General features: G+C 45.1%; 3 protein-coding genes across 6 annotated transcripts; all 3 read right to left on the bottom strand.

Moving 5' to 3' along the window:
• Positions 1 to 17,318: 17,318 nt before the first annotated feature.
• Positions 17,319 to 276,215, bottom strand: Rapgef4 (Rap guanine nucleotide exchange factor 4). 2 transcript variants are annotated; one of them, XM_041631492.1, is made up of 31 exons: positions 276,031 to 276,215; positions 239,853 to 239,995; positions 237,639 to 237,727; positions 223,711 to 223,857; positions 131,515 to 131,587; positions 128,359 to 128,378; positions 94,158 to 94,211; positions 93,741 to 93,847; positions 90,756 to 90,877; positions 88,960 to 89,143; positions 76,009 to 76,093; positions 75,449 to 75,509; positions 73,447 to 73,523; positions 72,961 to 73,107; positions 71,027 to 71,142; positions 65,546 to 65,634; positions 62,872 to 62,950; positions 50,904 to 51,054; positions 48,774 to 48,862; positions 48,124 to 48,154; positions 47,830 to 47,908; positions 47,183 to 47,329; positions 45,305 to 45,402; positions 39,999 to 40,124; positions 39,412 to 39,590; positions 36,523 to 36,613; positions 32,466 to 32,516; positions 31,618 to 31,705; positions 31,144 to 31,208; positions 21,561 to 21,615; positions 17,319 to 18,545 (listed from the first exon to the last, which is right to left on the bottom strand). In XM_041631492.1, the coding sequence occupies exons 1-31, from the start codon at positions 276,093 to 276,095 to the stop codon at positions 18,418 to 18,420; spliced, it is 3,036 nt and encodes a 1,011-aa protein (XP_041487426.1). In that variant the 5' UTR covers positions 276,096 to 276,215; the 3' UTR covers positions 17,319 to 18,417. The 2 variants fall into 2 exon arrangements, with proteins under 2 accessions (XP_041487426.1, XP_041487427.1); XM_041631493.1 differs by lacking the exon at positions 94,158 to 94,211 and having other exon boundaries at positions 276,031 to 276,214.
• Positions 276,216 to 331,797: 55,582 nt separating this feature from the next.
• Pdk1 (pyruvate dehydrogenase kinase 1) lies at positions 331,798 to 357,084 on the bottom strand. 2 transcript variants are annotated; one of them, XM_041631538.1, is made up of 11 exons: positions 356,792 to 357,084; positions 355,066 to 355,207; positions 351,191 to 351,262; positions 348,328 to 348,512; positions 348,009 to 348,098; positions 346,185 to 346,262; positions 344,884 to 344,960; positions 343,315 to 343,413; positions 340,148 to 340,258; positions 338,100 to 338,213; positions 331,798 to 335,530 (listed from the first exon to the last, which is right to left on the bottom strand). In XM_041631538.1, the coding sequence occupies exons 1-11, from the start codon at positions 356,979 to 356,981 to the stop codon at positions 335,390 to 335,392; spliced, it is 1,299 nt and encodes a 432-aa protein (XP_041487472.1). In that variant the 5' UTR covers positions 356,982 to 357,084; the 3' UTR covers positions 331,798 to 335,389. The 2 variants fall into 2 exon arrangements, with proteins under 2 accessions (XP_041487472.1, XP_041487473.1); XM_041631539.1 differs by lacking the exon at positions 346,185 to 346,262.
• Positions 357,085 to 366,909: 9,825 nt separating this feature from the next.
• Itga6 (integrin subunit alpha 6) lies at positions 366,910 to 434,205 on the bottom strand. Of its 2 annotated transcripts, XM_041631590.1 has the most exons (26): positions 433,834 to 434,205; positions 403,846 to 403,970; positions 402,142 to 402,221; positions 400,758 to 401,013; positions 398,481 to 398,612; positions 395,425 to 395,635; positions 394,583 to 394,776; positions 394,346 to 394,434; positions 393,090 to 393,208; positions 389,092 to 389,190; positions 388,807 to 388,868; positions 384,553 to 384,713; positions 384,244 to 384,387; positions 383,090 to 383,205; positions 382,799 to 382,988; positions 382,623 to 382,706; positions 382,443 to 382,522; positions 382,211 to 382,288; positions 382,020 to 382,122; positions 380,599 to 380,772; positions 378,765 to 378,863; positions 378,559 to 378,669; positions 378,381 to 378,479; positions 374,637 to 374,762; positions 371,686 to 371,815; positions 369,346 to 369,479 (listed from the first exon to the last, which is right to left on the bottom strand). In XM_041631590.1, the coding sequence occupies exons 1-25, from the start codon at positions 434,013 to 434,015 to the stop codon at positions 371,708 to 371,710; spliced, it is 3,222 nt and encodes a 1,073-aa protein (XP_041487524.1). In that variant the 5' UTR covers positions 434,016 to 434,205; the 3' UTR covers positions 369,346 to 369,479; positions 371,686 to 371,707. The 2 variants fall into 2 exon arrangements, with proteins under 2 accessions (XP_041487523.1, XP_041487524.1); XM_041631589.1 differs by lacking the exon at positions 371,686 to 371,815 and having other exon boundaries at positions 366,910 to 369,479.
• Positions 434,206 to 484,786: the final 50,581 nt, after the last annotated feature.

Genomic DNA, 484,786 nt, shown 5'->3' with positions numbered 1-484,786 from the left:
CCACAGCGTCACATCTCAGAGTTACCCACCTTGTCTCCAAAGGCCAGTGCTTCAGCTGCGGGACAGCTGTGAGCGCCTAGGAAATTAAGGCATGCAACCAAGCATCCTAGGCCGTGAGTATAGTCGTTGCCTTAAAGTCAGAAATGACGCCTGCATCACTGTCTGCAGAGGAAGGCTCACTGGAGATGCTTCTTCCCTCCCACTACGGTTCAGTAATGAACACCTTGATGTGCTGCTATCTTTCGGCCCCTATATAACAGACTTTAAGGAAGAGCCGCCAGGTGTGGGGTTCACAACAGTAACCCCAGCATCTGGACGGCTAAGGCAAGGTGACAGTTGTGACGTTCAGCCAGCCTAGGCTACGGAGAGAGACCTTGTCTCAAAAACCAAAACAAAATGAAAAGTAACCATTGGTAAGGCTTCTCTCTCTCTCTCTCTCTCTCTCTCTCTCTCCCCCCCCCTTTCCGTTTCAGAAAATCTCCTTATTTCCTAGCTTAAGTAGAAGACATGGGTTCTCACTCTGCTTCTTCATTTAAGGTATTACACCACACACATGTGCCCTCTGGAGAACTCTACACTCGTGGAACTACACAGTAAACTAGTCTTAGCCAAGCCCCTGAAAGGGTTGTGGTTGCTACTACAGAGTCTAAGGATGCCCCATAAGCCGGGGGGTGGGGGGGAGTTAATTGCTCGTATGCTGTCTCGGGACAATGTCTTAGCTGCCTAAAATGGGGGAAGAAAGTGCTTTGCTAGACATCAGAACTTGTGCAATGCAGTGCCACCCTTATGAAGCTCTCCAGCATCAAGTCTGGCCATCTTCAGATCCCCCCTCTGCCTTTCTTGACCATGAGAAACCGAGAGTCTCCTAAAAGCTGTGTCTTTTTAGTAATAATCCCCTTCCCTGTGGGTTCTCATAATATTTTACACTAGGATTTTACTCCACAATATAACCATTTAATAATTTACATGCCCGTCATTTCCTGCTCTTCCTGAACCTTAAAAGCAAGATCCATGGGTATCATTATTGTGTCTGGGTCCTATGCGTACCCGAACTGACACAAGGCAGTATTTAAAAGCACTCAAATATTTAATGAGGAAAAGAAAAATGAATTACACTTGGGTTTATGATTCAATTAGTTCCATCTTTAGCTATTAGAGACTAGAGATGGATGGAAATGAACAATGTGTGATCATTAATTCTGTTAGGCAAATTACTAGGAGCATTGCAAATACATGGATTGTTAAATGTATTTAATCCATAAAGGAGGAGCTGAAGGCTCATATGATGCTGCTCAGTTGGCTCAGTATCACATAGCTCCTGAGTCAAGCCGAGATTCGAGTAAACCGCAGTTGGCCGGATCTCGCCTCTCCTTTCTATTTCTACTCCTTTCGTTTCCTTTCTATTGCACTGTGCATTAGAGGAAATGTACTTTTAGAAATGGCTGATAATGTGTGGCTTTTCAAGTAGTGGTTCTCAACCTGTGGGCTGTGGCTCCTTTGGGACTCGAACGACCCCTTCACAGAGGTCACCTAAGACCAGCAGAAGACACGGCTATTTTCATTGCAATTCATAACAGTAGCAAAATTACAGTTATGAAGTAGCAATGAACATAATTTTATGGTTGGGGGTCACCACCGTGTGAGGAACTGTATTAAAGGATCACAGCATTAGGATGGTGGAGAACCACTGGCTCAGCAGTATCTGCCGTTTCCATGACTCTTTCCCAAAGGGTGCAGCCGTCGTGAAAGATAAGGTAGTTTGCTGTGCCCATACCTGAAGGCTTTTATGTATAATCAGGAGGAAAAATACATATATTCCCAGCCTTCATTTTTTTCCTGAAAGACTTTAAGCTTCTTTGGTGATATTTAGTAAAATTAAGTTTCTCAACTAAATAGCAAAACTGCAAAGGTACTGGGTATCCCTTCAGGTAGGATGCTTCACAGGGTGAATACACAGTTTCTCATTATAATGGTTCAGGAACAGACTCCCAGACCTCTGTCGAGACTCTCTTACAGCTCGGTGGTGGTGGTGAACATCTTTAATCCCAGCACTTGGGAAGCAGAGGCGGGGGATCTCTGTAAATTCGAGGCCAGACTGGTCTGCAGAGTGAGTTCAGGACAGCCAGGGCGACACAGTAAAACCCTGCCTCGAAACAAAACAAAACAAGAATATCTTCCTATATATGAACCTGCCATACTAATGAAGTATTCAAGAAAGTGAAACACTCTACACACCTCGGAGGGTGGGGGCATGTCTCCTCAGGACCTACTCAAGTCTACTCACTACCTTCGATTCCTCTACCACTGTCTCCCTCCCAGCATCTTTACCTTCTTGACGTCTTTCCGTATCAATTCTTACCCTTGGCATTGCACCTGGCAACCGAACATGCTCTGCCTCCATCACAGGTGTGATGGTAGAAAACTGTTTACAAAGAATGCTACTGAACTCTGAAGGCTAACATGTAGAATAAAATTACCTACACCCAAAGTGTAGGGACGATAGTCAAGTTTCTGCAGTTGAGGCTTCTGTGCCAACAGATGCAATAGAGGTGGAGAGGTGAGGCTCCATCCCCAGATGCTGCATCTGAGACTCGGATGAGCTGCTAAGACACTGTGTTTTAGTTGTAGGCAAGCTGGTAAGACCCACTATTATTTTTACACCCTTGTATCTTCCAGGAAAGAACCCTTGTCATCTTGGATAAAACAGATTCTCAGATTCAAACTTCTAGGTATTTTAAGAAGTCAATGGATAAAATCTCATATGACATTAAGTTTTATTACCAGTTTCTTGAATTTGGAGCCACTTTTTCCATTGCGAAACATCTGTTGTTATTTGAAAAATCAGCAATTCTATTCTATAAGGAAATAGCTAATTCCATTTAGTAATTATGCATGAATCAAGTGATGTAAATAACCTTATATTAAAATTTTAGGTATCTATACATTGTTTGTGCATGCCTTTCTTTTTGAAAAAGAATCTTGCTCTGTAAGTCAAGTTGGCCTGGAACTCACTATGTAGCCCAGGCTGACCTGACCACCCTACTGCTTTTGCATCAGACTCTCAGGTGCTGGGCTCACAGATGGGAGCCAACCACGCCCAAGCTTACAGCCTTTTTTCAGTATATATATAATTAAAAGATACTGTTAATCCCAAAGATGCGAGGAGAAAGACCACTGACCCAAAATCACCAGGGCAAAATTGATTAAATTAAGCAATTAATTAAAGCAAGCTTTTTTTTATCCTTGTACACGGGCTGCCTTCCCCTAAGGCAGGGTTCAAGATGTCAGCATTGGATGTGAGGAAGACAAGATTTTTATAGTTCAAGGATAGGAAGTTTTCAAATGAGAGGTTTGGCGGGCAAAATAGGTGGGTTATAGGAGCAGAATATAAGCATAGCAACTTACAAAAACTTGATTGCAAGGTGGTCATAACAACCTTTTGAAACAAAGGTAGGTTTGCCAGATGGTTATAATATTTTTATTTTGAAACAAAGACATGATTGCAATTTTCTGAATGACCAGTACAGAATCATTTGTAGTTAGGGTTGCTGGGAGGCACAGCCCAATCCTTAAGAAGCAGAGGTTTTCATAAGCAGAAATGAACTTAGTTTATCTTTACTAGAAATGACTTTTAAGCCTAAAATGGAAGCATACTGGTTCATCATTACCTATCGCCAACAATAATTCCTTTCTCTCTCATCTTCATTTATCTTTTACTGTTAAGCCTGATTCTGTTTTTTTTTTTCATTTCACTTGCGCCTCCCCCCCAAAGTACACAAGTAAGCAACCTAGGTCCGCTGCTCTGCTCACACGCAGGACCTAAGGATCGATTGCTCCTCACAACCCGGGCCAGATCCTGCCCACGTAGACCTACCACACCAGCTTTCAAGATCGAAACGTCTGGCCAACTATTGCATTCATTTGCTCTATACTTCTTATGTATTATTCTTCCTCACGTTGAAATTTACCCAACTAATATTTTTGTTAAGTTCCAATTGCCCTTTTCTTTGGCCATCACCGGCTCTTCTCTTACTTTCTAAGGTCCATTTGTATTAAGGCTCTGTCCACACTGTTGTTCGTAACACCTTCTAATTTAGCAGCATCTGCAAATTTCATTAACATGCTATTTACTCCCTCTTCCAGATCATTAAAAAAAATGCAATTTCTTATGTATTAAATTTTGCGGTCGAATAGATTTAATTTGCTATTGTAATTTCAATGCGTGTTTTCTAAAGACACAATGCCTTTAAGAATGGCCTTAACATAGGCTTAAATCCATACCCAGTTTATAGTTATTTCACTATTATGCAACCCATTTGTGTTCCTTAATCAGCACTGTTGTGAGCTCCATTGAAGTTATAATCTATTGATTTTCTCGTCCCTATTTTTCAATACAGTCATCATCGTGGCTTTAAATGCACAGCAATAGCACAGTTAGCCATTGTTGTGCTCAAATCCACAGCTATTTATAAAAGGAAATTAAGTCTTTTTTTTCCCCCGTGGATGTTCTTCCACTGATGTAAGAAATGTTCTACATTCAAAACTCTAATTCATAGTCATAATATTTGTTTTTTCTGTGCACAGTATTGATGAAGTAGATCTACAATCTCCTTCATGTTTGTAAGCAAGGAAATAATGCATTAGGTATAAATGCATTATGAATTTTATAAAATCCATTCACTATTCTGTATATTTATATATTTATATAAAGATGGTTATGCTATGTATTTATGTATTATTTAACTATGTCCGCTGGCCCCTAGGGATCTGAGGTGACTTTGTTTTTTGACAACCGACTCCAGCAAACCGCCGTCAAATCAGGGTGTGAGATTTATTAGGCCTTCGCTTCCCTTTTTGTCACACATCGCCCTCTTTATTAGCGTTCTCCGGTACTAGTTTGCATTTTCAGTAAGACGAGTGTCTCCGCCTGCCACTTCTGGACATATGTGGCAGTTTTAAGTCATTAGACAGCCAATTAGTCTTGGTGTCCTCATCTTTGTTTTCTCTCTGTCTCTTTATTTCTTTCCTCCCTCCCGCCCCCTGCATCCTTACAATATGATCCCATAGTGACTTTCTATTTTATACCATGGAAGGTTTTTTGTTTGCTTGCTTTTGTTTTTACTTCTAAAGTGCAGTTTCCCCATGTGAGCTGCTCTCCTAATAGCTGTGTGAGCCATCTCAGGGTACAGTCATAAAGTTTACCCGTAACTTTAAGACTTATTTCTAATTATGTATATCTGTGGGTGTCTGCACCTGAATGCAGGTGCCTGTGAAGGCCCAAAGAGCGGGCTGGGTGCCCTGGAGCTGGATAACAGGCAATGTGAGCCCCCCAGTGCTGGTGCTCGAAACTGAACTAGGGTCCTCTACAAGAGAGGCGTGTCCTCTTAACTGCTGGCTGCGCCATCTCTCAGGAAAAGGGGATTATACGTTTTATAAAAGCAAATAAAATAATATAGTAAAGACAAATTCGTGTTTTTACAGAGAGTTTAAAGGCTGCCTTCCTGATAAGTTTTGTTTGAGAGCATTTTCAGAGCCAATGCTGATTTTTCTCAGTAAATGTCAAAATTATCTTATAGCTGGTTTTGGATACAGTCAAACATTGAAACCACAATTTTGAGAGAAATTTTTCAGTATTTAGAATTTCCCTCTTTTAACATAATTTTATTCCTCAGATTTAAAAATAACTCCACAGTAGACATAGAGAGTAAAGAGATAAAAGACAATAAACTAGTTAAAAGCCCGGTGTGATGGCTTAGTCCTTTAATCCCAGCACTTGGAAGGCAGAAGAAGGAGGATCAGAGGTACACAGTAAGACTGTCAAAGAAAAAAAAAGTGAAATTTGTTTCCCTGTGGAAACCCATTTCTTTTCTTTCTCCTTCAGGTCTTCCTCTTTTTCTTTTCTTTTTTCTTTTTCTTTTGGTTTTTCAAGACAGAGTTTCTCTGTAGCTTTGGGGCCTGTCCTGGAACTCCCTCTGTAGACCAGGCTGTCATCGAATTCACAGAGATCCACGTGCCTCTGACTCCTGAGCGCTGTGATTAAAGGCACCATACACACAGGCTTTTCCTATTGTTGTTAACTTTTTTAAAGGTTTCAATTTTTTTTTTGAAGACACTAATTGGGCCACTTACTAACTTCATTTCTGTTTAGAACAATGTGTCTTATAATAGTAGTTGTGTGTCTGTTTGTAACAGAGTTTCACCCACAGCTTTGACCTCCCTGTGTAGCCTAGGTTAGCCTGGAATCTGTGATCCTCTGCCTCAGCCTCCTGAAAGCTGGAATTAAAAGAATGGGCTGCCACCTAAGCTGAGAGTTGATTCCTGAGGACACTTGACTCACCTCCTGCTCATAGCATCCACCTTCCGGACATGCTCCCATTCATTTCCTGTCCTATTTTATGATAATTCTTCATATAGTTATCTTCATTTTCAGCCTTTTCTTTGAAATTGTCTGAGGTAGTCAGAAAGTTGCCGTTTCCTGGCAGAGGAAGAAACATCAAACACACAGGTTACATGCTAGTAAGTAACAAGTGGGCAGGGCACATTTTTGTTCCTGGAGCCTGGACTGATACAAAGGGCTTCATTGGAGGGAGTGAAGTGGAGAGCGCAGCTAACTAGCCTCGTGTTTCAGGCGTAGACACTTCTTTCCCAACATACTTGAGTATGCAAATACATTTTCCCCTCCGTTTCTTAAACATTTCACTCAAGATTCTCTTGTGGCCCGATGTCAAGAGAAATGTGAACGAGTAGAAGTAGCTGGATAATTGTGTTAGTTTTTCGCAGCATTAATGTAGAGGGAGTCTTATTAAATCTTTGTGGCAGATATTTCAAAGTGATTGTAAGTCATATTTGTCAAATTCCACTGAATTATTTCAGTTGAGTAATCACACTTCTGCCTCACTTAGCCGGTCTGCCGATGTCTCGACAACCAGTTGGTCTAGGTCATTTTGCCATGAAATATTAGTTACACAAACCTTCCCCCAAGTTTCAGTGTGTTAGATTACATGTTGGACAACATAGCCAACATTTCCATGTCTGAAGGAAGTTGCCTTTAGACGTATCTCTTGACGGTAGAGATTATTCCCGACGGATCTCGATCTGGTCCATTTTAGAGTCAACATACTGTTGCAGAACAAAATTCCTAGAATCTTCACTTCCTGGACCTGATTTCAGCCCCATAATACAATTGCTCTAAACAGACATATAGAGCGAACCAAGTTCTAACTCTCACTCTTTTGCAGCTTGGGTAAGTCAGGACGAACCCTGGGTGATCTTATTACAAGAGAACTTGAGACTGGTGGGTCCTAAGAATAAATGTGGACACAGAAATGCCCTGAATTCAATAAGAATCTGGGGGCTGAGGAGAGGGCTCAATTGGTAAAGTCCTGGCTGAGCAAGCATGAAGACTTGAGTTTTATCTCCAGACCCCATATGGAAAAGCCAAGCATGGACGGAGACACATTAATTCATGGGGCTTGGGGCCTAGCCAAATCATCAAGCTCCAGACCACTGAAAGACAAAACCAGATGGATAGGACAGGACCGGAGGATTAGCACAGCATCTGACATCGACCTTTGGCCTTCATACACACACATACACACACACACACACACACACACACACACACACCACGTACACAAACACACAGTGCGTATACACATATACACATAGCAAAGATTAAGGCATCATGGAATAGGGACTTTCAAAAGGAACTCTGGCGCTAGATAACCCTGCAATAAGAACTGGACCATCTTCTTTTGTGCTCCAGCACTTTGAATATTTTACTTAGCCTCTCTGGGGCTCATTTCTTCATCTACAATTTGAGGGTAATAATTAGGTTTTGTTTTGATTAATATATATATATACTATATATATATATATATATATATATATATATATATAGAGAGAGAGAGAGAGAGAGAGAGAGAGAGAGAGAACACTAAAGACAAGACCTGGCCCAGAGCCCATGATCAGTAAAGTTAGTTATTGTTATGATTATTTGTAGCTCACATGTTAAACATTTACTATTATTGCTGTTTTTCAATTCCCTGAGTTCCTTGCTTTCCCTAGAGTCGAGTTTTCTTTTTCTTTAGGTTTTACACTACTATGTTCTCAAGTATCTCTAATACTACTGGTTATTCCTTATATATATATAAAAGGGAATTACTATTCTGGCGATTTGGGAGAGCTGGCATGGATTTTCTTCTGCTGTTAAGACTAGATTTCCCCTCTAGGCATGTCTCTGAAAATATCTAGCATGTGGTAGGATAGGCTGGTTGACTGGCTTACTTTAGGAAAATTGCTATAGCTTGGTCCTGAAGTTCCCAACAGCCCAATAATGAAGCCTTGAGATTGGAACTCAGCGAAGGGGTTTCTAGTTTAGTAATTAGGTTTATCTCCTCAAAGAAACCAATGGGACCACATCTTTTTCTTTCTCTCACTTTCCTATCCTGGCCATCAGGTGAGGAATTTTGCTCTGTCGTGGGTTTCTGCTACAGTATGCTGCCACACCACAGGCCCAAAGCAATGGTCCAACTGACCATGAACTGACATCTTCAAAACCGAGCTGAGCCAGGTGGGTAGCGCCCCCTACAATCTCACACCCCCGGAAGCTTGTGGTCAAGGTCAGAGCTATAGGAAGGAAAAGAAAGGAACAACAACAAAGACTTTGTGCTAGGTTTTTTTTTAATTTATATGCATGTGTGCATGCCTGTGCATGTGTGTGTGTGTGTGTGTGTGTGTGTGTGTGTGTGTGTATGTGTGTTTATATGTGGAAGTCAGAGAGGTAGAGAGGTGTCAGATTCCCTGGAGCTGGAGTTACAGGCAATTGTGAGCTGCCCGATGTGAGTGCTGGAACCCAACTTAGGTTCTCTGCAGGAACAATATGTGCTCTTAACCACATCTCTCCAGCCTCCAAATGACTATTAAGGAGGTAAAGATCAGGGGAGGTTAGGAGGTGGCACAAATATTTTGACCTGATGAAGGGCACAAAAACATCTCTCTTGCCTCTGAGCAGCTACCAAAAATAGCAAGGGCTGGGGGACAACCTACCCCTTAATGAGTTCATTATGACTTGGTGGCTTTAATGAGAAACACAGAGTGACATCAGTGTGTATTCTGGGAGTTTGTCTCCAAGTGGAGTGAGCGGCAGTGACTTGGTAAGGCTCCTATTTCTGTGAGCATGTCCCATGCTGAGAAACACTTGGGTACAGCCTGGCTCAGGGAGGTTTGGACACTTCACTTCCCCCGCCCCCTCCCCCAATCTCTGAGTGCAACTAAACAGGAAAGAGATTTGCTGCTCCTGATAGGAATGTCACACACACACACACACACACACACACACACACACACACACACACAGAAGGGAGGAAGAGCTGGGGACAGTGGGTTTTAAGCAAGTGTGTTTTCTCGATTTTGTATGAGACCAGAACTGCTTCAATTGTTCTGAGTTAGGGGGTTGTTACCCAGGCTGATCTCCAGGTATTGCTCTGTTGTTTTGTTTTGTTCCTCCTTGCTTTTCTGTAACTGTACCTTGCTGTACATACAGCCTTGGCTGTCCTGGAACTCACTATGTAGACCATCCTGGCCTCGAACTCATAACAATCCTCCAGTCTCTGCTTTCTGTCTCCTAAGTATCCTGGTCACAGGTGTGCGGCACTGTCCCTGATCATAGGTGTGCGGCACTGTCCCTGGTCACAGGTGTGCAGCACTGTCCCTGGTCACAGGTGTGCGGCACGGTCCCTGGTCACAGGTGTGCGGTAAGGTCCCTGGTCACAGGTGTGCGGTAAGGTCCCTGGTCACAGGTGTGCGGCACTGTCCCTGGTCACAGGTGTACGGCACTGTCCCTGGTCACAGGTGTGCAGCACTGTCCCTGATCATAGGTGTGCAGCACTGTCCCTGGTCACAGGTGTGCAGCACTGTCCCTGGTCACAGGTGTGCGGCACGGTCCCTGATCACAGGTGTGTGGCACGGTCCCTGGTCATAGGTGTGCGGCACGGTCCCTGGCCACAGGTGTGAGGCACGGTCCCTGGCCACAGGTGTGCGGCGCGGTCCCTGGTCACAGGTGTGCGGCGCGGTCCCTGGTCACAGGTGTGCGGCGCGGTCCCTGGTCACAGGTGTGCGGCAAGGTCCCTGGTCACAGGTGTGCGGCACTGTCCCTGGTCACAGGTGTGCGGCACTGTCCCTGGTCACAGGTGTGCGGCATTGTCCCTGGCCACAGGTGTGTACCACTGTCCCTTGATCACTATGACCAGTCTCATTCCAGCTTATTTATTTATTGATATGGTCATGGGTAGCACCTATCTCTAGCAAATGGAGCCTCATACCGGAGGCTCTCCTCTGTTCTGCAGCACGGACAACAGTCTTTAGCAAGGTAGAAAATCTCGAGTTAACATGACTCAAGGACCCCAACAATGACCTGCCAGCCTCTAAGGTGGGGTGGAGAGAACAGGAGGAGATAGAAGAAACCAGGTGACTGGCAGCCACGATTGCCAAATAGGATTGTGCCCAATGAGGAAGTTTTAGCATCAAACACTCTGGGAGGCTGTGATAAAACGCCCTTCTCCATATTTTCCACAAAAATCAGTGGTGTATGTGTATGTGTGTGTGTGTGTACAGTTCAGTTATGTGTTGACTTCTGTGGAGTCAATTTTAATAAATAAAGCACAGGGAAGAGCAGGAAACCCCAGGGGACTGATCACACTGCCTTAGAGGAAGTCCTACAGCTTTCCTTAAAGGGGCCTTTTCTTCATGGGCAAAGCCTTTCTGTAGCTGACTTACGACACATGGAGGATCTATGGAAATTTTATATAAGGGCTGTCCACACATACATGCACACACACACACACACACACACACACACACACACACACCTCTGTATTAAAAACTCCAGGGAGGGAAATACTCATAGGTTGTTAGACTAAAACCTCACTGACCATTTTGCAATGGATAACCAATTTGTACTCTTCCCAACTGGTCAGCCCTGAAAACACATACAGACTGAGCAGGCTGTATTTAGGAATATATATATGTCTATATACGTAACAACAATTAATTTTAAAAAAGGCCCCAAATTCAAAAGAGAGCAAGGAGAGGTATATGGGAGGTTTTGGAGGGAGGAAAGAAAAGGGGAAAATGATGTAATTATAATCTCAAAATAAGAAAAGTAATAAAAAAGAAAAAATCGTTCAGCTAGAAGATAAATTACCTCTTAAAGTACTGAAGTTAATTTTTTCAGACAAATAAACAAACCAAAAGAAAACCACAAAATACCTCCCTGAGCTATTTTTCAGGTGGTCTCAGCTACTCAGGAAGGTGAGCCAGTAAGTACATCACTGGAGCTGCACAAGCTGAGGCCAGACTGGGCAGCATAGCCAGACCCCAGCTGGAATAAGTAGATGCATATATACATGTATACACACACACACACACACACACACACACACACACACACACAGTCTCAACTGCGATGTTTTGCAAAACTAAATCTCATTCCTGAGCTTCCAAATATATTCCACTGATTTTACTCTGTGGCATCAAAAGTATACAGTATCAATCCTCTGGGGGCAAAAAGATGGGCACCCAGAGCAATCTCAGCATGAATGAGGACACCAGAATTCGGTTGATTGACTAGCGACCCCAGCTTTGGTTAGACTCTGAGCATGCAAACTTGGCTAACAAATTTATTTCTGTGTGATTCCTCAGCCTTATTCATCTTCTGGACATTTAGAATAAAATGCCAGGCATATGTACCGGGCACAGAGTGGGTGTTGAATACACGGCAGAACTGATGGGCACAAAGCATTGGTAACTGAACCAGCATAGCCAAGGCCATTCCCTTCCAAAGTCAACATTTAGAAAACCTCACTTTTAAAGCTCTGAATTCCTTAGCGACCTTTCTTGTCCTCCGACTAGGGAATAAAATAAGAATTTCCTTCTTCTCCCTATGGCAGGCATGTCTTGGCATGCCAAAGAGCTTCAAATCCGTGTTCCAGACTTTCCAGTTGTTCTAAAGACGCACCGTGAAAGGCTTATGTGACATCTGTACAGTAAACCCATAGTACAGCCTCGTATCTTAGTCATCCTCACCCCACCCCCACTCACAACTGTTTCCCTGTTGACTTAACGTTATTCATTTGCTTGTATTGCTATTGAGAAGGAATTCTTAATTAAAATGGCCTGGCATCACCCAGGTCATGTGGAGTGTCACAAGCGACAATCCCTAATTTATTGCAAACTTGGCTTCATGCTTACAATTTAATTTCTGAAGCCAGAAATATGAATGGATTTTAGAATGACGTTTGTGCATGAGAGGAGAGGGGACAGGATTGTTGACGAAGAGCTGGTTTGTTAGGTGAAGTCTCAGAACCATGCAGAATTGTTTCTAGATTGTGTGGGCTGAACTTCTCAATGAACACCCAGGCCACATTGAAAACTGAATTTCTAGTATGATTTATGCGGGTAGGAGCTGTGTTTTTAATTTAACATTTTGTATTTGGTTCTCTTTCCTTTTTTATCACTTGATCTGTAGGTAGGAAGTATGAATTTGGGGGTGGAAAGATGGCTCAGAGGATAAGCGCACTTACTGATCTTGCAGAGGACCAGGACGCAGTTCCCAGCACCTATATCAGGAGGCTCACAGCCGCCTGTAACTCCAGCTCCAGGGCTCCAACAACGCCTTCTGGCATCTTTAGGCATCTACACACACATGGATGGTGCATACAATCCCATGCAGGCACACACATATACACAGAATTCTTTAAAATCATGTTTAATAAAGAAGCCCAAGTCTTTTATCCTATTTCTCCTTCTCTTCCTCTTCATTCAGCAAATTTTAAAGTGCTAGCTGATTGCTGCAAAGAATTTTTAAGCCATCACTGCACATGGATATCCATAGGTCCAGAGGAATCCTGGTTTAGCACATCTGTCTAACCGTAGTAACGCAGGTTCGGGGAATGAAGGGCAAGTGCTTGCCATGATTCCCAAACTGTCCCTCTTCGCCAAGTCCTTTTCAATGACTCAGAGCTCTTGTGGAGGTTTCTCTCTGTTTCCATCTTTTTGGAATATATGAGCCCAAGTTCACAGCCCAGGTCTGTCCACCACAGCCTATGATAGGGATGGTGTCATCCACAGGGAAGTCCAGTTGATGGCCACTCCAGCAAGGTGGCAATAACTAGAAAGAAGCCCCTCTCCCCGACCCGTGCATAGGAAGTATTGATGTTGGGGTGAGGGGCAGCAGGAGGGGAGTCCCAGGTCAAACCCAGACCTAGCAACGCTCAAGCTTGATTTCTTTCTCTTGTCCTGTGTTGCTGCCCCTGGACTGCTAAAGTCACCAAGACAAACACTTGAAACAGGTATCAGCACCAGGTCTGAGTAAACCCCAACAAACAAGGGTGGCAGATTCTCCCGCGTTCCCACCATATGCTGCGGTCACTCTAGCAGATGATTTGCAAGACGGTAATGACATCCCATTCCCTGCTTCTACCGTTTGGGCAGGGCGACCCTGAAGCTCTGCCCTGGTGAGGTGGCGAGACAGAGCAAAGTGTTCAGTCTAGGTGCGGAAAGGGTGTCGGATAAAGTGTGGTGACCTCTGTCTGACAACACCCACAGATTTGAACAAGAATTACCTGGCTTCAGTGTGTGAGCATCAGCTCTGGGCTGCTACGGAATGGAAGAAAAAAGGAAGAAAGATCTAGAGTTACACAGTATGCAATTGGGAAGATTTATTGAGAAGACCCTGGTCTGAGGCCGTAGCAAGGAGGTACGGAGCCCTGTAGCTTGGGCCAGAGGAAGACTATGTCCATTGATCAGGTTGAAAATGACGTGGCCCTCGCTGGAACATATAATCCCTGGTTTAGCTTAAGCTCGTATCAGAGTCAAGCATATTCCCGGCTCCAAGGTCCAGTTGTAGAGTCCCACATGCTACTGACTGTTTTGGCTTCTTATGGTCTGCCGGGAAACCAAGCAGAAAACTGACAAGTGTCACTCTGGGACGGCCCCGGCAGCTGCAACTCAAGATGGCTAGAGTCTGGTCAGGATGGAGCCGTCCAACACAGCGCCATTGGGCTGCCCACTCGCTAAAGAGTTTTAAATGGGAAGTTTCGGTTTCTTGGGTATTATCACAGTAAGTTGACACATGTCCTACAGAAGACTGAGGTGGGCACGTGACTGTAGGAATCTTGATCCACCTCTGGCTTGTCACATCTGAAGGTTTTTGTAGCCGTCTCTGCCCTTCCTTTTAAAAACTGCATAATGAAGTAACTAAGGTGTTCTCCATAGGTCAAGGCACTGAGAGATCGGGTCCAGGGTCCAGGAAGTTTCCACAGCACTTGGTCTCCACTCTCCCCCTAAAAGTCCACCTACCGGTTGTCCCTCCCTGTACTGTCTTCCTTTGTCCCTCCCTCCCCCACCTGATCCCCGTTTCCATCCCCACCCACTCCCACTGCTCCCATAGAAAGGGATAATCACACTACAACCCACAAACCCAGAGAGGCTAAGGAACAAGTTCTCCCTGGGAAGGGGAAATGGAAACATTTCTCTCTTAGAACACATTCTCTTCCTCTCTCCTTCAGAGCTCAGCCCAACTGCCAATTCCACTGGCCACACTTCCTCACCTCAAGTTAAATCCTCATTTTACATGCTAACCCCATAACCTCCCTTGAGGGGGCTTTTATAGTTGGCGGTCTGGTTATGCAAGTGGTTTCTCCTCTTTCCCACACTGGGTGAGAAGCTCTGCGAGAAGCGGAACTCTCTGCGGTTTGTTGCAGCATCGAATCCTCGGTCCGCAGAGGCCTCCTAAAATGCTTAAGATCTGAGGAAGAAAACTATATTTTGGTTCATGGTCAGAAGTTCCAATCCATCATTCCTTTGGCCACATTGCCTTATGGTCTGTTGTAGCCCATCGTAGAGGAAACTGCTGGCATCAAGATGGCCCAGTAACAAAGAGAGAAAAATAAGAGAGCTGGAATCCCAACAACACTTGCTCCCAGTGACCTCACTTCTTTCCATAGGCTCTGCCCCATAAAGGTTCCACTATCTTCCAATGTCACCATGAGCTGGGGACAAGCCTTCAACATATAGGTACTTTATAGTCACTCAAGATCCAAACTATAACACATCCTAACTATCATCTGCTAACGAATCAATGAACCAATGAGCAAATGGAAAAAGTGACCAGCGAAAGGTTTCCCCCAATTTATAAATAAGTAAAGGCTGCTGGGGCCTGCTCGTACCATCCTCCACTCTGCTATGTAGGACAGATTCAAATCACTTGGAAGCAAGACGTGTAATGCATTTGAGATCGACAAGCAAAGGAAAGCTATTCAAGGCAGGGGCTTTTTTACCACACTGCTCCCTCTCTGCTGAATTTTTATTATCATCAGGAGCACAATTTGAAGCCGAGTGACACTTCTTTTAATTTCCCCACACTGGTAGTCATTGATCAGCATGCATAGCTGGAGAGGCGATGCCATTAAATTCAGGAGGGGAGAATATTGAACCTGCATGGCATTCCAGCGCTGCTGTGAGAGCTTAGGTACCGGACACTACGTTGGTGACCTTGCTGAGCAGTTATGTTAAACACTTAAATCTATAATTTTCTACTGGAGCTTTAGAAAAGAAAAGAAATATTCTTTTTCTCCCCCCCCCACCCCACATCTTTCAACAAACCTCATTATCCTTCTTATGACCCCGTAAGCATCTCATTTTCTTTTGGCCTGTTTGCAAGTTTTGCAGGATTTACCACATTCTCCCCATTCAGGAAGGGTCGCCTGGCTCTATCCTTTTCAGAGTATCAAGCTTTTGACCTCATCATTTCTACCTTGAATAAAGGAATTTAATGTATTTATATTAAAGCCAGTCATAATTAAAACCTCTCTTATTTTATAGTAATTGTTCTTCTCATTTGGGAGACCAAGGGTAATACACATGGGAGACGATGTATTCATTTTTAATAACGTTGGAAGCAAATTAAAATGAGGTTATAATGTGTCAGTCACCATGGAATTGGGAAATGGAGCTGGTGAGCTCAGGATACCAGCGTCCAGGGAATGTAGGAAGGAAGAGGGTAAAATCAAAGCAAGGAAGAGTGCACAGTCAGCCTTATTAAAGATCTTTATAAATTATCCAGAAATCCATACCGGTGAAAACTTTGCAGCTGGTTGATGCCTTATGATATAGTGCAATATTGAATAGTCATGACTATAAGAAAATTTACTCTGTGGCTTTAAAAATATTATTACCGTGTAGTAAATCCAAGGCATTGTATGTGTGTACTTCTGGGCAGAAATCAATACCGCACAAAATAACACCTCTATTCTTTAGGGCAGTAAAAAAATAAATAAACACAGAAATCCGTTTACTTGTTTTAGTATTTGGCAAGGTGGGTTTTAATTGTGAGATGTTACACACATTTTAAAAGGACCTCTTAGCACCCTTAATATGTTAATGAGAACCAGGGCTTATTTGTAAGAACTGGATATACTATGTAGTGGCCTTCAAACTTATTTGAAGATTGTCTTCATATTTTCTTGTCTTCATGGTTGTATTTCGGTCTATGGAGAAATAATGTGAGTTTGTGAGACTAGTGCAGCCTAAAATACAATATGGACAAAAATAGACTTCCTTAAGAAATGAGCAGGTCCATAACAGGAAGAATTTGGGTATCTCCTTCTTCAGTATTTATTAACAGCTTCACACTGAGAGATAAGAAGATACCCCACACATGCAGGGCCACCACCCAGAGCCTCTTCCCGCCAGCAGCATCTCTGAAGGCCAAAGGGTGATGAAAGGGTGAACAAAATGAGGCTGACCCATACAACACGTATTGACCAGCCGCGGAAAGGAACGCACGACTGACCCAAGCTGTAATGTGAAACAATCACAAAGGCATTATGTTAAATGAAAGGAGCCAGACACCAAAGGCTTGTATCGCGTGATTCCAATTAGCGGAGGTTCAGAGCGAGCTCTTATCGACGGAAGGTAGATTAGGGTTGCCTGGGGTTGGGAGGAGAAATGAGAAAAGAATGCTAACGACTGTCCCTTCTGCAAGGTGACAGTATGATGTCAGACAGTGATACTGGTTTTTACAACATCATGAGCATACTCACTGGAAGGATTATTGTATGATTTTGTTTCAAGTAAACAACAGCAACAAAAACCAAGTTCAGGCTGAGTGTGAACTTAGCATGTACAAGGCCCTGAGTTCTGTCCTCAGTACATGCACAAAAATAAATAAATAAATGGTAAAAAAAAAAAAATCCAGCACCCACCATACTTGAAAGTGAGACTTCCTGTATCCAAGAAAATGACAACACAGCTATGTCTTGTCAAGGGTATTTAATGAAGATACTGGCTGTTATTTACAGAAGAGATATGTACAGACAATGCCTACACATTAAATGTAGTCTAATTGTGAAAACAGGAAAAAATGTATTCCAAAATTTCATACTAAATAAAATAAATAAAAAGGAATCATTTGGCACAATGTCTATCATGTAGCGAATAAATAACTCTATACCATTGATTGCACGACCTATTTACAATCTATCTGAAAGTGCAAAACAATTGCTGAAAATTAAGATTTTTTGTAGTAACATTTAAGTCCAGAAAATACGGTTTTTTTCATCAGTAACAATAAATTTGTAGAGGAAAGGTTTTTAATGCCCAGGAAAATATCTCAATTTTGAAAAACGTTTTGTGAATATTGTGCTCTTCTGGATGCTGTTCTCCCTCTTAATGCCGACGATATTAAGAGCCTCAGTGTTTCTTAGCAGTTATTACATACGCGATCCTGATTTGTAAATTTGTAAGAGTTACAATTTACAATGTAAACATATTTTCTATAGTATCATTCGGAAATTACAGACCAAATAGCCATGATGCTTCATTGTATTGTGGTGTGGGTTCTAGTCCTTCAGAGGTAAGATTATGAAGATGGAGGAATACGACCTATAATTTGGACTTTTATGGTTCCTCCACACCCTCCCCAGACCCCATGCCTCAAATCAAGGTGCTAAGTGGAAAAAAAAAAACATTCAATTATATCATCATCAATGTATCTAAGTCAAACCCACCAGGCACAGTCTCCTACCGCAGCCTGGAAGGGGATGTCAGGGGCTTGGCATTCCTCAGCAATCGCGTTTCTTCGTGTGAGCCTGATGATGGCATGGCTGGAAATGAAGAAGGGTGACTATAACGGATGACCCCTAAGCTACGGCAGGTCAGCGTCACACAGGTCCAATCTCTTCCTCTCGTGTGGGATGCTCGGAAAGCTGGGTGTGGCCCTGAGGGGGTCTCGGGATGTGTCCCTGCTCATTCTGGAGAATTCTCTAGTGACAACACAGTCAGTAGTGGCACGCACACAGGGCGTTTTGGAGAGATTGTGGACCGGAGACAGAACACCGCTCAGAGCCCTTCGCGTGCCTATGGCCTGCGAGGCTCTAATCTGTGTGACATCTGTGATAAAGTTCTCTGGTTGTCAATCACGTTTAATTGCCGTACATAACTCCGGACATCCTGATGGTTTTTATTAGCTTGAGCGGCGTCGGGATCTGTTAAAAGAAGAGCAGGCAGAGTTGGCGTTGCCTACTATCTGCATGTGAGATGCTGGCTGACCACATTCATCACAGATTCCCTGGGTTCCGCCAAGACCTGGCCACGCACCACATCCACAGAACTGCTTCGACTTGGTTGGTCCCTCTGCTCCCTCCTACCCTCCAGTTTTCCTTTCTTCCCTGGAACCATCTCTTTTGATCATTTTCTTTTGCATTGCACACCGGGAAAAAAAAATTAAAAAGGGTACCAAATAAAAAGGGAAGCATCTGTCTGATGGCCCTGGTGGCAGATGAGAATTGTTTTCCCTTCCTAGCTCACCTCTGTGTCTCACACCCTGTCTCCACCTCCTTTGATCCGGATGAGGACCAATGTCAAAGATACAGTTTCATTAGTAACTCCCAAGAATACTTAACACCTGGACCGCATTGAAGCGAGCCCGTGGGCATCAGGCCTCGTGGGCCCCCTGAGCTTGCACGCACACACAGCAGCACTTCACTGTATGCCCCTGGGCACGGTCCAGACTTGGGACAGGCCACCTTCTGGCTAATTGATGACTTCTAGTACAGCTTTCTTCTCTGATGTGACTTGCTCTGATCTATTTTGATCTATCCATGTGAGCACCTGGGCTATCAAAAAGGTAAATGGATTTTATTCAAACCAGGACTCCAAGGAAATCTAACACCCATAGTTCCTACACACATTATTTATTAGAATGAAGAAGGCCAGATTCAAAAGCAGAGTGGAAAACTGGAAACACAGAACCTTGGGAAGCGGCTACCTGGTGGCTCCTGAATGCAGCCACCACATAGGAATGTGTCCAGACCAGCCGGGTCTTCCCTGTGTTTCTCTGTTTCTTCTTTTTATCCCTCCTTTCCTTTTCCTTTCATTCTTTTTGAAACAAGGAGTCTGAATTTTTCCCCTGTAAAGTTCCCCAAATTGAAATGGAGCCCCTATAGGCTGTTTATACACAGCCCAACCCTCTGCTGCAGTCCATGGGTCAGGGACTGATCCGGGGAACTATTCCTTTCTCTAGCAGTCAGCAGGAGTGGCCAAGTTGGAAACTGGACTCTGGACTGAGTTCTCTCCTCCCACCCCAATGCTGCTTTCTGAAGTCCAGTTGCTCCTGCTAGATCCACCCACAACTCCACAAGACAATCAGAACGCCATCTGCTTAAGGAGTTGGAGGGGTGAAGCAGGTCTGAGCACAGACGCAGAGACAAGCTACAAAGGCCCCTGCTTGCTGTAAGAACAAACTCATCAGTATAATTATCACATATAAATAATACCACAGCGACCCACAGAACACATTGTGCTTAATTTCCTCCGCTTCCCACTGGCAGTAGACTCTGCATGTACAATGTACTGTAATTACATTGTATATATCCCCACAATGTTTATGAATCTATTCCTATAGCTTTATCTATAGATTGTTGACTTCAGCGACGAGCAGCTGCTGTTTACCCGCAGTTCCTGATAAGTTCAACAAATGCACTGGAAATTTATAACAAAAACATGAAAAATCCCTCACTTTTCTCAAAGATATGGAAGAAGGTAGAATTTACTGCCCAAGAGACTGATGAAGCAAGGCTGAGTCTTCTGTGGCTCCTGTTTGGTTCTAGAACCTCCCCGAGAATCCTTCCCAAAGGCTCTGAGCCCTCTCCAGCACACAGGACTTTGAATGTGATTTTGAGAATGTTTTGGAATCTTCTGAAGGGACGTGGATTCTGGCTAGTAAAGCCTGTTTGTTGTAACTGGTACTGCTTCTCCCCACTCTCAGCCGATGTATGGTCCCACCTCTCACCCACAGAGTAAATCACTATAGGGAAGGATGTGAGGTGCTTGACCGTTGGCAGGATCCAGGCCGAGGGGTTGGTAACATGCAAGACCGTTCTCATTTTCAGGAACGAGAGGGCACGGTTGTATGAATTAAGCTTTTTTAAAGCCCTTCTCACTTCCTAAGCCAAGATTACTTTCTCTAATTGTCTGTCTTTCTTTCTTTCTTTCTTTCTTTCTTTCTTTCTTTCTTTCTCCTGAACGTTTAAAAAAAAATGAAGTGTGAGGCTCTGGCATTCTATGTTAGCAAGCTCTGGCTTTGGGCCAGAGCCACACTACAAAGAGCATACCACTGTGATTTTTAAAACAAGAACCTGTCAGTCTCTTAGGACAGGATCTGCTGGAGAGGATGGTGAGGTAGGCTGCTGTCTTATCTGTGCCATTGGCTCATGTTGAGCTAAAATGCCAGCCTCTCAGATGACTCACACAGTGGCATTAGCACCGAACTTCAAAGGGTTCACCTGCTCTCTCCCAAACCAGACCGAGGGAGGAAAGCTCTAGACCTTATCCCGGGTCCTAGGCCAGCAAAGACAGCAGCACCAACCTAGTGTGGCCAGTTGGCACGATGAGGAAACTGAAGTCCCAACAGTTTAAAACAGTCATCTGCTAAGAGTAATATTTTATACCTACAAAAGCATAGCACTGGTACTTATGACATATGGCCAACATTTAAAAGAATACCTGGGAACACTACAAACGTTATATAAAATTCTGCCATGGGACTTTTTGTCAATGTGTTATAAACATTAATGCATTTTCGAGAGACAATAAATTATCTTCAGTTTATAAACAATGGTGCTGATTTTCCAAGGGTTGCTAAGTTCCTTGGCACTGAGCAGTGCGTCACATCAAGAGCGGCACGGGGAGGCAGGCTTTCACGGGCCTTTGCAACCTGTTCTAGCTACATCGGCATGAGCAAAGGAAGCTCCTTCAAACCCACTCACTGAAAGAGCATTCTGACCCATATTTTCTTGTGTTACAGCAACGTGACTATATCTTCTTAATCTTATAACAGCCAAACAAAGTTCTTAGACCCAAGGCACATGTGTGCTTCATGGTCCAAATTCCATTTGACACAGTCAAATGCTATCCAGACTCCTAGGGTGTCTTGAAAGTCTCATTAGAAAGGACTTAATCGCAACCACATGCACGGCAGCATGCCGTAACTCAGAACTTACTGAAGGGCTGGCTTCTGTAGTACCGTACGGTTCTGGCAGTATTGGCGATCATGCGCTGTGAGGAAGAAGAGAAGGGAAATGGCAGTCAGTTTAGTGTGTGATCTGCCAAGGGGGAAAACATTAGCTATTCCAACAACACTTGGTATCACCGGAGACAGCAGCATGCCCTGGCATGTTGATCCTCGGAAGGCACCTGGTTGATATGTAACTTGCAGAGTGACGTTAATGAGGCATCCTAGTACAAAGCGCTTGCAGGTAACGAATATTCATGGCTTCATGACACAGCTCTTTGTCTTGCCCTGGGCCTGCGCCTCATGTTGTAAAAGTGCACCTGACACTCTACTTTGATGCTGAGAAACTGCTTCCCCCGTCCTTTGAAACTATCTAGGATCTGAAGGAGGTTAGCTTTCAAGTTTCTCCCAGTTAGCAGGCAGTGAGGTGGTAGATTACACGGAACAGGAAGTCCGAATATTCTGCTTGGGATTATTGCTGCTCACTATGCCTTCCTGACCCTTGTCAGTGCCAGAAAAAGTTTCTGTTTCAATCTGAACTCTGTTTCCCTTCCTTCTTTGTTTTTACCTCCTTATATTTATAACACTGCCATATAAACATTGTAGGAAACCAAAATGGTAAGAATAAGTAAAACCATGTAGGTTATAAACTCAAGGGGCAAACACATTTTTATTCTGGTGCATTTCCTTCTGATTTTATAAATATATATATGTATTTGTATATATGCTTGTATCAGGCATATATCTGAAAACAATAAAAAATAATAAAAATGGTTTTGGTTTCTTGAGAAAGGGTTTCTCTGTGTAGCCCTGGCTGTCCTGGAACTCCCTCTGTAGACCAGGCTGGCCTCAAACTCAGAGATCCACTTCCCTCTACTTCCACCGAGTCCTGGGATTAAAGGTGTGCGCCACCACTGTCTGGCTAGCCTTCTAATAGTTTAGAAATGAACACGCAAATTCATTAAAAAAGTTAAGTCATACTCTGCATGTATATTTGATTTTGGTTTTCACTTCTACATTGCACTGACTTATTCCCCACGCCATTTGCATCTTAAACATTCTCTAAGCAGGACCAAAACTCAGTTGGCCTTTGTTAATTTTGTCAGTCAGAGATCTTAATTTCTTTAAGGCTTTGGTTGCAATAAAAATTTAAAAGAGCATTTTGTGTGTGTGTTGCATACAGGCACAAAGGAAGCAGAAGGGCTGGGGGATGGGGCCTAGTGGGAAAGTGCTTGCTGAGCAGACGAGAGACCCCAGACTTGGTGGGCAAGTGGAAGAAAAGGATAGACACCTCTACCATGAAGGCTAGGAACCGAGACCTCAGACTCCCACAGAAAAACCCTGGTGAGGCCTAAGCACCATTCTTCAGCCAGATGTCAGGGTTTGTTTAAGCTACTTGAGCAGCAGCTTGGCTTGGAAGTCCCTGCTACTGGACTTGGATTCTCAGATTCTGAAGGGAACTCTGCAGAGCGGTGGATGAATAGCTCTCTCAGCAGACAACTGGAAAGGTTCCATCTGGGTAAAGCAACCCCCTATTTCCAAGGAGCTATGTAAACCAGTCCCCACTTTTCGCTCTCACAGGCCTTGGTTTTGCTAATGTGCAAGAAGATGCCTTTGAGGCGATGACGGAAGAGCCAAGGCCCACAGATGTGTATACAAGAGCATCACAATGTGCCCTTGCCGTTCCCTTCCATTGCAGGGCTCTGGCAAGCGGAGGCAGCACGTGTTTGTGCGGGATGCTTTCTCCCACACAGAGAGGCCATCGGAAAAGTTGCTCAAACTTTACTGTCATAAAGGATGCTAAAGACCAGCAAGACTGTTGATGGGCATGAGAAACAAACGACCAGAACCTCCAAGGAAACGTAGCATACAATGTATAATTAGCCCCTGGTATACGGAGCCCCAGAATAAACAGTAACTATGATAATTTCCCTGCTAATTTACTTTAAGCTGTTTCTTCACTCCTCTGAAGGCTCTGCATCGGAAGGGCACAAGTATATTCCATGTAGAATTATTGTAATTCTTCAGATATTGAATGGAGTGTAATTACCGAAAACTCCATGAAATGCTGCCAGTATGCCCCTCTGAAGAATAATAAAACAATTAGCAGAGGTCAGAAACCTCTTCCTATACCATTTTGTAGGGAGTAATTGTTCTGCTTTTTAGTTTTGAAAGATAAAACACCTCATTCTGACTTTAGTTTTAGTCTACTCTTTATAGCTATCCTCTGAGGCTTCATAATTTTTTAGCTCATTATGTAGTTTAAAATGTGAGAACAATTGTTCAAATCTGTAATTTCTAGCCCCGAAGTTCATTTTACCCTTCCAAATCTTTGATTAATTTTCACAATGGTTTTAATTTTGACGTATCCTTTTAATTGTATTGCCAAGATAACTTCAGCTTAACTTCAAAATCCAAATTGGGCTTTATAAGGAGGTCCATTCTTTCTCCACGTGAGGTCCACACAATAATGTTTAATGGTGTGAACTCCGTGATGTTAAGTGAGGCCACCAGCATTGCTGGCCAATCCGTGCTTATAGAATTTTCCAGGGGGCTGAAAAGGGGGGGGGGTTAACATATTTTAGCTCCAACCTCTTTTGCTTTGCACCCATTGATACGTGCAATATTTAATATGCTACTGAGACTCCAGGAATCACCCCCCCCCCCAGCATTCCAGGTGCATAACGCCTTCTATAGTCTGCTTATACGCCATGGCTTCCGGGTGTTCAAGTACACCCAGCAGTGCGAACGCACCACCTCCAAAGTCAACCTTCTCATCTATAACCATTTCTGAACTAGAAGTTCATTGCTGGTTGGAGTCAAAAGTATTTCTCCTTCTTCTTTCCAGTCAATGAGCTCTGGAACCTTAGCAGAAAGGTTAGTTCCTCAAACACATAGAATCCTTTCCTTGGTCTCCCTTATTCAACCTAAACACCCTGATTTTCCAGAGTTTTTTATTCAGCAGTTTTATTCATTTTGTGTGTGTGTGTGTGTGTGTGTGTGTAAGCGGGGGGAGGTTTGCTTGTTTTTTTCTGAGACAGGGTGTTTCTCTGTGTAACAAACCTGGTTATTCTGGAACTCACTCTGCAGACAAGCTTTCCTCCTTTTCTTGAGCTGGCTCAGTTATACATCTAAGTCACAATTTGGATAAAATTACGTAGCTGACATCTGTTGGATGTTGGAGAACTAAACCTCACCGCCTGGTTCACTGGGCTGCTGCCCGGGTTCAGCTCTCTGCTCTGGCCATGTGCAGCCGATTTTGAGGACCAAGAGGGTGGATTTTACACTCATCTCCACTAAAACTTATCTAGTTAGTCTTTCTGTCTTTTGTGTCTCAAAGGACCTCGCTCCATGTGTCATCTTTGGTGGCAGACAAGATTATCCATGGTTGCGCTCAACTGAGGCTGGCTGAAACTGAAGTTCAAGAGACCTGGGTTTCGTTATCCAATTCCCATCACAGGCAGAAAGCAAAAAAATTACACCCTAGATTTGGAGGTTTTTGCCAGAGCAGGTTGGCCAGGCTGGAGCCGGCCAGGCAACTCTCCACAAGGCCAGGCCTAGGGTGGGGTGGGGGTAGTACAGGGAGGGGAGATGTGGGGGGCAAGGGGGGGGATGCTTGATTACTCCAGAGCAGAACATCAAACCTTTCTCCATCCCAACAAAGCTGAGGATTACGACTCCTATTAACAATTGCCTCATCACCAAAATGATTTGTAATTTGGGGTGGTTGTGAGAACACCTCCATTGGAAGATGTTCCACGTTGGTGGGGTGGACAGGCTGGAAGCCCTCATCAGAACCCCTGAAATAACTCTCTGGTTCCAAGTGCAGGCCTTTGGGGCTTGTTTACACCATGCAGGGCTGAGAGATGGACCCAGTTGAGGCTGAGGAATTGTCCCCAGGATGAGCATGTGCTGAGAGCTCTCAAAGGCAAACGGTGGTGCTGTGTGAAAGACTGTAGCCGCGTCCAGGTATTTATTTCTCTTTACAGCTGAAGACAGATGCAGAAACAGATGTGCTGCCCGGGGCCTAAGAGAGCAATATGGAGACGAGCGGTGCCTGTGCTTCACATCTGGGGTGATAAGCCAGACACGAATGTCCCTCAAGCTCTGAGGTAGATATTTATCCTCGGATCCAGTGGGGTGGGAGGTGTCTTGCTCAAGGCCTCCGTCTCACCCATTTACTGACCTGTCAGCTAGCCTTTCAGGAGAAGAGTCGCCCAACCAGGTCTTATCACTCATCTCTCCATACCCGTGTGGACCTGGGCTTATCTGCCAGGCCTCTATGCTTCCCAGTCTTTCCAGCTTCTTCCTGCTGACCCTTGGCTCTGCCCGAGCTAGCTCACCACTCCCGGTGTTGCTGAGAAGGTTTAGGCTTAGGTGTCCAGTGTTCAAGCTCAGACTTGCAGGCCTCCTGGCAAGACCACCTGCTACAGGCTCAGACACCACCGCTACAGCCTCCCTGGCCTTAGGCCATTGGCTTCTCAGCTAGGAGCATCCTGAGAGTGCCCCTTCTAGCAAGTGTCTGTGGGAGCAGTTTTTGCCTCTCCTTCTGTTGACAGTTAAGATATCAATACTTCTTATTCTCTTTATTTTGATTTTCAAAGAAGATCTTGCTCTAGTCCAGGCCGGCCTTGAACTCATGACCCTCCAATGCCGGCACCACTGCTCTCCTTGCTTGCCTGGCTCTCTTTTTTCCTCTGACATTTCTGTCCAGCCTGCTTTGAATCTCTCCGTCTCTGTGCTTATCCAGGATAGGCTGCCTACAGCTCTTCCATGCTTAGCATATATAACTAATAAAATTTATACACAATAGACTGCTCCGTATTCAGGACACAATTTTCCCCAATAAGAAGGTACAGAAATATATAGTCGCTCTTCTACAAAGATTATGCCAATAGTAGCAACAACTGGTTATGCACACAGTAAGGCCCAACTTCCCAGAACTCAACCAGCCTTTGCTGTATACATTCCTGAAGAAGCCTAAACTTTGTCCCCAGGGGTGGATCTTTGTGACAGACACACACATCTGTCATATATAATATCCACAGTCTGTTGTACATAGGAAGGCCATGGGACATCACAGCTCAGGCATATGTGGAGTGTTGTGTGCATCTCTGCACACACTGAAGGAGATCGGAAAGATCCTGAAGGACAAAGTGCCATGGGGTGGGGGAGGGGAAGAATAATGTCCATTCTGGAACAGATAGCTAAGGGAAAGAGAAAGACATCCTGAGTCAACTCTCAGGTTCGTGAAATGCAAAACATGACACCCTTGCTAACTCAGTTTCTAACAAACAGAAAATGCTTTTGGTTATCATTTTTTTTGTCATAGAATCCTTTCCAAATGTCCTTCTTTATCATTCTTCTATTTAATGATTATTTCTTGCCTACTTAGAATACACTAGACACATTTATGGAGGCTCATGAAACAGCAGAGGACAAAACAGACAAGATCCCTGGTCCACAGCCCTCACCTTCTAGTGGGGCGGACAGATGAAGAAGAGCAAGCATGACCATCTCAGACGGTAAGAACTACTCTCAAGGCTGAGCAATCACTCAGAGCGCTTGATGCGAGAGAGCAAAGGCAGATGGGGAGTCAAGGGCGCCCACTCAGAGAAGAGGCATGGGTTCAAGCCTGAACCATGGAAAGGAGCCCAATACCTGAAAGCTGGGGAGAGAAACCTCTCAGGCAAAGACGGCAGTTAGAACAAAGGACTCGAGGCTGGAAGAGAAAGAAAGAAGGACAGCTTTGCCAATGTGGGCTCTGTTCAGAGTTGAAGTCTGAGAGGATGCCTGATGGGTACTTAGCATGGCTGGATCTTCTTATGTGACTGTATGCAATGCGGTTTTCTCTGCTGCTGACATGGCTGCAGGAACTTCTCAACCCAGCTGCTTCTTTAGTGCATGTCCTTCACTACTACCATGACCCCTGCTTTAATAACTTGTTAATTTTTAGTATTCCATGTGTTTTTATCTTATCTTTACAACAGCATATATTCTAAAGGACAAGGACTACTCTGTAAGGTTTTCCCCACCTAGTGAAATCCTTTCCCTGGGCACTCTCATCTGCTCTGTTGCTTTGAAGCATTCTCTTTGGAAAATCTGCATTTGTCTTAGTCTGTGAAGTCTATATAAAGTGTGTTAGTCCCCAAAGTATTCCTATAGATTTCCTTTGAATTGAGAAGGTCTTGGGCACCAGGCAAATTTGAACGCTTAGATTTTTACCTAAGGACTCTTTTCCATTGCTGCAGGTAACAAAGCCAGCATTCCACAACTGCTGCTGGAAGTCACACTGTTGCTAATTATATAATGGAATGCCTAGAAATGCCCAGCTGAAAGGATTCAAAACATCTCTCTTCCTTAATAAGCTTCTGTTCATGTTTCCAGAAGTCTAGAAGTTTCCTCTAGGCTTCTCATTCCAGAAAAAAAAATGACTACTTCCAAATCTTATTCTTAAATAAATATACCTAAATATGGCTATGTCTGAAATAGAACCAGCCTTCCAGTATTGCAGCAACTGTACCTATCTGTGTGCTTTCTGTAGCCAGGGAGAGTGGCAGCAGGCCAGCGCTTATCCTCCAATCCACAGCCAGTCTACCTTCCGAGCCTTATAAATATTCATACAGGCCATAGAAAGCTATGAGGGGCTTTATTCAAACATACTCCTTTATGTTTCCCCCCAAAGAAAGAATGCCTGAGAATTTTTCTTTTTTTGCACTAGGACCAGAGTGTGAATTCTCTTTTGTTCATACCCACAGATCCTGAAAAGCAGTATGCAACAAATTCTCTAATCCTCATTCATACCTCAAGGGGGAAGACACTCAAAACAAACAAACAAACAAACAAACAAACCAAAAATTTAGCATTGGCATGCTGGCTTGCTGTCCCCTTGTGAGGGCAGCTCTACCGAAAGGCATTGGTGTCCCTGGCTACCCTGGTGTCTTCTGCCCCTGTCAGGGGTTCCCACTGAGGACAGAGCCCAACAGGTGCACAGACTGCCAACCCTGCTTGCACCTGGGCCTTGCTGATGGATGATTGACAAGAATCGAGAAAAGACGATGCAACCTTCTCCAAGATACTTAAGAGGAACCATTTATAATAGTGATGGATGGGGTGGTGCCTGGAGGGAGGGTGGGCTGCCTGAGGGGAGGATAGAGTGGGAAGTGGACCAACACTGATTGGTCAGTGTTGATGGACAAATACCACATTGATCAGTCAATTTTGAAGTTCATTTTCTGGTAACATCTAACTCACAGAAGGGCATTTCCAAAATCGAACTATCTGGTAACACAGTTTATCAAGTCAAATCAAATCAAATCAAACTTAGAAAATTGCCGGTATAGAGGACTAAAGGCACTTGGCCAAACCTCTCCCTCCCTCTCTTTCACAGCAACAGCCTCTTTAATTTCTAATGAGGCACACACAGAAACCCCAAATAAGAGCTATGTTTTCTAGCCTTCCTTTCAAGTGACGACATTTCTAGCCACAAGGTGATGAAAGTGACCAGTACAGCTTCTTCCCCCGCTTTAATGGGAACAAGCGTGCCCTGCCCCAGCCCTGTCCCCTTCTTCACGACTGGAATGTGGGCGTGATGGCGTCCCATCATGGACCACGTGAAATGAAAAGAGGGTTGAAGCCAGGAGCATCAACTGCTCCTCTGAGCAAAGCTGCTATGCTCACTGAAGACTTTGACATGCAAAGAAACAAACTTAGCTGTGCTTCTAAATTATAATAATGACATCCAACCCGTCATTAATCTAGGCTTGGGCATTGTAGCTGTGATGCCAGCTTAACTAATCAGTGGCTGTTGAACAAACATGGCCACCCAGAGAGCAGAACAGTTAGGGCCTCTTTGCTTACTGCCTAGCAGGGAGGAGTTCATGGCTGTGGATCTGAGGTACAGGACATGAGGAGCCCTACTCGTGGGTCATCTTGACTTTCCTTCTGCAGGCTATGGAGAGGACACAGCTCTGGGAACTCAGAGACAACTCTCGGCCTCCCTGGGAGACGGCTGGCTCAGCTTGTGCTGCCAACCTTGCTTGCTCTGGCCCGTCTTGTTCATGTTAGCAGTCCTAAAGTCAGTCGATTCTCCAGGGAATGCTGGGCTTCACATCTCTGCTTGTATTTTATAACCCAGTGGTTGGCTTAGCTTTTCCTTGATCTAAGAATGTTCTGTATAAGTGACTCAGGAGGCATTTTCCTACTTGCTAAACTGTCCACTTTGGAAAAACAAGCATTTGTCTTTCTCAGAAAGGCTGGGGAATGTTTAGCTCTCTATGCTAACAAGTGAGCAAGGAATCACTATTTGCCCATGCTGCAGTGTCTTTGAGGAGGGTGTGCTTATAGTCTGCTTCCTCAAAAGTCTAAGGCAGTGGACTTGAGTTGTGCTTCCTAATCACAAGCTTATATGAGCAGGGCTGAGCCTTAGCCCGCATACAGTGGGGTGTTTCAAATTCTTCCACAGACATACACGCTAGCTTGACTTCAAGAGACAATTGGAATTACAGGTTTCTGCTAAGCCCTCTCCAGCACTTTCTGACATACAGGAAGGCTCATGCACCACTGTCATCTACCGTCTATCAGCCTAGAGGTGGCTAAAGCAGGCACAAGCCCCATTTTTTTGTTGGGGAAACAGACTCACACAAATCATGAGGGATGCAAGGATGGAACTGAGTACTGACCCCCATATGTCTCCCAAGTTCCAAATCCCAGGCCGTGTTCACAGTGCAAAACAACCTTGGGCAAATGCTTACCCCTTGGGGAAATGAAGCTCTACCACTCTGTCCCTCCGGGCGACACGCAGCCCAGGGATTCGGAGACAGTGTGGCGTTCCATTGACACGGACTGTGCGGCTAAAGAAAGGCTCTGGCAAGGGCCGGCCTTATTGCTTCACGGAGGGTAAGGACACAAACTGCAGGGCACCTTCGCCAGACTCCCTCTTCTCTGCGTGGGGGTGGGGCGGAGGAGAAGGGGCTGGGAAATACGGACTAGGCAAGGGCCAGTTTCCCATTTGTTACTGACATTTCATTGTTGTTGTTGTTGCCGTTGCCGTCGTTATGGAGATCTCGGAGCCTCCAAGTCCCCTCACTGAACTTGAGTGAACTTTATGAGACTAAGCAATCCACACTTAGATTAATACTCTGCAATAAAGACCCGCTCAGCTGCGGGCGCTGCCTTTCCCCTACAGGCACTCCCGTCAGCCTTGGCAGAGAAACATTTCAAAGGCGTCCTGGGGCGGTCTAGCTGCACAGACCTCACCAAACAACCAGAAACCCAGAAGTCACTCTTGAACATGCGTGCATTTTAACAACAGGCATCGGAGGGACGGAAACACGCGGGCATAAAAAGCCGGCTGCCGCTGAGAGCCAAGGCACAAATACCATTCAGCTCCACAAAAGCGTACTGACAGCAGAAGGGGGAGCCAATCGGAACCAAATGTTTCAAAACTCCTTTCTGTATAACTACCTTTGTAACATGGCAGCGCACACAGACGTTATTTGCCTGATTAGTACAAATGCAAATTTTATTTTAAAAAAAAAACATTGTGGTTAAGGTTATAATATGGCACCTACCATTTTTTCAAAGTTTACTAGATTGTCAATGAAAGTCTTGTTCCCCTCATGAGTAAATGTCATATCTGTAAAGAAATAAAAGCCACATTCCAGTCACTAACCGAAATATGTCACACTAAGAAAGCACAATAGCACCATTAGCATATGCGGGCGGATTTGCATAACACTGCTGTTGAAAAAGCTGATAATAGTTTCTTTTATGTTAGGTGTTTAACTTTCCAAATCACTTTTGCCTGAGGTTAGTAAAATCTCTAACATAAACCGTTTTTTTTCACTCACAAGGCTTCAGAAATCACAGGCGTTTCCTACCACCGCCTTCCCACCTCCCAACCCTTTCAGGACGCTTAGACCCAGGAATGGGAATCAAGGCAGGCAGTGTCTTTCTGCCAGACAACCCTCCCAGAGGGTGTCTGTCCTTCATCCTCACCCCTCCAGTGCTCCCTCCAGCCTGGCCTGGGTGTGTCTTGAGATTACCTTTAATGAGCAAGGGCATGAAAGGGATGATGGGAGGATCCAGTTTCGCTGCTGTCAACCTGTAGGCCCTGTGGTTTCTGGAAGGATCCTTGGGAGAAACAAAGTGTGGCTGGTCAGTGGTGAATGACAGAAACCACACCCCCCTTTCTAACCTCCTAGGACACAGCCTCAGCATCCCACAAGCGGGGTATTTGGGATGAGATGTAACTATGGAAGAAAGGCAGATTTAAACAGGTTTGATTGGGTTTTAAAACAACTTCACGGATGGATGAGACAGTATTGCATGTTTGTTCTCACTAAGGAGCCTACAGGAGCCAAGGAGAGGCATCCTTTTGAATGTAAAATGAACCCGTAGGACAAACTTCCACAGATTCCCCACTCCCTGAAGCCCCACCTCCTCCCTGAAGGTTGGCTCCCCACCCCATCCCCTACCTTGCAAAGCCAGTTCTAACTCGCCCTCTGAACCACCCCCTGCCTCCCAGCAAGACCCATTCGTCCCGTTCCTGTCTGGTTACACCTCCCAGACAACGGGGAGACATAATTTTGGCAAGCCAAGAGATGTAGCTTCCAACCCCTGGGCAACCTGAGCTGTGTTAGGTAGGAACCCTATTACACTGCTTTTCTAAGTTACGCAAATTGACCTTATGTGGGACATAAGTCCTCTTTAAGTTAGTTCCTGAGGGGGCCGTTCATTAGTCAGGCATGCTTGTTTTAGCAGCACTAAAAGGGATCATAAACTTCTTAAAGTCATACAAGGACAGATAAAATTTCTGCCACGAGAACTCGAGCTAATGGGAAATTGGATTAACGCGGACGGCGGAGGGAATGGGAAAGCTACTGTCACTTACCATTAAACTCTCGAACTCCGCGTAGAACTTCTTAAACTTGCTTGGCAGTTTCTGTTCATCAAATGAAAATGACACACACATCTGTCAGAGACTAGATCTAGATATGGATTGTGTGCGCTACCGTTTCTAAGGGAGATGCATTTCTTCTGGCCCTCAGTCAACCGCCTCTGAGCCGGGATGAACTATCGTGCGCCCCGTCGCCTGGGAATCATCTCTGGCATATACGGAACTTGCCTTTGAAAGGTCTTACTGTTGTTGAACTCCACGAAGCTATGAATGCATTGGCCTTACTGCTTTTATAATATATTCTTGACTGGACGGTTCATAATCAGGATTGCCTGCATTCCTGAGACTATAAGTGGCCTGGACCCTCCAAAGTCTTGTTTCTGTTAAGTCTTTGATTTCCCCAATTAGACATTTAGCCTGGAGAATGTTAGGATTCAGAGCCTTAGGAAAGATGCAGCCCTTCTCCTTCGTTATGAAGACACGAAAAAAGGGCCTTCTTATGGTGTTTCTTTTTGTTTTTATAAACTGGTTTCTCCTTGGTTCCTAACAGTGCTGAGGTACAGAGACGCTCAGTTTCCTTCGAAAAGTTGAAGCCTGTGTGTTACCTACGGAAGAAGTTAGTCTTATAGCCTGCCTATCCCTAAGCCACGGCTGGCCGTCCCTGGTTCCTCCGGTTCATAGTCCCTGCTTGCTTTTAGATCACTTCCCTTCTGTGCTCCGAGCTGCCCTTCCAACCAAGCCCTCTGGCATAGTTTCTCTGCCTGGCTCTATTGGAAAAGGCGAGAGGCTACCAGGATGCTGGCTTCTCCCGTCTACACATTGGTGCTTGGCAGCACCACTCAGAGCACCTGTCAAGAGAGGCCAGGAGATCAGGACTGGATCCCTTTTCAATCCACTGCTTCCCATTTTGCTCCGAGTTGCTTTGGTAAAGCTGAACTTTCTACCGAAAAACCCAGATGAAGCAGAGCAATGTGTTTCTGCAGCGCACAACGCCTGTCTGTGCTCTATGCGCTACTATACAGTTTGCAAGCTTTGGGCAAGGGGCTGGAGGTTGAAACATACAAAGACTCACACAGACAGAAAGACAGAGACACAGACCTCTAGTCACTGGTAAGAAGCCCTCTATTCAATAGCACCAAGGAGGCTTATATACCCAACAGTCAGGTGGGCCAACAGGTGAAAACCTTATCCTCTGATCCCCAAGGCCAAGGCAACCCGTGCTCGTGAAGCAGAGCTGGTAAACAACTTTGACACAGCTTTTAGCAACTCAAATCAGAAGGAAAGTGAAGTTCTCTAGCAGGGAAGAGCAGCTGGAGGCCAGGACTCCAAACGGTCCCAAAATGTGTCCCCAGCGTGAGAGTGGGTGGGTGGGACCTGGAGACTCCCAGAAGCCCTGCTCTGCTCCCTGTGGTCCCCCTTCTTCAGCTGTTCCACCCACTAGCCTCTGCAGTCCTCAGAGAACTCTTCCCTGGGGGTGTGGCTCAGGCTGTCAGATTCCCATCTAATCACCCATAGACCTTCTGTTCTGTTTCTGGAAGCCAGTGCCTTGCGCATCCTCCACATCCTCTAGAACCCATTTTCAAGGATGGGAGGAACCTTGTATTATCTCGCAGAAGATGAACGCCAGGCTGAAAGCTGTGACGGGCATTAGGGGTCTGAGGATGTCACGTGGAGCATCACCACGCTGGATAGTAAATATGGTCCATTTTAAAATCTAAACCTTCCTTGAGCTGGCCATGGCAACACACACCTTTAACCCAAGCACTCTGGGAGCAGAATCAAGGGGATCCCTGCGCATTCCAGGCCAGCCTGGTCTCTATCGTGTGTTCAAGGCCAACTAGGGCTACATACCCAGGACTACACATTGAACAGACTTGTGTGTGCTAGAACTATTTTTTTTAATCAACGTTCATGGAAACAGTCTGCTTTGGATCACACCTCTGTCATTTAGCCCTCTTAACTCAGCCAGATTCTCAGACAAAGGCAATACCCAACATAGTAATAAACCGTTTGGGGGCTCTTAAGATTGTTCTCTAGCCACACAGTTTCCAAAGATGTGCCTCATTGGGGCCATTAGCCAATCCAGGGATGGCTAGGAAAGTCAGCAGGCATTTCTGCTGTCATGACTGCGAGGTGGGGGTGCTACTGAAGTAGAATGGGTGTGGTCAGAGAAGGAAGCTCAGTACCCTACAACATAGGGAGCCCTCCACTACAGGGTGCCAATGTCTCACTAGGCCAAGGCCCGCACTCTCGGTGGCTTCCCCTCAGATATAGGTTGCTCTCCCGCTTTGAGCCCTTCTTACCACAAGCGTTTTCACTTGCTCCTTTGCACCCTAACTGTTCTACAGTCCCCTGAGATCGTGCACCACCGTTCCTTACACTGCCTGTGACATCACTCTGGGGCTCACGGGAGCTGTGTGAGAAGCCCTTGCGAGGTTTTCATCAAACACAGAGAAATAATCCAAATCAAGATGCTCACGAGCGGAAGTTCTCCTTACAAAATCACATAATCACACTTCAACTCAAAAAACAAATGAAGGTTTATCAATCAGGAAAAGGCTGACTTTTTCTGTCCGAGACAGGCAACGACCGAAATAGAAGTTCATACCCGTGGCACTCTTATACTCGGGAAAGTAAAGGACTGGCCAATCAGCTGGCTGGATCCTCTCTAAGGGCTTCCGAGGCAGCCGGAAGGGTCCAGATTGTGCTGTCTCGCTATCTGGTTGCTGTTACGTGGAACCTACAGCTGGCCTCCATGGGCCCTCCTCGAAAACCTCTAGAACTTTCCTTTCTTCTGACCCACCCTTTTGGACTCTGTGCGTGGGATCAGAAGCCAGAGACCTACTGCGGAGGGCCGACTCTCTGAAGGGAACCCTGGGTTTCTTGAGATCCCAGGAAGCATGGGCAGCAAGACAGGCGCTGCACAACGGTTTCCCTGCTCGATTATTGGCACGCCCACGCTGCTCTTCGGCTTACTGGAAGCCGATATGGCCTCGCATGGCTCGCAGGCCTCACCAATGCCCTCATGCCTATATTCAGGGGATGAACCGCTGCAAGCTGCATGCTGCCTGGAATTTGAAGGGAAACTCAAGACAGAAGGACGTGTGAGGACTTGCCATAGAAAACAATGGAAATATTTAGGGAAGCGGGGGGGGGGGGGGGAAGAAAAGAGCTTCAAGGGGGAAATGGGTGGGAAAAGAACGCCAAGGGGAACGGGGACGCAAGCGGTGGCTATTAAACACCGTGGCAGAGAGGGTCTCTCAGACACTCTTTGCCCTCTTCCGCTGCGGTCCCTCCCTCTTACACATGCCTGTGTATGTTTATCAGGACTCTATTTTCGTGAGTATGTTCTTAGAGTTTAGTGATTCTTCAACTATGTCACAGGGAGGGGGATAAGCACTTCCCGAGTGCTGAGCTAATGACAGCTGAGCGTGTTTTTGAGCGAGTCAATGAATCACTCGCCCTGTTTGCTGCAGAAGTTTGCAACACACCTGTATAACTTTAGCTCCAAAGACAGTCCGTGCCAACTGTTGCTCCTCTCTGGAGGGAGGAGTCGCCAGGTGGTTATGAGATACTGGGTCCTTTGCTGTTCCCAACAGCTGACATTTTTTTTTTTTCGGAAGCAAAATGACTACTTGGATAAAAATGGATCTTCTGCCCCCTTTCAATCATAGGGAAGGCCCCGTGCAAAAGCAATAAGCAGACAGTTTGGAGACAATTGAACCTGTGTGCAAAGCGACTTTTGCCGCCATCAGATCTAAGCTGCTCCTTCGTGTTATGCCTAAGACCTGCATTTACGACTATTTACAGTGTAGAGCCGGAACCGCTAAGGTTTCCCGCCCCTCCCCTTCCTGCCCCCACCTGGCCAGTATCTTTTTAAACTCTCACGCTGCGGTAAGTAGAAAGAGAGGACTGGTCATCTCCCTCCGAGGGTCCCGCCTTTTCCATTGTTCCACCAGCGTGAAAGCTATTTCTATAGAAGAGCTCACCGGAGAGCCTCTGTTTTTATGCCTGTGGCAAAAGTCACAGCTGGATCCCAGCAGCGGCTTACCTCCCACGTTAGTGCCAAGCGGCTCACGGCGACGTTGCTGAGTCCCATGACGATGGCAAAAAAGGAATTTAGGTTTTTGTACTCCTTGCAGCTGGAACACAAAGAGGTGCATGTTTAAGTAGAATGCCACTTTTGAGTGAGTTTTTTTTTTTAAAAAGTTAGAGTTATATTTTCTGATAGTCATTAATATTCATCAGGACTCGTTTATATAACAGGCAATGAGAGACTCAGAACCCTGTAGGAGTTCTGCTTGGGTAGCTAGGCTCTGCTGTTTGACACCCCCCTATAGCTTTAGAAAGTGTATGGTTTGGGCCATTGAGGTTTGAGTCTTGAATATTTAAATTTACATCCCCAGAAGGTTGTTATTATAATCCGAAATCTGCTGAAAGCCGTAGTGAATCTGGGAGTGGAGAGGGGAGAGACATCCCATGGGATTGGGAAAGGGAAGGCAAATGTTGGAGAATTTGAGACCTGGAGGTGGGAGCTCGGACCTGGCAGGTAGAAAGAAGTGAAGGATGTCACAAGGCTGCGGTCACCCTGCCTCCTGCACGCTACGTTAATGACACTAAATTGTTGAAAAGTATCAGCTTCCAAGGCATGGTCCCGGTGGCTTGGGCACTAGTTCTCCAGGAATTTGAAGTTGGGAGATAATTTATAGCATCAATAACAAAAATAACCTTACTTTCTATTTAGCTGACGTTAGGGAGGCTGATAATTTTGAGTCTATGCTTATGCCATTATGAGAATTTATTTATATTTTGGAATGAAGCACATGGACCAAGCCTTGAAATTAACTTCTTATTAAATTACAAATTTAATAATAAGTATATTATAGAAATTTAATTCTTATTAAAATGGTGATATTATCCCAGGTACTTGCTCTACCTGGTGGCAAACAACAATAACCACACCCTAAGTTCTTCATATCAGGCCCCTAAAAAGGGAACACATTCATTTCATAATAAACACAAATCAATATGGCTATCTAAGTTGAACAGCATCATAAATAAATGTTTGAATAAACATTTTTGTAGAAGGCTCACTAAATGGTTGCTTTGGCTGCTCATATTCAACTCAAAAACCAGCAATGAGCCCTTCTCTGCGTCTGTGGAGATGAGAAAATGCTCGCCAGAGGAGCTGTGGTGGTCAGATGGCACATGAGAAACAAGCTAAGGCATGCCAGTGCTGGGATAGCAGCTCCCAGGCGAAGGGCTAATGCTATTCCGTGGATGATTTGTCTAAGTGGCTGTGGGAGAATGACCCAGAGCCCAGACCTGCTCTGTTACCTATTTTGCTTACCGTTCAAGGCAGGTCAGGAGAGGACTGTGTGTCTCATTTCTTCTCATGTGAGGCAAGGATAAAAAACATTTACCCCAGGCCTGTGCCTCATCTTTCCTAAGCTCCTAACAGGGCTGAGAGCTTAAAGAAAATGCTGTAGCTCTCTACAGACAGCAGGCCAAAGAGACCCTATTGCCTTTCTGTTTCCTTCTTGTAGACTCTGGGTTCCGAAAGCCTGCAATCTTTAACAGCCAGGCTGAGTAAATGGGTTCACTAAGGGACAGTCGCCTTAGAACGAGGCTGAAATGATGCTTAAATAACCGGTTGACGTACAGGGAAGGCCAAGTCCATCTAAATAATTAACAGGAGTCAGAAGGATAAATTACAAAGGCAGAAACATGAAAAAAAAACATATATATTCCTGAGTATTTTGAAAGGTTCATCTGTGTGGCCTCCATAAAAACAACAGGCAGGCCTCCTCTTCCCTCGGCGGGGCACTTGGCACCAGCAGGCTAAGGTGAAGAGAGAACACGCTCTCAGGGATGGGAAAGCACCACCCAGTCATAGTTTCCATAATCCACTCATTCCAAACACATGAAGGCATTCGCCCACTGCACAGAGGCCGTTCACGCTGCTCGGCAAAGTGGCCACACTCGGCTAACCCTTTCCTCAGACAGCCAGCTTTTCCAGAGAAAGAGCAAGCAGCGTGTGCATTCAGAGGACCTGGTATTCTATTGTGCCCTCAACATTTTTGGCAAAACAACTCCAGGCATTTGGCAAGCCGGCACCTATAAAGCACCAAGTAGCTTCTCCTTCTTTGTTTAGCTCTGGAAATCAGCCGCCCTGTGGGATAGGAACTGTTTGGCTCAAGCAAATTGCCTGGCTGGGGCCACTTGTTCTCCCAACCTTCCCGAGCTCGCGCTCTGCGTCTAGAAGGGGAAGAAGTCTCACAGCCACAGGCCACATTTAGCTTTTTTATTTTTAGTACTGTGGTGATACCAAAAACATGGAAGTAAACAGGAGGTCGTCAGGCGTATCTAAATAGCCAGAGAAGATTAAATTCATGTCAGGGAGAAACCTAGCTGGCCCCCGCAGTAAATAAACGGTTTCCCAAGAAGGGCATTAAAAGAGAATATTTATAAGATGTTTGCTTTCTCTGATGTGTATGGAGATGATGGCCTAGTACCAGGTTAGCTGGCCTTTATGCATTTTACTGATTTTTATTCTGGCCGAGTTGGATAAACTGTTGTTCCAGTGTGTTCTACTGCCCTCTACTGGTGAGAACGTGTTATGTGGGACAGGGCTTCAAGAGCCTTGCAACAGAAATTCCTGCAGAGGAACATTTGTTTACTTAGAGCCCTCTTCAAACACAAGGAGGTTTAAAAATCTGAGGTGCTCAGAGCAAAACTGAGCCCCCCTTTGACTCCAGCACCCGTATTACAAGATGTGAATTTACGTATTGACGCTAACCTTTAGAAAGCCAGAAGACGGTCTTCTCTCACAAGAATCAGCTGCCTTCAGCTCCTCCACCCTGCTCTTCATTTTAAGCTGTATTCCGTGAGAGCACAGCTCAAAGACTATTATTTTCCCTCCAAAGTTAAGGCTACTTACTGAGCTGCTATCTTGATAAACTTCTTCAAAAGCTGAACACGCTTGCTGAGCTGGGAACAAAGGCAGATCTCAGTGACAACCCAAAACTGAATTTCATTAAATCTCCTCAGGAACAAATCCAAGTTTGCTGTGGTCTTTTTAAAATTATGCCTTCCAAATGTGTGGTAGATTAGCTCCAGCTAGAACAGAAAGGAAAACAATTTCACTTATTTGTTGGCTTTTAAATCAAAACGCCAGCCTGGCTCCTCTATTTGTCAAGAAAGCGTTCTATGGAGCAGCAGATGTGAATTCAATCACTAACCCGGATGTGACTTGTCATATAGATTTGAAGGGCCTTCATGAGGCTCGTGGAATATATAAATATAAACTAGGTGTTATCGGCTTAATATACTCTGGAAGACATAGCATACCATCACAGAGATTTTTTTCTTTAATATTTGAGGATTTTTATAAGCTCGGCATTCACAAAAGCCCTCATGTGGCTTCCAGATGGCAGAGCCCAGAAATGCAAGTTGAGTGGAGCAAGCAGACCCCATCTAGAGTCTCCCGGAACCCGGAACCCCTGGATGCTCCCGGCATGACCTCACCTCGTGCACGCAGTTGAAGAGTTCCCAATCATATGTGGTCATCTGGTACGCCAAATCCTTCGAGCTCATCAGCTCAAAAGTTCCCACTGTCCCAGTGGTGGGGCCTTCTTGTTCTGGCAAGGGAGTCTGGGAATAATTGTGGGAAACTGGATCAGAATCACAAAAGGGTTAAGTGCCGAGTGTCAAACACCTTCAGGAGCTTTTGAGGGGAAAGGATTTGGGGAACACAGTCAGGCATATTTTGAAATGTTGGTTTTGAGGTTAAAAAATGCCTTTGCCGTTTGCTGTGCTTGCTTCAAGGCCATCTTTGTCATCACCACCACCATTATCATCAACTGCAAACCATGGCAAATGAGATTTGGCAAAGGATGACCCAGGAAGGTTCTCTGTTGTAGGATGTTTAGATTGCAGTCTGACAAAGTTTGTTTTGAGTCAGAGTGGAGCTAGCTATGAGCTGACCAATAACCATAGAGGTTTTGGAGGACTGCGGGCAGATAAAGAGACAGGAAGTAGTAGGGTGGGTCTTAGAGAGGGTTTCAACCTTTTGGATGGAGGAACGAAAGGGATGAGAGGTCACTGGTTAGCCGGGCTATGGTAGCGCACGCCTTTAGTCCCAGCACTCGGGAGGCAGAGGCAGACAGATGTCTATGAGTTTGAGGCCAGCTTGGTCTACAAGAGCTAGTTTCCAGGATAGGCTTCAAAGCTACAGAAAAACCCTGTCTCGACGACTCCCCCCCGCCCCCCCAAATAGAGGTCACTGGTCACTTTCAGGTTCTTACCCTGGTATCTGACTCCTGAGTTTTTGTTGCTAACGAATAACTAGATAAACACTTCAGGTCTCCTTTGCCTGGGGCTTGGAGGTTCCTGGAAACTTCCTTTTCTGTGGTAAAGATGGAAGATGATCTTGGAGACCTTCCGCTTATGTTCTCATGGAAACTATTATAAAGCCAAGTACTAGCATGGGAGCTTGAATGTCTACCTGCAGTACCACTTAACTGCTGGTGGTGATGGCAGTCAAGTTGCCACAGCCATGTCTGCGCACACCACCTGGAAAGGTGAAGTGGTGGCAAGTGTGTGAACTGAGACTATGCAGGATTTCCAGTTCCCTGAGCTGAGAGTGTCTGAACATTAGTCACGTGTTTGGGCCAAGCCCAAACTCTGTGGCTTTGGCCAAGACTCTTGGTCAGAAGTTCTCATTTGGTCCACTTATCTCCCTCTGTATTTGGAGAAATGTACTATAAAGTGTCTTTACCTTGTAAAATGTGTGACTGGAGCTTATAAAACCTTAATGCTTATCTGTAAGTCAGAGAGCATATAGTGATGAAAAGAATGTCTGCCAATATGATGCTAACTGTATTTGGATATTAAATATTCACGTCCCGGTGCTAGGGATACAACTCTGGCTGTGTACTTTCTTTGCATGTTCAAGGCTGTGTGCTCCAGCCCCAGGAAAGGGGCTCATGTTAGAAGCACTAATATTATACAGGTTTCATCCGCATCTCCGTTACCACTGTGCTCTACAAATGCCCCTGCTTTCTAGACACCACAGAAATGACATGGTCAAGGTGTAGGTGATACCTGCATTGCAAAGTTCAGTCTATGTGATGAGCAGTCAAGCTTACTATATAGTAGTCACCCTCCACCAATGGGTGTAATGCTACTTGTGGATACAGTCACTTGCTGGACTGCTGTTGCACATCTGGAGACAGAGTGTCGACATACTAGACTACTAGGTACCCAGACAGGCAGGCGGAGGCACCTGAATGGAAAGATGCTGCATACCTGGGGTCACTGTGTGATGGAGGATTACAAGAGCCAGGGGGCAGGTGAATGAGAGAAGCCTTGCTCAGGACGGTCCATATTAGGCTGATAGCAAGGGCGGCTTGGAAGTGGGGAAGCTGCCAGGAGACCTGATTTGCAGGAACAGATTGCACAGAGGGACCAAATAACAGCTTTTAAAGAGCCTCTGAGTAGCAGCTTAGGAGACGGGGTTTTGTCACAGGCAAGATAATAGACCATGTTAGCGCCGGCCTCGGCAAACAGCAGACTGAGCACAAACCGCACGATAGCAACACATGCTTGAAATCGTCCCCTAATCTTTTGACTGTCTCCAGCTCCAGGAAATCAGGGTTATACTACCTAAGTTGGCAACTTAGGGTATTAATACCAAGGTTTGTTAAGAGGATTAAATGAGAGCGATTTAAGTGCAGCATGTAAGCCCAGTCCTTGGCACAGGGAGGGCCCCTCTCTCAAATTAGGTCTCCTTTCCAGAGCGGCTCCAGGGCTACACACGCACAAGAAAGAAAGTGTGGTTAGTGCACCATTCAGGCTAAGAGCTGGGCATGGAGTCACTCTGCAGAGTGTGGAGGACAAGGCAGAAAGCAATGATTCCAAATAGACCTGACGCCGATAGGCAAGTAGCTTATGGGACCAGGTGGGAATGGTTTCAGCCAGGGCAGGAATTTAGTAGAAGGTCTTAGGACCATGACTTAGGTTGGACTGGTTCTCTGTGATCTCCCTTGCCCTCCTATAGCGGCTGCTGTGAGCACAACCCTTCTGCTCCACCCCTCAACGCCCTCCCCCCACTCTATTCACCGACTCTGTCTCGAGGCTCGGTGACTCTATCTACCCACTAGCAGTTTCCTGGAGATTTTATGGTATCTGATAAACAGGACTAATTTACCAGACAACTCCTGTGGAGATTTCAATACTAAGAAAGACGGGGAACTCTTTTGGTCATGGGTGCTGGGCTGGTGTCTGGACATCACTCCAGGGTGTAAAAGAAAGCCCTGTAGACTCTCCATCTTCCTGTGGTGGAATCTGTCATAGTGGGCTCTCTCTGATGGCACACCGGTCATCACAAGCTCCGTGAGGAACATGGACTATGAAAGGTTTGTCTTTCCCACAGCCAGGAACGTCCACAGAACACGGAACAATGTGGCAGATACTAAATAAAAGTCTAAGGAACTCAGTGAGTGGATACAAGGCGAGCCAAATTACAGTACACTGAAGCTCTGTTGTAATTGGTTTTGTACTAACATTTATACTCAAATAAAACTTCAAGAGAGTAAATCTCCTGAATCCAAGCCCTGCTCTAGTCGGATCAACGCTGGCACTCTACTGGGTGTAGACAACACAGTTTAACACCAAAATTCATTTTCTCCCGGACTGTTTGGGTTACTCGCATCCTGATTTGACTGTCATTGTCGTAAGGACAATGCTCCGGGGCACTTGTCCTGTTGGCCACAGAAGCAGGCACAGCACTGAGTGCTTAGCAGACACTAAAGTGTGTGCTGATAGATCTGAGGGTTCTGTCGACATGCAGCCCTGCAGTCGCCCTCTGGACGACTCTTTCTAGAAGGGCGATCCTCACAGGAATGCTTCAGCAAGTCTGAGAGGGAGGGCTTCAGGTAAGGTCCAACCTCTGTGAGCACAGAGACATGGCACCCCCCCAGCTGAGAGAGCTTCCTGTCCAGGGTCCTAGTTGCCAAGCAAATTCCTTCCAACCAGTCAGGCCTTAAAATGGAAGATAAGCAAGAGACCAGAACTTGGAAGGCCGAAGGACTGTGTTCAATAAACAGAAGCTTAAAACGTTAGTGTCTGCCCCCAGGGAGCTGGAGACATTCCACATGCCTATCTATCTACCCCCCTGGCTCAACACAGCGGCCAAGAACCAGCTGGCAAGAGAGGCCCCAGCACACTGTGTGGCAAACACATCACCCAGCACCCTCGACGGAACATCAGCAACACTGGCTGTTCGAGACGTGAGTCTCCAGGGGAGGGTAGCAATTTTTAAAAATTATATGTCTATGCATGATATGTGCGGGGAGAGGAAGGATAAATGGTTCATGGCCATGACCAGTGGAACACTTTGTGGGAACACTTTTCCCCTTCTGTCTTGATGTGGTTTCCTGGGTTATTCATTTCATTTCTTAATTGCTCCCTGTTGAGAGATGTTTATTCAGAGAGGAATGAAGACAGGTGACCGAGGAGCTCAGGGATACACAGACAGGAGTGTGACTCCATGCTGAGATTCCTGGGCTGGTAGCTAGGGTTAGGGCTTGGTTAGGGAATCAAAAGCACCATGTCACATTTGTTCTTCCCTAAGTGAAAGCAAGATGGTCAAAGGAGCTGTCCCACTGGGTCTGGCTGCACACACCCATAATCCCACAACACGGGAGACTAAGGAATGAGGATTAAAACCTAGCAGAGGTGTCTCCTTTTAATCCCGGCACTCGGGAGGCAGAGGCAGGTGGATCTCTAAGTTCGAGGCCAGCCTGGTCTACAGATCGAGTTCTAGGATAGCTAGAGCTGTACAGAAAAAACCCTGTCTTGAAAAACAAGCAAGCAACACCCCCTCCAAAAAATAAAAAAAAAACATAAAACAAAAAGCAAAACAAAACAAAAACAAAAACCCCAGGGTTCAGCATGGGCTACATGGCAAGCCCACATCTAGAAAAATGAGTGAGCAAAGACCTGTGGCCTTCCCTGAAGCAGAAACCAGTCTCCCGAGCAGGAAAAACAAGCTCCATGGGGCCTCAAAGGCCACCAAGGACTCTGAGTCCACCCTCCAGCCCGACTCCCTCCTGAAGTTCCAGCAAGATCTACTTGCTAAGGAAATGGAATGTTCTTCAAATTTTCATGTGGTTCACCTCTCACTTACTTACATACTGATATATATATATCAAGGGAAGCTCATGGGTCCAGACACAGGAAACTCACTTTGTGAAGCTAAAACTGGTCCTGCGGCTTCTAATATCCTTTAATAGCTGGTCAATTCCACACTTAATTTCTATAGGATAAGCAGAAATGAATGTGTCCTTTCTTCACAGAAGTTCTGGGTGGCTGGGGACAAGTGCTCTGACCTCTAGTATCCCTACGAAGGTTCTGAGAGTGTGCTGAGGGAGAAGCCCTTCTAGACCTGCTGCTGGCCCCGCCACCCGTCCTCTTTCAGAAGTCTCCGAAGACTGGTACTTCCCTTATAAGCAATCACTGCCCTCCTGATCTGAGCATCCCGATTTCAAACGCTAATACTGAATTTAAAGACGTTTCAATGAAATGAATCACCCCCAAGGTTCCGAATACTAAACTGTCTCCGTGGTGGTGCGGCTTGGCTAATTCCCACAGATCATCTGCAGCTGGGAGCATCTCTAGAGAGCACCTGAGGCTTTCCCGGCAGACCACAGTGTAGAACAAGCCACACCGCAGTCGCGATTTTTCAGCCTCAGTGTGGCTGTGAGATTAAGCTGCAGACAAGGTTTTCTGATTGCACACACCGCTCCAAGGCGGAGGCCATTCACACCTACCAGTGAGTCGAATTGCTCTCGCGGGCAGGCAAACAGGCGTCCATTAATGGTGAGCGTCGTAAATACTGAAACATCATTAGGTTTGAGCACCACCTTTTCTGTGAACATAAAAAGCATGAGATTGCCTATTAAATCCATCTGAGATTCGCTGCACTGCCCTAATCACACCAACAAATTGCCAGCTCGGTGAATTACCGGAACACGCAACGCGCCTGCATAAAACGCAGGGGTGAGGGGATCCACTGAATAAAAAAAAAAAAAAAAGACAGTGCTTCGGATAGACGCATGGTGTTCGGGATGCCGTCAGAAATGACCACACAACAGGAGTGCGGACACCCAAGGATCCATTTGCCCTGATCTACTCTGCAGCCATTATTATTTATAACACCTGCACAGTCGTTTAGATAGCAAGTTAGGTTTCTTGAGGGTAACAATGCCTGGCCTTTTGGAGAGAGAAAGAGCATTGCTAAAAACCTTGGTGGATGTTTCAGAGATCTCACATGGTTTTAGTTGCAAAAATATATGTTTTTTTTATTTGTTTCCAATTTGGAAGGGAACAGCATTAGCTACATTCAGCCCTTTTCTGTATTTTACAAATTAGTTTATTGAATATATACTTAGTACTTACTATGTACCAGACACTGGGGACACACAAAGAAATGATGGGAGGATAAACTATAAATGATAGAGAGATATAAAGCATAAATTAAAAATTCCAGTCAACACAGAGGGTTAACGAATGTGTGTGTGTGTGTGTGTGTGTGTGTGTGTGTGTGTGTGTTAGTGAGATGGGATAAGGGCCACAGAGAACAGCAGGGAAGGGGGTTAGACAGTATGTGGCAGGGGAGCAGTTAAGATTTTAGATGGGACATCAAGGAACAGGTGTCAACAGCAACAATATCATTTAGGCGAATACCCAGTTTACCAGGACACCTATGGGAAGAGTGTTTGGTCATCCTGGGCCTGGACCAACTGGGACAAAAACAGAATGCAGGGTATTGAGAATCCATCATCCACTTTAAACCCTGAATCATTGGAATCATCTACCTTCATATGAGGCAGAAATGCTCCGCTCCACTCCTAAAGGGCCCCTCAAATGGCTGTGAGGCCTCCCCTGGGGAATTCATACCCTGGCTCCTTCCCGCACTCTCTCAATGCATTGTGGGTGACCACTGTCCAACCCTGCTGGCATGGGGTGCAGGTGCTCATTTACTTCCTAACCCCTCCCGGCCTGGAAGTGACTCACGCACACAGAGTGTGTCTAATTCACCCTTTTCTGTCATTGCTACGTGCAGCTTCCCAGGGCATTCAGGATGACACAAAATGACATTTCAGGTATGATATAAGCAGGGACAAGGGAAGGTATTTTAGTCCCAGGTTGGGGAATGATGTACTCCTCATGCTATGAGGGCAGCTGGGCTGGCTGGCTCTAACAGATAAAGAAGAAATTGTAGTCGCTTGAAAAGAGTGAGCCCTCAACTGACCCAAGCTTCAGGTTTGCAGACACCAGAGCCTTAGCTGGTCAAGCTCCATGCACCTTTCTCAAGGATCTTAGGCCCAGAGAGTTCTTTTATGGTTTCCAAGGAAGGAGCCCCAGGCTGTCACATACGCCAGAGGTTACAGACACAGCTGCCTCCCCAAAATCCCTTCTCTTCTTCCTCTTTTCTGTGCGAAGCTCTGAGGCAGGGAATGTCAGACATCTGATCAGTTCACCTCTTCCTACAATGTTTCTGTCATTCTAGGAAGCTCACAATGTCTCTGCCATCCTCCCGGGTCAGCCACGAACGGCCTTGCTAACTTATGGTTAGCTAACAATGGTTCTTATTGGACAGGATGGTTTCTTTCACAAAAGCCCAAGATGCTAATCCAGGCTGTTACCTCCTCCCGAGTTCATCTTGACTATGATCAGCCCTTCCCCAGAGCCGAGTTTGTCAGCCACCGCACTGATGACTTCCTTCACCGAGGCAGCTACGGGCACCCGGATGGTGGTATAGGTATGGTCCACGCAGTACACCTTAAACAAGACTTCAGAGATGGATGACAATGTGAGAAAGTGGTCAAAGGCATTTAGAGAAAAGCATAAGCAATGCAATAGTTAGATGTCTGTGGTCAGGGCCTGAGCCCTGCTCTTACTAATGACCGGTGTGTGTGTGTGTGTGTGTGTGTGTGTGTGTGTGTTACACCTTGCTCTGGGAATCTATAAGGTTCCCACAGCCTTCCCACCAGTTCTTCAAAGAAGTGATGATCTTGACAACCACGCCCTGAGAGAACCCACATTCTTTTAAGAGATGGTGACAACTGTGGAGAGGCAGTGCCAGTCAGGTGTGGGCAAGCATTTCAGTTCTGTCTGGGTACCAGACTCCAAGAACATAATTTATCAGGAGACCGAGGGGCACATCCAAGAGCCAAGAGCTGGGCTTTTTTTTTTTTTTTTTTTTTTTTTGTGGTAGTGGTGATTTCAAGGTGATGATATCCAGGGACAGATGTTAGCCTGATTATAAAATTCCACACAAGAGATTGCTCACCCTCATCAGAGCCACGAATCGGCTGACGTTTCTGGGCCCTCTCGTCACCTGTGTTGAACTGCTGCAAAAGGACCTTGTGCTGCAAAAATAATAACCGCAAGTGACGTAAGGCAGAGCGAGTGACTAACATTCCCTAACAACTCCGAGAAGATGCGCCTGAGGAGCAATTAGGGCCACGGAATGAAGCAAGTAGATTTGTGTGTACAGAGGAGACATCACTCCAATATACTGTAATCCGGGGCTTCTGGGTGATCATAATGCTACAGATAGAGCCGGGCTCTGGAGACCCCTTACCTTCTTCTGTGGCGCTTTCACATCTTCTGAGCTACAAGAAGCAGAGAAAACACACTGTTGAGTACCATTGCTGCTGTTCTTTTAGCTTCATTTGTACATCACTTTCATCTTGTGATTAGCAATGAAGTCACACAATCCCTCTGGGCAGCAATGGGAGACATCCCATTCTCACAGGAAGAGGCCAAAAATGCATGGAGGTGGCAAAACCATTAGCTCTCGTCACAGGCAGATTCTGAGCAGACCCGAGGTTAAATGCTCTGGCTCCTGGCTTTCAAAGTCAAACTCCTAACTCACTCTCTTAATCTAACAGTTCACTGACAGCAAATATTTTCAATCAACAGCTTTAGCAGCAGAGAGTGAATTTCCCATCTAGGTAAATGTCTTCAAATACCCAAATGCCCATGGACTATTTTATTGCTAGGTGGGCTAAGGGGCCCATAGCCTGCTCGCACAGAAGGCATCCAGCCCTCTGCTCATCCAGCCTCACTACCACCTGTGCCTGGGGCCCGTGACACAAATCAGAACACTGTGGCTAATGATAGACCAGCCTCAGCCACTTTTGCAGGCGAAGACTTTTTTGGAAGATGTTCTAATCACGAGGCTGGCACTCACTTGGGGAAAGCGCACCCCAGAGCAAAGCCCCTCCTTACATTTGTTTGACGATCTTCTCCAGCTCCGGCAGCTGCTCCTTGAAGGCAGCCATCATCCGGGCGTCATCTGAGACAGACACATAGAACTCCTGTAATCGGCAAAGGCACAGGATCTTAGTGAGAACGGAACGGAGCACGGCTCTCTAGAGAGCCTGGGCCGTGAATGTGGCTAGCACCCCCAGCTTCATGGCCAGGAGAGGTTAGAAGGGGGAGGAGGACGGGAGAGAAGAAGGAGGAAGTCAATATTTACATTGGAAATTTTTAATGAGAAAAGGTCCTGGAAATAGATAATGGTGATGAAATGACTATCAATGAATTATATATTTTAAATTGGTCAAAATAATAAATTCTATGCTATTTACATTTTACCATCACAAAAATTAAAACAATAAACAGCAAGTGAACTTATGTGTCACCATGTGAAAGAGGGTGAACGGCGGTGTTTTGGAATAGACCACTTTACAATCTATACTTTAAAAGCTTTTTTCTTTTTTGTTCTTTTATCTCCAGGGAATTTTAATATTTATTCTTTTTCTTTTTTCAACACATGGTTTCTCTGTGTAGCTCTGGCTGTCCTGGAACTCACTCTGTAGACCAGGCTGGTCTCGAACTCACTGAGATCTGCCTGCCTCTGCCTCCCTGAGAACTGGGATTAAAAGCGTATGCCAACTCTGTCCAACTTAATATTTATTTTTGATATTACTGTAGTATTTTCTGTTTATCTAATATACCACGGGTGTGGTTGTTAATGGTACAAATGCAGACATGGTCCTCACACTGTGGGCTTGTGCCGCCATCCCAGCTGACTCCTCAGAGCTGTGCCGACCACCTAGTAGCAACAGCAGCACCCATTCCCTGTGTCTCTCAGGAGCAGCGGTCTCCATGGCCAGCCACCACAACCATGGTAGTTACAGAGAGGGGCCCCAAGTCAGCATATTTCTTATTTTCAAAATCCTAACCCCTTGAACAACGCCCCCTCAGAGTCCACTTTCCCTGATGCTGCATCAAAGACAGCACGAGTCAAAAGGAGGCACAGTTCCTTTGGGAAATTAATTTTAGAGTAAACCGACTGGAAATTTTGAAACAGAACCGCACTGTCTTCTCCCTGTACCGGAGTATTCCTGGAGAGTTGTGCGGGGGGAGCATGAGTACAAGTGTCCCCCTTCTCTTGGAGAGTCACGTCCCACTGTGTCAGTTACCTGTCACCAACTGCAGTCTGGGAATACTACATGGAGAATCCCAGAAATACATAATTTATCAAATTTAAATACTTTGATTACAATATAGGTAGTATTTTCCTACTGGTTACTGTCGTTTACCTCCTAGTGTGCTGAGTTAAGAAACTTTATCCTGGGTAGATATGTGTAGAAAAAAAACCCAGTAATATTCAAAACTTTGTTCTATTAGCAGCACAGGTCTCTGCCAGTGGACACTGGGGCACTACTTACGCTAGGGTTAAAACCCAAAGCCCATGCTGCAGTGAACCACAGGAAAGAAAGTCAGCTGAGCAAGAAGAAGCATTGACCAAGGAAGCAATGCCCATTCAGAACTGCCCCCTGGCTGCCCTGAGAGTTCCTCCTGAAATCAGCCTGCTTCTTAGCAGCCAGACTCACCTGCCGTTTGTCTGAGCCATCTTACTCCTAAGAAGGAAAGGAACATGACAAATCTACATGCACAAAATATTTGTATTCCAGGGAGGAGAAAATGGAACAATACGGCACAGATAAATACATTTGTGGGTAGTTTACTGGCTGGTCATCAGAACTTTCTATTACAAAGACCATACTGACATGGAAAAATCTTTACAGAGCTAAGTAGGAAAGTCAGCCTGCAAAATGCTGGACACTAATGTGTTTATATGCCTTTCAAACATACAAAGAGAACGAGAGCAGACGATAACACGTTGCAATGCCACTGCTCGCTGAAATAGAATAGCCATATAGTAGATGATGGTTGTTTTGTTTTCTGTTTGTTTGTTTTTTTTTTTTTTATCAAAGTACCTCTCTGGCAGCGAACATGCTAATAAAGCCGGGAGCTGGCAATCCCAGCATCTCTATAGAGTTTGCTGTATAACCCTGTATTATGAGACGGGAGAATATTCTTGGAATGAATGACCCCCCCCCCACATACCTCCAGGAAAGCCATGGCCACATCATCTTCTTGGAGCAGGTCCCCGTACATGGCAGCCCACTGCAGAACCAATCGGATGACCCGCCTCTTGTTGTTGAGAGCATAGTCCATTCTCTCCTGTTCTGTGCCTTGAGAAGGCTGTGCGTGGTAAGTGCCAAGGAGTCAAGGAAACCACAGACAGAGCTACTGCCCACCCAGTTCCGTGTGCTACTGGCAATGCAGAGAGTGAGAAACCCCAGCTGTAGACGGCTGCGATCTCCTATGTTGGTCCTCAAGGAGGCTTCCCATCATAGGGTCTGAAGCACACACATACACACTCTTGGGAACTCCGGCACACTTTCCCCCTGATAGCTGACGGAGGAGTTAGACTATAGACTACATAGACTAATGTGTTGACAAAGATTCCTGTCGGCTCTACTTTCAGCTCCATTCCCCCTGCCTGCCCTCTACCCCGCCCTTCACCTCTCAGGATAGTAATGGGATTTCCCATAGCTTATTTCTGGCTACTTTGCTTTATCCCGTTGGGTCTCATAATCGTACCTACATCTTTAGGATACCCTTCTTTACATGAATTTCAATTTCACTTTGCTGGGTGGATGCCCTGTCCTGCCAGGACCATGTTCATATGAGCAAGCAAGGTGGGGGTAGAACAACTCACTTGGTATCAGGGAGAGAACACCTTTATATAATCAGCCCCTGATGAGGGCGCCAGACCCTCCTGTACCACACCTTCTTCTCTCACCTAGAGCCACATCCTACATCATTGTCAGCTTGGACACAAATGGCCAGCCCTCCGGTGCAAGCCCTGTGAGGCTTGGGCTGATGCTGTTTGCCCTATGCTCTATACCAGGCCCAGTGCCATGACCTTCATCTCAAAGTTTGACTTATTCACCAATAGGACTCAACACTTTGTTGAGTGCCCACCACATGTAAAGGGCCACGATGTCATTGACTCTCGTGTGAGGATGATACAAGTATTTTAGACAGACTTTTCCTTTTTGAGTGATTTATAGTAGCACATATCGTCATCACCTAGTTCCTAAAACAACTAGAATTTATAGTTTATGCCATAAACTACACCGGAAGGACCCTGGCGGAGCTCTCTTTCCCACCTGTGTAGGAACCGTTGTTTCCTTTCTGAGAGTGAGCAGAGCAACACGAAAGGGCTATGATGACCTAGCGACAGGGCACCGCTGGTTTCGAGTCCAAGACTCCCAACTCCAGATACTGTTGTTCCCATCGAAGCACATTCCTCAGCCTCGTCGCAAGCCACGAGACCGCCCCCATCCTAGCTGATGGCCAAGGCTTAAAAGGCAGCTTAGAAAACTGCCTTGTGGCAGGACTGCGGCCCGGAGCTGAACCAGAAAGGGCCTTTCGGAGAGAACCATAAATAATCATGATCAAGGGGAATGACAGGACCTTAAAGCAAAGGTTTACTGCATGTAAATGGGTTGCAAAATGGCTTTCATAAATTGAGCACGAGATTCATAAAAAAGAAAATTGCTCAAGCTGTATTGCTACAATTCTCTCTGAGCTTACAATAAAAAGAGGGAAGACAGATCACTTTATGTGAAAATTATTTCTTTTCTGATTAACCCTTTGGTCTCTTGAATATATGTATACACACACATATACATAAAAATGCATAACTTGGATTTTCTTTCTTAAGAATTACAGCGCTGGTTATAAAGTCGTGTGGCCATCGTATACAGCAGGCGTCAGCACTGTTGGGAGTGACTGACGAAACTCAGATACTGGTTGGCTCAGCAGAGGCTGAGAATCTGGACTTGTGCCCTTCTGTTCCCACTGTCAATTGCTTTGATTTGGAGTGAGTCACTGGGAACTAGACTTCCGTTTGTTCACCTGCGGGACGAGGTGAGATGAGACAACTTCCAGCTTCTCTTCAGATATATTTAATGACACCTGCGTGAGGCTGATCCAAAGAGAATGAGAGACCACAAACCAATAAAGCATAACACGGTCTCTTTTGCTTAATTTTAATAGTAACCCGTGTGTCGTGTGGTGCTAGTTTTGATATGGTATGCTCCCACTAAGATTCAAGTCTAGGTTTCAATTCTCTAACGCAACAACACCACAAGGTGATGTCTTTTAGGGACGTTAATGTCTTTGTGGAAAGACTGTATGACTTCTCAGGAATGGATTGGTTCTTTCTAGAGTGAACCATTGTGAGGCATGTGAACTCCTTTCTTGGCTCCCTCTTTACAATTCTGCCATTTGCCCTTCTGCTTAGAGCGGGATGATGCCTTTGGCAGACACTGAGCAGATGTGGCCCCCTGGAACTTCCAGCCTCCAGAACTGGGAGCTAATACAGCTCTTTTCCTTGTAGCTGCCCCAGTGTCTCGTGTTCTAGGGCAACAGCAAAATGAATCTCAACTCAGGAGGTAGGAAAAAACTCGGCTTAGGCCAGGCTTTGCAGAGTTCCATTTTAAAATTTCATCTTTGGAGTCAGTAAGATAAAGTAAGAATGGCTAAGTGTGGGGTCTGGTAAGTATGAGGTAGTAAACTTATGAAATCCAATAGAGTGTGTTTTAAAGCCCCTGCTATGCTGGGCTTACTCCGAGCTCTCTCTACGCCAGCTATCGTGACTTCAGGCTGTTCCCACTTCACTCTTCCCCTCAACCCAGGCCTCTCTCTCTCCACTTCGCTAGGACTAAGTGATATCGCCTATGGAAAACATCTTTCTTAAAGCCCTACACTGTTGAAGTGTGCATATATTCTTGAACGCGTCGTTTCAACTTTAAGAGAATGTCACACTATGTCCTGTCTGATCAGACTCTTTAAAAAGATTTCATTATACATGCGGTATGATTTTGAACCACTTGAAGACGGTGACCCCATACAAAGGAAAATGGAAGCGACTACGGAGCTGCTGTACGGGATGGGAGAGCTGCCTATCTCCTACCCTATCGCTATTGCTAGGTTACAAGTCACACCTGGCTTTACATGGGTTCTGGGGACCTGAACTCCATCCTCCTGTGTTCACAGTAGTCATTTTGGTAATTGAGCCATCTCCCCAGGGCCTGGAATCTGTTCCCTAAGGGACACAGAGAAGACTTCATAGGTAATAAGCTAGTGGTTTCTGTTCATTCCCACAACAATCTACCCCAAATTTGAGAAGGGATGATGGTCTGGAAGAAAATATATTGTTTAAATGGCCAAACTTGTCACTTATACGCAGCTGGCTTCAGATGGGGCAGGTATTATAGTGTCCATAGCCTTTTGATAGCAATTCCCTCAACTGTCAAGAGACAGAGCAAGATTAAGTGATTTCCCAGATTTTAACAATGAAACTCTTAGGACTGGGGCTCAAATTATCACATCCCTCCAATAGTCTTCCCCCATGTAATATTTCATGTGATACTCACTTCCTTAGCAAACATGTCCTATGTAGTAGATTTAAGGCTGTTGGGAATCAGGAAAATTCACTGGAGATGGAGAGAAATGTACCCGAATTCTCAAAGCATGCCCAGACCATACAAAAAATAAAAGTACAAGTGCTGCTGCTTGCTTGGGTAAACTGAGTCAGGGAGGCAGGAGCTGCTAATGTCTGAACTAACATCTGCACTGTGTTCATTGCTGTCAGCGTCGCCATGACTAAGCCAACCCTGTCACATCTACCAGCTATTCCAGTTCCGGCCCCAGCCTTCTCTCTAAAGGGGAGTGTGCTGCAGGCAGGAGCACCGAGTCGGAACCCTTAAGAGCCAGGTCCAGGTTTTAAAGTCACAGTGGATCTCCACATTTACTATTTGGGGACTAGGCCCAAAAGAGACTCAAAATGCTGGTTGGGTAACTATCTTAAGTCAATAAACCATTTGGAAATACCAACACAGAATGTACTTTCCCCCAAAAAATTACTTCAAAAATATCACAGCTTCTCCAGACTTTTATCCAAATGACCTGAAATCTTTCTCCGCAAAGATGTCAAACACAGCTCACAGAGCTGTTTCTAAATCAGTTCCCAGTGATTTCAATGCTACCAGGTACAGGAAGTCCACGCAGATGTCAAAACATCTGGCCCATCTCTTAAACGGGAACTTTCAGTATCAGTTGCCGAATCTACAAGATGACAAGTAAGCCCTCAGGCTGTCTCCATGGGAGAGGACCAGCTGGTTTGGCACAGGGTCCTAGGGCTGCAGAAAGACCGGGTGTGTGCTCAGGGTTGAGAACGGAAGAGGTGCAGGCCGGAAGGCAGGCCGCACTCTTTTTACTCTTCCCGACAGCAGGCTTGATGTTCCATTGAGTCATTTTCCTCACGCCGGCTCTGCCGTTCAAACACTGTAATTATTTCATATATTTTTACCTAGTTATTATCTTACTCACCACAGGCACCTGTAATTTTTCTGTATTTTTTTTAACTGCTCATTTACTTATTCTTAATTCAGCTAATAATGGTGCCATGTATTAAAATTATCACAGGGAAAGTAAGTGAAAACCTCCTAGGATGTGGAGACAGCAGATTCATTACAGCCTACAACGGGGAATAAAATATTATGTATACTTTTTGCAGTAAGTACATGCTAATTATGCAGCTATTTATAAAACACTTATCAACATTCAGACTGATACTCCTCAATGTTGTTGTTTTCGAAAACCCTGCTTTGCATACAAGATCTCTGCTTGCAACCTGAAAACAAACTTTGGGGGTCACCTGCCCCCCGAGGAGGCAAAGCTTTAGCCGGCCTTGCCCGGTGCCAAACTCCTCTCACGATGGCACGCTCGTCATGGCGGTATTTAATGGGATGCCAAGGTTTATAATGTGCGTTCACACACAGAGCCCCATTTGATCTTCATGGCACGCCGGAGAGTGGGGAGGGCAGGGATAATTCCTCCTATTATACCGAGGGTCACCTCGGGGTTACACATAATTGCCCATGTGGTTGGGAAGCTGCGGACCTTCCACATGACCTTCTGGCTTCAGAACACTTGCTCTTCCCTCTCTGACCTGGGGCCTCTTTGCTGCCTGTATGCCCTGGGGAGCAGTTCAACACTCTGGCCACTGTCCTTTTCTCAGATGGATGCTCAGGCTCTAGAATGGGATGGCCAGGTTCACACGTGAGCTGTCTGCACAGATGCTCTTCGGTTAGCTTCAAAGCCAAGGGTGGAATGGGCTAACGTAAGACGTCAGGCCTACTTCTGCAGCAGATGGAGTGTTTAGCAGACCTTAGCCATGGTACTTCTCGCTGCCCTACCTTTGGACCGACTCTAATCAGTGACCCTGTTCAGACCAACACACATTGCTCCTGTGTTTATGTGCAACTGCTAACTCCAGGCTTCCAGAAGCATCTACGGTGCTGTCACTATCTTTACACATCTCTCATTTTCTTGCTTAGACTGGTTCTCCTTCGTTGATTTTCAGAATTTCTGCCTTTAGAAGCCCCTGCCTCTTAGGATTCGCCTTTCAAGTTTCAAAGGCAGGGTCTGCACTGACTAGGGTTCACACTTTCTGTTAACACTGGGTGAAATTGGGAGCACCTTTGTATACTGCCTAATCTCAGCTCTCCTACCGGAAGAAGCAGGTTGAAGAGGCCACACCCCACAATGCTGATATGAGCTGAGAAAATGTCTTTGAGGAACTTTGCTGCTTATCTTCCAAGACGGTTGTTTCCTTCAAATCAAGGCATCACGTTCATAGCAGCAAATCAACATTTCCTTTCCAGGAAGAAATCCTCAAGCTGCATGACTGCCAAGGGGAAGTGTTCTGAGGGTGATAGACAGACAGACTTTCCCAGAATTAAATAGGGGTTATAATGTATTCAGCTTCCAGGAAATTGAAGTTGGCAATTTTTCCTTTTAGAAATCTAAAGAGGGTCTGGGGAGAGGGCTGAGAACTTAAGAACACATCTGCTGTTCCAGAGAACTCAAGTTCAGTTCCCAGCACCCACACTGGGCAGTTCACAACAGCCTGGAACCCCAGCTCCAGGGGTATCCAATGCCTTTGACCTCCATGGGTACCCACACTCGCTTGCACATACCCATATGCAGACATACAAATGCACATAATTAAAAATAATAAGTCTTAAAAATAAATCTAAAGAATGTCCCCGAAAGCTCACTTCATCTAAAGACTATGAACTTAACTGCTTTATTAATCTTCTGTCTGCGACAGAAACAAGCTTTGATACGCAGTCCCGTTGAGAGGCCCAGCCAATTCATAAAGACAACATTTCCTGATCAGGTACACAGAGCCATGACTGATGGGGACACTGTCTTCTCAGAACGAGACCCTGTTATGTTTGTTTCTATATAGGAACAAGATACATAAAAAGACAGTTTTAGCTAGAACTTAGTAGCACATCTATATTCCATTTTGCCTTTTTAATTCGGGAAACTAAATAAATTACTTTCATATCAAAAGCATAAAATTTGTCCTGATACTCAGCCAAAGAAAATTAGTATGCTAATAGAAAATATTGAACTAAAATTACTGCTGTATTTAAAATTCTATACATTTAAATATAGCCCATTTATCACTTAGGATCCTTTTAGCTTCAGTCAGAATTCATTCTAAATAACAAAGACTGGTATTCACTGACATAAAAAAAAAAACAAAAACTATTGGCAGGGTAAGTTCCAGACTGGTCCAAATGCCGACGATGCCATCACAGCCCCCACCTTTGTGACTGCAGACTCTTCTCAGGTTTATCCTTGAGTTCTTCACTTTCCTTACCATCCCCAGATGGTTAGTCCTAGAAACTGGGCTTAGAGGCTTCCTGTTCTGTCTTACATATTTCCATTGTTTTTGGCCAGAAACCCAAGAAGCCTTTCTCTGAATGTTCACTGGCCCAGTCTACATGGGGGCCTCGAGATTGTCTGCAAGGGCAGCTAACACTAAGCCTGCCAGCCTGGTCTCCAGTGGTGGCTTACGTACAGGTGAGTCAACCAGAACACTGACTGCCAACAGCTACGTCCCTGTGACATGCCCTTCCTGGCAGTCGTGTTTTCCTTGGTCCTCCCGGCCTCAATCACTCTTCTGTGTCAAAGGAGATAAGTAATACATCCTTTCTTTTGGCCTCGTGTTTGAGAAATGGATATTAGAAAAGCAAACAATATGAGAACACTCAATATCGGGCGGTAGTCATCAAATTTCAAATAGAGTTAACTCCTAGCGGTCATCCACTGGGCTGAGGGCTATGGTAGAGTTTAATCTCAAAATCTCAAAGCAGAAAATGAAGACACCAGGAGAGCAAATTGGTTAAAAAAAAAAAAAGAACCCCCAAACACTGTAAACAAAACATTCCATCTCTCCCCTTTCCTTCCCCCATTTTCCCCAAATCTTGGCATGTTTTTTTCATAAAACTCTTAACAGTAGAAAGATGTCAGGTGGAGTTTTCTCTTGCTCTTTCCATGGCAACCGGAAAGCTTCGTGGGAACAGTGTTGTGAAAATGGCAACAACCGTTTATTACCAGAAAGATATTCCATGGCCTGGAAAGATATTCATAAAACCTTGTAGTGAAAAAGTATATGAAATGATAACACGGTCCCATTCTTGTATTTACAACTATATATCAGGCTGGGGAGATGGTCAAGCTGACGAAAGCCTTGTTGTATAAGCGTGAGGATGTCAAGTTGACACCTAGCACCTGCCTAAAGAAGCCAAGTATAGTGATGTGTACTTGTAAGCTCAGAGCTGGAAGGTATGGGCAGGTGGATCCCTAGGGCTCACGGACCAGCCTAGCCTAATGACCTAGCCCGGTGCCCTAGTGAGAGACCCTGACTCAAAAACCAGCATGGATGGGTCCTGAGGAACAGCACCCAAGGCTAACTTCTGGCCTTCACATACATACATGTACATGTATGCCCTTGTATGCGTGAACACACACGCACACACACACACACACACACACAGGAGTGGGAGACAGAATGAGAATTTCCTTAAAAGTATTTATCTACATGTATTAAAAGGATGACTAGAATACACACCAAAATGTTAGTCATAGTTCCATCTGGGAAATGATAAGGTTTTATATACGGGCAGCTTTAATTTTCTTTTTAAACTAAAGGAAAATGGAATTGAATTTTAAATGCAGATTTTTCAAAAGATTTTAAAAGCTGGCGATGAAAAGTATAGAAGTGAACAAATATGATTTTAAGACTCATTATAAAGCACTTGTATTCATCAGGTCAAATCATGTCCAAAGTGTATCTAATGAATAGAGTCTCTCTCATTAGCACATAAAAGGGCTCATATATTAATGTTAAGCTGAGTTCTACCACCTTTTTTTCCATGTTAAAAGCAAAGCTGGAAGAGACACACAATGTGGATTAAGGACAGAAATACGTGTCAGTGGCTCGGGCTTGAATCTTTTCTGTGCTGGTAATTACCTTTCTCAGAGCAAATCATAATTTTTCATTATCCTCGTTTATTGATTTGGAAAAAGAACAGGGAAAAAATACTGAGTACTTCTTTGCAGAGCTGCTGTGAAAAGTCAGGGATGTCAAGCGCTCTGAAAACACTCTGTACTTTACCAAACCCACCAAGTTACAAAATGTGCTTAAGTAATTTCCCATCTCTGTGCCTGTGCTAGGAACGAGGGAGTCAACTGACTTACCTGAGTGCCTATTCAACATCCCTGCTGCTGCTGGGGTGCAGCAAGCATGCACACACACCACATACATACATAATGCATACATGCATATACACATACGTGTTGCTGTTGCTTTGCCTGATCATCAGCCATTTCTCCATTCATTCTCTCTTGTCAGGCTTCCTCTATAAGCCTATACAGAAAGTCTTTCACCTCCCCTTGCCCAGATGCCTACGGATCGCAATGCCAAGTAGATCCTCATTCCCAAGGATGTGGGAAAGAGGCAAAGGCACAGAAGGTTTGGTGTGGATCTGTCCCACCAGTAAGGCCTTATGTTCCTGCTTGCTCAAGTCCCTTCCTAAGGATCATTGGAATATCTCTGTTGCCAAGTTACCCCATTACCTTCGGATGGGTTCCTTTCTTCCTTAAGTTGGTCACAGTTGGTTTGTGTTGCTTGTAACCAGAAAAGTAGCTCACCTACGGGCCCTGTCCACGTCATCTCCTTGAGAGGAAAGGAGGACTGAAAACTGTAATATACATACCCTTAATCATATATGCCCTGGAGAACAGAGCCCCTCCCCTTTTCTTATTCATGCCTTCCTGGGACATCATCTCCAGCCATCACAGAACAGTCCTCATTAGAATCTCCTGCCCTCAAACGTAAGGCCGAAGCTTTTGCAGCCTAATGTGGTAGCCACTAACCTCATGCCGCAATGTAAACTTAAGACAAGGACAGTTAATCAAATCAAATTCAGTTTCGCAATCCCAGTTTAACTTAGTAGCCACTGAACTAACATTAGATTGAACCATGGTGACTAGACTATATCATGGCCCAGAGCCTCACTTTCAATCCTCTCCACTTGCAAGGAAAACTCTTTATTAGTTTGTTGGAATATCCCTGGGTTCTCTAGGGAAATATCCAAATGGGATCCCTTAATGGTCTTCACATTCTAGAAACTATTAGAACCAAAAAGGCCTCTTCTTCCTCTTCCTCGCCCTTTTAAAGAAGAATCTTTTAAAGAACCCCAAGAATGTTTAATACAGGTAGAAGTTCTATAAGACATTTTCTTTGATTTAAACAAGGCCCTTTTGTTTTACCCAGCTGAAGCAAAGATAAACCTGTATAAAATGCAATGTATAGTCAAGAAATGTCCTTTTTTTTTTTGAGACAGGGTTTGTGTAACAGCTCTAGTTACTAGCTATCCTGGAACTCACTCTGTAGACCAAATTGTCCTTGAACTCACAGAGACCCACCTGCCTCTGCCTGCCGAGTGCTGGAATTAAAGGCGTGCATCATCACTCTCTGGCAAGAAATGTTCTTAAACTGCAATTAAAGGTTATAGAATCACTAAAAATTTAAGTAAGCTTTTAAAGAAATCAATTATAAAGAAACCAAATGATAAATTCCAGAGGAGAGTTGGGGATACTACTCCATGTTTTGAGGGGGGCTCTAAGGTCCACATTTGCAAAGGAATGTAAAGGCTAACTCAACAGAATCTTGTACAGATAAGGTGATGGTATATAGTCCAAAGCTCTTAGAAGAGTGTCTGAAACTCGGAGCTGATCCAAACTAGAATGGTGAAGAGAATTTAAGTCTTCATAGAGCCCGGTGGGAAGGAGGAAGTCAGGAGGTGCCAGGTAGTGTTAGTTACAGCCCTTTCCATAGCCTAACTTTCCCTAGTCTGCTGAGAAAGGTCCCCTATGACTGTGTTGTTTACTTTCTTTCTTCTTCTCCTTGCCAGCACCATCACCCCCACCCCTCTCTGCCTGGGCATGGCATGAGCCTTCCCTCTGGAACTGCTCTTTTCAAAACAAGCCTGCATCATGAACGCTCTGAGTCCCTCTTAAAGGGAGAAGCTAAGAAATGAAGAGACAGGCACAAGCTTCGTGTGGAAGCTTTAAGTTAGAAAGCCAGGGCTTGGCCCACCTGAACTCTCACATTCTTTTGGTTTCTCTTGCTTTAGGCTTACTGGCATGCTAACCACTGAGAAAAAAATAAGGCGTGCTCAGTAGCGGTTTTTATTTTCCTTCCAGCAAATCTCAAAGGTCTCATAATGATCATCACGTATAGAGAGGAGAGAGCATGAAGAGACCCTGAATATGTTAATTTTACTTTACAAAACTGAAGATGAGCCCGAAAGAATACATAATATAGGTAAGACTCATTAAGCTGTCATTACTTGGAAATATAGTTTCCAGGCAAATAAACACCCAAATCTCACTCTCGCAGCTCCCTCCGAGTAATGCATTCAACTCAAATCTCCCATCCCCACATTCTGTTGACTTCAGAGAATTACGGGTGAGCAAGGAAATGAGAATGAGGTAGGACAATTAGAATTCTGAGAAAGGAAAACATGGCATCATTGATTGGCTTGCTCAAAAAAGAAATAAAGTGACAATCTCTTTGAGTATATTTAATTGCTCAAGAAGGGCAAAGTGTTTGGGGGTCAAAGCTTTTTTGTGACTTTAGAAATAACGCAGAATTGGAAAATAAACTTTCACGTCTCTTCCAAAATAGAGGGAAACTCCACCCACAAAATTCACTTCTTTTCTTCGGTTTAGCGTTTTGGATGCCTACGATGCCAAGCTCACCAACTGGTTGGCTCACACCATTTTTGAAAAGTTGCCATAAGCTAAATGGAGTCTTTGATCTATCTAGCGGATTGCCCTTAGTCCTATGTCTTTGTTTTAAGACAATGTTATGTAATGGGGGTGGGGAATCAATCTCAGAAGAAATGTCAGCCTTGCCTTCCTGAGTGCACGGTTTATGTTGGGTTCATCTTTTCTGACATCCGGTTGAAGACTGAATGACATTTAAGGTTTTAAGCAGTAGTGAGATCTTTAAGGGACAATTAGTCATGGAGGTGCTGTCCTCTGGATGGATTAATGTCTCTCTCTGAGGGCAGGGCTAACACCTCAGGGAGCGGAGTGATGTCTCACTCTCTGGGACTGAGGAGTCACTGAGAGGACTAGCTGTTCTGAGTGAGGAAGCCACACTTTGTGTTTTGTCTCTCTTGCACATGCCTGCCCACAATTCTGCTTTTGTCATTTAATGCCACAGGGCAAAGTCTTGACAGATGCAGCTCTCTGGTCCCCACAACTTCCATCTTCCAGAACTGTGAGCTATACCAACTTTGTTCTTTATAAACAGCCCGGTGTTGGGAATTTTGTTAGTGCAATGGAGAAGCGGATCGAGACACTGAGGTAAACTGGCTGGTACTTCATACACCTAGTAAAACCATAGACAACAACAGGCAGATGCCCTTCTAACCCGGGAAAATGCTGGCATCTTAGAGTCTAATATGAGTAAAAAGTAGAGCACCACCTAAGCCACGACTTACCTTCGGCAGATGGAACGAGGCAACGGCTGGGTACGTGTGGGGGTTTCTGAGAGTAGACACTCACCACAGCAAAAGGATATTGGGCCACCAGGGCAGGGCAAAGCTGGGTATTTGGCATAAAAACACAGTGCATCATAACAAAGTCGTTTAAAACCGAGTCTGGAAAGGTGAAAAGAGAGGAGATTACGTTCTTGTGGTCATCTCTAGGCAGCAAGGGGATACACCTGTTCTTAAGGGTTACTCAGGTATGCGTGTCTGTGTGGGAATGCCTTATTCTGAAATTAATGATACAAACAAAGCTTGAGATCAAAATTCAATTTCTTAGGACAGCGAAAAAATATCTACAAAAAAAGTTAGCCTTGTGTGAGCAGCTTTAGTCGCTTTAGCCACAATTAATTTTTTTTTTTTCTGTGCTGGGACCTTACAAACACTAAGCAACTCTACCATGAGCTATCACACCAATCTACATGCCTAAATATCTATATCTATATATGTTATTTGCATGTTGAACATATTTGTATGTTATTATACTGGACAGGAGCTAGAGACTGCATTAACAAACAGCCATTTGTCTATTTTATACCCACTTTGTTGCAATATCTCTCTTCTTTTATCTTTGTTTTTACTTCCCTCCAGAAGGAGCAGGACAGGTGAGAGGAGGCTAGAACCTTGGGGAAATGGAGAGAGTAAAAGCACAGAACTGGGGGGCCAAGGGGCTCAGCCAAAACAGACATGATAAGGCCTGTGAGCTGTGCCAGAAATGGCAAAAGCCAGCCCATGGATGAGAGCAGCGGACTGCTCTGTGCCGGGTAAGAAGGGACTGAGTTCTATTTACCGCAGAGCCGGCACGCGTGGTGCTTCTTTAGTGCAAGGATGACATTTTGCAGGCATTCTCGAAGGGAACGAGTGTTGCAGACAAACCTAAAAGCCCCGGAAGGAACTTTACCGAAACTCAGAACCCAAGGTGCTTTTTTTAATTAAAAGGAAAAAAAAAGGAAATGGAATGGGTGGGGGCGGTGGACTTTACCCATCAAGACTTGTGGAACTTTCTGAGTAGGAAATGGGGGAAATGTGAAATTTTAAGTTAGATTTCCAATCCAATGTCTTTAGCGATAGTATACCGCAGAGCCCGAATCTATGGCTAAGATTTAATCACTGTATGCGTAATCAGTGTAGTATGTTGTAAAGTCAAGCTGCCATTCCCTGGTGTCACTGAGCATTCTACGCTGGCTCCTTACGCTCAGCCTGCGAGGGGGCCTGAGAGAAGCTGTCTTGACCTTAGTTACAGAAGGACACTTCTGCTCTGGCTTTGGGGAATGCTTGCCTTTCGTGACACCCAGAAGGTCTGTGCTCCACAGTCGTTTAAATTCTCTTTATTTGCTTATTTGTTCTTGTGGTGCCCGGGATCAAACCCACACCCCTGAACACACTTGGCAAAGGCTCTAGCAATGAGCTATATTCCCAGCCCTGCAGGACTTTCTGATTCGCCAAGGCAGAGATTGGCCACTGGTTCCTGAAGGCTGAGGAGCTGGTCACATCATGACCAATCTCCCAGCACTCCCCTTCTCCCCCTCACTTTATTTTGTTTGTGATAGGGTCTCTCTACATAGCCCAGGTTGTCCTGGAACTCACTAGGGAGAATCAGGCTGGCTTAGAACTCACAGAGACCTACCTGCCTCTGCCCCACAAGTGCTGGAATTAAAGGCATACGCCACCACAGCCGGTCTCACGTTTCAATGTGGTCTTTCTCTCTATTCATGGACAACAACTCTTGAAAATTTATTTCAAATAGCCATACCCTAGAAAAGACTGTCCCAGTGATTTGCTGACTGATGCTGGTCACAGAAGTCAAAGGCTCGGACGCTCACAGATCTTAAGTAGGAAGGCACACTGACGGTCTGGTACCTCAGGAGGATGTACTGCCACAGCCAGCCGTGTTCATGTCCTTAGTGCATCCAGGCTCCATGTACTCCCTACACTGTGGATCCACAAGTTCCTTCCCACTCTATCCACAATTCATGGACCTGACCTGGAATTATTTTTCGTGTCTGCAGCAGTAATGGGGATTACTTATAAAAAACATCAGGGAAACTGCAGTGAATGAAGTATTATATTAAACGGGACACTGGCCATGGAGACAGATACGCACAGAGGAAGACCATGTGAGGACTCACTGGCCAGTGTGACACTGGGGTGGTACATCCACATGTAGAGAAATACCAAAGATTGCCAAGGGACACCAAAAGCTACTGAGAGGCATGGAACAGACTCATCAGAGCCCTCCAAGCCCCCATAACGAAATCAGCCTACTACCACCGCCATCTTGAATCCAGAACTGCAGGGCAATCGGAGGCCATTTTCCCGAGCATTAGAGCAACCAGCAGTAAACCAACACAGCTGGCACTTAGTTACACTCTGGAATAAGACCACCACAGAGAGAACGGGTTATCCTTGGGGTGGGCAGCTTCAAATGTTCTATGACAAACTAACGGACACTTTCAGGGTGTGGGTGGAACTGAATGGCATTTTAACAGATGTCTACAAAAGTCTACGCCTAATGAGCTTGAACAAAACCGCATCACAGCTAGGGATAGGTGAGCTCGGCACCACCCAGGGATGCTCTTAGAGAAGGAATGCACCTGACACCCCTCTAAGAGTGCCTCGGCAGCACACACTGACAGAGAATTGGGGTTTTCTTCCTCACAATTCCACACGTGGACTTACTGGACATACAAAACTCTCGTGGGCGCGTACCTGTTGCTTCATTCAAAGACGGCTCGAGGCGTATTGTTTCTAAAAAATGCTCTAAAATTTTTTCAGGCGTTCCTGACATCACAGTGTACCTGGACAAGAAATCAAAGGGCATTAATTTTACACCAGTGAGCATTCACGGCGAGAAACAAATTACTGACGTATAGTTTTGAAAACTGAGATACCATATGACTACTCATGACTAATATGTTCTCCGTGGTGAGGGAGATCGTGTGCACTGCCCAAGAACACAAGAAGGCAGGGGAAAGACAGTCAACAGAAGCGATTACACAAAATGTTCTTTCTCCCCCCACATGGAACTAGAGGACCATCTCAGAGAGCAGCCCCCACAGCTGGAGCTGAGGAACGCCAGCCTTATTCCAAGGGAGAATGAAAAGTAGTCTATAACCCCTGGAGCAGGACAGGGCTGGGCAGGGAGGGGAGCTGCTGGGGAAAAATGATGGTGGACTGGGTTATCCAGACATGGGTCACTCCTAGAAGATGTCAGTGTCACACTGGATTTCCTTATCGGTTTCTAGAATGTTCCGTCTTTACCAGCTGCACGCTGCTGTGTGCCTTGGAACTCAGCTAATAGTAAACAAAGCAAAACAAAGTCCCCAAGTGCCAGTGAGCAAACAAACCCAGAGAGCGTCAGGCATGGGAAATGAATCAGAAATAGGAAACTACATGTAACTTATTCAATGTCAAATTTGAATTACTTTAGGGGGCTGCATTAGTCATTACTTCAGGGGATCTATTTGGGGCACTCTCCAATCAATGAGAGAAGGTTTACTTTGAAAATTGGATGGGGGTTAAAGTCAGAGTGGAGACAGGGGCGACCAGCAAGTGATAGCTGTAGGGGGGCAGAGGACATGAAGATGATGCAGGTGTCAGTCAGAACTCAGACCTGGCCATCCTGCTTGGCTCAGTGACAGAAAAGGAATATCACAATGCAAAGAACATTCTCTTGTGTTTGGAAAGCAGAGACAGAATGGAGCTCAGGGGAACCCTGCTTCCTTTGCTTCTTTACCAATACGCTTTTCCTGCCCATTTGAGACTGGGGAGAAGGTGTGGGGAGAAGACAAGAGCATCTGCAACATCACTAGGGTCTTACCTCCTGCCCAAGGGATGGAAGAGACACGAGAGAATGTGACCCTGTGCATACGAAACAGAGCGAGTAAAACAGCCCCGGAAACAGAACTCAGGGCCTCGTGTGTACCAGGCAAGCGCTCTGCTACTGAGCCACATCTCAGACATATGAATATGATTCACAGACGAGCTGCCAGGGGAGGACGACATGACCATGTTAGCCAGGAAATGGAGGGGCAGTGGCAGTGGACAGGGCAGCTACACCTGCCTGGTGTTTACTATGCCCCGACAACTAGGTGGGGTCTGGAATAGGTACCCCTGTTTATTCACGCTAGTTAATACTACCTCTGCTCTGCCGGTGGGGAAACTGGCAAGCCTTAGAGAATGTGATTGTGTGTGACTGTTTGCTCGTTTCTATCCAGCAAGACGCTCTGGTGGAGAGAGGCCTGGCCACCAGGAGCTCACTCCAAGCAGGAAATTCCCCACATCACAAAGAGTCTTGCTCTTTGATGGGACTTCCCTGTTCTGTTTGGAAAGCAATTTGTATTTAAAGAAGAGGTCAACACATTCTTTAACTGAACACCGAGTGGGTCCAGTCACGTCACTTGTTGTTTGGGGAGCCAGATCCACTGGTAATGCGTCCTTTGTCAGAACTTTAATTCTGAAGCAGTTTGTGTTTACATAACGGTTCTCCTTGTTTGGACTTCCCTTAGGCAGCGTGCTCTGCCTGCTCACACAGACTAAAGACCCGCTGGCAAACCACACAGGCTGTCACCTCAATAGAGAACAAGTGTCTTCTTTAGGCTCTGCCTGCCTGGCCAGTCACACCCCACTGGATCTTTCTTTGGTAACTGACTCCCTCTAGTGGTACAGCTCTGTGGTTTCTTTACCTAGCCTCTAGCTCCACAGAACTCAGGAGTTTGGACGGGGACTGAAGAGAAAAAGAAGGCGTGGAACTTCTAGATGGCCCCAGTTTGACCTAAAACACCAGATTCTGGCTTTACGTCCCACCACAAAGAGGCAGGTGCCCGCTGCTCAAGTCCTTGTTATGTGGGGTCGTTAGTGCTTGAGACCATAGAATGCAGCTCTTGTCAGGTTCTGGTAAGGAAAGCTGCCTCCTTTCAGTCAAAAGCACACCCCAGTCGGCTACCTTAGATCAGCCAGCATGGTGTCCTAAACTTGTGAGAGGAAAATCTTTTCCTGATCCCAAGTCTGCATTTAGAACAAACAAAGCAAGGTGCTGGGGGAGGAGGAACAAGAAAGTGGATCTTCCTGTGACCAAGCTGAGAGCATCGCAAGGGAAACCAGTCTAAAGAAAAAGGCAAGTCCCGGAAAAGGACAGTCATCTCAAGGGCTTGTCTTACTACAGTCTCACAACCCAGCACCCAAGCCATGCCACCAAAGGGCATGTCACAGTGAATCTGTCATCACTGCCACTAACTTGATATCCACATTGATGCCACTCTCAATATCTAGTGGTTTGGGCGGAGTCAGGCAGTTTTGGAAGCTTAACGGGTAGACATCAGCTAAGCTGTATTTCTCAGGGGGAAGAAGGTAAATCAGAAAAATAACATCATTGCTACCAAGAAGGCGATGTTCTCCGAGTTCAAAACTGTATGTCTCTGCAGACATGGTTGTTGGCATGTTATCGAAGTCATAAATTTTACTTACAGGGACTGTCCTTTTAGCTCTGGTCGGTCTTGGAACGTGACCCCTTGAGAGACTAGCTTTCCATTCTTTGGGGAGCTGACTGTGTGGTGTATTGTTTGGTACTCAGTGAGTGACGTTTCATAAATGGCTTGCTACAAAAATGCAGGGTGCATTATTTTTGAATTATATAAGAAATTTGGGGGCTGGAGAGATGGCTCAGAGGTTAAGAGCATTGCCTGCTCTTCCAACGGTCCTGAGTTCAATTCCCAGCAACCACATGGTGGCTCACAACCATCTGTAATGAGGTCTGGTGCCCTCTTCTGGCCTGCAGGCAACACACAGACAGAACATCGTATACATAATAAATAAATATTTAAAATAAATAAATAAATATTTAAAAAAAAAAAAAAAAAGAAATTTGGACTGGATGACAGGACGCAAATGAAAAATTGATATGATACTAAAATAAATGTAAGACACATGGTGTCTTCTTTGATATAACCTTTAGTTCAGCTTTTCATTCCACTGAAATTATAAATTGGAAGGCCCCCTCAATAGAAGACTTATAATAAACACAGGCTTTTGATTCCTCCTTTGTATAGGCAAGAGGTAAACAGAGGCCTCAAGGGCACTTTTTGATCAAATGTTTGAAAGTTAAAGAGAATTTTCCAGATAGCACAATTTCCCTGAGACATGAAACAGTATTAAAGAAGTAGGCATCTGCAAATCATCTAGCTGTAAATAAAAATCTTGGAAGTAGCATAAACCCTCACACACACACACAGAAATTGTTGTTGTCATCTTCCTCAGTAGGCTACAAAGATAACTATCAAAAGTGGATAATAACAGAGATAAAAGAGCTGGGACCATAGCACAGTGGGAGAGTTCTTATCTAGCACTTATGAGACCCTGGTTCTACACCGGCACAAAAAGAACAGATAGAAGCAAAGATAATTAATAAGCAATAGAGAAATCTGGAAGGGATGTTTAGAGATTGGTAAGCGAGAGAACAGATTCTGACGCAGTTCTTTCTAAGGGCACCCCCTTTAAATTTGCAGCATTTACCACAGAGTGCTGAAGATTCACCATTTACCTAGTTACCACTCTCTCTGTTGCACTTGGTACTGCATGCACACTGATATCAAAACATGCAGCTGTCCCGGTCCCTCGTACGGAAGAGCATGCATGCACCTTCCCACTTACTTTGATTTGCTCTAGGTTGCTGATAGCACCATATATTCACTGAAGAGATAATGTGATATAAAGAGCTGCCATTCTGGATTGTTTCTAAAGAACAACTGTAGGGGGAAACACGCGGGCATGTTCAGATGACTCTCTGAGTATTTGGGGACCAGTGGAGCCAAGGACCCTACCACTCTGTTTTGCTACTGTAAGCTAGAAAGTGAGAGGAGCAGAAAGCTGGTCAGGCTGCACTTCCCTTTAAGGCAGAGTTCTTGGCCTCCTGTGGGTCCCTTTGGGGTCGAACGACCATTTTACAGTGGTCACATATCAGACGCCCTACAGCTCAGATACTTACATCTTGATTCATAAAAGTAACAAAATCACAGTTACAAAATAGCAGTGAAGACAGCTTTATGGCTGGGGGGGGGGGGGGCGGGTCGCCGCGACATGAGGGCCTGTATTCAAGGGTCGCAGCGTTAGGAAGGCCGAGGACCACTGCTATAAGGAGTCATATGCGTTCTGAGTCCTCGAGCAAACCACTTGCCAACGAGAGCTGAAATGCCTCCGTCCCTTTCAAAGGGGGTTGTTGTGAGGATTCGACAAAATTTGCAAAACATATTGTGCTTATTTAATAATACGTTTCTTCCCGCCTTCTCAAGTGTGTTGACTTATCCAGATGAAAACATCTGAGTCATAGGCTTTTAGTCGAAACAATAGAAACTCATCAGTTTTGGTGAGCGCTCTGATAAAGGGAGCCCCACTTTCCTTGGCAACAAAGGAAAACGCTCTTTCAACATATTATTTGGTGATGTTTCTTGAGCAAATAAACATTCATTTGCTTTTCTTACATACAGATTGAAAATTAATCCCCACTTAAAAACCCAGAAGCCCTGATTTCCTACAGGCGCATTTCTAAGTCTCCTGTCTCGGCGCTCCATTGTGGGTACATTTCATGACACAGTCTGAGGTAGGGAGCTACAGCAAGAGCTGACGCTGAATCCAGCTGGTCTGGGAATGACTCGCGCTAAACAAGAAGCCCAAGAAATTGCGAAGTGAAATTCCTACTTGGTGCTGGCGAGAACGAGGACCCGGGAAGCCCGTGAGATAGCACATGGTTTCTATTCAGCCTCAGAGCTTCATCCGTGATACTTAGTCGCTCTGATAACCAGGTGAAAGTGCTTTCTGAGAAACCTCCCTCGGATATTCAGATAGCACAGATTCTCATCCCTGGGTGGGGCCTGCGCCCTGAGCTGCCTGGCAATGCCTCCTTGCATTGTTCTCGTAGGGTCTTCTTTCTGAAGCTATTATGGCTGAACAGTGTGGAGGGAGAGGCTTCGGGGAAGGACAATATTCTCTCTGGCATTGCTCTACACAGCACCAAGCTCAATGCAGTGCCAGAAATGGATACATTATATGCCACAAGATGTGTGATTAGTCAATAGAGAGAAAAAAAAGCCATACACTGCCATCTTCCACAAAAAGGGAGAGCACGCTATTGTAGACATGATACCATGTGAAAGGTTAATCATAGTCTGGCAATTACAGTGTTGGATGCAAACATACTTTTGCTGAGGCTGTGAGTTTCCTTGATTAGAAGCTCTGCTCCCCGCTGGGACCTTCTCCAGCACCAAGACATCTTGGTCATGTTCTTTAAGTCTGACTGTATTCGCCTCAACGTCCTGCAAACACAAATTATACCACATACAGATGCTGCCGTTCATTCAGACAATGACAGAAATTTCCAAAGCTTCAGAAACTCATTTGGCGCTTGTGATGTTAATTGTCGCGTCTACAAATTAAGCCATTTTCAAAGTCAAGGGCTGGAATGGTCAGAGGGAGGACCAGATGAGGTTTGAAGCATATGGTCTGAAAAACTGCTTTTTTACCCTAGTCTCAGAGGAGGGGCCTGGTGTGGTGGTGGGAAATCTCTGGGGAGGGCACGGAGCAGGCTAACTGAGAACCAGAGGCATTTGTTCTTCCTAGAAATATGTGGCAAACAGCACCGAGCTTCAGCAAAGTCCTTTCCTGTGATCCTTAGGAGTGGCTCGTCTATCTACATAAGCAACTGCTTTGTTTTGATTTTGACACATGTGGGATGTGTGTGCATCCATGTTCCTTTGTGTGCACTCCACCTGTGCAGTTGTACACGCAGAAACCAGAGGTCTACACCTCAGCCGCTCTCCACCTATTCTTTGAGACAGAGTTGCTCACCGAACCTGGAACTCTCTGACTCAACTAGACTGGCTGGCCAGCGAGCCCCAGGGGTCCGCCTGTCTATTTCCCAGCTCCAGGGCTACAGATGCACGCTACTGTGGTTGGCTCTCTAGGTGAGTTCTGGGGATCTGAACTCAAGGCCTCTGGCTTGTGCAGCAAGCCCTTTACAGACTGAGCCATCTTCTGAAGCTCAAGCAACAGTTCTTTCAAAATCAAACTGAAATGCGATCCAAGCCCTTCTCAGTTGTTTTGCACGGCTTTATAAATGATGTCAGGGATAAAAACGCTCCAAATATGACTCTCTCAAATAATTTTTTTGGCAGAGTGTAACCTCATGTGTATAAACGCCAGAGTTAGTCAAGTTCACCTAAACATTAATATACTTTAAAATAGTCACTCTGAAAATTTTACTAGTTTTTCTTAATATTTATTTATTAAACTCACAGCCTCATGGAAGAGATTTTGAGGCTAGCCTGTCAATAATAATATTTTGCCTCCATTTTAAATGACACTAGATAAGGACCAGATTCCTATGATTCCCTATATTATCCAAAGGTATAAATTTTATTATTATTAGTTCATTATTCATTATCATCATCATTATTATCGTTTGTTGTTTTGTTTGTTTTGGTTTTCAAGACAGGGTTTCTCTGTGTCGCACTGACTGTCCTGGAACTTGTTTTGTAGACCAGGCTGACCTCAAACTCACAGAGAGCTGTCTACCTCTACCACCTGAGGGCTGGTAAGATTAAAGGTGTGCGCCACCACCACTGCGCAGATGAATATACTTCATTGGATCACTAGACTAGGCATTAATTTCCATTGACAAGCACTCAGTAAATCGAGATATGAGATAGATATGAGAATGGCTCAGAATTGGGAAGAGTTAGGACATGGACCATAAGAAGACATGGGGCCAAGGGAAGCCGCCACTCTGCTGGACAGTAGGGTAGAAAAGGGCATAAAAAAGGATGAAATCAAGACCAGTGAGAAGCTTCTTATTAGACTTTATATTTTGCTAAGGCAACTGCTATTATTGTCCATTCATATGGATCAGTATAGGCAAATGTAGAAGTATTTGATACAGAAAAATATTAGGCGTCTGCTGCTGGTCTCCAGACTGTACACCAGCACACGGAGCAGGCCCGTGTCACAGCTAAGGCCCTTGGTTCAAGCATCCCTTTGCCGCAGTCCTGTGGGGTGAACAAGCCACTCAAACCCTTTCTTCTTCAAGAAGGGGGAAAACAGGAGATCCTTCTGCCAAGGGTGGGCTCTCAACTCACCCTCAAAATCCGGTTGAAATCTTCCTTGTCGACTCTTAGGAAGTGACAGTTATCTTCTCGGAGAACAATGGAGGCCGCTCGTGGGGCATCGTTCACAAGAGCTAACTTGCCAAAGTCATCTCCCTCATGCAGGGTGCAGACCACACCCTGGGGAGAGCAGGACATTCAGATAAAACGGGTCAGACACCCTCCTTCCTCACCCCCAATCCCCCCAAACACCGTGTATATAAATGGGCTGCATCTAGTATTATATAATTCAATTAAAATGGCTCAATTTTTCTTTCACGGAGTAAATACAGTCAATGAATGGCTGAGTGCAATAATTGAGAAAATTTATGATCAAAGATGAAATTATGTCTTTTCTACAGGTAGTAACAATACCATGGTAAGTTCGATTGCAGCAACGTTTGTTACTACTTAGAGACACACTGGCAAATGGAACACAATTAAGTTTCAAAAAGGAAGACGATATATATAGATATATACCTTGCCATAAATGACTACATTCACCGATCCTTTTAGAATAATGTACCAGGAGGTACCTTCTTCCCCCTGGTTAAACACTAGACACAAAAAGATAAAGAGACTTATGACAAGAATAGAAGCACATCAATATAAATTACAGCTTATCAAATCATCACTTTTAAGTCCCCAGAATTACGCATACATAAAATACAAAAAAAAAATTTACTGGCAAATCCTAACTAATTCAGGTGGAATATCATTGTCTTTCTGTGGAACATGAAAGGACAAGAGACGGTACGATTTGCTCTGCCCTGAAAGGCAGGTGTTTACTGGGTATCAATTTACCAACCAGCCATTTCTTAATGGAATGCATGTTTCCCCCACAACTCATAAAGCATTGTGCCGTAGAAAATAGGTTTTAAAAGTGACCTGACCAGTAATGCAAAGTTTGAAAACATGCAAATCGGTGCTGTCGCATGTTGATAAATATATACCTCCACATATGCTTTCAATTGGTTAGATGATAACTAAGATATTCAAAGTAGGAACCCCCGGGGGGAGGAGAGAAGGGCAGACTGAAGGAAGGGGCATGTATACTTCTGTAGAGATGGAGTGTTTGATAAAAAAGGAAATATTTCAATAGTCTGTGTTTTCATCCAAAACATAAATATTTTATAATACAGTGGAAACAATGCGTGGATCTGAACGAAAGAATTAAAAGACAAGCAAAAATTGAATTAGATGAAAAAGAATTAAGAGACAAAAATTAAAAAAAAAATGGGAACGTGATTCTGGAAAGGCAGAGAAATCAGTCTCTTGCTGACGGAGGCGACAGAGTTGGAAACAAGACTCCTAATGACCAAAATAACATATTTTAAGATACGATTTTTCAAAACGCATTTTGCGTCCATAATTCACATTTCCTATTTAATTTTAGCGATTGTGATGTAGCTACCAAAGAGCAACACTTTCCTGGAAGTTTGTCTCATTGATGTCGACTAGCAAAGTGTTCTGTGTCACCGGGTTTAGGAAGTGTCCGTTTATACCTAACTGTCATTTTCTCTTTGGCACAGAACCCCGGAGAACCTTCGCCTGCTGATTCACCTCCTGATTCTGCCACCGATTAGACAAGGGGGCATTTCCTGGCCTTAACCCCAGCTGTGGGAGGATTTTGTAGGACTAGCCGAAAGACCAGCTTCGGGAACACCGCTTGTCTCTATTGGTACCAGAGTTTCTTGCCTCCAGGAATGAGCACAGGGCTGGATGACAGCTTAGATCTTAGAGAGATGCCCCACGTGATTGACACGCTGGAAGTATCTGAGGCCAAGAAATTCTCCTGGGCTTGGAGCCCATGGTGCAAAGTGAAGAAGCCCATGAAACACAAGACTTTAACTGTAACAGGAAATTTCATAAGCCAAGCTAGTTCTTTAAAAAGTTAATTTAAACTCTTTGTGACTGGCTTTTATGTAGCCCAGGCTGGTTTCAAACTTGCTATATAGCCAGGGATAACTGTGAACTTCAAACTCTCCTACTTCCATCTTCCAAGTGCTGGGATTATAGGCATGAGCCACCCTTCCAATTCCATCCCCTGATCCCCTGGGGTTTATGCAGGGCTGGGGATAGGGACCAAGGGACTGTTTCACATGTGCTAGGTTCTGCTAACTGAATGATCCCCCAGTCCCAAATTAGTTCTTCCAAATCCACAGCTTGAAATGAAGTCACCAAGGAAGCTACCACCCACAGCCCTGTGAGGAGAGCAGAGACTTCATCCCACCCATTTTGGACACTGTTGAACCAGTGGGTAGACAGCCAGGAGGACCAGACAGGCAAGTGGTACACAGATGGTGCTGGGAAACCACCAAACTTCAGATTAATGGATGCAGCTGGAATAGCCACAGGTCCAGAGAAGGGCGAGTGCCCCGTGCCATCCTTCCAGGATGGGACCAACAGGGAGAGTACCGCATTGACCTGGAATAGCACACGGCGTGGCCAGGCACAGCGCTTCATTAGGGCTCACACTTACGCACAGTTCCTCCTTTGGCGTGAGACTCGAAGATGAGAACCCCTGCTAACTCCCGCTTCACCTAGAAGGGAAAGAAGGGCTGTGGGACGGGGAGGTAAAGGAGAGGGCTCTTGTGTTTTGTGTGGGTGCCCGTCAGCTGTTGTCCCCAGCCAGGCTCACCTCAAGCTGTCTCTCTCACCTTGATTATACAAACTCCTGTCATCCAGAACTACTTTCACTAGACTGGGATCTTTGCTGCTGGGATCTCAAGGTCTGTACTAAAACAATAGAAACTCTTATAACAAATTCCCCTGGGTGGCATTTATTGATCTCGTGGGGTGCCAGCAGGCCACAGTGAACATGCGTGAGAGTTTGCTCTCTCCTTCCACCGTGAGGATTACTGGAATGGAGTTCGAACCTTAGGTCTGTACCTACACCCATGCTGGGTCATTTCTTAGGCTCAGATACTGTGTTTTGTTGTTGGTCTGTGATTTTTTAAATTTATTTATTTATTTATGTTTGTGTGTGTACAGTGTTTGAATGTATGCCCATGTGTCACAGCTTGACTAAGAGAGACTTACTGTGGTAGAAAGATGGGATAAGGCTTTGATATGAAGGAGCTCATCATAGATAATCTCTAGGTCATCCACAGTCCTCTGGCCAGGTCTACAAAGAAAGACAATGACAAAACATGCTGTTATACAAGATTCAAATAAGGAAACGGATCCCGTGGTCAGTAACATGTCCAGGGGTTTGTTCTACATGGGAAGATGCTGACTGAGGGAGACATTGTGCCATAACAACCCCCAAGGTACCAGAAGTGAATGTACTCACCAGTGGGAAGGATATGGGAGGAGCTCTGTGTACCCAGGCTCCTCTCCCTTCCAATCTCAGGGGGACAATCACCCTACATGGTCATTGGTTAACTTGCCTGACACTTCATACATAATTATAAAACTTTGCTTCTTATTACATCCTTCATCAACAATGATAAAACTTGCCTCTAACAAGGGGACACTTGGTTGATGAACTTGACAATAGATTGACATTCCCTGAACTCTGGTGTAGGATCTTAGCCTAACGAAACGGTAACGTTGCTGCTCTTATTGTTCCAGGTTACGCTCAATATTCCTCCCAGAGGACTCCAATACGGAATGATTTCTTACCCAACCCTAAGGAGCCATGTGCATCCGGGGAGAACAAGGCAAATCACAGCGCCTGGGATTTCAAAGAGAGGGAAAGGGAAGTACGCCCATATATCTGAAACTCTGTTCTATGGACTACCATGGCCCACAAAGGGTTAATGATTTGTGTTACTGATTTTTTTTTTAATGCCAAAACTTAGTACTATATAAAGTTAGAAATATACTTCTGATGTGTGGAGTAAGGGGTTATTTTTAGCATAAGAAGTTTGAATAAATTCCTAACCACTCTTTGTGTCTAAAATTATTTTGGAGCCACTAAGGGCATTTGATAATATTAATGATAAGAGATAAGATTAGTCAGTAATTTTTTTTTATGTTCCTTGCAATATAAGGAAGTCTGACTAACATGTTCTTGAAAGTTGTAGCTAGGTTATTAATCCTGAGAAGGCTGGGAAGTTAGAGAAAAGGCTTGTGTAGTGACACTCATCATCTGTGGGGCTGAATGAGGGTAGCCCCACAGGCTCCTGTATTTGAACTCCTGGTCTCCAGTGGGTAGAACAAGAAGTGTGACTTTGTTGAAAGAGGTGTGTCACTGGGGGTGGGGTTGAGGTTTTAAAAGTCCATGCCATTCCCAGTTAGCTTTCTCTGTCTTGTGGATTTGTTTCAACATGGGAGCTCTCAGCGACTGCTCCACTGCCTGCCTGCCTGCCGCCATGCTCCCCACCATGATGGTCCCGGACTCTAACCCTCTGCAACTGTGAGCTCCAACAGACCTTTTCTTTTATTAATTGTGTTGGTATGGTGTTTTATTGCAGCAATAGAAAAGTAACTGCGACACCATCCCTTTAACCTTCCATGGGAAAACCAGAGAAGGTTCCTTCTTGAGAGAGATGTGAGATTTACGCAGAGCCGTGAGTGTTAACGAACCTCCATAGTTATTCGTGTACGTGGAAAACAAAACCCAGCAACATGCTACCCAAACCTCAAACCAAAGTGAAACAAACTTCAGGGAGAGTATGGCTTTAGTCCGGTGATTTAGATCGGGGACTTAAGTCAACTGTGGAGTGTTCCGAACTGCGCTGTAAATACGCTGGAATGGGTAGCTGGATTAAATAAATTTGCAAACACATAATCGCACAAGGTAAGTGTCAGGCCTACTTGGAGACAGCTGGGGAAGAAAACATTAGGACTCACACATGACCTTCATAAGGGCAGCTTTGTCATGAACAAAAGAATTCTACGTCCTTGTTACCCAGACTCAAAGGAAGATGACCTGTTTATTAATCCTAACTGCACAAACACGAAATCCAGGACTTGGGAGATGCCGACCACATTCATTTCCTGCCAAGGATCATCGCTGAAAAACACAATGGCACGCTGGTCTAGCGCTTAGCTGTGTCACCTGGGAAGTGCAGACCCTCAAAAGACACCGAGGAGAAGCTGGGGCCCCAGGGGTGCCAAAGAGCCAAGCCCTCTTAGCAAGTGCCCAATCTAGCACTTGACTTACTCATGGGGATTTTGTAAGGAGTACCCTTGGGGATTTAAAAGTCAATTAAGTCAGCCCCATGCATCTGCGGCCATAGAGGCAGCCATGGGGGAAAGCACAGGTAGGTATAATAGGATTACAGCTCTTCAGCCGGAGGAGCAGCGGAGAGGTCCCACTGTTTGGGCTTCTTGACTTCAGCTGCGACAGCACAGTTGTTCCTAGATGTTTGTCTAAAACAGAGGGAAAGACTGGACAGCCTCAGGCTGGAGAAATACTCTTTATCTTAGCAATAAATGGAAAGTAGAGGCATGACCTCTTTGACCCCACACAGCTCTCGTGAAGCAGAGCCTGCTGGGAAGAAACCTAGTAGAGAGGTCCACCTTACTGCTTTCAGGAAAGGCTCTCGTGGGGTACCACTAGAATACAGACACCCGAGTGGTAGCCTGCCCCAGCCCTGGCCATCTATCTTCAGTAACCAACCCATGGGAATAATACCTTCTACAGGGACTGACCAAGTGCTGTGGTGAAATACGTGGGGGGCCCTTTGAAACCAAATTAAACAATGTCTAAACACGGGCTAGCTTTCAAATGAATGGAAAAAGAAAAGGAAAACATTGCAGCAACAACAACAACCAAACATTTCCGTGGTCTGAAGTGTTCAATGAGAAGACCAGGCTGACTGCTGCCATTTGGCAAAAGACGGAGGTTGCCAGGAGTTCTTTGGTCCTGTTTACAGCAAGTGCTGTAATGAGGTAAGAGAAGTCAGGGTTGCAAGACAGGAAGAGACTTACTTCTTAAAAACGAGTCTATTCACAATTCACAAGTGATTTAAAAAAAAAAAAACATTCATAAGAGATTTGCCCAGAGCCAGGACCCTGTCCCTCTGGGGCCTCAACATGTCATTAGGATTGACAGTTGAGGTTAATGCTAGGGAGAAAGCCAGACGGAGCTAAAATCAGTCTAGTCAACCTGCACCCACCTAAGCAAATCAAAATGTGAATCCCTCTCCTAGCCTGAGTGAATCTCAATGTCGGCCAGCCATAGGAGTAGCCACAACGCATCTGGCTGCTCCCAAGGGCACCAGCTCAAGGCTGCTGTGCCATCTAGTGTCTTTGGGAAGGTTCGTCTCCCCTCTCTTGCTCTCAGATGGAGGTACTCCCATTGATCTGCCCCAAGCCCTCAAAGAGCACCTGAGAACATCTAACACTGAACCTTCCCCACCACAACCTCTGAACAAAGTCATAGTTTTAAAAGCTGGTCTCTCATAGCGAATAGTGGCATTAGGCACCTTTCGTGCTTTGGTCTTTATGGGGGTGACAGGAGGAAATGGAGAAGCGATCCTACAAATTAGTCCCCAGCCTGTTCAAACGGCCATGAAAGGGTCCCAAGGGCTGAAGGCAATTTGGCTTTTAAGAGGAAAAGGAAACGGGATGTGCCGGGGGGGGGGGGGGGCGCGGATAACTCCCATGGACCTTCAGAAGGGGTACCTACAAGGCCAGGGAAGTGAATTGACTCTCTGGATATTCTGAGTGGCAGCTGGTGAATGTCCCTGGTCTTTACTTGTCCTTCTCTGGATGTCACAGGGAGAGATGTCAGGCATTCCTGCTTCTTTACAAACCTGCGTGGTGCCAGACTGATGTGGATTTGCTGCATCCCGCTGGGGAAAGGCCTAGTTTCTGCAAGGGCTGCATTCTGGCAGTGATGTCTAGTTACAGACAAGATAATAAACAGGGATGGAGGGAGAAGCAGTTTATACATTAAAGGATGGGCGGGCTCAGGTGATATTGGACGCTGCTGGTAAATACCGCTTTATCAAGGAATTTATCAAGGTCAGAGGCAGTTCCTCATCTGTCGGGATGTGGGTAAAATGAGGGATTCACCCATTTACCCAGAAGCATATAGGCATGGCTGGGGGTTGGGGGAACAGGACAATATGCAGCTGAGAAAGCAAATAAACTGGTTCCAGTAGACCTGCTATCTGGTAGACCCAGTTTGGTGTGGACAGCACTCAAGAAAGTCAACAATAGAAATACAAGTACAAGTCATGTTTAAGCTTCTAGTTTCCAACAAGTGCTTTGTTTACCTCTGGAGGGACGTTTGTTTCTGATGGAGGATTTTACCACCATCCACTTGACACTCTACTTGTATACGTCATGTTTTAGCCTCCCATTACTTTCAGGTGCTCTTGAGACTGTGTATAAATCTTACTTCTTCCAAGTGTGGTAGGGGTCTGTGCTCTTGTCTAGAGAAACAGGTTGCTGTTGTTGTTTGTTTGCTTGCTTGCTTTTTCCACCTCCCAATATCCTTCTTCATGCATGTCAGGGGCATTACCTGTGACTAACAGGGAAGTGCCCTGCCCAGCTGCCACCCTCTCAAATTAACCACCAAGAAGTTTGCTAGATGCAAGTAGCTATTTTTCGTTCTAACTGGCAAGCCTATGTAGTCGGGCTTTACATGTCTCTATGAGATTAGAAACCTATATAAACTCTCAGCAAACAGCAAAAACTTTCTGCTTGTAAGAAAGAGTGCCATCCCATAAGACATGGGGTCCTAGTTCCATAGGTCAGAGACTCTACACCCTAAATGCTTTTAGGACAAGGTGTTTGGTTGAGCTCAGGAATAGAATATGCCTAATAGTCTTCCAGAAAATGTCTTACAAGAACACTCTACTATTTAAAAAACGAAAGAATTGTTTGTTTTTATCTTCTATGTACGGGTGAATTCTTACATGTGTGTATGAGCACCATGTTCCTACCTAGTACCCAGAGCCCAAGAAACCCAGAAGAGGTTGTCAGAACCTCTGGAACTGGGATTACAGGCAGTTGTGAGTCACCATGAAGGAATAAGAACTAAACTACAGTCCTCTATAAGAGCACTTAAGTTCCCGTAGCCACTGAGTCATCTCTACAGCTCCTAACATTAAACTTTGTAATAAGTACAACTACTGGTATTTTCCTTTGAAATACCCAAGTATTAAGTGAAGGAGGACACACCAAAATTAGGAAGGATTCAGATGGAAGGCTCACACTTTGCCTTTGGGTACAATAGAAAATGTAAACTTTCAGAGGTGCTACAAGGACATATTGTTAGCTTTACTTTTTTTCCTCAGTAAACTGTCAGTTCTTATCTGGGATAGTTGAATTATCCCATTTTCCCCTTATCCTCATCCTCTCCTTCCTTCCTTCCTTCCTTCCTTCCTTCCTTCCTTTTTTCCTTTCTTCCTTTTCCTCCTCCTTCTTCTGTAATTCTATCCTAATTTATTAACTCTACTAGAAAGGAGAAACCCAAAGCAACATTGTAGGAAGGAAAGAATCAAACAAGAGAAGCCCTTGACATCCATTAAGCACAACTTCTTCTGAACACAGAAAGTTATAATTAGCCATGTAGAGTTTGTAGAATTATTTAATGCTTCAAAGGGATGAAGGATGTGAGGTCACCATGTAAAATACCCAGTGTTATTCAAATGTAAGTCACTACATCTTGTGTGTGGTGCTGAGGGAGTAAAGTGGCTCCTTTCAGTTGTGGTTTGTCTTCTTACTTAAGTTTTCCAGTACCTCTCCTAGACATCTGTAAAGACAAGCCTATTAATAATTCCAAGTCAGGGACCAGTTTTAGCAATATGCATGAGAGCCAGGCATGGTTGTGGACCCTGTTAGTCCCAGCACTCCAGAGACAGAGGCCAGCAGGCATCTGTAAGTTTGAAGCCATCCTGCTTTACAAAGTGAAACTCTGACTCAAAAAATAAATGATGAAGCATATATAATTTTAAGAAAGCATTGTTTATCTGAAATCTAAATTTAGTTGGGCATCCTATATTTAATCTGGAAATATGAATCATAAGTCCCTTCATTTCTGTGGCATCAAGTTTTGACAATGTCACAACTACACAACCATGTGGACTCTGCTACTGACAACACAGAGCAGAACTCAGTGCACCAGATACACATAAGAGGCTCCTGAAGCCTATGAGGAAAGAATAATATCCATTATTATAATAACCCTTTATGGACAGAAGAATCATCAGGACCTCTCTCAAAGCAGAACACTCTCTCTACAGCAGACGGTACACTTACATTCTATTCTACAGGGTAATAATTTATCGAATGCGTTATGCTCGTATTTCAGATTTATAGAGGAATGATTTAATGAGATGAGGTAATCTTGTAATAACTACTTTAAAATCCAATTTCCATGATGTTGTTCTTCACCAATGCCCAAGACATAACCTACAAAGCCATTCTGAGACCCTTTAGGACCATGGCAGCACCAGAGTTAGACATCTGGATCAAATTCGTAGTCTACCATGGTCTGGATAACCACAGGCAACAGCGTTTGCCTAAGCTTCTGGCTCCTAATCTATAAGGTGGGAAGTACGTGCATTAACTACCCCTCTGTTGGTTGAGAGAACGGAATTAAAGAAGTATTTAGCCCAGTGCCTAGCACACAGGCTCTTAATACGTGCTGCCTATCACTAAGTGTAATTGCATTTGTATTTCCATTTACAAGCCCTTGGAAAGGAGGGAGAGGCTTAGCAGGCATTATTAAATCTTTGAGATTTGCACCCAAGAGATGTTGGATGCGTGGTGGCAGATTTGTGAGAATAGAATCCTGGCTCTCATGCTCCATATTACTGACAAGTTATTTAGCAGGCTCTTGGATTGCATGCATGTATTTCAAATGGTATCATTAAGTTCTCCAAAAACCATTAATTTTAATCTCATACAAACATCTAGCTGCTCTCAGTCTTGGCCTGTCTAGTCTATTCTCTACAGTTACTATAGTTGTCAACTTCAGAGAAGTCAATACAGTGCATAGCTGACCATTCACACTGTCCGTTTATGCTCTTCCATGGTTCTCTAAAAGGACTGCAAATTCCTTCTAATGTCCAATGATGGCATAACTGGCCTTCCTTCATCTGACTACCTTAACTCTGCACCTGGTCCGGGAACTCCTTAAACATCCAGCAGCTCTTTATTTTCCGAGCAGGTTTCTGGCCCACCCCTATGCTTGTGCCCCTACCTGGCTGGAAGCTCCTTCTCTGTTCTGAGAGGAAGAGCACCAAGGCAATAATAGCCTTTACTGCTCCTAAGAAGCAGAGAATCAACCCACACAGGTACCCACCACAAAATGAATGCACGTGGGGACATTCAGAGGTCAGATAGTACATTTCATACCATAAAACCCCAGTCCTAAAGACCCTCATATCATTAATTGTAGAAGAAGAAAGAGGAGGAGGAAGAGAAGGAGGACAAGGAGGAGGAGGAGGAGGGCAAAAGGAAGAAGAAGGAGGAGGAGGAGAAGAAGAAAGCTTGAAAATCACCAGATAGCTAGCTCCCAAAATACTAATCACAATTTTATATCTGGGAGGTTCTATGGATTCTTTTGAAACTCCTGGTAGTTTCCAGATTTTCTACAACGAAGAGATCAGCTTGAACAATAGGAAGTGATTAAAAACTTGAGCTAATCTTACCAGGAACCCAAATATATAAGTGTTTAGCTATAGTACTGCTGCCCTAGACCAGTTCCAGTTCAGTTTCCAGTACCACATCAGGCAACCCACAGAGAATCCAATATCTTCTCTGGCCTCTGCAGGTACCTGAACACACACACACACACATACACACACACACACACACACACACACACACACTTCAGTGTACTTTCTTGGGTATGCAGGCATGAACAGAACATAGCACACTGCTATTCTGCAGAGATGTAATTCTAAACTCCAGAAATGACCCATTTAGTGGAATCACTTACACAGGTCCACTCTCTAAGCTTTCAATAAGGTCACAGCGACCTTTGCAATGAGAAAAGAGGCTGTACGCTGAGCACCGAAGGGTTCAATGTGGGAAGGGCCCACAGTACATCCTGTTTCACAGCTTCGGCTCCTGGGCTCAGGCTTCCTCTCTCCTCTGAGCACCATGTGGAGATGAATGGCCCGATGGTGAACATTCTCCCGGAGAGTACATCCTCCCCAGAAGTGAAAACCACCAATGACTTTTAGCTGGAGAATCTGAGATCTAAAATATCCTCATATCCTCAGAAACAGTCTGGACAAAGAAAGATCCAGTTAAGACAAGTGGGGATAGAGAGATGGCTCGGTGGTTAAGAGGGCTTCCTACTGTTCAAGAAGACCTCAGTTCGGTTCCCAGTGCTCACAACAGGCAACCCACAGGGAATCCAATACCCTCTTCTGGCCTTTGTAGACACCTGACACACACACACACACACACACACCACCACCACCACCACCAGCACACAGCCCCCCGATGTCCCCCTAACAACTGTATAGAGCATCCCGTCGGCAGGGCTGTTGGCATTAGAGCCACCAATTGGCACGGGTGGACAGCCTTTGCCTCTTCCCAGTGCTCATTTGCTTTCCAGACTCAGATGCCTAAAACCTTTCACTGATCACATAAAATAAGCGAATTGCAGTTTATGAGTTTCAGGCCCATTTGGAAGACAGCAGAAGATGCTAACAACTTTCGATATGGCAATCTACCATACCTCCCTACCCCCGCTCTTTCCAGGCTCAGTGGATTTCTTTTTTAGGAAGTTTCAGGAGGGCATAACTCGAATGAGATTTGAGAAATACAATCTTCATTTCTCTCCCATGGCAGGCCTCCGTGAGACCCCTGTAAAGAGTGGGACACAGTGTCTCTCTCTTCATGGAGGGAGCAGGAAGGCTTGACGGCAGGAGAATCCTGCATCCGTGAAGCCTTTGTTTCCAGGTGGCTCCACCTTTTACAGTATGGTATCCACCTGGCCATCTCTGTATCTTTTGGCCCATGGCTTCCTATCCAAAGTGCCTGCTTCAATTGTACCCAAATGCCCACATCCGCGAGGAAGCACTCTGCTGTATCTGTGTGCGCAGAGTAACCTCCTGCATTCAGGCTTATAAACAAAGCGAAGTCAAAACAATAAGCTCTGAGAGTTCGTTTGTGTTTGATGGCCCTGTCTCAACGCTACAACAGCACTGTCAGCTTGTCACCGTTCTGCAACATTTGCCCCCAAATGCCACGCGGGTCCACACCTGCGCAACCACGATGGGCATTGTGAGCCACTCTGTCTGCCACCACATAAAAAGCTAATTTCACATTCAGAATGTATGTTTTTTTTTTTCCTTTCAATACCAATAGCAACAAGAGTGTGCCAAAAAAAAAAAAATTCTCCCTGAAGCTCTATTCTGTTTTTTAAACTGCGGAACATTCTTTCATAGTTTGACAGTTGAAATGCTGCAGTTAATGTAATAAACAGAGAATTTTTCTAAGTAGCCTGTCAAAACAAGTGACACTTTTTTTTAAAGCTAGCGAGTCTCAGCCTCAGAACAATGGGAAGTACCTTTCAAAGCAACATCTTCATTATACAATCAAATTCTCAAAGTAATCTTCTCATCAAAGAATATTGTGTTATTTCTTCCCCAGTAATTATCAGAGTTCTGCAACCTCTCTGGCAGTGGCGACTATCACAAGTGCAGCTGTGCTGAGTTCAAAAACTGGGGGTCTTGGCCCCGCTGACATACAGCCAACACATGCCGTGGCTCCGCGGTTCTCAGTTACTTGGCGGTGTGCACCATAAGGAGCCAACTGCCCCAGGACCCACAGAGGTGGCCTCAGTCTCCAAGAGCAAAGTGCTTCGTCGGTCCCTTCAAGAACAGACTGGGTGTGGGTGATTTTTGATCAAACTGGCTTCTTTTCTTTCCTCTTAAATAGAATCAAGTGAGATTACCAATGATTACTAGAAAATTGAAAAATAACTAACCAACAAACAGAGGGGGGAGTGTGTGTATGTGTGTGGTTAGAACTTGAGTGTCTATCTCTCTCAGAATTAGATTCCTTATTTGTCACTTTCCCATCCTTAAGAGCTGTCATTCAAATAGGAAGAAAGTACATACGCCTAAAGAAGCATCGCCGGTCCAATCCCAATGATTGTCAAATTAAGAAAAAAAAAATGCTGGGAAGATGCGAAGAAAATCCCAAGTCATACGTCTTGGACTATCAGTGATTGCTTTTTTTTTTTTTTTTTTGAGACAGAATCCCCGTATGTAATCCAAACTGGTCTGAAATTTGCTACATTGCCCAAGATAGCCTCCAGCTCCAAATCTTCCTACCTAAGCCTCTCGAGTGCTCAGACCCAAGGCCTGTGCCACAACATCAAGTGCAAACAGTTCAATAGCCAGAGTTTGGGGAATCAATGTTTCTTGAAGACTTGAGTATCTGGGGTTCATGCAATTCACTGGATTGTGGATGAAAATGGGAACAGCACCATCTCTCCTTGGGGGCGCTGGGAAGTGAACTCATAGCTTCACTTACACGTGCTAGACCGGTGGACCCTATTTCTAGGGATGACTCATGAAACCTAGGCCAGAAGTCTCGAGCATACAGCACATACTCAATAAATGTCTGTCCCATTTGACTTTGACTTGGGACTGCTTCTCTTATTGGCTTACAGACTCCTCAAAGGAGCAGTTACTCTTTCTACATTTTAATCCACTTGGTAAGCGCTTGAAGTCTTAGTGAATTCAACGGCAAGAAAAAGCTGAGAGGGAGGCTTGGCAGGGGCTCTGAACTCACTCAGTCATTCAAAAATGTTTATTGATGGCTTCCTTGTTGGGGACTGTGGTGGTTTGAAAGAAAATGGCCCTGACAGGGAGTGGCACCATTAGGAGGTGTGGCTTTGTTGGAGTCAGCATGGCCTTGTTAGAGGGAGTGTCTAATTGTGGGGGCAGGCTTTGAGGTCTCCTATGTTCAAGCTACACCCGGTGACACCATTCGTTTCCTGCTGCCTGTGGATCAAGATGTAGAAGGATCTCAGTTCCCTCTCCAGAACCATATCTACCTGTATGCTGCCACATCCCACCATGATGATAATGGACTAAACCTCTGAACTATAAGACACCCCAATTAAATGTTTTCCTTTATAAGAGTTGTTGTGATCATTGTATCTCTTCACAGCAATAGAAACCTCATCTAAGACAGGTACATAGCCTGACTATTTCACACTAGGGAAACCCTCCCCCACAGTATAGAATGCTAACACACACTCCCTTGTCCATTATAGGATGTCGTACAGCCCTGATTGCATCCCTGCTCATGGGTCTCGAGCTATCTTCTGCTCACACAGAGCTCCAGAAAGAAGGCACACCCTCATGTTCCTGCTTAACTCAACTCCAGAGCATTCAGAACAAGTTAGGTGGTCAAGAAGTGCTGGCGAACAAGGGGTTAATGAAGAAAACTGGCACTGTGTGATTGCCTTTCACAGACTCCCAGGTCGGCGAGAAAGCAAATGTGCAGGGCAAACGCGGCAGGGATCCTTGACATTGGATGCCTTTAGTATCCCCTAGAGTCTTCACCGCTGTCCAACGGATGCCCACAGCCTGTGTGTCCACTCGTGTTCTGACAACCCAAACATCCCCACGCATTTAGGGGATGCCTCAGAATGATGGCGGCTTGAATGAACGTGACAGCAAGGAAAACAGAAAAAAAAGAGAGAGATGAAGCCAGGAGAGATGAAGAAGGACAGATGGTGAGTGAACTGGTCAGGAGGAAGGGAAACAGTTTGCCTGGAAAGAAAATGTGGTTTCTGAGGCCATTATTTATTTGATTTCCACAGCCCCGGGGAATTCTTGTGCCCTCAGCCATCCTCCCCATGATCCTGCAGGGCAGACAGAGCACAAATTGGCTGGGCAGCTTCCTTGGACCCCACTCCTGCTTAGGTCGGTGCAGCTTTGGCTTTTCTATTTGATATTTTGGATCCTTCTATTCAATTTCTGTTTGAAAGAAGGGGATTGAGGCTGAAAGAGCTGAAAACCATGGTTCTAGAGTTAAGGATGACAGTACCAGCTGGGATGAGGGGAAAGGCCTTTGAAATGCTCTGTGTAGAAGATTTGGACAAAGGGGACACGGTGTGACAAAAATGACATGTGTTGAAAAGTCCATGCGGCCTGGAGTATGGGCCAGCGAAAGCGAAAGTGTCCTAGGGAAAGGAGATAAAGCTGCCCTCAGAGGCCACTGTGAACTGGTCCAAGGGGCAGTTGCTGGGGAAGTCCGTCTGAGGGGCAGCTCTCACTTGGAAAGTGCCCAGTGGACATAGCAGATGAAAAATCGAATGTTCTTGCAGAGACCCGAGCATAAAGGAAGGTCGGCAGAGCTAGTGGCTCAGGGTTGGCAACCATAACCGCCTGGCACTGGCTGTACGGTGGAGGGGGCTTCGTTTCCAGCATGAAGCAGCAGCCTGTGTGTGGGGTTTCCCAATCTAGTGCCAAGCCACCTTGACTGCAAAGGTTTCCCTGAGAAAGACTGGGAGCGGCCATGTGCTTTGCAGGCCATGGAGCAATAACAGAATGCCTGGGGTCGAACAGGAGCTTCACACTTTTCTTCTTTGACCTAATTAAATACCTCAAGGTTGTCAGCTTGTGGCCAGCTGTGGCCAGCTGTGGCAGACAAGGGGGCTTCCAGCTGCCTCACTGACTGAATGGCGGCCATGAAGGAGTTTTACCAAAAGAAGAAATGAATGATTTAATGAATGAAAGAACGTAACACGGGCTTGGGAGCCGTGCTTCTGGGGTACTTGCCCTCTAGAACTATGAAGAATGGGGCTGCCTCAGTCTGGCATAGAAGCAGAACAGTTTCTGCTTGCCATTGGCAAAGGCCATTAGTATGGGCGCTCTGGTTTGACATCCTGAGTCACCTGCTAAACTCACATGAGTGGACAGTGGAGTTTGGGGAGGGGATTGAAGTTTAATAAAACAATGACAAATGCCACTGTGGTATCACCCCCTTAGTCATCCCTCCTCTGACGTGAGGGATGGCCAGGACTTCTGCCACCAGCCTGCACCCCTCCCTGGATGTGCGTGCGGCAGCCTGGGACCACCAGGCGAGCCGCGAGCTCCCACTTACGGTTTGCGCAGGATCATCCTCATGTGGGCATCGGGGCCCATCTGAGACAGCAGCAGCATGGTGTCCTGGAGCTCCTCATCACACTCCTTCTTCTCCTCTTCAGTAGGCAAAGGGGCATCCTCGTGCTCGTCATCCAGAAATCGATAAAATAAATATTTGTCTTGGAAATGGCGCTCCTGGTCCACTGTGGGAAGCATAGAGGCCAGGGTCAGCTGAGGCTTGAAGCTATGACCCACGGCTCGCTGGCAGGAGTACAGGGCTGGAGTCCTGCAGGACAGCCATGCAGCGGCTCAGTTGGGAGCCTGAGTCCTTCGAACTCCACCTCACTCAGGCAGGGCAGCTAGAAGACCAGACGTCCGTCTACAGTCATCTGAGCCACAGCCTCCTGGACCCGCCCGATTCTGCCTCTCTGAGCCTCCAGTGGGCACCCACCAGCTTTTTTAGAATGAGCGAGCAATGCCTTGGTGGCATTTTCTACAGTGTGGGGCGTATGTCCCAAACTGGTAAGCTCACTGTCAGAGCTTGCTTGTGGACTGACTTTGGGAGTGCGGTCTTACAAGAGGCATTCCTTTGGGAGGTCAGAACTTAGGCTTTTATTGCTCAATGTACCCGTTAAGACACAGTTTTCTTCCCACTAGGAGGGGGAAAAAAAGGTTTACAAGAACACAAAGATCTGAACAAAGCCGAGCAGACCAAGCTTCCAGGCCATAGATTCCTCGAAGGAATTGGTGGTCATTTTTCTCTAGTTTCGGTTTCCAGAAAGCCATTCCCTCACTTTCTTTTGGCAAAGCTGGGGAACTCAGATCCAGGAACTCACACATCCTAACTAAGTGATCAATAAGATTTAGGTCTTTGTTAGAAAAGAAGGTGGGCTGGGCTAGAACCCCTCATCTAAATGTCTAGAAATCACTTAGTCCGTCTATAGCACGGACCGTCAAGACAAAAGACAAAGAACAGTGGTAGACCCTGGCGGATCCCTGAAATAGGGATGGCAGCAACACATGGGCATTATTGCAGCACAAGGTGCTTAGAACCCATCCCAGACCTGCAAAGTTGGAATCTGCTTTGAGCGAGAGCCCCAGGTGATTGGTACGCACATGCGCAATGGACGTCTGAGGAAACTCGAACAAAATTCTTTCTCCCACATTCCCAGATGCTGGCGGATGAAACGGCTGATTTGAATATTTTCATGTTTAGAAAAGTGGGCTTAAGCAAGTGGTGTGAGCAGTTCAGTGGCGGTCACACCCCGGCCCTGAAGAGCTCTTCTGTTCAGCGAGAGCTGCGGCAGTTACTAGAGACCGCAATTGCAGCGCACAGCTCTGATTTTAAACATGGCCATCCGGCGGGGATACAAATCGGCTCTCCCAAAGAACGGCGCAGTGAAAAGGCAGCTTCTGAATTCATTAATGACTCTTGTGTCATCAGCCCGGCCACACATTCCACTGCTCTTTCATCCTGCGCCTGCCTCGGGACCGCGGTGCAATGCTTGGAGTCTAATCACACCATCAATGAACCATGAATGCAAACTAATAAACATAATTGGAGCTGATGCACTCTGGTTGCAATTTCATTTTCCTTTCCTTCGGTCTCGGAAGTTAGGAAGGTACAGTGGTGGAACGTGGCAATCAATAGCATCCGCTCGCCGCATTTGTATCGCTAAATGAAGATGCTAGCGTGGTGGTTCCTTAAGGAGATCATCATTCTCTCTTGCCCCTCTGAGAATGCAGCAGTAGCTTACCCAGGGCAATACACTTCGCATGACTTGAGAGTTTTGCAGAGCCTGGGGCCCATCTTACCGTGGTTGAGGACGCCGTCTTCCAGCAAGACCTGCCACATGCCAACAGCTTGAGTCCGGGAGTGAACACAGGACGTTTGCTGTACCATCCAGTCTACCAGTTCAGTCCCGACACAGCATTGTCTAAAGGGGATGGATGAGACAGAGGATGGAAAAGTCACACCCCTTTGCGGAGAGAGTGGGAGATAGCCTTCAAGAGGAGAACCTTCCGAAAACTGTGGTACCATAAGCGGTATCAAGGAAAAGAAAGTGTTGGTTTTTTTTTTTTTTTTTGTTTGTTTTAGGGATATAGCCTTAGGCTCTTGCACCAGCCAACTAAGCAGGGTCGTGTAAATAAAAGAACACTAGAAGACAGAGCACCAAGCTACTCAAAGGGCTGCTAGAGGGAAAATATTACCCTCCCTTCTAAGTCTAACACTGTGAGCTGGCCCTGGGACAGCTCAGGGTGAGGGCTGCTGGGAGAAAGAAGCAATTAGCAATGCAAATCTTTCCGAAAAGGTTCTGTGTCATGAGCATTACCGTGGCCACAGAATCTGCCACCTAACAACACCAGATGCTCCCTGTACAGCCATGTGTTAGTCCCAAAGCTGTCCCCTGGTGTGGGCAGACAGGCTATGTGTGTTAGTTAGGAGATACATAGTTAGACACTTATGTATTAGGAAACTCTGAGGGAGGTGAAAACAGGGCAGGTGTTACTCATGTGTACAGGAGGAAAGTGCAGTGCTGAAATCCCAGGGACAGATCTCAAGGGACAGTGGAATAGGGCAGGGAGGCCCAGAGCAGATGGCGGCCTGCAGCTGGGCCTGACTCATTGGTGGCCTCGCTTGGCAGGCCAAGAATGGGACCGCCTCTGGGGATGAGCAGAGACAGGGCCAAACCTGAAGAACTCTAGCATAAACTGAAGCAGATTCCTTGTCCCAGGCCACTGGGAAAAATCTTGAAGTGGTGGAGTTATCGAGTTTTCTACTCATTAACTATGTGACTTTGGCCATCTCTCTGGTTCTGTTTCCTTCTCTGTACGGTAAGGGAAGAACAAGTGATGGCCTTGCAGGCCTTCTCCAGTTCCAATATTCTAGAATCTCAGAAATCTATCAGTTCTTGGGATGCAGTGACCCTGACCCAGGGAGGACGGTTGGGAAGGCCAGCTCTACTCATCCGTCACAACTTCAAAGGGTGAAGAAACACCTACATCTTCACTCTGAAGTAACCAAATACTTCTGAGCTAAACATACAAAACAAACATTTCTCTTATAATTTGGTAGATTATTAGTGGAAAAGTTCTTATAAAAGTATAGAAATAAATTTTATTTGGCTTTTAATTCAATGATTGCTCTTTTAAAAAAAAAGCGACAAAGCTGATTCAGAGCATTGAATTTCTAGGAGAGGCACAGGGACTTTGGAGCCAGAATGCACAACAGGGGCACATGGCAGAGTCCCTGGGTATCATTTCCGCTAAAGGACACCTAATCAGAACTGACTGTCATCCACTCTAGCATCGTGGTCATTGGGACGACACTGGATCTGGCAGGGCCTCAACTCTCTGATAAGGAAGCAGACACACAATGAGATAAAGAGCGGGAGGGAGGAGACGGAGCTTGCCAGCACGGATCTGGGGCAAGAACTCAGACCGCTGCTGCAGAAGAAACCATGCCCAGGGCTTCGGTGGGGCCCACTGGTCATCACCAACGATCATCAACTTATGACATAGGGTGTGGAGCAGACATAACACCTCCGTGTCAGGGACTTAAGTCTCCGCAGGATGGCATCAGGAAGAGATCAGCTTCTGACTTCCCGTTTCCAGGATGGGTCACCAAACATGACATTATTTAATGGAATTTCCCCAACACGAGTCAATAGTTGGGCGAGCATACTCACATTTTAATGGGAAAGAAAAATAACTAAAACATTCAACGAAAAAGATCTTTTCAGTCATGTGAGCTTTTAAGGTCCATGTAAAGCAAAAGAGCCAAAGGGCTAACGGGGTTGAACTCTGGGGACATGTAGCACACGTGTTTTAGTTTTGTTTGGCTTTGTTTTAAATCTTGACTTTCCTTAGAACTATACTGCATGAGCCACAGAGTCCAGGCAGATTAGCTCTGAGGGCTGCAGAACAAGACTGAGCCTCTGGAAGAGACGGAGAAAATGTGGCTCTGGGGAGCTGGCTCGGTGGGCATCTGCCCCACAAGCGTGAGGACCTGAGTTTGAATTGCCAGTGTAAAAAGCACATGCCTGTCACTCCGGTGCTGTGACAGGAAGAGACAGGGAATCTTGGGGGCTTTCTGGTTACCAGCCCAGCTCCAGGTCTAGTGAGAGACCCTGCCTCGAAGGAATAAGATGGACAGAGACTGAGCAGGTCACTCAGTGTCCTCCCACAGCTTCAGCAAGTGCACACCCGCCCCCTGCCAGGTTAAGTAGCTTACTAAAATAAAACTTCACTAGAAAACAAACTCCATAAATGATTATATATATTTTGTTCACTTCCGTATACTTAGAGCTTGTAACACTATGACTTAAAAATTAAATTAAAAAAATTTTTTAAAAAAATCACTGAATTTAGAGATCAACCACACTTGGTGTAAAACTTGCTTGTGTGCTCTCTGGACACAGGACTTAGTGAAGGGATACTATTTGCTCTCTTTGCCCGGGGTCAGTTTTGTCATCTGGGAAATGAACACATACCCAGATACGCCTTTCTGAAAGGGATGTGGTGGAGAAAAACTTCATGATCCCATGTGGGAAGTGGCATGGTGCCACCCTTGGTGTGTAAGAACTGTGTGAGTGCTAGCTGAACTTAGTAGGGCCACCAAAAGATGCTAGCAAAAAACACAGGGGCTCCTCCTCTTTGTTCATGCCTGCACACATCAGCTTGCAGTGTTGGGGCTAAAATACGTGCAGGCTGGAACCCCGGGGTTTATAACAGGCTATTTGTCCCACTTTTATAAAACATGAATTGGAGGGGCCAAGCCGTGAGGATGAACAAACATACCTGTACGTCTTTAGGTGGTATTTTCTGTCTCTTATCATGTGGGGTGCTCGAGAGAGAATGGCAATTCGTAAGATTTTCCCAGCTCGGAGGATCTTCTCTGAAGGGACCTGGGTTTTAATCAGATGGGAGGAGAAGAGGGGAAAGGAGAGTTTACGGAAGGGAGTAGACCCGGTGAATTCTTAAACTGCTTTCTAATCAGAGTCCGGATAGAAAAACACAACTCACTCATACATATTTACATTGCTCACTCATGAGACATGTCACTGTTATGTTGAGAACTGAGACACGCTGCATATTTATTGGCTCTGGGAAGTGGCTCTGAGGGGCCTTGACTTGACGCTCTGACACAGGAACCACCTCCAGTGGTACTTAAGAAGCGAGCTTGGATGGCTTATCAACCCACCTACGTCCCATTACCTTGGTAATGGTGTTAGCAGGACGGAGAGGAACGTGAGGTTCAATGAGAGGTGTCTGAAAAATAAAATGTTAAGGCAAAAGAAAATTAAACAAAAAATTCAGTAAAGAAAATTATGGGTTGGGGATAATAAGAAACACCAATTTTTATGAAACTCAAAATAGAATTGAGAGAGAGAGAGAGAGAGAGAGAGAGGCATCCTAAAGAACTTGAATGCACAGGCATTCAAAGGGCAAAATTGGACCATTCAGTTTGCCAACATTTAAATATAAATTGTTTATAAAAAATGAAAAAAAAAAGAACCAAACAGGAATGATTTAATGTTCATAGGCTCAATGAGAAGGGAAAAGGCAGCTGGTTGAAGCATAACAAACACCACAGCAGGGAGAAAGCAAACAAGGTAAACAGTCAGAGGTTACAGTGACCTGCCCTGGGCTGTGGATAAAGTATTGATTTGGGGTGGGAATGCTCCGTTTCCTGTTCTCTTGTGCAGTTAAGACTCTTTCTCGGCAGTGGTTTTTTTGTTTGTTTGTTCATTGTTATTTTCACATGTAGCTTCCTGCACTCAAGCTCCCAGAACCCAAGAGAGGGAGGCAGCTGCTGTGCATCTCTTTCCTGAGAAAACTGCAGCCTTCAAGAGTCTATGCCAGTCAGATTAGCTCCAGGACCTAGCTGGCACTCTTCAGACGGAACACATTCTGTGGATGGATGTGTTGCATCTGAAACAATGGAGAAGTCCAGTTTCTATAAAATGGTAGCCCCCAGCCTTCATTATCTCACATGTCTAACAATGACCTTTCCAAAAGTGTCAGGTCAAAGGTGGAAGAGTCATGGATACAATGTTAAAAGTGGTGGAAGAGTCATGGATACAATGTTAAAAGTGGTGGAAGAGTCATGGATACAATGTTAAAAGTGGTGGAAGAATCATGGATACAATGTTAAAAGTGGTGGAAGAGTCATGGATACAATGTTAAAAGTGGTGGAAGAGTCATGGATACAATGTTAAAAGTGGTGGAAGAGTCATGGATACAATGTTAAAAGTGGTGGAAGAGTCATGGATACAATGTTGTTTGTGACACTTTTGAATAGCATGATTTGATTTGATCTGATGATTCCTTTGGCACATTAGTAGTCTGGGGTTCCTTACCTACAACCCCCAAAGATGCACACATCTTTATGCTCAGAACCTTCGCGTATGGGGTTACATGGCAAAAGGATGCTGTAGGCATGGTGATCACAATGTGGAGACCAGCCTGGTGTTTCTGAGGGTTGTGTTATCAGATGCAAAAAGGAAAGGCAGAGTCAGCACCCAACAGCGGAAAGAGGAGGAGTTGGCAACTCAGGGGCCTTGAAGCTGGAAAAGTCCAGGATCCAAAAGCACAGAAGTCTCCCCAGGGGAACAGACAAAAGGAAAAAAAGAGCCCCCTTGAGTCTCTGAAAGCAGCATGATCTTGTTGAGCCTCCATTTTAACCCAGAGGCTCACACTAGAGGTCTGGATCACAGCAGGGAGGGCTCATTGATTTGATTATCTCAGTGAGTGACAGTTTGTTATGACGGCCCCCAAGCACTGACATAAAGATTAACACACTGTATAGCAACACCTTCCTGCCTTTTCCGAATAGGAGTTAATTACAGCGAAAATACATTGGTGAGTTCATTTCTACTTCTCATTTAAAACACTTAACCACTGAGAGAGATGAAGGTCACTCATAGTTTTTTTTTTTTTTTTTTTTTTTTTGGTTTTTCGAGACAGGGTTTCTCTGTGGCTTTGGAGCCTGTCCTGGAACTAGCTCTGTAGACCAGGCTGGTCTCAAACTCACAGAGATCCGCCTGCCTCTGCCTCCCGAGTGCTGGGATTAAAGGCGTGCGCCACCATCGCCCGGCTGGTCACTCATAGTTTTAAGAAACGTTTTAAACCTCAATGCGAATATACACACATGAACATTATATTTGCCTTTTATCAATGGCAAATTTTGGACGGGCTGGTGCTTTTAGCATTATAAAAGAGTTAAAGGGGTAAATGAACACTGAACTTCAAAAACCAGCAGAGATGAGCCATAGATTTGCTTCTAAGACTGTCTCCTTGAACTCACCCATTTCAACATTTTCTTCCTGTGACTGGCATCCATCCGGCAGACCCCACCCACTGAAACGCACGGTGTGTCTGCAGCACGCCACTTAGAACAAGCATAGACCAAAAGATATCAATGTGGTGTAATTCAAAATGGCGAACCCTGCCAGCTCCCGTGTTCTTTACAGTAGACCTGCTGATGGGTGAGAGGCTGAGACCAGGCAACTCTCATTCTCAACACAGAACATTGGCCAGCCAGAGAAACAGGGCTATCGTCCATCAGGTCCCTGGAAACACACAGCTGAAGCTGGCTGTGAACTTCCCAGTTATGAACTTCAGCTCCAGTGATGATCCAGTGATCCTGTCCCTGCCATACACCGGTGGCTTCATACACCTGTGAGGCTTCCTGGCTACAGATCTAACTGTAAAAGCTTCTGGTTGTTCCAGAAAAAGATGCTAGGAACCCGTCCCTTCTTCCTGTTCTAGAAGAAGTCTAGAGCAGAGGGAGGCGGGGTTGTTTTCCGGACCCCGCCCCATGAAAAGCTGACATTTATCAGTTTGTCTCTGAGAAGCTGGCCAAGCTGGAGGTCAAGAGGAGGCCCAAACTGAGGACGACTGATAAATGTTTTTTCTTTTTGTTCCTGGTGAGCTGAATGAAACTATTCAAAGATTAGAGATATTTTTAGTTGCTTCTTACTATAACAAAAAACTAACAAGTGGTACCTAGTTTAGTTTACTTCAATGTGATGGAGGAAGGTCATTGGCTAATAAAGGAACTGCCTTGGCCCATTTTATTGGTTAGAGGATAGGTGGGAGGAGTAAACAGAACAGAACGCTGGGAGGAAGAGGAAGTGAGCTCAGTCTCGACAGCTCTCCTCTCGGGAGCAGACGCCTGAGGAAGAGGAAGTGAGCTCAGTCTCGACAGTTCTCCTCTCGGGAGCAGATGCCTGAGAGAGACGCCATGCCCCGCTCCTGGGATGAGGCTCCGACCCAGGATGGACATAGGCTAGAATCTTCCTGGTAAGCGCACCTTGGGGTGCCATACACAGATGATTAGAAATGGGCTAAATTAATATGTGAGAATTAGCCTAGAAGAGAATGGGCCAAGCAGTGTTTAAATGAATACAGTTTGTGTGTTGTTATTTCAGGCATAAGCTAGCCGTGCGGGCGGCTGGGGTGCTGGGGACGCAGCCCCACCGCCTCTTATTACTACATATGGCGCCCACGTGGACAACTGAATCCACAGAAAGCCTGAAAAAGCTTGGGAAAGAGTAAAGCATGTTTTCTTGATAGTGACAATTCCTCGGGTCTGCTCTGCTTGTTAGAGGCAAGCATGCGCTTTCTTCTAAGAGAAGCTTCCTGACTCAGCTTTAGCTGCAAAGCCTGCAGCTCATTAAGAGGTCCTGCCACGAAACACTTAAACGGTGTTGACGAAAAGCTGAACGCATGCTTTTCGGTTTTCAGCCATAGCAGGAAAAAAGCTGCGCCGTTTAAAAATGCCGGCTTTCTGGGCCATCCTGCCAGGGCAAACTCTGACTGTTTGAGGCAGGAGGGCCAGCTACTGAGAGAGGACTTGAGTGTTGTCTGTTGTAGCTCACTTGCTGGCAGGGACCTTGAAATGCCATACAGTTGTTGCAGTAAACATGGCTACAGCCTGTATATCCGCCATGAGGCTGGAAAGCTAAGGAATGGACTGAATCTAGCTGGCAAAGCCACGCCTTTAGTCCTACTGAGATTGCTTGGTAAATTAAAGATTCATGTGGTCAGAAAAAGAGAGATATACAGTAAAGAGAGATTCAAAGACAGAGAAAATTTCTGAATGGTTTAAAGTGTGTTAAAAATATATGCAGAGGGCTGGAGAGATGGCTCAGTGGTTGGGAGCATTGCCTGCCCTTCCAGAGGTCCTGAGTTCAGTTCCCAGCAACCACATGGTGGCTCACAGCCATCTGTAGTGAGGTCTGGCGCCCTCTTCTGGCCTGTAGGCATACAGACAGAGCATTGTATACTAAATAAATAAATATTTAAAAAAAAATATGCAGACTAAAAGTTGAAGTTCTTAAAGTAAAAAACAAAAAAAGGAAGAGAGTTGTTGTGTATGGTAGCACATGCCTTTAATCCCAGTGCCTAGAAGGCAGAGGCAAACACTTTTACTATCTGAAATCATATCCATTGACAGTATGCAGCATGCTTAGTCAGAATTAACTTTTTTAAAAGCAACTTTATAAGAATAAAACATTTACACCGAGGAATTGATCTCTAGGGGATAAGATAAATGTGTCAGAGAAAGGATGTCACAGAAGTCCACCCAGGAGAACAAAAAGACACTCAGAGATCTGATCAGGGACAGACCTCTCTGCTGGGGAAGAGTTCTACAGGCAGAGGGAGATGGGGAAGCCAGCCAGATCCACTCAGCCAAGCCCCAGGTTGGCAGAAGAAAGCCTTTGGAAAGAGTGCAGAGGAGGAAGGAAAAAGCCACCAGGCCTTGATCTAGGTACCAGAACTTGGAGGGCATCAAGGAGCCCTTGAGGCATAGCAATGGTCAGTGATGCCACCAGTCTACCCACTGTTAAGAGGAAGGCAGGATTCTCCATGCCCATTCTCCCTCTGGACAGAAACTAGAGCTATGAGGAAATCATTTCATTATATCAATTATTTCATTATATAGACTAGATTAAACAGAAGAGAGAGAAACAGCAACATAGCAATATTAGCGAGAACCAAAGGAAGAAAACCAGCCTGAAGGTCGGGGAGCCAGGAAACATGCCTCCCGCAGCTTTTAAGAGCACTGGAAGGACAAAGAGGTGCCCCGAGGGGCCAGCCCTACAAGGCGGTCACAGCAGCCACAGACTTGGGCAGAGCCTCACCGTGCAGTACCCCAGCCCTCTTGTTGGCCTATATCCTCCAGGCACATTTTCTGTGCCGAAGAGGAAGGCAGATGGGAAGCCAGTATGGCACAGGGACTTCATTAATGATGCCTTAGTTTGTGTCCAAGAGCTGGCCTCTGCTTTGACCTGTAGCTAGAATGCACACAGCACAGGGAACTGGCTGGGCAAGGAATGGGCCTTCTCTGATTAAACTGCGTACATTTCAACACATTCTCGAGTTGATAGAAATTCCTGTGGGCACGAAGGAGTCCAAACCAGGCTGCGAACATGTGACCCTCAAAGGCAGGCAGGAAGGACAGATAAGGGCAGAAGCCTCCAGCATTTTCTTGGCTGTCTCCCCTGAAGGCTTCCCTCAGGATTAACCATAATTGGTTTTTGTTTGTCTCAGGAAAGGGGTTTCTCTTTCAGCAGCTTTTTATTATGTTTCTATTACCAGTGAAAGGGGAAAATAGTGAGAGAGAAAAAATATTCCTTTTGGCATCCGAGCCAATTCAGAAATACTAATCAGGTGATGAAAAATATGAATTTAGCTTCCATTACAAGGTGCACAATAACCCCCACGTGGATATAATGAGGTAGACGAGGCCTTGTAATAGGCCTCACGGAAAAGCATATTCAGGCCCCTTTGAAAACAGGGTGATTCTTTTTAGTCAAGTGTTTGCTCACAGACGCCTTTGCAAGACACAACATCTTAAGCCAAGAGGAGACAAGAATAACAAGCCAGAATGGGGCCACGGAGCTCAGAGCAGACGCTGGCAATCCGGGGCAATGAAAAGTCATGGCAGTCGCATCCAACCAGATCTGGAGATTTAATGAAGGCCTACGGTGTGGGAAGCAACAGGAAAGGCTAAACTAGGGATGAGGACGGAGAGCGTGCCCGATTTAAATGAGCTCTTGAACTTTCTCTGGGTTCGCCAGTCTGCAAGTCTAGCTGAGGCCATAAATAAATGCTACAGCACCGTGGCTTTCAAATCCCATCAGTTTTCTTAATGCTGATGAACAAAAGAAAAGAACATTGAATTTCTTAGTGAAAATGACACACTTCTCGGAGTTAATGTCCCTTGTTTTGATATTTTGAAATAATACAACCAAGCCTTTGAAATGTTTGCTTTGTTCTTACCATGCCCACCACGCCACCACCCTGGTCCTGAAGAGATGAAATACAACTCAGGACTAAGACACATAGGCAGATTCCACGACTCAGAAATAACCAAACTTTTCCACTCCTGAAACCATGGGAACAGCATCTCTAGACTCCTCTGGCCTCTGTCTGCGAGGCTTTTCTTCCTCTGAGACTTTCCTGGTTCAAAACTGGTCTACAGAGAAACGCTTCAATGCAAGAAGTTTGGAAGGCTGAGCAAAATGAAAATCACTTCTCCTGGGCACAGAGAGCTGAGGCTGCAGTCTACACAGACCATCAGGGAGCTGCAGATATAGACAGGCACTCCCACCCGAGCCGAGGTCAGCTGACCTATGGCAGAAGCAGCACAGGGGCAGGAGTCCTCGAACTTGGGTCCTGCTGAACTGCTGGAGGCCAAATGTGGACCAGTTTTCATGGGAACCCTTGGTAGTGGGCAGCAGTCTCTGGTGGGCCCCGTAGTTTTGTGTTTATTTCACCCCTAGTAGGCTCTCATGGTTGTGGCTCAGGAAAGAAGGGGCTGAGTGTATTGTGAACTACACTGAGGGCATTCTCCAAAGCAAAGGCCCACTCTCCAGGAAGAGATTCCTTGGAGTCTGAGCCCACCTGGAGGAGGGGATTTAGCATCCACCATCCTGCATTACCTGAGAGGGAGAACAGAAGCTAAGAGACAGTCGTGGGAACTCACGGAGTCTCACTACTAGCTGAGAAGCCCTGTGCAAACTGACTGGAGTGAGGGCAAGTTGTCTCCTAGAACAAAGCTCCAGAGAGACTGCTCATGCTCTCCAGTCGATAGTCCTACCCCTGACATCCTGATGGGACTAAATTGACTCAGTCCGGAGAGAAACAAGGAGGGGAGAGGGATGGAGGAGGAGTTGGGGGTGAGTAAGAGTGGATTTGATCAAAATGGTATGTGTGCATAAATCTGCAATAAAAATAATTTTAAAAAGTAAGGTTCCAGACTCAGAATCTGGAAGTTTAAGAAAAGCTTATGAAATGAAAACAAACAAACAAACAAACAAGCAAACAAACACATAACCAGTTGTAAAAGTCACAGACTGGAAGTTCATGCTATCGAGGCTGTGGAGTAAGGGGAATACTCATCCATTGCTGGTAGGACTGCAAATTTATATAGTTATTATGGAAAACAATATGATTGTTCCTCAGGAAGATAGAAATCAATCTTCATCAAGGTCCAGTTATACCATACTTTAGGCATATACCTAAAGTAAGTTTTATCCTACTACAGAGATACTTGTTCAACCATGTTCATTGCTGGTCTATGCATAATAGCCAGCAACTGGAAACAACCTAAATGTTTCTCAACAGATGAATGAATAAAGAAAATGTAGTACACTTACATGATGTATGTGTAACCATCAGAAAACTATGTAGCCATTAGAAAAAAAATGAAATCATGAAATTCACCAGTAAATTAATGGAACTAGAAAAATTCATCCTGGGTGAGGTAATCCAGATCCAGAAAGACAAAGAGGGTGTGCATTCACTTATATCTGGATATTAGCTGTTAAGCCAATGAGAGCCAATCTACAATACATGGAACCACAAAGCTTAGATATGGAGTAAGGGGCTGGAGAACAAGGAGAGAACAGATAGATATCCCTAGGAGAGAGAAATAGAATGAATGATTATGTATGGATAGGGGTACTGAAATGTGAGAATCAGGGGATAGGATAAAGGGAGGGATTGGGGGGTGGAATGTAGGGAGAGACAGCTAAAATTGAGGGTCATTTGAGGGGTGGTATGGAAATTTAATACAGTAGACACTTCCTAAAATATATGCATATACGGAGGTGACCTAAATGAAATTGTTGATTAATGGGGAGATGTTCCAACTGGCCATCTCTTGTCATCAAGTGAAGCATTCAGTCCTGAGACTGGGTTATATCTAACTGAGTTGTTGGCCAAAGAGGTCCCATGGAAATCCCAAACAACCCAGGTCAGGCTGTCGCCGTGACTACAGGTTGTTCTACACAAACTGACAGCAAGGGCTCATTGTTGAAGACAACATCTACACAATTCGTTGAACGCGGAGAGGTTGAGGTGGTGCCTACCCAGAACCTTCACCCACTATGTGCTATTCTCTTGGGTACAGGAAGGTATTCTGCGCGCTACCAAAAGAGAAATGTACACACCAACCGAGCTACAGACCCTTTGTCTACAACGGTGTCCTTCCTGCAGGATATACTAGCGCAATGGTGGCACAACGTTTGTGGGAGTCACCAGCCCCTCTTTTATTTGACTTAAGGCCCACACTCCACAAGATAAAACCCACACCTGACACGCCTTGGATGACCAATAACCTGAGACTCGATGTCCCAGGGGCCTAAGGTAAACCAAATACTATTGTTTTTTTAAAAAAAATGTAACAATAAAATGACTCCTAGTGGCAAAAAAAGGAAGTCATAGATGGGGACACAGGCCACCTACTAACAGGACTCTTACCAGCCCTCTCACACCTCCCTAGCACCAGCATAAAGACACTGCAGTCTAGTGGAAGGAGTTGCAAGACTCGAACTCTTTCTTTCATTTATTTATTTACTTTCTTATGTGTATAAATGTTCACCTGGACATACATTTATGTATCACTTGTTGCCTGGTGCCCCCAGAAGCCAGAAGAGGGCATTAGATTCCCCTAGAACTGGAGTTACAGAGGGTGGTGAGCTGCCATGTTTTTGTTTTGGGAACCAAACCTGGATCCTCTAAAAGAGGAGCTAGTCCTCTTAACTCTGTGATATCTCTCCAGCCCCTGATTCTAACTCTTTTTAAGGAGATTTTTGACTTCTCATAATATAGCAAACATTAAATACCACCCATTTCCTGGACAGATTAGCAGAAAACTTTAGGCTAAAGGAATGAGAAAGCCCCCCATAGGCTCACATGTTTAAATGCTTGGTCCCCATTTAGTGGAACTGTTTGGCAAGGATGAGTAGGCTTAGTTAGGGTTTCTATTGCTGCAATGAAGCACCATGACCAAAAAGCTGGAAAGGAAAGGGTCTATTTAGCTTACACCTTCCACATTCTACGTCGCTGTTTATCACCAAAGAAAATCAGGACATAATCTCAATTTCTCTCTCTCTCTCTCTCCCTCTCTCTCTCTCTGCCTGCTTCCTATGAATCAGGATGTAAAGCTTTCAGCAACTACTCCAGTACATGCCTGTCTGCTTTCCACAGTGATGATAATGAACTAACCCTCTGAAACTGTAAGCAAGCCCTCAATTAAATGCTTTCTTTTATAAAAGTTGTTTGGTCGTGGTGTCTCTTCACAGCAATAGAACAGTAACTAAGACAACAGTCTATTTACCTCCATTCTTATTACAGATTCCACCATGTCTGGCTTTCAATAATAAAAGCCACAAGGCAAGATAAACAAGAGAAATTTCAGTTTGAAGCACAAACCAAGCACTGGAATAAAATGTAGCTGTAGCACCAATTTTTGAATGGTCAAACAGGACATTTAAATTAGTAATGTAAGTTAACGATGGAATATTAGTCTATTGATAGCACTAATTAAATTATATGCAAAATGCAAAAAATTGGGTAACATAAACCAGAGAGATAAAAATATTAAGAAAAAATCCAACAAAACTCTGCACATCAAAGCCTTATAAAAGGAAGAACGACGTTGACATTCTTAGTAGTAGAATGTACACGGCCACTAGGGAAAGAGTCAGTGATCCTGAACATGGGTCAGCAGAATCTTTCCAACTGAAATGCAAAGAGGAAAAGATACCGTCCCTGTGTCCACACCCAGAATATCTAAGAATACGGAAACAATTTCAAAGGCAAAATACACATGTGATGAGAAACACACATGTACATGTGATGAGAAACACGTGTATATGTGATGAGAAACACGTGAACATGTGATGAGAAACACATGTGCATGTGATGAGAAACACATGTACATGTGATGAGAAACACACATGTACTGTACATGTGATGGAAACACACGTGTACTTACAATACTACAATGGAAAAAGTAAAGAGAATAAATACTTTAATGGCTCAGAGTCTCTCAAAAATTAAAGGCGGACGCCAAGTTACAGATCCAGGAAGCTCACACAGAACACTAAGCAGAATAAATAAAATAAAACAAGAGCAGCAACAACACAAAAATCCTGCACAGAGGCACATCAGATGCACACTGCAGAACATCTAACACAGAGTAGGCGAGATAGCCCTGCAGGTAAAGTATTTGCTGAGCAAATCTATGGCGTGGGTTTGACCCTCAGTACTCACGTAAAGGGGAAGAGGCGAGAACAGAGTCCCCCAAGTTGCCTTCTGACCTCCATATACAGACCATGACAACACGCATTCACCTCTAAGCACCCGTCTCTCTCTCTCTCTCTCTCTCTCTCTCTCTCTCTCTCTCTCTCTCTCTCACACACACACACACACACACAACATACAAGGAAAGAAAACATCAGCTTTCTGAGACAAACAATCCCCAAGCCCCAAGGGGAGATGAGATGTGTGTCAATCAACCACAACATTCCACAAATACCACCGCCTTCTCGACCCTCACAACTGTAATTTTGATGGAAATCTAAGTTCTGTGAAAGATTACTAAACCCTCTTCCCTCCCATCTTACAGATTTAAGCCTTGACCTCCATCACCCTGACTTCCATTCTGAGAAATCCTAGCACCAAAGTTCAAATCTGGGAATAGTGTGTTCTGTAATCTCGGGAAACAGAGACCATGATTGAGAGTCACATCAATATTCAGCATGCCCATGGATGGAGACTTATTAGTGGTAAGTCTAGGGCCACTATTTGCACCATAAAAGTATCTAACCTAAATCTGGGTGTGGTAAAATACTGAAAGTTTTAGCACTTACTTAACACTTAAAAATATGCTGGGCATGTAAAGTGGATATGAAAAGACATGATAGAAGCTCCACCCACTCGGAACCCAGGCTCCAGCTCCTGCTTAGCATGCTTCCAAGGCTGCAAATAACTTGCATAGCACGTTTTAGAAAATCTAATTGTGCCGAAATGCTAATTACTATACACAAACTAACATGGAAATATATATGATCTCCTCTACTCTCCTACACAAATGATATAAACATTGGCCTCATTCTTGTGTTTATCACCTTAAAAGGGTCCTCAAAAATTTTCATATCAGAACATAAAGAGTTTCCTCATGTGGTTTTGCACTTCCATGCATTGTTTTTGAAGCTGTTTGGTGATCACAGCATGGGCACGGCATGACTTGTTGAACGATCATCTACTGAGAGACACTGAGCACTGTTAACCTGAGTTTGGGGCCCATCAAACAAAAGATAAAACCAATGAAAAGTTATGGGATGTTCTGTTATCTCTGTGCTCCTGAAAACCCAGGATTCCACGGTGGGGAGAAGTATAGTTTTAAACAATGACACAGCAATAACCACAAGTGTACGACATGACTTCCTGAGGGGCAAGTGATGCAGCTGCAGCAAGCAGACTTGCAGCAAATCCTTCAGACGCTTTGTACAGAGCTTGTTAGAGCAATTTTCCAAAATTCTACTTCACTGCACACTTGGCATGCAAAGAAAAGCCGGACACTAAGACGAGACATTGGAAATGACAGTGTGTGTTATTTTTCTGGTATTTTAGTGGGTTTTTTTCCCCCCACAGCCCATGGAACATCTGCTCAAACACAGTGGATGGCCTGCGTGACTGAAATGTTCTCAGAATACCAACTGTAGTGCCAGTCATGTAGAAGACACTGGAAAAGGCCAGAATAATTTTGGCCCCAAATATAAGTGTTTTAGGATTGATTGGGAAACAGTCTTTTTAATTCATGAATTATTACTAAGTACTACCTGTCAGTAGCCCATGACTCCACAAGCCAGGAATCAAAACCATGGTGATATTATCTATGAAGTCAAGAATTACACAGTTCAATATATTAGCCACTGGCCTTATATAGGCATTTACATTTATAGTAATTAAAATGTTAAAATTCAGCCCCTAAGCTGAAGTTCATGAACCACATGCCAAGAGCTAGTATCAGGATGTGTTTTGTCCCAGCCAAAGACTTCTCTTGCCTAGAAACTGTGATGGTGGCGTTAGAAGTTTGCATGTCTCCATCTTTCTATATTCCCCATCATTCTCAAGTCCATAGCTAGCACATCTTACAACAAACACAGATCAGAAGATGTTGCTCTGCAAAAATCCAACGCTCCGACCTCTTCTTCCTACTCATAATGCAAACTGAACTCTACAGCCTGAGCCGTTTAGCTCCTGGCCGCTCTCTGATCTCCTCTGTTCTCTGGTCCCTCCTTCCCTGTCACTTCCCACTCTTCCTTCTACCTAGACACAGTTCCAAGATGGCCACTGGCTCACACCCCTTCCAAGTCTCTGTTCAAACACCCCTTACCAGAGAGGATACTCTGCCCATCCTGGAGGATGCTCTGCCCATCCTAGAGGATGCTCTGCCTGTTCCTGCTGGATGGAAATCAGTATTCTGCTCCTCTTGCTACACACACAGCCCCTTAAACCTTTGACACAAAGGTTATCATTTCTTGTCTGTCCTCTCCACCAAAACACTGGCTTTGTGAACTTCTCCATGCTCACTCTTTTGTCCCCCGGCTCTTGCCATACAGAACTACTTGAGAAGCCATTACTGATGAATGGATGGTTTTCTTCATTAATGAATTAAAGTCTCTTAGCAGACTTCATTTATCTGTGACCAAAAATGCAATCTGTGTGTTTGAGTATGTGAAGGAATGTTGGGAGGAAACCGGGGCTGTTTCCACTGAGCTGTGATTGGTCAGAATCTCACTGGTGGGGTGGGGTGGGGAGGCAGGGGAGACAGAGGAGACTTAAGTCAATGTTTTGCATATCACACAGGGATCTCATTACAGTGCAGATTTGGGCTCTGCTGATCTGGGATTCTCTACTGACTAAAAGGTATTGATCCTGCTGGTATGTGGGTGTCAATTTGAGCACTGGAGAATTCAGGGTGTGCTAGTGCAGTCTGCACATCTGTAACACAATTCTTCACTAAGATGATGTTTCCTGAAGATTGGGCCAAGGTAACATAGTCAAGAGGTTATCACACTAGCAATATTCACCTACATAAACTGAGATGACTCCTTCAAAGGAATCATTTCCCAACCAGGTTTTGGTTATTTGTTTGGTTATTTGTTTTATATAAAAATATTTTATATGAAAAGCCAAATACTAGTAATTTAGTAAAGAAAATATAAGCCTATTTGAGTAATGTACTTAATATTCACGAGTAAAGGGCTTTATAATTTCTAAATTACAAATAACTAGTTTCAATCCAAATTATTGCACAAACATAAGGATTTCAAGAATAGTTAAAATACAACAATCTATGTTGGCTATTTTTATGCCAACTTGACACAAGCTGTAGTCATCTGAGGGAAGAAACTTCATCTGGAAAACTGCTTCTCTAAGGCTGAGCTGTAGGCAAGCCTGCAGACCGTTTTCTTAATTAGCGATTGATGGGAGAAGGGCCAGATCCTTGTGAGTGGTATCACCCCGGGCAGGTGGTCCTGAGTTCTGTAGGAACCCAGTAAACAGCACTCCTCCATGGCCTCTGCATCAGCTCTGGCTGTAAGGTTCCAATGTAGTTTGAGTTCCAGATAAACCCTTTCCATTCCAAGCACACTTGTTCATGGTGTCCCTTTACAGTAATAGTAACCCTAACTACAACAACATCCTAAAGGAAGACAGAAAAAGATTCCACATTTATAAAACTAGTACTTGAAAACGGAGGGAAATGTTTACAAAGTGAACCTAAATTTCTACAATCTATTGTACTCTCAAATTGGGGGCAGACATAATAGGTTATATTCTTGGTCTGGCTAGTTAGGGTAGAACGGAAATGTATTCATGGATAATAAAAATACCAGAATCTCTAAAAGAGCCACAGAGAGCCACACTGAGGGTCGATAGACTCAAATTCACCCCTTGACTGCAACTTCCCCAGAACAGACAGTGGACTGTGAAAACCTGCTCCACCCCTGATAAAGAAAACGGATTCTGTTAAGGACGGCAAGAGTTTAGGCCACATACCGGGGGCTGAACTGTTTTCAGGGAAACCGAATTCTCAAGTGTGGCGACACCTGGATTCAAGTTAGCATCCGTCCCTGAGCAAGGCAGGAGGAATGACTACCAGGTGTAGTTCAAAATCTCAGTACAGAGAACAGTTACAGATCCCACAAGCATTGACATGTGTGCAATTTGTAACCAAGATTGCAGAAATCTTAGATACCCTCAAACACGGTTAAAGTTTCACGTCTTATAAAATTGTAGAAATACTTTCATAACCCCCCCCCCCCCCCGGGCATAGGCTATTCCTTAAAGTCATGCAACATAATGACACACAGTAACACCCTATCTGTAACAACATGGGATGACGTCATTGTCTGTCATTTTAATTTGACTCCAAATGTGCAAATGTCAACCTCATGCATATTTTAGAACATCAGCAGAGCAGCACTAAACTTAACCCAGAAGAATTCAAAGACGACTATTCTGGTAAATGATGCCAAGCTTGGGTTATAGTCCCAGGTTTGGGTGACAAAATCCTTAAAAATAAAATCGGTCTGATTGGGACACACAACGGAATGACCTGAGAAGCTCTAGAAACTCGCTACAGGGGACTTTTCTCATCCGTGGAAGTTTTATAATCAGGGAACTTGGTGAGACAAAGAAGAGAAGCAACCTCTGGAGAAAAGGGCATGCACTCCTGTTCTTTTGCTTCTCTGTTTGTTTTGTGGGATCTCTGTTTCCTCCCCCTACCAGCTAGATCTGCCCTGGGGACCCCTCTGTGTTTCCCCAAGCTCTGCTCCTGCACATGCTTCACGGCTTGTACCACAGTTATTTTGTGTGTTTATTTTGCTAGATACTATATGAATTCCTTAAAATCAAAACCCAGGTCTTTGTTATCTTGGAGTCCCCATGGTGCTGTATGTAGATTATTCATTAACTATTTACTGGAATAGCATAGAGACATCTCTGAGGCTGGAAAAATGAAAAAGCAAGGGAAGAATTTTCCTCTTTTCGCGTCTGACATTCCGGTTCCACTTTCCAGAGTTGGGTAAGGAGATCCTAAGTCTACCGGATGATGGCAACTGACCTGTGACGTTGTTCCTACTGCCTTCCTAGACAAATTTCTCTCCAATCAAATCTACAACAAGGTGTTGTGCACTGGGAAATAAGAAACATGGATTTCAAGGTAAAACCTTTGTATTCCCTTCAGATTGAGGAAAGTTCTAGAAAGTAGATCATCCTCAAGACTGGAAGCTACTGTTTTTCACCATCTTTTGCTTATGTTTTCCCTTGATAAAAACAAGATCAGTTTGAGAGTTTTCACTGTTCGGCTAATGTTTTTTGAGGGGACAGTTTTGAGACCATCATAAAAGTGATACTTTAAGACACAACGTCCAAGATGCTGCTTGTAATTTCATGGATTAACAGACTTCTGGAAGTCCCTACACAGACCCTAAACCTGAACAAGCATACTTTCAACTCTCCAGACAGCAATGGTTAAATAAAAACCCAGCAGAAATGTACAGATATATTCACTAAAAGCCATAAACCAAGATGACCAGGCTGCTGATCACAGCAGCCCCCTGCCAGCAGGAGATGTGATATGTTCCCACACTGGAATGCTGAAACAGTTTACGGCTGCACAGCCATGCAGCCTAAATCCCCCACACAATGCTCAGTAGAAGAGCGGCCATGGAAGGCAAGCGACAGATGGTTTTCATTGACACAAATCACTGGTCCCTTAGAAGACAGGATAGCAGGGAGAGGTTGGGAGGAAACGGGGTGGGCGGGGCCTCAGTTACAGCTCTGCTCTGCTTCCTGTACCGGACGGCTTTTTGAAATAGTATTGACATAATGGAGGTGTGTGCTCTCTAGGAATATATTATGTTTCAATAACGAGTTAAAAGAGAAAAGTTTGCGCTACAACAAGAAATCAACTTCATCTCCTCATAAAACAAGTTAGGAAAGTATGTACTTAGCACCCTCATACAGGTGAGGCCCACTCTGAAGGAGGCATTAGGGTTTTGGATTTCATCTTGAGCAGTCCCTGTGACCCTGAGGGAGGGCAACAGTTCTTCTACAGAATGGCCAGCCTTAGTTGGAGACTTAACGTTCCTTTGAAGTGTGGCCTGAAGGGGAAGGGAATGCATATACACTTCCATCCATGCAAGCATCTTTCTCTATGATTGCACCAGCAAGCTCCATGGGCGGCGGTACAGGACAGCAGCCTGGAGACTGAGCCTAGCTGACCACACGGCATTTTTAGAAATATTTATTCTTTTGGTGCTTCTGGAGGCATTTAAAAGTACTCATTGCAAATTTCAAGTACCTCTTGTTTAAGACACAAATACTACTCTCAAGGACACGCAAACACACACAAAATGAAACAAAGAGGTGCAAAAGTCAGCACATAATTGAACATTGTACAGCTCTATGGCTTCACTGGAGATCTCTGGCCAGGCACATACTTTCCAGCAGACCAGAGTGTTGTTTTATTCCTTCGTATGTTTCTCTGCAAATATGATCTGATGCCTTCTTCTCAGATTCAACGTCTAAGAAAGCCGGGGATCTGACTCCACAGAGAGACACAAGCTTTTGTCTACAGGGTTCTGAAGACAAAGGTAGTGGTGTAGGAGGTCCTTCTGTCTATGTGTTGCTTTCATTGGTTAATAAAGGAACTGCTTTGTGCCTATAGCAGAGCTGTGGGGGAACAGAGCTAGTTTTCATATAATCTACTAAATTTGAAATGAACGGGTCACATTTAACGTCACGTGCTGTGGGAGTCTGCAGTGTGTTCTTTAGCCGGTGAGGAGCAGCGTGAAAACACTCAAGTTAGAGATGACAGGTGACCATTCTCCACCTGCCACCAGTCAGGGGCACTGATGAATACATGTCGGAGCTTCCCAGGGTCAGAGGGTTGTGCAAAATATGATTATTTTTTTAGGATACGGATAGAGATCCTCTCAATGAGGCACGGGATTTGCTCTGTTTTCAAGCAAGGTGTAATTATACTGTATATTAAAATACATAACTTCTTGCTTACATAATACTAAATCATAAGCAATATCCTATAGTACCGTAGATTCTTTTAAGGGAGAAATTTCTTTAATTGCATATTGATAATTTAATAGTTCTCTTGCCATTATACTCTAAACGCGGATCTAACTCTATTTTATACACACAGGTCTCTTAAAGAGACAGGCTTGTGCTGGGGAAGTGGAAAGAGAGGACGACAACCAGCCTGGTGGCTAAGGGAGCCTTCCTAGGTGGGTGGCTCTCCAGCTGCCTTTAGTGTGAGCGGGATTTGATGGACACAAAGGAAGCAGAATAGAGCTGCAGACTGAAACCAAAGTCACATGGGTGGGAGCTGAAGACATCAGGAGTTCCTGAGTCTGCAGGTGTGCAGCTGGGGGTGGGACGGAGCGAGAGAAAGCCTTCGAGGACAGGATGCAGAAAGATACTGCGGGAAACACTTAGGATGCATTAGTGCTCGTGGCAGACACTAGAAAGCTGGGTTGTGAATTGCAGCAGAAGCTTATGTTTAATATTTGGATTTTAGCCGTTTTCTATTATAAAATGATGCATGCTCATCAGAAAGTGTAAAAATCTTAATCATTCAAAGCAAAATATGACTATTTCTTTAGGATCTGAATATTAATCCTTCTAGATATGGGGTTTGCTCTATTCTTAAATAAGGCATAACCACTCTAAATAAAATTTTATATTTCCTCATTCTTAGCTAGCAATAAGTCATAAAAATTTTACCTATTTCTCTTTTGAATGAGAAATTTTATTAAATATATGGCATAATTTAATGGTTTTCTTGTCATTTTACGTTCAAATTGGTTTTTTTTTAAACAATTTTATACTAAAAATATGCTACACGCTTAGGCCAAAAGTTCCCATCACCCACTCGCTGAAGTCTACCTCACGGAGTCGGTTTTTAGAAGGTAGAACATGAACACCAGGGTTACGGTTTTGAGACTCTGGCATATTGGGATGCTTTCACCGAAGGCAACTTCAGATGGGCTGTTTCCTGTGTGTGGACTCTTAGGAAAGTGGTCTATCTTCGGCTTCCTAAATAGACTCATTCTGTATTAAGATTCATAAATATTAATAGGAACAAATTAGTCAATTAAAAAAAATTCCAACAGGAAAACACAAATACATTTTCCTAACATGTCAAAGCATCCTATCTAAAATGCCGGCAGCTATTATTTTAATAGCTTTATAGCTCCCAATTGGGAAAGGCAAAACAATTACTAAAAAGAAAATGGGATTCTTTGTCTTTACTTTGAGTCGAAAACAATGCACTCAATTGACTTTTGTACAGTCCTCCCTCTACACGGCATGGATTTATCTGTATTGATTATAAATTCTAAAAGAGTACAGTAAACACAACCTGGGGACAAATACGAGAACACACAAACAAACGACTCTGATAACCTTTAAGAGTCTGAGAACCCGAGAGTGGAGCGCATTTGATCCACGCTATACAAAATTCCTGGAATAGTAAAGGCCTATTAATGTTTTCAAGAAAGCTTTTAAACCTTTACAAAGCTCATCAAAACAAAAATGATCAAAGCCCTAAAAGCATACCATATAAAATATGAAAGCAGGCTGGCCTAGCAGCACACTGCGTAAAACACCAACTCCATTTCCGAGCTGGCTCATAAACCAGGTGGGTTCCCTAAACGCGGTCCTGTCGGCGTTTCCCTTCAGCCATCGGTCTGGGCTGGTGCAGACAATGGCTTCTATTGCGCGTACGAGATCTGAGTGCTTCCAAGGCCAAAGAAATGAGTGGCCAGATATACTGGACATCTAAAACCGCTATCACGCATATGTTTTTCTTCCTTCCTTCTTCCATAATTTTCTAAGTGCTTGTAGTGTGCATAAAAAGACCAAAACGTCTCCAAAATTTAAAGCCTCCTTCTTACTGGGGAAACAATAAGCGTAGGGAGGCATAAACGTACTTCTACTTCAGTGGTGCAGTTTGTTCCTTTAATCCAAAGTCATTGGAAAGATTTTAGAAATACTTGAAACATTTGCAAGTACGATGAGAAAGAATCAAAGGTTTTCATGCTCCTTTATTGACTAGAAACGTAAACTCTGTGGACAGGATCGTCACGGGTTTTCAGTGTCTTGGGTGTGATGTGCTAATTGCCACTGCCCCTTGATTAAAGCCGTCGAGCAGACTGTGGTTAAACACTGTGGGAGTTGATGAGTAACAGGCTCCTTTTTTTTTTTTTTAACCAGAAAGTACCAAAAACTGTATTCTCTCCCTTAGCCAAAGTTCCAGATGCTGTACTGAGTTTTATAGCCATGAAATCAGCAGGAAGGGGAGTCACAATTTGCTGAGTGAGATAGACCTCTTCCGGCACTTGTCCCAGAGCTGTAGGACTTGTCTTGTCTCCCACTCTCTCTAACTTGGGGAACACTACACATCTCTGTTTTGTGCAGCTTAAAATTCTTTTAAAATGGTAGGCATCATTTTAAAGCAAATCTCTGCCAAATAAAGACACAACTATTAATACACCATTGTCTTACCACTTAAACCTAAAAAGGATCGCCAAGAACTGATTGTGTTCTTTTCCCACAGTGTGGCTCCCTCCAGAAGGCGAAGAGGCCGCTGGCCTTGCCAGCACAGGAAGGAAGGGGAGGACAGCTGGCTCTGATGGTCACACATTTCCTCTAGGAGGGAGGGAACCCCTGTCTGGGTGATTTAATCTCTTATTAAATGTTCTTACTTCAAAACTTCGCAAGCCAAGCGCCTCGAGTGATTGACAATGCCGGAAAACACTACGAATTCCTGTTTTCGTTTTCCCTTAATAATCTAGCAATATCACTTCTGTTTTTACTCAAGTAGCCATTTCGAGAGGCATTCTCTTTGGTTACCATTGGGAGTTTAAGCCTGTGGATCCTCCCACATTGCTGAAGGAGTGTGTGGGCATCTTTCTGAGGGTACCCGGCAGAGGACCGTACAGTTTCCAGAAGAACTGTTTCCCGGCATAGACCGGAGTGTGGGTTCTTTTCCCCACTGCACACACAACTGTACTCTGGTTACCAAAGCAGACGCGTGCACAGACTAAAACTGAGGTGAAACGCAAGCTCTTAAGTTTTCTTATCTGATGCAGGGTGGTGGGGGAGGGGAAGCCATTCCATTCTTCATAGCTCACCCTAAAGAACCTTTACAGCAAAGCACACTGTTGGAAGTAAGTGATGGAGAAGGAGAGGGCACAGAGTCTGGATTTATCCAGAAGCTGCTACACAGGACCCAGGAGAGGGCAAGAACAATTATTTATTAATTTCGACATGTCGGTGCTTCAACTCAATGCTGAAGACTAACAGCAACACTTTGGTGAAGGGACTCTCATTAGTCCCATTTCACAGATGAAGAAATCAAGGCAAAGCAAGGTCAAGTCCCTTTGATCACCCTTCTGGAATCTTGGTTACTTATGCAGCCTTCCTAAAGCAGACTAGAGTTCCCAATAGCAACAAGACATCTAGGACCCAGACACTGGTTTCTAGTACATCGTTGAATAAAAGAGAAAATGAATTATTTGGCAAAATGATTAATTATAATTGTGGGTAAGGGAATGTATTAGAAGCATTTAGTTATAGCAGAAGACAGTGCTCAAAAAAATAAAGAAAACACCAAGAAACAGTCATGGAAGAGAGGAGCTAAAATTAGAACAATGTAAGGAACAAATTCAATTAAGTAGTGCTACTTAGTGCCTAAAGTATAAAACAGATATCCAAGACTCCATAATGGTGCACAAAGAGAATGAATTAATAAGTAATCATTGAGAAGAGACTAACTTCCCATGAGAAGGAATTCGAACACTTCTGTTGCTGTTGTACCACCAAGGACTTGGGACACAGCTCCCTGATCCTCTAAAAGCTCACCATAGGTTGTGCACGGAGATACCCTTCCACGGTTGTATGCAAAGCGGGGGCAGGTAGGGACAGTGACCTCATGGAGGAGAAACTTGGCAGTTACGCCTTAACCAGGTGAGGAGCAAGGTCAGCAGCAGCGGCTGGTCACACTGACAGGGCATATCTGATAGGACTGGACAAAAACGGTCCACCTCTGTGTTTTCTTCCTGGAGCCTAGAATGTGAACCTAATTTGAGAAAAAGACCGGATAAATCCCAACTGAGGGAACATGCTACAAAACACCTTACAATGCCCTGCAAAACAGTCCAAATTCATCCAAACAAAGTCTAAGGGACAGGAAAATGTTGCCCAAAGAGGCGAGAACTAAATGCACCACAGTGTCTTAGATGGACCCCTGGGAAAGGAGACGGATGCTGAGCAAAAGTGAAGGAAAGCTGGGTAGACCCCGGGCTTGAGGACCATGGTACACATTAGCATATTCACACCATCTCAGGAAACCATCCTTAGGGATGAAGAGGAAGTAAAGGCATTGTCAGTGAAGGAGGACGTGGGAGGACCTGTAGTCAGCCGCCTGCCCTTCCAGAAATTCTGACAGAAGTGATACCAGAAACTAAAAATATTAGGAACAAAGGAAGAACTGTAGTAAAGGAACCAAAAATAACTCTGAAAATGGGAGGGGAATAATGTGAAAACTTCGACAAGATACATAGATAAAATGTAAAAGTGTAAAAAAAATGTAAAATATAAGAGGGAGTTCCTGCTTCCTGCTGTATGGCTCAGTCAATAAAAACTCTACTTTCAAAGTCTTTCTAAAAACTTAATTGAAAAAGACAGGTAAAGAACTATACATAGTGTAAAATATCTATACACACATATACATACACACATAAATATACATGTGTATGCAGGGGTGTGCGGCATATGTGTAGATGTGGTACGTGTGCAAGTGTGAGAGAGTATGGTGGCCAGAGCAGCTGGTGTTCTGCTCCATCTCCTACGCTCCTAGACTCAGATCTCTCACTTAACCTAAGGCTAGGCTGGCAGCCGAGAAGTTTCAACCATCCTCCAGATTACAGGTAATGTAACCGCTACAGCGCTGAGATTACACGTACATATGGTCACCCTCAGCTTCTCATGTGAGAACTGGAGATTTGAACTCAAGTCCTCATGCTTGTGTACGAAGTGCTCTGATCTGTTGAGTCATCTCCGCAGCTGTGTGTGCACATGCATGTGCGTGCATGTTTGTGTGCATGCGTGTGCATGCGTGCATTGCATGTGTGTGCACATGCATGTGCGTGCATGTGTGTTTGTGTGTGTGTGCATGCATGTGCATGCGTGCATGGGCGTGTGTGCAGATGCATGTGCATGCATGTTTGTATGTGTGCGTGCATGTGCGTGTGTGTATGTGCTCATGAGTGTGCGTGTGTGTACTAGGTGGTAACATTCATAGGAGTTGTAAAAATAATTTGATGCTTCCCAATAGCTAACATAAACTGTCATATTTATGGTCAGGAAAACACATTGCAAAATCCACTGTCTTGCTACACTTCACTTTAGGCTCTTGGCAGAAACATTTCCTTTAGGCACAGACTCCAGACTCCAGTGGCTTCTCTCTGAATGTAAATTTGGCTCCCAGACTTCAATGACTTAAAATCGAATAGATAAAAAAAAAAAAGAATTCCTTGAATATTCTAGAAAAAGCGGGACAGCTTAGGCCACACGCCGCTTCAGCACTGACACCCAACTTGCTCAAAAGCCTTAACAAGATCAGCCTTCTTAAGCCCCGTACCACACGTGTTCAGAAGACAGCGGGAGAGACACGGTGATTCTGATTGTGTGGAACACACGGGATTTCTAAGCACAAAGCTTCCTGCAATCAAGGCTATTGCAAAATGTCATGTCAACATTATTCTCCCTAGTGCTTCTGCCCCATTCCTCCATAAGCAAAGAATGAAGACTCCCCGCAAATGAGATATTGATTGCATTATGATGTTCTGAGTACCTCAGACCGAGAGGACCGGAATTTTAGCTGTCAGCTGCATGCCCGCTGTCGGGAATGAGAGAGACAGGCAGTGGTTATTTCTCTGGTTTCCCCTTTCCTATCTGCAGAGCGGAAACCACAGTAGAACTGTATTCACATTCGATGGCTCAGAGTCTTGGTGGAGGGGTCACATGACCCACCCTAGCTTCAACAGGGTGTTTGCACAAGATTTCCTCACGGTAGATACTGGGGAATAACCAAGAACTAATGGAGACCATACTTCCAAGGCTTCCAAAACAGCAGGAAGCAGAGCCCTGAGTTCCTGTTAGTCGAAGGCCAGCTGTCATGCTCTCATCCGCAGACCCAGGCAGCCAGCTCCAGCTTCTCCTCTTGACTGCAGAAGGTGGCTGCATGTGGGTTTCTCTCTCCTGTCCCTGCACAGTCTGGAGCTACAGAGTAGAGAAGTTTCGTAGCTGCAGTCTGGTGTGGAGGCGGTGCACCGGGAGGCGACTAACCAAACATCCTTTCTCCAGAGAGCCTTAGTGTGTGGGGAGGAGGATGGTGTGGTATTTGCTGCTTGTTTCCTCCCATACCTGGATATAATTGTGCACCACCCATCTCTCTTTCCTGCTCTATAAAATCGGGAATTTATTTCACTGCGCATTGAAGCCCCAGACCAAAGTATAGAGCTAGGATAGTGCACAGTAGGTGCTTACTCAATACTAGCTGATTTCAAAAACAAACCACGCTCATTTTTCTTATGATTCCAACATTACCTCACTCCTAGAAACTTTATTAATTGGAAATTTGTAAGCAGGCTAGAAAATTAATTTATTCAAGAAAAAAGTGGTTATTAACTCATGTAGTAGTGTAAGAGACTGTAAAGAGAATGATTAAACTAATTAAGAAAATAAATTGTTTCAAGCAGGCCATAACCATTTAGTATCACCAATTCGTATAGAAATAATTTGTGGGCTCACTTTCAAATAATAGTTCTCTACCTATTCATTAAGTAAGGTCCCCGAGGATGTTTATTAAGTAACACTTTGTTAGGCTGGTTCATTTATTCTTTGCACTTGAAATATTCCAGAAGTCAGCCCCTTATTAATGGGAAAGGTGACACCTGCCGTTATACACGGTTTACCCACCAACATAAATTCTCTTAAAATCTACAAAAACCTAATAAACTTCTAGCTGATTCGTGCCTTATTCATTAACTAATTTCTTTAAGATATATTACCTTCCATCCATTTGCTGGGCAGACGCTTTTAGGTACAAGCCCCGAGCGTCTATCTTCCCGTTCTTTTCTGATCAGACATTTCCCGTCATTAACTATTGATTGGGTGCAGGTAGAACACTAGAGTCTAAATCACCCCGCATTCCTGGATATTGCCTTGAACACTGACCTTGAACCTAGGTCCTGAAATCTTTCTCGTCGATGACAACTGCATCTTTCCACCCGCTCAAGCCAAAAGCCTGGGAGTTATTGTTACAGTTCCTCCTACCTCACTCACCAAATAATCCTACAGAATCCATCTCTAAATCCATTCTGGATGCGGTGCTGTGCCGGCCGCCTCTGCCGCAACTGCGCCCTCCTCTGGCTCTCTCTAAGTACCACACTAATTTCCTAGGAGTCAGAGAACTTAGCCACGCTGTTTCAATTCTTCCCGTCCCCTCCTGCTTATTGCTGTGACTGTTTCCCCAGTTCTTACCAGGGCAAAAACCAAGAAGAGCCAAATTACAAACCAACAACAACACTGAAAACAAAAACTGATACCAAGCCTCATTTCATACAGACAGCTTAACTCTCTCATTTTGAGACAGTGCCTCGACGGCCGAGGGTGGCCTTGAACTTGGTGTTTATCCCAGGGTGACATTGAACTCCTGATCTTCCTGTCTCCACCTCTTCAGTGCTAGGATTACACTGGACCACCACACTTGACTCCTAAATCATTTAATAAGTAGCTCCAAGTCACTCAGGAATGAATTTCCAATAACAATGAACCTTAATGTTTTATAATAATAATGTATAAAATACTCCTTTGTTTCTCTAGTTGTGCACAGCTACTGATGACCATTACTCAGTCAAGAAGAAAAATTGCAATAAAAATATTTGGCCATCAGAACTTTGAACACACCCAGGCTTCGGTTTCCACGCCTGCTTGAAGACGCTGTGTAGAAGAGAGTGGCCCATGAGAGACTTTCAACTACAGCACGCATCGCAGCCTGGAGCTCCGAGGTTTTACCCTGGACAAGTAACACCTGCACCATGGAGAGGCCTGAAAAATAAGCTGCTATTTTACAGATGACGCTGTCATCAGAGTGTTCAAGCTCTGGGCCTACAAGGATACAGTCATCCAGCCTAGGATCAAACCACAGTTGAGTAAGATCACATTCTTGGAATGTGACGGAAGGAGAAAAAGAAACTAAAGGATGCTTGTAGTATTTTTCAAATAGCAACCTATCGCTTCTTGCAATGCTTAGCTCTGGAACAACAAAGTTAAGAAAGTACTCTAAAATGAGCCGCTGATCAACAGATTTAATTCTTGGGAGAGTGTTTGTCTAAGGGATTGGAAGCTCCAAGTCTTTCTGTGGACTCGCAGGCTAGACTGCATTCAGGAAAGCCGAAGATCACCAGCGTGACACACTAGAACTATACGTTCACCTCTGGACAGACGGGTGGCTAGATGGATGTCACTCTGGATTAGTTTGAATGTTCCCAAGTCCTTGGAATCCTAGAAAATCACGTTTATTATCCACATTTTCACTAACCATCTTGCTCTGTGTAACTCAAACTTCAAGGTTAGGTGTGCTGGAAACACTGGGATGGCCACCAGAGGGAGCCCGTGTGTTTTTCTGAGTCTACAAAACACTAAAAGGAAAAAAAAAAGCTTAGAAAACATAAAGCTGGACAGGAGAGGGGAGAGGGGCTGCAATCATTTCAAAGACTGTCTTATGGATGCCAGGTGCATCTCCCACTTACGCTACAAATCCCCTCACTCGGCAGCGGCAGCGGTCTCTCGCAATGCTTTGATGCAAAAAAAGCTGATTAGCCAATCATAATAGTTTTAAAAGTTCACCTACCCTAAGACTCGAAGGTCCAGGGGGAAGTGCTGTGATAGCAGCCATAGCTCTCTGCCGTGCCCCAGGCAAGGCTTCTGCAGCTGTCCTCACCATCCCTGCTTTCTTTCTCTATTCCGGTTCATCTTTGTGCTCAACTTTGGGATAAGGTTTGGGTGTGGCTTCCTCACTTTGTTTGGGATCGGGCTATCAAATTACAGCACTTGGTGTGACTTAGGATTTTTTTTCCCTTCTCCTATCTGAGCCAACTGATGAGGGCATGAAAAAGAATGACTTTTTCACTTGTCATCTTGATGACTCCCTGGAATGGAAAACTGGACCAAGTTCTAAACAGGATAAGAGAGGGCCTCCACCAGGAAGTCTAGAACTGAGCTCATGTGACCCATGGGCCCAGCTCAGCCTTCTGCAAGCTAGAGAAATGTCCTAGATCTTTCTAACATCCCAACCCCTGCCATTTGACAGCATTATCAAACTGTGTAATTAATGTCCTGTTAATTTTTAGGGGGGGCCGTTATACTGAGAGCCATACATTCGTCCGCCAGGAAAGTCAAAAACTCACACAGTTTCAAGTTCATTTTTGATAGCAATTAAGTGACAAGGGCACAAACTTCGAGGAAGATTCATTTCTGGAGCCATGAATCCTAACGCGTGCATATCAAAGTCATACATATTCATATCCTCCGAGAGGATTTTTCTGTCTTCCTTTCCCTCCAGTTACAATTGAAAGTGTGTCAGGAGTGAATTGAATGACTTAGCCTTGTTTTCCAAGTTTCTTTTTCATGTCTAGATAGGGTAATTTTATAATGTATGCAAATAAATTAGCGCAAACAAATTGAATGCTACAGGGTTAGGTCCTCGGCTGGATGCTGGTGGGCTTAACGTGCTTATTAATGCTTCAGATACGGACTCAGAGACATTATTATCAAATTTAGCAATGACGCCCAATTGGGTGGGATGGCTGACAGTTAGGAAAACTGGATTGAAATTTAAAATGACCTTGATGAACAGAAAAGGGAAAAGGGGGTGAAATTTAATAGAAATCTTTGCAAAATAATTCACTCTAACGATGTGAGGCAGCAAAGAAGAGAGAAGTGAGCAAGCGCTGACTGCACAATTACGGCAGGAAAGGAGCTGGAGGTCAGAGTGAACAGTAGGCTTCAGAGACATCAGCAACCTGGTTCTGTCGCTTTAAGAAAAAGAAAGCAGGATTTCAGGAACAACAAAGGGGGAAATTATTACCCTAATTCCTCTCCTAGATACAAATTAGATCAACCTGGGAGAAAAGGTGTTGCTTGGACCCCAGCACCTACCTATACCTTGGGAGGTAAGTTTGGAAGGCAAAGTTTTTAAGTTTATGATTGCTGACATTAACCCCATTAGACAAAGTTCTCAAGCTCAGTTCCTTTGCTCACGGAACGCTCACAGTCTAGAATTTCCTTTCTCCTTCTACTTCTCCGTGCGGATGTTCTGAGTCCCTCCCCTTCCAGTGTGTCCAGCCACATGGTGTGTGCTTCCACAAATCAGATGGCAACCAGCACTGGGTGACAGTGCTCCCCACCCCCCAACCTCAAGGAGGATGAGGAACTCTCTGCAGTGCTGTGCTCAGCAGCTGTCAGGGCTGGGACTTTCACTAAAGGCTGAAGAGCTCTTAAGGCCACACTCCGCTGCCCCATGGGCATCCGCAGCATCTTAATGTACTTATTAGCTTGGTGTCTGCCTCTCTCTGGGGCTGCTGTATCTGACAAGCAGCACCAAGTTTTATTTATTTTTCATGGGCCCATTCAGACCCTGAGATTGATTAACAATGTGTGTTAAATTCAAAGTTTTCGACTAAACAGGTAATATATTCTGTGGGTATTTCTGAGTTATTCTTTGACTGAAAGAAAATAGAAAATAAATTACAGGGTAGTGAAAAGAATTTAAATAGTTCTGAAAACTGGTACAAACCTGACCCAAAAATACTGATAGTGATTGGACAGCTTTATAAAATGCAAAAGAATGGAAATAGTTATATATCTTTGTACACACATAAATTCTTATGTATGTATCTACATACAGTATGTATACATCTATAAACATTTATCAAGTTATCATCTATTGTGAATATGATTTTCCCTAAAGGCAAAGAGAATGATTTAAAAAAATTCTATTATCTGTGCACTCAGCAAAGCTGTCTTGACATGGAATTCAAATTCTAAATGACAGGGGTAGGAGAGATGGCTCTGCGGTGAAGAGCACTGGCCTGCTCTTCCAGAGGACCTGAGTTTGAGTCCCAGCACCCACATGGCAGCTCACAACCGTCTGCAACCCTAGTCCTAGGGAATCTAATGCTCTCTTCTGGCCTCTGCAGGCACCAAGCACGCACATGGCATACAGACATACATGCAGGCAAAACACCTATACACATATAAATAAATAAATAATTTATGAAATAAATGAAAAAAATTTTTTTTGTAGATTATAAATGACAGTCAATCCTAGATTGGATCATCTCATCTGAGAAAACTGTTTCCTGTCCTTACCATGAGACATAGCTGCAATTTGGTCACAAAACAGAAATGATAAAAACTCAACTACATCAAACCTAAAAGATGCCAGCTCCGAATTAGTTGAGATAACTCTAGCCACCCACAGTGATGAAGAAGATAACCAACCACAGCACAGGATAAAATGTTTCCAAAGACAGCCAGGCACTGTCCTCAGCTGCAGAGCCAGCGTGGCTGTGCTTTACAGAGATGTGACGTGATGCTCTACTCCCTTGCCAGCGCTGGAGCTGCTTTCCTGCAGCAGAGACCACCGAGCAGCCTCATCTCATGACAGGCCACCTATCAGAGAGAAAGCCGGAGGAGGCTGAGTACGGCGGAGACCTCAGGCCTTTGTCATGAACATCATCATCTTGTACATCCAACTCTACATTGCCTCCCTCCTTCCTCTGTGATCTTCCCCACACACCAAACTCTACCCACTGACAACACGGTGAGAACGTTCTCACCGTGACAGAAGCTCCATAAGCCATCTGCAGTGGATAAGCTCTAGGTCAAGATATTTTAAAGACTGCGAAGAAGCACAAAAAACAACCATCAGATAGACCCATAACATCATAAAAACAATTCTAAAATACACAGTGAGGCACCACCCAGGATACCCAAAGCATCCCCCTCACTAGGCAAACTCACATTCAGCAGGTACCAGGCTCCAAGTGGGAAAACAATCAGATGCCACCAACCCCCTGACCTAATGAACGACGCATCCAAGTTTAGGGCGCTACCTACATCGGCTGCTTCCTAGCTAGACAAACAGCAACTACAAACCATCTTAAAACTTCAGCCACTGTGTCACGGCAGAAGCTAGAGAGACATGGGACGGTCCACTTTGATTGCAGCCGATGAAGGGAGAGAAGAAAAGGCAGAGGGAAACCCTCCAAGGACATTCCTCCCATAAAACGCATAACTCACAAATACAAAAACAAACATCTCTTCAGACGCCAGAGAGCTGAGGTTGTCCTTGGCACCTTGGCCATGAAGTCACTGGTGATTTCTGGGAGGTGGAGCAGAGTACAGTCTTGGCTGGCTGGCTGCTCCACCCTTCCTAACAGGCCAGCCTTTTTTTTTAAATAAAAAAATAAATCAGTATTTACACACCACACAAGTTGCCGGACCCAGGAACAGCTTGGCTAAATCTAATCTCTACCCTGGCGATAAGCAATTTGCCCTTCAAATTCCAAAAAGGCAGGCTTGGGATTTTCTGAGGCCCTAGAATTGTGTTGTTCTGTTCTGTGGAAGCTCTCTCTGGGCCCCGTGTCGGTCACACGTGCATTCAGATCTGCATCGGTGCTAAGGTCCTGGCTAAACCACAAGGACCCAAGGCAGAGGGAAACAGCTCCTAAAGAGCCTTGAACCCAAGGCAGGATGTCTTCACAGGCTCACGACTTGATGCAGGCCTTTTACAAGCAGCTGTTGTAAAGTGGGCTCCACAGAAAAGTATGCGAACCCAGCATCTGTGCTAAGGCTGGCATTGAAAGGGTTCACCCAGTTTTAACGGATATCTGAGATTTTTACAACCTAAGTTTTTATGAGGACACACACTTTGCTTTCTCTGCACCAGGCCCAGAATCTCACGAGAGCAGTGAAATAATAGCTGGAACACATTTGATCTGCTTTTTCTAACCTTGACAAGTGGTAGCAGCAATGAGAAAGAAGTCACTAAACGCTGTTAAGGTCCCTAACATCCTGACTGATAGCTGCCTGCCCTAGACTGTGGTCCTTTCCTTTATGAGGTGGTTTAAGAACTGGTCACAGTTTGCCCTTACCAAGAGATGAGGTAAAGCCTTAAATCTACCAAGTGACTTCCCTGAATGGTTCTTCGTCTACACAACTAATGGTTTTTCAATGTTTGAAAAACTCTCGCCAAAACTAATGTTACACGAGGTCCTCCCTGTCTGTTGTATGAAAAGGAGCCATGCTAGCTCACTTGCTCATACCTAGGTGTGTCCAGACCTGCTCGGAATCATCACCTTGAGATCCGTGGGGATCCTGCTGTCTATGGGCCGGGCCCTATCTGCTCATCACACCATCGATTCAGTAGCTGCCTAGGGATGAACACTTCAAGGGAAACAAGATGTTGGTAATTCAGGAAATTGAATTTATTTTCAGCAGCCCCCTGATCACAGAGTCTATTTTCCTGCTTTTTCCACACAGAAAGGATAGAACTTTCCAGAATAACAAAACTTCTTGGCAATTGGCTCTCTAAAGACTCAACACAACAAACAACAAAATCTCCCCGGGGGCACAAATCTCAGAGAAAGGCTCCTTCCCTTAAAGGCCAGCTGTCACGTATGCGTTAGCTGGAGAGCTGGGACCTGGGGTTTTAACTTCAGTGTTAAACATGATCAGCCAGGTATGGCATGGAAAGAAGAAAAATAAAACTCCTGCTCAAACAGATCAAAGAGAGGGATTTCTTTAGAAAACCAACAGCCTCGAGCAATCACAGCTGTGTGAATACAGCCCACTTGCATTCTTGGCTCCAAACTCATTTTTCTAATGTATCTCTGCATCACTGCATAGGTTCCAGGATCCTGGGTCCACCTGACACTGATGGCCCCAGCCCTCAGAGTGGGTAGCAGACAAAATAATCCAGCAAGTGGCAATGGGGAACTAATGAAAAAAAGAAAGTTCTTCTTAGGCACAGTAAGACCTGGTCTGGAAATAAAACAGAGCTGGCAAGGTAGTTCAAAATCTACATATCGATGTCCTCATGTTTGATTAAAAGTCAAACACGGTGATTAAGGAAACCGTGCGTGGAAGCCAGGGAGGAGAATAGATTCCTTCTACAAAGACTTGGTTCAGGCACCGGAGCAATCACCCAAGCTCTTTCATTCCATCCCACGGGCGTATTATCGTTATTTAGGGAATACAGCGTCTCTCAGCGTGTACTTAAAGAAGAGAAAGGATAAAAGAAAACATCATATCCCAACTCGTTCCTTTAAAGGGAAAAATTTCAATTAGCCCCACTTTAGGGCTCTTAGGCCTCTTTTTATCTCTCTGGACTCCAGCTCTACTCAGGGAGGTCTTTCATCTCCTCTGCCTTATTTGACTATGCATGGAGATCCTCCCAAATTGCATATGGCATCATTACATCTGTTCTGTTTGCTAATACGGAGTCCATGTGCTTGATGGTTTGCCGGAGACCGATCAAGAATAACCCAAGTAAGTATCTGCTCGTACTAAGACCTGGGTGCCAGCTTGCCCAGTCCCCCAAATCTTTCAGGGTAATATGTTGCCCACACTCCACTGAGGTTCTGCAAAATTCAGATTCCTATGAGATGAGTACATAACAGCTGGTAGGGCCAATGCTTACGGTCCTCCATCTGCAGGTCCCTCGGCAGGGGATGCCCAACCTAAAGGTCACCCAGAGACTAAAAGTGATGAACTTTCCTTTTGAAGCCTAGAACATGCTACCCCCGCCCCCTTCCAAGGCTTGGGCATCTGTATGATTCTCTAGATCACCAGCTGTCCTGGATGAGGAAATCTGAGGTGATCTGGCCATCTTGATTGGCCTCACGATCTGCAGTCTAGCGGTTACATAGATGCATTGGGGCTCCTGCATACAGGGCAGGATCCGCTTGTAACTACTTCCTGGAAAGTCTGTTGCTGGTGGATCTTGTGAGACCAATTCTCTAGCTTCTTTTAGACACATACAGACTTGGGGTTTTTGTTGTTGGCATCGTTGCTGGTTTGCTGTTTCTTATTTTTGTTGCAACAGCAGAAGATAGGCAGCAAGGGTCACTGAAGAAAAGCCTTTTAAGGAGGGCCACAAAAGGCCCCAGGACAGTTCCTTTAGAAGGGGTGAGGCCACGTCTCGGAGATGAACAGATAGCTGGAAAATGATACAGTGCTTAAGAAAATACTAATTACAGTGATAGTCCTAACATTTCTCCGCTCTATTGTTCTCACTCTGCACGCTCCATAAATGATCTCATTCAATATTCATAATAGAATTTTGAGGTAGTCATGACTAACAGCCGCATTTTAAAAAGCGAGACAAGGCTGTTTAGGCAAACAAAGCAGCTTATACATGGCCCATTGCTGCCTTCTGAACTGTTTTCCTGAACTAAAGAAAGTCAAACTTGGGCGTGACTTTGGAAGTGGCGTTGCCTAGGCTGGGACTCCTGCCTGACGTGGTGGAGCAGTAGGCTAGGGCCAGCCGGCTCTTCAGACACCAGCACTGTGAAAAGCGGATGGCTTACAGAGTCAGCGCTCTGGAAAGGAAAGCAGAGATAACTGGAGTTTAAACACGACTGTATCCTGCCCACAGTGGCAGGCCCGAGAGCAGAGAAAGGGAAGCGTGACAATTCAGTAACATCGTCACTTAGGTCCAGCAATCGAGAAGAGGCTTGCAAGGTGGTACGTGTGCGTTCCAGCCAAATATCATGACGGTCATCCCAAGGCATGTTCACCAAGAGGCCGTCCACACTGCACCGTAAGCATTTATTAAGTGCACTTAATAGATTTAACACCGTCGTTACCCGCATGAGCAGTATGCTGCTGAGATACTACTATCCTGGGTACATACCCTGGACACGGTTGGTGGAAACTGTACCTTTTTTTTTTCGTTGGTTTGTTCTTTTGAGACAGGGTCTCACTGTGTAGCCCTAGCTGTCTTGGAACTCTCTCTGTAGACCAGGCTGGCCTCAAACTCAGAGATCCACCTGCCTCTGCCCCGTGTGCTGAGATTAAAGGAGTCAAACACCACACCCGCCCCTGGAAGCTGCGTCTTAAATGGCCTCTCTCACCTGTTTTCAGAAACCAATTACAGCAATTAGCCATCCTCAGTTTCCAAAGAGAAATGCTGATCTCAGTGTTAGGAATTTTTTTTCTAACGCAAACTCTCTACCAACGCAAATTCCCAATCAAGCCAAATCAAAACAAGCCAAATTAAGAAATATCCAGGTTTAGTGGGAGTACTGCGCTCTCGGGTGGCCCCGAAAGCGAACACCAGGAGGAAGGAAGAGAGATCACGTGATCCTCTTTTGGGCGTTCACTTAAATACTCTGTGGGAGTAGTCCTGACCCCCCCCCCCACACACACACACAAGGGAGGGGACAGGACCTGGCATGCTGGGATTTGGAGTCCAGACCAATAAAACTCTCAAGCCTGGGAGCTAGGATAGATGCGAGGGGCTGGGGTCTAGCTCCCAACTTAATATTGAGTGCACTGGGATATAATTAGGCAAACTCATCAGCAGACCCTGGTTTTCGTCATTTACATTCCCAGTAAGGAAAAATAACCGGTTTTCCTCACAGAATTACAATGATTTGTTTTATTGACGTATCTGCAGCATGGGAAAAAAGAACCCTCAGCCCTTGCAAGCTGTTCCCTTATCATAACCTTCCTTCGGACTAAATACCAGAAACATGTGACAATCATGTCAGAGCAGTCGCCCTGCTCTCCTGGGTATTTTAAATGACTCACCCAAGATGGCACAACAAGATTAGGAGACTATTTATTGCTCTGTTGACTGCGCATGGAGAGCTCCCTTTGCTTGGAAGGTCACTCTGGTTGTGTTTTACCTTATGACAGTTACAGAAGTTAGGCAGAGAGAGTGGCTACTCACATTCTCCTTGTCGGGAATCCCTAGAAGGAGGAAAGAGAGACAAGAGAGGCCATGAATTGTGTGATCAACCTCTGCAACGGAACCAAAATCCTTTGCCAATAACACTTCTATGTTTTCCGTTTACGCACCCATGAAAACTCACATAGAGAGACCATGGCACCCATACATAGCTCTGAATCAATGCATCAGGAACGGAGCTATGTGTCCAGGAGCAAAAGCGGGATTATTTTGTGTCCACCAGATGCTTTACCCTCCCAGTGGTAAAAATCTCTCTGTGGCTCGTTGACACCACGCAAGCAGCTAACCCACTGTCTGGATGCCAGCACGCTCAGAACTGTGGACAGATAAATCTATTCTCTAGCTGCGTGCACACATCTCTACGCTACAAACCATCTCCTTCTGCTCCAGCAATCTGAACTCTGGTGCAAACAGCATAGGAAACCCACCAGAACACAAGTTCTGCAAATGAGTTCCTTCCTGTTGTGCTCAGGCCAGGCCTGAGCATGGCAGCGGCTGTTTCAAGACGAGGGTTATCTCAGCTACCTTAGCTCAGAAAATGCACCAATATTCCGTGTGTTCATCTGTTCACCCATTTACAAACATTACGGGAGCATCCACGAGAGGCAGCTCCTGGTCTTTTTCTCTTGGTGGACCTTGGGCTGCCTCTGGGAAGCTACTATTGAAGGTGATTTTTCAGCCCTGGATGTCTTGACAGTTGGGATAAGGCGTGAAGATCCTTGGGCTGCCACCTTCTATGGGAGGCAAAGGCCACCATTAAAGAACTTTGCACAACAGGAGGATAAGAACAGCTGAAAGAAGGGAAAGGAGCAGTTCAAAATTAAACGATAATCTATTGGGATTACATACTTGTAATCTTAGTGTGTGGGAGACTGAGCCAGGACAATTATGAGTTTGAGGCTAGCCTGAGGTACCTTAGTAAGACTCTATCTCAATAAAACAGGGGTGGCGAGAAGGCTCAGCAGTTAAAAGTGCTGCTGCAAGCTTGACCTAAGTCCAATCCCCTGGACCCACATGATGGGAGGAGAGAGCCGACTCCTGTAAATTATCAACTGATTTTCATGCATGTGGTATGGCACATACTTGCACAAACATTCACAGAATAACAAACAAATAAATGTGATCATTGTTATTTTTAAAAAGACACCAAGATCAGATACAGTGGCTGCCACTTGACAGGGTCCAGTTCGGCAGTTGTGATAAAGATATTATATTTGGGAAATCTGAATATTGACTTGATAATGGCTGTTTTTACCGGAAAGCATGGCAGCTCTTCCATGTGGTTGAAGTGCTGAACACACAAGGAAAAGCCTTTCTTTTCAAAAAGCCAGGGGCAGGGCTGTACCTGCAATCTTTGATACTAAGGAGGCTGGGGCAGGAAGATGGCAAGTTAGGCTAGTCTCGGGTCTGTAGTGAGACACAGTCTGGCCAGAGAGAGAGACCCGCGGAGAGAGAACCAAGTTCAGACTCCTAAGCTTTCAGGAGAAAGTAGAAGGACCGTGGAAGTGTTGAGAGTAAAGCGGGAACACCAGGATCATGCAGCAGAGCCCTTTGGCCCAAAGGAGAACAGGGCTGGAAAGTTGTTAAATTAATAAGAACAGTGGGAGCCACTGAGGCTATGGTGACGGCCAACTGTGGAGTACTTCATTTAAAAGTATGGGGCAGAAGCCAGGCTTGTGGGGCTAGTGAGTGGCTAGGGGTGAGGATGTGATGCATAATTATCATGTGCTCATCAGACTTTTGACACATGGCATGCGTGGATTCTTTTAATACTCACAACAACCCTAGGGGGAAATTGAGGCACAGTGCATCTGAGTGTCTTGCCTGAGGTCACATAGCAAGAAGACAACACAGTTGATTTTTTTCGGCTTGGACATTCCTAAAGAACCCGTTATTTCTAGTTCAGCCGAGGGGGAGGACAAAAAAAAAAAAAAGAGAGAAGGAGAGAAAGAAAGAAAGGGAGAGAAAGAGGGGGGGGGGGGAGGAAGGGCCGATGTTCCTTTTTCCTGCTTCCTTTTCAAGGAGGCAGATGTGGGGAGAGGGCAGATGTGGGGAGAGGCTCTAGAGACAGAAAGTGACAGCAACACTTGGGACAGAAGATAAGGAACCCTGAAGATTCTAGCCAAGCAAGAAGGTGGCCCCTGCAGAAACTAACAAATTGGAGAATGACAGTGACCTTAAAGGAGCAAGGAACAGGGTGGAAATGCTGTTGGCCACGTCCATATCTGGCCATCAAAGTGCCATAACTTCAAATACTCCAAGCTCGGTACTTTGTTACACACACACACACACACACACACACACACACACACACCCCTGCAACAGGGATAGGAAATAGAGAGTTGGCTCAGCAGTTAAGATCACGTACTACTCTCCCAGAAGACTGAAGCAGTTCCTAGCTCTCACATCAGATAGCTCGCAACTGCTTCCGGGAATCTGATGCCCTCTTCTGGCCTCTAAAGGCACCTGCACTCTTGTGCACACGTACATACATAAAAAATAAGACAGATCTTTAAAAAAGCACCAGACAGCTCACCCCTCCCCTAGCTTTAGACCTCAGCCATGGGTGGATCTCTTAAAGGAGTCTGATTTTGTTTTGCTGGTGTACATTGAGCGTGCATACCATGCCACTTGACTGCACACACGTGTGTGAACTAAATACCAGAGTTAAGCTATCTATGACCTTCCTGTGTGGGAGAGCACGCAGCACCTAGCACCTACCAAAAGCCTGGGATTGGAAGGGCCGTTTAAAAAGAACTGGTGGGTTCTGCTTCTCCCTTTGGTAGATAGAGCTAAAGTGAACAGATATGGGGTTCCTGGGGACCCCATGTGGCTGAGACAAGCACAGCTTGGGAATCCCCTTCTGAAAAGGGCACAGAATGTTCCAAGCATGCGGATGTCCAGTATGGAGGTCCCAGCCTGCACCAGAGCCGGCCACTCTCTGCTATGAAGACCCTACAGGACAGCGCACAGACCACAGGTGCAGGCTCTGCAGTGTGAGCTGCCAGTCTGGGACACACAGCAGAGTCAGGGTGCCTCCTCTGTCGTGCTGGTATACAACACACACCTTTTTTTGCCACATAAAAACACATACCACAAAACAAATTCTCAGATGCAAAATGCTCACACTTCACTTACTGTCATTGTTGGAGCCCGTTTCCATAACACCATAGGGAGGAGCCAGAAGGCCGGCCATATACTGTCGGTATTTCTGAAAGACAAGATTGTAAAGTCAGCACGCAGGTATTTGCCTGCTTGAGGCGTTCATTTATTTACATGTTAAAGAGCAGAAACCCTGAGTATCAGGAAACCTGAGTCTCTTATTTTTAGAGCCAAGAAGTGTGTTCTCTGGGGCTCTGGGTTTAAACTAAAGATGTAGGGTTCAGCCTGAGGCTTCCTGGGTTGAGACTGGATGTGTCCCCTGCCCCAGGCAGGGCCCCACCCAGCCACTTCATTTGTGTGTTACGCATTTGTTGGGAAGGAATGGCGGGGTTCTTACCTCTCCCCACCCTGTAAACACAGGCACCTGACAACCAGTGTGAGTTGACAGGCTCAGACACAGGCACTGTGCCGCCTGCCTCCGAGGTGAATGCCTCTGAATCAAGCTCTTTCAAAGCCAAAAGAAACGCAGCAGCTCTTGGAACAGGTCTCTTTGAAAAGAAGCTGACTCGCTCCCATTTACCTCCCTCCTTTTACGCTGTACACCTGTCTGCTACGTGACCTCCAAAGCACTTTTGTTACATCGTCAAATAACATCATTTGGCTTAATTTAGATGCTCCCGAATTGTCTGCCCCTGGCTTTTGGTCCAGACATGCTCGGAAACTTGGGGCTCCACAATATATGTGATTAGCCTCAGGAGTCTGTGCTGCGTGGGAGGCATAAAGGTTGGTGAGCATTGGGCTAGAAAGGAGGGGCAGTTACAAAGAGCGGAAGGTGAATGCTCTCAGGCAGTAAATGTGGCTTCCTCCCAGGCAGAATGAAAGCTGGGCAATTTCACTGATCGTGTGCTATCACGTATACTTATGGTTTATAATTACCGTGGCACACATCAATGTTCAACGGCATCAAAAGAACCAGCACCCCATAATATGTGCCATACAAACGCCAGCAGAAAGACTTTCATCTGTAGCAATGGGCTTCTGGCGACATGTGGTACCCCAGCCAACCATCTGGCCCATTTGGAAGGTTTGAACAGTGTTGGCATGGTACTTTCTCTAAAGAGCTTTCTAGTCAAGATGTGACTAGCTCCTCCCACCCTACTTTTTCCTTCCAAATAGGAAGCAACTATACCAGCTTGTATGTGTGTGCCAACGTTAAGACGGTGGTTTTTCCCCATCTCTGAGCTGATCACTCGAACATACCTATAAGACTAACATGTCACCCAGTATCGCTGTCTACCCCTTGACAACCTCCCAATTCTGACTCTCTTCTTTCTTACACTGCCATTTATCCTTCTCTTTCATGGGTTAGCACTCTGGGCAGTTAGCTAACTTGTGTTCTACATGGAACAGTTTCAGAGAAGGCATAAGAGATCTGTCTCACCCCAAGAAGCTTTGTGACCCTCCTTCAACCTTTGGAGTTCTTCCTCTTGTTCTTTGCAGTTCTCTTATGAGCTTCTAAAAGAAATCATTCCTGCTCAGTTTAAGGGGCCAGTTTGTTTTGCCTAGAAGTGTTCTCTTGGGGCTGATGGTGCTATTTTCCTCTGCATGTCAATGCCAATTCCCATGGACTCAGGAAGCACCACTGACCTTCCTCCAAGCCCAGAGCACCTGGTCTGTGGCTCGGCTCCCCCAGTGCAAATCCCTGGGGCTGCTGTTTTGAGGACAGAAACCAGGGCAGCCTCTAGGGAAGACCATACGGGCTAAATTTAGAGATGCGTCTTTGGAGTTTTCACCATGGGAGTGTGGTGTCCCAGGCACTGGGCACACCGAGAGAATTGGAGACAAGGATCCCTGTTCTTGTGATGCATCAAATTACCGAAACACGGGGCACAAGGACTTGTGCTTACTGTATTAACTCCCCATTGTCCATGGAGTTCCCATCCCAAGGCCAACAATGGACACCTTCAATCACGGACTGCACTAACCTTTATCTATACTGTTTTTACCTATTCGCACATATATACAGGGAAGTTTAATTTAAAAATTGGACACAGTAAGAGATTTATGGCAACTGATAATACAAGAGAATGATTCTACCAACTCACTGCAATAAATGTCAGATGAATATGGTCTCTTCTCATTCGTTCCCTCAAAATATGCCTTTGTACCCAAGTGGGACTATAAAGGATAGGAGGTAAGTAAAACCATGGGATGTAACATCACAGGCAACTACCATACATACTTAACACTTGGTTGTTGATTTCAAGCACACATCTAAACAGACAAAACACCGTGTATTCACATACACGCAATCACCAACTGGTGGCTGCCGTTATCTCTCTATGCATATAACTGCTTATCCTTTAGAATTCTTTTGGGCTAAATTTTAAATATCACACAAATTAATCAGTAAGTATTTCAGTAGGAGTTTATGAAGGATAAACGCTCTTCTTAAACAAAATCACAGCATCGTCCAATCTTCTTAGAAGTCCATAATACCCAGTTGATGTAAGAATTCTCGTTTCTTTGTAAACGTCATCAGTGAATTGAATTTTAAAAGTAGTTTATTTAATAAGACAAGAACTATTTAATACTACAACAGCTTTTGGTCTTAAGTGAAGACTATAAAGACAGGCTTAACATATCTGTAAGTAGAGTAAATGCTTTAAAAGGAGGAGGGGAGGGAGTGGGAACTGGGATTAGTATGTAAAATGAGAAAAGATTAGTTTGAGGGCAGGCTCCACCGCTACAGAGAAACTCTGTCTCGGAAAAAAAAAAGCATTTGAAGTGTGTGGTGTGTGTGTGTGTGTGTGTGTGTGTGTGTGTATGTGTGTGTATAGAATAGGAAGAGATCCTGACATTATCCCCAACCTCCACTTGTGCCTGCATGGGTAGGCATGTTTGCATGTACATATGCACACAGGCATACACTACACAGACAAACACGGGCAGTCTAGAGCAGGGGTTCTTTACCTCCCTAATGCTGTGACCCTTTCATACAGTTCCTCATGCTGTCCTGACCCCCCAACCATAAAATTATTTTGTTGCTATTTCATAACTATAATTTTGCTACTGTGATGAATTGTAATATAAATATCTGATATGCAGGATGTCTGCTCTGTGGCCCATCCTTGGCATCACTTCCAGGGCAGGAGTGAAGAATCTTCCAGATCAACTGCCCATAGACAGATAAATCATCTCTAGCAATTCAGGTCATGTTGGCTGCTAAGTATCCTCAAGTTCAGATGTCGTGGAGAGAGACAAGTTGTTCCCACTGTTTCCTGATCCAATTCCTGCCCCTGCCCCACTGAATCTGTGACCATGAGAAAACAACTTTTGGTAGATGCCACTACATTTGGTGCAGATTAGGATACAGCAAGAGAAACCAAACTGGGAACTTGGTGTCTGATGGTGACGTTGTATTGTAACAGAGCATAAAACGTGTGACTTTGATCTGAGGATTGAAAAGCAGGAGGAAGCATAGTGGGACTTAGAGGGCTGTGGATGGGGGCTTAAAGAGGAGGACGGTGGGGAAGGAGGAAAATCACCTTTCGTGATTCTCCGTAGCCAACAGAACGTAGCTGAGGTGATGCTGTGTGATTTACCTGGTTAGACCACAAGCACATGGTCTCTAGGGACCTGCATGCTCCAAATGCTACCTCTTAGAAGCCACTGACCATGCTCTAAAAACACCCACATTAAGGTGAGAGGCCACCTGGTAGTGGACAGTTCAACTGAGCTCAGTCTCTGTGGCATCCAAACTATTCCAGCTACCCTGACCTTCCAAGCTGATATCGAGACAGGGTGTAGCAGACAAGTAACCCTCCTGGGCCTTGTAGAACACCTGACTCAGAGAATCCACATGCAATAAAATGATAATTGTTTTATGCCAAGTAGGCTTGGTGGTGGCAACAACCCAAATACCAATCACACACACACACACACACACACACACACACACACACACGCACACACTGCATCCTATGAGAAAGCAAATGCTTGCAGTTTTCAGTTCTGGCTTCCACAGCGGGGTAGGCAGGGCTGGGGGGACCTGCTGACCCACTCTTCATGAGGTCTCTGTAGTTAGTGACCCTCCAAACAGTGTACAAATGTTACCAGTGTCTGTAAAGCCTGCCGTTATCACCTGGATTGGAGGGGGGCATGAGTTGGCTATTCTAGGCTTGCACAGGGACCAATAATAAACAAACAAGCAAGTTCTCTTTCTGTGCATCTAGGAATACATGAGAACCAAGAGATCTGTGCAGACTCAAGAATGGAGCATCTCTAGCTGTGAAAACCCAGGCTATCCCTCTGCTAGTGGGATCCGCTCCCGGGAGCATTCAGCCTCAGAGTGCATGTGGCCCAGGGAGAAAGCAATAATGCCTCAGTGGGATGACAGGGTGAAGCATGGAGGAGGGAGTAGTCCCCTCAACTCCGACGTCCTCTAGAGGCTGCAAGAATTGACAGACTGGATACTGGGATACCTTCCAATAGTGTTGTATGTGCCACAGAGATCAGCTGGGAAAGTAAGAGCAAGGTGATTGTGTTGATAAACCTACACTGTACAGCAGTTTATATATTTATATTTTGGTTGTGAGCCTAGCCTTTAATGGCTGAGCCGTCTCTCCAGCCCAACAGCTCATCTTTTTATATATTTAAAAACAACTGCTATTTTCTGAAAAATAAAACAAACCAAAGGTGGTGTAAAGGCCACACTTAATGAAGTTCACACGTCTACGTCAGTACTGGTCAGCACAAACCCATGGTCTTCAGAGGTGACCCAGGAGGCCTTTATGGCTGTCATGGCCCCCTCAAACACACACACACACACACACACACACACACACACACACACACACACCAGCTCTTTGTCCCCATCTCCTTTGGAATCCTGGTTGACATTTCCCCCACAAACCCTTTCTCTGGACCCCAATGCCCTAGGCCTTACTCAGGCGCTTTCTACAGGGCCCCAGGTGCTTAGACAGGAACTATGCCACTAACCCAAGTCCTGAAAGGACAAGTGTCAGTAGAGGTGAAGCAGCAGTGAGCTGAGGGAAGATGAGAGTCAGCTCTACGGTGGAGAAGACAGTGCCGAGCTCTGGTGTTACCCCAAACTCCTGCACGGTGGCCCTCAGAACATGGCCTTACGTATGACATGTAACAGCCCAGGCTTTCTCCCATTCACAGCATCCTCCAGAAGGTCCTGCCTGGGCTGGAGGTAGGAGCACAGAGAATCAACACAGGCTCAGTAGGCTATCTGGAGACCCAGGGTGTCACTGTGTCTTTTCCCAAGAGGCACTGAGGGATGTCCCTCCCAGTCTCTCAGAGAAGTTACAAAAGCAGCTCTTCAGATGAGAGTCAAGCCAGAAGAGCCACCAAAGTTTCTAGGAGAACCTGGCAGGTCTAGGTCTTTGATGCTCTCTGAGAGCAGACACCGGAAGAGTAGCTCATCAGCGGGGCCCCTGCAGACATGTTCCCCCCCTCATCAGTAAGATGCATGCTGAGTCGGATCTGGGGTGTTTCAGCTTTGTTCCACACAGTTGGGGGTGTCGACAGAACCCTGAAGAGAGACGTGTCGTGCAAACACAACTTTCAAGGCCTGTGGGAAGGCGAGCATCTTTACTCTCACTGATTTCATAAATTACAGCTTTAAGTGCAATTTCATTTTTAAAAATGCCGTTGGTTCCTAAAAAAAAAGAACTGAAGGTTTCCAAACCATGACTAAAGAATCTCTAGACTTCTCAGTAGATCACTGTCACTCAAGCGCCTCCACAAGGCATCAACAAAGCCTGGTTTAAGATTGACTAGGCAATATTCGCGGTGGTTCTGCTCTCCCTAATAAAGACTTCCGCAGCCATGGATGGGTGGTGTGTTCTGTCACCGAGAAGCTTTTCCAACAACAAAAAGGCACTTATAGGGGCTGAGATAGGAGGATCATGAAACAGAAGCCAGTCTGGGTGACATAGTGAGTTCCAGGTTCAATCAAACAAGGGGCCGGGGTAGAGAGCAGAGGTGGAGCCCTTGGCTAGCCTGCCTGAGGCCCTGGAGCTGATTCCTAACTCTGCAGGGGGTGGAAGCAACCCACACAGCAATATTGACCTTCTCCAGCTCAGGAGTGAAGCTCCCCAGAGTGGCACCCAGCAAGGCAGGAGGGAGTAGAGAAGGACAAACAGCGGCTCCTCCTGGAGTTTCAATTTTATTCCATGTCAAGCAGTTGAAAGGATTACTTTTCTACTTTTATATTATAGAGTAGAAAGATAAATTTGCATAAATTTTAAAGATTAAAGCAGGCGACTTCAAAGACATTCTGAACTGGCTGCTGGCTACTTCTAGCTACAAAGGGTCTAGACCCCAGGCACTGTGTATTGATTTCCACTGCATTCAGGAACTTCAGTGGAAAAGACCGAGGACCTCTGATGTTGGGGAATGCAGGCAGACTTTGGCATCACGTAAGCCTGCAGCCTTAATTCTGACTCTGCCAAAAGCTACCTGTGTGGGCTTGAAGACACTCAACCCAATCTCCCAAATAAGGAACTTGGGCAGTTACACCCAACTTTCAGACCCTTGTGAGAGAAAGAAATAAAATCTATAAAAGTGCCCAGTGTAGTTAATGGATACTGAAAATAAAAAATAATACTGAAAGTAACAATAAAGCAAGGCTGAGTCAAGATAACTGTAGTATATTTGAATTCTGTCATCAAATCATCAAAGCTTTGGGAAAGGTCACTTTCTACATCACATTACTGAGGCTGTGACAGACACATTGTATAAAGACTCTAGTAAACCTGTGATTCTGTGTGCTAAACAGGGCTATGGAAACATTAAGAACCTAAATCATAGGCTTAAAAAAAATCAGAGAAATATAATCTAAAATATTGCTGATTTGCAATTGTCTTAAGCACATAACTCATAGAGCTTTAAAAATAATTCTACAATGTAATGGTACACATCTGTACTGCCAGCATTTGGAAAATAGAGGCAGAAGGATCATGAGTTCAAAGCCAGCCTTTACTACATAACAAGTTCAAGACCTGTCTGGGCTAAGTGAGGTCTTACCTCAAAAGAAAACACCAAAAACAATTCAAAATCTACTACCTACTTTGTATCCACATAACAAACTGGTTTTGGGAAGAGACAGCAGGCTTCATGGTGATGGGAAAAGGAGGAACACAGAAATACAAGCGCCAGTACAACTGCCTCACGATGGCCCTGACGGAAGAAGGCCTCCAAGCTGGGTCTCTTAAAGAAGCCAAAAGCTACAAATGAGGTCACTGTTAAACCAACCCACTCGAAATACCAACGATCCCCAAGATGCTGGCCAGTATGGGTGGGTTCCCTAAGTGCTAGCAACCGAAAGCAGAATGGCCACTTCTAAGCACTCACTGACTAAGTCTCAGTTCCCAGAACATGGTCACTTTAACACGGAAGGCAGAGATAGTAAGTACGCTTTCCTTCCCACAGTGCTCGCTGACTGATGCCTGCTCCACCAAGACTAGGAAAGCCCAGCGGAGTCTGTGAAGAACTGTGAAGTCTCACACAGGATCCCACCAACAGGGACAGCCATACTAGAAAGTCCCAGAGAAGGCTGCAGCCATGGCTGGGAAGCCATGGGAAGGGGTGTGACAGTTTATATTTAGACATCAGGAAAACGACAGTGAATCAGGGATGAGGGTCAACGAGCAGGAAGAGGCGGGTCGAGAATGAACCGAGGCCAGCAGGGTAGAGGGCAAGGATACAGAGATGGGGAAGAGGCTTCAGCATGCAGGGTCTCACAGGTCATGGTTAGGATGTGGGCCACTGCCACAGTGTAAGGGGAAGCATTCGGATGGAGAAGTGGGAAGAGCGTGTGCGTGTTCTCAGAGCATCCTGACAGCTGTGAGGATGGTTTTGATAAGAACATAGGAAGGCCCTGTGTATCCGAGAGCTGGCCTGGATATGGCGCAACCAAGGAGCCACGGGAGCTGTCCGGAATGAGGGAAGAGGGAGGGGTGCGGATGGAGATGAGGACGTGTGTCCCTAAAAGCAGGGGTGAGGCCACCTCACCTGCTTTCTGTGGACAATTTGTGGTTGGAATGCAGCAACCCTGTGTCTTTAAGCTAGCTGGAAGGTCGGGGGGCACTTCAGAGGGCTCCCTGGGACAAGTAATTGAAGTCAGTGCTCAGGGTCCTCTAGCCATTAATCACCTGAAGTCTCTGTTTCCAGAACTCAAGCCGGGAGCACGGCGCACGCAGTAGGTCAATGCTACTGTGTTGAAAGTCACCTAACAGTTTGTTCTGGCATGGTGACTGCATGGCAAACTCTATGGTCACAGTAGGGCTGAATCCAACGTGGCCCAGCCAACACCCAAGTACAGCTGTGAATGAGGACGCAATTAGCAATTGCCTCCTTGGTTGTGGGAGACAGCTGACATTTTATTTAACCATGTAAACCCTCAAAAGGTGGTGGATCTCACACAGGGTTCTTCCAAATGAAAACGAATGTATAAAACCCCATTTCTATACTAAAACAATGTGTGTTTATTTTTATTTTATGTGTATAAATGTTTTGGCTGCGTGTGTATAAGTGCACGGACGGTATGGGAGGCCAGAAGGGGGTGTCGGATCCCCTGGAACTGGAGTCACAGAAGGTCGTGAGATGCCATGGCAAAAGCAGTCAGTGCTCTTAACCTCTGAGCCATCTCTCCAGCCCCTTATCAAATTAACAATAAGATCAGCAATACAAACCATGAACATGGAAATTCCAGAATAAATGTGCTTCAGTATTGGTAATACAGACTCTGGAGGACCCTGCAGAGGAAACTACCCATGGTGGGTTTCTTGCTGTACAACTGCACAGAGGGCGGACAGCGGGAAGAGAGCTCAGCAGAGGAGAGTAGGTCCAGGGTCAAGAAGACCTCACTGGCTCAGAGACACATGAACTCCATCTAGCTCAAAAGCCTCTTACCACTGGGGGACAGGCACTGCCCTGGGCTTGGTTTGCTTTCTCCAGAAACATTCATCTTCATCCCACCCTTCCTTCCTCCTTAACTCTCAGCCTGCCTCGTGAGTCCCAGTGGGCACGTGACATCCGCCCAGAACGACCGGTCACATATTCATACACAGTCCACACTAAACGAGGACACTGAGGATGGTTTGTCCCCTCAGCCACCCAGAGCGTATAATGCAGCCCATAATTCTTCTCTTTTCAAGCATTTCCACTCCGAGGCATCTCAGCCTGCCCAGCCTCCCCCCCCCCTCACCCCCTGCTGTTGGTTAGGCTGACTTTATTCATGCGCCTACACTGGTTCTATTTATTTTTATTTTATGTGTATGTTACAAGCTCCAGTGAGCAAACCTGAGAGAGCTTTGTCAAGATTAGCAACATATATTTATTGTACATGTCTATGCAGCCAGGGCTTGAGAGGCCCAGGCACTGTGGAGTATGGAAATGCTCGAATTCTTTATGCAGATCTTGGGTCCTGTCATCTCTCTACTCCGGGTCATCTGCACCGCCCTCTCGGCACGGGGTTCTTATTGGATGCACCCAGTCTGGACTGTCTGATATCCCTCTAAGTCTCAGTGGCAGATTAGGTCCCACTTCACCCGGCGTGACCACTAAGAGGACCAATAACGAAAGTGACGCTTTAGCCCGCTGGAAACAGTATGGAAGAGAAGTGTGTGAAGAGGTGCCGTGTGACAGTGGGCAAGGCTGAGCAAGTTGTGAGGACATGGCTTTAAGATTCAGGTGACTGCAAGATCCAGTTCCAGCTACGTACATCTCTGTTGGTGCTGACAAGACTTGGGAACCTGCCCTCTGTCCTACCTGCCTGTCCCTCCCCTCATAGCTCCTCAGCCTTCTCCCGGCCACTCCTTTCCAAGCACATTGGCTTCATTAGAACTCGATCCACGGGGCTTCCTGTAGGAATGTACTCTCCCACACTCTGCCTTGCTAGTATGTCATCTGAGCTTGCTTCTTGGAGTGCCGGTCCCTGGTCCCCTAGTCTACATGAGACTCTATTGTCTTAGCGTCATGCCTCCAACGCTAATGTGACCATCATTTACTGTATCCAAACATGTGCTGCTCCATTACAAGCTAACAGAGGGCAGAGACCATGCTAGATCCACCTTCGCTATGTGCCTAGAGTCCAGGAGATGCTATTACTGTGGTACCCTCACTAGGATGGAGGGACTGAGGGAGGTCACTGAGGGTCCTCATGGCTCTGGCACACAATAAACATTAATTCCTACTTCCTCTGCATCATTTTTTTTTTCCGAACCAGTTCTGTCAAAGGCCTCGTTTTCATTTCAAACAACTATTGCTTGAGATAAAAAGCAGCCCAAATGCATGAAGATCCATTGTGGAATAATCTTCTGGGGCACTGTGAAGACATGTCTCTCTGATTGGTTTAATAAAAAGCTAAACGGCCAATAGCTAGGCAGGATTTTTGAGGCACAGAGGATATAAAAAGAGCAGAGACGCCAAGAGAGGGGGAACAAGCAAGACAAGCAGAAGGAAAGGTAACAGCCACGGGTCATGAGGCAGCACATGGGTTAATAGAACTGTGTTAATTTAAGTTATTAGACCTAGTTAGAAAAGCCTAAGCTACCAGTTGAGCTTTCATAACTAATATGTCTCCATGTCATAATTTTGGAGCTGGCTTGTGAAATGGAGAAAGACCTGCAACCAAAGGCTAGTGATCTGGGTTTGAGATCACATGATGGTGTGCCTGAGTATCTTTGTGGTGTTTGTTCTTTATGAATGAGCTTCCTGCTTTCAGGCAGGAACAGAGGAAGCAAGGCGATTGGTTGATGCTGATAAAAACAAAGCCTGATGTGGGATTTCCCTCTGTATGCTATGAATATCATTGGTTAATAAAGGAACTGCTTTTGGTCTATAGCAGAGCTATAGGGAAACAGAGCTAGGTAGGGAAAACTAAACTGAATGCTGAGAGAAAGGAGGTGGAATCAGAGCGAAGCCATGAAGCCCTGTCAGAGACAGATGCCGGAACCTTGCTGGTAGGCCACAAGCCTCATGATAAAATATAAAATAATGGAGATGTGTTAATGCTATATGGAAGAACTAGCTAGCAATACACTTAAGTAATTGGCCAGTTTCTGTGTGATTATTTCGGGACTAAGTGGCTGGGAACGAATAAGCAGCCTCTCTCCCTCCAACAAAAACCTAAGCTTAATTTACCCCAAATCTGCGAATGTTGTCAGGTGTGATGGCTCAGCAGCAAGGGTGCTTGTCAGGCAAGAGAGAGACATAGAAGCAGTGTAAAGACTGTGGGTGAGAAGTGACTTCCAGAAGTTGTCCTCTGACCTCTACACAAGTGCTGTGCCACACACACCCCAACAATATTTACAAAAGTTTGGTACTTATTTATGAATACTTATTTGTAACTTAAAAGGAAGTCCAGAGGGCGAGAGAGAGAGAGCAGAGCCAAAATATATTCATGGAATTTTAGAGAACCCACGTATAATTTTCATTTTAGTCTCAAAAGCAAGATAGCGGGGTACAATTTTATACAAACTGATAAACACACACATCACCTCCTAACTTTACCCGACAACCCCATCTCCTTCCCGGCAGTGGGCTGTCTCTACGCAGACTAGCAGCACAGTTCTTATAAATTCGGTAAAAAGGCCTTCATATAACAGATGTAAAGAACAAAGTGACTGTCAGAGGCGAAATGAACTTTATTCAAATTTGGTTTAAATGAAAACTCCAATCTCTGGCAGTTTGAAAACGATAAGACAAATTACAGAACATGACGGGGGATGGTCGGTGACTTGTGTTTCACGGAACCCAATTTGTTGAAACTGGCTAGGAGCTCGTTGGTGCTTATGTAATTTCACCGAACCAACTTGTGGCTTTCTTTCCCTGGCCATTTTTAACATTTCATTTTGTTCTGGATGAGCTGCCCATGCTCATCTTGAACTTACATTATTGCCCAAGATAGACTTAATTAGCCATCCCCTTGCCTCAGCCTCCCAAGTGATTTTTGGTCTTCTCCTTAACCCATGTCTTCCAGTCTCCCTGAGCACTCCAGGGTCACCCTTGGCCATCTGTCCTCTAGATAAACCTCGTTTGGCACTGTCATTTTGATCACTGACCACTGCCCTTAGGGGTCAGTCTTACCTCTCTAACTCAGTTCTCTGGGAAACACTTTTTAGATTCCTTGTATTCTTCATACTGGGCTATATTAAGGTCCAAGGGTCCCATTTATCCAATGTCCTGTATGCCAAGAGCCAAAGATTCTATTTTGTGCAGATAATCAGATTGCTGATGCAGTTCAGAAACTTAACTTCAAATGTTAATGCTCCAGTCAGAAAACAGACACTGGGCCTCCCTGTACATTAATTCCATAGCACCAGAAGGAGAGATGTGAGCTTTCCACCAGCCAACACAAACGAGGCAGTGTGATCCGGGGATACCATGCTGATGCGTGTTGCTCAACACTGGCAACCATGGGTATTCTTGACTTTATAGCAACTTAAATAAAAGTCCTACTAATTTAAAAAAAATATTAAAATTTACCCAAATTAATAGGCATAAAGTGATATCTAAATCTTTCAGGAAAGCTGTGGAACAATCTGAAGAGGACAAAACTTTAGGCAGTAGAGAATGACCTTACTAAAATTTTCTTAGAGCCGGACAGTTGTGACACATACATTTAATCCCAGCACTCAGGAGACAGAGGCAGGCAGGTCTCTACGAGTTCGAGGCCAGCCTGATCCACAGAGCAAGTTGCAGGACAGCCAGGGCAACACAGAGAAAAACCAAGAATTTTTTTCCCTAGAAAGTTTGCCCATCTCCTTCCCACCCACATACACAGCACACAGCTGACCTGGACAAAAAGGCTACTCTCTAATCAGTGAATATGGCAGGAGCTGACAGTCCCCATGTGGTGACAGCCCATGAGGTGGGAGCCTGGAGAAGGAGCCTGATCCTAGACTCCAGGGCCTTGGAGAATCTAGCTGGGCTTTCTCTGCTCACCCACGGTCCCATAAATGATGGCATTCTAGCGTGTCCTCTCTGCTAATCAAAGCCAGCTGGTCTAGTCTGCCCGCACCCAAGGAACAGGGACGGCTGCCCAAAGGCCTTCCCACTTCAGCTCGGAGTGAGTGTGAGGCACTGGCCAGAGGCAGGAGTTTAGAGATGAGGAAGAAAGCTGAGCAGTATTTAGCCTATGGCCTGCAGGGTGAGGAGAGAGGTGGGCCCAAAGCAAGCTAAGGTAGCTAGAGCAGTGACGGGGTGGAGTATTCCTGAGTGTGAGCTGCCGGCTATAGAAGTGGACGAGATCCCTTCCTAGGGTGCAGGGTTCAGTGGCACGCCAAATTCCTCCTGGTTCTCCTGCCCTGCTCTGGCTTTGCCTGCCTCGGGTCTGGCTTCACTCCCCACCCTCCCACCCCCCCAGATATTTGCCAGGCTCTCCTTCCTTTCAGACTTCGGCTCCTACTTTGAGAATCCTGATATCCAGAGCCTCCGATCTACCTAGTACCTACATCTGTCTTCTTAGCTCATCCCACTTCCAGCTGTTGGGTCTCCCGTTGTCCCTAAGACAGGCAAGAGTTCACTCAGCTATATGCAGGTAGAGCGGTAAAAAGAAGGTCATGGTGCCAAACACCACTGGCTCTGTTCCCCTAGGCAGTCACATGGGAATCTCTAGCCCTAAACCTGGTTATGTTGGGGCCCAGGTTTCCCATCTTGGAGCCCGTGAGAGAGTCCTTGGCAAGCTATAAAATATTGCACATGAGTGGAATTGCTGTCCTAAGACGCTAAGGCGTAGGCTGAGTGGCAGTTCCAAAGACCAGAACTCACACTTGGAGGCATCCTGATAAACAGTCCCTTTATTTCACTGACGGAATTACCCAAATCTAAATTCCTGGAGAAGACTAGCTCAGGTTCGAGGTGTCATTCTGTGATCAACTTGTGGTGGTTGACAGTTGTACATCACACTACGATTTAGAAACCATCGAACTGTGAACTGTAAGTAGGTAGACTGTGTGATGTATGAACCGTGCCTCAGTCAAAAGCAGAGAAGACGCAACACGGACCTTAGGACATGAACCAGAGTAGCCTCATTTCTGTCCAAGGGAGGGACAGAAGAAGATGGGGACACCTTGTCCTGGGAATTCTGAGTGGGCTCTGAATTTACCTGTGTGGGGCCAGCCCTGAGCTGCCTGTGGGGGGGTGTCGTGTGGCATGGGAACTTACGTGTGTATGTTCCCCTGTGCCTGAATCATACAGAGCCGTGCAGGCTATTTTCAGCTTTTGATTTTTCCAAACAAAAGGAGAAAACAAGCACATAAAGCCCAACAGTGAACTGACAAGCAACTTTGCATATATATAGAATTTCCAGGCAATAAAGCATGTGCTCCAACAAGTGTGCCTTTGTTTAGGGGGAAATTGTGCTTTGCGTTCCCACAATGCCCTCGTCCAAACCCAGTGTGCCCTCCTAATTTAAATTAGTCTTTCAACTGTAGGAACATTCCAAAAGAAACTGAATTTCCACAGCATCCATTCATGGAACTTAACTAAAACTTGAGGTTTTTCTTATTTTTTTTTTTAAACAGGGGGTGGGCGGTGCAAACCCACAATCCAGTAAGTTTTTCTGCTTTGCACAATCCTAAGAAAAATCATTTCCTGGATATCTATAAATATTATTTTGATGTGTAAATGGCTTTAAATAGCTGTTTATGGAAAACCAACAATACTGTAAGACTGCAAAGAAGCCCGCCCAATATAAAATGAGAGTGATAGAATTAAACACAAATTGCACAATTATATTTTAATTTCTAGATTATAATTCAGTGTGTCATAATGATGTATCCCGAAAATTATGCTATCAAAAAAAAAAGATTTTTAAAAAGAACCGATTAAGATAACTCTTTTTGTGAATCTTAAAGTGGTTCCTTCATCGGCTGGGGTAAGTTCATTCTGCTGTCAGAATAAGGACAATTCAAAGGAAAGACCTCAAGGGAAGGCTGACAGCCTCCAGCTCCAGTAGGTTTTGCCTTCCTGTAAGTGAGATTCCCCACCTGTGTGGACAGTAGTCATCTAGCAGAAAAGTAAGTTGTTTTTACCCTTAAGACTTGAGTTTGGGGCCTGGGGTCTGGCTGGTGCTTGAGAGCACTGCTTGCTCCTCCAGAGGACAAATATCATCTCCTCTCTGTCATGTCTCCTGGGGATTCCAGCTCCAAGGAATCTTCTGCCCCCCTCCCCCCCGGGGCGCCCGCTTCCACATGGCACACACTCACTCAGACCCACGTGCACATATTTGTGAATAAAAATAAAAGTTTTGATTCTAAGATCTCCATCACTGGCAGGGCGATGGCGGTGCACACCTTTAATCCTAGACCTCAGGAGGCAGAGGCAGGCGGATCTCTGTGAGTTCGAGGCCAGCCTGGTCTACAGAGCAAGTTCCAGGACAGTCAGGGCTACATAGAGAAACTGTATCTCGGGAAAAAAAGAAGGAAAGGAAAAAGATCTCCGTCACTGATGTATGATCCCACTGCGGTGCAATCCCAGATAAGCCTTCATTTTCACTATGCTCTTCTGACCTGAAGCTGTGGTGTGACGATGGCAAGACAATGAGGGTGTAGAAGCAAACATGTAAGACTGTGCTGATAGAGCTCTTGCTGGAAAGGGGAACATTTGGAAATGGCTCTGGAGAAAACTCTAGCAACAGGTATTGTTTGATACTTGCTTTTAACCCTTCTTTCCTCCAGATTCCTTCCTTCTCAAATACCAAACTTAGATATGCATTTCTGAGAACCCATAAATTGATTGGGTGTGTCCTTAAAAATCCTATGCAGGAAACGCCTTCCCCAGGTCATCCAGGTGGAGGATCAAGACGACAGAGGCCACGCAGGAGTAAATTCAGGTCACTGTGGCCAGAATGGGCTTGTTCTGAAGGCAAGCTGTGCCCTCTTACTCTGCCTCGCCCATGTGAGATATCACACCACATCACTAGATAAAGCCACTCCACCTTGGATCCCTCAGCCTCCCGAGCTGTGAGCCAAGTTCATTTCTAGTCCTTACAAATTACCCCATCGGTAATATTCCAATACAGTAGTACCGCAGTGACTAAGAGAATGCGCTCGGTGATTGGAACATTATTTGTAGATAAAGCACAAAACTCCACATTTGACCATCTCAGAAAACCAAATCAGAAATAGAACAGCTTAGATAGATAGATGATAGATAGATAGATAGATAGATAGATAGATAGATAGATAGACAGACAAAACTCCAATAGGCACCTGAGAACAATAGCCACAAAATGTGCCCTGTGGCATGTTTGTTTGGCATATTCATCTTATTTCAAAGTCCTCAATCCTCAGATAAGGGAACTGAATGGGTAGAGAAAGAATCCTGGCTCCCAGGAAATGTGTGCTGGCACTACTTTCGAGCAATAGTTACCAATGGTAAGTTCCACAGAGTCAATGTTTTAGCTAATCACTACAGTTCAGATTCTTAAGAAAAAAAAAAAAACCACCCACAAGAATGGCTCACAACAGGAGAGGAATTAAGAGTCCCGAAAGCAGAATCCAGCTGCTGTCCAAGGAGGACTGAAAACAAAGAAGAGAAAACATAAAGAGGAGCAGTACAGGATGCTTCCCAGGGAGCATCAAAACAGGCGGAAAGTCACAAGAGCCTCCACTGCCCGCCCTCATCCCTGGCATCCCAGAAGCCCTAAAGAGCTCTCCAAAGAAAACCCAACACAGGTCTTCTGTTTGGGGCTCTTTGAAGAGGCTCAATAGACAAAGCGCTAAGTGGCCAGCGAGCATGAAGAGCTCAAAACAGCTCAAACCCGGCGTTGAGACAGTATTCCATGATGTGCATGGCCACCTTCAAGGCCAAAAAACAGTGAGTGCAGGCGCTGGTGGTCGTGTGACTATTTCACAGGGTTGGTGTGATCTGGAACGGGGAACAGACGGCAAGGCAGAGAGACCCTCACGATGAGCTCGGCACACCCCAGGAGCAAAGGCACATCTTGACACACTCCTCGCAGTCACGGATCGGCTTTCTCTTCTCATTACCTCCTCGCTCTATGGTCTCCACTCCTATTCACAGTGCATGCATGGGACCTTCTCTCCCACTCCGGTGGAGTTGCTTCCACTTACTTCCAAAATGCTCGCTCATTTAAAAAAAAGAAAAGAAAAGAAAGCTCTGCTACTCTCTCCCACCAAATCCTTTCCCCTAGAGTGAAAAGAGAAGGAAAGAAAGAGAAGACCTAGAATTACAACTTTGAGAAAGATCACCTCTGGCTTTCCGTTCTACACCTTGCAATAAATGAGAATTTAGATTTTCAAAGTTCTCACAGGAAACCAGTATCGCTTTAGTGCCAAGAGCCCAGAATCTTGGGCCAGTGAAGGACTATCATGGGTGACTTTTCTAACAAGCAAGCACCCATAACGAAGCTAAAGTGGCATTGGGAAACACTATGGACAGCAGAGATGTCCACAAGGATCACTGACCTTAAATACTCTCTGGGGACCAGGCTACACCAACCAGGGGCTGAGCAGGGAAGAAGGGAAATATGAGTGGTCTCGGGCAACGGATCTTCCTAAAACCGTAGAACCAACAATACTGCACATTGTCCTCCTGTTACTGCCCAGCCCCCAACTCCATGCAGTTTGCTCAACTATTCTAAAAGTAAACCCTGATGACTGCCGGTTCTTTCCCACGATGCACACACTGCACACACAGAGTGGGCTGCCCGGACTTTGTATGTCTGTCAACCAATGAAGAGGAGGTCTTAACGGAGCGTGGGTCTTCATGGAGAGTGGTGGATTTTAAAAAGATTTTCCTAGCAGCATCTTTCCAAAGGGCTTGGGAAGAATCGTGTACTGGTCTGCACCCAAAGGCTCTCACTGTGACAATGTCAACCCCAATATGCCATTGAGTGGGGCCAATTTTAGGATGGGTTCACTTCTGTTTACAGCACAGGGCCTTGGACATGCTAGACAAAGACTCTACCATCAGGTTGTCCTCACCTCAGCCTTTGGAGGTGAATTTGAAAGTGAGAGTTAGCTGCCCATAGATGCCTAGATCAGGACAGGAGGTGCTCCAGTACCAACTAAACAGTTTTCCATAAGGAGCTAAATACTGACATTATGTCAGGACTTTTGGGCAACCCTGGATCCCTAACTTCTAAAAAAGACAAAGTTCATACTTAATAAATTCATTGTCAGTATGACCATGGCTAATATTCTATGGCTCTAAGGCCCTGGCTAAATCAAAAGACTAATTTTTTAAAATATGAGATTAAAAATGTAATCTTATGAAGAAGAACAGGGTCAAGAATCCCGAGTCTCCAGCCTTGAGCTCAGCACCTGTAGCTGAGAACAGCGGCCTTCGGATGGGCAGAGGTTAGCAGTTACTGGGCCCATGACTTTTCTATGCTCCGTCTCTCTTCACCATCTGCCACAAAGGACGTCCATGTGTGGTCTCATCTCAGGATTCACCAGTGTCTTCAAACTCTGTTCCATTGCCTGCAGCTCCCCCCAAGGACTGAGTCACGTCACCCCTCCTGTCTTTGCTCAGTTTTCTGCTTCCAGGTGATGTCCTTCGCCCTGCTGACCATAGATGGCCATTTACACTGCGTCCTCACCGAACTCGGGCCAGAGCGCCGGCATCGCCTCTCTCTAGTACACAGCACACTTTTAGACGTGAACCGCTCCTTGTTTCTCTTTCTCAGACTCGCCTGTATCATGGCGCCTGAGAAAAGGGGGCAACTTTCACAAACATTTGCTGCATAAATCAATAGGAGATGAGAGGTCATAAATATTTGTGAAAGTTTTCAACAGGACAAACATTCCTGAATTTCCGGTTTCCTCTTCTCTGAGATCGGTCTGCAAGCAAGCCTGTAGAGCATTTCTTAATTAGTGATTGATTGGTGAAGGCCCGGGCCATTGTGGGTAGTGCCACCCCTCGGCTGAGAAGAGTGGGGAGCAAGCCAGTAAGCAGCTCCCCTCCGTGGCCTCTACATCAGTTCCTGCCTCTGGGTCCTACCCTATTTGCTGTCCTGCCCTGACTTCCTTCTGTGATGGACTATATGACAGGGATGTTTGTGTCAAATAAATCCTTTCCTCCTCAGCTTGCTTTTGGTCATGGTGTTCATCACAGAAGCAGTGACCCTAATTAAGACAGAAACTGATATCAGGATTGTGGGGGATTGCTGTAACAGACTTGACCGTGTGTTTTGGGGAGGATTTTTAGAAGGAATTTGAACTCTGGGCTAGAAAAGCCATTGATTCTTTGAAGCCTGGTGAGCTCTCTGTGGGAGCCTGGAAGAAAGCACTGAGAGCAAATGATGGGGGCCTGGCTTGGGGAAGTTCAGAGGGAAGTTTGAAAACTCCAGCAGGGGCGTTTGCCATTTTGAATTAAGAATCCATGGTTCTGAGAGTGAAGAATCGGCTATTATTAACCAGGCACCAGCACCGCTGAAATGAACGGAGCCCTTGATTTCCTGGGACAATTGATGACGGCCTGTTGGAACTGAGAAATTACCTCGGATTAAGAAGAGATCAGCATCATCAACATGAAATCTTCTAGGAAGCATTCCCTCAGAGTTCAGCACACACAAGCTGTGTTCCAGAGGTGTGCCAAGTGTGGACATCATGCTGCCAGCCGAACTCAGTACTATGAGAGTCACCCAGGTGGTATGGATTTTGAAGGCATGAAGGTCATGGAGAGCAGCTGAGGCTTGGCACTGTGTGGCAGGTCTGGAATCCCTGAAGAGAGCCCAGGAGACGCTATCGGGGAAAGCGCAGGACAGTTGCTGCAAGAGACCCCAGCATTTTGGAGATTGCCAATACCTTGGCATGAATGACCACCAAGAACAACACCGGAATTTGGTTTGGCTTTGGTTTGTTTATGACTATACCCTGGTTCTTGCTTCTTGAAAGATGAAAGTCTTTAGCTAACTTTTATTTTACAGGAGCCCACAGTTGAGAGACTTCAGATTTTCAAAAAGACTTAAAGTGTTTGGTTTTGTAAGGTTTGAGGGACTTTTTTGAGTGTGAAAATGTTCTGTACTGTGATGTCAACATTCATGTGTGATCCTAGGGATGAATAAGAAAGGAAAGGTTGTGGCTTAATCATGACATGTTGGTATGTCAAGTTGACAAGGGATCGATTGGGCTGGGTATTTTTCTGACAACTTGTCACAAGCTATTGTCATCTGAAAACAGGGAACCTCAACAGAGAAAAAGCCTCAAGAAGATAGGGATGTGGGCAAGCCTGTAGGGCATTTTCTTAATTAGTGATTGATGGGGGAGGGCCCAGCCCACTGTGGGAGGGGCCACTCCTGGGCTGGTGGTCCTGGGTTGTATAAGAAAACAAGCTGAGTACGCCATGAAGAGTAAGCCCTCCATGGCCCCTGCATCAGCTCCTGCCTCTGAGATCCTGCCTGGTTTGAATTCCTGTCCTGACTTCCTTCAGCGTTGAAGGAAGTATAAGGAAATAAACACTTATGTCCTGAACTTGCTTGGGTCGTGGCTTCTTATCCCAGCAATGGGAACCCTGACGAAGACCAGAGGCGTCTCCTGCCACTGACAGTAAACTCGCTGTAACTCAGCCCTCTCGAAATCAGCTTAGTAAAGCTCCCGGTGTTCACAGTTACTGGCAAGCTCTATGCCAATTGGCGAAAGGATGGACTACCTCTCTTCCTGATGTTTTCCTAGCTGAACTTACGTCATCACCGCTCACTTGGTAAGAAAGCCAGATGCCCACTCGTTTCTCCTTGCCACACACGCCCCCTCCGTCCATGCTCTCCGCTGCCTCTAATCCCACCTCGCAGAACAAACGACCATGAGTCTGGCTCTCCGTGTTTTGTAATTAGACTTACTTGTCCCATCAAGCATCTTAGTACTTAGTACTGGCCCAGAATTCTGAGAGAAACAGATGTCATGGCAGTGAGGTGAGAAAAGGGGCCATAACAGCAGAAATTCGTCAGGAAAAAATGTCTTTTAAAAAAGGAGTGCCAAGGAGACAGCTCCGTGGGGAAAGTGCCTGCTGCCCACGCACAAAGTTCGGGTATCTGGAACCTTCAGAAAAAGCTGGGCGTAGCTCAGCACTGGTAGGTGGAGCCAGGCAGAGCCTGGGAGTTCCCTGACAAGCCAGTCTAGACAACCGGGGAACTCCAGGATGAGTGAGACACCCAGTATCAAGGAAATAAAGCAGAAGAGGTCAGGGAGGACGCCTGGCCTTGGTCTCTGGTCTCCACGTGCACACACCCAGGTGAGCACAGAGAAAACACATGTGACATGTGAGTAGACCACATACTTACAAAAACATGTGTGCACATGTGAGTAGACCACATACTTACAAAAACATGTGTGCACATGTGAGTAGACCACATACTTACAAAAACATGTGTGCACACGTGAGTAGACCACATACTTACAAAAAGAAAAAGAAAGGTGGAAGACAAGAGATAAAAGGAAGCAAACTACATATTTAGGGCTTGGGAGAAGCCAGAAGACACTGAGAGACCCCCCAAGCTAGCATCTGACAGAAGTTGCAGCCACGCATGTAAAGAATAGGCCGGCACCAGTCTCGGGACTCATAAGGAAGAAACATTCAATCAGACCCAGCTTCTGGGGTGTGGGACCTGCAACTTGTGCAGTAGCCATCGGAGGGCGCTGCTCCTGGCTGACTGCCGTGTTGCTGCTGTCCTGGGTTCGTAATAATTTCTCAACAAAGAGTCCCATGTTTTCATTTCCACTGCTGATTCTCAAAGGATAGAAATCGTGGGATAAGACATTTCCTGTGGCGTTTGGTGTCTCGGCGTGGAGGGAGTGACTTGAAGGGGTTTTCTTCACACGCCCCCTCCCTGTTTCTCACGGGGGTTTTTGCCAGCTGCCTCTCTTGATTTAAAGATGCTAGAGAGACTTGCTGGGTGGAGGAAGGAATCAGTAACCTGATGTTGAGTGCGGAGAGCAGGAAGCAGCGCTCAACAAAGTTCTAAGTGGAAGAGATTCTAAACTCCTTCTGCCGGCTTCCTCTTCCTCGTTTGCAGAGGTAGGAAATGACATTTCAAAAGACAACCAAGGAAAGCTCTTCAGAATAAGGCTCCCTTAGATAAAGCCTGACTTCCTTGCAAAGAAATTCTTCGAGTCCCCTTAGAAGGGGAGGGAGGCAGGAGAGGGCACCAAGGGTCACCCTAGAGTCCTCAGGGACAATTGTGGAAATGGCTGTCGCCAGTCCTTCAAGTTCTGACTGAGCTTTGGCTCTTATCAGTCATCTAACCTTCCCAAACTTCCTGTCCTTAAATAGAGCCACTACAAATGTCACCAGAAACTTTCCTTAGCAAAAGCCGAGTTCTGGCGTCAGGGCTTCAGCTGCCCAAACTGAAAGCCCTCTCTGTGGTTCTCGGTTCACAGCCAAGGTCCCGGTTACATGCTTTCCGGCTACATGTTCTCCCTTCACGGTCCAGCAGTTGAGTGTCTGTTCGAGTTTTGCTTTCCAGTCCCGGGACTGCTATAAGTGGCATGCAAACTCGGCAGTGCCGACAAAGCAAGCTACGCAGCCTCCTTCCTTCTGTAGCTGCACCTACGTGTCTCATGCACCATCATACAGTCCCGGAGTCTGAGAGACGGAGCCTTTAAACACCTGCATGGGAGAGTGCCTTTTTCCTTTGCAAAAGGTTTAATTACTGATATTGACCTGGATCTTGCAAAATTCCTATCCATATTTAAAATTCTTGCCTTGCTGGTTGGTCTTAGGAAGTAATGAAGCAAGCACAATCGGACATGTGCACATGGTCTGGATATATGTATACAAATATATTTGATTATAGCTCATCCGTGTGTCTAGGCTGGTCCTCTGGTAAGACCTTTTCCTGTCAGGGGGAACTGCAGGCTGTAACGGCCTCCATGGGAGAAGAAGCATTTGTTATTGTTACTTGGACACCATCCTAATTGCAAAGTCACTCAGTGAACAGAGACTAACTGTGGCCGGTGTTTCTAGTAACAGGACATAATCCAGTCTCTAAACCACTGAATTCTATTTGTAAGCAATCAAGACCTCTTTACTGACGTTATTATAATGCTTAAGTGACTGCCAAAGCTTGAAACATGAGAAGCCAGCAGAAAAAAAAAATGGATTTCTTTATTAAACATGCCCCAAAGATGTCAAAAGCCCATTAATTTAAAAGGATTCGGGGCCATGTGATCGCTCTCTCAGCTCTTCAGCAAGGAAAAGAAATGAGTGTCTCGACGCTTGGAGTGTAACTTCGTTAAGTATTAACGGAGAAGGTCCAGCTTGAAGCTCTCATTCAGATCTGTTCTCCGAGATGATGAATATGGCTTTCCTGGTATTTAAAATGAGATCCAAACCACCTATCAATCTCAGGAATTGTTCGTCAGCACTCACGCACTCCTTTCCCTGTCTGCAGGCTCTCCCCCAGTGGAGAGGTGTCTAGGAAGTCGATTAAAGTGCACGCTCATAACCCCGTAAGTGGTTGTCAGCCCTGGGAAGATGGACAAGTGGGCTCTTCGCCAGATCAAATGCTTCCCATTAGGCAGTCAGAAAATGTGAAGCTCCCAGCAGCTCGCTTGTTCTAGCAACATGAAATCACCGCCACTCAGATAAATAGGAGAAACGGTTGAAAACCATTGCTTTCTGTTTTCCAGTTCCATCTTCCATGAAAAGGGAGAATATTAAGTTGCTTGTCACATCCAGGTCACCAAGCTGCGGCTACCAAGATCATCATGGATTCAAAGCAACTTTAAAGGTGTTTAGGTTTAACTGACGAGGCAACGACAGTACCAGGGATGGTGAAATATTCTTAAGTTCCAAAAGAAAAACTAAAGTGGACGAAGATGTCCGAACGCCTTCAAATGAAGCATGGAGGTTAAACTCTCACTATCCTTCGTTTCCTGCTATCGGAGGTTGGACTACCAATAAACACCCAGCTTCCTCCGGAGGGAATAAAGAATTAACAATTCTCCCACCACCTCTGCAGCCAACACACTGTGTCTAGTCACATTCAGACCCTACCCCACGACACTGCACAGCTGAGAGAGTCAGAAGAGCCAAGGGCTCGTCTACTAGGAATCCTGACCAAATCCCCTCTTCAATTGCACCTCTTGTTTTCCATCTGCAAGATGGTTGGAAATGGGGAAAGTAGGAAACAGGCGACCCAAGTCCTTTACGGTCAAGAGTCTCCTCCTGTGGCGTGTTTTCTGTTGCCTCTATGCAATCCTGTATGCTGCTACAAAACATCCAATGGGGACAGTAAGATAGCTCAGTGGGTAAAGGATCTTGCCATACAAGCCTATTGACCTTAACTGGATCCCCAGAACCCATGTCAAAGTGGACAGATTGACCCATCTCCGCAAACTTGCCCTCTCATCTCCATATGTAGCACACATGTGCTGTGGCATGCACATGTGTATTCAGGTCATACTCAGATAATAATAGATAAAACATTTAAAAAAGATTCTTCAATGCTCCAACTTGAATGTGTCATTGTATCATCTACCTGGATGCAGGACCTTGATTGCGCAAGGAGAAAAACACGAATCCAGGCACACTGAGGCCTACAGCAGTAAGTCATTTTAATGCCTACCTAAGTGTCTGGGAATACAGAAGGGGAAAAAAATACATCTGTGGAAATTCAGAAGTTTTGCAAGGAAGATGAAAGCTAAGCAGAGATGCTAGCTTGTACGCTGTGTTTTCTAAACAGGAAAGGACAGGGTGGCTTTGTAGCCAGAGGCAGTGTCACATAAAGAGCTCAGACACATGCAGCGCTCTAGCAAGAAAGGCAAATGAAGAAAAACGACGGGTTCGGTTAATTACAAAGAGCTAAGTCTTATTCAATTTTGAGTTCCCATGCCAATTTACCTAACCCCACCACACACAACAAAAAGAGTTTTATTTGGATCATGATTCAGGAGACTAGAGGGTCCATATAGCACAGATCAGCATCCTGGAAAGGACCCATCAGAATATCACATGACTGTGAGGCAGAAAGGGGACCAACCTTGTGTGCAGGAAGGCATATATGTGAGTGAGGAATAGAGGGGGAGCAGACACAGTCTGCTTTAGCAACCATCAGTCCTGTCCTACTGCACAAAGGGAAAATGAATATTCATGGAGGTGGAGCCATAGGACCTACCTTCAGCTAGGCCCGGCCTCTTGAAGTTTCCATCACACCCCTACTCCAGGGACCATGTGTTCCGCACACGGACCTTTGAGCCACAGACCATATCCAGACAATCACTGGCTTCCTAGAGCAGATCAGTACACGCACTCTGCAAAGGCTGGACACCTCAGGTCATCCACAGGGAAAAGTGGGCACAGACAACGCATAACTAGGTGAGCGTGGCTATGTTCCAAAAAATTATATTTACAAAACCAGTGGCAGTCTGGCTGTACACAAAGCTGTAGCTTCACAGGTGGAGATGCTCAGACCGACAGTGGCGAGAAGCATGGGAGATGTTAGTATTTTTTAAGTAAAAGAGAAACAATGCAAATCTGTATGCTAAAAGAAATAACAGCCGCATCCGGGATGGACATTTTCATACTTCGTATGGTCAGGATAAAAGCGATATCCTCTCTGTTCTTTACTATGCTCTGATTTCCTCAAGTTGAACCCAGCATGGTCACGTTTCCCCACGTAAACATAAAAGCAGGGAGACGTCCTTTTTGATCTGGAAAGCGGCACAGCGCAGCACGTCCCGCCTGCCCTGAAATACCTGAGCGAAAGTTCAAGATTAAAAAAGGAAGTCTCTCTCTAGTCCAAAGGCCACCCGTGGGGCCAGGGAACAGTCCCACGGTGCCACAGAGGCAAATCCCACGTTGTCCGACAAGGTCCCTAGGGAGGCCAGGCTGTCTGCAGAGGGCCTCTTGTTGTTGGTAGTTCTGCCACAGCGACACCCACAATCCACAGGACAGGGACCAACAACAGCAAGGAGGAAAGAGGGGCAATATTCCTAGAGCTGCTTTCAATTCAGACAGTAAAATAATATTTATATTTTGTGTACTCTGGAGCACTGATAGTGCCCTATGCTAGGCCACAATGGTGAGCAAGGCACCTGGCTCCCAAAGAGCTCCCGATCTGGGGAAAGGGTCTCTGAACTTTTTTTTTTTTTTTTTTTTTTTTTGGTCTACGTTTTTAAAGGAAACCTTTTTCTGCGCAGGTGACCCTGCAGCTGCATAAGAAGAGAACAGGTAACGTGGAGACCAGTGGATGCAGGGGTATTCTAGTAAAACTGTGTTTTGTTCAGAGTCTGAGTTACAAACAGCTGACAATAAGTCGGGGGTGCACACATGAAAAGCGTTAAGGCACAAGGCTCCATGCAAACTTGAGTTTGAGGTGCTGGACCAAGTCTGAGAGGTCCAGGAAACAGCTGAAAAGTAAGATAGTGGGAACAAACGCCCCAGAAGAGGAAAGGGGGTACAGAGAGACTCAGGCTAGTGGGCTGAGGCACACGGAGAGCCCTGGACACGGCCAGAGGGTCTCAGGCACTGAAGGACAGGAACAGCCAGGTCCCTTTAGGCCAAGAGGATGCATTAGGGATCTTGGCTTCTATTCTACAGTAAGAGAAAAGCATTGAAGGGCTCTAGGAATTGATTGGTCTGCTGTAAGAGATTTGGAAGTGGCAAAAGGCCAGGTAAAATAGGCCATAGGAACCTAGGTAGAAACTTAGAAAACAATTCTGTCTTGGTTTTGGCTCCACTCACAGTCCGGCAGAGTTCAGGTCTTGGTTTGCACGGATTTTTGTATTTGGAATCTCAGAAAGCATATGGAAGGGGAAAGTGGGGTGGAGGGGAGAGAAAAGCCAATGCTGCTCTGGACACTGGAAATCAATTATTCTGGGGACCCGCTAAGGAGGTATGGGGTATGCACTTACACACCCATCCATATGGGGATAAAGAGCATACAATCCTCATTGCTTGAATGAACAGGGGAAACCTGTGCTGTGCTCGGCCTGCAAAGGCCCCTTGATTTCTGTTGTTTTAATAAGGAACCCTAATAAAAAACAACACAGGGGAGGAAAGAGTTCATCTGGCTTACAACTCCAGGTTATAGCGCATCACCTCAGGAGAGTCAAGGCTGCTGGTCATATCACGCCTATGTTTGCCTCCTAGTACTCAACAATCTTCCACTACGCACTTACACAGTCCAAGGCTCAGCCCATAAAACAGTACCGGCCACCTTCAGGGTAGAGCTTCCCGCCTCAAGTAACAATCAAGACAACCCCCCACAGACATGTCCACAGGCCAACTTGGTCTAGGTCAGTGCTTCTCAACCTGTGGGTCGAATGACTCTTTCACAGGGGTCACCTAAGACCATTGGAAAACACAGATGTTTGCATTACAGTTCATTAACAGCAGCAAAATTGCAGTGACGAAGTAGCCATACAATAATTTTCTGCTTGGGGGTCATCACCACATGAGGAACTATATTAAAGCATTAGGGAGGTTGAGAACCACTGCTCTAGAGAGTTACTCATGAGACGCTCTTCCCAGTGATTCTAGGTTGCGTCAAGCTAACAGTTAACCTAACCAGCACACCTTGCTAGTGAAGAAAGCCATCAGACAGAAAGAGGGGGGACACTGACGGTTGAAGTAGGACACAGAGGACCAGTCCACTGAGCTGCTAGGCAGCTGAGGCACGGTACTGTATAGACGGCACACCAATAGCATTTATACAAAGTAAACTTTCTGTTTCGTCTGAGTAAAACAAGAACACTAAAAGCTATTTTCAAATGCCATCAAATATTTCTAAATAATTGATTTTTCTGGCCAATGTCAAAAAAAAAAGAAAAAGAAAATGTCTACAGATATGAGGTATGTTTAAACCATTGAACAACTGAAGCATCACAGACAAAGATAATTCAAAATTGACTCCAACGCTGTCAGGGTGTGGTGTGGCACGCTTTTACTCCCAGCACTCGGAGGCAGAAGTGGACGGATCAGTATGAGGTAAGCCAACCTGGTTTTTATAGAGAGTTCTAGGCCAGTTGGGGGTCACTGAGACTCTTTGTCCTACAAGAAAAACAAACAAAAACTCTTGAGGATGAACTGGACGCATAGCAGCCCAGTGCAGCAAGGACTGAACAAACTCAGAGGAATTCCCACAGCAGCAGGAATGTTCTGGACCTCAGCTAGAGAAAGTGTACTAGAAAGTGCAACCTGACTCACGCTGTGAGAAAGACAGAAAAATCCCACATGAGTTTCTTCAAGTCATATCTTTGGCCTTCTGCACCTACATCTGGCATCTATAGATTTGACCCATGATTGAAAATATTTTTAAAGCTGTTATTTGCACTAAAAATGTGCTCATTTTTCTCTTTGTTGCTCCCTAAGGATGACAGAATAGCAATATTTACACTGTCAGGTATTATAAGTAAGCTAGAGACCAATAGAGAACATGGGGGGAGGACGACACAGGGCTCCTACAGACAGTACTCCACTTTATATAAGGGACTTGCATGTCAGAACCTCTGAACAATGGGGAGTCAAGACTCTGCAAACACACTCATCTGAGATGGGTTTGCAGGAACCAACCCATGAGCGCTACTGACTGCAAACACCTGCTTTCTAACCAATCTACCTCCCTGCTGTAAAATGGGGCCTAAAAGTGCTGGTTACCCAAATTACAGTCCAAGGTCACCATGGTATTAAGGTTTTTGTATCTGAAGGTAAAGAATTTCAAACCGCTTTCATGGTTTCACACTCGGAGTTACTGAGGTAGGAACGACCTCCCAGCGAGGCGCGGCTTCATGCATTTTAACGGCTCACTGTTGGTGCCCTGGTCCTGGGTGGAGGTGCAGGGCTCTAGTGGAATTTAAACACTGTGATCACAGGTCACCATCGCAGCAAAATTGCTGTGGTGGCAGTTTAGTGACTAGAAGACGCCTAATCGATGAGGACAGAAATTGGTCTGATTCCATGACTGCTGTCCCAACTCCATGAGGCCAATTATATCGCTGACCACATACATCATCTCTCTCCTTCCTCACTCAAAAATAACTCCGACACAGAGTCTGTTGTTTTCACTCACCTAAATACCGGGTAAAGGAAGACTCGGCGCTCTCGCCTCCTTCCAAACCACACTTTGCATCTCATTCCTATACTGCTTGATGTTTGTGCGAGGACGGCTCAGGTTCATTCCGTAACTAAAGTCCACTCAGACACCGCTGGGCTTGAACGAGCTTCCCACACAGCCCACCTATTGGGAATCGTCTTAAAGGACAGCAAAATGTGGGTAAAACTCCACCAGGAGGTTAGCCAAGCAAACTGTTCTTAATGTTGGTCGGGCTCCCTGAACTTCCTCTTGTGTTTCTTCAATGAACTTTTCTCTTTAAAGAGTCTATCCATCTTCAGCAGGTTCTCTCCAAGGCTGCTGAACTAATATATTCTCTCTCTCTCTCTCTCTCTCTCTCTCTCTCTCTCTCTCTGTGTGTGTGTGTGTGTGTGTGTGTGTGTGTGTGTGTGTGTGTTTATACATACGAAACACTTTGTTTTAAAGCTACCTTATTTCTGTCTCCTGACCACATCCCTGACCATCTGATCCCATACTGATCCCCTCGCCTTGGCTTCATTCTCTGAAATCCGTGGATGGCAGGCCATTGATAAAATTAAAATTGAAAGCTAAAACATGGGTTAGAGCAGTGATTGAACTTGAAGCGTGCAAGAGCAAGGAAACAGCCCGATGCTGTAAACAGCCAGAACCTCAGAGTTGGCGGGTCCAACACTCATCATCCTAACAATGCCTATGGCATAGCAATGACGGTGGCTATTGACTTCTCACAGGATGGAAGACAAGGCAACTCTGGCTCCGAGGGCAAAGGTGCTTGTCCCACGAGCCTGCCTGATGGCCTGGGTTCCACTCGAAGAACTCACGCGAAGGTAGAAAGACAGGCCTTCGCACACATGCATGCACACACTCATGCACGCAGACCAAACACAATAACACATATTTAAAAATTGAAAGGTCAGGATATAAACGTAGGTCTTGAGATCAGGAATTCCGCCTGCTCCCTTCACAACCTGCTTTCAGCTCCTCCCTCCTCTCCACAGCAGCTCATGCTCCTGTCTCAGCCTTGTCCCTCACAAGCATGTCCGACTGAAATATCTAAAGTTCCGGGATTCCATCAAACTGGACAGCTAACCTGGCCGAGTGTCCATCAACTATATAATGAAGGCACAGCAAGACCTAGCCTCCAGGCCTCCAGGGTCAGGCAGCCCCGGAGGACCCATAGCCACAATGAGGAAATTCAAACTGGATCCCCAAAGAGGTCCAAAGAAAGCAGAAAGAGTAGATGGGGGAGGGGCACATGGCAGTCATCTGCCAGAGCAAATTTCAAGTTGATAAAAGAACATTATTGAATCGTCACAAGTCATCTCATACTGTGTGCTCCAAGACAAATGGCTCCTGCAGAAATATGTCATTTAATCGGAGAAATTTAGTATACCTTTAAAAGACAAATACCGGATCAACTTAATTATCAACAGATTCTCTATTCAAGCCCATTAACATACCATGTATTATTTTCATCTTTTCCCATCTGTAGATCTAAATGAACTTTTGGGTAAAATCTAGTAGAAACGGGAGCTGTCCCCCATCTCAGTTCAGTACATCCCTCACGGTGGTACTTTCTATTACTTCACCCCCTGCAACCTTCCTTCGTCTCCCAGACAGCAGCTTCACAATGGTTTTATGGGTTCCATCACCACCCCCTTCCAAGAACAGGGGTTCACAGAAAGGCTGCTGAGAAATTTCTTCGATAAAAACACAGAACTCTGTCTCAAGCCAGATTCTCAGAAGAACTCTAAAAGCAGAGGTGCGGCCGTGTGCTGGAGTGTCACGATGCTAATACAACGTTTGGCACTTTAGAATTAACCCGTGGCTTTCATGAACATCGGCAAAACCAGTCTGAGCCCTGGTGGGAGGAGACAAACTGAACTCACATAAGTAGCAGGTTCAGAGTTAGAGTCCAGCGTCTCTCCCAGCAGCTCACAGTGCTTCTCCCTGAGTACAGGACATGATGAGAAGTCTAGACTGGTCCACAGCATTGTGCTGAACTCAAATTAAAACTGGAGAAGAGTAAACAGAGAGTCAGAGCTGGTGCCACACGCCTCTAATCCCAGCCTGGACTAGAAGGGAGCGACTGTGAGTGAGCGCAAGGATGGAGGGAAGGGGGAATTTGTGCATGGTAAGGCTTTGTCTGTCTTAACTATATGGACTAGTGATGTCAAAGAGGAAGAAAAGACTCAACCTCCGCTAGAGTTGCAAAGCTTGCTCACCTGATTCATCAGAGAGCTCCTAAGGACCCTCATCAGGTCACTGTTATTTATGCACAACTATAGCCTCCTTGGCTACCCGATTCCTCGGAGGACAGCCTATTAAAAGGGGAAATTATAATGATGAAGGAACGTGCTACCCACAGGCCACTGAGAGTAATAAGAATTGACAGCTGGCCATTAAGGGAGCTAAGACAAACGAGCTGGAAAACCAGGGTAGCCGTAGAACATGGCAGTGGTCCACACCTCTGTGGGCTCAAGCAGTATTTCTGGGCCTTCCACAGGACAGTAATTGCTGCTTATGATAATGTTCCTGAACCAAAAGGTGTGCTGCTTGTTAGAGTGTTTCAGGAAATGACTCCATTTCTAGAAGATGGATCTCCAAAGTTAGTTAAATAATAATCACTGGGTATTTAAAGGGGAGTGGAGAAAACCTCATGTCACATACGTTCTGGAAAACAGCCAGCAGGAACAACAATGAGTGTCCCCATCCACGCGCTGTGGCCACTGGGAAACCTCTTCATCCTTATTTCACTGAGCCCCAGAAAGCATCCGGGGAGGCACATGAGCAGTGGTGTGCCCCGTCTACAGAGGAAGAGGTAAGACATGGGAGGTTGATTTGCAAAGTCAAAAGTCACTGCCTGTCGACTCCGAAGTGTGAACACCAAGCCAATCTGGCCACGGCTTTAACTGGACCAGCTTTTAGTTACTATGCTTTTTTTTTTTTTTTTGCCTTTTCTCTCATATCCAACCACAGCAAACTCCAGTTTCATTTATTTGAGAGTGAGACATAGGCTACATGGATGACTCAATGGGTAAACCGCTTGTCTTGCAAGCAGAAGAACCTGAGTTTGATTCTCCAAACCCTCAGAAGCCCAATGCTGGGGAGATAGAGGTAAGATTTCTGGAGTGCACTGGTCGGCTAGTCTAGCCTAAATGGTGAGCTCCAAGCTATTGAGGGATCTTGTCTCAAAGGACACACAAACACACACCCCACCTATATACCCTGTACCTACATACACATTGTGGGGCTGGAGAGATGGCTCAGCAGTTAAGAGCACTGGATGCTCTTCTAGAGGATCCAGGTTTAATTCCCAACGCTCACATGGTGGCTACTAACTATTTGGAACTCCAGTGCCAGGGGATCTGGTACCCTCATCTGGCTTCTGTAGGCACCAGACAGACATGTGATACAGAAATACAAGCAAAGTACCTATACACACAAAACAATACATTTTTTAAAAGTTGCTTGAAAATCAGACGTATCGTTCATCTAACAGTCATTTGTTGAGCATCTTGTGGGGCTTGGGCACTGGCCTGGGGCCTGTGGATACAAAGATGAACAAAACACAACTCTTGCTCAGAGGCAGGAAGCAGAGCAGCGTGGGAGACTGGCCCACCAGCCACCGATTACTCTGCAGTGTGCACGTAAAAACAGAACTGCTGTCCAGGGATGGCCATGCCCGGCCTGACCATCAGTGACCCAGAGAAGGGCATTTCAAAAGACTGTACTCCCCTGAAGCTCATCAGAGCCTGGATGTTGCCTTCACTGTCTGAGCATTGGGCTCTGACCCCGGGAAGGAGCGCACACATTGGCGACCAGAATAGCGTCTTATTATAACCGTCTCTAATGATGACCACGCTAGTCCAGTCAGCATACGAGAACAATATTCCCCACGCATGCACTCCAACCTGCAGGTAAGTGGTGGGCTCAGTCAGCTTCGCAGGTCCGCCTTGTCTGCAGGCAGCACAGGTATGTTTTCTGGAAAGTCTACGGGGGGGGAGGGGGACCTCTCTCATACCTAATTATATAAACAGACCAACCACTACCAAAATAAAAAGAAAAAACTTCCATTACACCCACCTGTGGTTTCCTGCATGTTGGCTTTGGGAAGCAATTCTGAGTGCCTTTCCCAGAAAACTAAACTTCAAGCCTCCTATTTTTATATAAAGTTTAATGAATTCCATAAACAATCCAAGAATTCATTCTTGTTATGAAAAAGTCACAGGTCAGAGTTTGCAGAATAAAATCATGTAAGGTTCTACTTCACTCCCCACTCCCTTCCCTCCCATCCCAGGCAAATAGCTTAATTTACAATATTTCATAACTCCAGGTGTTCACCTACACCTCTGCCTACACTCACACAGATCTACGGCTTTGGGCCCATTTTACCGAAAATGGAATCATGCCCATAGGCCCTGCCTTATAATTTCCTGGTTGTGAATGAACAATATGTCTTGAAGATCTGCTCAGATTTATATATGTGTTTCTCAGGGAGTTAAATAGCTTTGTAGTCTTTTAGTTGGGGCATGAATTATGATTTAGACAAGTATCTTGGTGGATAGTTATGATTGTTCTGGTTGTTTGCTATTATAAATAATAATGCAAAGAATATTCTCTTTTAGTCGGGTGGTGATGGCACACACACTTCCTGTCTCAGCACTTGGGAGTCAGAGGCTGTCAGATCTCTCAGTTCAAGGCCAGCCTGGTCTACGAAGTGAGTTCCAGTACAGCCAAGGCTACACAGAGAAACCCTGTCTGAAAAACCAACCAACCAACCAAACAAACAAAGAATATTCTCTTTTATTTTATGTGTGTGGGTGTTTCGCCTACATGAATGTCTATGCACCATGTGCATGCAGTGCCCATGGAGGCCAGAAGAGGGCGTTGGATCCTCTGGAGCTGGAGTTAGAGAGATGGTTGTGAGTGGCTATGTGGGTGCTGGGGATTGAATCCAGCTCCTTTGGTAGAGCAGTCAGTACTCTTAACCTCCTAAGCACAACACAATCTCTCCAGCCCTGCAAAGACGATTCTATATACACGTCTTTGTGACGATGTGCCAGAGGGAGAAATGTCTGTGCAAATGGTACGTGCAAACAAGCTGTGAAGTACGATTGGCATCAGCACCCACCCCAGCAAACTCCGGGAATGCCTACTTCCCCGCTGATATTTGTCAACGACTTTCCCTGCCATCGGCTGTCTTTATTTGACTTTGTGATGACCAGGAAGTGGGCATTTACTGGTCATTTCTACTCCTTTTTGGATTGCCACATATATTGTTTGCCCATATTTCTTGCTAGTGGCCTTTCCTTTTCAGTGGATGAAATCTGGGGGACATCCTTAAGATTTCTCATCCAGACAACGTTTCTAAATCAGTCTAGCCACCTGGATGGATCTGATTTTGTTCCCGAGCAGGCAAATATGCCAAGAATATTCTGATGGCCTTGATGAAGCTCTTCCCTGAATCTTCTACCCACAACTGCTAACCACCCAGATGTCAGTCACAGGAATAAACCCCCTGCCGTCTGGAAGGGTGCCAATAAGCTCAGTGGCAAGTTTTGTTTTTTTTGTTTTTTTGTTTTCTAGAAACAAGCAGGCTGGACATAGATCTCTTGTGACAAAGCACACTGCCCCCTCTGGAAACCTGGAGTGGATACTGGAGTGTCTTGAGCTAAGGTAGGAGATGCAAACAAGAACGGGATGCCGCCATGTGAGGAGCAGGTGGGGGATGCAGGAAAAAACATCTGGCAGAAGAAACAGTTTTGATAGAAAAGGAGGTGTAAAGAGCTAAGCAAACACGATATAGACTTAACCACAGCGTCCCTCCTCCCGTCTCTAGTCGTGCCTGACCAGCTCCAACCTTGAGCTTCATTTTCTGCACCAGGTAGGTACAGTTAACTCCCGCGAAGTGCTGATTCTGAAGCAGAGAGCGCTAACCAGTAATTTGTTCCAACAAGTTGAAGGCTGACTCCCACAGCAAATTAGCGATGCTGGCTGAGTCATGAAAGGGTCACAGACAAGTTTCATTAGCAACTATTTGCCTCTATTCTTAGCAATCCTCTCGGAGCGAGAGAATAACAAAGATTTGGGATCTATTCACACAGCAGACTGTTCGTATGTTCAGAATTACACAGCGCCATCATTCTCATCGTGAGGGTGGCTGTGCCCTGCCCCCCTCCACCGTGGAGAAGACGGAAGGTCTCTCATGCTTAATGCTTTCAGGGGCTTCAGAGCAGCAATGGAGGGAGGGCTTCAGGTCTGCACATGACTGTATGTTTTACAGTCGCAGGCAGCCAGGGAGAATGGAGAAGTCTTGGACCTCAGAGGCTGAGAATGAGGCACTCCGGTTCCAGCAGGTGCCACCATTTAGTGAAGGGAGGAGAACGAGGCCTGGATCTGGCATGCATGTGTCTGCTAAGCACCAAGCTCTGGGACCAAGCTCCAAACTTGTTCCTTGAACCACAGTTACAAGGAAATCTGGATCTGAACCATCAAATTTGCACACCATCAGAATTCTCTGAATGACTGTGTATCATTGTGAACCAGGGAAAGGGGGCAGCTAAAGGGCCAAAGGAAGCGACTTGGTGCCGCTCTTCTAGTGTCTATAAAATGCAGAGTCTCAGGAACGTACCAAGGCTATGCCAGTGGATGGGGCATGACATGTTCTGGATCTAAAAAGGAATCAGCTCACATTTTCACTGTGGTCTCAGAAGCACAGGTGTGTATACACACAGTAGCCATAAATCCCGTACTGAAGTTCTGATTGGAAACATGGCAACATTTCCAGATAAGTTGAAAACAGGATGGTGGCTCGGATAAAAATATTCTTGCTGCTACAATTGTTCCAAGGACTATCAATCAGTAGTTTGAGATTTTGAAAACTCATCCCAGAGGGTTTTTTTTTTTGGGGGGGGGGTGGAGTTTTTGTTTTTGTTTGGTCATGATTGTTGTTCGTTTAGTGCTAGGGTAAAACCAGGGCTTCACTCCTAATAAGCGCTGGTAATACCACCAGCTCCTTCCTTTGCTTCAATATGCACTTGCCTTTGTTGGTCCTTTGCTTTTTGAGCAATGCTGTCATCTCAGAATATTGCTGCAAGTCCCGCTTTGAGCTGCCTGTGGTGCAAAACAAATCAGCCTTTTTCTTTTGTCAAAATGTAGAGATGCCTTTGACAAGGTCTAGAGAATGAAGGTTTTAACAAATCTCTGCTAGGACCGCAGTGGCTTGGGGAAGGGGGTAAAATGGGTCAGAGGTCAGGATGAGTAGCCAAGACTTTGTGCCTTGCCACTCACTACTCTCTTCCCAACCCTGGACTCGGTGAGGCTACTCTCAGAGTTCTCAAAATAAAATTCTCTGTGATTGCCACCTCTCACTTCAGTCAGTGCCCTCACTGGCAGACAGCTCACCACCATGCCAAGAGACCACTGCACCCCAGAAATCAGCACAAGTGTAAGTCAAACCATTTGACCAGTTCTTTGAACAGCACTGAGTCCTTTCTGATTCGTCTGAATAAATAAAGCTTCCTGCCTCTAATTCCTGCCAGCTTCCAGATGGGGCTGGCAACCCTGAGAAGGACAGATCCCCAGGGGAAGAAGAAATGTCTCCCCTTCCCCCTAGGAAATATCTCTGAATTTGAAGCAGTGGACACTAGAAACGCCACATGAAGCTAGGTTATCTGAGTAACCTATGGGGTCCACTCTTTTCTCAGTTCTAGAAGAAATAGAGACACTTTACGCCAAGTTGTGGGACTGAGTTAAAGGTGCAGAACTCTTTTAAACGCATTTCAAAAGTTTTGCTCAAAGCCACAGTTCCCCAGGGTGTTCATTCCACAAAGCAACACCTCGCAGTCTGCCATCAGCTGCTGGCTCTGCAGAGGGTTTCTTCTGAACTTAAATCTCAAGCCCTAGACAGGAAAGGTTGTCAAAAGCTGTTGTAGGGATAGGAAACAGGCATGGAACTAAGTAACCTCGCCAGTCATATCCGTTCAACAGAGCATAATCTACCGCAGCTTAAAGAAGCCATGACCACCAATAATTATTTAGGAGGACACCAGAGCGTTGTGACCCAAGCCACAGCCCTGGGGCTCATCTGCGAGGCTGTGGCTTCTTCACACCAGGCTGAGGGGAAAAAAATCCTGTTTTAAACCAATGAAGGCTGCAGTTGCTTAAGAGGGAAACAGAAGCTTAAAGATTGAGTCAGGATTTTTTTCCCCCTTTCAGGGAGCATAAAAATCCCTACAAAACAGGGTCCTCATTCCCCTCTCTCCCTCTCTCTCTCTCTCTCCCTCTCTCTCTCTCTCTCTCTCACACACACACACACAGGGGTGCTTGACCGTGTACCACCACACGTATGTGGAGGTCAGAGGACAACCGTAGAAGTTGGTCCCCTTCTTTCACCATGCAGGTCCCCAATCAAACTCAGCCTGCCAGACTTGCAGCAGGTGCCTTTTTTCTTCTCTGAGCCATTTATCCAGCCCCGCATGTGTTTCTCATGCTTCAAAATGGGCAAAATTAAGTGATAAAATCAAAAGCCTTAGTTACAAGTCATGACCTGTGGTTGTTAGGGTTAGCGGATAACACCTTAGGTTTAACCAGCCCTTGCACGGTCTCTCACTTGGATGGGTTTACCACCGTAGGGAGGAGGCCATCTACCATCCCAAACTTCAGAAATTTTTATGGAGGATCAAACCAAATTTGAAAGGTGACAGCGGCAGTTTGCGGCCCTCCGGAAGAGCACCTGCCCCCACTTAGAAAGTGCTGAGTACCGCACGACTCATTTTGCGGTTCTGCTCAATTTTCTGCAGGCAACAGTAAGTGGTGGCGACAAGGTGTCTCTCTCTATAGCTCAGTCTGTCAGTCCAATGCAGGATGGGCTGAGCTGCTGATGGATTGGCCTTGGCACAGGTGATTCAGGAGGATGATAGCAGCAGATCCGCCCTTTCCTATAAGAAACTGTATAGGAACTTAGACCCGTCCTACCACTTGAAAGTAGACCGGAACTTTTTTGTTTTGTTTTGTTTTGTTTTTCGAGACAGGGTTTCTCTGTGGTTTTGGAGCCTGTCCTGGAACTAGCTCTTGTAGACCAGGCTGGTCTCGAACTCACAGAGATCCGCTTGCCTCTGCCTCCCAAGTGCTGGGATTAAAGGCGTGCGCCACCACCGCCCAGCTAGACTGAAACTTTTAAGAGTTCCCTGCATTAATGTCAGTTAATAAGGGTGAAGACGGAACCACAATTCTGCCCTCTGAACTGACAGGTAGCAGTAGGCTCACACAAACTGTCTGTCTCCACTCTGGGTATCTGTGAGGGACACACCTCACAAGAGGCACAGACATAGTTAACAAGAGAATACACATGGCTTTCCAACACCCTCCGCCCCAGGAGTCCTTCCCCCTTTGCCTCCTCCCCAGCATTCTAAGCTCTCATTAGAGCTTAGAATGGTGCCAGGTGGGAAGTCCTTCACTGACTGAGTGCATCTACAGTATGGGTTTAATCCCTAGTGCCCCTCTGTCCAGAAAAAAAGAAAGGAAGAAAATAGAATGAAAAACCAGAGACGATCTGAGCATGTTATTTTGCCGACAGCTATAATTCCATAAAATGAAATACAGGACTCATACATTCCAGAAGCACTGGGGTGTCAACCAAGTTTAGAGTTCTCTGTGGATCACAAACGAACCTTGAAGCCAAGGTCTCTCTTTTGGTTGAGGAGTATCATTAAGAAGGGGCTGGAGAGATGGCTCAGAGGTTAAGAGCATTGCCCGCTCTTCCAAAGGTCCTGAGTTCAATTCCCAGCAACCACATGGTGGCTCACAACCATCTGTAATGGGGTCTGGTGCCCTCTTCTGGCCATCAGGCATACACACAGACAGAATATTGTATACATAATAAATAAATAAATAAATATTTAAAAAAAAAGAATCTGAGCTGTGTGAATAATATTGATTAGAACCCATTTAGTTCATGTTCTGATTATTGCAGAGATTGATTGCCGGGATCTGGGTTAGGTGTTCCAGTGCTCCTTCTATTGTAACCCGCGCGAATGCCATTGCCTGCCTGGGCAGAGAAAGCCTAGCAACCAAAGCATATGGCACTTGCTTTAGCTTATCTGCCGTCGCCTAACAGCTAAAATCTGGATTAATTTAGGTAAAACATGATTTGCATCTATGAAGCGTTCCATTTCAACTCTTGAAAGTTCAAGTATTTTCTACGTTCATCAACAAAAGTGGTCTTAAAGAACCTAAATAAGCTACACTTAACTTTCCTTGTCTGACGTGGTAATTCTACTTCCTCCACATCGTATGAAATCTGCATGAACAGTTAGCCAGGGTCAAAGGTTCAAACCAGTTGGTCTGTCTCCCTCCCTCCCAACCCTATCTAGGCAGGTTAGTCTGCACCTATTTGATCAGGTTCAAACTGGTTAAAGCTTGGCTCTCTTTCCCCACAACTTACTATAAAGACTCAACAAAAAGACAGACTCTCAGTTATCAACCCAGTTACTCATGAGATGCTGAACAATTAGAGTCTTCCAGTTCATTATTTCCAGTTTCAAAGTGACTGCTGCCAGCAAGCTTGGATGCTAAGTGTTCCAGCGGGATAAGTGAAGGGTGTCTCCTCGGCCTTCAAGTTCAGGGTCAAGAGTTTCTTCCTGTGGACGAGTTTTCTGACCACAAGCAAAACCATCTCTTTTCCCCTTTCCTTGCTAGTATAGTTTAAAGAGTTCAAAGTTTGCATCTCACTGCTTCCATGGGATCACTCAAATTACCTCAAGACACTCAAAGACCTGAAGCAACCAAAGCTGTTTTTTCAGGTAGTCTAACAGACTCTTAAAAAAAAAATGTAAAGCACAGAAAGTCAAATCATCTTTTTATTTTTAAGGCAGAAAAGACTTTAGTGTATTAAAACTTTTGATGGGACAAATGCCCTGATAAATATTATTAGAAAAGGAGCGAGCAAGAATGAAGCTCACTTCTTGATCTCACTCTGCAGGTTTGGAGGGGATCTCCTAGAACAGAAGATCCAGACTTCTCATCCCTAAGTCAGGCCAGGGTCACCCAGCGTGGCAATCAGCAGCACATGATCACCAGCAGAAAAGCACACCTATGGATGGGGTCCCTGCCCACCCCTACCAGCATTGGAAAAGAGTGGTGCCCCAAAATAGCCAAGCTTTTTGTTTGTTTCTTTTGTTTTCTAGAGACAAGGTTTCTCTGTGTAGCCCTGGCTGCCCTGGAACTAGCTCCATAGACCAGGCTGGCCCCAAACTCACAGAGATCTGCCTGTGCGTCCTGAGTGCTAGGATTAAAGGCATGTGCCACCACCACCCAATCTCATCCATGTTATTTTTTATTATTACTTTTTGTTTATTTATTTATTTATTTATGTTTTGTGTGTGTATGTGGGGGTGTGCATATGCATGTGTGTGTTTGTGGTGTATATGGATGTGTTTGGGAGAGGGATCCATTCACCTGTACCACTGTGGATGCCGGAGGAGAGTGTCAGGCTTCCTCCTCTATCACTCTCTATCTTATTCTTTTGAGGCAGGATCTCTCCCTGCATCTGGAACTTTCTTTTTTGCCAAGTTAGGCTGGAAGTCAGTCATGTCTCTGGTCTCCACACCATTCAGTCCTGGGGTTACAGATCACGTGCACGGTTTGTTAAGTGGGTGTTGAAATCCAAGCTCAGCCCTCACGCTTACATAGCAAGTACTTTTAATTGAGAAGCCATCTGTCTACCTCTTTATCCATGTTTTAACAGCATATAAAGAAAGGCAAGAAGAACACGAGAAAGCTACAAAAAAAAAAAAGCGCATTTTAAGAAATGGCCTACAATGTCTGATGCTGAAGAAAGATTAAGAATTAATCTTAATTCTTAATTCAGAAGAATTGAGATAATCGTCTACATTCGGGACAAGAAGGCAACAGATGGTTTCAGCTAGTGGGGTGTCTATAAAGCGTCTGGGGTACAAGTTAAACGATGGTGGGCTGAAGTGTATCTGGGAAGAGGCAGAAAGGATACAATAAATACTGTCAATTCCTTTATCAATTTTGACTGTAACAAGAAGGCAGGGTCAAAACCCACAAAGGGGTACACTGGGAAGATGAAGGTTTTGTTTGGTTTTATTTTTGAAGATTAGAGTGGCTGCCCATCCGTCCCCCACGTACACTAAAGATGAAAAGGAAAAGTTGTGGGAAATGGAAGAAATTGATCGGAAAGCAAGAACTATATAAAAAAAAAAAAGATGAAGGTTTACAAGGCCCAGAACACAAGCACAATAGTCTGAATGAAAAAAAAGAAAGAAAAGAAAGGGAGGGGGAATAAAGATTTTCTTTTTTTATTTTTATGGAGATAAAAGTGAGAAAGCAGGCAAAGGGAAGAGTCCAGGCTGAGCATTATTGGCAGACTAAACCTGACCAGGAGAGGAGAGAAGGGGAGGGAACAGCCCTCAGACCAAGAGAAGTGGCCAGGGTCTAGAGGCCAAGAGACCAAGAGGCCAAAATGGCTGAGTTATTAAAATCAGGCTGGGGAAGGAAAGTGGAAGCCCAGACCCTGGGAGGGTTTAGGGTAGGGAAAAACAGGGTGAGCAGTGATGGGAGGAGCCACAGGTACTGAGGGATGCTGGGAGAGCTAGCGAGTGTCTGCTTTGATATGTAATCAGCACCTCAGTCAGCCATTTGTCCTGGACTTTTGAGACTTAACAGAGTCTAAGGTGAAAACAAAGCTTTTAACCTGAGTAAAGAAGGATGGAGGAACACAAGTGGACAATTAATGTGCATATATATGTATATTTGTTGATATTTGTAAGTCCTTCATCCCCCCCCACCCAGAAGGAAAATCTGCTGAGTCACTCTAGCCCTGTACTGGTGGAGGGCAAGGAGAAGGAAAATGGCGGGCAGCAGCAGGCCTGCTTGCTCTATCCAGAAGGCAACATAGTAAGACAATGAACTGAATTAGCTTGGCAGCAAGGGAGGACCTCAGCAGAGAAGGGACTGATGGTTGTGGAAAGAGCTAGAATATACGGGGAGGAACATGCATAAAAAGTGGTTTTCAGAGATCTTGGTCTTGGTTGACTTATGTAGAAACTCCCAGTAATGATTCCCCTTGCTTTCCAAGGATGTCAGATGTCACTTCCCTGGGATTAACTCTCCTCAAAGCAGCCGGTTTTATTCTGTTTACATAGGTCATAGACTTGGTACAGGAAGGAAACCTCGCAGGGTAAAAGCTGAGGCTATCTGCAGACCAAGAGGGGAGGTGTGGTTTATCCAGGATTTGAGGCCTCGTACGAAGATCTGCCACACAGGTGTTGAGAACCATGAGAGGGGCTTGTAGGGTAAATTCCTGGCTCAAAAACCCACCAAACCCCACCAGTCTCTGAGCTTGAAATCCCACCAATCCCTGGGCTTGCCCCGGGCTCCGGGAGACGCTCTGGGAGGAGCCACAGGTGCTACCATCTTTCCCAATAAATCTCTTGAGTGAGGTTTGTTGTGTGGTGTGGCTTTGTGGCATTCCCTGACTCCCAAATACCAGGACACCTTTCCCCACCGGGAGCTGCAACACAGCTCTTACTAAATTCACAGTGATGGCTGAGTTATGTCAAGGGGTCCCCTGAGGCTGACAGTCACAGTTTGCAATAGCATCCGTCTGAATAGCAGTGGGTTTTCCCCAGAAGTGGCCTGGTTGAAGGAAATAGAAAACACACAGCTGGATCTCTTCTGGGTTTGTATTGCCCCAAACAGGACAACTTCACATCCAACATATCCAACACGTAGGAACCACTCAATAAATCTTTACGAATGAATGAACGAACAAACGAACAAGACAGTTGCTAATCTGACTAAAGAGTGGTTGAGATGATAAGCCATCTTATCATCTAGTATCCAAACTGAACAGGGAAGGAAGTGAAGACAAGGGGACCTGAAAGAGGGACCAACACAAAGGGTCCTATTTCCTCAGCATCCTTAGCCCCTGAGCAACTTCACACCCGAGACAATTTTGAGTTGTCTTTGAGTCTTAGGCACCCCCTGGTGGTTGGTCTGGGAGCTGGTAAGTCCAATCCTCTTTCTACACATACACCCCAAGTGTTCCCCCCTTTCACCCTCCAGCACTCCCTAATTTCTCCTTGGACCCTCTCCTTCTCATGCAGTCTTTTAACTTGATGTTTCTCTTCTCTCTTTTTATTGCCCAGTTACCCTAGGTATCTCTCTTTCTTTTGGCTTCATCTGGTTTCCCTTTTTAGCTTATGAAAACAATCCCATCATGGTAATTATGGATAATCATAGAACACACAGTACATGGGAAAGAAGGGCGAGGAAACCTTTACATTGCAAAGTTCAAGAAACCAAAGCTTCTCAGAGTTACAGGAAAGAGACACAAATTTCAAATGTTACAAACTACATCATCTTGTATCTAATTACCCTGTCCTCACCTGAGCCCCAGCACTCAGAACATCTTCTATTGTGACATTTCTCACTAGTTTTTAAAATTATTAACATTAGAAGTGTGTTGCTGTTATTTTTTTTAATTGCAATGTATATGATTTCTGCTGCCACATAGGTTGGGTAGCTGTTTGGAAAGCAAAGACGTTTATGCTGTTGTCCAAGTAGACTTTTGGACCACAACCTATTCGCCTGATTCTTTGTTTAGATTTCCTGACGTTCACAATAAGCTACTGAGTAATAACTCTTGATAAGGTTTATTATAAATCAGAATGAGTGGTGACTGTCTGAAAGGGTCAACCAGCCACCTTTTGGCTCCCACTTCCTCTTGTATACCAGGCTATTTTAAGATTGTTTCCATTCCCTGCGCTCTTCTTCCCAACCCTGACACTATTTGTATCTCTTTGGTGGCGTTTTTGTAACGCAAGAAAACTTAAATAAGTTCCAAGACTGCCGAACACCCTTATTGCGAATCTCGTCTGGGAAAAATTCCAAACACACATTTGCCATTTTAAGCCAGTCCTTTGAATCCCCACTATTGTCAGCAACAGCCCCATATTATTGGCTTCTTATTGATTTTCCCCTTTTTCCTTTCCAGAAGTTAGCTAGAACATTCTAATTTCCTCTTCTCTCATTATGTTTTCTTCTGTCCCCCAGTTGCTGAAACACAAGCGTTGCTTTAGCTTTTTGACTTCCAGAGAAAACACTTCTCACCATAAGTCACACTGTGCCGTTCTGAAACCCATCATCCTCTTGTTACTCCACGCTGTGTCTCTTCAGTCTCCCTTCTTCACCTTTCTCTAAGTCACCCCACGTTCACACCTCATCTCCACTCACTCCCACCTGCTTTATCATTTCCCCTGCCCATGTTCTGTCCCAAGGTCCTGCTCCAGCTCCAGACAGCTTCCCTACCACATTTATGCATTCTCTTGCCAACCAAGCTCCAGAGTCCACTCCCTCTGTGGTGAATCCTGTGCTCTTGCTTTGAGAGGCCAGGCCACACCTCCCAGATATGATGGTACCCAGGAACTGCTTCCTTAACTCTCCCAACACGGAAGGAGGAGCCTTGATTTCTTCGTTTCACAAATGAAAAAAACTGGATTTCCTAAAATCCAGGGAAAGAAAATGATCTTCGCTGTAATGGGTCAACGAAGCGCTCAAACGATAAAGACCCCATGTTCAGTCTGTTTAGCATCAAGGAGAAACCTCAAGCCCAATGGTTTTTAAGAGACGGGATTGGTAAGAAAGAAGCGTGACTTCAAGCTTCGTCCTTCAAAGAGTTCTTAATCTAGCTACAGTAGTGTAGGGAACATGGTAGAGACACAGCGAATGCTAAATTAATCCTTGGTGTATCTGAGACCAGGGACAGGAAAGCAAGCCTCGCTGCTCTCTCAGTTTGACTAATTTGAGATTGCGTTGCTTGGTCCTAGGATGCTTCTTAATATAAAACATCCTCTCGCCTGACACTTCCTTCTGGCCCAACCCCCTGACCCCCAAATCAGAACAAGGCACAGTTAGGGGAAAAGGCGTTGCAATTCCTGGGCTCCTTTCCAGCGCAACAGCACTATTGACTGTTCCTAACGACAGGATAATTATTGCTGGCTATTACTCTGGGATTTTTCCATATGTCCTTTAATTTGGAGTTGCGATAACCCAACACTGCCTTTTAACGCTTTCTGACCCCTGCCCATCTACAACTTTGCCTTTGGTTTCTACTTTTATGATGACCCAAACTTCATTTGCCTAATCAGTGCCTCGTGCGGTCCCTGCTGCTGGTGCGTCTTCACTTTGCCAAAGCCTCCTTGGAAGAGGGCCTTTGTACTTGCAGCCGCGCCTCGTTTAAAGCAAGTTCTTGCTACGTTCATCACTTTGGCAAACAAGGACAAGTTCAAGGAAATGAGAGGCCAAACTTGACAGAGCCCTGGGTGCAGCTGCCGGCCCAGCTGTGCGGCGATTCTCGGCGGGTCCATTACCTCACGAACACAACGACTCAGCACGGCTTCCCAAGTCCAGCACTCCTGTCGGCCCAATATATTTGGTAACAGCCATTATTTCAGAAATGAATGCCTGTGTGTATTTATAGCAGATCACATGCCGGCTCTATCAACAATTAAAGAGATTAGGATTCAGCAGCCATATTTCTCTAATTAGGACAAGATGGAAGGCATCGTCCATAGAATGATGCAGTTGGGACAAGGTTTCTTCTTTCCTAGCAAGACTGCCACGCTGCATGTCAACGGTCGGACATCTGACCTCCCTAGAGCCACCTCCCCCGTGAATGATACTCACTTCTCTGTCTGTCCCATGGAATTTTCAGGCAGGGGATTCCGTTTCCAATTGGCCCTTCAATTTTCCCCTTCTTTCTTCCAGGCAGCCACACGATGGGCTCAGTGGGCTGTTTTAAGGCTTGTTTTGAAATAACATGTGGACAGCATTATGGGGCCATTAATGTCATTTAGCGACATTCGTTCCCTGGAGCCTGGGTGTACGCTACATCCTCACACTTGAAAGGCCTCCCCTCTGAACAAAAGCCTGATCTCAGGGTCTGGGCCATAAATTCCATCTTGCCTCTCTCCTGCTCCTACATTATTTACGTAATCTTCTCAGGGAGCTGGCTTGAGACTTTCCCTCATAACAACAATCCGCAGGCACTGGAAGCTCTGCTGTAACGGGAACACGGGCTCCGGGAGAGAGTTCCACCCATTCACAGTCTCGATAATAAAATATGATAATCTAATTTGGTAAAAATAAACTGTGAAATCAGAGATTTGAGGCAAAAAACTTCAAAGACGCAATTCAGACGAGCAATCAGTGTTCATTCAGCCCTGTACCGTCTCGGCTTTCTCCCTGCACAGACGCTTAAGCGATGCTAAATTAAATAATTGACAAATTTTTAAAACTGCTGGGAATTACCATCTGTACTTAATTTTGGAATATAAAAAGGTCCACAGAAAACACCCTTTATGATTATTTTGTCTAATAACAGATATGAAACAATACAAACATCCTAGTCATAAAATATAATGTGTTTCAAGCACTCTGGTTTACAAATTCAAACACAGTTTTCCAAACAAAAGCCCACAGGAGATGTAAAATACTGAGTTATAAATACATTTCTTTCAAGAAAAAATGTCTAGCAAAATAATCAAGTTATTAATTTAAGATGTACCTCCCTCTCACCTCCCATTTCCCTGCAAAATTTTTTTTAAAAAAATTAAAATAATAAACAAAGTTAATCTCACCCCAGGCTTCCTATAGACAGTAACCATGAGCATTGCTTCCTCAGATTCGTCTCCTGGATACACACTGAGCTAAACGGTCCTCTCCCCAGAACTTTATTAGGTGGTGATTGCATTTCTGCAGAATTAAGTCTACTACTGCAAACACACACGCTGGAGCTTCCAGGAAAACACAGAGAAGAGAAACAAGCTCCCTAGACAGGAACGTACTAGCAGATACGAGAAAAACAAGCTGACACTTACACCGGACAGTTCTCCCAGGTCCTGCACAGCGGCAGCCCTGACAGTGCATCCTAGTCTTTTCTAATCCATGTTCTGCTCTTCTCGCTGATGGGACCACTCAGGCACATGGTCAAGTTGCAATCAGCTTCCCCCTCAGTGATGTACGAGAGCTGGACCGATTTATCTTGTCTTTCCACAGCACATTAGCACTAATGTCTGCCTATGCATCCTACCTTTCTTTAGCCGTTGCCCCGGCTTTATCATTGGTAATCTAAATTAAAGAGCCAGTGAGCAGAGCAGGGTTGCTGTCCCACCCCTCCCTGTGTTCCATGAAACAATTGCCAGGCAGTCACTCCCAGACAAGGATCCCACTGTTTATTCTCTCGAGCCTCTCCTTCTGTACCCCATTGAGACTGGAAGTCTGAGTGGCAAGGGACAACAGGCCAGCGAGGCTGTGGTGGCTCAGAGGTAAATTTACAATTTATGTTCTATCACAGCAGATGGCCCCAGGAAATCCTAGAGAGAGAGCTGTCATCTACGAGTGTTTCAGCTCGGAATTAAAAACCAACGCTTTTCACTAAAATAGCAACCTGATACCCCTCCGAGTGCCCTGGCTGCAGGTCTAGCTTCATGTTTTTCTCAGAGACTTTCTCAGAAATGTCATCCTTCTTCCACAGGTACCTGGCTCACATGTGCATACCCCGGTGTCTGTTTTGATAAGAAATTTGAATGCAAGTTACATACAAGAGGCTGAATAACCTATTTAAAAAATTAGGGAAATTTATCAAACAAATGGCTAACCTTCTGGTCACCTGCTATCGAAAAACAGCTGATGAGGGGAGCCAAAGACAGCGCTTAAATCTTAAGATGTCCAGTCCTCCCTTTGAGACACGCATAATACTTCCCTGGTCTCCAGAAAGGTCTGGGACGCAGAAACATATCGGAGTACATTTTTCAGATGAAAGTTTTGGGTCTCTTTAAAATGTTGCTGTGTTAGCCTTTAAAACTAGATTTACAGTAAGCATCGGACGAGCGGTAGGTTCGTAGTCTTCTTTTAGGCACTATAGCTAAAGAACAGCTGTGAGGAGCAGAACTTAGTGGGTACCACAGACGCTCCATCTCTGTTTTGGAGAAAACATGATTGTTTTCATCGCTTTAAGCATGTTTTTGCCTTCTTAATTTTGAGTTTTAAAATTAAGAAATTATGGGACTGGAGAGATGGCTCAGCAGTTAAGATCACTGGCTGCTCTTCCAGAGAGCCCAGGTTCAATTCCAGCACCTACATGGCAGCTCACAACCATTTATAGCTCCAGTTCCAGAGGGTCCCAGACCCTCCTCTGGTCTCTGTGGGCACTAGGCACTCATGTGGTACAGAGACATGCATTCAGGCAAAATATACACACATATAAAACAAAAGACAATTTTTTTAAATTAACAAATTGTAACATACCTGTTTATCTGAAAGTGTAAAATATAGGTTTGCCATTTCTTTTAAGATTATTTTATTTTTAATTATGCAGGGGGAGGGGTATATAGGTACTTGCATGTGAGTATATGTGCTGGTGGTGGCCACAGCCATCAGATTCCTTAGAACTGGACTTCCAGGTAGTTGGGTGTTGGGTGATGGGAACCTGACGCACGTGCTGGGAACTGAACCTGGGTCCTCTAGAAGAGCAGAGTATGACCTTAACCAATGAGCTATCTCACTAGCCCCCAAACTTGTCTTGTTTAATAGCTTTACATATTCTTCAGCTCTCTCACCCTTGGTGTTCACACTGCCTCTTTTGAGGGGGACAGTAGCAGAAACTGAACCCAGAGCCAAGTGTATGTTACAATTTTTATTATAAAAATGTCTTTATTCATATCTCAACAGTGTAAAAGGAGATGTTTGTTTCACATACAAATAAATACCACTTAAAAAAAATAAAGCTCAAACTTTCTGTTTCTCAACTTTCTTTGCAAATTCCAGTTAGTTGAAATAAGACTTGGAGGGTTCCTTAAAGACTCCCCGGGCCTGCATTAAATTTTGAAAGTGTGTATTAACTTCTGCACTCAAAAACCTAGTTACCCTGCATCGAGCCACAACCAACCAGAGAAATTATATTCAAAATTTCCATCCAGGCTTGTTACTCAGCAGCTTGGACCTGCGTAGTATCCCATTGCTCTTAGGAAGGAAGCCAAAATCATAACCCCAAGTACTCAGTCCTATTTCACTGGGAAGAAAAGCTCACCTTCCCAGAACTGCCCCGTTGGGACTTGGAGGCGTCCGTCAATCCAATCCCGAGTTCCTGCTCTTTACTGGCCAGTCCTGTGTGCAGAGTAACGGAGCAATAGCCCAGAAGGCCATTTCCACTCCCCAAATCAGCTAAGGCAAAACCTGAGGAGTAATTCCAACTCAGGAAAGGTAAAGATGAAGAATGGGGAGCAGTTCTAGGAGGAAATTGATCCTTTGATGAGCCTTGGGCAGAGGAGAAAAGGAGACCCACCAGCAGGATCAGAGACAAGTATTGCCCGAGTTGTTCTTAAGACTGCTTTCAAGATCTGCGCCTTATGCCAGCCAACAAGTATTTACCCCATGGCCACTGTTTGGTGCTTTGTAATAACTCAACCATACCCATGATATTCCCATCAAAATTTCTTTCTTCCAAAAGCTATCTTTATTTAAACTACAGCAAACTTTGCCGGTTTCTAAGAGGCTCCCAACCCCCTCCCCCATCACAAGACCATGAAACTGAATTCCACAAAACTAAAGACCTCCTTTGTAAGGAGTGCACAGTGTTTAACTATAGATAACCTCAATATAAAATAGTACAAACACCTGAAAACATCTGGGGTACCTACTAAGTGAGGAGACCTTGGCATGAACTCAGTGCACAAGGAACTGTCCCTGGAAGGTCCCGCATGGCCCAGGATATCTCCTGTACCTCTTGCCCTTGTCCTGAAGAGTTACACCATGAGATCCTCAGAAGAAGTTCTAAGACGCGGCACCAGAGACCTACGCATATGTGCGTATGTGTGCATACGTAAGTGCGGACATGTTTTAAGTTTGCTATAAGGTGTGATGATAGAGTTAGTCTGGTCTTGAAAGTAACTCTATCAGACCAGACATCCTGCGGGAGCTAGGGGTAAACTCTAGGTAAAATAGTTGAACGACAGCAACAAAAACGGCTGAAAGACACGGGACAGCAACTGGAGGCAGAGGGAGAAACTACATGATGCTGACACTTAGATGAATGGGGAGCTGACCCAGTCAGCAGCTTGGTGGCCATCTCAGAGAGAAACCTGTGGGCTTACCATGGAGCAATCAAGAAGATGGACCAGAAACATAACAAAAGCTAGACAATGAGGGAGGAAACCCCAGAGAGAAGACAGACGCACAGGGAAAGTTCCAAAGATCTGAACAACCTTCTGCCTGATCCCGGTACCAGGCACGTGTGGAGGCTGCCTGATCCCGGTGCCAGGCACGTGCAAACTAGAGTCCAAGCTACTTAGCTAAGTTAAAAAGAAATTTTCCTGTGACTCTGTAACCAGAAAAGAAAAAAAAAATAGAATATTGGTAGTCATTTAAAGCTTGTGAAAATTCCAAATCTCCATGATGCATCATTTACAATATTCAAGCTACATTTCAAAATAATTAGAGAAAGAAACATAAAATATAAGCAGCCTCAAACAAAACAGGTGGCCCCTGGACAGCAGCCCTGAGATAATGCAGGTATTCACCTGGGCAATTGTAGAACAGGAGAGATGGCTCAGAGGTTAAGGGCAATGACTGCTCTTCCAGAGGCCCTGAATTTGGTGTTCAGCATCCCACAGTGGCTCACAATCATCTGTAACTCCAGTTCTGGGGAATCTGATGCCCTCTGCTGGCCTCCCCAGGTACCAGGTGCATAAGAGGTATTTATTCAGACACACATGCAGGCCAAACAACCATATGCATAATATAAATTTTAAAATATTAAAGTGGAATTTGCAGTGGTTTCTGGGGCTCTCTTCTCATCTATAAGACAGCTGCCAGTCAGCTGTAAGAAACACAGCTAACACCTCCAGCTGCGTTGCCTTGGACGGAAGTTTTGTTTTTCAAAGCTGGTCCGAGGCCGAGCTGACAGGAACAGACTAGCTTGCTCAGCAGCCATCTCTATCCCAGCATCCTCCACCAGGTAGCAAAGGTGCTCTCGGCCCAGCCGTGCTGTCTGGTGCTCCCTTCTACCCCCATTTTTCTACTTTCTGCCCTTCTTTCACCATGACAGATGTCTTTCTGCTCTATCTCCTCTTCTCCTTCTGTGGTAGCAAATGAATCTCTCAGACACACACCTCCATCTGCTTCCTGGGGAGCCTAACAAATGTAGAATTCTAAAAAACATCAATTAGTGTAAAACAAGGCATGAACAAATGAATGAAATGAATAAAACAAATGAAAAGCACATGGGACAAAGCGGGGACCTTTATTAGGGGGACCTAAGTGGTAGTTCCCCCCACCCCATCAAGGCTCAGAGATCTCTACGGGAGAGAGGAAGGAAATTTCTAAGAGTCAGAGGAGGTGGATGAATTCAAGGAAACGGCGTGGAGCTGCACATACAAACTCAGAGATCGCAACAGTATGCACCAGACCTGACCAGGCTCAAGCCAGATAAAACCCCAGCGCGGAACAGGGGAAAAAGGGAATGAAGTCCCATTCCTAACCAAGGAGCTGTTGGAACTTGATTGCCACGGGTGAGGGAAAGTCAGTTTTCTGCAGAGGAGCACCACTTGGTATATTCCATTCTCTAGAGCAAGTCCCACACCCGAGAGCCGTGGGCAAACACAAACTGAACTCCAGGGGTTTGATTTGTTTTGTGGGGGAGGAAGGGAGGATGTCTATGACATCGGATAGGTAGGGAGGCGGAGGAGGACCTAGGAGGAGATTGTGGAACAGAATGAAGGTGATTAAAATATATTTCATAAAATTCTCAAAGGATAAATAAGACCATTTTAAAATGGGGTGTGATGCTTATAATTCCAGTGCTGGGAGGCAAACTCAAAAGAGGTGAGAGAAATTATAAAAACCAGGTGGGAGGCTCCTCATGTATATTAAGCACCTGAACAGACTCTTACTGCCGCCCCACCAAACAAATCATAAAAACCGTAAGTTTTCAAAATGGGAGGGGCCCCATTCTATGATCTCCATGCCTGTTTAATTAATAAAAGCTTGAAAACTACAAACCATAAGAGAGAAATCACAAGAAAGTGGCTGTGGGGCTGGCAAGATGGCCCAGTGGATAAAGGACTCATCATATGACCGTGAGGACCTGAGATCGAATCCCCAGAACCCACATAAAAGCCAGACACATGGAACAAGGATTTGCAACCCTGGTGCTCCTACAAAATGGTGGGAGATGAAGAAAGGAAACCCCCTAGAAGCTGGCAAGCCATCTAGCCTTCCATATACATTGGAGAGACAACACCAAGCCCCTCTCTCAGACAAAATGGGAGCTGTCCCCTGACCTCCATATGTGTGTTGTAGCACAAGCACACCTGCATTTGCACACGAATATGCACAGACGCACGTGTGTGTACACGCACACTTATCGCCACAAGAAAGTAGCTGTGGCTATACTACATCATATGAATGGCATTTCAAAGGAGAGCGTGAGCACCATAAAGAGGGTATTCGATCGTAACAAAAGAAGCAGTTCATCCATGAGCACTAAAAATAAAATCCATATTGTCTAAAATAGAATGCTACAAAGCAAGCTGCAACAGAATTTATTATTAAATGGCCAAATTCACAACATTAGTTGGAGATTTTTAATACTCTTTTCTCAGTAGCTGACAGAACTCGGCAGAAAACACCCGTGGGCCTTATGCTAAGGGTCTCACCCAGAACCACAAGAGAAGAAAAAAAACCAGCGGAGACACAAAAGATCTGACCACCACCAACCACACCGCGCTGACGTCCTCAGAGCGCTGCACCCGATACCTCCGGGGCTTGTGTGCATGGTGCAATGACCAGTACAGAAGCAGGATGTGTTACAAACAAATCTCGATAAATACTAAAGGATAGAAATACTACAAAGTGTGTTTTTGGTAATAATTTAGCCAAATCAATAGCCATAGCGATAAGATACTTAGAAAACTCAAAGTATTTGGAAATAACACGTTTCTAAAGAACTCAAGGAAAAGAAGAACTCATAACCAAAGAAAGGACTCACAGAGGAAACAGAGGCGGCTCTGAGTGGCAATGAGAATGGGCCACTGTGCACTCTGGGGACACCGCTAAAGCCGGCTCAGGGAAGCCTGCAGCTTGAGGTGCTCCCAGTAGAAAAGAAGAAAGAAGAAAGGTCTGGAGGCCAGGAGGGAAATCTTTACAAATGAAAACAGAGAAATTGTTTATGAATCCAGCACTAATAGAAGGAATGAATTTTTTCATAAGAGCAGAAATCAATGGAATAGAAAATTTGAAGAAAAATTAATGAAACCAAGCATTGGTTCTTTGAAAGAGAGCAATAAATGTCTAACTACACCCATCAAGAAAAATCTAAAAAGAGGGGAACATAAATTCCCAGAATAAAGGGTTCTCTTTAGAAATGCAGAGACCTAATAACTAAACAAATAGTTTTATGCCAATAAAGTCTAAAGCTTACGATAAAATAGGCAAATTACTTGAAAAATAAAATAAAAGGCACAAAGGCAGAGAAAGAAAGAAATGAGAGTCCCATTACATACAGATGATATGACTGTTTGTACGGAAAAGTCATATGTTATCTCATGGGATTATATTTACTTCCTGTATGTCTGCTGGCTCATAGAGCTGAGCACTCAGGAGGTAAAGGCTGCACTCTCAAGAAGACTGTCTGGCTAGCCAGAACCTACGCCTTCTGATTGCATCTGACTCCAGTGACCAGTCTTCCTAACCCTATGAACATGCAGACTACAGGCCGTCGAGTTCACTGTGCATCCAGACCACAAAGCTGTAGTTAGAATGCCCTTCACTACATGAACTCCATCTGCCGACAGCTTCTCAGGCAAACAAATCGCAATTCAGAGAAGCCAAGCGACTTGCCCACAATATCATGTTTGTGATCAAATAAGGTCTTCTGAAACTTGGGACACATTTTCCACTGGGATTGAGAAGGGACTGAAGGACATGCCCTACCGATGGTACCTAACCAAGGACAGTGCCTTTATGGACACAAGCTACATCCGGTAACAGCCTCAATAAGGGCTGAGGGGAGCAGTTCCCTGCCATTAGCTTAGATCCTGGCGTTGTCGTCAAAAAGCAACCGCCATTCTTTCACCTCATTACTGTGGTCCCTAAGATGCATGCACCCTTTCCCTACGAATGGTCCCTTAGACTAAATGACAGAGGCCCCTGTGAGAGATCCACCTCTCTGCCACACCACTCAGAGACGATTTGGGGTGTAATACAAATGCGGGGTTCTTGGAGTGTCTTCCCCAGATTCACTGCAGGCAGTGGGAATGCTGGAGATATCTAACCTCGTGTGATGTTTTATCATCACCACCACCACCACCATCATCATCATCATCATCACCACCACCACCATCATCATCATCATCATCACCACCACCACCATCATCATCATCATCATCATCATCATCACCACCACCATCATCAACATCAACATCAGTCGTAGTAGTAGTTAGAAGCTATGAACCAGCTCCTAATGTCTAAGGGGAAATCAGTGACAAGCCTCTGGAATTACTTAAAAATCAATAAATCAGAGACTATGTCAGGCTAGGTGGCAAACTTGTCTAGAACACGAGTAAACCTCGTTCTCCTCTCTTTTAAGGAAAGGAGCCTGAAGAACACTCAAACTAAGCATCCCTGAGGGCATGAGCTAGAATTCATTCACAAAACCTAAACTAACAGACATGGAATATGGCATCAGCCTTATCTTCTTCTCCGTAAAAGCCCCTGAAGCCTACTGTTATTTGTTAGGACTGGCTAATAGCTGCCCTACACTCAGAAAAATAAAATGGTTACGGTCCATCAATATCACACTGTTTTTCGCTAATACAGACACGCTCTCCGACTATTCTTAAGCTCCCCTAACGTGTTAGACAGGATTTAAATTCACATACCCTCCAGTTCGCAGGCTGCCATCTAGAGCATTGAGGAGCCCATACAACTCTAAGGAGCTACAGGGTTCCTGGAGATCAGTCCTGGCTGGACTCAAATGCTGCTCACAGGGACTCCACGGCCACCTTTTCTCCAGATATGTTACCACTAAGGATTTTCCAACACAGAAGCTTTTAAAGACTTTGATCTTCTGCAAAAACTCAGTAAGCAGAATGGTAATCTTCCAGCTGAACAAACAGACCAGGGTGGACCCCTTAGCGTCTGGTCCAGCTCCACCCCAGTGTTTCATTAAAGTAGTATCATTCAGAATATGCAAATGACACAGTAACCCTTTAACAAACAAATGAATTATGTGCGCTTCCATGGGCAATTTACCCGAAGTAATTAAGAATGCTAAATCAAACAAATTATCATTTTAAATGGCAAGTAAGTTTTAATTAAACATGATTTCTACACTAAAAATGAAACTACCAACTCAACAAAGGAACCTTGTGTGGATAGAAGGTGACAGACATATTCTAGGGGGAGAGTATCATGACTTTTCATCCACAAGAGTAGGGCTGGGTCTCACAATTTCCACAATGGCACCAGCTCAGAGAGCAGTTTCATGCTTCAAGTCAGTTGACTGTATCTGAGCTGCCTCAAGTGTGGATCATTTGAAAAGGCAAAGAGAATCTTCAATCATAGAATCAACCCAAATGCAGGACAATTTCATTCCAATGAACAGCTCAGTCTTTGTCTACCAGTGAGAAAGGAATCTCGGCCTGGTCTACTTAATTAGTTCCAGGACACTCAGAGCTACATGGTGAGGCCTGTCTTGAAACAAAAAAAAAGAAAAGAAAAGAAAAGAAAAAAGAAGGCAGAAGGAAGAGAGGGAGGGAGGGAGGGAGGGAGGGAGGGAAAGGAAGGAAGGAAGGAAGGAAGGAGGAAGGAAGGAAGGGAAGGAGAGAGGGAAGAAGGAAGGAAGGAAGGAAGGAAGGAAGGAAGGAAAAAGGAAAGAAAAGGATCTTAAAGGTCAGAGCCCACCAGCAATGCAGAGTCCTTTGTAAGGGGCAGGGGCCTTGAACCCATACTGAAACCACCAGAGTAGTATGATAGCTGTCAGCCACACAATAAATGAGTTTGATGGATCCATCCAGTCAATAGTCATGAAAATAAACATATGATGAATCTCTCCAGTCATCCAACATGTACAAAATTCACACATAATCTACTAAAGATTACACATACGTATTTTTTATAGAGAATAATTCAACCTTAAGCATAGTGATAGTTTACATTAAAGCTTCAGATAATCTCTAGACCAGATGTGTTCACATCTGCGCCCTGGTTAGGACTTTGCTCCAGTGATGCAACAAGATTCTCACCTGACCCCATCCAGCAGCCAAACAACCAAGAAAGCCCCCAAGAGCCACCTGCTTTCTTCTCCACATGAAGCACCTCCTCTGGTTCGGCCTCCTGGGTCTTCCTAGTCCACCTTCAGCCCAGGACGCACAGATGTGTGCTGTCCCCTCCACACTCGGCTTTCTGGTCAGGCCAGATGACCCAGGGCAGGAGTCTCAGAGGAGTTGACAGCATGAAGCAGGGTGGTGGCAAGGCTGAACAGGGAGGGGCCTGAACCCCGGCTGGGGAAGCCATTCTGTCACCACTCCTGGCATCTGGGCCTAGTCACCTACCCACGCGAGATCATTTTCAAGCTGTTTCCCTAAATAGTCTGGCCTCAGAGTAACCCTGCGAACACAATTAGGATGCTGATGACAGCGGTTAGGAGTTGTGTGGAGGTTGTACACAGAGTGGAGCTGAAGCCACTGGCTGTCCTGTTGTCCCGTCTCACTCTGGAGAAGCCACACAGTGTGAACTCTGAGTGAAGGCAAGAGCAAGTCATTTGGGAGACTCGAGAGACAGGGAGGGCACGGTGCGTTTCCACTGCCCTGTGCCCTTTGCTCCTGGTTGTTCCCAGAATGAGATGTAGCCAGGCATTCTCTCATCAAGCCGCCACTGACATTTTATACTGCATGCCAGGCACAACAGAAAGACCCCCTTCTGCTACAGCATCTCCGCCTTCTGTTGCTTATATTCCTGGGAGTGGAACTAAGCAAAACAAACAAGCAATTCCTAAATGATGTGCTGTGGTAGAATGGGAGCACCTAGGAGGAGCACAGAGCCTGCCTGGAGTGGCATGGTTAAGGGAGGGGGCACAGCAAGCTGCTTGTGGTCTGTGACCCCTGTGTCTGCTCCTTTGACCCAGCAAAAGAATTATCCATTTGCAGAAGGGAATTTTTGTCACAGGTTAGAGTAGACGTTCCAAGAGTGTAGGCCATCTGCCCCCAGCTCTGCCCTGAGCTGTGCAGGATCAGCAACTATTTACCAAATACGAACTTGGATTTTTTTCTTGGAACTTATTTTAAGCAGGTTCTTAGAAGGCAAGGAATATAAAGATCCTCCAATAATCCATCCCTCTAGAGTTCACAGACAAGAATGTTCTTTAAAGATACTTATAAGCACATGGAGAGATACGGTGGAGTATAGCCAGTCAGTCGGTGGAATAGTGCTCAGTTACACACACACACACACGGGGGGGGGGGGGGGGGGAAGCGGGGCAGGCCATGCTATTGTAGAAGAGGCATCAGCACAGTTGCTGCAAAGAAGACTACAGATTTGCAAGAACTCCCACCTGCTGATTTTGGATTCCATGTCTTCTCCATCTCTCCCTCCAAGTTCCCTGCCATCCTAAGAGCAGTTATTAAGGACTGTAGGAGGGACGCCATGGGACTAGAACTTAAGGGGTCTGCGATGTCCCCAGGGGTGGGTGATGAAAAGCTATAGAGTCCAGCATTGGTCGAGTGGGAACAAGGCTATGCGTGGAGTCAGTGCCGCAGAGCTATATATATTTATGAAAGCTCCCATAAATACCTTGCCCATTTTCGATTTACTTGGGAGTAGACAAAGTTTCAGAAACATTTCATATTCCCTCCCTGTCTGCCAAATTCATCCCATTGCCACCGAGGAGCCAGCTGCTGTCCCAGCGATGTCATGTCAGGGTGTCTTAGTCCAAACAGCTCTAATCTGCATGCCACATTCTATCGCCGTCCTGCTGGGTGGTAAACACCACGCATTAATTATAAAGAGAACTAACCTGGGCTTGGTTTGCATTTTAACCCTGCCCACTTCAAAATGACTGACAGTATTCAAAACAGCTCACACAGGGCCATTCCCTAAGCTATCAGCCATCTTATTAAGTGTCCCAACCACAGTTCTTTCCAAGTGTAAGAGAGGGTGACTGCCCTGTCATGTGTTTACCTGCGGATTATTGCAAAATCCTCGCTGCTCAACTAGAATCCTATAGATCCAAAAGGCTGTCAACCGTCCTACTGGCGTATAACTCAAAACAGCTCCAACCTGGCCGGGATTCACCACAGGGTCCCTACTGCACACGTCATTTAACACAGTCTTCAGGGATAATTCCCACAATGCTTTGTGACAAAATCATTGGGATTTGTATTTCCTTTAGACAATTTGTAAGCTTGTCACAATTTTCTTTCCTTCCTCCTAGGAAGAAGACAAGTTTAAGACTGAGTATGTGGCTCATCTGGTAGAGTCCTCGCCTGGCACACTGAAGCCCTGGGTTCAACCCTCAGCACTGTGTACACCACTGTCACGGTGCATGCCTGCAATCTCAGCACTGCATACACCCGCTGTCACAGTACATGCCTACAATCTCATCCCTGCATATACCCGCTGTCACAGTGCATGCCTGCCTGCAATCTCAACACTGCATACAGCCACTGTCACAGTACATGCATGCAATCTTAGCACTGCAAACACCTGCCGTCATGGTGCATGCCTGCAATCACAGCACTGCATACACCCGCTGTTTGGTGCATGCCTACAATCTCAGCAATTTGGAGAGACCATGAGACAGAAAGATAAGAAGATCAAAGGTTTCCCTTGGCTACACAGCATAACAAAGATGCATAAGACTATATCTAAAATGAATATATAAATATATTAGTGAATAAATAAGCAAATAAAAGTAATGTTTTTCAAACAGCAATAAGGTAGGAAAGGAAGGCAGAAGAAGGGGAGGAGGGAAGAGGGAAGAGAGAGCAGGAAGAAAAGCTGTATTAACACTTAGTAAATTCTCAGAGATGCCAATTTATTAAAAGCTAGCACCAGGATCTGAACTTGTTTCGCCTGGATGTTTGCTTGGTCTTGCACACCGAAAGCAAAGCTTATTAGAAACCAAATATTTTCTACCTCAAAGATTATATTAAATGTATACTTTCATCTTTGGATGGCTTAAAATATGCATGCTATTGGAAGGAACTAAAATATACATGTAAAAACACCAAAGCCCTCGGGTCTCCATCTATGAAATAAAATGTAGGAAGCAAGCATTGCACGTCAAATATCTGAAAGAGTCCTCTGAGGGAAGGCTCTCCTGCCAGCCACACGTCACTGGGACACATTGTGGCCGAGCTTTCTAATTGTGGTTTTTGGGTTTTTTTTTGTCCGACTGGATTTTGGTTTGGGGGACTTATATTGTTTTCTACAGTTAGCCAGCTTCCCGCTGCATAACTTTCTGATCGCTAGAGATCATCAAAGGCAACCTTGGTGATAAAGGTCGTTGGCTCTCACGCTCGAGAGCACACAGCTGACTCCCTGTGGGATGAGAAACAAAGAAGATGAAGGAGCCAAGGTGGGGAACATCACCACAAACAGCCAAGGTTGTCTTTCCAGAAGAGGCCCAAGATGTAGCCTGTGCGTATGTGTTCACCGAGAGCTTCATGCCCAGGCCCAGCCCTGCAATGGGTATCTGGAGGTCATCTGAGATCTCAGAGATTAACCCTGGGCCGGCTCCAAGGTCTCAGGGGTTCAGTTTAGGACACTGAGAGGAAACTCGCAGGTCGGGGCCATTCTGTCCCTGGGGGATGGTACTTCTCCCAGCCTCACTGGGGTGGTGCTGACAGGGCACAGAGACTTGCCTGGTATTGTCTTCTTAGCCAGCCTGCTGCATTTGGCCTACACTGGAGTGTGCATCCATCAAATGTATTTGACCACAAAGATTAAGTATACATAAAGCAAAACACAAATACTATATTGATACTGTTTCGAAAAACCTTACAATTTAATGCCCATGACAACAGCAGTAGTCAGAGATGAAGCTAGCCCATCCTGTGGGCTAGGGGATAGCTCAGTTGAGAGAAGTACTTGACTTGTAAGCACAGCTTACTGCGTCCCAGCCTCTTCAATGCTCAGTGTGAACATTACTCCTTCATGAGCTGAGCCTGCCTGGAAGGGATTTCTCTCCCACTGCTTGAAGCTTGAATGGCGCCCAATACGAACCCACCAATCACTGCATGTTAGTATGATCGCATCGCTTTATAATGTTTTACACATATCTGCTAGATAACATATTCTAGCCTCCAGAGGAAAATGTAGCAGTGCCTATAAATGAAAACATGATCTCTGTGGGTTCGAGGCCAGCCTGATCTACCTACAAAGTGAGCTCAAAGACAGCCGAGGCTGTTACACAGATACACCCTGTCTCAAAAAATCAAAAACAAACAAACAGAAAGAAAAAGAACAAAGAAAAGAAAGTATGACCGAAAAAAATCAGGGACAATAAAAATAAAGTGTAAGTGGAGAATCATGTAGTTGCAGGAAACTACAACTTTTCAAGTCACTAAATTACCTTCACACTATACAAAGTGTACATTCAGGCATGAGCATGTCTGTGTGTATGTGTGTGTGCACGCGCACGTGTGTGTGTGTGCATCCAGCCAACATGTGGACTGGATGTTTGCTGTGAGACCTGTGTCTGTGTGTGTGTGTGTGTGTGTGTGTGTGTGTATTCAGCCACATGTGGACTGGATGTTTGCTGTGAGACCTGTGTGTGTGTGTGTGTGTGTGTGTGTGTGTGTGTGTGTGTATTCAGCCACATGTGGACTGGATGTCTGCTGTGAGAACTCTGTGTGTGTGTGTGTGTGTGTGTGTGTGTGTGTGTATTCAGCCACATGTGGACTGGATGTCTGCTGTGAGAACTCTGTGTGTGTGTGTGTGTGTGTGTGTGTGTGTGCATCCAGCCAACATGTGGACTGGATGTTTGCTGTGAGACCTGTGTGCGTGTGTGTGTGTGTGTGTGTGTGTGTGTGTATTCAGCCACATGTGGACTGGATGTTTGCTGTGAGACGTGTGTGTGTGTGTGTGTGTGTGTGTGTGTATTCAGCCACATGTGGACTGGATGTCTGCTGTGAGAACTCTGTGTGTGTGTGTGTGTGTGTGTGTGTGTGCATCCAGCCAACATGTGGACTGGATGTTTGCTGTGAGACCTGTGTGCGTGTGTGTGTGTGTGTGTGTGTGTATTCAGCCACATGTGGACTGGATGTTTGCTGTGAGACGTGTGTGTGTGTGTGTGTGTGTGTGTGTGTGTGTGTGTGTATTCAGCCACATGTGGACTGGATGTCTGCTGTGAGAACTCTGTGTGTGTGTGTGTGTGTGTGTGTGTGTGTGTGTGTGTGTGTGCATTCAGCCAACATGTGGACTGGATGTCTGCTGTGAGACGTGTGTGTGTGTGTGTGTGTGTGTGTGTGTGTGTATTCAGCCACATGTGGACTGGATGTCTGCTGTGAGAATTGCTTCCTCATTAATAATGGAACTCTAAGTGGCATTTAGGAGATGGCAATAACCGTTCCACAATCATGCAATCACTCAGGAGTAATCAGAACATGGCAGGATCCAGCAGTAAACAGGGCCGATTCTTGTCAAATGCCATCTATATCAGGACTTCTTCAAAATGGAGATCATGAGGCTAAATCGTGGTCATTAGTTTTTTGGGATCAATGGCTGTCACCAGCTCAGGCCTGGAGTTACATTCTCACTTTTACATACATGCAAATTTTTCTGAGGAAGGGTCGACTTCTTTATCAGAATCCCAGGGAAGCCACTTAAAGCTTTATCTTATCACATCTCCCCAAACCCTCCTCCAGAATTCTGTCAGGGTCCAACTTGGAACTACTGATAGAGAAACCATGGCTGGTCATCCTGGGATCTGTGAATCTGGGCTGCCACCAAAGGTACCATGCAGATCTGAGCAGCCTGCTCTGCCATCCATGGCCACGGTGATGTCCAGGCCCAAGCTGCTGCTGAGGGCCATGTCTGGGTCCATGCCCTACTGAAGATGGGGTCTGTGTTGATGTCCATGGCTCCTGTTACCACCAAAAGTCATGCAGATGCCTGGAGTCTGGGTGGACACCTGAGGCCATGTTGGCATCTGAGGGTCATACTGCCACTGGGGTCACACAGATCTGAGGTGTCTGTGCTGCCACCTGGGGCCATGGTGACATCCAGGCCTGAGCTGCAACTGAGGGCCATGTCTGGGTCTGTGGCCCTGCCACAGCCAGGGTCTGTGTTGATGTCCATGACCCTGACACAGGAGAGCTGGTCTTGCCCCTCATTAGGAAAGTTGAGCCCCACACTTGGGAAAGCTGGCCCCACTGCTCACTATAGGCATGGAAGAGCTGGCTCTGCCCATCGCCTGAGGGCGTGGCCCCAGTGGCCCAAACTGACTGCATCAGCTACCACCCAAACACGCATCTTTGAGTTGGCCCACCCCAACATTTGCTCCATTTCTGACCTGCTGTGGTCCCACAGAACCTTATCTGTAGGATCTCCATGGCTCAGGGGAAAAGCAAGATATTCTAGATGAGTTTCAGTGAGGGTTCAGTATTGATGCTGTACCAGAAGTCAGAGGCTTTAAACCTGACCAACAATCCATTACACAATAAGCATTTGCAAGTAAAGCTGTTTGGACGGGGTGGGGGTGGGGGGGTCTACTGCATGACACACAGCAGCTCCCAGTGCCACCAAGACCAAGGAAGAGGTGATGGAAACATGGGAAAGACGGAGGAGCAAAGTGGTTTTTGTTAAGGGGGGTGTGTTGTTTGTTTTTGTGTTGCTTTTTGCTGTTTGTTTTATTTTGTGAGGGTTTTGGGGGGTGTTTATTTTAATATTTTTGGAGAGGGATGCTATAAGGATGGAGGGTGGACATGGAGGGACTGGGAAATGAGTGGGAGTGGGGGCATGATGGGAAATTCCCCAAGAGTCAATAAAATAATATGTTAAAAAAAGAACTTCTAGACACTCATTTGTAAAGGGGATTTTCTGAATGATCCCTAAGATAAAATAAGCCTAAGACTTCTCCAGGCAGTTTCTGTAAGAAATATAAAGAACAAGAAGAAGAGGACATGGGGGGGGGGGGGAGAAGGAGAAGAGAAGGAGGGGGAAGAGAGAGGGAGAGGAGAGGGAAGCTACTACCTCATTTGCGCTTTTCCGGTAGTTTTATTTATTTTTTCTTATAAAAGAATGGTACTATTCATCTTGGTTAAAATTGATATCAAAGGATTCATAATAACTTACTTCATAAATATTAACTGTGCTTTGCCATGTGATAGTCACTAGACATGGCCTTTTCCCTCAGTCTTGGTTCTAAGAGTCAGTCTTTTCTCTGATTGGTTCAATCCAATGCTGAAGATAGTTCTAGAAGGGAGATGGTCAAAGTGCCCAAAACTGAGAGAAAGACACGGGGAACCAAAGAACAAACGGTTCGTCACTGGGAGTGCGGGAGAGGGATCACGAGGCTGCTGGTAACCAGGTGGGCTTAGCTGGCCTGCCCTGTGAAGTGGGCATCCCCTCGTTCCTCTGCCTTTTAGATCTACGTGATCAGTTAGGAGAACAGCTTTCTCCTATATAAGGTAGTTAAGTACTGCGAGACAGCTGAGAACCCCAGAGCCAGCTCTCGCAGGAGCAGATCCACCTACAAACCCAAGGAGGGGAGACACAGATGCTTAATGACCAACTTAGACCCAAGGTTCTCCCTCCTCACGCTCAAAGTTTCAGAGGAGGAAGGAAGGCTTTATAAAGGTCTGAGTTAGAGATGGACCACAAGGCAGAGTATCAGAGAAAACAGGCTTCTGGCATGTGAGGGGATGGGAAATGAGCCGCTGAACATTTCATCGTTTCTTGATCCACTAATTGTCCCCTTAATGGTATATTCATTATTTCATATGTATGTGACTTAATGATATATTCAGTATTTAATATGTATATGACTTAGCATATAAGTTAGACAGTCACTTGGACCCTTTGCCCATATTATATTTTATCTCATTTGTACAATGGTATACACTAACTAAATAGTCAATAAATAGTCTATGAATTAATAAATGAGGTTTTCTCCCTGGAGCTTGGGATGATGATAAAGCAGTACCTCGCAAACAAAGCATGTTCTTCTAATTCACCATAGGCAGTATCTGTTGTGTACTCTTTAATTAGAAAGCAAAAATGTAAATGAGCGCCTCGGTGCATCACCGACCATGCAGGAGGCATGGGGGTCTTAGCAGAAGGAGCCACTTTCTGATTGGTGCATGGAGACCTTGGGGAGGGTGGAAGACAATCTTATTTTACTTCTATGTCTGAAAAACGAATCTGTATGTCTTACAAGAAAGAGAGAGAGAAGATACACATGAATGGATCTTGATTTGCTTTGATATATCATTCATGCAATCTCTCCTCCTCCTCTCCCACCGCTAGGTTTGGCATACGGTGCATATACAGCCATTCTTTAGATAAGTTTACACATTTGTGAACTAAATGCCTAGGGAAGAGAAGGTATCCGTGGAAGACAGTACCTTCCAATTATAATTTAAAGACATAGAAAATCTTCTGAAATAACTTCCAGATCAACAGATACTATGATAATACATATAAAACATATACATAAAATATGGTAGAAAGTTAAACATTGGCCTCATCATCACCAACATATTTAGACAGGTTTTTTTTTTTTTTAAAAAAATCAATGTGTTTATTTTCTTATTTACTGGTTTTGATTTAACAGGAATTGAACTCGGGGCTCACATCCACTAGAACCCTACCCCTGAGCTACCCCAGCTCAGATACCATTCAGTTTATTTAAGACATCATCTTTATAGCAACATGAAGTCCTCTAGACTCTCCTTTCCCTTTGGCCATAACCCGAATAGCTAAGAGAGGGCTCATATTGTATTTACCTTGCTTCGTTTGCTTTAAGTCACTCACTTCAGGGTAAAAGCTTGCAGATAAACAAGAGAAATACTGAGGCACAGTTCACTGCACTTCCTAGTACGTCTTAGCGGACGCCATCATTTCGATGACCTTGGTCTTGGAAAGTGATCAAAGGCCGGAAAAGGGAGGACAGCTTTTGCTTTGTTTCGGTGAGACCCAATAATCTTGCTTAAAACAGGTTAGCCTTGAACTTGCTGGAGAGCCCTTGCTCTCCAGCCTCCTGCCTCAGCCTCCTAAATGCCTGAATTAGAGATACGCACCATAACGTTCAGTTTAGGAAGAAACTATTTGGGCATGCTGGGCACTGAACCCAGGGGCTTGTGCATGCTAGGCAAGATTTCTACCATGGCACCAACTCCTGACCCTCCTTTTACCTTTTATTTTCAGACAGCATCTCACCAAGTTCAGGTAGGCCTTGAACTTGTGATCCTCCTGTCTCAGCCCCCCAGGCCTGTGGCTCAGGTCTAGCTGTGAAACACTTTGAAGAAGATGTTGTTCCTCATCATGACGAGACAGGAACAAAGTGGCTTTATCTCACAGCAAACCAGAGTGAAGACCTTCAGAAGGACACTTCTCCTTCTTTCTTTACTGAGACATAGTCTCACTATGCAGCCTTGGCTGGCCTGGAGCTCACTTTGTACACTAGGCTGGCCTTGAACTCATAAAGATCCACCTGCCTCTGACTCAGGAGTGACCAGCCTTAAAGAACATTTCTTGTATGAACTGATTGATAGGTTGTGGGAAAGAACTATTTTTTTTTAAAAAAAAAAAAGCAGCTTTTTGGGGTAAATAGATATTCTTTTCTTAAATATCTTGACTTCTCACCCCAGGATCACGTGGGAATATGATCAGCCTAGGGGGTCACTGAATGTCTGTTAATTTAACTCAATGCTGAAACTCCCATCTTGGGCTGGCAAAATAGATCAAGTATTTGCCTTGTAAGTGTGAGGGCCTTAGTTTGAGCACCAGAATCTGTGTCAAAACTGGCATTGTGATACACACTTGTGATCCAAGAGTTGGAGAGGGAGAGATGGGCAGGTCCCTGGGGCTCACTGATCTGCCTGCTCAGCCTCCTTAGCAAGTTCCCGGCTCTGTCTCACTGCGCAGGATTTAATCTCATTGTTCACTCTTAACTTTTGTATGCTCTTAAAATCATTCAAATTGTAAGCCAATGTGTCTACATCAAAAGGCTAGAAATGGCAGAGGGGGCAATTTTTGTAAATCAAATAAAAGGGGGAGGGCGGAGGAGGTAGACCTGGAAAGGGAACTGAGCCTGGATCCTCTCAGCTACTAAGCCATCTTTCCAGTCCCATGTCTTTATTTTCTTATAAAATAGGATTATAAGTTGAACTGTCAGGAGCATCAGATGAGACAGTGGGTACAAGATGTCTATTTAGCAGAATGCAAGCCCTTAGCGAGCATTATATATATTCCTATTTTTTTATTACTTCACAAGGCCGTCTTAAGGAATCAACAAAACTGTGTGCACATACACACACACACCCCAAACTGCACTTGGCACATATACATGCTAATGCTGGTGTTCTATAAGGACATGACTTAATACTCAATGTGAGCCATCTTCCTTACACACCCCAGGCAATTTTCTGGAATGACTGTCCTGTTGGCCACACACTTTGATGTGCCATTACATCATACATACATACCTAAGTGTCTCTCGGCATACACAAGATGCTCATCAATCTCTCATCAGAATAAACTCTGAAAGGGCCTCCCAGTTGCCAAAGCTCACAAGGAGCAGAAATCAGCATCGGATACTCAGCTCTGCAGTAAGAGTCCTGTGTACGTGACTATACTGAGGTGTTTGTCTGAGCTGTGAAAAGCAGGAAAGGGTCAGGGTACGAGACACCAGCCACGGGCTGTTTCTAGTCCTGCTTGCATATTCTAGCTTTACCTGCATGGGCAGTGTGCCGAAAGCAAATTTATCGCCAATGCCATCCAAATAATTACAGGCTGACTGGTCCTGGCCCCCGTGTCCCAGCCTCGAGTCTTTCATGTGACTCATCGGTTCAGCCGGAAAGCAGGAAGTGCTCCATTTGAAGGAGGAAGTCACAAGGATGCCACGCCCCGGGACAATACTCTTCTTACCTAAGTGGTGTTATTATTATTCCCGTCTGTCAGGGAACACCCAAGCAGAACACATTTAGTCACGTCATGAGAAAGGAAGGTGTCTTGTGGGACAGCCAAGAAGCTTGCACTGGCCCACCCGCTGACCCCTGGTGGTCTCAAGGCGCAACCGCTAACCCGACAGCACCCGGTCAGCTTATCTAGGCGGCCCTTTATTTCCTTAGATGAGTGTAGGCAGTGTGGGTGTGTCTTGTATGTATTGATGCAGACATGCAAGCCCATACACGAGAAGATTTTTGGCACTCAGAAGGAAGTGACTGTGAAGATCTTCATTGCCAGGGCTGCCATTTTTTAATAAACCAGCATTCTCAAATAAAAGCCTGAATCTATATCAAGATATGACATCTTTTATGGAATAAAAATACATTTGCAATTCAAATGGTGAGGCGTTACCTCATCTACACTTTCCGGATCTAGAAGGTTGTCCAGATGTGGGTGGGATGGGGTGGGGTTTGGAAAGCCACGTTCAAGCTCACCTATGAAGCCTTAGATCCACAGCCCAGCTGGGACCCTTGGAGAAATGAAATACTACCTAACCTTTGCTCTCTCACCCTCTCTCCAGCACTGCCACTGGAAATCTGACTTCCGACCTGGACGTACAAATGATTAAGAGGTTTTTTACTTTATTTGAAAACTGTGTGTTTGGCAGTTAATAATTATATTTTTTGTATATCACTGAGATATGAGGTTTTCTTGTCACAAATATCGGGCATGAATTCTCATGATTTATATTTAGAAAACACTCAAATTCATACCAGTTGATGGCCAAGCATAGTGGCAGAAATCTGTAATCTCGGCACTTGGGAAGCAGGAGGCAACAAGATCACAAGTTCAAGACCAGCTTCACTAGGTAACAAGTTCAAGGCAAGCAAAGCAGTGGGAAACCCTGTCTCCAAGATAATAACACTATCAACTTCTGTATATATAAAATTCTTATAATTTACAGAATCCTTTCACTTTACTGAAGATCCATGTGCTAGAGACTCAGACACGCTTGAAGAAACACAGCAGCATACTTCAGACCATCACAGAGGCAGGAAGCAGTAGGGTCCTATGGTGGTCCATGCCCATCTATCAGCTAGGCCATCTGGCAGCTTTTTCCTAGAAACTGATCTCTCTATTCGTGAAAGACCTCACATATTACAGGACGCATGCGCAGGGCAGTGGACATTTAGAAATAGTGCCTCCTGAAGATATACATCACTTCACCCAGACACCACTTACCCAGCAATCACTTTACACACATCTACTTGACACAAACATAAGTAAGATCCGCAAAGAAGTCTTCGAGACACCAAGACAAGGGTGGCATTTGCCTTGCATGTTCCAGCTAGGAGACGCCACTGCTATGACCAGACAGAACTCCTTAGTGTTTATTTATTTTGTTCGAACAACATGTTAGAAAGCTGAGCCATGGTATTCAGCCTTTACCTGAGAAACACTAGGGGAGGGACCAAAGGGCAGAGAGAGAGAGAGAGAGAGAGACGATGCCCAAGAGAAAAAGGAAAACTAGAGAAGTCTGTTCCAGCTGGTGCCATTTCCCAGAGGGTAAAATTTAAAGTAATTTCTAAATAAGTCTTCTCCTGTATAATGATAATGACCAATTTTTTGAAGCTGGAGAGACAGATCAGCAGTTGAGAGCTCTTGCAGCTCTTGCAGAAGATTTGGGTTTGATTCCCAGCACCCATGTCATGGCTCACAACCACCAGAACTCAAGGTCCAAGAGATCTGACACCACATTCCGATCCCTGATGACACCAGGCACACATGTGATGCACATACATCATAGACAGGTGTAGACAAAACATTTATATGCACAAAATAAAAACAATATTTTAAAAATAGCAATAATAATGTGTTATAGAGTCCCCAGAGGGTTTTAAAGTTGTGTGGGACTGAGTCTCTCTCTCTCTCTCTCTCTCTCTCTCTCTCTCTCTCTCTCCCCCCCTCTCCCCCCCACTTCTATTCCTTCCCTCTTCTTTCATCTCAACAATAAGCATACTTACCTACTAGAGCATGATTTTGTGTTGCAAGGCTTCCAGAACTTTCCTAGCAGAGTTCCTCAGCTCTTTTCTGTTGTTCACCAGAACTGTGCTCCACCACAGTTACAAAGAGACTCCAAACCAAGTTCTTAACTAAGAGGGGTGTTCCTCCTTCATCTTCCTATTTGACAGCCTTTCTTAGCTCCTCTTCAAGCTGTACCTTCTCGTAGGGTTTTCTAACATTCTACACATGACTATATCCTAACTTTCTAGATAGTACACGGAGCACCCAGCAATGCGGAGATGAACATGTCAGGTCTCAGTGCCTGGAGCTCTTTAGTTTCAACCCTCTCAGATGGTTCCCAAGATCCTTCCCGATCAGCAGAGAATGAGAGTCCATGTCCTGTGCGGGCAAACCATTGATCTAGCCAAGAAAAACAGCACACGGCATAATTCTAGAATGGTTTTATTTTTCCCTTTGGCTTCTCCCAAATAGATAAGGCTGAATTACTGCTGGGAACTGCATTTTGCAGCCAACAAATTGGGATCCAGCAACCAACTAATTTGGGACCAGCTTCCAGAAGTAGCAACTCCTCAATAGCAAACGGATAAAAATAACATTAAATGGATAAGTTAATTTCCAGGGCGAGTGTTAGACAACAAAATGACTTTTCAAAAGCTTGGCAGTACGTCCTTTGGGAGGCCTAACCGGAACACAGGTCACTAGACAGAGATTAGCAGAAGTGAGTGAAGGAAGGGAGTTAGAGGACTCCACGAAACAAGCCAGGTCCTGTCGTGGAGCTGGGTCCATTCAGCAGTGACTTGGTGGGTTCTCACTTCAAGTTCCTCCAGCCGGTCACACAAAATATCATTAGTGAAGACTTAGGTGTGCAGCAAAAGGGGTCTGTTTCTCAAATTTCAAAGGGTTCCCATGAATTTGTGAACTGTGGCTGCCATCCATAAGACTACCTAACAAAGGGGGTAAGTCTGCCATTCACAGATGGAAACGAAATAGCAACCACTGAAGAAATGGTGTTTTGTAAATGTTCAACTTCTTAAGCTAATTAAAAGTTAAATTTTATTAAAGACTTAGCTAAGATTAGAGTCTCGGGGAAACACAAAGCAATATAGCAACACAAACCTTTTCTCCTCAAAAGTTTTTTTCGGAGTTTTTTTCGTTGTTAACATTTTTCAGAGTTTTAAATTACCTATGTTGAAGAACTGACAAACAAGTTAACTCACAAATTGTTGGAAAGAGTGTAAATTGATGGAGGCTTGGTAGAAAATAATAATAATAATAACTTATTATTATTTTTATAAAATACATACCAAATTCTAAATTTTACATAATGGATCCCACAAGCATGAACTTACTCAACAAACGAGGTCCACTGAGAGACATGTTGGAAAATGTCCTTTGGAGCAGCGGTTATAAGAGCAAAGGTCGATTCAACTATCAACAGGGCAGTGGTTCTCAATCTTCCTAATGCTGCAACCCTTTCATATAATTTCTCATGTTGTGCTGACCACCAACCATAAAATTATTTTGTTGTTACTTTGTAAGTGTAAATTTGCTACTGTTATGAATCATCATGTATATATCTGATATGCAACCCCAAGGGGGGTCACCATCTATAGGTTGAGAGCCACTGTGATAGAATAGGTTGAATAAATTATAGTAGTCTACTCAATAGAAATGGAGCTCTATGTGTTCCTATCTCTAGCTCCCAAGCATCCGAAGTGTGTATGTGAAGGTTATTCCAATACTTTCCTCTGGAGAAAGGAATCGGGAGCATGAATAAGGAAGGAAAGGCAGAAACCTACTTTCATCTCAAGCATTTCTGAACCCAGGGCTGACTGAGCATATAAAACCCCAGGCACACGGGCTGCTCTTCCGATGCCAGCATCTTGAAATCTTTCCGAATTCTCATTTGAACATCTACAAATAAGTGGAACTCAGTGATGCTGTGGATAAGTGGACAAAGAAATCCACACAAATGTGGCCCATGCTTTGCTGCCGTCATTCCTTCCACGCAGAGACCTCACAGCGTCCCACGAGACCAGAATTCTGGTGAACTCACGAAGCACGGTTTGGAGCAAGGACAAGGTAAGCGTATGATCACTTTGATGAGCAAACCTGGATGTGCCAGATCCCCAGAGGCTCCATTTTCTACTCTAACCTGGACCGGCTTTGAACTCAGGCGGACGACAACAATGTTGGCGAAGGAACTCTATGGCATTCTGCCTTATACTGCTTCCAGCCACTAGCAACCATTTACACTTAAGATAACGGCATAAAGATAAGGGGAAGATGAGCAATAGGAGAGAATTCTTCTCCTTCCAATCCTTCCTCACTCATCAGTAAATTGAATAAAGTGTTAGCGGAATACACAAGCCTTGAGATATGAAATAGAAACAGCTTGGCTCCGTCTGATGTACGGTTCCCTCTGTCCTGATAAGAACAAAATGCATATGCATTCACAGCTAAGAAACATAAATGGTAATTTCAGGGGTTCTGCTTACAAGTTCTTCCATCTGCATTTTAAACTGGCTTTGCATCACAGAACGAGAGATGGTAAATTTATGCTAATAATTTCATTTCTTTACTTTTCTTCACTTAGAATAATATGAAATAGCAGATAAGAACAAAATGAGGGGTTGAGGTATAGAACACAGAGTAAAGGAAGCAGCTTATTTTACTCCCATTAATGGCATTTTAGTCACTCTGGGGAGAACAAAGGACCCTCACGCATTTATTTTGCGCTACGGGCAATATATTACGCAACTGGCCTTGTCTGTAGGATTTGAATTTTGTGTGTATGCATCCTACTATTGTGTGTTTAAAAAAAAAAGCAGGATTCTTTTAACACGTACTGTCTTACTCCTTTTCCTAATAAGCTCTATGTTATCCCTTCATCCAAATCTGTTTTAGATCCGTTTCTTCAAAATAAGAACATAGCAGTTATAACAGCAAGATCTAGGGAACTGTAGCATTAAAAGAAGGCGCCCGATGAAGAATGATTCAATAAACAAAGGCTGTCCGTCATGCTATTATCCCTGTTCCCTTTTCCTTCTGTGGGCACCTATTCTCCCTGATTTACAGCGCGGGAACCATAGTGAGCGCAATGAAATTAAGCAAGAAGAGTATGCCAGAGTCGAAAACCCTGATTCAATTTTATGAACTCAACTAACGACAGCTCCGTCGCCACCATAAATATTTATTCTCCAAAGGGCCATGGCTACAAGGTCATCTACAACATAAGGGCCGCCTGCCTCTGACGGGGCCATATACATCAACCCTGGAAATACAGACAGTCTGGACGAGTTGTTTACAGGCCTAATATCACAGAAAATTAATGCAAAAAGGATTTCTCATGGCACATTACTAACATGATGTCACACCTCCAATGGCCAATTCCGTGAAGACCAAAAGAAGGTTTTATATTTACTTCTTTTAATATTACTGAACACCAATTCTTGAAAGCCACGAGTTAAAATTAATTATTTACAATGACTCTGTGCCTGTTTGATTCAAATTTTCTGTTTGTAATGTAGTCACAGTTTGCAATAACGTTCTCAGATTTGGTGTTGATAGGATATGTAGGTTTTCGTGAAAGGGTTTAGTAAAAACAGTTCAACCAAACAGAGTGAATAAATTACAACCTTGAAAATATGTTAGGGTCAATTTATATCAAAATTATGGTCTTAAAATGTCCCTAAGTTTTATTTTTTCAAGTTAGGTTGTTTTCTTTCCAATATTCTGAGAATATTCATGCACATTGTAATTCTACCCAGTGGTCAGTTAAAGACAATTCAGCAGAAGCCGGGCACAGGGCTGCTCTGGGGAGGGCATGCTGTGGTGGAGTCATGGAGGGCACTGGTTTTCTTGCATGACTTGTTATACATTTAAATATTTTTTATCAGAGGCCCACCCTGATTGATCTCAACAAGTTTTTGATACAACCACAAGAACTCTTGGTCTGGGAAGAAGACTCAGTGGTCTTTGCTGCATGAATGTGAAGAGCTGAGCTCAGGTCCCAGCACTTATGTAAAAAGTCAGTGCCGCAGTGGGCACTGTGGACTCAGTAGGGACGGTCTCTGGACTGGCAGGCCAGCCAGTGAGCCAAATCTACAAGCCCCAGGTTCAGTGAGAGACCTGTCTCACAAATTACGATGGAGAACAATTGAAGAGATACCAACATAGAACTCTGGCCTATAAATGTGCATGTACACCTGAGCACACAGGTACACACACAAATATTGCATGCACACACACAAATAAGTAGAGAAAGGATAGACAGACAGACAATAAAAACAAAAGTTCTTGCTTTGAATGATGTGTGGGTTGTGACTAATTTCCTTTTTTTTTCCTTCTTTTCCGTTTTTTGTGCACGTGTCTGTGTGTGTGTTTGTGCTGTATGTGAGCATATGCATGTAGGTACATGTACCTATACGTACACGTGCAAAGGTCAGTGTTACATGTCTTCCATAATCACCCTCCACCTTAGTTTTTGAGATGGGGTATCTTCCTGAACCTGGAGCTCAACTGGGAGACAAAAGGACCAGGAAACCATCATGTCTACGGTGCTGTGGCTGTAGGTGCACTTGTAGCCACAACCACTCTTACTGGATGCTCTCTGTCTCCCACGGTGCCACGGTTATAAACACACTTGCAGCCTGGCTATAGGTGCACTTGCAGCCACACCCACCCTTACTTGGTTGCTAGGGATTCAGGCCTGTGCGGCAAGTGCTCTGTCCCACTGCACATCCTCCTGTCACCGAGGCTGGCTTCTTCAAGCGTCATTGTCTCAAGTTGCCTAGTCAGCCCGATTGGCATCATTGACTGGAAAGCTTGGTGGGAGGTGTATATGTGGGGGATACAAAACCTCATGTCCTGAAAACATCTTTTCGGGCATCCTTCTGGAACTGGGTGGAATATGCTCCTGGAACCTCATCCATCCACGGGGATACTTGATCCCTACATTAGAAAAAAACTTCAAATTTCTTCTAATATGGACATTAATAGGCCACCTTGAAGCTTCCAAGGATCTGTACTTGTCTCTGGAAGTTGGTTTTTATATTTTCTGATAATTTTCTTCCCACTCCAAAAGTCCCTTGGAGTGGTCAGCATGAAGGTAGACATCTGTAATCCAGCCCTTTAAAGACTGGTGCAGGAAGGACTGTATAAAGTGCACACGCTGCGCTGTGTAAAGTGGTCCTGTCTTTTAAAAAAGGAAATGTTTGGCAGAACAAATGGTAAACTGTGTGACTCACTGGGCCCCACCACAGCTTCCATGACAAGATCCTTCTTTTTTGTTTGTTTGCTTGATTATTTTTGTTTTTGCTCTTTGGATTTTGTTTTTCTTTTAAATTTGGTTTTGTTTTGGGGGGGTGAGTCGCAAGGGCTGAGGGCAGATGCAGGGAAATGGGAAGATAAGTGGTATCTGAACACATGATGTGAAATTTAAAAAGAATCAATAAAAGTAAAAAAAAATGTTTTGCTTTGTTATTTTTTTCCTTTTAAGTTGTGAGATAAGCATGCTGAAGCTTTAAAGCCTGACGACAATTATTTCTCCATTTCCACTCCTCTAATCACAAATTCCATACGAATATGCTAAACTTCTTCTGATTTCCAGCTTCTTCCAGGCTCTCTAACCCACTCTATATCCTTTTGATTCTGCAGAAAACAGTCTCTGATCTTACGAAGGTGGCAACAGATGCCTGTAAGGTTAGAATAAAGGCTACAGGACATTACGGAGGAATGTGTACACATAGAGCAATGTCAAAGGTCAAACATCTGGGCCCTGAACCCACGCCCACCCCTCTAGACCACACATCCCACAATTAAAAGTGCCTGTTGCAACCTGTCTGTCAAGGGATGAAATGAGGTTTTCTTGCAGTTCCTGAAGGCTGAAAGTGAACATTTGGATCTAATCTTGAGTGTTTCCTAAACCAGCTGAAAGATTTTTCATTCCAGATGTTTCTATATCTGAAACCTTCAATCCTATTCTTGAGACTAAGTTGATAATAACTTACTACCACAGAGCTGATACATCTAAGTAGTAATTAAGAATGCTTCCAGTCGTCAGTTGGTGGGAGGTCAGACCCATCTGTTATGGTTCATTCTGTGTTACTCACAGAGACCCACCCTGGAAATGCAAGATCCTAAATGACTACAGTATTCTTGGATCACATCTGGCCTGAGGCCAAGCATCCCTCAGCGGGATCCTCTCTGCACCTCATCTTCCTTCTGCATCAACCCAGGAGGCATCTCCATGTCCTGGGAGAACATGGGGTGGAAAGTGAAGTGGAGAGTATGGACCTTCTGCGACCTCCAACCCGGAGCTGACAGCTAGCTCCATGCCAGCCAGTATCGGCAGAACCACACAGCAAGCAGAAGGCACCTATTGGTAAACATCTGCCACGATCATTCTTGTCATCCCAGCTGCTCAGGAGATAGGAGCAGGGGGTTCACAAGTTCAAGGCCTGCTTGGGCTACAGAGTGAGTTCAAGGCCACCATAGGCAACTTAAGAAAGATTACGTCTCAGAGTTTTAAAAGTTAAAACACAAATTATGACTCAGCAGGAGAGGGCCCGTGTAACATGGGCAAGCCGCATACCTGGGAGAACATGGGGTGGAATGACAGCTGTGTGCCCAGGTGACATGTCCAAAGACAGGTGGGCTCCAGAGTGTCTTAGACAAGGCTTAAGTGCCCTCTGAGTCGGTTTTGTAGCCACATTTGACCCCTGGCTCCAGGCCTTCTAGACTCAGGACCCTTTATTCTACTTCTTGTTGGTTCTAAGGAAACCTTCATTTGTTTCTAATTTGAGCAATGGCAGGATTGGCCTTCCTGATACCCATCACCTGAGCATACCTTGGCTTCCATAGTAACCTGTCTTATTAAGGAATCTTTTCGATCGCATAGCTTAAGTCTCCATTCCCATCTTGTATCTCATTTTAAAATTAAACCTCCAAGAGGCATGTAAGGTGTAAGGTACCCTGATTCCTCTCTAAGTTGTCAGTGTTGCCCACTGGCCCTGAGGAGAGTGTAAGAGATGATGGTGTTGGGACGGCTCCTTGGAATGGAAGAAAACAAGGGTGTTGAAGAGAAGCAACAGGAGCAGGGGCGGCCTCCGGGATCTGACCTACAGTACTCCCGGGTCACACTGGGAGAACCAGCGGACACATGACTGCGGAATGGATCGCTGGGGAAGGGAGGTTTTCAAACCCCGCCCTTTTGGGGCAGGAGAGATGGCTCAGTGGTTAAGAGCACTTGTTGCTCCTGCAGAGGATCCAGGGTCAGTTCCCAGCACCCACAGAGTGGCTCACAACTCCGGCTCCAGAGCATCTGACACCCTCTTTTTTCCTCTTTTTACACAGGCACACATGTGGCGCACATACATAGAGGTAAAAATACACACAAAAAGTAATTTTTTAAACTTTGTATCGATTCTTTGTGGATTCACATCATGCCCACCAACCCATTCTTCTCCCTGCCCCTTTGTATCCACATCTGCCCTTCAAACTCCTCCCCAAAATAAATTAAAATAACATTTAAAAGTTTTAAAACATTTCATCATGGAAGCTATAGTGTGTCATAGAGAGTCACACAGCACTGCCTGGCTAGTTCACCCAATGCTGTGGGCAGTGAAGGGGGCGGGGGGGTGGGGTGGGGCTCAGCTCTTCTGTTCTCATGTCCTCAGGGCTGGCTCACCTGCAGAAGCGCACGCGCGCGCACTACCAGGGTGATATTCTGCTCTACTGTGCTGCCCAGGCAAGGTGCAGGACCCAACCTCCTGCGTGCTGCAGTTGGTGAGAAGCAGGACCAGTTCTTCTACTCTTATGCCCTCAGGGCCAGCTCTCTCACCTGCCACAGGTAGTGAGGGGTGAGGGTGAGCAGTTCTTCCTCTTTAATACCTTCAAGGGCTGGCTCACCCAGAACCCGGCCAACAGGGTCAACTCTAGAGCACTGCTCAAGTGAGGTGCAGGGCCTGTTCTCCCAAGCGTGGGGCAGGACCAACTCTTTCTAGTCCTGCAGCCAGTGGGGAGAGGGGGGAGACTAGCTCTGTGCAGTCCTTGGATATCAACAATGTCCCAGGAGGCAGTCCAGACAAGGGACATCCACATGGCCTTTGATGCAGCATGGGCCATGGTCATGGACACAGATTCCTGCTGCTGCATGGTCACAGACCCAAACATGGCCCTCAGTGACAGCACAGGCTGGACCTTCACCATGGTCTCAAGTGGCTTCTTGGGCTACACATATCAGGCTGTTCCTCTCTACCTTGTCTTCAGATCTGCCTCTCTTCACAGTACTCAAGCTCTTCGGCTTCTCTTCCTCTCCCCTCTCTCCATCCCATGTGGCTTGTGCTGCTAGGGCCACACCCTGGGCAGGGTCTCTGGATGTCTTCTTCCTACCCACTCTGCATGGCTGCAGGCAGGGCCTAAGGGTGCCTTCAAGTGTTTGTCCAAGCCAAATCTTCCAAAGGAAATAAACCTCTAAAGTAGGAGAGTAAAACTGTACTTCAACATAGAGCCATCAGGTCTCCTGGTTGAACCATCACCACAACTAGAGAGATTAGCAGTTAGGCCATTACTGAAGTAGGAATGTCCAGTCAGTTGTGGGTCCCCATTCTGTAGACACTGCTCTTCTTCCTGGTCTCAGCTGTGGCTCTGGAAGTCACAGTGACTCATACAGTGGTCAACTTTCTCAAAGAAAGAAGGCATAAGCCCACTAGAACTTGCGTTTGTTATGTAGCTCTTGATGGGCAGTGTAAGTCACCTTTTCCCAAGGAGCAAGAACAGCAACTGCCTTTGCATCTCCAGTTCCGCCTCCCTTCTTAGCACACAAACAGCTCATCTTCCACCTCCCATTTGCTCGATTCTGTCTCTCCCATCCCTCTGCCACCTACACGCTCACTTCCCACAGTGCCCAGCCTGGTGCGGGGGCAGGTGTGGTATTTGAGCTTCCCAGCGTGGCTGCCTAACCAAGCAGGCGGGCAGCATAATTAATCTAAAGAAGATTAATTAATTTAAAAAGAAAAACTTTTGAAATTGCCAAGTGTGGTGGCACATACAGTTAATCTCAACACAGAGACAAGTGGATCTCTGTGAGTTTGAGGCCAGCCTGGTCTACAGAGTGAGTTCAGGACAGCCAGAGCTACACAGAGAATCCCTGTCTCAAAGACACAAAACAAATGAGCAAAAATTAATGAAAACAACAGAAAAATATTCCAACCATCATAACAGGCTGTCTCTGAGGTAACTCTCTCCAGGAAGAGATTGGAAAGAACGGCAGCTTGCCCTGGTAGTCCATGGCATGGTCGCTCAGCCTCTCAGCAGCAGGAAGATGTGTTCCTAGGACTACTCTGTCCACCGCCAGGGCACAGCAGCCGCAATCTGCCAGTCAGATCTGCAGTGGCCATGCCCACTGCTGACTCCCCCAGAGGATGGTCTTTCTTCCCCCTCCCTCCAGCCTACTTGTACCTTTCCTGTAGCCACCATCTATCTATTATATCTGAATACTTCTGTCCATAAAGATTCTTTATTAGACAGTTAGTACCTTAAGCCCCCCGGCCCCACTTACTGCATCCTAGTACCCCGCTCAGCTCCTGGCCTTCAGCTCAGGCTCAGATAACGTTTGCTGATAGGAATTAGATTGATAAAATCCACACATCAGCCAACAGAGGTGAGACAGTTAGAAAGGAATGTAGGGCAAACTTTAGGACTTTGCAGCCTCAGGGTCAGTAGTATCAACATTGCCTCCCAGCAGCAGTGAGGTAAACTGAGCATCTGAATAGGCCCCTTGGGTTTCAGAAACTCTGCCATCTGTGTGTCCATCCCCACCACACCAGGGCTGGCTGCTTCTTCTGGGCTAAGAGGTTGATTACACTAGGCACTTTCTTCCTCCTATAACCCAACTTGTTATGCCTGTGCTTTTAAATGGGTTTAAAGGAAGATACTCATGGACCTGAGACCGCAGTATCTGAGATGCAAGGTCAGGAATGTCACCAGGATCGGACGGATCCCAGTCCCTGGTCTTTGCTGCCTCCTTGGCACTGGCACTTGAGGAGGGGGAAGGGAGGTGTCAGGGGGTGGTGGGATGGATCACAAAGGGCGTGGTAAATGCACAAGCCAGCAACCAATTCCAAAGGGGCTAGTTAGGATGGGGCTAAGCGGGAGAGTGTGTGTGTGGGGGGGGGGGGGGTGGAAGACTGTCGCAAGTCTGCTGCAAGCTTTCGAGCTGCCAGCATTCCAGCCACCCTTGCTCTTTGCGAAGGGTAAGACCCCTCTCCAAGATTAACACTCCCAGAAGCTCAAGTTTCTCCCCAGATAAAATGGAGTATTTGCGAAACCCTATGCACAGCCTCCCAAATACTTGTATTTTGCTTTCATTTCTTTAGATTGTCTAGGCCAAGCTAACTTTAACCTCAGAATTACCAAATTACAAAATTCACCTCCAAATTCTTGGATTACAGGCCTGATCCCCCATGCCAATCAACTCTACATTACTTGTGATAACTAACACAATGTAAGTTATTCCTAACTAGTTATTACACTGTGCTGTTTGCAAAATAATGACAGCAAAGTCTGTATATGTTCAGGCATATTTTATTTAACTATTTCAACCTACTATTTCAGCCTAGGAGTTAGGCGGACTCCCTGGTAGGCAGACAAATAGGGAGAGGGACCATGAGTAGATAATAAGGTGGCCAACTTCTTTTTAACCTTCTGACTTGAGACAAAGGCCTGATAGCTTCCTCCTCCCACCAGCAAGGCCCCTGCTTTTGGGACTGGCTCAGCAAGTTCAAGGCCAGATGAAGACTGTCACACTGACCAATCAACCATCCTAGCTGCCTTCAAACTGACCAATCCTCAGAAGTTTTCACACACATAACCCACCCCTGCCGCCGCTGCCCTCAAGAGGAGCTGGATACTTGGTGTCCTAGGTCCCCTTCCCTTCCTACTTTAGCATCTTTTTCTCTGTGCCATCTGCCGTGTGCATGTTTTCTTCACCCCCAATGACCGCCTTCCTTCAACTGCTGATCCTGTCTGCGGTGCCTGAGGTTTCTCTGCTGCTACCTACTTCAGAGTTTTCCTGCTTTTTAATTCATTAACTGGCAGAGAAAATGAACTCGATCCGGATCCCTAGACTGCATCATTTCAGGACCCCTAGACTGTATTATTATGATTGGTTAAATCCACAGATGCAGGACCAGAACTGATCTCACTCCTTCCTTTTTCCTTCTTTCTTCCTTCTTTCCTTCCTCCTTTCTCTTTTCCTTCCTCCTTCCTTCCTTTCTTTTTTTCTGAACATTTGAATAAAAAGTTGAAGGGGTGAAGATAAGTCTGGTATCTCAGAAAATGTCTGAACAAGGAACATAGATGAAGGAGAAGAAAGTCTAAAGCAACAAACAAATGAGAATTTAAAAGGAGCAAGTCCCAGCTATGCCAAAATTTTCTTGTCGAATGTATTATTAGCAGAGGAAGGCATCAGCTACTGAGACCACTGTGCACTGCTTGGCAGCTATTATCATCAGGCCTTTGCCAAGGATTTTAATTTATTACTTATCATTTACTAATCACCATCTTGTTAAGTGCGTTATCCATTATGTATGTGGAATGTTTCACTGGTCAAATGTTTGGGAAGGAAAGTCTAACGTGAGGACAAGTCAGAACCTAAACCTCCAGCCTTCCACTGTCGATCGTTGACATCATACAGAAACCCAAGCACCAGAGCAAGGATGATCAGAGGCTAGCACACACAAGTCCAGAAAAGAGAGCGCAAGAAAATGTTAGTGTTCATCCTAAAAGAGAGTCTAGCCAGAGGCTATAAGAAACACCTGGGGGCCGGGCGGTGGTGGCGCACGCCTTTAATCCCAGCACTCGGGAGGCAGAGGCAGGCGGATCTCAGTGAGTTCGAGACCAGCCTGGTCTAGAAGAGCTAGTTCCAGGACAGGCTCCAAAGCCACAGAGAAACCCTGTCTCAAAAAAAAAAAAAAAAAAAGAAAGAAACACCTGGGGGATTGAGAGTGGGGCCTGCTGGACAGCACATGCCTGGCATGCCAGAAGTCCTGGTATATCCAAAAGAAGTGGGGGAGACGGGGGTGGGGGAGCAGGAGCGGCAAGGAGGGGGAAAGATAATTTTCTTCTTCTTTCTTGTGAAGAGAGTATACAAATTAAATATTTTTGAAAAATTAAATTTAAAACACAGAGATGCACTTGGGTGGGTGGCAGGTGTGTGTGTGTGTGTGTGTGTGTGTTGGGGGTATGCCACTAGATCTCTCTGTCTCTCTTCCAAGTGTGGCCACGATGACCAATCTCCTTTTTCTCCTTTTCACTATTACCTTGGCTCTCTTGATTGGCTTGTTAAGGCACAGGTTTGACCCCTAAATCCAGCAATGACATGGCGATCACAGAAGGATGAAAAGAGACATTTGGAGGTGTCTTGTGCCCGTGGTAGTTGACCACAGATAAAGAGGCAATACGGAAGTTCCCAGAAGCCTCTGGAGTTATTTGACTCCTGCAGTATTACACTCTCCATGTGAGACCAGCTGCTTTTTACCTCTCCTCAGCAATGCAGGAAACATTGGATTTTGTTTTGGATTCTTGAGAAAGTCAGATCCTTGGAGTACCCCATTGTGGAGACCACACCATGGGTGTGACTGAAACTTTGAGGCCCCTGGAAAACTGGAATAATGGGATCACTCCCATTCCCACCCTGCCCCATGCCTTCATCCTGTGACCCTATTAACTCTGAGACACGGAGCTCTGATGGAACGTCACTCCCTGGAATTCTGCCTAAAGGAATTCTGCCATCTTTAAAATACTTTCTAAAACTCAGGGGAGAAAAAAATTAGTAACTATTTGAGAACTTGTCGCAATGGAAGGTTTTTAAACTTTCTTCCATCACCACATGGACATCACATGACTTTCCAAACCGTCTCTGAGCAGAAGGAAGATGGTACGTTTCAAAACAAAATTTTAAAAACCACAGAAAAGCTAGGTTTATAGTGAATTTAATGGATTTTCAATGAATTTCCATAAACTATTATGAAGAGTGAAGGTCAAATATATTGCAAATAAAAAGTGTATTAGTTATTAACAAGTGTAAACGTCTCAATCAAGTAAAGCATCTATATGAATTGTATATAATTACTGTCTGTATGAAAGACATGAGAAAAAAGAGACGAAATAGCCAGTGAGGAGAAAAATAAGAAAGCTTGGCCTTCTGAGGGCCAAAGAAAGATCTTTTTCAATAATAATCCACATACTCACTCACACATGCACACACACGCACACACACACACTCACATACACATACACACATTTGAATATGTATTATAGCCATGCTGGCTGAGGTAAATGTAACAGCTATGCTAAAACGTTTTTGGTAACACAATGAAAGTCATTAAAAATAAAGGCAATTAGACCAAACTACAGCTCAAAGAATGCATAACAAAGGAAAGAAACATATTTACCAAGAATTAAAAGTGTTCACACTTTTCAAATTAGTATTGTTTTTCCAGAAATGCTTTCTAAAGAAGTAATTCTCAGCCTGTCAGTGGTGGCACACGCCTTTAATCCCAGCACTCAGGAAGCAGAGGCAGGTGGATCTCTGTGAGTTCGAGGCCAGCCTAGTCTACAAGAGCTAGTTCCAGGACAGGCTCCAAAAGCTACAGAGAAACCCTGTCTCACAAAACCAATAAATAAATAAATAGAAGTAACTCTCAAACTATAGTCCAGGGACAGCCAAAGGCTCCTGACATTCTCAGAAGACACAAAATCCCAAACTCCACAATAACCCAGACATGGCTTGCCTCCCTTCCTTTCTTCCCTTGCAGGGTACCATGGAGTTCCCCAGGGGCTCTGATGTGAACCAACACAGGCACAGTTGTGCTGACAGCCACAAGACTGTGAGCTCCTAGGATGCGGTAAACTCTGGGTGATTTTGCACCTTATGTCCACATGTCCAACAGCTATACACACAGGCACGTGTATTTCATGAAGAGCCCCCCATTCTCACTCAAGCCCTGACTGTCACTACCGCTTAAGTGTGACTTAAGCCTAGTTTGAGAGCAGACTGTGTGGAAGGAGGAAAAGACATAGGAAACCTAACATAGAGTAACAGAGGACATTGGCAGAGCCTGAGCCCTGGGCAAAGACGCCAGCCGGGAGCACTCCAAGATGAGCAGGGAGCATCATGGACTGGCAAATCCCTCGGTGCAAAGGCAAGGTTGCTTGGAGAGCCACAGCGGGCTCTTCCCACCTTCTCTAGAGTTTCAGATGTCTATAGCTTAGGGCAGGCACAGGCATGGGACTTTTTTCTTTTTAAGCTTCCCTGGTGATTTGAATGTGGAACTAGAAAGATACCAAGAATTCCTCCCTTCCACGAAATATATTTTGATAGACTACACACCGTTAGCTCTTATTTTATCCTCTCCATCCATATGATTTTGTTTGCAAGCCAAAGAGGAGGAAACACGAAAGCTCTGAACAGGTAACACACATAAGTAATAGACTAGCATCAGTCTTGACCGCCACAGTCAGTGCTCCAGGATGGAAGAGGAGAGAGAGGTTTCTCTTTCACAGTGAGGACCCAGAAGGCTGAAGAGCTCTGCAGAAACTCGCCCAGCAATGCTGGGTTAAGTCAAGATGAGCCAGACCACCAGATCCCATGAGCAACTTTAGAAAGTCAAGCTTACATTTACTGGTCTGGGCTAGGCTGCTCTAAACACTGAGGTCAGGGAGGTGAGGCTGGAGCAAGACCTTCCTGAACTCAGAGGCCAGCACTGTGAACCCACTTCCTGCAGAGTCCTACAGGATGCCAGATGCTCTCTGCCCAGGTACCCCAAGCCTGCTGTGGAATCGGGACCCGGCAGAGCAAGGTCACCACAGGATCAAGGGTTCTCTAAACATAACGAGCTTAACACACCCTCTAGTCCCACCACAAGCTAATTCTGGAAGACTCAAGTTCTTCACATTTTCTCACTAGAACTGCTTTTGCCTGAGGGACCATTAAACCTCAGAGCAGAGTGATCCAGATGAATTCAAACAGAAAACAAAAGCCAGTGTTTGGAAACACAGCACATGACCCCTCCATGAGGTCCCTGAGAGGCCCAGTGGCCTCGCAGAGAAGGAGAACCCAAAGCTCTGAGCGACAACCTCAGAGAAAGGAGCCTGCCCTCTCCCTGGGGACAAGACAGTCTCCCACACTGTCATTTGGTTAACTGGTCCCAGCGCTCGAAAGAGGCTGAGTAACTGCCTACTTAGCCACACAAGAATTCACAAGCAAAGCCTTCTCAGTACAGAATGAGACCCTGGGCAGAAATCACTCTCGCCGCGCTCCTCTGTGGCCTTCTGCACACTTTCTTAGAGTACTTTCTGGGTTGCCTCCCTCAGTTCATCTTGCGTTGATGTCTGTCCTTGTCTGTCTTTACAACACTATAACCCACAGGAAGACAGTCAGAGTGGATTCTGCAACTCCACGTGGTGGGAACCAAGCACATCTGTTTGAATGTCACAGTCTCTTCTCTGAAGGGAGTTGAGTGGTTATTTAGAAGGGCAGGCTGTCCAGGGGTTTAGCTAAGTGAGCGTGGAGGGCCCCTGCAATGTCTTCTCTCAGGAGACAGGCTAGGAGGGGTATCAACAACATGGAGACAGACCACAGTTGTAGACCATTTCAGACTGGTCAGCATAACCCTAAAAGACCCCATCAGAGCTGCGCACTGTCGAGATGAACATCTGCATGAGCCTAGGCCAGGCGGGGTGACTGCCGGTTGGTAACGGCACCCTACCAACTGGCCTACAGAGCAGCATCTGGGTATGCCTGGCACCTGCCAGCCAAGCCTTGATACGCTCAGGTCCCCTGAGAAACTTCTGAGAAACAGTGGGGTTACAACATGGGGAGCTGGTTAGGCTTCCTGTCATCAATAATGGAACAGGATTCCCATAAACAATAAGGATTTCAAATATCTGAGAGCTACCGGCAGAATACCTACTGGGCATTCAGAGAACAAAATACCGCCAGCCTCAATCTGTTTCCCTACCCAGGTTTGTTTTTAATGTATGCCATTCAAATACCTCATGGGATAAACATATATAAATAAATTATATATAATATATATAAACACATGTATCAATATTAAATATAAATAAAATATATATTTAATATTGATATGTGCAATGTAATCCTGTCTACTTATGAACTGTAGCCTCAAGAAATGTATTAAAAATCATATGACTATCAGAAAAAGGATGAATCACCACTTACCCCACCCCCTAACAGACAGCCACAAACAAAGATGAAAGAAAACTATGGCCGTGCCTTGGGACACGTCTAGGTAGAACATAATCAGAAAAACCAGACGCATTCTGGAGCAATTCCTCCAGTCAAACAAGAGCTGTGACATATACTATTCCCCCAGCCTCCCACCGTCTCTAAAGAATCAAAGACCCTCTGACCTTGTACAGCATGCAGCCGTTGCTGGAGGTCTCAGACATTCAGTGAGTGGCCGGCCTTGATCTGAACAGCACAGGGGACCGTCATCACCAGCAGGTCCCTATTCAAATCCTCGGCCAGTCTCTGCAGCCACAGGGAGGGAGCGGCGCTGAAGGGTCTGCAGGAAAACTTGGCCACTCACAGGTAGCAAAAGACTAACTTTTTTTTCTTTTTTAAGTTTAGTTCACGCCTAAGAACTTCACTCCTTTCTTCTCTGGATTTGAATCACCTCTGCCACTCCGTGGAGACACTTGAGGACTGAGGCGTGAGACCTTTGTGCTGGCATCAGGTCCGAGTCATCGGCGCGGGCTTCCGCTCGGTTTGAAAGAGTCAGAGCTGTGAGGAGAGAGACCAGGGGACCAGCCAACAGGATGTGTGTGGCTGGAGTTCCTGGCATGAAGTCTTGGCTTTCATGTTTATTTTTGGATGTATTTTTCTTGGGCCTTTGATGCAAATTTCTGGCCTGGGAAGTAACCCTACAGCAGAAAATCCAAAGTTGCTAAAAAGTCAGCACGGGCCTCTGCCGCAGGAGAAGCAGGGTCCTCTGCTCCCAGGCTCCGGTGCTACCTAGGATGAAGGTGTGGATCTGGGGACAGACTCTTTCCCTTGACAACCATCTGAAATGCTGGTCCACTCACATGAGAGTAAAACAACCTGATGCAAACGTGTGAATGGAACCACAAAACCTACCCGGCTGACTCCTGACATCTGTGTTCCCAGCGACTGTGTTTTTGGTATCTGGCTTTCATTTTCGTGACAGTTTCAGACAGCTAGGGGCATCGAGCTGACTCGGGCAGGAGCGGATGACTCCTGAAGGTATTGTTACAGTATGGCTTTTTCACACATGTCAGCCAAAGACCACTCTGCTGTCATGTCAACAGTTTCCATCTCACGGTGGCTCCGGAAATTATTAATGGAAAAACGCTTTGTTCCCTCTGAATGTAAAGGAGGCAGTGAAGGAAGATAGCTAAAAAGCTCTTCATAATTACCAATACTTCTGGTAGAATCTTCTGGACAAAATTACCACTCTGGAAATTGGAATAGAGAGGCACAAATACCTTTCTCCAATCGCATTCGTGGCTCTGAGAAATAGCCCTGTGACAGATTGGTTTCCTAAGACAGAAACACGTTCTTCTATTTATTTATTTTTATTTATTTAACTTTTTTTTCCCCAAGACAGGGTTTCTCTGGGTAGCCCTGGCAATCCTGGAACTCACTTTGTAGACCAGGCTGGCCTCAACTCAGAGATCCACCTGCATCTGCCTCCTGAGCACTGGGATTAGGGGTGTGTGCCGACACACCTGGATCTACTTATTATTCTTATCATTTAAAATGTATATCTCCTAAGACATGAAACAGCATTTTGGCTTTTCCTGAAGCCACAGGCATAGTTGGGGGATAAACCCTGCCAGACACCACATCTCAGATATGCCCCTCTGGCTGAAATCAAATCATGGTAGTATACCATCAACTGCGTGGTTAACAGCTACAGCTACATAGCCGCTTTCATCGAGAAGGCCCAATCTATAAGTTTAAAATACTGCCTTTATGTTTAAATGCTATGATCTCATTGCCATCTTTAAATTTTCAAAGTTGTATTCATAAATATATATTACTTGAAAATGCTCAGATATGACTCACGGTAGAAGGAACAATTCCAGAGTGATGTTTCTGCTCCTGAAAGGTTAGTAAGAGTGATAGACTGCCGGATCTAGGGTGTCCGCTGACATCTTTCCCAAATCCAATCAAGATGGCCTCTCTCGCCTACTTCTCCAAACACATACACCTCACTCATGGCTTTGGAGAGATCTCAAAACAGACCCCAAAGCATTCTCATGGAAATATAATATTAAATACAAAGAGGAAAATGAAATAACAGCCTACCACCATTGTTCTTCGAAACCAGCGGCTCTCAACCTGCGGGTTGTGACCCTTTGGGATTCAAAGAACCTTCTCACAGGGTTACCTAAAACACCCAAAAACATAGATGTTTATATTATAATTTATAACAATAGGAAAATTACAGCTACAGAGTAGCAATGAAGTAATTTTATGGTTGGGGTCACCACAGCATGAGGAACTGTGTTAAAGGATTGCAGCATTGGGAAGGTTGAGAACAGTGTTCTCATCAGAAACTGAGCACTAAGAGATTCATAGAACTGGATAATAAATCAGTTTTATATTTATTCCAAGAGCCACCATCCATCATAAATACCTATAATCTTGGATCAACTATTAATAATGGGTTTAAACTCCCAAACCTCCACTTAACTGCTTTGCCATTTAGCTTCCTTACAGAGCCTAAAATGCCACCGGTGTAAAGGAGTTTAAGTTATAAATTATAGTTGTCTCAAGTACTAAAAGTGGCTGCCCAAGACTTCCAAATTAATTTTCTCCTGAATGGAATTCAGACATCTCACTGTCTTCTGTCACTCCAATCCTGTATCCCTCTTTGCCTAGCTTTCCCTTTGAGATATGACTGGAGACTCGGACGTTTTAGACCTTGGCTAAGGTGTCAAAGAAGCATGAGAAGAGGGCGCATTATTGACCCACTTGAAGTAAATTTCCCACAATTCCCTTCAGCTAAGAAAGCAAGAATGACTTTCCAATGGACCAACCCAGCATCCTCAAATCAAACCATAAACTGGAAGCTAAAACATCGGAAGAAAGGAGAATTACTTTTCCTTAGGAAGACCTAAGACGGAATACTATGAAGCTTCCGAGCTGTTGCCTTGGTTAGATGTTGCAAAACATTTCTGGTCACAGCATGGCAATTTTAAAATATCCCAGAGCTGCCTATATGATTTAGAACATAAGAGACCACACAAAGCCAGGCGCCCTCACAGGGGAATTGAGCAGGATCCCAAAACCTCCCAGGATCCTTGAGTGAGTGTCTGCAGGAGCCTGGGGGACCCACCTTCCACCTGGGAAGGGTGGGGACTTCCTACCTCGGCTCAAATCCCAGGATGCAGCTGCTTGCACTGCTTCTCAGGCTGTGCCGGCTGCTGATGACTGAGAATCACAGTTTCAGTTCCTACAGCCCCTCTGAGCGGAGTTAACAGATAATCTAAGGACCACAAGCTACATATAAGGCTTCTCACCATAAAACAGACCACCCGTGTGGCATCTCCCCTCCTCCCAGTGACCAGATGAGAGGGACGAACATGCATATATGGAGCCAGACTGAGGTTCTCTCATTTTTAAGACCTGGAACGTCTGACCTCACCTCAGCTCTGTGCTCTGGACCTGGTGATACCTTCTCGGAGACTCGCAGGTCAGCGACACCCCCCACTTGCATCCTGGACTCCTTCCTCAAGTGTTTTCTAACAGATCCAACTTGGGGTTCAGTATGATGCTGGATAACAGAGCCACTTACAAGGGGTGACTGGATGACTAAATTATAAACTGAATGGTTTGACATAATCAAGAAGAAAACTATTTGGTTATCAAATGTTTCACTCGCAGAGAGTGCTGTATTTGCCACTGGTATATCCCGATATTCAGGGAATAGAAGCAAAGCGTATCGAAAACGATGCGCCCTATTCTGAAATGGCACAGTTGATGGATTTGCCGTCTCCTCCAAATGGCGAAGTGGCAGCCCCTGCTCTGAGAACAGAATCCTGCCAGTCTTGTTCACTGATGCCTGACACAGGGGAACTGCTTAGCATTTATTTGTTGAATAAATAAGCCTTAAGGTGAGCATGGTTTAAGCTTTCCTGAGAAGCTACTTTAGACTTGTACGATTTCCCGGGATTATAGGCAGTGTGTCTGCACATGGATACCCTTTAATAAAACCTTGGTTAACAGACGAGAGGCTTATTGAATTTCACTTCAGGTGGTTTAAGCACTGACTGAACACCTCGCTCGCACCCTGAGTGTAGCTACATGAGCAGGAAGCGGCTGACTGTGTCCTCTGGGTACAAGTTTCTGGTCTCCCACCTGTAAAAGAAGTCGGGATTAAAAACATCCCCTCGCCGGGCGGTGGTGGCGCACACCTTTAATCCCAGCACTCGGGAGGCAGAGGCAGGCGGATCTCTGTGAGTTGGAGGCCAGCCTGGTCTACAAGAGCTAGTTCCAGAACAGGAACCAAAAAGCTACGGAGAAACCCTGTCTCGAAAAATCAAAAAAATAAATAAATAAATAATAAAAACATCCCCTCCTTTCAACTCGGAAAGTCTTTCTGGATCTTGTCCCCATCCCGGGGGACTAGAGCGATCAGAAGACAGAAGACGGGCTCTCAAGCTACCAATGAGGGGTGACCCACAGAACTGGAAGACACAAGCAAAGCTTTGGCACAGCCATGACAGCCCTCGGGGTTAGTGCTCCCATTTAACAATTCCTCCCTGAGAGGCGTACCAACAGGAAGCAGCCTGAGGTATGTAGATGGAAGCTACCCAAGCGACAGACACATGGCCAACAGGAGATAGCCGTGACCAGCCTCCTTACCGCATCCATCAGCAACCCCAGCACATTTTCTGGGAAACAAAATATTTGACTTGACTGGGTTAACTTTTAGCCCGAGCATCTCTTTACCAAAATCCTGGGCAGAGCATCAACGAAGATAACATGAGAATGGTCAGACAAATTTGGGGTGAGAGGAAATTGACCAGGCCTTTTAAAGAAGTCAGTGACAAGAGGAGGTGGGAAAGAAAGGAGGGGAGACGAGACAGAGAGAGACACAGAGAAAGTTTTAATATCACAGTCAAATATAACACGCTTTGTTTTGATTTTCACCTGGACCTGGTCTGAAAAAAAATACACATCTACAAAACATATTTTTGGAACAACTGGGGAAACATGAAGTCTACACCAGTTATCAGATGATTTCGGGATACTAGGTGTTCACTCTGTAAGTACATAACACATAATGGCACTATGGGTTGTGGCAAGATGCTAATTTCCTTGAGATACACATTCAGTACTCGGGATAAAATGTCATAAATAACATTAAAGAGGCCCAGAAGAAAAGCAAGATGAAGCAAATTCAGCTTTGGGTTAACTGCTGGGCTACATGTCCAGCAGCGAATACTCCTTGTATTATTATTTTATCTGAAGAACAGTCCTACAGATTGTTTTAACGTTCTTAGGCAGCGACTTCTCAAGAACTTCCCTCGCAACCCTGTAGGCCCCTGACTTAAACAGGTATTCTGTATTTCTCCAAAGCTCCCCTCCCAGACTGGCCACAAACAGAACGGCTACCGTGGTACATGGTACCTTTAGCCACGGCTTCCTTTCTTAAGTCAGTTCCCAAATCCCCATCACAAAAACAATCCGCTCATTTGCCTGGAACCTGGTTCCTTCCGATTGACAGAGCGCCTTTGCCCACATACCCCGCATAAACTGACTTTTCACTTTTCCTTCCTAAAATACCCAAGCTTTGTCTCTGAACTTTACAGAGCCGTTGGAGCTCTTTAATATTTTCTAAAAGAAACATTTCAAACAAGCAACCCCACAATTTATTCACGGCCGCCGAGAATAAAGGTAACAGGCTCCCCCAGCAAGACCTTCCAAAGCTTCTGCCTGACTTTTAAGGTTGAGCGTCGTGGCTCGCTCACCTGCAGGCTGGGCCCCGCAAGGAGCCAGTCATTTGTTTGTCTCGGGAGGAAGCTATTTGATTACACAAAATTCCTTTTCGGATCAAGTTCGGAATCTCAGCCACACTGGGACAAGTGGCAAAGCCTGCCAGCTTGACGGGTGGACTTCCGGACATACTGAGCCAGGGACAAAGACAAGGAGCCACCACAGGTTAAAATCCAAAGCTAAAGGAGCTGAAAAGGAACGAGAGCATAAAAAGATGCGAGGCTCGGCCAGGCCTTTATCAATGCTCTACCTGCCATGACTGCATATAAGATGATGTATTCCTCGCACTTCCTGTAAATGAGCACTGTGCCCTAAGGGACGCTGGGGAGCGTCGGCAAATGCACACGCCAACAGGCCCAGCGGCATTCATCCGCTGCTGTGCCACCTATGCATTCTGAAGCTGGCAAGGAACCAGACATCTTTACGGCCCCCCATTTTCCTTACCTTATTACAGAGCGCATCATTTTTAAAAGCATTTAAATGAACCAGATGTTAACCCCATTCATTCCACTTTCTCCGGGAATGTGTCAATAATGATTTTTAAAATGCAAAAGAAAATGTCAAAGTATTTTGTTCCCTGGCTAAGAATACATCCGTGGAATAGGAAAGAGAAAATTCATAAAACACTCTATGGTCATTCAAGAAATAATTATAAGGTATGTCAAACCACAGAAAATCGAGCAAGCACTAAATTAGCAACCAAAAAAAAAAAAAAAGGATGTCTCGTGTCAAAATGGCTTTTTCACTCACTCATTTGAAAAACAAGTTTTGAAAATTAAGTTCCATCCACCGGCTCAGAACAGCACACATTAAGGCTTGACTGTTTGGCCATTATCCACGCGGCAGTGCTCTCTCCCTCCCTCCCTCCCTCTCTTTCTCACTCCCTCAAATGCTTTAATTGACAGGAAGCCTTGGGGCTCACCTCCCATAGAGTCTTGAAGTCGTCCTGCTCAATGCGGAGGAGTTCACTGCTCTCTCTGGTAACGATGGTCGCATGGCGGGGCGTGTTGTCCAGTATGGACTCTCCAAAGGCTGTCCCGATCCCCAGGGTGCAGATGGTAACAGCATCCTGAGAAGCATCCCCCCCAAAAAAAGGTCATTAGAAAATTAAAGATGCAATGGATGAGAGACTAATTTTTCTTCAAATTAAAGTATAATTTGTAAAAAAATAAGTACCCAATTCTTATTGTGTGGTTCAACTTATTTCAGTAAATGTATACACTGATATAAATGATATGCCATCAAGACTTATGACCCTTCTTTTACTCCTAAAGGTTCTCTGTATCCCTGATCCAGGCAAGACCCCTCCCCATCAGAGGAAATCACAGCCCTGATGATTTCCATCCTCAGAAGGAAGTTTTGCCTGCTGGGGAACTTTACAGAGAAAGAGACAGTAGGCTCTGATCTGTAGCTGGCTTCTTTTGCTCAACGTAACATCTCTGAGTTACCCCCGTTCTCACACAGGTCAGTAGATGTGTATCCTCGTGTAGGTGAGTAGGCTTTGCACCCCACTGCGTGGCCACGCTACCGTCTGCGCATCCACTCTCGTCCTGAGACCGCTAGGATGTGTCTAGTTTGTGAATACTGTGAACACTGCTGATGGCAATAATCTGATCTTTTTAGAAAATGCTGGTTGCTTTAAGAAATGAAGAACCGTTTACTGAAAGCGGACTGGGTCCTCTTGGCGGGCAGGAATGATCACAATGTTCAGGAAATTGGAGCAGGACTAATACTGTCCCTGGGGACCTGAAGGTCTGAGGAGTGAGCTCCCAGAGGCCCCTCAGGTCAGGCAGCAAAGAAACCACAGAATGAGATCTAAGTCCTTCCAATTGGAGATGCCAAGCTGGAGATGCCAAGCTCTTTGTATCACGCTGCCTCCTGCAGCCGGAACAGAGGAAGAGCAGCACCAGAGAAAGCACGGGTAGCTGTTTATAAAACATCCTGAGTCCGTGCTCAAGAACGTGCTGAGAAAATTGTAAAAACGGATTCCTCTCCAGATGCAACATTGGCAAGAACATTTATATTTGGTCCTAACTCCTTTCAAACAATGCAAAGAGCCGCTCGGAACCATCCGGAGATGGATTCTGCAGGCGTTGGAAGCTAAGGAGACACACAAGGGTTACCCTCCAGGTTAGAAGATGCCCTTTTCCTTACATGCATCTAGCACAGAGTCGTAGGCAAATATTATTCAGATCCAGCCAGTGGCTCTGCAGTCACATCTCTGAGATAAATGCACACTAGAATCCAGGCCCTTGGACCATGGTAGATTGCTTCTGCAAAAATATTACCCTCTGAAACTATGTTCAGGAAAATAAAAGTCAATAATATTTCAGAAAAAGAAAAGAAAAAGATGTGGGGCAAATTTAAGAGGAGCCGTTGATAGACTCTCCAGAAGGGCGCCTGCAAACAAAGCCATTCAAAGCGTACCCAGGACTGAAATATCAGTGGTCGGGAAGTTAGTGACTAACTTTCACATTCTAGTAGAAGCAGGAGATGTGTTGAGACAAACCACAGGCTCCCATACATTCCCTAAAACGAGGGATCCCTGGAGGCTCCCACTAGACCGCTGTATTCTTCTATCAATTCAGATTCCGGACCAGTTTTTTGCTTAATACATACTTTCCAGTGTCGAGACTTGTTTATTTGTTTATTTCATTGTTGTGTTTTTCGAGACAGGGTTTCTCTGTGTAGCCCTGGTCCTGTCTGTCCTAGAATTCTCTCTGTAGTCCAGGCTGGCCTCAGATTCAGGAGTCCCCCCCCCCCCCCGCCTTCTGAGTGCTGGGGTTAAAGGTGGGTGCCACCACATCGTGGCTAGTGTTAAGACCTTTTAAGACTTGAGAGAGACCCATCATGAGGACCACAGCAAGAGTGTCGCGAAGACGTCAGTCACACAGGAACTAACTGGTGCTTACAGATTAACTGGACATCGTTCTCACCTCCTCTCCTGATACAGGCAGTTTGTCACCAAAGCACACACAAATATGGACTGTGAAACTCAACATGACCTGTCTTCTTGGGCGAGAACGGCTCTTGTAATAAAGACACAAGATGGACTGCTTGCTTTCCCTTGGAGCTTTCAATTTACCCAGGCCTAGTCATATTCCAAAACACAGTTGTGGTGGTATTGCTACCCACACTGCTTGGAATATTCCACTGAACAATAATGTCCACTGTAACAGGTGCCCAACCACTGCCAGAGTCCAAGGATCTGCAGTCACCAGAAGTGACTGTGTGGCCAACCCTTCCTAAACCCCCTCCTTTGTGCTTGATCCAGTTAAATCTAAAGACAGGGAGTCACAAATGACAAGTGGTATAGCACTTGTCTAGGGTGCAAGAGGACTGAGGATTTGATCCAGCACATTAGTCAAACTCCATACACGTTCTCATCTTGAAATTCAGGCTAGGAAATCTCTCCACATTGTTTGCAGCTCCAGACTTCAGTTTCATCCGGTTCAAAACAATTTTTAGGTCAAACTTACTTAGAAATTGGAACGGATGTGGGAGGTATTGGCTAGGCACTGAGATAGTTGAGGCCAGGGAAACTGAAAGGCTCAGAAACCATTCGGACTTTCTAAAGGCTAACCGATGTGTTTGCGGTCCACGGCTGCCTCTCCTTGACATGGGAGTCTGGGCTCCTTACAGGCTCAGGAGGAAACTGTCAAATGAAATCACATCCAAACGTTCTCCCAAGCTTTGGGGTTAATAGGCTGTTGTGAACACGGGTTAGAAGACAAGATAAGTGTGGGTGATTGTAGAAGATCCTGTGCCCACACTCCGATCTCACTATACCCCACAGGTCAGCATTCAAAGCCTGGACCCCTGTAGATGCCTCTGCCTGTTGCCACGCATGTCTGTTTCTACATGCAACATGAGATTTCTTTAAAGCCAGCATGGAAGCTGCAGGTCTACTCCCATCGCCACGCTTATCCCTCAGGTACCGTTCAGGAGAGCATTCATGACATCTGCTTGTCTACGGATTGCTTACTGAGGTCACCTGAGAAGAAATGGTTTCGGTACCATAGAAAATGAAGCAAGCAGTCAGCACTGGTCAGAGAGCAGGGAAACACTGGATAATGCCCTGTTCCACATTAGCTTTGAGGACCTTTCGAATGAGAAGTAAAGATTCAAGAATATAAAAGACTTCATGAGATGAAGGAGGGCTTAGCCAAGGCTGCTGGAGCCCTACCAGGTTACCGCTGCATGTTCCTAGTGAGTGAAGGCTTAGGATCAGATTTCCCATTTGTTTAAAGGCTTTGAAATACTTGCATTACATATATGCACATATTCATACACACATATGTGTGTATATATGTATATATATATGGGAGGAGACCTCAGTCTAAACACAAAACCCTTCTGTGTCATATTTCCTCACGCACAGTCTGAAAACAACTCCATACAATGTCCCTGACGAGTCGGTACACACACTGAGCTGTTCTGTGTAGACATGTGTGCGCACATGTGCAAGGGGCTGTAGAGGAGCACCCGGGGGAGTCCCAGGCGGGGTCTTTTGAGAGATCATTTCTCACTGAGCTCAACACTCATCAATTGACTGGGCCGGCTGGCTAGCGAGCTCCAGGGATCCGCCTGTCTGCACCTCTCCCAGCCCCTGTCACGGCAGGGTTACAGAGGCCTGTGACCAAGTCAGCTTTGTCACGTGGGTACTGGAGACCTGAATGTGAGTCCTGGTGCCTCTGGAGTTCAGGGAATGGAGATTCCCTGAACTGTGTTTGAACTGCCTGCCATACGGGATCAGATACAGAAGCTTCCATTCCTAGCACCCCAAAGTTTCAGAACTTGAACCGTTTAGGATTTTGAGGTTAGGAGTGCTATCATCCTGCACTAGCATCCCCGTTATCACTGTTTCATAAGCTAGACAAACCCAGACTCAAAGATGTTCAACATCCTGCCCAAATCAGGCCAGTTATAGAAAGAACCGAGACCAGAAACTAGCTGATCTCTTTGCCAAGATACACACGGCCTATTCCTTCTGATCCTTGTAAAAACATACTGATATGTCATTTGACAACACAGGCAGTCTGTAGCCCACAGCCTGCCTGGTAGTCACTCTGTGGGGAGCATTCTGAGTCAGGCGTATGCGGAAGTCCAGCTCCCCACTGGGTCTGCTTCCTGTCTAGTTAGGGTTATTGATGCTGTGATGGCACACTATAACCAGAAGCCACTAGGGCAGGGTTTGTGTCACTCACAGTCCCATATAACAGGGTGGTACCTGGAGGCAGGAACTGATGCAGAGGCCACAGAGGGATGCTGCTTACTGCCTTGCTCCCTCTGGCTTGTTCAGCCTGCTTTCTTATATAACCCAGGACTATCAGCCCAGGGGTTTCCCACCATAGTGGGCTGGACCCTCCCCCATCTATGATTAATTAATAAAAAACCTTACAGGCTTGCCTACAGTCCAATCTTACAGAGGTTTTATTTTTATTTTTTTTCAATTTGGGTTCTTCCTCTCAGGTGAGTATAGCCTGTATCAAGTCAACATAAAATTGTTCACATGAACCTCAATCTGAGGGTACCAGTAACTAAATCTGCCCGGGCCTTTGCTGTACAAATCCGCAGCTGTCTCAGATGCTGGTATAAAAATCAAAAGATGTTAGCAAGCCTCTGGTGACAGGCACCAACCGCCAGGCAAAGGAAGGCCACACGGAGTCATACAAAGGTGAATCAGAAGAGGCCTGAGTCTTGGTAGGCCTAGATTACACATCCTCCTCCACAGCTTTGGACAATATGTTCCCAGAATCCTTAGTGAAATAGCCACACTCGCCTTTAATAAGATTAATAGCAGAGTACATTTTTAAACATTTATTTGGGGGGGGGACAACCGCCATGACACACAGGTGGGGGTCAGTGTGTCTACTTGGGGGAGTTGGTTCTCTCTTTCTACCACGTGGGCTTCAGGACTCGAACTCAAGTAGTCAGGCTTGGCAGCAATCCCCTTTGCCAGCTGAGCCATCTTGCCAGAATTAAATAGGAATAAACAATATAAAGGAAACTGTAATTCCTCACTCCGTCACATTGCCACACATGTATAGGTTTTCTCCACTCCTAAAAAGCAAATTATATTTTTGCTATTATTTAAACAACAGCGAATCTCTATAGTCATGTTGTATTAAGCTTCATCTAATGACAGCTTTCAACACTTAAATTCCAAGTTTCTCTGTACCCCCCCCAGTCTGGATGTCAAGTGGTTTGAATGATCCGCAAAACACTTGAGCTCTCTGGGGGAGCACGTATTCAAAGGAACCCTTCTGGCAATCCTGCCATAAATCAAAGAATCCTTTTGTACTGCATCTAATCACCCCTAATTTATCTGCTTTGTGTGTCTGCATTATGGAAAACTCACATCTTAAAGGGGCGTTCTCACTAAAGCCATTTCAAGTTTGTTTCCTGCCTGCAGTACGAAAATAGGGGTGGGGCGAGGAAAGCCAGGGTTACAGGGTCGCAAGCGGTTAAGATCGCTGTCCGAGCTAGGAAACACGGGCCTGGCAGATGTTCTGGGGGTCTCAGAGTAACTTAATCGATACATAGATCTGGGCATTGTCGGCGTGAACACATGGGGGCTTCCTTTTCTTTTTCTTTTAATTATTCTGTAATGTTGAAGAGTTATCAGGTATTAGGCCGGGTGTGGTGGCTCATGCTTCTCAACTACGCACTTGAGAGGCAGAGGCAGGTAGATCTCTGAGAGTCTGAGACCAGTCTGGTCTACTGTATAGTAGGGCCCAGACTAGCCAGGGCTATATAGTAAGACCTGGATGAGAAAACAAAAACCAAACCAAACAAACAAAGTACAACCAACATTCCCCCCCCCAAAAAAAAAGAGTTATGGGGTCTTTTAGTTATTCAGACTTTACTCATTTCCATATTACTAAGTCAAGAATTAATAATCTCATGTGTTGGGTTATCTTTAAGTGTGTAGATAGACTCAGAAGCATAGATTCTTACAAAGCAAATGTTTTTTACAGTGTTCACTTTCAACCTATAAGAGACACTTTGCCATTAAGTTCCAGAATGCTTGCATTTAGCTTGTGAGCTTGAATCAGCTCCTGGAACTTACTGAGTCCTCTAAGCACACTTTTAAGAAATAAAGTTGAATGGAACCCAGTTTCAAGTCAGTCAAGGTATCCAACTGTACATTTGTCAAAAGGATTTACTGCCAAGCAGGAAGGCAAATACTTCAAGTCCAGTGTGTTCTCTGGCAAACAGCAACAGCGAGGCAGGTTCCTTTCAGAGCATGTCCCTGGCGTTGGCTTCTCAGCCAGCTGAGGGACATCAGATGAGCAGGCTGGGGACAGCTTGCAGAGGATAAACAGGAGTGGGCATTTCTAACCAATCAGGAGGCCACACACACCGAGCGGAAAGCCGGTCTCACTAGTACTGTGCCACCCAGACAAAGGATACAGAGCAACCAAGCTATGTCAGGTGAGTTGCTAAGTCGATTAAAAAGCTCTCTTCCTAAAAAACATCTCAGCCACAGCCAGAGCACAGGCAGGAGTCGGCATGACAACCGGTCACTGACAGCTTGGCACCATTCACATCTTCTAGGTGGGCCCCCTAAAGCCTCTTCAGAAATGTGCCTGACAAATGTCTCCCCGAAATGGTGATGTCACCGAAAACAAAAACAAGGTGGAAGAACTGAGTGGATGAACCGGGGGAGGGGAGGAGAGATTGATTTGTGCGTCAAATTTGATAAACGAAAATGCCATCCACAAAGGCATCTTTGTTGTAAAGGCAAAGGCAGGGACGACTAAAGGTTCGCTATTTGACCTTAGCGAGAAGAACAATAAGAGTGCTTTTTTCTAAAACCAGAGTAAAATTTGCCAGATAATGGCGCAATGACAGATGAGGGGGTGGGGTGAAGAAAAGACCAAGGCCAAGTGCAGCCCTGATTCTCTGTTCCCAGTGAAATGGCTAAAAATTAAACTCCTGCCTTTTCAAATACGGAGCTGTTTTTCCTGCTTTTCGTGTTCTAACACTGCCCTCTTGTGACCAATATCAGCATTGCAGGCATGGCAGCCCGCAGCTCTCCATTCTAGTCACCAGAAAGCACAGGGACCCTGCTCTCTCCAAAGTTTTGTATTAAGTGCTTTATATACATCGACTCATTAAAGCAGAAACTATTGGCCTCCGTTAACAGGTTTCTAATTGCACATACTCATACCCAACCAAGTTCCACGAGGAGACCTCAGGGACCTCGGGACTTAGCTGCTGGGTGTGCTCAAATAAAGGCAATAGTGAGGTAAGTGCCACAAAGAAGCACATGCTTTCACGACCACTATTCTCTGTGTTTGAAACATGAAATTCTGTCAACAGTCTTTAGGAATTGGTATGGTTAAACATTTGTTACAGTTTGGATGCTTCTAAATTAGTTTAAAAAATAATACATGTTCTTAGGATTTAGATATACCATAGTCTCCCCATCTACAAATCTGCAGGGAAAAACAAGACCTTACACACACACACACACACACACACACCACACACACACACACACACACACACACACACACATTATGCACGCACAAGTTGGGTGCTGTTGTCTGATGTAGTGACTTTTATAAGCCTTCTTAAGGTTTATCATGATTTCTTGTTTTTTAATTGTTTTTATTAGTCTATATTTTTTCTCAGCTTCCCTCCCCACTCCCCTTCTACCCTCTCCTATGATCCCCACACTCCCAATTTACTCAGGAGATCTTGCCTTTTTCTACTTCCCATGGGGATTAGATCCATGTATGTCTTTCTTAGAATCCTCTTTGCTGTCTAGGTTCTCTGGGACTGTGAATTGTAGCCTGGTTTTCCTTTGCTTTATGCCTAAAAGCCACTTATGAGTGAGTACATATGATACTTGTCTTTCTGGGTCTAGGTGACCTCACTCAATATGTTTTCTAGATACATCCATTTGCCCACAAATTTCAAGATGCCATTATTTTTTACTGTGCAGTACTCCATTGTGTAAATGTACCATGGCTTCTTCATTCTTTCTTTGGTCGAGAGGCATTAGGATTGTTTCTGGCTATGACAAATAATGCTGCTATGAACATAATTGAGCACATGTCCTTGTGGTACAATTGAACATCCTTTGGGTATATACCCAAAAGTGGTATTGCTGGGTCTTGAGGTAGGTTGTTTCCTAATTTTCTGAGACATAGCCATACTGATTTCCAAAATAGCTGTACCAGTTTTCACTCCTACAAGCAATGGAGTAGTGTTCCCTTTATCCCACATCCTCTCCAGCATAAGCTGTCATCGGTGCTTTTGATCTTGGCCATTCTTACAGGTGTAAGATGAAATCTCAGAGTTGTTTTGATTTGCACCTCTACCTAAACCGAGAACTCTCGACAGATTTTTTTTTGTTTATAACACATTATACTGTTCGCTTCTAGCCCTGATCCATTAACATATTAATGAAAAACGCATTCCTATAGTTCACCCGAGTGGGACTTCCCAGCCCAAGTAAGCAGACCTGAAAGTACCTGAGGTTCTGGGGCTTGATTTTGGTGATTGGCTCTGATGTCCCTGGAGGGAACACAGGTATCCCTGAGGAACTGGAAAGGCTAGTCCTCAACAAGATCCCCATGGCCAAGTAGAACTCTTCATGAATATGTGAGCCATGTTGGGACTCCATTGGCCAAGGATGCTGCCTGTAGAAATGCCCCCTTGTTTGCTGGTCATAGTTTTTTTGTTGTTGTTGTTGTTGTTTTGTTTTGTTTTGTTTTTTTTTTCGAGACAGGGTTTCTCTGTGGTTTTGGAGCCTGTCCTGGAACTAGCTCTTGTAGACCAGGCTGGTCTCGAACTCACAGAGATCCGCCTGCCTCTGCCTCCCGAGTGCTGGGATTAAAGGTGTGCGCCACCACCGCCCGGCCTGGTCATAGTTTTATAAGACAGAGTAATGGCCAAAGTCGAAAGGCTGCCTGAGAAGCTAGGGGACACGCCTTTAACACTATGCATTTCAGTGGGCCTGGGTTTTGTTTGAAGGCGAGAGGGTTAAACATGGTGTATGCAAAGATAGAAGTGAGGGTTTGCAGGTCTCTGGAAGTTCCTCAGCACAGGAAGAACAGAAGCCACTCTGCATTTCCCAGAATTCGTAAGGCAAACATGGTTTCAAGGTAGCCATGCAGAAATAAGAGCAAGAGCTTCAGCTCCTCGGGGAAGGTCTCTGCATGGCGGATCATGTCCCTTTTATCCCATCCAGGGGCTTTCTCCCTCCATCCAGGCTGCTCTGGAAGCCTTGATCTGGTGGAACTCCGCTGCCCAGAAAGCAAGGCTGAAGAAGGAGGGTGTGTCTCTGGGGTCCAGCAGGGAAAGGAAGAATGTAATCGATTGAGAAGTGAGCTGTGCGGCTCGCAACAGGATTTGGGGTCCTTCAGAGACAGAGTGAGGTTGTGGGCAGCAGTTCCAACCTTTCCCTCCCTACCTGCACCCCCCACCCTCATCCAGGTGGCTGTTGAGCTGATCAGTGGGACCGAGCCTGTGCTGGGAGGTAAGCCATCCCGTGGCCTGAAGCCCAGTGGCCTGTCTTCATCCTCCCCACGAGCAAAGGGCCTGGAGCTCATAGACCCACCCATCCCCTGAATAATTTTCAGTTTTCTACAATGTGGGATCAGTGGGTTTCTTACGGTGATCTCAGGTATCTGCGATTCACTGAGCAACCATGTACGCACACTGCCCCTAGATCTCCTGGAGACTGCTGAGGAACTTTTGGACACCTCGAAAGGCCGTGCATGGTGACTAACGTTGACAATGGCAAAGAAAGGACACGGGGATTACAGGAATCCTGGTGGCCTCTGGCTCTTCAGCTTCCCACTCTGTCATCCTAAGGAGACCATGCTTTCTCTACGGACAGGCGTGGCACAGCACACAGGGGACAGGCCCTGTGAACACTGAGGGTTCCCACCACTTGTGTGGGGGACGACGCCAATGAAAAGCGAGTACAACCTATACCCTAGGGCCCAAGAGCTCAGTACAATCCATCTACACCATACGGTGACGAAGACGCTGCTGGTTCTTAAGTTAATGAGCACAGCTGGGGGCGATGCAAAGGAGAAATAGGATGCTCAGGAAGGTGAGAGGAGCTTATGAGGCAAATAGAATATTTATATATGCATCCTTTAACTCCCCCATCACTACATAAAATAGGGTAACTTTCATTTTAAAAAGGTATCAAATCAATAATACCCAATACATGTATAGCATAAGTAATACTTTGTCAGAACTTGGGCCCATCCCTTCGGGACATCACCGCCCACTTCTTCACCCAAGTCAAGGTCCTTCCTTTCCCCAGCTGCCCATCAACATCCTTTCTAGTGATTTCGCCTCTGTCCTATAGCCTGCTGTCTGTCCCTCAGTTTTCTCCCCTTGTCTACCTCACTCCAACCTGGGTGTCCTGTGGAACGCTGGGCCACGCTGGTTTAACTGCACGTTACTAGATCTACGAGGTGTTCAAGGAAGAGAAGGTGGGTGTGGAGGTGAGGGACCAGGGCTCTGAGATGGCATCACATGCAATGGAGTGGCTGGAGGAGCCAAGGGGAAGCTGCCGCTTCCAACAACGGTGATCTTCCCTCTTCCCATCCTTTGAACATTCCTTATGTGATGTGGGATTGCCCTCTGTCTGCTGTGAGTATGTTTTATTGCCATTGGTTAATAAAGAAGCTGCTTTTGGCCAATGGCTTAACAGAGTAAAGGCAGTAGAAAATCTGAACAGAGATGGAGAGAGAGAGTAGGCAGAGTCAAGGAGGTGCCATGTAGGGGCCGAAGGAAACAGACAGACCCTGGAAATTTACCTGGTAAGCTACAGCCTTGTGGTGATACACAGATTAGTCGAAATGGGTTGATTTAAGATGTAAGAATTAGTTAATAAAAAGCCTAAGCTAATAGCCAAGCAGTGTTGCAATTAATATAGTTTATATGTGATTATTTTGGGTCTGGGTAGCCGGGAAAGGAACAAGCGGCCTCCAACTACAATTATGATACAGGACTATAAGTCCCAGCATCACAGGGAACTGACTGCCACACCTAATGGACATCAGCTCATCAGTGGGATCAAATGAATCCCACCAGAACTCTCAAGAAAACAAGAGGTGTGTGCAGGGAGTGGCCCTTGAGATGGGCAGAGGATGCTCAGGGCACAGCTGCCTGTAGGTGGCGCTCCTGAACCAGAAGTCAGTCTTGCTCTTTGCTTACCATTCTGGTCCAGAAAGCGGCTAATGCACCCACACACAGGGGCTGGAACTCGGGGTGCATTGGGGAACTTGTCTTTGTGACCTTTCTGACTTAGTGAAAAGACAGACAAACAGCAGAGAGAGGGTCTTAGAGAAAGAAAATGGAGACGCAGGCTTGCAGAGAAAGGCTGCCCTCCGCTCTCGCGTAACTTGAGCCTGAACAGAGTTCTGCTCCATCCTCTCTTGTTTTCCTTCAGTCCCTGTAACCGGTTCTCCTTCTCTTTCACCACGTCGCACCCCTCACCCTCCACCTACTGTGTGGGCAGCGGGAAGAATAGAAACTTTGGACGACGTCAGACCTGAATCCAAAGTTGATCCGCAGCTCTGCGGCCCCAGGAGAGTTGGAACCACTGTCACGGACCCCTGTGACCAAGTCTATGGTACACCAGCATCTAAATGCTGAAGATGAGGCCGGTCATGTACACAGGTGTAAGGGATAGAGTGCTATAATAGATTTTCTAGGCAAACCTAGTGGTAATTTCCTCGGGTAAGCACTAGATGCTGTGAAGTCTTTTTGGATGTGATTAATATTACTGTAAGTAATATTTAAATTTATTCCTTTTTATGTGTTAGTTGAGGGGGACACAGCATACCACAGGACACATGGGGAGGTCAGAGGACCGCTCTGTGGAATTCAATCCTTCCTTCCCCCTTTTGCAGAGGTCCCAGAGAACACACTGGGTACTCCAGGCTTGTACAATGAGCATTTTTACCAGCTTAGTCAACTTCCTACCCATAAATAAACTTCAGAGAAAGTAAATTACCTTCCTCAACGTAGGTGGGCCTTACCCCAACCAGCTGACAATCTTTAGAACAAATCTGTTCCACTTGGGGTTCCCCATAGAAGAAAGAAGGGTCCAGCCTCCATGCTGAAGAAGGCAGCCCCAGCTCTTATCTCTGCCCCTCTACCTTCATGCCCCCCACCTTCCCCACCCCTAGCAGCTGCCCTAGGCATTGGGGTTCGCCAAGCCCCACGATCCTGGGAGCCAACTCGTTAAAATCAATCCCTCTCTCTGCCTCGCTGTCTCTGTCCTCCCTCTTTCTGACTCTCGCTCTGACTATTGCCTACCAGGGGTGACGATGCAAACAATTCAGCTGTTTCCAGATCCAATGGGAAACTGAGGCAGCTGATAAAAGTCAAAGCCCTCTCTGAAATCCAAGGAATCCCTGTCCTGAGAGAGAATAGGAGACAAGCCAACACAGCTGGGGGCTGGGGGCTGCAGGCCGCGTCTGGTGGATTCTCTGCACTGCCACACTGGGGAAATGCCTGTGGGGCAAGGGTGACGTGGGCACCAGAGGGAGAGAAACCATGCACTGCAGTGGGCCTGGCACAGGAAACCAACTGGGTTCCAGCCCCATGCCACCATCAGATGGATGCCTCTGCAGATCTGAGAGGGTGACTGTGGGCTGGAGAGATGGCTCTGTGGTTAAGAGCACTTGTTGCTCTTTCAGAGGACCTGGGTTCATTTCCCAGCACCCACACGGTGGCTCACAACCCTGGATAACTCTAGTTCCAGGGGATCTGATGCCCTCTTTTGACTTCTTCCAGTATCAGGCATGCATGGGGTACACAGGCTTACATGCAGACAACACACACACAATAAATAAATAAATAAATAAATAAATAAATAAATAAATAAATCTTATTTAAGGAAAAAAGAGAGAATGATTGCCCACAAGTCCCTACAAAATGTAAATCTCAAATTTAGAATAACAAAGATTTTCCCATTTGAAGTGTGCTGCCAAAAAGGGCTCAGAAACTGTCTTAACTTATACATTTAGTGTGTGTGTGTCTGTGTGTGTATGTGTGTGTGTAGGTCAGAGGTTTCAGTGTTGGGTGTCTTACTCCATTGGACTCCACCTTATTCATCTAACCAGGGTCTCTCATTGAATCTGGAACCCATCAAGTCACTGACCAATATGCTCTAGTGATTGGCTTGTCTCTGCCTCCCTCTGGGAATTATAGATATATATGGCTGTACCAGGCTTTAAAGTGGATGCTGGGCCTCCAAACCGGGTCCTTGTGTCTATAGAGCAGACATTTTCCTGACGAGCCATCACCCTAACCTAGCTGAGAGAGGTCGTGAAGGGCGTCTGCGTCAGCCACTCTCCCCTGCATCTCGAGCTCCTAGGAGGCCCATGAGGGTCAGTGATACACAGAAAAAGTCACAGCACAAGGGAGGCAGGGAACACTCTTCCTTCTGGTGCTCACCTCACCTTCTACAGCAAGGATGCACCTGTCTATCCCCCTGCAGTAGAACTGTCTGCACTTCTCAGGAGACAGCCAGCCGGTGCACTGAATGTTCCAGCTCCCGACACCAAGCTCACATCACACAAGCCTTTCAATGTCTGTGACATGGCTAAAGAACGGAATTCAACAAGGACTTAACGTGGAGAAGTAGATTTGAAAAGGTGTCTGAGAAAATAGCATGGTAGATGAGGTCATGAACTTGAGAAGGAGTGGGGGAGGGACACAAGGAGCTGGAATGGGAAGGGGGACAGGAAATGGTGTAAATACAGCACTCACGTATGAAATTCTCAAAAAATAAACATCAAGAAAACTGAAAACAACATAATAAAGCATCTATCAGTTTTTCTTAATGACAGGGGAGATTACCTGGTGGCTGCTAGTCTCAGAAACTTTAACATCCAAAGACCCGGCTAGGACAGCGTACCAGTTGGTTCCAATATCACCTTGGCGAAATACTGGAAAAGAAACAATGATGTAAACATACCGTGTACAGATTTGCTTGTTTGTTTGTTTAACCAGATAAATCTTCACTGGGTATTACAAGCATGGCTTATTCTCAACCTTCCCTCTCTGCTCCCACAAGGACACAACACGGCTTTCCTCCATGTCACCCATCCACAAAGCTCATCCTATAGATCCAACATCCTCGGAAGCAGATGCCCTATCTACAGAACACTCCCACACGGGGAGCTGCAATAACTAACTGATCATCCTGACTGCAGGAAGATCCATTGGCCCCACATAGTGACGCAAGCCTTTAACCCCGGCACTTGGGAGCAGAGGTAGGTGGATCTCTGTGAGTTGGAGGCCAGCCAGGTCTACCGAGTGAGTTCCAGGACCAGGGCTACGCAAAGCATTGACTGTAAAGATTCACTAACATTCTGTGAGACTTACTTTAAATACACTTCACGGCAGTGTGACGCTTGGAAGCTGTGAGTCTAAATGGGGACGAGGCTATTTGACTCGCCACACTAAGCCATTCAACTTCACGGCTCTGTATTAAAGGCAAAAGCACTATGACGGCACACCCACAGTCCCAGCACTCAGGAGGCTGAGACAAAAGAGGACCATGGGTTTGTGGTCTGCCCAAGGGATATCACAAGACCCTGCCAGTAAGTAAACAAGTTAATAAATAAATGAATGCATGTAATGTGTTTTGTAGACTAATGGGCTTCCTTTTAAACTGACCAATGGACAGCTGACTTTATTTATAACACTGTAAGGACAGGGTCGTTGCTTTTCTGTTTATTTTCTGACTTCACTGCATTTAGGCATTTGACTATGATCCTCACCCTGAAGTTTCTGAACCTGAACTGTCTCTGAGTTTGCAGTCTTAGAGAAAGACCTTTTAGATATTAGCTCACATAACCTTGAAAATCATTGGAAGGGCTGGAAAGATGGCTCAGCAGCTAAGAGCACTTACTGTTCTTCCAGAGAGTTCAGTTCTGAGCACCCTTGTCAGACAACCACATGAAACTCCAGTTCCAGGGGAGGCAACATCTTCCCCTGACCTCAGAAGGCTCTGGCACACATGTAGCACACACACACACACACACACACACACACACACACACACACACACACACAGGGTCTTCTTCAGCCAAGCCAGATTCTATGCAAGTTCACACCCTCATCTACAGGAGGCCTGGTCCAAGAGCTCCTGCCCTCGTCCCACTGGCATGGTGAAGATTGTTCTGGTCAATCCTGGACATCTCATCAGCTTTGCCAGGGATTGGTCTGGACTTTAGCCACGCGGTACAACTCTGGCCAGTGACACCGCACAGGAAGTCTGCTGGGGGACTCGGGAGACACAGTCCTTCAGCGAGGATTTGGGCTGTGGACCCAGAAGACCTCCTCTTGCTGCAGCTGCCTGAGGCACATGCCAACAACCCGTGAGGTAAAGGGGGAGACTCGGGGGGACCAGAAGCCCTTCTCTACCAGCTACGAATCATCTCACCTCAGGGCGTTCATAGATGAGAAACATTTTTTTTTCTTCTGGAATGAGTCATTGGTTACTCAACGCAGTTGGATGGAAGTGTTCTGTTAGTGAAGCATAAAACACACCTAGAAATGGGGAGATGCTGCTTTCTCAACGCAAAGAAAAACACCCTAAAAAAGTACTGTTCACCCTGTGGTTTCATCCTCTCTGCCCCTGATTCACACAGGATGGATAACATTTATTACTGAGGTCTGTTCAAAACATAGCTAACAGCATTAGATAAGAAAGCTTTGTCTGCAGCCCAGCCACATCCTTCCTGGATTAAAGAAGACCGGTATTTGAATCTCTAAGGACACAGTTCAATGAATGTGTCTGTCTATCTTTCCTAAGGACACAGTTAATGAATGTGTCTGTCTGTCCTCCCATCTGGAGAGTGAGCTGCTGCCCCAGGGGTAGGGATAACAATGCCCCCCACTGTGAACATAAAAGCGAGAAGCAGAGTAAACACAGAGGAGAGATGTCAGCTCACTTGGAAGCTCGGACATCTGTCAGAGGACTCTGTGGGTGCTGTCTGTCCCCACGCGGCAGACACGAATGAGCACAGCCACACAAGCACATGCCATAGGAGTTCCGGGGCTTACGTGTTATTCCTTTCTCCAGGTTCTCATAATAACCGCATAAACAAATCTGATGGAGAAGGTTTGGGTGGAATTTCTCAAAAGCTTTAACTTCTTTCAGGCGCGTGAAAATTATGTCCACATCTTCACTGGATCGCTCCAACGGCCTGCAGGGTAGGGGGAGGAGAGACAGAACCTGTTAGGTCTTAGTGAGAAGTAGGCCACAAGGTGTAACTCTAATTACAATTGCTTGTTTATCCATGATGAGACAGGGTCTCTAGTAGCCTGATCTGCTGTAGAAGCTAACTCGATTCATGAAATAACCAGGCTAGCTTAAAGGATAAACAATTATATTTTTATTTATCATAAGGGGAAACTCACACCACAGGAACGGAAAGTCCAGGCTCTGCTCGGTTGCAGTGGAACCCCACAGAGAGAGGGCAGCTGGTCCATGAACACATTTTTTTCTCTGGGTCCCAGAAGCCACCTCTCATCCTTGGATCCACCTCTTAAAGATAATTGGCTAACAAGATTTCCCATCAGTCTGCCTGAACTTAGAATGTAGGCAAGGATGACTTTGAACTGCTTATCTCCTCCCTCTACCTCCCAAGTGCTGGGTTACAGCCCTGTGCCATGAAGTTAGGCAGCTATCCCAAGTGTTCGCTCCAAATATTTAGTCCCCTATTCTCACCATAGGCATTTCTCTCTCTGTCCATCTTAAGCCCTTTCTGTTGCAAACAGCTAGGGCTGGTCCGCTCAGGGTCAAGAAAACCAGACTGAAAGAAAACATGCGCAGTCCTGGCTAGCCCAGCTGATTCCCACAGAGAAGGAATGGACGAGACTTCCTGTGGGAAAATGGAGACCTGGGATGTACAGTGCCCAGAGGCTCAGACAACCACGTACTGGAAGAGTCGGGGATCCACAGACATCACTAGTACTGCAAAACTTCAAGGTGACCCTGCTTTAAGAGGCCATAAGGTTTGTGCCCTCATGAAAGGATCATGCTGCTGCCATGGGAACGAGTTCCTAGTAAAACGATGATTGTGGTACTTTTGCCTCTTCTCCAGTCCTTTTCTCTTTGACTTCTGCATAGCTGATGCTGTTCGCCTTCTTTCTGCCCACCATGGGTGTATGCAGCAAGAAGGTCCAGCAAGTACGATTTCCTCCCATCTTCTAATGGATCACCCAGAGTGCAGAACTGTGACAGATACTTTTTTCTCCATAAATTACTTAGTCTGTGGTATTCTGTTATAGCAGAGAGCATCTCAGGGTCCCTTTCCATCTACCACCCATGGAGGACTTCCAGACTCCCTGTTAGAAACAAAACCCTCGAGGCTCAGGACTTTGAAATGAGCTAGAACTATGTGAGTGAACACAATGCTGCCCAGAGAGAGTGTGTGAGCTGGAGGGAAGCATTTTACTGCTGCACGCCTGACAGCAGGGCATCCCCAGAGGGCATCGAGTGCGGTGGGTACATGTCACACCGTTGGCACCCGCAGGAAGTCAGGCCACTGCCACAGGAGGCCTGGGATGGGCCCAAAGCAAGGCCAAAATGGAAAACGACCCCTAGAGGAATCACAAGGCAGGAGAGTTGGAAACCACACCCATGTGCTGGATTCTGTCTTCATGGGAAAAACAAGAAGAGGTGAGGGTCCCTCTGCTCTCACCAAGGAGAGAAGACACCCGTGTTTATTCCCCCTGAACACGGCTTTTATTAGGAAAGCAGGCCAGAGCAGCAGAAGGTCGCTGGCCAAATGCTCCAAAGGAGAGACTGAACACTCAAGGGCAGCCGGAGAAAAACATACTTCCCTGACGTTCAGAGTGAGCCAAAAGATCGACAAGGTTCAAATCCAGACTCTAAGTCACAAAAGACATCAGTGGCTTTGTGATGTCGCCCATTGCTAAACATTTAAGTTCCCCAAACAGTGAAAAATGACGATTTTTTAGTTAAAATATTTAGAAAGTACATTTCTTTATTTTGCATCCACGTCTGTGCCGCCTGTGTATTTGTGTGTGCATATGTTTATGCAATGCTGGAGCCTGGGCCCAGAGCCTCCTGCATGCTAGTCACTCTGCCAAGTATGCTAGCCCATTGTTGTCATCTGCAAATATCTCCTGACAATTAGTGTATATATTTCAGAACATTAGACAGAAGGTCAGCTAAATACACTCGAATTAAAATGACTTTGTGGCTCAGTTTGACTTTTCATTTCAACAGGAAGTGAATATTAAAAAAAAGATATTTCTCTCCTTTAATGAGCAAAGCTAAACTAACTCATGTGATCACTCCATAGATCACACAAGGCTACAGAAGCTATTACTACTACTACCAGTACCAATGTCAACATGGCCATTAGTCACTAAGACCTTTAAAAGGAGCATCTAATGACGGGCTGAGGAAATGATCTGTGGATGAGGTGAGATCCAGACCCAGTGAGAGACCCTGCCTCAAAAATCAGGGTGGAGAATTATAGAGGAAGATAGTAGATGTTGACTTCCAGCCCCCATATAGTCACGCATGCATGCGCGTGCGCACACACACACACACACAGAGAGAGAGAGAGAGAGAGAGAGAGAGAGAGAGTATTTAATGAAAGCAATGAATACAGAGCTTGAGATATTTTTTTAGACATGTGTGTATTCTTTTCTTTTATAACCATAAGATCTTAAACAATACGTACTTAGCAGTCTCAGTCTTTCTAACACTTAGCTTTTCAAAGGGTTTTGACACCTATAAAAATTTTTGATCCTTGTGGCCAATTAGATAAAGCTCATAAAATGAATTCCATTTTTCTCTCAAAAACATTTAGACATGTAAGTCAGGCAACTCCAAGGATGCTGAAATCGTGTGTATTTATAGTGCCAGGGATGACGTAGAGGTGTCAAAGGTCTTTGAAACTCAAGCTGTTTGCCACTTATTAGGTTATCATCTTAATTATCCAATTATTAACCACTCACAACACTGTTTACTTCTTCCTAATTGCAAGTTTTTCCAACAATGTCAGTGAAATTCAGAAAGAAGGAGCTGATGATGGTTCATTCAATCTGCATATATTTACGAAGGAAGTAGTAAAGCCATCTGATAACATAGATTATGTCTGTGTGCCCAGTGTGGGGGGGGGGGCATCTGTGCACAAACATCAATTCCTAATACAAGGACAAGAAAGAAATTCAGAAAAGAGATGTCACTGTGGGTAGAATTCTACCAAGACCTCATGAGTACATTGTTGTGAAAAGCCCTAAAATCGCCCCCTTCTCATTTCTCCTTTTGTAACTACAGCATCACCGGCTAGCAACTGAGTCGGTAAGTTTGTGGATATCACTTCACATTTTCCCAAGAGAGCCCTGCTCTCCTGGCTCCTCCCCTGTTCCTTTCTTATTTATTCACTACACGTGTGCTTGCATGCATACCTATGTATGTACACGTACACAAGTTGACACACAGATACAGAGATGGAGACACGGACACACACCTGTCAAATGAACACACATCAACTCAGTTGTCACAATTTTCCTTTGTCTGTGAGCCTTGATTCAGCTACTGAATTTGCAGCTACCCTTAACTAAGGCATGAAGGGTTTCTCAGTCTTTTCAAGAGCTGTCCACCTGCCTCCGGGAAGCAGAGCCCAGAGAGTGGGCAGAGTCCCACTTGGTAGCCAGACCACTTGCGTTTTACATCACTATAAACAAAGAGAAAAGAGCCCTTCTAGATCCAAATTTAAGAAACATTAGTTATTAATCCTTCCTGTCAACCGTTGTAACGCCTCTGTTTACAATTAGAATTCACATCTCACTATCTCTCCTACTTTGTAAGACTTTAGGCGAATCTTTTCCTCTCACCCACCTTGCAAAACCTACATGCAAATATTTTAACACTCTCCCTCCCTACAGTACACCCCTGGTAAAACCTTCTTCTACACAAAGGCCCTGCTGCATACTTGGATCTTAAATGACTCAGGAAGCCCACTCCTTCGCACGTTCCTTCATTTCTTCTGTGCCAATTCTTTTCTAACTAGCCAATCGTGAAAGACTGTGAAGTCGATCCCAGCCACAGTCACCGCTTACATTAGACTTAAAAGCCCAGCTGACTTCCTGTCCCTGCACGCTTGCTCCCCTGCTTTGGTGAGTAGCTGATTAGAAGGGAAGTTCTTCCTTGTTGAACCGCTTTCATTGGAGTGGTGGTCTCTCCATGACCCTGTGCTTATTTCTAACAAAATGAGAACAGAGGTTGTGATAGGAGCTCATGAAGACCACCACTTTGGCCTTGAACGAAGGTAAGGATGCCCACATACCTTTGCCTCCCACTTGACACACCTGTTACGTCACAGGTCCCACGGGGGACAGAAAGCCACTTCTCTGTGTCCCTTGAAAAATCTCACTGTTACCTGGAGGCCAGGACCAGCCCTGGTCAGGCTTAAATGATACTGAGTTGGGGACGCGTGAGCAAGTGGAGAGGAAGAAGGCCTTTTTGACCATATTCTGTCCTGTCTTTTATTTCTTGACATTTAAACCACAATGCAAAATCAAAGTACAGCCTCATTTTGGGGGCTGGAGATGTAGCTCAGTTTGCCTGGCATGGACAGGTTTGATGCCCAGTACAGAACAGGCCGCATCGACGTTGGACACCCAATCCCAGACATCTTCTCTGACTGTGCCCTAGTATCTGAGGTCAGTATTGTACCATCAGGCTAGGCACACACCCCAGACACAGGTTCTGCAGACGCCAGCTGAACTAGACCCCCAGTGCACAGAATAGAACTGTGAAATCCATGTGCCCTGCTAGCATTCGGGGAAAACTTAGTTTCTTTCAGTTCCTGACACTCTGGAGGAGCATCCAGGATGAGTCAGGTACCAGATGCTTTCTAAATGTTTCAGGCTAAATCAGAACGAGTGACTTTTCTTCCACGTGAGTCACAGAAGACTCAGCAAGAGATTGTCATGAGGCTGGCGCACTCGGGGCCTTGGGCTGTGAGAATCGGATGTTCCTGACAATCTTTACTCTTGTTTACTTGCTTCTCTTTTGTCTGTCTGTCTTTCTGTCTGTCTGTTTTGGAGTCAAGGTCTCATAGGGCAGGCTCACGTGGAATTTCCTAAGTAGCTTAAGTTGGCTTTGAACTCATGATCTTCCCTCCCCAGTGTTGAGTTACACCTGTCTACTAATTATACCATTCTTGAACAAAGATAAGGGAAGCCATGCATTTCATTCTATAGAATTCCATGTATTCTATATTGAAGCCAATGGTGCAGGGCAGCACAATCCTGAGTCAATCAACCTTGTCTATGCCAAGGCAACAAAGCTGACTTTAGTTAGCTTGAGCCAATGATTTTCAAGTTTGTATCATCTGGACCTGTGTGAAGCATGGGACACACAGCCAGCAGCAGCAGCAGAGAGAAACAGTGATGTAGGACGTCCTTCTGTATATGTGTTGCTTTATTGGTTGATGACTAAAGCTGTTTTGGCCAATGGCTTAGCAGAGCAAGGCAGGCGGGAAATCCAAACAGAATATAGAGTGAGAGAAGGCAGAATTAGAGAGATGCCATATAGCTTCCAAAGGAGAAGGACACACAGACTCGTGGTGATACACAGATTAATAGAAATGGATTAATTTAAGATATAAGAACTAGCTAGAAATTTGCATGAACCATTGGCCAAACAGTGTTGTAATTAATATAGTTTCTGTGTGATTATTCGGGTCTGGGCAGCCAGGAAACGAATGAGCAGTCTCCGTCTACAAAACAGAGTTTGGCACAGAAGTTTGAAAAAGACTCTTTAACTGAACCAGCTTTTGGGAATTTTGAGTTCGCTCTGTAGCCCTTGGAGCTTTTTAACCGTTTGTTTGAGTCCCTGCTCTTCATGGCACACTTCTGGCTTAATGCTGCCTTCCCATTAGCACCAAGTATCCCACAGCACCTGCTACTGGTGCCCCTGTTCTTGACAGCCTGAAGAACACAAAGGAAGGGTGAGCAAAGATGCTAAGCTGGGGCTCATTTCATCAGATCATGAATCTCTTACTGAGTCATTAGCCAATAGCCGAGTGCAGTCCTGTAATTGTGGCTGGCTGTGATACTTAGAATGAGGGTAGCTCCCATAAGCTTATATATTGAAATACTTGGTCCCTAGTCGGTGGAATTGTTTGGGAAGGATTAGTAGGTGTGGCCTTGCTGGAGGAGGTATAGCATTAGGTGCAGACTTTGATATTTCAAAAAGTCCAATACCCTTTCAACACTCTCTCTCTCTCTCTCTCTCTCTCTCTCTCTATATATATATATATATATATATATATATATATATATATATGCTTCCTTCTTATAGATCAGAAGTAAGCTCACTGCTACTGCTTCAGCATCATATTGGCCTACCTTCTGCCCAGCTCTCTGCCATGATGGTCACAAACTTACACTCTGAAACTGGAAGCCCCAATACATTCCATAAGTTGCCCTGGTTATGGTGTCTCTTCACAGCAACAGAAAAGCAGCTAGAGTATTGGCTAGCTAATGCTCATATTTAATAATTAAGACTGGTCATTTAAGCAACACAGAGAATGACAATTTGTTTTTTTCTAATAAAAGGAAGTTTTTATTTATTAAAAATTCCAGCAGAGCATTGTGCTATACACCTTTAATTCCAGCACTCAGGAGAAAGAGGCAGGGGGCTATCTGTGAGTTTGAAGCCATCCTGGTCTACATATCAAGTTCTAGGCCAGCCAAGGCTAATGAGACCCTGTCTCAAAAAAGAAAATAAAAATCCATGGCATAATTTGAGGAGATGTTATCACACATGGGGTCCTGAATTTAATCCCTCCCCCCAAACACACACATCTCTTGTATCACTATTAAAGAAAGAGAAACCTCCACTTCATGCTGTGATGGACTACTAATTAGTACAGCACTAATTCTTCCAGAGTAAACAGACATTGAGCAAACTACATGAAGCTTTCAGACGTTAGACATAAGACAGCACAGGTCTGCGGTCCAAGCAAGGAGGAATCCGCATAACATCCTCATTGTTTTGCTGATACACCTCTGTGAGACACAAAGAAGGAGCATGGCAGACTCACCGTGCTGATGGGGACAATATGCAGGGACATGAGTCACAGGACAGGACAGGGAAGGACTGAACTGAGGGGCCTCGTTGAGTCGTGATCTATACATGCACAGGCTGGCTCCTACACAGGTCTGGCAGAACCCAGCTCTGGAAAAGAGCTGTTCGGGATTCTGCAGGTCAGCCATTCTCACAGATGCAGGAGCTCTGAGCAGACAAAGAAAACAGAGCTCTCTCCAACCCCTCTGGACATTCATCTTACACTCCCTAAACAGTACTCCAGCCCACGTCACAGACTTCCGCAACAAGGCTTACAGATAAGCCTGGTAGGATCAAGCTGATTGATAGGTGAGTTAGCTTCCTATCAGAGTATAAGCTGGTCTTCTTTATAAAAAAGAAAGAAAATCTAAGCTCTCAATATCACAGCATCCAAAATGTCTAACATTACACCATAAAATACTATAAATTTAGTGGGAAAATGGAAACAGAAGTAGAGATGACGGAGATGTGGAAAATACCAAGAAATACAATGGTCATGATAAAAAGTGTTTAAGAATTTAAAGGTGGTGCTGTGCCCCTTTAAACCCAGCACCAGAAGGTAGAGATAGGAGGATCTCTGAGTTGGTGGCCAGTCTGGTTTACAGAACGGCAAAGGCTAGCCAAGGCTACAGAGAAACCCTGTCTTGAAAAGCCAAAAAACAAACAAACAAACAAAAACACTTAAAGGGAAAGATTGGCAGAATGAAGAAACAGCAGCAGTGGAAATATTAACAAATTTGTAAGCAAATGGGAATTCTAAGGCTGAAAAAAAATACAAAATGGAAAGAAAAACAATCCCCCACCATATGTAATTAAGAGAGGATTGAGTACAGCAGAGAGAAGATCAGCAAACAGTGAGGGGCAAGGAAAGTTAGCTGGGGAAAAGCACAGAGCGAGCAAAGACTGACTGAGACCAATGAGCAGAGACTCTGTGACCTGAGAGACAAAACCGGGAGGATTTTACATACTTGTGACAAAAGCTACAGATGGAGTGAAAGGGAGAAAAAAGGGAAAAAAAATTTTGAGAAATAGTGGCTGACTTTTTCCTAATTAAAAAAAAAAATGCAGTAAATAGTAGAAAAGCCTAAAACATCAGAGAGTGACATTTTTGCTTTATGAAAGACAAGAATTAAAGATGACCAGAAATGTTTTGCCACCTCCATCAAGAAGTAGAATTTGGGGGTGGTTAAGAATCCTGGCTGTTGGGGGCTGGAGAGATGGCTCAGCAGTTAAGAGCACTGACTGCTCTTCCGGAGGTTCTGAGTTCAATTCCCAGCAACCACCTATAATGAGATCTGGTGCCCTCTTCTGGCCTACAGGCAGGATACTGTATAAATAAATAAATAAATAAATAAATAAATAAATAAATAAATCTTAAAGAAAAAAAAAAGAATCCTGGCTGTTCTTCCAGAGGAATCCAGGTTCAATTCCCAGCACCTCCTAGGGCACCAGACATACACAGACATATGTGCAAAAAAGACACATCTCTACACATAAAATAAAAATGAATGTTAAACAAAGGTATTTTGGTTTTTGTTTTGTTTGTTTGTTTCTATATTTGAACAAGCAGACTCCTTTTCCCTCTTTGTGAATATGTGTTGGCCTGTGGCCAACTGAAGGAGACAAGCATTCAGCCCCGATTCTGACAAGCTCTGATGCCTCCAGCAAGTACTTGGTTACCTGGTTCGTGACTTCAGTGGGGGGTGACATTGGGGCTAAACTTGGTCTAGGATCTTAAGCAGTTTTGGAAAAGTCTACGTTTAGAAGTAGTTACATATTGGGCCTATAAATAAATGCAGTCAGAAGGATATGTCAATCATCCTGCCATTATCTGGAGCTTCAGAATCAAAATGTCTTTAGCCATTTTAACCAAAACATCCCTGTACCTTCCACATGTGGTGCTGATTCAAAATGCACATAAAAATTAGATCTTTAAAAGTTGTCTTGTTTTTCATGCTACAGCTGGCTTTGGTCTATAAATCAAAGAATATTTAATATAGCGATCTACCAGTGAAAAGATGTTCATGACCTAAAAAGTCCACAAAGCTCAGTAAGATAACATACAATGATGCTTTCTTCCATGGCGCTGAGATCATAACAGTGGACAGGCTGTTAAATAACTCTGAAGTGGAGAGAAGACAAAACATTTCTTAAATTTTAAAGAAGATTCAATACTTTTAAAAACAAACATTGATAAAAGCAAATTCTTTCAGTAATACACATTATTTCCACAATTTCCACGTCACAAATGCAAAGGGAGCTGGTGCCCTGAATTTCCCTCTGTTGGGAAGGAGCTTCCGGTCCCCCCTGCCTGTGTGAAATGACAAGGGCAGTTCTCGATGGTGACACACACTTCCAGCATGCCTCCCTGCACAAAATAAAAGCTGCAGGAGCCAGGGCGTGTGCCAAGGACATATGGCAGGGTGATGATCCATGATGAATGAGGACTCTGCCCCGAGGTATTTGATTTCACTGTTAGTCATTACCGGCTTCAGAGAGATCAGGATCAATAGTCGGGAGCAGGTAAGGTAGCATGCAGAAAGTTGGTTTAATAAAAAATAATAATAATAAGAGAGACACCAGCCTTAAGCCTAGCATTTTATTTCAGACAAAGTTCAAATTCTTACATTCGAAAGATTAACAGCCAGGTTGGAGAAATGTCTCAGGGATTAAGAGAACTTGTTACTCCTCCAGAGGTCCTAAGTCTGGTACTCAGCAACCATGTCAGAGGGCTCACAACCATTGTAACTCCAACCTCAGGGGATCCAATGCCTCTGGCCTCTGTGGGCACCTGCATATACCCACAAAAGCGTGCATGTGAGCACAAACACACAATAATTAAAAATAATAAAAATGAAACTTTTTTAGAAAAAAAATGCTAACCACCAGCAATTATGACTACCAAAGCAAGAGATGTCCTGAGGGGTCAATGTCCAGGCAAAGCAAGGGGCTTTACATACAGTCAAGTATGGTCAATCAAGCAAGAAAGCATTGTGACTAAGTAGCATGCCCAACAGAGCTCTGGTTTGAGGGACACCAACAGACTTTGTAATTCTACCCCTGAGGGCCAGCAAGACAGTTCCCAGACTCCAGACCCCAGGCAAACAAAGCTGGGAGAGCGTTTGTTCCACACTTTGCTTCACAAAAGCAGAGATAAATGACATCAGAACTTTGAACCTCTATCTCTAGCCCCTCATTCAACAAGACTGTCCTCTCAAAGCAGAGGGCAAATAAGCAAATTCTTTGAGTCTTTGAGCCTCACATGGCACAAGACCAGGTCTGTCCTCTGCTGATTTCTGCTCCGTTGGGGAACTCAGTGCGTCTCAGTTCTACAAGGCAAAAAACAGCCATGTCTCCACGGAAAGACACAAAGAAAGAGGTCTGTATGGACTTCTGGGGACTCAAAGGGAGGACTTCACAGGGAGCCCTTTTTCTTCTAATTCCCACCTCTCTCAGCGCTAATGTTGGTATTTTAACTCATTGGGGGAGAGTGGGTAGAAATTGTGTAAGTACCAAGACGGGAGAAAGGTTTCTGGCTAGCCAGACAGTGAAGTGTGAGGAGAGACTGGGATGAAAAGTTAAAGACTGGATGATGGCCAGTGGCCAAACGGTTGGAAATGCTACAGGCACCTCAAAGAACCCGACTAAGAAACAAAAGTGGATCTGATTGGTCAGGACCCCAATGCCAGTCAACCGGGTGCAGACCTTAGTTTACTAGCTCCTGGCGAAAAGCAGAGATTTGTTTGTTTTGTTGTTGTTGTTATTGTTGGGTTTGATTTTGTTTTTTTAATCAGAGCCATCATTTTAGAAAACCCATCCCCCTGAAGGAAGTGGACTGGAAGGGGAGGGAGTAAAGGTATGCCGAGTAGTTGGAAATGGGCTTTTAGGGCTCTGTGTGGCATCGTTTTCCCTACCACCAGCCCTCGTGCCTGCACACTTACAGAGTACCACAAGTTCTTTTGGGTGTCATAACACACAAATGCCTTCCCTTTCTTTCCAATGCACACTTAGCGGTACTGTAACAGGAAGTCTGATCTAGAGACAGTCATGGCATAGACTTTTAGTCCCTGTGAAATTATTAATAGTGCCCTCGTTCACTCTCAAAAGTGTCCTGGTTTAGACAATAAATTATGCATGCACCTTACTTGGAAATAACCCTGCTCCTGCCCCCTCAGGGTGCCTCTAGCACCAAGGACTGCTACCTACAATGACAGCTTCTTCCTTCACCGTGATGGTCCCTCAGTTTCCCAGCTCACCCCAGCTCCAGGTGATCCACATTGTTCTAACTTTGCAGCTCCCATTGCCTCTCCCCCAAGCTCCAGGTCACTGAGACAGAGCGGGATTCAGATCCTAGCTTCTGGGACCTAGGGATATGCCGAGGTCCAGAGAAGACTCTCAAGACTCTCAAGTAAGGGAGATGGAGGACAAAGGCTCTCCAGGTGCTGATGAATACACTCTCAGGCCTCACTCTTTCTCATCTACAACCATCAGGAGGGTGTGGGCTGATGAAAGGGTATGTGGGTTTGGGGAAACAAAAACAGTAGCCTTGACTACATGAAAGTAATACTAATTACAGTCTTTGATTGAACATCATATGAATCATTTGTTTCTAATTACAGTGCTGCCCAGGAATACTCATGTAAATCGCACAAGGTGCCGAAGTGTTCTTAGTGTACTGTTATTTAATTACAATTATAAACACGCTATGCATTCATAATTATGGCTTGTTATGCCTGATCGTTTGAATCCAACGCTAACACCGATTCCTTCCATTACTAACAAATCATCTTATCCACTCAGAGATCAAGATCTTTCAGGCACTGATGAACTTCTATGAGAAAGAAAATGCCAAACAACAGAAATGATCTCTACCATTATAAGAGTGAAAAAACAAAAAACAAAAACAAAAACCCACGTAGCATTACATTCCTGGGTGGGTCCAAGTTCGCTAATGAAAAGGAGAGCCATGCAGCAGCTCATGCGAGAAGAACCTAATGCATTTTTAATCACAAAAAGATCTGAGAATAATCTCCAACGCTTTCAGGAAGACCCAAGCACTGAACAGACACAGGAATCGCTGGCTTGCAGTGCACCACTAGCCACAAGGGCAAGTACAGCTAGTGCAGGTAAAGAAAGAGCTCAAAGGGCTGGCTGCGAGTGTGATTGTTTGGGTTTTATTTTGTTTAGTTTTGTAATGCTTGGGACTGGACCCAGGGCCTCACAACTGCTAGGACGAACACTCAACCCCTGAGCTATCCCCTCAGCATCCCAAATGTTCATTAGCTCCATCTGAAAGTGGCAAGCCAGGTCCAGCACCAGGCACCTCCCGCTGCTGGATTGTCACACACTAGTTCACTGACCATACTGAGGTCTTGTTAATCATGAGATTTTTTTTTATTTTAAAATAAACTTCTGCTGTCTTAAATATTTATCTTTATTCTGAGTTGGGTTTTTCCTTTTATGAGTATTCAGGATTCCGCGGGTATTAATTTCTACTGGGTATCTTTTCATTTTTCCTTATGAAGTTGGCATTTTAGTTTGGGTTTTATATACCAGCTTTATCTAGTTCATCAGTGTTTAGAGTTTACTTACATCTAGGAGCCCATAAATTAACTTTTTTTTTCAGTACTGGCATATCTGCTAGGCAAGCACTCTGCCACTGAGCTACAGCCCAAGCCCTAACATTAAACAGGTAAAACAGAGCTGGAGAGATGGCTCAGTGGGTAAAAGCCTTGCTGTGCAGGCCTGACCACCTGAGTTGGAGGCCCAGGTTCTCAACAAAGCCAGATACTGTAGGTCAAGTATCTGCGGTGCCAGCACCATCTGTCTACTGGAGAGAGGAGGCTGAGACAAGAAAAATCAACCCAAGGCTCGTTCCTGCCTGGCTGACACAGGACAGAAGAGGTGGAAAGGCAAGAACTGACACCTGCAGGCTGTCCTCTGACAGACACATGTGTGCTGTGGCACACACACCTACACATAAGAACAGGTACATACAAGTGTATCACACACACACACACACACACACAGAGAGAGAGAGAGAGAGAGAGAGAGAGAGAGAGAGAGAGAATGAGAGAGAGGGGGGGGCGCTATTATCTAAATGTTGGTATTACCCCAAAGTCACAAATTGAAATCCTAACCTAAGGTGATAATAATCAGTCAGAGGCTTCAGAGATGGGGCCTTGGGGTAGCGACCAAGTCGCAAAGGCTCTGCCATCATGCATCAAGATGTGTCCTTATTAAAGAGAGCTAGAAGAGTTTGTCTGCCCTTTACAGCCTGACTGGACATATCAAGAAAGCACCATCCAGGAAACAAAAAACAATCCCTCAGCAGACAGTAAATGCACTGGCATTTTGTCTTGGATATCTCAACCTTCAGAACAGTGGGTAGTAAATTTCTATTGAGTATAAGTCACTCCAGCGTGTCTCAACTTTTCTTAAGTCAGGACTGTCTAATAGAAAATTACATTTGCATGTTACAATGGAGTAAACTGATGTGTAGATGGAAGTTTCTGTCCTCCAGCCGTGCAGTCCCAAAGAAATGCACAGAGGCTTGTATTAATTATAAACTGTTTGGCCTATTAGCTCAGGCTTATTATCAACTAGCTCTTACAACTTAAATTAACCCATAATTCTTACCTATATTTAGCCATGTGGCTTGGTACCTTTTCTCCATAAGGCATTCTCATCTTGCATCTTCTGCATCTGGCTGGTGACTGCATCTCTGCCTTTCCTCTTCCCAGAATTCTCCTATTCTGGTTGCCCAGCCTATACTTCCTGCCTAGCTACTGACCAATCAGCGTTTTATTAAACCAATGCAAGTGACAAATCTTTACAGTGTACAATGGCATCCCACAGCACTGATGCATACCCTGCTGAACTCAGGTAACCCCACAGGCTCCAGAAATTAGACCCTTGAGTGTAACAAAAATGACTGGGAAGTTCTGGCCTAGAGAACCCATTCTGTAAGTGTGTCTACTCAAAAATCAATGGGGGAAATTTATTCTTAAGATGTCAACATTCATTCAGTTCAACAGCTGAATCAATGGCATTGTTAACCATCTGATCCTCACAATAGCCCTGTAAGGCAGGAATTATCCTCCTTCAGACAGTGAAACTGATCTGCAATGTTGAAGAATTTCCTGCAAACACCACAGGCATTGGAAACAGCCAGGATTGGAGCCCCATCCACTTGAAGCCTCTCTCTACCATAATTCTTCTATTCAGAGTCACTCAGAGGTGTGTGACTGTCCCCAGGCAGATGAAAGAGTGGGGTCTGCTTCAAACATTGTCTTATCATTGGTTCCATATTTATCTAAGCTGGGCAGAAGAAGGATACCAGCCATGACAGTCCTCAGGTACTGCTGTGTCCTCAGACAGTTCAGCGGTGGCCACTTTGCCTCCCTCGAGCAGCAAACAAACACAAGAAGTACAGACACCAGCATTTTAACCCCGTTATTCATTAGTCCCAACTTCATAGAAGGAAGCTAGATTACTATAGTTAACCATTATCACCTTATCCCACAACCAAACAGGAAGATGGAGGCCAATGAGATGGTTTAGTGAGTAAAGGCATCAACGCTGACAACTGGGTTCAATCCCTGGGACCCAGCCAGTAGAAGGAAAGAACTAATCCTGCAAATTGTCTCCCGACCTCCACACATGCACTGTGCTGAATGAATGTGTACACACACACACACACACACACACACACACACACACATTACTGACTCCATTTGGCCTTGTTTGCCGTTCTTGCAGAGGACCCTAGTTTGGCTTTGCAAGATACTCACACCAGATAGCTCACACTGCTTGTAACTCCAGTTCCAAGACCCAAAAAGCCCTCTTCTGATCTCCAAGAGCCCATACACATGGCTTGGTGCCAAGACATACACATAAAAAAATAAATATCTTTAATTTTGAGAATTTCAAACATGAATGCTATATTTACATTTTTACTGCCACTCCTCCTGTCTCCAACGTCTGCCATATCCCCAACTGCTACTCAAAGTCATGGCCTCTGTGCTATTTTAGCACACACACACTACTGAGTCCATTTACCGTTGTTTGCATGAACATGTGTTTAGGGCTGGCCACTTGGGATTAGAAAAACCTAAAGTAAATATTCCTAAATCCTTTTTTAAGAAAACAGACTCTCTAGGGACTGCGTGATGGGATACTCTACAGGTAAAGGCGCTTGCCACACAAGCCTCATGGCCTGAGTTCAATCCCCAGAGCCCACGTAAAAATCAGAAAGAAAGAACCAACTCCACAAAGTCGACCTCTGACCTCCACACACATGTCATGACATGTGTTCCCCCACACTCATCATGCACACTCACAATGATAAAAAAAAAATTAAAATTTCCAAAAAGAACCCTCCATTCCAAAGCAACATTCTTTATATGGAGAGTTTGGTTTTTTGTTTTGTTTTGTTTTTATTTTTAAATTAAAATTCACCAAGTCTTGCAAATACAAATACAGCAATCCTCCCAAACTTGGCTTTCAGGTAAATAATAATTTCAATCTAAGTATATCCTTTCAATAAAAGGGGTGCATTTATACCTTTTTAAATTTCTCACTGATGTGAAATTCAAACGAATCAGTTGTCTTGCATTTTATTCGGAGCTCTGGGCAAACCCATTTTCTCCATTCTCCTTCTGTTGCCAACAGTGATGACCCCAGGCAACTGCTTCAAAGCCTCAGGGGCGAACCTAGCTTTTCTCCCACCTCTCTGTGGTATGATCCGCCCGCTGTGTGCACAGAGGAGTGACCCAAGGCTCTGGTCAGTATTGTCACTTTAGTGCCTCTCAACAACACTGGGAACCTGTCGGACCAGCCCGACTCCATCTTAAGACTGAAAGCCATCTTGTTACATGGTCACAAGAAGCTCATCCCTGTTTTCTGTAAAACTTGGGTTTGACCTTGTATTGACCCATTTTCTGGCATGATACTCCAACTGTTTTACAGCTACCTGTTAGCTGCTTTGTCTACAATGTGGGTTTCAATACAGGTTACGAGCAATGGTAACACTGAACTATCTAAAACGTTTATCTTTCTGTAAACTTAAAGATTCAAACACGCGTCAGGGAATCGGAACTTGAATCCACCTGTCACGTCCATCAACAGCCTGAGCTTCCCTACCTATAGCCTACTCCCGAGGGGGAAGTTCTGAAACAAGACTTTTCTTTAAGCTCCTTACCTTTGACTTCTGTCCCTATTCTATTTTCTGTCTCTGAAGATTCCTACTCAGCTGGTAGACAACACCCAGAAATTAGCTGCGGACTACAAACTGCTCCAAAAGGGACCTACACCATGCCAGCCCCAAGGAGTCCTACAAAGCCACAGCCCAGACTTGCTGAGAGCTGGTGTGACCCAGTTCAGCGGGCATAATTGCTCCTTGTCTCTTCAGCTGGGCCAATGAGCCAGACGCTTCTGATGACTGCCCCATCGCCTGAATCCCCTCCCAGCCTTTGAGTAGCATTCCAGCCTTTCTGGGCCCTGACAATAATGTTCTAACTAGTCACAGAATAGAATGTATCACCCCTTATCCTCAACGAAGACTGGAATGTTAAACCCAGAGGAAACTGCATGACAAAGGAACAAAGTGACTATATAGAATGCTTATTGGCGTACCAGGTTCCCTCACTGTCATCAAGACACCTGTTAAAGCCAAAGAGAGCAAGATTTATCAACAGGTAGATTCTTTAGCTAAAATAGGTCTACTTTATGATAGGGCACCCAGAAGGGATGGTTTTAAGAAAAAAAGTAGTCTTTCTGTGCTAACCAATCAGATGCAATGAGAAAGACCCTAGCCATGATACAACTAGAAAATGTTAATATGCCCGCTGTCTGCTGACATTATCTGCCCACACAACAGATAGAAATGACTGCTACCTATCAAATAGTTGAAAGGGACACATGAGACGAGGGGGAGAATGACGGACCAGCCTGACTCCATCTTAAGATTAAAACCCATCTTGTTACAAGGTCAGAATAAACACATTCCTATTTTCTGTAGAACTTTGGTTTGACCAGGTCTTGTCCCATTTTCTAGAATTCCATCCCCATACCCTAACCTCTACCCTGATAAGATGTTCCACCAAACAATTTTGAAATGTTCTGCCGAGTTTCTATGTAACAAACAAACAAACACGCAAACCAAGAAAAAAAAAACACCACCTTGAAAACCCCCTAGCCTTGTAGTTTGGGGGTTAATATAAACCCCACCTTCTCCTATGAATGATGCTGTTTCCTCAAGCCCCAACTTAGGGAGATAGCCCTGTCTGACAAAAAAAATAAATAAATAAACCTAGCTTATGACTAAAAGAATGTGGGTAATGGGCTTTATTTTCATTTGGTGGGATTAACAAACGAATTAGGTCTTTTTCAGGGTGAAAATTCAAGGAGTACTTAAGAGCTGAGCGATGCAAAGAGCCACTGCTCTGAGCATCAATTTTACTAAAAGATTTGGCAAGAAAAGTTTGTGTGTTTAGAATTTTTACAAGAACCTGTCATGTGAATAGCAGGCTGCTTGTTTTCATCTTGGACAATGTACAACTTCTTCCTTTCTTTCTTTTTCACGAAAACCACGTGGCCATAATATGCTTATGCGCAGTGAGAGACTGCACCCCGTGGTACTCCGAAGGGAGCAAGATTACCAGAATCAGCACTGCAGGCAGAAACAGCCAGTCATGCCTCGGTGAGACTGGGGTACTGACGTCACTAAGCGCAGCTGGCTCTCTTCTGCCCAAGCATCCCTGCCAGGAAGTGCTATTTCTTGATGAATCCACAAAAGCTTTGCTTTTTATTTTTTTTCTCCCCACTTTTGGCTGCAAAAAAATCTACTGGCTCCCACGACAGCTAGTGCAACTTCCAACTGAAATTGCATTAAAATGTGATAAATCAAATATTTCATTTACAAAAACAAGATTATAAATAGCTCCATGTTCTGTTCAGAAGAATATCTGTAGCACATAAAGCCAGCCAAAACAAAAATTTTAAATAATATGTATATTCTCCCTCTTTGCATTTCAAATTGGCAATACACCTAAACAAAACAATATGAACATCTGTCTGTTGTTGCATACATACTTTCAATGACCTTGATTCCCAAGATTTCACTTGGCAGAGAGCTGGGTTGTCTGTGTACAAACAATATATATTTTTTTGTCTCAATCAATGAAAACCTCACACATCCCAACAATGTAACTCACTAAAGACTATGGCACATAATGTCCCCATCTTAGTTAGAGTTTCTCTTGCAGTGATGAAACACCTGACCAAAAAGCCAGTTGTGGAGGAATGGGTTTATTTTGCTTATACATCCATACTGTAGTCCACCATTGAAGGAAAACCAGGACAGGAACTCAAACAGAGCAGGATCTTAGAGGCTGGAGCTGATGCACAGGCCATGGGGGGGTATTTCTTTCTGGCTTGCTCCCCCTGGCTTGCTCAGCCTGCTTTCTTATAGAACCCAGAACCACCAGCCCAGGGACAGCTCCACCCACAATGGGCTGGTGCCTTTCCCACCAATTACTAATGAAGAAAATGCCCTGCAGCTGATCTTATGGAAGCATTTTTCCCAATTGAGGTTCCATCTTTTCAGATGACTCAAGTTTGTATCAAGGTGACATAAAACTAGTCAGGACAAGTCCCCTTTTGATGTGTTGCATCTTCAGGAATAGAGTCCTACTGTCTAGATTTGGTACACACATGAGGAATGGCAAAAGCTTTTATTGTTTTGGGGACTCCAGGGCCCCCATCCAACAACTCATTAGGAGGTAGCTAATCCTGGCACCGGGGGTTTTGTTTAATACCCCATGGCTTCTGGGTAAGGATTTTTCTAACCTTGCAGGTATTCCCCTCCAAACATTTAAAAAATATTTTTATTTCATTACAAAACAGTAGGTTTCCATATGGCTTTTGTTCTCTCTTCATTTTGGTAGAAGAAACAAAGCAGAGGGGAGCAGGAACTCATCACCTAACACCATCCTAGCACTCCAAGGAAAGAGCATTGTTGGGGAGCTTCTAAATGGATGGAGTGGTTTCAGAACACTGGAGAAAGGCAGACACTTCCTGGTCCCCACCCAGCTCATGCATCATCTCTCGTGTGTGTGGTGTGCAGCTGTTTTGAGTCTCCATTCTCTTGTCCCCTATAGTTTCCCTTCTTCCATTATATTTTCTTCTTTCCTGATACTCAGAGATTCCTCCTTTCTTATTTCCATTTTGTCTCAGGCACTTCCTTCAGTCATTCCTTTTGGGTCAGGCGGCCAGTGACAAATCTGAGTGTCCCCGACTAAAAGCACCTTGAGTCCCCCTCATACAGAATGGTTGCAAGGAACAAAGGACTGTGTATTGATGATTCTTTGTTTATCTTTTTGTCCAGACCATTATCCATAACATCTTGTAACCAACACTCAGAGGTTTCTGTCCTGACTGGTCACACAGCTGGTCAGTCCCAAAGAAACACACAGAGGTCTACATTAATCATAAACTGGTTGGCCTATTAGCTCAGGCTTCTTATTAACTAATTATTAACATCTTAAATTGGCCCATTATTCTTGTCTATGTCAGCCATGTGGCTTGGTACCTTTTATCAGTGAGGCATTCTCATCTTGCTTCCTCTGTATCTGGTGATGACTGCAGACCGACTCTTTCCTCTTCCCAGAATTTTCCTGTTCTTGTCACCCCCACCTAAACTTCCTGCCTGGCTACTGACCAATCAGTGTTTTATTAAAATAATACAATATAAGTGACAGGGCACAAGACCATTGTTCCACAGCAGTAAGCCCTCAGTTTGTGTAGAGTTTGACTAAAAGAGAGCCATTGTTGTCTAGACGTTTGTGCTCCATCAGGGCTGTCCCTTTTCTTGGTCCTATGATCACAGATAAATAGGCTTTCCTTAGGATACGTTTTATAAGGGTTTTTTTGTTTTGTTTTTAATATTTCTGGGTCAATGTATATTCCAACACCCATCGTGGGATATATATGTGACAAAAACAAAAAAGACAAAAACAAAAACTCAGAGGACTCCCTGTGTGTCATCCTCCAGCAAGAGAGGCCCCAAACCCACCCACTGTTTCCTCTCTACCTCTCGGAATCGCTTTTCTGTTTGTTTCATATACAATGTCAGAGCTCCCGAGTGAACCTCAGGGAAGGAACGTGGAGAATTGCAACCACTCCGTCTTATTCACAATCAGAATTCCATGTTTGTTCTATGGCAGCAATTTTTCTCAGGTAAACTGGGTAGACACAATTTCACACCCTCTAGATGCACCAAAAGCAGGCATTCGGGAGCTAGAAACTATACAAAGGTCATACCTTCTCCCAAGCAGATATGTTTCCAGGGACATGGCAACCAAAGGGCCATATGCTATCTGTTCATGGCATGCCAACTCTGGCTGTCCTGATAATGTCACTTCTACATTTCCTAGCAGCCTGCGTGCCTCGGCTGCGGTGGCTTGCTTTCTTGGTGCTCAGGACTTGTCTTGGGGATGTTGAGTCCCTATTCTCTTCCCATCTGCTACATAGAAATAACACTCTAAGATCTCATAACTGCAGCCATGGTATCCTCACTCTCATTCTCTGCACCTCCCTCTCTCAATTTTTCAGCTCCCTGATTTGGACTGCGCCTTTACTGTGTTGTAACTGGGCACAGATTACATCGGGAGGTGCAGTATATCAATGGGTGCAACTTAGAAGAGCCACAGGCTCCCCGTGTCTCCCCTTGGCCTTCTTTGAGTTAAGGGTTCTACTTCTGCAGGAATTCCTTATAAGAAATACAAGTATTTCTGACAGAGAAGGCACACTGAACACCTTAACGCATTGGCCCAGGGTTAGGACATTAGCACAGTGAGACTTGGAAACTAAGAGCTGCAAGCTAGGCTGGCCCTGCCATCTTCAGTCCTTTTCCAGGGATGGGGCCTGAGGAGGCGGCCTTACTCCCTTTAGTAGAAAGGTTGGTCAACAAGAGAGGTAGAAAACAGAAGGAACTGTCAACCCAGGCATCTAAAGAATCAGCTAGGCACATCTGGGTACACCCAATGTTTTGAAGCGGCTCCTGGAATTCACCCACAGCAGAAAGATTACTGAGAAGGCTAAGAATTGGAATAGGCTGCCCTTTTGCCAACCACAGTATTTGTGGTGCCCCAAGAGAGTGCAAAAACGATTTTTTTAAAAACGCTTAATTCAAATGAGCCATATGATTTCAGCCACTAAAAAGTATATTTATAAAAATCGAGCTGGGTGTGGTGAAACACGCCTTTAATCCTGGCACTTAGAGGGCAGAGGCAGGCAAATATTTGAGTTCAAGGCCAGCCTGGTCTACAGAGTGAGTTCCAGGACAGCCAGGACAGCTTCACAAAGAAACCCTGTCTCTGAATGGGGGGGGGGGGACTTATACAAACTTATGTTTATAAAAAAATAGCAACCTAGGAAATGATCATCCTGTAAGTATTCTATAATGTTCATTTCAAAAGTCACAAAGGCATTGAGTCTGGGCTAAAACATGCTAAGAAATACTCATACCGAAAATGCTGCAGGGAGTAAGTACAGTAAAATCTATGACCAACTGTCCTGGGTTGAACAGGTTTTGACAATTCTTTTATTTGACTCCGAATAAAAGATAGTTTTGCCAGGCAGTGGTGATGTATGCCTTTAATCCCAGCACTCAGGCAAGAGAGGCAGGTGGATCTCTGTGATTTCAAGGGCAGCTTCATCTACAGAGTGAGTTCCAGGACAGCCAAAGCAGCACAGAGAAACCCTGTCTCAAAAAAACTAAAAAAAAAGTTCCAGTTACAGCCTGTGTTGTTTTCCTTTCCGTCTGGGAAGGAGAAAGATGTTATTCCATGCTACTTAGTAATAATCTCAGAAAGGAGGAAAGCAGAGAGGGGCACTGTGCACTCCAGAACCCCCCAGCCCAAGGGAGGAAGAGGTGACGGTAGCTGGGTCACAAGTGAGCGCTTCCGTGGTGCCAAACGTCTTACATCTAAAATCAGGGACTCTAAATGTTCTCTTCTGTAACTCCCTTTCCACTCATTTTAAAGGACTTTGAGATCTTTTCAGCTGCTTCAGGGCTATCGCCTTGAGATAGCCTCACACGGGCGCAATCTCCCCTATGTAATGAGACAAACAAGCAGAAGGCAGCACACGAGATCAGCCGTGCACGCTGCTCATCCTGACAGAAAGGAAGAGATTTAAACTATTTTCCCTAGTCCACTCACAGGGGCAATCTCCTGCGGTAGAGCTTGACTGCGGCAGATGAAAAACCAACAGTGGGTGAACAAATAGCATAACATGAGGTTCAACTATAATGAAAAAAATAAAGAAAACCTTACTTTTAGGTAACTGCTCCATAGTCTAAAAGTAATTTCTTTTATTTTTTTCCTATCATTCCTCACTCTCTTCTCAATGATACCTATATGCATTCCCTCGGAATGATGATTAATATAGTCATATATTTAACTTATTTTGATTTCATTATCTTTCAGGTAACCAAAAACAACACTAGCATTAACTAGCCCTCCTGCCTTCTGCACACTCCCCTGAGGCACAGTTTTCTCGCCCATTTCTCCTGACGCTAGAACTTCTGATAAGAGAGACAAACTATATATTAATTCTCTAAAGCCGCAGGGGTTTTAAAAATTAAATTTACTTTGACATCCAGAACCTGTTGAATGCTGAATTCTAAAATGAGCCTCCGACATTAAGATAAATATCCAGCCGTGCGCTGAAAAGGTAGGAAGCACAGTGGTAGAGATAGGATCAAATTCAATTGAGGGGAAGATAAGGTGTTTTCACAAGCTTATAATAATATACTGCTACAGCGGCAGGAGGTGAGCGCGGACAGGACACATGCCCTGCTCACACTGAGCCAGTGGGGTTCCCAGCCTGGCTGTGCCGAGATCTGCTTTAGGCGTAAGCTGCCTTCTACAGCGGCGCCCTGCTGTAGCAGAGAGGACTCCCTTATCTGTGCCTTAGCAATCTGGATAATTACACAGGATTCCTGATGTAAGTTTCCAAAGTATTTTAGGCAAATAAAATAGAAAGTCTAGCCAGAAGCCAGATAATTCCAACTCCACAATTTAGGTCTGCAAATACCATCAGGGAAGTCTGAGTGAGGTAGGCTAACACCATAGCAGACTCGCTATTCTCAAGTGGGATTCAATTTCTGACATAAGAAAAGAAAGCTTACTGCTACTGCTAAATTGTGTTCAGGAAACCATGATATGGACACAATACACACACACAAACACACATACACACGCACGCGCGTGCACACACACAATGTTCAAACTAGCAAACATATCTTTCAAACAGGAAACTGGCAGGATTTCCAGGCCATTTCCTTCTAGGACTTCAGCCTTAGAAGCCTAAGGGGCCCCAGACTGGCACTAAATTCTCTCCCAGCAAAACTAAGCCAGGTGGATACAAAAATCCCAAGTTCATCCTTAGAGTAGGGATGACGACAGCAACACTCACAACCTTGCCGCTTCTGAGCCGAATGACACTCGGCTGTTTCCCAAAGGCAGTTTTGCTTTTTCCTGAAAAAACAATTATTGTATTGGAAAACTAAGGTGGGTGGGAGGGGACATTCCTATAATCCGAGAGTTCCAGAAGTTGGGATAGAGGTGAAAGTGAGGGCAGAGATGCACTCCTATAATCCCAGAATTTGGGAGGCTGAAATGGAGAGTGTGAACTCAAATCCAGGTCGACTACACTACAGATGATGTTGAGAGCCATAAAGAGGAGAAGAGGAAGAGGAAGAGGAAGAGAGGCAAAGAGGGAGGCTAGGAAGGGTGAAAACTAAAATGAATTACATTTTCATTGTACCTTTAAAAAATGGAAGGTGTTTATTTTATTTTACGTGTTAGTGTTTTGTAAGTAGGTATGTATACCATGTGCATACTTGGTGCATAGGAGGTCAAAAGAGCACCAGATTCTTCTGATATTGGAGCTATACGTGCTTCTGAGCCACAATGTAGATGCTGGGAACCAAACCCAGCTCCTCTGTCTTAGTTACTGTTCTACACCACGACCAAGGCAACTTTTATATATGAAAGCATTTATGAGGTTTGCTCATAGTTTTAGAGGGGCTCGTCCAAATCATCATGACAGGTGGGAAGCAAACAGGCATGGTGCTGGAGCAGTAGCAGCTGAGGGCTTTACATCATAATCTGCAGAGAGAGAGAGACTGAGCCTAGCAAGGGCTTTTGAAACCTCAAGGCTCACGCCCAGTAATACATCTCCTTCAACAAGGTCATACTCTGAATCCTTCTCCAAGAGTTCCGCTAACTGGAAACCAAGCATTCAAACCCACGAGTGTACGGAGGCCTTTCTCACTCGACCCACCACATCCTCTGCAAGATCAACAAGTACTCTTGACAGCTGAACTTCAATTTCTTCAATTTCTTCAATTTCTCCCTCCTGGTTTTTCGAGACAGGGTTTTTCTGTGTAACAGCTCTGACTGTCCTGGAACTCACTTTGTGGACCAGGCTGGCCTTGAACTCACAGGTATCTGCATGCCTCTGCCTCCTGAATGCTGGGACTAAAGGCTTATGTCACCATTGCCCAGCTCCAATCCCATTTTTAAATATAGCTCTAAATAATAGTATTTAAAAATAGCCCAGGGCTGGCTAAATGGCTCAGTAGGCAAAGGCGCTTGCCACCAAGCCTGATGACCTGAGTTTGACCCCCAGTGCCCACAAGGCAAGAGAGAACAGATTCCCACAAGTTGTTCTCTGATCTACACACATGTATCATGGCACACATGTGCCCCCCACAAACATACGTACATACTTACCCAATAAATAAGCAAGTGTGTAATTTTTAATAGATAACCAAGAATTCCAAAAGCCTTCACTTATCCATTTCATGAAATTACCTTCATCTATTACAGCAACAAAAGTAGTTAACAAAACACGGGTACTTTTTCAAAGTCGGATCTTGTCACAAAACAAAAGGATGCACCATACTTATTCAGCCTGTGTCCTCACCATGGGCGCCCATCCAACTCCGCTCTCTAAAATGTCTCATCCACCCATTCGGGATAGCCTGGATTTAAATTAGATTCAAGTAACTCGAGGCTCTGAATGAAGCGTTACTTCAGTAGAAAGACCTCTCTGGCCATCCTCTTTCAAATAACAGTGCCTCTAGGTCTCTTCTCCCGGCCTCTGCTTTAGTCTCCAACACTGCTCTTGTCACCGCTGAACGTGGCTGCAGAGATGCTTGCACGGCATTGCCTACTTCTGCGTCCCTGTCCCTGTATACACCTGCCTTTAGCTCCAAGGCCCTGCTCACTGCTGTAGTCTGTGCCAGCTGGAAGAGGGCCTAGCACACAACCAGTTACTCAGTCATGTCCTGAGGACTGATGGAAGGAGTATCTTCTTTCCCTTGAGTATTTCAGTTTGCAAGGTCAAGGGCTTTGTCGGTTTTCTCACTAACGGGCAATCAGCAAGAGTGCCTGGCATGTAGAAAGCAAGGTCAGGCCCAAGTGAATAAATGAACACACGACAGTAGGAAAAAGGTGACTAAATCTGATCAAATCAGATGTGCCACATCTGGTTAGGGGAAGGCGGAAAAGAGCGCGAGGCAGGGAGAAGGAGGCGAGCAGGAAAGTGAGGAAGGCCTGGCATGGGACATTGAAAGCAGAGCTTTCTTACGCCACACATTTGTTTAAAGAGCTGATGAAGACAACATGCAAGACTTAAGCAGCCAACCCTCCTGTGGCATACTCAATAAAGAACCTTGTAACAGCAGGAGAACTAGTCCTCCCCAGGAAACAGCACACTGACTAGTTACCCAGTACCAAACGGTCAGCTCTGAAGGCACACATACATACAAGTAACGGTATAAAGACATAGATGCGTGTGTGTGTCCATAGATGCTTGTAACAATAGTTAGCAAAAAAAAGAGGCTGTGAATTTGAAAGCAGGTCAGGAGAGGTGTGTGGGAGGATTTGGAGGGAGGAAAGGATAGGGGGAAATTTAGCAATTATATAATAATCTCACAAAAAAAATCAAAGGAATGATTTTTTTAAAAGACTTCAAAATAAATAAATAATGAAACCAATAAATAAATAACCAGGGACTTTCCTAACCAAGAAGCCATCCGAAGAGTAAAAAGGCCGCCCATAAAATAGAAAATATTTTCAAACTGTGTATCTGGTAAGAACTTAATATCCAAAAGATAGAGGAAATCATACAACTCAATGGCAAAAAAAAAAAAAAACCAAAATGGACTGAAAAATGGGCAAAGGACCATTTTCCCAACGATGACACACCTCTGGCTATGCTTGTGAGAGCGTTTCCATGGAGAATTAACTGAGCAGTGAAGACCCTGAACGTGGATGCTATCACCTCATGATGGTGAGAGACCAAATAGAAAGGGTAAAAGGAGATTCACTTCATGACTGGGGCTACACTGTCCCCAGCTACCTCGCACCCCAGCCCCCAACCATTCCCTGCCTCTTAACTGTGAGTTAAAATAACTCCTCTCCCATAAGTCGCTTCCCCTCAGGTGTTTGGTCACAGAGATGGCAGAGGGTAACTCAGAAGTACTATGTATGATAATATACATGGATGAAAGGCATGAACTCCTAAAGGAACTGATCAAAAACATGACCAGAAGCAACAGAAATCTTTTAGCTATGAAAAAGTTTGAAGCCGGGCGGTGGTGGCGCACACCTTTAATCCCAGCACTCGGGAGGCAGAGGCAGGCGGATCTCTGTGAGTTCGAGACCAGCCTGGTCTACAAGAGCTAGTTCCAGGAGAGGCTCCAAAACCACAGAGAAACCCTGTCTCGAAAAACCAAAAAAAAAAAAAAAAGTTTGAATCAGTCATAAAAAAAAATCTTTCTACAAATTAAAAACCTAAAACAATAAACACGTTTTCAAAAAACAGTATCAATCTTTGACAATTTCTTTTAAAATTAGAGGGGAATAAAATAGAGGAAACACTAAGAAGCCCAAAGAATCATGATACTAAAACCTGAAAGAAATATTATTACAAAGGCACCAGCTTCCATCCCTCATCGATAGATGTGAAGACAGCACTGATAAAATATTAAACAGCTAGACAGAGCGAGCTATCAAGATGTAATATAACATGACAAAGCTGTATTTCAAATCGGAATCAATCGGTGGATTTATCATTCAAAACTCGGGCAGCTGTGGTGGCTCAGTATGTGATCCCAGTTCTCAGGAGGCTGAGGCAGGAGAATGACTGTGACCTAGGAGCAGCCTGCAGTTCCGAGACAGTAGAGGTGACAGAGCAGGATTGTGTTTAAACAAGAATGGGGTGGGGGGAGGGAATCAATCAAGGATTTTATGTTTCTAGGAGAAACAAAAGAATCCAAAAGAGAATCAAAAAATTCACAGGATCATCTTATTTTAAGAAGATGAAACTCGCTTTAAAATAAAAGAAAGTATAAGAAAGGGGGGTCTCAGATGGGGGGTAGGGGGTCATCAGACCTAAAGTTCCACGGTGAAACAAAAAGCCTTCCTGTAAGGTAAGAACTCAAAGGTGCTCTCCATCTTGGCCTTTTTTCTTCAACCATGTCCCAGAATTCATAGCTAGTGTAGGTAGGCAAGAAAAATTAGAAAAAGCAAAATTAATCAAAACGAATAAGAGAAACTACCACTATTTACAGACACTGCGTAAAACAGTTATACAATAACTCATTTGCTTGGCGAAAAATTTATTACTGATCAAATCAAGCCAAATATCTGAACCTACGGTGATCCCCAAACTCATGCCACCTCCGCTACTCAGACTCAGACAAAACCACTCAGTTGTCCTTGAATTGGCCGCAACCCCAGCACGGTCATCACTGCAGCTTTCTCTGAAGATGAAAGATTCAAGAATAGAAGTTCAGAAAACAGAACAGCTTGGTCCACACGGCTGGTGAGTGGCAACGGTGGAATTTGAATCCAGATCGAGCTACCTAAAAGGAAGCTGACCTGGCTGTGAACTGATGAGGAACACCCAGGATAAGGCCCTGGAAGCGAACAGAACACAATGGTAAAGGGGAGGAAGGATCGGTGACTCTGAATGTCCAAAAGGACACAGGTAGACTCAAAAGTCTGAAAATACAGAAATGTGATATCGTCGATAAATCAAAAGAAGGAAAAACTAATGGGGATGAGGGGCAAAGGGAGGTAAGAACTTTAGACACATGCCAGCTTGTTAGATTGCAGGTGGTTTCAACAGCAAAGGGGGGAAAAGCACAACAAAGAGTAGCTTCTAGGCACACAGGATTGTTTTCCTCACGAGACAGAAAAATCTTAAGATACACAACAGCTGAGCAAGGTCAGCACCGGGCCTCGGTCTTGGTCCCTCCTTTGGGGTTACAAGACAGCTGTCACAGGCCCAGGCCTTCTGGACAGCAAGGGTATCAACATCTCCATCTTCCAGGAAACCAAGGGCCGTCCTACAGTCATTCGGTAGTCTTCTACTACATCACTGTGTGACGTGGACACCTGGACTGGAGCAAGAGACCGGAAGAACATCGGCTTTTTTCCCTTTCTCTCCAGCTTCTGTGGCAGTGGAGGGTGAAGGCAGTGCACCCCCAAAATGTCACTGCCCTGTGCAGAGACGAGTGTACCTGGTCTGTAAGGGCCTTGGGCTCAAAGTTTGGGTAATCTTCACAGTTGGGGGGGGGGGAGACATGGAAGAAAGAGCATGTATGGAGAAGAAAGAGAGAGGTCACATGTTTCGCTTTTCCACAGGAGATCCTCGTGCTTCACAGAGGCAGCTGAGTCAACACGGCCAGCTGGAGACGGCTGCTGCCACCCAGGCTGGTCTGCTGTTTTCCTTCGGAGGTACAGCTGCTTCCCTACCTACCATCCACCCAGCTATTTCCATCTCCTTCCTCTCAATACTCCTTAGGCCAGAGCCTCCTGCGCCTTCGCTCTCGGGGAGAAAGAAAAGCAGAGGATGGTCACTCTCTTCCAGGCCTCTCTTGAGGACGTAGCTATAAATCTGCCAGAAGCAAAATCAGCCTGTGGCTTGGGGGAATAGTCTGGGAGATTAACCTGGCCCTAAGGAAGGGTGGTGAAAGCTTAGAAATCCAGGAGAATTCTTACAAAGGGCAATGTTAGTCTCACTATCACTGGAGAAGAGGGAGGCTGCCCTGGCTCTGCTGGACATCACTCTCCTATGGACAACTCAGTCTCCCAGACTCGGCAAGGGACAGGTGGCAGGACCAAGGGTGTACTGGGCCAGCTGCCCCTCTCACAGGCTCACTGGTCCTCGTGCCCATGTCTCGTCTTGAGGGCATCAGATCTGGCCATGCTTCCCTTTCCAAATGCCCTTCTGCAAATAAAACCAGAGCCAGAGCACTAACCCCCATTAGACACCGGGCTGTGCAGTGTGCCCTCTTACTGCTCCGCATATACACAGCATGTGTTCCCATGGTCTCGAGGCCACAGTGAGCTGTCCCCTAAGAAGCTGCAAATGCAGAAATATCAGGCATGAAACTTGAAAATAATATATTGCTAACATCACAGAAAGAGATCGATGGACACCATGGGCCTTTTGATGGAATGCCATAATTCCACTGAAGTTCTCACCAAAACGTAAATCAGAATTTGAGCAAGATAACCCGAATGCCAATTTCAGAAAATACAGATGCAAAGGAAATAAAAAAAGTTTTGAGATAAACAAGGAACTTTGAATATTTGAATATGTTAGGGAACTAGTGTCAAAATTTGCAATGTATAGTAATGGCAATTTATTATTATTATTATTATTATTATTATTATTATTATTATTATTATTTTGAGTGATAGGCTTTTCCTGTGTAGCCCTGGCTGTCCTAGAACTCACTATGTAGACCAGGCTGGCCTCAAAGTGAGAGATCCATCTGCCTCTGCCTCCCAAGTTCTGGGATTAAAGGTGTGCACCACCACCACCAGGCACTATTTTCTTTATAAAGAACCCTTACCTTTTTGAGCTATGTACTGAAATAGCTGCAGACTAGAGACTGCATGTGGGGACTACTTCAAAATAACCCAGGGGTAGGAGGCTGGGGAGAAGCTCGGTGGGTAAACACTGCGCACATGCCTGACAACCTGTGTCCAGAACCCACATACCAAAGCAGGACTAGGTAGCATGGATCTGTAATTCTAGCACCCCTAACAGCAAGGTGGGGGGCAGCAACCGAAGAACGGCCCAGAAGATCTGGGGCCAGTTAGCACATAGCACACTGTGAGGGAGGAAGGGGTGACCTGCTCAAACAAGATGGAAAGTAAGAAGGGACTCCTCCTGAATGCTCCTGAACTCAGCACCCACACACTGCAGCGTATGCACACATGTGCGGCACACACCGTACACAACTAACTAACTAACTAGCTAACTAATTAACTAACTACCTAACCAATCCTGGGGACAGAGGAGAATGAATGGGCATAAAAATAAAGCAGGGTTAGCAGTGAGGTCATGATTTTTGGGGGTGGGAAGAGATGGAATAGAGACTCTTACTAGTCTATGCATTCTGAGATCTTCCACGATAAAAATAGATTGAATTTTTGAAACAGCTGGCTAAAATAGTTATGATGCATCTCCCTACCCCCACCCCAAAGCCAGGATTCGCATCACCCAGGAACCAGGAGAAGCAGAGGCCCATGAAGACAACGCTAATCCACCACCTACGCCCTCCATCTTGCCATAGAGCTGCAGAGGCCACCTGGGCACAGAGGAGATGATGTATGTGATCACCTCCCCCTGGCCCTGTGAGCACCTTCCACACTGAGGGCAGCAGTCAGGTGCTGGAGATAAAGGGATGAATTAGATACAGCCACCAATGTGGAAGGATGTAGACCGAGAAACAAGCAGGCAGCTACCACGGAGTCTGACTTGTCTTATTACAGCGGACAAAGTGCACCCTGGGAGCTCTTTCCAGTGGTCATCTAACTAGAAAATGGGACAGCAAAGCTGTCCTCAAGTGTCCCCAGAATTACCTTGCGATTAGAATTCAATTCCCACCTCTGTGGCACTGGGAAAAGAACACACTCTGTAGACTGGAGAAGCAAGTGAGCATTCTGACCTCCCGGCAGCCTAGCTTCCCTTTGGAAATTCCAGAGATGTGCTTCTGCTAATGACTGGCTTCCCTCCTCAGCCGGCCTCTGGTACAACTGCAGTAGCCAAAAGATGAGCTTGTCCACTAGTCGGCTGATACAAATTTCCACCAAGTTAAGGACTGGTCTCCAAGGTCTCAGGAGTCTGATGCCTGTGTAACCACCCCTGAAACATGCATGCGTTCTCAGTATGCTGACAAATCAGGAACCCTGGAGTGTGAGCAAGGCCAGCCCTGAGTCCTAGAGAAAGTACCAGAGGAATACCATCCCTAGGGTCCTGCCTAGTTGACACCAGCCTCCGCAGAGCCACAGTTCTGCTCTGTGTGCGTCTTTGATCCTCTCCATCCCTCTAGAGACCATATCTGACGTTTCTTTGATTTCTGAGCCATCTTCTCGCACCGTGTGTCCTGCAAAGTATTTTGGTTTTAGCGAACGTGCTCCTTGATTTCTTTCAATCTCATTCCTACCACATCAAAATACTAACATACCATCTATATGGGAGCAAGTCACGTGCAAAGGAAGCATCAACATAAGTGTGTATGTGTTTAAAGGAAACATAAATACAAAAATTTAAAAAAAGAAAAAGATATAGTTGCCTTTAAAAGATGACAGCCTGAATGGATGGATCTAGAAAACATCAGATTGAGTGAAGTAACTCGGACCCAGAAAGACAAATATATGTACTCACTCATAAGTGGCTTTTAGAATAAAGGGGGAAAAAACAGTCTACAATTCACAATCCCAGAGAACCTAGACAACAAAGAGGACCCTAAGGGAGACAAATATAAATCTAATCTACATGGGAAGTAGAAAAAGACAAGATCTCCTGAGTAAATTGGGGATATTTTGGGAGAGGATTGAAAGGGGGGCAGAGAAAAATATATAGCTCAACAAAAACAATTAAAAATAATAAAAATTCAAATTCCCAGTAAAATAAATAAGTAAAAGATGACAGCCTGTCTGACATGCTCCACCATCCTTGACTACATCTTCTGCTTCGGCCTGTGGGACAGGAATCTTCAGGTAGAATAAACAACCACACCTCCCCTCCCAAAACTGTTACAGAACCTCAGGCAAAAGGAATGGCAAACTCTTTCCAGAGAGAAGATGCTCCTGCTACCTCTAGTAGCTCACCATCCTTCCCTTGGGTGAGCGGCTCGTCTCGAGCGAAGGACAGCCATGTGTTCTGGGGAGGTTCGTTCACACAGTAAACATTTAAGCTCTGTGGACCACAAGCCTCCTTGCCACTACCCCACTCTGCCGCCGCAGCGACAGCAGCCACAGACAATATGGAGCCAAGTAAGTGTGGCTGTCTTCCAATAAAACTGTTGATGCACACTGAAATTTAAATTCATATAAATTTTATGGATCGTGAACTATTACTCTTTTTATTTATTTTCCAACCAATCAGGACCTTTAGAGCCATTCTTGGGGGATTCACGGGCCATGGTCTGCTGAACAGGCGATCCCCCAACCATGTGACTTGGTGATGCCCTTACAAGTCATTACCTAGAAACAATTCTTAAAGACACAGGAAGCCAACTCAAAACCTTTCATTAAAATTAAATAAAGGTCATCACATTTTTTTAAAGTACCGTTTGACTATTTTAAATCCCACATAGTAGGAATGAATTATACAATTTCATTTCTAGTGAACCGTCTCAGCCCCAGGAGAAATCTATGTAAGATCCGTAAGCAATCAGTAAACTTGCTTCGCATCCACGAGCGTTATCAAAACTTTCCAGTGTTGGTTTATACATCCTAATGTCTGACATCACTCGAGGTTTTAGGCATTTATAGACACCTCAGAACGACCACATCCATGACTGGAAGCAGCTGACACTAAAACACTCGGCATTTTCTTTCTTTAGCCTAATCGGCACATCTACGTGGTTTGGGGCTCCCTCTTCACATGTGAATTTAGAGAATGTTGTCCCAACCAGGACTGCTTTGTAGGCGTGCCAAGTGCACACTTCTCTGCTTTGTTTTCCATGGTGGTATGTTTCACTTCAATTTTCCTTATGTATGCCTTCTCTCAAGTAGACTTTTCTATTTCTTCTTTCTTTTCTTTTTGTGTGTGTGTGTGTGCGTGTGTGTGTGTGTGTGTGCGTGTGTGTGCGTGTGTGTGCGTGTGTGTGTGTACCTGGGCATACATGTGCATGTATGCATATGTGTGTGTTATGCGTGTATGTGTTATATGTGTGGATGTACATGCATGCAGAAGTCAGAAGGCAAAGCTGGATGTCTTCCTTGACTGTCACTCTCGACCTTACTTTGTAAGGCAGGGTATCCTGTTGAATGTGGAGCTCATGAATTTGGCTCGACTGGCTGGCCAATAAGCTTCTGTCTATGCTCCCCCATTGCTGTACCTGAAGACATTTGCTGCAATGCCAGCAATGTTGTTAACACAGGTGTTCGGAATCCAAATTCAGGTGTCTGTACAGCAGATGTGTTACTGACCAAGCCACCTCCATCAACAACACCCTCCCCTCTATTCTCTTCTGTCCCAATCTCAGGGCTCCTCTTTTTCCCAGAGAGTCACGCTGCTGGTCACTCGGCTCCTGCATGCATTTGAACTACATTTCTGAGCTGAACTCCCTCTGTTGCCAGCAGCAGAGTCCTGGTTCCCTCTTCACTGCATCATTCCTGCTTTTCTTATGCACACTTGGAAATGGCCATGAAAAAAGATTTAGAAAACAGAGTGTATTTTCCTGTAGTCTAGATTTGGTCACAAGAGGAATTTGAGGTGGAGAGGAAAGCAGAGTCCCTTGCCACATCGGTGTGCCTTTGCCCAAGTTGCTCATCCGTCCGTCCTGACCTCCTCCCTCTTCTCTGCCTTTGGTAGAATTGCCCTCAGCCCATTACATCCAGGCCTGACTGCACTTCCAAAGCACTGTACACATTCTTATTCAAACATTTATCGTGGGACTGCAGTCACACAGTTACCTAGCTACCCCACCACAAAGCCATCAGCACCCAGAAGCTAGGAGCAACCCTCATTTGTTGCGCCCTCAATGCCTAGCCCAGTGCCCGGAACAGGGTATTAATACCTCTCAGGCTCATTAAAGGCAATGCCCCAGGAAGGAGGCATTACAGGGAGCTTCCCAGACAATTTTAGTCCACACTCTCAGCCTTCATTCTCTCTTTTATAAAATTAACAGATTATGTTTTAAAACGTAACTTCAAAATCTGCCTCCAAATGCCCACTTGCGATGAAATCGCCGCCGCTCCTCAGGGGCTCTGCTTAGGAATTCTGGGATCAAGGCCATAGGACAGGCGCACCAGGAAACAAAATGCTTAGCCTGCATCCCTTGTTTTCAGTGCATTTGGCACCTTTTCCTCCTCCCTTCCATCTGTCCACCCGTTGCTGGGAGGTGAGCTTTTTCCAACTCAGGAAGTAAAAGGGATACGAAGATCAGAACTCGCGAGAGCTCTGAGGATCGGCCCACTCCCCTGCCCTTCAGAAACACCAGGTTCAGGAGCAGGAGTGAGATTTTGTTATGGTTTGGTTACTGTTGTTGTTTGCTCGTTATGAACGGTGGCTTTAGAGTGCGGCACCATGTTCTGGAAGTCCATTCCAAACACAACCGGGTAGGCAGATGCGCAGGTAGAGACGTCAAAGGCGTCCCAGCAGCACCGATCTGTGACTCCACAAGTCCTCACTCACTGAAGGATTTCCAATGACTGACTGACTGTTCAAAAACTGTACACTGCGCATTTCTGCCAAGAGAAGTTATGTTGCTTACGACCCAGAATTACCACTCATGAGGATGCGCTGCTAGCTATTTATAGGCTAAGTGCAAGCTCTTGATTATCTCTTGTTTTATAATTCACTCCTCCTAAAGTATTAAATTTAGATTACTGATCACATTAGCAGGCACTCCGCTTAAATATGACTTTAATTCCTCCACAGAATTCTGTATGACTTAACCATCTCTTCAATTGTCTTGGTGTTTGCTGCGTGTAATTTCTCTAATATTAGTAGACACCATTTTAGTCGGGAACGGGGCAATGCCTGCCAAAAATATTCCTGCTACTGTGTGGTAACTAAAAGCCAGGATCGTTTATCACATTAAGTTACTCAAATGAGTTACATTTAGCTCTTCTTAGTTAATATCTTCTCATCAAGGGCCTATAACAGTAAAACAGGCCACACTTGAGATCCTCAAGTTTGATCCGGTTACAAATCTGTTCATTGAAAAATGTTTAGTATGGCAGAGCCCAGAATATTTCCCATAAATGCAAATACAGATATCATGCAGATAGTGGCAAGGTGTGAACCCCTGGCCTTTGGCACCGAACTCTGAGATTCAGGGGAGGTTCAAATGCAAGACCTTTTGCTTGTTTCTGTCAGAGTTCGGATGCAGCACCTCTTTCCTTCGGGTAATAAACTATAATTGCTAACATACCGTGTAATGTTTACTGTTAAATTTGCAATCTAGACAAACAGAAAATGGCACTGTCAGAGCCTGGAAACAACTGCAATCCGTTGTCACCCACAGCACCTTCCTCAGAGGCTGGCCAGAGTCAGCACTCTCTGCCGTTTAAATTCTCTTTAGAGTGAGGGTCTTTTCTGCTGCTGCAGAGATGAAGACGAAAGCCACCTCCCCGTGACCTTCTTAACACAGACCTTGAGTGAGCGCCCAAGGTAAGAGCTGTGGATTTCAGCAAGAGACTTGACAGCTCCCCTGAGTCCCTCGCACTTGGTTTTCAGAAACAAAAAAGGTGACTCTACACCTGCATGAACCCCCCCCCCCCAACACACACACACACACCTCCTAGAAACTTAAAGGACATGCATCCTGAGGGCCTGGACAGTCTGAAGCCTCATAGATGAACTCTCTCAGGTCTTACTGCCAAGGGAAACCCCCACCCACCCACGAGTGGAGCGTGGAGTCTGTGGGGCGGAAGGGGACCAGGGCAGGCTGGCGTCTTGTCCCCCGCGGCGCCGCATTCCGCTCCCCAGCACGTGGAATGCTCTCCCGCAGGTGGCACCCCACGAGTGGCTCCCCACGATCCAAATCCCGCTCCCCACGCAGCATACCTTTTATCTAGGCAGGCAATCCACTCGGCCGAGGACGGAGAGTGTGCAGCGTGCGCAGCGACCATGTTGGGCAGCGGCGCGCGGTGGCCCCGGGCCGCGGCCACCTCCCGCGCGCCTCCCGGCGGGCTCCCGCGGCCTGCGGGGCGGGGACTGAGGGGCGGGCCAGGCGCGAGGCCCGCGCTGCACTGCGGCGTCCGCTTGGGAGCCCCGCCACCCCGCCCGCCCGCCAGGAGCCGCGACCCCGCGACACCTGCTGCAGGTGTCCCGCTCCACCAGACCCGCGGCCACCCTCACCTCGGGGCCTCTGCAGCCGGGTGTCACCCCAGTGCGCGTGGGGAGGGGATGTCAGACTCTATATATTTTTCATACGGCAAATGCCACTAAAATGGCTGCTGCCTCTCCGTTTCCTTAGAAACCCATTAGTCCTCCTCAGCGTCTGTCAAAACTTGCTGGCTGCTCCTGGCTCACCTTTACAATCTCCCCCACTTAAATAGGGACGAGAGAGCGCAGGGCTGTGAAGGCTGGCCATGAGGTGGGGGAGGGGGGCACTATGGTCTCTTGTGTGGATCCCAGAGGGTAAATTATTTTGAAGGTTGGGGACGTTGGGGGCTGGGAAGGACAGAAAGAGGCAGAAGGACCCGGGGGACCAGAGGATAACAAGGGATGGGGGTAGGGGTGGGGGAGCGCAAACTGAAGTCTCTAGCCTTGAAACTTAGACTTGCTTGGGCTTCATGGCCCAAGAATGACAAAAATAAACAATTAAGAATGGGGTTTCTCTGAGTCCCAAGCAGAACTGGGGTCTCAGGTCTGGAAGCTAAGTTCCTGGGCGCACTATGATCTTGGGTGGCAGCCTTTTCTCCTCCCTGACCCAATGCTGAGGGTGACCACAGCTGCCTGTCTCCTGTGGGTGTTCACAGCAAATGTTATGCCTAGAAGTTCAGTTATACTCTGCCAAAAAACCAACAAATTTACAAGGACGGTAGTTTAGGAATTTGGGGACAAGTTAAATCTGTTGGACTCCTACCAAACACTGTTTTGATGTTTGTGACATCATTTAAGAATAGGCAAGAGTAGAAAGGGAAGTTGCTTTGCCCTCTTTGTTCGTTGCTAATGCCCCCCCCCCCCTTTCAGGGCAGGTTCGGGGAACCTGGGGAGAAGGAAACAGCTCGTGCCTTCTGGGATGCTTTTGACCTCATAAAACAACCTTGACCTTAAATCTTCCCAGAAACATTTCCATTTCCCCACGTCCAATAGGCAGGATCCTGTTTCAGACCGGGCACCAGCTGCCTTCAGGACCTCCCTACTCAGGCTTGTCCCTCAACGGAGCTTCATTCTGTTGATTTCTCTTATTTGCCATAAATATCACTTAACATGATAGGCCACATTAAGATCTCCAAAGTCGTCAGCTTCAATGGATCAAAGGAGACATGTCTTCTAAATATCTTTGTTTTAAAAGGTATCGGAGTTATTGGAACATTTCAAGGTTACCGAATGCTTGCTAAATGCCTCAGGAATATTTGGAAATAAAGTGCCAGGGGAGAAAAGGGCGAGACATCACCTGTCCTCACATAGAGGCTCAAGGTGGCCATGAGAGGTCACAAGGCTGATATTCACTACTTGTTAAATCTGCTAGGTTTTAGGCTTTGGGTGGCTTTCTTTATGTGTATGCTAATCTAATGAAAGGCAGAGACAGGGGGATAATACTTCACAAGGGACACTAAAGATCTTTGAAAATAGGATGAAATAGTGAACATTATGTTTTGATGGAGAATATTTTTTTTTATTGAGAAAAGGAAAAAAAAAAGTATCCGCCTCCTCCCAGCCTCCCATTTCCCTCCCCCTCCTCCCACCCTTCTCCCTCTACCCCCCTCCCTCTCCAGTCCAAAGAGCAGTCAGGGTTCCCTGCCCTGTGGAAAGTCCAAGGTCCGCCCCCCTCCGTCCATGTCTAGGAAGGTGAACATCCAAACTGGCTAGGCTCCCACAAAGCCAGAACATGAAGTAGGGTCAAAACCCCGTGCCATTGTCCTTGGCTTCTCATCAGCCCTCATTGTTCGCCATTTTCAGAGAGTCCGGTTTTATTCCATGCTTTTCCAGTCACAGTCCAACTCCCAATAGATCAGCCCCATTGTCTCAGTGGGTGGGTGCACCCCTCGTGGTCCTGACTTCCTTGCTCATGTTCTCCCTCCTTCTGCTCCTCATTGGGACCTTGGGAGCTCAGTCCAGTGCTCCAGTGTGGGTCTCTGTCTCTATCTCCATCCATCACCAGATGAAGGTTCTATAGTGATATGCAAGATATTCGTCAGTATTGCTATAGGATAGGGTCATTTCAGGTTCCCTATCTTCAGCTGCCCAAGGGACTAACTGGGGACATCACCATGAGCTCCTGGGAGCCACTCTAGGGTCAAGTCTCTTGCCAACTCTAAGGTGGCTCCCTTAACTAAGAATTGTGCTTCCGTGCTCCCCTATCCAACCTTCCTTTATCCCAATCCTCCTGTTTCCCCCAAGTTCCCCCGTCCTCCCCTTCTCACCTTTCTCTCCCCATCTCCCCTTACCCCCATCCCACCCCACCCCCAAGATCCCAATTTTCTCCCCGGCAATTTTGTCTACTTCCCTTAGCCAAGAGGATAACTATATGTTTTCCTTGGGTTCACCTTCTTCTTTAGCTTCTTTAGGTTCACCAGTTGTAGTCTCCATGACCCTTATTTATGTCTAGAAACCAATTATGAGTAAGTACATCCCATGTTCATCTTTTTGGGTCTGGGATACCTCACTCAGGATAGCGTTTTCTATTTCTGTCCATTTGCATGCAAAATTCGAGAAGTCATTGTTTTTTACCGCAGCGTAGTATTCTAATGTGTATATATTCCATACTTTCTTCATCCATTCTTCCATTGAAGGGCATCTAGGTTGTTTCCAGGTTCTGGCTATTACAAATAATACTGCTATGAACATGGTTGAACAAATGCTTTTGTCATATGATAGGGCATCTCTTGGGTATATTCCCAAGAGTGGTATTGCTGGGTCCAGGGGTAGGTTGATCCCGAATTTCCTGAGAAACCGAAACACTGATTTCCACAGTGGTGCACAAGATTGCATTCCCACCAGCAATGGATGAGGGTACCCCTTCCTCTCCAGCAAAGGCTATCCTTGGTGTTTTTGACTTTAGCCATTCTGACAGGTGTAAGATGATATCTCAAAGTTGTTTTGATTTGCATTTCCCTGATTGCTAAGGAGGTTGAGCATGACCTTAAGTGTCTTTTGGCCATTTGAACTTCTTCTGTTGAGAATTCTCTGTTCAGTTCAGTGCCCCATTTTTTAATTGGGTTAATTAGCATTTTAAAGTCCAGTTTCTTGAGTTCTCTATATATTTTGGAGATCAGACCTTTGTCTGTTGCAGGGTTGGTGAAGATCTTCTCCCAGTCAGTAGGTTGCCTTTTGTCTTAGTGACAGTGTCCTTTGCTTTACAGAAGCTTCTCAGTTTTAGTAGGTCCCATTTATTCAATGTTGCCCTTAATGTCTGTGCTGCTGGGGTTATACATAGGAAGCGATCTCCTGTGCCCATCTGTTGTAGGGTACTTCCCACTTTCTCTTCTATCAGGTTCAGTGTGTTCGGGCTGATATTGAGGTCTTTAATCCATTTGGACTTAAGTTTTGTGCATGGTGATAGATATGGGTCTATTTTCATTCTTCTACAGGTTGACATCCAGTTGTGCCAGCACCATTTGTTGAAGATGCTTTCTTTCTTCCATTGTATACTTTTAGCTCCTTTATCAAAAATGAGTTGATCATAGGTTTGTGGGTTAAAATTCGGGTCTTCTATACGATTCCATTGGTCGACTTCTCTGTTTTTATGCCAGTACCACACTGTTTCCATTACTGTAGCTCTGTAATAGAGTTTGAAGTCAGGGATGGTAATGCCTCCAGAAGATCCTTTATTGTATAGGATTGTTTTGGCTATCCTGGATTTTTTGTTTTTCCATATAAAGTTGATTATTGTCCTCTTGATGGAGAGTATTTAAAGACACTTGTTATGGGGTAAGTTTCCCAGTAAGTCTCCCACACACATGAGGCATGTTAAATCTGTCTGATAAAGTGCAGGGGCACTGACTTACCCCTAAGGACAAGCAGAATTATTTAAATATTATCTAGAGGGAACACCAACAACCATTAGCTCATTCAGAGCATCCCTGGAGGTAGGTACCAGTGAGTCACTGTGACCTTGAGGTCGACAAAGGACCCGCCACTCAGACACTAGAGCCACCTCCCTTCCCTTAAACTGGAGTTGGGTACCACTAACTTCAGAGGGACGGTTCTACTCTTTCCGTCAATGGAAGGAGAATATAAGGTCTGGCCAAAATGACTTCTTAAGTGATAAGAACTAAATGGTTATAGGTCATTATTCAAATACAAGAATGGGGAGATGGGCTGGAGAGATGGCTCAGAGGTTAAGAGCATTGCCTGCTCTTCCAAAGGTCCTGAGTTCAATTCCCAGCAACCACATGGTGGCTCACAACCATCTGTAATGAGGTCTGGTGCCCTCTTCTGGCCTGTGTAGACAGAATATTGTATACATAATAAATAAATAAATATTTTAAAAAAAAAAGAATGGGGAGACATCTCAGGAATTAAATATACATAGAAACAATCCCCCGAAGGCACAGTCTTATTGATATACAGAGTATTCTCATGGTCTGAAAGGGATTTGACTGTTAACAAGAACTACAAAAGTAAAGACGACTGTGCAACTGGTTATTATGATTGGGAAGAGGAAGAAGGCCAGGCAAAGAAGGCTCTTCTTCTACCTTTCTTTATTGTTAATGCTTCTTTCTTAGATTTATCTACTTTATTTTGTATGTGTGTTTTGCCTGCATAAGCGTACCACACGCATGCCTGGTCCCCAGAAGGTCAGACGGTGTTGTCGGATCCCCAGGAACTGGGGTTATGGATGGTTGTGAGCCCCCAGAGAGGTGCTGGAAACCAAACCCAGGCCCTCTGCAAGAGCAGCAAGCCCTCTTCACTATCTCTAGCCCCCCATTTGAGAGGACATAAAATTACACTGGACTAAAAAGGACCATATATGAAGTGTTTCCATTTTGGAAAGTGTCTAGAGAAGGTAAATTTATAAAGATAGAATGTAGATAGGGCATTGTTTGGAGCGGGGCAGCAGGGTCCAAGACAGGCTGTCATGAACTCAAAAAATGACTGCAAATTGCTCGTAGCCAGGAACACACATGTCATAAACTCACATAGTCCCTGAATGATGTGTTTACAATGAGCGAATGTTATGGCATGCAAACAACATCACAATAAAACTGTTTAAAGGGAACGATAAACTCACCTGCTGAGGGGGGAGAACATGCACTGATTAGGAAAAACTTTTTAAAGTTATAGGAAAAAATAATGATTTTCTATAGTTCTATCACCTAGAAATTATCTTGTTTATATTTTAGTGAACTTTATTCTAAACTTTTCTATTTAAAAAAAGATACAGGCAGGGGCTGGAGAGATCGCTCAGTGGTTTAAGGCACTGGCTGCTTTTCCAGAGGTCCTCAGTTGGATTCCCAGAGCCCCCATGGTGGCTCACAGCCACTTGTAACTCCTATCCCAGGGGATTTAATGACCTCTTTTGTCCTCCACAACACTGCACACAAAATACCCTTACACATAAAAATACACGTTTTAAAAAAAAAAAAAACAAGTATATCCATAAACACATACATAGAACTGGCTGTCTATAGTCAATCATTTATGTTTTCAAGGTGTATAAATATATCCCTACAGACTTGAAAAAATTAATAGATTATAAACTTTTCTACTAGTAATGGAATGTGCTTTACATGTTCAAAATATGTTCATTAGGAATTTTGGGTGGTTTCAGAATACTCAAATGCACAGCTTTCATTTACATTAGTCCTCTAGACTGTTTGATCATTGGAATAAAGTGATGTTCTGCATAACCCTCTCCCTGTAGTTCAGTGACTTCTCTCTACAGCAGCAGGTATGTACAATAGATACAGAGTGCTGTCATATAGTGGATATCTGCTAATGCCTACCGGCCCTTAAATAAACCACTTATCGTTCAAGCTGCATTTTGTTTATCTGAGCAGAAGCTAAGCTATCAGTTTGGAGGTAGGCCCCTCAGTTCAAATGAAGATCCTTCTTCCACTAAGAATTTGGCCTTAGATGAATTACTTAAGATTCTTTTTTGAGTGGGGTGGGGGTGAACACCCTTAATCCCAGCACTCAGAGGCAGAGACAGGGGGATCTCTGTGAGTTTGAGGCCAGCCTGATCTACAGAGTGAGTTTCAGGACAGCCAACATTAGTTTCACAGAGAAACCCTATATATATATATATATATATGGATTCTGTTTTGTAGACAGAGACTGCTCACTCGTTTCCTGACCTCTCAGACCCGAATAATCACACAGAAACCATATTAATTATAACACTACTTGGTTTATTATCTCAGGCTTCTTATTAACTAATTCTTATATCTCAAATTAACCAATCTCTATTAATCTATGTATTGCCACAAGGCTGAGGCCTACAGGCAAGGTTCTGGCAAGGTTCTAGCGTCCATCTCCTTTGGCAGCCACATGGCCTCTCTCCCACTCTGCCTACTCTTTCTCTGTATCTCTGTTGGGATTTACTGCCTGGCTTTACTCTGCTAAGCCATTGGCTGAAACAGCTTTATTCATTAACCAATGGTAATCAAACATACTCATAGCATACAGAGGGGTCTTTGAAGAGTTGAAGATTATCTATCTAACTGAAATACATCTCTGGATATCTAGAAAACCTAACTAACGTGACTACAAGTTTGACTATTATAAATGACTATTAATCTGTAATTTTCAACAGTTTTGAAAGTTGCTTACAATGCACTTCCTGTTTACATAGGTAATATTATATCCTTTTGGGGTCTTTGAAGAGTTGAAGATTATCCATCTAACTGAAATACATCTCTGGATATCTAGAAAACCTAACTAACATGACTACAAGTTTGACTATTATAAATGACTATTAATCTGCAATTTTTAATTATACATGACATTTTTAAATGAGCTGCACAAACACAATACCTTACACAAACACAATACACAGTAACAAATTGACCTTAAATTTGTATCAATAGAACAAAGCCCATACCAATGCAAAGTATTGATCTCTATATGACTGTTTCATCAGTCAGTGGAAATATTCATGGCACTATGTGTGAGACTCATGTTTGTTAGACTTATAACAAAGCACCAAGTACAAAGTATGCTCTTCTTTATTATCCTCTTTCAGATAAATAATATTACCCTCTGTGTTTCCTGGGAAGGCGGTAATAAATCAGTAAGGTCCCTTATATTGATGGCTCTCCATTTACATTCTGTAACTTCAGAATCTCCACTGTGAAGGATTCAGGAGATGGTTCTCCCTCAGAAACAATAATGCTTCCCACTCAAGCTATTTTGAGCTTCCTCTCACAATCAGCGCCATTCACTCTCCGCACAGCTCTGCAATTCTTCCAATGAGAGCTACATGCACGTAACCCTGGGTAATTATTGCCATATAGAAATCAAAGGCACAGCAGTAAAAATCAAGTAGAGCCCTGCATATTCGCATCACTGGGAAGTCCATGGTAGACTGGGTATTCGCTGACATCATGCCATGACAACAGGAGCTGAGAAGCCCCTGGTACGCTTCCTAGAAAATGGAGACCCAAAACAGCTGGTGGTGCAATTCAAACTGAGTTCAAAGATCTGGGCTCCAATGATGCTGATTGGATAAATCTTGGGTAGAAGACAGAGAAACACGGAATGTGATGCCTGTGTTCAACAGAAAGACAGGCAAGAATGCAAATCCCTCCTTCCTCCTCTCTTTGCTCTAATAAGTTTCTTAAGATTGGATGATGCCCAACTTGGGGAGGAAAGCCTGCTTTGCTGCATCTCCCACCAATCAGCTGCTGGTCCTCCTGTTTAACCCAGGGAGAAGCAGTGGGTAGGCAAGGAAAGGTTCTTAGGTACTGGTCTCTGGCAGCTTCTGTATCCTTTGGCATTAGGCAGTAGAGTGATGGCAGCAGGGAGCGGCAGCAGGTGGTACTTTCTAACATCAGAGCTTTCCTGCAGGTCTCAAGAGCTGGCATCCTCTGCCCTACGGTGAGAAGGGTTTTTATTTTTTGAGTAGACCAAGGAAGTCCTTAACCATGTCATAGTTCCTAAGTTTTTATGTTTTGAATCCAAAATGTCTCCTATGGGTCCATGTCTCTGGCTGGTGGCACCACTGGGAGGACCTGAAAACTTTGGGAGGTGGGACTTGGCTGCAGGAGGTGGGGGTGATTGCTTGGGGCCATGTTGTCATGCTTGCAACCTCACACCTACCCCAAATTCCTGGCTCACAATAATATGAACAGAGATACTCTGCTATGTTATCGCTACCATGATGGACTCCATCCTCTGAAGCCACAGCCAAAATAAATCTTTCTCCCCTTGGTATTTGGGCAGTGTTTTAGTCAGTGTTCTACTGCTGTGAAGAGACGCCATGACCAAGGCAACTCTTATAAAAAAGAAAAAAAGCATTTAGTTAGGGCTTGCTTACAGTTTCAGAGGCTTAGTCCATGATCTTCATGGCAGGGAACATAGAAGCACACAGGCAGACACCGTAGCTGAGGGTTCCTCATTGGGATCCACAGGTGGTAGGAAGAGAGAGCCAGTAGGCCTGGCTTGAGCTTTTGAAACCCAAAGCCCACCTCCAGTGACGCACTTCCTCTAACATGACCATACCCACTCCAACAAAACCCTGTTCCTAATCCTTTCAAATAGCGCCACTCTCTGGTGACAAAGCATTCAAATATATGAGCCTATGAGGGTCATGCCTATTCAAGCCACTATAGGCACTTTGATAGGAACGGAACTAATACACAGGTCTAGGTATGAGGATTCCCTGGTCCTTGGTGGTGGCTGCTATTCCATCTCCTGCCCCTGGAGAGTCTAAGACAGATTCTGCTTCTTCCACTGCTGATGGATCATCAGGGCCACTGCTGTTGCATCTCCAATACTGTTCCCCTATGGGTTCCTCTGCCATGATTGTAACTGTTTCTCCCCTCAATTCTACTACAGTTCTGTTACCACCCTGACAGTTCTGCCACCACCACTACCAAGTTGCCAAGGCCACCATCTAGGTCACCATGGTTCCTGTGGCTCCGCCTCTTCTGTAGCTCTCCCAGCCATGGCAGCTCTCCAGCTCTGCTTCTGTGACTCCATCTGCCAGCTGCTCCATGTCCCCACTGTCAACTCTCCTTTGTTTCCAGCTCAGCCCACTCTACCAATATCAGATATCAAAAGCAGATAAGAAAGGGCTCATTGATCAAAGCCTTTTTATTGGGCCTCAGGTTGACACACCAGCGAGGGTGCACAGAAGTGTGCCTCCTGACCAGCTTACAAAGCTGGCTTCCCATGCAGCCAGAAATGTGGCATGGCACCAATCACAGAAGACCTTCGTGCAAATAAAGGACCCTGTGTACGCCAATCATGGCTTTGTCTTTTTTGCACCAATCACAACTATTCCTCTGCTAGGTCACCTTGAGAGTGCTCTGCCAAATGGGTGCAGAGAAAGCAGCCACATTTGTCATGTAGCTTCTTCGTGATGTCCCAATCAACATGGCCAGTGTGGGTATAGAGGTAGACCAGTTGGCTATTTGACTGGCAGTCCTTGAGATATCACTGGAGAGTCTAACATTGTCAGTTAGACAGTCACATTGCCCTAGCCCTTAAGGCTTTCCTTATTTACTAATAGGTAATTCAATTCAGAAGGCATAGCTATAATAAACTACTTGCTAACGGTGGTTTTAGTAAGTCGTCACAGAACTTTGATGGTGCTTAACACCTGCCTGGCACCCAGGGACAGGTGGGTCCCCCTACTCTACCTTAAATCCAGTGATTCAAATGCTAATCTCATAGAGAAAAACCCTCAGAGACACACCCAAAAAATGGGTATCTCTTGATGCTATCAAGTTGACACATGAAACCAAGCTGGGCAACTCTTCAAGCCAGCTCTTGCTCAATTCCCAGCTCCTAAGCACTTTCCACTCTTCCTTTGTACTTGGATGTCTTTATTGAGCATCTACATCTTCGCATCTCTCCATGATGTCTCATGCGTCTCGCTTCCACTCAGTGCCTCAGAAGACCCGTGCTGTAGAACAGCTGTGATCTGGGCTAACGATGACAACTATATCAAGTCAACTTCCTCCTCTACACCTTCAGTACACAGGCCCACTCAACTGAAACAATTGCCTTCCTAGGTAAGGCGACTCACCTGGGAGTTGTAAGGAATCCCACACTCATTAGCAAAGTACATCTCTGTGGGCCCTTGAGCTTTCTAAGGAAAAAGTGTGTAATTAAAACCATCCAATCAGGCTGGAGAGATGGCTCAGTGGTTAAGAGTACCGACTGCTCTTCTTCCAAAGGTCCTGAGTTCAATTCCCAGCACCCACATGATAGCTCACAACCATCTGTAATGAGATATATGCCCTCTTCTGGCCTGCAGGCAGAGTACTGAGAATACTGAATACATAATAAATAAATAAATTAAAAAAAAATCCAATCAGGAGAACTCCAATTTGTGGTTTATATTAAAAAGGTTGTGGTTTTGAAGTTTTGTCCATTTCTGAGGAGGATAACTGGGTTACAGCTTTAAAACAGTAATAGAGGGGATAGGAAATGGTTAAAATTTTGCTTATAATAATTCAGTGTTCTTAAGTTTCACCAATAAAGCAAAATCTCAAGTGATCCATGTTTAGAACCTCAATATTTACAATACTAAATTAGACATTCTGAGATTTCTTTGTAGGTTTGCTGCTGTTGTTTCATTTTGTATTTGTTTTGTGTGCATGCAAGTGCATATTTGTGTGCATGTATGTGTATATTTGTGTGCATGCATGTGTATATTTGTGTGCATGCATGTGTATATTTGTATGCATGCATGTGTATATTTGTGTGCATGCATGTTTATAGGTGGATCCGCGCCATGGCATTCATGTGGAGGCATGAAGACAACTATGGACAGTCCATCCGCTCCTTCTGAATGAGAATGAGGGCATGGCCACATCACGGTATGGTTGAGGAGATAGTCTTTACTAAGATAGAAGGGAAAGCACAGCCAGAGACATTGGGAAGAGTTCAAATTGGGAATGGCCAGCAGAATAGACTGGACCTTGAGGAGGAAGAGTTAGAGAGAGGAAGAGAAGAGAGAAGAGCAAAGAGGGGACCAGGAGCGGGAGAAGGGACAAGAGAGAGGACAGCCAAATGGCTGAGTTAGATGGAATGGGAAGTCAGAGAAAGGGAAGGGAAGCTCCGGGGCTGGAGAGGTTTGGGGAAAGGGATGAGGAACGCTGAAGGAGCCAGGGCTCTATAACAGGTGCTTGTGATCCTGAGAGGGCCTAGCAGCCATAGTGTACTTTGGCGTGTTAAAGAGGCACCACAGTTAGCCACTTATTCTGAATTTCTTCGGGACCTGACACCTTTCTCCAGGTGGGTCCCCAGGCTCTGATCTAGGTGGTCAAGTTCAGCAATGCTACCCTCTGAGCCTTCTCGCTGGCCCTCTTTTTAGAAACAGAGATTTGTTTGAGTTTGCTTTCTGTATGATCAGGGCATATAAAAGTTTATTAAATGAAGAGGAGTTGCCTATTTCGTTTCAATTGCACTTTAAATATATCAATGGTTAGAAACAAAGGAAGATTCATCTCATTGTCTCACAAAGGAACCAAGTGAAACCAACTCTGAAAGGATTTTTCCCAAAAAAAAAAAAAAAAAAAAAAAAAACAGGCATCAGAATCCAAGCTGGACGACCACACACAGGGCAGGAGGTTGGCCTAGTTTTTATTCTAACACGTGTAGTGACTGTATCCTTCTCCCATTGGCTGGAGTCAGACCTCACAGACTCTGGGATTGGCTAGCTTTAAAACAATCAGCACAAAACAGAACTAAGAATGGGGGGGGGGGGGGGGAGCCAACCGAATGCCTTTGTGGAAAGCAGACAATTACCTGGAAGGAGAAATTAAAGTACCTGAATAAAAGTTTCATGAGACAAGGGAGATTTATGAAATTTTGGCCCTTGACAGGTTAGCTCCTTTGATAGAAAAACAAAAACATTTCTCACACAATTTTGGGTCACCAGGATTAAAGTCAATGACCATATACCATGAGAGCTAGGGAAACCATAGCTTTGGGAAGAGATTGACATCCAGTCACCAGGTTCATATGGGGCTAATGGAGAATTCAGGCTATGTAGTCTCTAGAAGGGCATAGATGTAGCTGTCCTCCACCCCACTTTACAGGAAGATACAGTGTGGTGGCACTGCCTATAGTTGGTCAGGTCCAAAGGAAACACAAATTTCCCGAACTCCAAAAGGCAATGAGTGTACAAGTCTGGAAATGACGGTTTTAGCTTAATTCAAACTGGACTCTAGAGGGATTTCTGGAGGCTAGAGAAAATCCAGCATTATTTCCCTTGCCTCTGGCAGAAGGGACACCTGGCTCTCCTTGGAAATATACCTGTGGCTGTCTGTCAGCATATCAAAGCCCAGGCTAGACTCCAGATACCTCCAGTCCAAAATTATACATTTCAAAGGCCCCACACCAGCATCCTGGTCCCTTCCCCGCCCCTCCTACTCTAAACTCCCAGGACTATTCCAGCTCAGGGACACCTCCCTCTCAATTTTCAATCTCTTGCTATTCCCTGCTCTCTCACTTCCCTAGTCCTGGCCGTGACCAGTCTGTTTCTTTTTAGATGCCTCTGGATATTTTTCTCCCTAAAAAAACCTTCTCCCTAAAGGAACAGTCATTTCCAAAGTTTCCTTACTGAGCCCCCTCACACACGTAGTTAAAATAAACTTTCAACTAATAAAAAATAAAAAGCAATTGTATTAAATCTTTTTGACTCAGTCGGTAATAAAATAAAAATCCTAAAAGGAAAATCTTTGACTCTGGAAGTAAACCTTTATGCTCGGGAAACTCACTGATATCAACAAAGACACTGGTAGTTACGCTGACTGGCATGCTCTGCAAACTCCTTGCTACTAGGCTGCACGAGACCCTGAATGTTCTACTCGACTGTCCCACGTGGACTGGGACATTTTCTCTGGAATTCCAGGGAAATGGCAGTCATTGATGTGTAAAACGTGAAAATAGTGCCTAAACTTGATCTAAGGACTAAGCAAGCTCAACTCTACCTATGGCAAAGTCCAAGCCCATGGTGACCCTGCGCAGTCGTGAAAGCGTGTGTGATATCAGCCACATCCTCGGATTAAGATGGTAAAATTGCAGAGTAATTAACTTGGGCAAACCTGTCATGACTTACCCCTTCCATTCTCTTGGGACATACCAAGGTGGTGCTGCTATTCAATGTTGTGAGAGTGATCCATAGAATATTCGACTCAGAAAAAAATCTCTGGGGGCATTATTATATACATGTTTCCCATTAATAGAGGAAACCATCTTTAAAACTTCCCGGTGAACTACGGCCACACAACATTTGTTACAATTTCCTTTTGTCTATAATCCAATATGCTGGCTACATGCTTCAAAAACAGATTACTTTATATAGTGGATTCTCCAGAGAAGACTGAAAATCATCCTGATTGCATTAAAACAAGAGCAAGGAGAACTTGGAAGGAGTAAAACGAACAGCGGCCATTTATAGTAAGTAACAGGTTTCAGGTGTATCTCCAAAAATCCAATCCATCGAATGGTACCCCCACAAATATATGCAGACGTCCTAACACCCTGTAGGACATCACGACAAACACACAGACACACGTCTGTGTGACTTGACCTCTTTGCATGTGTAATCATGATAAGATGAAGTCACAGGGTAGGGGCCTCTTAATCCAAACTTTTATCTTTACAAAAATGCAAGACAAAGACACATAGAGAGACCGAGACTGGAATTAGGCATCTACAGTCCCAGGAAGAATTTCTGCAAACATCTGCTCCAAGAATAAAGGAAGATTCACGCCTACAAGCAACCTAGAAAGCATGGTCTAGCCACACTTGTAGACTCCGGAACTGTCACACAGAACATCTTTGTTGTTTCTCAGGACTTCGGGCACTCCATTCCAGCAGTCCTAGGAAAGTAATCTACAAGGCAACCAGCTGTGTGGGGTTGTACCTCCCACATAAAGCGCTCACACTTAATCCTTGCCTGAGGTCTGCTTTCCAGAGAACCATTGCTATGGCAACGCAAAATCCTGGATCAACCGGAGGAAGATTGTTTGAGGGATATTTGAGTTCACAGAATATTGACAGAGGGAAGATTTGGATGAAAGGCCTGACATGGCAGCAAGCTATGGGGAGGACTGAAAAATATTAAATTAGCTGGAGGAATAAAACAGACATGATCCAGGGCCACAGGGAGGACTTGGGCTTGCTGTTTCCTTCCTTGCTATATGTCAAGAGAGAATTTACATATTATGATAAAATGACCAAGTCTTAGAGAATCTTTTGTGATTTTTTTTTAATTAAAATATAACAATCCAATACAACTGCTTTACCAGATGGTTTTATGTCAACTCGATGTTGACTTGATGTTGAGTCATCGACGGCTTGGGTCATCAGAGAGGACAGAACCTCAGTTAAGACAACGCTTTCATAGATAGGGTTATAGGCAAGCATGTACGGTATTTTCTTAATGAGTGATTGATGGGGAGAGCCCAGTTTACTGTGGGCGGTGCCGTCCTTGGGCTGGTGGTCCTGGGTTCTATAGGAGAGCAGACTGGGCCGGCTGTTTTAGGAGCAAACCAGTAAGCGGTGCTCCTGCATGATCTCAGTATCAGCTTCTGCCTCCAGTTTCCTGCCCTGTTTGAGTTCCTGTTCTGGTTTCCTCCAATGATGGACTACAATATAGAAAGGTTTATCTGATAAAGAAAGACAAACCCTTTCCTCCCCAACTTGCTTTTCAGTCATGGTGTTTCGTCACAGCAATCGAAACCCCAACTAAGACAGCTGCCATCCAGATAAAATTGCCTTTCGCCTCATTGAATTCCTGCCTTTGGTCAACATAACTCACCAGCTTTCTAACTGAAGATAACCACTAGTTGTCTTTATTGTCCTAGGCTCTAATGGTCTATAAAGAACCAGGGGACAGGGGCTGGAGAGATGGCTCAGAGGGTAAGAGCACTGACTGTTCTTCCAGAGGTCCTGAGTTCAGTTCCCAGCAATCACATGGTGGCTCACAACCATCTGTAATGAGATCTGGTGCCCTCTTCTGGCCAGCAAGCATACATACAGACAGAACACTGTATACATAATAAATAAATATTTTTAAAAAAAAAAAAAGAAGAACCAGGGGACAGGCAGAGTAATGCTTTTGAGACCCTTGTACTGCTGTGTGTGTGTGTGTGTGTGTGTGTGTGTGTGTGTGTGTGTGCGCGCGCCTCCCCCCCCCCCCTTGTGTAGAGGAGTAGGGCGCTCGCCTGCGTAAATTGGGTTTGTTTACGCAGTCCCTGGCTGGCGAGTGGTTTGAGCTGTTTGCGGCTTAGGCCTGTAATGGGTGGAACTGCCAAGTGCTAAGTGCGTGTACATTCACTTCTTTCTTCAGCACATGCAACCGTTTCTCTCGGTGTAAACCCGCTCGTGAACTTTCTAGGGCAACAGCAAAAGACTCATGAAAACTCCCTTAGTTTTTCAAAGCGACTGCACGGTTTTGCGCAACCCGTGAGAGCCACAGTCATTCCATAGCCTCGCCAAAAGCTGAAATTGTCAATCTTTTTAATTTTAGCCCTCCTGGTGGGTGTGCAATGGTATTCACCGTTGTTTTAATATGCATTTTTTCTGATGACTAATGATGATCGCCTTTTAATATGCCCATAATTACTTAGCTTCTTTTATGAGATGCTCATCCACGTGCTAAGCTTTTGTTTCGGCCACAACCCATCTCCCAAATCTGTGTGAGTTATCCATTGCTACCTTACAAATCACTCACAAACCTTCCAGCTGACAGGATCCCGGGCCTGGGAACAGTTGAGCAGGTGTTCCGGCTCAGTCTTAGGCTCAGTGGCGATGCTGACTGGGGCTGGCATCAGATGAAGTCTCTGTGGGGTCGGAGAAACCACTTTTAAGCTCGTCCCCCCATGTTACATGGGAGAAGTGTTTCATGTTCCTCGGTAAAATATTTAAAAAGCTCAAAGAACCCCCTGCTAGCCACACAGACCTCTCCGTCTCAGTTTGGAAAACCGCATCCACAGGGAGGCAAAGAGATACAAAGCTCACAGCTAGCCGAGGGAGGGAGCAATATACACATCTTCAAGTGCAGAAAGCTGTTTGCAGTTGCTTGCTGTCATTAAGACCCGCTGCTGCACTTAGTTATTTAGTGTCACCAGCACCCCACAGACTGCTAGTAGACCCCAAAAGCTACCTGCAGAAATGCACACCTGAGCTAGAAGGCACAACGTGGAGAAAGCGCCCAACAAAATTCTTATCAATGCATCATTAATTAAAAATCTAAACCCTTGTGGAAATTTATTCTAAAGGGTGTTACTTTTGCTTATGCTACATTTGTTTAACTCTGTGAAGCTGTGATTCTTTGCCCGTATAAAACACCTGGTGGTCTAATAAAGAGCTGAATGGCCAATAGCAAGGCAGGAGCAAGGATGGACGGGGCTGGCAGGCAGAGAGAATAAATAGGAAGAGAAATCTGGGGAAAAGAAGAAGGAGGCATATAGAATAAGGAGAGGAGAATGTTGAGGACCAGTCACCCAGTCATGCAGCAGCCATGGAGAAAGAGGGAAAGTAAGATATACAGACATAAGAGAAAGGTAAAATCCCAGAGGTAAAAGATAGATAGGTTAATTTAAGCTAGTAAGAATGGCGAGAAGCAAGCCAAGAAACCAGGCATTTTTTAAGTAAGAATAAGCCTTCATGTGTGTTACTTGGGAGCTGGGTGGTTGGACCCCCCCCCCTCAAAACCCTAAAGAATAAAACAACCAACAACACTAAACTGTGGCATTATTACAGAATCAAATTGTGGCATGAAATTAAAAGTGATAGGTACTGTACACGGGGACAAATTAATTAAGTCCTGGATCCATACCCTGTTACCCAGGGAAAGCATGCTGTTGACAGCTCAGTCATAGAGCGTGAGGTTAGACCACAAAACCAAAAAAATTTACAAACAAGGATCCCACTAGATTTAGGGCAGTGGTTCTCAACCTTCCTAATGCTGTGACCCTTTAATACAGTTCCTCATGTTGTGGTGACCCCCAACCATAGTTATTTTCATTGCTACTTTATAACTGTAATTTTTCTATTGTTATGAATTATAATGTAAACATCTGATATTTCCAATTGATGTGGGATTCACCTCTGTAAGATATGAATATGTTTAATTACCATTGGTTAATAAAGAAGCTGCTTCAGCCTGTAGCATGGCAGAAATATAGCCAGGCTAGAAGAGAGAGAGAGAGAGAGAGAGAGAAAGCAGAGTCAGACACCATGTAGCTGCCAAAGGAGACAGATACCAGATCTTTACCAGCAAGCCACAGCCTCGTGGCAATACACAGATTAATGGAAATGAGTTAATTTAAGATATAAGAGCTAGCTAGAAAAATGCCTAAGCTATTGGCCAAGCAGTGTTGTAATTAATATGTGTGATTATTCGGGTCTGGATGGGCAGGAATGAAAGAACAGTCTTCAACTATATTTGATAGTCTTAGGAAATCCCTGTAAAAGGGTTGTTTGACCCCCAACGGTCGAGACCCATAGGCTGAGAAGTGCTGGCCTAAACCAATACAAAACCAGTCCAGTTAGAGCTGGCACACAAACAATAGGCAAAGACAAGACACATTGTGAGAAAGCAGAGAGTCAATTATGCCTCCAGCTTCTCTTGTACCTAGTTAGCTTAAGCAGTTATTGTCCTGGCAGTCACCATTCATTCTTGGCATCCCATAGGGCCTTCTGAGTAGGGGGAGGGCTTCCAGGTGCCTTGAACACTTTGCCAAAACCTGAAGGCCTAAAGCACTCAATCTTTTTAGTTTTTCTTTTGTCTTAGAGGTGGAACCCAGGGCCTTGTGGTTGCTAGGCAAGCACCCAGTTACTGCACTACATCCTCAGACCTTCTTTATATTGATTTAAGAAGCAAGCTCTTACTAAATCGCCCAGGATAGCCTGAAACTGTTACCTAGGATACCTCAAACTTGCGTTTCTCCTACCTCAGCCTCCTAAGTCTGGAAGTCCAGATCACCATCAGCATGCTTGGCTAGATCTGATTTCGCTACAGCCTCTCTGATGGGTGATTAAGATGGACTGTCTCAGAGTATGTCTGTCTCCATTGAGTCAGACTCTACTAAGTCTTAGGCATGCTGATCAGTTGGGATTTTGTCCACCACTGTAATATAGCATTAATTTGTTCTCTTGCCCCTCAGAGGCACTATGTGTTTCTCCTTCCCCACCCTCGTGCTTTCTCAACAATATAAGTGCCAGCAGTCCACCTGCCCAACCATGAGGCCCCAATCCCAAGAGGCCAGGATGCTCACACAAGACCATGAATAGCTCGGGAGTTCCTGACTAGGTCACATCAAAACGCTTTTGCATAAGAAAGAAAACTCGCTGAGATTGCTTTTGCACAAGAAAGAAAACTCACTGAGATCTTCCAAAACTGTGCTGCGTGACCAACAGACAATTGCCAAACTACAGCCCACCCCAGAAAGTCAGTAAAAGCTTGCTGCTTCCTTTGTTCAGGCCTCTGGCCTGTGCTAGCTGCCTTTGGCTTGAGTTGTCCAATATCACTTCCAATAAAGGAGCTTTGCCTCATTTCTATTATTTCCATGCCATAGAATTTCAGTGTTTATTATTATGATCATTAAGAAGTAATCATCAAGAGGGCTTCGGATATAATGCAGTAGGAAATTCTAAGGAATGTCTACTGTATATAGGGAAAAGAAATGAAAATTGTCAGGTGATATCATTTATAGACACACATGAGAAAAGTTAGAAAGGAAAGCTCTAATAAGCATGTAAAAATGATGAGATAATTGCACCCTGGTCTAATCATTACATATTGTATTCATTTACTGTAATGTCATACTCAGCCAGGCGGTAAGGGCACACGCCTTTAATCCCAGCACTCAGGAGACAAGGCAGGCGGGTCTCCGAGTTCGAGACCAGCCTGGTCTACAGAGTAAGTTCCAGGACAGCCAGGGCTACACAGAGAAACCCTATCTCTAAAACAAAACAAACAAACAAACCAAAAAAAGAAAGGAAAGAACCAAACCACTGAGAGCAGCTGGAAGTAAACGCCATTTGACACGGAAGGGGCGGGGTCTGATGCTCTTAACTACATAAGGCACGTTTATATTTAGGGACCGATTCCTATTCTTCCAGCTCTGCTGTTTGCTTTCCAGCGCAGTCAGTAAACTAGACAGGGAGTTGATTGGTCATAGATTCATAAGGTTGGGGTACTAGGAAGTAAGCATGGAACCAACCTGTATATCCACTGCTCAGATGCGGAAGCCTAGGAGCCTTCGAAACTGTTTTCGTTAAGGGAAGTATGGCAGCGTCCCAGCAGAAATAACAGCCCTTTGTAAACAGAGGCAGGATTGAGACTAGCGGGCCGGTGTAGGCTTTGTGTGAGACCCTCTCATACAGCGGAGAAAATAATCATGGCTTTAACTAAAATATTTTTGAGTTATGAAAAAAAAATACCTGAATCCTGAACCAATCAAGCAAAATTTAGGTGGCGGCAGGGGAGAGGGAGCATCTAAACTTCATTTATTACTTGGTCTGTTACATCTTCCTGTGGCAGTTTCTATAAGTAAGAGCCCCATGGCAAGGATGCCGCCTTAAAGGCAAATCTGAGTCGTGTTTCTAGGGACAGCCTTGTGCACGCAGCCAGGAGCTTGGCTGCAGCCCCAGCGATGAGGTCGTTTTTTTGAGCCCATGCCATAGTTCTTACCTCACCTGACTATGGCGGTTATTGGTAATTAATCAGAGTTCTTTCCAATGAGCCTGGACAGCACCTCAGCAGCTTCCCAGCACAGCAGGACCGGCCTCACGGAGGATCATCCCAAGTCGGTGCATCAGATAAAATCTTTATACCACTGCAAAACCCTTTAATAAATGCCGTCTAACATTTTAGCCTTTCATCTTTACAAGCATGTGAACGGTAAAAGTCATGAAGAGAGTATCTCGTGAATGACCTCATTCCTATGATTGGCAAGCCCGGTAAAATCTTATATCATGGGGTTTCCAGTAGGTATTTGTCAAAAGAAGAAAAGGAGAATATATTAAGATTGTCTGTTTGCTATAGCAGTCTGATTTCAATGATTATAGTAACTGAAACATATTTTCTTGCTCAATAAATAATCTGAATTGGTTCCAGGTTTGGAAGACAAAAGTACATGCATTCCATTCTGTCAGAAAAGATCCAGGCTGATAAAGGGTGTGTGTGTGTGTGTGTGTGTGTGTGTGTGTGTGTGTGTGTGTGCATGCGTGCATGCGTATACATACACACACACATATACACAGAGCATCTTTAAGGGTTCCTGAGAAGACATGAGATAATGACCAAGTCCTGGGAAGACCAGGTATAACCTGTGTTGATGGATATCACCTGTCAAGGTTCAGAAGGCCTCCTGGAATGAATTCACAGCCTCTTGTTTCCTGTGGAAACAAAAGCAAAACCACTTCTCCAAAGCATTTTTGATTTCCATTTGAGAAATATATTTTTTGACTTTTTTAAACTTAAGGCATTCTTAAAGTACTAGGCTGGTTCAATTCATCAGTCCCTCTTTCAATCCCCCATGTCTCTTAGCAGCTTTTGTTTGCTCATCAGCATTCAAAAAAATTCAAAATCAACACAATGGCATAGAGGAGCCAGACTCCCTGTGTATCTCCTGTCTTTATGAATCTTTTTTCTCTTCTATTATGTTTCCTGTGACTCTTTTTATTTTTTAAAACTATTTCTTTCTACAACTGCCTATACCCATTTTTTCCCCTCATTCTTAAGCCTATGCACATTGTAAAAAACACTGGACCTCTTTACAGTTTTTCCCATCTGGCCTTCTTTTACTGCTTATCTCTAGTCTTTTTGGACTGCACAAGCAAACTTTAAACTGTTAAGCTCACACCTGCAATTCAAGCACTCGGGAGGCCGAGGCAGAAAGATTGCCATTCTGTTGGTGCACAAACCTCATGAAGACACATGCAGGAAGGAGGAAGGACGCATCTTTTCTAGGCATTGCCATCTCAGAGGACCACTGTCATAGGTATGGTCTTAAAGCAGAATAAGGTATCCAATTATTAGATACTGATTTATTGATTTGGTGGATTATTTAAAGCATTGCTTGTATTGCTTATTTGCCAAATATGACTTCCCTTGCTACCTGAGGTAGAACGATCTGGAGAAACAGCTGAAACAATGGGCCGTTGCCCCTAACACCCTGCTGACTGCCGTGTACACGTCTGTCAAATCTTGCTTGCTTGCTCACCCCATCTTGTGGCTTTAGAGTATAAAAGGAGAAGACAAACTGGACCCAGGACCAAAGCTTTTCAGGCGATAGACTGTTCTGGGCCCCTCGGTGACATCTCTCTTCCTCTCTCATTGGTGTCAGAGGGCTTGTCCCAGACATTCCTGCAACAATCTGTCACTAACTGAAATGCCACTGTGCTGCACACATCAGTGTGCACACGGCACATACTTAACAATCACTTACTAAGCAAATTCTGTAGCTCTAACTTGAATAGTTATGTTATTTGTCAATGTAAACAGAAGGGTACAGTGTAAGGGCGGGATGAAGGGGAGACCAGAATGGCATCTAGGAATTAATAATAGAATGGTCTAGAAACAGTCACAAGGGAAGTCTTTACATAGCTATTAAAACCGAATGTTTCTATAAGAAGTGCCCAGCAAGGGCAGACCACTTCAGATATAAAATGAGCCTGGCTTGGGGGTAATCTCAAATGAAATTTGGTGTAAGTTAAAAATGATGACCTCTGACTTAACATTTACATATTTTTAAAAATGAGTTTTGCAGTGGAAGTTGGCACCAGTTGGCAGCTGAGCAAAATACATTCCCCCAATTCTTTCTATAAGAAGCTTAAATAAGGATACAGAAGGAGCAATGTTCAATTAAGAGAAGTTCAGTCACATGACAGTTACAGCTTCAGACTCATCTTCAGGATGTGGATGCGATGGCCAGCCCAAGGGAAAGAGACAGCAGCCTCAAGGGCGATAGAGACACGGGGTGGGAACAATATGGTCACCTTCTGTGTGCCTTGAGTCTCTGGATAATTTTTGCTGATGTCTGGCTCTTCCAGCAGAGGGCAGGCAGGGATAGGAAAAACAAACCAGCCCCGCTAATGTGTTGATTGCACTGACTGGCAGCCCCGGCCCTGCACACAGGGTGGAAGGTGAAAATAACCGGGAGAGCTGGAATCATTCAACCATCCTAGGGACGGCAGCGAGGCAGCGAGTGTTCCGTGGCCTTTAGCAATTTTTCTGTGTAAACATTAAGACTTTAACATTTACCATCGATAACATTTACCGTTATAAATGGAAAGGCATTTACTTTAGGCCTTAGTTCATACAGTTTATGACTTTAGAAATAGGGACAATCGAGGTTTTCTTGGTAAATCAAAATTATGAAATGTAATTTTGGATAGCGCCTCGGGTCTTGTCCTTTGTGCCTTCCCTATTTGTCATACTCCTTCCTAAATTTGGGTCAGTGTATAAATGTTGTAAAATATCGCCACGATCTGCTGTAATGTGCACTTCTTTGCCAGTATCCCAGTTTTCCCTGGGACACCTCCATCTCGGCCGCTCTCCCGAATTAAACAGAGTGGGTATCTCGGCTTTCCCATGGTAATGATGTCATTGTACCCATGGTCAGCTCTTTCCTCTGTCACTCTGCTGATGCTGGAGTCAAATTTCCCCTCAACATCTTCTCTTTCTTTGCTGCAATTTCCTCATTGCTCACTGGTTGCCTTAGCTTTAGTTACCTGGTGTTTGTTTGTTTGCAAAATGACACATGGGTTAATCAGAAAACAAAACGATGAATTTGACCGTCCTCGGCTGAAGGGATACACAGTGCTCGTTCAGCACAGACTTTGAAAAAGTGGTGTGACGAGCCACTGACAGTTCTGCACCTGTTATTTATACAGAGATTTGTAAACTGAGGCAGTAGTGAGGTGTGTACTTTATTCAATTTCTCGCGATTAATGTATGCTATATCTTAACCTGCTGTGTGTTGCGTGAGATTGGCTGTAGAAATTTATTTTCTGTGCTTAGAAAACCAATGTCTTCAAGGCTGTTCCCCCACTTTCTCTTCTATCAGGTTCAGTGTAACTACATTTATGTTGATATCTTTGATCCACTTGGACTTGAGTTTTGTACAGCGCGTTAGATATGGATCTATTTGCATCTTTCTACATGCTGACATCCAGTTTCCCAGCATCATTTGCTGATGACGCTTTCTTTATCCCATTGTATAATTTTGGCTTCTTTGTCGAAAACCCAGAGTCTATAGGTATGCGGATTTATGTCAGGGTCTTCAATTCCATTGATCCACCTGTCTGTTTTCAGTACCATGCTGTTTTTATTACTATAGCTTTGTAGTAAAACTTGACATCAGGGATGGTGATGTCTCCGGCAATTTTTTTTAATCTTACAGGATTGTTTTAGCTATCCTGGGGTTTTATTTTTCCAAATGAAGTGGAGTATTGTTCTTTCAAGGTCTGTAAAGAATTGTGTTGGGATTTTGACAGGGATTTCTTTGAATCTGGAGATTGCTTTTGGTAGGTAAGATGGTCATTTCACTGTTAATCCTACTGATTCATGAGCATGGAAGATCTTTCCATCTTCTGATGTCTTCTCCAATTTCTTTCTTCAAAGACTTGAAGTTCTTGTCATACAGGTCTTTTACTTGCTTGGTTAGAGTTACAGCAAGATACTTTATATTATTTGTGGTTATTGTGAAGGGTGTTGTTTCCCTGATTTTTTTCCTCAGCCCTTTTATCATTTATATATAAGGGGGCTACTGATTTTTTTTTATTAATCTTGTATCCAGTCACTTCATCTCTGGGATGAAGCCCACTTTATTACAGTGAATGAGCTCCTACTGAAAATAGGGAGGAAGGATTGTAGGAGCCAGAGGGGTCAAGGACATCACACACACACACACACACACACACACACACACAGAATCAAAGAATCAACTATTCTGGACCACAGGAACTCACAGAGTCTGAACCAACAACCAGGAAGCCCACAAGAAACTGTCCTAGGCCCTCTGCATATATGGGCAGCTGTGTAGCTTTGTCTACTTGCATGGCATCAAGCAATGGAAGCAGGGGCTGACCCTAACACTTTGGCTGGCTCTTTGGAACCTATTCCTCATACTGAATTACCTTGCTCACCCTTAATACAAGGGGAGATGCTTAGTCTTATTGAAACTTGATATCCCATGCTTTGCGGGTACCCATGAGAGGCCTGCCCCTTTCTGAACATAAACAGAGGAGGAGTGGATTGGGAAGGAATGGGAGGAGAGGAGAGACAGTAAACTACAGTTGGGATGTAAAATAAATAAATTAATTAAATTTTAAAAAGACAGCAGATCTGGGCAGAGCTCCTGGTAAGTAGTTGGGTTAGAGGGAAAACAGGTCTCAGCAATGATGAGATCCCAGTAAATCCCTCTGTCCTCAGGAACACTAAGGCAACATACCTTGGGTGGAATTGAGTCCAAACAAGCCACCTCAGTTCTGGGTCGGCTCAATATTCACCCAGAGTTAATGGGTATCATTACTGCTTGAACCTTCATCATGGCCCGGCATCAAATATAAATTTGTTCTGAAGGAAGATAGTACCCCCAGTGGAAATATTTACAAAATGAAGATGCAACAACATGGTTAACAAGTGTGTGTGAAGGCTATTTGTAACCGTAGGATGCATTTTAAATGAAACTAACTCCAACGGCACTCAGCCAAGCTAAGTGACCTCAGCTAGCACAGGCGCGTTCTCAGCAGATATTTCTAGCTATAAGAACCCAGCTCACCAGAAACAAATCAGAGCTCTAACTTCACATGCGTGTGATAATACAGAGGGTGATGTCCTGAAGAAACCACCCTAAGCAGAAAATATCGTAAGCCACAATTGCCTGTGCACCCAACCAGCTTTTAATAATGTTGGAAGAGGTACACTGTAACATGCGTGGTTTCCCTTTGTGACTGGGGGCTATTTAGAGCTCTGGCTTATGACCACTGCTCACTGCCCAGGTCTTATAAGAAAAGGCTTTACGGCCTAACATTAATCTCAGGAAAAAGGTCAAAATTCAAAACACCGCTTTACGTCTATTTACGTATTTGTATGTATAGGGGGTATGCTTCTGTGTGCCACTGGGTAAATGGGGAGACCAAAGGAAACTTGTGGGGTCTGTTCTCTTTTCCTACCATGTGGGTCCTGAGGGTGGAACTCAGGTCATTACCAAGCTTGCATTTTGCCCACTGAGCCATCTCACTGGTCCCCAAATTCAAATTTCGGTGTACAGCTTCTATTGTGTGCACACTGTTTTCAAGCCATAGTGAAACAAACAAACAAAAAAAAATTGTAAAGTTGAGCCATGGCCGATCAGGAAATGTCTGTCCCCAAAATAAGTAAATAGAGGTAGAAATAAAACTGGCAGTCTTGAAAAAAAAAATTTTTTTTTTTTAAACTTAAACTGGTTAGCAGCTTATGGGGCTTAAATCTGTTATCGCTTGGTTGGATTTAGAAACACTTAGGGCTTTAGTGAGGAACACACTTGGGGGTGCCAGAGAGGGCATTTCCAGAGAGGATTAACGTGGAAAAAGACCAAGATGGGGACATCGCCATTCCGCAGGCTGAGGTCCTGCGCTGAACAAAGAGGGGGAAAAGAGAAAGGCAGTTACATGCTTCTGGATCCGCTCAGAGAGAAGCAAGCAAACATGGTGATCGCTGTGGACAGAATCCTTTAACTTCCAGTCAACCACAACCCCCCCCCCCCCCAAACACACACACACACATCTTTCTCCCATAGGTTCCTTTTTGTTGAGTTCACAACAGCGGGAAAAGTAACTAATACACAGTCTTTTAAACTAGGGGCCTCGAGGGATGGCGCAGTGGTTAAGAGCACTTACTGCTCTTGCAGAGGATCCAGATTTGGTTCCCAGAACCCATGTGGCAACTAACAACAGTCTTTGAGTCTGTAATTCCAGTTCCAACCGAGCCATTCTGTCACCCTCTTCTGACTTACTAAGGCACCAGGCATGCGTGCAGGGCAAATACATACACGAAGACAAAGCTCATAGACATAAAATTAATGAAAAAAAAAAAGAATCTTGTGCTGGGCTTTGTCTCCTGCAGAGCTGTGTGTGCTTGGTAGAAAACGGGCAATTACCCACGCATACCCTAAGCAGAACGCAACGTTAAAGATGGATTTTTATTCATGCACATGGGTGCTTTGCCTGTGTGTACGTCCATGGACCATGTGTGTGCCTGTTTCCCACAGACAGATGTTGGATCCCCTGGAACCGGAGTTACAGGTGGCTGTTAGCTGCCACGCTGGTGTTTAGACCTGAATGAGGGTCCTCCGGAGAAACAGCTGGTACTCTTCACTGCTGAGCCATCTCCGCAGTCCCCAGAGGGCAATATGAAATTGGTTGGTTTTTAAATGCATTCCATATAGCTCCCAAGGAGACACTGATGGCTTTTCTTCCCCCTCTACAATAAAAACGACGCTGTGGGCTGGAAGTCACTCTAGACAGAGATGGGGCCACGAATTGTATGCCAAGATTGTACTTCAGAAGAAACAAATGTTGAATTTTTTTTTTTTTTATCGTTTTGTAGTTTCCAGCTCTTCGATGAGGTACTTCTGGTGGTTGCCATGGTGAGTCCTCTGGGCAGTAGTTTTAATTCTCCTCATTAGCAAGTAGCATATGGTGAGGTTATACTGTGCATTTTTTGTGCTAGAATAATAACTATGGGAAGTTGTCATGTGGGTGAGGGACAGGCGACTCCATTCCTGCTGCTTGGAGGCAGAGCCTTAAGGGGGGGGCACTTCTCCCATCTCATGGTCTCAGGAATGACACATGTTTATTGAAAGAGTAAGGTCATACTAATTGTTTAAGTATATTCCCCAATTTGGGGGCAAGGCCAATTTAATTGTTGAGGCCAATTTACAGCTCTAAATATTTCAGAAGACAGTACCTCAATTAGCGCATGAACTAGAGAGCATCACAGCTTGGAATATTCTAGAGTAGGAGGACAGTTGTCCCATCCATCATGATTAACTTGATGCTATACCTGGGGTCATCTACCGCCACATAAAAATATTCTTGATGCAGCAGAGGCTGGGGAAGCTGTGTGGAAGCAGAAGCTGGGGAAGGAGACAGTAATGGCAGGAGTCTACCTAGGTCACCTGCGACAATCACAAGGATGTGAAACCACTTAGAATAATTCCAAATCAAGCATGGTGGCACACTCTTGTCAGTCTAGCCTTCAGGAGACTGAGAGTGAAGAACCATAAGTTAAAGACTGACTTGGGCTAACCAGTGAGACCCTGTCTTAAAAAAAATCATATATTTTGAAGATATTGCAACATCATGAATAAGTAGTCTTACTGGGAATATTGAGAAACCCTGCTGATCCTTTTTTTTAAGATTTATTTTTACGTGTGTGTGTGTGTGTGTGTGTGTGTGTGTGTGTGCCTGTGTGTACTTATAGGTACACGTCTGGAGGGCCTGCTTCAGTCCTTATGATGTCACAGCCGGCTCTCTTAACTACTGACCCATCTCTCCAGCCCCGAACAGCTCTTTATAAAAGATGTTCATTGGAAGAATTGCAACAATACAATTTTTCCAGGAAAAGGAAGCAGAGATATATTACAGGTATGTAGAATGTGTTCTTGGAAAGCTTATTCATGGACATCATCGTAGGAAGGCGTGTCACAAACAGTAAGTACTCTTCCTTGCTGATCAGCCTGCTCCAGCAGATTATGAAAAGACAAGAATCCAAATGGCCCAGAGAGGTGTTCTATTACAGCACAGTTTGCTGACCTTTTATATTCTATTAAATAGATTGGTTCATCCCTGAAAATATAAGATTAAAAGATACTATCTCTTGGGAATCTAGACAATGAATTGTCTATTGTTGCACAATAAACAGCCGCAAAGTTCCTGGCAGAAAACAGCACAATTCCTTTAACCTCCCAGTTCCTTTGTGTCTATTTAGGCTCAGCTGGGTTTTCTGCTTTGAGTCTCACAAACCTATAACCCGAGTCCCAGGCAGGCTGTGCTTTCTTCTGGGAGTTCAAATGGGGAAGGAACTTCTCCGAAGTTTACTCAGTTGTAGGATTTATGGTCCTGGCTTCCAGGTGACTAAGAGCTGGCCGCAGCACCTAGTTCTAGCAGTAAGAGCCTCTTGGGCTTTGCCAACAGGGTCACCTATGTCACTGAGCCAACCAAGTGGTAGCAGTTGGCCAGCAAGACAGAGTCATCGATGATGCAACATCTTCTTCTTAGAAACTAGATACAGTGGCCAGTTTAACTGACACTACCAATACTGCTCCCAAAGAGAAGGAAAAGTTTGGTCAACACAGTCTCGACAATAGAGCTATCATTTTCTAGGAAACCACACGCCAGCCCCATAAACAAGCCAGACTTACTAAGCTTGCTGCCTGGTAGGGAAGATAGTACCATTTCTTACCATCAGACATATCTCCTCTGAGTAGCTCACTGTTTAACCAATGTGATTTAAGTACAGTTTAAGCAAAGTTGAGTCACTGAAACCAGAGGTCCACACCAGAGCCTGAAGGCAATCCCAGATGCTTTTTATGTGGGCCAGTCCTCATTCTCCCAAACTGGAAGAATTGCTTACTGTGGGGATAGTCATCACCTAGTTGCCGCTGACGAGGGAGCTGTGGCTGACCACCAAATTCCTTTTTGTTTGTTTGGTGTTAAACTGTCAATGACTGTACACCAGTTTCAGAGACTGTGGTTCCAATAAAGTAAAAAAAAAAAAAAAAGTCTAATTCGCGTATCCAGCAAATATGAATTGAGCAAACACTCTGTCCAAACCCCCGAGCATGGGGTATTCCAGGATTCAGTAATGAACAAAATAGAATGCCCCACCCCATGAGTGAGAGACGTTGGTGGGTAAATAGTTAAACGTGTATGCTATTGGGTAGAAGATGGCAACAGAGAGTGTCTGTGAGATACGTGAAGCTAGAACTTGACACATAAACGTCTGGAAATAGAAGGAGGGTAAAAGAAGCTTCCACAACACGATACTAAGAATTCTAACAGCCAACAGACCTTAGCAAAGCTGACTCCATGACTGATGTACCATTCAGGCCTTGGAACCCAGCATGTTGGCAGCCCCACCTGCCAAAAAAAAAGAGAACAAACAACCTAATCCATCAAAGTCCACAGTTCTGGGGAAGTCCCCAAATGTACTAACCTTGTTTTTTAACTGTTCTTCTAAGTGAGGTGTATCAACCCAGGGTGTGACTTCTGTGCTTAAAAGCCCACCTCGAGAAAGGCTTAGTGACAGGTGGTGGTGGAGGAGCACATCTTTAATCCCAACTCTTGCAAAGGCAAGTAGGTCTCTGAATTCGAGGCCAGCCTGGACTCCAGGGGAATAAAAAGGAAAGAAGAAAGGCTCAGGACAGCACTAAAGTCCTGAACACTGTGTAGTTGCTGCCCTACTTTCTCTGGGCTTGAACCCACCTCCGAGTGCTCTTCTCTGATGGATTCCTCACAGCAGAAGAATGGCCTCCTGCAAATGTCTCAAGCATTGACAAACAGCCTCAAATTAAGGACACCTTTCTCCTGTTTGCTTGTTGTTTGCTGTGGCACTTGTGTGTTTGTGGCAGAAACATCTCTCAAAGAAGGTGATGGCTACTAAGAGCACTGAGTTCCACCTGGCTTCCAAACACAGATCTGTGGTTTTACCACTTTTCCTTCCTGCTCTCATTTTATTTTTCTTCCTCTCCCAGTAGTTTCCCCCATAATGCCTGCAGCAGAGAGAACAGATATGTCGGGAAACAATAAGCCACAATTTCATCACCTGTTGATCCCGTTCCCACAGCAAATGCCTGAATAGCTCCTGGTGGTCCTTTCTGAGCCACGCCCTCCCAGTAAATAGAATGCTTTTGGCTGTGAGAATGCTTTCCAAAAGAAAGTATTCCAGCCGTCAGTCATCTCACCCCCCCCAACACCCTCCCTCCTGTACAAAAGACAGGGAATACTTCTTTGAATATGCTAATTTGGGGAAGTTAGAAACCAAAGAGCACCAACTCAGCAGACATGACCAATAAGACACCAACTGGCATCATCCCTAAAGCCACGCATCCCAGGCTACTCCTGAGAGTTTAATTGCTATCTGTTTAGGTACCATCGTGGTAACGGGATCTCTGCAAGAATGCCCGCATTTTTACGTTCTAAACTCAATAGTTAAATCTTCTAGTGCCATCTTCCTGCCCAGCATTCCTCGCAGAATTTCCTTCTGGTGGATCCCACTTAGGTAAACCAGCAAGCCAGTACAATCTTTAAGTCTCATATGCCCAACCTGGTTTCTAGAAGTTTCTTTTGCCTTTAAAAATGTTGAATCTTGGGCTGGAGAGATGGCTCAAGTGGTTAAGAGCATGGCTTGCTCTTCCAAAGGTCCTGAGTTCAATTCCTGGCAACCACACTGTGGTTTACAACCATCTGTAATGAAGTCTGGTGCCCTCTTCTGGCCAGCAGACATATACACAGACAGAATATTGTATACATAACAAATAAATAAATAAATAATTTTTAAAAATGTTGAATCTTCCTTGCTTTTATTCGTGCAGAAACACTTAAAAAGCACCTACTTTTGTGCCAAGACTGGATTTCAGCCAGCTGAACCTTGGATGTACTCTGTCTACAGTTAAGAGTTAGGCACTGCCGCAGCCATGGCCTCTGCCACAAAGCGCCCTCTGTCTTCCACCAGGGGAATCACAGCAAGAAGGCCCCTACCAGCTGCAGCCCTTCGTTCTTAGAACTACAACTTCTAGAAAGATGAGTCTAACAAACAACAAATATCTATCGTTTATAAGAGAGCAGCATAAGACAGACTAGGGCAGGGAGGAAGGGAAAGCAATGATGTATTCCTACACTAAGTAATAACCTTCCCAAACTTTTGTTCCTGTCTAACCAGTGGAACTGTGCTTCATAATGACTGCAACACTTTGCACCACCTTAAAATCAAAGCAAATCGCGGCGGCGGCACCACAGCCTTTTCAGCACGCGACCGGAAGTCACAGGTCCCTAGTAGTTCTGCAAATGGGCTTGACATTCAGACTGAGGAGAGGCTAAGTGTTGAAACCGGAAGGTCTGCCATCCAGATAACGCTAGTGATTTGTGGCTAAAAATACAGCCACCAAACACGGAAAAGAGAGCTCTGTCTTAGCGGGAGACATCGCTCTGATGTATGATGCTAATTTTAAACCCTAGGCAGTCTGAAAGGGCAGAGTGTGAAATTTGAGCCTCGCTGATTCACAGACTAAGGAACCAGGCGTTCTGGGGAGGTCGGGAGTTTATCTTCCTCTCTGCAGACTCGCTCAGTGTTCCAAAAATGCTTTTCTCTTCCAAGATCAAGACGTTGGTTTGGGTCACAACTCCCAAGACTTTCTATTTGTGAAGTAAATATCACTGAGGTACATCCTCCTCTGAGTTCCCACCTACAGTGTATCGAGGCTTTTGTTCCGTTCTTGATTTCGATTTCCTTGGAACTGTGAAGATAGAATTTTTTTCTAAGACAGACATGTTGGGACTAGAGAGATGGCTCAGTGGTTAAGAGACCAGCTCTTCCAGAGGAGGAATTTCCCAGCATCCACATGGTGACTCACAACTGTCTGTAACTCCAGTTCCAGAGGATCCAAAACCCTTTTTTGGACTCCATAGGCACCAGGCATGTAGGTGGTACACAGACATACATGCAGGCAAAATGCCCATACATACATACATGCATGCATAAAAATTTTAAAAAGACAGACATATTGTCTCTTTTCTCTGTCTTCTATAACATGTTTGACTATGGACACCAGGGGAAAAAAAGACACAGATTGGCCCTTCCTGCTAATCTATGATTTGATTTATGACGTGATGAGCATGTTCCATATTATGGATATCGTTATAGCAAATATAATCATGTAAACAACAATCTTGGAAGAATTTTCATAACCGCTATTAGTTCAAGGTGTTTTTATAACAACCCCTTCCCTGACAAATAGAGAGAAGGAATATTAGACTTCTCAGTGGAAGTAACTGAGGCCCCAAAGCATTAAGGGTTTAAAAAGGCAAACATTAATTTAGAGGTATATTCCAATCTGTTCTGGCAATTTATCTTAAAAATTCTTAATGAGGCTCTCTGACCTCACCACTGTGTGATGGATGGAGAGTCCTAGCTTGAGCTTGAATAAAGGCTCTTTGCTTTTGCATATAAAAAAATCTTAATGAACAAAAATTATATAGCTACTTTTTACTGTTATTATTCAAATGTCAATTGTGTTTATAATAACTTATATTATAATTCTATGGGATATTGGTATTTAAAGATGACCGTAGGAGAATATGAAGAATCCTGTGGTTTTTAGAATATATTTTACTTTTTCTACTTTGCTTGATGACATTGAAACTGGGAAGAAATTCTGTCCAGGAACTGCAATCATAAAGATTAGAATAATTTGGTTTTTACAATTAGTTAGGAGACATAAACAAGAGAGCAAGTGTATTACAAGTTATGTTTGGTTGAGGCATGCCTTTAACAAGTGGACAAGGGACATTAGCCTTCCCAGTGGGAGCAGCTAAGGCCCTAAAACATTAAGTGCTTAAAAAGGAAAACGTTATTTTATAGGTATATTACAATCTATTCAAGCAATCTTATCTTTAAAATTCTTAATGAACAAAAATGATGTAGTTACTTTTCATTAACCTTTCCCAAATGCCAACTTAACTTGAGAAAGAGAGGCAAAAGGATCTCTGTGAGTTCAAGGCCAATCTGATCTACATAGGGAGTTTCAGGACAGCCAGGGCTACACAGAGAGACCATGTCTCTAACAATAATAATAAAAGTAATAATAAACAAATAAATACATGAAACAAGTTGCCTATAAGCTATAAATGGCGAATACAACACACAATATTAGTTAACAAACTCTGATAATGTAAAATTGTAGAAACACTATTGGTTTGATTAGTTTGTCAGTTTGACACAAGCTAGAATAATATGAGAAAATGCCTCTATCAGAATCACCTGTATGCAAACCTGTGGGGCATTTTCTTGAATAATGGTTGATGTGGGAGGACCCATCCCACTGTGGGCAGTGTCATCCCTAAGCAGATGGTTCTGGATTAAACAAGAAAACAAAATAAAAATCATATTTGAAAAATGGAAATATAAACATCCATCTTTACTAAAGCATTGTTTTTAGGTCTCCAGAGTAGTATCGATGATCAATACTGCGATTGGTTGAGTCATTTCTTCTTTTACAATCCTCCTGCCTCAGCCTCCCAAGTACTAAGGACACAGGCTTCAGGGTACCATGCCCAGAATAAACAATGTCTAGATGTCCATTAAAACATTTTTTCTATTCTCTTTTATATCCACAGTTCTTGTGAATACCTAGCCTGTTTCTCCAGGAGTCAGACAAGATGGGATGCAACCAGTGTGGGGTGGGAGTGTGGCACGATTATACCAGCTGTGGGAGGGAGCTGTGCACACCAGTGATGTGCACCTGCTAGGAGAGAAGAGAAGGAAGCAGAGAAGTGCTAATTTGGGAAGCTAGAAATCAGGGAGCAGAAGAAAAATTATAGTAGGTAAGCAGAGGGCTGCAAGGGTGAAAAGCCAAGTCTAAACTGAAAATAAAGCAGGCACAGGCGCAGGGTAGGGAAGACTCTGTCGGCTCCCTCACTCCTGTTATCACATGACGGACTTCCGCTCCACACTGGTGTGCTCAGTGGATACTTTCCTACAAAGAACTGACTGTGGACTGAGGCTACCCGGAAAAGTCACATCTGTCTGGAAGATTCTGCATACTGATTGACTTTGTGATTGTGGAAAGATACAGCGCTGCAGACTAGCTCATGGTCTCTCTGTTTGGGGAACTGAAAAGAAGTTTAAGAGACCCAGAGAACACTTTAGTGCCACATCCTTATTGGTCCCCAGGCGCACTTCTTATGTCTCTGCTTCCTAGAGGAGAAAACACTAATTAGCTATTACAAATCTTATGATTCACATCTATGATTATTATTTTTTCCACGGTTAGATAAACCATACACACCCTTCATGGTTTAGTTGTGAACTCTTGCTGCTCTTGGGTATTAATATGTCCAAAGTGTTGCTTTAATGAATATTTGAGTCTCTCATCTTACTCTTGCCTCATGAGAAATTACGGCCTCGCTGGATGGCTGCTCCCCAGGCTGCAATCAGATGTCAGCCCAGCTTGGTGAGGATTGTATCATTGATTGGCCACCAGTCAGGCTAATGTCGTTTGTATTCCTGGCAGAAGGAGGAAAGTTTATTTTAAGTCACTTATAGAGGAGCAGAACACACTTGAATCACACTCCTTTGAATACAGATAGGTTCTTTCCCACTGCTGAAATCTAAACTCCAATATACTGTTTCACTTGTAAGCTGCTTACATAAGTCTAACGGGCGTCATCAGATATCAGATCTACTTGCATAAATAGAAAATAAAACAAAATGTACATTGCATAGTATTAATGGTATATGGCCACTCCTTCTTTTAAAAAAAGCTGAGTAATTTTCCTTTAGCAGAAATAATTCTATATTGCACGGAGGAAACTTCTGCTTGTTTTGTCGTTGCTGTCAAAGAGAAAAGCCTCATTGTAAGAATGAACATTGAATTTATCAATGTACGTGAAAGTCTTATAGCATTTTATAAGCACTTTCATAGCTATTATTTCATTTTGATTTGTAGAAATCAATATGAATAAATGAGGCAGGCATGACAATCTCCATCTTTAAGAGTTAAAGATGTATTGCAACACATACCTCGGATCCTGGCATTCTGGAAACAGATACAGATAGATCTCTGTGAGTTTGAGGCCAGCCTGGTCTACATAGTGAAATCTAGGCCAGCCAGTGATTCACAGTAACATCAGATCTTTTTTTTTTTTTTTTTTAATTAAAAAAAGGAAGGTCCCACTAGAAATGGAGAAGATTGCGTGGCGGATCTCCAGTCTCAGTGGCTGTAATGAAGCCACTGTCCTCTCAGATGGCCTATGCTATTCTTCCCGAAGCATTGTGTGTGCTTTTCTTCTCTCCTAGTAATGGGGTCCCACCACGCCTAAAACACGCTTCTCTGCAGACTAAGGGCCGTTAACAGCTGCAAGTACTGAACAGCGCCTGTTCTTATTCTGGGCTGGGCAATGCTGTCTCTTGAATGTTTCTCTACTGTAACCTCCACCGTGTTGGCAAATGGCCCTCTGGGAGAAAGGGGCCTGGCTTACAGTCATTGCCATTGCGGCTAATTTAAGGCTGTCCAGAGGTTTGACAGCTGGCTTGTGAAATCCTGAAAATGAAACAGTTGCATCTGCCAGGGGTACAAGCCGAGCCCCACCAACCTCCCAGCGCCGTTCTTACAAACCATTTACGGCTCGTGTCCTGTCGTTGCGGCATTGCTGTCTCCGTATCACAAACATGAAAACCAAAGGCTCAGCGATCCAGGAAACTGTAGAGCCAGGATGTAGGCCTGGGTTCTGCGTGACTAAAGCGCAACTGAAACAGTAAAATAAAACAAGTGTAGCAGGGAGTGGTGGCGCACGCCTTTAATTCCGGCACCCGGGAGGCAGAGGCAGGCGGATCTCTGAGGTCGAAGCCAGCATGGTCTACAGAGCACCAGGACAGCCAGGGCTACACAGAGAAACCCTGTCTTGAAACCCCACCCCATGCCCCAAAAGACTTAAGTGTAACCAATCAGAAACCCTCGGCTAACATCTTCCTATGGATTTCCCACTTTAACTGCTGCTGGGGATCAAACCCAGAGCCTTGCACATTCTAGGCAAGCACTATAGACACACACACACACACACACACACACACACACACACACACTATTTAACTTGCTTCTGCAAACACCTAGGAAAGTTTTCCTCTCCCGCAGCCTGAGTGGAGCTCTGGGTCTCTTGTCACACTGCAGTCTCCTTTGTGGGTCACTTTAAATAAATGCTTCAGATATTTAATGTGCTTAAATTTATCCCTTATTTATTTAAATGTTAGTGAACATTTTCATAATCATGTGTGTGCATATGAGTGTGTGTATACCTCTGTCTGTGTGTGTGTGTGTGTCTGTGTGTGTGTGTCTGTCTGTGTGTGTGTCTGTGTGTGTGTCTGTGTGTGTGTCTGTGTGTCTGTGTGTGTGTGTCTGTGTGTGTGTCTGTGTGTGTGTCTGTGTGTGTGTGTCTGTGTGTGTGTATCATTGAACTTTGCTCATATTTACCTCTGCCACTCTAACAGTTCTCACTGGTCCCCGTCCTTCCCTAAAAAAAGCCTTTCTGCTCTCTTGTCATATAGATATATAGATACAGATAGATAGATAGATAGATAGATAGAGATAAATAGATAGATGATAGATAGAGATAGATATAGAGAGATATAGAGATAGATAGATAGATAGATGATAGAGATAGATAAATGATAGAGATAGATATAGAGAGATATAGAGATAGATAGATAGATTCTGCATTTGAGGGAAACATCATGATATTGTCTTTCTTTTCTACTATTACTCTCTCCTCTTCCCACTTACCCTTCCCTTTAGAACACTCCTTCCCCACATATATAGTCCCCTTGCTACTTACCTCTCTCTCTCAAAAACACACACACACTTTTTTCACAAGAACTGGAAAAATTCGCAGGCACCTGCTGAGCACTTACAACACACAGGTACTCCACACTTTCATTGTAAGTAAACTCACCACCTCCCTGGAGAACAGACCCCCGTTGCTATCCATTCTCTCTTTACGGACAAGAAACACAGGCACAGACGTTAAATCACTGACAGAGTCCACAACTCGTGCCCAGGGTGCTCGTGCCGGACCCAGTCTCAGAACCCAAACTCTTAACTGCTGTGTCACCCCGTGCAGACCCACGCCCCACGCCACCAAGCTGCATGATGCCACACGCCAGCAGCTAACTCGTGTTGTATCTCCTGGACTTTGTTTTGGTTGTTGCCGTTGTCTGGGTTTTTCCTGGCACATTTTGTCTTTTCCTACCCTAACGATAGTCTCTCTATTTGTCTTATCTAAAGAAGGGTCTCTGCCCTATCTCAGAGCTCATCCCCAAACTTGCCTCCCTGTAAACCTGTTTGAAACGAACCGCCCTTCATGGGTGACTCCCAGAGAACTGAGGAATGGGAGCTAAAGCCTCCTCCAGGTCCCATGTAATTGGGAATAGAAACATTTTCCATGTGTCTACGTGGGTGGCCAACTGACCTCTACCATTTACAGAGCCTGAAGCAAGAACGCCGATGGAGGCTCATGAAACCATTTGTCTGCATGGAATTATCGACCAAAGCTAGGAAATGTTTGTAATAGAGTCTGTCTTTCCCACCTTCTTTGGAGGCTAAGTTTGACTCTGGAATCACTGAACCCCTCAGAGTTCCTCTCCCTTAACGGGGCAAGGGAAATTGGTGGTAACCAGCCTGGAGTTCCTTTCCTCCCACCCCCAGCACAGTCTTGGCTTTCCAGGCATGAATGCAAACTTTCCACCCCACACAGTCAAGCTAGGCTCCCCTCCTGAGCAAACAGCTGCTCTGGCCACCTCTTGGGTAGACACACGGGGGCCATAACCTGTCCTTAGGAAGACAGACCTAATGAGGGGGACTTCAAGCCCTGCATGCAAACTAGGTATTTGGGCAGGAAATTCCGGGACCCAGAAGTGGGAAGGGATACCTTGGGACTGGAAGAGCAACATGGCTCAACCTTCCAAAGCACAGAGCTCGACACCCAGGCCCGTCTCATGTGGCACTCGTGCGGTGGCGGTGGTGGTGGCGGTGGCGGTGGCAGGCACACAGCCCCGTGAGCAGGCACTCCAGGAGGCGCAACTTGGAACCCATTCATTTTAAATGATTCAAGTAGTTGACAAATAGAGGAAAACTAAGCGAGGTAGCAATCTCACATTGATATTCGAATGACATCATTGTGCGGTGACCACTTCCTAATGACTGGAAGTTTCCTGTTAAGGCCCTGGTGACTAGACCAGTGTGAAAGCGAGCACAGTCGTTTGGCTAATGAGTTTTGATAAACGTGATATGAATCCCCAGTGTTCTCCTATCTATGATCTGAGTTACCTGGAGCTTTTTCAACCCAGAGATCCAATCTCAAATATGCAAAGTACTCAAATAGTTTTCTTTATTTAGTTCACCGAGTGTGAAAGCAGATGATTTCCTAAAATTTAAGCACCAGCCTGTGTGCTCAGGGCAGAGCCCCAAGGGATGCCTACCGACATCCGCAGAAGTTTTCTCTAGAGTTGCCTTAAGGAGAAATCTCAGGCCTAATCTGAACGCATGAACCCACGCTAGACTCCTCTGTCTCCAAAGCATCCTAGGAATCCTGCAATGCCATTTGTTACACGTACAATTTCTGTGCTGTAGACCGAGCTGGCGTTTCTGGGAAACCGAAGGCCTGGAGGGGGATGGAGACTTGCTTGTCATTGTTTGTCCTTGGTTGTGTTTGGTTTTTGTGCGGGGTCATTTTTATTTGATGAGCTATAGTATTCTTTCTTCTGCACGGCCCCTTTGTGGTCTCAGGATTTTAAACTGGATAAGCAACAGAATGTCGACACAGAGAGGTCAACACCTCTGAAAGAAGAACTTGTCACTCAGTTTTCCCAACAGGGCTAAAGCCACCTTGTTAAGGATCAACAACTGTAGTGGCTGGATTATGAAATCTGCCCTATATACTTGGGATTTGAACACTCGGTCCCCAGGTGGGGACACTGTTTAGGGGAGTTATGGGAACCTTTGAGAGTTGTGGTCTTGCTGGAGGAAGCATGTCACTGAAGGAGGGCTTTGAAGACCCATAGCCTCACCTTACACCCAGTCCACTCTCTCCTTCCTGCATATGGATGGAAATGTGATCTCTAAACTTCCTGATCCTGTTCCCATGCCTCCCTTACCCCTGTGGAAACATAAGCCAAAGTCAACTTTTCCATTGCTGCTTTTGGGCCTGGTGTTTTATTACAGCAACAGAAAAAGCAATTCACGCAACAGGGAAGCACCAGATTTGGGGAGAAAAAAAAAAACCTTGCCCCATGGCCTGGATAGTTTGAGTGGTTCTAGGAGTCTCTGGCATATCTGTAAGTCTCTGGCCGTCTCTCCTAGTCAGTACCTGGTTCTGAAGTGATCTAGGACAAGGACGATATAGGGTTGATGTGCGGGACTTAGATGAATGGAGATGGTTGGTCATATACAAAGATGCTCACTATACTGGAGCTAGTGAGACCTAGATGGACAGTCTCTTCCTAGATCTCTACGGTCCTAAGTGTCAGGGCATCAAAAACACAGAAGACAGGAAAATAAGGTTAGTATAATTAGTTCTGTGATAAACAGATGCCAAGTAGACAGAATCTGAAAAAGTAGAGTTGAAATAAGATAGCTGAAAGGTAATCAATGCAATCAAATATGAAAAATATGCAGGTTTTTATAAATTCTACTCTGTTGCTATGGAAATGGGTATAGTATAAATGTTCAGATAAACACTAGATTTACATATTGCATATTGATCATGTGGTGATATTATAGGCTTGAGCAATTACAAGATTTCAATAGTTTTGATATTGCAGCTATACAAGCCTACATTTGCCAAGGGAAACACACAGCAAATGAAGACAGAAGATAGTTTGCCAGAGTGGTTCTCCCCACCCCCGCCCCCATAATGTGGGTTTTAGGGATCAAACATGGGATATCAGATTTGGCAGCAAGCTCCTTTACCCACTCAGCCATCCTGTTGGCCCGGAAGTGACATCCTTTTTATAGCCCAGCTTCAGACACCCACATCATACTCAAGAAACTCAGGATTTACAACCCCTTGTCTTATCTAAAGACAGTGAATCAGGATGCCTCTTGATGAGGGGAATGGGAACCATCCAGCAAGCATGTGGGAGCACCAAATCCAGCCCACAGCCTGTCAATCAGTAGCCCGCTTTCACTCAGCAAATGAGTTCCAATCCAGCACAGCTTTGGAGCTCAATACTCTCCTTCATAAGTAGCGGGCCTGCTGGGGTTACCTTAGCAAACAAACGCAATGAGTGACTAAGTATTTAGTGCCATCTAGGCTGGAAATAAAGGCCTCATTGGACATGGTGGTCTTGCTCTTTAAAGGTAGTCATCAGAGCATGTTCTAAGGATAAGCTACGTCTCTGCTGCTAGAGTTCATCAGGCGTGGCTAATTCACCAGGACTCTGGGCTGCGAGAAACAGCACTGGGCTCACGCTCAAGTTAAATGGATAAGAGTGCGTTGTTTCAGGAACCTGAAATATCCAGGGCTTCAGAGAGCTCTGATGACGGCTAGATGCGGGCATTCAAAGATGTAGTCAGGCCCCTGTCATCCTGTCTGATCCCTTGGTTCTGTTTCCCTCTGCACTGCTGGAGTCCCGAGGATGGGCTCTCCCTGAGGTCATAAAGGATGGCCCCCAGCTTTTCTGCTCACAAGGTGTGTCTCATTAAGTGTCTCACTCAGAAACTCAGAGTCACTCGTGTGTGTCTGTGTTGCATCAAAGAAATCAGAGACTTCCTCCTGAAGTGGTTTAACCAAGAGCGAGCTGTTGGAATTCTCTCCTGAGTCTTCCGTCTGTCTTCTGTCTGAATCTGTGCCTGCCCGGATGCTGTCTTGTCTTAATCTGTACCATCTGTCCCTAACAAAGGGCTTTTACTCTTTGTTTACTGAACATCACAGAAAGCATCCCGTGGGGAAGGAATGAGGAATAATTTACAGAAATCTTTAGGAGTTTTACAAGGGATTAAGTCTCTGGCTCCAATTGACCCCCTCTGACCCAAATAACAAACAAGCAAACACTATGAAGTCATATAGTCATATCTGTGTGTTGTTTTCAATATCTATGCCAGGTATTTGCTTTATAAGGTAGATTTCGCCCATTCGCTGTTTTCAGCAAATAATTTTGTTTGTTTGTTTGTTTGGTTTTTTTTTTTTTTTTGGTCTTTCAGGACAGCGTATCTCTATAGCTTTGGAGCCTGTCCTGGAACTAGCTCTTGTAGACCAGATTGGCTTCAAACTCAGAGATCCGCCTGCCTTTGACTCCCAAGTGCTGGAATTAAAGGCATGCGCCACCACTGCCCAGCCAGCAAATGATTCTAACAAACATACATGGATTTCCCTCTGGGTCAGGAATAAGGAAAAATGCATAATTTAAGATTAAAACTATGCATTAGTTTTGGTTGTAAAAGTTCATCCATGGGCAATCCAAGGCATAGTAAAAATGACTGTCATATTGTTCTCCTAAAGGCAGCTTAAACAGGCCGGGTACGGAGCAGGATAGTGGTCCTAAGTGACCTCCAGAGGTCACTTAGCTGGGCTGTGAGGTCCAACAAAGTCCCAGTCTCTTAGCCCGTAAGAGATGTCTCCGTAATACTGCATCAGCACCGTGTGTGTCGGTGGTGGGCCCAGGAGCGGGCTCCCCAACTTTCCTCCTCAGATCCCTAACAATCCCTGAAAAATGATTCTGACCTCAGAGGGTCAGGTGTCCTCTTTCAGTCCCCTGGCCAGTCGCTTCCCACCGGGAAACCATGATTTGTCAGCCCCAAAGACAAGGATGGTGAGATCATGACGGCTGCTGTGTGGCGTGGGAGCCGGGATCCCTGAGTGGACACAGAGGGCTCCAGTGACGGAAGGCAGGGCAAGCGCTGCAAAGCCAGAGTCACACGCAGTCCTAACATCCAGTTTTTGGCTACTTCTTGGAAGAGTGAAAAGCAAGAGGACTCCATTGAACCTCAGACTAGAAGCACCCAGTGGGCAGCTTCTGTGCTCCTCTTCTGCCACCAACTAGGGCAACACAACCATTTCTTTCTCTCTCCCACCCCTGCCCCGACCCCCAGACAGAGTTCTTTGTGCAGTCTTGGCTGTCCTAGAACTAGCTCCATAGACCAGGCTGGCCTCAAACTCACAGAGATCCACCTGCCTCTGCCTCCTTAGTGTGGGGATTAAAGACGTGTGCCACCACCGCCCTGCAACACAGGGCATCCCTATCCAACAATTTATACATCTTCATCTGTGTCTTACACATATCCGTGTGTGAACACGAGCCACGGTGCCTATGTAGAGCTTCAAAGGACTGCTTGTGTGAGGAGCTATGAGGGTTCTGCAGGTGGATCACAGATCATCAGGCATGGAAGCAGGCACCTTTACCTGATGAGCCATCTCAGCTGCCCGAGGACGTCACATTGTTCATGCCAGTGTGTTAGCCTTGGCTGGTATTGTTACATCTTAGTCTGTAGCCTAAACTGAGATCTATAGTCTCCTGGGTGACAGCTAGTTTAAAGGCTTCTCTTTTTTCTTTAAGTCTGCTATCCCTTAAATCACGCAGGAAAAGTTAACTGCCTTAGTAACTGTTAGACTATGATTTATGAGTGCTTGCTTCAGGTTTTTATTACTATGAAGAATACCTTTTATTAATGTTTTTTCCATTAATATTGCCAGCCATGAGCCATAAAATTGACTCTGAATATATTCACCGGCCTTTATAAAATTCTTTCTGAACCGCTAGTTTTTCTCTAAATCATGTAAAACATTTTGGTGACGGAAGTGACAACCGACTTGGGTTCAGTTCTTCGCTTCCCTTTCCTGACGATTAAGTTTTATGGTCAACTTGACAGGACTTAGAATCAGCTGCGAGACTTCCCTCTGAGGGCGGCTGTGAAGGTGGCCGCAGAGAGGTAGGATACTGGAAGGAAGATCCATCTGCGCATGCGTGCACCATCCCGTGGCTTGGGGTCCCCACGTGGAAAGGGGAAAGTGGTCTGAGCACCAGCACGCGGGTCTCTGTTTCCTGAGCGCAGGTGTGAGCTGCAGCCTCAAGCTGCAGCTCCCCCCCCCCCCCCCCCCCGTGCCTTTCCACCGCGATGGGCCACGCCAGTGAGACAAGTCCTTCCTTCCCTAACCTCATCTGTCTCGTGTTTTATTGCAGCAGTGAAAAAGCTATGAAAACACCTTCCCGGAGAGTGGACTCGTGGCTGCTCACAAGTGTGGGCATTCTTAGAACTCGCCTGGTCTCACTCCGTTCTGTGCATTTTAGTAGAAGAAATGACTGATCCTGGTAAAAACGATTGTCTCACAACAGACTGGAGGTGTCTGTTTGCTTTTCAAACAAATTCCTGTTTTTTCCCCCCTTTGATTTTCCCCCACAGAATTAGCCTAAATAAGGTGAGTCCTAAACTTGCTTCTCCCTCCTTTCCATAGGATTCCTGGGGCCTTTCTGCTCCAGGCTTCATGCTCCCTGTTCTGTCTGCCTTCCCGGTACATCCTGAATCTCCTCTCTCAACACCGCTCTGACCTAATTCCCGTTCCTTTTGGAGTGTCCGCTATGACAGATACCCTCTTTTCTGGGTGCCGTTTTTACATCTTATTTCTAATGCTCTCAGAAGAGAGGCAAGCTGTGGGGCTGAAGTTGCCAACCACTTTTATTTAGCGAAGACAAACTCCAAGAAAAGGTAAACGGGATGAGTTTCTGGGAGAACGATGTTTTGGGTCGTCTGCCTGAAACCGAGATAGACGTTATGCCTGACTGGGGACACGTCCCATACCCAGTGCTATAAAACGAAGGTGCATCAGTCAGTGGGACTTGGGGTCATTATTAATAAGGCATGTTATGTAGGAATCTATAAAATTGCTGGAGCCTGCATGGCTTGTCCTGTTGAAAGCATATTTGGGTAATTAAATTATTAAATACGGGTGAATTAAAAGAGAGCGGCATTTTCATGAAATGTTAGTGTTTTCATTGCTGTTTCCAGTCATGAACCGCATTGAAAAACTTTTATGAAATTCTTTTTTTAATTAAAAGAACAAAATTCTTTGGAACTTGGGGCGTTGAGTGCTTTCAGCACAATCATGAGCGCTTGAATCTGAATCCTTAGAACCCACATAAAAACCAGGCATGGTCACATGTGTGCTTGTAACCATGGAGACAAGAGGACTTCTGGGGTTGCTAGACCCTGTCTCAAGGGAATAATGCAGAGAGGGAAAGAACAGGGCACCCGACATCTTCTTCAGGTCTGTGGTTGTGAGAATCAGCACACATACTTGCACACCTGTGCACATACACTATACACATCACACACACACGCGCGCATACATACTCCTTTTATAATATTATTTGTCCAAAAGCCCTGTGTGGCCTACGAAAAAAAGCAAGTGGCCCAGAGAGCCCAACACTGGATTAGCAAGGCTGGAGTAAGGAGGTGCTGCCCTGTAGCGTGAACTGTACCACATGTGGTTTCAACAGCGCAAATAGTGACAAGGCAAAAGAGACAAGGACTCAATGTTTCCAAAATAAATAGTATTTTCCCTGAATGTGATCTCATGAACAATCCCAAATGGCCTTCACGTGGAGAGAAACCCATCGTATTGCCACCTTTGTGATCGTGCACTATATTGAGGGTGTCATGGCATCAGACACTCAGGAGCAAGCCAGGACCAGCTTAAATTGCAGTAATGCCACCAATGCCGGACAAAGCCTATGACATGGGGAAGAGCTGAGCCAGCACAATCACGAGTAAGTGATACGGGGAAGGTAACTAATGCATAGGAAGGCATTGTCAGTCATGTCAAAGAAGTCAAGTTGCAGCTGATGCTTCCTTGTCGGGTCCCACTCCCCTGAGCCCCTGGGGTAGAGTTCCAGGAGCTTTCCGAATCCACTAGACTGCACCTTCTCTAACCTTTTTGATTTCTGCCCCTCAGTTTTTGAGTCTTTTCCGTAACTGTATTTCAGGAGCTACTCAGGTAGTTTGCTGACATTCGGAGGCCTTATTTCAATAGCCTCTGTCCAAAGACAAACTATATATGAAAAAAAAAAAAGAGGCAAGTTTTCTTTGGAGCTCTTCTCCCTGCCTGCAATTTGCAGCACCCTCTTTCTCTGTACTTGAAAAACACTGAACCCTTTCGCTGTCTTTGATCATCTTCTCTTCTCCCATTTCCCTTGAGCCATCAAAGACCATTACAAGATTTCATTGCTCTCACCCCCAGGTACTGTTAGTGTCCTAGGCTGGAACTGTGGCAGGATAATATTCTGAGATGCTATCTGAGACTCCTTCTCTGGCTTCCTTTTAATCTGTGCATCCATTGCCTTGGGGAAGGATGTTACAGCAGAAAAGCAAAGAAAATGATTTTTAAACATCTGAAGCATGAAACTTAGGACATTAAAAAAATATAACTTAGGCCTGGAGGGAAGTCAGGTCATAAAAATTATATGAGGGATAAATGGCTCTGGGTAGCATCGCCTGTTCCCTCTGATCCTGCTGCACCCCTGCCTCCTTCATCTTCAACTCTGAATGTGAAATTTTACCTCGTGCTGGAGGGAGACGCTCTAAGTCTTTTTGGAGATCCAAGCACAGGCAAGAGCGTTCCTGAGAAAGGGTCAAGTCAAGGATTTCCTCTTGCCCAGGAAGAAGCATCTGCAGAATGACTTCCTGGGAGCCCGATAGTAGCACGGAAATGAGAGAGACCTTACAAAGATGGAGGCCCTCATACATCCCTGTGTTCTTTCTCCTAGTCAACACTGTGGTACTTCATTCATGACCAATGCAGTGAACCCCTGCCTGCTGGGGACATCCACTGAATTTTGTAATTATCTGCCGGGGCACGGCCGTGTTCTGTAACCGACTGCTGCAGGAATACAGTGGGCATGCTCCTCACCTTCACACAGGACCACTCTGTGGAGACAGCTCAGCTCAGGAACTCTTAAGAGTGGCCAAGTCTTCAGTTACAGCCTAGTTGAGGAACTTCCTGCTCTCTCCCAGGCTGCCTTCTTCCAGGCCTTCCAAGGGTAGCTCTTGGGTGTGACTGTGAAGAATGCACATGCCTGTGGGTGCCAGCTGAGGTCAGAAGCATCAGATCCCCTGAAGCTGGAGTTAAGGACATCTGTGAGTTAGAGGGCATAGGAGCTGGAAACAGAACTCAGGTCCTCTAGAAGACCAGAAAGACGTCTCTCTCTCTCTCTCTCTCTCTCTCTCTCTTTTTTTTTTTTTTTAATTTATTTTCAAGCTTTTGGTTCCTGTTCTGGAACTAGCTCTTGTAGACCAGGCTGGCCTCGAACTCACAGAGATCCGCCTGCCTCTGCCTCCCGAGTGCTGGAATTAAAGGCGTGCGCCACCACCACCCGGCGCAGAAAGACTTCTTAACTGCTGAGCTGTCTCCGCAGGCGCAGACATCAACTGGAAGTGATGCACCATAAAGTTCACAGCATAGGACGTAATGAGGAAGGCCAACACCGCTGGAAAGAAGCTCATGTGCCCAGGGAAGCCTCCACCACGTCCGGAGGAACAACAAAGGGCTGACCGTTTAATCAGGGCAGAGAGAGATCCACACACATGCGGAAAGCGCATTGGCACTCTTGGTGCTGGGGAGGCAGCAGAGGAACTGGAGAGCAGCCGCAATTACTAAGGGAAGTCAGTCGCCAGCCCGTAGGCCTCTGCTGAGAAGGAAGAACTGGTCTTCAAGAATAAAGCGTGCTTTCTCTGTGTGCACCTGGCGGAGCTCCTGAAACAAACGTCACCTGGAAGGCTTTTGTTTGTAAGAAGCTCGTCGCATGTGAGTGTGTGTATGAATGCACACTCCACATGTGTGTCAGGTGCCAAGGAGGCCAGCAAACCTTATCTGATCTCTGATCTCATGGCGTTGTAGTGACAGGTGGTAAGAGGCAGCCACTTGATGTGGGTGTTAAAGTCCCCTGGAAGAGCAGGAGGTGAGGGGTCCTAACTGTCAGGCCAGCTCTCCAGCTCCACTTTAAAAAAATAAATCCTAGATACTGCTTTAGATTGGGTGTGACAAGAACTGTAAGTGCCCATTTAGAGTCTATGCCCACCTATATGACCTAAGTCCACCTTAGTGCGCCCACCAAGATGGCTCTTAGGTGCAAAGGGGCGCGGAGATTGAATGCCCAGCGTCCTGGTACACACAGATCTCCGCCTCAGGATTGACCGCAACCTGACTCGAATTCCCAGCGTGAGCTCACGACTTCAATGGAAATCCAAAAATGACAAAAATAAGTACGAATGGGTCCCCCCAAACCCTATAGCATAGACAAGAAAAGAGACTCACAAGATGCAGCCGCTGTAGCCCAGAAGCCGGTTTTAAGCGTGGCGTAGAGAGCTCGAAAGGTAGACTAGGGGCCTTTCAACATGAGGCCTGCCACGTGGAAAGGGCCTTCCCTAGCTCGGCGGGAACCTCCAAATGTTAGGAATATTTCCTAAGTGAGCTCTCTGACGACGCAAAAATTTCCAGTCAAGCCAAATTAAGAAATATCCAGGTTTAATGGGAGATCTGCGCTCTCGGGTGGCGCCGAGGGGAAAACCAGGAAGCCGCGGGAAGACCTGGCCTGCTGGGATTTGAAGTCCAGACCAGGCCTGGGGATTGAGATAGATGCCAGGGACTGGGGCCTATGCTCCCAACCTAACAGTTTTTACTTGTATGTTCAGTTTTCAGGCTTTCAACGTATCCTTTGGATTGTGTTTAATATGATATAATTATAGCATATACATGCAGCTCATTAAGAGGTCCTGCCACTAAACACTTAAACGGTGTTGATGAAAAGCTGAACGCATGCTTTTCGGTTTCAGCCGTAGCAGGAAAAAAGCTGCACTGTTTAAAAATGCCGGCTTTCTGGGCCATCCTGCCAGGGCAAACTTTGACTGTTTGAGGCAGGAGGGCCGGCTACCGAGAGAGGACTTCAGTGTTGTCTGTTGTAGCTCACTTGCTGGCAGGGACCTTGAAATGCCATACAGTTGTTGCAGTAAACATAGCTACAGCCTGTATATCCGCCATGAGGCTGGAAAGCTAAGGAATGGACTGGATCTAGCTGGCAAAGCCACGCCTTTAGTCCTACTGAGATAGCTTGGTAAATTAAAGACACATGTGGTCAGAAAAAGAGAGATATACAGTAAAGAGAGATTCAAAGACAGAGAAAAATTCTAAATGGTTTGAAGTGTGTTAAAAATATATGCAGACTAAAATTTAAAGTTCTTAAAGTAAAAAACAAAAAAAGGAAGAGAGTTGTTGTGTGTGGTAGCACACGCCTTTAATCCCAGTGCCTAGAAGGCAGAGGCAAACAGATCTCTGTGAGTTCAAGGTGTAGTAGTGTACACCTTTAATCCTGAATGCCTGGGAGGCAGAGACAGGCGGATCTCTGAGAGTTCAAAGACAGCCTGGTCTACAGAGTTACTTCAGGTCAAAGATACAGAGAACCTGTCTCAAAAAGCAAAGAGTTAAAAGTAAAAATAAACAAAATAGAGGTTAAAACAAAGCTGCACAAAGATGGAAAATACACAGAGAATTTTGATACTGTATGCTATTATGCTCTCTTTGAATTGTTTAAATGCTGAGGAAGGAGAAACAGATGCTAAAAGATATTTATTTATAAATACTGCTGAACTAATCCAACATAGATATTATAAATTTGGATCTAAGGATATGATACTTTGGAAAGGAGTTTCTTATTTTGTTTTCACAGAGGATGAGACGCTGTTCATTTCTTCTATTCCAATGTGGTATGATGGACCACGTCCTCCTGAATGGTTCCTGTGCACGCCTTCAAAAAATTGCTTCGCTCAACTGCCAACTGAGATGAAACTAGCACACAGGTTATACCATAAAAGACCTAATTAACGACGCCCCCATTCAGCAGGAAGCAGTTTGGAGAGAAATAACTGCGCCCATATTCCCAAAAAATGTTTATAAATGTTCTTTTACATTTAAAGGGGGATATGATATAGGTATGAATAATTTGCATTAGTATAGATTTTGCTTTATTGACAGAGATTTAAGGTCAATTTTGTTATATGTATAAGTGTTTCTGATTTTGATTAAGGTATTGTGATTGTGTAGTTCATTTAAATATGTACTGTATAATTAAGAAATATAGGTTGTTAATAGATGATCATCGATAATAGTAAAGCTTGTAGTCATGTTAGTTAGATTTTCTAGATATATAGAGATATATTTTAGATAGACATTCTTCATGTCTTTCAAAGATTACAGAATAGGACATTTAATGTTTTAATAACTTAGGGTTTTCATGACAATGAGACACTCTGCTCCTGGCAACACCAATCTACTTCAGGAAGAAGATGGGCATCGAAGAGGATCTTTATGGAGTTTGATAGCCATTTGGGCAAGAAACTGCTCTTGCCTGGACTATTGCATAAACTGGACACAGAGAACCCGCAGAGAGAGGACTACTGAACTTGCCTAAGGTGAGATGATCTTTCGGGGTTCCTGATTCATTTTGAAAGAGTCTGGGAGACATTCTGCAGGACACAACAGATAGTGACTGAACTGACTTTGAATTTTCCTGCTTTATGGAAATGTCTGCTGGATACCATGGGCCTGAAGGCTGAAGATGGATGCCCCAACGGTACAAAAGAACTTTGGGTGACTGTCCAGGCAGCGAGATGTCTTTGTCATTTCTAGAGTTTGAAGTTTCTTAGTTCTTGTTTACTTAGGTAATATATCTTTCTGGAGTCTTTGATGGAGTTAAGAATTGTTAGTTATAGTTATAGTTTTCCTTAGTAATGATAAAGATTATTGTAACTTTTACTTGATAACTGTTTTGTTATATGTAATTTTGCTATGTTAAAGCCTTTTTTTTTTGTTTAAACCGAAAAAGGGGAAATGATGGAGGAAGGCCATTGGCTAATAAAGGCACTGCCCTGGCCCATTTTATTGGTTAGAGGATAGGTGGGAGGAGTAAACAGAACAGAACGCTGGGAGGAAGAGGAAGTGAGGTCAGACTCCACAGCTCTGCTCTCCGGAGCAGACGCCTCAGCAGAGAGGCCATGCTCCCGGCTCCTGGGCAGACACACGCCATGAAGCAAGCCGCCAGGTTAGACATGCTGAACCTTTCCCGGTAAGACCGGTGCTCACCGATTATTAGAGATGGGTTGATCGGGATAACAGAATTAGCCAGTAAGGGCTAGGGCTAAAGGGCCAAGCAGTGCTTAAAAGAATACAGTGTCCGTGTAATTATTTTGGGGCATAAGCTAGCCGGGCAGGCGGCTGGGGTGCCTGGGAACGCAGCCCTGCCGCCCCTATTACTACATATACAATAATATAATGGTTCAAGAATGGAGATAAGAGAAAAGCATCGTTAGATGATTTTATCATTGTAAACTACTTGCACAAACTACAATGGTTATGACATCACAGGCTTACAGGTTGGTACGATCAATCTCATGGGGCCATACTGACACTTTCTTTAATGATGCATGCCTGTACTGGGGAAAGGCCAGTTCGCACTGAGGGAGCAATAAAAGTTTTCACCTTATTAATTTAAAAGCACTTGGCCCAAAGCACCCAATAGTCCCCTAAGGCAAATCAGAGTATCTCTCATTTGAATGAGCCCAGTTTTCAGAATAATTTTCCAGAAGCTATGTATACTCATTCTGGCACTCACACAGAACACTGAGGTTATCAGAGGCCAGAGAGGGCAGAGAAAGGTTGGTGATGAGGTAAAACACGTGGGCAGAGGAAACAATACCGGTGGGCAACGCTACAGGGTGACTTCAGACAGTAGTAACATATTATAGACTTCAAAATAGGATCTTGAGTGTTCCCAAAATAAAGAAATGATAGACGCTGGGGAGCGTGGCTATGCTGATGACTCTGACCTGATCAACTCTCAAACACACACACACACACACACACACACACACACGATAACCTCTCTGGTGACCTCAGTTCTATGCTCTCAGATCAACTGACAGAACATCCACAGGTGAGTGAGATGGTGAAGCGCTTGTCTTTCTGTTTCCAGCTTATATGTCCCCAGTTCCATCTGGATTACCACACATGATAAGATCTTGATATTTTGTAAAATTTTCCTGTTTGTGTGTTTGTGTGTGTGTGTTTGTATGTATGTATCGAGACAGTACCATAGCTCATAAATGTGAGCAATTATTATGGGCCAATTAAGGATAATTAAAAATTCTTAAATATCGCCTTGGAGGGTACACATTGCCTATGAGGACATCCTGAACAACAGTTAAGTTTCAGCATCCAGATGCCAGCTGTCAATCTCTGTTCTCTGGTTGCTCCTCCTCCCCAGATGCCTGTTGGGTCCTCCAGACCCCTCTCCTTATTTCATGAGGACTACCTGTATGTTGACTTGGGTCAACCTCATTTCTACAGTCGGTTTGGGATTGACCATCACATGGCTGTTCAATCCCACTCCATCCCAGCAGTTAGCAACAGAGCTTGGCACAGGGCACAGGCTGGGGTTGTAGTGGTGACCATGTCACTACAGAGTCTGTGTCTTGGGGTAACGGTGAGTCTTATTTGAGTTTGACACGAGTCTAGGGATAGCCAGCAAGTGGAGGCAATGCTGAAGCTACAATGCCCAGCTGGCTCAAAATACATGAAGAGTGATGGCTTGGGAAAGAAACATGTCATTTACCCAAGTCTCATTTTTCAAAAAAAATTAATTTTCTATTTTGAATGTTCAATTTGAGGAGCTTAAAACATAAGCAGGTTGACTTTGACTTCAGGCAGGTTGAGAAGACGCCTTTGAAGAAAGGATGTCCTAGAGATAGTTTAGGGATCCTTGGTTCCACAGGCTTCCTTTTTTGTGTTTTTGCCTTTATGTTATGCTACTGTAGAAAGAGCCTGCAGTACTGTTTTCAGGACTATATCATGCTAGAAAACTGGCATGGTTAACAGAAAGGAAAACAAATAACAACAACAACAACCCTGCCCAATGGTTCAGGGTTACTTTGGGGGTTACTTAGAAAAATGGAGTCTGGAAAAAGGAGAAGTATGGTTGTACTCCACTGTGAATGTACCGAATGCCACCAAATCATACTTCTAACCACAGAAATCATCCCTGCAGGCCAGCCAGAGGGCTACAGGTAAAGGCACTTGCCACCAAGTTCAATCCCTGGAACCCACAGTGGAGAGAAAACTGACTTCTGAACGTTGTCTTCACACACACACACACACACACACACACACACACACACACACACACCATGGCATGCATGCACGCGTATCCAAATAAATAAAAATTAAATTATAGAAGAAATTATCCCTGAAAGTATAATCTTTGAATTACACTATTTGTTGTTTCAGATTACATTGTAAAGTGGTTCTCTTTACAATATATAGATTCATCTAGAAAAAAAGCAGAGCAGGGGAGGAGGCTATACCATCGTCACCAACACCTGAACTCCAGGACCAGTGCTCCTTCTGTATCAGGAACCGGACTGACCTTGCAACTACGATGCCCCTGAAGTCAGAATTTCTCAAAGTACACAGTTTTCCTGTGTTGCCTGGCAGATGTTTCTTTTCTTATTTTTTATTTTTTTTTAATTTTTTATTGAGAAAAAGAAAAAAAAAGTTTCCGCCTCCTCCCAGCCTCCCATTTCCCTCCCCCTCCTCCCAGCCTTCTTCCCCTCCCCCCACTCCTCTTCCCCTCCCTCTCCAGTCCAAAGAGCAGTCACGGATCCCTGCCCTGTGGAAAGTCCAAGGTCCTCCCCGCTCCGTCCATGTCTAGGAAGGTGAACATCCAAACTGGCTAGGCTCCCACAAAGCCAGAACATGAAGTAGGATCAAAACCCCATGCCATTGTCCTTGGCTTCTCATCAGCCCTCATTGTTCGCCATTTTCAGAGAGTCCGGTTTTATCCCATGCTTTTCCAGTCACAGTCCAGCTGGCCTTGGTGAGCTCCCAATAGTTCAGCCTCACTGTCTCAGTGGGTGGGTGCACCCCTCGTGGTCCTGACTTCCTTGCTCATGTTCTCCCTCCTTCTGCTCCTCATTGGGACCTTGGGAGCTCAGTCCGGTGCTCCATTGTGGGTCTCTGTCTCTATCTCCATCCATCACCAGATGAAGATTCTATGGTGATATGCAAGATATTCGTCAGTATTGCTATAGGATAGGGTCATTTCAGGTTCCCTATCCTCAGCCTGGCAGATGTTTCTAATTGGCCACAATGAGGTTATACTCCCTGTTCCAGCAGCCAAACAGTCCTGGGGGAGCAAGTCACAGAGTTTTCTCAGGCATCAAAGGCCCCGTGAATACTGTGACCCCCTCAAAACAAGCGTTCAGTACCTCTTTCTAGGCCCTGTGGATACAGAGTAGGACTGTAAGTGTAATGTGACCGTGTGAGATTGTATGTGTACTGGGTGTGTGTATGTGTGTATGTGTATGTGTGTACGTGGGTGTGCTCACCTATGTAACACACATAGTTGCCAGACGTATCTGCCTCTATCACAGAGGTTCTCAGCCGGTGGGTCGTGACCCCTTTGGGGTTACATATCAGCTACTTACATTCTGATCCATTAACAGTAGCAAAATTACAGTTATGAAGTAGCAAAGAAAAAAATTTATGGTTGGGGGTCATTACAACACGAGGAACTGTACTAAAGGGTCGCAGCACTAGGGAGGTTGAGGACCACTGCGCTCACCTCCTGTTTGTTGAGATGGGGTCTATCACTCTGTGACAGCTGCAGGAACTTCCAGAATCTGAGAAAACGATTACTGGGCTTCTATTACTAAGGTAAAACTAAAAAATTCTTGCTCAAGAATCCCTAAGTTAACAATATAAAAGGACAGTTGTCACTACTCACTAATATAAGGTAACAGCCCCGCCCCCCCTTTTTGAGACGGGGTCTAAAATATCCCAGATTGACCATGATCACTTCTGCACATGCCGTCTCTGCCTCCTCAGCCACCTCCACGGCCTCTGGTTTCATAGCCACCACTGCTTCAGTTGAGGGCAATTCTGACTTGAAAGTTTATAAAATAACAAGGGTGCCAACCCTGAGTACAGGAAGAAGAGCTATTGGAGAACTTCAGAAGCCAAGCTAACATGGCCTCTCCCTGCAATCCTGTCTGTGCTCACCCCTCGAGTCCATCTTGCCAGGGCCAACACCTTTGTCAACATTTGGCACCAATGTGGACAACGAAATCCACTTAAAACCTGAGAGAGTTTGGGAATGAATTCTAGACACAAAAAGAACAGAGTTAAGCACGGCTTCTTGGTAGCAGCAGTTTCTCAGGTGAGCTCTGTTTGCTAGAGGCAAACACGTTTCATTTTAAAAAGGCTTCCTGACTCAGGTTTAGCTGCAAAATCTTGCAGCCCTCTTAAGAGGCTCTGCCACAAAGCACTTGGGAGGCAGAGGCAGGTGGATCTCTGTGAGTTCAATGACAGCCTGGTCTAAAAAGTGAGTTCCAGGGCAAAGATACACAGAAAAACCCTACCTCAAAAAAAGAAAAATACACACACACACACACACAAATTAAAAAAAATTAAAATAAAGCCACGTAAAGATGGAAAATACACAGAGAATCTGGATACGGTATGCTATTTTGTTGTCTTTAAATTGTCTGACAGCTGAGGAAGGAGCAACAGCTGCTAAAAGACATTTGATTATAAAAGCTGCTGGATTAATCCAACATATTTTGAAAATGCTTGACTTCAAAATTTAAGCCAAAAATTTTACTTTGGAGAAGAGGTTTTGTTTTTGTTTCCACAGGAAATGAGAGGCTGTGGATTCACTCTGGGTTAAGAAAAGTCAGGTTTGATCAAGACCCACTGAGAAATCTCTGGTAGGAGTAGACGGCCCAGATGATCCAACATTTCAGAGGACCTCTGCTGGAGTTTTCTCTGAGTTCTACATCCAGAACAGCCTCAAGACTGCTGACTGAGATGACCAAGCCTCATAGAATATTCCAGTCAGGACTTGACCATAATCCTAAATTTTCTTTAGGTCCCTGTAAGATTATCAGCTCCCCCAATCAGAAGGAAGTAGCTTAGAAAACTCTACCCATATTCCCAAAAAATGGATTATAGATGTTTATCTTTGATTAAAGTGTTGGTTACAAGCTGTTATGGTGAAGAAAAAAGCTAGCCAAAGGAGATTGGATAGAGTTCTTGATTTGATAAAAAAAAAAGGGGGGGGGGTGCTATGGGATAATGGTCTTGTATGCTGTAAAGATTTGTCACTTGTACTGGTTTAATAAAATGCTGATTGGCCAGTAGTCAATCAGGAAGTATAGGCGTGGTGACCAAAACAGGAGAGTTCTGGGAAGAGGGAGTCAGCCTGCAGTTGTCACCCAGACACAGAGGAAGCAAGATGAGAATGCCTCACTAATATAAGGTACCAAGCCACATGACTAACACAGACAAGAATTATGGGTTAATTTAAGATCTAAGAGTTAGCTAATAAGAAGCCTGAGCTAATAGGCCAACCCATTTATAATTAATATAGACCTGTGTGTTCCTTTGGGACTGAACAGTTACGGGACCAAGCGGGACAGAAACCTCTGTCAACGCACTTCCCCTGTAACCCAGAAACTATAGGCATGTGCCCCTAGATTAGCAGTGTATGCCACCTATATGGTGCTAGGGCTTAAACCAAGGGCCTCATGAATATAAGACAAACACTCTATGTCCCTAGCTGAGTAAAAACTTTTGGAAGCCGACAAAAATAGACAATCTTGTCTTTTCCTGTTAAAATCTATTATTAAAATTTGCTAAAGAAATAAGAATACTACAGGGGGAAAAAAGTGGGCAGTAAAATGTTTAATTCTTTCCAAACACAAAAGTAGACAAATGGTATGAATGGCAGTTTGCAAATGCCAGGACTAAGTAAAATAGGAATGCATTCATTTCTGACATTTAAAAATCCTTCACAAAACATTGTTCTTTGAGTGTCTTGGATTCGAATGTGAGAAAATTATTAGTATTATGACCAAAAGTTAATCAGATATAATGATAAGTTCCTCCAGTAAAAACAACCAAATTTAACCTGGCCATCTATCCTCTGAAGCTTCACATTTCCTTGTAAAACTGATGACGTAAACTCAAAGTGTATCAGCTGGGCTTCCTCCCTAATTGGCCATTCACAGAGCCACACCAGGGCCAAACCACTCTTTCCCCTCCCTCTGTAATTGCTCCGGACCTTATTGATTTTAAAACATACAAAAAACACAGGGACTATGTAGAGTTGGCTGGCCCGAACTCCCTCTGCTGACCAGGCTGGCTCACACTGAAGAGATCCCTTCACACATATGCCATCATGCTGGCTGGAACTTACTAATTTTAACAGTGAGGGGAAGATGCGGTACTTCCGTGCTATCTGTGAGGACTAGGATGTGATCTATCTTGACAATAAGAGTTTAGACACTCCATTAGTATTAGGTGGAAGGTAGTGCTGGTTAAATTAAGCCCTTTCCTACAACTGTTTGTACTACAGAAAGTTACCTGGATTTATTTATATGGTTTTTCAAATTTTACATCAGTTCTCCACTGATGCAGTAAACATCAATCATTGGCAGTGTATCAGATAACGAGAACCTAGAGTCACTCAAACCACACAAACTCTACCACCTGCTTCCCCACTAGACCACACACAGTGGAAACCTGCCTCAAACCCCTCTTGACTATTAGATAGGTAACAGAGTATAGGACATCTAGCTACAACCGGCTTCATTTTATTTTGTGTGGTATGTATAGGGGATGCCTGCCTTGCCACACACATGTAGAAGACAGCCGATGGGTTAGTTGGTTCTCTACTCTACCATGTGTGTTCTGAGAAAAGAATCAGGTTGCCAGGCTTGGCGGCCACTGCTTTTACCTGCCGAGTCGGTGTGCTGACACCTACTTACAATTTCCGGGATGTTTATAGAATGTTGAGCCTTGATGATGAGAGAGATCACTCTTTAAAAGACATGAGTGTATCCCGTGACTCAAATTTATTTAAAAAGGTCTGATCCAAGTTTTCAGCTCACTGTCACTGGGAAAGCCTCTTAAAATACAATAAAATTCTGCTTCACTATCTCCATGTAGAAACTACACAGTGGAAGGCACTGACCATTTTTAAGTATAAAGACATGGAAACCAAGTAGCATTTTAAACTTCAGTGTGGAATATTCTTACAATCCCTTTCCTACAATGCACTGGCACACTCATTAACTTCCCAGGTTATAAAAATCCCTTGCTATCAACTCCCCGACCATCAATCTATTTTTATACCTATACCACATAAAATTAATGCAGGCGGACAAACCAGCTCACCTTAAGAATCTAAAAGCCTTTTAGGTATCTTTAAAAGCCAGTCTGAGAAAGCACCCCCTCCCCAGAACATTTCCACACACGCTTTTCTATCCATCACCATGACAACAAAGCAAAAAGGTGCTACGCCTTAAAAAGGGGGGCTGAAGTAAAATAATTCTACTTCTTGTCTGAAAACATTTCTTAGCTCTTAAGTCAGAGGGGGAACTTTTTAATTCCTTGGAGAGGGAAAAGTATTTCACAAGTAAAAATAGTACGTTTATTGACAGTTGTACAAAAGATTCCAAAATACTTCAGCGTTGCAGGAAAATGTAATTTAAAGCTAGTAAGTGTAACACATGGAGTAAATGTCACTCAGGAACGCAGTCTATTTCTTACAAAGTCCTCAATTAGAACACTAGGAGGTGTGTCTTTTCCAACATTTGGTCATATTAGCTAAGCCCTGGGCCAACAGGACCTGAGTTCAGGCCCTCACCCCTCCCATGAGGGTTCTGGGCTGACCACCATGGAGATCCTCAATCTACAACGTTTCTATCGTTTGGTACAAAAATCCTATTTTGTGCCGTGTTGCATGATTTGGCTTTTGTATTAAATTGTATATATTTATGGGACACAGTGAAATTTGATAAATCCTGTCACAGCATTTTCCAAACCAAATCCCCAAATCCCTCCAGCTTAAGTGGGAAAGCACATTCTCACAGTATTTTCTCATCACTCAGATCCAGTAAGGACATCCTGACAGATGACAGCGATGAGCAGGGATAGCTCAGGCTGTGGCTCCGATCCTGTGTGACTTCGGGTCACTCTGAGTGAGAACCAAGGTGTCACTACTTGCTCCATGGCTCTGTGTTGTAACACAAATAACGTCCTAATATTTCAAAGCATTCACAAACTTTAAATGACCACACAGACGTGAAGGATTTTTGTAGCCAATCTAAGTTGACTTTTCTCTGATTAAAAAACAAAACAAAACAAACAAAAAAAAATCTGGGCACTTTTTGAACAATACGTATCTGTAGTCACCACTTAAAACCAAGGTGACTGGGGTCACCCTAGTCTCCCTGTTCATGATTCTGCTTTCCATTGTACCGGGCCTGAGGTTCGGATTATGTCCCCTAAAGTCCAGAAACAGGGAACCAAAGGTTCTACCGATCCATTCTGTCACTTTGGCAACAGCAGTGCTGTCATTCTTCACTCTGAAGTGTGGTTTTAGCCAGACCCGCCGTGAGCCTCACCTACTTGGAGAAGCTCATCTCTGGTCTTCAGCCCCTGGATGCCCTGGAGCAGGACCCAGAGAAACCAGTTCTTCAGAAGCTCCATCAGATAATCTCAACAGCCCGTTGGCTCAGTCAGGGCACTTGGTGCCTTTGCCCTAGTTTATTCTCTCTGCTACTTTGCTTGCTTGGGAAATAAACATCTCTCTTATAAGCCAGACACACCCTTCTTGTTGCGGCGCTCAGGAGGCTAAGGAAGGGCATTATGTTCAAGGCCAGCTAGGGCTACATGGCGAGACACTGTTTTCAAAGGAAACCCTTGCACTGATCCTGAGCCCACTACCCATGATCCGGACTTAGCTCTGTGAGGAACCAGCCATTACCATGCACCGCAATTAAACTATGCCATGATCAGTTAATTTCAGTAGACAATGCATAAACGCCGAAAGGTGCTACTGTTACCACTGTGTTCTGCTTTCGTGGGGGATGAGAAAACCATCTGACTAGGTGTTACCACTAACAGATGACAGAACTCCAAAGCAGGCGGCTAACCAGCTACTCCACATCCTTTAGATGTTTCTAGCAGACATAAATGAAAACTTGAAAAAAAATACTCAACTTCCTACAGAAACCCAGAGACTTCACACTCCATACGTCTACCGCACAGAGGGAAGTTGACCAAAACTATGAGTGTTTAAAAATATGTCCAATTAACCAAACATATCAGAATAAAGTTGGTGTAACTGATCCTTCGGGAGCTTTAGCAAACAGGAACTGTGAAAATCACACGTGACACATTGGTACAATGTGGCTCCAACCACATCTCTTCCAAACTCGGCATAAACCACATTTGGATTTTCCAGCCGTCCCATGTGCATCTAAGAGCTTCGGAATGTGGTCATGTCTTTCGGCTCTCTGCTGGGGACACACCAGTCGTCGGCCTCGTGGTTCGCTCTGTAATGCTTCCAAGCAGCTTTGTTATACACGGGGAGTCTCTCGATGGATTCTGTTGACAGGGCCTGGAGTCGAAAAGAAGTCCTCTAAGTTGGCCACTTTTAAGAATTCATTATCTGAGATAATATACGGCGGCAAACCATAACTACAAGTCCACAGCATTCTACTGGCGTCTAATCAACTAATTACTAACCACACATCGTCTTCAGGGCGGACATATTTGAAACGTGCTATTTGCTACATCTGTGTGTGGCACCAATAGCACAGTGACTGGATTTGATGCTTCAGCCACCCCCCTAACCAGCCCGGAAACACTTACCAAGACAGAACAAACACCTCTTGCAAAGTACACACCCAGCCAGGAGTCAGCCGCTCAAAAAGCTGGCTAAGTGTAAGAGCATAAAAATCAGGTATCCACCCTAATGTGTGTACAGAGACTTAATTAGAGAACCCCAGTCTTCTTCACTGTATAGCAATGTATTACTGGCAACATTAGTGCGCAGGGACAGAGATGGCTCAGAGTTAAGAGCACTTGTTCTTGCAGAGGACCCAAGTTCAGGCCCAGCACCCACATGATGGCTCACCACCACCTGTGACTCTAAGAACCTAACGCACTCTTCCGAGCACCACTCATATCAAGCAGGCATGTAGTACTCAGACATACATGCAGGCAAACACTCATACACATAAAATAATCTTCAAAAAAATTAAAAACTGGACATACCAATATTATCACCAATAAATATCAAGCTGAAGTTAAGACATGTTGGCTTTTACCCGAACAGTGCGTGGCCCTTGTCTGACCTCATGTCTTCCCCTCCCTGCACCCAGTGCTGGAGACTGAACACAGGGCCTCATTTGTAGGTGAAGCAAGCACTCTGTCACTGAGCAACATTACAATCCAAATACCGTGTTTGCTTCTCCCGCTGGAAATGAATTTCTGCTTCCTGTACACACCGTTCACTGTTCTACAGCTTCCTGTAAACGGTGGACACTTTCTTATTATTTTGACAACAGGCCACTGGTATTCCAAGATGTCGACAATCCAGAATTAGGAATTTCCTGATGATTCTGAATATGGTCTTTAAGGGACTAGGTGTGATGACCCCATTAAAATGCTTGTATTCTAGGTTTTCCCATATAGAAAAACTTTCCATCTCTGTGCTCTAAATAGTCTAAACATCTATCAGAATGCTCCATTTAGTGTTAAAAAGACTGCAATGGGAGGACTGGGAGAAGAGGAGGGAGGGAACTGTGGTCGGTTTGTAAAATAAATAAAAAATGTTATTTAAATAAAAAATACTGCACAAATATTGTCATATCTAAGTTCCTCACCAAGACATGTTAAAGAATAACATGGCTATAAAGCACTTAGTCTCTTCAGGCTAACTCACAACACTCTTAAGCATAGCCTGTAAAGTGGGTGCCATCTAGTGGCCAGAACAAGAAACTAGCGCACCAACTACGTAATCAGTGCTTTTAAAGTATTGCTGTTTATTTGGGTTGTGTGCATGGTTCAAGCAGGTAAAGATGCTTGTCATCAAGTTAAGAACTGAATTTAATCTCCAAGACCCACATGGTCAGAGGAAGGATCTCCAGCATTGCCCTCTGACCCCCACACAACACACTGTAAATAGTTTAGGTGGCTGGGGAGATGGCCCAGCAGTGAAGAGCATTTGCTGCTCTTGCAGAAGACCTGGGCTTATTCCCAGCACATACATGGTGGCCCACAATCATCTGTGGATCTGATGCTGTCTTCTCTATGAGCACCAGACACATATGCGGTCCACATACATGCACGTAAAACACCCATGCACATAAAACAAACATAAATGTCTTTATTAGAAACAGGATAATTATGTGCTGGCAGATGGGAAGCACTAACCCAACATGTGCAAGCCGCGGGGTCACACACACGAAGGCTGGGTGCTATTATTGCTTGGCAAAATGGCTTGGCAGTTAAAGGCAGCTGTCACCAAGCCCGACAACCATGGTCAAACTCCAGAACCCACATGGTGAAAGGGAAGAACTAGTTCTGGAAGGCTGTCCTCTGACCACCATGCATGCACAAGCCCATGAACACACATGTAACAAGCAAACAAACAAACGTGGGCTTTTGTTTTTTAAAAAGCAGATCAATGACTGGTCATATGTTTCACATTAAAACTAAATTCACTTTTTTTTCCCTTTTTTACAGTGCTGTAGAGTGAACCCAGGGTCTTTCTATTACATTCAGGATTTTCTACTTTAACCTAATTTTCTATTTCTTTCCCTACTGCCCTCAGCTACCCAAATGGGTGCATACCCGTGTAACTATCACTACATTTATTAACTAGTATGAGGTTTAGTAAATTCCCATTATACTTTTTCAAACTGGGCAAGGGGCTGAGGAAATAGCTCAGTTGTCCAGAGCACTGGTTGCTCTTACAGAGGACCTAGGTTAAGTTCCCAGCACCTACATGGTGGCTTACAACTGTCTTGTCATTCAAGTTCAAGGGGATCCAATGCCCTCTTCTGGTTTCTGAGGGTACTAGGTAATCACTGTGCATAGACATACATGTAAAAATTAAATATATATACACACACATACACATACATACATATACAGTTAAACCAGGAAGCTTCAGTTATTACCTTAATATAAATAACAGCATCAGTCCCATAGCCCTCCAAGGAATACAGCTTTAGGTCTCCCTGGAAGTACTGTGCATAGAGGCGTGATATGGGCAATCCATAACCAAAACCAGCCTGTTCAATGAAAAACAAAGTTCTGTTCAGAGCCCCACGTCTTTAAACACTTTTCTGACTAAGGTAATGCCACCAAGTACTGCAGACCCACCAACCTACGCATCCAAGAGAGCTTGTAAAACTCAATCACAAGGAAGGATTAAGCTGGAATTCGGCTGAGCCCATTAGTGCATCAATTCTGTCTATAAAATGACTGTGGTATCTGGAGAAGACACATTGCTTTCCTTCGCTGTCGTGCTCCAAGGCTCCCAATACAGCTCTTGGCAATTGCATATAAAGCACACTGCTTTGTTTAGGAGCCAGACGAGGAAATGCCTCGCTGTAGCTTTAATAGCAATAGACAGGAAGCTCAGGACTTCACACCATGGATGACCAGCCTCTCTTTGTTCTGAACCTGGAGATAACCTACAACAGTCCACTTTGTTAGTGCTCGCCGACAGATCACTTCCCTGCTCCAGAGTCTTCAAAGCCAGCCACTGCTCCACCACCCACCCCGCCCTAGAGACAGAAAACCAAAGCAGGTCTCTGCCCACTGCTCTCCTGCCTAGCAGAACCAACCTCCCACCCTCAGCTCCTTAAACACAGAACTCCTGGGTCTTTGTTCAACCCGTTTCCAGTATCTGGTCCTTCTTTACCTGGATAAAATCCACAAACACTTGGGAAGTTAAATGGCTTCCCTCTCCACATCACGCCTTCAATGGCATTCCTCACAGTGGGCTTGCTCTTCGGTGTTTGTGTGAACAGAAGAGTCACTGACTGCGCTCACACGCAGAGGCTCTGGCCTCTTCTCCCGCTGATTATTATATTGTTATTTGTGTGTCTACAAGTGCAGGCATGTGCGCACAATGTTGTATGTGTGCTGCTGAGGACAACTTCCAGGAGTTGGCTCTCTCCTGCCATATGGGATCTGGGGACCAAACGACATCATCAGGGTGCTAAGGCAAGCGTGTTTCCCCTGAGCCATCCCACTAATTCTAAATATTTTATATCCTAAACTCTGTGTGTGTCCCAAGTCAACTACCCAAGTTCCAACTTCCTCCCTGCCCAGGGCTGAGCTGCAACTGAGTTTTTCAGCTCTCAGAGGGACCTGCACTGGGAGCCAGAGGACTGCAGGGGAAGTCAAGGCAGTCACCCCCATGTCTTCACCCTTGTTCAAGGGGAGCCTCTGAGAGTAAACAGCACCTAAACAACTATAACTTGAGGTTCGGACCAGTGAAATTAAGAGATTAAACCCTGAATGCTGGGGAGATGACTCAGCAGTTAAGGGTGATCCAAGTTTGGTTCCCAGTCCCCAGCGAGTGCCTAACAGCCATGGGTGTGACTCCAGTTCCAGGAGCTTCAACACCCTTTTCTGTTCTCTGTAGGTGCCGTACACTGGTGTGCTTACATACATGCAACCAAAACATTCATACACATACAATCATAAAAATATTTTTTTAAAAAAATGTAAAACACTGGGTGGGCATGGTGACTTAAGACTCTAACCCCAGAACACTGGAGGCAAAGGTAGGCAGCTCCCTGCGAACTGAAGGCCAGCCAGCCTGTGCCTCATAATGAGGTCTTTCTAAATACGAATACTTCAGGGTAAATATCAAAGTCGATGATGTTAAAATATCAAAAAATCAACTATTACTACAATCCCTACTTTAATTTTCATATTGAAATAGACTATCACATGGTTTACCACAGAGAAACTGCTGTGACGTCACTACTAAGAGTAGCAGGGAAAAAGATTCTTAAACTATAATCTGTTTTGTGCCTATTTCAATTAAAAACTAATCCCAGGGCTGTTTAAATTTAGACAGAAGTGTTTGTCTCTGAAGTTTCAAAGCCTTTTCCTTTCCCATGAGCTCCTCTGAAATTGGCTTGACAGGTTTTGGGAAGCCACAGTCGGATGACAGCTGCCCAACTCATGGCCTTCCTGCCTCACGTACCAGCGGCACCGCACGGGACGTCTCAACACGAGGCCGGGGTGCAGTCGAGTACATGTAGTTGAAGAGTCTGTCAATCTTCCTCAGGGGAACACCACCTCCCCGGTCACTCATCTGAGAGGAAAAAGATCACACTCTGAGCAAGTCCCACACATCACAGTATCACGACTCAAGTGCTTCAGGGAGAAGGTTGCTTTCGGAAGGAAGTCAGTCCAGGCTGTGAGCGCAAACCCTGCCCTCAACGCTGCAGCTAACACAAGGTTAATCCTTCTTGGTGGGCAATATGATAATCAGGAGAAAAATAAATATAAAAGGCAAGGACATGCTACACAGCAATGCCATCTCCTAAGCTTATCCCCTAAGAAACCAAAGTATGCAAAGTATACATGAGAGACCACAAGGACATGTGCTCAAACTATGTTCATAGCAGCAGTATTTGTCATAGCCAGAACCTGGAAGCAACCTATATGCCCCTTGGCCAAAGGATGGATAAAGAAAATGTGGCAGGCATATTTACACAATGGGGTACTACACAGGGGAATAAATTAATGACATTTTGAAATTTGCGGGCAAATGGATGGATCTAGAAAACATATTGAATGAGGTAACCCAGACCTAGAAAGACAAATATCATATGCACTCACTCATAAGTGGCTTTTAGAAATAAAGCAAAGAAAAACCAGCCTACAATCCATAATCCCAGAGAACCTAGACAACAAAGAGGACCCTAAGAGAGACATACATGGATCTAATACCTGGGAAGTAAAAAAAGACAAGATCTCCTGAGTAAATAAATCGGGAGCCTGGGGACCTTGGGAGAGGATAGAGGGATGGGGAGCAGAGAAAAGCATATAGCTCAATAAAAACAAAAGTATACATGAGAGTATCTATTATAGTTTTAAGAAAAATCAGAGAGTACCCACATAGTGAATTAGGTAAAGTACATTCTAAAACAGAATACTACATAGTGGTTTAACTATTATGTAGAACTCTATGTGTTAGCAAGAGAGATCTCTACCAAAAAAAAAAAGAAAGAAAGAAAAAAATTCAGGCAACAAAGAACAAGTTAGAAATGTTAATAATTCTAATTTTGTAAATATACAACATAAGTTTGAAATGGGCTGGAGAGATGGCTTCACAGTTAAGAGCACTGACTGCTCTTCCAGAGGACCTGGTTGGTTTCCAGCTCCTACATGATAATTCTAAACAATAACTCCAGTTCCAAGGAATCCAGCACCTACTCCTGGCCTCCACGGGCACTGCACTTAGTGCATATAACCTATAAACACACACACATAAAAACTAAATTTTTTTGTTTTTCAGAAGTTGAGCATACACACCTGCAATCTCAGCATATAGGAGGCTGAGGCAGAAGGATTGCCACAATTAGAGACCAGCTTGTGCTATAATGTAATACCCTATCTCAAAAAAAAAAAAAAAAAACCAAAAAATAAAAAAGAAAAACAAAAGTACGGGCCAGTGAAAAGGCTCGGTGAGGGAAGACACTTGCCACCAAGCTCGATGGCCTGAATTCAACGCCTGGGTGCACATGGTGGAATGAGAATCACCTCCTGCAAGCTGTCCTGGACCTCCACACCTGTGTGCTCATCAACACGTTCAGACATACATACATACATACATACATACATAAATGCAGCTTTGTAACACAGAATCCCAGACAACATTTTAGCGAGTTAAAGGATACAGAACTTTGTACTAGTCTATCATCTTTCAAGTCAAATAACCATCTGGCAGACTGAATTAGTAATTAACTTACAAATTATTTTTACTGTTCCCTTTATAGTCAATATGGATTATTTTCCCAGCTATATTCTATTTACTATAAACATTCTCAAAAGACCAACAAGTACTCTTAGCCTCTGAGCCATCTCTGCAGCACCTCTCTTCCGTATCTGAATGTCTACTGTGATGTACCACTCACTTGGGGTTTTCAGATTATGGTCTTCTAGATTTCCAGGGTTGGAGTTTGCAAAGCCCCATGGCTGTCTTAGTCCCTCGCTGTCTTCTAAACTCTTTGGCTAGCCTGTTACTTGTTCTAGCTTACCCACGTCGTCAAAGCCCTCTGAGCATTACTTCTAATTGTTCCTGACAACTGTTTCCAACGGGACCTGAGAGACTAATAATCTGAGTGCTCAGCCACCATCCAAGAGAGCCTTCAGAAGGCCTAAGCTATCAACCATAGTGGGCTGAGATCAGCCCAAACACTGCGCTAAGTTACTTCATGTTGTGTAAAACAGTGGTTTTTCAGACTACCTTGCCCTGAGAAACTGCAGTTTAAGGATGGAGGGCGAATGGCACCTGGGTGACATATAAATGAGAACTATGAAAACGATTATTTGCATTTTTTTCCAGTGTTGGTTTCATACATGGAATTGCAGGTTGCAAACAATTATCTTCAGAGTTCTGTAGGTGCCTGCTGATCCTATCACAGGCACTTGGGGCTGAGTAGGGAAGGCACAGTGTTCTACAGCTACATCCGAAAGAGCTAACGCCTCAAGCAGCCAGCACAGAAAGCCAGTGTGTGCTATTCATGGTGTAAAACCCTCAGAACTGGCAATGCCTGAACACTCCTCAGAAGTAAGTCCAGAACAGCTAAGACACGCTGCGAGCAGCAAGCACAAACGGCCAGATCAGACAGCTGACTGGTCCACAAAATTAATCTAAGCAAACTGCACTATCAGAGCAGGTAGGCAGGAAGGCTGAGCAGTGGACCAGAGGGCTGGATCTCAGGGCCTGTAGCTTTGACTCTGTGTGACCCTAAGCTCATCTCTGACCCTTGAGTTTCCACAACTATAAAGTAAAAGTGCACGTGCTCCTGGGAAGCGGTGATGAAATGAAATAAAACAGATGAGAAGCTCTGCTGGAAACGGAGGTGAGATTAACGCTCCGTCACGCAGAAAGTGCACAGCATTTGAGACAGGCACTGATCAAAGTCTGTCTCCAGGTGTTCCTTCAACCGGAATCATCTGGATTAAGGACCAGAATAGAAACAGACTCAAAAGATAATTCTATAATTTACCAGATAAACAAAGCAAAGAGGTTATTATCTAGCTGACTGAAATTCTTTCCCTTGAGAATAAATTAAGTATTATAGAAATTAGACTTATTATATTATTTTTGTATGCCTACACATCCATTAAAAAAATTACCTTCACGGTCAAGTCCTCCTCGCCCAGTGTGACATGAACTTGAATCGGGGGATAGACACCTTTGTCGGCATGGTGCTCCATGGTTGCCCTCATCGCATTCTGAAATACATTAGGATTACATTAAAGCACGGCTTATTAAAAAAAAATACACTTATAATTTTGAAACATATGTACATTATTTGAATTTTAAGTTTTCTTTGTCACTGGTTTGTCACTAGGGGAATTTACAGCACAATGTTTTGATCAGTTTCTCAAAGCTGGTGAGGCACACAAGGCCGGCACTCCTAAGCACGGACAGTAACGGGACACGGGCACTGGAGTAGATCTGAGAGCGCCCACAGGAAGCTGCGACTGAACGTGGAATTAAGAGAGCCCTGGCCGCTAAGACTGAGCTGCCCTGAGAGGAGGCTGCGGTGTTTCTGTGAAACCAAGTTTCCAGACAAAAGCCACTGTCATGGGCATTATATAAACACGTCACAGCTTATATAAAGCTTTATTAAATATATCTTTACATGACTGAATTTTCAAGGGGAAAACACCATTCTAACACATTAAGGGCCAACTGCTTTTAGCCACTAATGGATTTCTGTAGGTGTTAGGTGAATTCTTAATTTGTCAAAACAAAGCACATTCTTCCACACTTCCTCTTAGCTTTCTGTGTTTTAGTATGTTGTGCTTTCTTATTTTCTTTCCTTTGGATTTTCCGCCAGGGTCTTGCCATGCAGCTCAGGGTGGCCTAGTGCTCACAACCTTCCTGCCTCCACTTCAAAGGCACTGGGCTATGGAGCTACAGGTGTGTGCCACTACACCTGGCCGGCCTGCTGATATTTTGTGTTATCCAATAGCCAGACATCTCTCTGCTCCTCTGGTCTGCCACTGGCTGGAAACTGGGCAGCTAAAGCAGGAGGCGGTACAGGCCTGAGCTAGGAGAGTCATGGTCAGCTGCAAGAACCAAACACAGTTACCAACCACTCTCTTTTCACTAACAAGTGGGGGGTCGGGGGTGAGGGACTGGATTCTCAACATAACCAGCATGCTTTTATTGAGTTTTCTGAATCTGTTACAATCAGCAGCTAGTTCTTTAAGTCCAATATAAACAACTTTCTAAAGAAAAGAAACAGAACAAAGGCATATAAGTGGGGCTGGCCCAAGGGTAGAAAGTTGGAAATTACTGTTCCAAATATTTTGGCTTATGAAAATATGTATATAACTTTACTAAGCACCAATCGCATGCTCTGCTATTATGAGCATTTATATATAGTATGTCTTTCCCAATATTCATAAGTTTCCCTGGGGAAAATTACCTTAGATTCAAAGAGGGCCAAAGTCACATGTTAAGCAACAGAATGAAAACTCAACCCCAGGACTGACTCTGGGGTCTATGTGCTGCTCTATGTATGGAGGGCACCCATGTGTGTAGACACAGGCTCACTTCCAGCCAAGCGGCACAATACTGACATGGAATGGCATATCTTAGTGAACTAGGAAGTCCACAGGAACATGGGTCTTAGAACAGATTCCTAAGATAAGAAGGGACTAGCAAAGGTTACACGATACTATTTTACAAACCTTGAACAGTTCAAACACCATGTGATAGAGATGGGATGGTACATAAACCACGTGTATTGTCTGTCCTGGTGAAACCGCTACAGAGCAGAAGAGAAAAATGTGAAAGTACAGAGAGATGTGCTTACAGCATCCTTCAGAATAGACTGGAGTGAGGCGGGGAGACATTAGCTTTGGAGCACGGTACTGGGGGGCGGGGCTTTCACACCACTTCTTCACTGTCTGAGAGTTTGAACCCTGTACACACTCACAGGGGACAAGAGTCCTGCTGCTATTCCTCAATCCGGAATGAGAGCCACCCATCCTCCTACGCTTTCCTATGTCAGTCAGGGTTATACTTCCTAAGATGGACACCTTAGGGAAAAAATGTTTCACCCATGTAGAACACTGTCTTAGAACTTTCTCAAGGGGTATAGGTAACACAGAACTCTGGAGAACAAAGGGGTAAGACACCATACTTTTAGAGTACTTTGACCAATAAGTAACTGGACTCTAATTCAAACAATAAGCCAACTCTCATCTGAAAACCTCCCACTTGGAAACACGAATGGGATATCTTGAAATTGCCTATACAGCTTAAGTTCCCAAACTCTTGTCTGTAGTGTGATTCTTCTTACTGGGTAGCACCCATCCGAATAATCAGCGTGGCAGGAAACCACAAGCAATTCTACCCTCAACTGGGTAGCTACGCTACTACTCCCCTTTCAGAGATCCAGAATGCGGCCTAAAGCCTATTAAAATGTATTTCCTCCCATCACCTTCCTGAATTTTCTTAACCCAGGAGAGGTTTTCCTTGTTAAACTACCATCATCAGTCTCCTTCCAAAACCCTGAACCCTTTATCCAAAGGCAGGAAGAGCCCATCAGAGAGAACCGGACTCTCACACAGATGGGCAGCGGCTCCCGTTGTCCTTCACAGGACCGGGTCTCTGACTACAACAATAAAAACTGACTCACAATTCAGGAAGTAGAAAAAGGATAAACTTTGCTATGAGGAATATACAAAAATTAAATATAATTTTCTTGGTATTATTTATTTATCTCACTATCTCTGAAAAAAAAATAGCAACAAATCAAAATTATCAGTTTAAAATAGAGCAAAAACAAAACACCAAACTATCTGTCCTAAGAATCAAACTAAATTCGGTACGTGTAGATGATGTGCATTGCACACGTGTATCTTCTGCCTCCACACTTAGTGAACAAGTTGATGGAAGAGTCCGTTACTGTTCGAGCCAATCTCAACTCACTCCTTGGTCGTCAGAACACCCACTACTGAGGACAGACACCACCAGGCAGGCTTACCATTTAGTTCTTCAAGTTCTAGTTCAGGAGAGTTAACATAATACAAATCACAAAGCCGCCTAGCATTTTCATAGCCATCTAGTGTGAATCAAACAAAACAAAGAAGCATTAAATAAATTTACTTCCGTCTTACGCAACAAGAGGCCAACAGCAATGACAAACGAAAATTTAAAATTCTCTGCAGAAGAAGATACACTTTAACAGTCTTAGTGAGGGGAAGGCTCTTTGTGTGACAAAGCCCTCTGAGCCATGAAAAAATAATGACCAAAAAAGGACCACTACTTGAAAACGTAGGCATGAAAAAAAAATACCATATACAAAGCAAAAGAAAAACAGCAGGCTAAAGAGATTATTATTTATACATTAAATATATATTTACATTGTATGTTTGTTTTTGAGACATCTCAAAAACAGTTGGTAAGGGTTTAGGAAGTGGACACCTTTATTATTTGATACCTTTTTTGGGAACCATTAAAAATTTAAATACACAAAAATGTTGTTAATTCAGGATTTTTTATTGTTGTTGAGGTAATGGCCTTAATGTGTAACCCCAGCTGGTCTGATCTCGAATTCCTTGACTGGCCCTGAACTCAAGGAGATCCACCTGCCTCTGTTCCTGAGTGCTGGGATTAAGGGTGTGCAGTTCTAAGAATCCTGCCTTATACTAGCAAATCACCATATATTTAAGGATGTTCACTAAGATACTGTGAGTAACAGAAGGAGAAAAACGCACACAACCTAAGTGCATTACGAGAAGCATAGGTTAGAGCCCTGTGATACAGTCTACAGAGCCACTCAAAGCCGTGGGCTATGTCCATGTGGCTGGGAGTTTGTAGCAAAACGTCTGAAGCACTCCACTTTCTCAAAGCAACAAACACGGGGGCTGAAAAGATGACTCAACTGTTAAGAACACAGGCTGCTAGCCAGGCGTGGTGGCGCACACCTTTAAAACCAGCACTCAGGAGGCAGAGGCAGCTGGATCTCTGAGTTCCAGGACAGTTGGGGATACACAGAGAAACCCTGCCTCAAGTGAGAAAAAAAAAGAGCACAGGCTGATTTTGCAGAGGACCTGGGTTCAGTTCCCGTATCCACATGGCAGCTCATTAGTTCTAGTCCCAGGAGCTCACATGCCGCCTTCCAGCCTCCAAGGGCACCAGACATACGCATGATATATAGACAAAACTCTAGGCAAATCACCCATATACTTAAACTTTTTTTGAAAATTTAAAAACAAAAAAATCATAAAAAACTTATACAATATGCATATGCACGTGATTTCAATAAAAATGCTTGGTAAGATGCAAATTAAACTGTTATGAACTTTCACTACTACCACTGGAATATGACAGGCCAGGGTCAGAACCTGAATATTTTATCATACTGATTTACTGTGTGTGTACATCTGTGGGTATGTGCACGCCAAGGGGCACATATGGAAGCCAACTTCCTGGAGTTAGTACTCTCCTTACAACTAGGGAATTCTGGGGATCAAAGTCAGGCTTTAAGACTTGGCAGCAAGTGTCTTTACACACTGAGACATCTCAGTGGTCCTTTTTAAGGGTGGATGGAGAAAGACTTGAATTTTCTGAAGCAAAACAGAAAAATATACTTACTAACAGCACCAAACTTTACTAACAGAGGATTCTATCAGGAGGGCATCTACCTTACACACTGCATAATCCATGTCATGAAGTGATTTCCAAACCAAACGTGTTTGCTCCTAACATTTTTCTCTCATGACACACGCAGTGGTTATGAGGGAAGAGATGACACTCAATACTTTGGTGGCGTTCACATCCTTCTAGAAAAGACAAATGCACTTACCTTTAATAACTTCGACTACATCGCAGTTTGGATTTATGCTTCCAATGTGTTTTCGATGAGATGGGCTTCCTTTTCCACCAAACAATAAAGCTATCAAAAGTGAAAAGCCAAAGAAAGCACATTTCCAGATCTAAATGATGTTTCTCTAAACGGTACCAAACAGCAGAACATTTTTCTAACACGTAAAGATGACATTTTAAAGTCAGTAAAATGCCTTCTTTGTATAGCAGTGATGTTCGTGTTAAAGGGACACTGTCTAGGAAAATTTAAGAGGACTACACACATAACTAAGTACCTCTTTCAACCGTGGGACACTTACAGTGCTGGTTGAGTAACATTCTAATTGAAATTCGACTCATGTAGAATCGATCCAGAAAGTACTGGACATTTTGACTGGTGACAGGATCCACCCCGAAGCTCTCCTTGTATTCGGTCACACCCTGGGCCATGGTTGGGATGACGTCATTGTGCCGGTTTCTGATCCTTATCACTGTGTCTGTGAATCTAAACAAACCTCTCTGTCAAAACATCCAAGTATTTTGACAAGTGACTTTAAGATACAGGCTGCAGTTACAAAAAGTCCTAGTTCAGAGAAAGAAGCATCTATGAAGGCTTTCCCATACTTGGTTAAATACATTTCGGATCATAAGGTACACGAATCTACAAGGTACAAGGATCTCCAAGTAAAACACCCGTATGGCAGCCACACTACTATGAACAGTGAACAGGTTTCCCTTATCCACTGTTATCTAAGCATCTGAGGCTCACTAATGAGGCCAGCATTCCAGAGACACCTGCCAACGCTGCCAATGAAAAGGCCTTTGCTTTTAGAGAAACATTCCACAGTGAGGCAAGATGGGTAAAACCAAAAAGGTCGGCTGTGGATCTCCTCCCCAGAGTTCAGAAAGAAGAACCACTAGGTACAGAAAAGTGAGAAAAGAACTCTGACTTCACCTACCCTGAGTTTACAAAGTAGATGAGAAAAAAACAACTGTTGGATTAAAAGAGTTTTCAAATCATACTATCTTCTTATTTCTGTCAATTTAAGGAATAAGATAAAAGACAGAAGTCTTAATTGTGATATAACAAAACCAATCTCCTAACCTAGCCATTAGGACTCACACTTCCAAAGGAGTGCTTTCCCAAGGACTATTTAACTTACTCCAATGATTTTTTTCATCACTTAAAAACACTTTTGAAATTCTTAGTTAGTAATAAACTTCAAAGGCAAGCTATTAAGACAAATTATAATTTTAGAAAATTCCTCAAAACAACAAACAACAAAAATTACAATCCCTTTCTTATTTGTTTCTCTCTTTAAAACAAAAACTGTTGAGCGGGGTATAGTAATTCACCTGTAGTCCCAGGCAGAAGCTGAAGCAGGCAAATCACTGTGGACTGGGCTACAGAGTGATTTCCAGGAAAGCCTGGGCCACATATTAGACCCTGTCTCAGAAAACAAAAACTGGTCTGGGGAGACAGCTCAGATGGTAAAGAGCTTGTTGTATAAGCATAAATGACCCAAGTTCAGTCCGCACAAAGTTGTGTAAAACTGCCAAGCATGGTAGCACATGTTTGTAATCCCAGTGCTGGAGAAAAAGAGGATTCCTGGAGTTCGCCGTCCAACCAATTCAGCAGAACTGACTAAGCCATGGATCCCATTTCACAGCAGGCGGATGGCAAGCACTCTAGAGGCCAGCACCTGAGGTTGTCCTCTGGACTCACACACATGCACGGGAACCTGCATATGCATGAACATGCACACGCAAACATAATTGTTAGAATACAGATGGCGCACGTCTTTATCCCCAGCATTTGGGAGGCAGAGGCAGGCAGATCTCTCCAAGTTCAAGACCAGCCTGGTCTACAAGTGAGTTCCAGGACAACCAGAGCTGCAACACAGAGAAACTTCCACCAAAGGGGGGAAAAAAATAGATGACAGATGTCTTCAAAAGTCTCCACAGTAGCATTTATAGGATATTCCATCGTTTCCCTTTGCCTTGTTCCTAGTCCACCATTTATATATTATATATATTCCACCATTTCCCTTTGCCTTGTTCCTAGTCCCGCCATTTACTGGCTACAAGACCCCAAGGCACAACCCTCTCTGTGCATAAACGGAAGATCTCAGTAGAGTTGTTTCAAACACTAAATGACTTCACTCACCCAGAGAGTGATTTTTTTGATGAATATTACTTTCAAAACAAAAACATGTTTGAGAACTGCAGTTACACCACCCTTTTAAAAGATGGTCCAAAAAAAAAGCATATAGATTCTGTGGACAATGGTCTTTATACTCTAATAACATTCATTACAAACAGATAACTGCCTAAGTAACCAGTTGGGTTTACCAACTCTGCTGTCTGGGCTATGAGACTGAGCATAGGATTTATGCTATCTTATGAAGCACAGACCACAGGAATCCAGAGCTAGTTTTAATAGCTCCTCTATAAAGCAAAAGCAGCATTAGCAGCTGCCATGTTTCAAAACCAGAGATCTTGCATGGAAAATAGACTTGTAAGCTTTCCTTTAAAAATAAATTTTTTGATTATCTGGGTGGCATCTGCACACAACAGTGAACACTGGGAGCAGAGGGTGACTGTCCCTTTGGAACTGGCATCCCCTCCCCAGGATAACAGACCAGGTGGCATGCACGTCACATCTCGATGGTCACTGCTTGTCACATTTGAACCGCCTCTTCCTACAGTGAAGAGAGATGTGGAGTGTGTTTTACATCTGGGCCAGCTCTGCGGCTTATACTGTCTCGCTGCCTTCAGTGCCTGTGTGGGTTGCTATAAATGAATACAGTAACTGTGCTATAAGTAAAAGATGTTAATCCGTCTCCTTAAAGTGGAAAGGCAAACTGAGCTAATCACGTTTACACTTTTATATGATGTTTAAAGAATATAAAATCAGGGCAGAGGCAGGTGGATCTTTTTGAGTTTAAGACCAGCCTGGTCTACAAAATGAGTTCCAGGACAGCCAGGGCTACACAGAAAAACCCTGCTCAAAATACAAAAACAAACATAAACAACAAATATATATATATTTTTATATTATATATTGTTTATATATATATAAAATCTGTATATATAATGTATATTTGTTGTTTATGTTTGTATATATACATATATATATAAATATAATCTGTATTCAGAATAGGATCATACAATTATACTTACTCGTAAATAGTTTTAGCATCTTCAGCACTTTTGTCCTTAAAATCAAGCAGCTCCTGAAGACTCTGGATATACCTAAGACACAAATCAGAGCTGTTTATTCATACTGTAGAATTAACACAAAGGGTCTTTTCATATTTTATAGTCTTAAATTTAGAATACTCCTATAAATTATGGTTGAAGTAGGATTATTGTTTTCGTTCTCTCTCTTTAGATAGAGTAGAATGCAAACCAAGCCCTGCGTCAAGTGCATGCTGAACAAGCGCTCTAGCAGCTGAGCTACACGCCAGTCCTGAAATAGGATTTTTACACCCATTAGCATTTGAGGTGGCTCAGTGTTTAAGGGCACTTCCTACTCTTCCAGACTACACAAGTTCAGTTCCCAGCACCCACAGAGGACAGCTTATAATCATCAGTGCTTCAAGTGACCCAATACCCTCTTCTGGTCTCCATGGGCATTCACACACATTGCATACAGTCATGTAGACATACACATAACATACACACACACAGACACACACACAAATAAATCTTTAAAATAAAAGAAAGTACATGCATAGTTTTACCATTGAAATCACAAATAAGGGCTAGACATGGTAGCTCATGCTTTTGCCCCAGCACTTGGAAAGCAAATAGATCTCTGCGAGTTCAAAGCCAGTCTGGTCTACACTGAGAGTTCCAGGACAACAAGGGCTAAATAGTGAGACCCCCGTCCCCAAAACAAAAAACAGATGTTGTGAAATATTTGTTTATACTGTAAAGATGTGTCTCTGCCTAAGGCAACTTCTGATTGGTTTAACAAAGAGTTAAATGGCCAAATAGCTAGACAGGAGAGAAAAGGCGGGACTTCCAGGCAGAGAGAGAAACTGGAAGGAAGAATCTAGGTGCATGGATTCACCAGAAGACACAGGGAGAACAGGACGTACAGTAAGGAGAATAGAGAGCACCACATGGCAGAATGTGGGTCAATATAAATGATTAATTTAAGTTACAAGAGCTAGTTTAAAACAAGCCTAAGCTAAGGCTGAGCTTTCATAATTAATAAATCTCCGTGTTGTTATTTGTGACCTGGTGGCCCAAAGAAAAATCCAACTACAAACTGGCAAGAACTGGAGGGTGTCGTTTGGTGGTAAAGCATTTGCCCAGTATTTGCCCCTCAACACACACAAACACAGATCAGTAGGCCAAATTTGAGTTAAGAGTTTTTACATTCTAGACCCTACAAGTTTTTAATCTTTTACATCCCTTTGCACTTAGATTATAAAAACTTCATCATGAAAACTGAACTGTCACTCTTGTGATCATGGGTACATGCTTGCCTTAGTCACAGCAAAAAGAGGGGTACACCTTGCTCTAAGAACTAACTTAAGTGTAAGTGTACTTTTAAAACCTTAATTGCAAATGGTTAGGTCAAACCAACAAGTACTTACATTTACTGAAAGCCTACAATCTACCATACACAAAACACAAAAGCAATTAAAATCTAAGTTTCTTAATTTACCCAACAATTCAAGGTAGGAGAGCACTTATTTCAGACAAAATGAGAAAGTTCAAATGACTTTCTCAGCATCACACAGCTAAACACAATGGCACCAGAGGGCCAGGGCTGAAAACACCTCCACAGCCATTCAGTTATCCTTACAGTATAAATCCTGCATGCCTGGAAGGGCTGTGCAGGGATGGGGCAAGGGAAGGACCGTCCACATCTGGAAATCCCCGTGGTAGCTTGACAGGTCTTGCTGCATTCAAAAGCCCAGCGATCGTCATAGCTACCACCCTGATTTAGCCTCAGATTTCTCTGCACTGGCAAGAAAAAGTCTTTTAGACAAAAATGATTTTTAGAAGATATTTAAATCCCTGCCCCTTGTGAGGCAAAACCAGGTTTCAAAAAGCAGGATAAGCTAGTTTTCATGAGGAGTTGTAGGGAACCGGAAAGGCTGCCTCGGAAGATTAAATTGTCTCCTGTGTATCCCATGATTCTCTCTAAACCACTTTCTCACTCAACTACATGAACTAACAGACCTCCGGGGACCTCACTCTCCTTTTTTTTATTTTTTTCTTCTACTGTGTGTGTGTGTGTGTGTGTGTGTGTGTGTGTGTGTGCGCGCGCGCCTTCAGAGGCAGGGCGACCTTGACAAATGCCCTGGAGCTGGAGTTACAGGCAGTTATGAATGGCCTGACTTTGGTGCTCTGGAAGGGCTGTGAACACTTTTAACCACTGAGCCAACTTTCCATACTCCTGCTTATCTTTTGATAATGACTTATTTTTAATTATGTGTACACATAAGTTAGGGGAGTATGCGCACACGTGCGTACAGGGGTCCTCAGAGAAGATGTTGGACTCCTTGCAGCTGGCGTTACAGGTAATGGGGAACCCCCAGTGTGGGTACTGGGACCTGAACTACAATACCTACAAATAGAAAATTAGCAACCCCATTAATCACATTTGGCAAATGTTTTGAAGTTACTTTTTTTTCCGCTTAATACTTGACTCTGTCCATGCATACAAACAGAACTTTTGCTTAATATTTTCCACCCTGGCATGGTGGCTCACAATTTTAATTCTAGCACCAGAGGCAGAGGCAGGAGGATCTCTGAGAGTTCAAGGTCAGCCTGATAGTGAGTTCCCTGTTAGCTAGGAATAGTGACCCTGTCGAAAGAAAGAAAGAAAGAAAGAAAGAAAGAAAGAAAGAAAAAAAGAAAGAAAGAAAGAAACTGGCTTTTAGCTGGCCATGGTGGCATACACTCGTAATTACATTTCCAAGGAGGTAGAGGCAAGGGAATCTCTGAAAGTTCAATGTCAGTCTGATATGTACAGTGAACTCCAGGCTGCCCAGGACAGTGTCCCAAAATAACAAGGACCAAGGGCAAGAAGATGGCTAGGAATATGACCCTGTCTCAGAAAAAAAAAAATGGCTTTTAGCTGGCCATGGTAGCAAACACCCGTAATTCCATTTCCAAGGGCTCCACTGTCTGCGTTCACACCCGGACAAAGGACTGTACAGTATCTTAGCTTCCTCACCAGTAAAAGGAGTGAATCACACCTACCAGGCATGATTAAAAGAATAAAAAGAAATGTATATAAGTATGCAGCCATCGGCAAATGGTAGATATTTTTCTCGTTAGAACCTAACACTCCTGCAGAGACTGTAACATAAATCTTAAATTTAGTATCAGTATTTCTGGGCAGGCGTGATTGGTTTTCTCAAAGCCAAGGAATTTTAATCAAGTTCAGAGTTGAGAAGACAAGGCACATGGAGACGAAGATTGCCTTGAAACTCTACTGAAGAGCAAGTGCAGGGCAAGAGAGGTGCCCAATAGTTAGGAGCATTTACTGCTCTAGTAGAGACACAGATTGGGTTCCTACCCCCACAGAAGGCAGTTCAGAACTGCCTTTAACTCTAGTTCCTGGGGATCTTGTGCCCTCTTCTGGCCTCCACAGGCACCTGCACATGTGTGGTACATCTATACTCACACACACATACATACACATACATACATACATACATACATACATACATACATAAAGGCAGGGCACAGTGGTACAAACCTTCATTCCCAGCACATGGGAAGAAAAAAAATCAAGCACATCTTTTTGAGTCTGAGACCAGCCTGACCTACATAAAGTTCCAGGCCATCAAGGACTACATAGTAGGACCCTATCTCAAATAAATAAATTAGTCTATAACACTTGGAAGAGAGATGACCTCTCTGAATGAGGCCATCTTAGTCTACATAATGAGTTCCAGGCCAGGCAGAGCTATATGAGATTCTGTCTCAAAAAATAAAAATAAAGTAGTAAGTTAGAAGCATTTTCTTTAACCTTGAACCAAGTCCACAAGTCCACTGAAACTGCAAACACAAGATGGGACTCTTACCAACTTTGTACCAACTGTACGGATGGGGTCCGGAGAAGATTGTCTGGAAGGAGGCTTATTTCTTTCATTATATTTGCCAACCTAACAGGCAACTCTTGTCGCAGAAACATAAATGAGGTTTTTTCACAAGCATTTACTGATCCTGAAACCAAGCACAGTGGGAAAGGCAGTAAGTAGAAGGCAGAAGCTGCCAGGAGCCAGGAAGCAAGGGGAAAGGAGAAAGTCACTAGGTAAGGTCATGATGGTCGAATTATCACACTGAGAGAAAGGGACTGGGAAGCAAACATATATCCAGGCAAGGTTGAGCTAAGTGGTCTACAAAGTAACCCTAACTCCAGAATGACCTTCCGATTCCTGATATTCCAATGGATCAGTACAACAACATAGGTACTTTGTTATAATTCACATTTACTATTTATTTTAGGATTAAGATAAACTAAGTGGGTCTGTTTTAAGGCTTGAGGTCTTTGAGTAGAGGTGAGAAAAGCCCATTCTATATGCCCCACTGCCGCTACCCTTTAGAAATTCTGATCCCTGACTCTGGGTAAATTTTGACCCAGGTATGTCAAGACTGACTAGATACAAATATGAATCACCAGGATAGAGTTAGTACACACAAGGTTTTCTGGCAACAGGAGGCAAAGACTACCAGAACCGCGCGCGTCAACAACCATCAAGAAGAACCTACTCAATTGTCTGATGCCTGGGAAATTCACCTGCCCCCTTCTCCACTCTTGTATCCAGATGTCTGGCAGAATAGTTGATGAGTATCCATCCCTTGACAAGTAGCTTCCCTTGAACTAAAGTTTTATTTCAGCAATCCATTTGAAACTAATTCAACCTTGCAGATGAAACTTTAGTAGAAACTATCTTGTCAACAGTAGGTATATGATTAAGGAAAACATCTTGCGAAAGTTTAATAGAATATCCATGAACACTATAGTACAGGCATTTAAAAATAAAAGCAAATAAATAAATAAATAATAAAGCCACCGGGGGCCTTTCACAGCCCCTTAAAAAAGAAATACAAGGAAACCACACTGCAAAACACAATTTTAAGATAAAGTATCCAGCCACGCCACTTATCTCCTATGCCCTTTAACCATGTTATAATCTGACAACACGACACGGAGATAACTTTTTCTACTCCAGAACTTCTGGATTTCAATGTTAGAATATATATTAAGCATATCCCCCCACCCCCGCATTACTCCTGATGAGAAGTCAAAGGCCTAATTCTACAGTTCCTTCTCCAATCTGTAACACCCTGACAAGATCATGCACTTTACACGTGCTTGGGGCAGACAGCTCGTGAAACGAAGTTGCTCTCGGTGGAAACACTAGCGAGGAAAGAACTGGGCCAGTAGTAACTTGTTTTCCTGCCATCACGCCACTCTAGAGGATCATCGCTGTGCTGGCACTGATCTCGCCTAGGCAGAACGCCACCCTCGAAGCCGTGTGCGCTCTGGCCTTGAACCTGAGCAAAGCTCCCCAGAAGACACCGGGTCCCGAGCGCGCACCTGCGCACGTGCGCGGAAGGCTGCTGCCCCTGCTTTGTTTTTCTCGCACACCCTGGTCTCAAGTCCCGGTTACGTGCCCGGCCTGCCAGAGCGCGCAACCTCCGGGGAGGAAGGAAACACCTAAGACAACAGGGGAGGCGACAAGAGGGAGGAGGGGGAGAGTCTGGGAGGACGGGGCCGGCACACGAAGGCCCGGTCGCCCTCACCGAAGTCCAGGAACTGCTTCATGGAGAGCGGCGACGGCGAGAAGCGTGCGTAGAAGTCCACCTGGCCCGGAACGCCACGCTCCGACTCCGGCCCGAAGCCCGAGGCCGAGCCCGAGGCCAGACTGCGGCTGGCACTGGGCACCGCGCAGCGGACGCCCCGGCCGCCTCGGAGCAGCCTCGCCAGCCTCATCCCGAGCCCCGCCGGAGGAGCCGGAGCCCCCGGCGCCAGCCTGCAGCTCTGTGCCGCCGGCCTGGTCGCTACGTGCGGGACGTGGCCGGCCGCGGGGGCGGGAGCTGCTGTCAGCACCGCGGCCACCGCCCCCTCGCTGTAGCCACGCCCACGGAGGCGGGGCCCCGAGAGGATGGTGGCGGGAGAGGAAAAAGGGGGCGGGCTAAACATCGCCCCTCACTAAAGCCACACCCCTTTGGGCGGATCCCCGGGAGGAGGACGGAGGCGGGGAAAGGGAAAAGAAGAAAGCCGCTCAGCCTAGAAGGATGGGGCCGCTGGAACCACCCGGAGCAAGCAGCCAGGGTCTTGACTGGCACTCAGACAAGGCTCGGTGAAGATTTTGCTAATTCCCAGGAAGCCCGCGGGTGGCTAACCGGATCTTACAGTCCAGCTCGCCCTATGGTGTATCCCTTGCACGCCCACTTTCCTACTTCTCCGCCCTCCCAGTCTCAGCCGAAAGACTCTAGGACGTGCGGGGGTCACCGGCAGTGAGCCTGTTCCAGAAACGCCCCTGCATCATGTAGGTCCCGCGATTAGTGTGTGAAGTTTCGGAGAGCTACAAGAGCTCACCCTTGCCAAACAGTGGAACAAGAGTTGAATTTGGGAACATGGCTCTAAAAAATATCACAACGACTACAGTCCCCGGAAGAGCACATTGGCAGCCCAACTTGCTCACTTTCTGCGAGCAATTTTGTACAGTGCTTAAAACTTCTCCACTCTATGCCTTTCTGCTAACTCATTGTCTTAAAGTCAGTGTGCCTGCTCCATCTTTTCAATGTCTAGAAGTAGTGAATATAGGCTTAGAGCATATTTAACATTTAATCCCACAAAACTGCATAGTCTGCAGTTCCTCATTTAAAAAAATCATTTCTGTCTTCTCCATGGCTACTTCCCCATACAATACCCCAACATTTTCTGTGTCTTAGGTGCAAGAAAATTACTCTGTCATGGGTGTGTGTTGTAGGAATTTAGCAGAGTCGCTGTATCTGGGGTAGACGTTAGTTGTTTTCTGGAAGTACTTTGGCCTTGAAGAATCATTGTGGTAAACAGTAAAGAATCTTGGTGGAAAACAGGGATCGTTTTGGAGAATTGTTTTTCTGAAGGGGCTTTGCAGCCTTTGCATGACTTTGATGACAAAACCCCTATGGCACACTTGAGGCCCTTGGATTACTGTACACTGCAAAGGATACACAGTAAAGACTAATGTCATGAAGACGTGTGATGCTTTCCTTTATAAAGACATATAGATTAAATTAGGGACCTTGGTATGAGGAAATACTTTACCCCAAAACAACTTTGTGTAACAATCAATAAATACACCTTTGTACGACTGTTGGGGGGTCAGTCCATCAGAGAGGCTGGGCCTTCCTGCTGCCACATAAGCCTTAAAATATCATCTTGGAGTGCCTTCTTTCATCAGCTAACTCACACTACACAGAATACCCTGACAGGAATGTGTTTAAATGGAAGCCTCACTCCAGGCCCTGGCATCCATATACCTGAAGAGTCTGAAATGTTTAGGTTAAGACTTCACCGCAGCCCCTGGCATCCATATATCCAAAGAGTCTGGAATGTTTGGGTTCTGGAAGTTCCATCCCAAGCCCCTTCCCCTGGGAGTTGCTCATTCAGACTCCACCTCTGAGAAAGCTCACCAAATGATGACCCCTCCCTAGAGATGCTCAAGACCACTCCTCCAGGGTATTTAATGTGTCCCCACCATAGAACAAACAAATGGTTTTCCAGTCTTCCTTCACTGGCTCCTCTTTGGGGAATGGAAAGCCATCCGGGAGCATTGGTATCCATTAAACTTGGGTTTTTTTCTAATTCAGTTTGATTTGGTCTGATTCAGATTATTGCGCTGGCAGAGAGTCTTATGGGGCTGCAAAACCTTTTCAATATGAAGTTTATCAATTATGTAAAGTACATGTATGATGTGGGATTCCCCTCTGTACACTGTGAACGTGTTTTGTTACCATGGCTAATGAATAAAGTTACTTTGACCTATGGCAGGGCAGAATAGAGAAAGGAGGGAATTCCAAGCAGAGATAGAGGAGAAAGCAGGCAAAGTCAAAGAGATACCATGTAGCTGCTGAAGGAGGCAGAAGCCATGTAGTAGCTCAAGAAGAAAGTTGTAAAAAACCACAAACATTGTGGTAAAATATAAATTAATAGAAATGAGTTAAGATGTAAGAGTTACTTAATAAGCCTGAACTTTAGATTCTCTTTCATCTCTTGTAGTCTGCTGTTTATGCTTGTATTTGTGGTTCCTGACCATTTTCTAATTATTTCTGTTTCTATAATTCCCTTGGCTTGTATTTTCTCTATTGTCTCTATTTCAGTTTTCAAGTCTTGAATAGTTTTTTTCATATGTTTGGCTGCTTTTTCTTGATTTTCTTTAAGGGATTTGTTGATATCTTCCAATCTTTTGTTTGTCTTTTCCTCCATTTTTTTGAAGGAATTTTTCATTTCCTCTTTAAGGGCTTCAAATATTCTCCTAACGTTATTTTTTAGGTAATTTTCTTCTGCTTCATATATATTTAGTTGTTCAAGTCTTGCAGTTCTAGGGTCACTAGTTTTTACTGGTGTTGTGTTGCTCTTTGTGGTGTGGTGTGTGTTTTAATCTACCGGTCTTTTCCTTTGGTTGGTGTAGTTGGGGCTGTCTGTGACTCTGGTGCTCAATCTTCCAGGTGCCAGTGAATCCAAGGCTCAGATGGTTGCTCCTCATGGTGCATGACTGCCACAGTTCCAGTCACCCCGTGGGTCACTACGTGTTCCTGGACGTCTCTTGGCTACCCGGGGGTTTACTCTACACCCACAGAGATTGCTTGCTTAGGGCTCTTTCTGCTGAGATTGCTGCCTTGGGTCTGCTCTGGCAGAGGTCCTGGCTCAGGCCTACTCTCTCAGCGGTTCCAGATTTGTACCCGGACCTGCAGAAGTCCTGGCCAGCATAAGCATTCTTAATAGGAAATGCAAGCATCGTGGTGTGGAGGCTATCCATTTATCAGGAATTGTTTCAGGGGAAGCATTGCTTTTGTTTTGTGACAGAATCTCTCTATGTAGTTCAGTTGCCCTATACCTCACTATGTAGACCAGGCTGGCCTCACAGAGACTTACCTTCCTCTGCCTCCAGAGTGCTGGGATTAAAGGCGTGCCTTACCGCACTGGTTTTGGAAACATCGCTCTTTATTTGGAGAAGGCACTTTGATGCAGAGGGGAGATTCCTTACTCAGCCCCACGCACAACCCCTAGCTCCCACTCCTCCCCTCCCCTTATCCTCCTCCCAGTAAGGTTCATCAGCAGCAGGCCTGCAGGAAGCTAGGAGAAGAATACACTTTGCTAAGCAATAGAGGAAAGAAAGGCAGCAAAAGGCTGCCAATAGGCTGGTTCACAGCTTAAGTCCTTTTGTTTTGTTTTGTTTTTTTCTCTGTGTAACGTTGGCTGACCTGAAACTAGCTACGTGAGCTATGCTGACCTCGAACTCATAGAGGTCCCCCTGCCTCTGCTGAGATTAAAGGCATGTACCACCACGCTGGGTTGTAAGCAATCCTTTAATGCCAACATTCAATAGTTAATTTTTTTTTTAATTTTTAAAAAGCAGTTGTTAGGACTAGATCCTTCATGCCTTTGTAAAAATTGAGACAATTTTTAAAAAATGAATTTTCCCCTAGGAGCTGAAGCCAATAGGGACATCTGCACAGGCGTCTAAGTGAAGGTGTGGCAGGGGGATAATAAAGAAAAGAATTGACAGCTGGCCACAGATCCAGAGCATTCTGCACTTAGACACATTGGGATAGGTGCTGGTAAAAGAGAAACCCGGGGGGCGAGTCAGACAACTCAGTGAGTGACGGCGCCTGCTGCCACCTTTGCTGGCCTGAGTTCAAGCCCCAGGACCAACTTTGGAGGAAGGAGAGACCTGAGAGTTGTCCCTCTGGCCTACTCGTAGCTGCTGAGGCACGTGTGCTTGCGTGTGCATCTGCATGCGCACACACACAAGTAAACAGGTAAATAAAGAAGCCAATTCAATTTAAAAAATGAAAATAAATAACCCACGAGCTTGGGCACATTAAAAATGTAAAGCTTTGACTCGAGCAGGTAACGGTTATGAATTGCTTATGAAACGATCATGAGCTCCATTCTACATGCAGCTCCAGGCTCCACAGAAGCGACAGAAGGGAGAAGACATCGGTTGAAGAGGAACGGTGACTTATTTGGTTTACTCCAGTGGGAAGACCCGAGCTAGAGGTCAATCGGTAGTTTTTTTATTGACTAGGCCCTATGCTTTGGGTTACTGTTTATCCTGGGTTGGGTTGGGTTTGCTGGTTGACTTGGTTAGGGTTTCTATTGCTGTGATAAATCAGCATGACCACGAGTAACTTAGGGAGGGAAGGGTTTATTTCATCTTACACGTTTGTCTCACAGTCTATCAGGGAGGGAACTCAGGGCAGAAGCTGAAGCAGGGCAGGAAATGAGAGGCAGGAACTAATGTAGAGGCCCTGGAGGGGTGCTGCTTATTGGTTTGTTCCTCGTGGATTGCTCAGCCTGCTTTCTTACAGCACCCAGGGCCACCAGCCCGCAGGGGTACTACCCACCGTGAGCTGGACCCTCTAACATCAACCATCAATCAAGAAAATGCATCACAGCCTTGCCCCTTAGGGGGCCGAATGACCCTTTCACAGGGGTCACCTAAGACCATTGGAAAACACAGATGTTTACATTAGATTCATCAGTAGCAAAATTACAGCTATGAAGTAACAAGAAAATAATTTTATGGTTAAGGAACTGTATTAAAGGATTGCAGCATTAGGAAAGTTGACAACCGCTGCTCAATATCAACATAAAAATGCAGTTCTTACCTCAAAGAAAATAAAAGAGAATTTATTCAAGAGCCAAATATTGAATTACCGTGGCCTATGAACACAGATTTTAAGTTACCCCAAATTCCATGTTCCAATATGATAACAAGTTTTCTAAAATTTTTTATTGTCAAAAAAGAAAGCCAGAAGCCAGGTGGTGGGGGCACACGCCTTTAATCCCAGCACTCAAGGCAGAGGCAGGTGGATCTCTGTGAGTTTGAGGCTAGCCTACAGAGTGAGTTCCTGGTCAGCTCCACTGACAAAAAAAATAAAATAAAATAAAAAATAAAAAAAAGGAAAAGAAAGAAAATCATAAATCAATATTTTTAGAAAATGTTTTGGGGGCTGGAGAGATGGCTCAGAGGTTGAGAGCAGTGACTGCTCTTCCAGAGGTCCTGAGTTCAATTCCCAGCAACTGCATGTTGGCTCACAACCATCTATAATGAGATCTGGTGCCCTCTTCTGGCCTGCAGGCATACATGCAGACAAAACACTGTATACATAATGGTCTACAGAGCTAGTTCCAGGACAGGCTCCAAAGCCTCAGAGAAACCCTGTCTTGAAAAGCCAAAAAGAAGAAGAAAAAAGATAATAAATAAATAAATCTTTTAAAAAAATGTTTTGGTAGGGCTGGAGAGATGGCTCAGTAGTTAAAAGCACTGACTGTTCTTCCAGAGAACTGTTGGGAATGTTATTTTAAGGTGTGTGACTTTTGTTTAAGCTGCATTTGCTCAACTCTGTGAAGCTGTATTACTGTGTCTGTCTAAAACACCTAATGGGCCTAATAAAGAGCTGAACGGCCAACAGCGAGGCAGGAACAAGGATAGGCAGGGCTGGCAGGCAGAGAGAATAAATAGGAGAACCCAGAAAGAGGAGAAGAAAGGAGAGAAGAAGAAGGGGAGGAAGCTAGGCGATAGTCATCCAGCCGCCCAGCCAGGCACAGAGTAAGAAGGAAAATAAGGCATGCAGAAGTAAGAAAGATAAAAGCCCAAAGATAAGAAAAACTGGCTAACAAGCCAAGATAAGGCTGGGCATTTATATCTAAGAATAAGCCTCTCTGTGTGATTTATCTGGGAGCTAGGTGGCGCCCCCCCCAAAAAAAAGCCAAAAAGAGCAAAAGCAACAACATACAACAGAGAACCCAGGTTCAATTCCCAGTACCCACATGGCAGCTCACAACTGTCTAACTCCATATCCAGGGGATCTGACATCCTCCTACGGACACGGATGCAGACAAAACACCAATGCACATGAAATAAAAATAAATTTAGGAAAACATATTGGTGGAGTCATCTGGAAGGTGGGTTATAGCAGAGATGGGAAACCTGTGCTACCGGCTCCCTCAGATGCTGTGTGAGGACATTCCAGCTTTTGAGTTGGTGGAAGACAGGAGGTCTGTTCATAGATTCCAAAAGGATTGGAATTAATCACGGGACATTATGTGACTATGCCGCTCGGAGGTGGGAATTAAGTGGCTCTTTGGGTGCTAAAAATAGCCCAAGATATTTGGCTATGGACCTACAACTTTCCACCCTGTCCCCATCGCGGAAGTCAAATCAGTCAGTCAACTTTTTTCCTTTGTTGTTTTTGTTCTTTTCAAGATAGGGTTTCTCTGTGTAGCTTTGGAGCCTGTCCTGGAACTAGCTCTTGTAGACCAGGCTGGCCTCTAACTCACAGAGATCCATCTGCCTCTGCCCCCCGAGGGCTGGGGGATTAAAGATGTGTGCAATCACTGCCTGGCTTTTAAAAAAAAAATAAATAAATTTTCAGGCTTATTTTATGTGCATTAGTGTTTTTCCATGGGAACTTTTGGGTCCTCTAAAACTGGAGTTACAGACAGTTGTGAGCTGCCATATAGGTGCTGGGAGTTGAACCCACGGTTTTCTGGAAGATCAGACCGTGCTCTTAACCGCTGAGCCATCTCTCTAGCCCCAATATATAGCATTCTTGGCTCTAGAGTAGTAGAAACTAGAGAGGGGCTGTTTAATAACATTCTGGAGTTTTGCCTAGTACTATAAGGCTGTAAGGGCATATACAGAGGTATCCTGGGCAGGAGTCCTGGGGTATCTAAGAAAGCAGAGGGAGCAAGACATTAGGCAGCATCCCTCCATGGTCTCTACTTCAGTTCCTATCTCCAGGTTCCTGCTCTGTTTAAGTTCTTGCCTTAGCTTCACTCAGTGATGGACTGTGATCAGGACATGCAAGCCATATAAACCCTTTCCACCCCAAGTTGTTGATTGTAGTTTGGTTGTTTTTACTCTTTGGCTCTTTGGGGGGCCTGACACCCAATTCCCAAATAAATCACACAGAGGCTTATTCTTACTTATAAATGCCGGCCTTAGCATGGCTTGTTTCTAGCCAGCTTTTCTAAAATTATCCCATCTACCTTTTGCCTCTGGACTTTTTTTTTTTTTTTACCTTTTTCTATTTCTGTGCATTTTTCTTTACTTCTTACTCCATATCTGGCTATGTTTCTGGGTGGCTGGCCCCTGCCTTTCTCCTCGCCTCCTTTTCTTGTTCCTGGATCCTTCTTTCCCAGATTTCTCCTCCCATTTATTCTGTCTGCCTGCCAGCCCTGCCTATCCTTTCTCTTGCCCTGCTACTGGCCATTCAACTCTTTATTAGACTATCAGGTGTTTTAGACAGGCACAGTAACACAGCTTCAGAGTTAAACAAATGCAGCATAAAAGAATGCAACACATCTTTGCAGCATTAAATAAATGTTCCACGGCATTAACAAATGTAACATATCTTAAAATAATATTCTAAAACAGCTGATGATTATTGTGTTTATCATAGCAACCAAAAGCACACTGGGCAGGTGTGGAGGTGGGGAGACCAAGAAGACACCAATATAAACTCTGGGCCACCGTATGCACCCACACACATGTAAAAAGTTAAAAGGGCTGACTATCATCCAAGGTAACTAGCCCACGATCTCTCCCCAGTCTGGATGTTCTAGCCACTTAGCCAGCCTGTCAAGCCTTCAAAACAGATGTGAATTCAAAAATAGCTTTGCAGTCTTACCAGTGTGGAGGTGGTACCAGAGGAATCTGTATTAACTTTACTAACCGGCTTTGATCTGTTACTCATTTGCTGTGCACAATAATGCTAGCCCTAGACTGGAAGTCTTTTCCCTGCATCCGACACTGCTTTCTGTTGATGACGCATTGTTTCAGGTCCCTAAGAATGCTGCAGCTTTCGTTTTGCTTATTGCAAGTACCGTGTGCGTGTGTGTAGGTGAGAGAGAGAGAGAGAGAGAGAGAGAGAGAGAGAGAGAGAGAGTTAATGGCCAAACTGGACGAGTAAGATACAAGCAAAAAGACTGCCCAAACATGTGGCTCCTGATCTTAACTACCTTCTGGTCATATTACCCTCCAAACATTCCCCTACAGGAATTTTAATGCAGAGGAAAGATACTATCCTATCCTAGAATGGATCCTTTTACCACATAAACCGAGTAAAAAATTAAAATCTTATGTGGAAAAGGTCTCTGAATTAATTATAAGAGGAAAATTGAGACTTTGTCATCTAGCAGGAAGAGACCCAGCAGAAATTATAGTACCTTTTACTAATGATGAAATTAAAAAAATTATGGGAAGACAATAAACCCGAGCAATGAACTTGTACTAATTTTTTGGGAGAGTTAAATAATAATTATCCCAAAAGTGATAGAATTAACCTTATAAAGAGAACTAATTAGACTCTTCCCTGCATTGTACGTGACACACCAATAACCGGAGCCCCTACATTCTATACTGATGCAAATAAATCAGGAAAAACAGGTTGCAAATCAGAATATTTAAGTAGGGTGGAACAAGGCCCTTATGATACTGTCCAAAAGTCAGAATTATATGCTATTCTCATGGTACTAAGGAATTTTAAAGAACCTCTCAATATAGTTACTAATTTGCAATATGCAGAGTTGTTTTTGCATATTGAAACAGCTGAATTTATACCAGATGATACAGAACCATCTTCAAAAAGTCGAGAGGTGGCTCCTGATATGAGACAGAAACACTGACTTTTTCTTTTAACCGCTTGCTTGGATTTAGAGGACAGCCACTTTCCAACTTCAAAGCCAACTTTGATTTTTTTTTCCAGCTTTGATTTTTAAGTGAGTTGTGACTGTAATTATACTGAGAAGTAGGGGAGATATGTGTGTTTAGGTAGTGAAATTTTACTCTGCAGAGGGTGCTGGTGCTATAAGTCAGATTTCTCTTTGCTTGGTGGTTCCCACAGTTAAGGTGGTGAGCGCAGCTCCTACCCAGCAGTCCAGAGCTGGTGGAAAATGTACCTCCACCATATTGAAAGGCCAAGAGGAGTCGAGCCAGCATCCAGGGCTGCCACAACCACACTGCTTACCATTTTAAAATGCTCCTTGTCAGAAAAGGATTTCAGACACACAATAGGACAGATTCAGACATGAAAGACCTCCAAGCAAGACACAGTGTGTTTAAAAATGTTAGAAGGCTTGGGAGAGAGAGGAAAAAAGGTATAGATAGTTCTAAGAAGTAAAGTTTTTAAAGAGATAGTAAAGTACTATAAAAGAGTACAGACAGTCACAGATTAAAGGAGTAAATAAAAATAAGCCACATAAAGATAGAAAGTACACAGAGCCCTTCAGGGTTCCTGTTTTATGAAAGAACTGCCAGACATTTTGCAGGATACGGAAGAAAGCAACTGATGAACTCTGCCAGTACAGGCATAAGAGATCTTCAAATTTCCTGGCAAACTTTCCCCTGAAGCAGGGTAGCGCATGGTGGAGAGAGAACAACAACCCCCAAAATTTGTCCTCTGACCTCAGCACGTGCTCTGTGACACCTGTGTGAGCATGTGCACATTCACACACGAACACACCCTGCACGCACACACCGACACACACATGCACACACGTACATGCGCGCGCGCACACACACATTAAAGCAAATCCATTTAAAAACCTTCAATCTCATTTCTATTGCACCGCTTCAGGTACCTTTGGCTGTTCTGAAATTATATGGGACACTAAAAAATATTGCAAACTTTTACTTTGGCTTTGATAAAATACAAAGAAAGGCAACTCAGGTGGTCAATTATAATTTAGAGTTTGCTTCACATACACAATGCTGGGTTAATAAGCATGAGCACTTTCATAAAAAATTTATTTCACACTTTTATACAAATATCCACAGGTATTTTCCAATTATGAAATAATCTTATAATGCTAGTTAGTCTAAAAACCTACCAAATGCTAACAGCCCAGTGACTTGACTTGAGATGACATTTTTTTTTTTAACAACTATAAATTTAAGCAACATGACATTCTTGTTTCTCTGTTGTCAAGCTCCCTCCCCACCCTCTTCTGGACATTCATTTCTATAACAGAGGTCTACAAACACTATCAAGATATCAGCTTCTTCGTCGTGTCCTTCAAAGCCAGTATGTTCGGCTTCAAGTTACCCAAGCAAGAAACTGAGACTTTTAAATGCTATTAGGACCCGTGGTAGAGAACATTTGTAAACAAGGTATCATTTGTAAAATTATTTTATGAGTGAAAATGCCAAAGTAGAACCAGAATAAGAGTTTTTAATATCTTAAGGGTATAATGTTTTATGAAAGAAAGAAAGAAAAAAAAGGCTTAAACCTCCAAAGCAACAACGGCACATTGAGCAATGCTTTGTTCTTTTAAAAGACTGAGAAACGGCTGGGATGTAGCTCAGTTGGCAGACCGCATGCACAGAGCCCCAGGTTCGGATGTAGCTCAGTTGGCAGACCGCATGCACAGAGCCCCAGGTTCGGTCCCAAGCGCTGCATAAAACCGAGTGTGGTGGCAAACACCTGTAATTCCAGCCCTGGGGATGGGGGGTCAGGGCGGGAGGCAGGAGGGTCAGCAGTTCAAGACTATTCCTAGCTACCTAAGGAGCTCAAGGCCAGCCTGGGTTACTTGAGACCCAGTCTTAAAAGAAGACAGAGAACTGCTTTTTACAATCTCCAAACAAATTAGCACCTCTTTGCTGCTGCTTCATATAACTTAATTATTTTAAAGTACAATTAAAAAATCAGCTTTGATAATATATCCAATCTCTGTTGAATATATAGAAAAATAACTGGTTTCCCCCCTCCTATGATTTTAACAAACAAAACCCCAGGCATTGCTAGGCAAGCACTTTAGCAATGAGCTAACCCTCCTGCTCTAGGCCCAAAGTCATCTGGAGGAATTTAGATTGGGGTGAACAATTTAAAAAAAAAAAAAATCGAACATGGACTCGCTGGTTGAATGGTTCCGATGTGTTTAAGAAGCTGAGCGCCGTGGCTCTGCATCTGCCTTGGTGCGGCTGTTTTGGCGACAGATGCTCTTCAGTAGTCTCACACTGGATTGGTCTGGATCCACATGCACACTCACGTCAAGTCCTGAATCCACTGTGCTGACAGCAGTGAGCGAGCACACAGACCCTAGAGTTCAAGAAGCAAGCTCACTTCCTCTCAGAGTTCTGAAGTTCAGAAGTTCCACACAGGGCTCAACACCATGCAACACCCAAGGCCGGGCAAGGAGGAAACATCTTCCAGTTAATCCTTTGTTAAACTCTCTGGGTTGAGGGAGAGCCTGCCAGGGAGGAGATGGTGTCATTTACAGAAGAAGTTGAAGTTATTAAAAAACAATCCTTGCGTGTTTATAAAGAACGTTCTCTTTGCGGTAAATACTCAGGGTCAGAAGAAATGACCTCCTAGGTTCTCACTCTGATTGCTTAAACCATCCTGAAGCATCTTTGGCTTATTAGTCAATAGCAAGATGGCTTGAAGGAAAAAAATAAATACATATAAAAAGGTGTAACTAGCATTCAAGTCTGCCGCGCCTGTGCTTAGTCACGGGGGAGGCGGGAACCTGCGTGCGTCGGCATCGGCAAGGACCCTCACTTGTGGGAAATGGAGAGAGAAGGCAAGATGGCAGCAGCACCTCCTATTGCACATTTAAGACAGAACTCTCAAGAGAGACACAGCTATCCAACGGCAGAGTCTTGAGCCAAGGGGCAAGTCACTTGCAGGTTCTCCAATCTTATGAGGACGCTTGTTGGGGCAGGCGGGGATGGCCACTCTATTCGCAAGGGTGACGGTGGGGGTCTTCTTCTTCCTGCGCTATCAGGAGAGAATGTCCCAGGAGTGCGGGTGGGCAGGCCCTGCCCCAGCGCATGTATGTAATGTGTCAGTCACACCAAAAACAAAGGCAATCTGGAAAGTTAAATTAAGGCAGTTAAAGAAAATTCCCCTCTGAGAGTCTTAAATTTGGCTGTGCAAAACAGGAGCCTCAGGTGTAACAATATCCACAGTGGAAACCGCGGGTCCCCACTGTGTGCCGTCAGTCTGGAATCGTACTTCAGGTGCTGAGCAGCCTTCGGGCCCACCTGAATTTCTGAGTTGGGAAGAACAAGAGGGACTTTGGGTAGCGCGAAGCTCTCCTGGGTCTCTATGAGTAACTTTCATTTTCACTCCACTTTGTGATCCACTGTTTCTTTTCGAGGTTATCATTGTGTTTTTCGTCTTTGATCTCTCGCTCTTCTTTCCGGATCCGAACAGCGTGGTATCGGGGGACGCTGTCATCGTACCTAGAGCGCTTAAAGAATCCACACTGGAGAAGGGGAGGGGGAACAGAAGAACAAGGCGGAAGTTAGTTAATCTGAAGACCAGATGCACTAAACCAGAACATCTAAGCGTTCAGTTCAGCTAGGTCTACTTCTGGAGTGCCGAGAACAAACACTATTTTCTTTAAGAAAACAACTGGTTGAAAAAGAAACAAACAGTAGGGATAGACAAGGGGAACAGATGTGGGACTGGAAGAAAAGTCCATTTCATCTTCTTTACCTTTCACAACTTGAGCTATGTCTTGACTAGCGATTTAAGCATTTTGTAAAACAGTGCCTTTATGTAAAAAAAAAATCATTATATAAATAAAAGATATAATTTTCATATTACTAGATCATCATAAAAACAACTTATATGTGTGTGTAAGGAACAGGAACTTGCTATATAGCCAAGGATGGCCTCGAACTCAACAGCCTCCTGCTTGATCCTCCCTAGTTCTGGGTGACAGGCATGTGTATACCACACTCAGCTTAAGAGCATTTCTCTAAAGGCTTAAAAAAATTACTTTCTATCCGTCTCCCATTAATAAACTGTAAATCAGATCACAAGTCATTTTACAAATACTGTTTGGCATGCCATGTTCTTATGGGTCCATGTTAGACTGTTCCCTCCTCTAGGGGCTTTGCATCACTGCACTGGCCGGACTCCCTGGGGTGCTTCCAATGTAACTGCTTCGTTAATAAGTTACAAAGTAATTCATTGTATTGTGTAATACTGTCAGTGAGTCAAGAACCTCCCAGGACTCAAGGGCGGCATCACCACACTGAATTCTGGAGCACTCGCCAATCTCTCCTCTTCATTTGAAAACAGAAAAGAGAAGAAAGAAGGGAGGTGCTGAGGGGAGGGAGAAGAGAAGTCAAATTATCAAAGCTTATTTACTTAGAGAAAAATTTCAATTTGAACTGGAGTACATTTTAAAAATATACCAGAAAATTTTGAACCAGATTAAAAAATATCTATAAATAAGAAAGACATTTTTCCTTCTTATTTTTTTAAAAAGGAGTCTTTTCAAATGTAAAAATGCAGCTTAGGAGAAGGAGCTACATAGAACGGTTGGTTAATGTCCTTACTGTGTGACAGCGACAGGAATGGAGCGTTTATACTGAAGAATGTTGTGTTAAAACAATACATGAGGCAAGACAAAAATCACAAATCAATAGGTCAAATGGGCCAAGAGGTTTTGTTGAGGCCATTTCTATACGGACTCTTTTGCAATGCTAATTATAAAATATGACTGCGGTCTGCCCCATCTAAAAACAGAAGGCAATGAAGTCAAGTCAAAATGGCCATGTTGGGATCACTGTGTCAACGCCACGGAAAGGAGCTGCGGTAGTCACTGCACTCCTCTTGCCCACAGAAAAGAAGAGGGAATCACCAACTACTGATTCCTGTTTCCATGGATTTACAAATTGTAGGGGAAAACATGAACTTAAATCAATTGAGAACCAAGGTGGAGTAAAGTCTCTAGGATGTGAAACACGGGCAAACTCCATTACAACATACTGTACTACCCACGACACTTTGGACTAGATTTTTTTTTTTTTCACATCGAGGGTTACTGTTGTAATGGTCTTTGGCCCAGAAGGAATACAAGGGAAAAAGGGAAGCTGCATGCTCAGCTAGCAGAAATCACGTTCAAGCAGCAGTATGAAGCAACCCCAAGCCTGCCCCATCACTCCAGAGCCAGGACAACAAAATGATGACAGGTAGAAGGAAGCCTCTGCACAGGAGAAACCCAAGGTCTCTCTCCCACATGCAACAGGTTACGCAGGCAGTCCACAAGGCGTCTATCCCTGGGAAATTCCAAAATGAACAAGAAATCTGGAGTGATTTCTCATGTACCTTTGAAATTCCCAGTGGGATACAATGTAACAACACACGCAGACTGGGCTGCTACTGAGCTCTCACACCTAGTTAGACAAACAGTGTGCTTGTTTTCATTGCTGTGGGTGTTGCTTGACAAGAGCACAAAACAACTCACCTGCACGAAAGATTCTCTGAGCATTAACAGACAACTGAGCGTTCAAGTAAAACGACAAAATAAATAAATAAATAAATCCAAGCAAGCAAGCCAGTGTGGACACTTGGAAACATCTGTTAATGGGACACACACAGCAAGCTGTCGCTCTTAAGTTAGCTACCACAACCACAGCAGGTCCCACAGCTAGCGAGGAAAAACACCAATCAATTACCAATTACGGAAGTAGATCAACACTATGCATCGGAAGTGAGCCTCTCTTTATCAGACGGCTGAGCATGGATCTCAGCCTTGTGATAGGTGGCATCGTAATGATCTTTCTTATTTCTCCTGAAGAAGCCACACTACAAGGAAGCAGGGTAGTCAGTCAGTTGCACAGTTCTGTGTTTGTTCGGAAGCTAAAGAAAAGCACACCTCAGGCTTTAACCCAAGTGAGCAGCTGCTGTGCTGGCCGCGTGGGGCCAGCATTTAACAGACTGTCATGTGGCATCTCTACAAAGACGACACACACACTGGCTGACTGACACGTTTCTATTTGTAGCGGAAGTCTTGAGGTCACCCTAAAAGGAAAATGCATGCACATTGGACTGGAATGTCGGTGAATTTTTTTTTTTTCTTGCACAACAGATTTGAAAAGTCTACACATTCACTTCTGCAGGTTACTGAGACAAGGGATAGAAATATAAACCCTGCAAAATTCAGCCCGAGTCAAAATAAAACACAGATATAGTGTATCTATCTGCTGTTGCTCTAAGTTGTAAGGAACAATGTTCTTTCCTGGAGGCCTCCGAGCAACTGGTAATGTGAATTACAGAATAAGTTCGAATGAAGGGGTACGTGCTGTCCTTTCCCCTGAATTCTGAACCACCATGCAACCCCTAAATGGCAGGAACCCGTGCTCCTCAGCTCAGGTCACTCTAAAAGAGTGACAATGTGTAATCCCACTCTCTGCTCTTACTTCCTTCATTCAACTATGGCGAACTGTCCCTATTTTCCTTCATCTAGTTCATGGGCTGTGGGAACTATCTTTTGAAATAAAATCGGATCAAATAAATCTCCTGGCAAAATTGTGCCTCCGAGTCTGGCAACTCATGAAGGAAGAAGATCTAGATCCTCCCACCACAGGGTTGGGAGCACCGGCTACACACGGTTATTCAAGTTCAGACAAATTTCCTTTGAAAACGCGACTGTTCCACTGTACGGGCCCCAGGTGTTACAGCGCCCTCTACCAGGTTTGCACTGAAACAGCCTACTTCATAAACTATCGAGGTGGCTATCGAGGTGACACGCAGTGAGTGCGCACAGCCAGGCTGCGGTCAATGAGAACTAGTAAACAGGGCAGGAAGAAAAGTTCACCAAAAATGACATAAGAGTCTGAGGACTTCTCCTTTAATTCCAGAAGAGCCCCTGTGTAAAAGCCACTGTTTAAAAAGCAGGTAAAGGCAGGGTTCCTCTGGTTAGAGTGGAACTCTCCGCTGCAGCTTTGACACGGCTGTAGATGGACAAAGCTCAATTTAAAGACGGCTGAGCTAGATTCCATCTTTCCCTCCTTCCACGGTGCTGGAGACCGAATCCAGAGCCTCATCCATTCTAGAAAGCGGCTTGAGGACCCTAAACTCCTTTCTGATCCTAACATTCCGAGATTTTTAAATACCAATAATTTCATTTATAAAGAAGAATACGAAGTAATAAAGCTGAATTCCACATGGAGTTTGAGGGCCTGTTTAGAATCCACCTCAGACTATGAAAATGAAGAATGTCAAAGAACCCAATAATAATTTAATCTGATCTTATTATTGGCAGCTGAGCCCCAGGGAGCTGATACGATTTGCCCAATGTTATATACAGCTCAGGTATCTTAACACTGCCTCTCGCCATGACTACACAAGGATTCAGGACTGCCAATAAGACCTGCTCTGGGAAAGACTGACCTTGTGAACTCTTCCAGAGAATGCAAGCTCATCCTCAGGTCTCAAAACCGCAAATTAATTTTTTTCCTGTCAGATAACTGTGGCAAGAGCTCTATATCAACTGCCTGCATTTGTCAGATAAACCTTCTGCTTGCGATACACCCGAGGAAAGCTGACTAAAATCTGCATGTCGGGGACAACACTGGTCCTCGGCCTGGCAAAAGGAAGTGGTTCGGAAGAATGGGGGGGGGGGGCACACTCAAAGTCACAACCCTTTATCTGTTGTACTCCAGGACACAATGGGAGGGGAAGGGTGGTTTGAGCCTAGCACATTCTGACTTACTTCACCCCAAACCCTCTGGAATGACATATTTGGCACTGTGGTAGGAATGCTAGTATTTCTGCAGTGAAACCCATGAACTAAAAGAGCGAGACTGTAAATATCCTCTCTCCACGGCACAGTTCTGCCAAGTCATTAAACTTTTCAGTTCCCAGAGATTTCTGCAGTCTGGAATTACAGATAAAGACTTCGGGACTCCCTTACTCTCTGGGACTCACCTTGGACCTACAGAGGTTGTCCTCTGTTGACTAATGTTCATAACCATCTACCACCTGGTCTTTTGATGACATGGCCTCTCTACAGGGAGGAGGCAGGGCAAGGTATCATCCACTGTGCACAGTCAGAAGACCAAAGTCTAATGGGAACATTATACTGAACCCGGATGTTCATCACGCTTGCTACAGGCCGAGGACCCTTGAGATAGAGTATTCATTGTGCCCTGTTCTGCTCCCAGCCTAGCTAGAAGGGCAATGCTTCCCAGTGGCTGTCATGAAGGCTTCTGTACAGAAGGGGGAATTAGTAGGAACTTACATTCAGAATAAACTGCGATCTGTCCATTTGGCTTAGATTTCGGGGTCGATCTTAGGTACAGAAAATGCTAAGCAAGGTAGCACTCTTCAGATTTATTATTTACTAAACATGCTGAATTATGTATAAGACCTCAAAATTACTTCTTAAGACACTTCATACATATCAACAAAGAATCTCTAAATATAAATTATTAGGTCGATAAACAGGTAATTCCCTGTAAAATTCTCTCAGATTTGGTGTATACTGGAAAAGTTTCATGATAAAATATCGGGGGGAAAAGGATCAATGAAAAAGGAAAATGCAAATGTCAGTGTCAATCCTCAATTTTTTAAAAACATGAAGTAAAGCTTATATGAGAAAGCTCAATCGACAGACGAGACTTACCTTCCATAGTAAAAACACTAACAGAGCCAGCATCAGAATCCCAGCAAGGACAGCCAGGAGGATGATCCACCAAGCTATCCCCGAATACTGAGCTACAGTCTTGGAGGGAAACACTGTCACGCGAACCTAGAGGGTACAAAAGAGAGACCATGATAAACCAGGTGCTGTCAGCTGGCATGGATGGCTTCAATTCTGCTCAGTTTTGCTTCTGAACACATTCTGAATGAAAAAGCGCATGATGGACAAGTCACTTTCTGCTGAGAGAGATCCTTTTTCTCAATAACAGAACTCTGCTTCAACGTATTTTTTATCTGGAAACTGGAAAGGTCTAGGTTGTACTTTGTTGCTAAATTGAACTCTTAAACTATGTTTTTTTGTTTTGTTTTGCTTTTAAAGAAAATTGGAGAAAACTAAACAATGAATCACCAAGTATCCATCCTTCCCTTGTCAATCTAAACAGCAGCAGCAGATAAATATGTTTCACCACAATTACACGATTTGTTTTGTTTGTTTTTTAACCTTGCTGTGCTGGGCTCAAGCCTTGTGCATGTGTAGTAAACATTGTACCTCCACGTTCCACTTCCAGCCTTCAACCTAGGTCCTTTTGAAAACGATCACACTATCTTTTAGTTAAATTTCCACAAGGTACAATTATTCTACAAGCCTCAGAGTCCAAAGACGCGGTGAAGTAGGGATGAGCTTTATCACAGACAGGTGCCGTTCGTTCTTCTTCTTAGGCTATCAGACCCTCATCACAATACGATTTCCTGAAATGGCTTGTGGCCATACTCTACAAGAAAGTGTAGCTTAGCTCAGAGCTTAAGCTGCAGCAATGAGAAGCCTAAACTGTAAGCATGTGATCGCTGCAAACAGCTGCCACCAAGTGCCTACTCCAAAACTTGTGGGAGCCTAGGCAGTTTGGATGCTCACCTTACGAGACCTGGATAGAGGTGGGCAGTCCTTGGGCTTCCCACAGGTCAGGGAACCCTGATTGCTCTTCGAGCAGATGAGGGAGGGGGACTTGATCAGAGGAGGGGGAGGGAAATGGGAAGCGGTTGCGGGGCCGAGGCAGAAATCCTTAATAAATAAATAAATTAAAAAAAAAAAACTTAACAAGTTCCCTCCGCAACTTCTAACAACTCAGTAGAATGTCCATAGAACTTTACAATCCCTAAGACAAGGGTTTCCTTTCGGTGTCATTAAACTTCATGCATTTTCATGGAGGTGGCGGCTTTCCATGGGTACTTCATTCATCAGGCGGGAAAAGGCAGAAAGGGCTCCGGCTTGACAGGTACATTCAATTGCATCACCTGTGACCAGCAGAGACCACAGCAGCTTGCCAACGGCCAAAACATCTGCCCCAAATTACTATGCGTTATAAAGCCCACTCTTACTGAACAGCAGTATAAGTCACTCAGCAAAGGGGCCGTCACCTTTTATGAAACTCAGGATCAAAGGCACCACCCACCCGGTGAGTGCTCTGCACATAAGAGTCATCTTCTAAAGGCACACACATCTCAAGTTCTCTGCATTTAGAGTCCCCAGGCAGAAAAATCTCACTGCCCCAAAGAACGGGGTACTTATTTCTACCCATTATAATTTATCTTCAGTAGGCAAGAAACTTGGATAGTTACCTGCCTGACTCTTAGGACTAAGATGAGATATGTGCACACACATAACAACATTCCCTTCTTTCCTGGACTAATCTGAAATTCTTGATACTAAACTTTACTCAGCATTGCTTCCAGCACTGTAGCATGTGTGTGTTTGTGAGGAATCCATGTGTTTTAACAGGTGCTGGTTTACCATGTAGATTTAAATCACACCTCGATTGTGTGATTTCTGCTTTCACTTGTTTTGATGCAGTCTAAATTTAAAAGTGTCTTATTGAGTGCCAAACACTAAACTCTTGAAATTGGGCAATAAATAAACAGATAAATTTTTCTTAGCTGCTTTTTTTTTTGTTTTTGTTTTTGTTTTTCGAGTCAGGGTTTCTCTGTGTGGTTTTGGAGCCTTGTCCTGGAACTCACTCTGTAGACCAGGTTGGCCACAAACTCACAGAGATCCACCTGCCTCTGCCTGCTGGGATTAAGGGCATGTGCCACCACTACCTGGCTTTTACTTACTCTCTTTTCTTTTTTCAAAAAAAAAAAAAAAAGTGAGGTTAGAGTTGTTTTTTTTTTTTTTAAAGGACTGAATTGCACAATGTATTTTGCTTCTACTGCCAAAGAAAATGATCTTCAGACTAGAAAGGGGGAGCTGAGATGAAGATGAAAATGTAGCCCACAGTAAGTGAGGGAATCAAGACTCTCCAGCCTGACACTGAAATTAAGCTCCAGTCTTCAGGCTGAAACCCTGCGCCTTCAGATACCCAAGAAAAGTGCTGGCATGGGGTCCGAGCTATCAGAGAAACCACAGAAAACAGGAGGCGCTGGAAGACTAGCGGCAAGAAAAAGCCTCCGCTTTCAAAAGAAATGGGTTCCAGATAGCAGGCTAGAAACCATTCGCCAGTCTACGAAGGATTAAGCAAAGCAGGATCAGGTGGAGACCCCAGCTCCATTAGGAGTCTGGATGAGACAGAACGCCCAAGACAAGGTGTTCCCTCCGTGACCAGCAGTCAGACTTGCTATCAGGCCCTCAGGTCTACCACCTTCCAGAAAAAGAAGAGAACTTGAGATCTGGTCTCGGATCCACTGGCAAGTCACAGGACAGTTAAGAGGATACAACCTTCCTCCTGAAGGTATCCAAGGAGCAGGACAGTTCCTCTCTGTCACTGGAAAGGCTGCTACGTGGTCAATGCTTGTTCCAGGAATTTATTTAAAAGAATTCAACTCTAAGCCAAGCGGTGGTAGCACATGCCTTTAATCCCAGCACTAGGGAGGCAGAGGCAGGCGGATCTCTGTGAGTTCGAGACCAGCCTGGTCTACAGAGCTAGTTCCAGAATAGGCTCCAAAGCGACAGAGAAACCCTGTCTTGAAAAACAAAAAAAGAAAATTCAATTCTAGACAGATAGATTGATGGATTCATTCATTCACAGGGATTTTGACATAGGGTCTCACTGTGGTCCATATTAAACTGGGGCTTACTATGTAGCTCAGTTGGCCTCAGACTTGCAGCAATCCTCCTGCTTCAGTCTCCCACCATGCTTGGCTCACATCGACATTCCAGATTTATAGAGAAATATCTCTTTTAGTAACTGCTATCGGCCACACACAGCACAGGCATCCTGAGAATGGTCGCCGCGTCAGGGGAGGGCTGGCTTCATTTTCTACCAGGCTGCACACTATTATCCCCCTGTGTGGTTTTTCATCCTGTCCACTGCCCTGCTGAATGGAGGGCTTTATCTAGGTTTCCTTTTCCTGGTGTGTATGCTGACCTTGGGATTGAACTCAGGACCTTGTGCAGCAGTAGGAGGCATGAGCTACCTAGCAGGCCTTTCAAACCTTTCCTTTCAGAGCACGGCCTCACTAGACTGCCCAGACAGGCCTTAAACTCACTCTGAAATCCAGACAGACTAAACCAGACCCCCTTCTTTCAGGTTCCAGAGTAGTTAGCACATCAACAGCCTGCATTACTAGGCCTGGCTCAGGGTCACTTTTTATCTTCAACAATTCTATTAAAATAGAGCTTTGTGCGGCAGGACCTAAACCGTCCTTTAAGGAACAACAGGGAAGAAGGTGACCTCAGGTTGTGGCACGGTGTAGTGGACAAGGCCAGCTCCGACTCTGGGGACCTAGAGCTCACCTGTGTGCCCGCATGAGGCAGCTTGATATTCTGAGCGGCAGCCGTCACGTCGATGGAGGCCCGCACGAGAATGTCCAAGTAGTTCAGTTTGGAATATTCCTGTGGAAGACGAGAGATGCGTCAGGGAAGTGGTGGGTGTCCCTGGCGTAGCCGATTCTCCCAGGGGGCAGAGTCACACCTCTAGAAATGTACTGTTCCACAGCCTGGAACGCAGCACAAGGGAGGCCTTGCTGTCCAGCCCGCGCAGCGGACACTTGATGTTCACACACCTCACGTTGACGCTGCAGTTCTGGAGAGGAGACGGGTGGGGGTGAGAACCCGCAGCTCCGGGAAGCTGGTTCTGGTTTACACAGAGCCCCACTCGCAGCCCAGAGAGATACTCACGAGGGTCTGGTATTTTCGTTCAGAAAATAAAGAAAACTTCCTGCTGTCGTCTATCTGTTTTTCAGAAATCTCCCGTTTCCTTCTTGAGTTGTGCGACTCCTAAAAGTGACATCCAAAACAGACCCACTTTAGGCAAACGTCCGTCGTTTGCTGCATAAGCCTCACAAATAAAGCCAAATTCACACCGTCAATTAATATCCACCTCTGTCTTAGCTTCTCTTCTTGCCCTGTGATAGCACAGCCCAACAGGAGAAAGGGCTTATTCTGGTTCTCAGTCCCAGGTTACAGTCTATCATGGCGAGGAAGTTAAGGAGCTGAAGGCAGCTGGTCCCAGGGCACACACACTCAACAGGGCTGGTGCGCAGCTCAGCTCACTTTCTCCTTCCTATATAGACCCCAACCCAGGGACTGGTGCCACCTGCCTTTACTGTGGGTCTTCCCACCTCAAGAAATTTATCAAAATAATCTTTCACAGGTTTGCCCAGAGGCTAAGTAATCCCTCAAGGTGTGCGTAGTGTCTCAGAGATCCCAAATTCTGCCAAGGCTATAATCAGCCATCACATCTTCTTTCCCAGCCGCAAAGCAGAGAAAGTCTAAAACAGCAACCTTATGGACATTTGAGGTTCACCAATAGACTCATAAGTCTGCTTATTTAAGTCGTTTATTCCTAGTGTGATGCTGAAACTTGGGGAAAGAAAAAGCTACCTCCTGTGTTCTTGTGTTGCGCTGAACTACGAACACACGGCATCAAACTGTTGGTCGACTGAGACCAGAGATCGATCCCAGCACCAGCTCAGTGTCTAACTCACAGGAGACAATCAACACACAGGAATGATGACAAGACAGGAAGGACAAAAAGGAAGTGTAAGACCCTTTGTATTACCAACTCAGAGAGACGCACGGAAGACTAAGCCAGATAAAAACTTTTAACACAGGCCTTCCTTAAACAGGTTGAGTCTCCCTTTGTAAACGAAGACTGTGCTTTCTAATTAGACAGAAAAGGGGAGATGATATGGGATGTACTTCTGTATAAGTGTTGCCTTAATTGGTTGACAAATAAAGCTGTTTGGGCCAATGGCTTAGCAGAGTAAAGTCAGGCGGGAAATCAGAACAGAGAGAAAGAAGGTGGAGTCAAAGAGACGATATGTAGCTGAGGAAGGAGACAGATGCTGGAACCTTACTGGTAGGTCATAGCCTCATGGTGATACACAGATTAATAGAAATAGGTTAATTTAAGATATAAGCGCTAAATAAGAATACACCTAAGTCATTGGTCAAGCAATGCTGTAATTAATATAGTTTCTGTGTTATTATTCCGGTCTGGGTGCCCGGGGAAACTAAAATGCAGTCACTGTCTACATCCCTTGTTAGAAATGTGCTTACGATTTTAGAGCATTTTGGATTTAGGATTGTTGGAAAGGGACGGTTGACTTATTTTAAGAGTAAGGATAACAGGTCATCATGTTTTTCAATGTCGATGAGTCATAGAGCACGTGAACAACCATGATACCCAGGTACTTGGGAACTGAAAATAAAAGAGGGCTGGGGATGTAGCTGGATTGGTAGAAGGCTTGCCTAGCATGCATGAAGTCCTGGGTGTGAGCTCTGGCATTGCACAGTATAGACCAGACACGGTGGCACATGCTGTAATGGCAGCGTTTGGGAGGCATAAATGCCTTAGCCAGACTGAGTTACCCAGTTATGGATGAGGAAACCATAACAACCAAAGGAGAAGTCAACAGGTCAGTGTGGCGGCTTCCCTAGCACAGTCAAGTTTACCCCTCAAAGGTCAGCAGCTCACACCTGGGAGGCAGCAAGAAAAGCATCCACGTACCTTCAGCTTCAGGTAATTTATCTCATCGTGTGGCTCGCAAATGATCTGCTCCAAACCTTTGGATTCGACTTTCACCAGATAAAGCAACCATTTGCCGTTGTTGATTTCCTTGGGCCACTGTATATTCAAAGTCGCCGTGCCAAGGTTTTTCAGAGGTTTACCTAAATTAATCACCTGTCAGGAAACAGCACATTTTGCTACAATATAATCCTTTAAAGATAAAATTAAGTAGCAGTTCCTACTGCCTATAGGCTAAATACCCAGCATAATCCTACCACAGCAGTGTAAGTCTCCAAAACGGATCAGGAATAGGGTGTGCAAAACAGCTGGAATTTTTAAAAAGATTCTTGTCATAAAAAATAGAAGAAAAAAGTAAAGGTCAAAAAGAAAGGATCTCTAGCTCAATCCAGGAGTAACTACCATATGTAATAAACCCACAGCACAGGTATGACATGTTCCCAACAGCACAGGGGAAGTCCCGGGTGCACCGATGAACCACTCAGTGAGCGTCCTGCCTGGCAGACGACGAAGCCTCTGCTTCGGCAAGTAGTACCCATATCCTGCTTCTGGAAAACCTCCCTACTCTGTAAATGAAGCAGTCTCAGCCATCTGTACTCAGGGAGACTGCGGAGAACCACAGGACAGCTCAGAGTGAGCGCTGGGAGCAGAGCGACTTTGTACAACAGGGCCAAGAGTATTACGGTGCAGGGTTTTTACAGTGCACAGCTCCGGAACCTCACCCACTGGCCGCACAGAGCTCAGACCAGCCGGCATTTCTGGAGAGAACTTGCCTCTTTAGTGTGCCAGATTTAGGCCACGCCCATTCTTGCTCTTTCAGGGTTTAGCCTCAATGCTCAAATTTCAGGACTTCAGCTTGCACCATGGAGACCAAACCCATATGCACAATACATAGGCAGATGTCACAGTCCGTGTTCAAGTCTGTTAAACTGCACCCAGAGTCACTGCAGTGTGCTCATTGCCGGCCCTCTTTGCAGGCATATACCAGGTCTACTGTCACCACCCCCAGACTGGGCTTGAGGGAAGGAATAATGGGGACAGTCTTTCAGCCTGGCGAGGGCACTGGGAAAATGAGTTCCTAACGGAGGGGAAACAAACTACACAGTCTATAAGGTCGACTACAGATTATGCAAGTCTGTTTTCTAGACTCTGAGGAAAAAAGTATTACTTTGTGTCTACACTACATGCACACTACAGTTCCACGATAAGGGTAAAAAGATTGATTCTGAACCAAGTCTCTGATGAGTGACAGTTGCTCTCTACTTGGGAGATAAAGTTTTCAGTTTTCACTGTTAAAAACCGGCAATCACATACAACTGAGCATTTCCTTATGATGCCTGTGATTGGTCACTGATGAAAACGACATATCAAGACTGCATCTCGGACAGACGGCTCCGACTCACCCTGAATTCATATTCTATTAAGCTTCCTACTTCATCTTCAGACTTCATAGCCTGCTCACCGACAACTGTACCTCCAAAATACACCTGCGAAGGTTTTGCGACTCTGTCAAATTAAAAAAAACACCCATTTTAGTGCGAATTATAAATGGTTCTTTCAAACATTGATTTGTTATGCCAAATACAACACTTACCCGGAGACCGATAAAAGCAGTTCAATAACCACTTTTGCTTTCGCTGTAATTGGAGCCAAATTATCTTGATTGCTTGTTCTGAAAATGAAAGGGGAAACAATGGGGTTTTATTTAAACAGTCAGTTTTCTCATTACAATTACATCTCTTTTATGAGTTGGATCAGTGCTAAATTCAGTGACTCCAGGGTTCTCACGAAATTAAGTATAAATGGGAAGTTGAAGTAACTCTTACGTTTCCAACTTCAGATTAATATCCAGATCTGTGGTGTCAAAGGTGACCTCGGTTGTACTCAAAATCAGGTAAAAAGTAACCTAAAAGGTACACATAAACAGGCGTCACCAAGGGCCAGGCCTCAGGGCACAGCACCGGTATTTAGCACACAATGACAGAGTGTGAAGGGGTATCACCTACACTGGAATTCCTCTTGAAAGGGTTCCCGAGCTCACAGTCAGCTTGGGAGCCGTTCTGGTTGGCGACACAGCTCAGCTGCTTCTCCTGGGGGCAGAAAAGGCATGGGATCACGGTTTGTTCATGTGCTGAGCGGTCCTGTTCTTTCCCTCCCTGCTGGGTTCTCAAGAAACACTCACAGGGAAAGCCCTTAGTTCTCTGTACGCCGAGTATGTGAGCGTATCAGGGAACGTCGCAACGAGTTTGGCCTCGTGAGCATCGTCACCATCTTTTCTGGGATTCCTTGGATCAGAAGGGCCGTTGGTCACTGTTATTTCCAGAGCTATATCCTTCTGATCTTTTAGAACTAATTCCGGGATGCCTTTTTGACTATTAAAAAAAGAAAGAAAGAAAAAGAGACTCTTAACATACGTGCAATTCCCTTTCTAGCCAACTACTTGGAGGTCAGAGTGACTTCGCGTGATTCTTACATTGGAAGGTAAGAGAATTTGTCTTGACTGCCTTCTCGGGTACAGAATTTATACTCCAGCTTAAGGTTGCTGTTACAGACATTGTCGTCTCCACAGCCCTCCTTTAAGAAGTGCACCTGTAAGGAATCAAAGGCAGAGAGGTGAGCTCCTAACGGTCTTCACAGTTCGCTTCCCTGTGGTGTTTGACCCTCCTCCGTCACACACCTGGCTCCTACCCTGTCCTCTATCAAGACACTTTGACCAGGTCAAGGCAGTGGGATAGAATTCCAAACACCAAAACAGTATTCAAGGTAATAATAATAGCTGGGCGGCGGTGGTGCATGCTTCTCACCCCAGCACTCGGGAGGCAGAGGCAGGTGGATTGCTGAGTTCGAGGTCAGCCTGGTCTACATTGAGATCCAGGACAGCCAGGACTACACAGAGAAACCCTGTCTCAAAAAACCAACCAAACAAACAAAATAATAATGACACTGATTCCAGATCAAGCGGTCATACTTCTCTAGGCTCATCTAGACTCTCCACCGTGTCCCAGCATACAGATCTCACCTTACATGACAGGTCCAGCAGGCTACAGAATATTCATTTTCTTCCTACAATGACCTAGGCTGCATTAGACACTAAAGTTTGTCATCGTGAATAGCCTTTTGCTTTGCTAAGTGTTGCTATTCCTTGAGTTTAATGTTTCATTAAGACCTATTTCTCACACTGTACTGTTCTCAGTAGTAAAATAAAGTATGTCAACTATAGGAGGAAATGATAGGAGAATAAAAGTTTGGCTAATTATATTCTCAGTAAGGTCTAGGGGACAAAAACAATGAACCCAAATACTTCTTGACCCCTAAATTCCATCTCATAGGTCAATTATGGATGCAGAAATAAGTTTGCTTGTTAGCTTGTTTTTTTCCTAGATAGGGTCTCATCATGAACCCTGGTTGGCCTGGGACTTGCTGTGTAGACCAGGCTGGCCTTAATCTCAGAGATCCTCCTGCCTCTGCCTCCTGGGTGCTGGGATTAAAGGCATATATGATACCACCACACCTGGCCATAAGTAAGTGGCCTGTAAAACAAATCCCTGTTTCTATTGCCTTCAGAGACACTTGGTTCCGTGTTAAGATATGGCAAACACTGGTAAACCAGAAGCCAGGAAGGCTCACATCTGTCTGGACGGTCTTGGCTTCATTCGAATTCAAGATGGGAAGAACTTCAGGAAGTGAATTGACCCGCCGGCGAGAGCTGGGCTCCTGGATCTCCACAGAAGCTGTAATGGGGATGGGGCGCAGCTTGTCTCTGATGTTTTCCTGCAAGGCAAGAAGCGATGCAGGTGAGTGTGGCCAAGGTGCAGACAGACCGCCAAGATGACAACGGCAGTGCTCTGATGAGCGGGCTCTAGTTCAGAAACTGAAGCGTTGTGAGCACGCACACCAAGTTCCGTCCTTTTCGACAGAGGCCACACGCTTGCTCACCTGCAGCCAGAGGGTCTCCTCCATGCACGCCCGCTGCTTCTGCCTGTTCAGGGTTAGCTCCTGAGTATACTTTGGCTCAGAACCTTGGTTTCGAAACTGAACTCGCGACGACAACCCAGACTTTCTTCTTTCTTTTTCAGCTTCAAGTATGCCCAAAATCGCTAGGTTGAAATTAACAAACTTGGATTAATTTAAAAAGTGCATCTAATCACCCCCTGAATGACAAATAGAATGAGTTCTTCTCTGGTATTTTAAAGTCCACACAACAGCATTTGGCCCCTTTTGCCTCTGCATCTTTTTATTACTTCCGGTAAGGGACCTTTAACCATGAAGTTTTAAAGCCAATTGTTCTTCCCACTGCTGTTACTATTTTAAGTTGTATTTTCACTGGGCCACCTGGGGGAGCTCGAGAACAAGCTAGAACCTTCTACAGCAGCTGGGAATCAATCAGCTTCTGGCTGAATTTCAGGAACTCACAGAATACTAAAGATAGCCGGAAATACCCAAAGCTCTTGCCTCCTCAGACCTCTTTCAGCCTGTGCTTCGTGATGTAGGGTCTTTGTTATCTAAAAAGGTGTCTGTCTGGGAAAGCAGTCTCAGCAGCTGAACCAGTATTTGGATATTAGTGTGGATAAGCAAGGGCTACACACGTTAAAGGGAGATAAGAAAGACTCGTAACCCAAGCATTTGGGAGCAAAGGGAAGAAGGGCTGACATGAATTCAAGGCTAGCTTCCATTATAGTGTGAGTCTGTCAGAAACACCAGGTGGATGGATGGACAGACGGATGGAAGGATGGATGGGCAGACAGATAGACAGATAGAAGATAGATAAATTTGACTGACATTCCTCTCCGTAGCTGGAAGCCAGTTTGCCAGCCTAACTAACAGCTTTTATACGGAAGTTTCCAGCCTGGACTATCTCTGCTAATGCGGCTTGGAGGCCGGCCAAAACCTGGACCATCAGAAGCTCACTTCTGGACTCCGGAATGCATTCCTCATTGGGTCACTGGATGAGGTTGCTAACTATGCTTTTCATGGGCCAATTCTTAAATTACTGACATTCATTAAGCACACTCGGAGATCATCAGAGGAAAGCAAACACAGGGGCATGTACAGAGGGTCAGAAAACAGCCTACAGGGGAAAAACCCCGCTCTAGAAAACGAGCACCTCACACTTCACTGTTCAAGCGAGGGTGAAAGAACTCTTTTAGAGAGTTTGTGGCTTGTTTGAGACAGATTACATGTAGCCCGGGTTGATGGGAACTGGCTATGAAGTAGAGATGACCCGGATGAATCCGCCTGCCTCCACTCCCCACACGCTAAGATTACAGGTATGCACCACCAGACCTGGTTCTATACGGTGCTATCATCGGACCAGCACTTTATGATGACACAGCGCTGGGACAGGACCAGGACGCTGTGCATACTCGGCAAGCACTGTACTAACTGAGCTACCTACACCCCTAGCCATGAGGATGTTTGTTCCATGTTCTCTTTGTAAATGAAGGAGGTTCAGAACCATACAGCAAGGGACAGAGGTATCCACAGCCCTAAGACTCTACCTAAGTAAAACACAAGAGTTTTACTGCTTTATACAATGGCTTAAAAGACACTGCCGCTCACCCTCAGCACTGGTTCTGTTCTTGCTGTCCTTTCTCTTCCCCAGCTCTGACCCTCTTATTCCCTCTTCAGAGCCTGACCCAGACATCACTTCATCCAGACTCCCTGTCCTAGCTCCTCCTGAGCCACTTGGAAGCCACTGCACTGGCACTGCCTGTCTTCCACAGGGTAGAGAGGAACTAAGGACAAAGACTGCATCACCCTCCTTCACCACTGTATCCCTAGCAACTACCACAACACTTGAGAGAGACATACATCCTGCAGGAAGGATGAAATGAATGGGTAACCAGCTCCATGCTGCCGGATGCATGACGCGATGCGTGTGCACATGTACATGGTGTGATGTAACTTTTACATGGAAATGGTCGTTATTCAGAGACACGAGACCAGAACTTAGGAGCACTGACAGTTTCAATCGCAATTTCTCTGTCCATCTAAAATATTCCAAATGCCACAGCTGCCAAATGGAATGCTCTCTGCTGGCCCTTCTGCAGCTTTCACATCTTCCATTTATCAGTGACCTGCTAGCTTCACAGTGGAGCGGAGGGAGGCTGCCGTGCTGAGTGCCCCTCACGGCAGAAACACAGGAGGGTGTGGGTACATTAAAACCGTTTATCTACCAAACCCATGCTAACCTCCTGTAACCCTCCAGACAACTCACATCATCTTAAAATCCTCGCAGGTCACCTCTGCTGGCCTTCGGAGGGGCAAGCCAAGAAGACTCATTAAGGCCCAATTAGAAATACCCGTGTGTACGTAACACTGCAAGTGAGGACTGCAGGGTTAAAACAGCCTGGCCCCACAGCCAGCTCACTTGTGGGATACTGGGAGACGAGTCTGAATGTATTAACTTCGGCAAGTTTGTGGAAATCATTTTATTTCATTTTAAAGTTCCGGGTACTGCAGAGGAATGAACAATGAAAGAGTTCTTCCAGGTGAGGAGGTCCCCGCATCAGAGGCCATCAAGAAACACTTGGGTACACATACTACAAAGGAGATGCATGGCGCATTCTCTCGACTCAAGGCAGTGGGTGGAAGGAGCAAGCCAGTGACACCTGACATCTACCTTAAACAGTTCAGACAGAGACAAAACGTCTTCACATTTCTTCTCCAGGCTCAAGAATCCAGTCTACTCTCATTTCTCGAAGTCATTACAAATACAGATAAAAGGCCTGGCGTCCCAGTGAGGACAGTGTGTGCTTTCTTTTCATTAGAAACCGTGTAACAGCTGCGGTTTGGGAGCACGCCTTCAATCCCAGGTCTACGGAAGGCAGAGGCAGGGGGAGCTCTGTGAGTTCGAGGCCACCCAGGTTGCCAGCTAGCCAGGGTTACACAGAGAAAACATATTTCAAAAAAAAAAAAACCCAAAAAACAAAACAAAAACAGAAACAAACAACAACAAATAAAAGACATGCAACAAGGGGTTGGGTAAATGGCTCAGTTTGTAAAGTGCTGTGCACACATGACAATGGGGACCAGCTCAACCTCTATGATATTTGATGACTATTGATATGAAAAGCCAAGCCAGGAGTGGGGATACGCCTGCCATCCCAGAGGTGGAGACATGAAGAGATGGCTCAGTTGGTCCATAAAGCATTAGCTGTACAATCTTGAGGGCAAGAGTTTGGATCCCAACAATCCACATGAAAAGCCAAGAAAGCAGGCAGCCTGTGCTAATAACCCTAGCCCTGGGGCTCACCGACCAGCCGGCTTTGCCAAAGCAACGAGCTTCATTTTCAACAAGAGACCTCTCTCAAGGACAGTGGGCAACCAAGGAGAACACCTGCAGCTGACTTCTGGGCACCACACACATAGAGACTTATACACATGTGCACATACTCATTTTGACAAGTATGTACACACACACACACACACACACACACACACACACACACACACCACGGAAATCCTGCTTTGGGTACCAGAGAAAGGAAGTAGAACAATTTAAAAGGCAAAGTGCCTTCCATCTGGTTTTGTCATCGATCAGAGTCACAACCCTAGACAATGACTTAGAGGCATTGTTTGAACAGACAGGAACAGTAAACTTAAAGGGCAAGGACCTGTCCTTTGCTGCAGGTCAACCAGAGCTGTGCTGAAGCCAGGAGTAGCAGCTAGGTGTCTGCCCTCTGGGTGAGCCTTCAGGGGCTCAGGGTCCTGTACCTGGGAGCACGGCTTGGGGGATGGGGCCAGAGCCTCTGTGTGTGTGGTGGTGGTGGTGGTGGTGGGGGGGGTAGTGAGGCTAGTTAACCTGGCCAGCGAGTGAGAGAGCGTGCCAGCTGCAGCTGTGCACTGGCTCCCAGTGCTGTCTCTCCACAACCGCCACCCACCACCTCAGAACTGCACAAGCAATTTTCCACAGTGCTTTTCAAAGACGGAACGGGAAGAAGCCATTGTGACAGGAGATAAGTGCTTTTCCAAGTCTTCCTGTCCCAAACCATCTGCTCTGGAAAATCCCAGTGGAGCCAAGTGTGCCCTCCTGATTAAAGGGGAGAGCATGGATAAACTTCGTCCTCTAGACAAGAATTTACGAGCTCACTTTGGCCACACTGCGGTTTTGTTTTCCTGTTATTTATGCAAAACTTTCAACCTGGCAGAGAGAAAACTTTGTTTTTTTTAAAAGTATGAGGTACTTACATATTGAAGGATTATAACCAGAGGGTTTCGCAGTATATTCGAAACAGGCTTTAACCTTGAGGCTGCACAAAATTAAACACAAATTTCTTAAAAGATGCATTGTCGTGGGGGGAAAACTCCCACCCTGTCCCCCAGCCCTCTAAGATCCCCACTGCCTGCTGATGAGTAAATAACAGGGTTCCTTTGTCCAGCCCGCCCTTAGCCTTCCCTGTGGCCCATCAGGTCAAGTGGGTCATCACAAAGCTGAGAACCGAGACTGCCCCCAGAATCACAAAGCCAACTCACCATATTCCGCTAGGTGACCCACACAGGGACTTCTGGCGCAGGTCAATTCTGTTGGGGGTCACTGTGACAGTCTTCAGAATGTTAATCACTGGCCGGGATCTGAGGACAAAAGGAATGGAGAACCTAAGCCTTTTGCTGTCTTGAGCATTGAGGTCGTGCACACAGTAGCAGCATTTGAGGAGTCCAAAGCAGCTTTTTAAACACGGGAAAATGAATGTGTGTAGCTACAACTTCTTCCTCCACTGTGCAAACAAAGCACACAACTAATGGGTAGAAACTTAACGCCACTTAAATTACACAATATTTAAAATTGTACTATATTAAAAACCAACAGACTTGCAGGGCAGGGATGGCACACACCTTTAATCCCAGCACTCCTGAAGGCAGAGGCAGGCTGATCTCTGTGAGTTCAAGGACAGCCTGGTCTACAGAGCTCCAGGACAGCCAGGGCTACACAGAAAAACCCTGCCTCAAAAAAAAAAAAAAAAAAAAAAAAAAAAAAAAAAAAAAAGACTTACTGCATGCAATATCTTCAAGCAAATACTTTCTCCATTACAAAATACTCATAGCCAAGTAATCTTGTATGTTCTTTTCAGACACGTTATCTCTTTATGTTTCTGTTACAAGTATCTACAGTTTCCACTAAATAGTAGCTTTTTATGTCGACTGTTCTCTGGGGAGGTATGTCTCATTCCTGAACATTCGGAAGGCTCCTCCTCCTATCACAGAAATATGACTCATTACCCTCCACCTGTAGTGTTTGTTGCTGAACTGTGACAATGTTATGGCCTCCGTATACTCAGTCATCACCAGCAGCCATGCTGACAACACCACACAGAAATCTATGTTGGCAGCCGAGCTTACTTATAATAAATCCCCAGCAGCACAGCTTCAGAGTCTACGAACACGTGCCTTCAAAGCACTGCGTTCAGGAAGCAGAGGCAGGGAGGTTGCTGTAAGCTTAAGTCTGCTCTGCTTTATACGTGTCTTTAATAAAAGTAAGGCTTTTTTCCCCTACAGTGTCTCTGTAAACTTGAATCTTTAACCATTCCCCAGCTGCTGTGCTCCAAGCCCACAAAAATAAATAAATAAATAAATAAATAAATAAAGCAAATAAAAAGTAAAAAATTCTAAGTCCTACCCTTTGGCTCTGCTCATTACATGAAAACATTTTTTCTTCCCTGATGTGTTCCCTGGTTCTGGGGCAAAGAAGACACCAGAGGCCTTTGGCCCGAGCCTGACACAGCCACAAGAACACCAGTATACGGTGGCTATGCGCTGGGGGAGGGGCTGGGGGGCGGGGAGGCACGGTGGGGCGATTCTGGCTCACCTCTCACCCCTACTGCTCCCCTTCAGAACGGAGAGTGGGTATAGAGTTTCACGACCACGAGGATCCAGCCAGTACTTTGGGGAGCTTATGGTAAACACTGGCATCTTGAAGAACATGCTTTTAATAGGAAACTGTCTTCCAGACCTCAGCCTTCTGGAACCAATCCACTAGTTGTTGGCGAGAATACAAGCCCCTCCATGGGGAAGGCGGGCACCAGTATCAGGGCAAATATCCTCACATCCCCCACTTTTTTATCATCCTGTTTCTAAGGTATATTTAGACAGCTGTGGATTTCTAGGACACTAAGTAGACACATTTTTAACTTGAGTTTTGACAACATAGCCCCAAAGTTAAAAATTTGTATCTTATCACTTATTGTACTTATTTATGCATTTTAAAATAAGTTGCCATATGGGGCTTTACATATTGTAGTATTAATCTGTTAATACATACATTTCAAAACATTTGAACACCCTTGGCTGTATGTCTGCTTGAATTTCCATTTTTCGGCAGATAACACATACAGGGACACAGTATTGAGCAGGATGGAAAATGTCTTTCCGCGCACAAGGCAGTACTTACTGGCTTATCTGCTCATGGTTAAATTGGTCTTTTACTAGCTACTCTGAAGGTCTGTCATGACTCAGGGGGAAACCTAGGACTTGGGACCTAGCCTTAACAGCACAATTGGCCTCACTTTCCTCATCTGTAAAACAATGCTGAGTTGGTTTTCTTGTTACCAAGATTGTGAAATCTAAAGACATACTTAGAACAGAAAAGTCACGGCATTAAAATAGCACTCACTTATTTAAAAGACAAAATTTCGGATATTTTAGTAGGGGCAGTCAAGCTTTCTTGATACTCCAGAGCTGTGTCTCAAACTAGAACCCCAACTCCCTTTTGATGGAAAGTTTGTAGCCTTTACAGATGGCCAACCACTTTCAACACCAAGGAGTTGAAACATATACAAAGGCAGTGTTTGTAGAAACCTCTCTGACTGTGCCACCTGGGAGGGTCACTGTGCCTCACAGCGGCCCCCTGCGGTGGCTCAGAAGGCAAGGGCCGTAGTGCAGCCAAGAGCAAGAACCAGCACTAACGGGACACCAGTCCCTGAGCTCCGCCACATGCTCAACTACCAAGTACCTGGTAAACTTAACCTGATATAAGTTTCTTCCTTCGGCCGCATCAACAGCTCATCGCAGGCACTCTTCTCCGTTTACATTGCTATCTCCCTGTAACTAACTTCTGCGTGAGACGGCTTTCAGAGATCTAGCCCAATGTCCTGGGAGCCAGGTAATTGGCGAGCACCTCTACTCAAAGGGCCTGGGAGGCCCAGGGCAGAGGACTGTTTGAGTGGAGGAGTTCAAGACCAGCCTGGGCAGCACCTGTGAGCACGGGTCACAACAGTGAGAGTCTCCAGCGATGGGTTTCCCTCCCACAGGCTCTGGAGGACAACTGAAGGTCAGGTACAGAGGCCGTCTCTACACCTGCCTCTCTTCTGAAGGTCAGAAATAGAGGTCATCTCTACAAGATACAGAGGCAGTCTCTACACCGGCCTCTCTTCTGAAGGTCTAGGGCAATGACAGGACCAAGCATACAGTTTCACTACACCTTATGGGCCATTTTAAGAAATAAAAATTACTCTAAAGCCAAATAATTTAAAAGACAGAAGAAAAAAGAAACTCAAGACAAAACCCAAACAGGTGTGGTGGCGTACTCCTATAATCAAAGCACCTCGGAGGAAGTCTCAGAAGGACTTCTGAGTGTCAGTGCTTACCACTGCTTTTTGTACCATGGGTTGGAGGGACAGGAGCACTTAAAACTACCGACAATAGGGTAGCTGGTTAGATAAAACTCCAACCTTTTATCCGCAGCTAAGTACTGAGTGGCAGGCACAAGCCTCCTGAGACCACACACGGACCAAAGCAGGTTACAAACGCTCTGTGTATTGGGAAGAATTTATAGTATGAACATGGGACAGAGATAAAAATCCATCTTTCGGAACTAGAGTGGAAGGTAAAACCAACTGAAACAAAAGGGGGAAAATATGGTAAATAACAAGAGGTTTTCTTCTTTAAGTGTTTTGCTTTTTCATCTGAACGAAGGTTATTTTTAAAAATACCATTTTGCTTCTTTTTATGTGTGTGTGCGCGGAGGACGTGTGTGCGTGTGTGTGTGTGTGTGTGTGTGTGTGTGTGTGTGTGTTTATGCTGGTGTTCGTGCGTGTGGAGGACCACGGCTGACTCTGAGTGACTCCCGAGAGTCCCTGATCTCTCGTCCACCTCATTCATGGAGGCAGGGTCTTTGACTAAACCCAGAGCTACCGACAGGTAGTCTCACTAGCTAGCTGGCTCCGGGATTCCTTCCTGGGCTGGGATTCCAGGAGGATCACCACACATGGCTGGTTCTGCTGGGCGAGTGCTATGATGCCCTCCGTCATCTCCCCAAGTCTCTCACAAAGGTTTAAAAGAGACAAAACCTTCCATTAATTCTGACACATTTTTACTCCAAATTAGTTCAACATTAGCAAGATTACACAATTTTTATCATATAACCCATCAAAAGAAAAGTCTTCAAAATTCATATAATCCTTCGCCTCAAGAAGTCACAACATTAGTGTAAGATCATTTTGGAGCTTGCTCAACAGGAGTCAAAGATAGCAACACACCTGAATATCGTTACTGAGTCTGAGAGGGAACCGACAGCAACATCAGGGTAGGAATTCCTATCCAGGTCCATGTTTCCGGCGATCGAATAGCCAAAGTAAGGTGTGGTGCCCTCAAGAACCTGAAACACAGGGCATTAGCGTAAACACGGGGCCACTAAGTGAGCTGGCCACCTGCACTTTGGGTGAGGAATGAAGCTCAGTGGAGAGCACTTCCCCAGCATGTACAAAATGGTGAGTGAGAGCCCAAGCAGAGGAAAAGAAAATAAAACAAAGAAAAGTTTATTCTGAGTCAAAATTTCAGTTCTTATAAAAATTATAATATAGTATAAATGTATAGTATCTATTACTTCACACAATTCATAAAAGCCATCTGATTCACACAATATTCCAAAAGATAAAAGCCTATTTTGTTTATTAAATTAATCAGTGTAGTTTAAAACCAATCTAACTGCCCCCCCCAAAGTATTATTTTCAAAACCAGTCAGAACTTTTGGGGTCCCAATTCTCTGGGTAATTATGATCTTCTACTTTGTTCGCCCAGTTCTAATTCCAGTAAGCGCGCGGCTGAGGGAAGCGGAGCACAGGCCACCCCCTCCCACTCCCAGCTGAGAAGAGTTGACTTTGCTCTGGTTTATGCGGATTTCCCAGCTTAGGATTTAAGACATTTTACAGTTGAAACAATCAGGCCCCTGCATCTGTGTGAGTCAAAGCCATCTTCCAGTGATACTCTGCAATTCACTGGGCTTGAGAGATGGTTCAGTGGCTAAGAGCATGGACCGCTCTCCCAGAGGACCCTAGTACCATTCCCAACACCCATATCAAACGTCTCCTGTAACTCTAGTTCCAGGGGATCTGACACCTTTAGCTTCCTGAAGCATTATTGGTCACCTGTGCATGTGCATGCACATACACACACATTTTACAAACACACATAATTAAAAGTATATGTTTTAAAATTCATATTATTGGACAGGGCTGGAGAGATGGCTCAGAGGTTAAGAGGACTCAGGTTCAATTCCCAGCACTCACATGGTGGCTCACAGCTGTCTGTAGCCCCCGTTCCAGAGGATCTGGTGCCCTGGAACCACACAGACATACATGCAGGCAAAACACAAATGCACATAAAATAAAAATAATTATTAAAAGTTCATACTATTGTATACTTGGAACTGAAATACTCATGAAAACATACTTAAACCTACATAGCACGCTACTAGGCAAAAAGCTGACAGTATTGTAGCGAGGGATCTGGTTACCTGTGTTGGCTTGGTATTTATGCCAGTTGGGGATCCATGATAGATAAAAACCTTCCCCAGATCATCATAGGGAGCTCCAACAGCAATATCTGTTGATATCACATTTAAAAAACAAAACAAAAAACCATCATTTAAAAACTCCAGTGTCTCAAAGATGTCACAAACACTCATTAGTCTATCCCTACCAACCGATCTATGATAGTAACAACCACATCACAATCACAAGCTCCTACCCACCTGGATAGCCATCTTGATTAATGTCTCCAATATTTTTTACCGAAATTCCAAACATAGAATCTTTGGTCCCATTAAGACGAACTGGCTTCACATTATTCCATCTGCCTTGCTGGTTAATGTAGACATATACTGCACCCCCAACTTCACCATCCCTGTCAAAATACTGGGGGGCTCCGATAACTATATCTTGCCACCTAAAAACACAATGAAGGAAAGAGGTGGGAACCTCTGCTGAAAATGCCAGCAGGCTGAGGGAAATGACCACCAGTCGGGGCTCAATACAAGCACAACACAAGGGGCCTCAAATCAAGAATTTGCATCTTGTCAATTAAAATACTTAACAGAAGATCCCTAATAAGCCAAGGAAAATAGTGAAGGTAGCAATTCAAAGGCAGTTTCTAGAGTCAGAGCCAAAGCCCAGGAGGACCGCCAGCAAGGGTCTGCTATTCCAGCACTATTTCCGGCTGGCACCAAGAGGTCTGAGTCCTCTATGCACTGATGCGGTCACCGCTTCCTACTTTTCATAAGACATTCTGGAGGCTCCAACAGCCCCCACCCTCAAGACACCACAGAACTGTCATGGAGCTAATGCCATTTTCTGAATGTTTTTGCTTTTCAAATTTAAATTTCCAAGAAACAGTGATCCCCAAACACGAGGGAAAAACATAACATTTACAAGGTAATCCTGTGTCACTGGGAGGATAATAAATGTCAGCTGTGAGGAAGACAACACCGGACAGTAAACTTCTGAATCAACTAACCTGTAGTTAGCGCTCCTCTAGACCTACAGAAGCCAGCCAACAGCAACATCAGCCTCATATGATAACCAAAGACTCGCTTACCCATCTGCATTGAGGTCCACCACCGCCACGTCATAGCCAAACGAAGAAGCCAGGCCTTCTCCGTCGAATATATACTCGGGGAGAAGATGTGCGGACTTCATGTCTCTTTTGAGCAAGACTACAGCCCCGCTGTGATTGGCTCGTGGAGCACCAGATACAAAAGTGATGTCATCTTTAGACACAATACCCTTCCCTGAGTCCAATGAAAAGCCTAGGAAAACAAAACATAGTCTCGCACATGGATCCTGTACTTGGGGGACGACCCACCCACCTCTCCTCCTGTCCTCCTGTCTACTTGCACATTTGCCACAGTCAGAGTGCTAGCGGAAGGACAGAAGGACAAAGTCACAGCTATTTTACCGCTTTCTATGGATATCAAGACTTTTAAAGAACAATTTATGCTATTTAGTATTTGGATAGCTTGAACTATGGAGAAGCATTCAAACTATGGCCAAGGGAGAGCGAGCTAGACCCCAAAGTCTCCTGGGAATGCCATAGACGCTTGTTACTGAGTGCAAGTTACAGGGGTCTGTGCTGACCGCAGTTTACATGAAGAGCACCTACTCTTACCAGTCTATTGGCAATCAGGTAAGAACAAATGCCAATATTGCTACCACACCCTGGGGAGCATCTAATTATTCTGGATCAACTCAGTTCTCAGACACAAACATGCAAAAAAGAAAAAAAATCCATGCATGGTGATTCACTGTTATTTGAGAATCTCACTTCAACAATAGAGGTGAGTCAGGTATCACTTGGATCAGTTACATACTGTTCAAAGGGTAGGCAACATTGGAATGTCCAATTGTCATGCATGAAGCAGCCCTTCGGGTTATAAACACTGGGGTTTGCTAGAAAAGCAAACAGAATTACCCATTGCCAAAACTCCTCAAATGAGCCAGTCTTTCTCTTTATAAAGCTCACCCCTTTTATTGGGTTTTATTAAAAAAAAAAAAGTGTCACCACTACTGTTGCAGTTCTCAAATCGTGAGGTGAATTGAAAATATGATGAGCCCCCAAGTTTAGAGCAAGGCAATATAAGTTAGCCCAGGGCTGAAAACCACCTGGCACCTGAACTCGACCACGGCATGCTTTTTGTATGTGTTTCATTTGAAATGAAATAGAAAATAGGAAGATTTATGCTCTGTATGAATCAAAAAAAATTTTTTTAAATGACCATGACCAAGGCAATTTATTTGTCATCTCAGAGGTCACAAACCTAGGTAGCTATTCATCCTCACATCAGGGGATGTGTCAGGCCGCTCCCTGGGAGGCCGTGTTTTATAAACAAACTGATCGGGATCTGTATAGGAAATGCTGGTCAAAAACAGCAGGCCTGTACGCATGCACGGGACAGGAGAGATGGGAGAAAAACGATTACACTTAGTAAGAGGCAGGGCCGCGCCCCTCGCTGGCTTTCATAGGCATATCGTTTTAGACTCCACGCCCACTGATCTTCTCAAATGAGACCCTCACAGCACCGATCAGCAAAAACTAACAACACACATTTGACTTCTTTCTCAGACATCCACTTTTAAGGAAACCCATTCTGAAAGAGGTAAAGGTGTTTGAGGAAACAAACAAAACCCTTCCCAGCTCCCTGTGCTCTACCAGTGGCTGTGTTTATAGACCCCAAGGGCATCTAAAGGCCAAACTATTGGTGTATTCGCCAGAGCAATGAAACATATCCCATCATAAAATAATCCCTAAACAGCACATATGAGAAACAGAAGCTGCTGGTTAATATATACCCAAGGAAAATACTGGTTTGTTGCTGTTTTCCTTGCATGGAAATCCTTCCTTGTCCTGCAAGGCCACTAACAAACTGCATGCACCCAGCCGCTATCCAGACCCTATCACTTCCATGAATATTTCTCTCTTGGTTGGGGAATTATTAACGGTGTGACCTTGAACTAGCAAATTAAGCTCCTTCAGTAAACACAGGGAGGAGTGACAACCTTTACCAGTACACTGAACATAGTACCTGACTCACACACGACAGGTGTTTAATAAGTAGCTGCTCTAAATGTTCTGTTCCATGCTGCCTTATCAAGTTTGTACAGGGGGTGGGCATGGTGCATGAATTGGAAAGGGTTGCTTTTTCTTAATAAACAGTACTGTTCATGTGTATTTACACAATTAGAATAACTTACATGTATGTTTACTCTAGCATACTATTTAGAATTATTTATTTATCCATATCTGCTTTTTTCCTTTTTATTTAACCTTCCATTGTTCCAGTAATAACTCTCTAGTACACGCATGTTTTGCCCCCACATCATTTTTAAAAATAGGTTACTATGTAGGTTTAGAAGATTTTTTACATTTTTCCAAGAAATGTACAGTAATTATTCTTTATGTCAACTCACACCAAGAATTAAAGCTTTTAAAAAGCCTTTGTGTAATTACCATAATGTGCAGGAATAATTTAGGACACCATTAGTAATGCAAACAAGCCTTGGGAGTTAAGGAACCGGCACTTAGATCCAATCCGGGTGTCCTCCAAGGCGTGTTAGCAGTCCTGGTTGGCCTCATCTGGGAGCCCTGTGCCACCCACTGGGCCCTCTGACATGGAGCCCCAGTGCAGTCGCAGGGCCAGGCCTTAGAGAGTGGCAGTCGCCAAGGGAGGACCTGGAAGTCCTGACCTGCCACTTAAAAGTAACTTTGCAAGTGGAACTCTTAAGTGGGTGGCTAAAAGAAGCCCTGAAGGGAGAGGAAGGACCACTTAGCCAACAATGAACACCCAGGCATTTCCTCAGGGCTTCATGAAGGGCCTGCTGCAGGCTCCAATGGCTGCCACCAGCTCAGGAGACAGCGCCTTTGCAAAAGGGATAAATTTCCAGGTGACGGCAGGTTCTCCCTGGCTTTGCGGAAGCTCAGGTCAGAGGAGCCAGACGGCAGGCAGTCTGCTGTCACTTCACCAGACTGTCCAGCTGAAGCATGCGCCGAGGCCCCTGGCTCCCACCTGGCCTGCTCTCAGCCTGGGGGCCCTCGGAGGGAGAGTCGCGCAGTGCAGGGTCTGAGAGGGCAGGTACTGGGCCTCTGCTGGCTCCTACCTAGGTAACTGTTAGCAGGAACAGGCACGAGACTTTCATCATGGTCAGTCTCTCCGCCAACTTCATAGGGCCCGTCTTCAAAGATGTTCATGTCAAAAAAAGTGTTATTCTTTTGCTCTACACGAACAATCCCTAAAGGAATGAAATGGAAAACAACAACAACAACAACAAAAAATGAAGATGAAACAAAATAAAATAGATGGCACCTAAGAAATACCCCTCGTGTTACCAGGACAACAGAAGTCTAGATGAGACAGACATGGAAGAAGTGATGTTGAGATTGCTCAACACGGGCATGCAAGTTCTTAAGTGAAAGAGATTTGCTCTAGGAATCCTAAAAATGACCCACACATTTTATGAACTATCTTTAAAACACCAGGAAACTAGATGGAAAATGGAATGTTTGCTTAGTCAACAAAAATCTGCAGAAACCTAAATTTGAATGACATGAACTTGAAATAAATGATTATTTTGTTTCCTTTGATCCTATCAGGTTTCCTTTCCTGTAATGTACAGTGAAATTAATATAACCATCTGCTCTTCTAATTGCTTTAACCAAAATTTCATCTTTCGAAAATTCTATACCTCCTAAAAATATTTCTGTCCTGTTAAAACCCAAATAACAATATAACTTTTCAAAAGTGACATTTCGCCAGGCGGTGGTGACACACACCTTTAATCCCAGTACTTGGGAGGCAGAGGCAGGTGGATCTCTGTGTGTTCGAGGCCAGCCTGGTTTACAAGAGCTAGTTCCAGGGCGGTCATGACTGTTACACAAAGAAACCCTGTCTTGAAAAACTAAAAAGAAAAGTGACATTTCACTGGGCGATGGTGGTGCTTGCCTTGAATCCCAGCACTCAGGAGGCAGAGGCAGGCGGATCTCCATGAGGCTAGCCTGGTCTACAGAGCTAGTTGCAGGACAGTCAGGGCTGTAACTGTTCTCCCTGTGTTGGGGAGAAAACAAACAACAAACAACAAAACATGTCATTTCAAGTCAGTGTTGCTAAGAATAAAACTCTTTCTAAATACAAAATGTTCTTTCAGTGAGGTCGAAATAGCCTGATGTGTTTGGTTCTAGGAAAAGACTCTGCCAGAGTCAGAGTGGAGACAAAGGAAATAACTTCCGGTGTCACAAGGACTGCCACACAGAAGGCTCTCAAGAACCATTTTCAATAACAGCTGAATTTGTGTGCATGAGAGACACTGGAAAGGGATTGAGCCTGGCACCTCATACACACTATGCAAATGCTATACACTGGGCTACATCCCTGCTCTTTTCAAAATTAATGTTTTAAAGGAATTCTTTTCACACACACACATGCAAGCATGCTCTCGCTCATGGTGCAGGCATGCATGCTCACACAACTGAAGGTGCTAGCAAGAGTCCAGAAGAAGGCACTGGGTCCCCGAAGCTGCCCAGTGTGAGTGCTAAGAAAGTTCTCTGCAAGACATGGGCCTGTATGTGCTCCTAAGCCCCGGGCCATCCTCAGCTCCTACCCCACCTCCACCTCCATGCTTTCTCCTGAGACAGGCCCTTCATCAAGTGTCAAGGCTAGCCTTGAAATTTTGGTTTTCATGCCTCAACCTTCCATGTAGTCATCTTTCCCTGACTTATGGAAATATAATTTATTTTTATTTCTCAAAAAGTTTTATTTCCAAATGATCATGGATTCTCCATCGGGGATTAGAGGTAGGTTACCCTGTGATAGAGCAGTTTGCCATATATCTCATTAATTTTTCAGAGAAACTTAGGTTTATTAAAGGAATTGACCAGACTCATCTGATCACGAAACGTGGGTCATTTTCCCTCTTCTTTCTCTGTCTCCTTTTCTCACAATAATACTGCCAACCAACCTTACCTCAAATTGCCTCTAATTTTTGACTCAAAAATCCCAATCTGCCAGTCATCTGTTCTTTGAGCTTACTATGTTATTAGCAGAACATGGCCTTCTAAGATACTACACAATGGGATGTCCATGCTAACACAGTTCTTTGTATATACCATTTATACCAACTCAGTGTTCACATCACTGGCTTAAAACGAATAGTTTTTCAAGTAACAAACATAAAACAGAAAAAAATATTAATTACTATATTCTTAGCAAAAAACTCAACCCTAAAACATTTGCATTACTGTTAAATTCACAGTGGAAATTTTAATATCCCACCCACTTTCATAAACACCTTATAGCCCACTTAAAATGTACTAAATCATGGGGCTTATTATAGGAATTTATCTGACATTTTAATATGTTTCTGTAAATACAGATGCCATACCTTTCCAGTTGTAAGTACCCGGGGCTCCAAACACAATGTAATGGAAGTCTTTAGTGAAAGTAGCGGCTACCCCTTGCTGACAAGAGCCGAATTTTTCATGGCCTCTCAGTCGGCCATCACAGAAACTCCAGTCTCCCCCATCCATGTCATCCTCTATCTTGAGATTCTGACTCAGGACGTAGCACCTCCCGAAGATGTCCCTGGACTCCTGCTTGGTGTTCACGTGCTGTCTCTTTTCATAGCGATGCGCGCATGTCTGCAAACGGGTGCAAACGGCAAAGCCTTGCTGTTTAAACCTTTGCAAAATTGGGGCGCCGAGCAATATAGCGATAATAAAGAGGTTGGTTCTTTTTTGTTTGTTTTTTTCAAGACAGGGTTTCTCTGTAGCTTTGGAGCCTGTCCTGGAACTAGCTCTTGTAGACCAGGCTCAAACTCACAGAGATCCACCTGCCTCTGCCTCCCAAGTGCTGGGATTAAAGGCAGAGACAATAATCTCCGTTTTCTATAGGATCTTCATGCTACCTCCCACGTAACCCAGTCTGGTGTCTGGAGACAGTACCTCCAAGTCCATTTCACTTACTGCCCCTGTGTAAGAATCAGTGTTCATCAAGATTTTCGTTTTTTTCTAAGTTTCTGTATAAACTCTGTTATAGCAACTAGTCTGGGAAAGAGAGGCAAGAAAAGATGACCATATTCCAATCAAAAGCGCTTCCAGGCCAGTCTACCCAACAAGCCGCCTCCTATCTGGAGAGGGTAGGGGTGAATGAGAATAAAATTGATGTTACTGTCTATAATCATTTTTATGGTTGGCAATAACTTTGTCTATAAAAACCAAAAAGTTCCCAGAGCAAAAACAGTCCACTTGGCTTTGCTCTTTTTGTCTGAGGAGCAGCTAGTCTCAGGGATATTCAAAACATGTTTATTAAGTTCTTTGGCTCTGGAAGTTTTAAAGACATACGGGTTGCTGGACCAACTCACAGTCTAGCAGCCCTCACAGGAGAAGTGAAGGTTTGGCTTGTTCTCAGAGGTAAACCGAGGCAGGGGTTCTGTGTTTTGTCCACTGCTCTATGCCCATAACCGGCACTGAGGAGGGTGCCCGGTAACCGGCACCGAGGAGGGCGCCCCTGCACCGAGGAGGGCACTCTGTAACCAGCACCCAGGAGGGTGCCCCGTAACCAGCATCCAAGAGGGCACCCCGTAACCGGCACCGAGGAGGGCGCCCCCGCACCGAGGAGGGCACTCTGTAACCAGCACCCAGGAGGGTGCCCCGTAACCAGCATCCAAGAGGGCACCCCGTAACCGGCACAGAGGAGGGCGCCTCACAACCAGCACCGAGGAAGGCCCCGTAACCAGTACGGAGAAGGACACCCTTTCCCACACTCACCACCACTTTGCCTCCTGGACCCTGACTCTGAACGGTGACTCCCATCCACTGATCTTCCTTGCTTTCTGACATGGGATCAGCTGCGGGAAGTGACATGGGTTATGCAGACAGTTAGTATGCCTGAATGACTGACCGACTATCCAAACCCACACAGTAACAACACCGAACCAAAAACCCAGTAAGAAGCCATTTTCAAACAGCATAGATCCCAAGCCTAACTACTCAGGAAATTCAGTTACTCCAGATCAATTTCTTATCTCAAGGAAACAGAAACAGTTGCGTGAATCTTTTGTAAAAATTTTGTAATGAGACATTTGAAAATTGTGTAACTGAGACGGAGCCAACCCCTTTGATGCAGCAGTGTGAGACAAGGCATCTAAACGAACAGGGAGTGGGCTCTCTCTGCCTCCCCCCCCATTCATTGTGACAGTGCGAACTGTTCTCTTCTTAGCCGGGAAAGAGGGAGAGAAAATGCGCAGAGGTACCACCATGCGCTCACTGCAGTATCAGCCGCAATCTATGCTAACCCCTTATTTCTGCCTTTCTAAACAAGAACCAAAATGCCAGGGGGGATGTCCAGATACTAAGATTCCCAGAGACAGTTTGCCTTCTTTATTTATATATCTCTACTTTTAAGTTTTCTTTTTTTAACTTTTCTGTGATTAACACGTAATATTTCCTAATCGGAAGACCAGCACGCTATTCCTAAAGGATACAGACGAGAACGGAAGCACGAGCCTGCGTCTCTACTTAGGCCAATAATCAAATTTGGCTTCTCAGAAGCTTCTCGGAACACTAATGGCTCTGTTCAATCTACGGGAAGCCAGGTAAATGAGCTGGTGACACACCTGGACTCCATGATGGCATCTTCTCGCTACGCGGAGGCTTCTAAAACGGGATATTAAAATAAGAGGGAAATAGCCCTGTCTTTTGGAGTCACTGGTTTTAGTTGGGTAAGAGCCTGGTGTTTCAAAGACCTGTCCATGGAACAACGACAATGTATGGGACTCAACAGCAGAACATGTGACCCTTTCAACACCCCATGTGGGGAAACGGTCACATTACATGATTAGTAAGTATATCCATTTTCGGTTCTGGCTGCTCCTAAAGTTTTTTGAAAATTATTTTGACTGAACCCTCTCTCATCAATGAATGTAGCTTGGTCTTTAGGGAAGATATTATTCAAGCTGGTCAGTTCTCATTTTGGAGTTTTCTCATATTTAAATCCTTTCAGGACCAGAGATGCAATCTGGGGGTAGAGAGCTCGCTTAGGACCCACAGGCACTGAGTTAGAGCCCTAGCATCACTAAAACAAACAAAATAAACACATGAATCAAATTAATAATACATAAAAATAGACAAAACAGTCTTTCCCCTAAAAATTTAACAGCAGGTGATGTTTTGACTGCTTAAATACATGATAGGCACGTTTAATTTTCTTCACAGCTGTGAACTGAATTTTGCAACCGTCTCAACATACCACTAGGTGGCAACATAAACGCGTCAATGTAGTTAACCCAGATTAAACAAACGTAGCAAACTGGCCCACTTCAGTGTGGTTTAGAGAAGTATTTTCAGGGCAAATAAAACAGTCAAGACTGACAAAACTAAAAGTGGTCCTTTCTGTAAGAATAAATTCTTGTGGCTCCTGTCCCAGCACGGTACAGATAGGCTGGCCAAATGAACAAGGGAGAGAGAACATACCGTCATTATCAAACTCAATCCGCGTGCAAGGTCCCCGAGAGGTGATGTCACAGCTGTACAGACCCCCTGTTCTGTTCGCCCTCTGCAGTGGAAGTGCTTCTGCCCGAGGGGCCCCCACAAGCAGCCTGGAGATAAAACAAAGAATTTAGAGACATGCACATACTATACTTTCAGCCAGAACCCAGAGCTACGGGCGCTATCCTCTGCCGTGCAGCTGAGGAGTTGGGGACAAAAACGCTCTTGCAGCACAGGCAGCAAGGCCTGGCAACTGGGGCACAATGACACCCCATATCCACAAAGGGAGAGGGAGCCTGTCCCTCCCAGAATCAGCAGCAGTAGCTGGGTGCGATTCCAGTGTCCAAAGACACTCTTCAAGGAACAAGCACGGAACACGGACCGCAGCCAAACAATTCACACTCCCAACTTGGGTGGGAAGCAGCCATCACGTTGCATCTGTAAGTACACGTTGCTTTCCAACCTGAGCCACGAGGTATCTCTGACTACACCTCGCTTTGCAGCGGCTGATCTACAGATTCAGAATCCAACTTCTGACAAAAGCATAACTCAGTGACTCCTGCACCCTGTCTCTCCCCTTATTTTTCTTCCTCAGCTTTATTGATTGACATCCTGGGTCACTTAAATGGCAATATTTTCGCCTCACGGGTGCCCGATACAAGCTCTGCCCTATCACCCAGGATGTGGGATGAAAATGCAGCTTCCTTCTCACCCCAGATTTCCCAAGGAGCAGCGCCTAAGTCAATCTCACATCCTCATTTCTGCTATTTCACCCCCAGAGGGACTGGCCCTGTGTCAGGTTTACAACCTCTGGGGTCTGCTTGACAAAGGAACACACAGTGCGAGAGAGATAGAGAGAAAGAACACACACCTGACCACAAGGAGAAGTAAAGGCTGGAAGTTGGGGGTACAAGGCTGGGAGTGGAAAACATGGCTGGGAACAGAAGCCAATACAAACAACAGACCCCCGTGAAGAGAGCACAAGTCACACTTGGCCCAAGAAGCCTGCAGAGCCAGGTGCAGAAGGAACAAAACAAACACCCTCTGCCCCCCGCCCCCCCACCTCTTCCTAGCTGGGATGGATCCCAGAAAAGGAGCCAATGTGCTAGCGGATACCACTGCTGCAGGTGCAATCAGAGTGAAGGGACTCACATCCGCCCAGGAGAATAATGGTGGCCTCCGTGGGGACAGCCGGCTGCCCTTCCTCCCATAGCCCCAGGCAGCTGGCACTGCCAGCTCCTACCTGCAAGTCTATCCTAGACCTGAAAAGGCGGAACAGCACACACCAAGGCACAGAACTGAAAGCAGAGACTTAGCAACTGTTCCAGGTTCCTAGAATGTCTCAATCAATAGGGGGTATGAGGAAGGCCAAGTTGCAGGGGTCTGTAAGGACCCACTGCGAGTCATATCTATCTGAGTAATGTCCCAGCTCCTGGTGGTGAACAGCCTTACATGCTTGCCAGATGGGATGGACCCCGTGCTAGGGAGCAGGAGAAGCGAGCAATGAGCTGAGCTACAGGCCCAGATGAAGCTAGGAGCCTGCACTCTCGGATTCGATAGGAAAGAGAGGCCTTGGCAGGGGTTAATTATGAACCCTTTGGGTTTCGCAGCTAGGTGCCAGTCAGGACAAAACCACCCAGCCGTGTCACTGATCCTTCAGAACACTTCCCAAGAAGCAAAGCTCAACACCGGAGAAGTTTAAAAGTGGACACACTGAGATAAAACCTGCTCCGTATACTGACAGAGTCAAGACCGATTCCCAATAGGCAGAGGGAGAAAGAACCCAGGCCCAATCACAGCTGGTGGGTAAAGGTAACCAACCGCCAAGCGGAGAATCTGAAGGGCAGCTCAGCCCACCTTGACCGTTTTTTCCCTCCTCTCTAACCACTTCCTCTTACACACACCCAAGGAGGCTAAGTGTGGCAGGTAGACTGCTTCCTGTTTACCCCGCTCCTCCTTCATTTCAGTTCAGGGCCTGACTCCTTCAACAAACTCTGCCTCCATCCAGAGCACATAAGCAATGACCTCCCGCTCACACTCAGGTGTGGGAGCGCCTGATCCATAACGTAAGCAGCTCATAAAAGGACATGGAGGCAGAGGCATCAAGTGGACAATTGCTCTGTGGAAGGAGTGCCACCAGGAAGTGACAGGGAAGGCAGAACAGCACAGGCAGACTCGCTTTGCCTCCAGGGATCTCATCCTGCCTGACGCTGCGACCCTTTAATACGGTTCCTCACGTAATGGCGACCCCACCCACCCTTAAATTCCGTTATTTTCATTGCTACTTCATAACTGTAATGTTGCTACTGTTATGAATCATAATGCAAATACCTAATATGCAGGATATCTGGTTCATGACCACTGTGAAAGGGTCCTTGGAGCCCCCCTCAAAAGGGGTGGAAAAGGGGTGGCGATCCACAGGTTGAGAACCACTGGGCTAGAAGCTGTAGGGGAGTGCGGTCTGGATGTGAGTGGAGCTGGAGGAGATGGTCCTGTGGAAGACTGGCTCAGGGGAGAGGTATCAGGAGGTCCTACAAAGCCTCAGGAGAAAGCCATCTCTTGAGCCTTTCTGGGCTCCGACAGGGGACAGGAACCCCAAGGTTTCTTGCAACGTGAAAAGCTGTAGCGATGGCTCAGGGGCTAGCGCACAGTCTATCCTTCCAGAAGAGCCAGAGTTCAGAGTTCAGCACCAAATCAACCATCTCCAATTCCAGTTCCGGGGGATTCAAAGCCCTTCTCTGGCCTCCGTGGGCACCCGCACACATGAGGCTTATACACATACGACACACAGAGAAATAACAACACACTGCAGAGGCTGCCTTCAGCCACCAGCTTTCTCCAACCCTTCTCTCCTTCATCCCTGGACAGAGGAGGAAGTGGACTGCATAGAAGGAAGAAGGAAGGAAGGAACAGAGCTGTTGGGGGAGAGGGGGGAATTAAAGACGAATCTGAAGAGAAACCACAAAATAAGAGATGTGTGTCTATGAAGGCTAATGCCACCTGAAACGAAGCTCTGCCCGCGTGAGTCCATAGCATTCTATCATCCGGGGAGAGATGGAGAGGGGCTGACCTTGCAATGATCATGGGAGGCTGCAGGAGGGAACGCTCGTCAGCAGAGGGCGCCCTCTGCATCGCTCTGTATTCCAGGCTGCAGTGTGCTAATCTCATGCAATGGTTCCCAAAAATTCATGAATATAATCACCCCAACTGGCTTCATTTTCACAGTCCCTGCCTGGTTCAGAAATTAGCAAAAGAGGCTAATCTTAATCCCTCTTGGAATCAACTTTAAACGTAGAAGGTCACAGTTCATTAGCTAAGGCTATGTCCGCGAAGAACAAAAAAATGAGCAAAACCAGACCAGTATGCAAACAATGACACCAGGGGACAACCGCCTACTGCTAATCTAAGTCATTTTTAGGTCACAGTGTGGGTTAAATGCTAAGCACATGTTGATTCTTGAGCTGCCAGGTGCCTGTAGGTGTCAGAGGGATAGCCGGTTCCAATCAACCCTTCAACCTGTGCCAAAAATCTGGCTTTTGCAATAATCCCGGCTTCCTCCCGATTTCTCCCAGTAAGGGCTTGGGCACCAAACTGCCCTGATGGTTCAACGCGAGAACCAAGTGCTCTTTGGGCACCACTACAATGACCAAGTCAACTCCAAGGGCCAGGGCTGCAGGACTGACCTATAGGAACAGCTCTGCCTTCAGACAGACAGGCTGAATCTGGGGGTGGGGGTGGGGAAGTGAGTCAGCCTTGTAGGGAGGAGGGAAGTGGTGGAAACTGACAGACCAGCATCCAGAAGTCTATTCCTGTATTGGGTCCAAAGAAGGAAAGACTACAAACACTGTGCAAGAGTTTAGTTTGGCACTAGGAAGTCACTTTTCAAACTGCTTGCCCCAGAACCCATAGATGGCTAATTCTACCGGGTTTTACTATTTTCCCCCTTTTCTGAGGGGAGGTAGGTGGGTGTATAACATTTTTGAGACACAGTTGTCCTCTACTTTACCATCTTCTTCCCTCAGCCTCCCAGGGATGGATCAGACTTGAGCCACCATGGTCACCTTCCTCCAAAGTTCTAAAGTTGTGTTGAAATAACTCCCTGAAGATTTCATCATACTGGAAAACTTTGAAAGACAAGACTCAAGTAAAGAGATGGCCCAGTGGTTAATCACACTGGCTGCTTTTCCAAAGGACCCACGTTTGGTTCCCAGTACCCACATTGGGGGCTCACAACCATCCATAATGCCAGTTCCAGGGAATCTAAAGACACCAGGCACACACATATTACACAAAGACACCAGCCACACACATATTACACAAAGACACCAGGCACATACATATTACAGAGGAAGACAAAATACTCATACACATAAAAATTAACTAATTTTTTTAAAAAGCTTAAAATAAGACGTAAAAACCACAGCATCATCTTTAACAGTAAGAAATAAGCTTTGTCATAGTGAAAGGTAATGCCAAAAAGGATGCCGGTATCTCAGAATACGACATAAATCAAGGTCTCCAAAGGAGGTTCCAGGCAAAGGGCTCTGGACCCACTACCATGGTCTGAACAAGCTATTCTAAAACCCACCAAGTGAGCCACACGGCCACTCGTATTCACAACTCCCCCACCAACAGCTGGCCCACTTTCGTACAGCTATTTCAATCAAGTGTTCTAAACAGTGGGGTTCTCTTTAAACTTTAAAGACAATTGGAGCTTTGCTTCATTGTCTTTGGCAATAATTCATTTCCTTGAGGATTGAAGATTGCGCCTCTAGCTACTCAGCTCTGTCTTGGGAAATGTGAACCTTCTGCTTCATAAGAACAAGGGCACTATTATTGCTTAATTGAAAACACAGCCTTCTCGGTTCGTTTCAATGAAGACCCGAAGAGTCAGGCAATGGCCATTACCCAAGGACCTGTGTCACCAACATTTATGCCCATCTTCAAATTCAATGTCAAAGTAACAGTAAAGTAATAAATAACAATGGTAAGAAATTAAAAAAGAACTTCGGGTCGTAGCAGATTCTAAACTCATCCCAAGCCCCCGAAACTGGGCAACTCTCTTACTTTTCTTAGATTTAACTTCTCTTCAAATTTAGAATATGATGTTTCTTTCTTGAATAATCAACCAGCTCTGGGCTATGTTGGCCAGAAAGGGAATCTCATAAGCCTCTAAAATCTCAATTTCTCCAGTTAGAGCAATGAGGCTACGAGCATACTGACCCTTCCTCCCAAATATCCTCTTCTCTCCCCGAGTCCCATCATCTGCTGTCTCTCACAACCAGGCAAAGCCGAGTTACCTCTTATGGCCCCACTTCATTCCCTCCTTTCCACATAGCCAGGTAAGTACCATCCAGTGCTGAACCAAACTACACACGGACGGAGGACCAGTATCACAATCAGACGTCAGTTTCCTCAGTGGAAGTTGTGCCTAACACTGAGGTCAAACAGACTGGCTCTTCCCCTGCTTTCTCAGTGCGGTGTGCCTCATGTTCAGACCACGACTTCTGTTTTCGGTGCACTTTCTCGGCGCCTTTCTTTCTCCTGACATCATTTACCATTATTGGAGTCTAGATCTCTTAAACTCCCGATGGTGCTTTGTATTAAATCAAGACCTTGCCCTGGCTCAGACCCCTCTTCCTGTTTTCCCGTCACTGGTCCAGACGTGCTCCACAGGATATGCTGGACTCCCCATCACTGTTGCCTGGGGTGATGCACTCTGACCTGGGATCCCATGCTTTTCTCTTGGCTGGACTTTCTTGCTGTCCTGACAGTACATGAAGGACAAGTCAAGACTATGGATACACAGTCTCTATGGGCCCTCACCTCAGATGGAGTCAGGGCATAGAATGCGGCTCTTGAAAACCTTTGAGGGTGGCTTTTCAGCTCCCCAGTTTACCCCGGGGCATTCCGGGATGCAGTAATCTGTATAAAAGCCTTTATCAAAGCCTAAGTTCTTACAGCCTCGCTCACATTGTGGACAACATACTCACTCTCAGGACACGCCCCCTATCGTGCCCGAATCACTCCGCAGTCCACTCTTCCATCCTCTTTCTGGAATCCCTGCTACTTAGGTGTTAGGCATCAGGGGTAATCAACCTTTCCTCTCTGTGGTTAGACAGCTTCTAACCATTCTCCCTGAGTTTCTACTGACACCTGAAGATTTCTGCAGTCAGGCCTGTAACCCCTGGAAGCACCTTCTCTTTGAAGTGTGCTTTTTTACTTAACTACTTTTTGTACATGTGTTATGTTCTCAAAATTCTGTGAGCTTCATCTGCGAGTTCTCCTGAAGCAGCTGCCGTTGTGCTTCTAGATGGCGTCTTTACCCTTTCCCTCGCTTTCCCATAGCCACTGCTAAAAGCTCCTAGCTCTCACCGTGTGCATCGTGAGAGCATGCAGGTTTTGTTGGTATTGTCTGGCCCTTCCTACCTTCTGTTGGCCACCTCCTACCCAGTATCAGTCACTGGTCACCCATACTCATGTAGGCTCCACCTGGCCCCTGTTGCATCATGGCTAACCCCCAGGTTCTCAGGAAGTTCATCCGGCACCAGACTGATAAATCGTAAGTGTGATAGTACTCAAGAGGTACGGCCCACAGGGTGCAAGAAGCCTCGAGGGTCCCGTCCTGATGCTCAGTCCTGGTCCTGGGGCCAACAAGAAATCAAAGCTCACGCTGCATGCACAGTAGCTTCCAGAAGGTCCAGCTGCACGGTGTCAAGGAGCAAGAGGTGCTCCTGACTGCAGCGAAGCTTTGCTGATACTGCTCACACCTCCTCTAGGACACACAAAGCCAGTATGGAAAGAACAGCCCATCTGTCACTAATGCCCGCAGCAAGAGAAAATGAAGAGACGGCGCCTGGCAGAACCCATAGATGAATACTCTCCTGCTGCGCCCACTCTTAGCAAAGCAACAGGGGCCTTTGCTGTTAACCACGAGGAGCTAAACTTTGCACAGAGTGGGAAGGACAATGACATCTGGCACGCATGGACTCTGACTCCTCGTTCCCAGCTCCTCTCCTATAGCATCATTGCAGAGCAGACCACTCTCATCCTCTAACCAGGCTCTGCATGACGGGTGCAAACTTAACCAGGCTCTTCCCTGTGAAGGTACCAGATGCCATCTGTTTCTGCCTTTTTAGTATTTGTGAGGCCTCGGCAGGATTTGAGGAGCCTGGGACAAATCTGGACAACCAGTTAGCTACCAGACCACAGGCGACGATACACTCGTATTGTAAGGAATCTGACCCTCCAGCCTTTTCCCAAGGTTAAAGGTCGGTTTCTGTCTCACAGTAGGTGCAAATCAAACATCTAAATGAACGCCAAGGGATGGGAAAAATACCAAGAATGGCATCTTGGCCAACACTGAATGTAGATACAATAATCAATGGAGACCATCTGATTGATCATTCAACTTAAACATTTAAAACCATATTCATTTATTGATACTTTCACTTGTATCTTATGAATTAATTTTATTCAGAATCCATAAGTTTCTTTGACATCACTTCAGAGAGTATTGTCTAGCTCAGTTTCCTAGAGCAGCTTATATCCAAGATTCACAATTATGGTGTCCAAACCCTGGGAATTAGTATGGGTTGCAAACTAAATCTGAACATGAGTCTCCTCCGAGTCAATTCTGAGGCACTAATTTTTATTTAAAATTAACCTCTATACTATACACAATTAAAAATGATTGAGATGTTTGGGAGCTAATGCGTTCATTACAAAAAGAACTTCATGATTCAAAGTGAAGTAATCCAGATGACAGTCATGACACAGAAAAGTAATTCTTGCTCTTACAAAGTTGAGGCAGGAGGATCTTAATTATGATTTTTGTGGTCAGCCTGGGCAATTCTCCTAAGAGAACAACTCTGTAAGCACTAGAGCAGATTTGGAGTAAAATATAAATTCTATGTGCTATTCGACGGCAAAAGAAAGACACTTCCCAAGACCTTTCTAGAAGCTCTCCATGTGTGAGCAAGCATGTTAGGAAGGGGCCACATTGTACTGAGTTCCTTTGTGGTCTCACCAAGCTGTCCTGTGAAATAGTTCTATTCCTAGGCCTTACCAGGACTGTCTGTATGCTCAGGTCTTACCTGGGCAGGCCTTGATCACACCTGAAAGTTCAATACTTACCACCCCTTCTTTTCCCCCACTCCAAAAAGTACCAGGTCGAAGCCTAGCTACGGTCACGTCAGCCCAGCCTCAGACATAAAGCTGGCTGTGACACATGCCACCCCCCACATCTATTCTATAGTGAGCACCATGCCCAAGGCCAGGCACTGTGTGATAGCAATTGGCTGTGGGTTCACAGGCACTGGCCATGCTCTGCCAGGAGTCCTATGGCCAGGCTTTCCCATGACCAGACAACCCACCCAAGGTTTATCTAGTCAGTCACCGAAGTTCCACTGACCTGGTAGGTATCTGCCCTCCCACAGCTAGGGCTCCTCAGGAGTCCAGCACAAGAAGGACCGGGGGTTAACAAGGAAGACCCCATCTCTTCACCAACCCATGGCCACTGTCCGTCTGTATATACACTAGCCTAACCAGAGCAACAGGAAATTTTGCCATTACTGCCCCCTCTCTAGAATTAATTTAGTCCGTAACGCCAGAGTCTTTCTCACCTAGGGAGAGGTAAAGGAGCCACTAAAGCCTGCCCTGGCCAAGCCACACACAGTAGGTTTCCCAGCTATCACACATATTTTAATTAAACTTTTACTTTTGAATTATTTTTAACTTTAAGAACTTGTCTCATGTTGACATTTTCACACATATGTCATTTTATCTTGTCATATTTTTCCCCCGTCCTTCCCTATTCCTAGGTCCCTTTCCACTGCCAAAATAGTCCCCTTCCTGCTTATATGGCATTGTGCATGTGTGCACACACACACACATCCATCTACATCCATGTATATATTCACATATTTACTTTAAATCTAAATCCCACATTTCTTATTTTTGAAAGGGCCACAGAATAACGATTACCCCCATATTTTGGTGACTGTCTATTGGAAGTCTGAAGGTACACCTGAGAACTCTGCGCTCACAGAGATATGCGCCTATGTCCATCATTTCATTTAGTTCTCCTTATTTTATCAGTCCGAAGAAATCATTTCAAAACCGCTTAAAGGGGACTAACCGCATGTGTATTTGCAAACCTCAAGCTTTCCTGCCAGGGAAAAGTCACAGCTGTTCTCAGCTATGGAGCAGTGACTTCTGTTAGTGTGGCATGCAGACCTGGACCTACCCCCTTGCCGCCCTTGGGATGAGTCAGATGACCACGCATATTCAAGGAGACACCGAGTTTGTTTTCCGTGGAGCTGTGTGGCTTAGGACACACTGGCTTGTCCTTTCCATTTTCTAAGCTGCCCGCCCTCTTTGCCTATTTTCAGGGCCAGCAGGACAGTTTCAAATCTCTTTGACTCCTTCTTCCCATTATGACGGTCCTTCCCTGCAATCACTGAGTCTATCTGGGTCATTGTCCTAACTGAAGGCAGCTAATCCGAAGGCATTAACCAAGCACGTTCACTGTCTTGGCTGAGTCAGGACACGGACACTGTGGGAATCAGCCTACCCTTCCTAAATGTCTAAAATGGCCCCTTTCTCAGATCCACACTGATTTCCACTCTGATACCAAGAACTTGAATTTTGATAATGATCTTAATAGAAGACATTTCAGGTTCAGTACCTCTAAAGGGCATGCTAGGGTTGTGGTCCTGGACCTCACCCTCCAACCACACTGGGCTCCTGCGGCCATCAGCTCTCTGCTAGCCCGGGACTCTGCACTGGCTCCCCTTCCTCCAGGATCCTCCTGCATCCTCCCGTTCTTTGTATAAAACCTTCCTGACCCTCCCCCCGCCTCTTGTTTCTCATTTCCCTTCCCTTCGCTGCAATTACCAGGGACAACTCTTGCCCGCTGTCCTTCCTCCCTCCCCAGAAGGCCACGTCCATGGGCCACAGGCCATCTATGCTGCCCACTCCCGGGTCCCCAGCACACAGCTGAGTGTCTGGTACACCAAGGACACTCAGTGAGCAAGCAAACCAATTAAGTTAAACAATTTTTTTAAAGTTGTTTTTAATACTTCACAGACTTAAAATTCTGAGAGATCTTTACAAGAATATCCCTCTTTTCACAAGGATGGAAATCCCACCTCAAAACCTACTGACTTTAGGTCTAGACTATATAACTGGTTATGTGAATATGTTCAAATACTGGACCGGGGTGGGGTGGGGAGTCCCCTTCACTGTCTCAGAATTGGGCAAGGCCGGCCTGCTACAGGCAGTGGTTCAGCGAAGACGCAATGCCTACTCTCTATTTTTGGTTTTAATTTTCCGTATCTAATACGCTGCCTTTTACTTACAGAAAGGCATTTGTGTAGTTTATGTACAAATCAATTAAAAAATTAATCCCTAAAAAATAAAAAAAAAAGGTTAGCATATTATGCATTTGCTGACACTCAGAGCAGTGGCAAGCCCCTGGAACAAACAAGGTAAGCCAGGTTGAAGAGGGTACTGGGAACAAGTGTCAGGGTGTGGCTTCACTGCTGGTGTTCCAAGTGGTGACCCACAGTACCCTTTCCATTCTCTGTCCCCTTCTCCAATGCAAAGCCCAACTAGCTGTCATGAGAATACCCTGTCCCCTTTGATTATTCCCACTGAACCCCACGAGAAGAGATTTAGCCCACGCTGGAGAGGGAATAGACCTCCAGGTTTAACCTTGCGTTTCCTATCGAGTTCAACTGGACCTCACAATACAATTCAATTAGGAACTAGACTGGGCAGGGGCTGGAGAGACGGCTCACGGGTTAAGAGCATTGGCTGCTCTTCCAGAAATCCTGAGTTTGCTTCCCAGCACCCACATGATGGCTCACAACCATCTATAGTGGGATCTGATGCCCTCTACTGGAAGAAAGGTGTATGTGCAGGCAGAGGACTCATAAATCTTAAAAAAAAAAAAAAAGTTGAACTTGAAAATCTTAAAAAAGAGAAGAAAAGAAAAGAAAAGAAAACTAGCCTGGGTGATGGAGGAAGGCTATTAAGGCTGATGTGCACATTAAATACTTGCCAGACTAGCCCTCACCCTGGCTAGCACTGGCAGCCTCTCTCCCATTGTACAGTCTCCTCCCTTGGGCCCTTCTTGTGGCTAACTAACCATTCAGCCACAATCCTTCTTTGCATCCCAAACCTCTCCTCTCCATACGCGGACACCCAGGAACCTAGTAGTACCCCCATTTGGCACCCCTCAGGCTGTCCAAAACAGAAGTCTGGCTTCTTCTCAAGCCAGGTCTTCCTGTGGTGACAAACGCACACTATCCACTCAGGCCTCAGGACAAGAGCCAGGGGCCAGCTCTGACTCGCTGCCCCTCGTTTGGCATTTCACCCCCCTTTTCTCAGGGGTTGCTTTGCCGTGAGAAGGATCCAAGCTGCCACCAGCTCAAACCTGACTCAGGCAGAATGATCTGAACTGGTCAGTTTGCCCCGCCTTTGCCCCGCCCTAGCTCACTATCCACAGAGAATCTGCTCTATTCTTCCTACACCTACAGTCACTGGTCACTGGGGCTCTGTCCACAGCCCTCCAAAGGCTCTCCACAGAGGCTTCAAGAAGGCTGTAAGCAAGCAGCCCTTCATCTGCCCTTCCAGCTCTGAAGAACAGAGGTGAGCGGGCCACCCAGGCAGACTTTCCTTGTCCTGCTAAGCCCACCGTCCTCACGGGCACTGAGTTCTCAGCAACTGTTTCCTCTAGCCGAGAACATCTTTGCCTTAGACTGGAGAGCTATGCTGTGTCCCTCTGTCCCCCTTTGGATACCTCAGGACAACTCAAGCAACCCTTCCTCAGAGGGGATCCCTCCTTCTTGGCTCTGGCCAATCGCCCCCCACCCCTACATACGGGTACTTCTATCTTCCTGTTGAATAATCATCCCAGCCTTACCAATACCTGAGATGATCCATCTTTCCTCTATTAGAATGCTACCAGTCCCACAACATAGGGACTCTTGCCCCTTGGATACAGTACCTAGGGTGGCCCTGAGCACTTCCTTGGCATCCGGGATGAACGCAGGTACATGTTGCTCATGCATCCCTCTATTTTCCTGGGTATGGCTGGCAGAAAGCCCAAATGATGTACAAAGCACCCACATCTATAGAACATTCGACCAACAAACCCTTTCACCGGCATTTTTATCTGACTATCTCTAAACCGCTGGAGGGTAGCCATCTCTGTCTCACAGATAAAGAACCCAAGACTCAGACATTCCTGATGTGGGTAGGCCTTCAAGCCCTAGGCCCTTCCTGCTGAGCCACACTCTTCCAGTTACACCTGGGGACAGTCCCTCCACGAACCACACCTCACCATCCACGGGGGCATCCTGCTCCCTTCAATTCCCAGACACACCCTAGCAGCGGAGCCTCTGCTTCCGATGTCCGCTACCCACTAACACACACACACACACACACACACAGACAGAGAGAGAGAGAGAGAGAGAGAGAGAGAGAGAGAGAGAGGGGTGGCCTCTTCCAACAATCCCCAGGCTGCAGCTCCTAGCCTTACCCGTAAACCTGCCTTCCACACCCTACCCTCATCTCTCTCCTACTCCACCCTCCTAACTCACAATCACCTCCTTGAGGGCAGGAATCTGGGCTTAGTTTTTAATAACCTCTAGGGCCAACAACAACAATTAAAAAAAAAAAAGAAAGCCCTTTTAAACTACATTAACTGGTTGATCTAGTTAGACAAGTCTGAGCTAAAACTTAGGGCAGAGGAGATCTACCCACCCCAAGTGTGCTTTCAGGTTTACACAGAAGCTGATAACAGAGCCACAGCCTCCCGTATCAGAACACTAGAACGTCCCAGAGAACACATGCCCGCCTCCAAACCAGAGCGAAGACGCTATTCCTGCACTAATAACACAAGCTATCCTGTCCGAGCTCTTCAATGCAGATGGTGCTCCGCTCTGAACCCGGTGGACCTTAGCGCCTCCCGCTTTAGACCTTCACGGATTCACTAAAGGAGATCCCAGTTTACAGAGGACATGAACCTACCTACCCAGTCACATACTGTGCCCAGCACTCCCTCGCTCTCAGAGCCTGCGCTGAGCCACTAAATCACTAGACTACTTTTGCTTGGTTGGATAGCATCATTCAAAAGCTCAGTTAACCATTTAAAGGAACATTTATTTACAAGAGGTGATTATAATTAAGGCCTACTAAGTGCTTTATGACCTACACACCAGGAACCCCAAGACGTTACTTGTCTTTAACTGCGTCATAAGGCCAGTAATTTTGCTGTGGCCTTTCCAAAAATTCTTAAGAACCCTTTCCCTGTCTCCCTGAAAGAGCCTGCTGGGACGCGTCCCAGGGGCCAGTGACCATGGAACACTGTATAAGCGAAGCCTGCCGGTTCTGGTGCCTACAGGCATTATCTCTGAGCTAACAGCTGTGGAGCTCCCACATAAAGGGTCACCCAAGGCCAAATGTGTTTCTCTTACCTATAAGAATATCCTGCTCAGAAATCTCTGCCGCACACCTGCGTGGGAGTGAAGGTTAGATCACCACCGCTGTGATTCACAACTAAAGGGGCTGGGGGGCGGTGCAGGGTTCTGGTTCTACCCTCGCATCTGTTTTTGAGGCGACTGACCTCGGACCACCAACACCTGCTCCTTATCTCCCGACAGTAGGGACTGAGGTCATCTCTAGGAAAAGGCACACACCATCACACTAACCGTGGCCACACTTAAAGTGGTAAGAATTCCATTTCCACTCTGACTCAGCACAGACCTAAAAGTATATGTATTCTGACTGATTCTCTAAGAAGTGTTCTCCGGCCGGCTGACAAAGCCACTCAGAGCAACAAGATGCCACCCAAGGGCGACAGTAGAAACGCTGTCTCTTGGAGTCAGGAAAGGGAAAATCGGAAAGTCCCCGGTTGTAAGTCTGTCTCCAAGCAACCCTGGGACTTCATTCATAAAGTGGCTGCCAGAGCTTGTCAAATGTGGAATTTAATCACGTCCCAGAGATCGGGCGCCTGACTTTGCAGCACATTATTTGTTGTAACTACTATTTGTTTTGTACATGGGTCCAGACTCTGAATTTTCCTTTCAAGGAGCCAGACTGGAAAGCTATAGACACTGGGCCTGTGACCTTCACACTTGATACAGCCTAGCAATCGTCTGCCAAGGGAATATTTACTTTTTATAATTGCTCACCATTTTAATATCTTATATTCAGTACACAGTAACCAGGAAGTCTGTATATATGCCGGCACATCGCAGCAATATCGTCCATGCCTGCTTTCTTAGATGCTAGCAAACAGCTCGCAGTTCGTTTTGCAAAGGAAGAAATAACTAAGTTCTACCACTTTTCAGTAAAATGTTTTTAAGAAAAACCAGGAAGAGATAAAGTCTATGTAACAAGCTCACACCCGGCTGAGTGCCGTGCCCACTTTAATATCTTCCAGGAGCTGAGGAAATCCAAATTTTTCAGTGTTTTCAAAAGGAAATTAATAGGATCACACAGCTGATTTTCTCACTGCAATAACTGAAGCAACAAGGCTCGCAGCTGTGCCAGAGGCCGCTGGCCTGGGCCAAGTACAGGTTTCTTTTTTCCATGGTAAAAGGCTTTTTAGCTGGGCATAAAGCTGCGCAGAGGACAACTTTCTCCAAGTCCTCCTTTTCCACCGGACACGCCACATTGGGTCCTGCTGAGTGGGAAGTCCATGGGCGCTTCTGAGAGCCTTCCGTAAGAGCCAGTACAGTGGGCATGTGTTCTAGTTCTGCTCTTCGTCCCTTTCAAACCCCCGGCCAGATAACACAGGCTACATCTTGGATAACAAGGCTGAGGCCCACTGGTGGAATTGATTAGATAGTGAGTCCCAGTACTGAAGACCCGGGATTTTTCTTTTTTGCTATGCTGGGTATCAGGCCTGGCACACAGCAGGCAAAGGCTCTACCTCTCTGCCACATCCCCAGCTGGGCCTTTTCATTTCTCTTAAACGTAGAGAGTTAGAAGTAGAATACTGTGAACAGGAGCAAATTTAAACTCTACGTAAATGTGACAAAACCCAAATATAGTATCTAAACAATTACATTACTCTATGCGCTTGGATAGTCACAAAATATTCAGGGACCGGAGTGGTTTGGGAACGAGTTAAGCAACCCAGCAAGTACCTACTGCAGACAGACATTTCCCCTCTAGCTGCTGGGTTGTTGGGGGACCTAGGTGACGGAATTGGGGTTTACTATGCAGAGCGTGGAGAGAGCAGTGCAGAAAGACCCTCAGGCTGTCTGCGGCATATTTACTAGGCTGGACACAGTCTCATATTTTCACACCCAGTGCTGCTCACTCTCACTCATATATCCCGAGTTCGTTGTCCGGGGGCCTGTTATTACTGAGATAATGCGGTCCATGACTGTAACAGCTCCATTGGCACCAGGTAGAACAAGACCATAATCACCAAGGAGTTCCAGGAGCATGTGTACGGCTAGCTAGGGATCAACGCGGTCATCTGAAATGGTCTACACTTTTAGTAGGCGCTGTTTTGCTCCTGTTTTAACAAATGAAGCTTGTCTGACGCAGAGCTAAGCCACAAGACGCCACGCCACTCGGTGGTGGCCCACACCTTTAATCCCAGTACTTGGGAGTCAGTCCCATGCCTTTAATCCCAGCACTAGGGAGGAGGAGACAGGAAGGGACGTGGCTGGGCAGAGAGGAGACAGGAGCTCAGATGCAGTCTGAGGAGGCAGTCTGAGGTTTGGTGGAGACACCTGCAGCCTGAGGTGCAGTCTGAAGCAGTCAGAGGACGCAGTCTGAGGACAGGATCGCTCTTCTGGTGCGAGGATTCGGTAGAGGTAAAAGGTCTCTTTAGTCGCTGCCCACTTTGCTTCTCTGATCTCTCAGCTTTCACCCCCTAATATCTGACTTCGGGTTGTTTGTTTTTTTTTTTTTAAGAACAATTAGAATCCGTGCTACATCAAGGATCAAGTGAAACAACACCCAATCACTCCGCAGAGCACCACCCTCTCAATACCAGCACCCTTGGGGGGCAAACCACATCCAGACTGTGTCTAACAGGAAGCAGTGGCTACCTCTAGCACCAGGAGGATGACTGGCTCTACACCAAGCACAGGAGGATGACTGTCACTTTACAAACTCTTTGTACCACACAACCATAATAAATTAAAAATATAATTAAAATATACCATCCGCTGATAGACATAGGAGTCACTGGAAATCTTGCAAAAAAAAAAAAAATGGCACAGGCCATAGAGGTAACACCCTTGTCATTGCATAAGACAAGCTTACACAAGTTATCTCTGGAGAGTCACCAACAGACAAAAAAAAAAGTCAAAGATTAATTTTTATGGCCCATCCAGAGGCCTGACAGCCAACAAAGAACACATAAACACATACCTACTCTGCACAAACGCTGTGCTGACAGTGATGTGCACAGGTAAAGCACAGCTTGGAAAAGACTGAGATACAAAAGCTGCAGCTGCTTTAAGGGGCAGGCACCCCAGTGGTACACCGCAGCAAAGCGAGGTGCAGCACAGGCAGGCAGCGAGGAGAGGCTTTCTGAAAGTCTGAGCCCCACCCCCACCACTCTGAAGAGCAGCTCAACTGTGGATAAACATCCCCCACACAAACTCCTCGTCCCTCACCTCTCCCCCACCTCTCCTCGACAGGGCAGTCAGACAGTTCAGGGAGCCCCAGTGTTTGGAGCTAAAACATGGCTCCAAGTATTCCCGTTGGAAACCATGCCTAAGCTGCCAGGGTCATCACTTCCCATAGGTGGAGCGGAGTTTACTGGGCACAGGGTGAGTCACCACCTGAGTCAGAGGCCTCGTCCACCTTCCATCTAATCTAAAGCAAGGCGGGAGGGGGGGCTCCGTGGTCAGAAAGGTAGCAGAAAGGGTGTGCCCAACAGGCCACACCCGGGATGTCTGCAAGTCTCAACCTAAGGCGAATAAAAAGCCTGGCTCCTCCTGAGTAAGAAACGCCTGTCATCTCCATGACTCTCAAGAAGGAAAAGCTCACTGGGGCTTGGACAGTGACATTCCATAAAGACAGGGCAGAGAGGCAAAGGGTACACCTCTGCTCAGGAGTGAGGTGGGTGGGGCCTGAGTGGGAAGGGGATCGTGGGAACAGTTCTGTCTGCTGTGAGCTAGACCGATGGCCCGGAGACATCTATGCCCCCATTTCTTCATCTATAAAACAAGGGTGTTGGGGCCGTTTCTTAGAGCAGACCCCAGCTACACCCACAACCTGAGCAGGAGATGGCTCTTTCTAAAGGTAACCAAATTCCCCCGAAGCTGGGCAACAGTGCTAGAGTCTGCCTGCTCAACATACAAGGGCACCTGAGGTTTGCACCTTGGGCTTCAACGTGTCTTAAGCTACATTTTCATGTCTGAAGAGCAAGAGACACATGCCAAGCTCGAGTTAAGGTTCTAAGAAAACACAGAAACAAAGCCCGAGCCCCGCAGGTCTTTAGAGGCCTCAAGTTTGGGAACCCTCAATGCTTTTCGTAACAGACCCCAAACAACTTCTGAGAAATCAGTTGTTGAGAACCCAAGGGGAAAAAAAAATAGAGAGAGAGCTCCTCCCAGGTAATAAATTAACAGCCTAAAGGAAGCAGGGTGGGGCTGGTGAGTAAGAGAGGTACTTCTAGTCGGCTAAAGATGGCCTTGTTGAGGGACAGCTGCCAGAACAACTGACGATCCCTGAACAAACAGGTACTTTCTCGACCTTTGACCCCTAAATGTCACTGTCACATTGTACCCAGCCTAAGCACTCAGTGTGCAACTGAAGGCACATTTCAGTTTCATTTTAAAGCCGCCGTGAGCGAGGAAAGTGTAACAGCAAGATCTGAGCACCCAGCTAAGACAGCCAGACTTTTTACCAGTGCAATATTCTCTTTAACACAATAAAAAAAAAAAAAAAACTTAAGACAAAAATCTTCTAATTTCTCTAAGGATGCCGGGCTCCTCCACAGGTGGGGCCAGGTACCAGCTGTCAGCTTCAACTGGTACCTTTACCAGCTTGGCAGAATACCTTGTAAAGCACGAGACTGAATTCCAACTTCTACCATCAACGTCTCAAGGTTAATTTTACTGCCACGCCATTAGACACAGTAGCAGATAAGAGGTAATTTCAACACCCTCTACTGAATTAACATTGACTTGCTAGTATGTTGTGGCCATTTATCATTTCTCAGTATCACAGTACAGGGAGTATCAGGGAGGGGGACTGGGAGGTGGCTCATTGGGTAAAAGGCTTGCTGCCCAACCATGAGGACCTGAGTTCTATCCCCAGCACTCACATACATGCCAGGAGCTGTGCTTTCCAGTAATACCAGCAAGGGCGGGGGAGTGGAAACAGGCAGATACAGATCCTGGTGGCTTGCTAGTCTGGATTAAATGGCCAACTCCAGGTTCAGTAAGACCTTGACCCAAAACGTAAGGTGCAAAGGGACAGAAGACACCCACACCAACTTTTTTCTACACATACATGCATAAGCACACATATCTGCACATACACATACACCATGTGTGTGTGCACACCCGAAGTATACAACAGTGTGAATATCCTCAACACTATCAAACTGTGCACTTAGAAATAGTTAACGTGAAAAACCTTTTTGTCATGAGCTTCCATTTATCCCTCTTTTAACTAGGGTAAAAGGATCAGTTTGACAATCTGGTCAGCCCATTTTCTAGGAGTAATAGACATATGTAGAGAGGAATTAAACCAACTCAAAGAGCCCTCGAACTATCTAGTTGAGGATATATTAGTAGATTTGAACCAAAAATCAACCTCAGGCCTTGCTCTGTCGAGGCTCACAAACTAACAGGGACAGCATCTATCCAGCAGACATTTTCAGAGCACTTTTCACACACAAGGGTTTTGGCCAGGGCAAGAGGGCAGTGTTCTCTTCTGTGCAAACTCTCCACACCAGCAGAGCTGACCAGTGTGAACCTGAGGAATCCTGCAACTCAGCAGAGCAAAGGGCTGCGGTCACTCAAATTCCGCCCATCAGCAGTGGCAAGGGAGACACTGCCTGTGGATTTGAGCTCTCTTCTATGTGGGGACACGTGAAGAATTAAGATATTATTCTAACTGCGTGATTACAGAGGGAAGGCTTAATTCTAAAGATTGGCTTTCCCATCAGAAGACGGACAGATGCCTTCTGGGTCAGGGGGCTCATTACTATCCCCTCCTGCCACGGGCTTTTGGGGTGGGGGCTGAGTCTTCTGTCCTCAGAAAAAGGTTAGACGGGCCAATGCTCAACTCAATTCATGAAAACCCTCAAGGACCCAATGGTGAAGACGCATGGGCGAAAGCAAAAAGGGACTCTCAAAAGCTGGAAATGTTGTTATATATAAGCTTCATGTTTCACATTTAAAAATTCACGTATTCCGTTCTGCACTATGATAGAGGCTTCAAAAAATAAAAACCAACAAAGCACTATGCCACTTCAGGAAGATGCTCCATATTTTACCTGTGTCATACCCCGGAATGTAGATGCCAATATCCTAACTATTCGTGTAATCTGAAGATATTATTTCTTTTTGAATTACTAAAGGCCCATGCCATTTACTTCAATGAGGAGATTGAAAATGACAGTAGGAGGCTGGGCGTGGTACTGCACGCCTTTAATCCCAGTATTCAGGAGGTGAGGGCAGGTGGATCTCTGAGTTGGAGCTCAGCCTGTCTACAGAGTGAGTTCCAGGACAGCCAGGGCTGTACAAGAGAAACCCTGTTTTGAAAAAAAAAGAAAAGAAAATGACAGCAGGACAGAACTGAAGGGCTGGTCTGTCCTCATTTTCCATCTCTCTGACAACTCAGCAAGGTCCCATGTCATTTTAAAAGAACAGTAAGAATACAGTCCCCCACGCAGGGGCGGGGAGGCCTTCAATGTGCTGGGCAGCGATGAGGATTGGCTAAGCCAACTACAAACTGAGCCATGCAGCTCAGGAAGCAAGGCTTGGAGGGCCTGACCACACAGAGTTACCATACCCATTACAATGCACACGCCATGTGCCCCCCATTGTACACCTTGGTACTACCTCAGCTTGAAGAAACTACCAGACCATACCGGCCAGACAGTGCCAGGTGCTGTGGCCACAGCTGCCTCCATTCAGGGGAAGTTCTTGCTACACCTCAAATGATTCTTGTAGGAACAGCACAATGAAAGCTGTGGCTCTCTGTATCTCAAATACAGCCTAAGGAAACGAAGACCCGCAAATGTTTTTAGTATGTTCCTATTTTTTCCATCTTTCCAGTCCCATAGTACCTTCATGCAGACAATGCGAGGGTTCCCACCTGCCTGTGAGCTTCTCCCACCTCTAGCTACAGGCCTACATGAGGCGACATGATCTTTAACCTGATTCCCAAAACTTCCTCCTCTAGAGGGACTACATCTATACTTTAAGGGAGGCACAAGAAGGCTGTTGTGTACTGGACAGGATAGGCACGCTATAAAGAGCTCTGGTATTCACCATCCTAGAGGCAGGGTGACCCGCACTACAATTGATTGATGAGACCTGTCAACGGACACCAACAGAAGGGCAAGGAGCTAGGACTGCGTCCGCGGCCATCGGCCTGTACAATGTGTCCTTACTCCTACCAGTGTCTGAATTTGCCTTCTTTGGCTGTGATAAAGACCACGGCCAGAAGCACGGGAGGAAAGGGCTTGTTTCAGCGCCGTCCACAATACAGGGCAGAGACTCAAGGCAGGGATCTGGATGCAGGAACGGAAGCAGAAGCCAGGGAGAGCAATGCTTATCAGCTTGCTTCCCACGGCTTGCTCAGCCTGCTTTCTTAATCGAATCGGGACCACCTGGCCACAGGTGGCACTGCCCACGGTGAGCTGGGCCCTCCCTCATCAAACATTAATCAAGAAGATGTCCTACAGTCTGATGGAGGCAATTTCTCAGCTGAGGTTTCTTCTTCCCAGGGATATCCAGGTCTGTGTCCAGTTGACAAAAAAAAAAAACAAAAAACAAAAAACCACCCTACACACCAGGCAAATTTCCGTGCGAGCACTGCATAGCCAGGCTCATGAACTGATTATCTGCTGAGAAATCCCGGGCCCTCCACCTCCCTGCCCCATGCCTTTTACTCTGTGTTCCTACTACAATGAGCCACTGGTGTTCAAATACAAGGCCAAGCCCCCACACCAGAATGTTCCCCTGCTAGTGGCAGACATCACACCAGCAAGCTGCCCCCCGCATTCATCTTCCCTTTCTTTTGAATCGTCCTCAACAACCCTGCTTACTATAATTTTCTCAAAACACAAAACCAAACCCTGGGGCGCCATTTCCCAGAGGCTCCTGGGCTCTGCTCCCCTGTACAGCAAATGTACCTCATCTCTAGGGAGCACCACCTAAACCTCCCACCTTCAGATTCATCAACTGCTTCCCTAAAAGTACCTGGAAGTGTGGGCCCAGAAACCCCAAACTACCACGGCCAACACCAACTCCTGCTCTGTCCCTCAAATCCACCCTTCCCACCATCCTCCCCACACCCTTCTACAGCCTCACTCTTCAGCTGCTCACCAACCTGGGACACCTTCTCTTCCAGCCTCTGTGTCTCTTACTCAACGTCCACATGAAATCCCGAAATCCCGCTAGCTCCACTTTCAACTTAGTCAGAATCCAACCGCTTGTTTTGTTTTCTTGCTATGCAGCCCAAACTGACAATCCTCCTGCCTCAGCCTGCTGAGTCCCAGGATTACAGGCATGTCTTACCTTGCACAACTGTCTCTTACTGTCTTCACTGCTTCTACCCTGGTCCAAGCTATCATCTCTTATGTATTATTACAGACACCTTCGAATTAGTATTATTTCTTTTGATTTTTGTTTGTTTTTGCTGTTTTAAATCAGGGTCTCTTTATGTAGCCCAGGCTCCCCTTGAACTCCTGACGTTCCTGTCTTAACCTCCTGAGAGCTGGGATTACAGGGGTATGTAGTAGCACCCTGCAGCAGCCAGCAGCACTATCTTCAGCCTCGCTTTCGCCCAGCCCATACTCAATGTAGCATACTGTATATGAATGTATATATGTGTGTATAAATGTATATATGTGTATATGAATGTATATATCTATATGAATGTGTGTGTGTATATGGAGATAGATAGATAGATAGATAGATAGATAGATAGATAGAAGAATGCTAAAAGATTTCCTACAAAAGAGTAAACTGATCCCTAAGGCCCCACAATAGGCTTCCAAGCAGACTAGCAGCCCCTTTCTCCACTCTATCATTTATCACCACCTACGAAACACCTACTTATGTTTATTGGTTCTCTTCTCCCTCAGAAGATACACAGGGACCTTTGCCTGTTTCATTTGCTACAGCCTCCATCAGTCAAACAGTGTCCGATACACCCTAAGTTTTCAGCATCTGTTGGGTGAATCACAGCTAGGGAAAGATCCACACAGGTTAGCTAGCTATGGCGTCCCTGACAGGTCCAGAGCACATCCGATTCTCATGTTCCAGTGAGGATAAAATGTCTATGACTTTTAGGCTGAATCAGAAGACCAATGAAAATCAATATACGTGTAGACAGACAGACAGACAGACAACCTTATAGAGCTTATTTTCTTATCCTATGGCACTGAAAAAATTTTTCCTCAGTCAGTCTTCAGCTGTTGCTGCTAAGCTAGGGTTACAGTGTGTGTGTGTGTGTGTGTGTGTGTGTGTGTGAGAGAGAGAGAGAGAGAGAGAGAGAGAGAGAATGTGAATGTGTATATGTATGAATGTGTGCATGTGTGTGTATGTGTGAACATGAGTATGGATGTGAGCCCATGTGCACGTGTGTGCAAGTGTTAAGAGGGATGGACCAATGTCGTCCCTGCTTCCCTCCTGGGAGCATCCCCAGCAGTAGGATGCCTCTCCAAACCCCACAATCTTTCTCAACAGCCCTAGTCCTTTCTAAACACAGCACAAGCAATTGAAAGGCCTTTCTTTTCTAAACAGCCTTATCTTACAGGATCTGAGGTGGCTTTTCCGTGCCCTTGTGTCCTTGGCATCAGGACGCCTCTCAGATACCCAGAAGGTGTTCTGCTGACCTTTGGACTATCTATTTCTGGAAACAACTCCGCTCTTCCCAGGACTCACTGCTCCTGAGCCTCTAGAAGGGCCCAGAAGGGTCAGAACCATCTGTATTTCCAAGGTCAGGTAACACCTCATCATCAGCCTGACCGGTACAGTCGGGATCTTAAATGTCCATAGGCCCCAATCTCTCTCGCCTCTCAGTCTCTTGGTAGTTTTGAAAACCTGCTTCAACACCTTCGTTCTACAGAACAAGCACCGTATTCCTCATAAGCAGGAGGTTAGGCCTACATCTGACGGATATGCAAGCAGCAGAGTGGCTTCAACACAAAGGATCAACAGAAGAACCTCACACTCTGAGACCCACCCCCATCCCACCTATCTGCCTATCTGTATTCTCTAGACTGAGGGCCTCCAGCATGATGATTGAAAAAAAAAAAAACCAACAAAAAAAAAAAAAAACCACAAAGACTAATCTTAATCAAAGGCGCAGGTCCCAAAGTGAAGGTTAAAGTGGGTACCTGGCTAGGGAGTCTCAAGGTTAGTGACATCTCACCCTCTAGGTCTGAAGTGCTTATCAGATTTGCTTGACACTGGGGAGCACACAAGGAGTTAAGACAATCAATCTTAGCACCAAAGAACAGGCTTGTCAACAAGAAGAAACCATGGACATCAGCAAGCAAGGCAGATTTCGGTAATAGGCAATGCCTTAGGCTTCCTTTAGTATCAGGTCTCCACGTCATCAACCTGAGTTACCTTCTCAAATTACTTCTAGCTATCATTTTCCCTTTTACTCTCTTAGGTTTAGAAAGAGTGTTTCTCTAAAGTGTTTTTCTTATACTGTGTCTGATAGGGGTCTGTGTATCTGTGTTTTTGTGTGTGTGAAGTTTCAGATTGTAGGACACAAAAACACCTGGTTGGTAAGCAAGCATGTAAGCAAGCAGCCCTCCTGGTTCCCCATCACCTGCTCTGGCTCTGTGCACAGACCTTCATGGTATTTCTCCCCCGGAACTGAGAACAGCTTGTTTTCTTAATTAACAGGTTTGGAAAGTTTCTCAGCAGTCTTTTAACCATGTGAAGGTTTAGACAGCTTTTGTCAATTAGGGATTTAACGGCAGGACCAGAGATTCAAACGGCAGAACACAGTGCCAAGTCGACAGATGGAGGGTCCGCTCCCACGAAAGCCTCTGTCCTATGGACTCATCCACACAGGGTTTTCCTGTTGGTTTGCTTATCTCGCCTTATGTATCGAAACAGAAGAGTCAGACAGCAGCGGATGAAATGCTGGTTATTCCATCCTGCAATCAGACTGCCAGGGGCCGAGCTGGACACCAGGCCCACCCACCTGCCCCAGTTCCTAATTCATTCACAGGGAGCCTCTCACGTTTGTTCTAAGCGACCACTGCTTGAAGGCTGAATACCAGGCTCGACCACAAATCTCAGAAAATGCTGCTTCCTCGTGTCCCCACGCATCCTTCAACCTTGGGACGACAACAATTAGATGCATTTTTTTTTTTGCACAAGTTCCTTCCTGCGAAACATTAATGATGTATGAAGGACTTTGAAACATAAATCGGCCCAGGCAAGGAAGTATGTAAATGGCCCAGAATCCACACACCGAACAGGGGAGGGGGCTTTCACAGTCAGAGATCTGTTAAGTCCTGGTCATCAAACAGTTGGCAATCCTTTACTAATGAGCCCACCCCTGCTGCTGGCCAATCCACCCTCCATGGGTGTTCTCTGTAGTCACCTGGCTGCCCTGTACCTTCCCCACACAACTGCTCCCTCATCTCCTAGAAATCCTGAAAGCTCACGGGGATCTGTTCACTGCTTCACAGCTACAAGATAGGGCTCTTTGGAGAGAGCGGTCCAGCACACGGTAACGGCAACCGAGCCGAAGAAAAGGGGCACAAACACACCAACAGTAGCCAAACCAAAGCCCAAAGGGTGCCTACTCATTCCAGACGTGGAATTAAGGCCAGCTCTACCTAACCTGCCACGCTCACCTCTCACAACCTGGGTTTCTTGATTTAACAAGCACAAAGTGTTTCCTCCGGCCAGCGCTGGTCTCAGGTGGCCAAGATTCTACTATTACAGGAGAGAAAAGGAACAGAGGTCAAAAATTCTGAGCAGTCATGGATAGTAAAGGACAGAACAGGATGTGGTTCCAGCTAACCCTAAGCCCTGTTCTTCACCCTTCTTCACAAACCATCTCCAAATAAAGAAGGATGCATCCCTAGCGCACACACAGGGTTCTGTGGGAGCAGAAACTAGGGTCCCAAGTACGGAAATTGATGCCATTGATACGAGACAATCTCAGAAGACTACTTTGTACCGAAGGGCCCCCAGGAGTTACCCTGGTGACCAGACATGTAAGGGTCCTCGAGTGCCTTCCAGACTTAAAGTTATCTATCTGATTCTAGGGCTGTACCCAAACCCAAGGGACCGGGGCTGGCCCATATCCTATTCACACAACACTCAGTCCTCCCCAGAGCCTGAAGGCAGTGTCAGCCAACCCCAAGACTCCTGTTCCGTCACTCTTGGGCCCCATAAAAAGACTGAGCTGGTAGTCAACAGTGCACCCAGGGAGTTAATAAAACATACCCAAGATCGCTTCATTATCCTCACCATTAATTCCCAAGCGTCCCCATGGGCATTCCCATTTGGTCTCAGGCTGCCTTCAGGAGGTTGATTCTAGTTGTACATCTGCCTAGATTCAAACAACCAGGCAACTTAGCAAACCCTGAACGTCCATGGCAGCCCAGAGCAGCTTGACTTTGGAAGTTAAATTCTAAAGTCTGCCTTCAGGACAAAAGACAACTATAATTTAAAAAAAAAAAAATCAGTCTTGAAAATCCCTCAGCTGGGACTTGGTCACTAAACTGGAAAATAAGAATGCCAATAGCTTCCCTTTCCCTAGAGACTGCAGACCCTGAGCCCTGAGCAAGGACAGCAAAGTAGATTGCTCCCTCTCTCTACCTTGAGCAGGAAGAGTTGATTTCACAAGTCAAACTGAGTGCATGATTTGACCTCTTTGTATCTGGAAGGCATAGCTAGGTGCTCTCTTACAAAGAGGAGCCTAAGGTCCCTGCCCTCACAGAACCTATAACCCAGTTAGGGATTACATCATCCCCTGAAGATGAAGAAAGCTTTAAACCTCAGAGCTGCCAGACATGTGCTGCCCACACTCAAGGGATGAAGAAACTGCTGGAGGAGAGGATATTTCTTGGCATCTGACTTTTTCTTAAGATGGGCTGACTCAGCACAAATTACTGTGCTGTGCACACCTGGTAAGCAATTAACAGTATTTTTTGTTTTCGCCTCACTGTCCCTAAATAAAGTGCAGAATTTATTGACCATATTGGTCACAGAAATATGTTAACTCCGAGTCTTTAAATCCACATACCACAGAATTCCAGTACTGCCCAACTGTAAAAAACATAAACAGTAATGCATTGTTCCTAATAGTTCCTCTGAGTCTCCTTGCCTACTGTGGTTGCTTCTCCCCAGCCTCAAGGTGACACAGCAGTTCTTAGAAGATGGCCCTGAGCCACAGGACACTCTGTTGGAGGGACTGAATGCAAGGAAGCCAGCGCTTGGGAGTACATCCTCTGACCCCTGGGTAGAGACAGCCACATCATTCGGTTGGTAGAAGGAGCTTGATCCATAGCCAGTTGCAATTAAGGGTAAATAGGAAGAAAGTCCATGTACTGACACTTAAATAGATAGCCCTGACCTATATGGGAAGCAGCTCAATGAATCAACACACTAGAATACATTTCCAGAACTCAGCAGCTTGCCAGATTCTCTGCATCTGAAGGACATTTCTGATTTATCCTCTTACGGATAGCATAAACACGCGCATCAACATAAGACTCTGGGTAAGACATTTCGTGGCCTTCAGCTTCCGTTTCTCCATCTATAAAGGGGACAAATGGATTAGACAATCTCTATCTAGCTCAGAAAACATGATGGAGTAAAACCAACAATACCCCGAGAAGATGGAAGTAACAGTCAGCCTGGGAATCTCCTGGGAAAGTGAGGCAAGTGGCTGACCAAAAGACCAACCCACACGAAGAAAATGGGGAGATTTAGGAGGGCAGAGGATCTCTCCAGGAGCGCACCTCCTCCCAGGCTCAGACACGGATCCATACCTTCCCAGAAAGAGTCCAGTGAGTCCAGTGAGTCACAGGACGGCTTTACCCACAGTCCCCACCACGCACCTTCCACCTCTGGAGGTGACTCAACCCCAGGACAGACTGAAGGTTGCGGCGGCGCTCACACCCAACCTCAGTCACTCAGCTCTCTGCTTAATAACCTCTGGGAGTCTAATTTATCTCCTGGAACCCTGGATGATGTCTAGAGGGCCTAACCAACCTGACCATCCAAAGCTCAGCAATACCCACTAGAGAAAGTTTAAATTACAGAGGGGGTAAGAAAAGGGTTTCGGGCTTTCTGTAACTGTGCATTTATCTGGTAGTCCCACAGACCTTGTCTCAAAGTCGCCTGTTCAGTAAGTTTGCTTCCACAATAACTCTAAGCCTGGGACAAGTCGCTTTGGAGTTCATAAATATGATGCAGGGTTTAGGATATTAATTACCCGAGGAAGGGCCTTTGGTTTTGACAAGAGACAGTCATAGGATCACAAATGCTGTCGAGTACCTGACACCTACTGTAGTAGGCCCACAGTGTCTACTTTTAAATAGCATTACCATCGATAGTTCCATTTAACCAGCAGGTGTCCATGCGGGGTGTGGGGGGGGGGAGCGGAGTGGGGGAGGGATGGGATGGGACGGACAGACACTGAGCATCAACCCGATTAAGCAGAAACTTCTCCACTCTACAGATGAAGAGACCACAGTTTAAAGCAAATGGTTAGCAGCTTAAAGGGTCAAGAAGAAACCTAAATTCAGCTTTCTACACACACACACACACACACACGAGAGAGAGAGAGAGACAGAGAGAGACAGAGAGACAGACAGATGCTCCCAGTGTTTGGAAACTGGGCCCAGTGTCCCATCAGTCTCACTGGCTCTGTCATTTACATCCACATCCTTTTCTGTGAAAGGAAGCAATGGGATGACATGGGCTATTTCCGCTGACTCTCCTTAGAGGGTCTATGCTGCTCTTCAACCCGGGACACTTTATGTCAGGGTCAGAGGACCTAGACACGATTCACAGCCCCCTGGGTCAGATGCCGTTTCTACCTCCAAGTTCCAGGATATGCCACAGTATCCCTTACAGTGGGTCTCTACTCATCTGAGGGTCTGGCCGGCTACTCCCTTCCACCAGCCTCTATGGAGTTTTCAGCAGGCATCAGGCCTCAGTCCCAGGAGGACCTGAAGCAGCTGCAAGAGCAGAGCAGCCCAGCAGCAGTGACAAGTCTTAGCAAGCCTGAGGCTGCTCGCCTTAATGACAACAGAGATTCCTGACTACAGGCACAGTGTGCTGTCTCCATCCCAAGGACATTGCTTGCTCCACTTATTCCCCATTAGGACGTCTGTCCAGGAAGCCAGTCTCTGGGGTCTCTGATACAGAGAATGTCAAAGGGAAGGGATGCTTTCCCTCTGTTGGACCAACGATCACTTCTATACTAACAAGCTCAAATCCTCCATGTAGGTCATGTGTGTCTGCCGTGTATGTCATCCATTGGGTTGACAAAAAGAAAAAGAAAACAAAACCCTTTCACTTCAGATTTACAGTCTACCAGCAATTTTTTTCCCCGACTCAGACCCCCTCCCCGCCTGGGACCATCCCACCCCCAGGAGATTTCTCTGCTTCACATAGCAGGTGTTTCAGAAAACTCTGACTTTAAAATTCTGAAGTCCACAATATGCACAAAATCCAGAGTTGTTAACTAGCTGACATCGGGGTTTTCTCCAGTTTAAAATCATATCGGCCTCTCCTTCCCTCTTGACTGCACTCTGCTCTCTCTGCTCTGCTGGTCCTAGAAGGACCGGGGTTCAACTCAAGGCCCGAGAGGGGAGGAGGACCTTTTGTTGTCAGAACGACCTTCGGGAGCCTGGATCAAGAATGCAGCCCCACCGCGACAGAGGCGACTAAGCTCCAGAAAATCTTCTCCAGTCAAAAGAACTGGGTCATTTAGGAGCCAACACTGTTTAAAAGGGAGAACCAGTCGCTTTCTCCTGGAAGAAGTGCTTGTCGGGGGATGACTGTCACTTCTTTGCTAAGTCCCAGCTCAGATGGGTCACGGTGGTCTAATTCCTCGGTGGGTTCCACCCAGCAAAGGGGCCCAAGGATTCTTGGGTGTTGCAGCGCGACCAGGGAGCTGGGAGAGGGACCTAGCACACCACTGAAGACGCTTATTTTCACAGCTGATCTAGCCCTGTGGAACAGGTGCTTTTTAAAAAGCCTGTGAAAGTAGGAGAGTCCACTCTGCAGGACAAGTCACAACGGACAGCGAAAAAGTGGCTTCCCAACTTCCGCGGGGCACGCGAGCCAGGCAGGGGACAGGACGACTGGAGAGTTTCTGAGAAAGGCCTGGGTCTCCCTCAAAGACTTTCCGTAACCCAACGTCCCACCACTGTCCCTGGCTCACACGTGAGGCTCAGCAAAGCGTGCCACCTGCCGGGGTCTGTGCAAAATAAGCCCGGAGAGGAGAACCGCGGAAAGTGCTTGGGGTAAAGGGGGTGATGTCCTCCCGGTTCGGGCCTGGGGTCTCCCCACGGTTCTCCTCGCTCCTGGAACACGCAGAGCACCGGGCGCGGAGGGCGCGGCTGCCCGGCCCCGCAAGTCTTGAACCGGAGAAGTGCAAGCGCGCAGGGCAGGGCAGGGCAGGGCAGGGCCGGGCAGGGCTGGCCCACGGATGGGCTCTGGGTACGCGGGACGGGAGGCAGCAGGACGCGCCCTCGCTCCTCCCGGCGCAACGCGGCGCCCCGGTGGGGGTGGGAAGAGTCGGGAAACTCACAGCCGCTTGTCCTCCGGCTGCAGCTGCCAGTGCATGGCGAGCGAGAAGCCGAAGAGGCTCCCGGGATCCCCCGATTTCCGGATCACGTTGTCCTCCCGGGTGTCCAGGTTGAAGGCTGCGCCCAGCCGGGCCAGAAGCCCCGCGGACAGGTAGATCAGGCACAGCTGGCCCGCGACCGCCATGGGCGCGCGCGGCGGGAGGGACGCGACGAGCTGCAGCGGCCGCAGTGCGCGCGGGCTCGGGGCCGGGGCCGGGCTTGCCTGGCGCGCCGCTGCGGCCACTAAGCTTCGGTGGCCCCTGCGCGCGGCCCCACCCCCGGCCGGCTCGCGCTCTCGGTCCGGCCGCTCCCCCACGGCCGCAGCTCGCAGCAGCTCAATGAGCCCGTTGTTCTCTAGAGACTCTCCGGCGTTTTATCAAGTGACGAGGGCGCCGGCCCCGCCCCGCCCCGCCCGAGGCCCGGCCCGCCTTGGGCACCTTCCCTGCCGGCCCCGCCCCGCAGCGGCGAGCCCGCGGCCGCCCTCCCACCGTCCCGCCACCTGCCCGGAAGCGCCCCCTGCGTCCCGAAGCCCCGGAATGCTACCCGAGGCGTCTTCCTACCTGTCACCGAAGTGCGGTCCCGGGCGCCTGAAGCTGGCAGTTTTCGTAGCTGTGGGCCGTTGTGCGAAGTCTTACTTGGCTCATCCATTCTCCGGGAGTTCAAGACACGTCTCACTGTGCCCAGCTCTTCGGGTTGGATCGCTGCTGCTCACTTGCTGGCTCCCCAGGGACCCAAGCGTCGACGACGTGACACTAGCGTACTTTGATAGGGCCGTACTACTTAAAAACACAGTAGTCTAACTCGTTTAATCCTAGGAAGTGGGATTTTCTTTGCAGATGAAGTGGGGGGGGGGTGGAAATTCAGCCTACTGACTCTAAGTTCTTCAATGTGGGACCCTGGAGTTCAGCTATTGTCCCCTTTTCTTACCCAAATTTCCTGATTTAGTTTAGAAGAACTGCCTAGAGACAGCTCCTAAGTCCCTGTGGGTGGCTAGAAGGCTTCTGCCTCCCGGGCATTGGGTGGGGCTTCCAGGAAGGTGGTAGCTTTGAGGCGTCCTTATTTTAGGATAGAAAAATTTGCTTTGGGACACTCAGAACTTGACTGAGAACAAAATAATGTACATTTTAGTGCCCCGTCTTTATTTCCCAATGCTGTTTAGCACTTTTTTTCATTATGAATGTAGGCAGAAAACCACAAAGGCAGGAGAGTATATCATCAGTAGAAATTATTGTTTTCTCCAGGACATTTGGTTGTTGCAGATATCTCAAATTGCGATTGTTATCCTGTAGCCCCCCTGCTAGATCCTGATGTATGTCAATAAAGAAGTCATATATTACTATTGCAAAAAAATATGTTAATTTTTAATATTAATATTTTAAAATAATTAGTTTTCTAATTATACATTATATATAATTAAAAACATATATGTTATGCATGGGGGGGGTCTTGGTCTTCTGAAATTTACTGAAGGGGCTTTGGTCTACTCTGCTTCCTGTTTTTGTAATGAAATATTCTGACCAAAAGCAACATGAGGAGGAAAAGGTTTATTTTATCTTATATTTCCAGGCCCATCACTGAGGGTACTGGGGACAGGAACCTGGAGCAGAGACCAGGGATGAAAGCTGCTTCCCGGTGTACTCCCTTTGACTCTTTAGAGCCAGCTCCCTCCTAGAAGCCAGGCCCAACTGTGCAGGGCAGGGCAACATCCCAGTGTGCTGACTCTCCTGAAGCAGGAGAGTGGACTTTCCTTGGAGCTGAATATCCAGGTATTGGCAATGGAAGCAGAGGGCAGAGGAGAGCTGCTTAGGAAGCTGTGCGAACAACATCAGGGGTCTTCACGGTGGCAGCAGCTGCCAGAGTGAGTCCCTCAGGAGATATTCCACCTCCTCACCAGTCAGTAACTCCAGTCAAATCTAGCCCACATTGGGGGTGATGGATCCAAATGCAGAGGAACTTTAAGATCACGGTTTGAGCAAACACATTTGCATGAGGGTTAGAAACTGTTGGAAATGACCATCTAGTAAAGTGGGAAGTATCAGCAGTGTGATGTTTTGTTTTGTTTTTATTTTTCAAGACAGGGTTTCTCTGTGTAGCCCTGGCTGTCCTGCAGCTCCCGGTGTAAACCAGGCTGGCCTCAGAGATCTGCCTGCATCTGCCTCCCAAGTGGATTAAAGGTGTGCACCACCACTGCCTGGCTTCTTCCCCAGTTTTCCAGTCAGTTTGAGACTCAATTATTATTTCCATTCAAAAACTGAGTCGGGTATTTTATAGAAGTGCATTATATATAAAGCGGCCAAGAGATTGTTCTGTGCCCTCTGAGGACATGGCAATCTCTAGGATCAAAGGGATGAAAGGAATGGAGGTCACTAAAAATTATGAGGTAAAAACGGACGGACAGTAGCAGGAAGATCTGTCACTGATTGACTGTTAATTGATGTGATAGTACCCAGCCCCCTGCAGGTGTTGCCATCCCCTAGGCAGGTAGTCCTGAGTTATATGAGAGAGCTGACTGAAGGAGAGAGACAGAGACAAAAAGAGATAGATAGGGGGGTAAGAATGCAAACCTGGTTATAAAGGCTTACTAACTACCCAGTGTGTGTGTGTGCGTGTGTGTGTGTGTGTACATGCCTTCAGAAAATAAGACGGGCACATTGCAAGAAGAAACTCTGTAAACCCTGTTACCTGGTAAAAAACTACTTTGTTTAAATGAAGGCTCAGAAAAAAAAATGGGTATAGTGGTACACACCTGGAATCTCAGCACTCACAGGCTGAGGCAGGAGGATTCCTATGAGTTGAAGGCCAGCCTAAGCTACATAGCAGGAGCCTGTCCCAACCCCTCCTCATCTCAAAAAAGGTTTAGAAAACACAAAGAAATATGAGAGCCTAATTGTAGTATCTCAGGAGAAAGTTTCACAAATTGAAAACCTTCACGGAAAGGCAGGGAGTGCCATTAGTAGAGATGTTCACTCAAAGAAGCGTTCTTGAATTCTTAGGTTTACCAGTGTGTTAGTTTTACTCATATACTTACCAAACGAAAGTTTTTATTTAATATCTCATAGTTAGCAGGCATCTTCGTTAGGTTTTTATTGCTGTGAAGAGATACCATGACCATGGCAACTCTTATAAAGAAAACATTTAAGCTGGGTGGCTCACTTACAGTTTCAGAGGTTCAGTCCATTGTCACCATGGTGGGGAGCATGGCGGCATGCATCCAGATGTGCTGGAGCAGGGAGTCCTACCTCTTAACATGCAGGCCACAGGAAGTTGACTGACGGGCACACTCAGACCTCAAGGCCCGCCCCCACACTGACATACTTCCTCCAATAAGGCCATGCCTCCTAATAGTATTGGGCATTTTCTTTCAAACCACCACAGTAGGGGAATTTTCAAATATTTTGAAAGTATTGGTCACCCATAGAGAAAGTATGGGCAATCTGCGCCATACCCAATATCGTTTCCACTTCCTGGGAACTTGAATCATTTTGCTATCAGAGAATATCCAGTTTGCTTCTTTAGACAACACAGAAACCCTTGCATTTTGGTGAAACATCTTAACCCAGGCTTACATTTCCTGGTAGCTCTTCAAGGCGAGGTCAAGTGTCAGAGGTCAGCACAGTCTGTGGGACCTTGTTCTTGCCTCACATCCTGCCTCTGCCTTATACTAACCACGTGGCCCTTCATCGTGCGGAGGGAATGGCCCGCCTCGCAGTTGCTTTGCTATGGGGGGGATAAACAGTTGATGAGACACAGTGTGTTCATAACATTGCACTACCAACCTCCGCTCGGCTCAGAATTCCTGACCTGACAGTTTTCAGGAGCGAGGCATTCTGACCCATATTATAACTTTGTAAATAAAAACAGACATTAAACGGCTTCAAATGAGACAATTCTCAATGACACGTTTGTGAGAAAGTTTTCCCATGGTGCGAGTTTTTCTCTTTATATAAGTGCTAGGAGGTTATCTTCTCATGCGCAATTGTAATAATTCTTGTTTTCGTTTTTTTAGGTTATTTTACGTGTTCTAAATTACAGTGTATCTAACTGGGGCAAATACCTCGTTGATTAAAGTCAGAAGAATCCCAACTGCCAGCTGTCCCTTATTTTAACACCCAGATCTATTTTAAAGTAAATTGCATTTGAATGTTTCTAATTCACTTACAATGAGGTCATTAAAATGTTGCAGACTGCCATTTTAGGGGGAGATTTTTTTTTTTTCCAGAGAATTTTTCTAAGTCAGGAAGCCACACTTTGCCAGCCAGGAACAAACTTAAGCCTTAAATAAATCATATTCAATGTAACAGTGAATTCCCAACTCCAAGACGAGATCCTCAGGCGGCAAACTTGGTTCTTCAGCCCTGGCGTCACTAGGAAGAAACACATCTCACGTCATACATATTGCAGTCTTGAAAAAGCTAAGAGTGAGTTATTAAAATTAATTCATTGAAGGGAAACATCACTTGCTGCTGTCATTCAGCCTTTCGTCTCTGTGACAAACAGTTTGAGCAAATAGCTTGAGGAACTGCAGAAGGACTTAACTTGGTTCACTGTTTTAGAGGTTTCAGTCTGTTGGCATCATTGTTTCTGGGCTCTGAGGAGGCCAAGCGTCATGGTGGAAGGGTATGGGGTGCAGCACTTTTGACTTCATGACTACCAGGAAGTGGGACAAACAAGGGTCCAGAACAAGAACTAGTGCCAAGGACAAGTCCCTAGGGACCTGCTTCTGAGTAGACCCCACCCCACAGGATTGCATCACCTGCAAAGAACTCTGTCACACTCCATCAGTGGCTTAATCCAGTGACTGAGTTAGAGTCTCAGGTCCCTTTCACTTCTCAATGACTGAATGAGCTGGGGACCAAGCCTTCGAACACCTGAGCCTCTGGGTTGGGATCAGCGCCAAACCAACACTTGCTGTCTACAAATGTGTGCGTTGTGAAAAAGTAAAAGACAGGATGTTGTGAGTTAAGTCTGAAAGCAGCGATCTCTGCGGCCGGCGTTAGCTCCGGGAGGACAGCCAAATCTCACCACTGCCCACCTGACTGTAAAGTATGTCAGTTCCGGAGGGCAGCTCAGTGTCACCACTGCCCACCTCAAAACCTGGAACAAATGACTTCTTTAGCTTAGCTTCCAGTTTTATTTCCTTTCCTTCTTTCCTTTCTTTCTTTCTATAATTTATTTTTGTTTTATGTTCATTGGTATTTTGATTGCACAATGCTGGGCTACATATCTCCCATACACAATCTCACTTAGTTCTCTCACAATCTAGTAAGGTGAGCATTCCGAAGATTTTCAGAGAAGAATCCTGAGTCAGAACCCCTGGAACTGGAGTTACAGGCAGGTGTGAGCAGCCATGTGGATGCTAGGAATTGAACCCAGGACCTCTGGAACAGTAGCCAGTGCTCTTAACTGCTGAGCCATGTCTCAGCCTCAATTCTCTTTTCTTTTTGATGAAATGTTTAATTTTTCTTTATATTTAATTAAGTATATGTGCACCACCTGTGCCTGTGGAGTCCAGAAGAGAGTGTCAGATCTCCTGGAACTGGAGTGACAGGTGGTTGTGAGCCACCAAGAGCAGGAAGAGTTAACCTCCACCTCATCACTCCAGCCCACAAGGACTCAGGATTCTGCTCTGAAAATCTTCGGAATGCTCACCTTACTAGATTGTGAGAGAAATAAGTGAGATTGTGCATGGGAGATATGTAGCCCAGCATCTTCTCTTAAATACTCATGCAATAAAGCAGTAGTGTGAAAACACCCTAGGAAACAAAACAAGATACTTCAGGCTGCAAGCATTAAACAGAGAGAATACAGAAATGAGATCACGTAGGCCCACGCTTACTTTCTCTAAGTAGAACCCATTCGTTGTGGTTATAGCTTGCAAACAGCCCCTGTCCAACATGGTCTCTCAGCGCCTGAGGTTGAGTAGCAACAAGCTTGTGTTTCTCTCGAGTTTTGGACCGCTTCCATCTTGCCAGTGTTTGCAGAAGCAGCAAGGCACACTAAACTTGGCTCCGGAGCTGCAGAAGAGACTAATGGTCCAGGAGACCAGCTGGCAAGGCAGCCTGCCGGGAGAAGGAGGCGAAAGCAGAAGGACTTTCCTAAGTACCTCCTGAGCCTTCTTCCCCTTTCCATAGTCCAGTCGCTCAGGGCGGAGAGTTTACGCAATGCGTCGTTTGCTGCCAACTGAAAAAATCGCCGATATTGTCCTTGGAGATTTATGTTAGTAATACATATTGTTGCGGATATCGAAGAAGCTTATGCTACTAAAAGAACATGCTATTGGGCAGAGGAATTAGACCTTATATCTATTTTGTCAAAACCTTTGAATCTGAAGCTGGGCTTAAAGACAGGGCCTTAAATCCCAGCACTTGCGTGCTGGAAACAGGAGGAACAGGGGTTCAAGTCCATGGCGTGAGGCCACTTGGGCTATAAGAAACCCTCTCTCAAATACAGAATTAAAGAAAAAAAAAGGAATTGAATCTGGAAAGCAAGCCAGTTGCTTACTGCCAGTGCAATTGAGTTCTCAGAAGATACTTAGCGGATCTCTTCTCCAGGCACGATAACAAAACATACAAAAACAACTCAGTGGAGTCCGTAAAGCCAACTACATAGAACAAATAACAAAGGAAAGGGGGAAGAATGCAGAAAGTTGACCCACTGACTAGCTAAGAATGTCCCAGTGACAATGGCTGTGCTGTCCTCGACCACATGACCAGAAGCAAAGGGCCGAATGTTTCTGTATTGGTTGATGCATTTCTGGGCATCCCCTGGAGACAAAGGAGAGAACTTGGCTCTCTGATGTTTATATCAGATTTGAGTTTAGAAAAATCTGTAGAAGTCAGGGTGCGGTGGTGCATGCCTGCAACCCTAGCTCTTAGAAAGTGGAAGCCGGGGGGATCAGGAATACTCTCTAGAAGCCATCAGGTTAGTACATCTCCATGAGGTAAAAGACATTGTCCTCAGTTTATGTCTGGAGACAGAGAAACTGGAACTTTTGTTGAGAGACACACTGCCTATATCTGACCAAATCAAGAGTCAGGATTTCCTGAGTTCTGATTTCATAACCCAGACCACTCCCTCAGGCCCCTCTTCAGCCTTGGCAGGCAAAGAGTCCACTGAGACCCCATTTCCTGCTTCCAAACATGGAATTGTACCCGCTTCCCAAGTGTGATCTTGATCCAGTGTGTTTTCTGACAGGGGAAAAAAAAGCCACCAGCAACATGTTAAATTGGAATGTTTATACAGAAACACAAGTTCTCCCAGCCATCTTCCTGCTCAGAGGAGCATGTGAACTAAGCAAGCCTACACAGGATGTGCACCATCCTAGAAGCCGGAACTTTTTCAGTCTTGGGCCTTTTAGGAAAGGGAGTCTCCACCCCACCATTCTAGAACCTTACCCTCCTTAAGTAACCACCACACCCCCGGTTGCTGTCAGTTGCGGAAACGGTTGGATCAATAACTCATCTGTTGAAATGGGAGTAAAGTACTGAAGACAGAGACAGTGACCTCTTTGAGTTTGAAGGGCTTAGCTAGGCAGTGGTGGCGCACACCTTTAATCCCAGCACTCAGGAGGCAGAGGCAGGTGGATCTCTGTGAGTTTGAGACCAGCCTGGTCTACAAGAGCTAGTTCGAGGACAGGCTCCAAAGCTACAGGGAAACTCTGTCTTGAAAAACAAAAAAACAAACAAACAAAAAAACCCCCAAAACCCCAAAAAACAAAAAACAAACAAACACAAAACAAAACAAAAACCTATTTACACTCGGTAAGCAATCCAAATGCCTTCTATTTCTCTGAGTTTTGGGTAAGGCGCTGGCTACAGGAAACGGATAATAGCTTTGGTGGTCATAAGCAATTCCTATCCTGGTTTGCTTTGTGTAGTGTTTTGAGACAGGGTCTTACCATGTAGCCCAGGTTACCCCTGAGTTTATGATCCTCCTGAACCTTCCCTGTGCTGCAATTACAGGACTGTTGTCACTATGCCCAGGTTCCATCCATAGATTTTAAATAATTAAAATCCAGGAAAAGGGGTGGGGGGTGAGGTGGGGCTGGAGAGGTGGCTCAGCAGTGAAGAGCACTGACTCCTCTTCTGAAGGACCTGGGTTCAATCCCCGGCACCCACATGGCAGCTCACAACTATCTGTAATTCTAGTTCCAGGGGATCTGATACCTTCACACAAACATACATGCAGACAGAACACAATGTACATAAAATAAAAAATAAATAATTTTTTTAAAAATTCAGAAATAGTCTTCTATATTATTTTATAAATGCATTTCAAAATTCAAGTAGCATCAACATACTGTACACATATGTATATGGTGGAGGGAGGGTCCAGTTATTTTTCCACCTCGGATAAAAATTCAAAGAGAAAAACCTTATGTAGGTCATCTATCCAGACTCTTCATTCTTAGACAGGTCGTCATAGACAAGCTTGGTACCTCTTATTGAGTGGTGTGATTTATATAGTCATGTGGCTTCATGCTATAAAAATGTTGGGTTTTTTGGCTGTAGGGATCACATAAGCCATTTTTGTATCCACAGTACCAAACGCTAGGCTAGAACATAAAGTTACACCTAAGAAGGAGTGACTACAAGATAGGTAAGATGGCTCACTGGTTACAATGCTTGCTACAAAAACCCGATGACCTGGGGTTTTGGTCCCTGGACCCCAGGGAAAGGTAGAAGGAAAGAAGAGAGTCCCCCGGGTTGTCTTCTGGCTCTGCACAGACTCTGTGGCAGCAATGTACCCACACACACATCATGTGCACATAACACACAAGCCTTTTCAAATTGAAGACTATGGTACTTAAGAGTTTTCACCAATCATATTTACACTAAAACTTCTTTGAAGTTGGTGGTGAGGCTGTTTTCTGCTTTAGGAAACGCATCACCGTTGCTGAAAATGAAACACAGCTAACAGTGCACTGTATCAGAAGGGCATTGCATCCCTCCCAGGTCAGTAGTTCCCGAAGATGTGGAAAGCCCCTGCATCAAGTCAGCCAACTTGCTAGGCACCATTAGGGAACTCAGTTCTCTGAAGCTATAATCCAGCCAGCGATGGAAGGAAAAAGCGGAAGTGGACCTCTAGTCTGGAGCGGACATTCTTAGCACAGAGTTTGGGGAGTTTGAAAGGAGAGTGGAGATGGTGAGGGTACTTTAGAAAGGGTCACCATGTCTGCAAATCTAGACGCTGAACCAAGCGGCAGGCTCTTGGGAGGGCCGGTGTTTCCATCTTGAGTCTGTTGTCCGAGTGCCCACAAAGCTGCCAGTTCCAACATACATCTATCTCATCACCGGCAGAGAAGACACAATGTAGGAAAGAAATGGTTCCCTAGACATCCCCTGATAGTCACCCTACCAGACAGCCAATAATCAGGCCTGTCTCTGCATCCTGCCGGGTCCCTATCACCACTGCACAGCCGCAGAAGGAAGGAGCGTGGAAAGGGCTTCCAGGAGAGATGTGCGGAGTCTCAGAGCAATGTGGCTGAGGTTTTTGAACTTGAAGGACTTTCTAGTGTAGCGACAAGACAGAAGAGGCCCTTCAGTTCACACTTACGGTGTGATACCTTGTTCAAAGCCACACCTGGAGTTTACACAGAATTCCGGGGACCCATGCCATGAGTGTGGTCATGGGAATGAAATGGTACCCCACAAGGAGAAGAGTGACAAGAGCTTGCAGTGTGTTAGCCCCAGAGTTTAATCCGGACTCAGTTTTCTTGGTGATTTACTCAAGGCCAAGAGTAACAATTCTAAGCAAATGTTATCTATTAGAAAGCTGTGTGGTTACTCTGAGTCATGTATTCTTAATGGCTCTTGCAAATGTTACAAAATATTATTAAGTAGTTAGTGTTTATCGGGATTAAAAGCCATGATGTCAGGAGAGGGGCCTCAGCAGAGCCAAATTTAGAGCTTTTGTTCCCAGAGAAACTTAAACCAAGTCTGGCAAGGAATATAGAATCTTTTGAAAAAAGAAACATGCCTTTTTCCCTTGGGGCTATGTAAAGGATTCTTAGGAATTTCCTTCTATCTTTTTCCCATTAATGGGTAAGAGATTTGAAAAGCACAGAATTCTTTTTCTCAGGCCACAAGAAGAGATTTGTTAACAATCAAGTTAAACATAGATACTATTTATTTATTTATTTATTTATTCTTTTTGTTTTGTTTTGTTTTTTGTTTCTACCTCTCTTCTTTAATCTGAACTGGCATTGGTTATTTTCTTGACCAGTAGAAGTGAACATGAAGGAGATTTTCCTTTTTCTTTCTTTTTTTTTCTTTTCTTTTTTTTTTTTTTGTTTTCAAGACAGGGTCTCACTATGTAGCTCTGGCTGTCATGGAACTCACTGTGTAGACGAGTGTGGCCTCAAACTCACAGAGATCTGCCTGCCTCAGCCTTCTGAGTGCTGAGATTAATGACGTGTGCCAGTACACGGGGCTCATGAAAGAGACTTTCAAAGCCACAATGTAAAGTCCCTTATAACTTATATACAAAGGGCTTATATAACTTACTCCCAGCACTCCTGAAACACTGATTCTTATACTCTGAACCCCCATCTAGGAGGTCCACTTCCCATGGTTGACTAGATGTGAACCATATGGAGAGGGGGAAGCCTGCTGAGCATAGCTTACAGGATCCCGGCAGTGAACTGGAGTTATCTTGGACCCCACCCCAGCTAAATACCACTGTGTAACCATGGATAACACTAAATGGAGCAGAATTACCCAGCCAAACCCTACCTGAATCTGAGACCCACAGAATTATAGGTATTAATAAAATAATTGTTGTTTCAAGCCACCAATTACCATGGCTGTCTGTGATGGAGCGGTGTAGATAACCAAAACAGATGTGTGCCATGTTCCCATAAGGGCCTCCTCTCTGTGGTAGGGTATCAACCTCTATTGTACTGGCCCTTTCCTCTGCCATTTTCACAGAGGAATTAAGTCCATAGTGCTATATTAGTAGACTGACCTATTGCACTATGCTCTCTGAGAAATGTTATCATTTATTAAAAGTGACTAGAAAGAGTGGGGGAGGGGCTGATTTCGTGGTTGCATGACTAATAGATCCGAGCCTATGCCAGTGGGGTAGGCTTTGTTCAGTTTCCCTCAGTTTCTAGTTTAAGGTTGGGTGAGAGGGCTGGAGACAGAGGCAACCATGTGCCTCAGTGTGTGGTTGGTGATGATTTCCGCAGCCCCGCACAGGGCTCCCCAACCCACCTCATTTTTAAAGCATCCTTTCTTGTCCTTAGTTGTCTCCAAGTCAAACACAGTCATGATCACATGCTGGCAAGATGGCGCAGCCAGGAAAGCTCGCGCTGCAGAAGCATCAAGACCTGGTTTTAAATTTTCCCAGCACTCACATGAAATCCAGATATTAGGACACGTGTCTGTAATCCCAGCGCCAAAGCAGACTGTGGACAGGTGGATCCCTGAAGTCCAGGACCCAGGCAGCCAAACTCAAGGTCCAGGGAGAAACCCTGTCTCAGCAAGTAAAATGGACACACTGTGTGTGTTAGCACACATGTTTAATCCCAGTGCTCATGAGGCATGTGCAAGTGGATCTCTGTGAGTTACGGCCAGCCTGATCTACCTCATGAGTTCCAGGCGGCCAGAGGAAAACAGTTAACTTCCAACTCTGTTCTCCGTGTGCATTCACATACATTTGTACCCACACAAACACATACATGCAACACACACATGCACATATGAACACATGCACGCATATACTACGATTCCAAAGTATTAAGTTGCCATTGCAGTAAACAAGAAGGCAAATCCTCCAATGTCATTTCAGCACTGAAACCAAGGATCCCAGCATGGGACAACTATCCCAAACCCTCAGGGATCCCCACAGAAGCCTCCCTCTTCGTCAAATGAACTGTGTGCTTTCCTCTCTCCAGCTCCAGCTTCATTTTATGAAAGGGTTCTCCTTCTTCTGTGCCATGAGCAGACAAGTTTATCGAATGAACTGTAAATCTAATCAGTTTGGCACAGGGGTTTCGTGGGAGCCATGGAGACAATAGCTGGAGCTGTGTTCAGCTTCACTGACTCCAACTGATTCCCAGTTTGGTTCATTTGTGCGGAACAGTTGGCGCTATAAAGCCAAGCCCATTCATTTCCAGAGAGCAGCTCTACCAGAGGAATGAGCGGCTGGTCCCCAGGGAAGGGGTGGGGGAGAGGGTGTTACTGTCCAGCTCCAACTTCAGCATCTTATTCTGATAAAGCACCTCTTTAGGTTTTTCAATTCCTTCAATCTCCCCAATATTCTGTATTTCTAAGGAGATTCTGAAATTTTGAAATTCGAATACTAAGGAGAAACGAACAAAGAACTTACCTAAATTTTTACAGCCCCTAAAACAGTGATGGAAGTATCATGCCGGATTGTGCACCTCTGAAGTGGTGAGTTGTTTGTTTTTAATGTGTTACCCTGATTACCACTGAAAAGTGGACTTGCTTTCAGTTTAGAGTATGAATTTCACTCTCAAGACTGTGGAAAGTTAAGGAGACTACGGGGCTGGAATCCTTCTCGTTTCCAATCTCTCGAATAGCACATGTTTAGCTTCCAGATGGAAAAATGAATGAATATTCACCACAGTTCCATCAGGAATGCCAATTTCCCATCACTCCCTGGCACCGGGCAAGGCACTTAGAATGCTGTGCTAATGTAGGGCATTTTCTGGCCCTGGGCATCTTGTATTTACACACTAGCCGAAGCCGCAAGTGGAAGTGAGTGGGGCTGATAATATTTGCCTTGTCTATTCCCCCCCCCATGAGAAAGGGGAAAGCACATGTCCTCGAAATAAGCAGATGTGAAAATATTTCTCGCTAATCAAAATGTTTACCACTGGTTCCGAGTGGCTGCCTGAATAGAGACAGTGAACCGGTTATGTATCCTCTGTGAGACGAATATATTTAGTGTAGCAGAACCAGGGAGTGGCACTTTTGCAGCCGAGCCCAAGATGACCACCAGATACACCACATTTCATTGTCGAGCAGGCTGTCGACAGTTCATGAACTTGACTCCAAGAATTCAGGCTGTATCTATTTTGGCACAGATTTTCCCACCAGTATACTAAACTGACGGTTTCAAGTGATTGTATCTGAAAGTAAAGGGCGTGTGTGTACGAAGAATAAAATCACTACAAGGTTCAAAACGTTTGCTTTGGAAAATATTTCATATTGAATTAAGGACATTTTGACTGGAATAAATTAAATTAAGTCTCTACTACTCTGGAAGACAACAAAAACCACACAATTGCTCCCAATTTGATCCCAATTAGAAAATAATCATAGCAGGAAAGCCACAAATAGATATATGAATTTGACAGGAATTATCAGTGTTATTATGTAGAGACCTTGGCATAATAGCTGGTCTCATTTCTTTTCTTAATAGGATAAAGGTTACATAGATTGGTAGAAAGTGATGCGGAAGGGATGGGGAGATGGCTCAGTTGACAAAACGCTTGCCTAACTTCAGATCTTCAAAACCCACCTAGGAACCTCGGCATGGTGCCATGCACCTGTGATCCTAGCACTGCAGAGGCAGAGACAGGAGGATTCCTAGAGCTTACTGGCCAGCTGTGCTTGTCAATTTGGTTGGCGCCAGATGCAGTGAGAGACCATGTTTCAGACACTAAGGTGAACAGCAATCAAGGCAGACTCCTGCTGTTGACTTCCATAGGCACATGCACATGTGGGCATGGACAGTAGATTGCATACATGTACACACATATGTGGGCATAAAGAGGTACATAGCATACATACACACACACACGCACACACACAGTTGAATACACCAGTATATAGCACATACACATGTGTGAATAGACAGGTACCTAGCATACACGCACACATACATACACACACACACGCACACACAGTTGAATGCACCAGTACACAGCACATACACATGTGTGAATAGAGAGGTACCTAGCATACACGCACACACACATACACACACACACGCACACACAGTTGAATGCACCAGTACATAGCACACACAGGAAGTAGCGCAGGAGAGCAGATGTGGCACTCCATCCTTGCAAACCCAGAACCCAGGAGACTGAGAGAGCAATATGGAGGCTTTGAGTCTGGACTTTACAAATGAGACCCTATTTTTTTTTCTAATGGCACAAGAAATTCGTCTGTATTTTCTCAACAAACACTATATTATTACATTTATAGAATTCCATCTAAAACCAGTTTAAGCAATATGCCTGGTACCCAGTATTAGAGGGCGGGTTGAACACACACACAGCCCTGGGTTTGAATCCCATCTCTACAGAAAAGAAAAACTTCTGAAATCAATTATAACAATAAACACTAATATCTGTGGGGTATTTTCTGCAGAGTAGATGCTGTTCAAAACACTTCACATTGTAAAATAATGGATTTATAAAGTATTCACAATGTCTTGTACTGTATACTATATGCTTGGTGGTCTCATCCTATACATTAGAAAAGTGAGGAGCATCAGGGGCTTAAAAGTCCCCCAAATCACACAGTTCAGAAGTACTGGAGGTCACATACAGCTAAGGTGTAATTTGAAGGAAACTGAGTGACTGGATCCTTATTTCTCAACTACTGATGGTGAAGAGAGACTTCTTGACAGCCTGTCTCCACATGAAGCAGGAAGCAGAACCCATACCAAAGTCTGTGTTTGTTCAGGAGAAACGCAAAGTACACCATGTCTGTCAGCTCTCCCTTGTACATCCCTGTAAAGAAAGTTAGACTCTGGCAGATCTATACATAGGATAGACACATGTAATTATACATAGGATAGACACATGTAACTATACATAGGATAGACACATGTAACTATGCCTAGGATAGACACATGTAACTATACATAGGACAGACACATGCAACTATACGTAGGATAGACACATGTAACTATACATAGGATAGACACATGTAACTATGCCTAGGATAGACACATGTAACTATACATAGGATAGACACATGTAACTATGCCTAGGATAGACACATGTAACTATGCCTAGGATAGACACATGTAACTATACATAGGATAGACACATGTAACTATGCCCAGGATAGACACATGTAACTATGCCTAGGATAGACACATGTAACTATACATAGGACAGACACATCAACTATACATAGTATAGACACATGTAACTATACATAGGACAGACACATCAACTATACATAGTATAGACACATGTAACTATACATTGGACAGACACATGCAACTATGCCTAGGATAGACACATGTAACTATACATAGGACAGACACATGTAACTATACATAGGACAGACACATGTAACTATACATAGTATAGACACATGTAACTATGCCTAGGATAGGCACATGTAACTATACATAGGATAGACACATGTAACTATACATAGGATAGACACATGTAACTATCTATCTACCTGAGTTATTGTATTGAATCAGTTTCAGGGGGTTGTTTTGTTGCTGTTTTTTGCTTGTTTATTTTTGGTTTTGTTTTAGGATGACAAAGGAACTGTATGATCCTCACTGCTTAAAACTTTTGGCTCAGGGATTTTAGAGGTCAGAGAGGTTTCCTGCTACAAGGGGCTGTGGAGATAACCCAAAGCTTAGTGTTGTGTGCATTGCCTTGAGGGCAAACTGAGGCCCAGAAAGAATGACAAGCAGATTCAGGACCAGACAGTTCGTCTCTGTCATCTCAGCAAATGCCTCCCCCAGAAAACCCAATCAGGATGGAAGTAGCATGCCTGTTTCTCAACGGGAACCCAACCCCCTAGAGTCCCTTGGGTCCTCAGTAGACCTTCACCATGGACACGTATGCCCAGAAACCAGAAGGCTGCCAAGCAATGCCTGGTGAAGGGGCAGCAACTCGTCGTCAACATTTGGGCCTCTTCACTAAGACTGAATTCTCTGCTTTCCCAGGGCGCAGTGACTGAGTTCCTTGTCAGGCAATGTACCATAATCCTTCTCAACCCAGGGGTTCAGATGAAAAGGAACGTGAAAACCAGCCTTCCTGTTTGTAGATAGAGGGTGGTGTCATCTGTTTCCTCTGGTCCCTGCTCTCATCTGTCAACTCAAATCAGCTTACTCTAATGCACCTTGGGTCTTATCTGCCGATGGCATGAGTGTGGAGCCAGTTTAATTTTTTACAAGTAAACAAAATTACTTTAAAGGAAAACCACGTTGCTTTGTAAGGTATGAGTCACATATTCATTTTTAAACAAGGCAACCTGGACAATAGAAGTATATGAAACAGAAAGTGACATTTTCTACCGTGCCCCATACGACTTCCTTGAGATAAGCGTTGTTGGCAGCTTGGGTTTGCACCCTCCCTTTCGTACATGTCAGGACATATTTATAAATATTTGGCTTCCCAGCTTTGACGAATACAACATCCAAAGGTTCCTTACGAGAGACCCTAAGTCAAACTTCTTCCTGACAGTGTACTAATAAACCCCACTTTGGCAAGCCGAAAAATACAAGCAACAAGTACAGGACAGGATGAACTGGCTAGGCTTCTGAAGGTGAACCCAGCCCTGCAGACAGCGCAAATCTAACCATTTAAAAGCAGGCCTCTAGCTCTTGGCGATGTTACTAGTAAGAGATATGGAGATGTTTTTCCAGTTCTGGTCTGCTGAGTTGCTGTGGAGGCTGAAGCCCAGGGAAGCTGTATATATTTAGTACTCATTACTATCTTATTTAACACTCACAGACTGATTGTGCACAACCTGTACTCTGGCGCCCTGTACTCTTCTTTTGATTAGAATTGTAGCTATGGCTAAGGTGATGTTTTCTTGCTATTTAGGGAGGTGCCTAGAACTCGGTGTGATCTGGAAAAACAATCTCTCCAGTCTCCCTATGAGTAAGACAAGTTCCCACCCAGATACCTAAGGGCTGTGCCTCCACATGCCACAGCTGAGGCAACGTATCCTCAGGTGCTATTTATCTGCAGGGCTCCACAGGCCGCCGAGGGACAGCTGTACTTGGGAAAAACCAGAAGCTTCCCATGGTAAGCATTTGCCCCTCGTGGACCTGTAATTAGCAGAGGTAACATCTTGCAAGCTGGAGGCTTGGCGCTCCTCATCTCCGATGATCTGTTTCCATCCAGATCCCTGTAGTTGAACAGGGCATAGGGAGTGAGGAGCAGAGAGAGTGCCTTTAGCACAGATGACACTCTTTTCACTGTGGCCCAAGAAACAAATGAGTTTGGTCCTACCCAAAAGAAGAAGAAGAAAAAAAAGAAGGAAGGAAGGGAGAGAGGGAGAGACGGAGGGAGGGAGGGAGGGAGGAAGGGAGGGAGGAAGGGAGGAAGGAAGGAAAGAAGAGGCAAAGTTCATAGCAAGTTAAAGGCTGAGCAGTTTTTGGTTATTGTACCAATTCGCCATCTTGGGCACAACTTTGACCTCTGACCTGGATTCCATCACCACTTTCACTGTGCCCCGGAGTACTGCTGTCTGCGGCAATAGATGCACCTGCAGAACAGAGCCAGCAGCGTCTGTCCCAACAGGAGGAGCAGTGCCAAGGACTGGTACTGAAATGCAGATCAGATCTCAAAGTCTTGTTTGGAACAACTACAAAAGGTTCCCTAGTTTCGGCTACTATATTTAAACAAAAGCCAACAAACAATTACTACTTCAAATAAGGGAGAGTGGCGTTTCTCAAGCTGAGATAAATACATTCTGAATGAAAAAATGTAAACCTGGGGCTTTCCTTTGGATTGTGATCTGAGAGAAACGATCCAAGAACGTTCTAGGCCATGGGATGGCCAGCTTGTAACCATATGCTGCCTGGAGTTCATTATCTGCGTTTGTGTTTCAAAGGAAATTGTGTTGAACCCGTTGATGCCACATTGTACACAGTGTTGTGTACAGGACATGCTAAATTGACCAGACAACTAACACGGCAGATCGGTAGACAGAACCAGAATATAAGCATGGACAACGAGGGAGGGTGTCATAATGGCCCATCGTACCCAAAGATCAAAAGAATCGCATCACCAGCTGAAGCACAGAGCAGCGCGACTTCCTATTGTTCAGCCCCGCAGACACCAGCAACTTAGATCTCACAGAACTTAGATCACAGTTATGTGTTGCTCATTTCAATTCACTGGTTCTAAAATTACGAATATTTAAGATAGATTTTGGTATTATATTCAAGAGCCAAAAAACCAAGAGGTATGTAACTAGTTTTATGTTTATATTTAAGTAATGTTATCCATAAAACAATTTGAGTTATTAGGTGGATTAATTAGATTTTTTTCATTAAAAGCATTCTAGAAATGAATCGATTTATAGAATGGGATTTAATCTTATTTAAGAGATGTTATGTTAACTACTTAAAGATACTTTCTTTCCAAGTAGCTGGACTAGAGGCACAACTCAGCAAATTTCAAAAAAGATTTATTTTTATTACTCTGCTTGTATGTGTTTGTGTGTTCTATCATCCTCCCCACCCCCTCTTTTTAAGATCCCCTCCATCTCATAGACCCCTTTCTAGTTACTTGGCCTCCACTCACACCCACATAAATACACATATATAGCAATTAGAAGCTGGAATCCACATGTGAGGTAGAACATGCAGCATTTGATAGCTTTCAAGCAGATATTTAAAGCTTATAGGTTTTTCTAATATCAGTTTTTTAAATGCACATATTTCATATGTTCATCGACTTACTCATCAAATATTGAGTACCTGCTGTTTACATTCCAGGCACAGTGCAGTTGTTAGGAGAGCATCCCAGTTAATCCACTTCTGTAAGAACATCATGTTGAGAGGGGCTGGAGAGATGGCTCAGCAGTTAAGAGCGTGGGGGCTCCTTCAGGGGACCTGTGCACCAGGCGTGCATGTGGTGCATAGACATACATGCAGGCAAAACACTTGTATGCATGAAAACAAATAAATATTTTTAAAAAGAGAGGAACAACAGGGTGTTGAAAAACAAAGGAATGTTATGGTGTATTGTAAAATCTGGGAACACCCTGCGCCAGGTGTTCTGTTTAATCTCAGCACTTTTTTAGATAGGGATTTTTTTTCAAATGCATACTAGAATATGTTTGTTGTGTTCTTCCTAAAATCTTATGGGTGTTTTTATCAGCAAGGTGTTAAAAATCAAAGCTTAACTGGGCACGGTGACATACATTTTCATTCCCTGTACTCAGAAGGCAGAGTCACGTGGATCTCTGTGAGTTCCAGTTCAGCCAAGATTATATAGTGAGAACCTGTCTAAAAGATCAAACAACAACAAAAAGAAAAAACCAACCAAAGCTTATTTTGAGGAGTTGACTTAGTAGTATTACAGTTTTACAAGTGAAAACCATAGTATATGGTTTTCCCATGTATTAAAATTTTATATTACAGCCAAAAAAGCAAAACTAATTAACAGAATAATGAACAAAATAATTGCTTTCTGCTCGCACGTAGGCTTAACACAGCCACTTGTTAGTCCTGGTCTCATATAGAGTGCTGAGACAAGAGTGTGCTTACAGAAAGCAGAAACTTCTTTTTCTAGAAGCCAGAAATTCAAGACCAAAGCATTAGCAGGTTCAACATCTGGTGAGAACTTGTCACTCTCTGGCAGTACCTTCTCACAGAGAAGAAAGGACTAACGGGTTCCCTGGGGTCTCTTTGCTAAGGCCACTAATCCCTTTCATGAGGCTGCAATCATCATGACCCGGCTCTCAGACCTAACCCTATCAAACCAGGGCATCACACTAAATAAGTATGGAGAGGGGGAGGGAGGGAGGGAGAGAGAGAGAGAGAGAGAGAGAGAGAGAGAGAGATTCTATGGATGGGTCTTTATTTTATTATACTTTATTTCATCATATAGAAACAATATTGATTTGCATAATCATTGCACAACTGATCCCTCCGGTGGCTTGTTCCTTCTGGGAATTGAGTACTTTTGGTCCGTTTCACTCCAACGCCATTAGTGGACAAAGCCATTTTAAATGACGTCATTTGCTAAGAACGTTTTTAACTCACTTATTTTGGTAATACGTGCACTCAATATTTTAAACGTGATATTTGTCATAATATAAATATCTGGAGACACACTCTGACAGGTGCTACCTTGGAGTGTCACGCGGGCTTCTATCCCCGAACACGTATCCTGATTGGACACACACAGTTTCTCGGTTGTTTCCCTTGGCGTAGGACACTCTAACGCTCTTCTTCGTTTCTTTTATCATTTTTAAGAAAGAATTATTTTCTTTTCTTTAAATGCTTGTATTCCATAAAATAATATTGTGCCACAAAGCAGGCATGTGACTGGTTGTCAAGCTTTACGCTGTATTGGTTTCATCGAAGGTCACTGCTGACTTTTTGTTCAGTGATAACGCTGGATGACAGTGAACTGTGCTTATCTCCGAACAGCGACAAGTCAGAACGGGAAATGGGGTCCCTAATCTGCTGTGCTGGTGCCATGTCAAACCCTTGGCTTTGGGAGCCTGGGACGCAGGCATTCTTCTTCCGCTTGCTCACTGCTTTGGCCCAAGGAAACGAGTTGGATGACTGCCCTCTTTTTTCTGCGGAGATGCCATAGATTAATTTTACAGACTTTCTTTCATCTACACAACAGATTGAGTTCAGATAGCCTTTTAAGCTATTATCTGCACTTAAGAATTTTGTGCGGGAAAGCCATACCAGCCGCACAAAGAGGGCCTGTTAGAAACACTGAACAATGAGAGTTTGGCATTTTTTTCTCCTTCTGCCTCCAGAAAAGAAGCAAAGCCACTATTTTATTGCACTTATGTATTTCATAAAAGAATGTGGGGTTATATTTATATGCCAGCAAAACTGCATGGAAATGCCCAGATGAAGGCACTTGTTCAGGGCGTGGGGGAAGCTGGGGGAATCCTATTAATACCCGCTCGCTCCCATTGGGCTGTAGATAACTTTATGTAATCTTAGGCACTCAGACTGCACACTTATTTAAATGAAAGAAAAATAATATTTTGTAGGCAAAGAGCACTGGGGAGACAGACATTATAAACAATGCACAACCTATTTCACGTTTTTGCTAAAAATGACACTGCATACACAAATGTCATAAACAAGAACTAAATTTTAGAGTTATTTTGCCCTTTCATGTAAATGCCTCTTGGTTACATTTTCGTTTCTGTTTCCTCCCTTGGCTTCATTGATTTTGGTTGAGCTTGTGTGCACAATTTTTGAATCGAAATTGCTTTAATTAAAAAGCACCTGAGCCGGAGAGCTTGCCCTGGCTCAGGAAGCCCTGCTCTTAGCTTAGCAGAGACAGGCTGCAGAGGCAGGGTTTCACGTCCTGGTTGCCCTTCCAAAGGAGCTGTGGTTTTTCCAGGACAATCTCTTCTTTGAATCCAACATGAAAACACATCAGTGCTCTTTTTGGAACAAAGAAATATACATAGGAAATAAAGACATTGTTTTATCAAAGCCTCATCTTCTGCGCTGACGTCAGCTGCCTGGCAATGAAAGTGTCCCCTTCCGAGAGGAAGGTGGCCTGAGTCCGGTTTCCCTATACTTACGACTTCTGCTAAATCTGCTGCGCTTGAGAAAGAAGTGGAGGCCTGGACCCATTTCTTCCTTGCTTGAGTTCAACCCAGTCCTCCCTGTAACGGGCCAGGTTTGAGTGCTAGCCACTCCATGGGCAGGAATGGTTGCCAGGTGATGATGGCTGGAGCTTCAGGTTGGTTCCTTAGCCCTAAGGCAAGGGACATGTTTAACCAGAGTCTTTGAAATGGATTCAGCCTCGTCCCAAGTGAGGAGGAGTCCCCATCTTGTCCTACAAAGACAACCCTGTGGGCAGCCAAGGGTGTCTCTCTACAGAAGTCCTCTGACACCAGCGGTGTGTCTGAGGTTGGTCCTCTGCCTGCCACTGCATGTAGCTAAGAGGGCAGCTACTTTCTGTCCCAAATACTCTCCCCACTTCCACAGCTCAGGTGTCAGAGACCCTGGCAGTATCTTCCATCTTCAGTGGCCCTTCTAGCATCCCCTTTCAGGCTCTCTCTGGTTTCTTCTCACATCCGGACCCTCCTCTTGAACTCCTTTCTGATTCTTCCCTACCAGCGTGGACCTAATGCCACTTGACCTCCATTTCCGGATCAAACACCAGCCCCATTCCCTCGCGTCACCAGAGGTTTGGGCTCCAAGTCTCCTTCCAGTCTCTAAGAAGACCTAACTCAGGATACAAGAGGACTGTGGGATACAGGAGACACCTGGACTGTGTTCATCAACTCCGGGTTGGTTCTCCTAATCTTAACAGCAGGAAGTTCAGTTGTGCTACTTAGTCGTCTGGAACCTCAGGATATTTAAAGAACGTCCGAGCCAAGTTTTGGCAAAAGTCATGTGGCTTTCATTAGAATAAAAAGAGTTGAGCTCTTTGGGAGATACAAACAATAGGGCATGGAGTAATTTTCCATTCAAAAGTCTTTTTAAAGAGATGTAAGCTTACAGGTCTTTGCTATGTGCAGTGAGCACCAGCCGCCTATGCCAGGCACTGGATTAGATGACTAAATGGTAACAGAAACTAATAAAGGCACAGCCAGTCACCACAGGAACTCAGCAATGTAAGGAGGAAGTGAGACACATCCACAGATGGTATGGGTCACTAAAAGATATGTGTGCTGGGGACAGCAGGGACCCGAGGATAAGTTTCAGCGACTCAAAGCACAGGGATAGATCATCCCCTAGAGGCGTCCTATATCCCAGACACCAGGGAGAGAGCTGGAAAGATCCTCGTTTTCAAGCAATTTCCTGATTAATTAATTAATTAATTAATGTTGGTAATGGCCAACAGGGATTCATATAGGGACAATGAGGCTCAGAGCAGAGGTTCAAAGCACAGGTAACATTCAAGACTGTCCACTGTCCTGACTCCTACAGTACACACAGCCCCCTCAGTGTCTGTCCTGTCCGTCTCTAGGCCAGTGTGGAAGACAAGGGAGCTTCCTGGAGGAAGTGAAGCCTGACTAGACACTTGAGAATGTGTATAACCTGGAAAGACAAAGGCATTTCCGACAGAGATAACAGCTTAAGCAGATGCTTCATGATTTGAAAGTCCTGGACACATCCTAGGGACATGGCATTCCTTGGCCAAACACCCCTGGGAGACACCCAAGTCACGTGCATCAGGGGGCTTATCAGAAGCAGGCCCCACAGAAGTGACAAGTGAAGATAGCCACAGCTCAAAATGACACGCACGAACACACACACACACACACACACACACACACACACACACACACTGATGCTGTTATTAACCAGGAGTCCGAGACACACCCTGGGTGATGAAAACCAACGAGGGAGCCGAGGATAAAAAAGAAGGGGAAAGCAAGCCAAGGGGAGGGTGAGAAATAAGAAAGTAGATGGCTTCCAGAAAGATTCCCTACAGTCTGAACAACAAAATCTTCTCCCGTGATGTTCTCATGAGTGATGCGTGACGCTGAGTTAGGGAGGCTGACCAGGGATGCAGAACTATGTAACTGAAGGTCCCCTTCACCCCAAGAGCTTGCTGCGTTCTTCTGGGAGGGAGCCTTTCCTTCCTGGGGTAAAGGCAGAATACACAGGTCAGGTACGTGTGATGCTTTCTTTTCTTTCCTGGGCCACCAGTGCAGGATGGTGACCCAAGCCTGTGGGAGGTCCCCTATTTCTTTGAGCCCTATGGTGCGCTCACAGCAGAGCCTGTGGTTTGAATTCTACCAGTTGGTTGTCAGCAGGACCTCCTGGTGGAGCTGCCTGCCACAGGGCCATTCTTCTTTACCTGGCTTGCAAAGTGGGTCGATGTGTGCCCCATCAATTATCGTCTCCTTCCCTGAGAAATAAAGGGCTCCTGGACTTCCCTGCGATTTGAGCTAATTCCTGTCGCTAGGGCTGAAGTCTGTCCCAAAGGTCCCGATTAAGTCAACAAAAGCTTTCAGCCAATAAAATAATGGTCTCAAGTGACAGGCATTCTATTCGGTTACTAAGACTTCCTTATATGGTCAGATCCTATATATGCTGGATTCTCACAAATAGGAATATTGTAAGACTGGGCTAGTTAGCTTTCACAGAAAGCACTTGGTTTTTTGGCTTAGTAAGGAATTTCTGGCACAAAGTTCATGCTAACAAAAACACTGTTAAAAAAAAAAATAAGTGTCTTCCAGAAATATTTTACCTGAGCCAAAAAACATTGCCCAACTTCTTCTTTTATTCCAGAAGCATTTATTGAGCAAGCCCAGACCAGGCACCTGCTTGGTACTAGGGAGAAACAGCAGGGCAACATCCCTGCATGAAGAAACTCGCGGTACTGGGGGAGACCGACATGAACCAATTCACTCACAAAGAACTGTGAGCCAGGAGATATGAGGTGCCCAGATAGTCCTCTCTCCCTCCCCCGTGCACACCTTGCCGCCCCCCCCCCCCACAGGCTAACAGAAGAAGGAGCAGCCCTTCCAAATCAGGGGAGGATACATATGCAGGCATGTCCTGCCCACAATCCATTACACGTATGAATTAAGGTGGGAAGGATTCCCAAAGCATATGCACACCCTGGGGCAGCAGGATGGAATCCGAGTTCTGAGCCTATGCTAGGCACTGCCACTTGTTCTGTTATCAGTAGAGAGGACATCTCCCTTCTGTGGGTTCTGGGGCTGGAACTCAGGTCGTCAGAGTTGGTGAGAAGCATCTTTATTCACCGAGCCAATGTCTTATTTCTTGCCTTGCCATATCAAGGAATTATTTAAAGACTATGAAACAAAGCTGGCGGGAGCTCAGCATCATTGCGGCCAAGCGAACTGAAGTCAGCGGTGATCTGAAAGCTATCGTGATTTTTGTACCAGCTGGAATCTTTCCAGAAAAATCTGGGTCTAGCTAGTACGGGAACTGGAGAAAAAGTTCATTGGGAAGCATGGAGTCTTTGTTGCTCTGAGGCAACGTCTACCGAAGCCAACTTGAAAAAGCCACATGAAAACTAGGCAGAAATGTGCCCGAAGGAGCCTGCTGACTGCAGTACATGGGGCCTCATGCTTGAGAGTTTGGTCTTCCCAAGTGAAACTGTGGATAAGAGGAGCCCTGTGAAATCGGATGTCAGCCAGCTCAGAAAGGCCGGTTCAGACAGAGTACCATGGAACAACACTGCTCACAAGGTCGATATTCTGGTGCATACAAGAATATCAGTTTTGGTGCACGCCTTTAATCCCAGCACTCGGGAGGCAGAGGCAGGCGGATCTCTGTGAGTTCGAGACCAGCCTGGTCTACAGAGCTAGTTCCAGGACAGGCTCCAAAGCCACAGAGAAACCCTGTCTCGAAAAACCAAAACCAAAAACAAAAAAAAAAAAAAAAAAAAAAAAGAATATCAGTTTTGAATTCCTAGAGTTTCGATTATAAACAAAAATGACCAAATCAAGTATCATTCACAGGTTGTTTTTTTTTTAAAGACTACAAATAAAAAGTCATTGAAACACAAGAAAGTTTTCTGCTTATTTAACTAGGTAAGTTTTCACAGACTGGTTTTTATTCACGCTTGATTTAGGAGAAGGTGGAAGGTTTCTTGGCATTTTCTGTCATGTATGTTGAACGGCACTGTCATCTACATGGAAAACAAAAATGCTAGCATTCATGTGCTGCATGGTGTCACACGTGTGTGTCAACTTATTAAAAACACAGCTTTGGGGCTGGAGAGATGGCTCAGAGATTAAGAGCACTGACTGCTCTTCCGGAGGTCCTGAGTTCAATTCCCAGCAACCACATGGTGGCTCACAACCATCTAGAATGAGATCTGGTGCCCTCTTCTGTCATCCAAGCAGAACACTGTATACATAATAAATACCTTTAAAAAAAAAGACACAGCTTTGTTTGATATAATAAAATTCAAAAAGTTAAAGGGCATTTATATTTATTTAATATGGAACTTTTTTTATTAAATATGTATAAGAGTGCACACACGGTTTAAGCATGGTCAGCTTACTTCAACACAGAAAACTTTGAAAGCTTATTTGTAAGACGCAAAGCTAATCTAATCACAATTGCTATTCTTCTAGCTGCAAGCGCTCCCTCCAGCTCTAACGGTACAAATATTTTTCTCTTACTGCTCTCTTAAGTTCTTAATCCCATAGTTCTTTACATTTTGACTCCCAGGGGTCTCACTTTTGCTGGAAAACGACTGTCTGCAATGTTGTCCGTGCAAGCAACCATTCAGAAAACACCTGCAGCGTGCTAAGAATGTCACACTGTTAATTGCCAAGTGTGTGAGGGTAAGTAAGGCACTGCTCTGGCCCTTCTGATAGTAACTAAGTGAGAAGTATACAAACACAAACAGATGTTCCTCCACTGACGATGGAGATGTGTGCCGGCAAAAACCATCATTAAATTGAGCCGTCTTTAGGTCAGAATTGCATCCAATACGCTCAGTCCACTAGAAGCATAGTTTTGCCTCACCTAGCTTAATGTCCCTAGAACACTTACTTAGTCTACAGTTGAGCAAAGTTACCCCACACAATGTCTGTTTGATAGCAAGGCTTTGAATATCTAATATGATTTATTAAATATCGTATTAAACTGAAAGCAGATGGTATGTATAGGTATGCTTCCATACTGCCTTAGAGTTGAAGATCAGACTCATTGGCAGTTGAACCATTGGAGGGTAGGGACTACCTGCTAGTAAAATATACTGTGGGGGCTGGACAGATGGCTCAGCAGTTAAGGGAGCATACCGCTGTTTCCGAGGACCCACGCTGGTTCCTGTCACCTATGTCAGATGGCACACAGCCGCCTGTAACTCCAGCTCCAAGAATCTGACAGCCTCTTCTGGCATCCACAGGTACCTGCACTCACATGCACACACCCACACACACCTACGTAATTAAACATATAATAATTAAAAAATACATGCTATATATATAAGTAAAACCTGCTCAGTCTGTATATTGTTGCTTATATGTACGTTTTCAGGGCTGACCATTTGTGTGTGTTGTGTGTGCGCGTGCGTGTGCATAAGTGTGTGTGTGTGTGTGTTTGTGTGTGTGTGACAACCAATGAAAAAGAGGTCATGAACTGGAAAGATAGCAAGGAGGGAATATGGGAGGGCTTGGAGGAAAGGGAAGGAGAAATGATGAAATCGTAATTTCAGAAACTAAAAGAAATCATTAATAAATAAATATATATGTATACTACGGTACATGGCAACAGAGAGACATACACAAATGCCAATCCTGTGGAAGGAAGCAAGGTATATGTAGGTAAACCATGTTCTTAGACCCTTCACATTCTAGAGAGCGTGTGTAGAAGCCCACATTATTATAACACAGAGGGATGCTTTCAGAATATCACACGAAGATCTATAGCCAAGTGTACAAGTGTGGCGAGGGCTGCTTGGAAACCCTTCCAGGAAGTGGGATTATCACACTCTTGAAAGATGTCTCTATTACCCCTGGCATGCATGTCCACTGGAGTCAGATGGCGAGATCAGTCACCGAGGCAACAGGTTTCAGAGCCAGCTGGGAGAAAGGGCTGGATCTTTCCTCTCTGGAATGGCCTGGGAGGGGCACTCTGGCCAGGCATGTCATGGCCCTGTTGTCCTTTCAGCCAGGGCAGTACACACTCTTGTCTGGGCTTGCTGGTCCATCTCTGTCTCTGTGCCTGTGTCCTTTCCAGGTGTGCGGACAGAAGTGACCTCCAGATCGATAATATGTTTTTGATGATGTTCAGGGGAAAATGGGGATAGGAGCAGAGGTCAACAGAAAACCTCCAGTGAGTTAGGAAATAAATTCTCTATCTTACTCATCTCACTAAGCGGAGGGCAAAGTCATTTCATACACCAAGCTTACACCTAGGAGGCAGCGATTTCTCCCCAATTAACCTTTTCTTCCTGCCAAATCACCATGAAATAAAAGAACTGGCATCTTTGTATGCTAAAGTCACTTGGAAACTGCCCCCTATATTCTTTCCAATAACTGTAATTAGTTCCCACACAATGTCATTTGAGGGTTACTGACCTTCACTAATGAATAATCGGACAGACAGACTGTAAAAATATTGCTAGAGGAAGGCTGGTACCCAATCGTGAGACACCGAAGGCCCAGACAAGCCAACTGAGTTGTCCCAGGGTACATACAGTGGCAATACAAGATCTTGGAGACCATAGTAAAACTGGGTTTCTCACTTGTCACAGACAGCGATAGCTCCCACCTTGGCCAAACATAGAAAAAAAATTAAAACAGTTTATAGTTGTGCAGATTTTCTGTGTCTTGATGAACTTCCAGGTACATATTTCTCTTGACAAAGCAAATGTCTATTGACCGTCAGCTCCGCTGCTTGTTGTGCCTGGGTCTCTCTGCACTCTGGGAAAGCAACCCCGTGATTTGCCTTGGACTCCATCTATCTACACCCACCTGCCCTGTGGGATGCCTCACACAGACTCAGGGCAGAAGATATGCCTGGAAGCGGCCCAGGGCCTGTCCTCCTGAGGGACAGGAGAGGATACCACCCAGAGAGCTTGGGGAGGCTCCATCAACTCTGGGTGCATCTGTTGCCTGGCCCTGGCAGGGACCACGGCTGGAATTCGGCTGAGGGTGATTACTGTTGCGCTGGGGGCTGACAGCTGTTAAGGACTCGCTAGGGAGTGTCAGTTTTCCACAGGCAACTGCATTTCTGAGAAAGGGCCTGAACTTGAAGAGAAAAGTAACTGGCAGTTATTTCTCTTTCATGAGAACAAGCTGCTAACCCTGAAGTGGCAAGAGAGTTCATAAACCCCTTGATCCCCCACTCTTGGCACGTCCCACCCACCCTTGACTAAGAAGTGGCTCTGAGCTATAAAATAAGCAGTTGGTGGATCTTCCCTTCCCCTCCTCCCAAACACATGCTGAGCGCCCAGTGAGCTGCCTTAAAGATTCTTTTATCGGCTGGGAGGAAGCGTAAAGACTCAGACCTGAAAGATGAAGCCAACCCACTGTGGCACAGGCTTGGATGCCCATCAATCACTTATGGTTGGGGATGCCAACAGAGGCACGCACAGTGACTGGTGCTTTGAAAGAAATGAAAGCGGTACCTGAACCAGCCCTGCCCATAAAGGGACACAGAGTCTGGAATAAGAACTAACCCCTCTGCAACAATTAAAAACCGAAACAAGAAAGAGAACTACCATCTGATGGCAGAGTATTGGGAGCAGAATTTGCTGAAGCTGGAACGTTGTCCTCCGACTCTCCTCCACCCCAGCCTTCCCACTCAGGTTGCCTCTCTCCCGTGTGAATGGTTCCTGAGAACCCACTGTGGACCTCCTCATTGCCTTGTAGTCCTCAAATGGACTGCTAGTTTGAATGAGCTGAAGTCGCAGGCATCCATCTCAACAGCATATTAGAAACACCCACCGACCTTTAAAAGTGACCTATATCGGGGCTGGAGAGATAGCTCAGTGGTTAAGGGCGCTGACTGCTCTTGCAGAGAACTCGGGTTCAACTGCTGTCTATAACCCCAGTTTCGGTTCCACTCCCACACAGACATACATCCAGGGAAAACACCAAAGCACGCCAAGCAGTGGTGGCGCACGCCTTTAATCCCAACACTGGGAGGCAGAGACAGGTGGATCTCTGTGAGTTCGAGGCTAGTCTGGTCTACAGCGTGAGTTCCAGGACAGGCTCGAAAGCTACAGAGGAACCCTTTCTCAAAAAACCAAACCAAAACAACAACAAAAACAAACAAACAAAAAACAAAGAAACCCACCAATGCACATGAAATAAGATTAAGTAAAAATTTTAAAACAAACAAACAAACAAAAAAAAGTGACCTAAGTCCAACCTTGGATTGCAGTCCCTACCTGAGGGGCATCAGTAGCAGGATGAGGAACACTGATTTAACCAATGAAGTGTCATTTGCTTTCCCAAAAGAAAATAAAGCCCTAGAAGGGCCCGATAGTGCTGCCCTTAGAGACCACAAGCACACCCTATGCCAGTGCCCTCTGTTCCACCTCTCCCAAGGACCTGTTGCATCTTGGACCAGTTCCCCAGGAGCAGAAGCATTGTGGCGACTCTGACCTACACTTTAATGAATAAAGAGGACATACCTGCCCAGTTTCAAACCTGCTCCCTCTATAAGGGTGGGGGCAGAGGGCAAAACAATAACAAAAAAAAAAACCCCTCAAACAACATCAACTACAAAAAACCCTTATGACTACTCCCTAGGGGCATGCATGTGACCTTCCTTTGCTCTACAGGGAGGTGGAGGTGTTATCCTTGGTCCAGCTTGTTTCCTGATGACTTTTCATTCCCAGGAGAGACTGGAGTAGAACCTAGTATTCAAAGTATTGTCCGTGGACCAGCTGCTTGGGTACCTGGTGTGGGAAGTCCTTCTGTATATGTGTTGCTTTTATTGCTTAATGAGTAAAGAATCTATCTTGGGCCTGGCAGGGCAGAATAGAGAGCTAGGTGGGGAAAACTAAACTGCATCCTGGGAGAAAGAAGGCAGCGTCAAGGAGAAGCCATGGAGCTGCCAGAGGAGAAAGATACAAGCTACCACTGGAACTTTGCCAGTAGGCCACGAGCCTCGTAGTAAAATATAAAATAATGGAAATGGGTTAATTCTAGAAGTTAGAGTTAGCTAACAATATGCTTAAGTGATTGGACAAGTAGTGATTTAAATAATATAGTTTCTGAGTGATTATTTTGGGGGTCTGGGCAGCCAGGAATGAACAAGTGGCCTCCTACAACAGATTGACGCTCCAACGTGGTGTGCTAGCTAAATTCACATAAAACCTGAGAAGATTCGGAAAGAAATTCTAGACACTAAAAAACAAAGTTTTTAAATGGGAATTCTAATATGTACAGATTACACACACACACACACACGTATGCACACATGCGCACACACACACACACACACACACACACACACAACAAGTTTTGTTATTGTTTCCTCTGTTTAGTGAAAGCATGGGTATTTCTTCCACCCCTCAAAAAGATGACCTGAGAGTAGAAGAGAGACTAGCAGGCAGTGGGAAAGGGAGGGGGAGAGGGATGGGAAGGACATGATCAATGTGTCACATATGTGCATGTATGAAATATCACCGTGAGCAACATGCAGTGTAATGTGTGTCAGAGTGAGTCCGTCTCATTTATAGAACTAACGTGTTAATAATTTTAATTTTAAAAAGAAGAAGCTATAGATATTCCTCCCTCTTGGGACCAAGCCTCTCCTCCACTACTTCTGGTAGCTAACACCAGGTCTGGGAAGCCTGGTTGTCAAGAAACCCCATCTTCTTCTCCTTTCTTCTTCTCAAGAGCTGGCTCCGGTCAGGTCCAGGGACAGTCTGCGGTTTTGCTGCCGTAGCTGACATGGAGGAGATTGTGCTTTGGATTAAGCAGGGTCCAGCAGCTGGTGCTTATCAGCCACACTCTGCCACACACAGAAGCGTCCACCCTGACCTTCCTGGCTGAGGCCATGTGAGAACTTGGAGCTTCCCATGGGAACGGGGGACAGAGTGGTGTAGGTGGGATGGCACCCTGCCAGCTGTCTCAGTGAAGACCTGGCATTCTAGTGGGTCACTCTGCTCCTCTACGCTCTCGGGCCTTCTGTGAAAAGACGGTCCATTGGCATTCTTCCTTCACCTCTGCCTTTCCCTGGGCGTTTCCTTTCTCATTCCAAGGAGGAAACCTGTCAATTTGTGGGTACTCAATAAATATTAGTTGAAGAAATAAATAGACGAAAAAGTAAACAAATGGCTTCTAGTTCTTTACAGAAGAAGGGGTTCAAATTGGTTTTCCTTTGCTTTAATAGACACAGGTTCACTTCTGGGAAACGACATGAACCTTCTGCTGAAAGGCACGGTTTTTGTTAGACGGCTCCTGCACCTCCACCCTTCAGAAACAAGAACTCCTCCATACAGCTGTCTTCTCAAACTCTACTTTTTGGTTCGGCCACATAAGGACTTCGGGAGGAGCCTGTGCTTTGGTCTCCATGACATCTTGCCAGCAATGTCTATAAAACATGAACATAATTTCTCCAAATTATCCAAGTACTTTTGTCTTTCGTCTTAAGAAGAAATGTGTTTCTATCACTCTATGGCATCTGACATCATAGTTCCATTTGACAGAGAAGCCAACAGAACCTCAGGGAAGGAGTGGCTCTGCCTGAGGTCACACAATTAGTAAGACCTTAAGCTGCTTGAGTTTCGATTCAGTTCTCTGTCTCTCTGTCTCTCTCTGTGCCTCTGTCTCTGTCTGTCTCTCTCTCTCTCTCTCTCTCTCTCTTTTAAATCACAGGTAGCCAGTTGACACCTTGGCTATCAACCCTCACCTCAGGAATCTTTGCTGCCTCTTTCCAGGAGGGAGACTTTTTGTTTTGTTTTGTTCTGCTCTGTTCTGTTCTGTTTTTGCTTTCCAAGACAGGGTTTCTCTGTGTAGCCTTGGCTGTCCTGGAACTTGCTTTGTAGACTAGGCTGGTCTTGAACTCACAGAGGTCTGCCTGCCTCTGCCTCCCCAGGTGCTGTGATTAAAGGCATGTGCCACCATGCCCAGCTAGAAGGTAGCCTATGAAAGCGCATACATGCTTGGTCCGATGACTTCTCCTCTAACAGGGTTCTGGTAGAAGATCCTCCATGGTTTCAGAAGCCGGTTCCACACTGACCCAAAGTTACAGAGCTGTTTTCCCAAAGACCATTTATTTCTGTCTCCCTTCATCAGCCCAAGCAGTCATAGAGAGGATTTTGCTCAATCTTTCCAAAGTGGCTTCCCCTCTGGGCTAATACCAAGGATGTGCCGTTTTAGGCCAAGGAGTACTGAGTTTACGAGCTACTAAAAATAGCAGTTACAACAGAAACTCCCTCCTACGCCTGCCATGTGCCCTTCTGGCTACACACAGAGACAGACTCTCCAATGAAGAAGGGTGGAAAAACAGTACTTGCTCCAAGCTACACTATCACCAGATGGGAAAGAAATCTAAGAAATAGCAGTGCCGTTTCAGGAATGGTTCTGACTCAGGTATTGCCATTGGAAACTGCAAGGTCCATCAGTGCGTTGTCTGGGTCTGGAGTCTGCTTCCCACAGCCAAAGGAGGACAGACGCAGCAGTAATGGTGGAACCAACGGACAGCCAGCTTGACAAGCCTGTCGTAGGTCTTTGCTCATCTGTGGACTCTCATCTCTGCTGTGAATAGACACTAGGTTTAAAGCATGGTGTCTGGTCGGGATCATTCTAGAACAGTTGCAGCAGGTAGGGCTATTGGGAAGACCATCCTTTGTCTTCTTATGCAAGGTCTGTATTTGACCATTTTGAAGGGTGTGTTCACTTTATGGCCTCTGGAAAATAACCAAGTTAAGTGTTATCCTTATGTTTCAATGTTGGTTTCCTGCCAACCGCGTATCAGGAATCTCTGAGCCACACCCCACTGACATGAAGACTTAAACTTGTAGATGTACGTCAGTCCGCTATTCATTAGGCCTATATAACACTCTAGATAGCACTGGGATGGAATCGTTGGCCCCACCAACGATTCAGGAGCACCTGAAGTGTTGGTGAGAACAAAGTTGTATGTTTGGTTAGTCCTAGAGTAAATGACTTTCATGTTCCTTAGCCCAGGCAGATATGCCACAAAACACCCAAAGTTACAAAGGAACAGGAAACAGTGAAGGCATGAAGAAGAGAAAGGATGTCTTTTTCATCTAATGCATCCAGAGGGTGAGTGGGGTCCCGTGTGATTCTCAGCGTTCTGTTGTCCCTGGAAGAAATGACTTCAAATTGCGCCAAGCATCGTCCATGTATTTCTTACGCTTTGGTGCTGTTTTGTTTATCCCACACTGAGGGTGACACACTACATGGTAGCACTGTTCTTGTTTTGAAGACTCACAGGGAAGAACCAGAGCCTTCCTTTACTGACCATTTTAGCCATTAAAAATTCTTTTTACTTCAGGTGGCGGTGATGCATGCCTTTAATCCCAGCCCTCGGGAGGCAGAGGCAGGTGAATCTCTGTGAGTTTGAGGCCAGCCTGATAATATTATATCCTTTTGAGGGTCGTTGAAGATTTGAAGATGGGTAGTTACAGTTTTCCTTAGTTATGGTGAAAGATAAATTAGATATAAGACTTTAGACTCACAAAGATAGGATAAACAATAGAGTATTTTCTTTAATTTGCCAAATGTAAATGGACTAAATATTGTAACTATAATTCTTGCTTGATAATTGCTTTGCATATATAATTTTACTATGTTAAAGTTAAAACTTACCTGTTTAATTAGACAGAAAGGGGGAGATGATGTGGGATGTCCTTCTGTATATGTGCTGTGTTGCTTTTATTGGTTAATGAATAAAGCAGCTGCAGCTTTGGTCTATGGCAGGGCAGAATATAGCCAGGCTGGAAGAGATAAAAAGAGAGAGTAGGCAGAGTCAAGGTGATGCCATGTAGCTGCTGAAGAAAACAGAAACAAGAACCTTGCCTGGTAAGCCACAGCCTCGTGGCAATACACAAATTAATAGAAATGGATTAATTTAAGATATAAGAGCTAACTAGAAATATGCCTAAGCTATCCACCAAACAGTATTGTAGTTAATATAGCTTCTGTGTGATTATTCAGGTCTGGGTTGCCGGGAAACGAACAATCAGTCTCTGTCTACACTGTTCATTAGCTCATTTTGTTATTGACCAGATATTATTATTATTTCTATTTTGTGCAGGAGAAAAGGAGTTAAAGTGAATTCCCAGAATTAGAAACTTATTAAGTAGCCGGACACAGCCAAATGGAGATCTTGTGACTCTCACTGTATAGCTCTTTTCATGATAGCGGCTTCTTAATGTCTTAGATAGAAGGACCCAGGGGACCTGGTTCCTGTCAATCAGATGGGACTCCTCTCTCTGTTGTTCCTCCCCTACATCTTGGCCATCCTGTGTCAGAGCATATCAGACATTTCATTTTACTGCTTTTCTTCCTCCTGGAAAGTGAAGACCTGCCCCATTTATCTTGAATTCCTCGTTTCTTATACAGCGGTTCAGTCCTTTGTATGCGTTCAGTAATTTTGGGCAGGATAAAGGGGGAAATACAAAGATTACAGAAGCATCCCAGAGATGCTTAGAGGCATAGAGTTGGGCTCATACTGTCAAGTTTGCTACTGTAGGGCAGCTAAGCCTAACTGAGCAAGAGGTAGTTTCACAAAGGTTCTCCAGAATTGAGCCTTGTACCTTGATGCATTTGTAAAATAAACTTTACTATTCAGCAATCTGAAAGTATCATAACATTTAAATTACAAATATGAATTTCTGCAGTTATAAGCATATATAATAATGATGCTAAATATTAAAAAAAACTATTTTAATTATCCAAATACAGAAAATTCTATTCTTTTGTTTTGCTTTTTTTGTTGTTGGTTGTTTTTTTTTGTTTTTTGTTTTTTTTTGTAGCCCTGGCTGTTCTGGAACTCGCTCTTGTCTATAGACCAGGCTGTCCTTGAATTCACAGAGATCCGCCTACCTCTGCTTCATTAAGTGCTGGGATTAAAGGCGTGCGAAACCACTGCCCAGCTTCTTTTCTTCTTTTAATGCTAATTTCTATTATTCTGTATGATAAAATGACTCTCTTTTTCCCCCCAAACACTGTCTAAATCTATCACTACTTATACTGCAAATATTTATTCCTCACATTGACAGGTCATGTTTTTGGTGCTTATTTCCCATAGGAAAGTTATGCAGAGTAAACCAGTTAAAGATATACAGAGTATGGGGTTAGAGAGATGGCTCAGAGGTTAAGAGCATTTATTGCTCTTGCAATGGACTTGAATTCAGTTCCCAACAATGACATGGCAGTTTCAAGGGATCCTGTTATGAAATATTAGTTTAAGGTGTGTTACATTTGTTTATGCTGTGGAATATTTCTTTAATGATACAAACATGTTTTGCATTCTTTTAAGTTGTGTTTGTTTAACTCTGTAATGCTATGTTACTTTGCCTGCCTAAAACACCTGATTGTCTAATAAAGAGCTGAGCAGCTAATAGCTAGGCAGGAGAGGGATTGATAAATAGGAGAAATCTAGGCTCAAGAGAGGAAAGAAGAGAGAGGAGTAAGAAGTGGAAAAAGGAGAAGGAGAGAGGAGGATGCCAGGGGCCAGCCACCCAACCACCCAGTCACCCAGCCACCCAACTACACAGTCACCCAGCCACCCAGCTATACAACCACCCAGCCACACAGCTACACAACCACACAGCTACACAGTCACACAACAACCACACAGTCACACAGCCACACAGCCAGCCATGGAGTAAGAAGGAAAGAAGAATATATAGAATAGAGAAAGGTAACTTGGATGTTGGTGGCGCACACCTTTTTTCCCAATATTTAGGAGGTAGAAGTAGGTGGCAGATCTCTGTGAGTTCGAGGCCAGCCTGGTCTACAGAGTGAGTGCCAGGACAGGCTCCAAACCAAAGCTACACAGAGAAACCCTGATTCAAACAAACAAACAAGAATAAAGAAAGGTAAAAGCCCAGAGGCAAAAGATAGATGTGATAATTTGATAATTTAAGTTAAGAAAAACTGGCTAGAGATAAGTCAAGCTAAGGTTGGGCATTCGTAGGTAAGAATAAGTTTCTGTGTATTTATTTGGGAGCTGGGTGGTGGATTCCCAAAGATTAAAAAAAAAAAAATTACAGGACCTAGTGTCCTCTTCTGGCCTTCATGGATATTAGGTACATGCATACATTCAGTTCAGGTAAAACCCTCATACTCAGCTGGGTGGTGGTGGCACACATCTTTAATCCCAGTACTCAGGAGGCAGAGGCAGAAGGATCTCTGAGTTTGAGGGCAACCTGGTCTATAGACTAAATTCCAGGGCAGGCTGGGCTACACAGAGAGACCCTGTCTCAAAAAAAGCAGGAACAAACAAACAAATAAAAATGCTCATATACAGAAAATGAAACAAATCAACCTAAAATATTTTAAAAAGAAATAAGATTTTTTTTTCTTTTTAGTTTTTGAGACTGTCTCTCTGTTTATATTCACTGACTATCCTGGAACTCACCTCATCAGAGATCTGCCTGCCTCTGACTCCTGAGTGCTGATCAAAGGCGTGGGCCACCATGCCAGGCTAAAAGTTTAAAAGAAGAAAAGACCCAGAAAAGACAATAGCAGGTTTGCATGGCTGAGTTTGATGTAAAAGTTTAAATATTCAAAGTGGAATCATTGGAGCTGCTCATGTAGGACAGTGTGTTTTAATCCAAAGACTTCTCATAGCTGGGAGAGTTCTGTTCCATCGTTGTTGCTAAAATTCTCTCTCTGGCGGAGACATAGAGTAACATCTCCCCCTCCTTCAAAGTTCCAAAGATAAACTGAGGCACAGTTCTGCCAAAGGTCGCTGTGGAGAAACAATGAATTTATTGGGCTTTCTTACTAGCCTAGGTGAGGGGTTACTTACAGAAGTGAGGGCCTTCCTCCCCAGGAGGCAGAATCTAACAGTGATGAAGGCTTCTCTGTAGCCACACAGATGGGATCTTCCCTGGCCCCTGCAGGGACCACAGTGCAGCCTTGGCAAGCAGCAGGGAGTAACTGGAAACCCAGGAGAAAAATCTCATGTCCTCCCCACTCTGCACCTGGAGGCTGGGGTATAAACCACCAACCAGCAGATCTGAGGTGATAGTTAGCAAGGGGGCACCGTGGTACTCCCCAAGGTGGAGGTCGCTTGGCTTAGAAGAGAGACACTACAGTCATAAGCTGTCAAATGGTTTTCTTCTCTGCTGGGGGAGAGTAGTTTGTCCCCTGCTGCCTGCTCAGGCACAGACAGCAAGTTAGGGGCCAGCACGAATCTGTATCAGTGTCCTCTCACAGTGAAGGGAATTCTAAAAGCAAAGAGCTTAAAGTATTTAAGTTTTGCTCCCATTTTTATTCACTGTGAAAAGGGAAGGGAGATGTTAATGTTATTGCTAAAGGATCATTATAGGATTAAAAGAGAAAAAAAGGCAAAGGCTGAGTAATTGTTTATGTAATTATTTATGGCTTCTTATCTAAGATCAAAAAATTTTTAGGCCCTCTGAAGGAAAAGGGAAGTGCTTGCTTCCTGTGCCCAAACTAGCTTTGTCACAATCCACAGTTTGAAGACCATAATAAGCAGTATAGGATGAGATGACTTCTGCCCCTTGGAAAAAGACCCTGGGCGGAGCTACTCGGTTTTGATAGGGCTCTCATTTCCCTCACTGTGACCAGCCGTGACCGTCGTGGGGCTGAAAGGACTCCACGGACGGTGCTGGTGGAGGGTCAGTCCTTTGGAGAAAGCTAGTGAGAAAGATTGCTGTGAAGCAAACGGCAGCCTGACTCCTCGTCCAGTCTCTCAGGCTGGGCCTGGTGGGAGCTGTGTTCTGAGAAAATGGTGGGGATTGAAGTTCAGCAGTGCCACACGGACTGGGTTTGAAGTTCAAGGGTTTGGGAGGCACCCCTATCCCCACCCCACCGCGGAGCCAGAGCTGTGGTGGGATGAGAAACTGACAGCGAGGGGACAGGGAGGCCTATATGACCTTTGCGCCCCTCTTCAGGCTGCTTTTCTGCTTAGCTCTCTGAACACAGGCAACAGGGGACAAAGCTCTCCCTCCGCAGAGGATTTAACCACGTGACAGGGTATGGCTGTGGTGAGCGACTATCCTCCGAGCCAAGCGTCCACCATCTTGGGGAGTTCCGATGTGTGCCCTCGCCACTTCTCTGAAGGAACTAGATTTTCTTTGCTTTCTCCTGGGGCTTTCCACACATTTGGGCCTCTGCCTAGAAGACACACAATCACCACACGCCACCTTACTCTTACTCAGAAGTCACTTTTAATGGAGAGCCTTTCCAGAGCCAAGGACACCCCAAGGCTGGGTGAGGTGCCCTTCCCCTGAGCACCACCCCACAGCCCCATAGAAATGACACCACGGTGGTTACTGTACCCCAGAAAACTATCTTTCTAATTCATGGAGCACTTCAAAAGGAATTTTACTCAGGAACCCACCGTGAAAGAGCAGATGCTTCCAGAAATGATGGCAGAAGGAGAGAGAGCCAATGCTATTAGCCATTTGCCGTACATTCACTCCAACTACGATCCACAAGTAGAAATACACTCATGTTTGTGTAGCTGTGCTTTCTTGTCAGGACTGCAACCGCAAGTAATGACACGGAGACTTATTATTAATTATGAATGCTCGGCCTTAGCTTGGGCTTGTTCCTAACTAATTCTAATGACTTAAATCAACCCATCTATGTTCTTCCACGTGGCTGGTTACCTTATCTCTGGACAGCCCATCCTGCTTCCTCTGCGGCTGGCTGGTGACTCCGCCTTCCTCCTCCGCCCTGAAGTACCGCCTATACCCTCCTGCCCAGCTGTTGGTCCTTCAGTTTTTATTACACCAATCACAGCCCTGCATCTTCACACAGTGCACAAATATCCCACAACACATCCTTGGGGAAATTTCACTATTTTTTGAAGCATAGGGGAGGAAGACCTGAGATCTGCACCCCAGGAATGGGAATGCAATGTTTCATGTGAAGTCTCATATCTTAGTTTTATGGGTCCCGTTTATAAAACTGGAGGCCCTTTTAGAATTTGTCTACCTTATCCATTAAAAGATCAATTCCCAGCCTGGCAAGACGGCTCAAGACATAGAGGTGCTTGCCTGTCAAGCTTGATAATCTGAGTTTGATACCCTAGTGGCATACGGTAGAAAAAGGGAGCAGAGTCCCACAAATTATCTCCTCTCACACAGCAGGCCTGCCCACTTCCAAATAAATGAATGTGAACCATGTGTTCCTTGAGGACAGTGTCCCTGAACCAACGACAGCATGTGGTATGGAACAGGGACCGATGGGTAAGAGATCACGTAGACAGCTTTGGCACTAAAGGGATAGGAGACCTAGGACCACAACCTGGCAAAAGCCCGGAAAAGGAGATTTTCAAAGAGCCAAACAAGGGACTCTTGGAATCTCACTGCAGAGTGGATAGGGCAGGTACGGACACAGACGGTGGCAAAGCTGACCGCTGCCCAGAGCAGGGTACAGTTTGCAGCCTGGAGTCCTCCCAGAGACTCATGGGAGGGAAAAGTGAACAGAGCACACACATCCCGGAAAGTCACCGGAGGGACATCCAAGATATTTATCAGTCTCTGACTTGAGTGGCTTTTTCAGACCCGAGAAAGAGCACGAGCAATCTGAACCGAACTTAATTGGCCTGAACAGTGCCAATAGTAACATCAGTTACCATGGTAACTAATGCACACACTCCTTCTCAACAAATAAGACCTCCTTATCTGCTTTCTACAGAAAGAACAAATGGCAAAAGGAAAGAAGGCAAAGCCGCCGGACCTGCAGAAGGTGCCCGTTGCTTTGTGCCGTTACTTTTCGGGGTTCTGCCTGTTGCCTGAAAGGCTGACAGGTAATTACTTGGATCCCAAAGAGCGAACAATCCTCACTTGATCACAGGGGCTGCGCGAGGAAACCCTGCGCTGCTGCGTTTGGCTGCTGGACGGTGGAGGGCATGCTGAGGCCCCGGAGGGAATTGGGGGAATTATTTAGAGTCCATTCCTGATGACATAGGTAGTAATTACGGAAGAAGAAATGGAAACTCGAAGAGCTCTAGGAAATGAGTTCCGCCTTTAAAGGCGGGGGACGATCTTATCATAGTTTACGGTGACATTACATGCCGATGCTTTTAGAACTTCGCTGGTGGAAATGATCTGGAGTCAGGGCGGCACTGAAGATTAAAGGGCTTGGGGCGGGAGAGGGGATGAACTTACTTCTTTGTTTCATTGGTTCAGCTCCAGCCTTTCTCCTTCATAGAAAACAGACGCAGAGAAAAAAGCTCTGAGGTCATCTATGGGTGCCCTGAGGGTCAGCACCCGTCTCTGAGGGGCTGGGAGAAGTGCTTCATTCAGGCAACTGTGAAAGGGCTTAAATAATGCGGCTCCCACCACTTCCTTCAGCAAAGTTTAGTATTCACGGTCTAGAACAAAGATTTGATTTGATTTATTTATTTATAACAAAATGGCAGCAGACAGCAAGTAGCTGGCTTTTGCTTTCAGGCCAGCAAGCTGCAGGCTCCGCCATTGTCACGCGTGGGATAGGGACCATGCTAAGAGGTGGCTCCCAAGTGCCACGTATCAGTGGCACTTTTAGGTTTCTGTGGAGTACTATAAAATGTTATTTTCTCTCTTTTTATACTTTTTTGCCTGGAGGAGGGGGTGTATGTGTATTTGGGCAGGCGCATGTGTGTGTATGTGTGTGCACACATGTAAACGCATGCACCTAGTGGCCAGAGGGCGGTCTCAGCTGTCATTCCTCCAGTACTGCCCACCTTGGTTTTTGAGACAGGTTCTCTTGCCTGGCCGAGAATTTTCCAAGTAGGCCGGGTTGGCTCTGCTACAGATTTGCATCACTACATAGGATTTTTTTTTCCCACGTGGGTTCTGGGGGGGGGGGGGTCAAACTCAGGTCCTCCTGCTTAGAAGGCAAACATCTTACTGAGTCCTCACTTCAGCCCCAATCCCACTTTTCTTTTTTTTCTTTTTGGCTTCGTCGTGTGTCCTACGGGAAATCCTCAAGCAAGGTCAGCCTATGTTTATCTAAGATTATCCTTTAGCTAAGGGACTCCCAAGCAGGGGATCTTCAGGTTGGAAAGAGACTCTGCGTGACATTCGGAGGGTTGTCCACGTCAAAACAGGGCCTCTTGTAGAGTTTCGTGAGTAAACAGAAGGCGGGACCCCTAAGCTGGAGTGACTGACAGGGAAAAAAAGGATATGCAAGAGAGATGTTTCACTGCTGCTGGGAGATGCTAGAAGGCCTTAAAGGAAGGTGAGAGGGTTGAGCTAGTCAAATGAGGGCAAGGGAGCTGTCACTCAAGGGGAGGGACAAAGTGAGCCATGGAGAAGTCTTAGACGGTCCCTAGTCCATTTCTTCTTCTGCAAGAATTACGTGTTCTCTAGTCTGGGCTCTGGTGAGATCTTTTCGTATGTCAGACATCAACCCACAATGCAGCCTGAAAGAGCCTCCAGGTCTGGCGAACCAACAGATTCTAGAAGTTCAACTGCAGCCTTGACATCACACACATGGGCTTGGACCAAGGAGAGACCCCTGCAAGCAGGGAAGGGCTAACAGAAAATCTCCAGGCCAAGATGTACAGTTTAAAAGTTCAAATTTCACAAACCTCACACTTCTTCTTCGGTTATCAGTCTATACCGGGACCATCTGCAGATCCGCCCTTTGTTTCATACGGGGCAAAGCCACGAAGAGTCTGATTGCTGGCCCTGGACACATCTTGACCCTCACAGACCCGCTCCTCCGCCACCAGTTGGCTGCATGACTGACAGAAGACAGGCAGAGTGCATGAAGAGATAAGCATGAACCTTGGGCTGGGGCTGGCATCTGCAGGCCTGGTGTGCCAGAATTACACAAGTCCCAGGGTGAGTGGGACTGGAGTCATACACGAGGGCAGCCTTTCCTGGCGGCTCCTTAGAAGGCCCCGTGGCAGGAATGCCTGCTTCCTGCACAGCTGCAGATTCCCGGTCTATCCCTCACCAGCTCCTTTCTCTGCCTATTCTGCCATTCTTGATGTACTTCCAGGAAGGACTCCTAAGTTGGTCCCTTCTCAAACATCATCAAATCACCCTCCTGACTCTTCCCTCATCCCATAACAGCCCCAGAGGGACTGGTCAGGATGACAGAGCAGATATCTTAGAGTCCCCTACAGAAGCACTAGTGACCATGGTCTCCACTCCTCTCTTCCCCTGGGATCTGGTTTTCTCTTTGATCAAAGGAAGTAGGGGAGAGTATCAAGGAGGAGGCACCCTTAGCGTTTCTGGGTAACAGTCACCATCACCAAAATAAACTGCAAAGGAAAGAGAGCAGGATAACTTCACAAGCAAATGTGAGCCCTCCCGTTCAGTTTGATTAGACGTAGTCAGAGAAAATGGAAAACTCATTTGTTTGTGGAGCCTTTAAGTTCCTTTATGGAGCTTTTAAATTCTGCATTCATAGCAGGTACCCATTTCTAATAGAAAGTTGGCAGGTCCCAGTGCCTAATATAGGGGAGATGTTCCAGAATTGTCTTTCTGTTGATGCATGTTAGACATGTTTCCTGGAATTTCTAGACAAAAAGCGAAGACTCCTAGAGCTAAGATTAGAATTTCTTAAACTCTGCATCCACGTTTTGTTCCCAAACTAGTCATGTGTTCAAGACTGCCCATTACTCAGACCCTACCCGTGGAGACTTTCTGTTGTCTGAGGATGCTGGAGTCAAAACCTACAGGTGGCATCCAGAAAGCTACACCGGAAGAAAAGACAGATGTGAGGGTAGGAGGTCCCCTCAGGCTTGCTTCTCAGAATTTGTGTGTGACCGACTTACCTGTATCTCAAAACCAATGCCAAAATCCATGGGAATGTCTGTAAGATACAGTGACACCCCTAAGTTCTGAAGAAGGGGAAGGAGAAAAGGCTGTGTTCCAAGAGAACAAAGCCAGAAGAACCACTAACTAACCCAAAGGAATTCTTGGCTATAGTTAGTCCTCCCTCCTACTTCATTAAAAAAAAAAAAATAATAGTAAGTGAGATGCTAGCAGACAGATGAACCTCTGCGAGTTTGAGGCCAGTCTGGTCTATATAATGAATTCCAGGCCAGCCATAGATACTTAGTGAGGTCTTACCTTCAAAAAATAATAAAAAGTGATCAAGGAAAAGTAAGAGACTTCAGCCAGCGGCAGTGAAGCTAGAGCCTAGGAAGCTAGTGCTGGATTTTAGGTAAACACCCCCTTATCTCCACTCCCACCGCTGCTCAGCTCCTTAGCCACAGGCTCTGCAATGCAAGGCTTTCCAACCTAGCCACTTCATTCCAAAGCTTGTGGACTCCCAGTTTTGCAAAACAGTGTCTCAAATCCCCTGCTCCCTCCCAGTGCTACTAGGATTCTAGCTGAGGATTTAAAACAAAGCTTGGCATTCACCGGAAGCCTGGCCTTCTAGTCTCCCAATTGCTATGTTAATGAATCCGTCGGATGACCTACAAGCTCCTGTACGGGGGGGGGGGGGGGGGGGGGGGGGGGTTGAGTCCTGCGACTGAGTTCCTGACAGCGTCCTGCTAAGAAGAGAAAGGACCTGGGAAGACTTAGGGGGATTAGAGGATTTGGGACACATCACAGCACCACCTCCCTGAGGAGTATTTTCTAGAATAAAGATGAGGGGACTGAGTGGGTGGCTCAGTGGTTAGGAGCACTTGCTGCTCTTGCAGAGGAGTTAAAGTTATTCTGAGCACCTACAGCAGGTAACTGCTGTAACTCCAGTTCCAAGGCATCTGGCACTCTGTTCTGGACTCTCTGGAGATATGCACACACAAGCGTATATACACATATGCACATAACACACGTGCACACAAATAAAAACTTTTTTTAATGTTTTGTTTGTTTTTTTTGAGAAACTGGGGCCAGGTGAAATGGATCACTGGGTAAAGGCACCTGCCACCAAGCCAGGTGATACCCTCTCTACCTGTACCTACATGGTAAGAGAAAACCAAGTCCCACAACTTGTCCTCTGAATTCCACATACATGTTGTGTCATGGCCCTCTACCCCCTGCCACCGTGAGAAGATGCGAGGGATCACAACCTTCCTGTCGTTCTGAGTGAGAAATGGCTGGGTGGGCGGTTCTGCATCCCAAGGATCGCTGAAACACAAGCGGCCTGAAGAGGAAGTGAGAGGCCAATGGCAGTGTGACCTCAGCAGTGGAGAAGGCGGGTCACAGTGCTGAGACAGTTTTATGGCAAACCTCTCTTTGTCTCGGGTTTGCCTCTCAATAGTAACGCTGACGTTGTGAGTCCAGAGGACACAGTTCTGCCATGGGGAGGGCCTCAGGGATTTGGTGAACTCGGTCTGTTTTCGTCTACTAATCTTTTTGTTGTTATTTTGTTTTGTTTTTCGAGACGGAGTTTCTCCACAGAGAACCCCTGCTTTATATAGGCCAGTGTGGCCTCAAATTCAGAGTTCCGCCTGCCTCTGCCTCCCAAGTGCTGGGATTAAAGGTGTGCATCACGTTTGTAAAGGCTAAAGAATTTAGGATTTAGAGGTGTATTTGAGCAGTCTCTCATAGATTTTAACTAACTTGTCCCTGAACATGTATGAGCAGCTCTGATGTTTGGATGGTCTCTTGGAGGTTCTGCCCACAGAGACCTCCCCAGATACCACCGAGATCAGCAGATGAGCAGGCGTGGAGTTTCAGCAAGGGCACCGCAGGCATGGAGACTAGTTGGTACCGTGATAGCTTCACACTTTTCCTGGTTTCGCCTCCAGTGTTCCACAACCAGTGCTGATAAGGATGGCTGAGCCCTGCCGCTCTCCACCGCAGCTATGGAGTTGCCCAAGGTTGGTACCCCAGCAGTGAGCTGTCCGGGGACTCAACTGCAGAACCATGGTGGGAGTCTGGCTATGGGGAGCCCTACCCTGAGTAAGTATGAAGGATTCAAAAGCGTTGTGTCTGTGTCTGCTAAAGGGCATGACCACCATAGGCCAGTGGAGTCTCATCTTTCATAAGCTTTTTTGAACAACAATCACTTTTGCCTCCATGGCATTTGACATTCATGAACTTGTCCCCTTCCTCTGAACCTTAGGAAAGGCTCTATTCCATCGTTTCCTCACAGAGAATGGACCTATACAGAATGAGTAGAGGGAGGGGCATGACTGATGCCTTACAGCTTAAGTCTTTACACCCCTCTCCATTCAAATGAGACAGTTTTGAGTTTGGTAGTTACCAGTTAGATCATGAGGCCGGGGCTCTGGCTTTGTTTGTTTGGGTTTTTTTTTTTTGGTTTTTTGAGACAGTGTTTCTCTGTGTAATAGTCCTGGCTGTCCTTGAACTCACTCTGTAGACCAGGCTGGCCTCGAACTCACAGAGATCCACCCACCTCTGCCTCCCAAGTGCTGGGGTTAAAGGTACACCACCACTGCTTATCACGGTTTATTGGGGCTTTAATGAATCGACAGAATCCATTCTACTGATAAACGAACCCATCATGGAAATTGGACCCCAGCAAGTTCTGTTATAGGGAACACACAAACTGAATGTAAAATGCAGATTTTCAGAAATTTAGTGCCAAGCTCCAGGAGCTCAAAATAGGTGTAAATGACCCTAAAACTAGATCACAATTAGAAAGGACAATATAGTGTTAATAGCAGAAAAATATGTCAGAATGTAATCAGAAGCAAGGTTGGCTATTGGGACTCATACACATGCATAGACACACACATAGATACATATGGATACAGTTTTGCATGTCTGAATTTGTGTATAAATGCATGAGTGCGTAGGTAGATAGCATGGTAGTCCCTTGCGCTATCATTTCCTATTCCTTTTTTTAAAAAATGACTTATTTATTTTTATTTTCTGAGCATCAGTGTTTTGCTTACATATGTCTGTGTGAGGACATAGGATCCCCCAGAACTGAAAACAGACAGCTGTGAGCTGCCATGTGGGTGTTAGGAATTGAACCTAGGTCCTTTGGAAGAGCAGCCAGTACTCTTAACCACTGAACCATCTCTCCAACCCCAAATCTAATTTTTTGGTTTGTTGTTTTTCGAGACAGAGTTTCTCTGTGTAGTTCTGGCTGTCCTGGAACTCACTCTGTGGACCAGGCTGGCCTTGAATTCATAGAGATTCTCCTGCCTCTACCTCCAAAGGGCAGGGACTGCCACCACCCTCATTTCCTATTTCTATCAGGCAAAGAAAACTCAAGATTAAAATTCTAGGATGAGTGGATCTCTGGAGACGTGAGAGACAGGACACCACAGCGACGGGCAGCAACACCATGATTTTCACATCACACATGTGCTTTGTCTTTAAGCAGTGACCCAGTGACCCAGCCTCACGTCTCCCACTGACCTTCTGATTCCTAACCAGCTGCAGCCTACAGAGGTAGCTCAGGCTGCCACAAGGCCATTGTCTGCAGAGTTTCATCGTCCTGTCGACCTAGCCTGTTGAGTGCTTAACAGGAAGACGAATTCTTTTCTGGACAGCAGGCAGACAGGTGAGCAGGGAACCTGGATGCAAGGATGCCTTTGCAGGCACAGCTGTTTAGACCACAGCTGTCATAGGCAATGTGATGGTGAGAAGACGCAGATGGTGTTCCCAGATGGCATTTGACCGCGGGATGTTGTGCCTGTGAGCCCTTCGTGGACACCATGCTCCACGAGTCAAGGGATCCTTTCTTCACTTCCAGAGACAGGCGCTTTATTCTAGGAAAGTACACCCTCCCTCCAGCAGGCTTTGCTTGACAGTTGCTCCCTTGGAGGGATCAGCTAGGGGAGAGTCCTCAGGGTGTCAAAGTTAGAACAGCTGACCTGCCGCGCACCGCGCCCCCCGTGTCTGCGCTCTGTGCGCTAGAACCCAGTTCGCGAGCTTAGGGCAAGGGGCTGGAGGTTGAGAATACAGACGCAGAGACAGACCGACACACGGACCTCCAAACGCTGGTTCAGAAAACACCAAGAATGCCCCCTTTATTGTGTTCAGGGGCAGATTATATAGAGATAGCCACGCCCCAGCCAAACCCACCAGAAACCACTCTCCTGCCATCAGGAACTCCTGAAGGTCTCGTGCTCAGAGCAGCTGTAGGCACTCAGATCAGGGGAAAACCAAGTTGTTTACAAGAAATTCAGGATCTAGGGTCTCACTGCTCCCAACTCTGACCTTTGCATCTCCGGCATTTGCTGCCACCTTTGAATTGCCAGCATCCTTCCAGCATGTCCACGAGACGATGTGGAAACAGTGCACGAAAGGAAAAGCCTGGGCTGGGGAAAAGCTGGGATGAAGGAGCCCCGCTTCCTACTAAGAACATACTGAAGTTGATAGATAATGTCCCAAGTGCCTTAACTAGGCAGAGGGTAATTTATTCTTTCAAATTCATACCTTAATATGCGCTTTTGTTTTATCCCCTGAATGGATTTCATTCAAAGTCATTTACTTATTGCAATGAAAGATTAAAGCTCAAAGATATTTAATTATGCCCAACCTTGATCCCATTAAGCAGATTAAAAGTCTCAACATATTGGCTGGCCCCCTGTACAGCTGGTCCCGTAGATATGCACGTTTGCAAAAAGCGAGAAATGGCATCAGCCTTAAAAACAGTATTTATTCAGGATTTGGTTCCATTCTGAGTTTATACTTGGCTTAATTGTACTCAGCAAGGGAATTATATTACAGTGACAGCCACCGAATTCATAAATACATTTCTGTTAGCAAAAAAGGCCAGAAGAGTCAACCAGTGTAAATTATCCTTGGCTCAAGGACTTGGGAAACTGTTAAGTCTTCTGGTTCAGCGCCAGCAATGTTCTCCAAAGCAGAGCTGAAATAAAGGAGAGAACAGCACACCTCCGTGGCTGATCCTCTCATAATATGGAGTTCCTTAAAGGAGAGTGCAAGAAACCTAAGTACAGAGATGTCTAGCAATGATTTTTTACTCACCACACAAGGCAGGCAGGCACACATATCTTGGGAAAAGGCTGTAATTATGAATGATGCGTATAATACAATATTTTGATGCATGACCAAGTTTTCCTTGACACGTTGTGCTGAGACATATAGTAAAGGTATGTTTAAAAATATGCCGGAGGTCTACTTCGGAGCCTGTGTGTGCATGTGTTTGGCTACAGTGGTATGCTGGTAAATGGTTAACAGCCAAGGCTGAGGAATAAAGGGCCTTGTTGTAGTGCTTGCCAATTTCCGTGATGTAAATACTTGCACCAAGGTCAGTTTTAAGCTACAATGTGGATTCACTGACTACAGAGTTGGGGAGAGAAGTACAGGCCTAGCACAACATATTATGCAGGATTCCCAGCACACAGATCTCACAGATGCAGATTATTGCAAAGGGAAAAGTTTGGGTAATTTATTATACTTGCTGTTCACATCGTTTATTTGCTGTTTATATAAATGTTAATGATAACCATGTTCGGCGTCTGGAGCCACAGCTCTTTGGTTAAGAGCACTATATGCTCTTGCAGAAGACCCAGGTTCAGCTCCTACCATTCCTATGGCAGTCCATAACTGTCTGTGACTCCAGTTCCAGGGGATCTAATGCCTGCTTCTGACCTCCACAGAAGCTACATGCATGCAGGCCAAACACTTGTATACATAAAATAAAAAGAACTAAATCTCTAAAGCAACAATAACTATGTTTAACTGCTGACTTACAAATCTTAATATCAGCACCCAAGAAGCAGATCCAGCATACTGATGTGCATGTATGTATGTGTGTGCATGTGTGTGTGAATGAATGTGTGTATGTGTGTGTATGTGTGTTCCAGTGTGTGAAGAATTTATTGATATAAGCATATCTCTAGGTCAAGTAAAAGATGAATGCTGGAGCCCTTTCCTTGAGTAGAAAAGAAAATTCCAGAGCAAATCAGATACCCACTAGGTAGAACAACCGTTGCCATGAAATCCAGACTAAACTCCAAATCTAGGTTATAGATTAGGTTATGGATTCTTGAATTCCTCCGGGGGTTGGTGGAAGCAACATTAAAGCCAAGCTGTCAGTGACGTGATGTTCCCATTGTGGCTACCTCTTCCCCACAGCACAGACAGCGATAACGTGTAGACAGGAGGCATAATCTCTTCAGAGAATCACTCAAAGACTGTTTGCCCTTCCAGTCCTTCAGTTTATAGCCAACTCCCCCCCCCCCCCCCCGCTTATTGGTAAAATTTTCTCATTGGTGAACCAAAGGGCGAAAGAGAAAAGGTTGCTGCAATTCTCATCCCCACTCAGCCCCCTTTTCGTAGTGCGTACTGGTCATACACTTGCTCTACACGCCATTTATCTTCCTCGCCTGTCAACTAATACATCAACTCTTCTGCTGAGGAGTGGACATAGGACCCAGGCCTGGAAAATTAGACCGTTGCGTTCCTCTGGGAATTAGGAAACCAGAAAGGCTAAACGTTCAGGGTTGACCTTTCAACGCAAGAGCTATGTAGCTTGTTTTCCACCCAGAGTATTAAGAATGGATATAATTAATAGCATGGTGACCCGTGCTATCTGTTGGGCCAGGATGCACCTGAATCCCCCAGACTGTGCACCCCAGCCCTGAACTCAGCTCACAACTGCTCACAATAACAACCTTCCTTCATCTTTATCTTCCTCTCTTTTGCCAATGTCTTTGTTCTCCCCTCCGCCTCTTTCTTCTTTCTATCTTCTGCTGCCTTCCCCTCCTTTCCTTTATTCCTCCCCATGCCCTTCTTGCTTTCTTCATTAGGCTAGTTTCTGTCCTTTGCAACCAAGAACTCCAACTAATTTTAGAGGCCAAAATTGTGAACACTCCCATCCCCCGCAAATCTCATATTGACATCACTGAGAAAGCCAGGTGAATTTCTTTGGAAGTTGATGCAGGAAGATTATGAATTTGAGACCAGCCTGAGCTACATAGAAAGCCTTCTTCTTAACGAACATAAGCAAACAAACACGCAAAATTACCAGGAAGATGGTAAGAAGTGAAAGGAATACAAAGGGGGTCAAATTTAAAGAAATTATGGAGAAGGTATTAGGAGACTGGCCTAATAGATTCTTGCTAATTAAGGGTACATCTTTACAATTAACCCCAAACTCTTTAGAAATATACACCTGAAACACTCTACATTTCCCTTTTCCCCACACAAATCATTTAAAAATATCTGTTGTTAATTAAAAGAAAGCCCAGGAGGAGGAGTCCTTTGCTCGGGGTCACTAGGAGACAGAACAAGAATGTCTCAAGGTCTCATCTAAGTGTCTGCCCTCACCTGGCATGGCGTTGAGTCAGGACTTCCTTAACACTGCTCAACATCTTCTCGTTGATCTTTTTACTTCTAACCATTCTTATTATTCTAATTTTTATTATAAAACTATATTTATATATCATCTTCACAGTATATGAATTATCCCTGTATAAGTTGTCTTTTATAATGGAAATTGGATCATGAACAAATAACTTGAATACTTTAATACAACCTGAGGAATATTCATTTACAATGTGTGAATATATGTCGCTGTGATTGGTTTTATAAAG

This window comes from Microtus oregoni, unplaced genomic scaffold (genome assembly GCF_018167655.1).
Source record: "Microtus oregoni isolate MIOR12 unplaced genomic scaffold, Mior012 000037F_ref0000500, whole genome shotgun sequence".
Lineage (NCBI taxonomy): Eukaryota > Metazoa > Chordata > Mammalia > Rodentia > Cricetidae > Microtus > Microtus oregoni.
This window is presented reverse-complemented; position numbering and strand designations above follow the sequence as displayed.

Coding starts and splice junctions, on each gene's coding strand:
- Pdk1 (XM_041631538.1), bottom strand. CDS start 356,981: ATGAGGCTGGCGAGGCTGCTCCGAGGCGGCCGGGGCGTCCGCTGCGCG. Junction 348,099..348,327: donor AATGTTACTCAACCAGCACT/GTAAGTGTCCCA, acceptor CACTTTTGATAG/CTTTATTGTTTGGTGGAAAA. Junction 340,259..343,314: donor AGGAGGACTTGACCGTGAAG/GTAATTTTTTTA, acceptor TTTTCCTCTCAG/ATGAGTGACCGGGGAGGTGG.
- Itga6 (XM_041631589.1), bottom strand. CDS start 434,015: ATGGCGGTCGCGGGCCAGCTGTGCCTGATCTACCTGTCCGCGGGGCTT. Junction 382,707..382,798: donor GAGAACTAAGGGCTTTCCCT/GTGAGTGTTTCT, acceptor TTCTGCCCCCAG/GAGAAGCAGCTGAGCTGTGT. Junction 378,480..378,558: donor GGAACAGTACATTTCTAGAG/GTGTGACTCTGC, acceptor CGTCTTCCACAG/GAATATTCCAAACTGAACTA.
- Rapgef4 (XM_041631492.1), bottom strand. CDS start 276,095: ATGGTCGCTGCGCACGCTGCACACTCTCCGTCCTCGGCCGAGTGGATT. Junction 75,510..76,008: donor TATCCCATCTTTCTACCACA/GTAAGTCTCTCT, acceptor TTTCCCTTCTAG/GTGAAGCGGGAGTTAGCAGG. Junction 47,330..47,829: donor GATTCGTGGCTCTGATGAGG/GTGAGCAATCTC, acceptor CCATCTCTGAAG/TCTTGTTTAAGGTGTACTGC.